This window comes from Callospermophilus lateralis, chromosome 11 (assembly GCF_048772815.1).
Source record: "Callospermophilus lateralis isolate mCalLat2 chromosome 11, mCalLat2.hap1, whole genome shotgun sequence".
NCBI classification, from domain to species: Eukaryota; Metazoa; Chordata; class Mammalia; order Rodentia; family Sciuridae; genus Callospermophilus; species Callospermophilus lateralis.
In genome coordinates this window covers 1,757,278-2,300,254 of record NC_135315.1, presented here as the reverse complement: position 1 = coordinate 2,300,254, position 542,977 = coordinate 1,757,278, and the positions used below count along the sequence as shown (strand labels likewise).

General features: G+C 51.0%; 4 protein-coding genes across 13 annotated transcripts; 3 read left to right on the top strand and 1 right to left on the bottom strand.

Moving 5' to 3' along the window:
• The first annotated feature begins 9,221 nt into the window (after positions 1-9,221).
• Positions 9,222-101,850, top strand: Rnf213 (ring finger protein 213). Its single transcript, XM_076870715.2, has 67 exons — positions 9,222-9,291; positions 13,217-13,360; positions 19,084-19,250; positions 22,415-22,840; positions 23,629-23,801; positions 24,410-24,565; positions 24,992-25,197; positions 27,304-27,587; positions 28,304-28,563; positions 29,879-30,076; positions 32,991-33,213; positions 33,771-33,826; positions 35,367-35,520; positions 37,966-38,127; positions 40,163-40,252; positions 40,860-40,982; positions 45,816-45,996; positions 47,229-47,402; positions 47,575-47,724; positions 50,660-51,246; positions 51,992-52,157; positions 53,021-53,238; positions 54,140-54,280; positions 54,390-54,554; positions 55,194-56,349; positions 57,154-57,347; positions 57,550-57,705; positions 58,323-61,934; positions 63,490-63,626; positions 64,137-64,232; positions 65,118-65,236; positions 66,119-66,238; positions 66,659-66,786; positions 67,130-67,274; positions 67,489-67,627; positions 69,771-69,962; positions 70,761-70,906; positions 71,967-72,121; positions 73,240-73,452; positions 73,600-73,781; positions 74,359-74,479; positions 77,460-77,560; positions 77,672-77,854; positions 78,501-78,670; positions 78,762-78,861; positions 80,585-80,696; positions 81,511-81,724; positions 81,896-82,086; positions 83,014-83,136; positions 84,003-84,113; positions 84,707-84,949; positions 85,255-85,336; positions 85,890-85,924; positions 87,183-87,277; positions 88,983-89,142; positions 89,695-89,875; positions 90,975-91,066; positions 91,601-91,852; positions 94,209-94,341; positions 94,686-94,769; positions 95,062-95,242; positions 95,415-95,616; positions 96,689-96,766; positions 97,275-97,469; positions 97,900-97,989; positions 98,074-98,252; positions 100,077-101,850. The coding sequence occupies exons 2-67, from the start codon at positions 13,264-13,266 to the stop codon at positions 100,228-100,230; spliced, it is 15,309 nt and encodes a 5,102-aa protein (XP_076726830.2). The 5' UTR covers positions 9,222-9,291; positions 13,217-13,263; the 3' UTR covers positions 100,231-101,850.
• Positions 101,851-103,560: 1,710 nt separating this feature from the next.
• Positions 103,561-114,084, top strand: Endov (endonuclease V). Of its 9 annotated transcripts, XR_013092688.2 has the most exons (12): positions 103,561-103,623; positions 103,746-103,917; positions 106,324-106,458; positions 106,675-106,714; positions 107,536-107,648; positions 108,877-108,945; positions 109,192-109,320; positions 111,587-111,660; positions 111,891-111,959; positions 112,477-112,698; positions 113,469-113,617; positions 113,700-114,084. XR_013092688.2 is itself a non-coding variant. In XM_076870429.2 (10 exons), exons 1-10 carry the CDS (start codon positions 103,568-103,570, stop codon positions 112,628-112,630), a joined length of 1,011 nt encoding a protein of 336 aa, XP_076726544.2. In that variant the 5' UTR covers positions 103,561-103,567; the 3' UTR covers positions 112,631-112,986. The 9 variants fall into 9 exon arrangements, 7 of the variants coding, with proteins under 7 accessions (XP_076726544.2, XP_076726547.2, XP_076726545.2 ...); XM_076870429.2 differs by lacking the exons at positions 113,469-113,617; positions 113,700-114,084 and having other exon boundaries at positions 112,477-112,986; XM_076870436.2 differs by lacking the exons at positions 113,469-113,617; positions 113,700-114,084 and having other exon boundaries at positions 103,576-103,623; positions 103,753-103,917; positions 112,477-112,986.
• A 31,033-nt stretch (positions 114,085-145,117) lies between these two features.
• Positions 145,118-150,479, bottom strand: Nptx1 (neuronal pentraxin 1). Its single transcript, XM_076871064.1, has 5 exons — positions 150,036-150,479; positions 149,547-149,754; positions 147,384-147,628; positions 146,037-146,216; positions 145,118-145,339 (listed from the first exon to the last, which is right to left on the bottom strand). The coding sequence occupies exons 1-5, from the start codon at positions 150,477-150,479 to the stop codon at positions 145,118-145,120; spliced, it is 1,299 nt and encodes a 432-aa protein (XP_076727179.1).
• A 44,826-nt stretch (positions 150,480-195,305) lies between these two features.
• On the top strand, positions 195,306-533,058 carry Rptor (regulatory associated protein of MTOR complex 1). Of its 2 annotated transcripts, XM_076869269.2 has the most exons (34): positions 195,306-196,277; positions 259,373-259,475; positions 274,898-274,980; positions 333,731-333,889; positions 359,924-360,070; positions 371,997-372,172; positions 402,709-402,768; positions 423,976-424,076; positions 424,654-424,798; positions 438,289-438,364; positions 445,506-445,607; positions 452,036-452,119; positions 453,642-453,752; positions 476,946-477,020; positions 479,554-479,619; positions 479,993-480,184; positions 483,917-484,057; positions 484,806-484,923; positions 485,728-485,868; positions 486,293-486,451; positions 494,166-494,284; positions 503,095-503,198; positions 503,775-503,958; positions 505,358-505,468; positions 514,451-514,556; positions 517,415-517,529; positions 518,452-518,576; positions 521,052-521,156; positions 524,697-524,803; positions 526,552-526,679; positions 528,869-528,955; positions 529,847-529,963; positions 530,360-530,489; positions 530,985-533,058. In XM_076869269.2, exons 1-34 carry the CDS (start codon positions 196,116-196,118, stop codon positions 531,051-531,053), a joined length of 4,008 nt encoding a protein of 1,335 aa, XP_076725384.2. In that variant the 5' UTR covers positions 195,306-196,115; the 3' UTR covers positions 531,054-533,058. The 2 variants fall into 2 exon arrangements, with proteins under 2 accessions (XP_076725384.2, XP_076725385.2); XM_076869270.2 differs by lacking the exons at positions 195,306-196,277; positions 259,373-259,475; positions 274,898-274,980; ... (2 more) ...; positions 371,997-372,172; positions 402,709-402,768 and adding an exon at positions 423,670-423,764.
• The last annotated feature ends 9,919 nt before the right edge of the window (positions 533,059-542,977 follow it).

Here is a 542,977-nt window from a genome sequence, read left to right as displayed (position 1 = left end):
GGGCAATAAGTGGACTGATGTTCAGAACTTGCCTTTCAGGGAGAGAGATTACGAAGATATAAGAACTAGTGCACCTTGACGAAGAAACTCTTTGAGAAAGCAGCTCGACCAGTTTTATGAGAATAAATGTAGAAATTAATTTAAGTAACTAAATAAATAAATAAATGTAGAAACTAAATAAATGTAGAAATTAATTAAAGACACATTTTTAGAATAATGTTAGAAATATTGTTTTATTTAGATCCTTAAGTTTAGAATTCTTAAGTTTTTAGCTATATGGGTCCTTAAGATGCTTTAAGAATAGTTTTTAGACTTTAGGATATTTTAAGTGTAAGATTTAAGGGGACTTCTTTAGATGGGGGTCTTAGATTAGAAACAAAGTCGGGTGTACTTTAAACTTAAAGGTTGATGATAGGTTGGGAGACTTAGAGTCTAGTTACGTAGTTTGTCATCTGTTAAGAAAATAGTACATCTTGGAAAAATCTGAAAAATGCAAATTAGTGACGCATTTTATTAATGATTTTGTACCTATAATGATTGGTCTTAGGAAATGTCACATCCTGGGAAAATGTAAATCGATGACCCATTTTTCTATATCGACATTCATTGCAAAGGGAATGTCACATCGTGGGAAAATCTGGAAATTGTAATATCAATGACATATTCTATTAATGATTCTGAATCCATAATGAGGAGAAAATTGTAATAAAAGATGACCCAGGGAAAGCTGCAGGAGACCTCTCTCTCTCTGGAGATGGCTCCAACGGAACGACCATCTTCTCATTCCTTACTCTGATGCCACTCAGCCTTCAGGACCCCCTGGACCCTGCTGGGGCAGGACCTCGGCAAAGGGCCACAGTAACATGGCTACTACTGGATCCAGTTAAGCCTGTATTTTGGGAATGGACCATGGGCCTTTCTATTTCCCAGACAGAGAGAGTGAGATCTCTCAGAGAGGAGAGGGAAGTGTGCCTCTCCAGCTCTCCAGTTTTGGGGGGATCCTGGTGAAACTGGAGTTTTGAGATGAGACTAGATCCCCTGCCTTGCCAGTTTCCTTCCGGGTTCTTGTCTCATGAATTGATGAATAAAATCCAGGGACAAGATGTGCATGGTGGCACACACCTGTAATCCCAGTGGCTCAGGAAGCTGAGGCAGGAGCATCGCAAGTCCAAAGCCAGCCTCAGCAATTTAGCAAGACCCTATCACAAAATTAAAGAGTTTAAATGCAGCCTGGGGTTGTGGCTTTGTGGCTAAGTGCCCCTGGGTTCAATCCCAGGTACCAAAAAGAAAAAAGAAAGAGGCCTTGGTGGCGCCCATTAATATTTCTAGGGCTGGTCTGCTGTGTGGTCTCTGCCTCCCAAGAACACCTTCACCGGGGCCCACTGCTGCACCATAACCTACTCTTATTCACCAGGAAGCTTCCAGAGTCCGCCCAAGTCCACTCCTCTTGACTTTGATTGACAGCTGGGGGCTGCATGACTGCCTCCAGGAGGAAGGTGGTGCTCAGGGTCAGGAAACTGAGTCCCCCTGTGCCCCCTGTCTGTCTCAATTCCCCCTCCCCTTAATCGGTTCATTACCCTTTACTTATTTAATTTTATGCGGTGCTAAGGATCGAACCCAGGGCCTTGCGCATGCTAGGCGAGCGAGTGCTCTACTGCTGAGCCACAGCCCCAGCCCCTCATTACCCTTTGCATAGCCCCCATCTGAGGGTCCTGGCCATCAGGGTGACTGGGGACACGGACACGGCGGGTCCTGGAGACTTGGTTGCAGGAGGCTCCTGAGGGGCAGCTTTTCTTAATGAAGGCTGAGGGAGAGGCTCCTGTGGCTTTCGGTCACCCTCCCTGTCCTCTCCCTAAGTGCCACTCATGGCTGAGCACCCACTTGACTGGCACTGCTAAAGCACAGGAGTCTTAGATGCATTTTGCTGGAAGAAGCCACCCAGGAAACACACAGTGTCCTGAGGTTCTGGTAGGCACAGTGGTGAGCCAGGTGAAGTCATCTGTAACCCCACGGTGCTGGGCGGGCTGGAGGGCGCAGGCTGGAGCCGGGCAGGACCTCGGGAGCCGTCTCCTGGGGCCACACCACTATCCTGTATCTTGATTGGGTGGTCATGGTGCTTGGGGGGTATATCTCAAAACTCACTGAATCTGCACTTACAACAGGCATTTTATTGACTGTGAATTACAGGTCAATGAAGTTGATTTAATAAGAAGAAGAAAAAAGAAAAAAGAAAGCAAGCCAAGCGCATGACACACAGTGACTCTGGAGACTGAGGCAGAAGTCCAAGGGCAGCCTCAGCAACTTAGCAAGGCCCTGATTAAAGATAAATGAAAAGGCTGGAGACACAGCTCAGTGGGAGAGGCCCTGGGTCCATCCTCAATCATTGACATTCCAGGGTCACCATACAACAAATTTCTTTTTACCAAAAGAAAAATAAAGAATAATTGGAAGGAACTACCTGCACAAGCCAGATAAAATATCGGGGCCTGGAGCACCGATAGGTCCTCTAGGGAGGAAGAAAGGTTCCTGGCAATTCTGAGCCCCTTCCCCACCACCCTCACTCCCTCCTTTTTCAACACCAAAGTCTCAAGTATTCAGTTACATTCTTCTCAATGGCTCCTCCTAAGCAGCTTAGAGGCTGGGTTTTTTTTGGGGGGGAAGTAAGCAGGGTTGAACCCAGGGGTGCTTGACTACTGAGTCACATCCCCAGCCCTCTTTTTTTTTTTTGAGACAGGGACTCCCTAAGTTGCTGAGGCTGGCCTCAAACTTGCCAGCCTCCTGCCTCAGTCTCCAGAGTCAGTGGGATTTCAGGGTTTTTTCACTACACAGTGACGATCATTAGTGGCCTTTCAGGTTATCAAATTCTTAGCCAAAGGCTTTTGCTTGTGTCAGTGACCAGCAAGTAAGGGCAGCAGAAGGCCCCACTGAATCTCCCACCCACTCGAGGACAGAGTTCATCCCACCAGGTCCTCTCCTCCAAGATTCGCTGCTCTGGGTGCTGGTGCTGGAAAGGAGGCGGTGGGTGGAGGGAAGTATCCACGTCCAACCTCCCACACTAAGGAGCCCCAAGCCCCAAGGCAGGACAGTGACGCCACTGGAGCCCAGATGGGTTCAGTGCCGTGGTCACAGGTCCTTGTGAGGCCGTGAGAGGTCACCAGAGGCTGCCACCCTCCTGGTCGGTGGGTCTGAGCCCGCAGTGCGCAGCGTCAGGGCTGCAGCAGGACCTGTTTTAACCCAGGCCAAGATGGACTCTGGGACATTGTTATGTTAAGAGTCAAAGGAGCAGGATCCTCAGGCGGGGACATTCAGGCTCAGAAAAGAGCTGACCCCACTTGCCAAACTTGGCTCCAGTCGACTTTTACCCAAAGCCCCAAGATCTGAAGACAGTTGGGAAGCAGCCCCTGCAGCCGGCAGCCGGGGGCTCCAGGCCCGCCTTGTTCTGCCCGGTTCTGGTGCGCAGTTGGGGGACTCCGAGAGGAGATGTGGGTGTTCTATTCATCCGGCCTTGGCCCACAGCCCTGCATTAGATATCTGGGTCTGGGAGGCGGAGGGCCCAGGGACCCAGCCAGAGCAGGCAGGGAGCCGCGAGCCTAGCTGGCCAGCCCTGCTCCCACGCCTTCCCTCACAGGGCCCTTGTTCTCCGCAGCGCCCGCCCAGCCCCAGCCACCCACGAGAGACACACACACACACACACACACACACACACACACACACACACAGAGGCAGGAGAGCACCCTTCCATGTCCTGCAACTGCTCTGTGGCTAAGCAGCCTGGAGGAGACTCCAGGACCTTCAAGACGTGCAGGAGACGAGCAAAGCCACGTCCCACGCATGTTTGGGGTCAGATCTAATCAGTCCACCAGCACTGGAGGTGGCAAGAAGGCCAAGGTTCCCACGGTGCGTCCCACGGTCCGTCCTGGGCCAGGAGTGCAGCAGGCTGGAGACTGCAGTCTGCAAGAACTTGACACAGGCAGCTCCAGTGGGAAAACCCTCACCCTGGTCACCCTGACTCAGCCTGACCTAAACCCAGGCAATACCCCACTATCCCACAGGGAGGGAACTGTTACCTGGGACTGGAATCCTGGGAAACACCTGGTCAACAAGGAGCCGTGACCGCCTCAAAGTATGGAGGTGACAGCACAGGACCCTTCCCTGACACCCCCTATAACTTCCCTAGGCTGTAAGTGAAGAACCCCTCTGTAGGTCTGTCCTGAATCAACCTGTGTTACTGTGGAGCCACCTCCCTCTCTGTTTCCTTCATTTGGTTCTTTCCTTAGAGGTCTAAGTCAAGAAGGACCTCCTTCAGTGTGTTGAGAGCTGCAAAGACAAGGACTGTGGCCAGCTGCTGGGGGAAAGCTAACTCCTCTTCCTCACTTGCTCCTGATTGATCTAAACCACGGCCTTGGGCAGTTTGCGTTTGGGCAATGCACCGCCATCTCCGTCAGCCCTGGGTAGGTGGCACCTGTGACGCGTGGTCAGGACAGCAGTGGTCGCGGCTGCCCTTCAGGGACCCGAAGGCTGTGTTGTATGCTTAAGCTTTGGGGGAGGTACTGGGGACTGAGCTCAGGGGCACTGAACCGCTGAGCCACACCCCCAGCCCTATTTTGTATTTTATTAGACAGGGTCTCACCAAGTTGCTTCGGGCCTCGATTTTCCTGAGGCTGGCTTTGAACTCAGGATCCTCCTGTCTCAGCCTCTTGAGCCGCTGGGATGACAGGCGTGCGCCACTGTGCCCAGCTCCAAAGCCTGCTTTTGCTGAAAACACTGACCCTTGGGCTTGCAGGTGTCCAAGGAGTGACAGGAAGTCACCATGCCTTCATACCGTGTCTGTTCCTCTGCTGTCTTCGCCTCCGGCCAGATTCTGCTCAGCGTGGCCAGCAGACACGGCGATGTTGAGAAATGTCTCTCCAGGACCTAGACGTGCCTGGCCGCCCTCCTCCCCTTCAAGGCTAAACACACCCACCAGCCCCCCTGAGGGAAACCCCAGAAAAGAGGGGAAGAAGGCAGCCCAGGGGCCGGGGCCTGGCTCAGTGGTAGAGGGCTCCGTGGCCCCTGCGAGGAACCAGCTTCGCTCCTCAGCATGGAATGATCGAGCTGTGTGTCCATCTATAACTGAAACGTCTTTCTTAAAAGTGGCACCCAGTTCCTGGAAGAGCTCCACCTGACCCCAGGAAGGACGCGAGCCTTCCTGCCCCTTCTTGGCCTCTTGAGTCCTGTCCTGCATCTGTAGGCCCTGGACTGGGAAGCTGATGGGGAGCAACGCTCGCTCTTCTCCATTCTTTGGCCACTGAATAAAGCCTTTCTTTGCCCACAAAACACTTCTCTGGGACATCAGTTTTTCTGTGGGATGGGCTTCAGGGCCTGCATTGGGGAACAGGCTAGTGGCTTGGCAGCGGTGGCCACAGGGGACGGGTTCCCTCCTGTTCCCCTGCAGGCTTCTCAAACAGGTCTTCCAAGGCCCCTCGTGAACAGGGGTCTTTCTTCCTGAGAGGAGAGAAGCTCAGGCACTTCACACCGAGCCACATCCCCAGCCTTTCTAGGTTTTTTTTTTTTTTTTTGAGACAGTCTCACTAATTAGCTTAGGGGTTTGCTAAGTTGCTAAGGTTGGCTTCAAACTTGCAATCCCCCTGTCTCAGCCTCCTTTGTCGCTGGGATAACAGGCTTAGTCATCACTTCTTGAGGGACAAAGCTGCAGGTGAAGCCCCTGAAGCCCTGGCCGTGTCCTCCAGCTCCCTCGCCCTCCTGCTCCACACTCACCTCTGCTCCAGGCTCCTCCCTGCAGAGGAAACGGCCGCAGCCTGGGTCCACTACGCAGCTCTGCTCTTCCTGGTGAAGGCGGTCCTGCACCCACTGTCCGACAGGGTCACAGCGTGGGGGATCCCTTCCCGATGGCAGGACCGCGCCATCCGGAAACTGGAACCATTAGGAATGTTAAGTGTCTTGTTTGTGATACCCATGACATGGATAACAGGGATGTCAATCAAGGATAACAGTACGTATCGCCTGAGACGGCAGGAGAATTCCCAGAACGAGACTAAGGATACAACAGAGAAGGCCATGAGGCGTGTTTCAGTGTCTCTCAGGATACAGACAATGGTGTTATCCCTCAAGCCTGAGCAACAAGAAACATTTATCCCATGGTTGACAATTTATAGTAGCCCCCCCCACCCCCTCCTAAAACCACAACCTGTACAACACCTACCTACAGAAAAACGACGGCTGTGCCCACAGTGTAAGGACCACCGGAGGTAGCTTGTGGTATCCCTTCGAGGACAAGAGGTTACTAAAAATACATTCCCCAACCAATAGACCCTCCTTTGCTTTACCCAGAAACTTATGATGAGAATGGAAAACACAGAGTTAATGTAAATGACAAGTGGGTCGAGGGGCCAAGCCTGCCTTTAGTTCAAGATCACAAAGACATGAGAACTGGTGTGCTTTGACCAAGGGTCAAGGGAGCTCTTTAAGAAAGCAGTCGTATAGGTCGTATGAAAAAAAGGGAATTACCTTGGAAATTAAAATAGAAAAATGTAAAATTTACATAGATATATTTTAGAGGCACTTCAGAGTAGTAGGCTTTTAAATAATAGACTTTCACTACTTTAAGTGTGTTTTACTGGGATTTTAGTTTAGAAGTAAGAAAACTTACCAATAATCATAAATATGCTTTAAAGTTAAAGGTTTATGAAATAATTATAGGCATGCTTTAAAGTTAAGTGAATAGTAGGTCAGGAGTCATGTAGTCTAGTTGCGTCTCCTAGCACCTAGTGATTGAGGAGAAAACGTAAAAGCTTGATGATGATTGTCTAAGGTTACAGAAAAATATTCTGAACAATGTCCTCAATATTTTAGGTGATCATTGTATATCAGAAAAGATTGTAATTCTTGAAAATTATGTAAATAAAAAAAGTTTTGGGCTTTGAAGCTATCCATTAACTACCTGAAAAAACACCTGTAAAAAAGGTATGAAAATGAAGGACCTCCAGGGACAGAGAGATGTCTTCTGAGGTTGCTGGTAACTGGCAGCCTGTCTTCCTGACTCTTCTTCTTTCGCCAACGCCACTCCTCCACTCCTCCTTAGGACCCCTGGTCCCTCACTCCCCCTGCCGGGGCTGGACCTCGGCACTTCCCCATCTTGTTTTCTAAATCGATTGGGCCATATATTATACTTTCACTCTTGTCTCACTTTAAACATGATTGGCAGGATCAGTGAGTCAGACGCAGCCTGTTGGGTCAAGTTTGGTCTTGCATTTGTGGGCACCTCCACAGCCTTCAGACCTGGCCCACTGGACTGCAGACCATCCTCACAGTGTGGCTGCTACGCTGTCTGGGCTCCTGACCGCCACGCGTCCGCTCCAGGAGGCCATGTGCAGGGAACACCTCCCGGAACGCAGGGATGGCAGCCCTTCTTTGCCTTGCCTGCACTTGCCTGGGCACCCTTGTCATGGCCTGTGAGCGCAGTCCTGGTCCCCAATGCCAATTCATGCCAATTTAACAATGAATTGGTTTGGGGACCAGGAAAAAGGCTTATTACTTTGCTAACAAAGAAGAACCAAGGGAACTCCTCTCCCAGAGGCTGTGGTTCTGCCCCAGGGAGAACAGAGGGATTTCAGGGAACTCCCCAAGGGCTGCATTGCAGGTGTGCTCCAGTGGGGTCCCAGGGCACCCTGAGGGTGTGTTAGGACTCACTTGTTAATGTGGGAGACATTCACTTCCTCGGTCCTCAGCCAGACGTCTCCTTTCTGTGGATACAGAAAATGACAGCCCCCCATCAGGGTGGCCTTGGAAAAGGGAGTAAAAACAGAAGCCATAACTCATAGCACTGATGCTCTCCCATACGTTCCACAAGTTCCACAAGCCCTGGGGGGAAGGTGGCCATCAAACCTAGAATGACAGTCTCTGGGAAGAAACTCAAGCATAGATCTCTCCCCAAATAAATCCTGGCCGCTGACCCTCGGAAACTTGGTAATCCTGTCTGAAGCTTCATTTATCTTGAACCACAAACTGAATTGGGAATTAAAGAGATACATTCTGGGCAGGATGGTGACCCCCATTTTTCTTTTCTTTCTTTCTTTCTTTTTTTTTTTTAAGAGAGAGAGAGAGAGTATTTTAATATTTATTTTTTAGTTTTCCGCGGACATAACATCTTTGTTTGTATGTGGTGCTGAGGATCGAACCCAGGCCGCACGCATGCCAGGTGAGCACGCTACCGCTTGAGCCACATCCCCAGCCCCCCCATTTTTCTTTCCAACATTAGATTTAATTTTTTTGTTTGTTTGTTTGTTGTTTGTTTTGACTAGGGAGTGAACACAGAGGCGCTTTACCTGAGCCACATCCCATCACTTTTTATTTTTTATTTTGAGACAGAGTCTTACAGGGTTGCCTTCAAACTTTTGATCCTACTGCCTCAGCCTCCCAAGTCTCTGGGGATCGCAGGTGTGTGCCACCATGCCCAGCCTCTTAATGGTGTCTTCAAATTTGGGGGAGCAAGTCCTGAGGATTTTAGGCCCCTAGGCAGCTGTGGTGGACACTGTTCAAGGTGCTGGGCGCCTGGGGCTGGGGACCCATACGCCCCAGGGTTCCCCAAAGCTCTCCCGAGTTGAGAGCCACAGCTGAGTTGGGATGGCGCCTGGCATTTTGCCAGAAGGAGTGGTTGAGAGGTGATGCCATCGAGTCATTAAGATGATGATAATTAAGTTAAACTGTGTATAATTGCTGTGACTGGACGATGCTGGATTGAAACAGGCTGTGTATTCAGTTGTATATAGACCCCTGCTGTCCAGCAATAGGGCGGCTTCTGCTGCTTTGAGTTCTCACGGAGTTCCCCTTGAGTTCTCGCAGAGTTCTTTGAGTTCTGGGGAGCCCGGTTGAGGCGGAGAGAATTCCTGGGGAGCACGCATGGAGTGCCAGAGACAGTTGAGGCCATAAAGTAGTTCCTGTTTGAACCTACAAGTGCCTCCTGGCGACTGGGTTATTTGTGCCCGGCCAGACTGCTGCACTTCCTGCCCTCAGTGGGTGGGGGCGACCTTGGGAGACCGGGTCCATCACAAGTGACCAGCGCCCAGCGGCTGGAGCTGCCTCTGGGTTAGAGGAGGTGACCCGGGAGGTGACCCGGGAGGGCGCCACCCAGCGGGGAATTCCGGTCACGCCCACGCGTGCCCAGTGGAGCGCGAGGCTGGCGGAGGGGCGGTGCCAGGGGCCGCGTGACCTGTGGAGGGAAGCGCGCGGGCCGGCAGCCCCGTCAGGCGCGGCAGGTGCGAGCCTCAGGCGGTGGACGCGCTGGCGGCCGAGGTGCGGGTCCCGCTGGGCAGGATGCAGAGAGGCGGGGGTGCGGGTCTTGTGGGCACCTGGGGTCCCTGGGGCGAGGATTCCCTCCCTGGGTACCGGATCCATTGGGTAGGGTGCAGGGATGCGGGGTACGGGTCTGGGGTCTCCTGGGCGCCAGGGGCCTCCAGGGACAGTGATGCGGCTTGCAGCTGCGGTTCGCAAGGCAAGAGTCGCGCTGGGCTGGGCGTCGGCCAGGGGGACACGGCGTCCCGCGGGTCGGGGTGCCAGGCCCGGTGGAGGCGGTGCCTGCGTCCAGAGGCGCCGGCCGCCTCTTCCTGCAGGTTCCAAGTTTCGGTTTCGCCTCGGGGTACCGGGTCCAGCCCCGCCCCGCCCCCAGCTGTCGGGCGCCGGGCGGCTGGGCTGCAGGCCTCTCCTGAGTCCCCGCCACCTCCCTGGAGGTCAGCCCCCTCCCGACCGGCCCCTGCCCGGGAGCGCAGGAGCCTCCCCCGCGGCGCGGCCGGGTGAAGAGGCTGCGGCGGGAGCGCCTAGCGGAGCCGGGCGGACCTGGGCCTGCGGCTCGGCCCCGCTTCCCGCGCCGCCACTGGGATCAACTCCCGTAACTTTAGGAGAAGGGCGTCGCGGCCCGGAAAGCTGAGCCCTCCCCGTTTCCAGCGCAGGAGGCAAAGCCAGGGTGGCGGCTTGGAGCCCCGCAGACCCGGCGAGCCAGCCACCCCTGCCCCCACCTGCTTTTCCTTGGTGGTGGCTGGGACGGGGCGCGCCTGACTTTGTCCCGGGCTGGTGACTGGCGAAAGGACGGAAGCTGAGTGGGGTGCCTTCTGGTCCTTGGTGCAGACTTACACGATAGAGTGCTTTGGAGAGGTGTCCTGAGCCCTACTCTGGAAGTTCTCGTCTGTAGGCCAGGAGAGCACTGCCTTAGACAACTTCATTCACGTGGTGACGGGCCCAGGACACACTGCCCCAAAAAGGGGCCTAGTGTTCCGGGTGACAAAGAGTCACGTTCCCCAGGTGTTGAAGATGGACCCGAGGCAAGCATAGAAAGCCAGTTTTATTTAAAGAATAGAACAGAGACAGACTTTTCCGCAGAGAAGGGGTCCCAGAGCTGGTATCCTCCGGAGGGGGTGAATATTGTCTTTTTATTAGTTTCCAGGTTTCTTACTTCTCATGCCCCCCTCCTTCTGTCCTGCCCATGTGGGGGCAAGGGGACAGTTCAGGGTACCTCTCCCCATTTTACAGTGTCTTCCCTGAGAAGCAGGAAAGGAGCCACCCAGGGAATCCCCATTAACAAGTCCCTGCTGGGAGGAACAATCCCACGGGAGCAGGTGATTTGGGGCAGCCAGTGAGGGGGTATGTCCTGAAGGTATTAACTTCATTTCCATTGACTCCTCCTCCCGTTTCCATCCCAACCAGATCATCTCTCTACACTAACTGTCTAACTTTTGTTCTTGCTTCACTAGGAGGCAGAACTAGGAGGTCTGTAGCTGGTTATTCTGAGAAACCTGGAGTTGCAGAGTAGCTCTGTAGACTGTCCTTTTGTAAAAGAAATTGCCCCTGTGAAAGAAATCTGCATTAGTAAAGAGGGCTGCTCCCAGACACTTCCACTACCTGGGAAACTGCAGAACAACCTTCATTCACATCACAGTTCCTCCCTCTTGCCCCTGTGAAAGAAATCTGCATTAGTAAAGAGGGCTGCTCCCAGAGGCTTCCACTACCTGGGAAACTGCAGAACAACCTTCAGTCACATCACAGTTCCTCCCTCGCCTTCCCTGATTGTGTCCACCCCAGGAGTCCCCAAGCTCTGTCCCTTCCAGGAGCTCTGGTGCTGGGTAACAGCCAACTGACCCTTCTTCAACTCACATTTTGTGGGTAGGTACATAATTAAATGTGCGTAATTTTCCTTCTGTTAGTCTGTCTGATGTGGATTTAATTCATAGCCCAGCTAAAGAACCTAGGAGGGTAGAGGGAAACCATTTTTTGCTTCTCTCCAGTGGAAAGGAGCCTTGGGGAGGGGTGTGGTAGGGAGTCACTGAAGGTGTTTGAGGAAGTGTCCAGCCCTTGGTGGTATTTTTGGTTCAGGGTGTGTGGAGGGGAGGGGGCTCATGGGAACCGGGGCTGGGCTGTGGTACATGAACCACCTGGAAGAGCTGGCCCTCCAGGGCAGACCTTGGGTGAGGGGCAGGGGGCTGCAGCAGGGGAAGTGTGTATTCAGCTAGCACCTCCAGCTGGTGAGGGGCCACTGCTCCAGCCACTGCTTCTGCAGCTCTTTGTTGCCCAACCAGCAGAAGAGGGTGGTGGATGGGTAGGTGTGCCTTGGGATTCACAGGTTAGGCAAGAGCCAAGGCCCGCCATCTTGAACTTGGCCTGGAGTGGCTGTTGTTACCGCTGTTGGCCGGTGACGAGTCCTTGCTTCCCCGATGTTGAAGAATAACACCAGAAAAGCACGCCGAGGCAAGGTCAGAGTAGAAATTAGGAAGAAGGGCACCCAAGAGGTGGAATCCATGGAAGTGCGGTTGTCTCCCTTTTTTATAGTTTTGGTGATGGAATGTAGGTTGAAAGGCCCGAGGGGTGGGACACAGGTAATCTGGGCAGGAAGGACTTCATTATCACTTCTTGGGATGGGCTATCTCCATATCTGCTGGGGGCTGTTTCCTGGGTTTCATTAACATTTCTTTGGGGTGGACTTTGGCCTAGGGCCTTTCCGGGACTTCATTAACATTCCATGAGTTGTCCTGCGTTTCCTGGAATCATTGTCAGCATGGCCTCCATTTTAGATTTCACTGGATACTAGACCCGATTTACCTAACTACACTGACTACCTAATTTTAAATCTGGCTTCACTGTGACCCCCTTCCTACTTGGATACCACCTGGTCAAGAAGAGGAGTGGGCCTCCATAGATGGCAGTGTCCCCGAGTTATTGGGAGCCCCAACCCCAGCTCATTAGACCTGGGCTACCCAGCTTGGGCTGGCCTGTGTAGGAGGCACTGCTCAGCCAGAGGTGACCATGGCCACTAGCACCTCTCTAGTGTTGTAAAGTTGTCCCTCTATGACTCACCTATCCCTCACCTGTTCTTCGGGCTACTGTGGGGCAGGTGTCTTGTCCTTTCTCTCAGGGGAGCAAGGTGAGGCACCCTGGCACCTCTGGCAGGCAGTGGCACCCCGCCCCAGGTTGACTTTCCAAGCAGCTCTGCAGGCTGCCAGGGGGCTGCCTGTGTCCGTTGGTTCAGGGTCCTGCCCTGGCTGCAGTTGCACCGGAGTCCCCGGCCTGCCTCCCCCAAGTTCTCAGGGGTTGTCTGGAGAAGCTGGCCGGCCTGCGGCCGGTCGGAGCTGCAGTCAAGCCTTGCTGGGTGGTAGCCAGGCAGAGGGGGAGCTGCTAGTGGATGGAGAGAATCCTGGGCAGAGTGGGACCTGGGATGGAGCAGTGGCTGTTGCCGAAAGCTCAGTCCTTGTCCCTGATTCCAACCCAATAACGGGGACGTAGATTTGAGAATAAAGAAAAAGAAGGTTTATTGCTTTGATAGAGAAGGAGAAGCAGGGGACTCCTGTCCCAAAGGCTGTGATTCTGCCCATCAGCAGGAACAGGGGTCTTTTATAGAGGTGATGCAGAGAAGTGAGATTAGGGAGGAGAGATCTGGGAGGAGAAACCCAGGGGAAAGAAAATCAGGAAGGAGAGCTTAGGGAAGAGCATCAGGAAAAAGGGGAAAAATGTCTAAGTTTCAACACCAAGGGACGTAGTCAGAGCGAGCGTCCAGTGGAGCCCCCTGCAGGGCCAGCTTCAGGGAAACACTGCTGTCCGGCTTCGATTGACCAGGGGACCTTTCTGGTTACAGCATTCCACTTTCTCAGAAAATGAAACTGAAATGGATTGTGGTCACGTGACAGGAGGCACGGTTTATAGTGGCTGCTTTGAGGACTTCTGCTCTTCTTTTCAGACCTGCAGGGGAAGGGGCTCGGGCTGGAGAAGCCTGCAGTCAGAGGCATGGAGTGTCCTCAGTGCCAGCATGTCTCCCAGGAGGAGGCCCCCAAGTTCTGCAGCCAGTGTGGACAGAGGCTGCCTCCTGCAGCCCCCGGACCAGGCAAGTCTCAGGGGTGCTGGGGTCAAGTGGGGACATGGGAACTGGGCCAGCATGCAGCCTCAGCCGGCCGCCCCTCCCTGACAGAACTCTGGGGGTGGGCCGCTTTCCTCCAGGGGCTTTGTGAGGTTCTTGCTGGAATCACCTGTGGTGGTCTCCTTCCTCTGAGGGAACTGGGGTTTCCTCCGCCTTGGGGATAAGAACCTCTGGCTGAGCTAAAGGGCCCTGGACATTCCAGAGCACATCGCGAGGTGTCTGAGGCTGCGGGAAGGGGAAGGCTCTGTGGGTTTGCAATTCCGTGGGAGGGGTCCATGTAGGTCCGTGCAGCTGGCCCAGGTTGTCAGTGGAGGGACAGGAGGAGACTTAAGTGTCAGATAGGCCTTCTCTGCAGAGGGCAGGGAGAAAGAGACATCCTGCCTTGCTCCTACCCCACTGCCCCGGAGCCTGTGGGGGCACAGAGCTTCCAGAGGGCTGCACGGATCTCCCCCATCCCAAGGGAGGCTAAGGCAGGAGGATCCTGAGTTCAAAGCCAGCCTCAGCAACAGCGAGGTGCTAAGCAATTCAGTGAGACCCTGTCTCTACAGTACAAAAGAGGGCTGGGGGTGTGGCTTGAGTGCCCCAGAGTTCAATTCCCAGTACCAAAAAAAACAACCAAACAAAAAAAAATTGATTACTGGACAAGACAGGGTGGTCTATGATGGTGGCCAAGGACAGTGGGGCAGGTAGAGCCCCTGGGGGGCTTCATTTAGTCTCCATCCCTTTAGGAAGTGGAGACCCGGTAATAGTGGTCCACTTTACCTTTTGAAGGTAGCCCTTGCTGCATATTTTATTTATTTATTTTTTATCAGAATATATTTTTTTTTAAAGAGAGAGAGAATTTTTAATATTTATTTTTTAGTTTTCGGCGAACACAACATCTTTGTATGTGGTGCTGAGGATCGAACCCGGGCCGCATGCTTGCCAAGCGTCCTACCGCTTGAGCCACATCCCCAGCCCGATTGCTGCCTATTTTAAAAGGGAGATGTTTTCCCTTTTCCTCTTCTCCTTCTCCCCCTCCCTAACTTGGGGGCTGGGAATCAGATTACCCTGTGTTACTGGCTTTCCTGGGGACGGAGGTGACTATCTCCCATGTTAACAGGCCAAGCCTAACTCCCCAGGGGCCCTCCGCAGGCCCCCCCTCCCCCCAGGTGCACCTGGAGTGTAGCCTCTGAAGAGCTGAAAAGGCCCTGTTTTCCCTGAGGCACGGAATCCCAGCCTCTGGGACCCGAGCCGCATGCCTCCCCCATTTCTCTGCTGGCAAAGCAACAAACCTTTTTCCTTTTTCTCAAAACTGTGTCCTCATTATTAAATTGGCATGAATTGGCATCAGGGACAAGGACCGATGAATAACCCCATGTTCATCATGCTGCAGGGCCTCCCTGAAGGGTCTCTGCCCCTCTTTTCATTTTGGGTGAGGGACGGGGACGGCGGAGGGCATCAGAGCCACTTGCCAACAGGACAGAGGGGGACCTGCCGGGGCACGGCAGGGCCAGCGGCCTTTCACCAAAAGCCGATGCTTCTCAGGGTGAGTCCTGTCGGGGAGGCGGATGAGACTCCAGATTCAGCCCCCACCTCCGGTTTCTGACGACATTTATAGGCTGTCTGGTGCCATAAAATTCCTGGTCTCCACCATGTGTGCCCGAGCACCGGGTTTCTAGTGATCACAGAAGTGGGAGAAGGGGAAGGACTGGCCTTGGCCCGAGCTGTCCCAGAGGCCTTTACACTTCAAAGGAGCGCTAGATTCCCCCAGGAAGTTCTTTACAACCCAAAAGGTAGGGGTGCAGGGTGTTGGGTGTTAATCAGGTTTCCTGAGGTGGGCAGAGTAGATGGGGAGGGGACATCTCCCTTGCCCAGGCACTAATTGTCAGGACAGTGTTCCTCTTTTTTTTTTTTTTTTTTAAATACTTTTTTAATTGTACATGGACACAATATCTTTGTTCATTTATTTATTTATTTTATGTGGTGCTGAGGATCCAACCCAGAGTCTCTCCCGTGGGAGGCAAGCGCTCTACCACTGAGCCCCAGCCCCCCAGGACAGTGTCTGTATAGTTTATTTTACATCATCCAGTTACACTCATTAGATATGGAAAATGACAGCCCCCCATCAGGCAGGGTGGCCTGGGAGGAGGAGTAGAAACAGAAGCCATAACTCAGCACTGATGCCTCCCAATGTTACCGATGCTGACTGGTGACAGTCCTTGCTTCCCCAATGTTGAAGAATAACACCAGAGAAGCTCGCCGAGGCAAGGTCAGAGTGGGAAATAGAAGTTTATTAAAGGACAGCAGAGGAAGAAGGGGACCCAGGAGGTGGGATCTGTGGAGGGCGGTGGTCCCCCCTTTTCATAGTTCTTTCGGTGATGGAATGTAGGTGGGAAGGCCCAGGGGTGGGGCACAGGTGGGGCAAGGAAGTAATCTGGGCAGGTAGGACTTTATCGTCACTTCTTTGGGATGGGCCATCTTTAAATCTGCTGGGGGCTGTTTCCTGGACTTCATCAACATTTCAAGAGTTGCTCAACTTTTCCTGGAATCATTCTCATGGCCTCCATTTTAGATCTCACTGGATATTAGACCCGATTTACCTAACTACACTGACTACCTAATTTTAAATCTGGTTTCACCAATACATTCCACACGCCCTGAGGGGAAGGTGGCCATCAAACCTAGAAGGACAGTCTCTCCCAAATAAATCCTGGCCGCTGACCCTCAGCCCTCCATCCTGAGGCCCAGGCTGACGGTTCATTAATTACGTCACCTCTCAGTGCAACCTACACAAGCCCAGCCCCCTCCTTTGTCCAGTGGCTCAGGAAAGTGGGTCCCTCGGAGGCATCACCCTGTTCCTGAATGAAGGCCTCGGATGATCCCTGAGGTGTGTGCCTGGCCGCGTCCTTCTGCGGGCCAGGAGAGCCCACAGGCTGGCTGGGCTTCCTCCTGCCCTGTGGGAACTGTTTAAGAATGGAAACTGAAACAGGCCCCAGGACCTTGCTCCCAGCAGAGGGAGGCCCCGCCCTCCGCCCCTTGGAGGTTCTCCTGGAGGCTCACTGCCGCAGGGGGCAGGAGTCCCGGGGCCACCCTGGGTACCTGTGCTCTGCCCGTGGATGCAGGCCTGGGGACACCTGGGGTCTCTGCCCAGGGGGGGTGGGGGGAGGGCTTGGAGAGCTGTGGGCCAGCCCTCCCTGCCCCAGGTCCCCGCCCCCAGGGACCATGCTGGGAGGCTCCTGGGGAGGCACCAGGCTCCAGGCAGCCTGTCTCCTTTTTATTCTGCTTTCCTGGAGGACGCATCTCTGAGGGAGGCAGTGTGCCCATTGTTGCCAGAGCTCGGGCTCCAGAGAGGCAGGGGTGCTGTGGGTTCGCAGTGGGGTAGCATCCTTGCTTCTGGGGCCTGGGGTGGGGGTGTGTGTGGGGGGCCAGGGTTCCCCCAGCCCCTGGCTGGGATGGGTGAGACCCTGGCTAACCAGGGCGAAGGCTAGATCCCGAGGCCCCTGTGAAGCCTCCCAGGTGGCTGCAGTGGAGGCCCAGCCTGGGTTGACTCTGATCTGACCTCAGTGACATGGGCCCCACAGGTGGGTGGGACCCCCAGGGTGGGAAGAGGCCTGGGCAGAGGCATCTGGGTTGGAGAAGCCTGCTGCGCTGTCCCCTGGTGTGTCTGCTTTTGAAGGGTAACAAGACTATGATAACCTACCTTTGGCATTTGATCTCTTAAAGTGGAGCATTTGGGGCGTGGTCCTGCGGGGCAGAGTGCTTTTCTAGCGTCCATGAGTGGGTGTGTGCTTCACACAATTCTTTTCTGGTCCTGGGGATTGAACCCAAGGGCGCTTAACCACTGAGCCCCATCCCCAGCCCTTTTTTTAAATTTTTTATTTTTGGGGTGCTGGGGACTGAACTCAGGGTCTTATACATGCACAGCAAACACCCTACCAACTGAGCTGTATCCCCAGAGCCCCCCAGCCCTTTTTATATTTTGAGACAGGGCCTCACCAAGTTGCTGAGGCTGGCTTTGAACCTGTGATCCTTCTGCCTCGGCCTCCTCTGGCTGGGATTACAGGGGTGCACCACCACACACATCTCTTCTGCACGTTCCTAAGAAAATCCGGTGTGCTCAGCAGCCGGGAGCGCTCTACCCTGGCAGGGCCTGCTGCTGCGAGGCACCTGGCCTGGACACTCGAGTTCACCTGCAGCCGCCCCGCCGCCTCCCTAGGCAGGTTTCTCACCCCAGCCAGTCTGTCTGGAGGGCACGCTACCCGCAGGACTGGCATGCTTGCCGGGGCCACCTCTGTCAGCACCCCCTCTCCCGCTGCCCTGGCTGCAGTGTGCCCAGGGCTTTGTCTCCGCTCACACCCTCCCCAGCGCTGAGGGTGCTTGTCTTGCTCATGGTCCAGTGGGATGGGCGGCAGTGGCACCTGTGGTCCAGTTAGGATCTCCATCAGCAGGGAAGCCGGGCGTCTTTGGGGAAGTGAGATGGCCGCTGTATCTGGTTCTGTTTGAACTGGCTTTTGGGCTGTACAGCCCCTGGGGCTGTTCGTGTTGGCGGATCCAGGAAGCCAGGCCTGGTGGCAGGATTGGGTGTGCCTGGGGCTCGCGCTCCTTTCTCTGGTCCTGGCAGCACTGCTCTTCTGCATGTGTCGGCTTTGTCAGCAGGCTGGAGGCAGAACTGGACGCCAGGGTCCAAATCCAGCCCACCATGGTGGACCCCGGGGGGTGCCCAGCTCCAGAGGGAGCCCTGGAGCCCTCCCTGAGACCTCCCCTTCAGCCAGGGCAGATGACAGGTTCTGACTGGATGAGGTTCAGCAGAGCCCATTCAGTTGGCATAGCAGGATGGAGGCCCCTCCTGGGCAAAGGGGACGTGTCTGCAGCTGTGGCACGCGGCAGATCTTTATCCAGCTGTAGCTTTGTAGCAATGTGTTGTGTGTAGGCAGTTGGAGGGCCTGGTACAGGGACGAGTCCTGCCTGTGGGCCTGGTACAGGGGCCGAGTCCTGCCTGTGGGCCTGGTACAGGGGCCAAATCCTGTCTGTGAGCCTGGTACGGGGGCCGAGTCCTGCCCGTGGGCCTGGTACGGGGGCCGAGTCCTGCCCGTGGGCCCGGTACGGGGGCCGAGTCCTGCCCGTGGGCCTGGTACGGGGGCCTAGTCCTGCCCGTGGGCCTGGTACGGGGGCCTAGTCCTGCCCGTGGGCCTAGTCCTGCCCGTGGGCCCGGTACGGGGGCCGAGTCCTGCCCGTGGGCCCGGTACGGGGGCCGAGTCCTGCCCGTGGGCCCGGTACGGGGGCCGAGTCCTGCCCGTGGGCCCGGTACGGGGGCCGAGTCCTGCCCGTGGGCCCGGTACGGGGGCCGAGTCCTGCCCGTGGGCCCGGTACGGGGGCCGAGTCCTGCCCGTGGGCCCGGTACGGGGGCCGAGTCCTGCCCGTGGGCCCGGTACGGGGGCCGAGTCCTGCCCGTGGGCCCGGTACGGGGCCCGAGTCCTGCCCGTGGGCCCGGTACGGGGGCCGAGTCCTGCCCGTGGGCCCGGTACGGGGGCCGAGTCCTGCCCGTGGGCCCGGTACGGGGGCCGAGTCCTGCCCGTGGGCCCGGTACGGGGGCCGAGTCCTGCCCGTGGGCCCGGTACGGGGCCCGAGTCCTGCCCGTGGGCCTGGTACGGGGGCCGAGTCCCGCAGGTCTAGTTGGGGATCTGACCTGTCATCCATCTGCATTGCAGATTCTGAGAACGACAGCTCCGTGGTGGCCCCGGCCCTGGAGGAAGAGATGGAGTGTGGAAAAGTGCTGAAAGAAAATGGAGACCTGCACTTGTCCCCAGGCTCCAGCGATCGCCAGGAAAATGCAGCTGAGCCCAGTTGTGACGACGGGACCTGGACTGTCCAAAGAGTGAGTGATCTGTGCTGCCCGCACCCATCCCTGTTTCCCTGATGGCTGAGCTGGGGCAGCGCTGGGTCATCCTTGCTGCTGCCATGTCTCCCGGCCCCTGGCTTTTCCTGGGCAACCTTCTTGCGCAGCTGTCCAGCTGGCACTAGGAGGGCTGCCGCATGGGCAGTGGCCTGGCTGTCCCTGGCACCTGGTTCATCCCCCAGGTGTCTATGGGCTCCAGGCCGTGGGCCCCACCTCCTTTCCCAGCCCTAGACCCCATATGTGTGTCTCAGGAGCTGTGGCTGGGCTGGCGTGGGTCCTGCTGCTGGTCTGCGTGCGGAGGATTGGGGCTGGGGCTCCTCTGCTGTGCTGCAGGGCCTACGTGTAGGTCCTCCCCAGCCGCAGGTGCTCTTCCTCGGAGGTGAGGCCCCATCAGCCTCTGGGAGGTGTTAGACACTGGGGGATTATTGCTTGTAGCCCCGGGAGGCTTCTGGGGAGCTCCCTGCAAGTGTCCAGGAGCAGCGGGGTCGCTCCCCAGGTCAGCTCCAGCTCACAGACACCCAGAGCTTGAGGTCTGCTCCCAGGCTTCCTCCTGGGATAGTGGCTTCCTGTGCCTGGGCTGGGGCTGGTTTTTGAGGTTCCTTGCAGGGGTGCTCTGTGTCTAGCGTGTGGCAGGGACATGCTGCAGCGCTCTGGTCCATGTGTGCGGGTGCGTGGGGTGTGTATGTGTGTTGTGTGTGTGATGTGGGGTGTGTGTATTTGTGTGTCAGGGTGCAGGGCCTGTGTGTGCAGGCAGTGAGGGGTGTGTGTGTGTGTGTGTGTGTGTGTGTGGTGCACAGTTGTGACCTTCCCCTGGAGTCACTGCCTCCTCAGTGGGGAAGGCTACCTTGAGGGATACTGAAGGCTTGGGTGAACCTTCAAGTGAGAGTCGCCACAAAGACACTCAGCGTGGTGATTAAAAATCCTCCAGAGATCAGCAGGACAAGGTTTAAAAAAAAACTTCTTAGAGTAAGTTGAAGAATCTTTTTGGAAGAGAAAAATGAGCAAGAATAGCCAAGGAACCACAGCTAGGCAGGTGGCACATGGATGTGATCCCAGTGACCAGGAGGCTGAGGCAGGAGGATCCAAAGTTCAAGGCCAGCCTCAGCAACTTAGCCAGACCTTGTCTCAACAGAAAAAGGATAAGGGGCCAAGGCAGGAGGATTACAAGTTTGAGACCAGCCTCAGCAGCATAGGGAGACCCCAAGGGTCGTGCAACACCCTGCCTCAAATTAAAAAAACAAAGCAAACTCATAAAGGACTGGGGACATCAGCCTGTGTCTGATCCCAACTTCACACCTTATATAACTAGAACAGGTGAGGAAACTAAATCCAAAGGTAAAGAAGGAAGGAAATACTAAAGGTTAGAGACAAACAGAACAGAAAGAAAAGCAATAGAGAAAAGTCAGTGAATCAAAGGTTGGTTCTTTGAAAAGATCAATAAAATCAATAAACTTTTAGACTAAGAAAAAAAGGAGATGATACGTAAAGAACTCAGAAGGTCAAGGATCCTGTGTTTTCTCTTGTGCGGAAGCTAGAGAGGAAAACGGGAAAGGACGGTGGGGGTGGGTCTCACGAACATCCAAGGGAGGTGAGTAGAGGAGGGCAGATGGGGGAGGAGGAGGGAGGGGAGTCCTGGGGAGGGATACTGGAAACGGTATTGCTACCTTTTGTGCCAGGTGCAGTGGGACGTGTAAGCGTATAAGTAACAACAGGCTCCCTCCCAGGTGCACCCCTGACGCACCCCTGAGGAAAGGTGCAGGGCAGGGCCTGTAGCCGGGGCAGAACCCTGGCCTGGCGTGTGGGTTGGATTCCTAGCACCACATAGAAGTCAATCAGTAAAATGAAGGTATCTATAAAAAGGGAAAGGTGGGAAGGAAAGTCAAAAATGAAGGTGGAGACGTTACTGCTGACTTTCCAGAAATAAAACGCAGGATGAGGAAATATAGAGTTGGCATTTGGTCACCAGATATTTAACACAATTTCCTTAAACGTGGCGCCAAAAGCACCAGAAACAAAAGGAAAAAGTAGAAAAACTGGACTTGATCAAAATGAAAACTCCTCATTCCGAGGAAGACAAGGTGGACTGAAGGCAGCTCGTGGACTGGAGAAGTATATGTAAATCATTTGTAGACAAGGGTTTAGTGTCCGTAATATGTAAAGAACTCATGACTCAATAACAAGAAGACAGTCCAACTTAATTCTAGTCTGTTTTATTTAGCATGTCCTGGTTTAATTTTTAGATCTTTTCATATACTTCTTGTAATGAGAGGAGCATGCCCACAGAGGATCTCATAAGGGGAGGGTCCTGTCTGCCTAACAGGGCTACCCCTGATTATTAACACAGCAACTGGCAACACTTGATCCAGTGTAGGTGGGTTTCCTTATACAGTCTGTATAGCTGTAACTTCCTGGTGATCTCTGATGCCTTTGCCACCAGTTGTGCCACCTTAGCTATGAATGCCAGCCCATGTGCAGCTGTGCTTTGTAATTCTCCTGCCAGGTGTTCAAGACCAACTTGGTCAAAACTGACCTTGTCCCTCTCTACTGTTAGGAATCAGCTGAAATTCCTCGGGGCGGGGGTCACTCTTGGGAACTTGTGAGAAACCTCTTAGCTTCTCCAATGTTATCTGCTGGGAGAGGTCAAGGTCTGGCTAACCATGTATGGCTTCCCTTGGAAGCATCAGGAACATTTACTTCTCCTTCCAGTGACCCCCATCTTTGTAGAATGTGCACTGATTGGCTTCCTGTTTTCTAGGATCTCACTGGTCTCCCTTGCCAGGGAGCTTCCAGAGCCTTCCAGGGCACAGCAGCAGCCTCTCCTCTCCTCCTGGTTTTCTTGCTTGTGACACATGCGCAGAGTGTCATGTGGAAAGTCCTGGAACATCATAGTGCCCAAGGGTGATCTCAGAGACCTCCCCAGCTACTGCATGCGAGACTCTCGCGGGCCTCCTTGACCTTGGCCCCCTTGCCCCACACCCTTGGTTTTCACGTTGAGTTCTACCCGAGATAAGAAGTTGCAGGGTGATGCTTGAGTGGCTCGTAGAGCTGAGCTTGCTGGACGTGAGAAATGGGGGAGACGGGAGGAAACATGGGCAGGCTGGAGTGAACCCAAGAGGTAAGATTAACATCTCTCTTCTGTTTAGAGCAAAAGGAAGAAAAGGAAGAAGAACCAGGATACCTCTGCTTCCTCGGAGCCGAGTTCCTTGGCCCCGTCTCCCTCCATTCCCCAGAGTCCCAGCTCGCCTTCACACCCTGGGTCTCAGGACACCGCCCTGGACCAAAGCCCAGCCCAGCAGGGACAGACTGCCCAGGGCAAGGGTGCAGAGGAGGCTCAGAACAGCCCAGGGCTCCAGGACCACTCCGAAGGAAAGGACCTCCACACCGCCACGTCCTCTGGGGATAGTGGCCCCTCCCAGGAGGTGTCTGTCCCACCCACCTCTGCCTGCGAAGCCCACCCCAAGGCTGAAGGTGCTGCCCAAGGGCTCCCACTGCCCGAGTCCCAGGGGGACTCTAAGCCTCAGAAGGAAGCCCAGAGGGCCAGGCAGCAGGCGGGGGTCCCAGCCTCTGGGGTGAGTGTGAGGGATGGTGTCATGGCAGGTGCTGGCCCTAGCCCCTGTGGTGTGCCGTGGGGTGAGACGTGTTTCCTTGTCTGGGAGGGCAGCTGGGACTTGGTCCCTGGGGGCGGGAAAGGACTGCTGACCCCACACGCAGTTGAAGGCTGGTGCCCATCTCGGTCAGTCCCCCTGCTGCCAAGGAACACCGCCAGTCCTGACGGGCTGGGCCTGGGGGACACTGCTCGGCCTTCCTGGCCCTCCCTGCTGCAGTCCGCTGCCAGCCCGTCTTCCGTCTGGTTGTGGGGCACTTGTTTGTGGAGTGCTAGGGATAGTGCGTAGGAGACCAAACCTGCCTGCAGGGGGTTCCCATGCTGGAGGGGGAGACTGAGGCTGGGAAAGAGTTAAATGTGGGGGGGTCCCTGGGAATGTGCAGGTTGGTGCCTCCAGGGAAGGTGGCCCCTCAGCTGGGTGGCTGGGTGAGGCCTCCAGGGTGGGGCTGGGGGAGCAGAGGCTAGAGGGATTGAGGGGCGAGCCCTGGGGTCCCTGGGGACAGGTCCAGACAAAAGTATTGGCGTGCCAAGACCCTGGGGTGTCTTGTGGTGGCCTGTTATCAGCGGAAGGAACTAGGGTCCCAGGAGTGAGAGAGGGAGGAGAGGCCGGGACAGGATTGGGGAAGGGTTCTCAGAGGCCATGGGAGTGGGCTGGCAGGACTGCACGGTCCGCCTGGGCTGCTGTGAGGTGCATGACCTAGGGGCAGGCGGGAAGTCCCCCCTTTCAGATTGGGGCTTGGTTACTTGTTCTAGGAAGGTGAGACCAGGGACAGGTTGGCTGCTCCTGGAAAAAAGGCGGGCGAAAACAGTTCAGAGTCCACAGACCCTAGGAAACCGGAAGGGAGTGACAGGAATTACGCAGCTGCTGTGAAAAAGGAGAAGGAGCAGAAGAACCAGAAGGCCAGTGCGCAGGCCGCGCCCCCCAGGTACCAGGCCCTGCCCCTGTGGTTCCAGGCCATGCCCAGAGGTTCCAGGCCACGCCCCTGAGGTACAAGGCACTCCCCCAGGTACCAGGCCATGCCCCCAGGAACCAGGCCACTCCCCAAGGTACCAGTCCACACCCCTGAGGTACCAGGCCCTGCCCCTGTGGATCCAGGCTACGCCCCTGAGGTTCCAGGACATGCCCCTGAGGTACCAGGCCGAGCCCCCAGGTACCAGGCCATCTCCCTGAGATACCAGGCTGCCCCCTCAGGGACCAAGCCATGCTCCCAGGTACCAAAGTACGCCCCGAGGTATTAGGCCATTCCCCTGAGGTACCAGGCCGCGTTCCCAGGTACCAGGCCTCGCCCTGAGATACCAGGCCATGCCCCTGAGGTACCAGGCCGGGCCCCCAGGTACCAGGCCGGGCCCCCAGGTACCAAGCCATGCCCTTGAGGTATCAGGCCACTTCCCCAAGGTACCAGGCCCGGCCAAGCACAGAGGATGCTGGCTGCTCCTTGGCTTCGCCGCTCATGGTGGGCAGGGGCCAGGTGTGATGGAGAGCAGGAGAGAAAGGAGGAGGTGGGCATCCACATGGCTCCCTTGGCTCTTCCAGCTTGCTAAGCCCCGAGGAGGGGGTCACCGTGTACTTCCACGCCATCATCTCCAAGCACTTCGCCTTCGACCCTGAGCTGCACACTGTGTTCATCAGGGGAGGAGAGGAGCTCGGACGTCCCGGGTGGAGTGACGCTTGCGAGATGTTCTACGTCGAGTGAGTCCCCGTCCCCGGATCCCTGGGAGTGTGCTAGAGGTGATCAGTGAGTTCCCAAGAGCCTGGTTCCCCTGGGTGATCAGTGATTCCCTGGTGCCCGCGTATCCCCCAGTGTGCTAGAGGTGATCAGCGAGTCCTGGGTCCCAGGTCCCAGGTTCCAGGTCCCCCCAGGCATGTGCTAGAGGTGATCAGCGAGTCCCGGGCCCCTGCTCCCTGGGGAGTGTGTGTGATACTCCCAGCATGCATTTCTTTGTGTCATTTTGCCGGGCGCTTGTTTTTGTTCTGGCGGGAAACGAAGCCCTGATCTAGACATGCGTCTTGGTCAGTGTCCGCTGTACCTTTGGGTCTGTGTTCCCAGTGTGTTTGAGAATGCAATCTTCCGATTTAAGCCTTCTGGATAACGTGCTGGTGTCTGTTGATTCGCAGGGACTTGCGGGAGAACGGGTCCCTCATCGAGGGCAGCATTGTCATTCCCCGGGGGAGCCTGGACAGAGCCATCCCTTACAAGTACGTCCTGCACCGCGGCCCCAACCAGGCGGTGGAGTATGAGTACATCTACAAGCAGCCGCAGAGGGCGGGCGAGCACGTGAACCGCTGCCTGTGCATCAAGCCCTCCCTCGTGCGCTCCGGAGGTAAGGGCCCCAGGACGCCTGCATCCTGGCCTGGGCACTGCTCTGCGGAGCCGACGGCCAGATCTGTGTGGTCCTCTGCTGTGCGTTGCCCCTGCTGTGGCTTAGCTATTGCCAGAGAGGAAACTGGAAGGGTTGGCGCTGCGGGCAGATTGGGCCCGCGGACTGGGACAAAGGTGGAATAGGAGGCTGCTGGCTGGCCCTTCCTGGAAGTGGCCAGGTGGTGACCAGCAACAGGACAAGGTGTCTAGCCTCCCTCTGGACCTATACTGTTTGTCCTTGTCACATTTTGCTGGTGGCACTTTGGCCTCCATGTTCAACCTGCTGAACCTTGGAAGAACCTGCACCTCCTCAGGTCCTCTGGGACCATCTGAGATACTGGCTGTGCTGGCCTGCCTGGGCACCAGCCCTGTCCTCAGCTCCCAGGGACCCAGGGTCCTCCTACCTTGTCCTGTCGCTGGCTACAGGTGCCCTCAGACACCTGGCTGTACACGTAATTTTTAATGACAGTAATGTACGCCGAGGACTTCAGCTTTGAGGGGAGACTGGACCTCATCAGATAATTCCTTGAGTAAAGGTGGAGTTTCTGCTCTGACAAGAGCCACAGAGGGAGGGCTGGAGTGGGGTCAGAGGTCCCCAGGAGGCCATATGAACCCTGGCCAACTATCCCCTGGCAGGGACAGGGCAGAACTGGGGTAGCAGGGCTAGCCATGGGATAGCAGTGCATGCAGCGCCTTTTCCAGGCCTCAGGAGCCCTGCTCAGCTGCGTCTTTCTACCCACAGGGCTTTTTTTGGGACCAGGGATTCAACCCAGGGGCATTTTACCACTGAACCACGTTTCCAGCCCTTTTTAATTTTTTTTTTTTTTCTTTTTTTGAGACAAAACAAAATCTCCCTAAGTAGCTTAGAGCTTCCTAAGTTGCTGAGGCTGGCCTCGAATTTGCAATCCTCCTACTTTAGCCTCCAGAGTCGCTGGGATTACAAGCATGCACCACCATGCCCTGCTGCCTCTGACCATAAGTTTTTGGCCTATTGTTCTTTTCATTCTTTTTTTTTTTTTTTTTTGACACTGCTGGGGATGGAACCCAGGGCCTCATGTATGCTACGCAAGTGCTCTACTCCTGAGCTGCATTCCTGTGTCTTTGTATTCATTTTTAAATTTTGAATCAGGTTTTGCTAAGTTGTGCAGGCTGCCCTCAAACTCTGACTCTCCTGGTTCAGTCTCCTGAATTGCTGGGAGTGCAGGCACGCACCATTGTGCCTGGCTAACCGCTGGGTTTTCTGATTATTTTACATCTCAGGGTTTTCTAGTTCTGTAATTGTGTCTCTTGCAGCTGGCCCTCAGGGGAGCCATGAATTCAGTGCCTGCTAGGGACTCTGTATCTGCTGGGGAATGTGCACCACCTTCTTTGGGGTGGTGGTTCTTGTTCCCAGGAGGCACAGAGAAAATAATGCCTGCACCCTGAGTCACTTACAGGGCGCAGTTGCTAGTGAGAGACGCAGTTTTGGTATAAAATGTCTAACCTCCGTGTGGTCCTGTTCAAAGCTTCACCAGGCTTACTCAGGGGCATAGCTAAGCAGAGACTTGGCTTTGAGCACATCACTGTGGGCTGTCTTGGGTTTCGTCTGTAGGGGTGTGCCCGGCCATGGCAGCCGATGGAGCAAGTTCTGATCCGATTGCCTCAGTTTACCAGAGTCCTCTTATTTTCCTTCCTTTCTTTTATCCTCTGCACTCCTGTATTTCCTTTTTTTTAATACTTATTTTTTATAGTCGTAGTTGGACACAATAACTTTATTTTAATTAATTAAATTATTTTTATGTGGTGCTGAGGATTGAACCCACGGCCTTGCACGTGCAAGGCAAGTGTTCTGCTGCTGAGCCACAACCCCAGTCCCCCGTATTTCTGTTTTTCAGACGAAGCCTCCCTAAGTTACTGAGGCTCACCTCCAACCTGTGATCCTCCTGCCTCAGCCTCCTGTGCCACTGGCATTACAGACGTGCGCCACTGTGTCTGGCTGCTCCCCTGTGTTTCTGTCCTCTGGACTGGTGCCCAGGAATGGTGGGCTTTGAGGTCTTCCATGTGACATTTTTCTTGCTGTTACTCATAGATTGGCATCAGTATGATGACATAATCTGCATGAAGCCTCCTGGGAAATTACAGAAATTACAGAACTTCTTCAATGATAAGACGAAGAAGGATCTGGTGAAGGGCAAGCAGATGGCGGCCGAGATCATGCTGGGCCGCATCTTCAGCATTCTGCAGACCTGGAACCCCATCAACCTGAAGAACTTCTTCACGCAGTTCCGGCAGTTTTACTCTGTTGTCCGAGTGCCCATGATTTACGAGGGGAAAGCACAGCCCTGGCTTAGCCTGGGCCTCGGAGAGTCAGAGGTATCAGGCTTCCCCGTGGTCCCCAGCAGCTCTGGAGTGGGTGGTCAGGGTCCCCTGATCCACGAGAGGCAGGAGACCCTGTGACTGAGTGGGGTAGGTGCAGGGGGGCAGGAGGACCTTTCCGTCTCTTTTGTTCCTGCACCACCTCTTGGGAATCCTCCCCCCGCGTGCTTCCTCCTGATGGCACCTCGGAGCCTCGTTCCAGGGACTGGTCTTGGGTTCTTCGCGGGCCTGGGCAGAGCTGAAAGAAAGGGTGGAGGGCTGGGGTTGTGGCTCAGCGGTAGAGCGCTCACTTAGTGCGTGGAAGGCCCTGGGTTCCATCCTCAGCACCACATAAAAATAAATAAATAAAATAAAGGTGTTGTGTCCCACTACAACTAAAAAATTAAATATTAAAAAAAAGAAGGGGTGGAGCCCACCATTGCCCCTTCAGCCACACGGAGGCTTGGAGACAGCGCTGGCGCTCCCTCTGAGTTTGACATTGAGCTCTCAGGAGCACCCAGGGCCTCCCGTTCTCCCTCACTGCGGGGTTGGGGGCTGAGCATCACTGTGTGCCTGCTGCCCAGAACCCCAGGGTGCTGGGGAGGTGGGGAAGTAGGGCAGATGGGACCCTCCCCAGAGGTCGCCTGCCTCAGGGCCTTAGTCCCCTGCCCAGGGCTTCTCCAGGCCCCAGGGCATGCGCTCCATGGCCTGTGCCTCTTTTCCCCCTGCGTCAGGTGAAGAAGCACCTGTGGAAGTATTTGAAAAAGCAGATAGGACCCTTCCTGGAAGGAAAGAGTGGGGACGCCCTGCCTGAAGGCTGCCCTGTGAGGAGCAGGCTGAGGATGGGCCTGGTGGTCCTTTTCCTGGTGGAAGATGCCAAACTCTACTTATCGGAGGGTGACCTGACCTCACTGTGCTCCATCCTGTGCCCCAGCACCTGCTCCCCAGACACCCTGCACAGCGACCTCAGCCACATCCTAGGCACCTCTGAGAGGTATCCCAGAGTGTTTTGTCTGAAGCTTGTTTACAGAGTTAAGGGCTTGTCAGGGAAGGGCTGAGCACACTCTGGGGAAAGTAAAACCACAGTCATGTCACCACTTGCTCCTGTCACTTCCTGGCTGGTGTGCCATTGCTGGTGTTGTTGAATTCTGGGTTCTCCTGAAGGCCTGCCTTCAAGGAGCTTCACACAGCCAGGCACCTTGGTGGCACTGTCATCCCGGCTCCTGGGAGGCTGAGTCAGGAGGATCGCTGGAGCCCAAGAGCTTAGGGCAGCCTGGGCAACTTAGTGGAACCCCATCTGGAAAAAACAAATGAGTGAAACAAAGTGCAACATGGTCCTGGGGGCCCTCTGCACACACAGCGCGCCGGGCCGGGCGCAGGCCTGCCTGCTGGTGTCGCCTGGGACAGCTGCAGACCCCAGGGGTGCTCTCCCGCTGCCACGCCCGTGCAGTAGCTCTGGAAGCACCATGTGCCTGCTGCGTCCTGGGAAGGGTCAGAAACAGCCTTTCATGTGGGAGCGGTGACCTTCTGAGCCACTGGGCTCGGAGGTCAGGGTCTCTTCTGCTTCTGTTTGCTGGAGCGTGGGTGACATCGGCTGGCCTTTCCTGAGCAGCCTGTGGGTTTCCTACGTTTTAAACACCCAGGCAGTTGCTGTGCCCTCAGTGAAAGAGGGTCGTGGTAAGGAATGTACAAACAGCTGTGCAGGGGTGTGAGAGGAGGGAGAAGCCTCAGTTTCTATGCCCGTGGGGGACACTCCATGTGACACTCCTTTTAAAAAGTGACTTTGTAGCTGAGCATAGTGGCACATGCCTGTAGTCCCAGCAACTCGGGGCTGAGGCAGGAGGATTGCAATTTCTAGGCCAGCCTCAGCAACTTAAGGAGGCCTACCTCAAAATAAAGAAAGGCTGGGGATGTAGCTTAGTGATGGAGGGTCCCTGGGTTCAATCTCCAGTTTAAAAAAAAAAAAAAAAGTTTGCTTTGTGTTTAGGGCCGCCATTGCCAGACTGGCTGGTTCAACAGGCCCTGTGTGAATGCCTGGCGGGAACCCGAGCACTTCAACTCCTTAGCTGTGTGCTGTGGGTGGGAAGGATGCTGGGGCGAGGGGGCGGGGTTTGGGGCTGGTGCTCTAGGGGCAGGGGAACTTGTCCCTTGGCCACCCTGTGTCTCTTGGTCCGGGGACTCCATCCAGGCCTGCAGCAGATTCCTTGTGCTAAGTGCACGTGGCCGTCCCTTCCCTCCTGGGACAGAGGACCCCAGGGTGGGTTGGACACAGCCCTCCACAGCTCACAGTGGGTCTGGTTCCCTCCTAGATGGCGAGAGTACTTGGTCAACCTGTGCCAAAGGTGCATGGACGCCAAGGTCATCGACTGGCTGGGCATCCTCCCCGTCCTGCACTACTGTATGCGGCTGGCGCCCCCCAGGAAGGACTTTGTGAGTCAGCCGGAGGACACGTGGGCTGCCCTTGAGGGAATCTCCTTCTCACAGTTTCAGAAAGAAATGCTGAATGAGTAAGTTGAAGCTGCATCCCATTAGGGCGCCCTGGAGCACGACCCCCAGCCGCGTCCCAGTCCTTTTCGTGATGTTTAGTTCTTGAGACGTGTCTTGCTAAGCTGCCCAGGTTGGCCTGGCCTGGTGATCCTCCTGTCTCTGGAGTGACTGGGATCTCATGCGTGGCCACTGTGCTGGACAGTCTTATGCCTGTACTAATATGTGTCCACTTATTTGTGTGACAGACACTTAGAGAGCACCTCTGTGTGCTCAGGGTCCCAGGATTCAGCCCTGAACACTGCAAACCTCAGTTCCTGGCCTCAGACCTTGCCTTAGCCGGGGCAGGGTGGTAAGCACGTTTTTGGCAGGGCTTAGAGCAGGCACCTCCTTTTGCTGGCCGTAAATCCCAGGCCAGAGAACTGGCTGGGAGAAGCAGAGGACTCCCCCACTCTCTGCACTGATTGTGAGGGCACAGCGCTGCCCTGTGGTGGGAGGCTCAGGCCTCCTGTAGTATAGTGCCTTGGGTGGGCAAGAGTACAGAGGCAATGACCGTGGGCTCACTGGGTCCTGCAGTGTGGGCAAGACAGTTGGCCATCCAGGGTGGAAAGGGACTAAGAACAGGAAAAGTCACTGTTCCTGAGACCTGGACACAAGGAGCTCGCTGAAGCAGGAGAGAGGAGCCAGTGGCCATGGGCGCTCAGGCTCTGGCTTCTGACAGGGGTACCATGGCCCTGCTCTAGGGGATGGATCGTTCCCATGAACCGAGTCTCCCTGAAGCTACAGCAGATCCCTGGCCCCTCCCTCATAACCCCTGACCTGAGACGAGGCCTCTCCAGGGCCAGCGAAGACACAGCGGGGTGAAACCCAAAGACGTCCAGGCGGGGGGTCAGGGAGTGTGTTGAGAACAACTATGGAAAGGTCAAGGCCGGACCTTGGCATGGGCAGATAGGTGGAAACCGTGGGTGTCACAGGAGAGCAGGAGCTAAAACTCCAGACCTCAGCGCTGGGGTTTCCATGAAAGAAAGTTTAAAGTCAGACACCAAAGTCATGCACGTGAAAGTGAAGTGAAAGCAAGGCAGGCTCAGCTGGACAGCATCTTTTTTCTTTCTTTTTTTTTGGTGCTGGGAATTGCACCAGGCCCTTGTGTATGTCAGGCAAATTCTCTTCCAACTGAGCTGTGCCCCCCGCCCCAGAGAGCACTCTTGAGAGAGAGAGGGTGTCTCTGAGCAGGGAACGCTGTCTCCAAGCTTATTCCTTGTCCCAGGAGAGCTGGGACCCCCTCTGCATGCTCTGCTGTCAGTGTTCAGCTCTTCATGTTGGGGGTGGAGTTTTGACCTTAGTTGGTCCTCTCCGGAACTGTCAAGGGGACCCATCCTATTTAAGGGGCTTCATGTACAAGTCAATCCCGTGTTAACGTGAGCACTGGGGTCAGTGGCTGGTCAGAGGTTACTTTAGGGCACTTGCGCTACTGAAGGAATCTTCCTTCCCAGGCAGATGGAGACACCTCGGCCATAATTCCTGGCTTCGCATCAACCTCAGTAAGCCCTGTCAGGAGTTAGTCCCATCAAGCCTTTTCTCTTGACGTGGTTTCCAGCCACCCGCTTCCTTCTGTTTGCTTTCTACAAGTTAACTACCGCCCTTTGCCTTCTCATCGATTTTGAAAGTAGTTTAAAGACCTTAAAGTGATCAGACATCAGAGAGAGAGAGCTGGGGACCAGCCAGACCCAGGTGGCGCCCAGGGGCCTCAGTGCCCAGCATGGCAGGACACACATCCTTCTCAGGCATGCAGCGGGCACGGTGCAGCAAGAGGGGCTGACTTCTGCGCTGGACCACTCTCAGGGCCCTGAAGGGGCTGCAGTCGAAGCGCGAGGGTCCTAAGCGCAGCTGAGCGGAAGGCTTTTTGCCTGATGTTGACGGCTTGCTTCTAAGGAGCCTGGCCTGGGAGTGGGGAGAGGTTCTCAGAGAAGGCCTGGAAAGCACAGCCTACAAAGAAAGTGGTAGGGCTGTGCTCACCCGGTGGCAGAGGCCGCCCAGCATGGGGGAGGCCCTGGGTGGCTGCGCTGACACCACAATTTCTTTTTTTTTTTGGTAGTTGTAGATGGTCAGAATGCCTTTATTTTATTTATTTTTATGAGGTACTGAGGATCGAACCCAGTGCCTACACATGCTAGGTGAGTGCTCTGGCACTGAGCCACAGCCCCAGCCCACAAAAAAGGAGCCGGGGTTGTGGCTCAGTGGTAGTGTGCTTGCCTAGGATTCGGGAGGCACTGGGTTCGGTTTTTAGCACCACATACAAATAAATAAATAAAGGTTCATCAGCAACTAAAAAATATTTTAAAAAGTAGTAAACTTAAATCTGAATCATTAAACATAAAGACAGCACCACACTCATTTCCACACACAGGTAGGTGCTTCAATTGGATGTTGAGTGCCCTGTCCTCTTGTCCCCCTGTCCTACTGTTCACTGGGAGGTAACCTGCCATCCTTAGGGATGAGGGCAATGAGTTCAATTGTTTTCACCTCTGTTTTTGGAACCTTTTGAAATGAAATCTGAATTCAAATTTTTTTGTTGTTGATTTTTTTTTTTTTTTTGGTTCTAGGGATTGACACCAGGAGCATTTAACCACTAAGTCACATCCCCAGCCCTTTTTAATTTTTTATTTTGAGACAGAGCCTGACTTAGTTGCTGAGGCTAGCCTTGAACTTGTGATCCTCCTGCCTCAGCCTCCTGAGTTGCTAGGATCACAGGTGTGCCTGGTGGTTGTTTAGTTTTCGTTGATTCACTCCATGTCTGTTTCCATGATGCTTTCATGTCATCTGAAAAATCTGAGCTTTCTGAGCTTTCTGGACCTTCCCAGCCTTGTTTTTCCTTGCCTTGAGTCTGTTCAGTGCTCTCTCTGATGCCCTGGTCTCTGTCCCTGTTTCTTCACTCAGGAACCGGTTTCTTAGCTTCATGGAGAGCAGGAAGCAGTTGCTGTGTGTGGATGAGTACCTCTTCCGATCCTGGTTCAGTTTGCTGCCTCTGGGAAGCCTGGTTCCCTATATGGAAAACTCCACGGAATACTTGAGTCTCGTGCCCGCTCGGGTCCTGGACTGTTTCCTAGGGACTCACTACAGGCTGCAAGGACTTCAGGAGATCTCTTACCAAAACGTAGAGGTTTGTGGTTGGGAGCAGGGTGTCAGGTCCTTGCTTAGCCAAAACAGACTACAAGCTAAACATTGAGGGCTCTGGTCTTCTGTCCTGAGGAACGGGCTGAGGAAAATGCTGAGAACTAATAACAGAATTGCTGAAATAAGAAGTCATTACCTCTTGGGGTTCAAGTGTGACTTCCCAGACTCGATTCTGGTTTAGTAAGAAGAGTGCAAGAGAACAGTAGCCTTTTGTTCTTTACGACTGTTAGAAGGCACTGTGAATGTCACACGTTCCGTTAGCTGCTGTCTTTCCTTAGCTTTTGGGGGGTAAAGAAAACGGTATGAGGGCTGGAATGTAGGTTAGTGGCAAAGTACTGGCCTCGTGTATGCAAAGCCCTGGGTTCAATCCCCTGTTCCAAAAAAGAAAAGACAAAAAAAAAAAAGCAGATTCACGGCCCGGGTTCCATTGGTGAAAGGCTGTGCACAGGGAGAACAGGATGCGTCAGTCCTATGCCCTTCTTGGCATGGACAGCTGTTTCCTGATTGGACTGTTCATACGGCCCTTTCTCTGCCCGGCCCTAGGATGTCGAGCGCGTTTTCAATATGCTGATCCACCTCGTGGACATCTACCAGGACATGTAAGTAGAAAGGCCTTGCAACCTCCTCTGCGCGGGCTCCTATGGGGTGCGAGCCACCTGCAGTCCTCAGTGTCCCAGGCGTGCTGTCAAAGTCGGTGGGTCGGACACCAGCAAATGCCCTGATGTCCTCTTCAATTGCCAACCCAGCCATCCAGGGGTTTTCTGTTTTTTTTTTTTTTTTTTTCTCTCTCCTTAAAGGAAATAAATGGGGCTGCAGATGTAGCTCAGGGGTTGAGCACTTGCCTAGCATGTGCAAGGTCTGGGTTCAGTCCCCAGTATTAAAAAAAAAAATGAAATAACAACTTGCAGGGGCTGAGATTTTGCTTTGCCCACCCAACCTTTTTGCCTTTGGGTTTTTATTTATTTTTATTTGTCCTAATTAGTTACGCGTGACAGTGAATGCACTCTGACATGTCACTCTGACACATTGCAGTAGAACTCCTCTTTCTCGGTTGTGCATGCTGTGGAATCACACCAGTTGTGTACTTATATGTACACATAGGGTCATAATCACTTATTTGTAAACAATTGTCGTCAGCGTGAATGTAGGTGCTCTGCATTTCTTTAACATTTAGTTCTTACATTTTTTGCAAGTCAGGCCAGTTTAAAACAAAAATCAAAAGTGGCCTTGCAGAACAGTTACTCCTGCACTGTGCACGACCTCTGCCCCCGAAGGAAGAGCACATGAATGCAGCCAGGAATGTGCACCAGGGCCCGTGCGTCCCAGATCCCCTCTGAGCACTGCTGTTACTCCCTTTCCCGGGCCCCAGGGACTTGGGGTGATGCACAAGGTCTCCCTGCATGGCAAGCCCCTGTGAATTCGCAGTGACCTTTCTCATATCACCATGCCGTTAGGCAGTCAGTACAAAACGTGGGTCTCACCAGGTGAAAAACATTCGATGAGCAGTGTACATTCTTCCCTTAGCATCCCCCCTCCCTCCTGTGACGTTCTGAATTTTTTTCCAAGTGTATATCTTATTTTAATGATTAGAAATATTCATTACTTGGTATTTTTTAAAATAAGGGGGTATGCTTGCAAGTATTTTAACTTGCTTTGAGACAGGGTCTCACCGAGTTGCTTAGGCCCTCACTAAGTTGCTGAGGCTGGCTTTGAACTTGTGATCCTCCTGCATCAGTCTCCTGAGTAGCTGGGATTACAGGCGTGTGCCATGATGCCTACTCTGTGTTCCCTTTTTATTTTATTCACCGCTTTTAGACCCATGGTAATGTTACCTAGAGGAGATCAAATAAATTCTTTATTTGTAGGTAATTTATTTTAAGTAATTTATTGATAGTAGTAGAGATTGAACTGAGAGTCACTCTACCTGAAGTGCATCCCCAGCTCTTCTACTGATTTTGAGATAGGGTCTTGCTAAGGTGTTAGGCTGGCCTTGAACTTGGTCATCCTCCTACCTCAGCCTCCTGAGAAGCTGGGAGTCCTGGCTTGTAGGTCTTTAAAGGGAAGGGACTGGTAACTCATGGGTATCGTATCCTCATTTCCTAACGACTTCACTGATCTCTCTGGATACCTGGTGGGTAGGATTCTGGAGAAGACATCATTGGAGTCCTATTTGACCGTGTGCCTGAAGCTTCATGAAGCTGTCTGCAAGATCACCAAAACCCCGAAGTATTTCGAGATCCCCGCCTTGTCTGCCTGGGTCATTGGCAGAGTCCTTGGACTTGGTCCTGCTGTGGTAAGTGGCATTTAGGTACCAAACGCCATGCCCATCCATGGAATCTGACTCCACGCAGCCTGATTTGGAAGGGAACTTGTGGAGTCCTGGGATGCCTGGAGCAGAGAGAGTGGTCGAGTCAGCTCTCAGGCACCCACTGGATGGGTTCAGCCATGTGCAGACTACACACCTCGCGCCTGGCCTCACCAAGATGACCCCTTTTTCCCCTTGATTCTGGGAAATCTAGGGCCTGTTTCCCCCGCCCAAAGTCTTCCATCCTTACTGCGGCACAGCACGGCTGTGGGGCCTGGGCCCTGCTGCCCAGCTGCCCAGCTCGTCCCCTTCACCCAAGGTCTGTGCCTCGTCCCCCCGCCCAAGGTCTTCCATCCTTGCTATGGCACAGCACGGCTGTGGGGCCTGGGCCCTGCTGCCCAGCTGCCCAGCTGCCCAGCTCAGGCCCTGGCACCCCTCAGCCTGCAGTCATCCTTGCCCTCGTGCCCCAGAGGGAAGCTGACTCTGCTTCCTGCCTCTGGAGACCCGCTGCCCCGGCCTTCACCCTCTCTCCTCTCACCCGAGTCTTGCTGGGACAGTGTTTCTGCGGCCGCGTCGGGAGCTGCGTGGTGCTGTGCAGCTTCTCCACGGCAGGTCCTGAGCTTCTGGCTGGGCTGTGACTCTGCTCTTGGCCTTGCGCATCAGGACTGTGAGGTTACGATGGAGGTGGTCGAGTCTGTCTTCACCTTATTCCTTACAGCCTTACTTCTTTAAGATACCACAGACACACTCTAAGAATGATTTTTTTTTTTGGTCCTGGGGTTGAACCCAAGGGTGCCTAACCACTGAGCCACATCCCTAGCCCTTTTTATTTTTATTTTTTTTTTGAAAGAGAGAGAGAAAGAGAAAGAATTTTAATATTTATTTTTTTCAGCGAACATAACATCTTTGTATGTGGCGCTGAGGATCGAATCCGGGCCGCACGCATGCCAGGCGAGCACACTACCGCTTGAGCCACATCCCCAGCCCCCATCCCAAGCCTTTTTAAAAATAGTTATTTAGTTGTAGATGAGCACACAGTAGCTTTATTTATTTTTATGTGATGCTGGGGATTGAAGCAGTGCCTCACACGTGCTAGGCAAGCGCTCTGCCGCTGAGCCCCAGCCCCAGCCCCAGCCTGGATTTACTTGTCATGGTTGTTCAGTGTCCCAGATCTGTGGTCACAGAGACTCCATCTTTGCTGCAAAAATAAAAATGCTATGCAGTAACAAAATTGACCAGAACGAAAACACGCTGGGGCGAGTGTTGGGAGCCTCTCGTTGGGATCCCAGCTGGGCGGCTGCCTGTGGGGCCTGGAGCACAGGTCAGGGCACTGGGGTTGTTCAGCCTCGGGATTCTCCCAGCCGTTCCTTTACTGACCACTTCTGTGCAGCCCTGGATGACACCAGGATGGGCCAGTGTTTGGCTGGGCCACTTTTGGGAGTTGGTAGAATGCCTGGGCAAAAGGGACATGCATGCCCCGCTGAGATTGCTCTGGAAGGTTCTGTGCCATTCAGGGACATCATGCAAGGGTCCCTGTTTCGTTTTCCCTGAGACCCCCAGTGCTGTCCTGGCCTGCCCTCGCCTGTGCCCTGTGCTCTGCTTACCCTGCCTGGAGCTCACATCCCCTCTCCTGCTGTTGGCTTGCCTCCCTGCTCCTTGTGCTTCTGTACCTCGGCACTCACTGTGTCTGCGGACCACGCTCTTCGTGCTGTCTAAAAGGGCCGTCTCTTCCACTCTAGTTGGTTCCCTATGGCAGGATGGCGTCTGCTTGGCCTCCTTGATGCTTTGCTGAGGCGGAGGACCCAGGGTGGTTCTGTGAGCCTCAAGGGGCAGGAGGGGGCAGAACCAGGTGTTGTGGGTTCCATGGAAGCACATTCCGTGTAGTCCTAAGGGCCTCAGGGCAGGCCTCTCTAAAATGAGGTCTGATGCGTGTGCTCCTTGGCAGATACCTGTGGAGTACAAAGAAAGAGGGTTGGGTCACTAGAGGCTTTGAGTCCCCAAAAGGAGGTGGCTCTGTGGGTGTGGTGGTGGAAGTTCAGAGGAGAGAGATAGGGGCTGTCCCCACAATGTGCCCATGGAAAGGGCTGCTTCCCATCGCTGAGGAGTGGGGGCCAGGGGTTTGCATGGCCTCTGGATGGGCTTCCCTGGAAGCTCTGTGCTCCAGAAGCATTCTTAACCTGAGCTGGAGAAAGCACGGGGCTCTGTGTGCCCCGGCTCCTGGGGGCTCTTGGTGAGGCGGGGTCTGCGCAGGGACCTGTAACACCCATGCCTTCTCCCCTCCTCTCCCTGGTTGCCCCTTTCAAGGGAGCCCAGGGTTCTGAGGGAAGCACAGTGCTTGTGTCAGGTAGGTTTCCATCCAGGACAGAGCTGGGCGGTGGCTTGGTGTTGGGAACAGCAGTGCAGAGCAGGTGACTTTCTCTCATGTGCCCATAGGACATGGTAGAGGACCCAGGAGCTGCAGCCGGGAAGGGCTCAGTGACAAGTGTCCTGCAGGGTGTCCTGGCCACCACGAGATCCTGGCTACGCAGGGTGTTTGTGAAGAGCATGTTCCAGAAACGCTCAACTGTCCAGTTCTCGTATCCCGAGGAGATCCAGGTACGCTTTGCCTGAGTCTGTGGGGCCTCTTCAGGCACCAGGGTGGGGATGCCCGGAGCTGGACCAGCAGGACCACAGCCTGGAGGCCCAGGCTCATCCTGAGCCTTGCCTTGAGCCTTGGCCCCTTCTCCAGGAAGGGACATTGGCCCTTCCCTGGCAGTGGAGTTGGTGGCCGCCAGGTACAGTATGATACACTGCAATGGGGTGTGGTCACACTGAGGCAGGGGTTGCCAGGAGGACCATCGGGCTCTGCTTCAGGTCTGAGGCTGTAAGCCAGCTGTGTGTCACTGGAAATGGAAGATAAAGGTGACAGTAGGGTAAAGATGCTAGCCAGCAGCTGAGCAAAGCCATTTGACAAGATGGACTCCACCCCCAAAGCCTTGGACGTGGCGATTCCACAATATAGCGCCTGAGACCCAGGAGCCTGGGTCCCTAGAGAGCTGCAGCAGGGGGTGTTGGAGGTTGGAGGTCCCCACCACAAGTAAAGGTCTGCTCTCCTGTCTTGGAAGTGGAGGGTTGTCCCCTTGAGCCACGGTCTTCCAGGGAGACTGTGAACCTGCTTGTGGTCTTCTCATAGAGTAGGGGCCGGACTCATTGTGATATGAGGCAGGGGTACCCCAACCAACTGGACCAGGGTGTCTCCAGGACCAGAGGGTCATAGGTTTCCGTCAAAGACAAAAGTAATCCTCCCCCAACTGCTTTGTGAAGTTTTATATCAACACTAAAATCCCAGGAAAACATAATTGGATTATTAAATGTTATTCCAGGATTCTACGCGGTATAATCCCCAGGCGTTCAGTTATAGGGAAGGATAGCCGTGGAGCCACAGACAAGAAAGATTCTAAGTGTAGTCGTAATGATAAAGAAAAAATGGAAATTAATTAAGCAGCTGTGCTGAGGTAGTTGCTGCTGTTACTGCTGTTTTACAAGTAAAGTTAGTGGGTCTGGGGAGCCGAACATGTTATTGGAAGGTGGGCTCTTTCTCACTAGGAGAAGGGAGGCAAGAGCTCTGTGTATGGAAGGAGCTGGGGACAGCAGTAAAACTCACGATTCATACAGTTGTCAGCTCTGTCCCCCCAGAGCCCTGTGGCAGGGGCACCCTGGGACCATCAGCACCTACAGAAATGATGCCCTGGTACCACAGCTCACCTACCTCACTTCATGGCTTTTTTTTGGGGGGGGTGCAGCACAGGGGACTGATTCCAGGGGCACCGTACAACTGAGCTACCTCCCCAGCCACTTTTATTTTTTATTTTGAGGCAGGGTCTTGCTAGGTTGCCCAGGATGGCCTGGAACTTGCGACCCTCTTGCCCCGGATGGTCACCACACATGGCCCAGTAGTGCCTTCTAACTTTCGCTCCCGTCTTACAACACTGCTCCTGCAGGAGAGCCGCCTCCACGGGGCAATGGAGGTGCACAGGGGCCAAGAGCTCATGGTGCTGGAGCGTCGGGAAGCGCTGAGGGAGGGGGTGGACGCACGTGGCGTTGCAGACTCCTCCTGGGACGGCACGAGGACCCGTGTGGAGTCAGGGGTTGTCGACGATGGTCTACTGTTGCGAGCTTTTCAGTTTTGACAGCTGAGGGGTGGTCATGGTCACGATGGCAGAATTGGGGTCAAGAGTGCATAGAAATTTGGGCTGGGGCTGTGACTCGGTGGTAGAGTGCTCGCAGCACCACATAAAGACGAAATAAAGCTATTGTGCCCACCTACAACTAAAAAATAAATATAAAGCTGAGTTCATAGAAATTATCTGGGCTACCTCTGGCATTTTTGTAAGTCTAAAGCTATTCCAGGTTTTAAGAAACATGTTGAAGATGCTCACGTTAGCCAATCTGGTACAATTTGATTATTAAAAGGCCAAATGATAGGAATGGTATAAATTAATTGATAAACAGAAGAAAAAAATTTTAAGTTTTTCTGTTAAAGATGGTAGCTAAGAAATGTAGATGAAATAATTGTAATACAACACTGTCACTCTGTGACCAAGGCCTGTCCCTGTCCCTGTGGCTGTCACTTAACACGTGGGTTTTGCAGGTCTGGCGGCGGCTGGTGGGAATGAACTTTCCTGCAGAGTGTGGCTGGAAGGAATCGCTGCTGGGCGACATGGAAGGGAGGCTCAAGCAGGTACCAGACCTCGGGGAAACCTCAGGGTGGTGATGAGCCCAAACTGCTGCAGCACTGGGTGCTACAGCATGTGCAGGCCCTGGGATCCACCCCAGCTTTCCTTTTTTTTTTTTTTCTGATCAGTCCTTTGCAATTTGTCCCCAAAACACTAGTGTGACATTCCTGAGAAGAGACAGGGAATAGAATTGTGCTGTCCTGGGGGCTGTAGACATTCATGTCATCAAGCCCTCCATGTGCAGGCTCCAAGGGACCTGGCCTTCTTAAATCTGTGACATGAAGAACTCAAAAAACTTCCCTTTATGTTGAATGAAGGCCTGTGACCCATGGGAATTGGTTTCTGCATGATACGAGTGTTCTGTATAGGCCTGATCAAATGGATCTTTTTAGGAAGACAACAGCAAGGAAAAATGGCTTATTTTTCAAAATTTCCATGTTTTTGTAAGCAGCTATTCTGGATGCTTTTTTTTTTCCAGTATGGGAAAAGAGACCAACTCGGTTTTATCTTTGCTCCTCTGGTGATGGCCAGGGAGGACATGCGTAGGGTGGGGCATGCAGGAGGGGAGTCAGAGCCACCAGACCCTCACGCCCACCCACCTGTGTGTTCCAGGAGCGGCCTCTCTTCCAGATCTCTGTCTTCTGCAGCACTCTCTGGGATGCAGCTGGCCTCCGGGACAGTGTGGCCAGGAGGTTTGAGAAGTGTGTCATAGAAGCTGTGAGCTCTGCCTGCCAGGTGACCGATCTCTTCTTGAGAAACGTGCTTGGGGTCACGGCTGCTTGCCAACATGGTCAGCGCCAGTCCTAACTGCCTGCCGGTTCAAGGATTGGGTCCTGGGCAGCTCCTCCCTGACTTGGGCCCCATGATGTTGTGAAATATGTGGTGCCCACTCCTGGAGATGCAGCTTGGCTTCCTGCTGCAGAGGCGGCCACGTACTTGGTGAAACCACAGTGGTGCTCCCAAGCCTCGGTGCAGGTGACCTGGCAGGCTGCACCTCTGACTGCCCATTAGCCACTGGTTTGTTTATGGCCTGTTAACTCTTGCCCAGCAGATATGCAGCAAAAGACCCCAAAGGTCAACAGCACATCTATGGAAGGAATAGTCCAATAGACTCCATGCTTGTTGGGATGGAGTGCTTGCCCAGCATGTGCGAGGCCCTGGGTTCTGTCTATCCACAGCACTGCAAAAAAGAGGGGAAACAGTCTATTGGTACACTTGGCTTTTTTCTGCAAAGTGGGAGGAGTTTCTCCCCAGAGCCTGGCAAGAGTTGTCCCTGCACAATACCAGGCTGCCTGCTGGCCCCAACGCCCTGCTCCGTCTCCTACTGGATGGACACCTCCCACCCTGCACAGGCCTGAGCTTCATTGCTGGCCAGCAGGGTCCCAAGAAGTAGAGGTTCCTTTTTCTGGGCTCTTGTCTTTTTTAAGACTTTTGCCTCCTCTTGGTTTTTTAAATATAGTTTTAGTTGTAGATGGACAAAATACCTTTATTTTATTTTATATAATTTTTGTGGTGCTGAGGATGGGACCCAGTCTTCCTGCGTGCCAGGCAAGCAATCCACCACTGAGCACAGTCCAACTCTGTTGCTTGCTCTTTGCTCAGGGCTTCAGTGAGGTGGTATTCACATGCCCTGTGACTCACCCTTGGGAGCTGCACCTGGGCCGTGGGGTGTGTTCTCAGGTGTGGGTGCCACCACCACTGTTAACTTGGCGACATTCTCAGCAGCTCAGAAAGAAAGCGCAGCCCTTCAGCTGTCACGTTCACCCTCACCACGCCAGCCCCAGGGCCCTCCTCAGCAACACCTAATCCTCCTTCCTCCTCCAGAGACTACTTGGGCATCTCAGGAATGAAATGTGGCCTTGGGGGCCTGCTTCTTTGAGCGTTGTTCAGCGCTGGAGCTCCTGTCATGCTTTGTCCCTTCTCATGGCTACTTGTTGCTCTTCATATGGACACAGTGTGCTTGGCTTTGTCCCTGATGGATATCTGGGCTCCCCCTGAGGTGGCTGTTGTAGATCTGCTGCTGTGAATCTCTGTGCACGGGTTCATGTGGCCGTGTTATCCACGCTTTCTACGCCTGCGGGTGGAGTGGCTGGAACCTGTGTGATCTGAAGGACTGTCGGGCCCATTGCCACAGCGGCTGGGCCATTTCCATGTCAGCTGCCAGCCGAGGAGAGTCCTGACTTCTCCACACTCCACAGCCTGTGCTCTCTGCCCTGTGACGCAGTCTGGGGTGTGGAGTGGCTTCTCAGGTGGCTCTGATGGCTGTGCCTTGGGCACCTTTCATACGATTCTTGGCTATTTCTATTTTTTGTGTCTTTGGAGAAATGTCTGTTTAGATCTTTGGCCCATTTGTTCATTGGGCTGTATGTCTTTCTTTTATCGTGGCTTGTAAGAGTTCTTGGATCATCGTGTGCAAGTCTCCTGTCAGATAAGTGATCTCCGGTGTTTTCCTCCAGTCTCTGGGTCGTTTTCACTCTCGGTGGTTGTGTAAGGGCACAGAGGTTTTAAATTTTTTCCTCTCTTTTTGTGGTAGTAGGGATTGAACCCAGGGGTGCTCTGCCACGGAGCTACATCCTGAGGCCCTTTTTAATTTTTATTTTGAGACACAGTCTTGCCAAGTTGCCCAGGCTGACCTCAAACTTGCAATCTTCTTGCTGCCTCAGCTTCCTGAATAGCTGGGATTATGGATGTGCACCACTGCACCTGGGAAGGTTTTTTTTTTTTTTTAATATTTATTTTTTAGTTGTAGTTGGACACAACCCCTTTATTTCACTTGTTTATTTTTGTAGGTGGTGCTGAGGATGGAACCCAGGGTCTCGCACGTGCGAGGTGAGCGCTCTACCGCTGAGCCACAACCCCAGCCCTGGGAAGGTTTTTAATTTTGGTGAAATTCAGTGTGTCTATTTTTTGTTGGTGGTGGTATTTTCAACTCCTAGTCATGAAGACTTACCTGTCTCTTCCTCTAAGAGGTGTGTTTTTTTTTTTTTTAATCTTATTTTGTTTTTTTGGTGGGGTTCTTTTTTTGTCTTTTTTTTTTTTTTGGAACTGGGGGTCGAACCCAGGACTTTGCAAAGGCAAGGCAGACGCTTTGCCACTGAGCTACACCCCAGCCCGAGGTGTCTGCTTTGCTCTGTTTTGGTGCTGAGTGCTTTGGTGCTTGGAGCACACACTAAGCATGAGCTCTGACATGGAGTGACCCCCTGAAAGCTCTGAAGTGTCGGCTCTGAACGTTGGCTCCTTTTCTACACGGTGTGAAGAGGTCCAGCTACTCTCTTGCTGGTGGAGATTCAGCTGTCCCAGACAACTTGACCAAGGCATGAAGCTTGGCCCCTTGGGTGATCTTGGCACCCTTGTCAAAGGTCTGCTGGCCCCGCCGGGAGGGCCCCTCAATCCTCCCATGTCCCTATTGCCATTGCTTTCCAGTGGGTCACAGAATCCAAAAGCAGGGGCTGGGGATGTGGCTCAAGCGGTAGCGCTCGCCTGGCACGCGTGCGGCCCGGGTTCGATCCTCAGCACCACGTACAAACAAAGATGTTGGGTCCGCCAAGTACTAAAAAAATAAATATTAAAAAAAATTCTCTAAAAAAAAAAAAAATCCAAAAGCATGAGTTATCCTGATTTGTTCTCTTTTTTTGGCATTGTCTGCTATTCTGGATCCCTTGGCCTCCATATGAATTTTAGAATCAGTTTGTCAGTTTCTACACGGAAAACAGCTGGGATTCCGACAGGGATGGATGCACGTCCTCCCAAGCTCGTTTATTGGCTCTCCTGGGGTGTGCATGGGAGAGTGCGTTGTCTTTGAGGTTTCGGTATCTCGCATAAGGAGCCAGCCACAGGGGAATGGAAACATTCTGGACACACATAGTTTTTGTTTTCTTTTCCTTTTTTTTTTTTGCAGTCCTGGTGATGAAACCCAGGGCCTCCCAGCATGCTTTGAATCTGTAGGTCAGTTTGGGGAGTGTTGACCTCTTAATGTCAAATCTCATGATCTCTAAACTTAGAATGTCTTCCCATTTATTTTGGTCTTTAATTTCTTCCAACAATGGTTTGCAGTTTTTAGATGGTGAGGTTTGCATTTCTTTTGTGAAATTCATTCCTAAGTACTTTATTCCTTTGCTAATAACCTTATTCCTTTGTAAGAAATTATTTTCCCAATCTTGTTTTTGGGTTGTTCATCACTAGCATATGGACATAGAGCAGCACATCGTACCAAGCTCGTTTATTGGCTCTCCTGGGGTGTACGTGGGAGAGTGCATCGTCTTTGAGGTTCTGTTATAGACAACTGCGTTATCTGCCTGTGAGGATACTACTTCTTTTCCAATCCCAACACCGTTTTTTTTTCCCTCCTGCCTGATTGCACTGGATAGCAACTCTGTGATAGTCAGAGGGGTGAAATTGGCCATCCTGGTCTTGTTCTTAGAGTTTTGTCTGATACTTGTTCTGTATCTATTAAAATGGTTGTGTCCCTTTTTTCTGTTGGTATGATGTTGTGTCTGTGGGTGTGGCACTGGGGTTTGAACCCAGGTGAACTTTGTCGCTGAGCCACATTCCAACTCTTTTTTTTTAAAAAAAGCTTTTTTTTTTTTTTTTCCACAATACCTTTATTTTGTTTGTTTATTTATTTTTATGTGGTGTTGAGGATTGGACCCAGGGCCTCAAGCATGCTAGGCGAGCGCTCTACCGCTGAGCCACAACCCAGCCCACTCTTTTTGTTTTTAATTTTGAGATAGAGCCTCACTAAGTAGCTGAATCTGTCCTCCAAATTGCAATCTTCCTGCCTCAGCCTCACCAGACGTGTGCCACCACACCCAGCTTATTGACCGATTTTTGAGTTAAAACATGGTTTTATTCCCGGGATAAATCTCACTTCATCATGGTCTGTAACTTTTAATGCATTGCTTGTTAATGTTTCTTTTGTCCTTTTATACGTCAAAAAGTGTCTGTTGTTTATTCACCCTGTGTTTTTTTACTGATGACTGAAACTTTTTTTTTTTCCAAAATTGTAAACCTAAAAAAGGAAAGTGTCTTGTTTCTTGGTGAAGCATCAGGAGAACTGGCGTGTCTGTGGTGTTTGAGGGCGGTCTTCATGAGAATCACAGCTTAGGACATGGAACACCATGTGGTAGCGGCTTCCTCATCTTGCTTTTAGTATTTTTTATGACAGGCAAGACTAAGAAAAATGCAGAAGGTGGCAGTGAGCTGGGAGGGCGTGTGACTTGGGGTTGTTGGGGTGTGTTCATGTGCGTGCATCTTCAAATCTCTGGTACCTCACGTAAGGAGACAGGCCACAGGGGGATGGAAAAGTTCTAGGACATGTTAGGTACTTTTTTGTTTTTTTTTTTTCCTTTCTTTTGCATGACTGGGGATGAACCCAGGGCCTCCCAGCATGCTAAGCTCTCCCTTACCAGGGGGTACTCCTAACCTCCCTTCTTCTTCTTTTTTTTTTTTTTTTTTAGGCACTAAAAAACTAGCTTCAGTAGATTTTTGAAATGCTAATGGGTACTAACTTGTCATTAAAATACAAATCAGTGAAATCTTCTAAATTCTTTTTAATTCATTTTCTTCTAGTCTCAGACCAGTATCCTGGAGGGAGTCTCTTGTCATGATTTGCAGAAATTTGGCAGCCTTGTGTCTGCCGTGATCACCAAGTCCTGGCCCAGGAACAGTGGAGAGGCCGTGGACGACCTGGATGAGATTCTTAAACATCTGCTCACAGGGCCAGATGTGAAGCAGCTCTTCAAGTTGTATGGTGTGTGTAGGGATGGTGGGGTCTGCTGTCCTTTCTCAGGTAGCAGAATAGGGCAAGGTGCTTAATGACCTGATCCTCAGCCTACATGTGCTGAGGTTTGGTAAAGGCAGGATGGGCGGGGGTGCCCAGGCAGGTGCTAGGCATCTTGTGTAATAAAGAGCATCTAACGGCAGAGCCACTGTCTGCTGAGTGCCTGCTGGACATGTGCTCCCAGGGGGAAACACTGGCCTTGAAGCAGCCCCTCTGAAAGTGTCTGGGGCAAGCTGCTTACCCAGGGTGTTGGAGACTTCGTCTGTCAACCATGACGAGGCGTTCTGCATTGCCCTGAATGCAGGCTTATGTGTAAATTGCTAGATTCAGATCTTGTAGTGGGAAAGCACTGGGCGTGGCACTGCAACCCAGGGCAGATGATGTTCTCAGCAAAATCAGCCACACCCAATGCCACAGGAGGGTTAGGGAGCAGCGCGTGGTCATGAAGGTGGCTGTTGTGTGCACTGGCCTGGCAGCTTGCTGGAGAGGAGTGCACTTCTGTTTTGAATGTCCGCACTCTGCGCATGCAGCAGGATGCGTCTAAGGTTTCAGGCCCGACAGCTCTGTTCCTATTATTGTTGAGCAAAGCACCCTTGTCTAGATGTGCCTGGGTTGGTCCATTTTCCCACTGAAGTCATCTCAGCTGCCTCTGTGTTTTTGTAATTATGAATAAAACTGTGTGTGCGTGTGCGTGTATGCACATGTGTGTGGTGCTGGGGACAAAACCAGGGCATTGGGCCTCCTAGACTAGCACCCTACCACCACTCTGCACCCCAGTCCCCCGCCATCTTTGCTTTTAATGGTAAAGGTAACTCGGTCGTCCACGATACTAACTGAGCCTCATACTACTGTGAGATAAATAGTCTGACAGTTAAACTAAGCACATTTTAAAACGTCGGCCTCTGAGGTCCTCTGAAAGCTCTCATTCCAAGTTTTGAGCTGCAGCCAAGATAGGCAGAGTGTGAAGGCTCCGGCCTTCAACCCTGTGGTTCTCCTGGCTGACATTGGCCATTGGGAGGGTCTCCTCCGTCTAACAGGAGAAGCACTGGGGTAAGACAGGTATGGGAACAGCTGAGTGAGGTGGCAGCACTTCTGGAAACACCGTGAATGCAGCCAGTGTCAGGTGGGCATGGCGCTGGGGTGAGGTTCTAGAGCAAGCAGGCGGAGGGCCCGTGGGCTCACCATGTTCCTCATCTGATCAGGGACGGATGAGAAGCTGTTAGACAACCTCACAGAGGACGCCAAGAGGTTGATGGCTGCTGCCAACTCTGTCTTCATGAAGATGGCTGGTGACGTGCTAGATGGGTCCATATTGATCGGACAGTTGGAGCTGATCCTAAAGCACAGAACCCAGTTTCTGGACCTGTGGCAATTGGGTGAGCTGGGCCAGGCTGGTGTGAAGCCTGCGTTCACACGTGTGCTGGGTGTTCTCTTCCATGCCACCAGGTGGAGGAGTTCTTCTGTGGTGGCTGCAGGGCACTCCCAGGGGAGAAGGGGGTGTCACGGAGAAGTGTCTCTGCCTTTGGTGACTTTGTCATTGTATTCCAGAGAAAAAGAGTTTTTCATTCCAAGAGGGAAAATGTGACATGAAAGAGACCCTGGACTGGAGGATGGGAGAAGTCGTGTTTCTGAAGAGAGAGAAGAGACAGGTGGACAGCCTCCTGAGGCTGAGCAGGAAGGTGAAGCACCTCGTCCAAGGTACTGCCCCCACAGTCGCTCTGGACACCCTTGAGCTGTGGGGCACGGAAGAGGGCCACAGAGAGCAGGGCCTTATTTGGGGGGCAGAACTTTTAAAATACATTTTTAGCCAAGTTTTCCCTTTCCGGGGGAAGGAGGCTCCGCTCTCGCTCCTGTTGCTGTGCCTCCAAGCCCGTCCACATCCCTGGTTCCCAGCGTCCTGTGCCAGCTTCCCGTGGGGTGGGGGGGATCTCTCTCCAGTCTGGGCCCAGCACACGAGGTCACTTGCTGCCCTGTCACGCCCAGTGGTGCCCTGAGTTACTGGAGCAGTCTTCGGGCCAGGCCTTCGCCATGGTGTGAACACAGGATTCACAGGCGAGCCGTGCCGTGGACCACAGCCACCCCACGTTTCGGCAGAGCTTCTGTAGCGGTGGAATTGCTCTGCTTGTCTTGTTATCTCCTTTTCCCCTTTTCCATTGTGTTTGTTTCTGTTTCAATGCCAAACTGTACCAGCCGTCTGAGCAGACGTCTCTGAAGGGTCTCCAGGACGGAGGGCTCATTTCTCCGGTGGGGAGGTGGCCCTCATCTCCCAGGGTTGCCTTGACCTCTGGGCTGGTGGGGCGAGTCCCGCATCCCCGGCTTGCCCTTGACCCCTGTTGGACAGAGCGTGGCATCTTCTGCTTTCTGGGAAGGGACACAGGAGGCCAGATTCAGAACTGTGTCCCTGCTGTAGGTTGATCGTTGGGCCAGGGACAGAATGTCCATCACAGTGCCGCCTGGGTGCTGCGTTGGGACCTCACATGCAGCCTTGCTGCTCATCCTCTGCATGGGGCTCGTTGTCTTCTCTGGATGCTCTCGAAAGCTGACTGCCCCTGGTGTCCTGACGATGTCGTAAATCTGTGCCATCCCTCTCCTTCCTGCCTCCCGACTGCGGTGTTCCTCAGCTGGAGCTCCAGGGCTTTCTCCTGAATTGGTTGTTTGTGCTTTCCTTCTTCCTGGGTTCACATCAGCAGCTGCTGGGCCTCCTGGGTGGTTTCCAGCTCCTGTGACATCTCTCCTGTTTGGGCTTTGCCTCCTGAGCCTTATCAGCCTCACACAGCCGGGCATTGAAGTCTTCATTTCAGCTCTCACGTACATTTAATTTGAAGGCACTCCTTTTTTTCGTTTTACTTTGATATCACAGATTGAACTCAGGGTCACTCGACCTCTGAGCTGCACCCCAGTCCTATGTTGTATTTTATTTAGAGACAGGGTCTCATTGTGTTGCTTACACCTCGATTTTGCTGAGGCTGGCTTTGAACGCTCGATCCTCCTGCCTCAGCCAGCAGAGTGCCTGGCACTTTTTTTTTTTTTTTAAATAATTTTTATCTGTAGATGGACACAATACCTTTATTTATTTATCTTTTGTGGTGCTGAGGATTGAACACAGGGCTTCTTGAGTGCTGTACCACTGAGTCACAACCCCAACCCTTCCCCTTTTTTCTTTCTTTTTTTTATTTTTTTATTTATTTTTATTTTTTTATTTTTTTCCCTTTTTTCTTGAAAGATCTGTTTATATACTATGGTGTTCTCATGGTTCTTGTTCAGTATCTTATCTTTCTGAGATTATTGATATTTATAAAGATCCTCTTCTCCTCGTATTGTTTCTTGTTTTGTCAGAGTTGCTTTTACCTGCTGGCTTGCTTTCTTTCTTTCCTTTTTGCATGCTGGGAACAGAACCTAGGCTTTTCTTTTTTATTTTATTTTTTTGTTGTTGATATACCTTTATTTTTCATTTATTTGTATGTGGTGCTGAGAAGGAACTCAGTGCCTCACCTGTGCTAGGAAGCGTGCTACCACTGAGCTACTGTTGGGTTTTTTGGTGTCTGTTTTGCATTTTAAAGACTTTCCTGCCCAGCAGCTCTGGAGGCTCAGGCAGAGAACCGTGAGTTCAAAGCCAGCCTCAGCAAGGGTGAGGCACTAAGCAACTCAGTGAGACCTTGTCTCTAAATAGAATAAAACGGGCTGGGGATGTGGCTCAGTAGTCAAGTGCCCCTGAGTAAAATCCCCCATTACCAAAAAAAAAAAAAAGATTTTCCTCTTCTGTTTAGAGATTTTTGTTCTCTGTGTCTGTGAAACAGTCTCTGGGCATGGCCCCTGGGGCTCTGAGGCTCCCCTGGAGTTGACCTGTCCTTGAGGGCTTCTCCTGTGGGTCTCACATTGGCAGCCCCTGCCGGCTGCCAGGTTCCTGGACCGAGAGGGAGAGGAGGAGGTGAGCCCACTTTTACTCCAGTTCTTCTTCCCTGAGGGCCGTGTCATCCTCCCCGTCCTTGGTAGCTGCCTAGGACAGGTCTGTGTCTAGAGAGGCCTCCAGGCCTGAGAGCCCTGCAGGTGGTCCTTGCCAGGTGGGGCTGGACTCTCACTCACTGCTTCCTAAACACACCTTGAACCCACTTCCTGATCCCTCTCTGCCTCCCCTGGTCTAGGGTGACCTTACAGCTAGTGTCCTTGCTTGCCAGGAGCTTGTGCCAGGCCTGACTGAGCTCATGTCACTGTGTCCCCAGGGTCTATGTACTCAGGCCCCAAGTGTCCTTTGACTCTGGTGCGGCGGTCTTTCCACTTCTAGCTCCTGTTGCTCTCGGGCAACTTTTCTGCTCTCTGGTCCCGGCTGGTTGTGGTCTTTCAAAAACAATTTCTAATCCATCACTGGAGTGAGGTTTGGGTGGGAGGAGATGGACGTGTGTTTCCAACTGTCCTGTCTACACAAGAGCTTGCAGTCTGCTCTTTATCATGAAAGCTAATGAACAAGCCGCTGGTGGGGTGGAGGGGAGGAGCGATGAATCTTCCTGAGAAAAAATTCTCAGCAATGGTATTCACTAGTGTTTTCTTAACAAAGTGATTAGAAATACTGGGAAAGTAAAATAAGATGCCGCATGACTAGCAGTCTCACTTCTATGTTTCCTTATGGTGTCCAAAGTGGATTTTGGAGAGATTGAAGCAAGACACTCAGAAGACCTGAACCTCAAAAGACTGAATGAAGCCGTGATGGTGAGCCAGCCATCGTCCTTGACCTTCAGGCAAATGACGCACTACAACCTGGATCTCAAAGCCCAGGAATTGGCTGGAACGATAGACTCGCTGATAGACAGCCACATCTTCCAGGTTTTCTGGGAAGAAGCCGCAGAATCATTGAGTGATCCCAAAGGGGAATCTGAAAGGCCAACCCTTGAACTTCTAGAAGCCTATGAGTACTTGTACTTGCCTTGTTACCAGAGGTTCATGAAACTGTATCAGGATCTGAAGTCAGGAGAGGTCACCTTTGCAGAAATCGATGTCATCTTCAAGGACTTTGTAGATAAATACAATGACCTGACTTCAGACCTCCAGGTTATGTGTAGAGTAGACCCCCAGGCCCAGAGAGGCTGGATCTCGGAGCGCGTTGAGCAGATCAAGGAGTACCATAGCCTGCACCACGCCATCAGCTCGGCCAAGGTCATCTTGGATATCAAAAATAATTTTGGATTGACTGGCGACTTCAGTGTTCTTTACACTTTAATAAACTTTGTAAGTTATTTGTTGGGGACTCCTCAGAAGCCCCAGGGGTTCTGGGAAGGACAGTGTGGCATCCTGTTTCAAGGGCTCTCGTCTGGGCTGCACTGGAACATTCTGAGGCCTGCGTTTTTACCTTTGCTTGAGATAGTGTGACTATTCCTGAGTGAGTTTTTTTGGATCAATATGAGAACCAAAAATTTAGGATAGAGAAACCATCCTCTTTCCCAGAAAAATCTCTTCTCTTTAATTTATGAAATCACAAAAGGAAATGTTTTGCCATCTGTCCAGGTACCTCTCCTAGTTCACATGGGAATTTCAAACGGTACGTTGCTCCCACTGTGGCTCAGGCCCGCACCTCTTTGTCCTGTTTCCTAGCCCCGGGTTTATCAGTGTGAGGTTCATGTTCCGGGAGAGACAGATATGATAGTGCTTAAAACTTAGCAGAGTGTGGAATGGTCCGTACCTAAACTTGAACCTATCAGCACGTCTGTAACTGCCCTAAACAGAGAAGTCAATGATTTGGACCTGGTGGGGCTGCCGTGAGGAACAGGTTTCAAAGTCCATAAAAGGTTCCTCATGGGACCTGGGTGCCGTGGATAGTAGCTATTGCAGCCCAGCAGGGAGGGCAGTGGAGGTCATGCTGTCCTTTGTGCAAGAGTGTGTCATCCTGTAGCTGTAGCAGCTGCTGGTCCAGGCACACAGGAGGGCAGGCATGAGTGGTCGCTGGTGCAGCCCACAGCAGAGCTTTGTTTTGCAGATTGATGACTTTGAGGCCACCCGCCATGAGAGACTGGACCAGATCAGCCCGCAGCTCATCCGGGCTAAGAAGTGGCTGCAGGACATCAGTGAGCCCCGCCACCAGTGTCTGCACGAACTGGCTCTGCAGAAGGAGTTCGTCAGCTGGCTGCACGAGGCGCTGGGAGGTACAGGGGAGCTCGGCTTCAGGTGTTTGCCAAGTGGGGCTCCTGAACTGGAGGCCATCCCACCTCCATTGCGGGGGTGCGTCAGTTGGGGGACAGTGTCTGCCTCCAGGCCCACAGAGAGTTTGCCTCAGGCTAGCTTCTCAGGGTTCTGGTTAAACTGTTTCCTGAGCTGCTCTCTCCATCTGTGGAGTCCAGCGTCGCTTTCCTGAGCATCCTTCCAGCTCATTCTGCCAGAGGCCTGGGCAAGCTCTTGCCTGCAGGGGCCGTTGTTGCAGCAAGTGGGCAGAAGGTGTGCATTTCTCTCCCAGCCTAGGGCTGGGCCCTGCATGGTTGTGTGGATTCAATTTGGGATGGGGGATAGGTAGGAAATAAAGGCCAGGAGGTGGAGAGGCACAGCACTGACACCACAGAGGCCTGGGGCCTGCTTCCTAGTGGCCCTGAGGCTACAGTGGCTCAGCGCTCATCCACCACTGTGGTGACTCTACCTTCTACTCCTGAGTCTGCTTTGATGTATGTTATTTGATTAATAATTAACCCCAGGAGAATTAGCTCAGTTTTAAATAATTAATTGTCCACATGTTAGTTACCAATTGAACCTGTTTTTGTTTAAGTAATGGTGTCTGAGAATTAAAGGCTAGTACAGTGCCTGGGGCATTCTCTGGTAGAGGTTAGTTGTTGGTCAGTGGTGGGATCATGTACTGCAAAAGTAAAGGTGTCCTGGAGTTGGAACTGAAGGCAGGAAGTGGAGCAGGCCCTAGATGTTTACTAAGTGTCCACTGATGGCCTCGCTAAGGACCGTGCCCCAGGTGTGATTTGTGCAGCATCGTGGCGTGGTCCTGTGCTGACCTCCTCTCTGCCCCCAGGCATCACCGAGCTCAAGGTGTTTGTGGACCTGGCCTCCATCTCGGCTGGAGAGAGTGACATTGACGTGGACCGGGTGGCCTGCCTGCACGATGCTGTGCAGGGATACGCGTCCCTGCTGTACAAGCTGGACAAGAAGGCCGGCTTCAGCGAGTTCATGGAGCTGCTGAAGGAGCTGTGGAAGGCTCTGAAAAACGACCCCCACCTGCCCAGCAAGCTGGTGCGTCTTGTTCCTGGTTCTAAGGCCTGGTGACCTTGCAGCCCTGGGCAGCAGCTGTGCTTGGAGGGCACAAGGGCACGGAGGCGTGTAGGCAGCTGCTTGAACGCATGTTTAAAAGCAGCTTTCACCTATGGAAATGCTTTCTTTTTCTTGGGTGGGAAGGGAGCTACAGAACTGCAGGTCAAGAGCAGTGTCCGCCCTACAGGACAGGTGTGGAAAGAGCACGGTAGGAAGCATGTGAAAGGGTGTGCAGTGGTTTTCTCTAAACGATAGTAATTACCCTTTTATTTCTTTCATGTGGTTTTCACAATCTATTAATTTTCTTATCAGAAGGAAGACAACATTGCAGTGAAGTGCATGTGCAGGGTCTGGGTTCACGGTGCTGCATAACTTGCCCAGTGAGCAGAGACGTCCAGAGGCCTGCAACAGGCTCAGGACGTCTGCCCCTGCGAGTGGCTGGCGGTGGGAGATGCCGAGAGAGAGCAGTTGGCAGTTTTTCTGCCAGAAGCTCACGTCTGTTGCAGTGTTTTCTAAGCTCTTCTGGTGGTGTTTGGGGACCGTGGCAGGACATAAGAACACAGGGCTGCTGTTCAGTGAAGCATCTCTTCTCGGGGGGCCTCTGTTCTGGGGACCCAGCAGTCGGTGTCTTCCCTCTGGGAGCGTAGCCTCTGGCTCTCCACCCAAACATCCGTCAGTGCAGGCCACATGCACCCCAAGGGTTAGCTAGGAACCCACGTCAGCAAGGCCACACTAAGTGACCAGGGTCTTGAGGGAGTGACACTGGGTGAGCAGCGGAACCCGGAGGCTGGAGGAAGGTGGTGCAGTCTGCCCAGCGAGGGCAGAGGCAGAGGGAGGAGGACCTCATTCTCACCCGCCCATGTTCTCTGCGTCTGTCCAACAGCGAGACTCTGCCCGGAGTCTGGAGTGGCTGAAGACCGTGAAGGAAAGCCATGGGTCCATCGAGCTCTCGTCCCTGTCCCTGGCTACTGCGATCAATAGCAGAGGCATCTATGAGATCAGGGCACCCACAAGGGACCGGAAGGTGAGCCTTCCTAGATTCAAGGTGTGGTGTTGGTGGCCTGCACTGGCCCGCTGCTGAGTCGGGGTTTTAGCCACCAGAAAATGACCCCCAAATATATTGTGCCTCCCAGGTCTCATCAGATGCTGTCCTGCGCCTGATCCTCCCTGGGGGTCACAGTGGCCTGGAGCCAGAGCGCTCCTACTCTTTGGAAGACCTGAAGGATCTTTTAAACAAGCTGATGCTAATGTCTGGCAAGAAAGACCACAAGAATATGGAAGTAGAAAAGTTCTCTGAGGTGAGCGGCTGCCGCTGTTGCCTCAGGCTGGGCACATTCACTGCCCCGCTGCCCATGGAGGGACAGGGGCAGGGGTTGGCCTCTGGTGGGCAGAGTGGCTTCAGAGAGTGGAGCTGGTGGTCCGCAGGGTGCACCTTGCCTGGAGTGAAATCAGTGGTGGAATAGGTCCTGGAGGTATTAGGTCCCCCAGGAGGATCTGTCACCAGCTGGTAGTGAGTTAGCTGCGTGGAACAGGAGGTGACCAGGTAGGAAGAAGCATGAATGCCTTCATTAACTCTGTAAATTGGCAAAGTCAACCCCGCAAGATTCTGATGGCACAGGTTGTTGGTTTGTGTAATGGTCTCTTGCTTGTGTTATAGCTTCTTTCCTTATAGTTTATTTGGATTTCACAACTGACCGTTTCCCCTCAGTGCTGGGCGTAGAGCCCGGGCCCAGCACATACGAGGCAAGTGCTCTACCACCGAGCGCAGCCCAGCCCACAGTCGACATTCCTATCCAGCACTGATCACTTCCAGAAGAAGGGAGCCCTCTCCTGAGGCGGATCGTGTTTCTGGCGGGAGGAGTGAACCCAAGCCCCTTGAACCTGTGTGTGTCCAGTAGCTCACTGCGAGGTCTGCCTCATGCCCCTGTGTCCCCCAGGTATTCTGCCACGTGCAGCGGCTCATGCAAGCCTTCCTGAACCTGTACTCTGCGGGAAACCTGCTATTTCGGACCTGGACTGCCGAGGTCTACTGCTGCCCCAGGAACGGTGTCTCCGTCCGCATAGACTTCCACCTGGAGTTGGTGAGCCAGCTAACAGAGAGTGGGGACGTCCCCCAGCTCCTGGAAGCCCTCTGCAGGCAGATGGAGCACTTCCTGGATGACTGGAAGGAGCTGGTGAACAGGAAGCGCAGGGAGCACTTCTACCTCAACTTCTACACGGCCGAGCAGCTTGTCCTCCTGAGCACCGAGCTCAGGAAGCAGAGTCCCAGCCCAGCTGCCCTCATGATGCTGTCCTTCATCAAAGACAACTGCACCCCAGCCGACATCTTAAGGGCCACTGTGGGGTTCAGTGAGGCCAGCAGACACCGCGTGAGGACAGTGATGGAAAAGTTACCTCCATTGCAGTCCTCTGAGATCAGCCTGGTGACCAAGCTGAGGGCCATCATGGAAGAGTCCCTGGAGAGCATGAGTGTCTTTCTGCCTGGCTGCCTGGACCTGGAGGCCCTGGGCCATTGTCTGGCTCGCCTGGCCAGGATGGGCAGGCCTCCTGTGGAGCGGTCTCTCCCCGTGGGTCTGCATGCTGGCCAGCCCAACCTGGTCTTGTGTGGCCACTCTGAGGTGCTGTTGGCTGCCCTGGCCATCTACATGCAGGCCCCGGGCCAGCCCCTGCCCACATTTGATGAGGTGCTGCTCTGTACCCCGGGGACCACATTAGAAGAGGTGGCCCTGCTCCTGCGCCGCTGCCTGGCCCCGGTTTCCCAGGGGCACAAGGTCTACAGCCTGCTGTTCGCGGATCAGCTGAGCTACGAGGTGGCCTGCCAGGCGGAGGCCCTCTTCCGCAGCCTGTGCACACAGTGTCCCCGGGAGGACTACCAGCTGGTGCTGGTCTGCGACGCTGCACAGGAGCGCTGCTACCTGCCCTCGGCCTTCAGCCAGCACAAGGCCCACCTCATCCCCCAGGCCTCGTCCCTCCATGCCATCCGGGACTACCTGGCACGTCACTACCAGGTCCCAGCACAGACCCTGTCAGCAGCAGCTGTGTTCAGAGACCGGATGTGTGTGGGGATCGTGTCCTCGGAGAGAGCGGGAGTCGGTAATGAGAGTTCTGGGGTGGGCAGGGCAGTCCTTCAGGGCTGACCAGTGACCCCTTCCTCTGTAGCACCTCAGATGACACCCTCTGCAGGTGGGAAAGTGAGTCTCAGGAGGGTCTGACGCTCTGCAGTCAGCGCTTCCCCTAGAAGGGGACCTCCTTTTGTCCCAGGTTGCAGTTCCTGGAGCCCTGCTCCTCCCCGGGGGCCCTTTTGTGCAGGTCACTTTTTTCCTGCGTGGACTCTGCCGATTCTTCCTGGCTGGCCGCGTTGGCATGAGCAGAGGTGCAGGGGGCGTGGCCCAGGAGAGGGGGCCTCACGCTCTCCTCCAGGCTTCCTTGGACTCCCTCCTGCGACAGCACTGCGCCCTGTCAAGACCGAGCCGGCTCCCCTTCCCTGGGGACACCCCTCTGCTTTACTTTATTACACCTCCACTGCTGTCCTGCTAGTGGCCTGGCTGCCGGTGCGGCGGGGACTCTGGCTTCGTGGTGGACTGTGCTCCGATCTGGTGTTCCATGGTGTCACTTATGAATTTTACACGAAGAACTTTTTTTTTTTTTTAAATTGGGGATTTACCCCAGGGGTTCCCTATCTCTGAGGCACATTCCCAGCCTTTTTTATTTAGAGACAAGATCTTGCTAAGTTGCTCAGGGCCTCACTGAGTTGCTGAGGCTGGCCTTTAACTTACGGTCCTCCTGCCTCAGCCTCCGAAGGCGTGTGCCACTGCTGAGAAGTAACTTCTAGTCCCTGGATCCTGTTTCTCTTGGTCCAACGCCTTGGGATCTCATTCCCTTATTTTAACATTACAGGGAAATCTCTCTATGTGAGGAGACTACATGAAAAACTGAAAAGGAAGTTAAACAGTAAAAAGGTGCCTTTAAAGATAATTCGGTTGACAGAGGCTCAGGTGGATGAGAGCTGTGTTCTGGGCTCCCTCCTGCCTTTTTTGGATGCTCAGTACCAGAAAACACCCATGCTGTTCCACTTGGATGTGACTGCTTCGGTAAGTGCTATGTGGCAACTGGATGGCCATGTCAGATGTGATTCCCAGGGCCCACCTGTTTCTCCCTGTCTGAAGAGTCCTTCCCTTCTACGCCTGCCCATGGTCAGTACCCATCTCTCAAGGAACAAGACAGAGGGTCCAGGGGCTTGGGAGAAGTGGTTATCAATTATGTCTTTACAAACCTGTGCTCCTCTGTTTCTAGGTACAGACCGGAACTTGGGTCTTTCTTTTCAAACTCCTCATTTTACAATACCTGATGGATGTAAGTGGGAAAATGTGGCTTCGGAACCCACGCCATTTATATATCGTTGAAATTTCAGAAGGAAATTCAGGACTACTAAAGCGCTCTTTAAAGCTGGTATGTACATGGGGTATTGGCAGGTGGTCACAGCACACCTTCAAATCTGTGTCCTGTGGCCTGGTGACACGTCGTAGTTGTTTCCCACTCTTGCCTTAGGAAAGCAGTGAGCAAAGTGTCGGGAATACATGCTTGGAGATAGGTCTCAAAGCTCACTGGATTGAGAATGCTCTCGTTGATTGGCAGCATCTTGGATTTTTCTGTATCCGTCAGATCATTATAGGGTGGAGTCCCAGCTGTGCTGAGTGCAGAATTTCCTCCATGGACAGCCACCATCTCCTTCACTGCCAGTGAAGATGGCAGGGAGACTTCATGCATGGGACCCCATTAGCTGTCAGGAGGGAGTTCTGTGGTCACGTGGCTGTTTGTGGTTGGTGAGACATGGAGCCACAGGAGGCTAGGTTGGAAGGCTTCCTGGTTAATAACGCAGCTGCTGTGGTTGGGCTTCTGTGATGCCCTAAGGTGCAGATGCCAGCCTCTGTGAACAAGAGCCTGCTGAAGGCCACGTGCTGCCAAGTGAGGGTTCTCCTAGAGGCCCTTCCGGGGTAGAGCGTGGAGGGTTAACTGGGGCGTCTTCCAGGAAATCACCTTCTCACTTCTTTGTCTCTTCTTTGCAGAATCCACATGCCCCCAAGTTCAGTTTTCTTGACATCTTCCCCAAAGTCACCTGCAGACCTCCCAAAGAAGTGATAGACATGGAGCTGAGCCCTGAGAAGAGCTTCCTGGAGCCTGGAATGGACAGGACCGAGTTCCGCAGTGCCACTTTCCAAAGACCTTTCCAATACTTAAAACGATTCCATCGGAACCAAAACCTAGACACATTTCAGTACCAAGAAGGGTCTGTTGAAGGCACCCCGGGGGAGTGCATCCAGCACCTCCTCATCTACTGTGGGGTCATCAACCCCTCCTGGTCAGAGCTCCGGAACTTTGCTCGGTTCCTCAACTGTCAGCTGAAGGACTGTGAGGCCTCTGTGTTCTGCAATCCAGATTTCACGGGAGACACACTGAGGGGCTTCAAGAACTTCGTGGTCACCTTCATGATCTTCATGGCAAGAGACTTTGCGACTCCAACACTTCACACCTCTGACCAGAGCCCAGGGAAGCACACGGTCACCATGGATGGGGTTGATGAAGAAGAGCTCGCCCCCTTTACACTCCGAAGGAGGTGGGAGTCAGAGCCGCACCCATATGTGTTCTTCAATGGCGACCGTGTGACAATGACATTCATAGGCTTCCATCTCCGGCCCAATAACAAGGGTAGTGTTGATGCCATCAACCATCTCAACGGCAAGATAATCAAGAAAGATGTCATGACAGCAGAACTGTACAGAGGGCTGTCGCTGCAGAGGGTGCCCTTTAATGTTGACTTTGATAACCTGCCCAGACATGAGAAACTCATGAGACTCTGCCTGGCCCTGGGAATCCCATGGGCCCTGGACCCTGATGAAACATATGAGCTTACAACAGACAACATGCTCAAGATTCTGGCCATTGAGATGCGGTTCCGCTGTGGGATCCCAGTTATCATCATGGGAGAAACCGGCTGTGGGAAAACCAGGCTCATTAAATTCCTTAGTGATCTGCGGCGTTGTGGTGCCCAGGCTGAGACCATGAAGCTGGTCAAGGTCCATGGGGGAACAACTGCAGCCATGATCCACTCCAAAGTCTGGGAAGCTGAGGATACTGCCTTTTCCAATAAGGACCAACACCAGTTGGACACCATCTTGTTCTTTGATGAAGCCAACACAACAGAAGCCATAAGCTGTATCAAGGAAGTCTTGTGTGACCGGACTGTGGATGGCCAGCCCCTGGAGGAGGACTCAGGCCTGCACATCATAGCTGCCTGCAACCCTTACAGGAAGCACTCCCGGGAGACCATCTGCCGTTTGGAGTTGGCTGGTTTGGGGTACAGGGTCAGTGCAGAGGAGACGGCAGACAGGCTGGGCTCCATTCCCCTCAGGCAGCTGGTGTACCGGGTCCACGCCCTGCCCCCGAGTCTGATTCCTCTGGTGTGGGACTTTGGGCAGCTGAATGACACTTCAGAAAAGCTCTACATCCAGCAGATTGTGCAGAGACTGGTGGACCATGTCAGGATCAGCGAGGACGAGACTCGTGTGATCACGGAAGTGCTCTCTGCCTCTCAGAGGTTCATGAGGAACACTAAAAGTGAGTGCAGTTTCGTCAGCCTCCGGGATGTGGAGCGCTGTGTGAAGGTGTTCACGTGGTTTCATGGCCGCAGCGAGATGCTCTTGGAGAAGTTGAACACCTTTCTCTGCGAGTCCCGTGTCAGTAAAAATAACTTCAGGAGAGACCCCGTCCTCTGGTCCCTGGTGCTGGCAGTGGGGGTCTGTTACCACGCCTCCCTAGAGGACAAGGAGTCCTACCGCAGAACCATTTGCAGGTCCTTTCCAGAACCATATGACAACAGCCGGGTCATCCTGGATGAGATCACGCACACACAGGATCTTTTCCTGAGTGGGGTGCCTCTAAGGAAAACCATAGCCAGGAACTTGGCTCTGAAGGAGAACGTCTTCATGATGGTCGTCTGCATTGAGCTGAAGATCCCCCTCTTCCTGGTGGGGAAGCCTGGCAGCTCCAAATCTCTCGCCAAGACCATCGTGGCAGATGCCATGCAGGGGCAGGCCGCGCACTCCGCTCTCTTCCGCAGCCTGAAGCAGGTCCACCTGGTGTCCTTCCAGTGTAGCCCCCACTCCACCCCACAGGGCATCATCAACACCTTCAAGCAGTGCGCTCGCTTCCAGCAGGGGAAAGACCTGCAGCAGTACGTGTCTGTGGTGGTGCTGGATGAGGTTGGCTTAGCGGAAGATTCCCCCAAAATGCCTCTGAAGACTCTGCACCCCCTGCTGGAAGACGGGTGCATTGAAGACGATCCGGCCCCCCACAAAAAAGTCGGCTTCATAGGTATTTCCAACTGGGCCCTCGACCCTGCCAAGATGAACCGGGGCATCTTTGTGTCCCGCGGCAGCCCCAGTGAGAAGGAGCTCATAGAAAGTGCCAGAGGGATCTGCTCTTCAGACAGCCTGGTGCAGGACAGGGTCCAAGGGTACTTCGCTCCCTTGGCCAAAGCCTATGAGATGGTGTGCCAGAGGCAGGACAAGGAATTCTTCGGGCTTCGCGACTACTACAGCCTCATCAAGATGGTCTTTGCCACCGCCAGAGCATCTAACAGGAAGCCTTCCCCACAGGAGATTGCGCAGGCGGTCCTTCGGAACTTCAGTGGCAAAGATGACATCCCCGCTTTGGACATCTTTACGGCCAGCTTACCTGCGGCCAGGTGCATGGGAGAGGTCAGCACCCTGGAGCTCATTAAGCAGAACATTTGTTGGGGCTTGCAAAGGGGGGCACTTGGAGAACTGGAAGATGCTGAGTCCCGCTACTTGCTGGTGCTGACCAAAAACTACGTGGCCCTGCAGATCCTGCAGCAGTCATTCTTCAGTGACGACCAGCAGCCTGAGATCATCTTTGGTTCCAGTTTTCCCCGGGACCAGGAGTACACCCAGATCTGCAGAAACATCAACCGGGTGAAGATCTGCATGGAGACGGGCAAGATGGTGGTGCTGCTGAACCTGCACCACCTCTACGAGAGCCTATACGATGCACTCAACCAGTACTACGTCTACCTCGGGGGCCAGAAGTATGTGGACCTCGGGCTCGGCACCCATCGCGTCAAGTGTCGGGTCCACCCCGACTTTCGCCTGATTGTCATTGAGGAGAAAAATGTGGTGTACGAGCAGTTCCCCGTGCCCCTTATTAACCGGCTGGAGAAGCACTACCTGGACCTCAGCTCGGTGCTGCAGGGGTGGCAGAAGAGCATCGTGCAGGAGCTCACGCAGTGGGCAGAGCAGTTTGCTAATGTAAAGGACCATCATCAGTTCATGCCTGGGCACAAGTACAGCCCTGCTGATGTCTTCATCGGCTACCACTCCGACGCCTGTGCCTCCGTGGTGCTGCAGGCTGTGGAGAGGCAGGGCCCTGGGGACCCGTCAGAGGAGCTGTACCACAGGGTGTTCGAGGAGGCCAAGCTGATCCTGCTGGACTGTGCCACGCCGGATGCCATGGTGCGGCTGAGCACCTCTGCGCTGGGCTCATTTGCTGCACAGTCGCTGTCGCAGGAATACTGGTACAAGCAGCAGCACCACTCCTTTGCTGATTTCCTCCAGGCCCACCTTCGCACCGCAGACCTGGAGCGCCATGCCATCTTCACAGAGGTGACTGTCCCCATAGCTTCCCCCGTCCTCTTTCATCCAAGAGTCCTGATCTGGGGCCAGGACGTCTCAAATCCATTGAGTCAGTGCATGGTAGGAGAGGCGGGAGTGTCTCCTCTGTGTCAGTCGCAGAGGATAAGCTCAGTTAGGCTTCCCTTGCCTGTGGGTGAGCAGCGCTCTGCTCTGAGAGCAGCCCCGGGTTCCGTGTACACTTCACTTGCCGGCCCTCCCGGGGTGTCAGTCGATTGGCCTGCTTCTCATCCTTGGACCTTGTTAGAGTAACGGACGAGGATGCCTTCCAACAGATGCCCTGAGTGTCATAGGTCAATGTTGTGTAGCCAGGTGAGGGTACGGATCACAGGCAGTTCAGAGAGGCCTCTTGGGTTGGCTGTGAGGGCTGGCTGGCAGGCGTCAGAGGCAGAGGGCTCCGTGGAGCACAGACACTGAGTCTGAATCAGCACCTGTGCAGGAGACGAGGAGGGGACCACTGACCGAGTGTGAAGTTCAGGCTGTGAGTGCTGGGTCCTGGGGATCAGATAGGTGGAGAGATGCATGGAGGGCCTGTCAGCAGCCTTGACCTTGGTCCTGCCGACGCAGGAGTGTGGAGGAAGGTGTACGTAGATATGCCCCTTGCTTGGGCGATGGCAAGACAGTGGAGCAAGAGACTGACATTGAGAGGATAGACCTGTCAAGAGACGGCTGGTGTAAACTGCAAACGGTTAGCAGGCAGTGTGGCCGAGGTAGTCACCAACTCCATGGAGGGTACAGAGGTGGAGGACAGTCTTCCTGAGCTCACTGCAGCTTTGTGCAATTGTCATGGAGAATTCAGGAAGGAGCAACAGGTTTAGGAGCCAGTAGTGGCATCTGTTTGGCATAGTTTGTGTGTCTGCTGTGGTCGAATGTGAGAATTGGAAGCTGGTCATTGAGGACAGGCCCAGAGAAGGGATCTGAAGTCGGGGATGAAGGCCACACTGATAATCCCAGAGGCTTGGGAGGCTGAGGCAGGAGCATCGAGAGTCCAAAGCCAGCCTCAGCAATTTAGCAAGGCCCTCGAACTTGGTGAGATCCTGTCTCTGTATAAAATATAAAAAAGGACTGGGGATGTGGCTTAGTGGTTAAGCTCTCCTGTGTTCATACCCTGGTACTGAAAAAAAAAAAGAAAAGAAAAAGAAGGGGTCTGGAGAGCTGAGGTCCCGTGTGCTGGGAACAGCTGGGTTTGCACTGTAGAGTGTGGTCCATGGCAGAGAACTGCAAAGTACCAAGGGAGGAAGAGTTGGTGGAGTTTTTAGCTGAGCCCTAAAGGATCAGGAGGCTTTTAGCTGGGGACCCAAGCAGGGAGAGAGACGTTGGCATCTTAGAAGGAGACCGAGGCATCTTTGGGGCAGGGCAAGTCTTCTCTCTGCTGATCCTGGAGATCCTCGCCTCAGCCACCATTGCATGTAAAAGCTGCTCTGGGTCGGGCTTCTTTCTGTTCGAATGCCCACTGACCTCGGGTTCGGACCCAGTGCTCTGTGCCCTTGCTTGAGTTCAGCTGATGGCTTGTGTGCCCACATTGCAGGTCACCACCTTCTCCAGACTGCTGACGAGCCATGACTGCGAGGCCCTAGGGGAGGAGGTGAAGGGCTTGGCCCCGAAGCCCGTGATCCTGTCACTGCAGCAGTTTGACACTGAGTACTCGTTCCTCAAGGAAGTCCGGTGAGGTGCCCTGCCTGCCCATCACCCTTGGCCTATGTCCTGGGTTCACGGTGTTGTGTGCCAGGGCGTGGTAACCACTTGTCAGGAACTCTGAGAGGGTCATTGCTCGGTCCCCTGGTATGACCCTCTGGCCCCAGCTGTAAATGGCCTTGTCTACAGTCATGTCCACCTGGGCCTCTCCTTCGCCAGTGGATTACGTCCTCACCTTGTGGAGGGGGGCCCCACCCAGATGCTGGGTTCTGCATGGCCTGAGTTTCCCGTCACTTTGTGGAGTAGTGTGATCCACGTTTTTGTTTTGTTTCACCTGTAGTGCTGGGGATCGAACCCAGCCACTCTACCGCTGAGCTGCGTCCCTAGCCCTTCACTATCGTCATGTTAGATTTTGAGACACCATCTTGCTGAGCCGCTGAGGCTGGCCCGGAACTTGCGGCCCTCCTGCCCCAGCCCTTGATCTGTGGCTCCCGTGTTTTAGGACCCAGGACTCACTTGGGTGGTCCCTTTTTCTTTCAGAAGCAGCTTAGTGAAGACGGCCAGATGTAAAATCCTCATCGTCCAGATGGATTTTGACGACGGCGCTCACGGTGCTCAGCTTGTTGCGTCAGCTAAGTATGTTCTTGGGATTTTTCTCAGAAAATCGTTGTAAGCCAAAAGCTACCCAGGACCTCTTAGAGAATGCCCTCCCTGAAAAGTGGTGTGGAGACAAGAAAGACTCTCCCTCCCAGCCCCTGACATGGGCCAGAGACACTAGAGAGGAAAGGATGAAGGGAAAGGCCAGGGATGGACCAAAGACCCCTGGATGATGGAATGTTCGTGGAATGTTCTGGTGGGTAGAAGAATGCGTCAAAGCCTGTGTTTGCAGTCATGTTTGGGTCATTTTGGTTTTGAATTGCACACTTTGAACTGAAGGACAGGGTGGGGTGCAGCTTGGTGGTAGAGCACTTGCCCAGCATGCCTGAGGCCCTGGGTCAGATCTCCAGCACTGCATATAAAGAAAATAACTTAATACGAGTTCAAGGGCAGTAAGGCTATGTAAATAAATTAATATTTATCTACATTTTTATAGTGTCCATAGAGGAAATGTGATGCTTTCAGAATTAGCTGTGTTCTGTCACCTTATGTCACTTAAGAGTGACTTCTGCCTTTTTAAAGCACTGAGACCCTAGTACAAGTTAAGGTCCAGCCTGATCCGACAGGGGGGTTGCAAGGACACAGGACCACAGGGTACTCTCTCAAAATGGCAAGACGGGCAAGCCCCCTGCTCGGGCACATGTGGCCCCTGAGGAGTGCTGCGTGGGGGTGCTGGTCAGCAATGAGAGGGAGGAAGTGAGCCTGCCAGTAGGAAGCCACCCTCCTCCTGTCCCAGAGATGTGTGGCCCCTGGCATTGTGGAATGTGGCCAAACCCCCAACAGCTTCTGGGACATTCAGCAGCCACATCACGACTGGGCTTTTGTTTAGTGGCTTGCTTTGTTTTGATTTTGTTCTCTCAATAGGTATTCTGCCATCAATGAAGTCAACAAAATGCAAGGAACTCAGGGCTGTGTCTTCGTCTATTTCATCACAAAACTGTCCCGCATGGGGAGCGGAGCATCCTACGTGGGATTCCATGGAGGTAGGGCCAAAATACGAGTGACTGTCTTTAAGTAGGTCTGAGCTGCTTCTCTGGTCCCAGGCTGCCCACATCCAGGTTAGATAGCAACCCCTGCTGTCTCTGGGCCCCCCGCCACAGCCTCGCCCTGGCATCTGCTGCTGTGTCAGCATGGCCTGGCCCACCTCGGGAGCACACAGCATGGGCTCATGCTCCTGCTCTTCACTTGCGCCTGCTCTGGGGAAACACTGTCTTCAAATCAGCCCATCTCTTTTTCTGTGGAATGGTCACCAGCTGGATTATATAAGACAACTGTTATTCTTGAAAGAGAGAAATACGTCTTACAATTTCATAGGTGGGAAAGCCAACCCGTCAGGACCTTGTAGCCCTTTCTAAGTATGATACAATAAGTACAGTAAGATGCACATAAAGAACCACAAACTGAGCTGGGTGCAGTGGCACACGCCTGTAATCCCAGCAGCTCAGGAGGCTGAGGCAGGAGGATTGCGAGTCCCAAACCAGCCTTTATAAAAGCAAGGTGCTAATCAACTCAGTGAGACCCTGTCTCTAAATAAAATACAAAATAGGGCTGGGGATGTGGCTCAGTGGCTGAGTGACCCTGAGTTCAATCCCTGGTACCCAAAAAAAAGAACCACAAACTGGATCCATGCAGCCTTTGCACACCATTTAATCAGTCTCAGTATCATGTTGACGGTGAGCATGCTGGTGTGGATGTAGTGGTCTGGTGGGTTTTGGTGTGTTCAGGAGCATAGACTCTGAGATACTGATTGTCCCTCTGGCTAAGTAGTGTGATTAAAAATCTGGACAGAGGTGTGTCCCTGCTTATAACTGGTAAGAAGAAAGCCGCAAAGACTTGAGAAGACTTCATGGCCTTGTTCCTCACAGGACTGTGGAGGTCTGTGCACATCGATGACCTCCGGAGGTCCACAGTCATGGCCTCTGATGTGACCAAGTTGCAGAGTTTCACCATCAGCCAGCTGTTCATGTCAGGAGGCAGCCCTGAGCGTGAGTTGTAGGTGGCAGTCTGGGGAGGTGGGGAGAGGCAGGTGGAAGGAGCTGAGCTCAGCAGCCTTCTGTGGTGCCGGAGTCAGTGCTGCCACGCTGGAGTCATCTCTGGTCTCAGCACCTGTCCTCTGCAGGAACTCAGGATGTGCCTGGCTCTCAGTCCAGATTGCCAGGGCCACGGGAGGGCCATCGAGCGCACCCAGTGTACCAGCTGGTGTGCTGTGGATCATGTGCCAGCTCTGAGCCCAGGCTGTGGGCCAACTGACCAGTGGATTTTGTGGTGATCTGGAGGATCTGGGGCCGCCATGGAAGCTTGGGACAGGGGAAATGCTGGCGAGACGCAGCCTAAGCACAGATGTGGTACCACCCACCCACTTCCTTCTCCAAGTGGTAACTTGATAGTGTTTCCTTCACTTGCAGCGAAAGGCAACCAGGAGGAGGTGATGGAGGCAGAAACCAGCAAATCAGGGGAGGTGACAGAAGAGGAATTGGAAAGGGAAGGTCCTGAGGAGATGGGGTGTGAGGCTGCGGATCTGAGGGACAGTGATGTGAGTTCTGGGGGAGCCCGTGCAGCTGTTCTAGGGTCAGGCTGACCCCTGACTCCTCTCTTCACTTGTCAGGACTTACCAGGACAAGATCTGCCATTCCCTTCTTTATGAAGCCCCCTAGGTAGCTCTGCCCCTTCCCTCAACCTCTGACGAAATCCCTGATATCTGCCACCACCTTGCCAGTGGTCCTCAGGTGGTCCGGCAACACAAGGGTCCCAGCCCAGGGAGGTCGGTAGGTCGGCCTCGCCTTGGAGACTCACATGAGGCCATCCTCTCAGGGGTAGCTTGGCTTTCACCCTCCCTGGCCATGGCAGCAGCAGACGATATGCTGTCTCCCTGGCAGGCACAGGTCCTGGACACCACCCGACTGTTGCGGAGCTGTGTGCAAAGTGCCGTGGGCATGCTCCGGGACCAGGAGAGCTGCCCGCGCAACGTGAGGAGAGTCACCGTCCTCCTCAGCCTCTTGAACGGAGTCGGCAGGTGCAGTGGTACGAGTTGGGTCCCTGCTTCTCACCCTGCTCCAGCAGGCCCTTCCTGAGCAGTGGGCAGCAGCTGACTTGGCAGCTGGCATAGTGGGGATCCGAGGCCATCTCCTGGCTTCTGCTCTAGAGTTGGCCTGCCCAGAGGACCGAGCATCACCACAGAGCCTGCCACTTGGTGCCCCTGTGTGGAACCAATTCTGTCCCTTCTGCCTTTTCACAGCCACGTTCTTGCGGATATCCAAGAAGCGCCTCTATGTCCTTCTAAAGAAGCAAGAGGAGAACCAGCTCTGCAGTCTGAAGGAGTGGGTGGGGCGAGAGGCTGCGAACCAGGATGCGCTCCAAGAGGCCGGCACCTTCAGGTGCGGAGGGTGGCCTGGGCGTGGGGACCTCCGCCCTCCCAGCTGGGGGAGCGCAGCAGGCGTTTCTCTACATCTGAGCATGCAGAGCTTTATTTCTGCTTCAAGAGCCCAAAGCGAACCTGGATGGTAGTCTTGAGGGGTATTGGTCCCCTGGATGGTGGTCATGGGGGATTGTTGGTCACCTGGTTGTGGTCATGGATGGTGGTCGTGGGGGTTGTTGGCCTCCTTTTTCTGCTTTTGTTTGCTTAATATTTTTCATAATAGAAAACAAAAAAAAGGTTCTCACAGGATGTTTGCCAGCATGCCATAGACCGCAGCCAGTTTGCCTTTAGTTATTAAAATTGAAATGGTGGTGTGCAGGGAAGTAGCAGAAATTATCTTCCCAGCCTACTTCTTGAAGTAACAAAAGAACAAAATTAGGACCCTGGAGTGTCATTTATTGGCTGTGGACCTTTTTCTTCAGACTTGATGACTTTGGAAGACCCTGTGCTGTGGGGACAGGAGCGTGCATGGGATCTCAGATGGTGCTTGAGCCCGCCTGTTGGCAGAGATATCTCAGGCCACTGAGGTCCTCCATGGTCCCCCAGGTCTGCCCTTCTCCCCCGACTCCCTGTCTCCAGGCCCTCTCCCCAGATGGCCGCAGTGGGAGTGTGGGAGCAGGCAGAGTGTGGGCAGCCAGGGCCCAGAGTGTGGGCAGCCAGGGCCTGGGGTGCGGGCTTCCCCTCCGCGGGAGCCTCTGTTGGGTTTTCTCTCCTGTGCTCCTGACGCCTTTCCCGCTAGGCCTCCTAGAGGGGTTTGTGAGACCGACACTGAACAGCCTACGCCTCCCCGATGGACGGTCTCCATTTCCTAGCACACGTCCCAGCCCTGTTCCCGTCGCCCCTTTGCCGCTGTGGCTCTGGCCTTGCTGGCCTCCGTTTTTGTTGCCCTGTGGACGCCACAGCACTAAGGCAGGCTTCTTTCCTGTGGTCACCTGCAGTGTCCAGGAACAGCTGGACCTGGGGCTGGCAGGGCCATGAGACGTCCTGACACTTCACCAGCACTGTGTATCTGGGACTTAAAGTCACGTACCCTTGGGGCTACATAGCTGGCTCCTTGGGGTCCTCTACATCACAAGTCCTGGTTTTTAGTTCACCATGTGATGTGGCCTGTTGCTTTCAATATTCTATTCAAGTTGTTTGAGTTCGGTCTCCTGGAGGCCCTCTGAGGGGCCTGCATTACTCTGAGCACTTCCCAGGATGCTCAGCTGTGCCCAGCCCCGGGCCCTTTCACCTCACCCACCATCCTCAGTGCATGTTCCATTTTGGGGGTCTTAGGTGATGTCCTTGTATAATGGGATATTTGTTCTCTCAGTAGATGTTTTTAGATCCTCCTAGAATACTGGATATTGTATACTCAGAAATGTTTTCTTCATACAAAAGCCCTCATTTTTTTTTTTTTTTTGAAACACAATTTGTAATTCTTGTCCTTTACCTCAAGAAATTGTGGAAGTTTTGTTATGTAAAAGCACAATTTAATATGAAAGTGAAATGTAGTTAATTCAACCAATTAACCACAGTCACTCTAAAGTACTCAGGGTTAGTTACAGAAACACCAACAACAAAGGCTGAATTCTAGATGACCATGATTTCTTGTTTAACATTATCTAGATCAAATTTACTTTGGTCTCCTCATCTTCATTGTATTTTACCTACAGCTGATTTTTCTTCTTGCAATATTTATTATTTTTAGTGAATTTGGTCATTATTTGATTTGTTTATAGAACCTCTATGGCTTGTTCTGAAAAATCACTGTATAAAAAAGCAGCATGTGGCTCAGGCTGAGGCTCAGTGGTAGAGCCCTTGCCTAGCATGTGTGAGGCACTGGGCTTGATTTTCAGCACCACATATAAATGAATAAAATAAAGGTCCGTGGACAAGTAAAAAATATTTAAAAAGAATTAAAAAGCAGCAAATATTTATTCTACTTTTTCAAAATACTAGTTACTGTTACTACATGTAGAATTAAGTTCCATTCTTGTGTTGCTTCTAAACTTAAGAAAATTGTATTTGTGAATCTGTTATACTTAAGGAGACATCAAGATCACAGAACTGGCTGTTGTGCTAAGCCGCTGTCCCCTGTCCTCTGTCTGCCCCTGCTGCAGGCACACCCTTTGGAAGCGAGTCCAAGGCATGGTCACCCCTCTGCTGGCCAGCATGATCTCTTTCATCGACAGAGATGGCAACCTTGAGCTTCTGATCAGACCACACTCCCCAGTCTGGGTCCAAGACATGTGGATGTTTATTTTCCGTGACACTAAGTTCCTGAATATTCCGCTTGTGATGAATAACACAAGGTGAGTGACAATCCACGCAGCACCTCAGCTGCTCCCAGTGCTTGGGGAAGCAGAACGTTGTTGGACCCAGCTCAGAGGCCAGGCATCCTGGCAGCTTTATTCTGTGTCCTCTCTCCATGTTCCTTCTCTCGGGGCACCTGTTAGAGTGCAGAAAGCCAGGTTTCTGTGCACCGGGGACACTGCCCTTTTGAGAGGGTGTGTCCTTAAGTGCGCTCCTGTCCCCCTGTGTTCTTCCCAGTTCTGTGTCGAGCCTCCCCCAGATTCCTGTTCAGATTGCAAAGACTCCAGTTCTGGAAGGTAGCCAAATAAGATGCAGGAGAGGCACAGGTGCCAGCCCCAGAAACCTGGTTCTGCTAGAGGCTTGGGCCCTTTCTGGCCCTGCCCATGTGGCCTGCTTCCGTTCTGTCTGTAAACACGGGTTGTGAGGCAGTCTCCAATTCCTGTACAGCAGGGTCCCTGACTGGCTTTGGGTGGTCTGGGAAATGGAACCCAGGTCCTTGCACGTGCCAGGCAAGCACTCTACCATGGAGCCAACTCTGGCCCACGGTATTTATTTTTAATATATTTTTTATATTTATTTTTTATTTGTAGATGGATACATTACGCTTATTTTATTTATTTATTTTTATGTGGTGCTGAGGATTGAAACCAGGGCCCTGCGTGTGCCAGGCGAGCACTCTATCGCTGAGCCACAACACTAGCCCCCCCACAGCACCTTTTGAGGACTGTGTCACACGTCCTCTGGTGATCAGAGCACCGTCTCAGGAACCAATTCTTGTTCACCTCACCCCACTGCAGATCCAAGAGTGAGATGTCCTCCATTGTGGTGCAGAACCATATGAGCCTTCCCGAGGGTGCTTGCAACAGTGTCCCCTTCAGCTGGAGAATCAGAGACTATCTGGACGAGCTCTGGGTCAAGGCCCAGTATATCACAGATACAAAAGGTGAGCCCTGCTCAAGTCAGGCCTGATTAAGCCCTGTAAAGCAGCCTGTCCCCAAGAGAGGCTGCCTGGCCATCATCGGGCTGACAGTGGCTAGCATCTGGTAAATTCCAGGACTTTTAGTTTTCATACTTTGCGTGCGGAATAGGCTAAAGTTCATGTTTTTTTTTTTTCATTTTGGAATTTCTGCTGAAGCCTTTAAGTCCCACTGTGAAGGAGCCTTTAGGTGATGTGGTGGCTCTCTGGCTGGCAGTCTGGTGAACTGGAGCATGTTCCAGCAGCTGCCGGAGCTTCCTACCTGCTGCGAGTTCACTGTCCTGTCCTGAGGCTCAGACCCGGGAAACTTCCCCTTTAAGCTTTCTCAACAGCAGCTGGCAACAAAGGGGGCATGTCCTCCTCCTTCCCTCCTGAGTCACACGAGCTAGACAGTGTGCTCTGCTGTCACATTCTGGGGGTGAGGGTTGGCAATAGTCATTCCAGAAAAGCCAATGCCAGTGCTTTTTTTGGAAATGACTTTTTTGAGAAGTCATGCTTCACATGTGAAGTCATCTTTTCAACATTTACTTGGAGAACCAGTCAGTACACTTGAAGTGAACTTGCTTTTCCGGTTCCATATTCTCCCGCTGTCCCCTGGAAGCAGTCTGTCTCCTGCTGAGAGGCAGCGCCCTGCCTGGTCCTGCTGGTCCCCAGAGTGTGCAGACTCCCCACCTGCTGGAGGCAGACCTCTCGGGTGGTGCAGGCTCTGACCCCAGCGCTGAAGAGCAGCCCACTCAGTCCTGAAGCCCTGGGAACCCAGGATTCCTGGGGCCCATTGCACCCGACAGACGTGTAGCACAAAACTCAGGCTACCTCAGATGTGCTTTCCTGTTGGGGTAGCGTGTCCTTCCTTTCCGTGTCCCCTCGTCTGTACATCTCCATTCTCTATTCCTGTAAAGCAGCTAACAGGACCTTGTCTCCACACTGCCCCAGGGGGCTGTACTAGCCTGTGGGTCCTTCTTGGCAGCGAGCTTCTCTCAGCTTGTGGCTTTGCTTCTCTCAAGCCACTCTGGCTTCTTCCCTGCAGGACAGTCAGAGAAGTTAGTGGAAATTTTCCAGCAGACTCCCCTGGGCATGTTTCTTGCCCAACTCCCTGAAGATCAGCAGCAAGAGCTGGTTCAGTGCTACTCAAGGGACTTCCTGCTCTTGACCATGAGAGTGTCCAACCAAGAGGAGCTGGAGGTAGGTGTCCAATCAAGGTCAAGTGTAGAAATTGCATGAATGGACTAGGGACAAACAGGAACTTGGCTTCCAAGGGCTGGGGCCAGGCTGCGAATGTCCCCTGAGCTGCTCAGACCACAAGGCCAGTCCTTGCCACCCCCCAACACCTCCTGGAATGGAACTTTCTAGCACCTTGAGAAGCTCTCCAGTTTTCCTGGAGCACCTCTTTAAATTGTTGAGTTTCTCTTGACATAATTAATGTAACTGACCTCTAAGATGAGTATAATAAGTGAAATTCAGTGGAATGATTGATACTTTTCTGTTTCTGGAGAACATTCACCCGGCTGCCTGATAGTCACACACACTGAAAGGAGGTGGCGGGTGTGGGAGAACATACTGCAGCCAGCGCCACGGAAGGTCAGCAGGGTTTTCTTGGGAATCAGCAGAATATATCCTGATTTTTAAAAACGGGTAGAAGCTACAAGTCAGCTACACAGAGTGTAATCGTGTGGGGGTCTGGAAAGCTTTGCTCACCTGCTCAGCCCCCACCCACCAAAGTCAAGAGAACATAAACAGTCTTCAGATGCCACTTGTACCTGCCCATTTGGCAAAACCAAGTTTGCTAAAGGAATGGTGGAACTGCGAGGCCTCCAGGGCAAGAGCTGAGCAGCGGTTATGTGGCAGGTGGTCACAGCGCCTCGTCCCCAGCTGCATGCAGGCCATCCTGCTAGAGCCAGCAGAGCCTGGGCAGGTGTTCCAGAAAGGCTCTTCCAGCTTTATTTCTGATCATGAAGAATTAGAAATGATTTAAGTGTCCAAATAAACAAAGGAGGGACAAACTAAAGTATGGCCATTTTAAAATGGTTATTTTGCAACCATTGAAAATGATGTGTTCCACAAGTAAGGAGTGATAGAGTAATTCTTGTAGTCTAATCTTGAGTGGAAAAATCCTCAGATCCTGATCTGTGGATGATTCTAAGGCGTATCTAGGAAAGTGGCCAGAGGCTCTACTGAAAAGCAGTTGGGAGATGTGAAGTCTGGTTTGTAATTTTTTCTTTTTTTTGAATAGTTCTGATTTCCCACAGGAAAACATCTCTTTATAATTTAAAAATGCATACTAAAACCCTTCGAAACCCCAGTTTCTGCAGATGGCCCTGTGGTCCTGTGTCTGTGAGCTGCGAGCAGCCTCAGGGAGGCCGGAGGACGGGTTCTGCTTGCCATGGGTGCACCTGGCCTATCAGCATTTCAGGACGCGGCTGCACAACTTCTCCAGAATCGTGACCACCCACCCGCAGGTTCTGCAGAGCCTCACTGAAGCGGCACAGAAGCACGACATCGTTGGCAGTGAAATGGTAGGACGGCCCTGTGGGAGGCCCAGGCCCTGGCCCATCCCCAGGAGCAAGGGAGACCCTTCAGGGGCATGGGAGCCACAGGCAAAGAAGAGTGTGGGTGGAGGGCGGGGGTCCCACAGGGTCACGCAAGTGCTGTCCTCTTCCCAGACACTGGATGTGTTGGCCGCTGTGGCCTGTGCTGAAATGCTGACGGGAGACACTCTGAAGCCAAGTGCCCAGGCCTGGCTGCAGCTGGTGAGGAAGCTGTCCATGCCGCTGGAGCTTGTGTGCTCCGACGGGTACTTGCAAGGCAGCGGGAGCGTGGCCAGAGCTGTCGCTGTGGAGCTCAGGTGAGACCTGGGGCCCACCTGTCCCTGGCCCGCTGGGCCTGTGCTCACCCATGGACTCCAGGTCGAGACGCACTTAGCAGCAGGGCGGGCACATGCTTCTGACACAGGGGGGCTCTGTGCACTCACTGTGCCTTGACGAAGCCTGTCGATAGGTACTGGAGACAGGAGAGCCACGTGCAGATAGGCCGTGGTGCCCCAGGGCCCAAAAAGGCTGGCAGGTTGCTAAGCTGCACCTTGAGAACTACAGTGGTGGCAGGGAGCCACTGGAAGGACACGGCAGGCAGGGCCAGCAGAGGGGCAGGCCTTCAGGGCTGAGGGCATCTCGACCCGTGCTGGACTGTGTCAAGAGGGACTCCCTGTGCCCGGGACGGAGAGCCGGCCCAGGGCAGTGTGTGCTGAGGTAGCAGAGGGAGACCCCAAGTCCCGCTTGCTAGGAGCACTGCTGAGGCCAGGGATGGGGGTAACCCCTCCTGTCAGCTCACCTTCCCGCGCTGCCTGGAACCTGCCCTCCTCTCGTCCCCTCCTCCTGTCTCAGAGTCCTCTGTCAGAGCTGAGTGTGTGACACCCTCTTTTATAGGACCCAGTGGAATCGGGTTTTCCCCCTTGCACTCTTTGTGGAGCACGTGCTTCTGGGGACTGAGAGGCAGATTCCTGAGCTGTGCCAGCTGGTGACCAAGTATGTCTTCTCACTGGACAAGGTGAGCACTGGGCACATTTCTTGGTGGGATGCAGGTCAGTGCTAGGCTCTCACCTAGCAGCATAGGGAATGCAAGTATTTTGTGTGGGACTTGCTTGTGATGCTTTGCAAGGGCTAAAGGGGTGGGCTCCACCGACCTCCAGGATGACCTTGGAGCAATCAGTGGGACTATGGGAACAGAAGACCACTGAGCCTCTGCTTCCACTATCAGATAAAGCTATGACGGTACAACCAGTGCCTCTCTGAGAAAGCCACCATCTCTCTGTCTAGCAACAACGGCCACTCAGCACAACATGACTTTGGTCCTGTGACTGTCTCATGAGTACCCCCTGTGGGAAGAAGGCCATTGGCCTCCTTAGTGCCCTCTGTCAGGGTGTCTGTGAAAGGCCACTGCAGATAGGTCTGCAGCCTTTGAATGCAGGCAAATGCTCTACGAGGAGATTGGCATAGGTGCCAAGTGCCAGAGCACCCCGACTTTTCCAGAATGTCCGAGGCCCTGTGCAGGATGGTCTGTGCAGGCCAGGGCTTGCTCACTCCCAGGGTCAGGTGTCCACACTGCTTCTTGCTTGCCCCTCTGTCCTCCTCAACAACCACCTTCCAGCGCTGGTCTTCAAAGGCTGTTCCTGTTGCAGAGCCTGTGGAGCAAAAGAAGGGAATGGCCGTCTGGGCTGGGACCCAGGGCCTCACACATGCGGGCTGGCACTGGCCCCTGAGCTGCACCCAGGACCCACGTACGCTCCTGCTCATGTTTCATCGCCCTGAACTAAGTCCCTTGTCTAGCTGGAAAGCACAGGAGACCTTTCACAGAGTGTGCTTATGGACCATGGAACTTGAGAGGTTTTTGTTTTTGTTTTTACATTTTTTGAAACAGGAAAAAGACATTTTATTGCTTTGCAATAAATGGCAAAGGAGAAACACAGCGACTTGTGTCCCAGAAGCTGTGACTCCCCAGATCAGGGGGAACAGAGGGCTCCCCCCTATTTTTTGTTGCTGTCATTCTTTGTAGTTGTATGTCACAGTAGAGTGCATTCTGACCTATCAGACATATATGGTTGAACACGATGTGGAGTTACACTGGCCGTGTACTCACATGTAAATGTAGGAAAGTGATGTGCGATTCATTCTACTGTCTTTCCTATTCCTATTCCCCTCCACTACCTGACCCCCACCCTGCCCACCTATTGTGAGTCAGCATCAGCATATCAGAGAAAACATTCAGCCTTTGGTTTGGGGGATTGATTTATTTCACTTAGCATGATAGGCTCCATTTCCATCCATTTACTGGCAAATGCCTTAATTTCATTCTTTATGGCTGAGTAATATTCCATAATGTATATCCCCACATCCTCACCCACATTTTTTTTTTATATTATTTTATTAGTTGTAGATGGACATGATTCCTTTATTTAATTTATTTATTTTCATGTGGTGCTGAGGATGGAACCCAGTGCTTCACACATGCAAGGCGAGTGCTCTACCGCTAAGCCACAACCCCAGTCCCCACCTACATTTTTTTATTACTTATATTCTTGATAATTGCCATTCTGACTGGAGTGATATGGGAACAGAGGGTTTTTAAAGAGCCATTCAAAGGAATCCTGTTCTCCTTAAGATGAGGGAGGAGAGAAAAATAAGCCTGCTTTAGAGCAGCAAGGGCTCTATCCAAAGCAGGAAGAAGATCACTGTCGTGCACGTCTCTGGTATTTATGTCCTTTGCCTGCTGCTGAGTTGGGTTGTTATTTAACAAATCAAGTTTATCAGGATATGAAACACACATCATTTTCAAGTGTGATCAATCCTGGGAATTCAAGGATGGCTCAAAAAAATCTATAAATGTCATCAGTGATATAAGCTAAAAAGTTACCTCTAAATGATAACTTCAAAAGCTGGACAGACTATTGGCATGATTTATGATTTTAAAAAATACCCTATGCAAAGTCGAAATAGGAACTGCCCTTTAAGAATGCCCAGTGGAAACTTCCTGTGGGAACGTCTTTACTAACATCCTGCCTGAGCACAAACTGAGAAACAGCCGTTGAATCATGAGATCACTGCCCTGCACTGCTGCTGGAGATGTGCATTTCTAACTGTGTCCTAGAGACACTTTGATTTATTTCGTGGTGCTAGGGTGGAACCCAGGGCCTCGTGCATGCCAGGAAAGTGCTCCCCAGCCCAAGTTCCTGTGTTTACTGAAGCAGATGTACCTAGACTGTTAGTGTAGCACTCACGGTTCAGAGTCGAGAAGCCCCAGCACACACTGAATGCCCATGACAGGAATCTGGAAGCGTCGTGGGGGCGGCCATACAGTAGTTAACACCCGTCAGCTGCAGCTGAGCAGCCGACCAGGAAGTCACAGAAGCAAGCCTGCAGTGGGGCCTCCCAGGACTCTGGGTCTAAAGGAGAACATGCAAGACAGTGGCAGGGTGATGACACAGGTGCATGTGCCCTCAGAGGAAAAGCTTAGGCGTGTGGTTACCTGGGAATGGAGGGAACTTCACCAGAAGGGCGGCCGTGCAGCCACACTGGGTCTCCATGTGACGTTCCTTTAAAACATGCTGTAGCCAGGGATGGTGGTGCACAGCTGTAGTCCCCGCTTGAGGCCAGGAGTTTGAGAGCAGCTTGGAAAACACAGCCAGACCCCGTCTCTAAATCAATCACCCAATCAACCAATCAAGGTCTACGTAAACATTCAAAAAATGCCCAGGTCTCTTAAAGCTTAATGGTGTGTTTGCAAGGCCATGACGATATTATTTAATGTTTGAAAACACCAGATGAGGGAAGGGGGTAGTCCCGAAAGGAAGAGCGGAGAAGAGACCTGGTGATTTAGTCCTTGTTTTTAAAAAGCAGCAGGCCACAAAGAGTTGGCAGCCTGGGACATGGAAGAACCCTGAGGCCTTGGGCTGCCCCAGGGCACAGCTGACTTGGAGGACCTCTGCTCCCCCTCGCTGGGTGCCATCTCTCACCAGGACTTTCTTCTCCAGTGTCTTCAAGAGAACTCCAACCTCAAGACCCAGAGGCCTTTTATGGCTGTGATGACCACACTCTGCGAGTGCAAGGAGCAAGCCAGCAAGTGCCTGGCCAGGTGAGAGGGTCTGGGCTCCAGGGGGAGGGAGCGCTGGCCCTGGGGGGCCCTGGGGGGCCCTGGTGCTCCAGGCCAGCGTCTGCCTGGGCCCATCGCCTGCTTGGATTCCAGGTTTGGAGTGCAGCCGTGCCCCATCTGCCTGGGAGATGCTCAGGACCCTGTGTGTCTGCCCTGTGACCATGTGTACTGCCTGCCTTGCATCAAGAGCTGGCTCGTCCCTGGGCAGATGATTTGCCCCTACTGTTTAACCGACCTGCCTGACAAGTTCTCTGTGACAGTTTCCCAAGAGCACAGGTAAAACACTCAATCTCTTTAAAAGTCTTCCTCTTTTCTCCATCCTTTTTTTCAAATAATATTCAGAACTTCAATTTTTCTTCCATCTGGTAAAAGCCTGGCTTTGGAGAGCTGTCTAAAGTGAGGCTCTCACTTGGGCACTTCTTAGACATTGGGTGCCTGAGAATTCCTGTCTCCAAGATATCACATGTCCAGCAAGATTTGAGACAGCAAAATTCAGACAATATGAAATGAAGCCCTTGAGAGAGACCAGCTGCTCCGTCCTCCTTTTCGCATGGGTGGCCGGTGCGGCGTGGAGCCCAGGCCTCTACTGCAAAGCCACACACCCGCTCTGCCCAGCCTCTGGGGGTAGGGAAGAGAGCTATGGCGCTGTGCGCTTCAGACCATGGTCCTGCTCCGCCAGTGGTGGTTTTCCCATCTTTCCTCCCAGCCGAGGGGTTCTGTGACCTGCTTGGGCTGGTTCAACGGTGGAGCTGTTCTTGGAGGAGATATGTGTAGATGCTGTCTGCAGTTGATCAAAGGCAGTGGACACTTGAATCTGATGGTGTAAAATGAGATGTTGTCTGAATCTCAAATCATTGTGCATGCAGGGATTTGGGGACACGCTCTCTGAGCCTTCTGACTGGGTTTGCTGCCATTTCCTCAGGGTGGCCATTGGGAAACACGCCCAGTTCCGGCAGATGTGCAACAGTTTCTTTGTGGACCTGGTTTCTACTGTATGCTTCAAAGACAATGCCCCTCCTCAGAAGAGCGTGATTGACGGGCTGCTGTCTCTACTCTTTGTGCAGAAGGAGCTCTTGAGAGATGCTCCCCAGCGTGAGTCGCTTTCTTCCTTCAAACCTAGATTCAGTTCCTCTCCAGTTGGTGCCGTGGTATGAGCGAAAGCATCTTTTTCTTTCTGGCTAAGGACACCGGGAACACACGAAGTCTCTCTCACCATTTGACGATGCCGTGGATAAGACTCCCGTCATTCGCTCCGTGGTGCTGAAGCTGCTCCTGAAGTACAGGTGGGAGCAGCTCCCTGAGCACGCGCTTCTCCAGGGCCTTGGCTGCCACATGTCCTAGCTCATGCTCTGGGGAAGTTTCTTCAGTTTAAGGAAACCTGGTCTCTTGGTTGTGTGTAGACACTGTCCCCGGGGGGCATATGATTTGGCCATGGCCGAGGGCGTGTAGGTAGCAAGAAGACAGAGTGCTGGGGAGGGATCCTCGGCGTAGTGAAGCATGCAGAACCCCTGCATCCAGAGGGGTGTTTCTGACCCTAGCTCCACAGCCCACCCCAGACTATGATTATCTAGCATGTGTGAGGCACTGGGTTTGATCCTCAGCACCGCATAAAAATTAATAAATAAAGTAAAGGCATGGTGTCCATCTACAATTTAAAAATATATTTTAAAAAAGTGAGACAGTAATTTGCCTTTTCAACATGCTGATATTTGTGATGACATTGCCAAAGCAGTGATGGGTGAATTGTGGGCCTCTCTGCATGAAGGAAATTATAACCAGAGTCATGGTTTACTTCTCCACTGTGAACATGTAATGTTTTTAAAAATGTTTATTTAGTTGTAGATGGACACACAGTATCTTTATTTGTTTTTATGTGGTGCTGAGGATTGAACCCAGTGCCTCACACATGCGAGGAAAGCACTTTACCACTGAGCTACATACAGCCTCAGCCCTTGAACATGTAATTTTTAAAATCCCAGTTTCACTTATGGGAGTCACTTAATCTTGACCATTAAGTTTGCAATTTTTAATGTTGTGTAGCAGCAGGAAATAGACCAGAAACACTCCAGCTGCATAGCAGAGGAGAGTGGTCATCTCAAAGAATGCTACTTCTAAAGGTCTCCGGTTTAGAGAGGCTGCTACCCTCAGGCCTTGCCATTTTGCCTAAACCAATGACTACCAGACCACAGATCTGTAGTGAGGTTAATGAATATAGGTCAGCAAACCAAGGCTTTTCCAAATGACCAATGCCTAATGTCACAGAATCATGTGTGTCAAAAATGATCCAGCAGCTAGGCATGCCGCTCAGTGGTACGGCTTTGACTAGCCCCCAGGGAGGCCCTGGGTTCCTTCTGTAACACTGGGAACAATCCACAGCAGAGTAGGCTGTGTGGATGTCACATAATTGAAAATGAAAACAGAACTGGTGTGGTCTCAGGCCCCACAACCAGCTTTGAGAAATGATCACTTTTCAAGGGTTGGTACAGTATCAAAAAAGAATAGCCCCCAATATATGCAAGGACTGTGAAACATTTTCTCCTTTTCCAACTACATTGTTTGTAAGGCCAGATTTTCTTCATATGCCTCAATGTAGCATCAGAAGCAGGTGATAGAAGTCAGCTGACTTCTGTTAAACTAGGCTTCCAAGAACATGAGGGTTTATTCTTTTTGTCTTACATGAATTAATAAATACTCTTGGAACTTCAATTTTAATTTTTAGTACCATAAACATTGAAAGATTTGACCTAAATAAACAAAAAAGTGTCTGCAGTTCTCAATAAGTTTTAAGAACAGCTGGTCTGCAATATGGAATTCCATATTCCCCTGAGACTCTGATAACATTTTTAATAAAAAGCTGTTAAATCTATATACTTCCATATGTATGTATTATACCTTTATACACACAGAGAAAAATAGATGGGCAGATGATTGGTTAGTAGATGTTCTTTTGTGTAGGGTGATTCTGCCATCCTGATATAACCAGAAATAATATTGGTCTTTCCACAGCTTCGATGCAGTGAAAGATTACATCCAGGCCTACTTGTCCCTGTTAGAGAAGAAGGCGTTCATCACTGAAGACAAGACCGAACTGTACATGCTCTTCATCAACTGCCTGGAGGTAAGCCGGCCGCTGCTTCGTTACTCTGCTTCTGCAAACCATCTGAACCATGTGGTATACTCAGTGGCAGAGTTTCTGAAAACTGACAGGATGTAGCTTTACTCAGTGCAATTAACAGATGTTTCTTTCCCACGTGGAAAAAGAAAAAAGTTTCAAAGACATTGCTCTGTCCTTAGATGTTACACACACGTCACGAGCTGTTTGGTGACATTTCTGTCACTGTCATACACCACTCTCTGGTGGTAAGTGAGATCTCCACCTAGCCTATAAAGCTGTCCAACGTCTGCACGGAGGTGAAATCCCCTAAGGATGCGTTTCTTGAAGGTGTCCTGTTGTTAAGCAGTACGTAACTATTGAAAGTCGTGCGCACGTTTGTGTAAAGCGGAAGGAACTGCAGCCTGGATGAGTATGCCACAGGGTTAGCGTCGTCCCCAGCTGGTGAGATCATGAATCCTTTTTATTTTCTTCATATTTTTATTCCTTCATATGCCTCAATGTGGCATCAGAAGCAGATGAAGGAAGTCAGCTGACTTCTGTTAAACTAGGCTTCCGAGAATTACAGGAATATAAAACAAAGCCACTCTGCTAAACATCATTAACACATGTGGGTTTATTCTTTTTATCTTAAATTGTACATTTTTTTTCTTTACAGGTTTGCTTTTTCCGTTTGTTTTCTGTGATCCAAAAAATTTATACTCCGCTCTACAATGGCAGTCTTTATCTTCCCTTTAATTCTCCCAGCAATTTCAGAAGGTCAGAGACTTGCCTATTAAAAAGCATAATATTCTTTTCTTTCTTGTTCTTTGTTCCTCAGGATTCAATTCAGGAGAAGACCAGCGCTTACTGCACACAGAGTGAACTCCAGTGCCTGAGGGAGGAAGGCCGTTTCCTCCAGACCTGCTCCTCGGGGAGACGAGGCCAAGGACCTGCCACTGCGGCGTCTGTCGAGTACCTGCAGGAGGTGGCCAGGACCCGCCTGTGTCTTGACAGGGCTTCTGACCTCCTCTTGGAGCTTCAGGAGGGCTCAGGCAGGTCTTCCCTACCTGGGAGAAGTTGCCTCTGCCTAGAGAAGTTGGACAGTTCCTTAGGGTCTTGCTGACCCTTACCATGTCCCCCTCTCCTGGGTGTGTTTTACTGAGTTCCCTAGAAGCAGGCCCTTGGTCCCTAGTCACTGACCAGTTCTGTCCTTGCATTCTCAGAGCTGGCTGAGGAACAGCAGTGCTACCTGCGGCACGTCGAGCAGTTCTGCACCCGGGCAGGGAACGACTGGCACTGCGTGTACCTGGTCCGGAGGCTCGCGAGCCTGCGTGGGATGGAGTTTGTGCAGAGCCTCTCCAGGCAGGGCCGTCAGTGCCAGTGGGTGTTTCCCAAGGGAGTCACTGCACAGCAGGTGAGGGCAGGACCCTGGCAGAGTGGGCAAGCTTCGGGCCCCACTCCCCACCCTGCCCCACCTCCCAGTCCTCACGACAGGAGGGCACTGGCAGGCATCTATCTGGTCCTTGGTCTCTGCTTCAACGTGGGTTTAGGCCATGTACTGGAGGGCAAAGGCAGGCGTGGACACGTGTGGGTGCTCACTTACAAGTGTTTCTGGTTTCTCATTCACCTGCAGCTTACCCAGGCTTCACTTCTAATTGAATTAGAGAAAGTGAATGAGTATTTTTTAATATTTGCTTCCAGCAAATTATAAGGAGATTCAGCTTAGAGGCGGTGTCTTGTGCCCTCTGCCAGGCAGAGGCCGGTGAGAATTGAGAGACAATTGCCATAATTTTGACTTTCAGGCTTCTCAGCTCCTAGTGCTCAGAAATTGGTAAATTCTTACTATCCTGGGGGTCACAAAATGGCACTGAAACTCCAGACATTTTTTGTTGTTGCTGTTGTAGTTGTAGATGGACGGAATGCCTTTATTATTTTTCTTTTGTTAATTTTTATGAGGTGCTGAGGATCAAACCCAGTGCCTCACGCGTGCTAGGCAAGCACTTTGCCACTGAGCTGCAGTCCCAGTCTTCTAGGCATTTTTAGCATGACCACGTGGGACTCAGGATGACATGTTTTTGTCACCTCGCTTGGTATGGTGCTATATATACAGAAAGCAAGCAGTTCCAGGGTCAGCCTCCCTCCTTCCCGGGCTCTCCGTCCCTCTGAAGGCCGTGCTCCTACAGACCCCAGGAGTGTCCTGCGCAGGCCCCACAGGGTGACCCAGCTCAGCTGCCTCTAGCCTCCAGTGGTGCCTCGTGCCTTGGGTTGCCTGTGGAGAAGGGTTCTTACAGAACATCCCACCCCATTCCACTGTGACTAACCCCCTGCTCTTGGGCTGCAGAAGGACCACACGGGCCAGATGGACCGATACCTGGTGCATGGGGATGAGTACAAGGCACTTCGTGACGCGGTGGGCAAAGCCATGCTCAAGGGCAAGGCCCCCAGCCTTGAGGCTGCTCTGACGGTAGGATGGCATGCAGCTTCCCTTGCTGCCAGGGGACCCTTGTGCCCCATCTTCTCTGGTTATGTTCAAGGATGCAGGTGTGATAGAGAGGGGCTCTGAACAGCCCCTAGAGTCACACTGCATGCCAGGAGGCATATGCCCATGGCCTGCATGGTGCACTGGCCAGCATGGGGGAACCAGTGGCTGGAACAGTAGTGCAGCAGCAACTGAGCTGGGCTCATACATTTGCTGCACCTGCCAAGGCCATCAGCCACTTCTTTTTTATTTGTTTATGTGCATTATCTCTTTAAGACCTTGCTGAGAAATAATTTTCTACAGGATTATTGTGAGTGAAAGATGTCAGCACTATTAGCCAATTCCATAGCTATGTAGGTTCACAATCCATGTATATGCTTATGTGTCTATTTTGATATTAATACAGGGTTTTAGGATTCTGGTCTTTTTCTTAGTATTTTTAGTTGTAGATGGACACAATACCTTTATTTTCTTATTTATTTTTTTGTGTGGTGCTCACATTAAAAAAAATAGAGCTTGACATAAGTGCTCTCCACCAAGCCCCAGGATTGTCACCTGTAACTTATTCAGGTCTTGCTTCCTTTTTGAGTAACTCTTTATCCTGGCCTTGTGCTGGGAAGAGAAAATGGAAAATCCTGTCTCTTCTCAGGAAACATTGCTAAGGTCAGTGAGGTAGTTGGAGAACAGGTGCTGACTTCTGTTCCTCCAGCAAGGCTGCCTGATTAACCTGAGCTTGCCTCATGGACGCACAGCCCCAGGCCTGTGTGGAGGCCCTGGTGCATGGCCTTGGGAAGGCTGCTCCAGGTAGTGCTGTGGAGCTTCTGAATGCTCGCTCCACACCCCGCCCACAGGTCTGCAGGAGCCCCGGAGCTCGACAGGTGGTCTACCTGCTGCTGGTGCTGTACCGAGAAGTGGCTGCTCTCCACTGCTCCCGCCACAAGGACCTCCACCCTAAGCCAGAGGTGAGGGACATGCTGGACTTGCACTTAGTCTCATGATTGGGAGGGACTTTCTGAGCACAATAAAAGTCACAACTTTTGTTTGTATCTAGGATAATAGGAATTAGGACCTCCCAAAACTTCCTTTATAGGACAGAGGGTGTACCCTTGTTAGGTGAAAGAACTATTTTCTGTTTAACCCAAGCTTATAGACTCAGGAACATTACATAATGTTTACCAAAACAGAGTATTGAAATCTGTACTCAAGAATGTGGTTATTGTGTTTCTATATGAACATTCTTTTTTTTGTTCTTGTTTAATTTTTACGAGTTATTGATGGACCTTTATTCATTTATTTGTTTTATATGTGGTGCTGAGAATTGAACCCAGTACCTCACACATGCTAGGCAAGCACGCTACCACTGAGCCACAACCCCAGCCTTGAACTTTCTCTTTCCTGATTAATTTACCCTCCTTTGGTGATCATTTAACTATATTTACCTTGATATTTGATAAGTACTCAATATCGAAATGTGTGACTTTCAAAGAGAAAGCCCTGAATTCACACAGCGCTCTTCCTTGACATACCCTAATGTGAGAAACGTCTTTCGAGCCAGCAGTGCGAGGCTGTGAGCCGGTTCATTGAAGACAGCAGGGTCCTGTCTCCTCCGGGGGTCCGGCCTTTCGCAGCATCCCTCGTGGACAACACTCTGCCCTTGCTGAGCATGGGCCCTGGTGCCGACAGCCTTGAAGGAACAGTGACAGAAATGGCTGTTCATGCTGCAGCTGTCCTTCTGTGCGGACAGAGCGAAGTCTTGGCCCCTTTGAGGAACTTGGCCTTCTCCCCGGCCAGCATGGCGGTAAGCAGCCCTGTGAAACTTCAGTGGTTTGTCATGTTGGGAGATCCAGCCAACATGACAACATGAGATGTGGCCATGGGAACTGTCAAACCTGTCCATCTTCTAGATTCCCTGCCCTGTTGCCCCACTTGGTCCTGCAGCACACTGCTGGTGCCATGGCTGTCATTTCACATGAAGTTGCTGTACGTCCTCTGTAAACAGCTCTTGAGCTGGGTAGAAACTTCCTCACTCTGTGCCTCTTGCTGGTTAGCAGCCACAGCCCACAGGCCCGCTTAGGAGGGCGATTTCTGTTCTTGGTCTTTCAGAATGCTTTTCTTCCAACGATGCCTGAAGACCTGCTAGCTCAAGCCCAGAAGTGGAGGGGTCTGGAAGGCGTCCGCTGGTATAGTGAGTACTGGTATCTGAAGGGGTCACACTTTGCAGCTTGTAAGAGCATCCTTTGATCATGCCAGACATGGGGTAGTTTTTGGCGGACACAACATCTTTGTTTATATGTGGTGCTGGGGATCGAACCCGGGCCGCACGCATGCCAGGCGAGCGCGTTACCGCTTGAGCCACATCCCCAGCCCAATAACCAGTTTTTAAAATTGTTATAAAACATGGTTTTGCCAAAAAAAAAAGAAAACATCCAAGGGAATAGAAAGTTGCACAACACTGTCCCCTCTGCCGCCAGGTTGCCCTGGTGTGTGGATCTCACCTCTCTGCTGTGTAAAGCCGAGTTCAGACACTTTTCACTGGTGGCACGTATTCAGTTAACTCCAGGAACATGTCTAGTAACTTAGCTGACGGCATGGCTCAAGGATTCTGGTGAGGAGCTCAGGACGTAGGCTGTGGGTCCTTTCTGTCAGGGACCGAGAGGAGGGCAGCAATTTCCCCTTCCCACATAGGTCGTTTGGTGGAGGCTCACTAGTTAACATGTGTCCTATTGTTCTTTGAACAGGTTGTCCCAACGGTCATCCGTGCTCTGTTGGAGAGGTGAGTCTTGGTATTTGGGGGAGGCTCAAAATGTGCATTCTCATCTGAAATGGAAGGGTGCAGAGAATAAGTGTCTTGACCTTCTGGGAGATACAGGCTCATTCTGAGGGCTGCTCATGGTGTTCCAACTGAGTATCTAAATGGCACTGTGGACATTATTCTTTACTGCAGGTCTTTATTGGATTGTAGGATATTTAGCAGCATGCCTGACCTCGGCTCACTGGGTACCAATAGCAGCACTTCCTGGACCAGTGAATCTACAGGCACTGCCCAAGTCCCTGGATACAATGGTGCTGCTGCCTGGGAGCCCTACTCCCTCCCTGGCCCTGCCACACAGACCCTCAGCTGGATCACTAGCCAACAAGGAAGTGTGGGCTAGACACCAGAGGACAGGCGGGGACAGGAAAGATTCAGGGGCGTGAGTGATGAGCCCTGGGGGAAGAGTGGATGCTGCTCTTCCAGGACTCCAGGGCGTCTCTGGGCTGCTCATGGCATCTGCGCTTGCTGAGCAACAGGCTGCTGGACTGGATTCCAGTGTGCTGCTCCATAAAGTGAACAGGAGACACTTCACTCCCCTGAACCTACTCACTTCCTTGTGAAGTGAGATAGGAACAGGTTCCAGGACCTCTCTGTTCTGAGAGCCTGCAGTGAAGGGTCTGCTGTGATGTGGTTCACAGGTGGCGGGGTACCCTGTGACTTGGAAACATGGGCCCTTGGTAGAGGTAGATCTTTTTTTTTTTTTTAAGAGAGAGAAAGAGAGAAGAAAATTTTTTTCTTATTCTTATGTGGTGCTGAGGATCAAACCTGGCCCTAGCACACTCTCCTGGCCCGGTGCATGCCAGGCGAGCACTCTACCGCTTGAGCCATATCCCCAGCCCCGGTAGGGGCAGATCTTGTGGTTAGGTGTTTGGGTTCTTTCCAGTGGATGAGGAGGTCTGTCCAGTTAGATAGCGAAGCTCTGGAGGCTGGTGTGCAAGATGTAGGGAGAGAGAGGTGGTGAGTGTGAGGATGGGAGACCAGGTTGTGCACACTTGTCACTCTACTTGGGAGGAAAAACTGTCATGCTGATTATTTTTAAATAAAGCCACCTTTGCCGCTGGATAGCACACTTGGTTAAGTGCCCACCCTGTCCCCAGGCTCCTGTTCCTCCTTGACACACACATGCACAGATGCAGTCCCAGCAGCACAGGCCACCTCCTGTGCAGGGTGGCTTCTATGCATGCCACGATGCTCACTGTGGGTCCCCTCTCTGTCCCAGTGTGGCATGCCGATGGAGCAGGGCTCCTGTGTTGACTGCGGTGCTCTCATTGGAGGTATCGACCACAGACCTCACACCGGCTTCCTGAGCATCAGGTATGTGGGCTCAGCTTCCCTCCCTCAGAGGCTGGGGCTCTGGGCTGTCCACTGCTGCACATCTGCGCCCTGGTTGTGCTGGGGAGCCACATCAAGCACACCTGCAGTCACTTTTGGTTTTTGGCTTTTTTTTTTTTTTGCTTTGTTTTCAGTGCTAGAGACGGGACCTGCGGCCTCATGTGCCAGGCAAGTGCTCTGAAACCAAGCTACTCCCCAGCCCTTTTTTTCTTTTTTTTTTAATTTGAGAAAACTAAAAGACACATGTAATCAGTCTTATCAAGTACATCCCTCCCTCCCTATCTTTTCTGTGGGGAGTATTCCCAGGACACTGCCCTCCACATCTACTCAGTTCCAGATGATCAGATCCTTTATATGTCGTGGCACAGTACTTGTATGTGACCTACAAATATCGTCCCGTAGACTTTTTTTTTTTTTTTTGGTACACAGGTCTTAACCACTGAGCCACATCCCCAGCCTTTTATATAATATATATATATATATTTTTTTTTAAATTTATTTTTTAGTTATAGGTGGTCACAATATCTTTATTTAATTTTTATGTGGTACTGGGAATTGAATCCACCCTCACACATGGTAGGTGAGCGCTTTACCTCTGAGTCACAGCCCCAGTCCCTTTTTTTATATTTTATTTAGAGACAGGGTCTCACTAAGTTGCTTAGGGCCTTCCTAAGTTGCTGAGGCTGGGTTTGAACTGTGATCCTCCAAAGATGCTGGGATTACAGGTGTGCACCACTGTGCCCGGCTTACTATAGACTTCTAAAATCTTATCTCTAGGTTACTTATTATACCTCAAGCAAAGTGAATGCTATGTAAATACTCATTTATAATATTTTATAGAAAATAAGAAGAAGAATAAAAGTTACTATTCAGTATAGACATAGTTATTTCTGAAAACTTTTGATTCACAGTTGGTTGAATCCACAGGTACCAGACTCAGAAACCATGTAAAACTCTGACCTTCAGCTAGGCAGTGGTACAAGCCTATAATTGCAGCTACTTTGGAGGCTGAGACAGGAAGATCAAAAGTTTGAACACAGCTGGGGACTTTTGTGAGACCATGTCTCAAAAATAAAAATATAGGGCTAGGGACACAGCTCAGTAGGTAGAGTGCCTGCCTCACACGCACAAGGCCCTGGGTTCAATCCTGGCCTCCATCCTGACAGCCTGCACTAATGGCCACATCGTGCAGCTACTTAACACTGGGAATGTGTAGGGTTTGGCCGGCCATCCATCCAGCCAGCCAGATGGGTCTAAAGAGAGAAAGACTTGGAGGCAGGTGGTCTAGGCAGGTAGACTATCTAGTATTTCTTAAAAACTAGAAACCTAGGGGTTGTATAGCTCAGTTGGTAGGGTGGTTTCCTAGCATGCACAAGGCCCTGGGTTCAATCCCCAGCACTGAAAAAAAAAACAAAACTGGAAATATGGTGGTGCACAGCTGTATCCCAGTGGCTAAGGCAGGAGGATCAAAAATTCAAAGCAGCCTCAGCAACTCAGTGAGGCCCTGTCTCAAAAAATAAAAAAGTGGGTGTTGCGAATGTGGTTCAGTGGTTGAGCCCCTGGGTTCCATCCCAAGTACCAAAAACAAACAAAACAAACTGGGAACCTGGTTGTAAGATGTGCGGCCCCTGCAGCTGAGGAGAAGCAGAAGTCTCTAGCCTTCACTGCCCTCTCTTATCCTCTCCAGAGCCAACACAGACAGAACCAGGACTGGCCATGTGCTGGGCCACCCGCAACACAGAGGTGTCGTAGTGGTGTCTGACCGAGAGCTGTCCCCCGTGGTCTTCATCCTCATCCGGCTACTCACTCATTTGGCTATGCTTTTGGGAGCCACCCAAAGTCCCAAGGTACAGGACACTACTGCCAGACTCTGAGGTGCCATGGGAAGAGTCAGCTGCCCTTGCATCAGTCCATGTCTGCCAAGTCCTAGCCCCTGGGGGTTTTACCTAGTCCACGGGTGGTACAAGAGTTACAGACCCTACTTTTTCCACTGCGGCCTCGATGGAGTAGGGCAACTACTCATCAGATTATGGAAACTCCTCTTCATTTTGTAATTTTCAAAATCTGTTTTATTTAACTGACACACAGCATGTTAGTGGGGTACAGTGTGACATCTTAGCACGTGTATAATAGCATGTAACATTCAGATCATACAGTCTACTTGGAGTGCACAGCTCTGTCCTTGGCCCACAGCTGGGCATGGTAGGGCAGGGGACCCTGGTGGCTGCAGGAGGTACAGGGCAGTGTTCCCCGCCACCACGATGACAGCAGTCTCTCACTGCGCTCGCCTGCCTTCCGTCCCCTTCTGCCTGCGACATGCTGAGAGCACCCTGGCCTCACCTAGAAACCACCCTCTCCCAGTGGTGGTGTTCACCTCTGCCTGGTCCTTGCCCCCACAGGCCCTGATCAACATCATCAAGCCTCCAGTGGGGGACCCAAAAGGATTCCTGCAGCAGCACATCCAGAGAGACTTGAAGCAGTTAACAAGGACACTGGGGAAGAGTGCCGACGAGACCACCCACGTGGTCCACCTCATCCTGCGCTGCCTTCTCAAAGAGCAGTGCTCACTCCCTGGCCAGAGTAAGCAAGGGACAGGGCTGGGCACGACTCCCAGGAGGCCAGGCTCCCTTGGCTCCTGCTGAGCGGTGACAGGAGTGGAAGTGAGCTCTCTACTCTTCTTGCGGGGCTGGAGGGCACTGCACTCCTCCACACACCCCCTGCCTGACTGAGGCCTGCAGCACAGACACCTGGTGCATGCGCACACAGCCTTAACCTGTGCCCTGGGATCATGCTGCACCCCAGCAAGTGACACGTGTCCCACTTCTGCTTTCCCAAAGATGTCACACTTGTATCCTGACCTAGTATATTCACATCTACAATTTGTAACATGAACAAAAGGAGGCAACAAACACTGTTTGCCCGACTAACTCTTCTAAACATTTATATCCATGCCCAAAGCAAAGGTTTGCAAGGGGACTTTGTAAGTGGTTATCGGGGTGGCATTAGGAGGGATTTCAGTTTGTTGCTTACCTGCAAAAATCATGATGACCACTGTAGAACAATGTTATTTAAAAGCCTACAGATAATTACAATTGCAATAATGTTCCTACAGCCAGAGAATCTGTTCCCCTTCAGGGGTGTCTTTGCCAGAAAACAGCATGAGTGTGTAGTTCCCACCTTAGCGAGACCAACTTTGCCGAGTACCTCTGTTGTGGTGTGGTTTCTGCACCACACGGACCCGGGAGCCCTAACCTGCTGCCAGCTCATGGGACCACCTCTGCCTTCGGGCCTGGGGGCAGCAGTGAGCTGGCTCTGTGTGGCTGTCAAGTTCTCGTCCTGTCCTCAGCCATTTGTTTGGAATGCCTTTAAGACCACAGCTGTAGGGACCTGGGGACACGGCTCAGTTGGTAGCGTCCTTGCCTTGTATGCACAAAGACCTTGGTTCAGTCCCCAGCACCACAAAAAAAAAAAAAAAAAATGATTAAAAAAGACCACAGCTGTGGCCTGGAGGGTTGCCAGAGACTACAGCATCTTCACAAGGTCTGGGGGCTGGTGTTGGCAGTACCTGGTTAACCTAAGGAAGGAAGACTATCTCTATTAATGTCATTCAGTGCTTACTGTATGGAGATTGCAGTTTTTTGTTTGTTGGGTAACACAGACATTTTTGTTTTCTTTGTAGGGCATTTAAATTTTGATGCAGAATTGTCAACCAAAGAACGGAGAAACAATTGGGAAAAACATGTTGCATCTCTTCTTCTACCTGAACTGGAGGTAAGGGGCAAGCGGCGACCAATCCTTAGCTCTCTGTCCAGGAGGATCCCATTTATCTGAGCACTGTTGGCCCACTGTCCTCTGGAGGGCCATCAGAGGCCTTACCTGGAGTCACTTCTCCTGCTGTCCCCAGGTGTCCCTCCTGTACTGGTCATAAGTCAGGCCAAGGATTATCGGGAGTTCTCAGAGGGCAGGCAGCAGCCTGCTCCCCACTGCTTTTTACAGCAGGTTGAAAGTAAGAGGCAGAGGCCCTCCAGAAATGCACGGGCACTCTGGGTTCACGAGCGCTCCGCTGAGAACACCAGAGCCGACTATCCACAGCAGGACAGGGAAGTCAGGAAGTGAAGGGTGGTGAAATACAGGCCCTAGAGTCCTGCTCTGTTTAGGAACAAGGAACCCCTGAATCACAGTGAAAGAGAGCAAAAGTGAGCGTCTGGGGTGCAGAGGCAGACTCCTGCGGAGCCACTGTGGCGTCCGCTCGGCTTTCTGGGTCAGTGCCCCACTTGCAGAATGCTGTGTCATTTCTTTACCCAGCATCTAGACAAGACCCTGCTGACTGTGAGCACGCTCATCAGCCAGGATGAACGTGTCAGCTCCAACCCCGTGGCCAAAATCATATATGGTGACCCAGTGAACTTCCTGCCCCGACTGCCCCAGAAAAATGTGGTTCATTGCTCAAAGATTTGGAGCTGCAGGAAGAAGATCACAGTCGAGTACCTCCAGCATGTTGTGGAGCAGAAGAACGGCAAGGAGATGGTGCCCATGCTCTGGCAGTTCCTGCAGAAGGTGTGTCCACCTCATGGTCTGCCTCCTTTACCTGCTAGACTTCTCCTGAGGACCAGGAGGCTGTGACTGGGTTCAGAGTCATCCTTCCTAGAGGCAGAACCCAACCTTCCCATCAGCACTGTGATTCTGAATGCAAGGCCTATAGCGTGAAGTCTCAGGGAGAGCGCAGAGGTCTAAAGACACATCTGCTGAAGTCACAGGTGCAATATGCACAAGTGGGCTTAGTGGTGCTCTGTAAGGAACTTAAAGACCAGGAGGGACCACCCTGGTCACTCAGCTCTGACACCTTGTCTTCATCCCCAGAAGTTGAGCCGATGGTCACCAGCAAGTGCCTGCTCAACCAGGGGCCTCCCTGTGCCTTGCAGGCAGGAGGCAGTGTGCTGCATGATGTCGAGTTAGACTGCCAGGCTCAGAAGTGGTCCCCAGCTTTCACCCACTTGAGCTCTCCTGGGCCACAGCAGATGTTCTCACCTCCTCCCTTATGGACCGTCATTACCACAGCTGACAGGGAGCAGGATGATTTGGAAAGGTCTGGGGCTCACACTAGGAAGGACTTGGTGCTAGTGTTGTGATCTCTTATCAAGACACAGTTTCATTTCACTGAGGCTGCTGGATCCTGGCTCTTCAGAACAAAACCCAGTGACCACTGCCTGGGGTCTTGGTGTTTCCTTCCAGCAGCCTCACACCCAACAGTGGGCCTAGGAGGCAGATTTCTTTTTATTTTTCCCTAATTATTTACTTTTATTAATTAATTAGTTGTACACATTAATGGAATTGTGATATTTCCATGTATGCATATAGCATGTACTGATCTCGTCTGTGTCTGCTTGTTTCACTTAACAACATTACGTCCTCTAGTTCTATCCATTTTGCTGAAAATGACAGGACTTCATTCTTCTTACAGCTGAATTATTTTCAGCTATTATGTATAAACCACATCTTCTTTATCCATTCATCTGCTGATGGACTCAGGGAGATTCCATGTCTTAGCTATTGTGAATGGTGTCACGTAAACATAGTGTGTAGTACCTCTTTGATAGGCTGACTTCCTTTGCAGTGGGCTATCTGGATCACATGGTAAACCTTTTTTTAGTTTAAGAAACCTCCATACTGTTCTCCATTATGAGGTACTAATTTACATTGCCACTGGGAATATATTAGAGTTCTTTTTTCCCTTTATCTTTGCATACATTTGTTATTTTATGTTTTGGGCTCATTTATTTTGGGGGGTTGGGGGAATACTGGTGACTGAACCAGGACCTTGGGCATGCTAGCAAGCAATGCTCTACTACTCAGCTATAGCCCCCATCCCCAGCCCTCCACACTTTTTAGTTGTAGATGGACACAATATTTCTTTTTCTGTGGTGCTGAGGATCAAACCCAGTGCTCACTAACTGAGACAAGTGCTCACTAACTGAGCTACGGCCCCAGCCCTTGTTTTTTTAAAGACAGAGTCTTGCTAAGTTGCCCAGACTGGACTAGAACTTACTGAGGCTAGCCTCAAACTTGTGATCCTCCTGCCTTAGCCTCCAGAGTAGCTGGGATCATAGTTGTGTGCCACCACACCTATCTTCTTTTTATAAGAGCCATTCTAATTGTGGTGGGATGGCATCTCATTGTAGTTTTGATTTGCATTTCCCTGATGACTATTGATATTTGAACATTTTTTCATATATTTGTTAACCACTTTTATTTTTTCTTTTGAGAAATGTCTATTCAGATCATTTGCTCATCTTAAAATGTATTACTTTGATTTTTTTAAATTTTTTTTTCCAGTTATATATTCTGGGTATTTACCTGCTGTCAGGTGAATAGTTGGCAGCTATTTCTCACATTCTATAGGCTGTCTCTGTTCCGTTGGGTGTTTTCTTTGGTGTGAGACTTTAATTTTGATGTAATCATTTTGCTCTTACTTTCTGTGGTTTGGGGGTTCTATCCAGAAAACCATCACCTGTGCCAATGTCTTGGAATGTTTCCTCTATTTTTCTGCTGGTAGCTTCAGAGGTCAGGTCTTACATCTGGGTCTTTGGTCATCTAGAGTTGATTCCTGTGCAAACTGAGAGACGGGGCCCAGATCAGTCCTCACAGCAGCTCTTCGTTGGAGGAGTGCAGGGACTTGGTCCTGTCATCCTACATCCCTGAGAGCAGAGCATGTTTACCGTATCAAAGGCCCTCTCTCCGTACTTGGCCAGAGGATGGGATGGCCCTTTTCCCATTTGCAGGGTGTGATGGTGTAAAACAATCCACTGACCAGATTAAACCACTCAAAGTCCCCAGCCTGCCCCATGCCTACAAGCCCCATGTTGTTTCTCAGTTACATAGTGGAAGTGTTACTGAGCCATCTTCCCTTCTCCAGGAGGCAGAACTGAGACTGGTGAAATTCTTGCCTGAGATTTTGGCCCTGCAAAGGGATCTGGTGAAACAATTCCAGAATGTTCCAGAAGATGAATACAGTACCATCAGGAGTTTTATTAGCAGTCACAGTTCAGGTATGACTGCTGTCTGCTCCAACAAAAGATAAGGACCATCCATGTTTGATGGTACAAAAGGATCATTCAGGTTGGGGCAAAAGGGTGGGGCTTAGGTCCTAAGCTAGAGTGTGAGGTAAAAAGGATGCCAAATCCCAGAAACATACTGAGAGCTGCTGCTGTGGCTAGAAACATCCCCCCCACACACACACACACCCCTTCTCACACAACCTCAAACGTGAAATGCAGGTGTGCTGCTGATTGTGGGTAGGTGCAGGGTCAGGTTCTCGGGAGCACGCTTGTGGTCTGACCCTGGCCAGGGCACTATTTCTAACGGGGACCTTACCAAGTGTCTTGCTCTATAGATGGGCTAAGGCAGCTGTTCCACAACAGGATCACCATCTTCCTGTCCACATGGAATGCCCTGAGGCGGTCACTGGAGACCAACGGTAAGTGTCCTCCTCCACCTGGTTCTGCCAGCATCCTGCTGTGTGCCTGGCAATGCTACCTGTGGACAGAGGTGCTGAGCTACGTGAACCAGCTTCTAACCTAACCCTAGGTCCTCTGGAATCTATAAATACGGAATCAGAAAAAAGTTGAGACCACTGAAAACTTAACGGTCAGGGTCCAGCTCTATGGAGGCAGCTGCCCACACTGCCTTCCTCCTACCCTACCTCCAGGCTGTGACCCAAATGTCTAAAGCAGAATCCCTCTGCTTAGAAATGACCCTGTCTTTTAAAGGTGAAATCAAGTTACCCAAAGAGTACTGCAGCTCCGACTTGGATTTGGACACAGATTTTGAGGTCATCCTGCCCCGGCGTCAGGGCCTGGGTCTCTGCTCAACTGCATTAGTCAGCTACTTGATTAACCTACACAATGAAATCATCCACACAGTGGAGAAGTTCTCCAAGGAAAACAACAGGTACTGCGCATCCCACCACCCCTGCCACCAAGCCTGGTTGCAGACTCCAGCCAGCAATAGCTCCTGTCCCCAGACCCTCTCAGCTTTTCACTCGCTCACACTATGAGGGCAGGAGCAGAAGCACATGCCCCATACCTGCCCCGGACACCAAGGGACACCTTCTGTCCCGCAGCTATTCCGTGGATGCCTCTGAGGTCACTGACCTGCATGTCGTCAGCTACGAAGTGGAGCGGGACCTGATTCCACTGATTCTCTCCAACTGCCAATACCAAGTGGAACAAGGCGGGAAGACCTCACAGGAATTTGACCTGGAGAAGATCCAGCAGCAGATTAGCAGCCGCTTCCTCCAGGGCAAGCCCCTGCTGACCCTCAAGGTAGGCTGGGCGCTCTGCAATGATTGGCTTGTCAGGCATGAACAGTCCTTGTGGGTTTCAGGGAGAACAGACTGAGGAGACACCTAAGGTCTCCTCTGCGTCGTCTCTTCCCACTGGTGGTCTGCGGTCCCTGTACTTTCTCTGGGCTGGGAGGTGTCCCCAGCTCTCTTCCACATCCCCATCTGCATATGTCCCCAGGGCAGCCTCAAGTCTCAGAGGACTGGGTGTCCACCACAGTTAATGGCACCACCCAGAAGACCTGTCATTGCTGCCGTCCCTTCAGTTCATATGCAGCCCGTGCCCAGGAACCACCACCATGCCTTCCCCACACCCTTGTCCTGTAACTGCCATTGCCGTGGCTTCAGTTCAGAGCACTCAGCCTTCAGTCCAGCTGCCCAGTGCTCCCTGCAGCACCATGCTATGTGGACAGTGCTACATAGGCTCTACCGCACTCCCCTGGCTGGCACAGAAAGCCCTGTCACCTGGCCCCAGACCAACCTTCGAACTGTCTCCACCCCCTGCCTCACTTGCTGCTTCAAACCCGTGACCTGCCTCTTGACTCCCTGAACATGGTAGCACTTGCACACTGTCCCCGTCTGTGGCCGCACTCATCCTTTCGGGTCCAGTCAGGTGTCATACTCAGATTACTTATTCCCTCACTGCCCGCAATCAGGCTGTCAGTTGTTGGAGTCCAAAGCCATTTTTAATTCATCCTGACAGTGGCTGCCTTGTGCACAGTCACTGCTCAGTGTTGATGGAGAGCTCACCAATGTGCACATTCCCATTCCTGCTCCTCCAACACTCTTGGGCTCTTGTGGTCCTCAGACACCCTGGTCTACAGGGCAATATCTGCATGGCCGCTGTAGCCAGGCTGGACTTCTTACACTACTGTGTCCAAAGAGTGTGGCTTAAACAGAGCATTAGGAGGCAGTAAAGCTACATGCCTCGCCCAGGAATATACTGTCTGCCTTGGTCCTTCCTCTGAGTCACTGCTGAAGAATACATCTGCCATCACATGGAAGCCTCCACTATGAATTTAATTTCCAAAAGCTGTTTTTCTTTCTCACCTCAGGGGATACCCACGCTGGTGTACAGACATGACTGGAACTTCGAACATCTCTTCATGGGCATCAAGAACAAAATGGCACAGGTGGTCATGATAAGCCCTCACCTGCAGGGTGGTTCCATCCACATACATAAGGACAGTCTGGTCCCATCCTGGTGTCCACTGTGAGCACCAGGCTCTCTGGCTCCCAAAGGACCCCAGGGGCTCCAGAAGAGAGGCAAGCAGTGGCAAGCAGATCATAATACTTTCTGACGCCTTGGGGGTTGTTGTCTTGATGATGTCCTGACCAGGGTGCCACTGATAGAGAACTCAATTTCTCCTGCTCCTTAGGTTCTGCTGTCAACAGATGGAGAGGCTATTGTGCCTCTCCACGTCCTCACGGGGCCTTTGGAGGATTCAGTTAGCTCAGGCCTGTTCCTATGCACAGTCTGTACACTGGCACACTCGGCAAGCACTCGGCAAGCACAGGGATCAGCTCTTACCACAAGTGCTGGACAGTTGGCCTGCCGGTGCCGGCAGCTCAGAGTTAGGTTCTTACCAAGTAGGAGAAGCAATAGACTGACCCAAGCCTCTGTCCTGCTTTTGGTTTCAGAGCCCCCTCCCCAGCTCGGCCATAGGTGCCATCAGTGGACAACTGCAGTCCTACAGCGATGTCTGTGAAGCCCTGTCTGTTGTAGAGGTCACTCTGGGCTTTCTAGGCACAGCTGGTGGGGATCCAAATATGCATCTGAATGCGTACGTCCAAGATATCCTTCGGATGGGTGATCAAACGACTCCAGTTTTAGAGGTGGGTTCTGTGTGCCTTTCAAGGAGAATCAGCATCGCCTCACCTTAGTTTCCTGAGAGAATGCCACCACTATGGGAGCACCCATGTAGACACCCCTGGAAAGGGGTGGTCAGGGACCCCCACCCCCAGTCAGTCTACAGTTTAGTGGCGCCAGGAGAGGCAGGGATGCTCAGTGCTGACCACCTACTAGAGCAGAATGCACAGGGGACTAAGGACATTGGCTGCCTGCTCACTGTGTGATGCTGAGACATGAGTTGCTACAGGAGGGGGAGACTCTTAGATATTTGGAAGACGAGACAGGTAGACTCGGTGGATGGAAAAGAGGTGGCCTCATGACAGGAAATGGGCAAAACAGGGAGAAATGCCCTGGGTAGCACCAAGGGAGTCTGTGTGCCTTCACCTCCTACTCAAGACTCTCTTCCTCTTCCAGGCCTTAAGCAGGGGTCAGTTAAAACACGCTATTGCCCTCTGGCAGTTCCTCTCTGCTCTTAAGTCGGAACAGCTGCTGCGACTGAAGAAAGTGAGTCTGTCCTGCCTCTGCCCAGATGGAGGGAGCCACACCCTCATCCCAGGCTCTGATGTTGTGCTTGTTCATCTTCTTTAGGATCCCTTCCGGGAAATCAGTTCTGTGTTCAAAGCCGACCTCAGCCCAGAAAGTGCTAAGCTCCTCAGCACCTTCCTGAATCACACAGACCTGGATGCTTTCCTCCTGGAGCTCCATGAAATGATGGTGTTGAAACTGAGGAACACCCAGACCCAGGACAGCTTCAACCCCAAATGGAGGTACGGTGTGCACCCTGCCAGCCAGCAGGTGTGCAGAACGCTTGCCCCTCCCATTGACACGATGGTAGTTCTGTCTTACACAGGACCCTCGGTCTACTGTTCTCCATCACAAGAGCAACTAGGGGCTGGCTTCTTGGGTTTTAATCTTTTGGGGACTTTAAAAAAATAACTAAAAAATCATTTATTCTTATAACAAGTATACTTAATTATGTCAAAGAGATGCATTTTAGATTAGGAAGAAAAAGCCACAACAATGTATGAAGTCTAAATATACCCAAAATTATCTAAAATTTTACATTTTTGTCAATCTAATGGCCAAAAAATGGTATCTTGCTTTCATTTGTGTTTCCCTACCTACTTGTGTAGCTGGCACATTTTAAAATTTATCACCATTTTTTAATCATTGTCTGAAATGCCACCACACCTGACCAGCTTATCTATCTTTTTTTTTGAGGTTCATCATTTTGATGACATCCTAAAATTCAGAGTAATCGGCTAGAGGGGCTCTGGGCTCAGCAGCTGTGAAGAAGGAGGGGTCCCAAGTATACCCTAAGGCAAGACACTGCAAAAAGGCACTCATGAGGGGGGCTTCAAGCCCCTCTGATACTTCTTCATATAAAATCAGGGTGGGAGGGCTCCAAGAGTAAGGGAGGCAAAGAGACCATCCCTCCTGGCCCATGAGTAAAAGTGACAAGGAGCAGGGGGTTGGGTGCTGAGAGCAGGAAACTTGCTAAGACAGTGGTCTGCCCCCCACACACACACCCCACCACACTTTCCAGCCCCTCTCTAAATATGCAGTGGGGCCCTGAGGAGAGGGAGCCCTCATGTTGAAACCCCCAATTCTCCCACCTAGTTGATACGAAGTTGATAATTGCCACTCTGGGTGATATAATAAATCCAGGGCAGGGCCTGGTAACCGCTTTTCTCAATGATCTTCATGTAATGGAGCTTGATGAGTTTCTCTTTCTTAATGGTTTGTAAAAGCTCTTTGTATAGATCAGATTAATCTTTGATTCACCCATGTCTAGAAGTCAAATCTGATGGAGGAGTTTTTCTTAAAGCCTTGTGGGGCTGGGTTCAGTGGTACATGCCCATAATCCCGCGTCTTGGGAGGATGAATCAGGAAGATCATGAGTTCACAGCCAGCCTCAGCAACTTTGTAAAGCCCTAAGCAACTCAGAGATCTTGTCTCTAAATAAGATATAAAAAAGGGTTGGGGATGTGGCTCAGATGGTAATGCACCCCTGGGTGCAATCCCCAGTATGAAAAAGAAAACAGAAAAAGCCACCATGGGGACATACTCTGGAGGTCCTCCTTATCGCATCCTGGGGTGCTAAAGCAGCCTCACACTTTCTCCTGCTACTTTATAGTTCTATCTCGCACGTCTGTTTCATTAGTTCACTTTTAATGTGTGGCGTGAGGCAGGCATTTCACTTGACTAGTTTTCTGGATGGATAGTCAGGCTACACTGGCTGTGTGTGCCCTCAGGCCATATGGCACACGCCTGTGTACAACAGAGCTCCCCTTTCTAGAGAATCTGCCATGGGAGGGAATGCATGCCTTTTCTGAATGGCAAAGCCCCATTTCTGATGCAGCCAGACAGGCTTGTCAGGGGAGTGCCTGAAGTGGCCCAGCTGGACATCCTTGAGGAAGCTACGCCTTAGACTCCAGGTCCAGCTCAGGAACCTGACAGCTGGCTGACTTTAAGCTGACCCTCAGGGTTTCTGGTCTTAGTTAGCACTTCAGACCTGTCAATGCCTGGAAAGAGTGGCAGCTGGTGGGCTCCTGAAGCCCTAAACACTCTCTCTCTTCCTGATTTTGCAGCCTGAGGGACACTCTGGTGAGTTACATGGAAACTAAAGACAGTGACGTTCTTCCGGAAGTGGAATCCCAGTTTCCAGAAGAGATCCTGCTGTCTAGCTGCGTGTCTGTGTGGAAAGCAGCAGCTGCACGGAAACAGGACAGGCAAGCAAGATAGGACTGTCCACTCTGTTTCTGGATACACTGCAGACACGGCTCCCTCCCCTCTCTGTGCCTCTGGGGGCACCTGGGAGGAAAGTGTTGGCACAGCACTGAAGTCAAGGCCAGCACGTAGTGTGCCAGCTTACAGCTTTTTTGAAAGCCAAGCCATTTCTGGAACACATGCAGATTCCAGAATTCTCATCTGGAGAATAATGAATACTGTTCAATAAGTGGTGAGGATGGCAGTTATTTGGAAATGGAAATCACCTGCCACCCCGTGCATTTGAAGAACAGAAACGAAGGGGCACACCAGCAGAGACCTGTGTCAGGCCTGCAGCCTCTTCCTCCCGCTGCCACACAGGCAGAACACAGGCATGTTGGTCTGTTTTTCTACTCTATTCTATTCTGCACACATAGAAGAGAATCTGTTTTTCTTTTCTCTTCCAGTCCCTGAAATTCTGCATACTGTGCCCATATTTCTTGGGTTCTAAGATGTGAAAAAAGCACCACATTCATCTTCTCACTGACACAGGAAAGCCAGGGTGTCCGCACTTGCCTTAAGACCACATGAACAAACACCAACCAGACTGTGAGTCACTGCCAGATTCCAAAAGGTCAGAGCTAACAAATCTGTGACGAGCACAGGATTCAGGACATTGCTAGGGTTTCGGTTTCCCCATGAATAAAATGGAGTCTACTGTCAGTCAGAGCTCCTTCTGGTTTTTGTATCTTGAGCTTATAAATGAAGTTCATCGGAGGCAGCTCCTGGTGATGCCATGGGGAGTTTTTGGCTGTGGGTGTTGTACTATGTAAGCATGCAGTCTTGGTGCCAGGTCAGCTTCCCTGAGTATGTGAATTCCCAGTCCTTTCTTTGGGTCTCCACCGCACCATAAAAACTGAGCCTCAGAGAGTGTACAAAACCAGTTCCGTTTCTGAAAAAGGGAAAATACTTGCCCTGATCTTGTGCTGCCTTTTTCATTGTAAGTTTTGTCCCCTTCTGAAACCTCTGGATGAATTCCTGTTCCTCACAGCTCAGGGCCCATTTGCAGTGGGATCAGGATACCAGCCATCCACACCTTAGAGGCCCTGTCTTTCATGTACATTCCAGATAAGTTAGGGATCCAATCAGGCCTGTACTTTTGAGCTACAGAAATGCAAGAGGGGTGAAGGGCACAGCTCAGTAATGCTTGCCTCACGTTCACAAGGCACCTCCCTGTGTACACCTGCAAAGGCAGGCATAGAAGCAACTGCAGCTCCTCTCCATGAATGAGCCCCCAGCGTCTGCAGAAGGAAGTGCAGTGACAGACCTTGGGTAGTAGCTGCTTTCACAGAACATGTGCTTGCATAGTGAGCTGTGAACATTCCACTTCCCCTCCAACCACATCCCTGCCTAGCAGAACCAGAGCACTTGGCCTTGGGTGCCTGGGGGTCAGGGTGTAGCTTGCCAGGGCCAGCAGGTCCTCACTGCCACACCTTCACAGATAGAATCAGATGTCAAGTCCTTGATGTGAAGACCCTTTTTCTCCCTTTGACCTGGGCATTTTTTTCTGTTATGTTTTATTTTAGATGTTATGCTTTCAAAGCCTTAACTAGCATGATTTATACAAAAATACACTGGAGCAGAGGCAAAAGTAAATTTCATTATACTTGTAATGCTTTTTTAATAAACTTGATTTCTGTTGCTAAAGGATCTTTCTCTTTGTGGGCCACGCTACTGTGTACAGCATGTAGGCTGTGGAAATGGTTGTGGGTTTTTGTGGAAATGTCCTTGCAGAAGTATTTGTGAAGCAGTCAGTTCAGAACAGAAGGCCACTCTAGAACGTGAGATACTAAACTTCCTCTGGACAGAATAACAGCAGAACAGCATGTCCATAGTAGAAAAACCTTAAGCCTCATCCAGGGAGTGGAGGGTGTCCTCTGCTTAAAGGGATTTAACTGAAAACAGCAGAGCTCCAGCTACCAACTGCACCTTGATGTGCTGCCAGAATGGGCCTGCAGAGTGCTCAGTGGGACAGGAGAAACCCTGAGGCCTGGAGCTGGGTTCCAGTGGTTCGAACAACAACTGGCACATGTTCTGCAGTTTTCTGACCCCTTCAAATTGATAAAGCCTATGCTCAAGCATTCAGAATCCCAGGTCCACCTGGGAAAAAAAAGCACAAGTGCTTTCTCCTGAGTGAAAATACTAGCAAAACTCACACCTTCCCTGTAGGGACAAGAGCCTGCTTCCTTTTCAGCTGGTGGAAGTGTTTTAGAGAGCCAATTGGCGAGGGCCCTGCACGTGTAGGCTGCCCCCACTGCTCTTGAGGCTGCTCCTGCTTGGGGGCTCCCTAGTCTGCTGCCTTTCCCTTCACCTGGACCCACCAAGGTCAGTATTCCTTCCTGATAGCCACCTGTATCCCAAGGCACAATGGAACCTCAGCCCAGAGCACAGCCACCTCCTCAGAACCCTAAATCTAACCCAACCAGGCTGACACACCACAGCCCAAATGGACATGAGTATGGGTTTTGGCTCTCCTGTTTGCTCGCTCAATGACCATGGAAAAGCCATTTGATCTCTTTCAGCCTCCATTTTCTGACGTGCAAAATGCCTCCCAGTTCTGTAGTGAGAAATTAGAGTAGGACCAGGCATGGGTGGGTGCTCAAGAAATGGGACACCCCCACTCCCCCAGGCGGGAACTTGCCCACTTTCAGGGCCCTGTCAGTTGTTGGCGCTACAGGCAGTCTTTCCCACACCTGAAACTAATTAATCTAATGCAGTATTCTGTATCGTCCTCTTGAAATCTATATTCGCACCACATGACTTAGGCACACTCTTTTCTAAGTTCTCATAGAATATAAGGCACGGGTTAAACCGCTCCGCTTCAGCCTCACTGGGAACCTTTACACCGCTGTTCCCTCCGCCTGGCCTGCGCTCTCCAACTCACCCTTCAGTCCTTCCCAAACATCCTTCCAACCACCAGGTCCAGGCAGCGCCCGGGGTATCCGTGCCACTCCGCAGTCACGCGCCGCCGCACGTGCGCCATCTATTCACCCAGCTTCCTGCCCCTGTGAAGCCCCTCGAGGTGTGCAGCCCCCGCACCTCGCACAGCGCCAGGCACTGGGGCACCGAGGACGCGTTCCTCCCACCCAGGACGGGCCGGCCCACGTGGAACCGGACGTGCAACGCGCCTGCCGCGCTCGCGCGCTCCCTCGTTTCCCTGCGCTGGAAACGGTCCTGCGACCCGCGTGGCGCCGCCGAAGAGCGCGACCCAGGCCGACTCCTGCAGCGGCGGCCTCTCGAGCAGACGCCGCCGCCGCGCACGGCCTGCGCGGCGCGCCGGAAGTGACGTCGCCGGAAGCCCCGGGCCCGAGCCATGGCCCAGGAGGCCGCGGGGATGCCGCCGGAGGAGACGCTCTCGCTGTGGAAACGGTAAGCGGTGGCGGGCCGCGGCCGGGGCGGGGGCTGCGCCGCGCTCGCGGGCCCTGCGGCCTCGGGTCCCGGCGGCGAGAAGCGGGGCCCGCGCCCGGCCGGGCTGACCCCTGTCCTCCCAGGGAGCAGGACCGGCTGAAGGCTCTCCTGGTGGACCGCGACACGGAGGCGTGGCAGCGGGACCCCGCCTTCTCGGGTCTGCAGAGGGTCGGCGGCGTGGACGTGTCCTTCGTGAAAGGGGACAGTGTCAGCGCCTGCGCCTCCCTGGTGGTGCTCAGCTTCCCCGAGCTCGAGGTAACCTGGAGGGACCGCGGGCTGAAGGCGGGAGCGGACTGCTGGCCTTTCCTCTGTCCTTTTCTCCTCCCCGGCGGTGTGGGGTGAGCCAGGCCCCGGCACAGGCCAGGACAGCCCTACTCCCCAGCCCGCTGCCGTAGGATTCCAGTGACAGGCGAGAGGCGTTAGAGGGGAAGCAGAAAGAGAGACTGAGGGGCTTTCTGTGGCCGGTAGGGACCGCCCGTGGTCTGGACCTCAGAGCCTGGCCGGCTTCAGTGACCGGCAGCACACACCCAGAGCTGCCCAAGCAGCTGTCCCTTCCTGGACTCCCCTTCCCCTCACATCCTGTCGGATGTCAGCTCGCATTTTCAGCTTCTTCAATCTTGCTGGGATCTGGCCCCTTGCCTGCCTCCCCTTGGCCCCTACCCTGTCTGTGCTGCCATCTCTGCTCCTGTAGGTTTCTGAGCCGAATTGTCATGGGCTCCCCACCCCAAGTCTTGCTCCTTGGTGCCTAAGTGATTTCCTTTAAAAATAAGAAATTAAAAAGATAAAGTCTATCATTGTCACCATGAGTTCTTTTAACAGCACCTCAGTGTCCTTCCTGGGGCCTCAAGATAAATCAAGTTCGCGCTTGATAGTGGCCTGAAGGCCATTTGTGATCTTTTCTCTGCTTGATATGACCCTGTAGGCTGGGCTCCCACCACTGTTATCCTTCCCACTCCCCACTCCCCACTCCCCACACCACAACCTCCCAGGACAGCTTTGCTCCCTCACAGGCTGTGCCTCCTGGCCTTTCCAGGCACACTTCCTCTCCTGGCATAGTCTTCACCTAGCCAACTCCCATTTCCCTATTAGGACCTAGAGAGCCCCTGACCCCACAAATCCAGGAGTGGCCCCTGCACCTTTGTCTTAGTCCATTTGGGCTGCTATAGCACAATACCTCAGACTGGGTACCTTATAAACAACAAAGATTTATTTCTCTCAGTTCTGGAGGCTGGAAATCCAAGAGTCCTACTACATACACATTCTCTAGAACCTTCTACCTCCCTCGCCCCCATTTTTGTTATTGAATCCTCCAGATGTCTTGGTGATAGCTCCCAAATTACAGTTTCTACTAAACACACCTAAGAGAACTGATTCTTCTGTGTTAGCCTGGAGGTCTGGGACTTGTCTCTTGGCCTTTTTATCAGTAACTCAGTAAGAAACTTACCTACAAATGACTCAAAGTGGGGTGGGTCCACTCTAATGGTAAACAAGAGAAACTGATTCTTAATGAATCCAAGCAGGATGGATGGCTGAAGCCTACAGATGACCTTCCACAGGGACACAAGGTGCATCCTGTGTCCCCATAGGATGATGCTGGCTGCTTAATTAGAATTTCTTCACACAAGCTCCAAAAACCAGATAGAACAACAAGAAAGGAAAGCCCCTTTTTGTTTCCCAAGCCCATGACATAAGATGAGCCTATCAGAGATGTCACTGTGCCCCCTGGTGGGGAATGAAACCCACCAGGCTACAGAGTAACTCAGGCTGGGGAGACTCCACCCTCAGGTGCTCTAGGCAGAGGCTGACCTACAGGCCCGGTGAGGTTATAACCAGCAACCCTCTTCCCTGTGGGGCAGGTTCTTTGGGGTTTGAAACAGTCTCTTTGCCAGAGGAGCCTAAGAAAGGGAGTTAACTTTAAAAGCTCTCTGGGTTGTTCCCAGCCATTCAGGAAGCCCGGGTCCTCTGGGCCCTCTGTCCTCCTTACCTCCTGGCAGTGTGTGCAAGGTCTTCAGTCAGTTCTTCTGCTGTCCCCGTGGCTCCGCCCAGTGTGCACTCCCCTCCTCCCTCAGTGTCTCTAAGTTCTCCTGTCTCTGGAGACACCGGTTCTCTTAGATTTCCTAGCTCTGAGGGCATGCCCGCCTTTCTAGATGATTAGAGGTCTTTTCATAAAGCCAGTGTGGCAGCCGTACTGTCCCAGTCTCTAGGAGACCTGGCTTTCCCATCCCTCCCAGTGTCCACAGGATGCTGCCTTCATGCTAGTGCCTTCCTGTGCCTTGTCTCTGAGCCTCCAGCGGCCCATGCAGGTGGTGGAGTCAGCGTTGACTTACAAGGAGGCCCAGAAGGGCAAGGGGCACCCAGGGGTGAGGCTAGTCACCACCCTTAGAAGAGCTCCTGGGAAGAGGGGCCAGGGGTCCTCAAACTCACCAGGTCCGGAGTGAGCACTCAATCCCCACCACCATTTTCAGGGAAGGTTGTCTTGTCCCTTCCTTCAAACCTATTGTCTTGCATGTCCCACCCATAGGTGGGGCAGAGAAGGGAGGGTGGGTGGGGCAGAGAGGGAAGGTTGGTTGTTGGCAGTTAATTTCAGGGCAACAAGGCAGAGAAAATGAAGGGAGGAAGCAGGTGGCCTCAGGCCCTGCTGACCTGCATGCCTGGTGGCAGGTGGTGTATGAAGAGAGCCGAATGGTCAGCCTGACGGCCCCCTACGTGGCAGGCTTCCTGGCCTTCCGAGAGGTGCCCTTCCTGGTGGATTTGGTGCAGCGACTACAGGAGAAGGAGCCGGGCCTCATGCCTCAGGCAAGTGACCCATCCCAGGGGCAGGAAAGCTGCCCCTCTGCTTCTGCCTGGGGGAGGGAAGGCCCCCCTGCAAGCCACCACCACCATAGCCAGAAAAGAAGATTTTCAAAACAGCTGGACCCCTGTGGCAGTTCCCCTTCCTGCAGCTCCAGGAACATCCCAATCTGAGGAGTGAGGGTCAGCTTAGCTGACTGTGACTCCCCTGTGGCTCTGTAGGTCCTTCTTGTGGATGGAAATGGGGTGCTTCACCACCGAGGTAATCCTGCTCCCAAAAGAGAAGGTCAGGGTGGGTGCTGGGAGAGACTGGGAGAGGGTACTTCCCACCCCACGGCAAGAGCATCTGCTGCCAGCCAGGCACTGATGGCTGCTTTCTGGGCTTGTTTTCACCATCAGGACAGATCCCCACCCAGAGAAGAGCTCCCCTTTCACCCCACCCTCACTGCTACCCTCCTTTTCCCCACAGTACCCTACACAGGCCCCTCTCCAGGACCCTGGTCTAGTGTCAGCCTATCCCCTGTGAAAAGTCATGGGTCTGAGCTCAGGGCACCCCCACCCTCACTACTGTCCCCAAGCTGGACAGTCAGGCCTCTGTCTAGAATCAGACGGGAGTGGCATTTCCTATAGATGAAGGGACCTTGGCCCAGGAGAGTGCTGAGGTCGATGGTCATCCTGGCCCAAAGCCAAAGGGTAAATGCATGCTGACCTGGATGCTAGTGCTGGGACCAGCTGGCTGCTCCAGGGCACAGCATAGGCCATGGGAAGATATGCAGAGGCCTCAGGGCAGCAGCAAAGGGAGAGGAGGAAGGAAGTTGCCAGAAAATGAAAGGAAGCAGAGGGTGAAGTGTTGTGAGCATGCTGATCAGGCTACTGGGCCTACCAGGCCGGAGGCCTCCTCTGCCCCAACCTCACCCAGGACTTCGGAGCCGAAAAGGTCTTGGAGTCTGGTCCCTGAGTGCTCTACTGGTCTGCAGAGGGTGTGGTTCTGTTCATTCCTCACCCTGCACCCATCTCCAGGCTGCGTGGCTTACTGCTGCCCAACCCCATTGCCCCAGTTCACCCTCCTCTGCCCCCTGCCAGGCTTTGGAGTGGCCTGCCACCTTGGTGTCCTCACAGAGCTGCCCTGCATTGGGGTGGCCAAGAAACTCCTGCAGGTGGATGGGCTGGAGAACGATGTCCTTCACAAGGAGAAGGTAAGGAGGCCTGGACAGCCTAGGCTCAGCCAGCAGGTGCTGGAGCGGCCCTGGGAATGGGAAGGACATGTCAGCTACCTCCCAGACACCTCTGGAGTCTGGATCCTGGCCCAGAATAAAGCAGGTCTGGTGTTCTCTGGCTGCCTCCCAGCCTGTGGCTTGCAATCTCTGGGGCTCCTGGACTCCTCCCCCTTCTAGGGCTACCTCTTCTGTCTCCACCTCTGGGCTGCTGCCACACGCCTATAGGTTACTGTAGGTCATGTCCTCCAGTCACCCCCATGCCTCCCAGTCGCCTGTCCCCCAGGGTGCTCACATAGCTCAGCCTCCAGGCCCTGCTCACAGTGCTCCCCGTGCTCTGGGCCACTGCTCCTGCCTGTGACTGCATCCACACCCTTTCTCATCCCTGCATCTCCCTTCTCTGGCTTCACAGCCTACACTAAGAAGCTGATGTTAACATTTTGGCTTTCCCACTGGACACCAAATTCCAAGAGCAGAGACCCTATCTGTCCTTTCCTCTGGCTCAGGCACTGTGTGGAGCACTCGCTCCATAAACATCTGTGAAGTGGGTGGGGGTCCAGGTCCCACCCAGGCCAGTGCAACCCACTGTGAGCCCATCCTCTTCCCTGCAAAGGGAAGTGTGGAGGTGGCCTACACGTGCCCAAGTTCCTAGTAGGAAGGGAAGCAGGAAGAAGGTAGAAGCTCAGTCCTGGCCACTGCCTGCTGCCAGGGTGGCCCTGTGTGCCCTGGCCCCTCCTTTGCTTACCAGGGCGCTGGTCCCAGGTGAGCTGCTGCCCATCTCAAAGTCCCTGTTTTCAAGTCAGATGGGATCCTTGGGCACACTGAGGGCTGTCTCAGCAGATGGCTTTGCTCGGGTACAGTGCATCCAAGAAAGGGCCCTTCCCTGGCTGTGACTATGTTTTTTTTTTGGCTGGGGGCAGGGGTGTTTTGCTACTGGGGATTGAATTCAAGGACACTCCACCACTGAGCCACATCTCCAGCCCTGTTTTGTATTTTATTAGAGACAGGGTCTCACTGAGGTGCTTAGTGCCTTGCTGTTGCTGAGTCTGGCTTTAAACTTATGATCCTCTTGCCCCAGCCTCCTGAGTCACTGGGATTATAGGCGTGCACCACTGCACCCAGCTCTGACTGGGTTTTAAACAGGAAAAGGCTTGCCTCAGCCCTTCACCAAGAAAAGACATTTTTTGCAAGCTTTCTCCCCCTTTTCCAGATCCGGCTCCTGCAAGCTGGAGGAGATACATTTCCTCTGATGGGAGGCTCTGGAACTGTCCTGGGAATGGTGAGTGGCCCGGGCTTTGGCCCTGCTCTGGAGGTCAAGGCAGTGTGTGCACACGTGCACCCCACGCCCTTCGATGCCAGCACTTGCCCACCCTACCCTGGGACAGGCAATGGGAAGGAGCCCAGGGGATGGGAGTCCAAGAGCTCCCTGCTGCCACCCAGGATCTCCTCAGCGCCTCTAGTCCCTGCAGCTGGCCTGGACCCAGGGGCACGTGTCCTCGAAGTCTGACCTCCCTTCCATGCTTAGGCCCTGAAGAGCCACAGCCACAGCACCAAGCCTCTCTACATCTCTGTGGGCCACAAGATAAGCCTGGAGGCAGCCGTGCGCCTGACCCAATGCTGCTGCAGGTTCCGGATCCCAGAGCCTGTGCGCCAGGTGGGGTCCAACACATGCCCCTCTACTTCTCACCACTTGTCAGCTCAGCTGGGGTCATACAGTAGTGGTTTGAGGACCAGATGGCCCTGGGCTGAGGGCAGGTCCATGGGCTCCTTGCTGGGGAGCTAGTGTGGACTTATTGGGCCCTGGAGGCAGGAGGGTGGACAAGAAGATGCAGAGTTCCCAGGAATTCTTCCTGAGACCGCCTACCTATGCCTCAGAGTCCACTGTGCCCAACACTCAGCCTCTCCTTCACTTGAGCCTCCTGTCCCTAGGGACCAGGTTGTTTGGAGGATCAGTTGATGTCAGCTCTGATGTCAAAGTGCTCCACCAGTCCCCAGTCAGGAGCCCAGAAGAAGCAGCCCTTGCTGGAGGCCCTTGCAGGAACATTGGGGGAGGGGCTGAGGAAGGCTTATGCTAATCAGGAACTCCAGGGTGTGGCTACACCAGGTACCCAGCACCTAAACTGGTGCTCAGGGGTCAGGGTATCAGCACTGAGATGAGCCAGTTGGCTCAGCTGAGAAGGAATCAAACCTGCAGCTGAGCACAGGGTGCCCACAGCTCACCTTCACCTTCAATCATGATGGGGGAACACCAGTCGCATGCCAGTATGTGTTCCACAGAAGCCATAAGGAGAAGCTGTCCTCAGGAAGAGCATTCCTGGCTCAGGAATGGCATTTGCAAAGGCCCTGGGGCAGGAAGGAGTTTGATGTGCACAAGCAGCTCAGCCAGAACAGGGAGGGGTAAAGCAACCAGTAGCCAATTGGTGTCTTGAGCTTTCAGATTGTAGACTTCATCTGCAGGGACTAGGCAACCATTGTATAGGATGTTCAGATCTGCCATTTGGGACAGCAGCTCCCTGTGTGCTACCAGGCCTTTGGGGAGGAGCTGGGGCATGGTCTGCACCTGAGACCCTGCCTTCCACAGCCCAGCCCTGGAGATTCTGCTGGGTGGATGGAGGCAGCCACCCAGCAGAGGCCCCAGGCTTGTGGAGAGTGGACCTCATCCTGCCTCTTCCTGGTTGCAAGTGTGCAGGATGGCCTCCAGGTGGCAGCAGCAGCCTGCACACCACCATGGCTCTGCTCCTGGGGCGTTTGTCCAAGAGGTGGCTTGTGGGCATCCACTAGCAAGAGCCTTGCTGTCTCTCCATCCAGGTTGTCACTGGGGTCTTAGGCACATGGGCTGTCAAACCTGTGATTGTCCCCAGCCCCAAGAGGCCTTTCCTCTTCCATTCTTTCCTAGTGGCCTAATGAGAAAAAAAATCCAGGAGATTCTGTCAGAGGTCCTCAGCCCTGGACCTCTGGGTTGTGCTATCCCAGACCTGCTGGGAAGGCCTCTGCCCTCTTCTCAGCTTACCAGAGTGGCTCCCTCTTCTTACAGTTGGGGGGTCAGCCACCTGAAAAGGACTTTGACTACCTAGGAATAGGATCATGTGCCTCTAGCTGGAGAAGAGCCCCCGCCAAGTCTTGAACCCACACTTCAGAGAAGAGTCACCTGTCCCCAGAAGCCCATGGTCCCTGTGCCTGCTGGGATGGGTGAGGGTCCCAGACCTGCCATTTTCTTCCTGGGCCACTGGCCTCGGCGTTCTCCAGAAGCTCCCGTGTGTGGGATGGGTGTGGTCTCAGTCTCCCTCCCTGGTCGTAGATGCTGGTGCACCGCCCGTGTCAAGTGCAGACACTCCTGCCACACAGGGCTGCTGCCTGCCTCTGCTGCCTCCCACTGCCCACCCTGACCCACTTCCCCACTAACTGAAGCAGGACCATCTGGGGATTAGCTGCTGCCACCCATGAGTCACGTGGCCCCAAAGCTAAGCTAAACCCATCTGAGCCAGGATCAGGGGAGCTTCTTGAGGCCAGGGTCCCACTTGGGACTGAGCCCTGTTACATATCCCTCCCCACTAGGGTCTGTCCCAGTCTCCGCCTAGGCCCCACAGCTCCCTCTCACTCTGGTAACCTGGCTGAGCTTTCTAGAGACGGCAGGAGTTGGAAGGAGAGAGCTGAGTGGCGTCTCCAGGAAAGCCAGGCAGAGCTGCTCCCATGGGGACCCCAGGACCCTCCTCCCCTGGTTCAGGGCCTCAACACTGAGGCTCTTGGAATCCCTGTCACCCACACACCAGGACCTGCTCGTCCTGATTCCCAGAAGGCTGGTCCTGAGGAGGACTCTCTGTGGGAGGTGTGAGGGCGTCCCTAGGCTGTTGGGCAGGAACGATGTGTCCAGAGTCTGGCTCAGAATCAGCCAGCACCTCACTGAGCTCTGTCTCCCCCAGGCTGACATCCGCTCTCGAGAACACATTCGCAGGACTCTGGGACACCTCAGGCCATCTGAACCAGGGCAAGCGAGGTGAGCACCAGGAAAGGCTCATGCTGCCCACAGGTGGAGGCTTGCAGTGGCCCAGCCTCTCCCTGCTTCAGTGTTGTGGCTTGGGACTGGCCAGGAACCCAGAAGAGATCCCAAAGGGGGAGGAGAGTGAGACAGACTCCTGGCTTGGAGGGAACTCTGGAAACATCTGGCCCAAGGCCTGTCTCCCAGCAGGGCTATCCCAGCTTCTCACGGCCCGCTTTACCTTCAAGGGACCCTGGCCCGGTTTCCACAGAAATGGCATGGCCCCTGGAAGGCCTACACAGACAGCTACATCACAGGTACCCTGGCCCTCAGTTTCCACCTCTAGAGGCAGCACAGTAGTTCTTGTGCCAGGGGTGGGAGCGCAGGCCTGTCGTGAGCACTGTGGGCAGGTAGCAAAGCCTGACGGCAGTCTCACCAAGAAGCAAGTACTCAGTCACGCTGTTAGGTGGAGGAAGGTGAGGCCCAGGGTGTTGATAAGCAGCAACGCAGGCCGCAGTGGCATCCTGGGTTCGGGGCCTGCCTCTGGCACTTCTCCCTCCCCAAAGGAAGACTGTGAGGTGCCCAAGCCTGGCAGCACCGAGCACTCAGGAGCTGTGCCTCCTCTGTGCCCGTCTCCCCCCTGCCCTCGTTTCCTGGAGGCTGTTCCTAGGCCTTGCTAAGCTGCTTTGAGAACTGAGAGATGGGCCGCTGGACTGCTCAGTTCCACAGTTGGGGCTGGCCAGCCTGAGTGCCGTGGGCCTTCCAGGGGCCACTCAGAGTCTTCCAGGCTGGCTGTGGCATTTGATGATGGCCCTCTCTCCATGTCATTACCAGGAGTCAGAAGGCACATTGTCCAAAGGCATGCCCCAAAGGGGGCCCAGGAGAGCCTACAGACCGCTCAGGACCACAGCAGAGGCCCCAGGACAGACTTGGAGGCTCCCAGGAGCAGCAGAGCCAATTCTGGAGTGGAGGAGACGGGGTGCCATGAGCACTCGGGCTGCTGGCTTCCCACTCCCGCCTCAGGACAGTAGCTGTGGGGACCTCACCTAACCACAGGTATAGGCCCAGACCCTGGACACACCCCCTGGAACAGCCAGCTGATGGCCAAGCACAGCCCAGCTTGGTCAATGACAGCCCACTCTCTCCAGCACTGGCTGGTGGGTGTGGCCACAATACCCAAATACGACAGACCTTCCCAGGGTCAGTCCCAAACCAGAAAGTGCCTGCGATGATCCTCCTAGAGCACAGGGGGAGGATTTGGGTTCCCGTGCCCAGTGGCCCAGGCTGTGCCAGCACCATGGCTCTCCTGCCCCGTCCACTCCTTTGAATACAGACCTGCCTCCACCTGCTCAGTCTTTTCTTTCAGGGTTCATTTTTAACTGGTACCCCTCCAGCCATAGTGGGCCACAGAGGGGATCCACACTGGTGTGGCCATGCTTCAGCTCCCACAAGTGTCCTCACTCTGAATCGAAGCCAAGGGTGGGCACAGGCACCCAGGGTTTCAGAGGATTCCAAACAGGAAGCCAGTTGAGGCCCATGCCCACCTCTGGAGAGCCAGGATGCTCTTGCCATCCCCGCCCAGAGGCATAGCCTCAAGCCCTGTCTCCACTGTGGGAAGGCAGCTCATTCCCAGACCCATCTGGCCACTTCCTCTCTTGGCATGGGCTTGGAGTGGCAACTGAGAGGAAGGGCTCAGTGGGTGGCACCTGCAGCCTGCCTCATCCCCGGTCTTTCATGTGCCAGTTTGCTCCCAGACTCCAGGCTCCCAGAGTGGAGAGGACAGGGTGGAGGGCTGGCTGCCAGATCCCGTGGGTCCCTTTCCCTAGTTCCAGATCAGGTTGGAGGAAGGTGGCCAGCAATGGAGAAGAGGAGGCAAGGGGTCGTCCTTAAAGAAATGGAGGATGGTGGGACATCGTGACCCTGAAACACCCCTGTCTATTCCCAAGCCATGTTACGCCCAGACCAGAATGTCCAGGTAAATGCCATCCTGAGGGACACTGACTCTCGTACTTGGTACATGGGCAGACTCATGAGCTGCCTTCCTGCTCACACACCAGGCCTGCTGCTGCTTGGGATGCGATCATGCACTGGAGAACTCCAATGATGTCGCTGCTGCGGCCTGACTGGCAAACCCCCCTCCCTGGGTGACTGCCCTGGTGTGGGGGCACCGTGGAGATGACAGGTTCCTATTGTCCAGCCAGCTACCATTGGACAAGGTGTGGAAAGGGATGGAGACACAGGAGGTTCACTGTGAGGGACAGGTACCGCCTGTCCAGCCTGCTGCCTTGGGCCTTCCCCATGAGCATCTTTCAGTAGACTGATGTCACCAGGTGCAGTGGCCCTCACCTATAATCCCAGTGGCTCAGGAGGCTGGGATGGGAGAATTGTGAGTTCAAAGCCAGCCTCAGCAAAAGTGTGGTGCTAAGCAAGTCAGTGAGACCCTGTCCCTAAATAAAATATTAAATAGGGCTGGGGATGTGGCTCAATGGTAAAACACCCCTGGGTTAAATCCCTGGTATCAAAATAAAAATTAAAAAATACACTCATGTCTTGCACACCATCTGTGGGTATTTCCTAGGGTCTCTAGGCAACCTGACCCAGTGCCCTTAGTGCATCTGGGCTGTGGGCCAAACAGGAGGGCAGCATGGAAAGAGACTCAGGCACAGGCTGCGGGTGACGGGTTCCTGCTGAGCCCAAGGGACAGCCCATTACGTCCTATCCAGATGAAGTCAAGCTGCCAGGCCCCTACGCAAGCCAGCTTACAGTGGGTGTTGAGGACCCCCATGGGGTGGGTCTACAGCAGCCTCTGATAGCTGAGCACCACCAGCTCCCACTTGGAACCTGTTTTCCTCATCAGGTTTGGGGCATTAGATGGCAGGTACGTACCAAGTCTCAGACACAGGAAATCTCCAGCAAGTGAAGTGTGGATGAGTCCCAGGCTGGTCCCAGGAACAAGATGGTAGGTGGAGGGTGGCGCCTGCCCACTGAGCACCTGTGCACAGGTCAGCCTTCTGGCCAGGACCCCTGTGTAGTCCTGTGCAGGGTGTGAGGATAACAGGACCATAGTGGAAGCCCCCAGGGCTGTCCCCCTAAAATTTCATGTCCCTGCCCCAAGCAGACCTGGGCAAGGCTCTCCAGGAGAGACTTGACTGCCACAGCCCGTGCAGGCACTGCACACAAGGAGAGCCAGAAACAAGGAGGCGTTCTCACCCAAGCCCAGGGATAGGCACACCTTTGGGGGCCCCTTCCCACTGAGGATGGGAGAGGCTTGCCTGGTCCTTAGGGAGAGAATGCATCTAAATCAGCAGCAGGGGGGCGCGCAAGCCAGGCAGGGAGCTAGGGGGGCTCCAGGGGACCTGAGTAGGGGTGACTAGCTGCCAAAGACCCCAGCAGTGTCCAGATTCCTGTTTCCCCAGTGTGCTCATAGGAAATCTGCCACCTTATTCCACCCACCTGCTGAGGTAGAGGGCCTGAGCTGAGGCCTAGGACCCCTGCCAGGGTCCCCAGGAGGCACAGCCCTGGCTGGCTGCTCACCACACCCCTGACATGCACTCACCTTGTACTCCCTGGCCCTACCACCCACCCTCCCAGCTTCTTACGGATTTCTTTAAATTTATTTTTTTGGTTGTAGTTGGACCCAACACCTTTATTTTACTTATTTATTTTTATGTGGTGCTGAGGATAGAACCCAGGGCCTCACACGTGCTAGGCGAGTGCTCTGCCACTGAGCCACAACCCCAGCCCTTCTTCCAGATTTTTCCCTACCAGAGGTCCATCAGGAACCACGGTCAGAGAAATTGGAAGCCCAAGGATGAAGCTGAGGAACGGACTGCCTCACTAGTGCCTTGGGCATAGCACAGACATCAGGAGGGAACGATACCTGTCCCGCCTTCCCTGGGACTGGGAAGACCACAGGCAGAGGAACATAAGGGTTGGCTCAGGCCTGGCGCATGGTGATTCCAGTGAGGAAGGCTGTTTTTGGAGAAGCAGGGTCCACAGAGGCCAGAGGTAATGGCTGTCTAGCCAGCAGGCCACAGGTAGGGACAGTGGGGCAGATCCCTCTCATGAGGCTGCTAGAGTAGCGCTCAAGGGCACAAACAGAAGCAGCAGGGTGCAAGCTCAGTTGGGGCTGGGGCCGGGGCTGGGGCGGAGCTGGGTGGGCAGCCAGACACCACGCCTGAGCAGAGGGCGGGTGGGGGCTAAGTGCAGTGGCGTCTGGGCTCCTTCCCGCAGAGCCTTAAAAATAGGCCGCAGTGATGTCCATCTCAGCAGACCACAGCTCTTCAGTGCTAAGAATATTTTTGAACCTCTTAATAATTGAAGTCAGATCCAAATAGACTTTCCAGTTCACCTGCCGGCCTCTGTGCCCCTTCCCTGCCCCCCAAACTGCCTAGGGACTGGAAAGAGGTGGCTTCCAGCAGTGGGTTGGCCTGGCTGCTGGGTCTCACCCAGGACCCCTCAGGGCTCTCCTCTGACCTCAGGAACTGTGGGCACAGCCAGGACTGCAGTGACCAGTAGGATCTGTCCAAGGCCAGCCCCAGTCCACCCACACCAGACACTGGGCCCCTTGGTCCCTTCTTCAACATCTCACTAGAGCCATGGGCCCCAGGGCCAGCTCAGGCTGCAGGGGCACCAATCTGCCCCTTAGATCCCAGCGACTGTGCACACGCCCAGAAGAGAGCTGACGGGCTTTGCCTGGACCTCTGTGTCTGGTGGGGACAGCTGTGTGCAGGTTCCAATGCAGGCTCCTGCCCTGCATGCTGCTTGTTTGGGGGGCCGGCTGCTCCCTCCCCTCCAGGCACAGTGCCCCAGCTGCAGACACCCTTCTCCCACCCAGGGCAGCCTGGTCTCGGGTCCCTCAGAGAGGTGAGGAACTTGGGGGTGCCACCAAGGGCCTGTGTGAGGTGGGTCTCTCCAGCCTGGCCACCTGCCCCAGCAGCCGCCCCAGCAGCCCAGTGGCCCCACTGCTCTCCCCTGGCCAGGGCCCTCATGGAGTTTTGCCCATTACTAATAACAGCAGAGACGGCTGTGCTGGCATGCGGGTGAGTGGCAGGTGGGTGGTGGGCGAGGAGCGTGGAAGGATGGTACAGTCTGCTCCCCGCCCCAGCCAAGGGACCAAGCCCTTCAGCCTCCACATCCCCTGCAGACCAGTGAGGGCTGGTGGTGTTCTGCCTGCCTGCCTGCCCCTCTGGCTTCCTCCCTTTCTCAGGCTCTTCCCACCTTGCAGAGGGCAACTCCAGGTGGTGGCAGGCCAGGGGTGCAAGCTGAGGACCAGGACAGAGCAGAAAGACCCAGGGCACCTGCAGGAGGAGAAGGAGGACACTGGGGGCCCAGGCCCAGGAAGAGGCCTGGCTTCCTGGGTTCCTGCCCAGGCTGCAGGGAGCTGGGTGTGGCAGGAGGTTGGGTGCTTTGTTTTTGTTTTGTTTTGTTTTTGGTGATTCAAATTTCTTTTGTTATTTACTAAACAAAGTGTGCACAGTTTGGAAGATCAGCTCATTCTGCAGGGCTTGGGATGGAACCCAGGCCGTTTCGCAGCCCCCTGTTCCCCCTGGTATTTCGGCTGCTCTTTCAGCATTTACTTCTGAATAGCAATGTTACTGCTGCTTTTCCCTTTACTTTTCAGATTTAGAAATTACCAATCAATATTCCACTGTGGGGATTGAAAGTTTGTTCTCTCATGGAGCCCAGATGCACACGTGTAAGCACTTTTGGAGCCCAGATGCGTGCTTGCGCGCATACACACACACACACACACACACACACACACACACGCGCGCGCGCGCGCACACACCACCTGCTTCCTGCTTCCCCCTGTCCCCACGAATCAGGATTCAGCATGTGCAAGATGTTTCTTGCAAGGGTTGTGGCTTGGTGGTAGAGTGCTTGCCTAGCTTAGCATGCATGAGGCACTAGGTTGGATTCCCAGCACCACATAAAAAAACTAGATAAACATAATAAAGCTATTGTGCCCATCTACAACTGAAAAAAAAAAAAAGATGTTTCTTTGCATACACTGGTCACTGCTGAGGAACATGTTGTAATTACACCTCTGTACAATCTCTTTGTGTTTCCTGGACTGAATAATTGCCTCATTTGGGGCGGGGGTTGTTTTCTATGTGTCCATTACTTATTTATCCCCAAACTCTGCCATGGAGTAAATGGAACATGAATCTCTTTGGTACTGAGAACATTAGGCCATTTATGTGCTTATTTTTTCTGGAGCTTGTGGTAGCCAGTCTTCAAGATGGCCCAGTGATCTGCGCTCCTGGCACTGGTGTCCTGGTCCTATTGAGTGTCACAGGGTGGGTCTGTATGAGCAACGGAGGGAGTCGGCAGAAGCCATGGCTCTCTCCCTGGCTCCAGGTTGGGTTACGGAGCACTCTGACTCTTCCTCGGTGGTCTCTCTGTGTCTCCTCCCTCTCCCTTTATCACTCTTTTCCTGTCTCTCTCTCTCTCTCCCTGTCCCTCTCCTCTTTCTCTCTCTCCCTATCTCTGTCTCTCTTCTCTTTATCTCCCCTCCTATTCTCTCCCTGTCTCTGTTTCTCCCTCTCTCCCCCACCTTTCCTCTTTCTCTCTCCTCTTTTTCTTTCTTCCTCTCTGTCTTTATCTCCCTCTTTCTCTTTCTCCTCGTCTTTCTCTACTCCTCCCTTTCTCGCTGTCTCTTCCCTCATTCTCGTCCTTTGCCTCCTTCTCCCCTTCTTGGTATTTGCTTTGAGGGAGATCTCCTGCCCCATCATAAGCTGCTCTGTGAATGGGTCCACTTGGCTAGGCGCACAAGCATCCTGCCATTAGCCATGCAAGGGTGCCATTTTGGAAGTGGTCCTCCAACCCCATAGAGACTTGGGAGGATGGCACCCAACTGTCTTCTGGACTTGAAGCAACCTCATGACACCCAGAGCCAGAGTCCTCCACCATTCTGCTTCCAGATTCCTGTCCCCCAGAAACTGCCATAGTAACTCTTTGTCCTGGGATAACTTGTTACACAGCAGAAGATAAGCCACCCAGAGCCATTCTTCCTCAGGCACCTCAATAACCTTCAAACCTCAGCACCATCTCCATCAGGACCCCTCCAGCCCAGGAAGTCCTTCCACCCACTTCCTGGTGGCACCCCTCCTTCCCACATCCCACACAGCCCTATAATTTGGACAGCTCCCTGGTTTAATACTGAGTATCTGCCTACCCTGCCCCTGCCTCGGAGCCAGCGCCCTAGCCCTGACCTTCCAGCAGGAAGGCCTGGGAGTGGAGCAGTTTTGTTCAAGTCTTAAGGCACATGGGTCTGTGACTTCAGGTGTCTGTCCACAGCCTGGATATGAACTCATGTCACAGGTCACCATGCTGAAGCCCAGTGCCTGGAGCCTGCTGACTCCTCCGGGCCCACAGTGCTGCGTGGCTTGAGACCATCTGTGGTAAAATACCTGAGAAAGTTGCCTTAGAAAGAGGACAGGCTCATGTTTCCAGAGGTCCAGTTCACGGTCACTGACCCAGTTGCTTTTGGGCCTGTGACAGAGTAGCCTGTCACGGCAGGAACCAAGCTGCTCTCTTCATGGCATCCAGGAAGCAAGCAGGAAGAGGTCAGGGGCCCACTGTCCCCTGGGGAGCACACCCCAGCAACCTCACCCCACCCACTAGGCCCACCTTCCACAGGTTCCAACCCCTCGGACAGTGCAGTGGACTGGGGACCACGCCTGACACGCAGGTCTCTCAGGGACACTCGGACCAAACCACTGGGCTGGGCTGTCTGCCTGCGCTGTCTGCCTGGGCTGCTGGGTGCCCAGGACTCCTGCACTTCACTGGTTTCCCCGTTGTGGCCCCCGCAGGGGGAGCAGACCCCTGAGAGCAGAGTGGAGCCATCCTCAGACGCACCCTGCTCCAGGCCTGGCCTTTAACCAGGCTGCTGTCCTCCCCAGGGTCCCTCACAGGCTCTCCACTGAGCAAACCCTGGAGCAAGAGTGCAGGTGTGGAGCCAAGTGGCCCGTGTGTATTCAGAACTCCAGGTCCTGTGTGACCGAAAGCAAAACGGGGTCCTGTGTGTCCGTGTCAGGGTGGGCCAGCACTGCCCCGCCTGGCTGCCTCCTGGCTCTCCACCAGCCCCGCCCCGTGGGGCTCAGCAGGCAGCAGCAGCCCCAGGTCGGTCACTCCTGCGTCTAGTGACTGCAAGCCCGGGCTCTGGCTGAACAGCTCTAGCAGAAGCCCCAGGCGGTGTGCCTGGAAGGCCCAAGCCTTCCCTGTGCATGTCGCTGTGGCTCCGGGTGGCCAGAGCCAGGGCGGAGCCAGCCTCCACCCACCTATGGAGACAGGGGGCTTCTCAGTGGAAAGTCCAGGCTCTGTTGCCAGAGGTGAAACACCAGGTGGTGGGACGGAGGCTGGGGCCTTCTGCAGAAGCGCTGGAGCTCTGGGACTCATGAAGCTTCATCCAAGGCCAGGAAGGCAACGTCTTTTCCCACCAGCTCCCTATCCCGTCTCCCAGTCATTCTCTTCCAATGCCAGCAGGGAACAGTGTGATTAAGGCCCCATTATTAACTTGCCAATCTTGTTTCTGGGGCACAGACGCTAACGGCTTAGGGGACCCACTTGGCATATAACGAGGTCTCCATGACAAATTACTTGGGTATCAATTAACTATCTGGGGAAATGTCAGGCAGGATCTGTCATGCTGGCAGGGAGAGAGAGCCAATTAACCTGGAGCGGTCAATCGGATCTGGATTCAGCCTCCAGCAGGGCCAGAAGGAGGGAGGGGCCTGTGGGGGCCAGTGAGGCGGGCCTCGCTCCTCCCTCTACCCCAGCGTTAGCCTGGGCATGGCTCTGGCCTCTGCTGCCTCAGTCCCTTCGTTCACTCCTCTGTCACCTCCCTAATGAGTGGTGGCTGAGAGGGGACTGAGGAGGAAGAGGGACAGCAGTACAGGCAGGTGGTGTGTGCAGCTCTGTGGGAATCAAGGGTGACAGCATCTTCAGGGCAGGGAGGAGGGCCCGACAGGAGGGAAGGAGGGGCTGGGCCCAGGGACCAGGGTGGCATGGGGTGGGGAGGCCATGAGGTGCAGAGCAGCCCTGGCATGGCTGAGAGACAGGCCGCCTGAACCACAGGACACACCCTGGCAGTCCAGAGCAGTACCTGGCCCCTGCTGCTGGGGAGCTGTAAGACTGACGCAGCCTCTAAAACCCTTGAAGAGCCTCGTTTTCTCCTCCTAGAATGATGTGTGAGCCCAGTTCCCAGGAGTGCTGTGAACATGGACAGGGTCCAGAGCGGGCGCGAACTGAACTTGATCCCCTCTGCCCCTCCGGCAAGTGTGGTTTGGGCCCCACCCTGGTGAAGCCTGATGGAACATTCTCAGGTCAGAACCAGAGACCAGGGTGCGTTCCTGGGGTGGCATCCTTGGGAGGGCAGTGTGGGCTGGTCAGCTGCACTTGGTGGGCAGAAATCAAGTCCCAGTCTTGGCTGTGACCTCTCTGACCGGCAACACTCATGTGCTCTGGGTGCCTGGGACATGTCCCCCAGATGAGGACCAGTAACACACCCTCACACACTCCACCCATGGCTTTGTCATAGTGGAGCCCCGCACGCCCTCTGGTGCAGTAGATGCCCCCATTCAGTGAATGATTGGCAGCTGCCACTTCCCAGCCCCCCAGCCTCATGTCTATTCATGACACTGACATATGGCACCTCCCCGGGGGGGGTCCGAGGAAGCTGCCAATTGAGAGAGTGCAGCGTGTCCCCATTCGAGCCGAAGCAAAACAAACTCAAGACGCAAGGGAGCAGAGGCGGCCCGGGGGCGGGCACGCGCGTGTGTGCGTGTGCCAGCCTGTGTGTGTGTCTGCGTGCTGCTGCGGGGGCATGGGAGGAGGGAAGGGGGCACCCAGGGCAGGCTGTGGGGCTTGGCAGTGGGTTCCGGGTCTCAGAGGATCCCGGAGCCTCAGCTAATGGGGTCCTAAGGAACTGGGCTGTCCACCCTGGCCCAGGCAGTCTGGCTTGCAGCAAGAACTCGGCTGGCAGGAGGCCCCATCACTCCCCTCCTCTCTCACACCAAGGAACGCTGAGCCAGAGGCCACAGCTCGGCTGCCCAGCAAGCAGATCCCTGCAATGTTCTTCTAGTTCTTTCTGCAGCCGGGATGTTCTATCTCACACTGAACCAAAGTCCTGAGGGCTCTGGGCCTGGCCAGTATCTTCTGTGTTTATTGGGGACAGCTTGGCCCCACATCAGTGGAGGTGCTGCCAACCACCAGTGCTTTCCCCACCAGGCCCCTGCTCCATGCTGGCTCCCCCTCCAGTGCCCAGCTGGGGACCCACCACCACAAAGCCCTACTCCTAGGGCTGGGGAGGGCAGAGCCAGGCCAAAGGCCAGGGTCTCAGGGTCCTCAGCAGGCCTTTTCTCCGAAGTCTGGAGGTCGCTGCCTAGAAACCAGGATTCTTCACCAACAGGCTGCATGCATCCTGGACATGACCAGTGGGTCTGAGGTCTATGGCCACCACCTCCGAGGACGTGCGGGTCCAGGGTCCCCTGACCCAGGACTCTACCTACCCTCACAGTGTTAAGAAGCCAGAGGAGATGGAGATGGAGTCCAGGACACAATGCCAGAGCTGCCAGGGGAAGAGCTGGGGGACGGCCTTGCCTCGGCCCCACTGAGCTTCCGAGCCTCGGGGACACTAGGACACTCAGGACCCCTTCCCGTAGGCCTCCGCCTGCTCTCTGCAGTGGCAGCCTCGTGGGGTAGGACTGAGGGGTCCACCTGCTCCTTCTTGGCAGGAGTGTGTCTGGGGCCTGGAACCAGCACCTCAACACTGTGGGCTTTCCCCAGGGAGTCGAGCAGAGGGAGAGTCTTGCCCCTCAAGGGTGCAGCCTGCCAGAGAGGGGCCCCCATCAATTCCCCAAGCAGCTGGAGTGAGGGGCTACTGCTGGGCAGCTCTGACTCCAGCCGCACCAGCACCCTTACCCAGGGTCACCTAGGTGTCCTGACCTGCCCAGCTTGCCTTGGACGGGTGTTTCTGTCCCAACAGAGTGTTGGGGGCCCGCCCGGGGCCCTGGCTCTGGCTGACAGCGTGCACATCCGCTGCAGGCGCTGGGCCGACCGCATTTCAGGCACCGCTGTGCAACAAGGCATCTGCTGCCACCGTCTCGGGGCAGATGGCTGCCAGTGAGCTAAGTGTGTGCGGGGGAAGGGGTGCCATAGGAACCCCTTCCCGCAGGGAGTGTGGGGGCGGGAGAGGCAGGCACCCGCTTGTGGGGGGAGCAGGGACCACATCAGAGGGAGGGGGCTGGGATCACATGGGCTCCAGGGTTGGGGTGGGGCCTAGGAGCCAGATCCTGGACACAGGGCTCAGGGAGGGTGTGGGACCCTGCAGGTCAGGGTTGCGTGCCCCTGTCATGCCTGGCCGGGTGGCCTTGGGCAAGTCCCTTTCCTCCCAGCTCCTCAGGGCCTGAGGAGAGTGGTTTGACGTCTTCAGACACCTTTGGCTCCTGAACCCTGACCTCAGCAGGACGGGGGCTTCCTTAGCACAGAGGCCTGCCTTCTGCAGGGCCCCCTGGTCAGGAGGTGACGGGCACCAGCACACCCTACCAGACCCCACCAAGGTGTGCGGACAGGGCCTCCACCCTGCACTCAGAGGCTGAGGCGCCCACAGAGCTTGGGGTGGCTGTCAGTGAGGACCCCATGCAAAACAAGACCCCTTGCCAGCTTTCCTCAGCCCCCCAGGCTGCAGAGGAGCCACACGGCGAGGGATCTGGTCAGGCTGCCGGGCAGGAAGCTGACTGAAGTAGGAGACCCTGCCTGCCTTGGCTGCCCCCAAAGCCCGGACCACTGGACCCAGAACCCCTCAGAGACACTGGGCCCCAGGGAAGGAGGAGGTGTGGAATGTCATCGAGGAAATGGCTCTGTCACCAGAGGCTTGCTTTGCTTAGGAGGGCCTGGGGCTGGAAGGAAGGCCCCATGGCACTCCCAGAATCCCAGCTCTAGAGCAGTGCCCATCCAGCCATGAGGGCTTCTCTGGGTGGCAGGGATCAGGGCAGGGTAGCCTGTGCGCAGTCCTAGTGTACTGGAGTTGGAGCCCCGGGCTCTAGCCTCCTGTCACCTGCACACAACAGCAGGAGCAGCTACTGTCACCTTAGACAGGAGACTGAGGTGAAGAAAGCCAGAGTGGCCCAGGTCCTGGGGCTGCTTAGTGCCAAGATGTGCCATGAACCCAGGTTCTGGTCAGCGTCTGGGCAGCCCGGGTGTGCAGCCAGAAGAGCCCACGTTCTCTGGACCGTCTGCCTGCTGCCTCCAGAAGTCCAGGGAAGCATGGCAGGTGGGCCCCTGTCCCCTCTCCCCACCCCCGGCCACCGACCGTGTGCAGATGCTCTGCCTGCCGTGACTCAGCCCGGCTGTTACTCAGCCTCAGTTTGCTTGTGGCTTTTTTTTTTTTTTTTTTTTTTTTTTTTTTTCACTTTTACAAAGTATGACATCGCCACTGAGCCATGGCAGGGTGACTCCTGCAGCACTGGAAGGGCCCCTCAGGCCTCAGTCCAAGAGTGCCCAGGAGTGTCCCCAGCTTGTTCTGGCCAGTGGCTGATAATCAGACCCTGTGACAAGGTGTCCTTGGACTGGAGTCCCGGGCAGACTCTGTCGCCTCCGGGCAGGTCCACCTGACTCAGGCATGGTGCTGGGACACCTGTCCAAAGTCACCCTCCCCAGCTGCCTCCCAACTCAAGGGCCCAATGTCCCTGACACTGTAGATTGGGGACCAAGAGGCCAGAAGCCCTCCAAGGGAGGGGCATCCCAGAGCCCCCTTTCTCAAGGGAGGGTAAGAATTGGGCATTTGCCCTGGGAAGGCTCATGAGATGGGTCAGTGCCGTGTGAGGCTGGGGGTCACATGGAGAAGGGCTCTCCCCAGAGGGCAGCTTCCCTGACACTCAGCTCGGGCAGCAGAGGCGCTGAGCTTCCTGTCCTCAGGATCCAGGCAGAAAAGGACAGCCTGATGCTGATGGGATCCTTCTCAGGATCAGGCCCAGTGTGGTGCAGCTGGGGCTGTGTTAAAAGTGGAGGTCAGCCATGTTGGGCTCGAGGCCTGCATTTAGTCTGTGGACTCATTCAGGATTTGTCTTTCTCTCATCCCGAGATGGAATAAGCATCCCCCATGAGGGCAGTGCTATGGTGCCAACGAGACAAGTGGGAGCCGCGAAGTCAGACCCCAGTTCTGACCCCTGCATCTGGAAGGTTCTCCATCTCTGAGAATGTTTGCTGCCCACAGGGGCCTGCTGAGAAGCAGTGGCCTACACTCCAAGGGTATCTAGGAGGAGAAAAGGAAGTGCGTCAGGGCTGGGAAATGAGGGACCCACTGTCCTTCCCGTGACCCCAGGGAGCAGCAGGGCTGGGTGAGGGGGTGGGTGGTCTCTCCTGCCTTCTGGACTCAGAGAGCAGGGTTATGAGGCAGAGGGGAACTAGAGGTCCTGGGGGGCGGGAGACTTACAACACCACACAAGGTGAGGTGGGGCATAAGTGACTAAGAGGGGGACAGAGCTGAGGGCAGCCTGGGGCAGCGGCTCCTGCATCCAACTCACACCTCTCTCCCACCTGCTGCCCCTTCCTCTCCTGCTCCCCCTTCCTTCCCCTGGACCTGCTCTGAGCTGGACTCATGCCTCGTCTAGGGGACTAAACTGTGTCCACCCAGAACCCGCAACTATGACTTATGTGGATAAGTTTGCAGAGGTCATGAAGTTAAAGATCTCAAGAAGAAAGAAGGTCCAGAAAGGTTTGGGACAGAGGGGAGGCGGGGAAAGTCTCCGGCAGAGGTGGAGTGACCGCAGGATAGGACACCAAGGGTCCCTGGCACCAGAGTGGAGACAGCCTGGGTGGATTCCGAAGGACCCAGGCCACCAGCACCTTGATTTTGGACTTCCGGCCTCGAGAGCAGTGAGAGTGAACTTCTGCTGAAGTCCGGTGGTGACCCCCACAGTGTCCTGTTCCTTCTCCCCAGCCAGGCCCCAGGGGCTCAGCCTGAGGAGCTGAGGGCAGAGCTCTGGAGGGGGACAGAAAGGCCTGGTGCGGAGGGCCACAGAGCTGTGCTCCACCCCAGACCCGCTGGCTCCCCCACCCCGGGGGCGACCCCACAGCATGGCTGGTTTTGCTGCCCTCCGGATGCTCAGAGATCACAAAGGCCCAGTCCCACCTCACACCGAGCCTGGCCAGGTGTGGTCCCCACAGCAGCCACAGGCAGCTGAGATCTCAGTTGGAAAGCCCTTCAGGACAGGAAGGGGTGCTGGGGTGGCTGCTACCTTGGAGCACCCTTCCTGTGCCTGGAAGTCACCACTTCCTCAGGGGAAGTAGCAGCTGTGGCTCCCTGCCTTCCTTGCGGGAGGGTGCAGGCAGCTCACCTGGGCTCCCCGCTTCTCAGAAGTGAGCAGCCCAGGGAAGCAACGCCCCTCACCCAGTGAGGGCATGACCGAGGGCTCTGGCTTTCCGGGCAGCAGGTGTGGGCTGCTGGGTCCCTGCCATGTGTTTGGGACGTGGATCCTGGCTGTATGGCCACTGAGGCCACCTCTGCAGCTCTCCAGAAGAGTCACCGAGCCTCCTAACACAAAGCAGTGCTTCCTTTCCGTAGCCAGCAGAGTGGGTGCTGCCAGTGGCAGGTGGTGTGGGGTGGAAGACATCCTGGGGCTTGCTCTTGCTGCGCCCAGGGCACTGGGAGAGCAGGAAGGCCACACTCCCAGCTCCTGAGACCCTTCCTACTTAAGGGAGGTCCATGCTCCTCCACTTTCCCCGAGTGCTCAGCCCTCTTCCCACCCCTGCCCCAGCTCCCTCGGCCCAGCTCAGGGCCTGGGCCCTCCCTCCTCCCTCCATCCTCCTCTCCACTACCCCTTCTTAGAAATGAAGTCATCTAGAAAAATAATCCAAAAATAGAGAGGAAAAAAAAAAAAACTAAGAAAACGGGATTTTTTTTCCCCTTCAAACATTTGGTAAGACACCTCCCACACAGATGAGTGTCCACTGGGGCCCTGTTTGGTCCAAGGGAGACTGTGCCTTGGGCTGTGTGAAGCAGGTGGCCCCCAGTTCCCACAACGAGGGTGCACATAGGGCCTCCCTTCTGCAGCCTGCCCCAGGAGTATGAGCCCCCAGCAGGTGCCCCAGCAGAGTGGCCCCCCAGCCCAGAGACAGGCAAGAGGGCCTGATGGGCACCAGGCCAGGGAGTGGCCTTAGGGCCACATGGCCCCTCCTCCTGTCTCCCCTCTTCTCGCTGGCCCACGCCCTGCCGCAGAGTTCTCGTTTGTTTATTTATAATTTATACTCAGCCTGCTTCCAAGAACACTCCCAGGCACTTGCTGAAAAGCCTTCCTGGAGCTCAGTTGTGCTACTGTCAGTCTTGGGCCCAAAGCCCATCAGTGCTTCCCGATGCTCTCAAGTTCAGACTGCTCAGCTGGCTTCCAGGGCCCTCCAGATTAGGTCCCCAAAGCCACCTTCCCCTCCTGCCGCCCCCACACACCTGGGATTCCCCCGGGACTCTGTCTCGCAATCCAGCTTGCTCAAAACAAACCCAAGGCCCAGAGTGCCTTCTGCCCACTTGGGATGGGACCTTTCCCTGATGCCTTCTCGGTCGTGGATGGGAGAGTGCCCACAGCACCTCTCTCTGCCCCTCTCTTCTGCTGGGTTACCTGGTGCATATAAGAGACAATGGGTGGTGATCACAGTGACGATATCTGGGTGCCCCTGTGCTGGAATGGCATTGGATCTGTCTGTGGGTAGTCTCCGTGGTTGACACCCAGGAAGGGAAAGGTCTGCAGGGTGGATCTGGACAGGAAGGAGGCTGAGGAGCCACCCAAGGACTTAGTCTGAACCCCCAGCAGGGGCCTCTGAGTAGAGGTCAAAGGGACCCAGCTGCATTTGGCAGCTGCAGAGTCACAGCTTTGGGGTTCAGGGATGGAGCTGCCCGAGCAGATAAGTCCGAAGCAGAAGAAATGGCCACCCAGGAATTGTGGGTTCAGAGATGTTGCTTGTTTGAAGCCACCAAACTTTGGGGTAACTTGTCACACTATTGAAGCTAACTGATACCCCCAGAGGTGGCAGAGGATGCAGCCAGGTCCCACCTCTCCTGAGACCAAGTCCAGAAAGGCTCTCCTGGGAAACCTTTGGTCTTCCAAGGCTGTTCTGACAGTTAGCGCCCTGAGGGTGCCCTGACCACTAAGGGCTGAGGAGCCAAGTTGGGGCAGTCAGGCTGCAGTGAGCAGCTTTTGGGGTATCCCTGGGGGGCTAATTCCATGTTGACACTGGGGCCAGCAAGATGGCTCCCTAAAACAGAGTTCCTGGCTTTCCCAGCCCATCTTGCTTCTGGGAAGAGTCCGCCTGTGGCCCCAGGGCTGGCCTCCCCTCAGCTTGGCTTCTATGGCACCTCCCATCTTGTGGACGGCAGGTAAGTATGCACGCTGACCGGGGCCTGCTTAAGTCTCCGTGCTGGCCAGGGACAGATAAGTGACTTCACCAGAAGTGAGAAGCACCACTGCTTCTTCCAAGCTCGACTTCCTCCTTTGTAAAATGGAGCAAACGACGCCCAGCTCAGCCTGTGCAGAGGGAGTGAGAGTGTCCATACAGCACATGCTTGCCACCCCCTACGGCCTCAGTTTCCTCATCTACAAAGTCTCTCAGGCCTCTCCCTCAGCCGTGTCTGTAGATCCAACTTGTGCAGAGCAGGGGGATGCCACTGCCCAAGCAATGCCCAGGGCATGCCACAGGGGAGGGTGGAAATTGTCCCTTCCTCAAGTCTAGAGCCACAGGTCTGGCTGTCAGTCACGACCAATGCCCAGCTCCTCCCTCACTCAGTGACACTTGGCAGATGGAGAGCCCTGGCATGGAAGGGCCCTCCAGGCCAGGGTTGCTCTCAGGAAGCCTCAGTGGCCAGGGTAGATGCCAGCTGGACCATGTCAGGGATACTCCACCACTTGGTGGGCACACTGCCGTGTGTGGCCTTTCCCTGGTGCCTGCTCTCCATGCTACCAAGCTCTTCGGGGCCACAGATGTCCTGGCCATGGGGGTTGAGGCAGACCAGATGTCCATTTCTGGCCACCATGCTTCCTGCCAGAAGGACTGAGCCAGCATAGCCCCTTGCTGACGTAGCCCTACCTTTGGAACCAAGGGAGGCAGCAGCGGGAGGAAGGGCCAAGAGAAGCCAGGCATTTCTCCTGAAGGAAATGCCACTGAGAGTCCCAGATCAGTGCAGGAGCATCTGCTGCCAGAGTGGCCTCTGCTGTGTTCCTGTGAGGTTGGTTGGCATATGGCTGCCCTGGCATGCCCAAGCCACATGCCTGCAAAGCCCTCTTCTCTGGCTTCCTGGGGCTCACAGGGAAGCTGGTTGACCAGACACTAGTGTGCAATTCTGGGCAGCCCGGGAGGCTTGTCTGGCTGGGAGGCCGCGTGGCACCCCAGGAAGAGAAGTCAAAGATGGGAGAGCATGCTGAAGAGCCAGACCCTGCACCCTCTGACAGGGTAATCTCATACAAGGGGCTACCCTTCCTGTTTGTAAAGGGTCTGTCATATAAATGGAGTTCACCTAGAGCCCCATCAAGCAGAGTAAGCAATCAACGACAGCTGACTCCTTCCCATTCTGTCCACAGAACGTGCTTTATACCAGCTGCTGCAGGCAGAGGTGGCTCCAAGGGACACCTACCCTAGAAACTGACCCCACCCTCTTCCTTCAGTGGGCCTTGCACTCCCTCTGCATGGCTGTAACCACTCTCCTTGTCATCCCCTCCCACTAGACCCAGGCAACTTTCAAGGTGTCACCAAACCAGCACTTGGTGTGCCCAGCACACAGGAGGGGTTGCCTCCACAAACCAGTATCTTGAGGCCCCAAAGACCCTAAACTTTGAGTGACTATGTTTGAAGGGCAGGACGTCCCCAAGTGCCTAGGCCCTCCTATAGAAATGGGCTCTTCAAGGCACTTGGCACATGAACAGTCGCCCAACCTATGCAGGTTCCCCTTCCCTCAGAAGAACAACCAAGGGGCCTAAGATCCCTGCTGGAATTGGGGCAGTGTCCTCTGATCCAGCTCCTGCCTTGGAGGGCCTCTTCTGTGCCTCTTTTTCTCTTCTGGGGAAAAGGAAAAGGAAGTCTACTATGCCACTGGGCACTGCGCTGACCTGAACGGACAGAGCCTCTGCCATGGAAGAGCTTGCACAACAAACATATCACCAACCATGTTTGATGGCAGCAACAACTACGGAGATAAAGCAAAGCATGGAGTGTGCTGTGGATGCAGCTTTGAACAGGGGCTCACCTTATTAAGGAGGTGGCCGTTCAGATCGTCCTGCGGGTGAGAGCCACAAGACATCTGAAGAAGTATCCCTAGCAAAGGGGACAAGTGCAAAGGCCCTGAGAAGGGCGGAGCAGGCAGGTCAGGAAGCGGAGGGGCAGACGGGGTAAGGACCTGGCTGTCCGAGGGGCGCAGGGGACCAGAGGGGCCTGCCTACTTCCCCGCGGTCACTCTGGCTGCGGGGGCAGTGACCCGGCCACACAGACGGCTCGACCCCGCTGCCGGCAGAGGCAGCGCGGCCGCCGGTGCGGTGTAAGGATCGGGTGACGCCGAGGCTGCTTGCGAGGAGGGACTGACGGACTGGAGCCACCAGCTAGGTACGCCGCGGGACCACCGGCTCAAGCAGGAAGTCCCGCCCCCACGGCCATCCACCAACCGGAAGCCAGCGGGACCGAACTCTCGCGAGGCTCCCATAGCCTCGCCCCCGCGACTCCCCCAATCGGCGCGAGGCTGACCGCGTTGCCGTGACAACCCAGTTCTGCGTCCCCGTCCCTGCGGCTGCGGCCCGGTCCTGCCCTCCGGGAGATTCGCCGCTCCCGCCCTGCGACTTGGTGTCGCGGACGTCCTCTGCCCCAGAGGCCCTTTCCCGGGGAGCTCGGGGGCAGGGACCGCGGACAGCCCGGTCTGGTGCGGAGAAGCCACGAGCGCCCTTCGCGGACTCCATCCCCACCGCCGGTCCCCTCCCGCACCGAGTCTTCCTGGGCCCCGTCCCCGCGCCTTCTCTTCCAGCCCTGGCCAGAGGTCTTGGGGCCTCCCTGAAGGGGGCGGCTCTCAGGCGCCCAGAGCGCGGAGGGCCCTTGCCCCACCCCCAAGTTCAGGTCTGGGGTCAGCCGGAGGAAGGACCCGAGATTGGCAGCTCAGACCGTCAGGGCCCACGCCTTGGCCCAGCCGCAGGGAAGTGGGAGGATGCCACGAGCTGCAAGCCCGGTGTGGACAGGGACGGAAGCGTGGCCTCAGCCCGAATGCTGGACCCCGCAAAGCGGTCCCAACGAATCAGCGTCTAACGAAGAAAGAATGACAACGTGAATGTGATGTAATGTGAGCTTCGGAGGGAGGCTTGTTGCTCCGGTTCATCCAGCAATCTGGCTGAAAGGAAAGTTACAGCAACTGGGGAAAAGTACAGTTGGCTGGAGAATTTGGTTTAAAAATAAATAAATAAGGTTTAAATTATGTAACTAACACGTGTTCAGGGTAGAAAACTTAGGGAAACACTTGAAAGTATGAAAATCCTTGATCCCTCAGCCATGTAGAAACACTCTTTAATATTTAGAATGCTTTCTTCCAGTCTTTTTTCTTAATGCGTTTACGGTTCTTCCTTACAGTATGTATGCCCCACCCCACGGACCCTTGTGTGAAGGGAAACAGGCTTTTGATGTGATTCATGAAGTTTGCTTTCCTCTCAGACTCTCCATGCTGGCTTCCTCCCTCCAACACACAGTAGCAGCCAGGGACATAGGTGCAGACGACTGTGCATTGATTTGGCTGACACTCTTGGGGCCTCTAGGTCCCAGAGCTGCTGTTCCCCTACGGGAGGCTCTAGGGAATGCCTGTGGGTGAACTTGATGGGGAGAGGGTTGCAATGAGGCCTGAGGAAACCACCAGACCAGGAGAAGAAGGGAAATTCAACAAGCAGACCCAACAGAGGGATCCACCCTCTAAGTGCCTAGGATCCCAGAGGAAGCAGAAGTAGCATGTCAACAGAGGCAACAAGGGGCCCTTGCCAACACTTTGCCTCTGCACTCCCTGGGCCATGGGGTGCCCTAGGACCAGAAACCAAAGGAAGACACATACAATCTCACCATTATTGGGGAAAGAAGCACACATCCTGGCACCCCGGGGAAGGCCATCCTGGCTGCCTTGGCCCACGTCAGAAGCAGTGTGCTTGTGCTCTGAACCCCGTTTTTCCTAGTTGTCAGGGACCCTCATGTCTGGTCCCTCCTCTCTGAGGAGCACACTGGCCTCTGACCCTTTTCTTCAGGGTCCCGGGAATGACCACGGCTCCTAGGCAGCCTTTCATGCTGCCCCTGACACCAAATGACTTCAGAAGGTGGGGGCACACAGCCCCATGGGTTTTGGCTCCTTGGTGCCTGCTGGTACCTCAAACATTTTGTCTTAGAGAGGTCTTGAATATGGTGGTCCCTCTGCTCAAGGGGGAGTAGGTGGAGGAAGAGGTGGCCTCTCTGTACTCCTCCTCTACTAGGGTCCTTGGTCTTCCCAGGCTGTCTGGAGCCCCTGGAGCAAACAGCCCTATCCAGCTGGGTGCAGCTGGTTTCTTCTGTCAGAAGCCTCTGGAAAACAATTTTGGGCACTAGAAACCATCTATGGGTTCCTGTCCTCATGACCTGTCCCCTCCCTGCAGGGCAGTAGGAGCCCTCACCATCCCCAGCAGCCACAGGGGAACTGCTCCAAACGCCTCTGCCCCTCTACAGCCTCCGCTGCTTCCCAAGAGTGTTTCTTTCCAAAATCACTTCCCTTTTATTCTCTGCTTAAAACCACCCAGGGGCTTCCCATCTCACTCAGTAAAACCTGATCTTTCCATGGTGTAGGAGGTGTGTATTATGGTCCAGCCAAAGTTCCCAGAATGCACTGCAGTGGAGTCAAGGTGGAAGACTGACTGGCAACCAGCGAGGCCACATGGGTGGAGTGGGGGCGGGGGTACTGTAGCATCTCAGCCAGAGGGTCTTAGGACCTACATGGCTTGGGCTTGTGCTGGGAGAACAGTAGGCAAGGTTTCAGGAAGCAGGACTGTCGGGGCCTGCCAGTAAGCCAGGGCACTGCTGTGACGGGGATCTTCATTTTTATGACCAAGGCAGAAAGAACACAGGGGAGCAGAAGCCAAAGCCGATGAAGCAGCTGCCCTCACCCCACTGGCTAGGAGAGGGAACGCGGGGTAGCCCCAGCTTGGATGTTGCTCACATCCCGTGTCCAGACGGGGCCCAGTAGGTCTGTCTTCATCCATACTGGTCACAGAGGGGCCTTGTCTGACGCTGATATCCAGTGACACTCTTGAGCTACAAAATTGTTGCCAGGCCAGCAACCAGCGACAGCAAAGCCAGCTATTTTCTTTCTGACCCCAACTGCTCCTTCACTCCCTGTCCCTCTTGTTCATGCTGTCCCTGCCTGTCCAGGCACCTTTGAGGCTGAGCATGTTCTCCCTTCTCAGTAGCTGTCACTCTGCCTGAGCCGCAGTGCCAGGGTCCCCACGACTGTCCCCTGGCTTCCCTCTTGCCTCTTCTGGTTCTGTGTCCGTTCATCCTGCTTGCCGTTCTTCATGGCTCTTACACCACCTGCCTTTGCACCGACAGGAGTCCTGTGTTTTCTGGTCCCTGCCTCTCCTCCCTCTCTCCATCCCACCACCGACTTCCATGGGGGGCATGTGCCTGCATGCAGCTGTCTTTCTGAGCCACTTGGGCTTTCTTCTTTGTCAGCTGCCCTGCTCTGGGTTGTCCTCTCTGCCAGAGGACTCAATACCAACGCGGGCTGCAGGTGGGACAGAATGCACAAATGGCTTTGACCAGACAGCTGCGCAGCCTCCTCTCCACCATCAGACCCAAGGCACTAGTGGCTTGGTGTTCCCAGAGCCCTAGAGAGTTCAGAACCACCTACTGCCTTGCCCAAAGTGGTCTGGCTCCTTCTTGCATCAGAAGTCAGCCCCCAGCTGGAGCAGGGCCTCCACAGCCAGCCGGGCAGCCACCTGGCCCTGTTCTATGGTTCGGCCTGAGGGCCTCCCTTTCCTTTGCTATTAAAATAGAAGGACTTCTGCTCCTTTCAGTGTCCTGGGTTGCCACAGACAGGTGGCTCACAGCAGTGGAACGTGCTTTCCCTCAGTCCTGGAAGCTGGAAGTCCAACACCAAGACGTCAGCAGGGCTGTTCCTTCCTACAGGCTCTGCAGAAGGGTCTGGGCCAGACCTCTCAGCCTCTGGCAGCGGCTAGCAGTCCTGGGTGCCCCTGATTCACAGACGCTCGTGGTCACATGGCATGCATCCTGTGTTGCTCTGTGTCTTCTTGTGAGATTCGAGTCATATTGCGTTTAGGGCCCATCCTGATTCCCATATGACCTCATCTGAACTTGACTACATCTGCAAAGACCCTATTTCCAAATGAGGCCCCACTCACAGGTTCTGGATGGACATGACTTCAGGGAACAGTGTGGCCCTGTCCACCCCTGGCAGGATGCATCCTGCTGGGGGAGGCACATGCCCTGCACCCACCTCCCTCGGTGTTCCCAGCTTTGGCTGCACACTGGGTGGCAGTCCTCACTGGACTCCCCTCGACTCCTACGTGTGCACAATGCACAGTCCTGGGTGGCAAGCGTTCCTAGCGTGTGGAGTGGCAGCGCCTTGCAGGGACAGTGCAGCATCTCTTGGTGGCTGGGCAGCCCCCCCCCATCTCCCTCTGTCCCTGACCCTGCACATGGTTCCCTCCCTGATTGGGTTCTTGGGGCTCTCACCTCTCCCAGGAGGTCGTGGAAGCCATGGATCCCTCTGTGTGGAGCACTCTCTTCCCTTCATGTCTCCTTCTAGCCTGGACCCCTGGAGGCAAGGGGCACCTAGGAAAACCACTGGGGTATTTTCCTAGAGACAGGCTGGCCTGGGGTGACACTGTCCCCCCCGTGTGACAGAAGCCAGTGCTCGTTTCAAGGAGCATTTCTGTTTTTCCTCCTTTCTGCATCTGTGCTAACATTCTGTGATTCTTAGAGAACCAGAATTCTGAAGAGCAAAACCCAGAGCCAAGAATGTTCAAGCCAGAAGGGATTTCTAAGAGGAACAAAACAGACAGGGCCTCTGCCCACTGAGTTCATAGCCTGGTGGGCAGGCCCAGCTGCCAGACCCATCCAACGCAGCTCACACTGGAAGGGAAGGTCAGTGGGATGAGGCAGAGCAGCAGGGACTAAATCACATGGGGACAGGAGCAGAGGCAGGTAGGAGTTAGTCAAGCAAATGATTTCTTGGGTATGAATCCCAAAGCACAGGCAATGCACGAAAACACAGGGGCTGGGGCTGGGGCTCGGGGGCAGAGCACTTCCTAGCAGGTGTGAGGCCCTGGGTTCGATCCTCAGCACCACAGAAAGATAAATTAAAAAATAAAGAATGAATAGAGGATGTTTAAAAAAATAGAGGACTCATAAAGATATGAAGCTTTTGTACATCTAAGGACACTATCAGCAAAATGAAAAGACAACCCACAGGAGAAAATAGTAAATTATCTATCTGGTAAAGATTTCAGAATACATAAAGTACTTCTACACCAACTCACCACCACCAACAACAAAACAACTCAATTTAAAAAATGGGCAATAGGGGGGCTGGGGATGTGGCTCAAGCGGTAGCTCGCTCGCCTGGCATGCGTGCGGCCTGGGTTCGATCCTCAGCACCACATACAAACAAAGATGTTGTGTCCACCGAAAACTAAAAAAAAAAAATAAATATTTAAAATTCTCTCTCTCTCTCTTTAAAAAAAAAATGGGCAATAGGACTTTGAATAGATATTTCTCAAGAGAAAATTATCCAAGGGGCCAATAAGCCTATAGGAAGTTGACCAATCATCAGGGGATCAAGTCAAAACCACAACGTGGTACACCCTCACATCCTTCAGTACAGCTATGATCAAAAAGCCCAAAATAACAAGTGTTGGTGAGGATGTGGAGAAGCTGGAAGCCTGTGCACGGTTCCTGGGAGTGTAAAATGGTGCAGCCGCTGTGGAACAGTCTGGCAGTCCCTCAGAGAGCTAAACATAGCATCATCGTGTGATCCAGCAATTTTACTTCTGAGTATATACCCAAAAGAATTGAAAGCAGAGAATTAAAAGATCCTTGCAGCTGGGCACTGTGGTGCATGCCTGCATCCCAGTGGCCTGGGCGGCTGAGACAGGAGGATTGCAAGTTCAAAGCCAGCCTCAGCAAAAGTAAGGCCCTAAGCAACTCAGTGAGACCCTGCTAAATAAAATACAAAATAGGGCTGGGGATGTGGCTCAGTGGTCGAATGCCCTCAAATTCAAAAAAAAAAAAGATCCTTGCAGCTGAGCACAGTGGCACACACCAGTTATCTCAGCTACTCAAGAGGCTGAGGCAGGAGGATCCTAAGTTCGAGGCAGCCTGGGCAATTCAGTGAGATTGAGATTCTGTTTCAAAAAACTAAAAATAAAAAATACTGAGAATGTGGCTCAGTGGTCCAGGACCCCTGGGGTCATTCCCCAATCCCTAGTGGGGGCAGGGAATACTTATACACTCATGTTCTTACCAACCAAGAGATGGAAACGTGCCAAGTGCCCATCATCAAATAATGAATGGTAAGTAAGAAGTGCTCTTTGCACACCATGAATGTTAGGAAGTAATGACACGTGCTGTCACATGGAAGAACCCTGAAAACACGCCAAGCCAAGGAGGCAAGTGACAGAAGGAAGAATGGAGTTTGATCCCACTTCCTGGGCATCCCTAGAATAGATGAATTCATAGCCATAGAGAGTGGAGGTTACCAGGATGAGGGGTGGGGGCAGAATGGGCATTTTTCCCATAAAGGGTACCGAGTTTGCAGTAATGAAAACACTTTGAAGATAGATAGTGGTGATTATTGCATAACATTGTGAGTGTGATTAATCCACAGAACATACATTTAAAATGTACATTTGAAATAGCAATTTTTTAGATATTTATTTTTTAGTTGTAGTAGGACATAATACCTTTATTTTACTTATTTATTTTTATAAATATTATTTTATAAATATTATTTTTATTTATAAAAATTTATTTTTATAAATAAAAATAAATAAGTGCTGAGGACTGAACCCAGGGCCTCACCCATGTTAGGCAAGCACTCTACTGCTGAGTCACAACCCCAGCCCCTGAAATAGCAAATTTTATGTTGCATATCTTCATCACAATTTTAAAAAATTACGTACTATACTAAAAGCTGTTGAATTGTATACTTTACATAGGTGAATTATATCTCATTAAAAGCATTAAAGAGACAGAGTTGTTCCTAAATTCAGCCCCCTTGCAAAGGCTGCTTGGAGGGTAGGATGGGAGCAGAGGGGAGGTGTGCAGAGGGCACCTTCCCTGCCCCAGCCTTGCCTGTGCAGCACCTCTGCAGGCAGAGCCAGGGCTCTGTCTGCCTGCACAGCTCTAGGCTGCTTCTGTGCTGAACACAGCCTCCCCTCCAAAGCCAATTTTCTGCACAGTGAAAATGTTTTCTCTGTGCCCACTTGAGCAGATGGCCCCCCACCTTGGCCTGAATTGAGAAGTACAGAAATCAAACAGGGGACAGACGGCTTCCTTGGCAGTGTCTTACAGGCACATAAGCACACAAACTCACGCCTGCCTCCCCACCCCAGCAGCCAGCTTCCCCCTGGCTACACACTGGGGCTGCCCAGGTGCCGGAGCTGGGCCTCCAAAGACAGCTCCTCTTTGGCCTTGCAGAACCCCAGGTGGGCACCTGGCCACCTGACCCAGGTGCCTGCTGTGGCAGGTGTTCAGGAGCTAGATGAATGCCTGAGGGAGTGTATTGTGAAGGTCTCAGAGGTGACTTCATCTCCTGCGCCCCCTCCTGTGCTCCCTCCTCTGCCCAGTCCCTGCCCCCTTCCCAAGAGGGAGCTTGATGAATGGAGGACCCACCTGGGACCTGTCTGCACCCCTCACTTACAATGGTAGCTGAGAAGCTTCTGGGCCACCACTGTGTGTGGTAGGAAGGGCAGGGGTCTGGCCTGAAGATTTTGGGAAGGACCACAGAGACCCTGAGAGGAAGGTCTGAAGTGGAAAAGTCTGACCATTGGTGTGGGGACAGGCCGGGGCCAGAGTTCCTGTTGTGCGAGGTGGGAGACAGCTTGACCAGGGAGGGTCAGGTAACCTCTGCCCAGGGAGGGTCAAATGACCTCTGCAGAGCGACACTACTGGCATCTATGGGCTGAGGAGGCCAGGCCGTAGACTCCAGGGAGAGCCTAGGGGGCCATGGAGACTATCTAAGCCAGGGTTGTAGGGGGCCAACTGCTTCCCACTTCCCCAAGTGACCAGGTCAGCTCAGGAAATGCAAGTGTCCTTCTTGAAGGCACCAGGGGACAAAATGATTTCCAGGCCTTAAGAATCCTACTGTTTGGTTGGGGGTGTGGCTCAGAGGTATGGCACCTACATGCCTGAGGCCCTAGTTCAACCCCCAGCACCTCAAAAACCAGAGAATTCCACTCTTAGAAACATTTGTCTATATACCCAACATGAGGGGACTGTGTCACCAGTGGGCGCAGAGGGAGTCTGTGGCATTTCCAGGGACTAAGCAGGTGGGCTGGGCCTTGACAGCCTGGGAGAGGAGACACTTCCTGTGCCTGGAGTGGGGGGGCTCATCTGGAGAAGTCAAGCCTGCAGGAACTCACCTGGGCCCAGCGCATTCACCCCTCAGCCAGTGGAGCATGTTTGTTCCCCTCAGCAAGGGAGGGGGATGCCGGGACAAGCCCACTGGCCACTTTATGGAGAGGACATGGGACAGAGCAGGTCAGGACTCCTCCAGGGCTGCTCTGTCGGGGAGGGCTGGCTGCCAGGGAGGAGGACCTGCCTGACGTGGGAGGCTACCTCCCTCCTTCACACCCCTCCAAGCTCAGCTCCTGAGTCCTGGCCAGGGAATACCGGGGAATTCCAGGGAATACCAGGCATCCGGCAGAAAATCTCTGGACAGGGCCAGCAAGAAACCAGAGCGGATGGTTCCTTCTGCCAACCCAGCATGTCATTAGGGGGTGGGGGTGGGCCCACAAAGCTACCGGGCTCCAGGCTTACCGACCCGATTGTAAGCGTCTGGGATCTCTAGTATGCCAGCTTCCGGAAGCACCGAAGTCTTAGTGTTGGGTGCAAGGCTCTGTGTGGGGCAGGAGACACAACCAGAGCAGGACATGCAAGGCTCTGGCGCCCATAGGGGCTGTTTCCAGCCAACCCCCGACACTCCAGGACTGGGTCTAGGCTCCTCTGTGGCCCCCTGGGGGGCCCCTCCTAAGTGGTGGTGGGGAAAACAGTCCTTGAGAGCTGGCCAGGAGCTGAGAACTGGAGAAGGTGACACTGACCAGATTCCCTGGGATGCTGGAGTCCAGGAGCTGCAGCCAGGCTCTCCCACAGCCCACCTTCAGGAAGACCCCCATCATAGTTCATGTTTTGTTACTAAAACAAAATATTTGGGGCAGGCTAACTTAACAAGGCAAAGAGGTTTAGTTAGCTGACATTTTTGGAGACTGAAAGTCCAAAATCAGACAATCCGAGTGTTGGCCCTTGGTGAGGACCTCCTGGTGGAGGGCCCGTGTGAGAGAGAAAGTCACAGCAGCAAACAGGAAGTCATCTGTGGCATGCCCCCAGTGAGCTAAGGACATCCCACTAGGTCCCTCCTCTTGAAGTCCCCCTCCCAACTTGGCCATGCTGCACACCAACCCTCCAGCAGGGAACCTGTGGATCCCTCAGGTCATCAAATCCATCACACCTTCCAGCCTGGCAGCCTGGAAATGCTGCCCCCTCTGGGACGTCAGCCTTCCGGGTTGGGGGCAGGGTATCAGTGATGAGAACCCTGAGAGGCATCTGGGGTCCTGGTGGCAGGGGGAGGGGAGGCCACACACTTCATCCTGTTTTCACAGCCCTGCAAGGTAAGTCCTGGCAGCCCCCCCGTGACGCGTGAGGCCCCCGTGGTTCAAGGTCAGGCCGGGTGAGAGCACCGAGCTGGGCATCTGTAACCCTGGGTCCCAGTTCCAGCACCTGCGCAGTCGAGCTGCCCAGCTCTGAACAGGCTGCACATGCTCTCGCAGCCTCGGTACCCTGAAAAGCGGGGCAGTGGGATTAGATGGCCCTCGAGGCTGCTCCAACACAGACCTTCTCCAGGTCTCAGATGCAGCACCTTTTCTGCCAGAGAAGAGCTAGAGGCACCCGAAGGTCTGACAGGCTGGCCCTGCCCTGGTGCGACTTGATGAGACTGGATGACTCGGGGCAGTGACTCGCTGTCTTCATATGTGTGGACAAATGGGGGGACCCTGCAGCTGAGTGTACTGAGCACAGTATAAGAGAGAAAAGGTAGAAATGTGAGCAGGAGCTTGCTGATAGGTCTGTCTGAAAACGTGCACTCTCTCTGTAGGTAGTGAGCCCCGTCACCCCAAGTGTGGAAGCTGAGAATGGTCCTATGTATCCAAGAGGCTTCCAAGACCCTTCGACTCTGGAATCCTGTGCCCATGTCCCTGTGCCCAGACACGGAAGCCTGCACAACTGCAGGGCCTGGCATCTTCCTTCCCAGCAGCTGCTTCTAGTGTGAGCTCCTAATGTGAGTCAAGATACCCAGGCTGGAATGAGCTCTCTCAGGAGGCTGGAAACTCAAGTGTGAAGCAGCTCTCTAGCTGTTCCCTTTCCTGAGTGGGAAGCAGGAGCTCCTGGAGCCAGCACGTGTGACCCACCCACCCACCATGGTGGCCCTGGAGGGAACGGGCAGGAGTCCCCTGCTCAGTGGGGCTGCTCTCTGCCAACCAGGCTCCTGAGTGTGAGGAGGAGGACCCGCCTGCCTTGCTACCTACCCTCCACCTTGCCAGGCAACAGGACTCCTTCACACCCCACCAACCAACCCCAGTTCCTGGCCAGGGAACACCAGGCATCCGGCAGAAAACCGCCCCCCACCCAATCCTGCAGGGCCAGTAAGACACCAGAGCCCCTGGCTCCTTCTGCAACCCAGCCTGACTGCTGTGCTTGTGCAAGGGTGGATGGATGGTGTGTGTGGCGGGGGACCAAGAAGCAGGCAGGCTATTTCGGCTCCATGTTCCCTGGCCCCAGCTTGTAAGTGTCCTGGGGTCTTTAAAACCAGGGCTCTCAGATCCTCAGCCCTGTGTTCTTTGGAAGGGAGCAGCTCACAAGCTTTGTGACATCCAGAGCTTGGCCAAGAAAGCAAGGACTTCCCCAGGGCCAGGGCCCCCAAGGTACCCACTCTCTTTGTTTTGTGGATGTGGGGACACCCTCCATTTGAGTGCAGAAAAGTGGCCCAGAACTCCAGAGTAGGGGGTGTGGGGCATCTGTCAGCAGGATGTGGCAAAGGAGAGTGGCCAGGGTGGCCTGGGAACACGAAGCTCAGGCCTAGCAGGGAACAGGGCTGCTGGGGAGCCCGAAACCGGGAATGACTCCTCATCCCAGGGCTAGTGTGACCTCCCCAAGTTGGGAAATCACTCACTTCACCTCTCTCTGCCTCAGTGTCAGCGGCCCTTGGGAAATGAGGAACCCCCCCACCCCAGAACCCCAGGGATTTCTGGAGCTGTTGAGGGACACAGTACAATGCAAACCCAAGTTCCTTACAGGTGAAGGTCACCTGCACCCTGCAGGTGAGGAAGGGGAGCCCAGGGATGTGGCCAGGCAGGTTGATGACATTGGCAAGTTCTAGAAAACATACAGTCCAAGGAGACCACAGTCTTTCTTCACTCTTTACTGTGTAAAAATAAACTCAACAATTCATGTCATTTCAGCATGAAAAAAAAAAAAAAAAGCAAGAATACCAGTAGAAATAGTGCATTTCTAGAATTGCTGATGGGAGGTGGCAGGTCCCATGGTTTTGACCCATTTGATACCCAAAAGGCTGCAAATTGTATGAAAAATGTACAGCTTTGGTTAGCAAATAATGAAAAAGTAAGATACATCGATTCTCTTTCATATTTTACATTATATACATTGTGACAATATCAACTTCAGGGGGTTTGCTTTTATTTTATTTTTTTGGCAAATAAGACAAAATTGGGACTCTCAGTATTGGGCTTTTTTCTCCTCAATGACTTGTTCCCTTTTAACAAATTGCACTGCACTTAAGTCCACTGTGCACAGAAGCGAGACATTTCCCAATGTTATTTGAATAAATTTCCACACTGTGTTTTAAGAGATGATACCACAACTGCTTCGAGCCATGTTTCAGTTGCCACGGGCTTTCAAAGGAGTCGATCCTCTTAATGTTGACACTATGTAACCCTAGCTGCTTCTATCGAGGTGAGAACTGATATTCAAGTCCTCAATTTGTTCTATTCGACCAGTAAGCTCCAAGACAAAGGTCCCACCATTAACGACTTTTTTGACCTCCTGTCCCCAACATGCCTTCAAGATCAGGTGGCCTGCCTTGGAACTCACTGGAATGACCGTGAACCTCAGGCCTGCACTCCCTCCCCTCACTGCCCACAAGACACCCCCTTGGTCTCAGGTCCCAGGGCTGGTGACAAAGTGATTTTTGCAGTCTTAGAAAATAAACTGGGAATCTACAAAAGGAAAAGAAAGCATACAAAATGTATCTCTTTCTTCCAAAATACACGCTTTCAGTCCTACATTTTGGTGGAGCCTGAAAGTGTTTTCCAGGGAGATATAGGTTGAGATAATTTATAGGTTTGCCCTATTCTTTCATAAAAATACTCTTGTTTGGTAATAAACTTTTTCTTCTGCAGTAAGAGAAATAAGACTGTGTTATCAAAAGCAAGAAGGCTTACGATTCAAGTGGGGTCTCAGCCCCCGAGGGCCCGGGGGCCTCCTTGGCAGAGTCCCACCCGGACACCCAGGGAGCTGTCGGACAGCAGCTGGGCAAAAGCAAACACTGTGCCGACAGAGCTTTTTATCTTCCTGTTTTATAAAATGGCTTACCTGAGAGGCATGTAGAATTCAGTGCAAGAGGGAACATCAGTCAGATCAAGGAGGCAATGGGACTGTGGGCTGGATTTGCGGCTGTGTCATCTACCTTTCTCGGGGCCAGCAAAGTGCCAAGTGTGAACACAGTGAGGGAGTCGAGGGGCTTGGCACTGACTCCAGTGAGGGCCGGGCGGGAGCTAAATATCCGTGTCTGGCACCATGGGTGCATCAAGGGAGCGGGAAGGGAAGGGAAGGGACAGAGGTGTGAGTTGGGATGCTCTGCCCTCTCTAGCTAGGGCAGAGGATGGCTTGTGGTCCTGGACGGACAGCTCCCACCTTGCCCACTGTGGGCAGAGGTGGTTTGGGGTCCGGTATTGGCAGGGGCAGGGGCTGGTGGAAGGTGCTGGCAGGAGGGCACCTGGCACAGCCGGCTCTGGGCCCTGCCCACGCGGGGCTCCCAGGCGGCTGGAGTGAGGGTGGGGCTCCATCTGCTCTGGAAAGGCGATTCCAGGCTCTCTTGCTCTCTCCCAACCACGGTACCATTCAGGCTCGTTCTCAGCCTACATGTTAAAGTTGCTTCTTGGTGTGTTTGGGGGGCGGGGAGGAGAGGGGAGCGCTGACCTCCCTCTTGACCTCCACTGACACCCCTGCTTGCTTACCCAGCCATTTTCAGTAGCATGGGTGGTCAAAGAACACTGGGTGGCACTCAGCACACAACACAGAACCGGAGAAGTCCATGCAGGCAAGGGAACACACATCGGACCAGGGAGCAAGGAACACGCCACCCGAGGAACATGCAAACAGAGAAGATCCCTGCAGATCCGAGAAAGCCACGACCCGACGGGCACTGAGGAAGCACGCGTATCTAAAAAAGCCACTGTTGAACAAGAACACACAGGGCGGTGCCGACCCGCACCCTCTCGGCCAGAGTGATGCAGTGCGGAACGGCAGCCGGTTCCGTGCAGACGCAGTGAGCACAGCGACAGAGACACCAATACAGACACACAGATGCACGGGGGTTTCTGACACAACACGAGCCTGCGCTGCAGGAGCCAGGTGCCCCTGGAGGGACAGCAGGCAGGGCCTGCTCCTCGGAAGAACGTCTGCAGCTGCCAGGTGGTGTGCAGGACTTCTAGACAGACCCGCCTGCCTTTTGCCAGTCAGATTTCTGGAGATGGCCCACCAGCTGGCAGGACAAAGCAGAGGCTCCCCCATCCTGGGCATGACCTCCTGGATGTTTGCTCTAGGTCACTCACACACAAGCACACACATGTGCACACACACACACACACACACACGCACGCACACTTTTCTCCCCTCTTCGGAAGGATTAGAAGGGGATGCTTGTGCTGCTTTTCAGGGGGAAAAGAAGCCGGAGGTTCTAGGTGAGTCAGGTCTCAGAGTCACAGACCAGTGGCAGATTGGGGGCTGCTGAAGCCCTGTGAGGAGCGGGTGGCAGGCCCTGCTCTGGCCAGGACTGGCTCCATCTGAGCGGTCCCTGAGCCAGCTTATCCAGGCCTGGGGTGCGGGAGGGGTATGGCTGTCAGAAGTGCCAAGGGACCGGCTGGGCTGAGTCTCTGTAGCCTTCTGGGGCTGGGTCTCAGTCAGCACATGGGTTCCTTGTCCAGAGGACACCACTTGAAACCTCTGTCTCCAACTACCAGAGGTGGGGGCCAAAGCACTAGACCTCTGAATCTTGGGGCTCATGGGACACTCCTCTCTCAGGGCCACTTGGGCTCAAGCAGTACAGCATGGGTGGCTGAAAGGGAGTAACAGGTCCCAGCTCCACAGGATGCAAAGAGGCAGGGAGGCCCAGGAGCGAGGCCCAGTCCTGGGGTAGAGCCACCAAGGGGGCATGCAGGCCAGACCCCCAGGCCCACACTGCCCTCAGGTGAGACCGCAGGGATGCTGACCAGGCAGGGTGAGGGAAGGACTGGAAGGCGATGCCACCCCAGGACAGAAGCCTCCGACCTTCAGAGAGCATTCACTTCTAATATGGAGTAAAAACTCTCTGTAGAAAGGTCCCCCTGGCCTTGAAAAACCATTAAAACACATTTCCTACATCACTAGAGAGCTATGCTGCTCCAAAAGAGGTCTGCAAACGAAGACAGATGTGTGTGCTGGAGAAGCGGCACCAGCCCCAAGGCACACAGGAGCGGACAGAGTTGGCAAATTCAGAGTTCTGACCCATCACGAGGTTTCCCAAAGCCACAAGGAAAGGAGGAAACCAGATATTCATTCTAGAATGAAAGTCCTCCCCAGCTATAGACACACACACACACACACACACACACACACACACACACACACACCCCTTCACCGACTTCTGCACTGTTCAGAATGCTGATGTCACCTCTTTCGCTGTGAGTAGGGCACACCTGGGAAACAGTCGGGGCTCCTAGGGAGAAGTTAGGTTCCTTAGGAATGGAGGAGAGCCGGGACTGCTTCCTGTGCATGAGAAGGGCAAAACCAGGCTGTGTGCGCATGTGTGTGTGTGCGTGTGCATGTGCAGGGGCCATGGCCTTGATTCGTTCCTGGGGAAGGGAAAGAAGAGACGATGGATCATCACTGCACAAGCAGGGGAGGTGGGTGTGGGGCCGGGGCTCAGCCCTGCGGAAAGCTGTCAGTTGATCTGGCGACAGGCCTCGAATGTCCACTTGGTGGCTCCGCCAAAGATCTCAATGTGGGACTCAGCCCAGGCGATGACATTGCCAGAGAGGGCCTTGGTGCTGCAGGTGGCCAGGTTGTATACTTCCCCCGGGGTCAGCTTGCGGTCCCAGATGTTGAAATGGGCCAGCTCACCCACAAATGCTTGTGTGGCATCAAACCCGCCACCCAGAGTGTCCTTTGGAGAAGAGCAGGGGATGAAGGTTGAGGGTCAGCCAGATGATCAAGGACCAGATGGGGGGGCCTATCCCTGGGGGATGAGTCTGGGTGTCTGTCTCTCCTTTTTGGGGTTGCTCTGTCTGTCCTTGGTACCCTTCTGTTTCTTGGCCCTGAGTCTTCAGCCACACATCTGCCAATCTCTGAGGGCAGCTCGGGAAAAGGACTGGTGGGGCCGCCCCCTCTGCTTTGGATGGGGATCTCTGCTTGGGGGCCTCTGGACTCTGCCCATCCTGTCCCTCAGCCAGCAAGTGAGGGGTCAGTGGGGCTGTGGACAACTATGGCAACAGAGTCCTGGGGCCCTACTCAGACCACACTCTTGGCCAGCTCCAGCTAACTACATTCCCCCAGGAACAGAAGTCCTGTCTTCTCCACCCCTTCCCCTCCCTCCCAGGTGCCCAAAGGAGGAGAGGAACCACTTCTTGGGAACTAAATTATTCATTGTTAAAAGCAGAATTGGCCTCCCCATGCCAAAGAGAGCCTCACTGCAGCGCTGAGAGGTCTGGATGCAGAGCTGCTCCTGCCCCAGGTCCCTGAAGAAGCCCCCAGGCAGGGGTTGGGCCCAAACCCCAGCACAACTCGCTGCCCTCCTACTTCTCCAGCTCCCAGGGTGCTTCCCCGCCCCCAGGCTGCAGCTCTCTCCCCTCCCCCACCAGTACCTGCTCCTGGCCCAGCACCAGCACGCCCTGCGGCTTGATGGGGTGGTAGGGTGCCAGGTTCTCGCCATTGCCGCCCTGGGTGCCATCCTGGTAGGCTTCCCAGACCCCGTCCCGGGTGGTCCAGGTGACGCAGATGTGGTGCCACTTGCCATCATTGATTACAAAGGGCAGCTTGGCCACCTGGGAAGAAGGAGGAGCACACCACGCGATGGGTGAGGACAGCTTTCAGAATCAGTGATCTCACAGGTGCGACTGTGATTTTTTTTTTTTCCTCCTCACTTCACTTTCAAAATACAAATGGAGAGTCTTTACTGAATTCCTCTAGCACCTTCCCCTCTGAACTTCAGCATCCATCAGCCCCACCCACGGGTGGGTCATGGAATCCCATAGGAAACACAATGCCTGGCCAAGGAGCCCTGAGATGTATCTGGGCACACACCACCTCACTCCTACGTGCCCTCCTCCCTCTTAGGGGTCTATAAAACAAGCCCTCAAGGGACGGCCGCAACCCTAGCAGTTTCTTGTTGCCTCCCCCTGCCAGGCCTCTCCTCTCTTCCCTCACTCCATCTCCAGGTGTTAGTCCTCAGGTCTGCACCCCAGCCGGCCCCTGCAGAGAGCCTGGGGGATGCTGTGAGGGGATGACACTGTGCTTTCAAAACCAGCCTTGGAACAGACTCTCACTCCCCCTCTCCGCTCCAGGCAGGGGATGGCGCAGCAGACAGAACCTTACAGGCCTCCCACTTGGGTAATGGAGCCCAGAAAGCACAACCCTCTCTGGGGCACAGCTTCAAGATCAGGGGCCAGAATCTGATTCCCAGCTTTACCCATTTACTACCACGAAGGACATGAAGATAAAGGGGTTTGAAAGTTGGCAGCTAATTCCCAGGCAAATAAAGGGGGACAAGACGGGGAAACGGTCACTAGAGGGAAAGGTCTGCCCTGGAACAGGGAACAGGTGGAACTGGCCTTCTCCCGAGAGTAGGGGGCTAAGTGGGATAGATGTGGATTAAGAAAGATCTCCAGAGCACCTTGATTCCCCACCCAGGGCACCTATGGACCACCAAATATGGAGAAGCCAAGACAGTCTTAGGCCCAACAGCGGAGGAGCCAGGATCACATCAGCAGGATGCATGTCCCCATCACCTCCCCCCATCCCCACACAGGAGGCCTCTGTCTGGAACATTCCGGCTCTCCCTATTCTGGAGCAGAGAGCAGGCGAGGGTACCCCTTCCCACTTCTGTCCTTCACCTTCTGCCTCCCCCAGTTCCACTGGGTAGAAGGGCCACAGCAGCATCTAAGGTCACCTGACAGAGCTGGGGCCTGAAGGCCTCATCCTGCAGTCCCTACCTTGTCATTGATGAGGATCTCCATGGGGTTGTTGCCCCACTCGATGAGGACTAGCTCATTGGCCTGGCCGGGCACAGCATAGGAGAAGGGCGTGCCCACGCCGGGCGCAGCGCTGGACTTGAGCCACATGCACACGGTGAAGGCGTACATCTCAGGCAGGCTCTTCTTCACCTTGGCGTACATGTAGTTGGTCCGCAGCGGGAATGTGAGCTGGAACTTGTCTCCAGGGCGGTTATCTTTTTGACCTGGGGAGGACAGAACCCAGTCCGACACCTTGACCCAGTGCTTAGCTGGCATCTGAATTGTGTTTGGTCCCCACCAACCCTGTGACGCAGACAAGGCATGGGGCCAGATGGTAAAAAAGCTGACCCAAGGTCTCTCCACTCCAGGCCTGGCTAGCACTCACTTCCACATGGTGCCACCCTGGGGAGGTGGGGTGGAGGGGGAACACAGGCTGGCTGTGGGTATCCACCCTTGGGCTGCCAGGTGGGCATGGGAAAGGCATGGCCAGCCTTCAGGTTGGTGGGATCCTGTCAACTGACTGAGAAGGTGGCTGCAGGGGAAGGAGGAACGAGGCTAGTTCCCCACAGAACAGCCCCTTTGGGGGCCGACCTGATTCCAGGATGGTAACTGTGCTCAGAACCCCTCACCACTCCTATCGGTGTCTCTTAATCCCCAAGGAGACAATCAGGCCACAGTTTCCTGCCATGCATCCTTCCAGGCCCACCCCTGCTGCAGCCTGGGCCATTTCCACAATCCCATTCATCCCTTGGAAAAAAGCACTGTCCCCTCCCCCAGGCTCTTCCAGGGACTCAGACTGGAGCCCAGCTGAGAGGGCAGGGCAGGGCAGGGCAGGGCAGCAGGAGTGGGCGGCATCCCTGGGGGGGGGGCAGAGTGACTACTTTGAGGATGCCACACAGTCTCGAATGAGCTTCCATCAGGCACAGTTTGCAGTCCTTTTAAACTGCCATCAGCTTCCAACCTGCCAGCCATGTCTCCAGGGAATGTCTAAACCCCTCACCCCAAAAGACAAACACACCATGGCTATTGGTTATTGCGCTGGGCCTGGTGTGGGGCTGACTCCTGACCCAGCCCCCTGAGTACTCATATCAGAGCCCAGGAATACAAGCACCCTGCCATCTCCTGGGTGCCCACCTGTGCTCCTACCCCAGAGCCCAGACCTGGTACCTCAGGCTCAGGGGAATTTCTGGAAGGCATTTGGACAGGACAGCAATCCCCTCCTCCTCTGAGCCAGGTATCTGATAGCAGAGCAGGGCTGGCCCCTTTAAGACAGGGCCCCCCACATACAAGCCCACAGTGGGGAGATCCAGCCCCTGGTGTCTCTCTAGAACGGTTTAATTTCCCAGCATCTCTCCTCCTTTCCTCCCCCTCCCTCCTGAGGTCCCTCTCTCCCCTGATCTGTTTTTCAGTTACATAACGTGCCTTAAGATGGCACTGTTTAAATCCATCCGGCACAGTTTGCAGTCCAAGCAGGGTCACGTGGCCCTGCTCCACTCCTAGGTGCCCCCCCACCTTTTTACAACCTTGTTTGATTTCTGCGACTTGAAGGCAGAGCTCATCTGTGCGGGGCTGTGCTTGGGCCAGCCTGAGTTGACTACCTGAGAGCTGCCGAGGTGAACAAGATGCCCAAGCTTGGGTCACTCAGAAAGGAGATAGGAGCATGGCTCTGGGTGGGAGGGGGAACCTGGTGATCCTGAGAGAACATCAGGGGCTCAGGGCAACTGGGAGGAAATGTACCCAAGGCCCAAGTGGGCTAATGCCTCATTCTTTGCTGGTGACAGAGACCAGCAAGAGCCAGATTTTCTTAACCAGGGAGGGCTGGGCCAACCACAGCTACTGTGCAAAGTTACTGAAGATTAAACAAATCAGACTTGAAAAATTCGGGAGTGTGAGTACTGCTTGATGGGGACAGGTGCACCATGCAATATCTTCCTCTGTTCAGCCTCTTGTCCCTGGAGATGTCTCCGGCCCAGGGTACCAGCAAAGCTAGAGAACAAGCCTGGAAGATCAGAACCTGGGGAGGGGCTTCCGGAGTGGAGGAAGTCGGGGTTACAGGGCTGAACTGGGCTGTGCAGGGAGTCTGTCTCACACGGTCCCTGGAGGGAGCCCGAGCAGGCAGCCTGGACCCCTCTTAGCCCTTACCTTTCTCCAGCTCGCTGATCCGCTGGTGCAGGGAGGTCAGGGCGCTCTCGATCTTGACCCTTTCCTCGGTGTCGTTCTTGGGGCCCCCCTTTCCTTCCTCCAATGTGTTCACCCGAGATAGCACCTGCCGCTCCAAGTCATCGATCTTGCTCTGCAGCAGATCCTTGAGGCTGTTGGTCTGGCTGGAGGAATTGAGGCGGCTGTACTGCTGCGGGGGCACAAGGGCAGGGGAAAACCACACCGTTACACGAGGAAGGGAGACCTTGCCAGAGGCCCGCGGCGCGGTCCCCTGCGGGCGACTGCGGGGGCGGCCTGGCGAGGAGCTCCGGCGAGTGGCCGCCCGCAGGTCCCCGCAGGCTCGGCGAGGCGCCGGCCCGGCATAAGCTAGCTGCCGAGACCGGAGTGGGGGGTGCCGGGCCGGGTCGGGGACGTAGTGGGGGAGGGCAGGGGGGCACAAAACCCGGAGGGGGAACCGCGGCTCACACAGACCTCGAGGTTCTCCAGGCGGGTTTTGAGAGACTGCAAAGTTTGCCCGAGTTGGCTAAGCGTCTCCGCGGCCGGCGTCCGGGACAGGTCGCCCATGGTGTTCTTGCCCGAGCCGGGCTGCTTGCGGCCGCCGCCCGCCCTTGCCTCGCCGGGACCGGAGTCCAGTGTGCTCTGACTCTCGCAGCGGCCCAGCTTGGTGGTCAGTTCGCGGATGGTCTCCTTCTGGCTAAGGATAGTCTCCTTCTGCTGCAGCACGGTCTCGCGAAGCTGCAGCACATTGCTCCGGAGCTCCTCCGCGCCGCCAGCGGCCACGGACGCGGCGCACATGTCGGCGTCCACCGGCACCGAGGTGCAGATGAAGCGCGTCGGCCCAAAATCCTGGGCCCCACTGCCCAGGAGGCAAAGAGCGAGCAGCGCACAGGTGCGCGCGGCGCGGCCGGCCAGCATGGCTGCGGGCACCTGGAGCGCCGGACCCGTTTCGGCTCGGGTGGGGCTCGGCTCTGGCTGGGACCGGGCTCCGGCTGTCGCTCCTCTGGCGGCCCGCGCTCTGGGAGCCGCGATCCTGGGACGCACGGTCCACACCGCCGCGCTCTCCGGCCCCCACTGCCGCCTGCGCTGCGGAGCTCGCGCCTTTTATGCTGCCGCGGGAGGGGCCTCGGCGCAGCCGACGTCAGCGGGGGAGGAATCCCGCTTTAATTGTCTGCGGCCCTGGCCCGCCGCGCGGCGGGGGTCGCACGGGAGCGCGGCGGGGGCTGCTTCCTCGCGCCCTCTCCCGCCCCTCCCCGCGCCGCCGCCCCCTCCCACCGCCTCCGCCGGCCCGCCCCCGCCCCGGCCAGCGCCGCTTCCCCGAAGGCTGAGAGAGCCCGGGGACCAGTGGGCTATCGGGCCGCGGGCCTGGCCTCAAAGATGGGCTACATGTGGTGTCCCCCAATCTCCGACGGAACTCCGGGCGGACGAGAGACCACGACAAAGCCAGGAGACAGAACTCGGTTCTGTTCGCTCGGCTTCACTGAGCACCCGCGAAGTCCGGTTCTCCAGTGACCACCCGAGACCTCAAATCCAACCTGCCGGGTGAGGTTCAGAAGCCACTGAGTCTGGGGACTTCCCGCGACATCGTTCCCATCTCTCCTGCTTTTCCCCTCCCCCAGCTCCCAGGCCTTAGGGACCCAACATCGTCCTCCGTGCGGGCGGGGCGTTGGGGACTTCTCCCACGCGGCCTTCGGGAGTCCGAGTCTTTGCTACCACCTGAGCCCGCCCAGTTCCGGACAGACGGCGCCCTAGAAGCTGGAGGCGCTGGCGAAGTGGACCCAGCGGGAAGACCGGAGGCCCGCGTGCGCTCTGGGTGTGCCGGTGTGTCCCTCTGCCTAGGGTCCCCTGTGTGTCTGTGGGTGCCTGTTGGATTTTGTGTTCCTCGTGCGCCCCAGCGTTTCTCATTTCTTGGGCCCCACGGTCAGTGGCGAGAGTCCCAGAGCGGGCAGGGGGCGTTACACCTGTGGAGCTCCGCCCGCGGGCCCTTTCCTCACAGACACCCCAGGCAGCCATTCGCAGACTCACACCGGGACTCAGCTCCCTGGATTCCTGTCCGAGTTCCTAAGCCCAACTGCGGACTAGGGACCCGGGCCGGAGTCCCCGCTCAGACCAGCGTGGGTCAGAGCCAAAAGCTCCTCGGAAATCCACTCGTGCCAGCTTCCCTTGTGTACAGAAGGAAGCCGGCAGGAGGTTCCAAGTTAGGTTCGAGGTGACCGGTGGAGCCCGGGCTACAGCCACGGCCGGGTTGGCCGATGACCGCCCCATTCCCCTCTTCCTTTACTCCCCGAAGCCTTTTATCGCACTGCAATGGGCCATGCTGGTCCCCACCGTGGGGCCCCCAGCCCGGGAGACCCCCAGGCAGCTCCCCCGGCAGCTCTGGGACTGGGGGTTCAATGCTTGGGTGGGAGTGGCAATGAGAGACCGCGACCTCCTCCCCTTTTCGCGGCCTTCTCCCCCCCCCCAACCCCCCCGCAGCCTGCCTAACCCATCTCAGACTTTAACCCTCCCGGAGCCGGGGTTGCGAGGCGGCGCGGTCCTCTCACGTCCCGCGTGTCCTCGGACCGCAGCTTCCGGGCGCCAGAGGGACCCCGCGGTCCACTCGCCGCTGTCCTCAGCTCCGTGCGGCGAGGCCTGGCGGGCTTCCCAGCCCCGCGGGTCTCAATACCTACAAAAGGCGCCGAAACCCGCGGCAGCTCTGGGCTGGGCGACCGCTCCAGTCCCCTCCAGGCCGAGGGAGGGACTAGCCACGCGCCTCCCCACGCGGGCGTGAGCCTGGGGCGCGAGGGCCGCTGCGCTGCTTTGCGACTTCTGCCCCTAACTCCCAGCCAGAGCCCGGGGCGGGCCTCCCGACTCCCCGACAAGGGTAGCCCGAGGCAGTCCCCGGCCGGGCCCCGCGGCGAGGTGACCCGGCCCGAGCTCGTGGGCGCGGAAGAGTAGCCCGCCCTTCCCCTGGCTGAGGGCACCCAGCAGGCACTCGCGGCCAGGCCTTCGGTCTTGAGCCCAGGAGCGGCCGGGGACCCTGAAGTCCATGGTCAGGAAGGCGACCTCGGCGGCTTGGCACCAGGGCACTGAGGGTCGGGTCACCCCTCCGCAGAGTATGGGATCGGGCGGCACTGGAAGTGGAGGGAGGGCCCTGGGACAGATTCCCGCGACCTCTGAGAAGTGTGAGCCTGGAGGAGAAGGTAGGGTAGCGTCCAAGGGCAGGACGCTTCGGTCCAGGCATCCGCCATTGTGAAGCGTTCTGTCCGCCAGGAGGCGCTCTGCGAAACACCTGCGGCTCGGTGTGGGGGCTCCAGCGGAGGGCCTAAGCCTTTAAGTCCTTGTTGGCTGGACTCAAGACCCTGGGCAGGTGGAAAGTCCATCCTGTCGTGTTTAGGGTTCCTTCTACTTCCCAGTGTTCTGGAAGTATCTGGGAGCGGAGGGGGCCAGGGAGTCCAAATGAAGGACCGCCCTGCCCAAAACCCTCAAAAAAAAAAAAAAAAAAAAAAAAAAATGCAAGGGGCCAGACTATTCAGTGGGACGGCCAGTGCAGAGGCACAAGTGGACACCCGGTTCTCTGTGCCTGCCCTGGGTCCCACATCCCAGATCCAGGAGGCAAGGCGAGGTGAGGGAGGGGAAGTCATGAACAGGACCTTACACAGAGCTGGGAAGCCAGGCCGACTTGGCTGGTGCAATCGATGTAAATAATCTCAAAAGCACAGGCAATAGTAAATGTAACAAAATAATGAGGAAGTGATGCATTTTGAGTATTAGTTTAATGTAATTTATTTAATTATAAGTTTATATAATTTAAACGTTAAGATGGTTATTTGTCCATCAGCCTGCAAAATTCCAGAAAATAGAATAATCATCTGGTACTTGTTGGCTCAACACATCACAGGTGCGGGGGACATCTTCTCACTTGGTTCAGAGAAGGCAGACTCTATAGCCTCAGAGCCCTGACTGGTGGTCAGTGTGGAAAAGGCAGGCATGCATAAGAAGACTAACCAGGGAAAATGGGTGGCATTATGAGGATTTCAGTGCCCACCCAGGGTCTTTACCTGGTGGACAGCCAGAGCAGGGGTGTGCCTAAACCCTATCATGCAGCCTCTCCAAGGCCTATCCTCCTCTAGGGCCAAGACCATGAGCAGGTCTAGAACCCCCACCTCAATCAGGGAAGAGCTCCCCTTGGGCAGGCAACAGTTGGATGCTGGGAGGGCCTGGGAGAGTGCTGGACAGGGACACCAGTAATCCTTCCTCCTGCTTCTGAGCCCTTCTAGCATCGGGGTCCCCAATGACTTTCAGAATAGCTACCCCTGCAGGGATGAGCCTGGGAGAGGCAAGGGGAGTGGGGAATGGCCAACAGCCCCCTCCCCCTGAAAAGAAGGAGCAGGAGTCCTCACAGATCACTGCTTTGGGACATGGTGCACCCTGGCACAGAGCTGGTGGAAGTGCCTCTGGAGGTCATGCCGTGAGCCACCCTTAGAGGTGGTGGCATCTTGTTGAGGATGGGGGACAACCTGCAGCCAAGTAAGCAGCTGGTGTTTTCATTTTCCTGTAAGGTTTCGGGTTGTGTCGGGGTCCGCTTTGTTTTTCAGCAACCTCTAGGTGCAAACTGTATTCTTTTCTGGATCTGAGAGCAGGTTTCATTGACTTAAGACTCCTGGTCTCTGCATTCCACAGTTCACTGTAACAGCTCATTGGGCTTTCCAGGTACCGCGGGCACTTCTCTGTGTGGTCAATGCCTCACGCCAGGTGTGGGGGTGTTCAGGTTGTCCTCGGGGCAGAGCAGAGTGCTGCAGGCTGCCCCACGGGAGCATCACCAGGGACCTCTGACAGCTGAGCCCTCTGGACGCAGCCAGCTCTGTGACTCCTACCCTACTTCCTATGTGAGGAGTCCCTGGGGCCTAGGGTTGGGTGTGGGCCGGCTCTAACAGCAGCCATCCTCTGAGTCACAGCCTCAACCCACCTGTGCCTCAGTCACTCGCCTGACAGGCCCCACCCACCAGCTCTGGGTGACGGAACACAGGACCTGCTCCCTGGCTTGCTCTCCTCTGTCCTCTCCATGGACATCCCTGTATCATCACCATGTCCTACAAACTAACAGCTGTCCTTTTCTAAAACCCTCTGTCCACCTTCATGCATTTGAAGGCATAGACAAGCTACTGTCTTCACTTACAGATGGGGACACTGAGGAAAGCCCAATGTCATACGGGTCCAGTGAGGGTGTGGTGGGGGGTCAAGCCCGAACCTGCACACTCTGTGACCACCTGTGCAGACAAGGACCTCAAAGACAGGAGCCCTGAGGGGTGGCAGGGCCTCAGTGCACTCACCCCCAGAGTGCAGGCAGATCAGGCTGCATCTGCAGGCTTGGGGCTCAGAGTTTCTCACCCGTCAGCCCTGCAGCCCCACAGGGCTCACCTGTCCATGCCCACTGTGCAAATTCAAGGGAACCTGTGGCAGCTGCAGTCTCAAGCGGCTGGCTCCCTCTCCAGATTCTCTGAACCCATCCCAGTGTTCCCACATGAGGATCTCCTTCCTTCCCAGCCCTTCCTCCTCAGAGCAGCCAGGGCAGCTGCTGGCCCAGTCTGGAAGAGGGCAAGAACTGGATGGTCTCTCTCTGCCCTGCCCCGTCCTTCCATGGATGGGTCTGAGCTCTTGATCTATGACTTCTTGTTCCCAATAAAAAGGAGTTTGCAGGCAAAAAATGGGAAGGCTGGTCTTACTTTTCTCCAGGCAGGGGTTTCATGGTGCCAGGCAGGACCTTGGGCATTTAGTACAGTGTACATATTCATAAGTTTGCTTTCAGTTGGGCAAATATTTCCAGAGCATCTTCTGAGGGGCAGGCCAGTTGCCAGGGCCAGCGGTGAATAAAACCCTGGCACCCATTCCTAAGAGGCTCACTCTAGTAGGTGAGACAGGTGTAAATACACCTATAACAAGATGCACAGTGCCACAGGGACAGGAGATGCCTAAACCAGTGGCAGCCAGGGCGGGGGTGGGGATTGCAGGAGTGTCTCCCGATGAAGTGGTGCCAGAGGGGTCTGAGAGTGGCAGGAGGCGGGGAAGGCAGCAGGCACAAGCTATGCAGTGGTGGAGGCTGGTGGGGGCTTCAGTGTGTCGAGGGGAAAGTGCAAAGCAGTGAGTGGAGAGTGAGGCAGACCACTGGACAGCTCTGGGACTCCAGTATTCCAGGGACCATTGTCTTAAGACTCCTGGTCTCTGCATTCAACAGTGATGATGGCAGATAAACTCCGAGGCATTTATATGCTGCTTTCCAGACTTACGATTCTTTCAGTCGTTCCTCCCTGCCTTCATGACATCGAGCTTGTAAATGCAAAATAGAATGGCCCTGGAACCTCCCCCACCCCTGAACACCCCAGTTGGCATCAATTTGTTCCTGGGAGAGGATGCTCCTTCACATTAGTGGCATCTGCTCGATGCAATGGGTGCTGGGGCCACCAGCCTGCTGTGTCCTTGCACATCAATTTACCATCTGCCAAACGCCAGGAGAGGGCATATGACATATAAAATGAGTTGAGGCATAAAAGTGTTTCAGAATAAAAATGGTATGAACTGGCAAGGGATTACAGTTATTACAGGGCCGGTGCACGCCTGCCATCACTCACACCTGGGAGGGGAGCACGTGGTCTCCTTCCAACAGGCAGCAGACATCTCTCATGCCTTCTCCCCCAGGTGCAGGGCAGCCCTAGAGACGGCTGGGCGGACACAGACCACAGGGTGCTGGGTGCCAGTATCACACACGGGGCTGCAGTCGAGGGCTTCCCCAGGGAGCTTCCCATGTCAGAATTAGTGTCTTTGCCTCTGCTCCCTTCTCTGACCTGGTGAGGCCCCTCCAAGGTGGCGCAGCGGGCAGCTTGCTGCTCTGTGTCACCCTGTGCAGGTGAGGCTATGGCAGCTCCTTACACTTGGTGCGGTGGCCCCAGCAGCACAACTCCAGTGGCACGAGGCTGGCCTTGGGAGCTTCATCCACTCATTTATTCACATACCCGGGTGGACATTCTTCCAGGGCCGATTAGGTGCCAGGAGCTCTCCCGGATAATGGGACACAAAAAGGTTTCCGTCTATTTTTTTTTTTTTAATTGATTGATAGAATTTTCTTGGTTTCAAGTTTTCTTTCAAACATTTCTCTTAAAACGTTGGCATCTGCCACCGTAATTATATTAAGATCCCTCTAAGGTGGCATCTTGCTGGGCCCAATGGCCTATGCTCACTCAGGCAGGTTTCGTGGTGTTCCTCAGGAAGCCCCAGGCCAGCCTCCACCCTGCATAAGGACGTCAAAGACTGGTGCAGTCGGCGGGCACCCTCTGGTTCAGAGAGAGAGGTGGGAGCGGAGGGAAGGAGGTTCCACATGTGAGTCCTGGGGTCTCAGCACTGAGGACCCGGCTGTGAGGCTCTGGGTAGGATGTGAGGGTCCTGTGAGATGCTGCAGGGGAGCTGGCCAGCAGAGTGCCGGCCTTGGCCAGTGGGCGCCAGTGGGAACTGACTGTTGTCCCAGGTGTGCTGTGTCCGAAGGGCTGGGCCAGTCAAGTCCAGTCCAGGGAGGTCTCAGAGCCAGCTGGCAGCAGGCAGGAGGCAGGAGCAGGCCTCAGTGTCCAGACCTCTCAGACCTGCAGGGGTGTGGTTCCTCCTTCCCCCCTGGGGTGTCACCCTGGGTGTGTGTGTGTGTGTGTGTGTGTGTGTGTGCGTGTGTGTGTGTGTGTGTGTGTGTGTGTGTGTGTGTGTGTGTTTCAGGAGAGGCGGAGGGGGAGAAAGAAGAAACTGAATCAGCTCTGGAGGCTGGAAAGAAGGCAGAAGAGGGATGAGGCTCTTCTTAGGAGATGTCGTAGGGTCCCCAGACTCCTTTGCTGGGAAGATTTTCATTTCCTGTTTCATTTCCTGCTCTTCATAGGGACAGAAGTGCTCTGCAGTGTGCTCTGCAGCAGGAACTGGGACAGGTGACAAACCAGCCTTCACCCCGCCTCTGTTCTCTGGACTGTCCCATCCGCTGACAGCCACTGGGCACTCAGCAGGGTCTCTCAAGCCATGGACAGGCTCCAGTTGTAGCTCATAGCTTGACCTTAGTAGTGATGGCCCCAAGGCCCTGAGGGGCTAGGCCCGCTTGCCTCCTGGAGGAACCCGCCACTGCCCAAGTGGCGCTGTGCTCACCGGCCCTGCTGGCTGCTCTGCCTGCCCTGATGCCCTGCCCACTCTGTTTTCCTGCGGTGGACACTGGCTCAGTGCTGTTCATGGCCCAGGATGGTACTGGGCTTGAGGCTGGAAGGGGCTTGTTTTGGGGAGTGGTCCAGGCAGTGATGAGGGAGGGGGAAAGAGCCTGGAGGGGACTGTGGAGGGAGTCATGGAGCTGGCTTCTGCCAGGGTGACTGGGCTCAGCCCTGTGGAGCCCCCCAGGAAGGCTGGAACTATCCCAGGGATCCCCCTGTGGGTGCTGGAGGGAGAGGCAGGGTCTTGTCCACTCACACCCGTGCTCAAGGGTGTCACACTTCTGGGCCAGCATGTAGCTGTGAAGACCCATTCCAACTGGGGAGGTCAGAGACGCTCCAGGGACAGAAGCAGAGGCCAGCGCTCCTGCTGTACTTGCACAGAACCATGGCTGACAGGGCTGCAGTGAGTGGCCAGACCCTCACCTTGGTAGCCTCACCCCTGGGACACCGTGGCTTCTCTCTGTGCCTCCCTGGTGTGCCCAGTACCATCCTGGCCAACGGCAGCCCCCTGGGTCCTACAGGTGACAGGTGGTCAGTAGCTTAGATGACTGCAGGTGGCCATGGTGCCCTTGGCCCAGGCATGGTGCTGAGTGTGGTGACTGGGAGCGGTGGCCCAAGTATACCGTCTCTAATGAACAACCCCACACAAGTCCCTCCAACTCCAGAGCTGGGACCCCTCACCTATTAAGGTGCCCTTTCTTGGCCTCCTGGAACAAGAACCAGTCAAAGCTGCAGCACGTTGATGGGAGGCCAGAGCTGGAACCAGGGGTCCCAAGGTCACTAGGTGCTGGCTGGGGGAGCAGGGCCGAGGAGGGGAACCCCCTACACTCCAGCCGCCTTGGATGCAGCTTCCCACCAACCAGCCCACACTGCTTACCAGGGGTGTCCATGGAGGCTCGTGAAGGCCCAGCTATGCCAGCCTGGAGAGGCTGAGCTGCCTGGACATCCCATCTCTTCCTGGGCAAGTTGGAGGCGTTCTGCAGACGGGAACCCATGATGGAGCTGAAGCCAGGTGCTACTGGATAGTGGTCTGCAGGACAAAGCCCTGGCCACTAGGAAGCTCACCTTCTGATGGCCAGACTCGGGGCACTTCTTGTCCCTGCACCCAGGCATGACCCTGCCCCACCCCACTGTTCCTTTGAGTGAAGGGCTGCCTGGGAGACAGGTGGGGAGGCCTAAGCACCGGCAGCTTCAGAGCAGCTGAGAAGAAATTTGCTGCATTTGCTGCAGAATCACTGTGGGCTGAAGTGCTCCCAGGCGGACTCCTGCATCCTCGTCCCCCGTGCCTGCGCATTCCCTCCCCGCTCATTCCCCGGCCTCTAAGTCTGGTACTTGGGTCTGTGGAGTCACTGTCTCCTGCCCTGTGACTGCCATTCAGTGCTCACAACAATGAAAGCATCACATCACACTACAGAGGTGCAGAGCCCTTTGATGCGAATAATTAATCTGGTCCCTATTGCATAACATCCTAAAAAGCTTTCCTGCTGGCCGGACACTGTGATCTCATCAATATTGCATCGCGCTGGGCACTACTCTTATGTGGTTTCATTAAAAATTTAATTTGTGGTTTAAATCTGCAGTGTCCCTTTAAAAGGATAGGGGGAGGACCGAAAAGGAAGGGACAGGGTTGGGGGTGAGCAGATCTGGGGGAGGAGGAGGAATCCCATGCCCCAGGGGAGGGAGGGAGCCTTCCCTGACTGGAGCAGCGGCCTCTCTGATTGGCCGCGCTGCCAGGCTTGCTGTGTGGGCCTGCTGCTGATGCTGCAGGGCGGGGGACTGAACCATTCATAGAAAATGTTTCTCCAAAGCTTGTCCTGTTTTTCCTGGAGAGGGCTGCTCCTGAGAAACCCAGGTGCTCGGGGAGGACCAGGGAACAAGGAAACCGGTATTTCTCTGTGCCTCTAGAGCCAAAGACCAGAGCTGCAATCCCAGCCCTTGCACTCTTGGCTGCCTGGTCTTGGACAAATTACTTGCCCTCTCTGATCACAGGGTGCCCCAGCACATAGTAAGATTGATGCGGTGGCTCCCAGGACAGTAGAATGGAGCCCCGAGTCAGTTTAGCCAGTGTCACCATCACCCAGCGGTGGCCATAAGGCAGGATGGTGTGACCCCAGACCAGGAGCCCCTGCTAGAGAAACAGGCCAAAAAGGCTTTGCTAACTAATGTCTTCAGCACTCATTTTGTGCCAAAGAGTGTGCAAGACGGCCATTGCCACGGAAGCAGCTGCAGACCCCGGGCTTCCTTCCCAGTGTGGACACATTGCTTCCAGCCCTGACACACAAGGCAGGTGGTTTTGCTCAGGGGCTCTCGCTTCCACCTGCTCCCAGCTGGCTGTGATTGTTTCCGTGGAAGGCGGGGACTTGTGCATCCTGGCCATCTCTGACATTGTCCCAGAGTGATTAAGTTAAGCCTCCTGGGGCCCGCTGGAGGAGAGGACAAATTGCTTTGTAGAATTGATTTGCTGCTGAAGCATTTACAGCTCACTCTCGGCTATGCCCGCAGTGTGAGGCCGCTGCGTGGGCGTCCCTCCCCCCCCCCCCACCACCACCTCGCACCTGGCATGCGTCACCTGTCCTGCGTCACACGTGGGCCCAGGACAGCATCTGGGTAAGCACTGCTCACCTCAGGGCACATGTCCAGGTCCTGGTCTCCACACTGCAGCCCCAACCTGTGCAGACTAGAGCTGAGGGTTGGGGTCTAGTGGTGTAAGAGGGGCACGTGGAGACCCAGAGTCGGGGGCTGAGCCAGCCCTGGGCCAGGGGCTCCTGACCCCTAGTGGCCCTTCCTTTCTGGGAAACAGGACAAGGGGAGCACTGTCCATGTCAGTCATGGTTTTCGAAGCCCCATGGGCCCTCAGATGATGGGCAAGGGGAAGAGCTGGGACAGAGGACCCTTCCTCACTAAAGGGCTGGCTGGCCCGGCCACCCAGGAAACACAAAGGGTTGCTCTAATTGTGGGAGGGTCCTCACAGCAGCCCAGGGAGAGGTGCGGCTCTCTGAGGTGCTCCTGGTTTGGTGGCCTTCTCCTCCTTGGGCATTTGCTTTGATTCTTTTTAGACAGGATTGGTCAGTGAGAGGGAGGTCAGGGGAGCACAGTAGCAAGAGCAGCCACCCCAGCCTCTGTCCTCTATCAGCTGCTCTGAGACTCTGGACTGGTGACTTTACCTCTCTGGGCCGTGGTGAGGGTGAAGTGCACAGCTCCACAAAGCTCTTAGGGTGGTGCTGGCCCGAGGAAGCACTTAGTACAGGTCGATTACAACTGCTGTTCCCAGGGACTCCGATGTTAGCAATAATAGAGGGGAGTGACCAGGGGTAAGTGGCAGTGGTCCCAGGGCTGGGGGCTGTCAGTGCCAAGCCAGGAGGAAGGAGGGAGAGAGGGCTCTCTGAGCAGCATCACAGGCTGGACCCTTGCGTGACAAGCCCCCTCTGAATTTCAATTAAAATTTCATAAAGCATAAAAATTTCCCCCTTGGTCACGACTCAGTGATGGTCCAACGGCACAGAGGGATGTGCACCATCCCCACCACCCATCCCCAGGACCTTTCACCTTCTCAAACTGAAACTCTGTCCCTGTCCAACATGAACTGCTGGACCTCCTCCTCCTCCTCCTCCTCCTCCTCCTCCTCCTCCTCCTCCTCCTCCTCCTCCTCCTCCTGTGCCAGGGTTTGAACCCAGGGGTGCTTTACCGCTGACACATCCCCAGCCTCCCCTTTTTTGTTCTTTTATTTTGAGACAGCCTCTTGCTAAGTTGCTGAGGCTGGCTTTGATCCTCCTGCCTCAGGCTCCTGCACTGCTGGGATTATAGGTGTGTGCTACCGAGCTGTCTGCAAGACTAGGACTAATGCAGGGACCTCGTGAGTAGAGTCCTATAGAACTTGTCTGTGCGTCCACTTTGGGCTATTGTGATTAGGTTTCTATGAACACAGGAGACCCTGCTTCACTTCTTTTAGGTGAACCTCCAAAGCACAATTGCTGGTCCACAGTCTCTCCACTTTCCACAGATGCAGACTTCGTGGCTATGGGGGAGGGCTCTGAGGCCTGCCCCGGAGCCCTGCTCACCAGTGAGGAGCAGCCACCTCTGACCCCAGCCTGCTGGTTGCTGGACCATGCCCTCCCCTGCCCCAGCTTCTCTGTGCCCATTCATTCTAGGTCTTCCAGAAAGTTCTCTGGAATAGGTGAGCCTTGACAGATACACCAGGGGAGTGTCATCGCCATTCTGCGCTGTTCTGATTCACCAAATACGTGGACTTTCCCCCCTACACCAGCCAGTTCTCCACCTCTTGGGACCCCAGCCAGGTGTCCCACAGTTCCCCTTGATTCTGACGCCAACTGCCTGGAGTCATTGCAGACCTCACATCAAGGGCTCTGTTCTGTGACAAGAGGAACCCTCACTTTAGACCCAGTTGCAAATCCAAGGTTGTCACTGGGCTGAAAGTCGAGGGGTCCCACAGCCCACTCCTCAGGTTCCACAAGTTGCTGAATGGGCCACAGGACTCAGGGAAGAGCTGTGCTGGCTGCCACCGCTGGGTTACAAAGAATCCCACTGAGGAACCTCCGAGGCACAGAGGCGCCCAGCTCCCTTGCCCTCCTCTACCCCTGGTGTGTCCACAGCCTGCGGCTCTGAGCCTGTCCTGTAGGGTTTCCTGGGCTCCATGACAATAGCAAGACCTGCAGCCCAGTCTCCAGCCCCTACCCCTCCCTGGAGCCATGGAATCGGTCACTTCCGGCTGGAAGATTTAACACCTTCCAGGTCTACTCCTGAGCAGCCTCCTGCTGACCCGAGGCGCATGTGACCATGTTGTGGGAAGGAGCCGGAAAGCAAGGCTGCAGTTAAAGCAGCGGTCTCTGGGCTTTTTGTGACAGTGCCATGCCTGCCCACTGGGGTCCTGCCCAAGCACCGTAGATCAGCTTCTGTTGCATCTGAAGGCCACCAATGCCCTTCCCAGGCTCTTCTTCTGCCAAGTCCACCCCAAGGAGTTTTTGCTCTTTGCACGACAACCTGGCCAGAGGAGAAAGCTGTTGAGATGTGATCCGCAGGTTGTGGGCTGCAGCCAGGAGGCGTGGGCAGGGGCAGGGGCTGAGGCTGAAGGCTGCTGCAGAAGGAGTGATGCGGCTGTGTGTGTTGGGGAGTGCTAAAGGAACTTCCACACCCGAAGGCCAGGTAGCCTAATGGTCGAGGGCACAGTCTTCCCCTGCCTCTGCCCCAAGCCTGGGTTTGGATCCTAACACCTCGATTCCCAGCTTCGGGTCCCTGCACATTGGCCTGTCGGGATTCCAGTGAGCGTGTCTGAGATGTGGCCGTGACAGTGCACAAGGGATCTGGGAAGCCCGAGAGGATTCTGCACAATGCCTGGCACAGTGTCACACACAGGAGCCACTCAGCTCACCCCGGTCATGCCCCCAACAAGGTGCGTGCAACCCTGCAGCCACAGCCCTGGGCTCCTCCATGCCACCTCCATGCCACCTGCTCAGCCCTCTGCCAGAGACCCCTCCTCTGCTCCCACCTGCTGCCCTTGCAGACCCTCTCCACCGGCCCCCTGCGGGCTCTGGAGGCTTCGGCCTCCAGGCGGCCCGCGGTCAGGATCTCGGCTTCTCTTGATTGCTGTAAAGTGTTTTGCTGCTGGGAAGCCTCAAGCTGCTCCTCAGAGGGACATAAATAAAGGCAACAACTTGGCCATCGGGAGGCCACGTGGCGCTTCCATCCGGGACCTGGCATTCTGTGAGGCAGCCCTTGAGACTCAAGCTCCCCACTGTGGTCAGGTGCCTCTACCCTCTGGGCTAAGGGAACGTGCCCAGCCTGGTGCCAGGAAAGGAGTGGGCGGGCCATCCCTGGGAGGGACACAGAAACAGTGGGAGGCAAGGGAGAGGTGAGGCTGACAAGAACTTGCTTCACACCCTCCCTCCTCCACCACTGCTGCACATAGGCCCTGGGTATGGAATGTCCAAGTTAGGTCCCACAGCTGAGGGAGGGCACCGACCTTAGCTAAGTCCTGGGTCTGCCCACTGCCTGGGCCTTGGACAGCTGGCCTGACCTCTGAACCTCAGTATGCCTTGTGCCAAGCAGAGACGGCGCTGTCCCTGATCTCAGGAGCTAGATTCAGCCTATAGTCCCTGACACAGGTCTTGGGCACACAGCCCTCAGCTTCATCCTGTCTGGATTGTTCTGCACAGAGGTGCAGCCCTGTGCCCCCAAGGCCTCCTTCCTGCACCCCAACACAGAGGGGCCCCTGGCCGCCTTAGGACAGAGATGGGAGGGAACCCCTGACCTGCCTACAAAGCTCCCGAGGATTTAATTTCCTGATAGGAGGGAGACCTAGAGCTCCGTAGAGGCAGGGATTGGGGAGGTGGGCCCCCGGGCAGCCAGGCAGCTGCAGTGGGGTGTGCCTGGGACCTGGCATCAAGCTGAGGTTCATTAGACCCTGAGTGCCCAGGCCACTTCTTCTACATTGTTCACCCAGTCCTGGGCCTCTGTCTTCCCTTCTTTAAAAGGCCTTCAGGTGGGGGTGGGACTGGGGCTGGGCCTCAGTGTTGGAGCCCTTGCCTTGCATGTGTGAGGCCCTGGGTTCGATTCTTGGCATTGCATATAAATGAATCAAATAGGGGCTGGAGTTGTGGCTCAGGGGTAGAGCACTCGTCTAGCACGTGTGAGGCCCTGGGTTTGATCCTCAACACCACATAAAAATAAAATAAAGGTATTTGTCCAACTACCACTAAAAAATAAAAAAAATATATTAAAAAAGAATAAATAAATGAAATAAAGGTCCATTGACAACTAACAAATTTTTTTAAAAAACAGACAATGCAAGTTGGGCCTGGTGGTGTATACCAGTAATTACCAGTGACTCATGAGTCTGAGGCAAGTGGATTGAGAGTTTAGTGCCAGCATCTTAATAAGACCCTGGCTCAAAAAAATAGAATTTTAAAAAGGGGTGGGGTGCAGCTAGGTGGTCAAGCGCCCCTGGGTTCAGTCCCCAGTAATATAAAACAAAACAGAGCACACACACCCATGTTAAACAGCTGAAACCGTACAGACATTCACCAAGGTCCCTCAGTTGTGACCCTGTGGCTCCAAGGGGCTCTGGGGACAGAAGGCAGTGCAGGCCACCGTGCAGAGCAGTGAGGGAGGGTGCTGGGAGCCATCCTGACCTCGTCCCTCATGTCCCAGACTCAGGCCGGGCTGGGGTTGTTTCCCCTGTGCCTGGGCTTGCTCAAGCAGTTGTGTGCTGTCCAGGCCCAGAGCAGGGAGGAGCAGGACTTGGGGGGCAGCCCTGCAGTGCCCAGAGCAGGTCCAGTGCCTCTCCCCCCTAGGTAGTGCTGAGACAAAGGGGCTCTCTGACCCTCCTTCCTCCTGCTTTTCCGTGGAGTCAGGGACCTGGGAGGCTGTCCCAGGATCTGAGTCGCAAGAGCCTGGGACACAGGCCAGAGCCAGTCTGACCTGGCCACCTTCCCCGAGGCCTGAGGATGCTCGGCTCCCTTCCTGCAGCACATCTAATTGGGTTTTACACAGCCTCTGGCGCTGGACTACATGTCCCAACCCCTCCCCTCCCCATGTCCGCCCCAAGGTCTTGCCCCCCAGAGCCTGCACCCCCTTTCCTCCCACCCCCATCAGCTGTCCCGTTCCACTGGCAAGGAGGGCAGGCATGGAGGAGTTGGGGCACCTTGCGTGCCCGTGCTTCTCCAGGACCATCTGAGGCACAGCTCCCCACTTGTCCCATCTCAGGAAAAAGAAGGGACACCCTTCTTCAATGGGACAAGGTGTCCCATTGGCTCCATGAGCATGATCCAGAAGGCAGCCTCCTCCCTGATGCTCGCCCTGGTGGGAGTGAGAAGGAGGTCTCCAGGGGTTGCCTGCATGGTGGCACCAAGGCTGAAAACTGTAGAGACCGGGAGTTACCCTGGACAGCATGTGTCGTAAGGAGTGGCACCCGATGAAAATATCTGTCTGCCTGTCCATTTCCTGACCACTGCCACCTCCCAGTCTGCAGGACAGAGGAAGAGGACACGCAGGCACAGTATCTATGATGTCTCTCTCTCTCTCTCTCTCTCTCCTCTCTCTCTCTCTCTCTCTCTTTCTCATGGATAGAATACAGGGGCACTTACCACTGGGCCACATCCCCAGCTCTTTTTATATTTTATTCAGAGACAGGGTCTGGCTGAATTGCTTAGGCCCTTCCTAAATTGCTGAGGCTGGCTTTGAACCCACGATCCTCTTGCCTCAGCTTCCTAAGCTGCTGGGATTACAAATGTGTGGCACAAAGCAGGCGCTTGGGTTTCTGCTATGTATCAGACCTCCACCGTGAGCAGAGGGAGGGCAGGTGTCTGGGGGCTGCAGTGGGCAGGGGAGAAAGCTGGGTGGGAGGCAGAGCCAGTGGGAGTTTACAGCACGGGCCCACTACAGACATGCCTGGCTCTTCCATGGACTCTAAAACCCCTGGGAAGCAGGGGCTGTTGGGGTCTCCATTTGCGGTCAAGAGCACCGAGCCTGAGAATAGCTAAGGAACTGGCCCTGGGTCCCAGAGCTCTTCCAAAGGGCCCGGGACCCATACTTGGTCTGCCTGCCCCCCGGGCCTGCCCTCCAGGTGACCAGTTGTGCAGGGGGAGCAGAAGGTGTCCCAAGCTTGTCCCCCAGTGGTCATCACCCTTGTGCATTTGCTGGCCACCTGCTGCCCTGCTCTTGGCTCAGTGGGCAGTGAGTGTTCTTGTTGGGGTTCTGACAGGTTGGGCACCTTGCGTGCCCGTGCTTCTCCAGGACCATCTGAGGCACAGCTCCCTACTAGTCCCATCTCAGGAAAAAGAAGGGACACCTGAGACAAGGTGAGCCATTAGCGGAGTTGGGGCACCTTGCCCGACACATGTCATCCAGGGTAAGTCCCACCATGCAGGCAAGGGGTCAATCCCTGGAGACCCTCCTTCTCACTCACACCAGGGGCAAGCACTGTTTTTCAAGACCATGTGAGCAGAGGCCTGCAGGGAAACAGACCCCTGTCCTTTCCAGGGATGGCTCAGGGCTCCGCAGGTTGAAAGGGGTCGTGTTGGCGTGATTCCGACGCGGCCTGCACCCATCTCTCCAGAAGAGGGAGGCTGGAAAGCGTTGGCAGGGGCGCAGACGACTTGTTTTTTAAAACGAGGCCAAAGCTTTTTACTCCCTCCCATAGGCAGAGTGACCCACTGTGGAGGTCCGGCTGAACCGAGGTAGTGACATCAGTGCCGCTCCCACCCCTCCTGCCTGGAATCCCCCTGCCACCCCGCAGGCCCTTGGTCTCTGATTTCAGGTTCACCCCTGCTCTGTTTCACGTCTCCTGCCAGCAGACAAGCGTGAAGCCTGCCCTCGGAGGCGGCATGAATAATAGAACTGAAATCGTCCCTGGTTAAAAATAGATACTCTTCTTAATAAATATTTTACATACTGTCTTTAGGACACACAGATTCCCTGACTGAAGAGTTAAAGCAAACCCTGTTATTGAACCCAATGGAAGCAGGAAAGCCTTAGCCCAGCTCTGCCAAGCGTGTTCTTGTGGCCACAGCTCAGCTCAAACCCGCCCACGCGGCAGCCACCACTGATACAGGCGGCAGCCACCCTGGAACCGCAGAACCTGCAGCCGGGAGCGGCTTGGAAACTCTCCGGCGTTCTTGTCACCTGTGAATTTTATGCAGGCAGATGGATTATAAAATGCCCTTGGTTAGTGAGGCTTGGAGTCCAGACAAGTCCAAAGCAGGCACTGCGGTTTCTGCTATGTATCAGGGTATCAGGCCTCCACCGTGAGCAGAGCAGGTGTCTGGGGGCTGCAGTGGGCGGGGAGAACGCTGGGTGGGAGGCAGAGGCAGTGGGAGTTCACAGCACTGGCCCATTTCAGAAAACTTTGCAAACACAGAACAATCTTGAAGGTCTGCACTAATTAGGACATGGCATGATCTAGAAATGTCAAATGGATTTGTCTGCAGATGTAGACAAAATGATGCTCTGACCCCACCTCCTTCCGCCATGGGCCTCCCCTGAAGGGCAGGGACAGGCAGGAAGTGCTGGGGGGCTTCCCAGCAAGCAGACCACTTGCAGGTGACTTCTTTCTGCAGCTGGAAAGGCTGGAAACTGGGTACTGGGGGTACAGGGTGCTGGGCCAGGACCGAGGGCCCCACGAGGCTCCAGGGCCCACGTCTCAGGTGGGTCCCTCTGTCTGGAGCCACAACCCCACTGTTTTAGTCAGTTTTTCAGTGCTGTGACTAAAAGGACCCTATCAGAACAACTGTAGAGGAGGAAAAGTTTATTTCAGGGCTCTGCTTTCGGAGATGGAAGTCTATAGAAGGCAGGCTCCATTCCTTCGAGATGAGGCAGGACATCAGGGTGGAAGAGTGTGGCAGAGGGAAGCAGCTCACAGGATGATCAGGAAGCAGAGTCAGACTCCACTCTCCAGATACAAAACATGTGCCCCAGAGCCAGGCCCCAGGAGCACTTCCTCCAGCCACACCCCAGCTGCCTCCAGCCACCACCCAGTTAATGCCATCAGGGCTGATTAGCTGATGGGGTTCAGGCTGTAACGCCATCATTCCTCCTCCAAACCTTCAGGTGAGCTTTTGGGGACACCGCATCTAAACACCTACCTCCCAGCTGTCCTGCTGTGGGCCTGTGTGGCTTCCCTCTCTGTGAGGACCTGCTCTGAGGAGAGGCCACCGTCTCCCTCGTGCCCGGCAAACCTTGAGGACATTTAGGTTAGAAGCCAGCACCTTGGGCGGCCTGCAGGGCTGCAGGGTTGTCTCCTCTCCTTGGCCTAGTGCTGGCCGGGTAGGTGCTGCCACGTGGACGGGCGGAGGGCTGGTGGGCATGTGGACACTTGGGTGGACCCTCGGGTGGACGCTCAGATGGGACAGGCGTGTTGTGTTAGACTCCGGTGGTGGAGTAGGTCACGGAATGCAGTGGGAGCTGTCACCACTGTGGTGTCAGGGATGCTCAGGTAGGTGGTGACCTGTTTGACCTTCACCTCTCCTGCCGGAGGTTACCCCAGCTCCTGAATTCCTGACTCTGGAAAGACTGGGTTTAGGAGCCAGGAAGGAGAGGGACTGTCCCAGACCCATGGAGGATGGACAGTGGAGGCCACAGAGGAGGGGCCAGCCTTGCCCACACGCGCAGAGGCTTCAAGGAGGATGGTTGCTGGGCCATTGGCAGTAAGCCGGGAACCGTGTGGAAGGCCATGGGGTCTCCCGCGGCCCCTCCAACAAGCCCACGCTCGTGCGCTGGTCCCCAAGCTCAGTCTGCCCCTGGGTCCACTAGGCACCCACTCTGGCTCACAGGCTCGGGCTTGGCGGGGAAAACAAGTCAAGGGTAAAACACAAACGTGAAAAGGGCTGGGGTCGTGGCTCAGCGGTAGAGCACTCGCCTAGCACCACATAAAAATACATATGTAAAACAGAGATATTGTGTCCATCTGCAACTGAAAATATTTTTTTTTAAATGTGGGGAAAGGGCTGGGGATGTGGCTCATACGGTAGCCCGCTCCCCTGGCATGCGTGCGGCCCGGGTTCGATCCTCAGCACCACATACAAACAAAGATGTTGTGTCCGCCGAGAACTAAAAAATAAATAATAAAATTCTCTCTCTCTCTCTCTCTCTCTCTCTTAAAAAAAATGTGGGGAAAAATGAAACAAAAATGAAGGCATAAAATTACATCAACAAAGGGATATTTAAAAAATCCACGCCACCTAGCTGTACTTGTTTTAGTTTTTTTTTTTTGGACCAGGTAAGGGGAAATTATGAGATGTTTTCATTTCTCTGTGATTGCACGAACTCTTAAAATATTAAACTATTGCTTAATAATTGATTAAAACTAATCTCAGTGGGAGCCAATCACCCATTTGGCAGGATCTCGTTAAACTTTTAGGGGCTTTTAGCTCCCCTTGGCTCCTAACCTTTCCCTTGTCTGATTCATTCAGGGATCAGCAGACGTCCTGCCTCTGTGCGATTGGGAGGTTGTGCTGTTGGCCGGCTGCATGGAACTGGATTCAGAGAAAGGAAGCGTCCAGGGACGGCGCGTCTGAAGGGGTGGTGGGGAAACAGGAGGATGGCTGGTCAACAAGGACGGGAATCAGCACAGCCTGCAGCCCTCAGAACCCCTCAGCTCGTCTGGCCTGAGTCTGTCCACACAATGACGTTTCCCCTGCCCGTCCACTTTTTCCAGGATCACTGAAGACATTAAGCAACGAGGATTAGAACACAGGCTCGGCTGGATACTACTTGTACGGCTTGAGCAAAGGTTATCCCCCTCTCTGCCTCAGTTTCCTCATTTCTATAACGCGGATGGCACGTGTAGAAAGGCACAGGCAGGTCTGCTACATTCCCGCACGTGTTGCTGGGCAGGGCTTGACATGCATTCACTTTGCTTACTAAGGGCTCAAGGGGTTCTCTGGATTTAAAAACGACTTGGGGGCTGGGATGTAGCTCAGCAGTAGAGCTCATGCCCAGCATTCACGGGGCCCTGGGCTCTATCTGAAGCACCACTACCAAACCAGACAAAAAGCCTGCTAGGATTTTAGGGGCCTTAGAATAGGGGGCAGTTATATGAACAACTGAGGCTTCCAGCACGAAGCACAGTCTCCAAGAACACTTGTACACCTCTGTCCTCAGCAGAACTCTTCCCAATAGCTAAAAGGTGGAAGCAACCCAAATGTCCACTGACAGATGAGTGGATAAACACAATGCCATCTTCCCAGGACTGAGGGGCAGAGCACTTGCCTAGCATGCAAGAAGCCTTGGGTTCTACCTCAGTACAGGGGGCGGGGGAGTGGTTAATCCATACAATGGAATATTACTCAGCCTTAAAAAGGAAGAATGGTGCCTGTGATCCCAGTAACATGGGAGGCTGAGGCAGGAGGATAACAAGTTCAAGACCAGCCTGGGCAACTCAGCGAGATTCTGTCTCAAAATAAAATAAAAAAGGCTGGGGATATAGCTTAGTGATAGAGTGTGCCTGAGTTCAATCCCCAGCTCCAAAAATAAAAATAAATAAGCAAAGGGCTGGAGATGCAGCTCGGTGGCAGAGCACCTGGATTCAATCCCCAGTCACACAAAAGGAAAAAAAAAAAAAGAAATTTTCTGTTGACTCCCTGCAGTGGTCGATGAGGACTTGGCTCACTCAGTTTATAACTCTGTTTTTAGTTCCTCCATGGATGACTTCCTAACTGGGACCTCTGTCCTGGGTCTGGCCTCCTGGGTCACCTTCTTGCTCATACCCAGGCTTTTGTCCAGTCCTGGTGAGTCTTGTGGGGCAAGGCACGTGGGGCTGGGCACTGGAAGCTGTGTGCTCCAGGGCAGTGGGCAGAGCCCTGGATACCAGAATCACAGTGGCTTTGGGGGTCCCCCATCACCCAGACCTTGATGCCTTCATTTCCAGATAGGGAGGCTGGTCCACACCCACAAGGAACTGAATGGCCAGCACCCACATGTCCTGAGTCAAGAACCCAGGCCCGTCTGCAGGGCCTCAGCCACTGCCCCAGTTCCCTCCACCGGCTGGGCTGTTGCTCTGAGAGGCCTGCAGCCCTTTTTGTCTGAGACCCCATCTGCACCTACCACACTCACGCCCCAGGCCTGCTGCAAGCAGCTTTGCCACAGTCCAACAGCTCAAGTGCTCTCGCTCGCACTCTCCCGCCGCACCCCACCCCAGTCTCTCTCTCTGTCTCTCGGTGTCTGTCTGTCTGCCTGTCTCTCTCTCCCCCACCTCTCAGAGCCAAGGTGGCTCCCTCCAGGTGACCAGGACAGGAACCATGCTCTCCTCTGCTCAGGTGGGCAAACCAAGGCACCCAAAGCTAATTACTTGCCCTGGAGCCCATGGTGAGGAACAGTCCAGGGGCAGTGGTGCACACCCGGAGCCCCAGCTGCCTGGGGGCTGAAGCAGGAGGACGGCTTGAGTCCAGGGGTTTAAGGCCAGCCTGTCTCAAAACCACAACGACAAATGTTAAACACAGAGAAGAGCTCAGAGAGAAACGAATCTAAATCTGGAGGGTCATGGGCGATTTTTTCCTTTCTACATTTTTTATTCTAAACACTCCAAACCTCCCATGATGAGCAGTGAACAGACTGTAGATTCCTTCCTGTCAGGCACCACCAGATCAATTTTTTTTTTTTTTAAACTGGGATTGAACCCGGAGGCACCTACCACTGACCTACATCCCAAGCCCTTTATCCATCGATTGATTTATTTACTTTTTTTTTAATTCTTTTTTTTTTTTTTAAAACAGAGAGAGAGAGAGAGAGAATTTTTTAATATTTATTTTTCAGTTTTCGGCGGACACAACATCTTTGTTGGTATGTGGTGCTGAGGATCGAACCTGGGCCGCACGCATGCCAGGTGAGCACGCTACCGCTTGAGCCACATGATTTATTTACTTTTGAGGCAGGGTCTCACTAAATTGCCTGGACTGGCCTTGAACTTGCAATCCTCTCGCCTCAGCCTCCTGAGTCACTGGGGTTACAGGCGTGGCCACCGCACACCCTCTTCATTCTGTAGGTGAATAAGGGAACATGGAACTTGCAGTGGAAGAATCCAACACACATTATTTAGTGAAAAACATTAACTTTCCCTAACGTCAAGGTTGGAGCCACCCAGGAGGGCCAGGCTCTGCAGACCGGGAGGGAGGGCTGGTCTGTACAGCTGACGTCAGGGGCTCGGGACCCAGGTCAGCTGCAAGGCCGTTGGCCTCATCACCTGAGGTCTCTCAGGAGGAGTCACAAACGGTGAACTCCACCTGCTCAAGATGCTCCTGAGCTTCTCATTGAGGCCGTGCCCTGAGGCTTGGCTTTGCCAGCAAACACAGGCCAGACCCCTCTGGGGAGCCTCACAGTCCCCAGCCTCCTGATTAGCAGGAGATGTGAGCCTCCCCAGGCCTGGGAGTCATGTCTGGGAGGCCGGGGCAGGAGAGCAGGCACTCAGACCAGCTTGGGAAGGGCAGGCACATAGACCAGTCCAGAAGGGTTGGGGCTTTTCTCACGTGCTGCCATTCAGTGTCAAATCGCAGAATTTTCATGTAGGGTGGCCTTCTGTCCTTCCTGTCCCTTCATTTTAGAGACAGAAAGCAAGAGACCTGGGAAGGACAAGCCCAGCCACTCTGTGGCTCTCTGGGGTACCCTGGTGGCTTGTCAGGCAGAGTGGCTGCATTAGTCCGGGTTTTCCAGAGAAATAAAAAACAACGTGCTTGCAACACACAGATTGATCTTCTTAAAAAGAACCTGTGCACCTGGTCACAGAGCTGGCAAGTCTGGATCTGCAGAGCAGATCTGCAGAAGTGGATGTTTCAGTCTTGAGATCAAATGCCAACTGAATTCCTTCCTCTTCTGGGAAACTCAGTCTTTGTTCTTCAGGGCTTCATCTGATTGGATGAGGCCCACCCACACAGAAAGGGATCATTTTGCACAGGCTACTGACTTAAGTTAAATTCATCTAAATAACACCTTCATGTAAATTTCTAGATTGTTCTTTGACCAAATAACTAGGCACCATATCATGGCCAAGTTGACACACAAAATAAACTATAACAGTAGTGCCGTCTGCTCCTTCTGGGACATTTGGTACCGCCGGCCCCTCCCTCTTCAGTACTAGTAGTGTCCCCATCATGTAACAATCAAAAACAAGCTGCCATCCCACTTCTGCATGACTTCTGGGGGTGCAGAGTTCTCCTGGGTGAAAGGCATTCATGAAGGGGCCAGAAAGCCTGGCGTCCACATAGGACCCTATGCTCTGCCTGGCTGCTCTGCTCAGCTGAGTGTTAAACATCTCAAGCTAAGGGGCCGGCTTCCCCCATGTCCTCTAGAGAACAGTGGGTACTGGACTGGGGATGAGGCTCAGTGGCAGAGCAATTGCCTAGCATGCAGGAGGCCCTGGGTTCAATACAGAGAGAGGAGGGAGAGGGGGGTAGGGAGTCTTGAACCCACAGTGGGGCCTCATCGGACATCTGGGTCTAACTTGCCTGATGTTCAGTCCGTGGGTCCCCAGCTATGGCTGCCTTTGATGAACAGCCACAATAATGGGTTTGGAAAGTGGCCCAGAAATCAGAGATTTCTGTAATAATTAGAGATCATTTGGGGTCCAGCTCCTGGGAGCTGTGGGAGGCTAAAATAGAACTGTCTCATTGCGTTCCCAAAGTGCAAAACTGTGATATTAGGATTCTGAAGGCTACTGAGTCCCTGCTGACCCCTGGTGCCTGTCCTTTCTAAAGGGTGATGTATGCAACTCAGCCTCAGGGCTGATGAAGTGGGGAGCTGTTTTTTAACCCTTGATATTTACCCACTTTGGTCAGTTCACCAATCCCCAGTCTCAGATTTGCTGAAGTAAATGCTATGCCCTTTTCAGAGAGCTGTCACTGTGTCCCCAGCTCCTGTCCTCCAGTGAGCCCTGCAGTGGGGCCTGCTGGCACGTGGGGCAGGGCGGTGCTTGCTGTGACAGTCACCCCCCTTCCGGTCCTGAGCCCCATCCTGAGGCAGGGGGTTGGCTCTGTGCTGGGTGGACATGCAGCACTCTGCCTCCAGGTGCAGGCCGCTGTGGTCGGGCTGGACGATGCCCAGCGTGGGAAGGGGGAAAGGGGACAGAGGCCTGTGAGCACTGATTCCTGCTCCTCCTCCAGCTGGCCCCACCCTTACCACCTCCTGGCCCCCATCCAAAGGGAGAGGAGGCACAGAAAGGAAAAGGGGGAAGGACCCCTGGGGCTTGCTTCCCATGTCACCAAGTGACAGGCCTGAATCCCAGTAATCACCCCAGTAATCTGCTGTCCAGAGCACTTCCATCAGGTGGTCACCAGGTTGGATGCTTCCTATGGATGGTGTCACCTAGGAGGGTGAGGTAGGAGGCCACAGCCCACCTGTCCTCCCCTCTCTCCTTGTTCCCTTCTCTCCGTCACATAGACCCGGAGTGTGTCTTAAAAACGTGGCTTCGGTGGGTAAAGCACCAGGTCAGATGTTAATCTCTCAGTTCAGAAGTGTTGAAAGACTCGATTCAGACCAGAGTTCCACTCCGTCACCTCCGCACTGTCCCATTTCTGTAGAGCTGTGTTGACAACAGCCCCTCAATGCTCTGACTTGATTGTTTGAATCACGGCAGCAGGTCTTCAAGCGTATCTGTGACCCACTCATCCAGGACAAGGGTCCAGAGCTCAGGGGCAGCCCCTGACCCTGTGGCTCAGAGGAGACCTGTAGAAGAAGGCCTGCGACCCTCACCTCCTGGCTACGGGGACGGCTTCTCTAACAGAGCCTCTGCTGTTCTGTTCCCACCTCTGAAGAACCCAGAAAGTGCCCTTCCTTCTAGGGGGTCCGTCAGGAGATTTCGGGAATCAATGAGCTCGCTTGAAAACATAGTGTGAGTTTGAAGGAACAAAACGACTCCTTTTGCTGGTATGATTCTAGGTAGGTAGTCAAAGAACTTTTATTTATATCATCTAATTTTATTCTCACAATGGTCTTATGGGATTAGTAGAAAAAAAACTACCCCTACTCCATTTGACAAAATAAGTTACAAAGTAGTGAGTGGTGGGACCTGGACATGGATTTCTGCTTCTTGGCCACAGATTCATTTACTCATTATTTTATGCATCTGTTCATCCATCCATCCATCTATCCATCCATCCACCAATCTATCCATTGGCCCATCCATCTACCCATCACCCCTCTGCCCCATTCAACCATCCACATTTCTATTCATCCACCCATCCACACATTCACCTCTGTACTGACTCACTCATTCACTCATTCATCTATCCACCCATTCATTCACCTACCCACCCATTCTCTCATCTACCCAACCATTCATTCACCTACCCACCCATTCTCTCATCTGCCCAACCATCCATTCCCTACCTGTCCATCCATCCTTCATCCCTCCATCCCCACCCACCCATTCTACATGCATCTGCCAGACCCATGACTAAGCACTGGAGGACAGAGGGGACCTTGATTTTCAAAGAAATCCCAGCCCAGGGGTTGTGTGGCCCCGGATGACACGGGGCAGCTTATTTTCTCCTCGGAAATTCACCCTCAGCCTCTTCTCCCAATAGTAGCTGGGGGACGGGCAAAGGCCAGGGCACCTGTAACAAACACCTGTGGCTGGTTGGGGGCGTTGGTGTGACTGCAGGTAACGAGGCTCCGAGAAAGCTCCCACCCCAGGAGCCCCAGGAACCCCAGGGCCCAATGCTAAGTGCTGAGCCCTGTCAGATGTATCCCCAGTTCTGGGAAAGCCCGTGGGAGAATTTCTGTCTCCCTCAACACTGAGAGGCAGGCAAACTTCTAGAGGGAAGTTCTTGTGCAGCGGGGCCAAGAGAAGGTGGATATTTGACAGCAGGAGAAGAACACTGTGATGATACAAGACGGTGTCGCAAAGGATGAGGCTGGGCAGTGCCCAGAGCTGAGGGCCAGCGTGGTGTGACAGTTCTTTGCCTTGCAGATCGCACCCCCAGGCCTTGGGAGCAAAGGCTGTGGGGAACCATATCATAAAAACCCACTCACAAGAGACTGAACAGTGAACCTGACGGCCATGTGCTTCTGTCCAGTAGTGGGGGAGGTCCAAAGATCCACAGCCGAGTTCAGAAGAGGGCCCCTGCACATGCATGACCTAGTGTAAGCCTCTCACAGAAGGCTCTGGAGGGTCTGTGGCTGAGGCTCACTGTCCAGGCAGAAGTGGACTTGAGCTCAGGTCCAGAACTCCTTCCCAGCTTTCCTCCCTCTCCGTGTGGCCCAGTGCCCCCCACAGCCTTGGCCCTCAGGGCCCAAACTTAGCTGGAAGACCCTGGAAGCAATGAGACCGTCTGTCCCCCGGGGACCAAATTAGAGGCGGAACTGGGACCAGACGGCGTGCCAGCAGCACACACTTGTGATTCCTGGGTACCCAGAAGCAAACCGAGCAGGTGGCCGGCTTCTGCACTTCAGCAGCCAGGAAAGGCAGGCTGGGCTCGGCAGAGAGTGGAGTAGGAGCAGGGAGCAGGTGCTCGTGGCGAAAGCTCGGGACCCTCCTGCTGGAAGGGCAGAGTGGTGGAGAGTGCTGCGGCCCCACTGCGTGTCGGAGGCTGGGCGTGGGGTGGGTGCAGAACGTGAGGACTCATGGAGAGAGCCATCGAGGAGTCTGCCCGAGAAGTCGGTGGGGTTCCGGGGGAGAACTGTCTTGCCGGCTTAGTAACAGCTGCCGACAGTCACTGTGCATGGCTCTGGAGCAGACTGTCCCCAAATTTAGTGACTCAAGACAATTTTACTTGTCATCTCACCATTTTGGTCAATCAAAATCTTAGTGTGACATGGGTCCCTCTGGCCCTGAGCCCTTCACAAGGCCACGTGATCCCAGGGCTCCCAGGGCCAGGCCCTTCCTCCAAGTGCATGTGTGTGGCTGCTGACAGGACCCTGCTCCCCCAGGCTGCTGAACAGAGAGCTCCCCGAGTCTGGGTCCCAGGTAGGTGACAGAGCACCTCCCAGGACAGGTCAGTTCCCATCCAGGCCATCTGGTGGCAGGAGAGCCACCTTCCTGCAGGAGCCCTCAGCCCACTTCCCTGGTCCTCCTCCACTGACTCTGCTCACTGGCTTTCCCTCCTCCTTCTTCTTCCCCCTAACACATCCTACCTGCTCAAGTGCCCACCTTCCAGCTGACCAAGGCTCCTGTCACTGAGCGCGTGCAATAGCAGGCTGCTCCTTGCAGGGTGGGTGGCTTTTTCTAGGGAACAGGAGGCCTGGGCCCACTCTCTGTCCCCAGTGTTTCCCCAGCCTGCCCCAAGGCCCGGTGTCACGCTGCCTTATCTCCCTAGATAAAGCAATGAGGATGCTGGAGAGTCCCACGGTGGGGGACACAGGGGCACATCACATGCATGCCTTTGGCCACACAAGACTTAGCTGCCTGGTGAGCCAACAGCCTGGTGAGAGCCTCAGGGAGCTGGAAAACAGGACAGGGCGCTTTTTAAAAACAAAGCAAAATATATGTTACATAAAATTAACATTTTAGTCCCTTTTGTGGGTATAGTTCTGCGGCTTGAAGCACATTTACATTGCTGTGCAGAACCATCCCCACAACCTACCTCCAGAACTCTTCCATCTTCCCAAACCAAAGATCCATTCCCATTGAGCATGACTCCCATTCTCCCTCCCCCAGCCCCTGGCAACCCCCATTCTACTTTCTGTCTCAATGAATTTGATGAGTCTAGGGACCTCCTGTAAGAGATCCCTAAAACACACTGTTTTTTTAGTGCTAAGGATGAACCCAGGAACCCAGGGCCTTGCGTGTGCGAAGCCAATGCTCTGCCCCTGAGCTGCACCTCAACCCTGCCTTTCTTTCTAAGGCTGGATGATATCCCGTCGTGTGGATGGGCCAAGTCTGTGTGTCCAGTCACCCCTGGGAGGACATCTGGGTGGTTGTGCAGAGTGCTATTGTGAACATGGGTGGGCACACATGGGTCCAGGACTGGCCACTTTGGGAAGGAGCAGAGAAGGGGAAAGGTGTGGAGGGCAGGAAGACCAGTCCTTTGGAGGGATGCAGGGCTGGAGGGGCAGTAGGGGTGAGTGGAGAGCAGCAGGGCTGTTGCTCTCCCTGCAATGAGGCTTGATTGTCTTTCACTGTTTATTGGGTCACTTGGGTGCCATAACCTCTCCTGTCCCTGACCTGACTGTTCCTTGGTGCCAGGACCAAGTCTTCCCCTTGTCTGGAGCCTCCTTGGCATCCCAAGTTCAGGCAGTTTTGGGGAGACTCAGGGCTACATAGCACAGCTGATGCCAACCAAACCCAGACCTGCTTACTCTTATTCTAGGTTGTTGAGGGCTCAGGTCCACCTACACCCTGGTGAGAACGAGGCAAAGCTGGCCTAACAGGAAAGGTCACGGTCCACAAACAAAGAATGTTGAGAGAGGACGGGGCCTGTACTGCCCGGTGCAGCACTCCCGTGTGCGCTGGCCAGCTGGTTCTATGTGAGGGCCACCTGGCTGAGTGCAGCTCGGCCACATTTTGGAAGGGATGATATTGGCATAATAACGATGGGTCACCAGTGGCTCTGATTCAAGTCCTGGCTAGTGGGCAGGTGATAGCAGCGGCTCGAGGGGGAGCCCAGCTCAGCAAGCACATTCCCAAGCTCTGGATTCATTCCCTGTAGATGCCTGTGGGCCGCAGCAGGTCTCAAGGCTGGACAGGAGTGGACAGGCCTGCACTGAGGGGTCAGGGATGATGTCCAAGCTCTGTGGCAAAAGCCATAAGTCACAAGACAGAGGGCAGGGCCACCAAGAAGGGGCAAAAGAACTGGGGCAAATCTGCTGCTTTTCTGGAATGTTCCAAAAGAAGCTGGATGGCCACTGATTGTCCTACCCCGGGAAGGGGGACGTTTTTCCCACTATGAGTTTCTCTGATTCCAATTCTGAAGTTCTGTGACTCCCAATCAATGGCCAGCCAACAGAATCTAGTTCATCCCAGTAACCCTGAGGGGCCGGCGTCTCTTGTTCACTCCTAAGTCCCCTACAAATTCACCCCCCACCCCCCCCACCTCTGTTCCCACAGACTTACTAGGAAATAAACAAGTCTGGGGGCTGGGGTTGCAGCTCAGTGGTGGAGCACTTACTTGTCTGTGTGAGGCCCTGGGTTCGATCCTCAGCACCACATAAAAATAAATAAAGAAAATAAAGGTGTTGTGTCCATCTAGAACTAAAACAATAAAAAAAAAAAAAAAAAGAAGAAGAAGAAGAAGAAGAAGAAGAAGTCTGAGGGCTACGGGAGCCAGCAGAACCCAGGGAGCTGGATGGGATGTGTGTGGATGGCCGCGCCTGGGAGGAGGCCCGGTCTGAAACCCTGCCCAGGTTGCGGCTGTGGCCGTTGGTCTTGCTGGTCTGGCTGTGTGTTGTGGATTGTGCTGAGAGTTCCTTGCTCTTGGCTTTTTCCGTGAAAGGCCTGGATTACTGGAGAAAATCCAGCTCACGTGTGTGCAGTGGCAAAGCAGGCCTGTTTATCTTTGGTTTTTACATGCTTCACGGATCTCCTGAGGTTTGACTCTAAGTAGGATTTATGTCTCCCCAGATGTGAGGAACAAACTGAGAAGCCTCATCAGGCTTGCAGGAGACGGTGCAGCCTGCGTGGGTCTTGCTGTAAGCTTAATGGGGATTTCAGAGAGAGGAGGGTTTTTTTTTTTTTTTTTTTTTTTAATTAAAGGGAAAAAAAAACACACCTTAATGTTTGGCTACGTGAAAATCTTCCACAATGTTGTTAAGTGTTGCTGACAGCAGACGCGTGTGGCTGTCACGGTCTGCGCTGGCCCTGGCTGAGCCCTGAGCTGGAGATATGTTCTCTGTGCCTGAGGAGGCACACCAGGGGAGACTCAGGTTTTCACAGATGTGTGTGCAGAGCAGTGTTCTTAACCAGGGCTAGAGTTGGTCCCCCAGGGGCTTTTGGCAAAGTCTGGGGACATTTCTGGTTGTCATAATTGGGAGGTGGCGGGTGAGACTGGCATCCTATCCAGTGGGCAGAGCCCAGGGGCACTGCTGGGCATCCTACAGGACCCAGGACGGCTCACAGCAAAGCATCATTTGCTCAGAATATTACTCTGCCTTGGAAAGGAAGGACATTCTGAGGACATCGTTGTGGTTTGAATGTGTCCCTCCGAAGTTCAGATGTTGGAACTTAAAGGCTATTGTGATGGTATCAAGAGGTGGGGCCTGAGGATACATAAGTCCTGAGAGCTCCTCTCCTGGAGGGGATTGTCTTTAAGAAAGGAGCCATCTTGGAAAAGAGAGCAGCCCTCACCAGACTCGGAACCTGCAGCACCTTCATCCTGGACTTCCCAGCCTCCAGAGCTATGACGAATAGATTTCTGTTTTTTAAAAAATTACCCAGACTGTGGTGTTTTGTTACAGCAACTCAAAATAGAAAATGCTATGGCATGGAGGGATTTGAAAACAAGGTGGAATAAGCCAGACCCAAAAGATGGATATTCCATCATTCCACTGAGTGCGAGATCTCTAGAACAGTTGAACTCATAGAGACAGAAAGGGGAGTGTGTGTGGCCAGGGGCTGAGGGAGAGGGAGTTGTTTAGTGGGGACAGGTTTTCAGCTTGGGAAGATGAAGGAGTTGTGGCGGTGCCTGGTGGAGATGGCTTCACAACCATGTGAATATGCTTAATGCTAATGAACTCTACACTGAAAATGGTAAATTTTTTTTATTTTTTAATATTTACTTTTTAGTATTTGGCGGACACAACATCTTTGTTTGTATGTGGTGCTGAGGATCGAACCCGGGCCGCACGCATGCCAGGTGAGCGTGCTACTGCTTGAGCCACATCCCCAGCCCCGGTAATTTTTTTAATATTTATTTTTTAGTTGTAGTTTGACATAGTACCTTTATTTATTTTATTTTTATGTGGTGCTGAGGATGGAACTCAGGGCCTTGCACATGCTAGGCGAGCACTCCATTGCTGAGCCACAACCCCAGCCCCAAGAAGGTAAATTTTGTGTTACACATGTTTTAACCACGATTTTAAAACATGCTAAAATGTAAGAAAAAAAAAAAAAAGAGGGCTAGGGTTATAGCTCAGTGGTAGAGAGCTTGCCTGGCACGAGTGAGGCATTGGGTTCAATCCTCAGCACCACATAAAAATGAATAAATAAAGATGTTTTAAAAAGATTAAGAATGACTTGCTCAAAATATTAGTAGTGTTGAGGCTGAGAACTCTGGTACAAGTTGTATGTGACAAGGTGTTGTCTTAGTTCATTTATGCTGCTATAACAAAATACCTGAGACTGGGTAGCTTATAAAGAACAGAAATCCATTTCTTAGAGTTCTGAGACTGGGACACCCAGTCCCAAGATCAGGGAACAGCAAGTTTGGTGTCTGGTGAGAGCCTGGTGTCACTTCCAAGATGGCAGCTTGTTTTAGAGGGGGTCCTTGTGTGGGAGAGGAACAGAACATCCTCTCTCCAGCCCTTTTGTAAGGCCCCACATGTTAGGAAAACCAAATTCTGCCCGCTGTTTCCATGCTGCAGTCAACACAGAAGAGCTCTGTGACCCTGCAGCAATGGACACCTGCTGTCCTCTGATCCAAGCCCGTTCTGACACCATCTGCATGGAACAGCGTCAGAGCCCACAGGTGGAAGGCTCAGGCCCCAAGACTGCCCGACTGCAGAAGCAGGTCACAAATCCCAGGCTGTGCTTCTAACCCACTGGCTCTAAATGGAGAGTGCCAACATCTCCTCTTCAGGTCTCTCAGTCTGCTGGAGTGGCTCACAGAACTCAGGAAACACTTCTTTTTACCCATTGATTTCAAAGCATATTACAAAGGATAGCGATGCATAGGGCAAGGCATGGGGGTGCAGATCAGAACCTCCTGTGTTCAGCTCTCCTGAAGCTCCCGAGGCTGTCCTGGAGGTTCATGGAGTCCGTGCGGGACATCTGGTGCCAATCGATGGGGGAGGGCTCCAGCATCCTTTCCTCCGGGGCACTGGGCAATGAGAAGACTGTTGTGAGCTAGCTGGCAGATGAGGTCAGTCTGGAAATGTTTTTATGGACAGCAAAAGGCGAAGGCAGACTGTTTCCACTCCAGCTTCCATGACCTGCCACGGGCAGGGAGCAATGAGCCAGGATCCACGGAAGAAATCCACAGAACAGACCACGACATCAGAGGCTGACCCTGCTCGCCAGGCTCTCGTGACCTCATCACTATTTTTTTTCAGTGTTGGGATGGAATCCAGGACCTCACACACGCTGGGCAAATGCTCTGCCACCAAACTGCATCCCCAGTCCTTACTCACCTCCTAAAGGCCCGCTTCTTAACGTTATCACGTGGATGATTGGATTTCCACATCGAGTCTTGCAGGGACACTGTCACTCAGACTGTAACACCAGTCTGGCTTGTGTGAGTAGCTACGACGACCATGCTTGGCCATCTTAAGCACGCACCACCCAGGTATCACAACATACAGCAGTTCCCCAAAGTCTCCCCTCCCGCCCCACTTGTATCCACAGGACCTGCAATCCCCATTCCAATGACAGGTGCCTGAGTCAGGGTTCTCCTGAGGCACAGACTGAGGGAAGATGTATGGAGACAGGTGCTCATTAGAGGAAATGGCTTATGCAGTCCTGGAGGCGGAGAAGCCCGCAGGCTGCCGGCAGGCTGCAGATCCTGGAGGCCAGAGGCCTTAGAACCAGGCAAGCTGACGACGGAAACTGAGGCTGAAGGCCCGAGAATCCAGAGGTCATGGTACAAGTCCTGGAGTGCAAAGGTCAGAGGTGTCTGAAGGCCCAAGAGGTGTCCCAGCTTCAGGACAGACAAAGGGATCCTTCCCACTGCATTTTCTTTTTAAAGAGAGAGAGAGAGAGAGAGAGAGAGAGAGAGAGAGAGTTTTAATATTAACATCCTTGTTTGTACGTGGTGCTGAGGATGGAACCCGGGCCGCACGCGTGCCAGGCGAGTGCGCCACCGCTCGAGCCACATCCCCAGCTCCCTTCCCACTGCATTTTCATTCCATCAAGGCCGCAGCTGATGGGACAGGGGAGCCACAGTTAGGGCAGATTGTCCCACCCCAAGTCTCCCCTGTGGACACCCTCCCAGATGCACCCAGAAGTAACGCCTACCAGTTCTCTAGGGATCACTTCATCTACTCAAGTTGACATGCACAACTGACCATCATGACTCGGGTTGACCCATGTCCCCAAGGAGCTGTGCATGAGCTCGACATGCAGGAGGTCACCAGGGAGACTCTCATCTTCCTGCTGGCCAGCTGTGGCTTGATATTCTACCCCAGTCCTCCCAAAAGACAGCCTCCCCATCAGGACCTTCAGAGGAGAGCCAGTGACCATGCCCCTGTGCTTCTTGGGACATGCCCAAGCTGTCACTTGACACTGTGCCACCTGGTCCCAAAGCAGCCCAGAACCCCCCCCCCCCATCTCCTGTAGCAAATGTCCACTCCACCTGACTGCCTGTGCTCACACCAACATTAATCCCCACCCCTGATTACCAGACTGTCCCCTCCTAGATTAGTTACAACCATAGCCCTGTACGTGGCTGTAGAGCACAGAGACACCGGGGTGGTCCGTGCCTTGCAGGGTCCAACTCCAGTGGGTGGCAGGGATGCCCACCCATGTGCCCTGGGTTTTCACTGCCTGAGCCGGGAGCTTGGAATTGCTCTTGGGTCCCCTTGGCCTCCACCTCCAGCCAATCACCCATGGATTCCACCTCATCTGTTCTCAAAATAGTCCAGGCCCCACCTGTTCTTCCCTCCCACCTCAGCCCAAGGCTGGGCTGGCATCAGTTTATCTGGATCACCTTGGAGACCCCCAAACGGTTGTTGCTGTGGGAGGTGGGACTGCTTTGTTTTGGGGATGTGGGAGTGACGGTGGCGGAGGGCCGGCCTCGGCTGGGTGTTAGAGCCTAGCCCCAGTGTCCCCCGCCTCCTGGCTGTTCTCTGCTCGTGGCACTGGCCAGAGAAGCCCCTTGGAGAACACAGTTGACCCTGCGCGATTCCCTGCTTGGGATCCCCGGCAACTCCCCTTCCCTACAGGCTGCCCACTCTCTAGCCCACCTGCCTGCCCCTCTCCAAGCGGCCACCAGCATCCTGGGCCTTCTCTTTCCTTCCTCAGGGCTCCCTGAAAATCGCCCTCTTCCCCAGTGCTGAGTGGATACACATCATTTCCTCAGCCCCCCCCCCCCCATTTGGGGTGAGGAGTCCCTTCCTGAGGTCCCTGGCCTTGTCACACTGAGCTATTGTTGGAGGCCTATTGTCCCTCCCCCTTCTAGACGGGGACCACATCCAGTTGATGGGATGTGAGTCTCCCAAACACCTGGGCTCAGCCTGTTCTAGAAGTTTCCATTTCAGTGTTCCAGCCATCGGTTCCCCTTTGGTCACTCATCCAACAAACGTGACCCTGCAGTGAAGGCAAGAGAAGCGGCAGACCACGGCCACCGGCCCACCCTCCCTCACTTGTTCCCTCTCACAACAAACGGAAGTGGGAGACGGGCCGGGCAGCAGTGAGGGTGGTGCAGGGAGACGAGCAGAGAGGGGGACAGGGCAGTGGGTCTTCGGGGCACCTGGAGAAGGCTTCTCTGCATGGCATCGCGAGCGGCGACCCGGAGGACTGACAGAAGAGCTCGTGGGTATCTGGGAGCAAGTGCCCAGGCCTGGAGGTGGGAGGAGCTTGCCTGGGTGTCCCCAAAGGGGTGTGGAGGTCAGTGTGGCCGGAGCTCAGTGGGGCAGTGGAAGGTCAAGAGTTATGGGTCAGATGCTGTAGGCCTTGGGGTGACAGTGATGAGCCCTGAGGATCCCTAATCTGATTTTAGCTTTAAAAAAAGTATCAGGGCTGAGGCTGCGACCCAGTGGTAAGGTGCTTGCCTAGCACATGTGAGGCACTGGGTTTGACCCTCAGCACCACGTAAAAGTAAATAAATAAAGTAAAGGTATTTTGTTCATCTACAACTAAAAAAATATTTTTTTAAAAAAACCACTTTACAAAGTTCTTACCACATTCATAGTCTCTTTTGTTCTCAATGCCAAGGGCAAGCTTTCCCCCATTCTGGAGATAAGAAAACTAAGCTTCAGACAGGTTAGGTAACTTTCCCAAGGACTCAGAGCTTGTGAGCAGCAGCTTTGCTGAGCTGCGGGTCTCACTCCACTCCCCTCCAGCCCTCCCTGAGGACTGAGGTCAAGGCTGACTCTGCTCTCCCACAGGCCAGGACAGGGTGGCGCCAAGGTCAGAATGAGGGTGGTATCTTTATTTATTTATTGCTCCTGAGAAATATAGCCTTCCACCTGGATCTGGTTATCCTGAGGTCTCAGCTAGGGCCCGGGGCTACGAGCCAGGGGTTCAGTGGGTGGTTGTGGCTGTGCTGAAAGGCTCGAGGAGGAGGGAGCCCAGGTGTGCCCTCTGAGTGGCAGACTGAGACCCAGACATGGGGCACGGTGAGGCTGTTAGCCTTGGATGTTTTTACCTCGGTGATGCAGCTTTTGGTTCTAGAAGTTTCTGAGCCCACCTAGAGCCCGGCTCATCTCTGTCAGAAAGACCTTCAGGCTGGGGATGCAGTTCCGTGGTAGAGGCCCCGGTTCAACCCATAATCCTGCTTGGGTTAGGAGTGCCCCGGGGGTGAGAGGTGGAGGGAGGCTCTCTCCTGGGGACTGCTGTGGCTTGGGCAAGTTGGAAACAGTCACCTAAACCATGTTCACGGTGTTTGGAGGGGGGCCTTTGGAAGGCAATCAGGATAGACGAGGACCTGCAGTCCTGTGGTGGCAGGGCGGCTTGGTAAGGAGAGGAAGAGGGCCCAGCTGGCTCACTTGTTCCATCTTGCCCAGTGACCCTCTATCTGGCAGGGACCTTGCTGATGTGGCTCCCAGACCTTGAACTTTCCAGCGATCAGAACCATGAGCTGAATAAACCTTTATTCTTTATGAGCTACTCAGACTGAGGAATTCAGTGACAGCAGCAGAAAACCCCGTAAGGCAGGGGTGCTGTAAAGTGGCTGCGTGCTGCCGGGCGAGGCGGGGCCGTGTCTTCCTGCTGCTCCTCCCCACCTCTTTGGGGAGCATGAGATGGAAGAGGCATAAAAATTCAAACTGTACTCAAAATAAATGAAAGGGAGAAATATATTTAAGAAGGAGATAACCATAGCAATCACTTTCACTCAAAGGTAATAAAAATAAGTATCACAAACATAAACTCAGAGACGGAGGCTGCGGTCCTCGCCAGCTCTCCCCGCCACGAGAGAACACAATCCGGGGAAGGCAGGACTTTCAAAGTCACTCTTGACATAGCCCTCTGATTAAAAACTAGAGAAGGGAAGATATGGGCGGAAGATGGAAGGTTATGGGGAGAAATAACGACCACAACTATGACAAAAATTGAGAATACAAATTATACTCACAGATTTCTCCCCGGCTGACAGACGTCAGCCTGGGATGGATGCCTCTGGTAAGGTGGCTGGTATGAATAATTCACGGGGGCGGGCTCTGGCCTTGGCACGGAGTGTTCTGATGGGGTGGCACCGATGGGATGGCTCCTGAAGCTACCCGGCTGCGTTCAGCCCCTGCAGCCATCTACTGGACCTGCCATGGTGACAAGCGACCCAGACAGGACTCAGCAGTGGCAGCTGGGCTGTCTGCAGAAGCCACCAGGCCTTCTTGCTGGGACATTAATTTCAGATGGATAAATGGAAATTTATGTTCTCTTTACTTTTTTTTTTTCTTTCCTCGTTGCTTTCTGATATTTGCCTTCTGCAAGAGGAGAACCAGGAGCTAACGACTGCCAGACAAATGTCCCTAAATCCTGCTTTTCAGTGTCATGTGATGGCTGCTTATTGCCCAGTGAACACCCGTGGCCGGCCCAGCTCCGTCCCCAGCCCTTTGTCCAGGACACGTCTTTCTTTAGCTGTGGTGGATGATGTGGCTCCTGAGCACTGCTTGCAATTTCTGAACCTCTCCCATGGGGGACACTGCAAAACAGAAATAAGACATCATTGTTCACTTACCAAATTTGCAAAAATCCCGATAATAGAACTAAGGGAGGAAAGCAAACCCAGGCGCTGGACTCTGAGGAGGTGGGATGGCGGCAGACTCTCACTGGCGGGTTTGCAAACTGGATGATTTCTTGTGGAAGTGTCTCAGGAACTTCAAGATGTTCATGTCTTTGGGGCTGAGGGCATTGCTCAGGGGTAGACTGCTTGCCTAGCATGCATGAGACCCTGGGTGCCATTCCCAGAAAAAAGTTTATACCTTTTGGTTGTTGTGGGTGGAACTGTGTCTCCTTACAATACACATCCAAGCTCGAACACCAGGCTGTGATGATGGCTTCATGTGCAAACAGGGTCTTTGCAGACATAAGTAAGGTACAAGCCAAGATGATCGAGGGCGCACCCGGACCCAACATGACTGCTGTCTTTATAAGAAGAGGAGAGGAGCTGGGCCCCATAGTGCACTCCTGCAATCCTAGGTGCTCAGGAGGCTGAGGCAGGAGGATCTCAAATTCAAAGCCAGCCTCAGCAATTTAGTGAGGCCCTAAGCAACTCAGCGAGACCCTGTCTCAAGATAAAAATAAAAAGGGCTAGGGATGTGGCTCAGTGGTAAAGTGCCGGGGCTGGGGTTGTGGCTCAGCAGTAGAGCGCTCGCCTCGCATGTGCAAGGCTCTGGGTTCGATCCTCAGCACCACATAAAAATAAATTAAAAAGTTATTGTGTACAATTACAAAAAAATAAATTAAAAAAAATGGTAAAGTGTCCCTGTGTTCAAACACCCCTGGTACTAAAAAAAAAAATAAGAGAGAGACACAGAGGGGGAGATGCTCAGGAGAAGCCATGTGATGACGAGGCAGAGGTGGCAGTGATTAGGATGCCTACAATAGCAAGGACTGCCAGAACCAAGGAGTCTAGATTGTCACCTGGAGCTGGAAGTGGCATGGTCCTGCTGACAGGTGGACCTCTGAATTCCACCTCTACAATTATGAACTTAGAAGGTTGTTATTTTAAGACATTCACTTTGTGGGAATCTGTGTGTGTGGGGTGTGTGTGTGTGTGTGTGTGTGTGTGTGTGTGTGTTTGGTGCTGGGGATTGAATCCAGGGCTTTGTGCATGTGAGGCAAGCACTGTAACAACTGAGCAATATCCCCAGCTCCAAATTTGTGGGAATTTTTTATAGCAGCCAATGAATATGCCCTGTTTGACCCTTTAATTTCTAGAAAGAAATCTTGCAAATCTTATTTTAATTTCTCCATAGTTAGGCTACATTTCCCAGTATCCTTTACAGCTAGCTGTGGCCATGTGACTGAGTTCTGGCCAATAGAATTCAGTCAGAAGTGGCATTAGCCACAGATCTGACCAACAGAAGCTCTGTGCTCCCTTCCAGGGGAGCTCCCTCTGGCTGGGTGCAGACTTCCAAGGGAAGAGAGATCCCCAGATGCCTTATTGAACTACGGTGTGGTGAGAAATGACGCTGTGGGTCAGTGTTCTAGCACTCAGCACACCTTGAAAACACAGGAACACAATCAGAGACAGATCTGCCCTGATATTCATGGGCAAGGATGTTCTCCTAGTCCTTGTCATTCATATGGGGTACAAAGTCACTCTTCTTTTAGTATTCAGGTTAGCATGACCCTTTAAATCTCTGGGCATGTATGATTGTGCAAATGGTGTGACTCTACATTGTGTACAACCAGAGAAATTAAAAGTTTATGCTCCATTTGTGTACAACAGAATGAAATGCATTCTGCTGTCCTGTATAACTAATTAGAACAACAACAACAACAAAAATCTCTGCGCAGCTCTTCTTTCTGGGGTGGCTTTAGGAATTTCTAAGGAAACCTACAGTCTCCCCAGGTCTGCCCCATGGCTTGCTCCATCCAAAGGGTCACTTCTAGCTGTGGTGGCCGGAAAATGTCATCAGTGTGCCTTGTGCAGTCTGAGCTGTCCAGGCCATGCTGATGCTTGTTTTCTGACCCTGAATCTGCCTCCAACAGTGGCTCCTTGGGGTCCCCCTCGCCTGAGATGCTTAGCGATGCTGCGTGCTCATGCTGGGCCCTGTGTGCTGTGCAGAAGTGGTGAACAAGACAGACGTGGTCCCTGACTTCCAAGAGCTTCCATCTAGCAGGTGGAAAGGGACATTGACACAAATACGTGTTTAATCAGAACAATGACTCGTGCAATGAGAAAAAAGTGGAGGGTCCCAGGAGAACGGGTAACAGGAGCATAACGAGTGGGTCGTCCAAATCAGGGGATTTTTGAGGATGTAATAAGGTACTTTTGATAGTCATGTTAGGACAGTGGGTGGACACCAGACTGTCTCAAGAAACCGAGAGAGAACCCAACTTCACCTCTGATGGGCCCTCTCTGACCAGCCCCTCCCAGTTGTTGGCACAACCTACCAACAGCCCCACATACACTGCACAGCCTGGACAAGGCAACACAGCACCGCATCTCTCCGTGGCTTGAGTGACCCTTGTCCTTGCGGAAGCAGTCCTCCTGCCTCCTCCAGGGCCAGGTGGGCTGGAAACCAGCTCCCTGCACTGAGTAACCCAAGGCTAAACAGACCTCAAGGACTTGGGTTCCACATATAGAATCACCTGGGAATTACAGGGTGATATGCTGCAGCATGCTTGTGAGTATGGGTGCAACCTGGGCACCTGGAATATTAAAAGCTCCCCAGGTGATTCTGATATACAGCAAATTTTGAGAATCTCTGCCATGAGCCAACCTGTTTTGAATCATGGCTCCACACATATTAGCTGTATAATCTTGGGCATGTTACTTCATCTGCCAGTGCCTCAGTTTCCTCATCTGTAAAATGGGTTCAATAAGATGTGTTGTGGAGATATATATTTAATTCCAAAAAGGTGGTATTGGAGGAATTGAACCAAAGGCCTCACTTATGCTAAGCTAATGCCCCACCACCAAGCTACATCTCCAGCCTGTGTTGTGGGGATCAAGTTAAAAATTTTACTGTCAAGTTCCTTTCCCAGAGTCTGGGACAAGGAAACACCAGAGTGAGAATCTGAACCTAGACTGTGTCTCCCAGCATGAGCAGGGGCTGGTGGGATCCCCAGCTGCTAACAGGCAGCCCTTGCTCCATGCTGGACCCTGTGCTGCCCACTGTGAGGGCTTGGGCCTAGCTAGTCCCAGACTGGTCTGACTGGAACCTTCGCCTAGCCCCAACGAGTCGAAGGATCTCGAGAAAGCTATTTAATCTTTCTATGCTTCAGCTTCCTTAATGATAAAACGGATCTAAAATGGGAATTTTGTTGTTTTTTGCTGTATGGGGATGGAACCCAGGGCCTTGCACAGGCTAGGTAAGCACTCAGCCACTAAGGCACACCCAGCATCTTAAAATGGGAGCTTTTACATGGGATTATAGGAAGGATTAAATGAGTTAATTCTCACTAAAAGGACTTGGCTTCCCATCCACACTCACCAAGTATTAGGTTTTTAATGTCTCACTTACAGGCTCATTTCTCTAATCTCCCCATGAACGGCAGAGGCGACAGCTGGGTGAGCCTTGCCTCCTGGGATCTCGTGTTCAGCACAGTTCTTGAGAGTCGCTGACCTGTAAACACTACGTAAAATAACAAACAAGGGGTTAAGAGGAGATGGCCATATCATTTGTATTTTCATAAAGGTTTACTCTTATTGTAGGCAACACTATTAAAATAAAACATCATAAAAATTCAGTTTGCATTTCTTTGTTAGATAACAAATTCTCTCAATATAGTCTCGCTCATAAAATCCTTCTTTCCCTGCTTTTTTCTCTTGTCTGAACCCTGCCTACAGTTAGCACCGACCCCTGTCTTTGTGATTCCACCTCAAGGGTCCTGGGGGAGGAAGGTTACCGCTGCTCATGGAGTCTACACCTGGGAAGGGCGCCAACCTCCATTCTTCCTCCACAGAGTTCCTAAGGGTTGGGGACAGGGGTGTCTGATCCATAAAGTCTTGGGGATGGGATCCTTATAACTGGTCAGGGTACCTGGGCTGGAAGTTAGACTCAGTGAGGACTGGTCTTTGGGCACCTTCTCTTGGAGTTTCTTGCTCTTGTCTTGCTCCAAATTCTGAGCTCCCACAGAAGCACTTCACCACCTTCCACAAAACAGCTCTCAGCGTGGGTGGGAAGGACGGAGCTGGGCCTAGCTGTCTCTGCTCCCTTGCCTGGTGCACTTCCTTCTTGGCTTGGTCCTGTTGCTGGCTCTTTGAGGCTGGGCAACAGCCCTCAATTCATCCAGGAAGAGGCACCATGCTGGTGAGGGTGACCTCTTCCAAAAAATGGGAATAATATCATTTCTGCTTGTCCAAATCTACATGCTCATTGTAAAAATAAAATAGACAGGTACAACGTAGAGAGTGAAAATCACATACATAAACATCACCATATTTTTACCGGTAGGAAAAAGAGAAAGGGAGACAGACTTGCTGGCTCCGGCAGCCTCCGTTTCTGACTGAAGGTGACGCTGAGGCCCATTACCGCCACCCCCTATCTTCTCACTTTGTTGTCAACAAAACATCTGACCTGCCAAGGGGTGGTTTAAATTTTGCTAAAAACAGAGTAATGACACTCAGACAAAAGCAAAGTAGTTTCTGTCTATTTTGGTTTCTTTAACACTAAGCACAGATTTCTCTGGAAGGGGCTGGAGCTGGCTGGTCTCCTGCACGGAAAGCCATAGCTCAGCGAGCACTGGGCTTCTTGGCTTTCCTGACCTCCAGTCTCCTCGCTCCTCATTCTTGATGACAAAACACATTCAGTGCCCTTGATTGATTTAGCAGAGAACCTGCAGTATTGGAGGATGGATCTCTCCCAGCCTGCCTGCAAAGGGAGCACCTTACCTGCGGTCCTGGCTGAGCCTGGAGGCTGTGTACTTCCAGAACCCCTCGGCCTTTGGAAAAGGCTGTTTATCTGGGCCATTGATGCCTACTCTTTTCCTGCTGCCACTTTCCCCAATCCTGTTGTATGTGACCAATACTCTCCGGTTCTTTTATTTGTTCTTTTATTTGACTCTTGTCTTTTGTTGCTTCTGGTTGCCAAGCTGCTGGGTTTTGGGGATGGAAGGGGTCATGGACCTACCTTCATATTGTAAGATGAGGTCCCTGCCCCTATCAGGCAGGTGGAGGGTTATTTTGCTAGTCTGGATCAGAGCTGGGCCTGGAAGCCCCTTCTCCCTCCCAAGCCCAGTACCTGTACCTGTTGTCCACTGGTGGGATGGTTTCAGGGGCACTTGGCTTGCGAACATGCTTAGGAGCATGCATGTCTGGGGAAGTGAGTGTAAGAGACTCAAGGAGCAGGTTATCATTAATACCCTCCCCCATTTTCATGGCTTGAATCAGTTCGGGCTTTTTGCTTTTTCTGAGATTCATAACACTTGTTTTCAAGATTAAATTATCTCATTTAGAGGCCTAATGGAAGTGGATGTCCTTGCTTGTGAAGAATTGGAGACATGGAAATTGGACCGCAGGCCCAAGCAGCCAGCTGACAGCATGCACCATGGGGCAGGGATCACCCAGGCGAGAAATATCAGCACTTAAATCTACAGCCTGTCATTGGTTGTAGAGGCTGGGGTGCTCCTCCAAGGACTTTTCTGGAGTCTGAATAGAAGCATCCAAGACACACCGGAAGGGGGTTTCTTGAAAATCATGATGCCATAGGCCAAGCCCCTATTTGTTTTCTTGCTGCCGAGGCAACTCCTGGATTCAAGTGATCCTCCACCTCAACTCCTGAGTGGCGGAGACGACGGGAATGAGCCAAAACACCCAGCTGTCAAGCCCCTTCCTCAACCTTCAGGCTGGGAACCGAGCTCTCACCAGCCCCTTCCTGGGTTTTACCTGAATCACAGTTTGTACCAGAAATACCCTTAGAAATTAACCTTCTTCATGTTCCTCATGCTTTGGGTGGTTTACACTATCATGAGTGTTACCTGAATAGAAAATCCAGACCCTGAATTGCTGTCTTCCCGCTCCCCCCCGATTCAGGGGTTCCGGGGTGAGTCTGGGCATGTTTATTTTTAAACAGTTTTCTGGTGATCCTGACCAACTGCCATGTTTGGACTCTCACAGGTTCACTTACTACCTTCACCTAAATACCTAATGCAGTAGGTGGGTCTCCCAAAGTCACAACGTTTACAGGCAAGGAAACAGAGGAAGTGGGCTTTCCAGAGACAAGAAGGAAAAGCACCCTGACTCCGTGCCATTCTGAGGATTGAACCCAGGATCTTGCATCTGAGATGAATCCCCAGCATTTATATATATATATATATATATATATATATATATATATATATATATATATAAAATCTTCAGTTTCTTTTTTTTGGTTGTTGTTGTCAATGGATCTTTTATTTATTTATATGTGGTGCTGAGGCTTGAACCCAGGGCCTCACACATGCCAGGCAAGTACTCTACAACTGAGCCATGACTCCAGCTCTAAATCCCCAGCTTTTTTTTTTTTTTTTTAAACAAAACAAAACAACCAAAAAAAAAAAAAAAAAAAACCAAAAACTTTTGAAACAGGGTCTTGCTAAGTTGCTGAGGCTGGCCTCAAAAGTGTGATCCTTTTGCCTCAGCCTCCCAAGTCTCTAGGATTAGAGGCACGCATACCACACCTGGCAGGAATAGAGGAATTGCTTTGCTGTAGCTGTGGCTTCCTGCAAAAGTGGCTGGGGCAGAGCTACCTGCAGCCAAGGATGAAGGGAGGGCCCTTGCCTGCACTGGTACCTCCTGCAGGGTTACAAGATAGGGAGGGGCAGGATGACAAGGCACTGGCAGGAGTTATTTTCATGCTTTAATAGGGTCTTTCTGGGACCCTGCAGCCCAGACGCCTCTGCTCTGACTGTGCTGCTATTCTCTCTGCCAACAGAAAGCAGGGGAGGAAGGGTGAAGCCCCCTCTGGTGTTTTGATGCATTGCCCTGAGTTTCAATGGTAGAATCTGGCTCTGTGGGATGTATAACTAAATGAATATTTGAAATGGTAATTAATGCAGGAACTTTCATTAACCACTTGTTATATGCTCGAACTGCAGCATTCACTTTCATGTGGAAAGGGGCACAGTAGGATTTTGACAGGGCCTGTCACATTCTGTGAACCAGAATGTGTCCAAACCAGGGAGACCACCCTGAGAAATGGTACCTGTTAGAGACCTGCCTAAGGCTTTAGATGAGCCAGACTCACGGGGGTGCTTGCACGGTAGTCATAGAGCCCATCAGCGTAACACTGGCCTGGCACTCACTATACAGTAAGCACCTTCACCAGTTAATTTTACCCTTCATGATGGGTAGTATTATCCACATTCTGGAGTTTAAGAAACACTTCTGAGCTAGTTAAGGGTCACAGAGTTGGAAAACAATACAGCCAACCCTTCAATCCAGCTGGCACCAAAGCCTGCAGAGAGGAGGCTCTATCCAGTGGCTCTATGAACCTTTCCCTAGGCATCCTGGTTATTCAAGGCAGAACCGCTTGTTGCATGTGGCTTTATATTCCCAGCTGCACTAGCACAGTTCTCTACGTATGGCAAATAAGCAAAGCTGACTGAATTGAAACAGAAAAATGAAGTCCCAAGGGACTTGTCTCCATGCACACAAATCTACAGCTTCCATCGTTCACATGCAAAGCTGTATCAAAATAAGAATAAACTGCTCAGAAAATAAAATGGATTAAACAAAAAAATTGCATCCTATACAATTTTTTTTCACTTGGTTTTCTATGGAAAAATTAAAAAAAATATATGATCGACACTGTGGGATACCGTGTGCCAAAAATATTTTTTTATCATATTATCAATGGTTCTTTCGGAAGCTTTCGTTGCCTTTTCAAAACCTGGAAGAAGCAAGGTAGTCGATTCATTTAATTTAGAAGGGTGTACCTCCATCTGAATAATAAAAACCTTTTTAAAAGAAGTAATTCAACGGACATAGTTTCACTCGTACGACTGACTTTCGCAGCCCGTATCTGCAGAAGAAACATTCTTGCCGGCGGTGAACTAGCGAAAGTGGCACCGCGGTAACCAGGGTAACCGGATGGGAACTCCGGATACTCGCCCGCGTTCTGGGAAGCGCGGCAAGAACGCTCCCAGAGGCTTGGCCCGCCGGCCACGCCGTAGACCGCGGTGCACGCCGGGCCTTGGCAATATGGCGTCCTCCTTGATGTGCTGATGAGAGGAGTTTCACTGTAGCTCCAAGCCAGAGGGCAAAACTCCCCTAGCGCAGCAAGCCCAGGTTGCCCGTTCTCTCCGCAGGTCGGTGTCGCCCGCTACTCGGGTCTCGTTCTCCGGCAGGAGAAAGCCACGGGGCCGAAGGCCAGCGCCAGCCAGGCCGCGGGGACCCGGGGCTGAGGAGCCGGCCGCAGGCGAGCACGATGGGCCGGTCCTGGCTCCTGCCGCAGCAGCTCCGGCGAGTGCGGGACCCGCAGGGCTGAGACTGCTCGCGCGAGACCCGAGGCGCGCCGAACCTGTTCCCCTCGGCCGGAGGCCTCAGTCCGGTTGGCGCAGTCGGCGAACCCTTACCAAGGGCGGGCGGCCTGCCCGTCCCTGTCCTCGGGTCTGCCGAGGCGTTGGAGGCCGAGAGCGGGGTCATCGCGAGGCCTGGAGTCTCTCGGCCCTTGACAGCTGGGCTCGCAGCCCCTCCGGGAGCTGAGAGCCTCGGACGAGCCGGCACCGCCTGGGACCCCGGTGTGCGTGTGTCTGTGCGGAGCTCCTTGGGCTGCCCCACTTGCCACCGGCTCTTCCCTCCCCACTTCGACTTCCCGCGCAGAGTTAAGAGAAAGGGTCCCGGACTTTTTGCTGAATAAGGATCTCCGCAAACTCTCCATCCATTTCTTTTCCGACCCCCCGCCCCCTGTTTCTGTATCTTATTTCAGTAATCCTGGTACACACTAGTTTTTAAGGCTGGAGGTTCTCGAGCGCTTGCTGCCAAGGACTCCCCCACCCCCTCCCCCTCTGATGGAGTCCGAGATGCTGCAGTCGCCCCTTCTGGGACTCGGGGAGGAAGACGAGGCCGATCTTACAGATTGGAACCTGCCTCTGGCTTTTATGAAAAAGAGGCACTGCGAGAAAATCGAAGGCTCCAAATCCTTAGCTCAGAGTTGGAGGATGAAGGATCGGGTAAGTGGATTCTCATGGCACCCCTTGCACTTGGTAGTTTTTCCAGGGAAGAAAGTTCAGACTTAGAATGAGTGTCGCTGAGAAAGTGCCAGTATTATTCCCCCAGCCCCCTACCCATGTTGCAAACCAACCAAAGAGCAAAAACTATTTGATTCCAGTTTTTGGTTGAAAATGGGAAAGGCTATTTTGATTAGCTGTTATTCACTGGATGGAAACGAAATTTTAATTCAGACAATAAAAATTAAGCAAATTAAAAAATACAGCTTTGCAAGTATTACATGTTCTTTGATATACTTATTGTTGTTAATACTTAGAAGAAAGACAACTTGGAAAAAAATTTTCTTACCCATGTAGTGTTCAAGTGGGGTGAAGTGCAGAAGTTTGGTACAGTTTCGTCAGGAAACTGGGAGACTACTGGAAAAGGTTTAACTGGTAACAAATTAATGCAAGCTTCTTTTAAAGTTGCAGTGAGCTTCATCCTAGTCTTCTAAACTTTACTCCCTACATGTGGTTTCTTGTTGCTGTAACTTGGACACATTTTCTCCTGTGGAAATTAGGGAGTCTGGGGTGTGGTGGGTTAGCATTTGGGTCCAGGTCTTAGGAATTCTCATGGTGTTGGATTGTGGACAGTGACTACAAGTAGGTAGGTGGTAGGTAGGAAAGGAAACAGTCAGTTTTGTTGAATCTGCCGTTCACCAACCCTTACCTATTCCCTGGTCTCCAAAGCAAAAGAGTGCTAATATATCTCACCTATGTACACTTATAATATGTCTTTTTATGGTTTGTTTTCCTTTAAGTTGCTTTTATTTGTTTGAACATTTCAGTGGTATAAAAGGAAAAGCTAGTCTGACGGTGTGTGACTTGCTCTAGGCTTATGTATATTTTTATAGAGGATTATTATTTTTTTTAGTATATGATGTTGAAAATTTACAGGGGCACTTGACCACTGAGCCACAACCCCACCCTTATTTTATATTTTATTTAGAGACAGGGTCTCACCGAGTTGCTTAGCGCCTTGCTTTTGCTGAGGCTGGTTTTGAACTCGCAATCCTCCTGCCTTTGCCTCCCAAGCTGCTGGGATTACAGGTGTGCGCCACTGAGCCTGGCTCAGTCACTCACTGTTAACCAGTACTTCATTTGTTGTTTTGGCTTACTTTTGAAAGGTTAGGAAAATTTGTTTCATCCAAAAGCAGTTTAAAGAGTAAAGTTGGTCATTGTGAAAGGCTGTATAAGTCTATCTTATGAACATCTTTACTATTAATTATATAGTTAAAAACATTTGTGGTTGCTATGCATATATGGAAATAAATTTATTTTAAAGCAACTCTTTAATTTTTTCCTGTTCTACTCAAAGAGCCTTCTTATGTCATTTTTTTGAAATGTAGTTCCTTTTGCTACATTAAACCTATGCTCAAACTTTTTTTCAAAACTGATTAATGGATATATTTTCGACCTTTTAGTTTAAACATTAATTTATAAATGGTCAACATCCCCTCAGAAGCTCTTATTAAGAAAAATAAGGATTCTGTGAATCTTAGTAACTACCAAGATTGCTATTTAGAAAAGAGCAGGTGAGAAGGTTTGCTGTTGTGACCTTTGCAATGAAGCAGAAAATCAACAGCTAACATTTTTAGCTACATGAGAGTTTGGGGTCTTAAAGAGTTCTTGTAGTCTCTTTCCTCAGATAGACCATGAGAACTTTTCAGCATGCCCTGCTAGGACAAAGGTTGCAAATCCAAATGATACTAAGAGTTTGAAGGAAGGTAGCATGAATGAATGAAACAAGCCAGATTTAAGAAGAATAATGGCACAGATTCAAAGGTAAATAGCTGCAGATGTCTGATGTGGTATATGATCATTTTTTGGAAGGTGAGAACATTGCAGCTCTGGAGCTATGTGTCATAGCTAAAGGGGCAGCTGGGCCTTGGTTAGCCTTTTTTTTTTTTTTTTTTTTAATAATGTGAAATTTTCCAGTTTTGAAATCTTAGCTACTAATTCAGATATTATAAAACAAAAGCAGTTGTACACTACAGGCAGAACAAACCCTATTTGTGGGGCAGTTTTTGTCCAGTGGGTTACCCATGTATGACTTCTGCTCTATCATTGCAATGATTGGCAGCTGGTCTAACTCTGGCCATTGTGAGCAGCCCGCCTCTTGGCCAACCTGTGCTGGGGCTCCTTCAACCTGATGGAGCAGGGCCTTTGTAAAGCAGCACCTGTGGATCTGCTTGTGCTGTATGAGGAGCTGCAGGTACTACTTCTTGGTGACTGTCACTGCCCTGTGTGCAAGCTCAGTTCCTGCTTCCTGAGACTGATGTGGATTCTGTATAGTTTTTATATATGTGTTAGTGCTTACATACTGTGTCCTGGTTAGTGTCCTTGTTACAGATTCCTAAATTTATAGCTTCACCAAAGTTGACTAATGACCCCAAGAGACTTTCCTGCCCCTCAGCATCTGCCAGCCTTCCAGCTATGGCACATGTTCATTCTCAACTAGTATTGCTTGTCTTTGTTTTCAGTCAATCTGGTTTTCAGATATCTCTATTATCACATTTTAATTGCTAAGTTACTATTAGTTTGATATTGTCATTGTCAAATTAGTTTGTTGTTTGGTTAATTCTGTGTATAGTGAATGATGCATACATGTATTAACAGTGTTTTGGCTTGTAATTTATAAATAACTAAACATACATAAATTACAGTTCAAAATGAATCATTCATAAACTCATGGCTAAACAGGTACATAAATATATGTATCTCCCCCATGTGTGTTTTGCTACAATAATTTATAGTTATTACAGTTTGTTTTCCTACTGGAAATTGGGCATGGGGATAATTGGTTTCAGATGGATCTTGTGCCTAGAAGATGTGGGATGGAATCAGGGAGGCCTGAGAACTGTTGCTCTGAAATAAACCATTGACACACTCTGCATGTGTGTGGGACCGTTGATAAACATGCCCTTTACATGCATGTTGGGCCGTTCACAAATGTGTGTGCATGTGGGCAGGATCACTGGCCCACGTGTTCTGTCTGCATGTGTCTAGGCTCAGGGGCGCTGCTTTGTGGCCATCCTGTGAGCATAAACCTTGCTTGGAGGAGGCAGAGAGGACACATTTAAGAAACAGCACATGGGCAGTCCCGAGGTAGGCCCTCTTCTGAGTGGTACTGCATCTCCCCCCTCTCTCCCTCGCCCTGCACCCTCCCCTCAGCTGCTCTGGGAAGCTCTGTTGTATGCCCCTGGGACTGCTCTTTATGTGGTCATTGTTTGTTGCTGAATCAAGGTCCCTTCTCTGTCTTTTTAATTTTTTTTAATATTTATTTTTTAGTTGTAGTTGGACACAATATCTTTATTTCATTTATTATGTGGTGCCAAGGATTGAACCCAGGGCCTCACACATGCTAGGCGAGTGCTCTACCACTGAGCCACAATCCCAGCCCTCTTCTCTGTCTTAACCTATGTGACCTCTCAGCAGCTTTCCATGCAGTTGACCACTCTGTCCCTCATACTGTTCTTTACTCATTTGGCCTCAGTGTCTCCCTGAAACTCTGGATTCTTTCTCAGTTTCCTTTATTGTTTGGCACCTAATTGGCTAGTTCTGATGAGTGGCAGCCTCATCAGGGCCGTGATTTCAATGCCATCTGCATGCCTATGATGCTCTGACTCCATCACCATCTCGGATCCCCCTCATAACATGCCACACTGTTATTCATTCAATTATTCAAGCTGTAAATCTAGAGTTTATCATTGATGCATTCTCCTCATCACCCTCCATTTTCATTTGTGGATCCTATCACCTTTACCCCCAAAGCATATCTTATATTCCTTCATTTTGTGTCCATTGCTGTGTTCCCAGCCTAAGCTCCACCATCTCTTGTCTGGATGACTACAGGTACATCCTGATTCTTGCACTGCACATAATGATCTTCTAAAGGTTTAAATCAGATTCTGTTATTTCCTTCCTGGTGTTTTCCTGGCTTCCTAAGAGTTTGGGGCAGAGTGCACCCTCTTCTCCCTGGCTCACAAGGTCTTCAGGTCTGGCGGCAGACTTTGTGTCTGGCGCCTACTTGCCTTTCTGTTTCCTGGATGGTGACACCTGAGATGCTCTTCCCTCTGGATCTTTGCACACCTGTCTCCTCCTCCCTGGTTGCCCCATCTGAAGCAGCTACCCAGACACTTATGGCCATTTGTGATCACTACATTTCGCTGACATCCTCCATGTTCCCTACTCTATGTTAGTCTACAGTACAGTGCTTGGTGCATAGTAGGGATGCAGCAACAATATACTGAAGGGTCCAGACATGGTGGCCACCCTGTAATCCCAGTGACTCAGGAAATAGAGGCAAGGGTTGCAAGTTTAAGACCAGCCTGGCAACTTAATAAGTTCCTGACTCAAAATAAAAAAAATAAAAAGGGATAGGGATGTGGCTTAGTGATAGAGCCCTTGCCCAGATGTGCGAGGCCCTGGGTTCAATTTCCAGTACTACCAAAAAAAAAAAGTACTGATGGAAAAGTGATCAGTGTACAAACGACTTCCACACAGATTACATCTCTTAAGGCTCAACATTATTGTAGTTAGTTACTTAGGGATCATGATCTCTGTTACTGATGAAGAAACTAAGACTTTGATTTAAATGGCTTGCCTAAAGTCACTAGGTTATATGGCTGGCACTGAGAGGAAGCAGAACTTGAGAAACAAAGCCTAGTTGGAAAAAAGCAAAATACAAAATGGTCATAATCTCTCTCTTTTTTTTTTTTTTAGTTGTACATGGACACAATACCTTATTTATTTATTTATTTTTATGTGGTGCTGAGGATCTAACCCAGTGCCTCACACATGCGAGGCAAGTGCTCTGCCACTGAGCCACAATCTAACCCCCCAAATGGTTGTAATCTTTCAACTAAAAGGCTGAGAACTTTTGGGCTTTCAAACAGGATATATTAGGAGAATAATTTAGGTGGTGATGGTGACATGGAAGTAAATGGGAGACCAGTGTTAAGCAGACTGGGAATGATGCTGGAGACCAAGGTTAGCCCAGTGTACTTGCAGAGTGTTCCCTGTGCTCCCAGGGCTCCTGGGTCAGGACTGTCTCATGGTAACAGAAGACATTATTGGTCTTTACACCCTGCCCATTCTGGCACTGATGGTGCAAAAGTGACAGTGAATCGGACTGTGGTGTCTTAGCACGACTCCAGGCAGCAGTGCAAACTGTAGCCGTGGTTCCTGTCTTCTTTGCCATGCACTCACAGTGAAGAAAATTCTAGTTTCATGTGAGAATATCCTTAATAAAGCAGTGAAAATAATTAGTTTTACTAAATCTCGACTCTGGAGCCCACAACCTTTCAATTCTTGGCATAAATGACCTTTCTGCTACTTGTGAGCCCAGTGGCTGTCTGGAGGAGGAGCCGAGGCTGCAGGCCAGCTCCTACTTCCCTGGATACCAGGTGCTCCAAAGGAGGGCTGACAGGCCTGCTCTGGACATCAAGGTTGGCAGTTGACAGGCACGTGTTCAGATATGAGCAAGTGAACTGTCACTTTAAGAAAAACAACTGGGGACTGGGGATGTGGCTCAAGCGGTAGCGCGCGCTCACCTGGCATGCGTGTGGCCCAGGTTCAATCCTCAGCACCACATACAAATGAAGGTGTTGTGTCCGCTGAAAACTAAAAGAATAAATTTAAAAAAAAAAAAAAAGGAGAAGAAAAACAACTGGCAATATTTGTTGCCAATGAGAAAATTTGAGCTTTCAAATGAAAATTAGAGTTTTGGAAAACTTGTATCTCTTTCTGTGAGCCCCCCAACTCCCTGATACTTAAAGACTCTTATGATGACAACATGGTGATATTAATACATGTAACTTTTAAAATATCTTTTGTTTTTATTTTATTTTTTATGTGGTGCTGAGGATTGAACCCAGTGCCTCACATGTGAGAGGCAAGCACTCTCCCACTGAGCCACAACCCCAGCCCATGCATGTGATTTTTTGACTGGTGTATAATGAATTATGTCCACATTTGAAAACATCTGCATGATTCAGCAAACCAGTATTTCAAAATGACCAATCCATGAAAATGCAAAATCATTCATAGGCAAGTGATCCATTCAAAGTTAGACCAGTGGATTTTACTATTCACTGATAGGCTTTCACATTGATAGATGTTGCAACAAAAGTTTAAGAAACTCTCACTCAATGTTGATAAAAATCAAAGGAGAATGCTCTTAGTTGTTTGGACACTCTGATACTCTTGCCCTTTCTAACCATGTGTCTTTGTGAGGTCAGATTTTCTTCCTATACTTCAACCAAAATAGCATATCATAACAAATTGAATGTGGAAGCAAATGTTAGAATTCAGTTGTATTTTCTTTCTTTCTTTTTAAAAAAATTTTTTTAGTTATTGACGGACCTTTATTTAATTTATTTATTTATATGTGATACTGAGAATTGAACCCAGTGCCTCACACATGCAAGGCAAATGCTCTACCACTGAGCTACAACCCCAGCCACCCCAGCTGTATTTTCTGAAGTTACATAGTAAAAAGATTTGGAAGAATGTAGCAGTGCCACTTACCTCACTAGCACCAAAAAACCCCCCAAAGCAAAAAACATTGGTGATTGAACCTATAGCCTTATGTGTGCTAGTCAAGTGTTCTCCTGCTGAGCCATGTCCCCAGCCCACACTAGCACTTTCTGAAGATATTTTTTGCATAGAAATACTGTTTGCTACATAATGAGTTTAAAGAGTTACTTTTAAGTGAATTAATGAATTAATTTTTTTTTTGTTTTAACCTCTAACATGGAAAATGATGATAAATATTAACTCATGAAAAAAAGGTCTTCGGGGGTCTCCAGAAATCTTGTTTTTTTTTATGTTGATGGATCTTTATTTTATTCATTTATTTGTATGTGGTGCTGAGAATAGATCCTAGTACCTTGCACATGCTAGGCAAGCACTCTACCACTGAGCCACAACCCCAGCCCCTCCAGGAATCTTTAAGAGTGTAAAGGGGCCGCTGGCAAAAGTTTGAGAGTTGTAAGCATGGTTAAAAGAGTGGGCATCAGATGTAAACCAAGCGGTAGGGTTTGAGGAGATGAGGTGGTTGGCCAAAATGTCAGACGGTGACTGAAACTGACATTAGATTGGAGCCCAGAAGACCTAATAATTTGCACTCTTTCCATTCTCTTTTGCCTGTGTAACTGTTAGGGGCTTCAGACTTGGAGCTGGGAGTGCTTTTCCGGAGAGTCAGTGTCTTGGAGAGGCATTACCTGCCATGTAGCCTTACAGTGCAGGCAGGGCCTCCAGACTTCCACTGTGTCCAAATGGGGTACCACTGCTTGCTACCCAGTAGGATCTTTGAGTGGAGGAGAATCGACCCAGTCTGGTGAGGAGGCAGACAGAAGTTTTTACTTCACTTGCAGCATGCTGTGCCCAGGAGGACAGAGATGAGCCAGCAGCTAATTATAGTACACTGATGCATGTGTTGGTTATGATGTCTGCAGGGAGAATGACGCTATTACCAGGAGCACCTTGGTTTTATGTTAAGTAGGAAATCATCTGAGTTGTACTTTTGTGAAACATAAAGCTTTCCTACTGACCAGTAGTAAACTCAGTAACCAATGACTTAATGTGCTTGTGGTTGGGGAGCTGCTTCTAGGTGTAAGCTGGGGAATGCTAAATATGATTTTTGTCCTCAGGGGCTATGGGTAGAGTGGAGGCTTTGGGGAAAGGTGATCCCAAGAGGAGAGGGAGCTGTGGTGTTCCAGGTGAGAGGCCACTGAACCCAAAAAGAGGTAATCACAGTAAGGCCGGAGGACAGGACATGGTGTCTGGTCAGAATGTGGGGCTTAAAGAGTGGACAGAGCTTGGGAGTGGGACATTGACCATCTGGTGGTCTTGTCACTCTCTTCATTGTACTTGAAATGTGAACTTTTCTTAGTGTGTCTCGTGTGAGTCTCAGGAGTGAAAGAAAACCATCCACCTAGATTAAAAAAACCCTGCTTTACGAAAATGTGCCATTTTCCATTTTGAGCAATGTGCTGTAGAAGAGTCCTGAAATGGATATGAAACTTCCTCCTCATTATCGCCATGTAGGATGCTAAAGCTGGAGTCTTAACAAGGTGGTGTGTGGATTACACGTGGTTGGTGACTTCAGGTTGCTGACTCTCCACCTTTACTCCAAACACACCAGAAGGGTACTGGGGTCACTCTGTTTCAGCGGAGTGAAGTTTGATCTTTTTCTTTTAATTAAATACATAGAAAAATGCCATTCTTGGTAAATTATTGGATTATGCATTGATGTTATAACAAGTTGTTAAACCTTGAACTTGTCAGGCACTGGAAGGTGTGACTCTGCAGAGAATTTTTGTACCTTTAGAGGCAGAACAGGAAACAGCTGGTGAGAAGACAGTCATTGATAACAGGTTTTAATTTTACCCAGCCATCATACTTTGTTCAGATGATTTTTGTTCTTGACTAGTACCATTTTGTATTTTTAAATTTTGGTGTAATTTAAAAAAATTTTTTTTAACATTTATTTTTTAGTTATAGGTGTACACAGTATATTTTATTTTTATGTGGTGCTGAGGATCGAACCCTGTGCCTCACACATGCTAGGCACTCTACCTCTGAGCTACAACCTCAGCAAATTTTGGTGTAATTTTAAGTTTATAGAAAATTTATTGGGCCGGACGCGGTGGTACATGCCTGTAGTCCCAGGAAGCTGAGTCAGGAGGATAGTGAGTTCAAAGCCAGCCTCAGCTACTAAGTGAGGCACTAAGCAAGTCAGTGAGACCTTGTCTCTAAATAAAATACAAAATAGGGCTGTGGATGTAGCTCAGTGGTTGAGTACCTTGAGTTCAATTCCCAGTAGCCCCCGCCAAAAAAAACAAGTTTGTTGAATAGCATAGTGAACTTCCTTATACTCTTAAGGCAGATTCACCAGTTGATTACCTCTTACCTTGCTTGATTTATGAGTCTCCATTTTCATATGTGAAAACATATTTTTTTCCCTGAATCATTGAAGAGTTCATTGGAGACATTGTCTCTTTTTACTCCTAAATATGGATGTCTCCTAAGAACATGTCATTCTCTTATGTAACCTCAGTGCAGTTATAAAAACCAAGACATTTGTCATTTTTTTAAATTAATATATATATTTTTTAAGTTGAGATGGACACAATATCTTTATTTATTTTTAGATGGTGCTAAGGATAGAACCCAGTGCCTCACACTTTCAAGGCAAGCACTGCACCACTGAGCTCCAGTTCCAGCCCTGTCATTGATACTTTTTAAAAATTAAAAAAAATTTAATTTGTTATATATGACAGCAGAATGCATTACAATTCATATTACACATAAAAAGCACAATTTTTCATGTCTCTGGTTGTATAAAAAGTGTATTCACAGCATTTGTGTCTTTATACATGTTCTTAGGGTAATTATATCCATCTCCTTTCACCATCTTTTTTTACCCCATGCCACCTACCTTCCCCTCCCTCCCCTTTGCCCTATCTAGAGTTCATCTGATCCTCCCAGTCCCCACTCCCCACCACAGTATGAATCAGCATCCTTAAATCAGAGAAAACATTTGGCATTTGGTTTTTTGGGATTGGCTAACTTAACTTAGCATTATATTCTCTAACTCCATCCATTTTCCTGCAAATGCCATGATTTTATTCTCTTTTAATGCTGAATAATATTCCATTGTGTATATATAACACATTTTCTTTATCGATTCATCTACTGAAGGGCATCTAGGTTGGTTCCATAATTTAGCTATTGTGAATTGTGCTTCTAAAACATTGATGTGGCTATGTCCCTTTAGTATGCTGTTTTTAAGTCCTTTAGGTATAGACTGAGGAGAGGGATAGCTGGGTCAAATGGTGGTTCCATTCCCAGTTTTCCAAGGATTTTCCATATTGCTTTCCATATTGGCTGCACCAATTTTCAGTCCCACCAGCAATGTATGAGTGTGCCTTTTCCCCCACATCCTTGCCAACACTTATTGTTGTTTGTATTCTTAATAGCTGCCCTTCTGACTGAAGTGAGATGAAATCTTAGAGTAGTTTTGATTTGCATTTCTCTAATTGTTAGAGATGAACATTTTTTCATATATTTGTTGGTTGATTGTATATCACCTTCTGAGAAGTATCTGTTCAGTTCCTTGACCCATTTATTGGTTGAGTTATTTGTTTTTTTGAGTTCTATATATACACTAGAGATTAGTGCTCTATCTGATGTGCATGTGGTAAAAATTTGCTCCCAAAATGTAAGTTCTCTATTTACCTCACTGATTGTTTCTTTTGCTGAGAAGAAACTTTTCAGTTTGAATCCATCCCATTTATTAATTCTTGATTTTAATTCTTGTACTATAGGAGTCTTATTAAGGAAGTTGGGGCCTAATACAACATGATGGAAATTTAGGCCTATTTTTTTCTTGTATTAGATACAGGGTCTCTGGTTTAATTCCTAGGTCCTTGATTCACTTTGGGTTGAGTTTTGTGCATGGTGAGAGATAGGGGTTTAATTTCATTTTGTTGCATATGGATTTCCAGTTTTCCCAGCACCATTTGTTAAAGAGGCTATCTTTTCTCCAGTGTATGTTTTTGGTGCCTTTGTCTAATATAATCAATATGCATTGATGTCATAACAAGTTGTTAAACCTTGAACTTGTCAGGCATTGGAAGGTGTGACTCTGCAGGGAATTTTTATACCTTTAGAGGCAGAACAGGAAACAGCTGGTGAGGAGACAGTCATTGATAACAGGTTTTAATTTTCCCCAGCCATCATACTGTGTCCTCTATTCTGTACCATAGGTCTACCAGTCTATTTTGGTGCCAATACCATGATGTTTTTGTTACTATTGCTCTGTGGTATGGTTTAAATATAGTGATGTTACCTGCTTCACTCTTCTTGCGGAGGATTGCTTTAGCTATTCTGGGTCTCTTATTTTTCCAGTTGAATTTCATGACTGCTTTTTTTATTTCTATGAGGAATGTCAATGGGATTTTGATTGGAATTGCATTAAATCTGTATAGTGCTTTTCATAGAATGGTCATTTTGACAATATTAATTCTGCCTATCTAGAACAAGATAGTTCTTTCCATCTTCTAAGGTCTTCTTTAATTTCTTTCTTTAGCGTTCTGTAATTTTCGCTGTGGAGGCCTTTCACCTCCTTTGTTAAGTTGATTCCCAGGTATTTTATTTTTTATTTTTTTGAGGCCATTGTAAGTGGGGTAGTTTTCCTTGTTTCCCTTTCCTGTCATTAATATTTAATACTATTAGTAACTTGCAGTTCACATTAAAATGTTGCTGTTTGACCAATAATGTCCCTTTATTACCAATTCTGTCCTTCTTGCCTCTTCCAGGCTTAGTCATAATGTATAGAATCTTTTAAATTGAAATGTAGCCTATTTGAATCTACAATTTCTTAAAAATTTTCTGACTTTGATTTTTCCCTACTGTGGCAAGGGGTGCCATTTAGCTCTTTCTTGTGCAGTTCAGTGTCACTGGGTGCATTCAGGATGCTGGGTGTGGTGGACCAGCTTTCTGTCCTGTAGTGAACACCTGAGATAATCCAGTCCACAATCAGCTGGCTCCATGCTTTTACGACTGAGGCAAGGCAGCACACCATGGCTGCAGCCCTCGGAGGAGCAAAGCTGCTTCACCAGAACTGCTGGGCAGTGACAAGAAGGAGCTGGGGCCCAGTGTCCCTGTTGAGGGCACCCCCCAGTTCAGTGTCACTGGGTGCATTTATGATGCTGGGTGTGGTGGGCCAGCTTTCTGTCCTGTAGTGAACACCTGAGATAATCCAGTCCACGATCAGAATCCCCCCCCCCAAAAAAAAAGAATCCCCCAAAGGGGATCCTTTGGATGTAGAGCACTGTGTAGTTACCGTCTCTGGAACTTTCCACCTATAATAAATTCCAGCCCCTTATTCTGTCCTCTCCCATCCTCAGACCCACGCGGTGTCCTGCTTTTCTTTTCTTCTTCCTTTCCAGATGTGATTTCGCTGTGCTGCCCAGGCTGGTCTCCGACTTTCGTGCTTTAGCAAACCTCCTGCCATTGCCTCTCAAGTAGCTCCCAAGTTTAGGTGTGTGCCAGGCACCTGACTTCACTGCTATACTTTCTGTCTTATGAATTTGTAGACTTTGATGCTTCTAAAGGGTACATTTTGTAGAATGTCCCCAATTCCTCATCTTCAGATTGAGGTTTGCATTTTGGGTAGCAGTGTGTAGTTTTCAGAGCATTGTACCAGAAAACATGTTGCTTGGTCTCAATATTCTCACCTTTGGTCTTTTGATTCATTACTGTCATTACTGACTTTTCTTGCTTAGTGGGGACCTCCTTTGCCCTTTTGTCATGCCAGTATTGAGCACGTACTTACTTCTGCGCAGCTGGAAGTTCCAGGCTCACCTTGTGCATTTTCTGCTCAGTCCTGGAATCTGCCTTTTCCCCAAGGAGGCCAGTTCCTGTTAGTGGAGAGTGGAATCTGGCAGCTGTGACCTGGGCGTTGGGTTTGTGCCTTGTTCCTGGCAGGGCGCATTGTTGGCAGAACCTCAGCAGAAGAGGTCTCATGGAGAGGTCTGTGTTTGTGGATGCTCACTCTGTGCTGGGAACCTTGAGCACAGAGATAGCTTTAGTGCAGCCTTTCCCACAGGGCACACTCTGCTCTTCCCCTTTTGTGCTTGCCTTGTCCTTCCTTGCCAGTGAGAAGCCACTCCAAGGTCCTCATCTACTCACTTGCTCAAGCTGGTGTGCACAGAAGTCTCTGAATCATAACCCATGCCTCTTGGGAAATCAAACCACTAAGGAGTTGATATTTATTTGTATTGATGTTTGAGGTAAATGTATGTACAGCGAAGTGCACACACCTGCACTGTTAGAGGGTGAGGATTGGGGTTTGTCAGTGTTTTGTGGGAAGATCACTTTTTTTTTTTTAAATATACATATTTTTAGTTGAGGATGAACCTTTATTTAATAATATTTATTTACTTATATGCAGCATTGAGAATTAAACCCAGTCCCTCACACATCGTAGGCAAGTGCTCTTCTACCACTGAGCTACCACCCCAGTCCTAAGATCACTGCTTTTGTGAACATCATAGGACCATTACATATAAAGTCTGGGACAAAACCTGGGGCGGTGTGGGACATAAAAGGATATAAGATATGGTTATGGCCTTGAGGGCTTTTTATTAGAGAAAAATCATATCCTTTTAAAAAGTCAAGTGGAAGCACAATGCAGCAGTTATCCATAGGCCGTTTATTGACAAGGTGATGATTAAGGAGTTCTGCTTATTGAACTTCATTGGTATCTGTTGTGCACAGGGCACCTGCCTGAGCCCCCTGCTGGTATAGTGGGTAGTGCATGGTGGGGGAGATGAAAATCTATGTACTTAGGAGGAGTAACACAGGAAAAGGTCAGTTAATTTTCAAACAGTTGACTTGTGGAATTTAGTTTAGCTACTATTTATTGAGAACCTGCTGTGTGCCAAGCACCATGGTAGATACATTGGTGAATACTTCCTGATTTGTGTGTGTGTGTGCTAGGATTTGTGTGGACGAGGCACATGCTGTACCACTGAGCTGTACCCACAACCAACAGCTCCTGCTCTTTAGGCAGTACCAATTTCCTGGGGAAGATGTGGACACAAATCAGGAGGCGGGGTGTGAGTGGCCCTGGCAGCTGAGTGTGAGGGTGGACAGAGGAGCTCTGAGGCAGTACGTGGAAGAGAGTAGAATGAACAGAGGCAGGGGGTGAGAGCCAGAGCCAGGCCTCACCTTCTCTCCTAAGGCCTCCTAGGAGATGCTGCTTCTGGTGCTTCTGCCCACCGCTCCTGTTACTGTGTGGCTCGACCTGGCTTTGTTTCTTATCATCAGCACTGCTACCACCTCAGCACTTAGTTATGTATTCCATATAACAAATGGATGTTGTTAGAGAACCAGGACTTCCCACTCCCCAAGATCAGAGTCCTACTGTGTGGGTAATTTTGAATGTAGTCGGATCATGGGGGATTGATTCCAGGACCACTCCCTGCTGTGTGGGTACCAAACTCTAAGGAAGCTCAGTCTACATAGAATGGTGTAGTATTTGCAAATCACCCACACATATCTTCCCGTGCACTTCGAATCACCTCTGTGTTACTTACGATGCTTAACACAATGTAAGGGCTATGTAAATAATTATTCAGCTGCATTGTTTAGGGTATAATGATGGGAGAAATGTCTGTACATGTTCAATAGAGATGTTTCTTTTGAATACATTCTTTTTTTTTTTTTTTTTTTTTTTTTTTGTGGTGCTGGGGATTGAACCCAGGCCCTTAAGCGTGGAAGGCAAGCACTCTACCAACTGAGCTATATCCCCAGCCCTCTTTTGAATATTTTGATCCTGGAAGGTTGAGTCTATGGATGCAGAATTTTAGGATATGAAAAGTTGACTGTATTTTTAGTAGTTTCTTCTTTGTTATTTTGGTACTGTGGATTGAATCAAGGGGTGAGCCACATCCAGCCCTTTTTATTTTTTATTTTGAAACAGGTTCTTGCTAAGTTGCCTAGTCTGGCTTTGAACTTGTGATCCTCCTGCCTCAGCTTCCTGAATTGCCAGGATTATAGGTGTGCACCTCTGTGCCTGGCTTCCTTTTTCTTCTTTTGTGGTGCTAGGGATTAAATCCAGTGCCTTGGGTATATTAGGCAAATACTGCACACTAGGGAAATATTCTACCACTGAACTACATCCCTAGACCTTTTCCTTTTCTTTTTTTGTGTGTGGGGTATGGGGGATTGAACTCAGGGGAACTCGACCACCGAGCCACATCCCCAGCCCTATTTTGTATTTTATTTAGTGACAGGGTCTCACTGAATTGCTTAGTGACTCTCTTTTGCTAAGGCTGGCTTTGAACTCGTGATCCTCCTGCCTCAGCCTCCCCAGCTGCTAGGATATAGGCGTGTGCCACCTCGCCTGGCTTCTGTTTTCTTTTGAGACAGAGTTTTGTTGCTAAGTAGTTGATTCTGGCCTGGAACTTGCCATCCTCTTGCCTCAGCCTCTGGAGTAGCTGGGATTACATGCATGGCCACTGCACCTGACCTCACCCCCAGCTCTTCTGACTATACCTTTTTGATATCCTTACCCTCGTAAGAGCTGAGACATTACAATAAGATGTACGCTAGGAAGAGAACTGGATTGTCCCCCACACTAGCTAGCTCTTACCGTCTTTCCTGCTTCTGGAGGGTCCTAGTAAGTTTGGTGTAGTTTGAGGTAATACATCCTTTGTCAGGCATCGTTTAGGCTTTCCCTTTAGCTGCTGTAGCAGTCCTTCAGCTAATTTTACACTGAGGACACTGAGGCAAGGAGGTTAAATTATTTGCTGAGGGTCACCTACCTGGTGGAGGGTGGAACACAGGTTTGGAGCCAGGCAGTCTTCTGGGTCCTGCATTCTTGCCTGTGGAAGAATGCAGGTGCCAGTAAATGCTAGGCCATTGCCGGCACTCCAACTGTTTTGTCGTGCAGCTGGGTATTGACCTGTTCTTGCTTTACTTATTGACTTCTTTGTAAGTGCCTCTGCTGTACCAGTTCCTCTGTGGGAATGTGAAGGTATAGATCCAGTTCATTACCCTGAAAGGAATTATAAACTACGCTGCAGATCAGCCTAGTGAATCTGCCACAGGGTTCTGATCCTGAGACGCTTTCGAAGTTGTGTAGGGTTGTTACATCACTCAGCCCTGCAGGGCACAGCAGCAGCTGAACCAGGTTTCAGAAGAGGAACCCTGCTCACAGGGCTTCCCTGAAGGAGGGAGAACCTGGCTGCACCCCGAGGGAGGAGGGGTTGGCTGGTTGGAGTGTAGAGGGGGCGCCCGGGTGCATGGGGTCCAGGGTAAGACGGGAAGCGTTTGTGGGAGACAATGATCATATTCACTTCAATGAGATTTAAACATGTAAACATTTTAAGGAAGGGGCTTATCTTCTGATTTTTCTTGAGATCCTGATATTTGTCAGACTTGGTTTCATGCTTTTTTTAAAGAGAGTCTACCTTAAGGGACCCTAAGTACCTGGGTTTGGCAAGAACACCTCCCGCATGGCAAGTGCTTTATGAACTGCTACAGAGGGAGCACACTGGGAACCAGCCACCAGGCCGAGGCACAGCCTGCAGCCTCCTGGCTCTTCTGTGCCTTCCCCAGTCACCATCCGTCCTGGGAAGCCACCCTCTTGGCCTAGATTGCCAGTCCAGTCCTTTCCCCTGAACCTCGTGACTCACTTGCTGCACTGTGTAAGGTGCTCACTCTCAGATCAGTGTGCCGTCCACTGTCTACAACCCGGGCTGGCCTCTCCTGTGCGTCCAGCATGTATGCTTTTAGGACTATGTCGCAGTGACCCTTCTTCTATGCATCCTTTGGGAACCTGCACACTGATTTCTCCTAGGTAAAAGTGTAGGAGCAGAAGGCTGGGTGCTGGGACATGCACTCAGCCTCAGTGGACTCCACTGATCTGTTTCAAGGTAGTCCCACCCATGTGCATTTTTCCCAGCATGGTGTGGAGTTGGGTTCTGCAAGGCCAGCGCTGGAAGCAGTGGGTAGAAAAAGCATGTAGGCTCTCTCCCAAGTGTGTAGCACTTCTGGGAAGTGTCTGCTACATAGTAGAAACTTTGTAACCATTTATTGCATGTGTAACCATTTATTTAACCATGTGCTTTTGGTGACTTTGCTACATATGTTTTTATGGAGTATGTAGTTTAGTAGAAGCTGATTGATGGGAAATAACTAGTTGTTTAGGAGGCAAGGGGAGGGCAGGGTTGGCACAGCCCCCTCCCAACAGTGGTGAGTATCTGTGGAGGCAGTAAACAAATGCTTCCTTGTGAAGGAGCCAGCAGAGGGGAAAGATTAAAGGCACAGGAAGGCAGGGGAAGCTGCGCTGAGGGTGGAGGTGGGCAAGGGGCTCAGTTCTCAGAGCCATCTCACTCTGTACTCTGTGTCCCTTTCAAATCTGCAGACATTTCTCGGCATGGATCCACCTATCTAATCCAGCCCTAGCAGGCTTTTGTTAGAGTAACCGGAGGTTATTTAGAGAGGGCAGCCAACCTTAGGAATTCTTTTACTATTAAGTAACAGAGCCAGGAGTCCCAGCCTAGTGCCCCACAACTTGGACTCCTAGTGCCCACACTGCTCCCTGTTAATTCTCAGGGTGCAGCTTTTGTGATTTCTAAAGGCTCTCCTGATGTAGAGGTGGATTGCTTTGAACTTTTTCCGAGGATTGCAGAGTTTTTTAATCTAAGAGATGTACTTTGGCTTGTGGCTGACCTTGGCCCAGGCTGTCTCTGTGGCCCTCTAGCTGTCTGCTCTAGCCTTAGTATTCACATGTGCAAACTGGGTCTTAGTCTGCCTGCCTTATGGTGCAGTGTTGGAATTTAGTGGGGGTAATACTTGTGAAGGACCTGGGATTGCAGGGAAACAAGGGACCAGTAAATGGCCTTCCTTATAGTTCTGAGGGCACTGGCTTGAGCCTCTTTGTGTTATTGTCCACATGCTCAATGTGGCAAAGCTAATAATCCACCCCATTCTATTTGTGTATGGTGGCTTAGATATTGTAAGTGATTGGATATTTGGAAGATAAAGCGTAGAAACCGTAGCCTTTTGAGGCAGCTAGCCCTACCTAGGATTTCTATCAGTTGGTAGGGGGCAAAAGTTTCAACAAACACCCTCCTAGTGGGTGTTCCAAGCTGGATGGCTTAGATTTCTCTCTCCATCTTTCCCCTTTTTGGCCTAGGGCAGGAGCTCTCCTAAGATCCTTGTTCTATTTGCTCATGTTGAATGAAGGGAAAGTATTATAGATTCATCAAAAACTATAGACTTTATGGGCTGGGGCTGTAGCTCAGTGGCAGATGCTTGCCTGGCATGTGTTAGGTACTGGATTCAATCCTTAGCACCACATAAAAATAAAGGTATTGTCCATCAACAACTACAAAAAAAAATTAAAAAAAACCTAGACTTTATGACATATTTCTTTAGGTTAGTGTTTCTGAATGCTCTACAGAAAATGAATCTGTTCTTATAAGCCATCACTCCAGATATTAGGTATCCAGTAATAGCTTTCACACTTTCTTTAGTGGTCAGATTAATTTCATTCAGAATGAGTATTCTTGTTCAAACAGTTCTGGGAATTTTCAGGATCTAACTGGGGTGGAATTTTCAGGATCTGATAGTTATTATTGTAGCCCTATTTCTTTCTTTCTTTTCTTTTTTTTTTTTTTTTTTTAAAGAGAGAGAGAGGTAGAGAGAGGCAGAGAGAGAGAGAATTTTAATATTTACTTTTTAGTTATCGGTGGGCACAACATCTTCGTTTGTATGTGGTGCTGAGGATCGAACCTGGGTCGCACGCATGCCAGGCGAGCGCGCTACCGCTTGAGCCACATCCCCAGCCCTGTAGCCCTATTTCTAATGAAGGTGCTACCAAGGTGAGCATTTTCATTGCTCTACTTCGTGGTCTGTGAGGTGAACTGCTTGAGTTTAACAGGGAATTTTTTGGACATGTCCTAAAAACCCTTATTTGCTGCTGTATGTGCCTCTCTGGTTCTTCTACTCTGCATTTGTCACTTCCCCATTTGAACATTGACATTCCCTTGGCCCAGCACTGTTCCAGGTAGGAAATCCTTCCATTCTCACCTGGAGGCAGATGTGGGGCTGATCTTTGGAATTTGGAAGTGGGCCTGAAGCCACACTTCCTGCCGCCTGGATTTGGGTCTTTTGTTTCCTCATCTTGTTTGCAGGGCTTCTTCTTTATTCTGTCCAGGGACTCCCTTCTCTGAAAGCAAAGCCTAGGAACTTGTTGCTAAGGTCTAGAACTTGAATTTCACCCGCGAGTTTTGGTTTGATTCACATTCTTCTGTGTTTGTGTTTGGGGTACCTTCTTACCCTTGCCTGGGTCCTGTGATGAAAGGGATAAAGCAACACGGAGTGGCCTGGGGCTTCACGTGCTGTGTCTGCTGCAGGTGCCTTCAAGGAGCTCAGGTGCCAAAAGTGTGTACGAAGGTTACAGTAGTCTTGGAGCTGGCTTTGTTCCCTTGTCCTCAATCCCTGACACTCTCTGGTCCTGATGAGTAGGGCTGAGCCCTGGCCGTTGCTTATTTATTGCCTTAACATTGTGTTGATGATCAGATGTCCTGGTGCTGTGTCAGGGCTTTATAACGCTCTTCTTAATTTTGGGCAGGAACTCCTAATTTGTAATCTATTTTATTACCATATTAGAGTTTTTTTTTTTTTTGGTTTTGTTTTGTAGTTTTCACTTAACTACATGTATTTGAGAAGGAGTGGTCCGATTGTCCCTTATGCAAAAGAATTTTCTTCGAGAGGCATTTTATGCTAAGGAGATTCTATATATTATTTTTTCTTTCATTTGGTGACTTCCATAGAAATGCATTTTGAAAGTAGTGTGAATATTTAAAAAAATGAATGACTCTGCCTTTGTCTTTACACAATTGTAAGCCTATTTTAAAATCTAGGAATAATAAATCCAAGCAAATATGAAAAACTGGCTTTTATCCTAATTTTCCATAGAATGTTTATTGCAGCACTCATTCACTTGCTTACTTAATATTTATTGAATGCAAATAAACTGCAAATAACTCTGCCATCAGTAGAGAGGGGATCATGTAAATGTGGTACATCAGTCAATAGATTTCAGTGCTGCTGGTAAAGACAGCGGAGTTACACTCTATATGTGCTGGTATGGGAAGTTTCCAAGAAATTTTTTTTAAATAAAAACAAATGAGACATAGAACAGACTATATGATATGTTCCTATTTATTTTTATTATTTTAGAATTATTATCTTAAGAAAATGGAAAAAGAAGTTTTATTGCTTTGCTAGCAAAAGAGAAGCACAGGGGACTCCTGTTCCAGAGTCTGTGAGTCTGCCCATCAGAGGGTTTTTAAAGAGGTGTTTGAAAGACCACATTCCAGGTGTCCTCTGACAGGGTTGTAATTCACTTGTTAATTTGGAAGATTTCTTAGTGATCCTGTTTTTTTTTTTAAAGGCACATATACTTATAAAATAATTGTTCATCTATGTAAAAATGTATGCAAAGATACAGATGGACAGGAGTGGGAAGTAGGATGGATAGACTTATACTTATAAAAGTTTGCATTTTCCTGTACTGTAATCCGCCCCCCGCTCCCCAGGCTGGAGTTCTTGTGCATGCTAGGCAAGCACTGAGCTACATTATTAGCTTCTGCGTTATAATACTTAAAACCTGCAAGATGATTTTAATGTTAGTTAAAAAAAAATTGCCCTATTATAAGTCCTCTGTTGTGTATTAGATGTGTTTCTCTGTTTTAATATTTTGGTGGTTTATAGTAAATCAGATTTATAGCATTACATCTTTAACTTATATGTTATCAGAGTTTGTCTGCAAAGATGTCACACCCCGTTCCATGTGACATGAGAACTGTGAGATGACAGACTTCTGCATCCTTCTTCTTCTTTTTTTTTTTTTTAGAGAGAGAGAGAGAGAGAGAGAGAGAGAATTTTTAAATATTTTTTGGTTCTTGGCTGACACAACATCTTTGTATGTGGTGCTGAGGATCGAACCCGGGCTGCACACATGCCAGGCGAGCGCGCTACCGCTTGAGCCACATCCCCAGCCCCTTCTTCTTTTTTTAAAAAATATTTTTATTAGTTATAGATGGACACAATACCTTTATTTGTTTATTTTTTATGTGGTGCTGAGACTCACACCCAGTGCCTCACACATGACTAGGCAAGCACTCTACCACTGAGCCCCAGCCCTCTGTGTCTCTCTTTTTGGTATGGATATCTGATTTACTTTTATGTTATAAACCCCATGCTACAGTGTTATCTTTGTATAAAATAGTTATCTTTGAAAGAAATTACAAAATCAGAAAATGTTTCACATTTCCCATGTTTCCATTTCCAGTCTGCGCTCCTTTGTGAGTTTGGTGTCTTCCTTCAGCCTGGAGGATGCCAACATTCTCATAGTCTTGGTCTGCTGGCAGCATGTTCTCTCAGCTCTTGCCTTTCTGGGGATGTCTTTATGTCACCTTCATTTCTGAAGGGTATTTTCTCTGGATGTGGAATTTGTGGTTGGCAGCTCTCCTTCTAGAATGGCTTGTTTGTCCCTGGTTTGTACCATCCTGGGGAGGGTTCTCACTGGGGAGTTTTTTGTTTTTTTGGTACTGGGGATTGAATCCAGGGGAGCTTAACCACTTAACCAACATTTCCAGTCTCCGACTTTATTCGTATATATATTATTCTGAAACAGGGTCTCACTTAGTTGCTTAGGGCCTTGCTAAGTTGCTGAAGCTAGCCTCAAATTTTTGATCCTCTTGCCTCAGCCTCCGAGTTGCTGGGATGATGGGTGTGTACCACCATACCTGGCCTCTCATTTTTTTTTTTTTCCCTCCAGAATGTAACGAGTCTTTTTTTCCTCAGTTACTTTTAGGAGTTTTCTCTTTATTATTGGAATTTGGTTGTTTGATTATGATGTGCCTATTCTGATTCTTAGATCTGTAGGATTACAGTTTTTATCAAGAGTTTGTAAAATGTACTGCCATTGTTTCTTCCATTTTTTTCTGTTCCTCTTCCTGCTCCTCTTCAGTTTCTGGTTATGCTTATTTTAGATGCTTGATGTTGTTCTGCTGAGGACCCCTTTCTTTGCTCAGTTTGGATTGTTTCTGTTGTGTTGTCTTCAAGCTTGCCTCTGTTCTCCTATAGCATCTGGTAGTTCTTGTCAGGTCTTTTGGTCACAGTGATGCAAAGCTGACTAACAGCTATGGGCCACATTTTCCTGCTTTTGCTTACATCTAGTGATTTTGGTTGCATGATGGACCATAGTGATAGTCTAAAGAATAATACATTTTGAGGATCCAGGTTTTATTGTCTTTTTAAAATGGTAGCATTGAGTTTTATTCTGGCAGGAAGTTCATTTACTTGTGAATCAGTTTCATTCTTTCAAGGATCGTTTTCTTTCTTTTTAAAAACAGATCTAGGTTAGGGATTGGCACATTGTGGCCTGCAGACCAAATGTGGCCCCTGCTTAAGTCTTTGGGAACCCGGCCACATCATTCATGTGTTGTTTGCTACTTTCAATCTGCAGTGGCCAAAGTGGATAGACTGTGTGGCCACTGAAGTCTGGAATCTTGATTCTGGCACTTGCATAAAAAGTCTGAAGTCCTCTGCCTGGAGGAGCCTTCACTCTGGGTCTAGGTTAGCCCTGTGCCCAGTGGCTTTGCTGTGTCTGCTAGTGTCCTCCCAGCTCTCTTCTTTCTGTATGTTGGAACCTGGTTTTCCTGGCGTTTTCTAGCCTCCTCTTCCCCAGCAGTTGTTCTTTGCTTGGTTTCCTGGAGTCTCACAAGGAGTGCACATAGCCTGTCATTCAGCCAGGACTCCAAGTGACTCTGTGTGGGATTCTGGAGTCCAGTCCCTTCTCTGTGAGCATTCTTCTCTTGGGTACTTTGCCCCACCAATTCCAGGGTCTTGATAAGTTGCTGAGGCTGACCTTGAACGTGGAATTCCCCCTCAGCCTCCCAAGGCACTGGGATTACACATGTGTGCCACAGTGTAGTCGATTTCTTGATAGTTGATTTTTTGTAATTAACAAATTGTTCATTATTGGGTTTATTTTTTGTTGGACCTAATTTTCTCACAGTGGAGTATTCTTCCAACTTAAATATGCCATTAAAGTTTAAGATGACATGGTGTATCCAATAAATAGTGCAGATGAATGTCTGGAGGAGTGCCCCTGCCCCGTCCAGGTGAGAAGCCTGCCAGTGCTCTGAGAGCCCCTCCCTGCTGGAAGGGAGAGAGGCATTTGCATCTCATTTGGGCTTTGGAAAGCTAGGAAGGTCAGAGGAGAAACTGAAATAGTTGTTAAACATGCAGCAGGATTTAAGCTCTGAGAATCAAATCCTCTCCTGGTTGGTGTTACAGATCTAAACTGGGCACTTTGTCACGCAGTCTCAGGGCTCTGGATTTGACTTGCTACCTTGAAGGCTTAGTTAATTATACAAAATCCTCTTTGGTGCTAACAGCCATTGGAGCCCTGCAAGGAATAGTCCAACAGCTCTTTTCATTTACCTGGTTTATTTAAGAAGATCCATCCTATTCCTACTTGATTTTCTTTCCTTTTTAAGATAATGAGACATCTATTTACAGTTCAATCAATATTTAAAAAAATCATTTGTGAACTTCTGGTCAGGAAAGGGAACATTTCAGCACCCTGAAAGCCCTTGATGTGCCCTTTGATCCTGACTACTTTCTCACTCTAAGCGGCAAATCCTGCTCTTACTTTTTTTTTGGGGGGGATATATTTTTAGTTGTAGTTGAACACAACACCTTTATTTTATTTTTATGTGGTGCTGAGAATCGAACCCAGTGCCTCGCACTTCTGGGCCACAACCCCAGCCCCTGCTCTTACTTTTTTAATGGTTCTTAATGGTTTTCTATCCATGCATGCATTTCTAGAAACTGCACTTAAGTTTTAGCTACTTTGAGATTTATCTAAGTGATAGACTGCATTTATTTTTTTTTTTTGTGTTGCTCATTTCGTCAGTGGATTCTTCCAGGTGTTGAGTATGTGGTGTGTGTGCTTAACTCACCTTTGCCCTCTGTGAGGCTGCGATACGTGAGCACAACCCAGCTGGCTTACCCTTCCTGCTACCAAACCACGATGGAGTGAATTTTCTTGCTTGTCCTTGTGCCTGCAAGCATGTGTAGGGCACAAGGAAATTGTATGGTTTCTTTAAAAAAAAAAAATGCCCATTTGGGTATTTTGTCTATTTTCTGTTGAGTTATCTTTTTATTATCGATTCTAGGAGCTTTTATATATTTTGTACTATGAATACATTTCCACTGTGAAGCTTGTTTGTTCATGATCTTTGTAGGGTCTTTTGACACTCAGATTTAATGTCAGATTTGGCAGTCTTTCCCTTTAGATTAGTGCTTTTTTATATTTTGTTTATAAGTTTTTCTTTCCTGAGTGTGAAGGTAATTTCTGTGTTCTCTGCAGCAGCTCTGTGTCTTGCCTTCCCTCTTGGGGGCAATTCAGGGCTCCAGTCTCTCTTTTCCCTGGTGGATCTAGAGTTCTTAGTTAACACTGCTGAGGAGCATGTCCTTTCCCTTCTGGCACTGCTCTGTCACGTACAAAGCTGCAGTGTACTTGCTGGTCTGCCTGAGGCTGTGTGCTTGTTTTGCTGGTCTCTCTTAATTGCTGGGGCTTTATAGAAAATCGTGTGAAGGCAGATCTCACACTAGTTTTCTTTGAGAATGTCTTAGCCATCTTGTTCTTTTGTGCTTCATATAAGTTTAAGTAGCAGCTTGCAAAGCTCAACTATACATTATCTGTTGGATGTTTGATTGAGACTGCATTGAGCCTGAACATCAATTTAGGGAGAATTGACATCTTTACAACATTGAGGCTTCCAGCCATGAGCATGGCATATCTCTTATATTTAGATATGTAGGTCCCCTGAATGAAATCATACTTTTCCCTATAGAGAGCTTGCCTGTCTTCTGTGGAAATTCTTTTAGGCATTCAATATTATCTTGATGCTTAAAAAAAAAAAGGAACAAAAAGCATTTTTAGCTGTTTGTTTTTGTTGGCAGGTGAGAATACGATTTATTTTTGCATGTTGTTTTAGATGCAACATTCATAGTGTCCCCATCTCATGGAGACCCCCCCAGCAGCAGTGCATGCAGCTTCTCGCCCTCTCTCCGCTGCACCTACCTGCAGTACCCCCAGGGGTACCAGGCCGTGTATAAGTGTGTGCAGTGGGCACCGAAGAACTCTGCCTTACTGTCTTCCATTCTAGAACCACAGAGCCGGGTGGATCAAGGGCTCCTGGCACCAGCTTCTCCAGCTGTCTTAGGGGCATTTCCAGGAAGTCAGGGCCATGAGAAGTCAGCCCCAGGTCATCTTCTCCTTGGCTGGGGAGGGTTCACTTCATGATAGTTCTTGAGCTCAGTGGGTTGGTGCCCAGGATTGGAATGATCAGGTCTATGAATGCTCAGGAGAACTGCCAATGAAACCATTGAATCCTAAAGTGGTCTGTGCAAAAAAATTTTAAAGTCCAGATTTAGGTTTTTAATGGCTTTCTGCATTTGTTTTTCTTTTTAAGTTAGTTTTGGTAAGTTACATTTTTAGAGGACTTTGTCTATTTCATCTAGGTTTTAAGTTTATGGGAATAAAGTTGTTCATGATATTCTGTCTCCATGATTATAATAATGTTCATTTTTTCAATTGTGACATTCTGTATTTGCACATCTGCCCTTTTAATCTCCATTCTTACCAGAGGATTGTCCGTTTTATTAGCCTTTCAAGTAATTAGCATTCTTGACTCTCTGTGTGTGTTATATTTCATTACTTTACTTTTTAATATATTATTTCTTTCCTCTACCCTCCATGGCTTCATTTTATCCCCCTCCTCAATTTTTTTTTAATATTTATTTTTTAGTTTTTGGTGGACACAACATCTTTATTTTATTTTTATGTGGTGCTGAGGATCGAACCCAGTGCCCCGTGCATGCCAGGCAAGCGCACTTGAGCTACATCCCCAGCCCTCCTCCTCAATTTTTTGAGGGGGACATCTATGATACTTACCTTATCAGTCTTGAGCCATCTGCCTGTCCTAAGATATATGTATTTAGTTCTGGGAATTAAATGCTATGCTGCATTCAACAAGTTTTGAAGTATTTGTGTTAATATTCACTTTGAATTATTTTGTTTTTCATTTTGACTTCATTAATTTGCTGCTTAAAAGTGTTTTGGAATTTTGAAACATAGTTTTCCAGATGTACTTTTGGCTTTATTGCATCTGATGAGAGTGCCTCTGATTTCAGCAGGGCAGCCTGTGTGCATGCCTGGCTAGGGGGAGCCATTGACATTATTGTCACATACGAATGGCGCCCCCTAGTGTTGTGGGTCATACAACTTGCACAATTCTTATGCGTTTACACTTTGAAATTTGTTGAGATTTACTCTGTGGACCTGCATATGGTCAATTTTTGTAGTGTCCACTATGTACTGGAAATAATAGGTATCCACAGTTGGTGCCACCTTCTTTATGTGTCCATTAAGTCAGATACTGTGAATCTGTCTTTACTGATTTTGACTACTTCTGTCAATAACTGGGGGAGCTGTGTTAAAACTCCACCCCAGGGATGGGGAGGTAGTTCAGTGGTAGAGTGTTTGTCTAGCATGCACAAGGACCTGGGTTCCATCCCAGGACCTCCAAAAAGAAAAAAGAAACAACAACAACAGCCCCACCTTGTGATAGTACGCATTGCTGCTAACTTTGCCCTGTGATTGCCCTGTGATCTTGCATGACTGCTCTGGGCAGTGCAGTGATGGTCTGCATTTGCTGCTCTGCAGTCCTGGGCCCTGGTGTTGTGTTTCACATTTAAGGATCTGTTCCTCATTTGAAGTTATGCTCTTGCATTGCGTCAGCTCAGAATGCCTAGGTATTTTTGGAGTCTGAGCCTGCTGTTGGAGGGGGCTCTCTCTCGAATGGTGCTTTTACTCTGTGTCTCTTTGATGTCAGGAATGTGCTTACACCAGTTTTCTCCTGGTGGCTGTTTAAACCTGTTTATACTGTTTACTTTTCCCTCTCTTTAGGTTGGCTCCTGTGTTTCTTATGTCTCTTGTAAACAGCCTACAGTTGGATTAAAAATATCCAGACTAGTGCTTTTTCTATTTTAATTGGACCACTTAGTCTATTTACACTTATTTGGACCAAAACCTGCCATCTTATTTTGTGTTTTTTGTCCTGCCTGTACTTTTTGTTTGTTGGAGTATTGGGAATTGAACCAGGGGTGCTCTACCAGTTAAAACCCTAGTCCTTTTTATTTTGAGGCAGGGTCTTGATAAGTTGCCCAGGATGACCTGGAACTCCTGTCCACCTGCCTCAGTCTCCCAAGTAACTGAGATTACAGGTGTTTGTCACCACACCCGGCTTTACTTTTTTTTATGGATTGAAAATATTTATCTAGTTTCTTCCCCTTTACTATGATTTTTGGAAATCATGCACTGTTTCTCTTTCTCATAACAGTTCCCTAGAAATTGTGGTAGGAATGCTTAAAAAAAAAAAATCAAGTAGATCTAGACCTTTGGTCCTTTTCCTGGACAATTCAAAATTTTGGAAATCACTAATTGCTTTGATTCTCATATGATAGTATTGTTGGTATTTCTATTTTTAGCACCACAAGGCTGGGTCTCTCTTACTTTACCTAGTCAGTGTCTTTTCAGGTCAACATAAAATTTATGCCTCTCTTTGCTCTTCACCTTTTTTGGACCTCAGGAAATCACTTATTTTGATATTTTAGAATTTCCTCTCCTGAGGGCCTGCTGATGCCCAGTTCTCTTTGTTAGTCTGAAAACGTCTTCCTTCAGTTCTCATTCTTGAAGGGCGCTCCTGGGTGTGGGCTGTCGTCTGGTATTTCCTCGCAGCCCTGGAAGCTGCCAGCCCATGCCCAGTGCTTCAGCTGGCTTGGTGTGCCTGCTCTCCACATTGGCTCCTCTCCCCAGCTTTGATTTTTGCTCATTTTCTCTTTGAATTTGTTGGGTTTCTTGAGTCTGATTTAGAGCCTTTCATCAGGTAAAATTCACAGCTGTTGTCACTTTAGATGTTGCCTATTTCATTCTGCACTGTTTTTGAAACTAATTAGATGTATGTTCTCTCTCTTTTATGTTTTTCTTCATATTTTTGGCCTTTTTGGCTTTCTGTGCTTCGTTGTGGACATTTTCTTCTGTTTTTCATTATTAAGTTCACAGATTCTCTGTTGAGTCAGGTTTTAGCTGCTGTTAGAAGGCTCTGGGTCCCCCCATCCCATTCTATATTCTGTTTAGTTCTCTCAATCTACTGAGTTTAATAATATATATTTTTGTTGTATTCTAATAGGTTACTTAAAAGAATTTTTCAAATGGAGTTACTTTTTGCATTGCATTTTTTTTTTACTCTAGGCTTTCCACTTATTCTTACATATTCACGTCCCTATGTGAAAAAAGGTTACTGTAGTGTGCCTGCTTCCCAGCCGCAGCACATTTTCAATTTGCCGTTTTTACTTCACTTGAATAAATAGGTATTGTATTATTTGGTAATTCCAATTTTGAATTTTTGGATCTTCTGTTTGTTGCTTAGTTATTCATTACCCCCTGCAGTGTGTTTGTTTATATGCTGTTATTTCTTACTATTCACTGTTTTCATCCTTGGAAAATTATTTGTTGGAATTAGGTGAATAATAATAAGGGATGAAGGTATCTCTGTCCAGAGCGGTTTCTTGTTGGCTTTTGTCAGGTGTTTGGTTCCAGTCTGGGATCACTTTAAACAAGTTTTGGCTCAGAGTTGCTTGGGCTATCTGGACATGGGAACCCAACTTGCAAAAGTGCATGAAGTTGACAGGAGATCACCTAGTGTGATTCCCCGTGATGTGTCAGGATGACTCTTGGGGTGTGTGTGGAGTGAAGAATGATTTCAGAAAAAGCTTGACAGCTTCTTTTTGGGTGATGGAAATGTTCAAATATTAGATCGTGTGGTTAGATTTAGCAAAACTCTAAATATTCTAAAATCAGTGTACAGTTGTATACTTATTACAGGTGACTTTTATGATATATAAAGTATAACTCTGTGGGGAGCCACAATGCATGACCGCACTCTTCCAGTCCTGATGCCTCAGATTCTGACCAACCACTGCATTCGCTCTGGTTAGGGCAGAGTCTAGCTCGGATAGTAAGATGGTCTTCTTGTGGGATGTGTCCCTAGGGTTGAGTTATAGTTACCTGTCCGTGGTAACCCTGCTCCTTCTGACCTTTTGTGGATGGAACTTTCTAAAGAACAAGAGTCCCCCCAGTAAAAGCCCACTTCTGAATGTGCTCGCTCTCGCCAGCCTCTCGGAACTTTCTCTTGCTCTCCCTCTTGGGGGGCCTGAGGCTGAGAATGGAGAAGCCACCCTGAAGCTTGTGTAAAGGTAAAGTGTGTCTCTTTTATTTGGTGTCCCTGCAGATTCACAGAGCGACCTTAAGTTCAGCTGCCCGCACAGGTTGGGGGCGGCATAACTCAATAAACTGTTAAAAATGCATGAGGCTGCTTGTGATTCTGTGTCCTCAGGGCCATGATTTTGTGTCTTTTCTCTAATGCTCTTGTCACTGCCAGGTTCCCTGGGGTGTGGGTATGGAGGTGGCGCTTGGTCTGTGGGGATGGCCTTGTGCCTGGATTCTGGGACTCTCATCCTGGTTCCTGCTTTAGGCTGCTTTCTCCTTGAATCTTCCCCTCATCAGAAGATTCTCTAGGTCTGTGGAGGCCCACTCTTCTCCTTGGATTTTGACCTTCTAGTTTCGTAGTCTCTGGATAGCTCCTCTGTGTTTTTATTGAGATTATAAATCAAAGAAAGGAAAACATTTGGTATTTGGTTGAGTTTACTCTTCCTCTGCACTGTCCCCACCTCCCCATGTGGAAAGGCAGGCCCCAGCAGCTGGCCCTCATCCCTGGATCTTGAGGTCTTTTCCTTTGCCCCCTCATTTCCTACAGTCTCATCACACACTTTCTGTGGAGTGGGGCCACTTTCTCTATTATATGTTAATGTCACCTCTAATCATACAGGTGACATTAAACGAGTGGTCTGGTGAATGGGGTGAGGCTGGGACTGGGTAGAAACAGTCTGACTGATCCTATACTTCAAGGAAGTCTGCATCTTGGTTTTACCAGAACAGTTTTAGAAACGGAGCTAACTTAGCTAGGTGTGGTGGCCCACGCCTATAATCCTAGCCTCTTGGGAGGCTGAGGCAAGAGGATTGAGAGTTTGAAGCCAGCCTCCGCAATAGAGAGGCACTAAGCAACTCAGTGAGATACTGTCTCTAAATAAAATACAAAATGGGACAGGGGATGTTGCTCAGTGGTCAAGTGCCCTTGAGTTCAATCCCCCCCCCCCCCCCCCGGCCACACACACCAAAAAAAAAAAAAAAGAAAAAAAAAAGAAAAAAAAACTGGTTTGATTTTTATGTGTAAGGTGTAAGTGGTGTTTGAAATAAAATAGTTGCATTGGTATGTTAGAATTTTTAATAAGGAAAATATTTTTTTGCAGTAATTATTACTTTAGAAACACAGTTTTTATTCTTTTTGTTTCCTAGTGTTTCTGCTTAAGTATATTAAGCATTGGTTTTTGTGAATCACCCATAGCTGTTTGCCTTTCTTAGTAAAGACAGAAAAGGAAAGGATATGGCTTAGGAAAGACACCAGATGTACACAAAGAGAGGAAGGGTGAGATCTCAGTATAGGCACCAGCAATAAAATGTATGAAACAGCACTTTTGCTACATTAAAAATAAAAAAGCCACGTTTACTGAGCTAACAGCAAATGAAAATGAGGTTAATAATATATTTCTAAGTTCAAAATTTATAGTGTATTTATTTGCATAGAAAGAGCCACATGTTTTTCAAATGGAGTTACTTTTTGCATTGCATTTTTTTAACCTAGGCTTTCCACTTATTCTGACATATTCACGTCCCTATGTGAAAAAAGGTTACTGTAGTGTGCCTGCTTCCCAGCCGCAGCAAATCTGTGACACCTGTGTGGTTTATTTCAGATCCAGCCTCTTCCTGCTTCCTGTCCTAACCTCCTGTTTTAAGCCCCATTGCATTTTGTACTGCTTTGTACCCTGGAGCACAAGTTACCTTCGTTTTGTAGTTTGCCACTTGCAAGAAAGCAATATCATAGATTTGAAAAACCAAAGCATATAGTATTAAAATAGTGATAATGAAATAATGCTAGGGACCACTTAAATGAGCTTTGGCATTGTTTTTCCTGCCATTTCCCCAGTGCATTACCTTGCTGCTGTCAGGGAGCCACAAACTCTATGTCGCACTCTTTTTTGTTTGCTTATGCAGTTCTTCCATGTTACTGAATGTTATTTTTGCCAATTTTTAACATCTTCTTGTTATTCTACACTTCCACACTTGCTTCTTGGTGGATATTCAGGTTTCTTCCTGTATAGCCCCTGTCCCTCCTGTGCTTGGACTCTCTCATTATCTTAGAGTCCCGGGAGTCAGCTGATAGGGTGAGAGGATGATGGAACCCTGGTGGGAGTGAAGCTGGAGGACCAGCCTGGAGCCTCTACCTGCCTGGAGCGCTTGTTCCCTTTCTCTCTTTCTTTACTTCCCACAGCTGTTCCCCCGGTATACTTTAAAATGTTTTTGCAGTGCTGGGATGGAACCTCAGTGGACTCCCACGCCCTGGCCGCCCTCCAACTTCCTACCACCAGAGTGGACGGTGGTAGGGGGTCACTTCCATCATCTGAGTTCTGGGTGTAGACTGCTGGCTAAAAGTGGCTTGAGTCTGTTCCCTTGCCTGGGGGCTTGTCCTGCTGCTGTGCTTTCTTAGAAATTCCTTGAGCCTCCTTTTAAACATGCTCAGCCACTGCTTCCCATTCTCTGCTTTGTGGTTGGTTTCTGCTGGTGCAGTACCTGAGATTTTGTCTTAGGTTTCATTTGGCCTTTGCCAGATCTTTCTGGATTCCTGGTTACTTCCTGGAGCTTATTTGCAATCTTCTCTGCTTAAGTCATTCAAGAATCAGGTAAGTGTACTTGCTGTGCCCTCCATTTTCAGGTAATTCGTAAAGGTGCAGCAAGGTGTCAGGGTGCAGTGATAGGAGACTAGCATTCATCTGTAGAATACGCTCTCCTGTGTCCTGCTTCAGCAACATGCCTGTCTCCATCACCATTTTCTCAGAAGGGCTTTGAATCTACAGCCTTCCTGGAGGGAGAGGGTGAATAGCTAAGAAGCAGAAAGGGTTTCCTTCATTATCTGAGGACTTACATATAATGAAGACATGGTAGGCTCAGACATCTTCATGTCCGTGAAAACACATTTAGGTGTTTAGTTGATTGAAGGCAAAATGTGGCCCAGCACTGTGAAATGCTGCCAGAATAGATGGATCAGACTCTGGTTATCAACTTCTGGCTGTGCTAACAGGTTCCAGCATCCAGATAAGGAGGAGACAGTTTTCCTGCTTATGAACTGTTTTTTTTTTTTTTTTTTAACATCATTATTTTTAAAAAGAGTGTATATGAAATTATACACTTTAGGGTGCATGGCTCAGGAAGTGAGGGGTTTCAAAACCCTGTCTTCCAAGGAGATTCGGTCAAGCAGTTGGATTGGTTCAACTTAGAACACAGAGTATTCTTGGGCAAGTGAGGTGGGTGAATGGCTTCCTAGATGTCAACAGTCACGAGGAGTTGCCTCTGCTCTTACACATACTTAACAGAGGAGAAAATTGAAGGTTTGAGAGGTGAATTAATTTGAACTTGGAACTGGCTGTCTGCAAGGTGGCAGGGTGGGCTGGGGAACGAGGGGAGACATTCTCTGGTGGGAGTTTCTGATCAGCACAATCTGACCGGTGTCCCAGCATTGTCAAGCAACAGGGCAGACATTATTGCTCTAAGTGCTCTGAACAGCTTTAGATCATGTGTGTAATTTTTTCTCTCTTTTTTTGACAGCATGGGAGATTGAACTCAGGGGCACTCTATCACTGAGCTACATTTCCAGTCTTTTAAATTTTTTTTTTGGTCTTAAGACAGAATCTTGCCAAGTCACCTGGCTGGCCTCAAACTTGCAGATCCTCCTTGCTTCAACCTCCTGAGTTGCTGGGTTACAGATGTGAACCAACATGCTCAATTGTGTCTTTTCCCTTTGAGTTGAAGCATAAGGAAATATCCCAGTCAGGAACTGGTAAAGAAGATAGGAAACTTTCTGGGTACTTCAGTAGAGGGCATTAGTTAGGGAATTGGTTTCATGGGAGTTGGAGGCTAGAAAGACAGACAAGAAAGCTTAAGATGGCAGAAGGTAGCTAGAAGAGGCAGCTCGCACCTCTAGGACCATGAGACAAAGTGAAGCAATAGAGAAGACCTGGGGAACTAGAGCTGGGACTGCAGAGGTTGGGAAACAGCCAGGTGTTGCTGTTGGGTATGTGCCTGGGTGTGAGGTGGGTCCTGGGGGGACCAAGGAGCTGGGAGTGCAGGGGGCACTGTTCTTTTGTCGGCAGTCTTCCTCTGGTGTTCCTGATGGCAGAATCCAATAGAAAATTCTCTGGAATAGAGGTAGGAGTTGCACTCTCCTTGTGTCTGCATCTCCAGCAGAGGCTAGGAGGGCATCTGGAGAGTGGGCTCCTTGATCCCCATTGCAGGCTGCTCCTTGGGACAAGTAGCATCAGTTTGTCCGTTCTGTGTATTCTTTTTTTTTTATTCTTTTAGTTGTAGTTGGACACAATACCTTTATTTTATTTATTTATTTTTATGTGGTGCTGAGGATCGAACACAGCCCCTCGCACATGCTAGGCGAACGCTGTACGGCTCAGCTACAACCCCAGGCCCCCCTGCCACCTGTTCTGTGTATTCTTGAATCTTCCATGCAGCAGTGGTGGTTCTACTTGCTGTGCCTCTGCAACCATCTGATACACAGAGCCTCCACCGAGGGAGGGTGAATAGCTGAGACACACAGTGAGTTCCTGCTGGCTTGTCTACCTAATGAGCCTCTTTGCTTGCCCACAAGGGCCTCATGGACTCTGTGGACTCCTTTATGGCCAGAGGTTTTTGTAATGAAGCATGTCTTGGTTTATGCCTAGGGAAGCACATGGTCATCATGGACCACATGGGGATCTCACATTTCTCCCTCCAACAGGCAGGGGTCAGAGCCCCACTTAATTCTCTTCAGTGATGACTACACATCTAGGACATCTGTGATGGGCCTGCTGGCAGTGCACTAGAATTTTTTTAAAAATTAAGAATGAATTTTATTCAGAATTCAGAAACATTCAAGAATGTTTCAGAGATGTCCATGATCCATGTGGTTGAGAAATGTGCAACCTTCTTAGGAACCATACTCTTCACAAAAATCTGGATGTGGAGTAGTGAAGTTCCATTTGTGGAATCAAGAAGGTTCCAGTTCAGTTCCTTCTTAGCTTCTTTGATGAGCGTTTGTTCTCTTCGTGATAGATTATGACTGTGAGATTATTCCTGATGTAGTACTGTACAGGAAGAGGAGCCACAGCATCGAATCCATGATGCTTTGCTTCTGTATTCAGAAGGAGAACCAGAATATTAGAATAGTTGCTTATTGCTCTTCAAAACAGCCAGGGCTGCCCGCCATATGCAAGCCTGCTTCTCTGTGGTTGGGCTGCTTCCTGACTGTAGTTTCTCTGGAATTACATATTTACTATTGGGATATACCTGTAATTTATATAACAATTTTTCTACTGTTAGATATTTAATCTGCTTCTGATTTTTCAGTATTATAAATAATGATATATATATTTTAAACCTTTGGTCCAGATTTCTGGCTATTTTCTTACTGTAGTTTTTAGAAGTGATGTAAAAAACTGGAGATGAAGCTTGTAAGGGGTGTTGCTGTGATTTGCAAAATTGCTTTTCAGGAAGGCTGGGCTACTTTTCATGCCCACTAGTGGGATCAGAGAGTTTCCTTCTTTGTACCATGGGCAGTGTCATTTAAAAAAGTCTTTGCAATTACGTAGATTTGATCATTTAATTGTTTTAATTATTAGTGTTACCATAAGTGCACTGAACTCTTTTGCATATGTTTATGAGTCACTATGATTACTTCTTTTATTATTCTTTCATCTCTTTTGCTTATTTCTGAACACAGAAGTTGAAGGTGAGCTGCATCATATTAATACTCTGGGATTCTGCAGCCGCCTGGTTCTGAGAATTATTTTGTAACTCTTAGGACCTAGAGGGAGGCCCCTTGGGAAGTGTGGCCTGGGGCTCAGGTCCCAACCCTTTCTGATCACTGTGTGTCAGTGCCTTGGGTAAGGATTTGGTGTGCTTACCAAGTTTTCTAAGCCCAGGTAGTAATGTGGATGAGAAAATCACCATGATCATGCTGTTGAAGGACAGACTGCTGGGGGTGCTCAGATACTAAAGAGAGGCGTAGGAAGTCTTATCTGTAGTGTTCTCCCCGCTTCCTCCCCTTCTGCACTCTCCCTCTCTTCCTTCTTTACCACCATTCCCTCTTTCCTTCCTCCCTTGTTTCCTGTCAATTGCCTAAGTGCTGATGGACATTCAGAGTCCCTGTGACCACCCTGGGGAGTACAGAGCTGAGTGTGTAGCCCCTGATGGGTCTCCACCTTGGCTCAGATTCCTCTGCACTCTGTGCAGTTGAGGCTGCAGGTGAAATATCTTATTTTGTTCTGGATCTTCTTTTTTGAGCGGTGTTCGCAGAACTGACCTGATAGGGGGTGGTCCTGAGAGGTCTGTAAGTGACCCTGTGCCCCTCTGTGAGTTGCAGAGAGTGGGGGATATTGAGTAAGGGAGATAGGCTCTGGAAGAATGGATGACCCTCATCCAGGCTGAGAAGGGTGACCATTGGTCACTTGGGGACTGACTTGTACTTACTGATAGTCATTGCATGTAAACTCCTCCACGGGACAGACCTCACAGTTACTGGAGACCTGTCAGGAGGAATTGGAGGCCACTCCTAGGCGATTGAGGATTACTGTGTTGCTAGGAGGGTGCTTGCTGTCATGGAAGGAAGGATACCACGTAGACCTGATTCAGGGAATAGGGGAATAGTTCAGCTCACTCCTAGACTTATGGCCTTAGTGATTTTTTTTTGGGTGCTGGGGATTGAACCCAGGGTGCTCTACCACTGAGCCACATTTCTAGCCCTTTTTCTTTTTTTATTTTGAAACATGGCCTTGTTAAGTTGCTGAGTCTGGACTCAAGCATGTGATCCTTGTGCCTCAGCCTCGTGAGTCACTGGGATTGCAGGTGTGTGCCATGGTACCTGGCTCCTGACTTAGTGATTCTGAAATCACTTAGAACATCAGTTTCCTGCAAAACAGGTATTGATGTGTGCTACCCACGATTGAGGTGTGTATCTAAAGAGGTGATGTTGCTGGTGCCACCTTTTCCCTTTCCTTAAAGGTTGCCTGTGTAGACCTGGTCTTGCAGCTGACTCTGGGACTCTCTTCATGCCTTTGGGTGAAGGTGACAGAAGGCTGATGGGTTGGTTTTTAAAGCATATCAGAATTTTTAGCCTCAGATAAACATAATTTGCAACTGCCCACCAAGTTGCAAAAGAGCAGATGGTGCCTGTCATCCATGTTCAGGGCATCTTTCTGCCCCTGCATGCCATGCTGTAAGCCCAGAGGCTCGGGGTAGCATCTGAGGCCATTGTTCATGCTGTTTCTGCTCCTCTGTCCCTCGTTCTTACTACATAAGATGAGAATGATGGTATTGGTCTCCTGGTGGTGAGATGGAGGGGTAACTAGGCACTCTGAAACAGTTACATGTTCCCTCATGATTGGCTCACCATGTGGCACAGGTGACTTGGACCTTCCAGCCTGTCATTGGCCGTGGGCAAACAGGGGATTTCAATTTTTCTTTTTTGGACTCTGTTGAGCAGAGAGTAAGACCCTTGCTTAGGAATCTGTGTTTCTGAAAGGAAAGACTGGGGGGTGGGTCTCCCTAATTCACTCTATCTCCTCTGCCAGTCCAGGGACTGCTCTGCAGCTGGGGTTGATGGGAGAATGAGCCAGGCAGTGTCAGGCTAGGCCAGGCCCAAGGGGATCCTATCTTTAGTTTTTTGTTGTTGTTGTTGCTGCTGCTGTTCTGAATGCTTGGTTCCTTGAGTTCTTTCTCTGTTGGGAAGGGAATCAATTAGCATCCTGAATTGCACTTTGATGAAGTTTACTTTTGTTCATTGAGATTCTACTGAGAACTACAGAAAAACTATTCATCTGGGGGTTTCAGAGGAGGGTTGTGTCGTGCAAAGTTTTTCTTTGAACTTATAAGGTTAGAACTCAGGGGAGCTAAAAAAAAAAAAATTTAAACTTTATAGTGTGACTCATAAATAACTTACTGCCTTTCAAGATGAGTGAATTCATCATTTGGGGGAAAGCCCTGTGGAGGTTTTCCTGCCCACATAGAAGAAAGAGGCCACTAGGATGAAGACTCCTGCAGTCCGGTCTGTGGGTGGATCGGATCCTGTGGGAGCCTGCTGTCTGGGGAGTGCGACTCTGCTCTGATGACAGAGGAGGTCTTTTTCCAGGTGTGCTCTTTCTTCCTGACCCTTCTATTTCACCACCATTTGCCCTTTACCGACGGTGGTGCACTGTGTAACCAGTCATATCCCTTCTCTGTCATTTGGAAAATGGATGCCATCAGTGTGTTACTGCTTTGATCTATTATTTATTTAGAAAAATTTTGTATCATGAGAAAATGGGAATTGTGTTTTGAACTTTGAATTCAATCAAGGCTTTGGTAGCTGGCGAGTCATGAAATTTTATTAAAACAAATGATCTCAGACGTGTTAGATGTTTACTGACACTGTGTTACCAGAGTTGAGACATTTAAAGTGAGCCACACATTATTTATATGAACTCATAAAATACAGAGAGAGCGTGAGCTGGTTGCGGCTGGATTCTGCATCCTTCTCCAATTCTGCCTCACTTCAAAAGACTGAGTATGTGCTTTTATGTGAACAGGTGTAGAAAGCTGGAGAAGGGTGTCAGCTGGAAATGGAATTAAGCCTGAGTTATGGAAGAATGTTCTTAGTTTTACAGCCTCCTATTACTGTTCTGTTGCTCCAGTTTATTTTTTCCCTTAGCATTCTGAAGCACATGGGGCTGCTCTGTCTGCCGGGGCAGTTGGGGCACTGTGTGCATCATCTGCAGCAGGGTGGTCCTGAGTGTGCACACTGCCCTGGGCACTCAGGTTTACATGCCTTAAAACATTGCATAGTTTAGAGGCAATTGTCTTTGTCAAGGTGAATTGTACTTGCAATCATTTGCATATGGCTCAGAAGTAAGACACTTATTTTATAATGTATAATTTTGAGGAGGGAGCTAGAAATTATATTATTTTTGGTTTAGGTTTTAGGTTTTAAAGAATTGGAATGCTTGTGAAACAAACAAATTCTATAGTGATGAAAGGTTCAAAATTTGCAGTATTTCTGAAAAATATTCATCCTGAATTTACTTCCCTTTATAGTCCAAGTATATGTGCAGTTTGCTCAAAATTCCTCACATAGGGCCTTCAGCATTGCTTCGAGGCTGCTGAGCTGGTCCGTGGTGGTGGCGGCTGTGAGCTACGTTTCCAGCATAGATCATAATGCTGTTTGCAGTTTGTCAGAAGGCGCTCTGCACTCAGGCAGATGGAGGAGCTGAGGCAGGATGTTGAGAATCTGTGAGGACATCAATCCTCAGTTTGCCAGCACAGATTTAATTGTTTGGTTCGCCTGGGAAGCCATACGTTAACTTCTGCTTCAACCCTGCCTGATCTCGCCACAGATGCTAGCTTTACACAGGTCTATTTTTCTCTGAAATTGAACCTGAGAGACAAAAATCCACACTGGAGTTGTCATAGATTTTGCTAGATTGAGACTCATTGAGCTGATTGGATGCTTTCTATCTGCCCAGGTGATCCCTTATGTAGCAGTCAAATCGTCGTCCCGGGGAACATGTCAGGAGAGCTGCCTTCTAAGATGGGAGTTTCTGTTTTTCATTTCCCCTAATATATGACCAAAATCCAGCACTTAACTCCCTGCCCCTCTTAGGTACTGGGGATTGAATCCAGAGGTGCTCTGTCATTGATTCCTTTTTTATTTTGAGACAAGGCCTTACTAAGTTGCTGAGGCTGGCTTTGAACTTGAAACCCTCCTGCCTCAGCCTCTGGAGTTGCGGGGATTAAAGGTGTGCACCACAGTGCCAGGCCTAAATTTTCTTCCTGAGAAAGTAATGATGAATTCACTTTGCTCTGGTCTAATGGAATCTAAGTTGGGTCAGTTCTCTCCTTTGGCCTCAGGGCCTGTGGTTTCCATCCCCAGAGGGGAGCCAGAGAGCAGCCTTCAGGTGACTCTTTACTTGTCTCACCTGGTCCCTTCTACTGCAAGGTCATTCTTGAGTAGGAGTATTCAGATGCTTCCAGCTCCTTGGGGTCTGGCCCAGGAGCTGAAGATTCTGCTGGGTTGAGTTTATGTCTCTGTGGTCTTCCTCACTTGCTCTGTGTGCTCTGGTTGTCCTTGTTCTGCAGACCAGATTTCAACAATCTCAAGGGTGAGAATGTCCTCGGAAGTCATCTGTGGAATGAAAACATGAGCCTATTGTGGACCACTTCTTCTGTTTTTGTAACCTTTGTCAGTATTTCTAAATGTGCCATAAGGGCACAAAGATACATAACACAAATACATGGTGAAACGAGTCCCTGGAAGGCAGTGTTGGTGGCTGCAGGCAGGCCCTAGGCCACAGCTTCCCTCCCAATGCTGCACTTACCAGCCTTGCCCCCTGGCTTTCCTTTCTTAGTCTTACCTGAATATCTGTAAACTGCACGTGCTCCCGTGTGCCTCCCGTGTGCCTCCCGTGTGCCTCCCGCACCTGCAGAAGATCTGTCTCGCGCAGCTGGGGTCTTTTACAGTCACTGTTGTGCACCACCTGCCAGTATATGCATTTGTTGAATATTTGGGTTGCCCTTGCATATTGTAAATAATGCTGCTTTAGGCATTTTTGTATAGGATTTCTGCTTCACAAGTGGAATTTTGGGGTGGTTGCTTAAGGATAGAATTGCAGGGTGACAGGGCTCAGTTTTAGAAGATAACTGCCAGTGACTTTTCAGAAGGTTGTGAGCTCCCACCAGCAGCACACAGGCCTGCCGTTGTGCTCTCTGCCAGCACACTGGTCTTTATTTCAGTCGTTTTATGGGTATGGTATTTTGGTTTTAATTTTCCTTAAATTTAAAATTTTTCTCTTTTTCAAAATTGTTATTTACTTATGGGGTACAATGTGATAATGTTTTGGTATATATACACATTGTGCAATGATTAGATCTAGCAAATTAGCATATCCATCACAGGGTGAGAACATTTAAAATGTACTTTTGGGGGAACTGGGGTTACACTCAGTGAGTGGAAGAGCACTTGCCTTGCATGTGTGAAGCCCTGGGTTCCATCCCCAGCACTACTAAACAAAACCAAAAACAACAAAAAGAACCCACAACTTTTTTTTTTTTTTAAATATTTTAGTTGGACATAATATATTTATTTATTTTATTTTATTTTGTGGTGCTGGGGATTGAACCCAGGGTCTTGTGTATGAAAGGCAAACACTCTACCAACTGAGCATATACCCCAGCCCTATTTGTTTATTTTTATGTGGTGCTGAGGATTGAACCCAGCGAGTGCTCTACTGCTGAGGCACAACCCCAGCCCCCCTCCCCCAACTGTTTTTTTAACAAACATCTTTTTAGTCTTTCTTTTGTTAAATAGGAACAGGAGAGGTTTGCTACTGCAATGCATGTGTGTGCATATCTTCCCTGAGGCTTGTGCTTGTGTTGAAATCTTCTCACCGTAAGGTCAAGATTTGTCCCAGAATGTGTCCTAAAGCTTTACAGTTTGGTGCTGTTCGCTTAGGTCTGTTAACTAGGGTGCAGTAACTCCTGGTATGGCCTGGAAGTTCTGTGTCATGCCTTCTCTCTTGGCATAATTATTCATATCATCCTTTTTCATTCAACAGTGCCCCACGTGGATGGCAAGTTGCACCGACTACTACTTACTGGTACTGGGCTTTGCATATGGAGTCCAGTTTCACTTTGTTCCATATAACTATTCATTTGTCCGATACCTTTTATTTCCATGGACTGAGGTTACTCCTCTACAGTGGTCTCTGGCATTGGTTCGGGCGTGCCACTGGCCCTGCCTCTGGCACTCTGTGCTGCCCTGGGTGTGTCTTTCTGTGTCAGTACCACACTCTTAATCTCTGTGGCTTCATATGATCTGAAAAGCAAGCTGTGGTCTCTGGTGTTCAGGAGAACCTCTCTGCCTCTTCCCTTTGCCTTGCATACACATCTTGGGATCAGCAGCTCTGATTTCCTTGCTGAAGCTCTGATGGAGTCCGCATAGATGATTCAGCTAGAGACTTGATCTCAATAATAAGTTTTCTAATTTTCTGTGTGGAGGTCTTTCACATCTTTTATTAGAATTATTCCTAGTTATTTAAAGTTTTAAATGCTATCTTGATGATGTCTTAGAAATGTTATCTCATTTGCTCTGGTGCACACAGGAGCATAGTTGGTTTTTATGAACTGATTTGCATGCAGCAGCCTTGCCAAATGTTATAATTTGGATATTTATCCTCATATTTGTTTGAAGCTAAAAACACAGCCATCGTCTTTTGCAAATGGTGCCAGTTTCTCTCTTCCATCCTTACATTTTCTCTTTTTAAAAACTGTGTCACACCATCTAGGATTAGTGTTGAATAGAAGGGGATATCCTTGACTTTCTTCTTACCTCATAGGGAAAGCTTTTAGCCTTTTACTACTAAATGGCAATTTTTGCAGAGTTTTTATAGATAGGCTTGATCAGATTAAGGGAGTTCCCTTTCCTTGCTGTGAGAGTTGTTCTGATAAGGAGTGTGGTTGGTTAAGAGCCTTTCCTGCCTGGGTGGGGATGGTCAGCAGCCTTCCCTGCTTGGATTTGTTGCAGTGGAGGAGCATGCTCTCAGGTGCAGAGCTGCTCTGCAGGTTGAGCCTGGCTATCTCCACTTTGGGACACAGGTCTTGAGCTCTTTCTGTATAACGAAGTTGTTTAAGATTTTTGCCCTTTGTTATTGATGAGAATGACTCACTGATTTTGTTTAGTTTTGTCTTTTTGGTAGTTTTTATACCAACATTATTCTAGTCCAGAATTATGAGTTTGGGAGTGATTTCTTATTTTTCCTATTCTCTGGCTTTTAGCAGGATTTGTAGAACTTGTTGTCCAGATCTTGATTTTTTTCCCCCCCTATGGATTTTTTTTTTTGGTTTCTGGGATTGAACTGAAGGGTGCTTTATCATAGCTACATCCCTAGCCCTTTATATTTTGAGACAGAGTCTTGAGATCATGGCTGGCCTCAAACTTGGGATCCTCTTGCCTTAGCCTCCCTAGTAGCTGGGATTATACAAGGTACACAAGCAGACACATAGCCTGTTCTGTTGTGAACACCTCACAGGAAGGTCACACAGGTGAGATGCTGGGGGTGGTCCTGAGTTGAGGTTGAGGGAGGAGTGGATCTGGGGTTCTGTTATGGTAGAGGTGATGAACATTAGTACAAGTTGAGTACAGTTGTTGGACAGCCTGTCGACTGACTGTTGTCTTTTGTGGTTTAGCAGTTCACAGTAAACCGGAGCTTTATAATTTTTCACTTACTTCCATGATCATTCAGTGTCTTACAGAACAGGAGCTTTAGTTAGGCAAACAGGTCCTAAGAACATTAACTTTGAATATTCCTGAGATGCTTATCAGAAACATAGAAAGCCCGGTTCAGGGGGGTTTCAGGTCATACACACTCAGTGTAGTCCAGTGCTCAAGGTCTGCTGGCTGTCCTCAGGGGTTCTTTAGGACGCTTTCAGGGTTTGTGAGGGGGGTTTGCCTTTTCCCCTGTCGGTGTTGCTGCTGGGTGCAAAAGCATGATGGGCAAAGATGTTGGTGTCTCAGTGGCTCCAGTGGCACCAGCCGTGCATTCTTGCTAGCCTGTTACCAGTACCCCAGGCCAGAGGTACTGCTGGGGTCCCCACTGACTGGATTCAGTTGCCTGCCTGCATCAGAAATGAGAGAAAGGGCTGGGGATGTGGCTCAAGTGGTGGCGTACTCGCCTGGCATGCGTGCGGCCCAGGTTCGATCCTCAGCACCACATACAAACAAAGATGTTGTGTCTGCCGAAAACTAAAAAATAAATATTAAAAAAAAAAAAATTCTCTCTCTCAAAAAAAAAAAAAAAAAAAAAAAAGAAGAAAGAAAATAGCAAAACATAAGAATTTAATCACAGTTTGGACCAAACTGGGGTGACAGCTAGTCTGCCTCTGTCCATCCTGCAGGAACATTGCAATTCATAGGTACAAAAGCCAGGAGTTATACATATGTGGATTTAGCAAGCCGTGGTCCAGTTTTTCAGCCTTGCTGTCAACTCCCAGTCTTTGGAGTCAGTTCCTCTGTTCCCATTCTCAGTGTGGGAAAGTTTAGTTACAGAAAAACAATGAATCAGGAAATTTGGGAGGTGGGGGCTCTGTTACAGCCTTGCACTTGCGATAACAAGTTTTATTTTGTTAAATCTTGCGCTTTTGGTACATGTGTTTTTAATGTGTTCAAGCACTTCTGCCACATGTGGAGGTACTCTGGGTGTCTGAAGGGCTGCCCTTGGGTGCTTGGTACTTTGGTGGGCTTGTGTTTTCTTCCCCACGGAGCATTGCTTTTCCTGAAAGAATGACTGACACAATATTTTCAAAAAAATGGGTGAAGTGAGGGCTGTGGCTGTGGCTCAGTGGTAGAGCGCTTGCTTAGCATGTGTGAGGTACTGGGTTTGATTCTCAGAGCCATAAGAAAATAAATAAGTAAATAAAATAAGATATTGTGCCCCATCTATGGCTTAAAAAACAAAAAACAAAAAATAAACAAAAAGAAACCCACCAAAAACCTAACAAACCATGTCCTCTGGTTTGAATATAAGGTATCCTCCTGAAAAGCTCACGTGGCCATGCAGGAATGTTTAATGATGAGATTATGAAAGATGTGACCTCATTAGTGGATTAATCCATTTGATGGATTCATAATTTGATTGAATTACTGGGTGGCAACTAGGTTAAGCTGGAGGAAGCAGGTCACTGGGTGTGCCCTTAGAGATTATGTTTTGTCCCAGGTCCCTTGCCTGCTTCCTCTCTGTATCCTGGCTGCCATGAGCAGAGCTGATCTCCTCTAGCAGCACTTACGCCATGATGTTCTGCCTCATCACAGGCCCAGAGCAGTGGAGCTTGCTGACTGTGGACTGAACCTTTGAAACTGAACCAAAATAAACTTCTCCTTCTTAAAGTTGTTCTTGTCAAATAGTTTAGTCACAGTGATGAAAAGCAGACCAACACACCATGCCATGTGTGGGTAAAAGAATAACTTAAAGTATGAGGTAGAATAATAGATTTTAATGTAACAGTGTGAAAAAGTTATTGAAATGGTTTCAGATTCTGTACTGTAGATGACCTTTAAGAAGCTACCCCTAGGGGCTGGGGATGTGGCTCAAGTGTTTGCGCTCGCCTGGTATGTGTGAGGCACTGGGTTCAATTCTCAGCACCACATAAAAATGAAATAAAGATATTGTGTCCACCTAAAACTGAAAAATATATATTAAAAAAAATAAGCTACCCCTACTTGAGGTTTGGCACAGTAGCAGAGTATTGGGGTTAGGGATTTAGCTCACTGGCGGAGTGCTTGTCTACATGTGCAAGGGGCCCTGAGTTTGGTCCTCAGTCCTGAAAAGAAAAGTATTGACAGTTATTTGAAAAGACTGCATTTAATATGTAAGGCTGGATTTTCTTTGTCTTCAGCTGAAGCAACACATTGTGCAGATTGCATTTTTTCTTATTTTTTGGTTCTGGGGATTGAACCCAGGGGTTCTCTGCACTAAGTTATATCCTTAGCTGCCTTATTTTTTATTTTCAGACAGGGTCTTGTGAAGTTCCCAGAGTGGCCTTGAATTTATGCTCTTTCTGCCTCAGTTTCCCCAGTAGCTAGAATTACAGGTGTGCATCACTATGTCCAGCTCACTAAATTGTTTTGTTTGGGAAAATGTGGGAAAATGATGCCCCCCCCCCCCCCCCCCCCCCCCCCCCCGGTGCTGAGGATCAAACCCAGGGCCTAGTGCATGCAAGGCAAGCACTCTACCAACTGAGCTATATTCCCAGCCTGAAAATAGTCATTTAAAAAAAATATTAAAATGCCAAGTTGGGTGTGGTGGGCATACCTACAATCCCAGTGACACTGGAGGCCAAGGCAGGTGGATGGCAAGTTTGAGGCCAGCCTGGGCAATCTAGCAAGATCCTATCTCAAAATTTTACAAAAATTAAAAATAAAAATATCATTTATGTTAACATGTAACTTTTTTTGGGGGGGGTACTGGGGATTGAACCAAGGGGTGCTTAACTACAGAGCACATCCTCAGCCCTTTTTGTTTTTTATTTTGAGATAGGGTATTGCTAAGTTGCTTAGGGCCTCACTAAGTTGTTGAGGATCCTTGAACTTATGATCTCCTATCTTAGCTTTCCCAGATACTGGGATTATAGACATGCCTGGCTGTGATTGATTTTTTATTGTTAATTTAAAATAAATCAATAAAAATGAAAAAACCCTCATTTTAATTTTCAAAATGATAACTGCTGATAATTATAGCTGGCAAAAGCTTTCACAGATCTTCCATAATTGTAGGAGTATAAAAGTGTCTGGAAAATGAAAGTTTGAGAATTGCTGGTTTGTAGAAAAGAAAATACTTAGTGATCTTGTAGTTCTTGGGATGCTGGAGGTAAAGCCGGGCGTTTCAGGTTGATACTAGTCCCTCCTGCCAGCAGAGGCGGATATCTCTGTTAGCGCTCCGGAGCAGGGTGTGAGGGAGTGTGGACACGACCACCCCCTTGGCCTCCAGGTCTCTCTGAGCAGTGAGTGCAGCGCAGTATATTTCTTCTCTTAATCAACCTTGCATGCCTCTCTGTGGGAGGAGAGCTTGTTGGAGGACTGTGGGGCCTGCAGAAGAGCAAAGCCCTAAGCACCACACAGGGAAGCAGCTGGTGCTGAAAAGTGAGTGTTTTAATTAAAAATATCCATCACCCAGTGGCTCTTCTTTTCCTTTATTTCTCAAGTGTGGCAAACGCTAATAAACAGTGGTTACACTCTGGTTCTGGCGAGTAGGGCTTTTTCCTCTTAGTGCTTTCAGATAAAACCCTGCAACGTCTGTCCTCATGACAACTCTCCCTTTTTTATTTTTATTTTTTTGTTACCTAATAGCAGTTTTTAAAATCATCATTATCATTATTATTTGTTCTTTTTATATGCATGGCAGTAGAGTATATTTGACATATCATGCAGACATGAAGTATAACTTCCCATTCTTGCGGTTGAACATGATGTGGTGTGTGAACATAGGAAATTTATGTCCGATTCATTCTACTTTCTTTCCTATTTCCGTCCCTTCCTTTTTAATTTTGGCTTATGTATTTTTTAGAAGTTAGAGATAAAAGGTTATAAGAACCTTCAGGAAATGCCTGCACTGTTGTGTGTGACTGAGAGCCAAAGATGGGGAGAGTTGGGCTGGGGAGAAAAGAGCGCCTGCATCATGGGCACCCTTCCCCACTCAACCGTGCTTTGCTCCTGGGCCGATTGTTGGGTGGATTGACCACTGAATTGATCTGGAGGGAGAGGAATCCCAGAGTTGCCTGGAGACAGGGTTCCATTTTGTAATCTCAGGAAATCTCCATCAAGAGCATGTCAACTTTCTCTGCCAACATTGTTTTACTGGAATAGGCAAAAGTATTCCAGGTAATGAATGATCCCTTGTTCTTCCTTGTGTATATGCCCTTTTTGCCTTTGAAGTGGTTGTAGTGGAAAAGTTATTCAGATCAGGGGAAGGGTGCTGGAATTTATGAACATTTTTGTGTTTATTGAGTGGGTTGATTTTGGGGGGGGTGCCTACTGCAATGTAGTAGAGGGGTTGTATATTGGTTTTCTGATCTTTTGGAAATTGACCTTTATATCAGTCCCCAAGTTTTATTTTAAAACATCTTGTTTTATTAGGTAGAAGAAAAGTCAAAGTACAAGAAATAGAAGTCCAGACTTTTAGTATAACCCCAGGGCTCCCCACTGAGAGCACAGGCTGCTGCTTCTGAGGTGGTGGGTGGTGGGTGGGGCAGCAGCAGCTGGGCAGGGCTATTCCCAAGTGTGAGTGCCCCCTTTGTTGCTAAGAGGTATTGGGTTTGGTGTGGTTTCACCCTTCTCACCAGTGTTGCCAAGCTCTTTTGATTTGTCATACTTGAGTTCTGGCCATTGTAGGGCAGAGAAAGATCCCCTCTACTCCCCTTGGTTTTTTATGTTGGCTCTTTGGCTAAATATAGGAACCAGATTAATACAAGAGGTGATTAACAAGAGAAAAAGCATAGAAATTTTATTTATTTTATATGTACCTGGGGATCTTCACAGGATTGAAGTTGGAAGAAATGACCAAAGCATGATGCTTATATACTTTTACACCCAGAACAGTAAATGTGTGAAGGATTGACTGGTAGGCAGATGGCTACCTAGACTGGGGTGGTAAACTCTGGGAATGAAACTGTATGAGGGAGGTAGAAGCTTGTGGAAATGAGCATTGCTTCAGAGTTTAATTTAGATTTGCTACAGCCCAGTGACTAGTCTCTGGTGATCTCTTTTCCAGTGTTGGTATGGGAGGGACATTGCTTCTGAAAGGGTCTCCATGGCTTGCTGCATGGAGGGAAAGGCATACCCAGGGTTCTTCCTGCAGTTACATGTCCTGGTGAGGTGGTTTAGCTTAACATAATCATACTGCATGGGTCTGATTTGCCTTCATGCCTTCACCATCAGACAGCTGCCCTGTGTTCAGGGTACAGGGTTTTGGGGAGATCTTGCTGGGGACTTTGTAAAATGTGATGGAATTTATCCCTATCTTTTGGACCCATGCAAGTTGAGTCTTGTTAGCTTTTCCATTGCTGTAGTTTTCATCTTACCAGGTGGAACTAGGGTGGTTAGTTTCCTGCAAGTGCTACTTAGGTGGACATGTTGGGCAGGCATGCACACTGGAGTGTGCTGGGAGCAGGTCATCTGAGGCAGGTATGGTGTTTGCAATTTTTCTCATTAGTGTTTCCATTTTACTTTAAGGAAATCAGTTTATTCCTGCTGTGTCCTCATGCTCAAAATTTCCTATTGAAATTGGAATCAATAAGTAGGGGATTGACCTATCAGCACCTTTGAATGTTAAAAACTTAAGAAAAGTCTGCTTGTTTTCTTAGTTAAATCTATTATAGGATTCTGTTCTTGAGTTTTCCTTCTCTGCTCTTCAGAGGTGCCTCAGAAGTTGGCAGGTGCCCTGAGGCTCCATTTCCCCTGGTTCCTCAGGCAGGCATCATAGAGCTCCAACTTCTTGTTGTTTTAGATATCTTAGTAGCTAGTTCTCCAGGAATTGTGGGTGTGGGTGAGCGTGTTATGTATGCATGAGGTCATGGCTGATGCTAGGGCCATTTGAGCAATTCTCTGTTGTGATGAGAAGGATGTCCATCTGACATTTTAAAATTTCTAAAGTTGTGTAACTTTTCCCTTTTATTCTTTTATCCTTTAGGATGGTGTTATGGTGTCTGTATTTGGGATCTCTGGCTGAGTGAGGAAGCATTTTGGAGGAAAGCCCCATGCTATTTTAATCCTAATGGTGCTGATTCTGTTATGTAATTTACATGAATTCAGAGGTTGACCTGAGAGTTATGGAGTACAACAGGGATCTGGCCCATGTCACAGGTTTACCACAGCAAAGTGCAGTTTACTTTTTTTTTTTTTTTTTAAACTTGAAAATTTTGCGGTTGTTTCTTGGGCTGTCCATCCAGCGACCATGCCAGGCTTATGCTTTGCACCTGCTCCTTTCCTCACTTTTATGGGTTTCCCTGATGTGCAGTGAAAAGTAGGAACCACTGTGGAAGTTGGATTTGTGGTCTGCCTCCCTCATCACCCTGTTTTTGTGATGAAAATATTTCATTCAACAAGAATAATTTCACTTTTATTTACACAATATGACCTATGAACTTTGTTGAGTAAAATTGAAAATAATTTAAAATCTAATTTTTCTTAGAATCTATAAGGGATGGCAAAAGAGCAAGAGCTCAGGGCGAGGAGCATTCAGCATAGATAGTTGTTAGCCTGACAGCATCAGCTCTAGTGGAAGGCTCAGCCTGTAATCAAGTACTAACAGGCACTGAGTGTTGGGACTGGTGGAAAGGTATGTTTTTGACCCAGTGCTGTCTGTCAGGCAGCTTGTAATTGGTGGTGGCTGGTGCATCCCCTGGGTTAAAAAGGGAATGATGGGGAGAAAGTTGGTTACCATCTGGCTGTGCAGATGTGGAGCTGTGTTGAATCCCTCAGGCCCCCCCCTGCTTTGATGATTCAGCAGAGGCTGCGCTAGACTCACCATGGGTACTCATGGCTGAGGTGTACTGCAGTGAAAGGACATGGACGCAAACAAGTCAAGGGAACAGGGATGTGGGCTGAGGTCTGTAGGATGCCAGGCACAGAGTTCCAAGTGCCCTCTCCTAGGGAGTTCCACCAGACAGGCTTAATTCCTCTGGAACAAGTTAGGGCAGCATATATGATGTGTTGCCAACCAAGTGATTCATTAGAGACTTAGTCCCCAGTATTTCTGTTGGGTGTTGGTCTTGGGGGCACTCTCTATCTGGCAGATACCAAAACTCTAGGCTCCCAGAAGGCATGATCATATTGTTTGTACAGATGTTTGAGGCCCAGTGAGCCACTCTTATCACCAGGTGGTGGGAGCTGCCCAGAAGTCCAGGCTGCCAGCCCCCAGCCCCCAGCCGAGCGTCCACTCTGCATGCAGTCTTTTCCTGGGGACAGTTTAGGTGTGCTGTTTTAGGTCCTCTCTGCGCAGGCACCCAGTTACCTTTTTCTTTGCATTGACATCTCTTTCTAAAATACAGAGAATGGGAAAACTAAAGGGTAAAAGCCAAAAGAGCAAATACTGACACATGTATCACTGCTTGAAGTTTCCAACTGATCTGTGACACGTGATGTAGGTGTAGTCACCAAGGGTGAGTGAAAGGTAAGTGGGGAGAAGAAAAGACTTACTTCTTTAGAATTGTATGGTAAATATGGGTAGAAACTGAACTTTCCTGAGCTTTGCTGTGTACATACTAAATGCCGGCAGAGTTGCTTTTGTGAGAACATCCTTGAATTGAAATTAAATATTAAGTACCTATAAAATGTATTTGTATTGCAAAAGTGGTTAAAGTAGTTTTCTTAGTCTTCATAAATTTGGATAATATTATTAAGCAAAATAATGGGCTAGTCTTTAGATGGAAGAGACAAAGAAGGAGAAAATTGTCTCTGGAGCAGAGTAGCTAATGACACTGTTCCCTGTTATTCTGGAAGGTAAACTCCTGTGGTGTTGGCGGCATTCCTCATGGCCATCTGTTTAGTGCATGGTCCATTGCAAACAGGAACATCTGCACGCCCAGGTGAATGCAGGTGGTGGGTGACGCCATCGAGAGCTCCTTAGGTGTCAATTCTCCCCAGGTCCATCTGGGCTTCAGTCAGCTTCTGAAGGCAGATGGGCCCATTCCTAGGGCAAAGAGAAACATGAATTTAGTGGACTTTTTAAAAAATGAACTTGAGTACAACATTGTAAGTAATAGTTAATCCATGTGTTGTGGTCCGTATTTCATCCAGGCTCTCAAATACCTGGAGCTAAGGATTTAAGGGTAGGTTTTCAGTTAGGCAAGACTGAGTACTCTTCTGTTTTAAATGAACTGTTTAAGATGATTGCAGATTTTACAGTATGCAAAATGATGGAGACCCCATATACCTTTACCCCGTTTCCTCCAGTGCTGATATCTTGAAAAACTCTGCTGTAGCATCACAGCTCAGATTTTGGCATCCATGCAGAATGTTCCACCACCATAGATCCCTCCTTGCCCTCTGATAGATGCCACTCCCAGCCCCCAAAATCACTAGAAGTCCTCTGTTGCTATAGCTTTGTCATATCAAGAGTGTCTTATAAATGGAATAAGACACTCATATGCGACTGGCTGTGTTCCCAGTCAGCATGATTCTCTGGACAGCGGTCTAAATTGTGAGTGGAGGTTACTTGTCCCATTTTGTTGCTGGGTGGTGTTTAGAGGTGTGGATGGAGCACACTTGTGAAGCACTACTTGCTAAAGGACATCTGGGTTGGTTCCATCATGAATAAAGCTGCCATGATCATTTATACAGTGTTTTTTTTTTTTTTTTTCCTGAACATGAGTTTTAATTTTTTTGAGATAAATGCCTAGGAGTGCATTTGCTGGGTCATGTACTGCATGTTTGTTTTTCTAAGAAACTGCAGAACTGCTTTTCACAGCAGCTGTACTTTTGTAGGACATATGGTCTGCTGATATTTCCTTGCAGTATATGGCTTGTCAAAATGGAATTGAGGACTGGGATTGTGGCTCAGCGGTAGAGCGCTCGCTGGACCCGGGTTCGATCCTCAGTACCACATAAAAATAAAGACATTGTGTTGTGTCCATCTATGCCCCCAAAATAAATATTTAAAATAAAAAGGAAATAAGTTTTAGTGTATGTATATTCTTCAGGGGGGTCATGTTGCCAGAATCCTCTCTCAAAAGATGGTTGCGGTTCATGCTGTGTGTACAGGAGTGCTTGAGATTCTCCTCTGCCCGCATCCCTGCCAGCGTCAGGTGCATGGGGCTCCGAGCTCCTTCAGCCTTGCTGTGGGGCTCCTCTGGCTGCCCTGAATGAGTTTGTTGCTGCAGGTTTGCATGTGCATCTTGCCATTTTAGGTTTTCTTTTGGAATCTGCCTATTTATATATTTTTTTCTTTTTCTATTGACTTTTTTTTCCTTAATTTTTCTTTTTCCTCTTTTTTTATACAAAATAGATGCTAATAATTTGGACAAGTGCATAGTAAATGTTTCCTGGCTCTGCATGAGTGTGTGTCTTGTGCTCCTCAGTCTTGTAGAAGCATTATGTTTTGCTTCTTACCATGTTTTGGGCCCCAAGCATAGACTGCTTTTAGAATGCTGGATACGTGGGGCTCTCCGGCCTCAGGTGCTCAGAGATCTTTACTGGGAGCAGACCAGAACATGAGCGGCATTATAGAAATGACATGCTTTGTCCAGAATTTGTGGCAGATGTTCTACATTTAATGGTCTTCCTTTTGTGGAGGGGTGGATTCCCAGAAGGAGACTACTGGACTCATGACCACCTGTGACTGGAAACTTCCAGATGAACTAGTGTTAAGCCAGAAATCACTGGTGATGTCTTTTAAGGAGGTGTGTATATAAATACTTTGATTAAGTTTAAAATAAAAAATTTTAAGAGATGCCATTATAGGCCAGTAGTAATAGACTTTAAAAGAAGTCAAAGTTAAAATTGGTACCTTAAAAGTAACATTGAGGCAAGTGAAAAGCATAGCTAGTGGTTCAGAACATGTTTCGTTGCTGCAGCTATCTTGTCCTGGGAGGGAACCCTTCCACATCGGGGGTCCGGGGTGTGGCAGTCAGGGAGAGTGATGGGGGTTTTCTTGTCTTTGACTTCTGGGCCTATGCTCATAAAATTGATTTTCTTGACAGGTGTGGTGGCATTCCCTTGTAACCCCAGTACTCAGAGGCTAAGGCTGGAGGGTCACAGGTTTAAGGCCAGCATTAGCAAATTGGGGAAACCCTGTCTCAAAAATAAATAAATGAAAAGGACTAGGGAATCTAGCTCGGAGGTAGAGCATCCTGCGCTCTACCCCCTCCCCCAAGTGGCTTTTCTCTTTGTTTGCTTACTGTCCTTCCTCATCTTCCTCGTTTCTTCTTCCTCCTTTATCTCTTCACCTTTACTCCTCCCCTCCTCTGCATTCCCTGCTGCCTCCGCCTCTCTTCCTCCTCCCTCCTCTACTGCCTTCCCTCTGAAGCCTGTTTCTTCTTCTTGCCTCCCTTTCTCCCCTCATTCTCACCCTCCATCTCTTCCTCCTCCTCCATCTCCTTCTCACCCATCTCTGCCACCTTCCCTTCTCTTCTAGCTCTCTTCTGCCTCCACCTCCCTCCTTCTTCTGCCCCCGCCTCCCTCCATCTCCTCCCCTCCTTGCCCATCTCCTCCTTCTCCACCGCCTATTTGTTCAGTTTTATCACATTTGTTATATACTCAGCCAAGCAAAATGTGAAAATATTTTACTTCCTATTCCTGGAATGTGTAGCAAAAGCTCAATTATGCAATATAATGATGGTGTAGACAGAGACATTCCTGAACGTGTTCACATAGTGTGTAATATTCTCATTACTGTCAGCTGCTGTGGCTGGAGGGCTCCTCGGGCTTCGATTGCCTGTCTGCTAATGCAGAGGTGATGAGGCCAGTCAGGTAATGGTGCTGGGCAGGGCTCTGTTCACTGTGTCCTCTGGAGGTGTCACATGGCGACTTTGCTTAGGAAGGAGCAGAGGTTGAGGGCTGAATGGCACTGTCTGGTGATGGCCCTTGTTGGACTGCTCCCCGTGATGGGAGCGAATGTGCAGGGAAACTTCCAGATGTGGTCCTTCTGCAGAGCCTGGCTTGACCTCTGTGAGAGTGGCTCACTGAAAGAGAAGGCCAGTGGTACAGATACTTTTTTTGAAGGAAAGAAAGCCTGGACACTTCTCCCACCCAAGGCACCATCATGCTCCATGTCAGTTTAGCAAGAGTGGCAGCAAATGTGGCCAGCGTCTGGATATCGTTGCTCCTCTGGTTTTCCGACTGGGTTTTCAAGTGGCGTAGGTGTACTTGCAGTCTGTTGAGTAACAGTTTTTAGAACTTGTCCTTTCTTAGAAACTTGAATGCTTTTAATTACTTGGAAACTAGTCTCAAGCGATGGAGTGCGTTTTACTTGGATTCTTGTTGTGGATGGTTTTGTTTTTGGCAATGTGGATTGCTTCCCGGTATTCACTCGGGAAAAAATTCCCTACAACCAGAAGAGTTGAGAACATCTCTCGCCCTCTGCCTAACCTGACAATGCCTACACCTTGCACTATCGCACTTATTTTTTTTTGACTGTGTTTCTTTCTTTTTTTTTTTTTAATATTTATTTTTTAGGTGTAGATGGACACAACACAATACCTTTATTTTTATGAGGTGCCGCAGTCTGGCTGGGCACAAAATCACGAGCCACTCAAGCAGGAACAAATTTTATTTCCAAAACTCCCACGAACGTGGCCTTCTCCCGGGACACTCCACACCAACTGGACATCCCTCCTCCGGAAATCCCTCCTACCGCACTTCCCCAACCAATGGGAACTCTCCGGGAGTCCCCTCCCGGCTGACAGCAGGGGTCTAATATCCAATTGAATGCACATCTTAACATAATCATTATCATCTCAAGAGCCATAGCCAAGTAGGAAGGGCACATGGCTTGCTGGTGTCACCTTTCAACCAAACGCTCTACCACTGAGCCACAGTATTTTGTTTGATTTTGAGTCATTTGAAATAGTGCACATTCTGACCTTCTTCCTGCATACATTTGCAGTCTCCTAAGTATAAGGAAGAGCAGAGGCTGATGGTCCTTGTTGGGCTGCTCCCCCTGAGGGGGTGAATGTTCAGGGAAACTTGCAGATGTGCTCCTCAGCAGAACCTGGGGTGACTTCCACCAGAGCAGCTCACAAAAAGAGAAGACCCTACTCCCATGGGATCTCGGCACCCACCTCATGCCCAGGAACACTGGCAGTGTCCACCCCATCATCTCCATTTGCTCTCTGCCCACATTTGCCTGCAGTGCCAATGGCGTCTTTGATAGCTTTTTTTTTTTTTTTAATTAATCAAGATGTGCTCATTATCGTTGTTGTGTAGTCTTTTCCAAATTAGGAACCTGTTTTTTTTAAGTGACATTGACTTCTTGGAGTGACATTTTTTTAAGTGACATTGACTTCTTGGAGGCTGATTTTACAACAGTGTCCTGCTGAAGCAGCCTGCCTTGGTGGTGTGTTTGAATTTTTTCTTATTCCCGCATATCCTGTAAACTGGAAGCTCAGCCTGGAGGTGTAACCGGACCACAGTAAGCCTTTTTGACAGGAATGCACCTAAGTTTGATGATTCTTACTCCTCTTTACACCAGGAACTGTTCAGTTTTTAACTTAAAAAAGAAAAAATTGCTATCATCTTAAAACAGGGCAGGTTTTAAAATGAATTTTAATTTGACTCTATCTTTGTGCTAACTGACTATTTGGGTGTTAGATTCTAGGTTAGAAACCTGGTTTGCTTGGCCTCTGGTGTGGAGGTATTTGAAGCCATTCTGAATCCCAGCCTTTTCTTTATGACTATAGTAATCACATGACTCTAGTGAGCTACCTTGGGCATGTAGCTTATAAAGAAAATGGGTTTATTATCTGGAGGTTGCAGGCCAAGTTCAGGTGGCCTGATGCTTTGGACCTGTGATGAGATTGCCAGATGGTAACTGGTCCGTGGTGTAAGCAAAGCATTCACATCACAGCTAGGAGCAGAGAGAAGCAGGACAGAGACCCCTTCAGGGCATGCCCCCACACCCCCCACTGCCCCAGGCATCCGTCAGGCCCTGCCTCTTACAGAACCATGCATCTTCTGGCACCTCTATGCTTGATGCAAGCCTTTAACTTGTGAGTTTTTTGGGGGTCATTCAACCTTGAAACTATAGTAACTGAATTTTTCTTTGAAGCCCATGTCTTGTTATAGTTTAAAGTAAAGTATCAGTACTTTTCTTTGAACTTTCAATTGAAGCTGATTTGAAAATCATTTGTCAAATATGTAGGTTCATATGTGGGTGGAAATTTTAAGGGGTAATAATATATGTGAATATGAATGTGTATGAGCATGTATGTGTATATTTATACAAAATGTCCCAGAGCTCTCCGTCTATCAGTGTCAGCACAGGGACAGCGCCAGGGCCCTCTGTGGGCACATTGCCTCTAAGAAGAAGGCCATGTCCGTGGTGACCCTTCTTGTCTGGGAGTCTAGCTTCTGAATTTGCTCTGCTCAGAGCATCCTGGTCCCCTGCCAGCCTCTGCTCTTGGTACGCTGTGTTGCCCATCGCTGCTCATTTACCCGTGAATTCTCTCCCCACACTCAAGTGTCACTCTTCCTTGCAACGTGTTCCCCAGTTCTGTCAGACAAGGTTAGCTTTGAGCCTTTCCTTTGGGTCTCGTTGGATTTTGCACATTTCTGTAGGGAAATCCAGTGTATGTCTATCCTTGTCTGAAATGGACAGGACAGTGTCTTGTTCATCCCAGCATCCATGGGACCTGTGGCTGTTGCTGATGCAGCCAAAGGCATTTGATGAAGACATTTGAAATGAATACTCAGAATCCCTCAGCCTCATTCAGTTATGTGCAGGTCCATGCCATTTAATATGACTTATAGCTGTGTAGAGATACACTTCACAACCCACAGAATGTACCCGTTCACCACACGAATTTAACAACAGTTGTGCAACCTGAAAGCAGGTTTTTGTAGGCTGTTTAGCTTTCTGTTCTAAACACTACCTTTAACAAGCCATTTGATTATGTCCTGTGGGCATTACAAGAATAGGCAAAGAAGGGGCTCCCCATTCCTCGCTTGCCCCTGTGAGTGGACTGGCGGTGCAGGGTGGAGGCAATTCATTTAAAGACCCTGGGCAGAGTCACCCAGGTAGGGACACAGCATCAGGACCCACCATTTGTCACTACAGAACCACCAAAGTGTATTTGGCATAGAAATCCATTAAGAAGAGAATTTCTTGGCATTTGTTTAAAATGGTTATGCTCTCTCTAGTAAGCCCCTTCCCTGTAAAAATCCAGCACCTTTAAAGTAAGCTCTTCCTGATTCCTTTTTTTGAAACTTTGTATATGTATCTCTTTATTCAACTTTTAGAAACCTCAACTTCTCAAAGGTCTCCCATATTGGAGTAAACTCCTGAGCAATTTGTGACAAACATGTTTGACGTGACAGCAGTGGCTGAGGCTTCCTGACTTGAATGTTGAAAATTTGCCTGTTGTCGTTTTCTTACTAGTAGGCTGTTTTACAGGTAGAGGTAGATTTTAAACCAGTGAAATATAGACAGAATTTGGCCTAAAGAAAAGCACACTTAAACCTAAGTAATGCTGCTGGCTCAATGTAACAGACTGAACTCATAAATTCCAGAATCTCTTCCCCTCATTTCCAGTTCCCATTGAAAGGAACAAGGGAATATAAAAAACAGGGACTTTCCCAAGCCAACACCGAGTTGCTGCTGGCAATGGCCATCTAGTTTTGTGTTATAGATTTTGGTTACAGAAATTCAGTTTGATGTCTTCCTGCCAGGCCTATTGTTCGCGCCTGTCTGGCAGGCTTTGGGGTGGGGCAGACTAGTTTTCCCTTCTCGAGAGGCACCTTGATTACCTGCCTCCCCTCCCCTCCCCTCCCCTCCCCTCTCCTCTCCTTTCCTCTCCCTGTATGTTCTAGTTTCTGACTTTCTTTATAAATTATGCATTTGTGTAGCCTCAGCTCTGCTCAGTTTTTCTTGATGCTCCGAATCCTAATGAAGGCTCCTGGGAGTGGGAGGCTTTGTCCTCAGACAGGCAGGAAACAGTGCATGTTGTGACATGGGTAGCCAGCCCTGGCTTGCTGTCTGTTCCCCACACTCATTTGTCTGTGTGGGCCACACTCAGTACAGGGACAGACCATATGATGGGTAGGCTGAAGTGCTCATGGTTTCTTCTCCTGTATGGCACTAAATTCAACGGTCGTGGCACGTCGCCTGTGGTTTTTGAGTTTGGTTGTGCCACCAGTTTACCTGTATCTTAAAAAAAGGAAAACGAGACTCCCCCATTAGTTAAGTAAGATGAGGCCAGTGAAGATATCCCTTGTGATTTGGTGCCAGTGAAGATATCCCTTGTGATTTGGTTTGCATTCTTCTGATGATGAGAGGTATGGTTCCATGTCTACCTGGGGAGGTGGCCTGCACCTGGGGTGTAGGCCTTCATGTGGGGTGGTTTGTGCAGTTCTGAAAGCATAGCGCTCTGAGCCCTGACCTGCTTGCTCAGCTCATCTGGGCAGCGTGTGGCTGGGTGGGGCAGAGGCAGGGTCCCTGTGCCTTTCGCCAATGTGGTGCTTCTGAACTCTGGGCTGCTCCAGAGCTGCTTGGGTGTCTTAAGAAAAATTTTGACTTTCAGAACACATCTGGCACCAGAGAACTCAAGGGAAAGTGCCCTGGCTTCTGGGACCCTGCTGCCCACTGGGGCTCCCTCTCCCGTGATTCTAGGGTGCCCTCAAGATCTTTGGGGCCCAGAATCTTAGGGAGTCTGTCTATCCTCCAAGGGGACTGCCAGAGGGACCATGGCCAGGGGTCCAGCTGTGAGGCAGCACTCCCAGACCCATAAGCCCTGGGCACCTAGGGGCTCAACTCGACCTTCTTCACACTTGCTTGAGAGAGAGAGAGTTAACCACACATCAGTGATGGCTTGAAGTTTTATCACTTCTTAGAATGATATTTTTTTCAAATTCAAAATTAACTTTTTGGAATACTGAGTATATCATCTTAAGTCATATTGCATCAGAGAAGAGAAGTGTTTTAAAGTCCAAAATGGTTATTTTAAATACTATTCAGTTTGGGGAACATTAAATTTGATAGCCTTTACATGAAAAAGTCTATGACTATATTATTAAAAATCATTCATCTAGAAGTTTGGCCACAGAGACAAAAATAAAATATCAGAAAGACATTTTAGGTAAAGCTAAGAATTTAAAACTTAGCACTTTCTGATGACTTGGGAGTCTGAGGCAGGAAGATTCCAAGTTTGAGGCCAGCCTTAGCAACTTAGGGAGACCTTGTCTCAAAATGAAAAATGAAAAGGGCTGAGAAGGTAGCTGAGGGGTAGAGTGCCCTGAGTTCAATTCCTAGTAACAATTAGGAACCAACCCCCATGTTACAAATTATGCAGCATGGTTAAAATTCATAGAGGAATCAGATATATTTGATTGGCTTAAGGATAGTTAGCAGTACTCTGCTGCATTCTGGCTGGGCACAAATCACGAGCCACTCAAGCAGGAACAAACTTTATTTCCGAACTCACGCAAAAGCCACCCACGCAGCGCTTCCAGGAACACCACACACCAACCGGAACTAACTCCCTCCACCGGAACCACACCAACCAACGCGAACTCCCCAGGAATCTCCGAGGGAACACCGAAGTAGCTGGCGAGTTGGACAGCAGGGGTCTATATATAATTGAATACCCAGCCTGTTTCAATCCACCATCATCTTAATGGCTGTCTCTCAACCATTACTTCTGGCAAAATGCCGGGGGCCATTCCGACTCTGCTGTGGCTCTCAACAGTGCAGCTCACCTCACACTCTGCAGGCCAATCCCTTCCTCTGCTCACCTTTAGGGCAATGAATGAGAAACTATTGCTCTAAGTGCCTTTGGTGAGCAAAGATGTCCTGTTGCCAGGCACACGGAGGCGAGGCCCTGAGGGTCTCATGGGGCTCAAGTGACTGCTGGGCCTCCACTAATGTTTTGAGCGTCAGAGAATTTTTGTAATTAACTTAGAGCTTACTTATTTACTCAGAAATGTTTGTTTGAATCAGAAATGTTGTCAATGCCTCACCAGGACCCTGAATGTCCTTGCCCCACTACTATATCCCCAAATAGCAAATGACTGAGTAGGCGCCAGCCCAATGACTCTCCCCCTTCTTCCTGTGGTGCATAGGATGTTGTCTTTGCACATTAAGAACAAAATGAGAAACCAGTTGGGAACTAGTTTAGCTGGTGAAGCAGATGGTCTACAGCAGATCCTTATCCGTGGGGACATATTCCAAGACCCCAGTGAATGCTGAGACCCTGGGTAGCACCAACCTGTAGCTGTAGTGTGTCTTTTTCTTTGTCCATATGTCTGTGATGAGGATTGATTTATAAATCAGGTGTAATAAGATGTTAACAAGAGCAACTAGTGTGTTAATCAGCTTTTCATTTCTGTGATCATAAGACCCAACAAGAACAACCTGGAGAAGGACAAATTTATTTTGGCTTATGATTTCAGAGATCTCAGTCCATGTTCAACTAGCTGCATTGCTCTGGGCCAGAGGTGAGGCCGAACATCATGGCAGAAGGGTGTGCTGGAGGAAAACTGCTCAGCTTGGAAGGGTGGGAGAAGAAGCTAGGGACCAGATGATTCCCAAGGGCAGGTCCTCAGTGACCTACTTTCCCAGCCACACCCCACTTGCTTACAGTTACCACCCAGTAACCCATTCAAATTATTAATCCATCAAACGATGAGGTTACAGCTCTTGTAATCTAACCATTTCACCTGGTTCCCAAGTGACTTCTCATAACAACTAATAATAAAATAGAATACTTAGAGTAGTTTATTACAATAAAAGTTATAGGCATGTTGCCTCCCCCTCAATTTTTAAAATTTTAATCTTTCACTTAAAGGAAGCAGCTCATTTCTTCTCTTTGATACATCTGAATTGCCAGCATCTCTCCCGTTGTGTTCTGAGGCTGCTGTGTAGTAAAACAAGGGTTCCTTGAACACAAGCACAGCAGTGCTGAGACAGTTGATCTGATGCCCAGAACAGCTACTAAATGACTAATGGGTGGGTAACATATACCAGGTGGATAACATCCTGACTCACAGGATGGAGGTTTAATCATGCTGCTCAGAATAGTCAGCAGTGCATAACTCATGATCAATTTCTGGAATTTTCCACATACTATATCTGACTGCAATTGACCTCGGATAATGGAAACTGCAGATAATGGGATCGCTTGTGTTTTGAATATTTGAGAACCTGAGCCATGAAGGTGGTGTTTCTCTGTGGAGGCCTGTGAGTATCGTGAGTAAAGCCAGCACTTTCTCAGGAAGCAGCTTGGCACCTGCTCCAGGGCTTGGCTCGGTGCCTCGCTGGGACCTGGTGGTTCCATGTTACGGGGGGTGGGAGGCATTCTTATGGCTTGAGACTGGCAGGCAGGCGGGTGCTAGTGGTCGTCCACTGTGACTGCAGCAAGATTGGGAAAGATTTCCATGAAATTTCCATTTTAGGTATTTAGGTAGCTTATCCTCAAAGATTGAGTTTACTGTAAAATAAGTGATCAGCTCCATGGAGTTATTGACACTAATCACTTAATTATTGGAAGACAACTAAGAAATGTAGTCACTGTTATTTTCTCTGAATTTCAGCCCCTTCTGGCAGTGGGCCAAGGGACCACTTATTGCTTCATAGTGAGAAGACCCTGGTTTGGTTCTGTGGGAAGATGCTGTTCTCATGTCTTGCCGGCAGTGCGGCAGCTCCTGTGCAAAGGGAGTGCTGGGGGAGGAAGGACAAAGGTGCTTCCTTTTCCCACAGAACTTCAGTATCCTGCTGGACTGTGGAAGCATACCTGAATGTGACCAAGGGCATCCTTGTTCTTAGCGGCCCAGTGTTGTTACAATCAAGGGCAACGATCTCCCTGACATCCTGTTGTAATTTTTAGTAGCATTGTTCTAGAAATTCTGAACAACACGGTGAGACCTAAAACAGAATGACGAATGACCTGTTGGCATGAGGCAGAGCCCTCACTATTTGCTTCCAAACCTAAAGAGAAGTGCTGCAGAACAGACGAGTGATTAAGCATTTAGCCAAGTGCATAAAGGCCATCTCTGGGCCAACAGGAAGTGGTTTCAGAGAAGTACATGCCTGTTCCTGGGTCTGGTGAAACGTCAGGGGATAATCTTAGCATGTGCAGGACTTCTTGGTGAGGAAAACTAAAAACATTGCTGAAAAAGTTACAAGGAGACTTAAATGGAGAAACATGCTGTGTCTTCTTCAGGAGAATATTATGAAGGTTTCACTTCTTACCAAATTGATTTAAATACTTAGTGCTATTTTAATCACAACCTCAGTGTGATTCAAAATCAAATAATTGATTAATTAGGAAAAAAGGATGAAGATAAAATGGGCTAAGTAAGATTTTAAAATATATTTTAAGGAAGAAAAACTGACCCTTGCAAGTTATTATGAAATTTGAAGCTAAATTGTTTAAACCAGCAGCTCAAGCTAGAAGAACTGGCTGGTGGGGCAGGAGGCGTGGGGTGTGGGGTTAGTGGGTAAATTCGGTTGCCCAGTATAGACTTTGGTTTGTGTAAGAATTAATGTACACTGAAGGCCCACAAACTGAATTGAGGGGAGAGTGCTTAGGGGAATTGGCACAAATGGCCAGAGTTTTGAAAGATAGTTAATCCTCATTGTATCATGTATCAATATAACACCCAGAGGGAATAATAATCTAATGTAAAACATTAGCTGTGTGTGTGGCTTAGTGGCTACACAGGCAATGCGTGTGAGGCCCTTGGTTCCATTCTTAGCACAGAAAAATAAACAAAACACTAGGACAAAGACCTGTGTGCCTGACCTGTGCCAGATTTGTGCTTAGATACATTGGTGGGAGTCCGCCATGAGCCTGGGACCATGGAGCATAGGTGGGCTTGGCACTGGGGGAAGGCACTGCTGGAGGGGGCTTAAGGAGGCTGAGACCCCAGGAGAGACGGGGCCAGGTGAGGCAGGGGATGGGGGAGCCCAGCAGAGACTGCTGAATGGCCTGGAGGACGTGGAGGGACCAAAGGCACCGCTACCCTGGATGGAGAGCTGAGCTGTAGCAGCAGGACATGCAGCTCCCAAGTAGCTCCGGGACAGCTTTAAACAGGTGGAGGGACCATGTAAGCCTGACTCCACTGTGTCAAGGGAGGGGCGCGTGCATGCGCGCATGTGTGTACGCGTGCGCACTTACACATGCATACCAGTTGGTAGTGTATTGGAAAGAAGTGAGACATTCAGGTGGTAGGCTGAGTGTGAGGTGCTGGTTACTGGAGGAGGAAGGGCTGGTGCCCGGCTCATAGCCCTTTCCTGGGCACTGTGAGTGTTACCTCCAGCCCTTTATCTCTGGTATTTTATCTCTTTGATTTACTGATGTATTCCCTAGCCCCTGTAAATAGTGACTGACCCCTGGTAGGTGCTCATTATGTATTGACTAAGTGAGCAGGTGAAGGATGCCTTCCCGTTGTTTTGGGCTTAAGCAGCTGGTGGGTGGGGGCTGTTTCCTATTATTGGAGCACTGGAAAAGGAGCATGTATGGAGGAAGACACAGAAAGTGATGGCCTGGGGTGTCCCATGGAGGAAGGTGTAGCCTTCCCTTTCTGTGTCATGTGCATGTGAAAACTAATCAGAGAAAGTCAGGATGACAGTAAGAGAGTGGCCGTATAAATGTGAATGGACAATTTACAAAAGGTGAGAGATACAGATAGTGAAAACATACTTGAAGAAATATTTACCTTCACAATATGGAAGAGTGAAATTAAATCCACAGGATGGTTTTCCTCATGAAATGATAAATGATTGTAAATAATAATTTGTGCAATTTTGCAAGGGATCTGGCAGAACACACCAAGTGCTTTAAGCTGTTATGTCTTCTGATCAGATCTGTTTCTGGAGATTCATGGTAAGGAAACTGAGAACAGCTGCTCCTGCCACAGTAGCTGGAGGCTTGGGCGCGGGGAGGGGCCAGTAGGCTAGGCAGCCCCCGAGTCCTTGTTGATGTGTTTCTGTTGTGCTTCCAGATGAAGACAGTCAGCGTGGCCTTAGTTCTGTGCCTGAATGTTGGTGTGGACCCTCCTGACGTGGTGAAGACCACGCCTTGTGCCCGCTTAGAGTGCTGGATCGGTAAGTTCCAGTCTTCCTTGTGCTGCTGGGTAAATCCCAGGATTTTCTTTCTTTTCAGAGTTATGTAATCTCTAAGTGATTTTAGATGCATTCACTTTTATTTTGTAGCAGAGAAAGTGTTTCAAGGAAAATTGATAAAATAATGATTATTTTTTCCTTTAAATTTGCCCTGCATTTGGCACACAAAATAGCTACATACATTTTTTAAAAATTGAATGATGATACTGCTTGTATTTACAGAAAAAGCAAATTGAGCCATTTCCAGTAAAGAATCACATGAAACACTGTAGCTCACCATTGTTGGTATCTGCTGAGTGCTCATGGTGTGAACTGTTTTAATCTCCCCAACCCTGTGTGGTAGGTTCTATCACTGAGCTCCAGTTCAGAGATGAGGAAGAGGATACATAGATATGAGAGCTTGTTCAAAGTTGTCCTGTGTGTAAGTGGCAGAGCTGGGATTAGAACCCATACAAAGTCTAGAGACGGTTCCTTTTTTGTTTTCTGTTGTGGTATAAAGCATGCATACTGTGAAGCACTATCCCAGCCTTGTTGAAGTATGGGGTCTGTGGCACAGGCACATTCCACGGTTGGGCAGATATGACTACCATCCACCTCCAGAACCTTTTCACCACCCCGAGCCAAAACTGTTCCCATTACATAGTTCCCTAGCACCTCCCAACCCCAATTTCACTCTGGCTGTATAGTTGGACCACTCTAGGGACTTCAGATTAGTGTCATCATATGATATTTGCCTCTGCTTCTTCTTCTTCTTCTTCTTCTTTTTTTTTTTTTTTTTTTTGCGCTGTGTGTCCAGGGCCTTCCACATGCAGGCAAATGCTCCTTTTCTCTGAGCTACCCCAGCCTGCTTATCTCACTTGGCATAGGGTCTTCAGGTTCATTCATGCCGTATCAGGTAACAGAATCTTCTTCCTAAGACTGAATGATACTCTGTTGGTGTCTGTTCTGCCACATTTTGTTTATGCATTTATTCATCAATAGACTTTTTTTTTTAAAAAATCTTTTTTAGTTGTAGATAGACACAGCATCTTTATTTATTTATTCTTGTGTGGTGCTGAGGATCAAACCCAGTGCCTCACATGTTCTAGGCGAGTGCTCTACCACTAAGCTACAGCCCCAGCCCCATCAATAGACTTTTAAATGGTTTCTACCTTTTAGCTTTCCTCACAATAATGTTTAGCTATTGTGAATAACGCTGCTGTGAACATGGTGTACAGGTATCTGCTTTCAATTCTGTTGAGTTAGTCCCAGAAGTAGGGTTGCTGCATCACATGGTGATTCTGTGCTTAATTTTTGAGGAGCTGCCATGCTGTTTTCCTTAGAAGCGGCACCATTTCCATCACTTCCAGCAATGCGCAAGGGTCCCAGTTGCTCCATGTACTTACTGTTTTGTGTTTGTGATGTAGGCATCCTAGTGGGTGTGAGGTGGTATCTCATGGAGGTTTTGATTTGCATTTGAGTGATTGGTGATGGTGGGTATCTTTTGATGGGCTTATTGGCCATTTGGGTACTTCTCTGGAGAAATATCTATTCAGTCCTTAACCTATTTTTGAATTGGGTTTTGTTGTTTAGTTGTAGGAGGTTTTTATTTTCTGGATATTAGTCCCTTGTGATTTGCACATATTTTCTTCCATCAGTGACAGTATTTTTAACCATTACATAATGTATCCACTTTCCCCCACTTTAGTATCAAGTTTATTTGGAAACCATTTATATATAGTAAAATTCACCTTTTTGAATGTAATATATTTCTCTGAGCTTTAACAAAAACATACAGTTGTGTGACAGATACTACGGTCAATGGATAGAATATTTTCATCATATCGAGAGAATTCCCTTGTGCCCTCTTTCCTTAGCTCTGGCAGCCAGCCCTGGTCTTTGTGCCTGCCTTGCCCTTCCTCAGAATGCCGCTTCAGGGACCATGCAGTTTGCCCTTTTGAGCCTTGCTCCCTTCGCACCGCAGAGTGTGTGGCAGAGCACAGAGTTTGTCCCGCTTGTATGGAGATGCCACACTTTGTTGAATTGTTCATCCGTTGATGGAACTTTGAGTTGTTTCCAGTTCTTGGCAGTTATGATTAAAGTTTCTGAAAGTACTTAATCTTTGTATGGACTTTTTTTGGGGCAGATATTTATGATGGGATTATCAGGTCACATGTTAAATTGTGTTCGTTCTTTGAGAAACCGTCTAGCTGTTTTGTACTGTACCATTTTGCATTCCTGGTGTGTGTATGATTGCACCACATCCTTTCTAGCACTCAGGAGGGTTTTGAAGAGAGAGACTGAAGATGTCTTTTCTGTTCCTGCTCCCATTTCCCATGTGGGGGCTGTGCATCCCTCGCCAAGGTCAGGTTTCCCTCTGTAGTCCCAGTCATTCTGCGGGAAGAGCTTCCTTTAACATTGCTTGCAGTGTGGTCTGAAGGAATTAAATTTGACCAGATTTTTGTTTGAAAATTCTTTATTGTCAAAAGCTATATTTTCTGCTTATGGTTTTGTGTTGAGATTTTTCTTTCAGTATTTGGAAGTAGCCACTCATCTTCTGGTGACGAGGTTTTGGATGAGAAGTGTGCTATAATTCTGGTGGCTGGCTTCTGGTTAGGTTTCCCATCCTCTGCCTCCGGCAGTCTTCGGGATTTCCTTTTTACCTTTAGATTTTGGGTAGACTGTCGGTAACATATCTGCTTTTGTGCTTGTTTGGTTTTTGGAATTTGTTCTTCTTGGGGTTCTTTGAGATTTTTGGATGAGTAGCTTGATATCTTTATTTTTGCAATAAACTCCGGTCATTATCTTTAAAAACTTTTTGGTACTGGAGATTAAGCCCACTGCTTTTAACTGTCCTGCAGTAGTCAGCCTGTCTGGTATCAGTGCAGAATTCTGTGCCCAAGGTGTTTTCTGCCTCTGCCCCAAGTTGACCTTTTTCTCAGTTGTCTTTGTCTGAATTTTGGGAGTTCTCTATCCCACCTCAAGTAAGACAGGCCTCGTCTCCACTCCTTCCCCAGGGCCGAGGGCCTGAGCCTGTGCTCTGTGGACAGGTTCTCCTGCTTCTGGCCTCAGGGATTCAGGCTAGGGGGACTTTACTCTGCCTGCCCCCATTGCTTTTCACAAGCCACTGGAGTGGCCCGTGGGGATGGGAGCTCCCCTTGTTCTGGGACCCCTACCTATTCCAAACTGCCATGCTGGCCCCCCAGCTGGGCTGTGTGTATATGGTTCCATTTTGCTGGTTTCTTCCAGGTAGAAATAATGCATGAGTCCTGTCTCTCTGGGAGGATGATAGTCTCATGGAATTCAGTTGATTTCACTGTAGTCTCAGCTCCCTGGTGAGCACAAGACAAGTTTGATATTGATTATGCAGGTTTCTCTGCATGGTAGGATTGGGGCAAACTCATCCTCACCCAGCTTTTTATATCCTCAGCTAAAGAAGTTCATTACTTTAATGAAAATTATATGTATTCCAAGGTGGAAAAATTATTTTTCCTTCTTTATTTGCATGTCTCCTTACCTCAATGTGTCTTGGATGGCAGTCACTAACCTTTGCCCAGGCCCTGTTGCCCTGCACCCACCGACAGAGTAGCTGTCTTCCTCAGCTACTGCTGTCCCTTGCTGATGGTGCTGCTCCATGTCGACTTCTTACTCACCACCCCAGCTATTTCCACTCCATGAATCCTTTGTCCCAGCTGAATTTATTCAGTCCATTTTTGTTCTGTCCCTCTTCAACTTCTCTTATGTTAGCGTTGCTCACCTGGGTTGCTATGTGCCTTGCAGGGGACGTATGGCCCCACTGGGATGCATAGGTGGGGGGGTGTCTGAGGACAGAATCACATTTCTTGGGCCAAGGGACTTTGGTTTTTATTAGATACTTTAGAGTTCTTTCATATGTACTCTCCCCAAAATCCAGAGAGCCCTCTTCCATAACCTCTTTGATCAAGATTTACTGGATGTTAATGAAAAGGAAAGAATTCCTTTCCTTTAGTGTAAAAATTCAGCAAATGAATATATATTTAAATATTGTGTTTATTTTTTTCCCCCTATAATTTAGGAATAAAGTCTACTTTGTAATAATTTCAAAGGAGTTTTTTTTTTTTTTGTACTTGGGATTGAACTCAGGGTCACACAACCACTGAGCCACATTCCCATCCCTATTTTGTATTTTATTTAGAGACAGGGTCTCACTGAGTTGCTTAGGGCCTTGCTTTTGCTGAGGCTGGCTTTGAACTCACTATCCTCTTATCTCAGCCTCCTGAATCGCTGGGATTATAGGTGTGTGCCACTACACTGGCCTCAAAGGAGTTTTGAGTTCAGAATGGCATGTGCTTTTTCTAGGCTGAAATTTTTTCATTTGTCCTTTATTAAACAGTGGGTAGACCTGGTCCTGGTGATGACGATTTTAACAATGTGGTATGAGAAATAAAGAACCCTAAAGATTTGCTTCAGCACATTTGCAGTGGTGTCTGGCAGTACACATTTTATTTTGAAAGCAAATTTCAAAAGTTGCAAGTAGAGTAGTGAGCAGTTTCCCTGGTTCATTGGAATAAGTTGCTGTCCTATCACCTCTGATTCTTTTTTGGTGCTAAGGATTGAACCCAGGGTACTTCACCACTGAGTAAATCCCAAACCTTTTTTTTAAATTTGTATTTTGAGACAGGATTTCACTAAGTTGTTTAGGGAGGGCCTCACTGAGTTGCTGAGGCTGGCCTTGAACTTGTGATCCTCCTTCCTCAGCCTCCCAAGTTGCTGGGATTATAGGCATGTGCCACTGTTCCTGGCTCACTTCTGAAATCTTTAATGTGTGTTTCCTGCAAATGGATTTTCTTGTTCAGAATCACAGTGTAATCCTTGGGATCAAGCACTGTGGGCGGTGGCTGCCACAGAAGCCTTGGCTTGTTCAGGCTTGCCAGTGGCCCAGTGCCATCCTTGGGAGCACAGGGGCCTGCTCAGTGTCGTGGCTGCCTTAACTGTGTTCTAATCTGCAGCAGGCCTGCAGCTTTTCCTCGGCTCCCATGACAGGTATGCTTTATTTTTGTAGAATGTTTGATGTCTGCTGAGAATTTATTCTGGGCCACGTCTTTTAGAGGACCGAGAGAGCTGCTGTGTTGATGTGGTGCCCTATTTGGAGGGTGTGGTTTTCATCTGTCCTCTCCAGGTTGCTGTAGCTCTTGGCACCTGCTGGGCTGCACTGCCTTTGGAGTGGAGCTGTGTTCCTGGACGAGTGGCCGGAGACTACTGGAGGTCCTGTTTCCTTTTTCACTCAGTGCGTTTTATATCTAGGTGTCATTATCGAGCACTGAGCTGGGCTCCCACCCAGGCAGTGGGAGTCTGACCTTTTTGGCCGGCTTCTCTGGCCTTTTGTTTTGTTCCCATCATTCTGTTTTTTTCAGGGGGTACCGGGGATTGAACTCAGGGCACTTGACCACTGAGCCACCTCCCAGCCCTATTTTGTATTTTATTAGAAACAGGGTCTCACTGAGTTGCTTAGGGCCTCAGCCTTCGGAGCCACTGGGATTACAGGTGTGGCCACCATGCCCAGTGCTTCCATCATTTTTAAGTACTTCCTTCCTTCCTGTCTTGCCCAGTTCTTTCCCTGCCCTACTCCTAGACTCAGTTCCTCTTAGTGGAAGGTGGTGTTTAGAAACCAAGTTGGTGACATCAGAACTGGGCCCGTGGCTCCCAGGATCTCTCCCTTGGGTGGAGCAGGGTGCCCACGTGTGCCTGTGTAATTTGTGCCTGCACTTCTGTGTGGCATGCCTTTGTCTACTTCTCTACCAAGTGGTATATACTGAAGGCCATTTCAGTTTACCTCATCCTTTGCTCCAACCCCGTGGGGACCATCCACCTTTGTAACTTCTTGCTGTGTCTCCTCCCCTGTCTGCCCTCCTCATTGCCTGTGGCCAGCACGCTGTCCAGGCTAGCCTTTTGTGGCATATGTGCCTTTTGTGCTTCCTCTGCACAGGCCTTGAGCCCCTGACTTGACAGGTCACTTTAGGGCCTTGCAGTTTCCTTCATCCTCAAGCAGATGTGCCCTTCCTGCCTTGTCTTGTGGCTCTAGGATTGTTGATTTTAACATTTTCATCAACTGCTTTGGTTTTCAGGCATGGCCAGTCCAGGCAGTGGTGATATTCCAGTACCCCAGACCATGAGTCAGGGCCCATCTGGAGAGATGATGGGATTGCATTTTGTATATGGAAAGCTGCTTCTGGAATCCTCAGTGTGGAGTCAGCTTCCAGGAGAAAGCTGGGAAAGTGGGTCTGGTTCAAGAAGGGGGCCCCCTACAGGCTGGGGACTTGGGGAGGCCACCTACATGATGTGGCCTGAGACCAGAGAGAGGGAAACAGGACCCTGAGGGCACAGAGAAGGTGCAGAGAAGGGCAGTGTGGGGTGGGAGCCTGGATGGGTCCACGGATCAGCTCTGGCCTGCATCATCCCAGCTGTGAGCTGGGGCCTGGTAGATTGCAGTGGCCTGAAGTGTGAAGGTGACTAGGCTGAGGGCTGTGCAGCAGCATAGCTGGTGAGGCCAGGAGAGGGGATGCTAGTGACAGAAACCCAGGCTGCATGGCAGGTCATAGTGCAGAGGGGTGGAGAGGAAGCCTCTTTACCGTACCTGGCACAGCCTCATAAATCACTGAGATGCTGCTGTTCAGAAGGCAGCAGGTCAGCATCTCACGCTTGGTCTCAGCACTTTGTGCTCTGTTACAGACCCCAGCTTTGTTCATTTAGTTATGCTGCACTCCCTGGACTGTTTAGAGCCTCAATTTCTTCACCTGTGAAGTGGAGCTATGCAGGGCTATAGGGGGATTGGCTGAGACCTTGACCTTAGCCCCACATAGAGACTTGTCTTGGCAGGGCAGCCTCCTTATGCCCCTACCACAACCCAGTATCCACCCGCTCAACACCCCCACAGCTATCTTAGTGTCTCTCTCTCTCTCTCTCTCTCTCTCTCTCTCTCTCTCTCTCTCTCTCGTAGTTGGACACAATACCTTTATTTTTATGTGATGCTGAGGATCGAACCCGGTGCCTTGCACGTGCTAGGCGAGTGCTCTCGCACATAGCCCCAGCCCTGTCTTAGTCTATTTGTGCAGCTATGACAAGGCACTGGAGACTGGGTAATTTATAAATAATACAAATTTATTGCCCACAGTTCTAGAGGTGGCAGGCCCAAGATCAAGGTGCTAGCAGGTTCTATGTCTGGTGAGGACTGCTCTCTGCTCCCAAGGTGGCGCCTTGAACTCTCCTCACATGGTGGAAGGGCCAAGAGGGTAACAGGGCCAAGCTAATTTCCTCTAGCCCCTCCATTCATAGGGGCTCTGCCCTCATGACTTAATTACTCCCTGAGGCCCCCACCACTTTGTGGTTTAAGGACGAACATGAATTGAGGGACACATTCAGACTGTAGCACCATACTCAGTGCCTCCTGCTCCACAATACTCCAACACAACGTCTTCCCCGCAGCACACCGCATGCCGAGCAGGGTGATGTGCTGCTCCCTGGGTACTGCCTCTTCCTGGGTGGCTGGCTGCAGAGAGGTGCAGTGAACATGCCTCATTTGCCCCTGTTAGGTGTGCTGGCCTTGTGGGCCTCCTGCCCAGCCAGCCAGTATCTCTGACAGATGTCTCATAATAGAATGCATGATATTTCTCATTTTATTTAACAAATTAAACACCCAGTGTGTCAGGCGGCCATCTGAGCCCATGCCCTGTGCTCTGCTATAAGCTGTGTGTGTGGCCATTGCTGTGCTGGGCTGAGACTGTTTTGACCTCAGAGAAAAGGGGTATGGGAATCTTAAGAAGAGACATGGGTCCCTATCTTTCAGTCTGTTTTTGTGTACCTGCATGTGCCACCTACACCTGCATCGTAGCCAGTGCTTCTTTCCTAGGCTCCTTCCTGAGGCCTCTGCCTGGCTGTCATTGTCTGTGGAGGAACAAGCAGGGAAAGGTTGCCCTACTGCTGCTGTTCCAGATGGCAGACCATAGGCGGGGCCCTTCGCAGTATGGGTGGCTGGTGGCCAGGTGCTCAGGGGCTTGGCAGAGGAGGGGGGACGTGGGCGTAGTGGGCTCTGGTTCGCCTGCGACTCCAGAATGCCACTATCATGCCTTCCCACCGCTGCCTCTGTGTCTGTCTCCCTCTGGCTTTTGAGAGATGCTGTTCTACTTCCTGGAAAGACTCTCATGTCTTTTCGGAAAGCAGAGGGAAGCAGTTTTGTTTTGTGACCCGCCATTAAATGCTATCGCAGTAATACTGAAAACAATTCTGCTAAACAGAGAAGCATGCCTTGCATTCGTTTGGGAACTGGGTTTGAGAGCAGGTTGTAGAAGAGCTGCGTGCTGAGCAGGAGGCAGTGTAATTCACCGAGAGTACCTTTTATGTGCGAGCTGGTGGTAGCTGTGCGTCACAAGGGTGGAATACCAAAGGCTTGTGAGGTGCATGGAGATCGTATCCCAAGGAATTGTTTAGGAGGTTCTTTGCTTTGTTTTTCTCTTAGTCTTTAGAGAAAGCAGTTATTCTCCCCTTAATCTCCATGCGGGCATCAAGAGACTCAGTCCAGATGAGAGAAAGTAGTCATGGCTGTCCTTGGTGTGGCTCTGGGGTTACAGAGCATTTGCTCAGACTCTACTTTTGGGTTCTGACAACAAGCCTGGTAATCACATTGGCCAGCAGATAAGTCAGATGGGTGCATATATGCTAAGTCCAGTGCTGTGTTCGGAGGAGTTGTGAGTGGGGTGCCTCGCCTTTCTGCTGCTCACATCACACGAGGAGGGCAGCCTGGCCTGGTGGAAGGGATTAGAGGCCAAGAGGAGGAGGTTGGCCTTGAGTGACTAGGGGCCAGGAAGTGCTGAGGGTGGTGCATCAGGTTGGGAAGGCAGAGCAAAGCTGGGAGGGGAGTGAAGGCCCCTCTTGGAAAGGCTGAGGTTGGAGCCCTGGCTGGGCCCGTGGGTGCAAGGGGTTCCCATTAGCTGTGGCCAGTGATTGCCAGTGCTCTGGCCCAGCTCTGGGTCTGCAACTAAAACCTTTGCTCTTGGAACTCACTGATCAAAAACCCCCTTTTCTCTGTAGAGTGCTGCTGTCTCAAGGTAATATTTAGTATCTCCTTTGCCGCCTCTGAGGGAGGATGGTGTGACCACTCGGAGCTTCCTCCCTGGCTCTTTTTCACTTGAGTCTTGTGTGCAGCACGAGGCTTGTGTTTTAAAAACACGTGTCCCAATCTTCCCCTCAGATCTGTTGGAAATTCATTCAGCTTCTGCCTTTTGTAGAATTGCAGCAGGTAGCACAAGAACCGGGATGGAGTGAGGCTCAGTGGATAGGACAGGGCAGGCTGGTTCGAGATGGTTCCTGAAGAATTTCAGCCTACCCTGGGACCCTGGACACTTGAGGGCTGCTGCAAGTCCTGCCGATAGCCAAAGCGGTCCGTGTGCCTCTGTGTAGCCATGTAGCTCCAGGCTTTGCTCAGCCCCTCACTATTTATGAAATACAGAGAGATGATATTATGATTAAGAAGATACAGTCATTCCTAGTTTCAAAGTAGCCTTTTTGCCATTATGTATTTTCTCACTCAAAAATTAGTTCTTCAATGTTACACAACTAATTAGTGGGCAGAGTCCTTAAAAGCCATAGAGAAATTCACACTGGATCCAGTAGGCAATACTCAGTTAATAAGTCAATTAACAAATGTTTATTAAGTGTGTACTAGATATAAGGTACAAAGAACTATTAAGATTCTTTGAGCAGTGAGCTCTGTTGTATTTTCTTTCAAGTTTTCATTGAAGGATAGCCTACATACAGAGAGGTGCACCTAGCTCACGTGTATTGTCAAAAAGAATTGTTCCAAACTGATCACATCCATGCAGCCCAGACCCAGAACCATATTACCTGTGGCCCAGTCACCTGGCAGGTGCTGGGGCGGACAGATCTACCTGTGCACGTCTCTAGGTGTCCCTGCCCCCACCTCTTCTCTTCAGGAGTAGGACCAAGTTCAGGAGCCCATGAGACAGTGGTAGGGTCCCTTGGAGACCTCAGGAGCCTGTGTGGGACCACAGTTGGTGCTTGATAGAAGAGCATAGTTCTTTAAGGAGGAAAGGAGGGTGGCTTGTCTATCAGGTTGTGTATCTCTGAAGAAGACAGGAGGTAGGAGAATATTCTGCCTGGTCCTGTCTGCTAAGTGTCAGCACCACCAATGCCTTCTGTGACCTCGGGCCAAGACCCCTGAGAGCTTTCGCCTAAGCTCATGGGTTAGGAGGTGGTCTGACCACAGACCACATTCTTTTCTTTTCTTAAAGAATTTTTTAATATTTATTGTTTAGTTTTTGGCGGACACAACATCTTTATTTGTATGTGGTGCTGAGGATCCAGGCAAGTCCACTACCGCTTGAGCCACATCCCCAGCCCAACCATGTTCTTTTTGATGTGAAGTTTTAAGTGACATGAAATACAAAGGGGTTATGCTGAAAATCGTGCAGGTAGGAAAAATTCTAAAAAGTGAAAAGTTATATGCCAGGTGACACATCTGCTTCCTACCCACCACACGTTCATTGATTTACTCACACTCACTCTTCAGAGCCTTCCCAGCTTCCCCACTAAACAAAATAGAGACCAAGAAGGTGTTGCAAGGTAGGGGCTAAGACAGCTACAGTTTTAAGTCTGTCTTCCCCATCCCACAGGAATGTTGGCTTTAGTGTATGGGAATCGTCTCTGTAGTGTTCAACGCATCATTTCTGTCACGCTCCTTCCCTGCTCTTGCCTTCTCCCTCACGCTTCTTCCCCTCTCCCACTCATCATCATATTCTTGGGGGGAGGCCATCAATTTGATTGCAGGGATTCCCAGTAGATTAAGGTGACAGCCCACTTTGTTGGCCCTCCCTCTGGATCCAGAGGTGTCCTGATCCCAGGCCTGGAGTGGGAGCAGTCCCACTGTCAGGCTGCCTCCTCTAGGAGGAGTTTCTGCTGGGTGCTGTGAGGCGCACCCAGAAGGATGACCTCAGCTCCTCTGTGCCCACGTGCGGAGGGTGGTGGGGGAGAAGGGCCTTCACCTCCCAGGGTGAAGTTCAGTGGGGAGGGGTAGTTCCAGTCCTTTCTAGGACAGGTGGACCTAAGGCACTCCCTCCCTGTGACATGGTTCATCAGAAGAGCGTGTGCAGGAAGTGCAGTGTGTAGTGAATGCCACTGGCACAGGTGAGCCTGGGCACACCCCTCCCCCCCCCCTTAGAAATTTATTATAAGAGTAATGTGTAGGGCATTTTAAGAAATTAGGAAATTCAGAGACTAAAAACATGAAAAATAGTACCCACATCTGTTTCTTTCTACAAAGAACTTTTTTTTTTTTTTTGATGTTGGGGATTGAACCCAGGGGTGCTTTATCACTGAGCCACATCCCCATTCTCTTTATTTTTTAGATAATATCTCAATAAATTGTTGCTTGGCTGGCTTCAAACTTGTCTTCCTCCTGCCTCAGCCTCCTGAGTTGCTGGGATTACAGGCTTGGCTCTTGTGCCTGGCCTGTTCCCTTTACCACTGTTGGGGCTGTGAGCTGCTGGCCACACCCTCACTGCACAGTAGGAGGGGATTGGGCTTTCTAGCCAGCTTTGTGTGATGTGCTATCCATCACGCATGCACAGGCCCTGCTCTTTAAATGCTTCTGTTGTTAAAACTATGTTCTGCTCCCCTTTCTTTGTTTATGTGCTTAGGTAGCCCCTAATTTTCATTTTTCAGATCCCGTCCCTCCCTTACCAGTTCTGTTGTTCAGGTTTCAGCTGACTTGGTTGGGGTTGTTGTAATTGTGCTGCAGTCTTAGACCTCTGTTCTGTAGAACAAAGAGAAATGAAAATTAGCATCTTCTTTCTTGTTGATTATATCACGTTACTGCGGTTCTTCTACTGCAGGTGCTAGAGCCTGACTTCTACCCAGTTTCCCTCAAGCAGAGCTGCTCTCCTGAGCTGTGAACTGGAGCTCACAGAGGGGAGGGCCTGGTGCCTCAGCTTGGAGATGTCCTGGATGCCTCAGATGTACCCTAGAGGAGGTGCCTCCAGTTGTACAGTCCTGGCCTGTGATGTTATCATTAGTTCCTATTTTTATTTTTTATCAAAGTAATGCAAGTAAATGGTATGGAATGCTGTGATTAAAAATATTTGTGTCCTGCCCTTTTCCAGTGGCGTCTGGTTCTTTGTATATGATTTTTCCATGTAGTCACCAATTTGCTAGTAATTTGTTATTGCCAGTTTTTCTGTGAACCTGTAATGAGTTTATTTTATTTTTTACATGTATGACAGTTCGTCTGCCAGAGGTTACAATAATTTTTCCAATGTTCAAATATCTATTAGTTTTGTTTTTTAACCTCTCTTCTTGCTCCTGTTGGACTGCTTGGTCTCCAGACCTATTGTAAGGGACTCAGCTCTTCTTAATGCCCACCCCCATTTTCTGGAGTCCTTGTTATTTTCTTTTATGGTTTACATTTCTAAGAAATGTGACATACAGACTCTGCATGTTTGCATGTCTGAAAAGACCTCTCTTTCACTCCCTCAGAATTGAATGGAATTGCTTTCTTGGAGAATTTTGAAGGCGTTGCCCTGTTTTGACTGGCTTCCAGTTTTATTAGGCAGTCCAGAGCTCTCCTTACTCTTGACCCTTAGTTTGTGATCTGATTTTCTCCTGGGCTCTTTCTTTGTGGCTAGTTTTATCAGTGTAGTTGTGGCCTGTCCAGATGTGGATGCCTTTGGGTTTATCCTGTCTATGGCTCACTGAGCTTCTTTGGGCAAATGTGGGAAGTTTTAAGCTAGTGAAGCTTTCAGCCTGTGTCTGTGAGGACATGACAACAGGGCGCCAGTCCTTTTGCTGTTGCCCACAGGTTCCTGCAGGCTCCCCCTTGGGAGCCATTTACTTTGCACAAAGAGGAATCTCTCATTCTGTGGGGTTTTACAGCAGGTGGCCAAGAAGGGGGAAAGGCTAGCTGAAGGAAAGGTGGGGAAGGTGCTGCTTGGGAGGGGAGTTGGGCAGAGCTGTGGTATATGCCCCCAGGCTCGGCATGGAACCTGTGGGACGCCCCATAGAGTGCAGTGCATGACTTTGCTGTATGTGTGGTGTAGCTACTTTGGAAGAATAGGGGCAGGGGATGTCGGGGTATGTATGCAAGAGGGAAGAGTCCTATCCACTGCTAAGATCAGAGAGTGTAGAAGGATTAGGAGGATGGAGGCCCTGACAGAGGCCCTGTCAGAGGCCCTGGTTGCTGGAGTGAAGTGGTTGCTTCTGAGGGTGCAAGTGGGGACAGCTGCTTGGTGCTTCGAGGTCTTGTTACACTCTGACTGTCCAAGCCTGCGGTGTTCACCTGAAGGAGACATTTCTGAATGCAGTGTGCATTCTGAATGTGAGTCGGAGCCCATGGGGGCTCTGCTGTGGGAGAGATTGAACACACGAGGGTGGGCAGTGATGAATTTGGTTTCTGAGGGAGCCCAGATCACCTATGGAAGGAGTCTCCAGGAGAGGAGCGTTCTCCTTGTCTAGCAGTCTGATCTGTTCCCTTGCAAGATTGCTTTCAAATTTGCAACCAGAATCTCTGTTGAAAACAAACTTGCAGTCATTCACAAAGTAAGTCTCCAAGATGAGACCTACTCTATGATGACATCAGGATGTTCTTGTCCCCTATGACAGATTGCAGTGGCTAGGAAGGCCCTGAGGGTAAAGACCACTGGAGCCAGCAGGGTCAGCAGCTCTTTGCTGTCATTTTGTTTGCTGCTAGTCATTTGCAAGTAAAAAAAAAAAAATTCAGTTTTTAATGAAGACTGCCCTTGATAAAGCAGAAAAACATATTAGTTTTGTGAAAGTTCATCTGTCAAATGTGTTCTTTCCATAACTTACTGTGCTGTATTGGGATGTCTCTGGAAGCGCAGCTGTGGGTGTTGGAGCTGCTGCAGGGGCAGCCGTGAGTGCCCTTCCTGGCCTGCGGTGTTCAACTGAAGGAGACATTTCTGAATGCAATGAGCCTGTCACATTAAGTAGACCAACTGATAGTATTTATTGTTAGTGATAAATTTTAAAGTTTTAAAACAAAAAAAAAATTGGAATTTGGGGCTGGGGTTATGGCTCAGTGGTAGAGTGCTCGCCTACACGTGCGAGACCCTGGGTTCGATCCTCAGCACCACATAAAAAAAATAAATAAACAAGTGAAATTAAAAAAAAAAATTTGGAATTTGAAAACTGGTGTTTGCCACTGTGAGTTGGTGGCTTCTCAGCCCTGGAGGACTAATGGTGAGATGTGAGGAGTCAGTGAAGGCGGTGTTTGAAAACATCAGAGAAGGGAGCGAGTAAGGTGTACTGCACAGTGAGCCCATGTTTTTCAGGTTGACAGTGCCCGGTGATGCAGAGTCTGTGGAAGAGGTGGCCACTAGGTACCCACTGCCATGGCTTTAGACTTTGCCGCACACTGACCTCACAGAGGCTGCTGCCCCTGGAGTTTGGTGTAGTGTCTGAGGAAAGCCTGCCTAGCTAAGCTAGGGTCCCTCCTGTTCTGGTGGTGACTCCTGTGAGGTGGGGCCGTGGGAAGATGTGGGCAAATGCAGAACCTGCCAGGAGAGCCAGCTCCCACCTGGTAAACTCAGCCCTAAAGAACCTTGTGAAATGTGCTGTGCCACTTCTTACTAAATGGTTTTTGAGAAACCATGGTTATTTTTCATCAGAAATATTCATGTTAAAATATAGTGGGTTTGTACTGTCTTTGAAAAATGAATAAAGAAATAGGAAAAATTTTCTCATCTTAGTTTCTAGTACAGTAAACACTGAAAGAAGCAGCCACATAAACAAAGACTCTTTGGGGTCTTCAGTCACAGACAAGTTTGAGAGCCACAGGCTTGGAGTTCCTAGTGCCAGAAGCCACTCGGGAAGTAAGCAACGAGCCACAGATGTACGTGTGTGTGCAAGGCTGGGTTTTGTGGGAGAACTCAAGAGTACAGATGGAAATTATTAGAATGTGCCACCCCTTTACCCGTTCTTTTTTCTTTTTTTCTTTCTTTCTTCTGTCCCTGCACACCAGAGAGCTGTGGTCTGAACACGAATTTGTGCTGTCCCCGGAGGACTCCTTTGTGTAGGTCTCTGTCCTGATAGAGGTGCAACCCAGACCTTTTATGACAGATCCTGGACAGGAGCAGGAGAGTAGGACAAGCAGAGTACCAGAAAGCAGCAGGTGCAGGGACACAGGCCAGCAGGGCTGGAGGAGAGCAAGCACTGTGCTGGTGATTTTAATAACGGTGTTTTTGTGAGCATGGTAGCAAGCTGGTTTGGGCACACTCACAGTTCCATGAATGCTGGCTGATAGACCTGAGGCTGCAGTGGTGACTTTGAAGTGAACTGTGGGAAGAGGATGCTCTGGGGAGGGAAGTTTTGGCAGCAGAGGAAATGCCTGTTAAAGAACTTTCTCCTTTTCATTGCTCCCACAGATCCTTTGTCAATGGGTCCTCAGAAAGCTCTGGAAACCATTGGTGCAAATTTACAGAAGCAGTATGAGAACTGGCAGCCGAGGGTAAGTCTGCTGTATTTGTTCTTCTTTTTCTTTCTTACAAGGAAACTTCAATTGCTTGGTCTCAAGCCATCTTTGAATCCAAGCAAGACTCTCCAGGGATGGCACCTCCTTGCAGGCCTGTCTGGCACTGTTGCCTGCTGGTGTGCTTTGGTGTGGTTTCTGACGGCGGCGTACATGTTGCTGAGTCATGCTTGGCGTAGACTATTTTGTGTAATCCCCCTCCCCTAAATATTTAGAAGAGAAAAAATCCTTTATATTACTCTTAAATCAAGGTTTTTATCTTGCACAGGAAATGTAGTTTCCATAACCAGGTAGCGCTATCCTTCCAGTCTTCAGTTTTTAGATAGGAGGAAAAAGCACCCAACGTTAAAGGCTGACACCTATCATATGCTTAGTCTTTGATTCAGAAGGCAGGCTCTTTAGGAAGCTAGCTACCAATTAGTGTGTTTTAGTTGCTTATATCTTACAGGTTTTTTCTTTTTAAAGAAAAGCAGCACAGAATGTAACTGTGTTTAATTGCCTTTAAGATCGTAGTTATTTGTAAACTACCCAAAGACCTATTTTTTTGTCCTTTCTCATTAAATGGTTTGAGGACTTTATAAACTTCTTAGGAAATCAGAAACTTGGGATGCTTGTGGAAGGGCGTGATTCTGGAATCACCTGCCAGGAGTGTTGGGAGGAAGGGGGCCTGGCTGTGCACCCCAACTGGGTTTCAAACCCACCCCACTAGGTCGGGGGCTGTGAGCCTCCTGGAAACAATGGACTTATAGAGCCTGCTGAACACTTGCCTGCTATGTCTTTGATTGGTGGATGTTTATTCCACAAATCTGGAATTTAGGGGTTTCTTATCTACCATTCACATTCTTCAAATAACAGGGCCTGCTGTCATTCCTGCTCTAGCTCTGGTGGCCAGGTGACTCATTGTTAGCAAACAGTCCTATGCCTTTGTGCTTTGCATTTCCTGTGGTCAAGTCAATAATAATGGACCTTTATTTTTTGGAAGGCAGATTCTCAGTGTTTATTTTGATATGCGCCTAAAGCATTTGCTTTCTTCTCTCTCAAATCCGTTGCCTCTTGATGGTTTCTAGAGAAATTCTATAGCCCTTTTCTTGAGAATATAGCCCATTTTAGGGGTTGGATGAGGACAGGAGGGATTTCAATGGTGTGCATTCCTTTAAAGATAGTTGAGATGCTTAGTATTTCAGTGAGAAAAGCTTCTTGGAGGATCTCAGCAAGATGAGACTGCACTTGAGGGAGAGTGGGTCAGAGTACCAATGTTGGAAGCTGCTAGCATTGTATGAATGTAAAGAAAGCCCTTTCTGACTCAGCTGCTTCTGGCAGCTCCTGGTTTTGGCTTTCTGTGATTGTGTTTTGCTGGGTATATTTGTTTAAGATAGAGTGTGATTTTGGATTAATGTAATCAGATACATTCAGGTCTTCCCATTGTTCTTTGTTGTTTTTATTACTTTCTTCCTTTTAAAGGCTTACTTCACAAGAAAAGGTAGTTTTTCGTAACACACATGTTTGATATTTCAGGATGTCAATGTTTATTTAATTTGGTATGATCCACAGTGTTTTGGACTGCTAAGAGTTGATTACTGCTAGCCTTATCATTAGTTTAGCTTGGCAGGTGTCAGATGGTCCAGCTGGCAAATGGAATCTTCTAGAGGAGGACCTATTGTTATTTTTAATTCTGAGTTTCTGTCTAAGAGCGACTCTCTTCCCTGGCATTTGGAGGAGGCCTTGTGGTGTAAGACAAGGCACACTGTACATAGAAGGGATGCTGGACAGAGATAGCAGGTGGAATCACATGTCAGATGGGATAGCAGCGTAGCCACTCTGGGACGGTGGACGCAGGTCTAGAGGGTGAGGTCCTCAGCTGGGAAATTGGTTCAAGTGAGCAGCTCTGTTGGAGCTGCAATCTGGTTTTTTGAAAAGGCGAGAGTTTGAAGGGTCAGTAAGATGGAGGCTATTTCAAGATTTTAGAATGTTTAGAAAGAGGTTTCAGTTGCCAGTGCAGGTGGGATTCCTCCAGGGTTGGTTCAAAAAGTGGAATCTGAATGAAGTATTGGCTGCAGCCTAGCAAAAAGCTGTGTGTACTAACCAAGTAGGGTTTTCCCTGCATCCATTCCTGCATTCAGCAAGCCAAAGCATAAAGCATACTTACTATTCAGCATTTGTTTGTAAGTATGCTAAAAATGTTCTAAAATTTCCCACTACAAACCGTTTTAACACCTGTCTATTTCAGAAACAAGCCTAAGGTTGAAGTCCCCTTTGTCAGGTGTGAAACGTGGGGCTGTGCCACGAGCACCTGGTGAGGACAGTGCCTGCCCTGCTGCACGAGGCACACTCCTCCATTCATAGGATTTCATGTGGGTTGCAGAAGAGAGCAAGGCCGGCCTGGCATCCATCAGTGCTGCTCCTGTTGCCTGACAGGGTTGCACCAGACTGGAGGCGATTACCAGGCTCCTGCATGGGGCACAAGGTGTTTGATCCCAGTGTAAATCAGGGTCCTTTGAAACATTGCAAAGCTAAACACGCACTGCTTTATTGTACTCTGCAGGGCTTTTGAGTTTCTGCAGTAATAAAGAGAGGTTGATGTGCCATCTGCAACAAAACAATGGGGACGTTATTAAATTTCCTAAACCTTTGATGTAAAGACCCATAGATCTGGTTTTCTCTTTCTCTGTGCTTTATTGCAAGACTCACAAAGGTCGGGCAATTTGCAATAAGGTCATTTTCATTAATGTTTGCTGAAATTGGTGCCCGCCTCCACACTGCTGTGGGTAGGAATAGAGAGGGGGCCTGTTGACCTCAACATAGCTCCTATCCAGGAGGTGCAGGAGACATACCGGGCAGCCTCCTAGCGCCCCTGGGCATTGCCCTGCAGATGGATGATTTCCTTACTTGTTCTGGGATGCTCAGACTTCTTTCCTCTTACATTTTTAGCTATGAATATTCAAAATTAGATATTTTTGATAAGGTTGATTTGGGTTCAGGAAGAAGTTTAGAGGAACCATAGCGATTATATTTATTTTGGAAGGCTGCCAGACTCTATCTGGCCCTGATTTCCTTGCCTGGCTGATTGAGCCCTTTTCTAAATAATTTATCAGTTTACCACTGGTAAAATATTTCTTCTGTTAAATTTAAGACTTTGCCTTATTACCTTTAGGTACATAAATTTGTGTTCTGCAGAAGATTGAAGGAAAAATGCCAACTGTTGTTTCAGCTGAAAATTCTGCAGTAAAACCTCCCTCATTTCATCATGAGCCTCAAGCAAAAGTTTTATTGGGAGCTGGGAGTAGGAGCTCATAAAGCTGGGCGTATACAGTGAAGAACTTATCCTTTTAAGAGTTTGTCCAACAAACTCTTGGGGGTTGTGGCCAACAGGAAGAAGCCCCCTCACTAGGTCTTCTTTCTTCAAAAGCAGGAGCAGAAGGCCTCACGCTTCTGCTCGGGTGAGTTTCATTTTTCTGATGGCTTAAAAACAAGTTCATGCTGAGCACGGTGATGGTGGCGCAAGCTTATATCCCCAGCAACTCTGGAGGCTGAGGCAGAAGGATCTCATGTTTCAGGCTAGCCTCAGCAACTTAGCGAGACTCTGTCTCAAAATAAAGAATTAAAAGGGCTGGGGATGTGGCTCAGTGGTTAAGTACCTTATTACAAAAAAAGAACAACAACAACAACAAAACAACTAAAAAAACTATACATTCACATGGGATAGTTATCATTTACCAAGCAAGTGACACTTCCACTGTGGGCAGGTATCTGAGTATCTGAGGTGGCCACCAGCAAGTCCCTGTGTCCATCAAAGTGGCAAGACACTTTGGTCGTGAAGCCCTTTGCTTGGGAGCCCTGCTCCTCTTGACCAGCCATGAGTGGTGAAGACAGCCCTTCCTCTGCAGTAGCTGCAGGGTCTGCAGGCACTGACTGTCCACTTGAGTGCCTCTTGAGATGCCCAGCAATTCTTAGGGGTCATTACACCTGAGATGACACTGAACAGGTGGATTACACTGAACAGGTTTCAGATTTTAGCTTCTCTTCAGTTTATCGTTCTTCCTGGGTCTGTGAGATGATTTGTGGTCAAGGAATGAAAGTTTTATTTTCCTACTAGATAAATATGGGTTTTTCAGATCCTTATGCCAAGCAGAGAAAAGTCTCTCCAACAAAGCACTAGAGTAGAAACTACCGTTGGGTCCAGTGTATGAGCAGCCCTCCTCCCTCGGTGTGGAGTTGTTCACATACCTCTTGAGCCTCATGGAATGAATTGAGGCTCCCTGGAAGGCTGGGCACCCACACTCTCATTTCCATTTTGGGCATTTCCAGGCTTGTCCTTTGGGTTTGGGTAGGAGTTGTTGGCAGAACCTGGTGTTTGTATGGAATTCTGTATTACCATGGGGTGGTAGTTAAGGACAGCTGGAGTCTAGGCTTTCCCACTCTCCCCCTGCAGTGAAGTGATTGCTGGACCTGCCCAGGCTAGAGGAGGGATCAGTGGCTGCTAAATGAGGAACAGAGAGCCAGGGTTAGGAAGGCATGCTCTCAGACCAGTCCTGACTGGGCCCTGGAGACTGCTGTTGGGGGTCTCTTAGATTCCTGCTTTTCCTGGGCTGATCATCTTTCCCGAGATCCACAGGTCCTGGGTACCTGCTCTGGAGGCAGGAGTAGGGGCGGAGCAGTAGCTATCAGTATCACTAGCTCTCCTACTTGGCTCCATACCCCTATCCCAGTGTTCTGGATTAAATTTTATACAGGGTGCAGTAAAAACCCGTAATTGAGCTCTCTCTTTTCTTAGGATTTTCAGAGTCAGGTATGGATAATGTAGGAAGAAGCTAAGGACGGGTTCTGTAGGACTTGGGCGGCACTCCAGTGTGCACTGTCACTCTACAGTACCTTCTGCTTGGGACAGGCACATTAACATTAGTCCAAACTGACAGTGCAGCTCAGCTGGCGAGTGGGCTCCTGTGTGGGTATCATCCCCTGATGTGCTGCCAAGATGTTGTCACAGCATTGTCTTCCTGGTCTGGCTGACAGCCCTGGACAGCTCCCCCTCCTTTAGCCTTTGCCAGCCTGGTTTTCCTTCTCTGAGGTTCGAGGTTAGGCTTCATGCACCTGTTTGCTTTTTGTGACAAACTGCAAATAAGGAATCCTAGCCAAAGGCAGAGCTGTGGGTAGATGGCTCATGGTTGACACAGTTCAGGAGCGGTGCGCAGCACTTGGCATCCTGTTCTCGTGAAGTTTGCATGACCGTGTAGACTTGACTTGTGGCTGTCTTGGGGTTAACCATTATGTTTTGACTGCTCTCTTTAGCTCTTCCTGCCCAGATGTGAAGAACTGTACTGGTGACAACCATTCGTTTGTAATTTTGCTCTGGCCTTAATCATGCTCCATCTTTCATTCATCTTCTGCCCTCTCTTCCACCCTTCTCGCCTGGCAGCTTTTCCACGCATTGTGTTCAGGGAGGATTCTGAATTATGCTCTTGAGCTGGGAGCCTTCTTAGTCAGCTCTGCCCACGCGCTTCCTGTCTTGCCGGGTCCCCAGAGGCTGTGGTAGGAGCAGCCTCCTGGAAGAGGAGCTTACATTCTGAAAACCAGTTTATACTAGACTCTGCAGGAATCCCTCCTGCTGCCTTCTAGGAGAGCGTGCAGGTGTGTCTCAGTCACCATTCAGCAGCTTAGTGACACCACCTGTAAATTCTTTAAAACAACCATACACATTTTAAAACACAAGAAAAGAAGGACTCCTTTTGTACTGTCCGGAGAGTGCCTGGCCTGTAGGGCAACGTGAACGCTCTGTGATGTCTGTCCCTTAAGCTGTTCTGGGAAGGCGCACCTCTTTGCCACTCTTTGTTGGACTCTTGCGCTCTAGGGCAGCTGGCAGGGCTCATGACTGTCCACTTAGAATTTCGTGCTGTTTTTAGTGGTACATCAACAGAACTGTTCTCAGCTGGTTCAGTCGGTGGCCCTCCTTCTTCCAGGCCCACAGCCATGCTGAGCTGTGAGCATTTGCACCCCGCCCTTTGTTGGCATGTGCCTTTGCCTGACAGGGAGCTCCCCAGGATGGGGGTCCTTTCTGCTGCTGTGCTGGCATGGGAGGTGGGGTAATGGAGTAGCAGCTATGGCCAGACATGGACGTGTTCACTTTGGGCTTTGCTACTTCCTAGAAATGTCACTTTGGCACAGTACTACTGGACCTTTTAAGATTTGCAAATGTAAATTGAAGGTCAGTGGGGAGAGCAAGTGACTCGTGTGTTTGCACCAGGAGGGGCCCAGGTGGCAGTGGCAGACCCTTGCTTCCCAGTCCTCCTTTTCTCACTGTCAAGATGAGAGGTGCCCACTGCCACTCCAGAACATTCTGCCCAAGAGGATTGCTTTCTTGCCTTTACCACCTTTTGTGTCCCACGTCATCCTTCTCCCTGGGCATCTGCTTCCTACCCCTCCTCTGCTAATCAAACTCCTTTATGCACACTGTTGCTGGCTTGAAATAGGGCTTAGTTCTGTCCTTAGCAAGGCCTTCTCTTCCTGTTTCTTTTATCAAGGGAGTGGTCTGTGTGCGGGACCCCATACTGTCAGTCTGAGCACTGAACTGCAGCTGGGCCTCTGTAGTGAACCTGGGGGGCTGTGGTCTGGAGTGATGGGTAAATGGCCCTGAAGGACAGGAGGTGCCAGGGCCAGGTCTGGAGGTGCTGACAGGAGGCAGAAGTGAGAAACGTTTTGGGATGCTGATTTGTGTCCCATATGCTTATTGTATGCTACCGAGAGGAGTCATAAGATCACACTGCAGCCAAATGAGGAAGTGCTGAAGCAGGGGTAACTGGTAGTGGACTGGAGGGTTAACCCCTTAGAAGCTTCATGATGCTTGCCTTCTGCAGGGACCCAGGTGTCAAATGTTCACCTCTGGGTGTTCACCAAGGCTTCTGCATACCTCCCTCGGAAGCATCAGGATGTACTTGTTGGGCTGGGGCTGGGGCTCAGCAGTAGAACACTTGCCTAGCATGAGTGAGGCACTAGGTTCCATCCTCAGCACCACATAAACATAAATTAAATAAAGGCATTGTACATCTACAACTTTTTAAAAAAATAGATCTTTTATTTTATTTATTTATATGTGGTGCTGAGGATCGAACCCAGGGCCCCACACATGCCAGGCAAGCACTGTACCACTGAGCTACAACCCCAGCCCCCAAACATCTACAACTTAAAAAAAAAAAAAAAAAGGATGTACATGTTGGTGACACACAGTGTAGGATTCTTAAAAATAATTGTATAGTGCAGTGGCTTTTAGTTTTAGCGCAACCATCAGTACTACCTACTTCCAGAACCTCTAGATCACTGCTGAAAAGAAACCGCATTCCATCTTTATGTGGGAGTTTTCGTTATAAATTTTATTTTATAGACAAAATCTTTACCTACCAAAAGAATCCAAGGAGAAACTTTGATAACTAAAGAGAAATAATGCAAGATTTAAGGAGATTAAGGAGCCATAAAGGAATGTTTTGTAGAACTTTGCAAATAAGTTGGAAAATCTGTATGAGATATATAACTTTTAGGAAAATATAAATGACCATAATTAACCCCAGAAAAGGAAGTAACTCAAAATTAAGAGTAACTCAGTAAACAGAAGTTGAGAATGTTCTCAAGGGGTTCTTCTACTCCTCTTTCCAAAACTTTTCAAATTTTCTGAGTCTTAACTTCGGTGATGGCAAGAAGTCCAACAAGCAAGGTACAAAAGAAAAAAAAATTGTTCAACTTTCTTCATGTATGCATATAGAACTGATAGATGTCAACTCTTTCTGCTTATCAAATTAGTGTGTGTGTGTGTGTGTGTGTGTGTGTGTGTGTGTGTGTGTCTGAATGGGCAGGTAGTTGGATGGATGAAGTAGATGGATGGCTAGGTGGATAGAGTAGATGGTACGTAGCTCGGTAAACCTGTGGATGGGTGGAAGGATTGGTGGACAATAGGATGATAGACAAGTAGGTAGAGTGGTAGCTTGGTAGCCTGCCTTTCTGCTCACTCAGGTCCCCTGCAGTGACTGTGGGAGGGGAGAGCGGAGCCAGTGCTGTCCTTGGTCTTTCTCAGTTTCTGCTCATCTCTTGATGTCTTGCTGTGTTGATGGGTCAAAATTTTTTTTGAATCTTCTATTCTGACTTCAGAGTCTGACCCCCGAATAAACTATGATTATTCTGGGGTGAGTGCCATATACCTTACATTTAAAAATCCTGATCATGTTTTACTTGAATAATAGGCAAGTGACTTAAAACATCTGTCCCTCCCATGTCATCTTAGAGAAGGAAGGGGACGGCAAGGCAGAGGCCTCAGGTTGGGACTTCTGTGTATACTGTTCCACTGCTTTTACCCGCTTTCTTGCCTCTGTGCCAGGATGCGGCGTGGTAGGCTGGGCGGCTTCAGTGTGGGGCCTGCCTGTCTTCTTTGCATTTCTTGCCTTCTTTCCTGACCCTTCTCCAGGACATGGAGGCTGTGGTTAGAAGTCCATGCTGAGTTATTCCATGGTTGGCATTGCCCTATGGGGCCTGTGCTGGCTCAAGAGGCCCAGTGGATGGAGCAGGAGGGCCCCATGTGGCAGCCTGTTCCCTTTTACTTTGTTTACCAATATCAAGATGAAAACAGCAGAGCTTGTCATGGGCATTTTAACTCAGTTTCGCTCAGAGTTTGTGTCATTTTTGAAGATTAGAAATCCTTTTCTTTTCCTAGCTCTATGTTGCTTATTTAAATTTGAGTGTGCTTCTATTTGGTCAGCTGGCATGAATTCTTTGCATTTTAAATGGAGGTAGATAGAGAAAGGGGTTGACTAGGGACCTTTCTGTGATTTGAACATGCCTTCTGTGGACCCTCGTTGGGAAGGGTTTGAGCTGGTGGACTCTGAGTAAGACTTGGAGGCTTTACAAGGACAGGAAGATGTTTTGTAAAATAGACTTTGTAAGTAGGGTGAAAGTAGGAAGTCCGCCCCTATACTGGTGCTTGAACCTAGGGATGCTCTACCACTGAGTTGCACCTCCAGCCTTTTTTATTTTGAGAAAGGATCTAAGTTGCCCAGACTGGCCTGGAACTTGCAATTCTCCTGCTTCAGCCTCCCACCTACCTGGGATCCACAGGTGTGCGTCTCTGCCCCTGGCTGCTGATGGCTTTGCTGTAGTCGTCATGGTGCATGCCATGTAAACTCAGTGCCATGACAGCTGGCCGTGAGGCCCACCTGTGGAGGGACTCTGAGTCCTGATTGTGCAGTGCCAGTGACAGCATTCGAACCTGCAGATGGGAGTCTGTAATGTGGAAGAGCCCCAAAGATCCCCAGAACACAAAGCCACACTACCCACAGTCGGGCGCACAGAGTGCCCTGAATGACATGCAAACCCAAGCTCCAAGGGGAAGCTGGCCCAGCAGAGTGGGCTCCTGAACACCAGGGAGAGAAGCCTTAGGAGAGCTCAAGCCCCTCAGCCTCTCAGCTTTCCCCTTGCGTGAGTCAAGAGTGAGAACACTAGATGGTCTCCCGGCTCACCGTCACTCTATCGCGTGTCCGCCTCAGCTTCCAGTTGAACATCTCCCCCACAGTGATACATGAAACACCGACGCAGCAGACAGTCCTTGACGCCTTACAGTCTATGAGAAAACAGACTGTCTAGTGGAAATCACAGCCACATCTTTAGAGGAGCAGAGATGGGACAGCTTAGAGCTCTATGATGAGCTGATGATACCTTAGACTCTCCTACATCTCTTCCCGGAACCCCCTTTGCCTCCCAGCCACCCGCGCCCTCATTTTCCATTTCCTTTTTATATGCCCCCAAACACCACCTCAAATCATCCTTCCTATAAGGATCGCCATGTTCTTCACCTACTGAAAGCAAGTAAAAACAGGGCCGCATCTGAGCTCTGGCCCAGCCACTTCTCCCTCCTGCACCCCCCGGCCACTCATGGGTGTGTTTTCCTTCCCTGCCTTGCATCCCCCTCTCTGCCTCTCCTCGCCCTGTGTCCCCTCATCCTCTTTAGCCAGTGCTCACTGCTCACCCACCCACTCAGGCTTCTCCTTTGTGCTGCCTTATGTGCGTCAACCCTGGACCCACGCTCAGGAGTGGAGATGGCGGATGGTCAGGCTGGGCTGTGGCCCACTTGGTGTGCTAGCATTTGGGGGCTATTTGAAGAGACTTGTTCTCATATTCTGTATGGGTTCTAGGTGAGTGGGGAGGGGAGGGTAGTTCTGGATCACAGCACCAGGGGTGATGGTGGGTCACACAGGATTCCCTCTAGGTGTCAGTCAGGGAAGGAGGGGCAGCAGGCTGAGGAGCCTCTCAGGCCCTCAGAGGAGGCAAGGGGCCGCCCAGACCAGAGTGCACTCCTGGCCAGCCCTACCTCACTGTGGCCATTTCCCTGGTGGAACTCTGACTGGGAGAGTACCGAATTGTACTGGGCTTTTGCCACCATGGCTGGGGCCTGCTTCTTCCTGAGTTCGCTCCTGAGGATTTTTTCACGTGTTCCTGGCTCAACACCATAGAGGCTGTGTTCCTGTGGGAGAGGGGTCTGTCTCTTTCCCTGCCATTTGCCATGGGTTTCAGAAGGTGCATGGATACGCCTGTTGGTTGTCAGGTTGTTCACAGGGCTCCTGGTTCCCCAGCACAGGCCCTGTGTTCATGGCCCTGATGCGATGGCTGTGGTTAGTGATGCTGAGCATCCTGTGGTGTGTGGCTCTGCCTTGTGCATCAGAGATGCACAGTGCTGTACACCAGGTCCTCAGGCCCATAGTCAGGACAACAGGGATGGACTTGCACCAAGTCTGTTCTACTTTCTGTTGATGTACTCCATGTCTCTTCACATGTCTTACTTTCTGTATGGGTCCTGGGTGAGTGGGGTTCCAGTAGCCGTCTGCACACTTTTTCCAGCCGTGTTCAGATGTCACGTACCTGCAGTGGACTGCACAGACCTTAAGCATTTGGTTTGAGTTTGGCAGTTGTGCAATTCTGTTTAATACACTGAAAACAAGATAAAGAACATTCTGGCCTCCAGAAGGCGCCCTCCTGCCCTTCGTAGGCAGTGCCTCCTGGCCAAGGCTGCCTACCTTCTGGAAGCCCTTCGTCTCTGGACAGGTCTGACCTGTCCTTGGGCTTTGGGCAGATGAGCATTCGCTGGCTGCTTTCTACTTGGCTCTTTGCAGCCACATAGTGTCTATGAGCGCCCTTCATGCTGTCACCTATGTGGGTGGTTTGCTTCTCTTTACTGCCAAGTGGCTTTGTTGTCCGATAAACCAGAATGTGTCTCCATTTTCCTGCAGACACACATTTTGGCTGTTGTGAATCAGGCTGCTGTGCGTGTTGGGTAAGACACCATGTGGGCATATGTCTGCGTCCTCTTGAGTAACTGGGCTTGGGGCTGCAGGTCAGCGTGTGTCTCCAGGAACCCTGTGCAGGCAGCTCCAAGTTGGGAAGAGAATGCCAAGAGGCACCCTGTTCTCTGCCAAGCAGGCACTGCCCAGGAGCAGTTTCTCCCCCTCCGCTGGAGGTGTGGAAACATGAATGTCAGCGATGTTGGGTTGACTTTAGATGAATGCTTAGGTGAGCTGGCAACTTACTCTCACCTCACGGTACAGTTCTGGCAGGGGCCTCAGCGCACAGTGGGAGCATACACATGGGTGTCTGGCTCAGGAGGTGACCAAATAGTTGCTTTACCCTGACTGCCTTCAGAAACAGAAGTGACTTATGTCTTCAAAGCTCCGGGGCCCACCCTGTTCATAGCCTCCTGTCTTCTGGAGGCCTTGTGGGACTGGGCTGCAGCCTCCCTGCTTTTCTGTAGGGTGCCTGGGACCTGCTGCCTGCTTGTACACAGTGTGCTTTGCATAGTCCTGTGTGGAGGTTCGTCTGGGCTGCCTTGGGCTGCCTTGGTCTCCCCAGCTTCCACAGCTCTGTGGGGGACCCCCAATGACAGCAGAGTGGAGTGTGCTCCTTGCAGCGTGGCTGATGGCCAAGGAGCAGAACACCTGTATGGCTGTTGATGCAGACTGTGGGTCTCCCTCCCACCATGCCTAGTCTTGGTGGCCTCTAAAAAGGACAGGGGTAGGGGGCCTTTCTGTCCTTCCTGGTAGCAACACCAGTCCACAGTCAGGGCCCAGCACAAGTATGCCAGTGGTGTCTGCTTATATGTTCCCAGTTTGAGTAACAGAAGCAAACCCCAAAGAATCATTTTCTGCTTCAGTGCTGGGGGGCTAGGGGGGACAGCCACTATCTTCTCCCTATCCCTCCTCTCCTGCCTCCTCCCCTCCTACCTGGTCTCCAAGAAGCCCTGAGCACTCAGAATCTTCCTCAGAGGGCTTGGAGAGGGCTGGGAATGAGGAGACCTAGGTCTCCATAGGAGCTCCACTCTGGAGGTGGCTTAGTTGGAAGATGGACTTTTATAACCACAGGGGTTAACTGCAGAACGCCTGAGGTGACTTGTAGAGCCCTTGGTTCTGCAGGAGGAGCTGGAATTTTTCTTATAAGGTGAACAATATGCTTTTGTAAATTTTAAGTCTAAACAGATAGTTGACGGTGCCTTTCAAAAGAAAAAAAATCCCTATGTGTTCCTGAGCTGGGGACCCACATTTCCCCTCCCTGCTTTCTCTTTCCTCTGCATTGTATTTGAAAGGAGGTCAGGAAGCAGGTAACTGTTGCCTTTCTGCAGTGCCAATCAAGGGTGTCCCTGTTGCCTACAGGCGGGTTCCCCAGGCTCCCTGTCATCCTCATACGCATCCCTGCGCGTCTCTGCTTCTGCTCTTCAGAGCCAGAGAGGGTTCCTGAGGAGCACAGGGGAGGCTCCCAGTCTGTGACCCTGCCTCATTGTGGGGTGCCTCCTAAGCACTCTTCTTGTTTTAAAACTAATATAAACTATTGACAGCTCTAGAAAAACCCTTATGGGAAGTATGTGCTTGTCTGCTGACCTTTAGACCACCCGCCTGCCTGTCTCCCTGCCTTCTTTCTCCTGAGGGGGATCTGCAGGCTGAGGAGGGAGGACACATTCTTATCTTCAGTGACTCTCCTGAGAATAGCCATTTCTTCTGTCTGTTTAGTGTGAAATATTAAAAACAAAAACAAACAAACAAACAAAAAACTTGTCAATTGGTGTTACCTAAAAAGGTTACCTTTCTCCAAATTTGTGAAAATAAATTATATATATTATTCTGTCTCTCCTGCTAGAGTTTGAGAAGACTGTTTCTCCTTTCTGCCAAGCCTGCTGAAGACATAAGGAAATAGAGATTAGCAGAGGTGCTGGGATTAATCACCGGTGTCTTTTTTTTTTTTTTTTTTTTTTAAAGAGAGAGTGAGAGAGGGAGGGAGAGAGAGAGAGAGAGAATTTTTAATATTTATTTTTTAGTTATTGGCGGACACAACATCTTTGTATGTGGTGCTGAGGATCGAACCCGGGCCGCACGCATGCCAGGCGAGCGCGCTACATCCCCAGCCCTATCACTGGTGTCTTGCTGTGAGCATGGGGAGTGTGAGTTCAGGTGCAGCCACCCTGAGTCCTAAGTGCTGTCTCAACCCTGGTCAGCATTCAGGAGGGACAGGAGATGACAGTCTTCACAACCCAATTCAATCCAACAAAATTTTAAGAATTCTTTGCCAAAATTATGATACTTTGCTAATTGCTGTGAATATGAAATTAGAGATTCTTCCTACTAGCAAAGAATCCCAAGCCTTATCAGGAAATAGGCTCTTGTTCCTATGCTCACCATCCCATAAATGCCTATCAGGTCATCCTTTGCTTCTACCTCTGGGAGCAAAACCAGATGTGATCCTTGCCACAGCGGAGCAGAGCCTGATGGGATCCTTAGTGGCAGAGCCAACAGGATGAGCTGAGAGCAGTGCCCCATCAAAGAGCCCAGGCTATAATCTTGGACAGTGAGAGGCCCCAAAGGGTCATGGCCATGTTCACACCATGTCCCTAGAGAAGGCTGTGTAGCTGTGCCAGTCACACTTGGCATCTGTACACTCACTGAAGTGCACGGCGGCAGATGCTATTTGCCCAGTGCCTTTTCTATGGCTGGGGCATCATTAATAGGGCATGATTTTCCCAGAGCCAGCTCCATGTGCCAGGACATAGAAGAGTCTCTGCTGGGTTACTCCATAGGTGTGAGTGAATCTTTCTGGTACAGCCTGTTGCTTTCTAGGTGTGCAGGGAAGGGAGGATATAGCAAGTCAGAAGAGCTGTTGGTCTTCAGTGGTACAGATAGAAGACACAGAGATGAGCCCACATAATTGCAGCCTCTGATCCTGACCAAGGTGCAAAAACATTCATTGGAGAGAGGATAGCCTGTGTGTGTGTGTGTGTGTGTGTGTGTGTGTGTGTGTGTGTGTGTTTGTGGTGCTGGGGATCAAACCCAGGACCTTGTGCATGTGAGGCAAGCACTCTACCAGTTGAGCTGTATCCCCAACCCAAGACAGCCTTTTAACAAATGGTGCTGGGAAAGCCAGGTATCCATAGTGGAAGAATGAGACCAGATCCTTACCTCTCACCCTGCACAAAAGTCAACTCAAAATGCAGCAAAGACCTAGGAATAGACCAGAAACCATGCAACTCCTAGAGGAAAACACAGGGTCAGCACTCCAGCATGTAGGCCCAGGACTCTCAAGAGCACTCCTGAAGCTCAGGAAATAATACCGAGAGCTAATAAATGGGATGGCATCCAGTTACAAAGCTTCTGCACAGCAAAGGAAACAATTAGAAATGTGAAGCAGAAATCTACGGAATAGGATAAAATCTTTGCTTGTTACTCTTCTGACAGAGGATTGACAACCAGAATATATATATATATATATATATATATATATATATATATATATGTGTGTGTGTGTGTGTGTGTGTATATATATATATATACACACACACACACACACACACACACACACACACAACTCAAAAACTTTTTTTTTTTTTTAAAGAGAGAGAGAGAGAGAGAGAGAAAGAGAGAGAGAATTTTTTTATTATTTATTTTTTAGTTATCGGCGGACACAACATCTTTGTATGTGGTGCTGAGGATCGAACCTGGGCCGCACGTGTGCCAGGCGAGTGTGCTACCGCTTGAGCCACATCCCCAGCCCACAACTCAAAAACTTAACACCAGAAAAACAAACAACCCAATTAATAAATGGGCAAATGAACTAAAACGACACTTCTCAAAAGAAGAAATACAAGCAGCCAACAATGTAGAACAATGTTCACCATTGTTAGCAATCAGGAAATGCAAATCTAAACTACCCTGAGATTTCATCTCACTCCAGTCAGAATGGCTGTCATCAAGTATACAAACAAAAATAAATCCTAGAGAGAATGTGGGGGAAGAAGACACTGTTGGTGGGATTGTAAATCAGTACAACCACTGTGGAAATCAGTATGGAGGTTTCTCAGAAGACTAAGCATGGAACCTCTGGGTACATACGACCCAGCTGTACCACTCCTTTGTATTTATCCTAAAGAATGAAAGTCCGCATACTACATACAGTGATACTCACATACCCATGTTTATAGCAGCACAATTCACAACAGCCAAGCTGTGGAGCCAGCCTAGGTGTCCACCAATGGATGAATGGATAAAGAAAATGTGGTTTCTGTCCACAATGGAGTTTTATTAGGTTACAAAGAAGAATGAAATTAGGTCATTGGTAGGAAATTGGCTGGAACTCATGAAAATTGAAGGGAGATCAGTAAAGGAAAGGACAGGGACCAGGTGGAGGAAGGAGAGGAGGGAAAGGGAAAGTGTTGGGGGAATGATGTAGCTAAATTGTGTTGCTGTATTGTGTGCATGCACAAACAAGTAACCGTGAATCCCACCATTATGCACAACTATAATGCACCAGTAAAAAGTGGGAAAAAAGTAAGAAGAGCTACTGGCAGGGGAAGCAGCTCTGGGATGTGCCACCAAGTCCTTGCTGTCTTGGCTGTTGGGGCACTCTAGCGAGGGGCAGCAAGGACCAGGCCCCCAGGGCTCGCTCTATATTCATAGCCTGTGTGGATAAGGAGCAGATGCTTAAGTAGGCATTAAATGAGGACTGGGTTTCCTTCCCTACAGGTTCATGTAATTTTCAAGGTTTATTTCTCTTGTCCATTGGGACTAAGATGGACAGACTCACTTATCTTCTTACTTAAAAGCTATTCTGTGGTCCTTTCTGCCTAACTTGTTCTTCGCAAGCCCTTCTCTGTCTTCAGTGTGTCCTTGAGCCCACGACCTTTGTGTGGCTCTGCCTCTTGGGCTGAGATAACAGGTTGTTGACAAATGAGAGGGAATTGTAATATTCTTTCAGGTTTCCTGGGACAGATGCGGAGGCCCCTTCATTTGCTTTACACTAATTGCTGTTGCAGCGCAAGATCGCAGAGGCAATTCGGAAGATCAAGGTGAAATGAGCAGTGTAATTGTGAGCATGAAAATAGGGCTTTTTGTTACTGGGTTCCTGGTGGTAAACAGGCTGACCTCCCAGGTTGCTGGGGAGTCCTCAAGGACTCCCCACAGAAGAGCACGAGGAGAGCCTGCAGGTGGGAGCATGGTGCCACGGACACAGGAAGTCATGAAGAACAGGGCTCTGCTTCGAAAGGCAGTTTGCCCTGGTTAGTCCTCCTGTGCAGATATCAGATCTTGTGGCAGCTCAGCTCCTTCCATTCCCATTGGTTCAGGATGTTTGAGGGCTGGGGAGGAAGGGTGGCCCTGCTAAACACACTGGCCTCTGTCCCTGTTGCATGCTGCTAATTGCACCTGATAATTTCCGAGGTTCTTCCTAACTCTGTTCTCTTGTGCATCTGAGCAGCCTTATATAGCACTGAGTTCAGTTTCCATCATATTCATAAGCTGCAAGGACCAGGTTCTACCCATCTGTGTTCACAGCAGACCTTGGTGTTGCACCAAGGCCTTTGATAGGAGATGGCCTTAGCTCTTCAGGCCTTCCCCTTGGCATGCGCTCATTCTTTAGCCAGCTCAGCCCTGGCCATCCTCCTGGGCTGTGCTCTGGCTGCTGGAGGAAGGACTTGTCTGGCTCAGTAGGTGTGACCTGAGTTGGAAGGGCTGGCCCTTCCCATGCCTGCATACTCACAGGATCATCACTCACAGCTTCCTGATTTTCTCTGCACATTGTTTAAAGGTTGAAAGCAACTCGCAGAGCCTCCTTCCCTCCATTTATTTGAAAGAGGAAATGAAGACTTCTGTCAAAAGAAAATGCTTCACATTTTCTGCTGTCTGGCTGGGTGCTGGGCCTGGCTGTGTATCTTCCTAGACTATTGTTTTGGTGTTATAGAGGCAGAGCTCCATCTGAGCGGTTGTAGACAGGGCGATCCTCAGACAGGCTTCTCCACATTTGAGCCGAGCTTTGGAAGTGCTTTTTTTCTTGATCTCAGAGAAGAATGACTATCTTAAATGTCAGTTTTCACTCCCTGTCCCGTAGTTTATGGATGACAAATTGAATATTGATAGGGGAGTGAGGCTCCCAGCCTGGTAGTGCTGTAGGTTAGCTCAGCACCTGTCTAGCTGCCTCAGTGGCTGTTGCAGCCAGGCCTCTGCTGCTGTGCTGTGTGTGCCTGCAGTGGGCACGGTCCAGGGGCTGCCTGCTGTCCTGGCTCAGTTGTTCTGATATCCAGTTCTGCCCCCGGGCATCCAAGGGACCTGAGTTGTAGAATGCTTGCTGCCACAGGCCTTTCCACACAGTAGCCCCGTGGTGCCTGCCAGTCCCTGAGCCTCGTCCCTGTTGGGTACAGTAGGTCATTCCTGAAGTGACCTGAAGTCTGTTTCTGCCCTGTACTGCTGACCCCAAGCCCTTCCATGGAAGGTCAGTACTGTGGCTCACACCAGCTGACCAGGCTTCAGACTGGCATGGCCCTCCCTCACCTCTGTTCAATAGCTGCTCAGAGTCCATCCTTCTTCCTCCAGCTCACAGGGGTATGATCTCTGAGTACCTTTCTAGGCCTGCTTCTTTTCCCAGGTTGTACGATTGTGACAGTGCCTCATGTCACTTTGCTTAGGTGTTTTAGATGCATTGTGTCTGAGTGGAATTCAACCCTTCACTAGATGGCTTTAGGTCTGGAAGGGCTCTAAAGAATGACTTATAATCATGGTCCTCATCTGTCAGATGAGGTGGCCTGTTTAGTGATGCCCCCTGGGGACAGGAGCCCAGGTTTCACGGGAAGGCTGTTTTTCTGAAAACGCCTTCTTTTGCAACCACCATGCATAGAGCACCAGCTTGAGACTGTCCCTGCCCCTCCTGCTGCTGCCCGGCCTCACCAGGCCTCTCGTCTCCACCTGTCCTTGGTCTGCCTTGTGCAGACCCTCCAGACTCACTTTCCTGCTGTTCTTTGCCTTTAGGCTTTCGTCTTCCAAACTTTGAAGGGCACTCCCTCAGGAGCATGGCTGCGGTAAGTGGCCATGGCCACCACGCGGCAGTCTCTGGCTCTTGTCCTACGCGTTCTCTTTTTCCTGAGGCGTCTCTCTGGTGTGCTGTGCAGTTCTTGTGTGTGTTGGGTTTCGTGTTTCTCTGCTCTGCAGTGAGCAGTGGGGTGGTGAAAGTTGTCACCTGTGTGATTGTGGACGTGTCCTCAGCTCTTGCTCAGACCTTAGGTGCCTCTGTGTCCAGATGTGGCACACCCGGCCTTCCAAACTGCTGTGTGTGTGGTGCATGGACACGCACAAGTAGCACACTACACTTGTGGGTTTGTTGGGGCTGCGGTCACTGGCTTCACCCCTTTTCCTATTCGTGTACCTGATTCTCTTAAGAACCGTCCCCCCACGGGGTCTGCTCTGTCAGGGGCCAGACCCACCTACAGAGGAGCACTTGCTGTTTCTTCTCTCTCCACCTAGAAAGGTCTGTGTCCTTGGACTTATCCGCCTTGACTTGGCCCTGTTGCCCCCATGATGAGCCAGAGGGCCTCTGGCCATGGGGCTAAAAGACCACTTCTGCTGTCCCCCAGGATCCATGTTCTACCTGCCTTCTCTAGGCCCATCCTCTCTGACCTCTCCTGTATCCCTTCCTTTCCTTAGTGCCTGGGCCTCTGCTGCTGCACAGGAGGCCCTGACTGTGGAGCCCCTGCCATGTCCTGGCACCCCTGCAGAGCAGGGGACTCCTGCAGTTTCTAGGTAGTGAGGTTTGTGCATCTTTGTGTAGGGCGTTCCTGCAACACTCTCTGGTTATGGTTTCTTTTTTCCCTCCCTGGACCCCTGATGTGTGCATGTGCCTTTCAGCCATGCCTTCAAGGAGACTGCAAGTCCAAGTGGCTTAACCCTTTGAAAAGAACAGGTGTTGAAGAGGCTGCTTATGTAAGGGGATGGTTTCAGAAGTCCCCATGGAGGACTCTGTGAGGTTTTGAGGGGCCATGAACTCCACTCTAGCAGCCGACACACTTCCAGGGCCCCTGTGTGCAGTTTTAGTGTTGTTTTTTTTTTGGGTTCTGGGATTGAATTTGTGGGCACTCGACCGCTGAGCCACATCCCCAGCCCTATTTTGTATTTTATTTAGAGACAGGGTCTCACTGAGTTGCTTAGTGCCTTGCCATTGCTGAGGCTGGCTTTGAACTCACGATCCTCCTTTCTCAGCCTCCTGAGCCGCTGGGATTACAGATGGGTCACCACACCTGGCAGTCTTGGTTTCTTGTCTTCTTTGGCCCTTAGTCATTCTGTTTGCCTGTGAAATTACCTACTCACGATTGACAGCGCAGGAACAGAACAGTAACATGCAAGATGTGATGTGCTTCAGAGACCCTGGCTGTCAGGGAGGCCATCATTATCTAATTCCTAACTGTAGGGTTAAGTTCAAAGTAGCTGCTGGAGTGTTAAATATACTTGGCTGAGTTCCAATAATTGCTTTCATTTCTATATTGACTCCATGGCATCTTTTAAAATATAATCATTAGTAGATTTATCTTTTTTTTTTTTTAAGGGCTGATACTACCAAATAGGTTTTTGAGCAGTTCCTTAGTAATGAAGGAGTCTCTTCAGATTTAGATACTGTGGGAGAACTTGTTCTCTTTTTCTTCCTGATGATCATGCTAAGATCTCTTTAATGTTTTGCTGAGAATTACAGGGGAAAAAACAACAGCAGTGTAAATAAAATTGGAGTGTGTTCACTCACTGAAGGATTATCCAGAAGCAGTCATTCAGGGGAGCGTGCTAGATCTTCAGAGTAGCAGAAGCTGGCCGGTGTGGCTGTGGGACTCCAGCCATTGCAAGTACATCTCACCTTGCAGGAAGGGAGACGTATGGAAGACTCTATTCTTTCCCTTAAGAATATCGATGATAAGTGACTTGTGGCACTTTCATGTGGATTCAGAAAGAGCAGTCAAAAAGTAGAATTGAGGGTTAGGTACAGTTCCTTACTTACATCTCCCCCACCAACTTTTTGGTGCTGGGGATTGAACTCAGAGCCTCATGTAGGCTAAGCATGTGCTCTACCATCTAGCTACAGTACCACCTCCATCACTGGAATTCAGAAACTCCAGAAACTTAAAAAAAAGTTTTTTCATAATTTGGTGCCAAAGCTCATAAATTGGCAGCAAAAGCAGACCTGAGTGACATGAGGCTATTTATAGAATTAAAAAAAAAAAAAAAAGATGGAAGCTTCTCATTTGGGCAAGGGTGGGTAGATACTGAAGAGAACCTGCATGCTGGCCTAGGCACCAGCCTGTCTGAAGTTGGGTGCTTCGTTCTCTACAGTCCCGCCACTTACCCGGAAGAGAAGGGATCTGCTTAGGAATTTTCTTTGTCCCTTCTGCATTGGTTCTGAGTATGAAGAGTCTGGGCCACAACCCAGTACAGACTAAGCGTATGAGAGAGGGTCTCCCTGTGGCAGGACTGGGGGCCATGGAGGTTAGCAGGGGACAGCTGCACTTTGGAGGAGGGCCAGCAACTCTGGACAGAGTGCCACACTGGAGGCCACAGGGCCAAATGCTGCCTCTGTGGCTGCAGCTCATCTTTGCCACTTTGCCATTCATGTCCTGTGGGTTTCCCCCTGCAGGTGTTTGGTATTGTAAATTTGGAAAAAGTAGCTGAAGCCTTGACTTGATCTGCTTATTAGCATTTCTGAGAAGGATTCTCAGTGCCAGTGAGGCCACGCCCCCTGGGGGGCACAGAGCAGTGGATGGCTTTTCCGGAATAAGAGAATGTCCTTTCTCCTGGGCACTACCCCATGTGGAGGCAGCGTGGTGGGCGTAGGCCAGCCCATTGCTCAGCCATGGGACCCTCCTGCACCTTGGTTTCTCCATCTGTGTGACGAGGGTAAGGACAGCGCTCATCTCTAGGTTGCTGCCCAGGTTGAGGTGTGGGGAAAGCTCTCTGTCTCTGTTAGCTAGCTGTGAGGCTCTTTAGCTGTCCCCTGTGTGAAGCTGCTAGTCATTTTTAATTTAAACTTATTTAACTTTAACATAAAAATAAAAACTAAATATGTTTATGAGGCACCATGTGATAGTTTATGTAATTTTTTTTTTGTTTGTTTTGGTAATGGGGTCTTGCTGTGCTGTCTAGGCTACCCTCAAACTCCTGGGCTCCAGACACCCTCCTGCCTCAGCCCCCCGAGTAGCAGGGACAGTAGGTGTACCACTGTGCCTGGCTTTCATTACTTTCTTTCTAATACACAAAAATTTTGAGTTCAGACTCCCTTGGCCACGATGTCTGGTGAGGCTGGACCTGGGACCAGACACAGCCTGCTGTTGCTCCCTCTGCACAGTGTGCAGGCCGGGGCACAGTGTCTGGCTTTGCCTGGTGAGGCCTGCAGAACAGAAGGATGCAGCAGAGGAGGAGGCCCAGGTGGAGAAGACCCGAGTCCTCTGTGTCAGGTGGTGGTGCAGCCCTGGGGTTGTGTCTTCTGCACCTTCTCCCTGCCATCTATGAAGGAGCAGCCTCTGCTCCTGTGCTGTTGCTAGTTTAATTTTCAAGTTGAAGCTGGGCTTTTTGTCTGTCTTTGCCAGTCCTTCCCTGGTGCTTTTGTCACCACATGTGCTTACTGTCTGGGACTTAGCATGGGTAGTGACTCTGTACTCCAGCTCAACTAAGAGTCAAGGTGATTCTGGATGTCTATGGCCTAGCCAGCCTTGTTGTAGTGTGGGGCAAGGGGCTTGTGTCAGTGAAAACTTGTAACTTTCTCTGTCCACTTTGTTGATGCAGAAAGTTCTGGTAGATGGGCACTGGCTGAATACAGGTGACTGCTGAATGGAATTTAACTAAAATTTCCCAGGGATGTGAGTTACAGAATAGGTAGTCACTGCCCTGGTTGATATGGGTGTCAGTTAGGAAGGCGTCAGCAGAAAGATATGGTCCCTGCTCCATGAGAAAGTGTAGCAAGCCTTGGGTGCCCCTGGGTGACATGTCAGGGCCTCTCGTGGACTCTGAACGGAGCCTCCTGAGGGCAGGTGACAGGGCAGCAGTTGCCAGGGCTCTGTTTCTGGCCTGGTCACTTGTGGCGCGGGCTGAGCTAAGAGCATTTGGAAGGTCAGCCAGATGGTCAGAGGAACTTTGCATAAGCATGAACTCAGGGAAAGAGAGACATCTAGTTAAAGGTCATAGAATATGAAGTGGCACGTGTGGCAAGGGAACTTTCTCAGGCCTTGGACACTTGTGTGACCCTGAACTGAGAGCCTGTCACACAGAGCTGCACACCTTGGTAGCCATGGACTCCTCTGCAAGTCTCATCGAGACTGGGACTGGCTGTCTCTGCACTGTGGAGGCCAGAGCAAGTGTGTGGTGGTCTTCAGCCCGGGCCTTCCACAGTCATGGCCAGCTCAGCAGGGAGGACATTTATTCTCACAGGGTTTCAAGACAGGTATATGGCCAGGGCACCTGTGTGGCCAGGCACTGCATCAGGTTGCCTGGATTGGTGGGATGACAAGTGCTTCCTGGTCTCTGCTGTGCCAGTGGTGTCGAGTGCCCTGGGTGGCTGTTGCTTTAGGTTCACCTTTGCATTGTGTTCCTGGAGGTACTTAGGAATTCTGTGCTTTTTCTCTGTGTATTTGAAGTGTGGTAACCAACGTGTACCCCTAAAATTGTAATTCCTATGTGTGGCTCTTATTCTCCTCTTTGAGGATGTGACAGGTTTTGTTTCAGAGGGCTCCTGGTTTGCTTAAAGCATCTTAATGGCTTTTCCTTGGCTCCAGGACAAAGCCTCAGCTCTTCAAGTGGGCAGAAAAATTGCTTTTGATGTGGTCCCTGGTCCCAGCTCTCCTGCCAGCCCCGTGGGATAGCCTCCCTTTCTCTGCCCCAGTCCTCTCTTGGTGCCTCGGGTTTCATCTTCAGTGCCATTCCCTCTGAAGCTGTTCATGGATCCTTAATCCCAACCACCTAAAGAAAACCCCAGAGGCCCTCTCCTGTCCTCTGCACAGAATGGTACCCTCACTCCATCAGGTGCAGTGCTCGTGCGATACCGTGGCTTTCTGTTGATGTCAGCATTGCAGCTAGCTTCTAGGTGTCAAGAAAAGAGGACTGGTGGAGAGGACTGGTGGCTTCAGGTCCTGAAGAAGTAGTGATGTCTTATGTTCCTATCTGCAGATCTTCCCTCCAAGCAACAGAGGAACCAGAGAGAAGTACACTTCATGGAAACCATGCCCTCAGCTCGAAGGGCTTACTGCAACTGAACTGGGAAAGAAGCAAGAAGGGAAATACTCCAGCCCAGCATGGAGTCCCTACTACTGTCCCCACATCTGCCCTGCCCAGGCCAAGGGGACTTTTGAGAGGCAGGATGGGGGAGCTGGTGGTGGCCCTGGGACCACTACTGGAAGCTGTGGAGTGCCTTAGATTTTGCTGGAGCAGGTGTCCAGGTGGAGCAGAGTGTGAGTTAGGCGGCCTGCCTGAGGTTGCATAAGACGGGAGGCTGTGAGGCAGTGAAGGCAGACGCAGGTGGGGAGGTGCACCTTCCTCTGACCACCTGCTTTCTTGCAGATAAGCTTCTGCCAAAGTGTGGTCACACCCACCTGTGTGTGCGCTTTCTGCACAGCTCACACAAACCACAGCACTGCAGAAGCACAGCAGAGATCACCTCCCTGGAAACATGCAATGCCGCATGTCATACTTCAAAACACTCCTGCAGAGCACAGAAGTGACTCGTACAAATAGAGGCATCTGTGCTGTCTGGGAGCATGACCTGTGTTCAGAAGGTTTCCATTCTCCTAGATCACTGTTGGGTTTCATGCAGACCCATGATGATGCCAATGCTTTCTAAAAAATAGGGTCACACAAGTCGATTCTGGAGTTTTTAGAGAAAACAAATTCACAGAACAGTGTGGAAGCGCTGAACCATGAGGACCTGGCGACAAGCCTGCCAGGACAGGTGCAGCCGCTAGGGGTGCTGGTGTGGAGCCAGCCCTGCCTGCTGTGAGGAGGCGGTGTGCAGTGGAGTTCGTTACATCCCTGGAGCACACACCCAGCACACAAGGAGGTTCAGGTGCCGCAGCCACGCATCCCATCTAGGCAAAGATGGGTTTGCTAGGGCAGCTGCCAGTCCTGGAGGTGAGGTGAGACCCAGACCTCACACACAGGAGAGGCTGCGGGTGGTAGGGAGCCGAGTGAGCAGAGCCGGAGTGGGGTCTTGAGGGAGCACCGCAGGCCCCGCCTCTGCCTCAGCGCTGGCAGCCCTTTTCCCGACACGATACACATGTGTGGGCACAGGGCCAGGATCCCCAGCATACAAACTGCCCAGGGAGACCAAGGGGCCAAAGAAGGAGAAGAGGAAAAAGGCATGAGTGGACTGTGCACACACACAAAACATGGCCTTAAATTCAAGAAAGGGCTAGGGCCCACAGTCGGGGAACACTGGGTCAGAAGCCCACTGTGCCGTCCTGCACTTTCCAGGTGGCAGTGTGGTGAAAGGTGATGGCACTTCTGTTGGCAAGGCTGCTGCCAGGGTGACTGGACAGTGCCGGGCCAGGTACTCATGTACTCGCCTTTCCTTAAGATGTGCTCTGGCTGCTCCTGCTGCCTCTATGTAAGAGCAAGAGTGGTTGGTCTGGAAGGAGTGCTGAGAGACAGGGTAGGATAGGCGAAGTCTCCGAGTCCTCTCCCCAGAGCTGTGGCAGCCCACAGCCTCTTTTCATGAACCTCCCAACTGTGAACAACACTGCAGGGTTACAGTGGGCAGAGTCCCTCTGTCGGGGCACTGCTGTTAATCCCCACTGCACGGGCTTTGCAGCATCTCGACAGGAACCTACAGAAGTGACCAGTGTCTGTCTGGGCACCTGGCAGGTGGGCAATGGTCACTGATCACTGAGTAAAGTGGAGGCAGTCCGGCTTCTGACCTGAGGGGCTAGGATTTCTCCCTTGCAGTTCAGCGGCAGCTCTGGGGAGAGGATTCGGACCTATCCTACCCTGATGTAGGTTCCTGTCGAGATGCTGCAAAGCCCGTGCAGTGGGGATTAACAGCAGTGCCCCGACGGAGGGACTCTGCCCACTGTAACCCTGCAGTGTTGTTCACAGTTGGGAGGTTCATGAAAAGAAGAGGCTGTGGGCTGCCACAGGTTAACACACCAGGCAGGACAGTTTGTGAATGCAGCCAAGGCAGGGACAGGAGTGGAGCAGCCCACTGGGGAAGTTCAGGATCTGGCCCCATATGCTAATGGCACTGTGCCCCACTTTCCGTTTTCAGTAATTATACCATCTTTACAGATGACCTCACCTGGGGGAATCCTGGGGGAAGGCTGGATCAGAATTCCACACTAGTTTTTTATTTTAAAAAAAAGTAAAAGGAAAGAAACAAAGGAAGGAAGCAAGCAAGAGTTGCCAGTTTACAGTGCCTGACATAGTGCCCAACACACACACTGTGTTTTCCGACTTCGACTCCAGGATCATGGATTCAAACCTCAACCCCTGCTCCCCACTCCCCTCTTTCCCGCCATGGGTCACAGCCCTCGGAGGCTGTGTTGTTGCTGCCTTTGCCCCTCGCTGTCAAGGCAGTGGCTCTGGTTGCTGTGTCTGGCTGGGTGGAGGTTCTTTTTATTGCTTTATTTGTCAGTGCCTTTGTTTACCTCCCCCAGCACTTCCCTCTCACTTCACAAGAAGCAGCCTCTGCCTTTGCTGGATACTCACACTGTCTCGGGCCGATTCTTCTTCCCGCTTTCTTCCTCTGGATGAAAATTGGGTGTCTTGTGAGATCAGGGCAGGGAGGGAACAGCAGGACATGCTTCCTGTAGGACAGGGCTGGGCCAGGCAGGAGGAGGACTGCCCCAGCAGTGGCATTGAGTGGTGGTTAATCAGGCTATTGTGAATTCTTGCTTTTTTCTCAGTTCAGGAATATTAAGATGCCTTTGAGGCTCACTTGGATATATGCAGAATTAAGGATTTGTCATTTCTTCTCCCTTTTGTTTCTCTTATCTTGATTTGTGAGACTGCAAGTTATTAATTTTTATTATAGTGAAAAATAACTATAAAATCCTATTTTGAAAAGGGCAGATTGTGGGCAAGGAAACTGTAAGCAGTTTGCAGGGCAGGAATTGAGGTGTCTTCAGAATCGGTGTTCATTTTCTGAGGCTCAGTCCAGTCCAGCTGATCACAGTTCTGTGTCCAGCTGCCTGCGCCCTGTCCCCCTTCTCTCACCAACATTTCCCCCAGTGTGCTGACTGACGGGTGCTGAGCAATCAGCTTCCTGGCCAAACTCATGCCAGTCTGCCACTGGCTCTTTGGTGTCGTAAAGTCCACAGTGACAAGGAGCCCATGGAGACTGCCCTGGAGATAACCCTCGGAGCGGGTTCTAAGACCCCCAGAGTGGCACTGTCACTTGTGCTCCCCGCTCTGCACCCCTGCTGTGCCTTTTCCCTCAGCTCCAGCTGTGCGTTTCAGATTTTCTGTGAACTTCTCTCCAATCTGCACCTTCTTCCTGCCCTAGCTCTGGCTCTTGAGCGGCCCAGGTGTTCTCTGCGACAGAAGTTGCCACACTGGACGCGGCCTCATCCTGTCTTTTCTCTCCTTCTCTTCCAAGTGTCCCTTCTTCTCCAGGTCTGGATCCTGGGTTTTCTGCCCCTCATTGCACATGGGCTCCCTGACCTTCTCCTGATGAGAAGTGGGTTTTGAGCCCCTGCCATCCATGATGACTCTGCCAGGTGGAGTTGCCTTTGGTGAGTGACAGGGGACTAGCTTGGTTATCGGGTTCCCAGTCCAGATGTCCACTCTCCACTGGGGTGCAGGTGCAGCCCCTTCCTTTGTATTGGCATTGCAGTAGTGCCCCATCATCTGTCCCCTTGGTTTGACTCTTGTGCAGAGTTTAAGGTGATGACCCAGTAAGTGTTTGATGGGTGAGTGCCTCCCCCTACCTGGTGCCATGGAAGACACAGTTTCTGACTCTTGAGAACCTCAGACAAATATGGGTGCTATTCTCTAGAATTTTGGTTAAAATAACTCAGACAGCCTCTGTGAAATAATAGGGCTCAGCAGTTGTTGGTTAGTCAGTGAACGACGTAGTCCATATTGTGTGCTGCATCCCAGGGCGGTTTATTTGGTGACAGCAAAGATCCAGTCCCCTGTGAATGGTCTCCTGTGTCATCTGAGGACCTGCCTGTAAAGTCCCGTGGCCATGGATGTGGCAAGCATGAGATGGCTCTCACTATGCACAGGTATCGCGTGATTCTGGCACCTCTCCAGACTCAGCAGTGGGGTTAGAAGTGTGGGGTCCTCATGTCTAGTTGCACCTGGTTTTTACTCTGTCCCCTGGGGATGCAGCATGGCAGGAGGAGGGTCATCAAGGAGCAAGCCCCTCGCTGAACCTGTTTTGAATTCTGGGAGATAATTACCATGACTCTGTTATTTGTGGACCCAGCTGCCTGTCCTGCTGGAGTTGAGGCCTTGGGGGCAGGGACTGGTTTGCACCTTTGCTGAGTTTGTCGCTGTTCTGTCAGGAAAACATTGTCTCTAAACATCAGTGTCCTGGCAGCTCATCTTAGTTTTTGGTCTAAATTGATAGCTGCTTAAAAAGGGAACCTTGATTGGACCGGGAGCGGAGTGCCCACTCTGATATAGGTGCTAGTGTCCAAGTGGCGCGGCTGTGGTCTCATTTGTTTGTCCCACTGCTCTGCTGGGGTGAGTGTCTGCCGATGGCTTCTTTATATCATATGTGGCTGCCATGCCCAGACAGGTGACATCTAGCAGGTAGCCACACATGTGGTCAGTCCTGCATGGACAGTGTCCACGTAGAAGCAGAGTGTGATGTTCCCTGTTCCAGGGAGGTAAGGGCTGATGACGTACAGCTTGGAGACCAGCTCTGGGGGCCAGTCTTACCAATTGTATTATGAACATCAGTGCGTGGGAGTCTCTGTGCCTCGTGAGGTTGGATTTTATACTTGGTGGTTGAATAGTTAGATAATAAAGAAAAAATTATAGCTGTGACCTGCTTTCCTGAAACATGAACAATGAGGAGGAATGAATCTGTCCAAATATCCTGTCAGTGTATTGAAGTACCTGCAGGTGATTGGCAGCCCATGCCTGGGGTGGCATGGCCTAACAGCTACTTACAGTGGTATAGTAGAATGACCTGTGGCCCCAGGGAGACCGGACATCTGCCCACGTGCTCTGTCCCAGAGCCTCTGCTTTCACTTGGTCTGGACAGAGGTGATGAAGCCAAGGTTCTCAAGGGAGGACCTTACTCTGGACTGGGTAAGTGGCCCCAGTGCAGGCATGTGTCTCCTTGCAAGCCAGGAACAGAGGTACTGTAGTCAAATAGGGAGGAGAAGGTGATGTGGAGACAGGGAAATAAGTGGGTGCTTGGCTCCAGGCGGCCCAGGTGGGGGCCTCTGAAGCAGCAGTAGGCTGGGAGGTTTGCTCCAGAGCCACCCGGGGCATTGTGGTCCTGCACACATTGCCTTTGGATTTCTGGCTTTCACAGCTGTGAGAGCTTAAGTTTCTGTTATTTCCAGTCACACAGTTTGTGGTGATGTGTGACGTGTGTGATGTGTGAAGAAACCCAACTCCCTTACCTGCCCGTGCTCCCGTGGTTGTGGTCTGGTGGAGCTCGGTCTCACTGGCACTTCTCCACCCCTCAGTGGCAAAGCTGTGGTGACTTTGTGGCCTGGGAGAGGAAACAAAATTCAGGAAACCCGCGGTTCTTAGTTCTTAGTGTGAACTGGAAGCACTTCCTTCCTTTGCATCTTGATCACCGCAGGGCTGTGCCTCCTGAGAAGGGTGTCTGGGAAAGTGAACTTCTGGCTCGGGGCTGGCTTTGCAGCAGTGGTCAGCACTGATGGATTCTAATAGGTACTGCTTAATTAGGCCCTATGAGAACTGTCACCTACAATGCATATTACCTAATCTTGCAGGTCTGCTTCCTCCAGTGTCCCTCTACATCGGTATTGTCTCCAAGATGCCCCCATTTCCCTTCACTTCTTTTCCTCTCTAGCTTACACATTTGACCTTTGACCTTCTGATTTTGGCTAATTTCACTTATCATAATGGTCTCCAGTTCAATCCATTTTCCTGCCAATGACCTAATTTCATTCTTCTTTGTAACCTAATAAAACTCCATTGTGGACAGAAACCACATTTTCTTTATCCATTCATCCATTGGTGGACACCTAGGCTAGCTCCACAGCTTGGCTGTTGTGAATTGTGCTGCTGTAAACATGGGTATGTGAGTATCACTGTATGTAGTATGCGGACTTTCATTCTTTAGGATAAATACAAAGGAGTGGTACAGCTGGGTCGTATGTACCCAGAGGTTCCATGCTTAGTCTTCTGAGAAACCTCCATACTGATTTCCACAGTGGTTGTACTGATTTACAATCCCATCAACAGTGTCTTCTTCCCCCACATTCTCTCTAGGATTTATTTTTGTTTGTATACTTGATGACAGCCATTCTGACTGGAGTGAGATGAAATCTCAGTGTAGTTTTTTTTAAATTTTTTAATTCTAATTTGTTATATGACAGCAGAACGCATTACAATTCATGTTACATATATAGAGCACAATTTTTCAAATCTATGCTTGTATACAAAGTATATTCACACCATTCATGTCTTCTTCATACAGTACATAGGGGAGTTATGTCCATCTCATTTCATCATCTTTTTTTAACCCCCTTGTCCCCTCCCTCCCTCCCTCTCTCCCTCCCCTTTGCCTATCTAGAATTTGTCTAATCTTCCCATGCTCCCCCTCCCAACCCCACTATAAATCAGCCTCCTTATATCAGAGAAAACATTTGGCATTTGTTTTTGTTTTTTTGGGATTGGCTTACTTCACTTAGCATTATATTCTCCAACTCCACCCATTTACCTGCAAATGCCATGATTTTATTTTCTTTTATTTCTGAGTAATATTCCATTGTGTATATATTCCACATCTTCTTTATTTATTTATCTACTGAAGGGCATCTAGGTGGTGCCACAGTTTAGCTGTTATGAATTGTACTGCAATGAACATTGATGTGACTATGTCCCTATAGTATGCTGTTTTAAAGTCCTTTGGGTATAGACTGAGGAGAGAGATAGCTGGGTCAAAACGTGGTTCCATTCCCAGTTTTCCAAGGATTCTCCATACTGTTGTTTATATTGGCTGCACCACTTTGCAGCCTCACCAGCAATGTATGAGTGTGCCTTTCCCCCCACATCCTTGCCAGCACTTATTGTTGTTTGTATTCTTTTTTTTTTTAAATATTTATTTATTTTTTAGTTTTCGGCGGACACAACATCTTTGTTTGTATGTGGTGCTGAGGATTGAACCCAGGCCGCACGCATGCCAGGCGAGCACGCTACTGCTTGAGCCACATCCCCAGCCCTGTTTGTATTCTTAATAGCTGCCCTTCTGACTGAAGTGAGATGAAATCTTAGAGTAGTTTTGATTTGCATTTCTCTAATTGCTAGAGATATTTAACATTTTTTCTTTTTTTTTTTTAATAAAAATTTATTTTTTAGGTATAGATGGACACAACACAGTGCCTTTAATTTTATGTGGTGCTGAGGATCGAACCCGGGTCCCACCTGTGCTAGGCGAGTGCTCTACTGCTGAGCCACAATCCCAGCCCCAACATTTTTTCATATATTTGTGGTTGATTGTATATCACCTTCTGAGAAGTGTCTGTTCAGTTCCTTGAACCATGTATTGATTGGGTTATTTGTTTTTTTTTTGTTGTTGTTGTTTGGAGTTTAACTTTTTGAGCTCTTTATATACCCTAGAGATTAGTGCTCTGTCTGATGTGCAAATGGTAAAAATTTGCTCCAAGTTGTAGGCTCTCTATTTACCTCACTGATTGTTTCTTTTGCTGAGAAGAATCTTTTCAGTTTGAATCCATCCCATTTATTATTTCTTGATTTTAATTTTTGCACTATAGGAGTCTTGTTAAGGAAGTTGGGGCCTAATCCGATATGATGGAGATTTGGGCCTACTTTTTCTTCTAGTAGATGCAGGGTTTCTGGTTTAATTCCTAGGTCCTTGATCTACCTTGAGTTGAATTTTGTGCATGGTGAGAGATAAAGGTTTAATTTCATTTTATTGCATATAGATTTCCAGTATTCCCAGCACCATTTGTTGAAGAGGCTATCTTTTCTCCAGTGTATGTTTTTGGTGCCTTTGTCTAATATAAGATAACTGCAATTATGTGGGTTAGTCTCTGTGTCCTCTATTCTGTACCATCGGTCTACCAGTATTATTTTGGTGCCAATACCATACTGTTTTTGTTACAATTGCTCTGTGATATAGTTTAAGTTCTGGTATAGTGATGCCACCTGCTCCACTCTTCTTGCTAAGGATTGCTTTAGCTATTCTGGGTCATTTTTCCAGATGAATTTTATGACTGCTTTTTCTATTTCTATGAGGAATGTCATTGGGATTTTGATTGGAATTGCATTAAATCTTTATAGTGCTTTTGGTAGTATGGTCATTTTGACAATATTAATTCTGCCTATTCAAGAACAAGGTAGTTCTTTCCATCTTCTAAGATCTTTTTAAATTTCTTTCTTTAGCATTCTGTAATTTTCGCTGTGGAGGCCTTTCACCTCCTTTAAGTTGATTCCCTTTTTTTTTTTTTTTTTTTTTTTTTGAGGCTATTGTAAATGGGGTAGTTTTCCTCATTTCTCTTTCAGAGGATTTGTCACTGATGTACAGAAATGCCGTGGTTTATGGGTGCTGATTTTGTATCCTGGTACTTTGCTGAATTCATTTACTAGTTTTAAAAACTTTCTGGTGGAATTTTTTGGGTCTCTTAGGTATAGAATCATATTGTTGCCAAATAATGCTAATTTGAGTTCTTCTTTTCCTATCTGTATCCCTTTAATTTCTTTCATCTGTCTAATTGCTCTGGCCATTGTTTCAAGAACTGTATTAAATAGAAATGGTGAAAGAGGGCATCCCTGTCTTGTTCCAGTTTTTAGAGGGAATGCTTTCAATTTTTCTCCATTTAGAATGATGTTGGCCTGGGGCTTAGCATAGATAGACTTTACAATGTTGAGATATTTTCCTGTTATCCCTAGTTTTTCTAGTGTTTTGAACATGAAGGGTGCTGTATTTTGTTGAATGCTGTTTCTGCATCTATTGAGATGATCATATGGTTCTCATCTTTGAGTCTGTTGATGTGATGAATTACTTTTATTGATTTCCATATGTTGAACCAACCTTGCATCCCTGGGATTAACCCCACTTGATCGTGGTGCACTTTTTTTTGGATATGTTTTTGTATTCGATTTGCCAGAATTTTTTTTTGAGAATTTTTGCATCTGTGTTCATTAGAGATATTGGTTTGAAGTTTTCTTTCTTTGATATGTCTTTGCCTGGTTTTGGAATCAGGGTGATACTGAACTCATAGAATGAGTTTGGAAGTGCTCCCTCTTTTTCTATTTCCTGAAATACATTGAAGAGTATTGGTGTTAGTTCTTCTTTAAAGGTCTTGTAGAACTCGGCTGTGTAACCATCGGGTCCTGGGCTTTTCTTGTTTGGTAGACTTCCGATGGCGTCTTCTATCTCATCGCTTGCAATTAATCTGTTTAAATTGTGTATATCCTCCTGATTCATTTTGGGCAAATCATATGACTGTAGAAATTCGTCAATGCCTTTGATATTTTCTATTTTATTGGAGTACAATTTCCAAATAATTTCTAATCATCTTCTGTATTTCTGAAGTGTCTGTCGTGATATTTTCTTTTTTATCCCGTATGTTAGTAATTTGAGTTTTCTCTCTCCTTCTCTTCTTTAGCATGGCTAAGGGTCTGTCAATTTTTAAAGAACCAACTTTTTATTTTGTCAAATTTTTCAGTTGTTTCTTTTGTTTCAATTTCATTGATTTCAGCTCTGATTTTAATTACTTTCTGTCTTCTACTGCTTTTGGTGTTGATTTGTTCTTCTTTTTCTAGGGCTTTAAGATGTAATGTTAAGCCATTTATTTGTTGACTTTTTCTTCTTTTAAGGAATGAACTCCATGTAATGAACTTTCCTCTTAGTAATGCCTTCATAGTGACCCAGAGATTTCCATATGTTGTATCTGTGTTATCATTCACCTCTATGAATTTTTTATTATCCTCCTTGATGTCTTTTGCAACCCATTGTTCATTCAGTAGCATATTATTTAATTTCCAGGTGTTGGAGTAGCTTTTATTTTTTATTTTATCATTGATTTCTAATCTCATTCCATTATGATCTGATAGAATGCAGGGTAGTATCTCTATTTTTTAAAAAATATTTGCTAAGAGTTACTTTGTGATATAATATATAGTCTATTTTAGAAAAGGATCCATGTGCTGTTGACAAGTATATTCATTCATTGAAGGATGAAATATTCTATATATGTCAGTTGAGTCTAAGTTATTGATTTGCCGCAGTCTGGCTGGGCACAAAATCACGAGCCACTCAAGCAGGAACAAACTGTATTTCCAAAACTCACGCGAACGCCATGCATGCGGCCTTCTCTGGGGACACACCACACCAACCGGAAATCCCTCCTCCGGAAATTCCTCCTACCGCACTTCCCCAACCAGTGGGAACTCCTGTGAGAGCTCCAAAGTAGCAGGCCCAGGCGGACAGTAGGGGTCTAATATCCAATTGAATACACATCTTAACATAACAATTATCATCTCAATGGCTTGCTGGCATGTCACCTTTCAACCAAAAATGCTATTTGTCATTCCTACTCTGCTCTCAGCATTGATTAAATTATTGAGTTCTACAGTTTCTTTGATGTGTCTTTGCCTGGATTTTTGTCTGTTTTGTTTGGATGATCTATCCAGTGGTGAAAGAGGTGTGTTAATGTCACCCAGAATTATTGTGTTGTGGTCTATTTGACCTTTGAATTTGAGAAGACTTTGATTGATGAATCTAGATACTTCATTATCTGGGGCATAAAAAATTATTATGTCTTGTTGATGAATGGCTTCCTTAAGCAGTATGAAATGTCCTTCTTTATCCCTTTTGATTAACTTTGACTTTAAGTCTACTTTATTTGATGTTGCTTGCTTCTGCAATCCATGTGAGTGGTATGATTTTTCCCAACCTTCACCTTCAGTCTATGGATGTCTTTTCCTATGAGATGAGTCTCATGGAGGCAGCATATTGTTTGTTTGTTTTAAATTCAATCTGCCTGTCTATGTGTTTTGTTTGGTGAGTTTGGGACGTTAATATTCAGTATTATATTGTATTGTATTCCCAGCCGTTTTTGTTTATTTTTGGTATTTAACTTGACTTTGTTTCTCCTTTGATTAGTTTTTCCTTTAGTGTGGTACCTCCCTTTGCTGATTTTCATTGTTGTTTTTCAATTCCTCTTCATGGACTATTTTGCCGAGGATGTTCTGTAGTGCCGACTTTCAAGTTGTAAATTCTTTTAACTTTGTTTATCATGGAAGGTTTTTATTTCATTATCAAATCTAAAGCTTAATTTTGCTGGATATAAGATTCTTGGTTGACATCCATTTTCTTTCACAGCTTGATATATATTGTTCCATGATCATCTAGCTTTCAGGGTCTGTGTTGAAAAATCTGCACATAATATAATTGGTTCCTGGTATATGTAATCTGATTCCTTTCTCTTGTGGCTTTTAATATTCTCTCCTTATGCTGTATGTTAGGCATTTTCATTATACTGTGCCTTGGTGTGGATCCATTGTGATTTTGTACATTTGGCATCCTTTAAGCCTCTTGAATTTGGTTTTTCAATTCATTCTTCATGTTTGGAAAATTTTTTGATATTATTTCATTGAATAGATTGCTCATTCCTTTCATTTGGAACTCTGTTCCCTCCTCTATCCCAATATCTCTTAAATTTGGTCTTTTTATGTTTTTCCATATTTCTTGAAATTTTTGCTCATGGTTTCTTACCATTTTCACTGTGTTTTCTATGTTCTTTTCAATATTGTATATTTTGACTTCATTGTCTGAGGTCCTGTCTTCCAAGTGGTCTAATCTGTTGGTGATGCTTTCAACTGAGCATTCAGTTTGGTTTACTGTTCTTTCGTTTCAAGGATTTTTGGTTGTTTTTTTTTTTTTTTTTTTTTATCTCTCTCTTCCTATTGAAGTCATCTTTTATTTCCTGTATTTATTTATGTAGCTCTTTGTCGAAATGCTGCCTGTATTTGCTCTCTTATATCATACTTTAATCATACCTTAATTCGCAGAACATTTTAATCATGTACATCCTGAACTTCTTCTCTGTCATTTCTTCTTCTAATAATGTGGTATCTTGATAGGTCTTTCTTCCCTTGTCTTTCCTATTGCTTGTGTGTCTTCCTTTCTAGCTCTGTGGATCCGAGGCATTACCGTTTTTTACCCTATAGGCTTATAGTGCCCCTGTAGGGATCCAGTACCTCTTCTTTGAGGTGGGAAATAATGTTATCAGATCCCAATATAAACAGTATACTCCCTAAAAACAAACGCTTGCTATTAAGACATTTTCAGTTGTCGGGGGAGTCCCAAGTTGGTAGATGGGGCCCGCAAGGGAGTGGCATGTGGAGTTCCTGCGTGTGGTAAGCTGCCGGATGTCCTATGTGGGGGTGGCATTGGTGATCTCTGCTTGGGTGGGTGGCTGAAAGTTCTGCATGGGTATTGTGGAAGCAGGAATATTACTTGGGAAGCAGTATTCTCACAACAGGAGTCCCAGGTCACCGAGTGACAGAGAATGCCGCCTCCCTCCGCTCTGCCATCTTGGATCTCCTCAGGGTAGTTTAGATTTGCATTTCCTGATTGCTAAGAATGGTGAACACTGTTCTATATAATTGTTGCCGCTTGTATTTCTTCTTTTGAGAAGTTTTGGTTTAATTTATTTACCCATTTATTAATTGGGTTGTTTGTTTTTCTGGTGTTAAGTTTTTGAGTTTTTTTAATATATATATATATATGTATGTATAATTTTTTTTTCTTTTTGTCAATCCTCTGTCAGAAGAGTAGCAAGCAAAGATTTTATCCTATTCCGTAGATTTCTGCTTCACATTTCTAATTGTTTCCTTTGCTGTGCAGAAGCTTTGTAACTGGATGCCATCCCATTTATTAGCTCTCGGCATTATTTCCTGAGCTTCAGGAGTGCTCTTGAGAGTCCTGGGCCTACATGCTGGAGTGCTGACCCTGTGTTTTCCTCTAGGAGTTGCATGGTTTCTGGTCTATTCCTAGGTCTTTGCTGCATTTTGAGTTGACTTTTGTGCAGGGTGAGAGGCAAGTATCTGGTCTCATTCTTCCGCTGTGGATACCTGGCTTTCCCAGCACCATTTGTTAAAAGGCTGTCTTTTCTTCAGTGAATGTGTTTGGCACCTTTGTGAAGGAGCAGGTGACTACACATGTGTGGGTCTGTTCTGTGTCTTCTGTTCTGTAGCAGTGGTCTGTGTGTCTGTTTTTATACCAGGACCATGTGGTTTTTGTTGCTCTGGCTCTATAGTGTAATTGAAGTCAGGCATTGGATGCCTCCAGCATTGCTTTTTTTGGCGTAGAATTGCTTTGGTTATCCTGGGTCATTTATTCTTCCAAACGAATTTTAGAACTATTCTTTCTGGTTCTGTGAACATTGTCATTGGTATTTTTATGGGAATTACATTTAATCTGTATATTGCTTTTGGTAGTGTGGCCATTTTAACAATATGAATTCTGCCTGTCCATGAATATGGGAAGTCTTTCCATCTTCTAGTGTCTTTTACAGTGTTCTGTAGTTTCCATTGTAGAGATCTTTACCTCCTTGTTTAGGTTTATTCCTAGGTTTCCTTTCGTTTTGTTTCTTTTCTTTTCCCTTCCTCCCTTTCTTCTCTATTGTGAGTGGGATTGTTTTCCTGATTTCTTTCTCATCAGTTTTATTGTTGGTATAAGGGATAGCTATTTATTTTTATATGTTGATTTGTAACCTGCAACTTTGCCAAATTTGGTTTTTGGCTCTAACAGCATTTTTGGTGGAGTTTTTTGGATCTTCTAAGTGTAAGTATGTGTCATTTTTAGGAGCCAGGCATGGTGGCACATGCCTGAGGTCTGAGTGGCTCAGGAGGCTAAGCAGGACTGCAAGTCTGAGGCCTGTTTCAAAATACAAAGGGCTGGAGATACGATTCCGTGTTAAAGTACCCCTGGGTCCAACAGAGAGCGAGGACGGTCTCACATGTAACCTCAGCACTTTGATCCAATTGAGGAAATGTGGCTTTGGTTCAGTCCTATGGTCTCATTGTTTCATAGTCATATTTTGCCCCTTGTTGTTCCAGTACTGGCTGGAACTGCCTCCCCTGGCCTGGGAGCTGAGCCAGATCACACATGGTCTGCAGTGGGCTCTGCCTTTCTTTGGCGAAAGCCCGGCTTCCCTGATCTGGATGTTTGACAGGTACAGCTGGTTCTCTTCTGATCCTAGGTGTGCATTTTCTTCTTGTTCCTCTTGGCGAGAGTCGGGCTGGCCGGAAGCTGTTGTCTTCTCAGATCGGATGGGGGGATCCTGGTGCCACTGTATTCTAGGTGTACTATTTGTTCCCTCTAATCCTTGATGAAGATGGTATCTGTCCTGTAGCTTCAACACATAGTTATGTTGTTCCCTTTGTACCAAACAAGTAATTTGTGGGGAAGATTTTGAGGCTTTGTAAATATATCCTGATCCTTATACCAGTTCTGCATCTGTTGATGATTCTTGTCTGAATCAGTTATTATTGTAATGGCTGCTATGTACCAGTTTTTAATCTCTATTTATTAGTTCATATTTATCTACAAGAAAGGACTTTCTTGGGATGGGGTTGTGGCTCAGCGGTAGAGCGCTTGCCTAGCATGCTCAAGGCCCTGGGTTCAAGCCTAAGTACCACATAAAAATAAATAAATAAATAAAATAAAGGTATTGTATCCAACTACAACTTAAAAAATAAATATTAGAAAAGATTTTCTTTTACCTTCATTCATTTATTCCTTTATATCATTTTAAAATAAGGGCTCCTATTCTGTACATAGTCTGCTACTACCATCTTTTATTTTTATGGTCCTATTGTCCCAGGTTTGGCCATCAGTTTCTTCTTCAAACTCATTCTTATGTGTCTGGACATACACACGTGTGGGTGCACATTTTCTTCATTTTTGAGCACTCTCTTGCTTTCTAGCACAACAAGGCACACCCACCTCTTGGTACTTCCTTGCCTGAGCCCTGCACCTGCAGTTCCTAGAGAGCCCTGGCTCCAGTCATTGAAGATAGGCACTTGACAGCCAGACCCTGGGCCCTTTGTGCACCCCGCTGTGCCTTCCTTACTTGCACAGTGACAAGGTGGCTCTGTCCTGTAGAGCATGGTGTTCATTAGAATTGCTGTTCCATTCAGCCTTGGAAGACAGACTTTCCCACGTGAGCTCAGTCCTTTTTTCAGGTTTTCTGTGTGGGGCAAGACCTGTAGTCAGGCTCCGTGCTCACCTCTGTGCTCACAGGCCTCTTGGCATGGTTCTTGTTCCCTCTCTCTCCTTTGTTAGTAATTTGCAAGACATGGAGTCATTCGTTTTTGTTTACACTAATTTTGTTTTTTGAGTATGTAGAATATTGACATGGGTCCATAAATCGAACTGTGTGAAAAGTCACACTTGGCGTGGAGTCATTCTCTACCTGTTTCCATCGTCTGCCTCATGCCTGGTCAATGCAGGCAGATCTCTGGTGTGTTCCCACTTTCTCGTGCTCTTGTGGGAGAAGGCAGGCTACATCCTTGACCATGCTCCTCTGCACTCTGCTCCTTCTCCACAGCATGGTGTACCCTGGAGATTACTCACACTACTTCTGGGTGCCTTCTTGGTCCTTTTGGAGATGTTTGGTATTCTGGTGTCAATGCATCTTGCAAATGCTATGAAAACTGACCCCAGTGTTTTGCAGTGACAGATGACGCTATATTGAACAACCTTGTGCAGGTGTGGTTTGTGTTTGCTCAGGGTGTATCTTCAAAGCGAATTTGAAATGTCACTGGTGTAGTTCTTCTTGGTGATTGTCCAGTTCCCTTCCTGAGATAAGGGCTGTGTGGCCCTTGTAGCCGCACCTTAAAGCCTCTCTCCACAGAGTGCTTGTGAGGAGTGTGTGCCGGCTTGTGCAGTTATTATGTGAAAAGTGCCACCTCAGTGTGTGTGTATATGTGTTTTGGTACCAGGGATTGAACTCAGGGACACTCGACCACTGAGCCACATCCCTAGCCCTATTTTGTATTTTATTTAGAGACAGGGTCTCACTGAGTTGCTTAGTGCCTCGCTTTTGCTGAGGCTGACTTTGGACTTGTGATCCGCCTGTCTCAGCCTCCTGAGCTGTTGGGATTACAGGCGTGAGCCACCATGACCAGCCCCAGTGTGCTTTTAACTCACATTCTTTTAATATAAGAGAAGGCAAATATTTTTTTACGCAGGGCCACCTCCATATCTTTTGCAGTACATTGTCTCTTCATATCTTTTGCCCATTTGTCTCAGAGTAATTTTTATTTGTGTAGCTTCTAAATTCCTGGGTGAATCTCCTAGTCCTGTGTGTCCCCAGCTGCCTCCTCCCATGTAGCCCCTTCTGGAACAGAGGATAAGATCAGCCAACAGTGTCCCCTGGAGAGCAAAGCTTGGGGGTTCCAGCAGGGAGGGCAGGTTTGTCCTATGTCTGAGGGATGGAAGCCTTTTGGGGACAGCTATGAGTCAGGAGTTTCCTGGAAGGAATTCAGGCCTCTCCTGTCTCTGTGCTGCCTGCTGCCCCAAACAGTGCTGAGTATTTCTGAGATTGTGTGTCTCAGAGATAAAGTCCTGGGTGTGTGTCATGACTTACCATGGGGATGGTTCTAGAGTGCCTCCTTGTCTGGGTGTGTGCCCAGTGCTGGTGCATAGGAGCCCAGCTGTCCTCACAGCAGCCCCAGGAGCCACAAACCCACCACGCCAGCATGAGGGTCAGAAGGGAGAACTCAGTGTCCTGCTGCAGCACGATACCCTTGTGTGAGACTACTTGTGTTCTGCCATGACATGGAGAGGAGAGGAACGGCCTCACTGGCTCCTTCCACATGCTATTCCTACCGCGTAGTTCAGGTGTCCCTGCAGGTGTGCAGGTGTGGTAAGCATTTCCTCCAGGAGGGCTGGGAAGAAAGACTCTGCCTGACGAGGCCCACAGCTCGAACACTGCTATGTTCGAGTTGGCGCCTGCGGGGTTTAGGGTGCCAGAGTCAGAAAAGGATAAGTGGCAGGCCTCCATCCTTGCTGCACACCTCCCGAGCTCCTGCAGCCCAGACTTTGGACCTTTGCTTGTGATTTATTTTAAATCTTGAGTGAAATTTATTTTCTCAGGAAGCCTTAAGAGCAGGGCCTGTGAGGGCTGAAACCACAGGGCTCATTGTACCTGCCAGTTGCAGTTAGAGCCGGCCGGCTCCTTGGCTCCCTCAGCTCAGTAGCTGGGGTGGAGCCTGCGCATCTGGCCTCCACACCACACTCCTCCACAGGCCCCTTCCCTCCTGGAGCGCTGCTTCTCTCCCCAGGGCGTGTACTCCACCAGGGACCCGTTGCTACCCTGTGGGCACCATCTCTGACTGGCCTCTGCTAGATGTCCTCTTGGGCCTGCTTTCAGGTTCTCACCAGTTTCCCACTGGCCCGCACCATCATGTGGTGGGTGACGCCTTGGGCTGTGATTTTAGTCAGGCCGCACTGCGCTCACCCTGTAAGCAGAAACTTTCTCTGAGCTTCTTTGCATCGTGGTCCTAACACTCAGCCTGTGCTGTGTTCCTTTCTCTGTCACCGCTGCTTCCTCAGGGTGGGGACCTCATGTGGTGGGGAGTTGGCTCCACCCCCTGCATCGCTGTCCAACACTGCTGTGCAGGCGGGCTCCTGACCATGTGTGTTGAGGGGATGTGCTTGTGAGCCCATGTGAGTGCTGCAGTGTAGTCACTGAATTGCAGTTTTAGAAGAGAGGACATGAAGAGGTCATCTCTGCTGTTCACCTCACTATTTTATTCTCTGCTTCAGAGAATCCCCATCTGGGATGAAGGAGCAGCTCCACCTTGCAGAAAATTTAAACTTTTAAACTTTAAACACGCACACAACATGAATTGTGGGTGACAATGATCCGTGGAAAGCTCAGAGGTGGGATGCTTGGGACTCCATCTGGTGCTGGTGTGCCCAGGTCTGCACCAGACCTCTTGTCTCCATGAGGCAGCTCAGTGTCCCAGTCCATGCCTAGGCCTTTGCCTCCATACTGTGGCCGATCCATGGTCTGGTGCTTCTGGAAGAGTCACCTTTGCCCTACTCATTTCGGACTTGGCACTCTCCCAGACCGGGCAGCCAGTCTGCGCTCTGATGAGCAGGGCCCAGTGCTTCAGGCTTATGGCTCCCTAAATATTAGGCTAGAGTTCACTGTGTTCTCGTTCCTTATTACACTTTTGGCTCCAAATGTTGCACATTCAAAGTTTTAATTTTATGGAGAATGGTGTATGTGTTTGGGGCTTACCAACACGTAGCTGCTGGTACTCATTCAGGGTTCTTCTTTGTGCTCATTTACAAGAAGAGGTTTTTCAGTATGGGGGAGTCAGTGTGCTCATTGTGGTAAGAAACGCAAAGAAATAGGGAAGCCAGGGAGATGCGCAAGTGTGGAGGGACAGCATTCTTGGGGTCAGTGCTGGGGGGCTCACAGGAGGGGGCTCAGGAGCCCTGTAGATACAAGGCCGGGCCACAGGAAAGCACATGAAGAGGGAGGGAGAGTGTGCATATGGGCTGTAGGAAGAAGGGATGCCTGAGTGTGTGCCCAGTGCTGGTGCATAGGAGCCCAGCTGTCAGCAGCCTGAGCTGCCCCTCATGCTGGACAGCACCCCCCAGCATTGTGTGAGCTCTGCCATGACCCAGGAGCTTCTTGGAATACTTGTTTATGCTAACTCATTTAATTAAAATCCCCTTCCACAGGTGGAGAAAAGGCGGTTCAGAGAAATTAGACAGTTTGCCAGGTCACAGAGCTATTATGGACTGGAGTTTCTCTTGCTCCAGAGTTCATGCTGTCAACCATTGTACCTTATTTTCCCTCTGGATCAACAAATAAAATGCTATTCCGAAGTCTTCAGGGAAATGGTCACAGGACTGGCTGTTTAAAGGCCTGGTGTTGCAGGGTCTGAGTGTGTTTCTCTGTTGTCCTGACTTTTCTGTCATGATGACAAGATGATCGCTACAGCTCCAATACCACATCCACATACATGTGCTTATAGGAGGGAAGAGGAACACCCATTCTCATTTTATCAAGGAGCCCTGTTCCAGAAGTCTTGCAGCTGGATCTCTCCATGCCACTGTCTGCTGGACGTCTGGGAGCTTTCAGCCTCTCCTGAGCCATGCTAGCTGGGAAGAGGCGGATTGGGAAGGCAGCTGGATTACTCCCTTCTCAGTTACTAGCTATTCCTGTTTTGGAGACATGTGGTTGTGTCTCTATGGTAGTGACAGGCATTGGCTCTGCAGTCTGGCCAGCACAGGGCTGCTGCCTAGCGCAGGTCTGGCTCTCTGCTCTCCCTAGCTGAGCTCTAGTGGGCCGGTGGGTCTTCCCAGAGTGCAGGTAGACATGGCAGTATGATGGCCTCCTGTGTAAAACAGCAGCTGACCTTTTGTGGTTTTGATAGATTGTATGATAATGATGTGCTAGAAAATTGCATTTTGAATTTTGGATATGAGTTGCCTAAAAATGGTACTGCAGTGTTTCTAAACATTTATCAGGTGATTGCATTTGTTTACAACATGTCTGTGCGGCATTTTAAGGCAATAGATGAGGTCAGGAGGTACTCTTCTGTCCCTAGACATCCACAGGGTGATCAGTAGAGAACAGTCACTTTTATGTTCCACCACAACAACAAGGGATAAGTTGCATCTCTGAATCTGTGATAAACGTTTATATACTCGCAGGGCTGATGAAATTGGTTTGAGGAGAATTCTGCCCTGGAGCATGAGTTAGGACTCCTCTGCTCCCTATCTTGTCTCCCCAGCCATCTCAGGCCTCTGCAGGGAGACCTGCTCTTTCTAATGCCAGGGAAGGAGCCCTGTGGCCAGAAGTGCTGTTAACTCCAGGAACCTCCAGGTTGGGAGTGGGCTGCCCCTTCCAGGAGCCCAGAGTCCATCAGCTGGGATGCACAGGACAATGGGCATCTGCATCTCAACCCTGTGGTGAATGCTTGGATGGTTCCTGGGTATTCGTCAGCCACCTCACCACACACCTTTATACACTTTTGTGTGTGACATGGGTGAGGACGGTGTGAGACTGGGAGTATCAGCACCAGTATGCACTGGTCAAATATGTCTCCTCAGATGTGATAGCCATCTGGGTTATTGCTGACACACTTTTTTACCTACCTAGACACTTAAAAAATGTCTGGCCACACTTTGGAACATGCTTCCCGCAAGCACAGTTCAGCTAGAGCATGACGTTTTGCCTTCAAGTTCTTTGTGAGTGCTCTGGGAGCTTTTCCTGTTACAGAAACGGTTGTCTTGTTTCTGTAGCTTATTCATTTACTTGTAAGCTTTTTATATTGGGAAATTTTACCCCGAACCCACTCTCTGTCTTCAGCAGACTAGTGAAGCAAAGTCCCAGACTTCCTTCACCCTCACCTCACTTCCTGAGCTGATTTTGAAGCAAATTCCAAACACTGCATCATTTCACCTGCGTCTCCCAGTGTCTCTGAAGATGAGTATGGCTTTCAGTACACACAGTGTGTTTCCTTGACTCAGGACACAGGTAAGATGAGGCCTTGTGACTCATCACTCTGACCCATAGACATAATCTGAATATCACTCGCAGTCTAGCCACGCCATGCATGTCTGTCTCTTCCTGCAGTATTAGTGGAATAAGCCAGATTGTGAGTCCTGTAGACTTGAAGGTGGTCTGAATTTTGTTGATTACTCCTCTCCTCTAACCCGTGGCAAACTGTGCTTTCCTCTGTCTCTTCAATTTCCTCTAAGTGGCAGAGAGACAGTCCTGTTTAGTTGGGATGTTTCACAAATGGTGCTGTGTACTTGCTATTGTGTGGATAGAGCACCTGGTCATCTTCTCCCTCTTTTTTTTTTTTTTTTTTTTTAAAGAGAGAGTGGGAGAGAGAGAGAGAGAGAGAGAGAGAGTAAGAATTTTTTAATATTTATTTTTTAGTTCTCGGCAGACACAACATCTTTGCCTGTATGTGGTGCTGAGGATCGAACCCCGGCCGCACGCACGCCAGGCGAGCGCGCTACTGCTTGAGCCACATCCCCAGCCCATCTTCTCCCTCTTGATCTCTCTGGATCTGTCCTTTGGGGATCACAGAGCCCGGAGTGGATATGACTGTATCTTTCCTCCCTGAAGGCCTAGTGGTCTTTGATTGCTGTTTTTCTATCTGGTGTGACTAGTCAGGATGTTCTGTGTTCATTTTGCACATCCTCTGTCCTAAGACTAAAATCAGCTAGTTCTCCAAGGTAACCCCATTTCTTTTTGTGGGAAGTGGTATTTAGAGTGTACTGATCATGATAAAACCCACCAGGAGTGCTTGCTGACTCAAGTTGAGAGTGATGGGTTTCCCTCCGCCTCCTGGTCTGGCTGCTGAGTCCTCCTCCCACGCCAGCCGTTCAGATTGTTCCTGGACACCAGCAACATTGCTCATTTCTTTCTTCCTGCACTGTGCTCAGCAGCCTCAGAGAGCAGCACTGACCCCTGGAGCTACTCCTGTGGTGTCTGCCCGCTCTGATAGGCCAGATGTAGGGCAGATTATCCCGTTTTAAGGTCTCAGAAGAGTCTTCCTTCTTCACATAGATTCAGGGTTAAGCTCATTTGTTTCATTTTGCTTATGGTTTGTGAGAGCTGCTTTTTAAAAAAGTTATTTTCGCTTTGTGGTTATGTGAAGGAGTTCACGACTCCAGAGTTAAGTACACAAACAAATGTATTCACAGAAGTCTGGCTGCTCTTATTGTCTCCAGGCTGTGCCCTCCTTCCTTCTGTAGGCAACCACTTGAACATTCTGATAGCGACTGTATGTGTAAATAAAAACGTGCATGTTGACCTGCCCAGCTACATCCGCACTGGCTTCCCTGTCTTGGGCACATGGTAGTGTGTTATGCGTTTTTCTTCACCTTGTGTCCCCACTGTATCAGGTGTGAATCTGCGTGTCTTCATCAGAGTCAAAGCTTCATTCTTTCCTTTTTCACTATTGCCATTTTGGGAAATTTGTTGTGGTGGTGATCATTCCCTATATGTGGTGGGGATACTTGCAGGTGGCTTGGCAGGTCCCCTGGCCTGCCAAGGGTCATGAGGTGCTGGAAGACCCTACTTGTGTCACCAAGCCAATCTGCAGCCCTTGCAAGTTTCCTGTAGGCAGAATTGTCCTAGCACAGTGACTTTAGTGGCAAGTCCACAAGCCTATTGAGCCCTTATTTTAGAAATGGATTAGCCCAGCTATAGCCGTGGCTTCTATTTCTAGACCAGCTATTCTAGTTCTCTTTTGTCCCTTTTGCAAATTAAGAAAGGAGTATACATAATACATAGTGAAAGAGTGGCGATTTTACAAATTTCACATAAAACTTCTTCCTGGGAAGGTAGAGTCGACACATGAGGACTTACCTTGACCTTGCTCTTCTCTCAGGTCAGTGTTGCGATTTCTTACCTGTGAGTGCATGCCAGCCAGGACCTTCCATGCCACCCTGTATACCACAGGTGCAGCCCTTCTTCCACGTGGACTCCTGGGTGCACTCCTGGGTGATGGCAGAAAGAAACAGCATCCCAGCAAGGCCAGTGAGATGCTGATCCAGTGTCCCAGCGAGCATGTGGCAGGCCCGTGAGCATACACCTGAGACGAGGAGCCCCTTGAACATTGAGCTGGCAGGTGGGGGGGCCTCGCAGTCTTCTGTGGTCCTTGGAGCTGCCATTGGAGATGCCTGTTGGTTGTATTGTCTCACGCCCAGATTTCTAATGCTCCACACGGAAATCAGATTAGTTTCCTGAGGGTCATCAGGAACTTGAAAAGAAATCTCTTATGAAATCTCAAGAGATAGAAGTCTCATCCTGAAGACTGCTTCTGCGAGGGCTAAGATCTGAGTTTGCAGATACAGCCCACACAAAAGTGGGCCCCACATTTTGGCTTTCTTGTCTGCTGCTGCTGCCCGCTTAGTACCTCTTTGGGACTGTTTTTAGGGTGCATGCACGTGGTGAAAGGTTACCTCTATTCATGAGTCCTTTTGCACATGGTTTTCCTCGAGTGGCCTCTACGAGGTTGGTCCCAGTGGCAATGTGTGGGTGTGGCCCTGAGACCCCTCTGCTGGCCAGTTTTACAAAATCTACTTCCCAACAGGTGAGGCCCATGTAGGTCCTTTCTCTTCTCTCTTGTGTTTGATTGGTGTTCTCAACAAGCTCACCTTTGTTCATCACTATGGCCTAGTGGGAACATCTCAGGGAGTTCTCTGAGCAATGGCAGTGGCACAGGGCCGACTGTGGGTCTGAGTGCCTGTGTCCAGTGAGTAGTGCCAGTCCTGGTGACTTGGGTCCAGTGTCTTATCTCTGCCAGGCAGGTTAGCAGATATGGAGAATTCTACTAACCAGTAACTGTCCGTCACTGTTGGAGGTAGCCTGGCAGAGAAGCCAAGAGGGAGCAGTATTTGCAGAGTTACTATGATGTAGGTTGGAAACTGGCAGGACTGGGAGCTGTGAGGGACTCCAGTTGCTGCGACATGTAGCTCTATTGTTATTGCTGTCCTTCATCAAATTGGTCCTTCCCTCAAGGCTTGTGGAAGGTGCTGGTCCTACTTCAGTGGAGGGGCCTGCCTTTTAGTGGAGTCAGAGAAGCAGAGTACAAGGGCCAGCCATAGGGAAACAGGATGAACCACATGCCCGTGGACATCACAGGTAGACAAGCCTTCTGGCCTGTCTGCGCCTTGTCCACAGTGCACACAGCTAGAGGATGCTCACCAGGGGTATGCCAGTCCTCATCAGTGTCTTCAGGGTTGGCAGGCAGTGAACCATGAAGACTGGAGGTTTGAAGTGGCTCTGCCACGGGCTAGCGTGTGATCTTGTGGGATTTCCTGTCCTCTCTGTGCCTCCACTTCCTCTCTATGACACAGGAGTATTGGTAGTGCCTTCTCTGCATGGTGGTGGTGAGGGAGGGTGGTGGGGTAGGAAGTGGGTGCTCAGAACAGCAGCTGGCCTGTGGCAGGAGCTGGGGTGCTGTTGGCCTGGCTGTCCATCCACCTGCCCAGAGAGCACTCTGTCATGCATTTTTTCCTTCTCCTCCTTTTCCTGCTCTTCTTCCCCAACTCTTCCCAAGGGTGCTCTACCACTGAGCCACACCCCCAGCCCTTTATATTTTGACATAGGATTTGCTGAGGCCGGCCTTGAACCTGGGATCCTTCTGCTGCTGCCCTCACAGGTTGGCAGGGTCAGCATTAGTGCATTTGTTTTAAGGAGGAAAAAATTGCAGCTTATCTTGTTTCCTGACCTCCCAGCTTGAACAGCTGGTGAGTCATTGATCTGGGGTGGAGCCTAAAGTCTTCTCCCTGGGGCCAGCGCTGTCTCCACCAGAGAGATCAGGTAGGTGACACACTGAAGGCCCATCTGCCACACTTCTTTTTTAGCTCATTTCCGCACTGCACACTGGGGGACCGAGAGCAAGAGCTCGCCCAGGCATTTAAAGAGAACTTCTTTGGCTGCTGCTGGAGCCAGGACCTTCCCAAGCCATCATGTGAGGAGGTGTGTAGAAGAGTAACACAAGTCGGTTGCCTGAGATTCAAAACACTGGTGAACGGTGCTGGAACCAGTGGGAGAAGGGCCTGTGGTTTTTGTGTCTGCAGACTTCTGAAGGCCACCTCTTTTATTCCTGAGAAAGCACTTTCCCCTACACATGCAGAGTGACCATAATTCAGATTGCAAAGAGCCAGGCCAGGGCAGAGCGAGGGTCTGGCTGAGGCAAGGCTGAGGACACTGTGTACCTTGCTGTGGGCCAGGATTGGCTGTTTGGTCTGGGTGTGTTCAGGAGCCAGCTTCCTGTGATGAGCCTGCAGAGGACAGAGTTTTATTTCACACGGAGCTGCCCTGACTCTGCCCACACAACGGCTGCTGGGTGGTTGGCATTGGCCTTGGCACGCGATTCCTTGGGGTAAAGCCTGGTCTTCAGGGAGGCTCATCAGCTGTGCTCAGGCTCCCTCTCCCACTCGGAAGACCCAGGGCTCCATCTAAACCTATAGGACAAATGGTGGCTTCTGTTGTGTTTTATTTTGTTGTTTAACAAGGGGTTGGGGAGAAGGATAGTCTCATAATGAAAACTGAGTAGCACCTGGACAAGGAGGTATTTAAGGCGAAGGAAAACACAGGTGGAAGGGGACATCGAGTTAGTGCCATATCATGTGTGCCCTGAGATTCATGTTGAGACAGAATAATACAGGCATTGTGGGGCTTGTAGTTAATTAAAGGTGAACAGTTGATAAAGCAAATGTAGTTCACCCCACACACTTCGCCTGGATGACGTCTGTATCCAGAGATGGGATCAGAGGAACTTGAGGAGAAGGCTTCCTTCCACTGCTGTGGACTTGAGGATTGTGGAGCTGGGATAGCAGGCCACGTGCCCATGTGCAGCTGAAGAGCTGTAGCGCCTCCTTGTGTGGGTGGGTCCCTCGCAGAGGATGGAGTGGGGGTATTGAGCCATGGTAAGGATGCGGGCCATGTCTGGGGAGAGGTGCTGCTGTGCAGAGGCACATAATCTCCAGAGCAGGGATGGGACTGCAGAGAGAATGCTGGGCTGATTGGCGGGCGTGTGGGTGTCCTGTAGCCAGGCAGGTGGAAACCATCCTTGGGTTTGGCCATGTGTCTTGGAGGCTATGGCCATCCATCAGGGGTTTGTTTCCAGGAGGCAGTTGTCTGGAAGAAATCGCTGACAGAATGATGGGGTTTTTGCAGCTTGATTCGCCCGAAGGCCTGAAAGTAGGGCATTTGGCCTGAATGAAGAGAGAGGCGTATAGCTGAGTTGGAGGGACCTGCCCTGGGAACCCACTGACCGAGTTGAGTGGAAAAGGAATAGCTAAAGAAGGCCCGAGGTTTTGGGGTTCTAGTTTGGGTGGCTAAGTCCAGGGTGGGGCCTGGAGCCCAGAGGCTGGGCATGCAGGAGTGAGGCAGGCCTTGGCCTGGGATCTACTGAGGTGTGCACAGGAGACCCTGCAGCACAGGAGCCATGTGCTAGTGCACAACAGCTTGTGGTTCTGAGGGAGGCGCTTGGCCCAACCTGAGATGAGGAGCAGGAGCAGCAGTCAGAGAGGTTGGAGGGCAGGAGGACTGAGAGAAGGCGGGTGGCGTGGATAGCAGGGAGCTGTGTCTTGTGCTGGAGACCTGTCACCTAGGGAACCCAGACTCCATGCCAGACTGGGTCATGCGGAGCTGGCTGTCCAACAGGAGCAGGCTGAGCTCTGGCGATGATGTCCAGAGAGCGTGGAGCACAGTACAGCGAGAGCACAGACACACACACCACCACTGTGCCTCGGCACTGAGCATGGCCTGCCCTGCAGAGATGCTGTGCCAGCCCTTCCCCACACCTTGGACACATGGACAGCGGCCGGGGAGGGAAGCAGATGTGGAGGGAAGCATGGGCACCGCTGTGTGGGAGGCATCTGTACGCCAAGCTGTCCGGTCCACTTTTTTTGCCCTGTTCCCCGTTCATTTTCACCTTTTTTTCCTCTTTAAACTTTACTCCCGGGAAGGTCCCTGCATATGGTGACCTGTCCTGTAGTATGTGCTGCTGCTCTCTATCCTAGTCTGGAAGAAGGACTGTTCTTTCTTGACTGTCAGGCCGCTATAAGCTTTGAGAGGCGAACACATCCTGCTCACCCTCCTCCTCTTGCTTCTAGAAGGCTCTCCTGGTTCCTCATGCCAGACAGACAGGAGTGCTCTCACCATAGAATTCTGTCCAGTTCTGTTGGGTTCCAAGGGAGCCTGCTGATGAGGTGGCGCTAGCCCTCGGGCCTGCCTGTCTGGCATAACAGGTCAGTTTGCCAGGGCAGTGAAGGGCCTGTGGCGGGTAAGTATTAAAGTGCAGGCCTTGCTCTGCTGCTGCACTCTGACCCCGCGGACAGAGTTGTCGGAATCCAGGAGTGAACATTCCTTGGACCTCTGCTCTTCAGAGAGGCTCATGGATTGTGAGAACTCTGTAGGAAGTGTCTGCGCATCATTGCCCATGCTCATGCACCCATTCCCACATACTTACCTAGCGCCAACTGTGTGCCTGGCATTGTGATGCTGAGGCAAGCTGGGTGTGTCCTTATTAGGGCACGAGGACAGACTTGAGAAGAGAATCAGCAAATGGAGACATGGAGTGCCACGGGCCAGGGGAGCCCCTCCATTGTCTATGAGGGCATCCAAGATTGGCTTGTTTAACCTTGCACTTGACGACTGAACAAAAAAGTGTCCAGGCAGAGCTTGGAATTGGGCATAGAGGAAAGGTAGGTGAGAATATGATCCAGTCCAAGACTTGAAGGATACTTTCTTTAATAAATTCTGGTTAGAATGCAGATTCAGAAATTGACAGGGCTAGGGGTCTTGGAGGATGTGTGGGCCTTTGTGAAGTATTGCACAGTCAGTGGGAAGCCTTGAGTGAGATACATATTGAAATTTGAGATTGAATTTAGAGAGACCAAAGCAAGGCTGGAAGATTAGTTGGGAATTCACTGTTTTAATCTAAGTACTAAGTGGTGGTGATGATGATTGTGACAAAGGTGACGATGATAACAGTAGTGATGGTGATGAGGTGATAGTGATGATGACAGTGATGAAGATGATGATTGTGATGGTGGTGACAGTGGTGGTAATGATGGTGATGGTGACTGATGATAATGATGGCATCAGTGATGACAACAGCAGCGATAACTATGGTAAAAGTGGCAGTGGTGATAACATTGGTGGCAGCAATGATGACTGTGACACGGTGATGATTGTGACAAAGGTGGGTATGGTAATAGTGATGGTGATAGTGACAGCAACAGCGGTGATGATGATTGATGAAGGTGGTAGTGATGGTGATGGTGACGATGACAGTGGTGATGGTGGTGGAGGTGGTGGTAGTTGGTGGCTGGCCTGGTAAGTGATGGCTGTGCTAGTGCAGATGGAAACAGGTGAGCGGATGCAACCAGGATTTTGAGAGCAAGACTGAAAAGGGTGATCGTGTGGAGGGGAGGAAGGGGAGGAAATGTCAAGGATGAGTCTTGGTTTTGGTGTCCAGCTATGGGCGGACAGCTTCGTTTGGAAGAGAAGAGGAAAGAATAGGTTTAGGAGGGAAGAGACAGGAGGTCTGCCTCCTAACACCTGCTTTCTGGTAAAATGCCCAATTCATTCACACCTGGGAACAGATGCTGTGGTCTTTGGGATCTCAATGGCCCTGTCAGGTTGCACTGGGGATGGAATCTGGGGAGAGGGCAAAAGGTGGATTTTCTTGGGTTTATTTCTATGTAGAGCATGTGGTCATTCCATATAAACTGTAAGATACCATCTTAACATTTCTCTTTTGGCTTTTTAAAAGAATCTTGCAGCCAGGCGCAGTGGCACATACCTATAAGCCCAGTGACTTGGGGTGCTGAAGGAGGAAGATTGCAAGTTTGAGATCAGTGTGGGCATGTAGAGAGACCCTAAGCATCTTAGGGTGATTCTGCCTCAAAATAAAAAATTGAAGAGACTGGAAGCGTAGCTCAGTTGTTAAGGGACCCTGGGCTCCATCCCCAGTACCAAAAAAAGGGAAAAGGATCTTGCCTGTTTTTATCCTAACACCGGAAGTGGGAGGAGTGGCCGGAGCAGCTAGAGCTGCTGGAAGCCAGGGAGCAGGGTCAGGTCTGCTCATAGGTCCTCCCTACCCAGCATTTCCCCAGAAGTCCTTGCATGCTGGTGGGAGGGAGAGTGGGCTGGAGCCTGGGCAGAGCTGGCCTGAGTTCTAATACTTTGTTTCTTCCTCCTGGACAGTTCTGAGAGTATCTTGAAGACATTTCAGCTCCTTGGATCTGAACTTTAAACGTGCCTGTGGCTGTAGAGGGGTGGGAGGATAACAGATAGCTGTCTGTGCTCACCTTCCTGGTCCAGCAGGACGCCAGTGCCAGAGGCCCTGCGGAAGCAGGATCTGGCTGCCACTGCCACCCAGGGCTTCTTGTGGTGGGATTTTGTCCACAGAGAGGACCACTGAATGGAGCCCCAGCTGCTTCCCAGCATGGCCCTGCTCTCCTTCAGGTGACATCACCATGTGTGAGGTCCCATACTGCCACCTGCACCATGGGGAACAGAACCTGCCGCACTGGCCCTGCAGTGCCTGGAGGCTGTCCTCAGTGGGAGCCGGGCAGCTGTGCATGGGCTGCAGAATCCCATGCCAGGGACCCTTTTACCCTCCTTAGCATCATGTGTTGCTGGGTGTCCCTGGGACAGGAGACCATCACTGAGAAGGAACTGGGACTCACTCGGAGCTGCTGCTTCTTTGTTAAACCGAGGAGTGGGCTTTCTTTGCATCTTCAGTTATTTATCTTTCATTCTCTTTACTGCCAGCTTCAAAGTCCCTGTGCGTACATTTTACTACATCTTGAGATTTAGCTTTTCCGGAGCCACATCTAGCACACCAGGCAGTGATGTAGAGACTTGCTTTGTCACTCTGTGTGCCCAGTGAAATGGTTGTAAACTCCCCAAACGATCAGGTGCAACTGCCTCTCCCTTCTCCCAGCCGGGAGCCATCACCCTGCGCTCCTACACTGAAACAAAGCCTCACCACAGTGCCGTGACATTTAATTTAGTGTTTCTCATTTCAAAGCTCTTAAAAATATTAATTAATTCCTGTCAACCCCGGGAGGCGTATTATTAATATCCGAGGTGCCTTTCATTGCTGGTCCATTAATGTGTCCCCTTGCTGTGGTAGGTAAGGAAGCAACAATGAGGCCGAATCTTTTTTTTTTTTTTTTCCCTTCCCAATCCCCAAAGATAAGACCTTGCTGGAGCCAAGGTCAGAAATAACGAATTCCTAATCTCACTGGTGTCCCCGAGTGACCCCTGCTCTGTGGCCCCGTGTGTGTTTGGGAAGAATGGCACTCCTATTTAGGAGTGATCTCAGGAGACAGAGCAGCAGGTTCTCAGCGGAGCTCCTACTCCATGGGCCCTAGATGGACGGCTGTGCGGGGGAGAGTGGAACCTAGCAGAACCCTGCTGTAGCAGAGGGTTTGGGCTCAGCAGCTCTCTGAAACTGCCCCGCAGGGGGTGGCCTCCCAGGGCAGCTGTGTGGTCTTAGCAGTGGGGCCTGTTCCCATTTGGGGTGGCTTGTCTTTCAGTGACCTCTGTCTCCTGACTTCCCATGGGGGTTTCTGTAGCCCAGCAAGGCAGTTACAGCCAGCCGACACCCAATGTGGGAAGCTCCTGCGCCACAGGTGCAGGTCTGGGCCCTTTCTCTTTCTTTTTGTGACCGCCAGTGGCAAGTCCTATACACCTTCTGTTCTGGTCTGTCTGTAGCTGATGACTTTACAAGTTCTTCAACTCTGAGAAATGTGTCCGTTGTTCGTGAGGAGTGAGTGGTGTCAGTGGATGAGGAGAGGCGAGTGTCTGCCATCTCAAGGCAGACCCTCAGCTGGGGTTGCAGGGTAGAACCAGGTGACCTGTGTCCCTGGTGGAGCTGTGTGTATGAGACACTGACACTGCCTGACTCCTGCCTGAGCCCGAGGTGTGGGCAGTGCTGCTCAGAAAGCTGGGTTCAGCTGGCCAGCGTTGCTGTTTGGGTGGTGGCTTTAGATGGTGCTCTGAATGGTAGGTAGCATGGTTCACAGCCACACTCCTGTACTTTCTGGTATTGTAGGATGCAGGAACCATCAGGAAACAAGTTCCCATGGGTGGAGAGTAAACATGCTTACCAAGACACGCTTGCTGTTTTTATCACTTTGTCCAGTGACACTGCCAATGACACTGGAGGTATGACATTTTTGCCAGCCTGTGAGGGAGAAACAGCTTGAAGGCGCATGGCCTCCCCTCCTTGCCAAGAGGCTGCATTCTCTGGAGGTTTCCCTGTCACTCCTACCCTGGCTGTCCCTGTTGGGGAGAAGGGAAATGTCCTCCCGTTGTCAGCTTCCAGATCCCCAAATGCCCCTGGTACAGGGAAAGGAGGTCCCTTCCTAGCACTTCCTCCTGGCTTCTTTGAGGGCAGAGGTGCTATTCCCTGGCCTGTGCCCATGTACCCCACATGTAATGTTCTGGCTGGGGAGAGTGTCCTGGGCACACCGCACAAAACTCATGGAGCCAGTCCTGCCCAAGGGGTGCTCACAGACAACTAGAAACCACTGAGCTCACAGGAACCTGGCTTCTCTCCATACAGTTTCCCTGGCATTTCCCTTGGTGGTAAATAAAATTGCTGTCAGATTTTCTTTGCTTGCAGAAAATAAATAGCAAATTCAGACTCCTTTTAGCACTAATTGAAAATATGTTGCTGAGTCCTGCCTTTCTGTCTGGGCCATTCCCTGCATGGACCCCTAAGTGCCTTAATGGAAGCAGGACCTCTGCCTGTACCAGCATTCCAAGCACAGCTGTCCTGGAGCTCATAGCTGTGGCTTCTCCTGCTAACGTGTTTTTTGAGTACCCTCCTGAGCTGCTCCATCTTACGGAGCACTTGGATGAGGAATGTGTAGGTATTTGTGTGATTTACATAAGGCCCAGAGCAAAATGTCTGCCCAAGTGGGATGTGGTTTGCTGATCTATTTGACTGCCATAGCAGCCATGAGTCAGAGGGAGCTCCAGGTTTTGGGTTTTTGTGGGTCCTGTCCACTGGCTGGGGTGCTTTGGCCGGGCAAGTGGGTTCCCGATCCTCTGTGTGCTTGCTGTTCTTGCTGGGGCCGAGGGAGGTAGCTTGCTCTATGCACTTTGGCAGGAGTCTCCACAGATTGACATGTCTCCTGTGTCTGTTGTCTAAAGAGAATGTCTAGCTCTCTCCATTTCAAATTTATTTTCTGATTTCAGAATGTACTTGCCTGTGTGGATGTAGTTGCAGAGGGCATGTAGCCAAGGTCGAGGTGTGTGGAGAGAATGTCCCCTGCTTCCCCTGGAACCAGGTTTTCATTTGTCATCTGTTCTCATAATGTTTTGCAGGATTAGTAAGACTCAGCATCCCGTTTCAGGCTTGCCCCCAGCACAAACAAACAATGGATCAGTGCCGATCAAGGGTGTTTCTCTCTACCTTTTTCCTAACTCTTTTTTTTTTTTTTAGAGAGAGCGAGAGAGAGAGAATTTTTTTTTTAATATTTGTTCTTTTTTTTTAGTTTTTGGCGGACACAACATCTTTGTATGTGGTGCTGAGGATCGAACCCGGGCCGCACGCATGCCAGGCGAGCGTGCTACTGCTTGAGCCACATCCCCAGCCCTACTTTTTTCCTAACTCTTTAGCTTATTTTTTTTGGTGCTGAGGATCAACTCCAGGCCAATAAGATGTTGCAAAGTGAAGACACGTATGGCGGGCAGTTGACTTTCTGCTGTGCCTCTTTCTTAGCTCTGCCGTTGCTGCCATGTGCACTGCAGGCCCTTATTTGCAGGACCTTGCATATGCCACCGGGAGCTCTACCCAGGCGCTATGCCCAGCCCTCTTCCCGCTTCGGAGTCTGAGAGTAGCACAGTGTGCGGACCTGAAGCGCGTAGTGTGCCCACATCCAGGTGTCTTCACTTTCCAACATCTTGTTGACCTTCACTATGTCACAGCAGCATCCTGTAGGATTTCATCATTTTGATTTGTTTGTTTCTTTACTGATTTTCATAATCAATGTCATTAGCAGTCTGATAGTCACTCAGAAACTACTTGCTAGTGACTGTTGTTGTGTGGAGAGGACGTGGTGCCCTGCATTGAAGGGCACACTCAGCTGTCAGTGGCATCTGCCTCAGTGTCACATAAGTGGGCAGTGAACAGCTCATGTCAGCTCAAAGAAAGAAAAGACCACTTCCTGCTGACAGGGTCCAGGAAGGAATTTTGCCAAAGAGCTGGGCCTTGAACAGGCTCTTCTGGTACCTGTGAGTTAGACGTGGCTGGTCTCCGGGGCAGCGATGCCCATCTTCCCTGCCCGGCACCAGCATCCCACCCCTGCACTCTTTGCTCCTCGGCATACCTCTTCCTTCCAGGTGGGGTCTGGCTCCCTGAGGACCAGCCTTGACCGAGCCCCCATGTGGTTGTCAACACACCTTGCCCGATGCGTGGAAATGAACTTGAACACTTTGCGTGGTGTTACTTGCTAAATTGCTCTTCTCTGTGCTCTTCTCTGGCTGTTTACTTTGCAAACAGCATTCCAGTCGGAAGGGAGGAAGCACTGAGAGGGGCTCCATCTCGCTGGACCCTAACCCTGCCACACCAGTGCAGGGCTGCCCAGTTGCCCTCAGTATAGGAAGGGCTGCTTCTAGTGAATTGGGTTTGTGGTCTCTGGATGGGCTTTGTTTCCAGGTGCAAAAAAATTCAAGGAACCTGTGAAGAGTGTTTGCTTTGCCATCCTAACTTTTGTTGTCAGACATGGACTGACAACTCCAGGTCGAGGTTGGGCCCCTATCTCTTGCTTTTCCCTCACATGTAACCTTGCTTTTCTGCCCAAGGCCTGGAAACCTGGAACTGAGCAGTCTGCCTCCCTGGTCTTCTGGCTCGCTTCCCTTCTCTGCTCTTCTGGGAGCAGTGGCAGGCTCAGGGCAGCCAGTGCTGGCCAGCCTGGCCAGCCTGGCCAGCCTGGCCAGCCTGGCCTGGCCAAGAGCTGTGCGCAGGCCCGCTGCTCCCTCACAGGCCCTTCTTTGATCACGTTCCTACTGTGCTGCATTCTCCCTCACAATGCATCATGGCGTGGGCTTTATGTACTTTATTTCTTTTCAGGGTAGTGAACAGACATGAGCTTTTAAGATGAGAGCACAGCGGTCACTACAGGCACACCCTTGCGCTGTGTTCCTAGGATGCCATCTTTCTGAAGAGTATGCTTTCGCTGCATGGTGTTGCTCTGTCGATGGGGCTTCTTACTGACTTCCTGGTGTGGCCGGGATTCTTACTTACTGCTTTCACTGCACCACCCAGGGTCCCTATAGCTCTGCTCTTCCAGTTCTTCTCTGTTGTGATTTACCAGTAAAAGTTCTCTGTGACCAAACAAGAACAGATAAATAGGAAGCAGAGAACCCTCATCATTGGCTTCAGCATCCTTGTCATTGACCACAGACTCCTTGCTGCCCTCGCCCACCCTCCCGACCCAGAGAGCCTGCAGGTCAGCACAACATTGAGCTAAGTCAGCATTTGGCATGTTTTGACTGTGTGATTGCTGCTGTGAGAAGCCCAGGTGTCTTGTGGCTCTGTCTCCTGATTCTACCAGTTCCCCAGTCTGTGATCTTGTCTGTGGAGTCCCTGCCCCCTGCCCCCTGCCCCCTGCCCCCTGCCGTGGGTTTCCTTGGCTTTTCTTGTTTGTATTTTTCCCATGTGGATTTCAGTGGCAGATTGTCGAATTCCTTAGAATAACTTGTTAGGATATGGACCGGGACTGTGCGGTGTGTGTGAACGACCCTGGGGAGAGTGGACACCTTCAGGATGGTGAGCTGCTTTCTGACCGTGCAGGGGCACCATTGCATTTGCCCAGACTTCCTGTGTTTCCCAGGAGAGTATGGCAATTCCCACCACCAGGTTTTACACGCATCTTGCTTTCCCCATGTAGTTAATCTTCATTGCTGTATTGGTGGGCTTTCTTTGCCACAATGCCCCCTGTTCATTGCTTGTCTGATTTTTGGGAGCCTGGGGGGTATCAGGGATTGAACTCAAGAGCACTCAACTATTAAGCCATATCCCCAGCCCTATTTTGTATTTTATTTAGACACAGGGTCTCTGAGTTGTTTAGCGCCTCGCAGTTGCTAAGGCTGGCTTTGAACTTGCTATCCTCCTGCCTCAGTCTTCAGAGCTGCTGGGATTACAGATGTGCACCACTCATCTGGCTGTTTGTCTGATTTGTGTGGTGGTTTCAGATCCTGCTTATTCCTTGAGTTCCGCACTATGGGCTTCTAGGTCCAGGCCGTGGCAGGGGTGTAGGCCCTCAAGCAGGCGACGAGGCTGGCATATGGCGGGCAGTTGGCTTTCTGCTGTGCCTCTTTCCTAGCTCTGCCGTTGCTGCCATGTGCACTGCAGACCCTCCTTTGAGCAAGCTGTCTCTGTTCCATGTTGTGGAAGTGCTCTCAGGAGGGTTTCCCTCTTCTGACAAGTACTCAGTACTATAAGTGGCAGCTGTATCTGGCCTGTGTTCTATGTGACAGGCTCTCAGTGTTGATGTCCTTTGGATTTGAAGTCGTTCCCAATGACGGTATGTTAAATGAATGAGTGCGTATACCTGCCCTGTCGTGCAAGGGAGTTTCTGTCCAGTGCACAAGGCAGAGGCTGGGGTTGTGTCTGGAACCACACGCTACTAGCTACAGACTCTGGCAGAATGGAGTGCCTTCTGGCTGTTCTGGTAAGCCTCTCATTTCTTCTCTGTTGTGGTAAGCCTCTCATTTCTTCTCTTTCCACAGGCCCGGTACAAGCAGAGCCTGGACCCAACTGTGGATGAGGTCAAGAAGCTGTGCACTTCACTGCGCCGGAATGCCAAGGAGGAGCGGGTCCTCTTCCATTACAATGGCCACGGCGTGCCCAGGCCCACAGTGAATGGCGAGGTCTGGGTCTTCAACAAGGTGAGCCCACCCTGGGAACCCTGCCTTCCTCTTGCTAGATAGAGGCTTGTCAGTTGAGGTGGTCACAGAGGTGAACTCCCCTTAGCTCCTGCTGAACTGTGGTATTTCAGCCAACCAGAGAGCAGTCAGATAGACAGGAACCACAGGCCAGTTCCCTGGCTGGAAGTTTTGGGATCACCTCTGTTTTAGTGATTAAAGCTGATAGATGATCAGGCACAGGAGCTGTTTCTGTTGGAGGACACACTGGGTCATTCTCAAAGTACATGCATGTGCAGTATCCTTGATGCGTGGGGCTATTAGCAGTTCCCTGTGGAGAGGCCAAAGAACACTTCCTTATAGTCTCAACAGTTGCAAGTTGGTCAATTTTATCAAGAATTCGTTTTGAGAATCTGTGATTTTCTTGGAAAGTAAAACATTCTGAGTTATCTAAGGAGCCAATGCCCAGCCACCCTGCAAGTGCCACCTCAGCCTTCCCTCTCTGAGGTCGAACTTGCAATCACTTGTAATTCCCGAAGCGGGGGCAGGATTCCCACCTTCCTGGGCTGACCCAGGCATTCCATCTCTGCTGTCCCGCATGAGCTTTTGGTTCCCACAGAGCAGCTGGCTGCACTGCTGTCTCCATGTTCCACAAAGGTAGCTCTGGGGACATGTAGCGGGCCCCATTGTGTACTCCAGCACTGGTTGGCGGTCCAGCAAACACGATTGTAGGTGTTGCTGCTTACTAGCTTTAGGAACTGGTCAAGCACTGAAACTTCCTGGCCCTGTGACCGAATGCAGATTGAAAGATTGCAGGAGTATCCTGTTTCCTAGTGTCTGGCCCAGGTGGTGGTGTGGAGAGGCCTAGAGGAAGACTTCAGACCCTGGACAGAAGGCAGAGCAGGCAGGGAAGTTGGAGGGTGCCAGGCCCAGCTCTGCCTGCAGGGGCTGCTGTTTCTCCCTAGGTGTATTTAATTGCCCTCTGAGGTTGTGTATGGAATGTTTGGAGGTTCAGTTATGACAGTAGTAGAATGGAAGGAGACATGGCACAATGAACTGCCAGATACCCACTGGCTGGTTCAGGAAGGAGCCCACCTTCCTTGCATGCCCTCCTCGACTTACTCCTGGACAAAGTGTGGTGCCAAGAATTCTGAGCTTATCATCATCATGCTGATCTTTGTAGGTCTTCCCTGCTTGTTGGACATGTAGGCACGGGGCCTGGGGCCCAGTCTCTGTAGAGGATTGGGACTGTCCTGCAGGTGATATTCTATGTGTGCTTTTCACACATTACTTCTGCTCTGAAGAGTGGCCCTTGTGGTCCAAGCTGGGCCTGTGATGCATGTGGGTTGAAAGATTGTTTCACTGATGGATGCCATGCCATGCCATCTCAGTGCCTTCTGAGCTGGGGACTTCAAATGGGTCCCATCTTCTCCTGTGCAAAATGGCACTAGTGTTTAACTTTCCACCTTCCTCGCTGTTTGTGCCACCTTTCAATTGCTGTGACAAAATACCTGAGGTAAACAGCTTAAACAGGGAAATGGGTTATTTGGCTCCAGGTTTCATAGGTTTTAGTCCACAGTTACCTGGCTCCTTGTCTTGAGGCCTGTGGTTAGGCAGAACATCATGGCAGAATGTGGTGGGCCAGGTGACAAATTAAGCCCTTAAAGGACACACATCCAATAAGTGAGTACCTACCTGTTCTGTTGTCCTTCAGTGCCTGCTTTAAAGTAAACCAGCTTTTGTGGGGTGTGTCTCTGAGCTTCCCACTCTGTTCCCTCTAATTCCTCCAGGTAGGCCCCAAAGTTTCCCCACCTCCCAATTGCTCTTTAAAGTCCAAATCCACCAATGGATCCAACCACTGTGAGTTCAGAGCCCTCACAATTCAGTCACCTCCCAAAGCCCACCTCAAACCCTGCTGCATACCTTGAGGGGACAGTCCAGACCCAAACCACAACCCTTACAAATACTGGTTGCCACCAAAATTTGTGTATATTTGTACAAGTTGGGTGGGTGTGTTGGGGTTTGAACTTTGCTGATGACTATTGAGTTGGGCACCTTATGATCTGTGTGCTGGCTGTGTGGGTGACCTCTCCTGCATACCGCTGGGCTCCCCACTGTTCTCCACTTGAGCTGCTGGCCTTCTGCTTACTTATTTGAGGGAATTTTTTATATTCCAGACAGTGATTCTCTGTCATTCTTTTGGATTGTGACTGTCTTCTCTGAATTTATGTCTTGCTTTGTTTCCCCGTTCTCTTTGTGGTGTCCCTTGGTGAACAGGAGTGGCTCACTGTGATCTGGTGGTGTCTCTCCTTCTCTCCTATGTGGTGTGGCATATTTTTTATCTCCTGGAAGAAGACTTGCCTTATGTTAAGGTCAGAAGTGTCCCCTGGGTATCCCGTTGGGGATCTTGTGTTTTCTATTCTTTTTATTTAGGTCATCACTCAAAACTGATTTCTTCCACACAGCGTAAGGCAGAGATCCAGATTTGATTTGTAAATGAGTACCTATCTGTTCTGTTGTCCTTCAGTGCCTGCTTTAAAGTAAACCAACTTTTGTGGGGTGTGTCTCTGAGCTTCCCACTCTGTTCCAAGGGTCCCCTGCAGTGAGTCTCGGTTTCTACCGCGACTGGCTTTGCTTAATGGGACCCTGGCCAGTTTGGGTCCTCTGATCATCCTTGGTCTGTATGCCTCGAGACAGCCTGTTGGCACCGTGTTCCTTGGTAGCCGGTCCGGGAGGAGTCGCACCGCAGCAGTGTCCGTCTTCCAGACCTGTCTTCATGTCCTCTTCATCAAGACCTGCACTTCCTGATGTTCTCCTCAGGGCACGTGGAAAGGCAGTTGGTTTGTGTTGTATCTGCTGACCTTCCAACTCTCTTGTTGATTCTAATTCTTCAGGACATCGTCTTGAACTTTCCTAACAGACTGTGATGTCATCTGCAAACAGTAACAGTTTTACTCCTCCCAACCAGCGGGGCCTCTTCACTGTGCTGGTTTCCTGGCTGGCTCGCATCTGCCCGAGCTCGTGTTTTCGGGAGTGCCTGCTGCTTTCACTGTTGGTGTGTGAAGTTTGCTTTTGTGGAAAAGAAAGAAATACCTTTATCAGATTAAGAAGGTTCTATTCCCAGTGTGATTTTTTTTTTTTTTTTTTTTTTAAGAAGTCAGGAGCTGGTGAGGGTGTTTCTGAAGCCACTGTTCCGTGTCTGTATAGTAGGCTCCTCACGAGGTTATCTCCCCGATACTGATACTGTGTTGAGTGAGAGTTTATGGCTTTATAACATAGTACACGCCTTCCATTCTTGGGATAACCTGCTCGTCATTATGAATTGAGCTCCGTGTGCTGGTATTCTGCTTGATAGTTTAGATCTGTGTTCACGATGAGGGTTGCTTGGAGTTTTCTCTCCATTGCTGTCTTTGCTTACCCTCATCCTTCAGTATGAGGAAGCAAGTTGGGGACATCTCTTGCCTTCACACATACTGTGAGAGTTTCTGGAAGGCCTGCCGGTTGCTGTCTGGTTGGCGGGGCAGCTGCAGGGAGGCCGCCTGGGGTCTTGGCTGCAGAGAGACGCCCTGCAGTCCCCTGTGCTGGGCCTCCCCACGCTTCTCCCTGCTGTCTCCCGCCTCGCTGTGGTTTGTCTTTTCAGAACTCTCAAAAGAATAGACAGAGTGAAACACCAGCACCACCAAATGCTGGTGGGGTGTGGACCACTGGGACCCCACTCCAAGCTGGCGAGGAGACCCAACAATAAGAAGACAGACCCCTGACCTTAAAAATGGGCAGGGCTGGGGACATGGCTCAGAGTAGAGCACTCGCCTGTCTTGCAAGCCCTAGATCTGAACAGGTACCTCACCAGAAAGACATGCAGGTGGTACCTGAGGGAATTCCTGCACATCTGAGATACTGGCCTTTATCAGACACGGGTGTGTATCTGTTTTCTTCCGGTTTGTGGTTGTTGTGTCTTCTCTCAGCCCAACAGCACATTTCCTTTTAGTACCGACTGGTGCTCCCGTCTGGTGTGCCCCAGCTCAGGTGTTCACCTCCTAAGTGACATCTCGGTCTCTTCCAGGTTTTGGCTATTATGAACAAAGTATTAACATCCACATCCAGGTTTTCATGTGGACATATCTCTAACTCATTTGGTTGTATTTACAGGAGCATGATTCCTAAATTATGTAAATGTGTGTTTAGCTTTGTAAGAAACTGCCATTCTTCCAAAGTGTTTGTACTACTTGCCTCCCCACCAGCACGAAGCAAGAGTTCCCGGTGGTCTACATCCTCACTAGCATTTGGTGGTGCTGATGTTTTGGATTTTATCCATTCTATTGGGTGTGTAGTGGTTTCTTAATATTGTTTGATATGTAATTCTCGTTATTCATCAACTTTAATGATATATTACATTGAGCATCTTTTCATATGCTTAGTTACCACCTGCATGTTTTTCTGGTGAGGTACCTATTCAGATCTAGGGCTTGTGCGTACCAGGCAAGTGCTCCACCTCTGAGCCATGTCCCCAGCCCTGCCCATTTTTAAAAACAGGTTTTTTGTTTGTTTGTTTTCTTTTTAAATCTTATTATTGTTGAATCTTAAGAATTCATTATACATTTTAGATATCAGTTCTTTATAAGGTATATGACTCTTATCTTATTTATGAACAGTGAACATTGACTTTTTGAAGACCAGTTATTTGCTAGAATGTTCCAAGCTCTGGTTTACTTGTTTTGCTTCTTTATGAATTTGTCAAACTGGATCAAAATATAAGACGAACTGTCCTGCTGTCCACAGAGGTGCACTATGAATACAGACTTAGGAAGGCTGAAAAGAAAGGAAAGTTCTGTCCTGCCACTGCTTCCCGGGAAGAAGCTGGCCCGGCTGTGTCATTAATCGCCAAGTCACTCTAGGATGAAAAGCACTGTGGGATGAAGGGGGCGTTTCCTAGGGACAGGCCATGCTGTCCCAAGCCATCCTGTTCCTTCACATGCTTAGCATGAGTTTGAAACACAGCCGAGTAGACAGACTTAAAGTGAGAAATAAGCAAAATACATAGGCCTCGCTGGAATTGTGAATATCTTCCTTCATAATCAATAGATTTCAACTGATATTTAGAATTGACAGATTAAATTAACAGTTAAGTTCCGTATGAGGAAAACCTAGGCCTAACTTATTTATTTATTTATTTTTTACTCCCCCTGCAAATTGTGCAGTATTCTGAACCACGCTGCCTCAAACACTATGGAGACCGCCCCCTCTCCCCACACCCAACTCACACACACACTGCAGGCACACATTCTCTAAGGTGCAGTGTGCACAGACGGGTGCCTCCGTAGTATGAAGGACTGAAGTGTACAATGTGTTCCCTGACTGTGAGACTTGAAATTGTGCATATAGGGAAGCCCCGAGTACCTGGAGATGAACTAACATGAGTCAAAGTTTGAACAAGATAATAATGAAAATATGATGTCAAAACTTGTATTATACAGTTAAAACAGGGCTTTATGGAAGCGTAGCTTTAGCTCTTAGAAAGCAGCGACACAAAGTTGATTAACACAGAAGTTCAACTGGATGGACATTCTGTCATCCAGACAGTGAAACACTTTATCACCTGTAATCCTAACGGTTGGAAATAGGCAAGTTTTTGTAACATCAGCTGTTTGATTGGACTCCACCCAGAGGCAGTGAGCAGCCTGCCTACATCACTGAACCTGTGACTCTCAGAAACGTCTGGACACACACAGTGCTACTGTTCCTTCAGTTATTTGCTGAAATGTTATTTATTCTTTTTTGCATTAGGCTTCTCTCCTTGACCGTCTTGTTTTTTGTTTTGTTTCATTTTTTTTTTTCTTTTTTGTCATTCTTAGAATCAAGCTCTAAGCTCTCATAATTGTATCCTAAAGTGCACTTTGAGAGTCAGTAAAAAGGTACAAGTAAAATTCCTCAATATAAGAAATATGATAAATTATAAAATGATAAATGAAAACGTATCAAGAAAGAGAAAGCTTTAAAACTGAAGTCTGTTTTCTATCTTAAGACCATAGAAAATGAAGAGCATATTTAACTCTGAATAGAAAGAAAGAGATAATGAAGAGCAGAAATTAGTAGAATAGAGACAGGACAAGAGAGAGGACTAACACAGCTGGCACTTCCCTCTCTGGGTAGCACAGGCTTCCTTAGCATCAGGAGTGAGGTAGGCTTGTCACCATAGCTCAGCAGACCAGCCCTTCAGCGGGAGGAAACTGCTGATTACAGTTGAACTACGGAGTCAAATGGACAAGTGGAAAATCTGAATGGTGCTCCGTTAGTCAACACGACTGCATTCATAGAATGAGGCATGCCAGGCAGCCACTCCCCACAGGGTAGGACCTTTTCTCTTGCCCACGGCCTTCTCTGCAGATCCCCAGTATCTGCTCCTGGATGGAGATACAGGTTCTTATTTCAGCGTCATCTTGCCAGCAGATGCTTCCTGGCCTCCACATGTGCCACGCACCTGCTCCCTCTAGTCTCTTCCTTTTCTTTTCAACCTTCTCACAGCCTGTACGGGTTGTCTCTGTGTTCCCATTCACACGTGAGCTCCATGGGAGCCAGGTCTTCTTTTCTGAATTCCTGGATTTGGGTTCTAAGACCACACATCCACGCATGTCAGATGGCCAGTCGGAGCTTGACCAGGCTATGGGAAGGTCATAAAAATAGTAGGTGGGTCTCTTGGGCCTCAGTCAGTCTTGGTCCAGTTGTTTCTTGGCTGTTGTTCTGTTTGTTCTTCCTTCCATGGATTTATCTTCCCCCTTCATGAGGCCACCAGAGACGGCTATTATTCTTGTAGGTTGATAACCATAAAGCCACATGATTCTGTGCAATCCTGTGACTAAGCCTTTCTATCTTAAAACCTACTCTGTCCAGCAAAGCAAAGCACTTGATGTACATGTACCCTATAGGGAGCACAGCGTGGGATTTGAAAGCCCTGGAACATGCAAGTCTTGACTGGAGACATCTTTCCTGTAATCCATTTTATTCTGCCCCCGATTCTTTTCTCCATCTCAGCAGAAAGCCAGGGTCTGGGCATGGGGCATATCCTTATCTTGATTCCTCTGCCCTCTCCACTCCCTGGTTTGTTTCGGGCAGTGGGACTGGGAACTGTGGCCATTAATCAGGATCTACACAGCAGCATGCTGTGGGGCAGAAGGGGCCACATACTGCTTGGACTCCCAGCTAGCTTTTGGACTCCTCTTTCCCTCTTTGAAGAGAAGGGTTTCCTCACTCGGTACCTTTTTTTTTCTCCCCCTCTGCTCTATCAAGTCCATTACAACTGAGGCCATCTCTGTTCTTTGCATGCTCATACAGGTGCTAAATCCTGTGGCCTTCATGTCTGCATGAAGCCCATACCACCTCACCCGGGATGGATAGGCTACTCCCACATCTCCTCCCCTCCTGGATTTACTGAACATGGAGCTGGAGTCTTACGTGGCTTTACATTTCAGTTTAAGATGATTTTTCATTTTCCGTTGGAATCCCTGTTATTTATTTACCTATGCCAGAAATACTTTCAGAGACCAAACTCTTGGTCTTACACATTCTGGGCATTAACTGGGGAGTAGCAGGTTGTTGTCAAGGAGAAAACAAATGGAAAGCATAACCACTAATGGTAATAACTGGTTGTAGGCCTGGGTCAAACAGAAAGACTGATGATGTACAGAGAGAATGTGGCCCTGTAGAGCTGCACCAGGCTTGCCAGTGGTGGGCAGTGGAGTCCCAGGAGGCCTCCTGGAGAAGGGATGCTGCCACAGTCATGAAGAGGGGAAGGAGGGGGAGCCTCTGCACAGGAAGGTGGAGGCGAGGTCTTGGGGAAACCTAACGGCTCAGAAGCCAGCATGCATTTTGGGGGGAAGAATAAGGAACTCCAAGCCGTGAGAGCCCAGGGTCCAAACCAGGGGTTAGAGAGAGAGAAGGAGAGACAGGGTGCTGGTACTAAAGCAGAGCGTGCCCCCAGCGCATCAGGTGGCTTTTCCTCGTTCATGTCTCACGTGGGCCAGAGAAAGGGTTCCCTTCGGAGGGATGGGCTGGCTGTGAAATAAAAGCTAGGAAAATAGTACCATGAAATAAACACGAGAGACCAGAAATGGGTATTCAGACCTGGGGCATTGACGGTTTAGGCCTACCAGAGGGGTACAGCTTCTAACAAAAGGAACCCTCGCTTGCTTTATATGTAGCAGTACAGATCAAAAGGGATCGATAAGAGCTTCTTCACAAAAAAACAGGATGGGGTGGTTGTGAGCAGGCTGTTCAGTTCTTAACGGGTCACGCTCATCTCCAGGTGCTGTGCTGAACTTGTGGAGCTAGGGAGGAAGCCACATGAATTAGGCATTCTCACACCAGCAAGGAGTTCCTGATACTGCCTAATGGCCTCCACCTTGTTTTAGTTCACACATGGGTCACGGATGGCTCCCCACAGGTTTTGTTGCTCCCACTGTGGTGGTGTGAAGGGTGGGTTTGGGTGGCAAGAGAGGCCAGTGGATGAGCTTCTGGAGTATTCAGGGGTCACTGGGCAGCGCCATGGTGGGCTAGGGAGAGAGGTGAGGCAGAACAAGCAGCTGAGACTGGACCGTGACCTGGAAGAGGTGGCAGGAGAAGGTGCTGTGGCCATGGATGCCCAGGTAGAGTTTAAACCTGGAGCTTGAGTGTGAAGTTGAGCAGTGGGGACGGTGGTGTTGTGGGGAGACCCCTGCTTGCAGTGACGGGAGCTGGGCTAGGTGAGCATCAGAGAGGTGGTGGAGCTGTATTCAAATGTACCCCCCAACTCCTGTTTTGGGAACTTAACCCATAAATCCATATGCTGAAGGTATCTGGAGGTTGGGCCTTTAGGAATGATTAGAGTAAGATGAGGTCATGAGGGTGGGCCCTGTGGTGGCATGGCGGTGTGGGCGGGGGGAGGAGACCCTAGCTCACAAGCTCGCTGTCTCACCCTGCAAAGCCCTTGCCTGGTTATGCTGCAAAGAGGCCCTACAGATACTGGCACCTTGACCTTGGGCTCCCAGCCTCCAGAACTGTGGGAATGACTTCCTTGTCTTTATATGTTATCCAGTTTGTGGCATTCTGTCACAGCAGCTCGAAACAGACTAAGGCAGGCAGGACAGTGGGGAAGAAATTGTGTGGAGGACGCCCAGAGAGGGGCAGCTTTCGGGCGAGAGGGAGGGAATGGCCTACCCCAGTGGATGCAGATGAGATGTAATTAATACCAAAAGGAGTGTGGTCCTGGACAAGAAGAGCTCTTGATTTTTCAGGGAAAGTAGTTCAGTTCTGAAGAATCAACTCCCAATTTCTGAGAAATTCTAAGTACATCTTCTTGTAAAGAGTTGGGAATGTGAATCAGAGTTCTTAGCCACATTGTTATGGCATCCTCCCGAGGGCTGGTTCCTGTCAAGCACCTCCAGGAGGAAGCTTCCTTTAACTCACAGGTGGGAACTGTAGTCTCATCTGGATCTGTCACCACCCTTCCCTGGGCTGTGGGCGTATGGGCATGTGCTGTTCTCAGAGGAGAGAGATTTGTCTCCCTTCTGCAGCATGCCCAGCATCCAACAGCAGGAGCCAATGGCCCAAAAATGTTAGTGTCCCTGAATTGGCACTTGTGGAGCAGGAGCGGCTGTCAGCCGCTCCTGGAGGGTGGTCACAGTCAGCTTCAGCCCCTTCACCTCCTTTCTATGGGTTGGGGTTTTGCCTCAACACTGCCTCTGACTGACCTTTATTATGGTTAACCCCCTGCTCCTGGGTTGGCCTCCACACTGTTCCCCCGGGGCGGGTGTGGTGTGGTTTTGACATTTTGGCACCCCTCGGATGCTCTTAGTCTGCTGTATGTCGTGAACTACTGCTGCTGCCACGACACAGGTCATGAGGTTCTTAAACATACAAGTATCTGGAAAATATATTTGTGATTTTTACAGAAGCAGTATGTATATCAGATGATACCTACGATGTACTAAAATGATTACTTTTTCCATAGTGAGAATGCAGTAGAGTCCAAGAAAAAAGGCCATTAGTTTTATTGTAAACTTGAACCCTCTTTTCTGAGAATTTCTAGCATTTCATGTTTGCTTACTATAGCAGAAGACTATCAGCAAAATTTAATTTCCTTTGGAGAAGTGCTAGAAAACTTTAGACTATTTAAAAAAAATTATTTCCTTGATGTTAAAGGGTATAAAACTTGAGACCATATCTTGCCAGTTTCTCAAGTGGCCTATTTCCGAAAACTCTCATTAGAGAGCCACAGGCCTCAGGACCACCACAGGGCTGCCCCACCTGGGATCTGCGTGGGGCCGGCCATTTGCCTTTCCTCATGCCTTCCAGGGAAAGGCAGCTGCTGCCGGGCTGGGCTGGGCCTTCCCAGTCAAGATGCTGCAGGGTGCTGTGTGCAAAGGCTCTGGACCCTCCAATGTGGGGCTCCTGAGTTGCTGTAAGAGGAGGAGCTCTCCCAGACCCACAGCTCCTGTCTACACTTTGGGGTGGAGGCTGTGCCTGGTGAACAGGAAGAGCGCAGAGGGAGGGTGTGAGGAGGTGAGAGATGGCCTTTCAGCTGCCTTTGATGTGGGGGTGGGGGGTGAGCCCGTGAACAGGTGGGGCCTGCAGCCCCCTCTGACCTGGTGAGGCTGTGGGGGCAGGTGCATTCCTATGCTTTGTCGTCCTAGGGTTCAAAGGGTTCAAAGCTTGACAAGGCCCAGCAGTGCAGAGCAGTGTTGTGTAGACTGCATGGCCCACACGGCCTTGCTTCCGAGCCCCTTAACAAGAAGTAGAAGCCCCTGGAGAAGAGAAGAGGGGTAGGGTCACAGTGTAGAGGAGGGCGAGGCAGGGTCATCCGCTCCTCACCCACACCTGGCGCAACAGCACCAGAGACCTTGGCTCTTCCTGTCTCATGCGCCTGGGACACTACTCCTTGGCCCGGGAAATGAGCAAAGCAGCAGAGCCCCTGGGCACTGGGGTCTGCAGGGGCGCCTGCAGCCTCCATTGCAGCCTGCCCTGCAAGCACACAGGAAGCATCCCCCAGGGACCTGGGCATACAAGAAAGTCTCCATACAAGAAAGTCTCCAGGGGCAGGAGGATTAGGTATGTTAATCCTTTGGGAAGGCACCAGGTGGGAAACTAGCTGATCTTATTTTGTTATTTGTCTTATAACTTGAGAGAAGCAGAAGGAAATCCCTGCCAGAGCATTACTGCCAGCCAAGAAAGAGCAAGTCCCCATTATCACCCAGTGGCTTTCTTTCTCTGTATTTGAGGTTTTCATTAAGCCAAGGGCAGAGGTCCAGCAGCTCTCCCTGTGCCTTGAAGTTGGCTTGTGTTGCCAGAAGGGACTCAGACTTTGCAGACAGGGATTGAAACTGTGTTCTTTGTTTCAGTTACTTGAAGATGAAAAGACAACATAGCAAGATTTTATTTTAACTAGCTTTCAAGTCTTTTGTTATAAAATTTATTGTATTTTTCAGGTGGTACAAAAAAAGCATACAATGAACAATAAAAATTCTTCTCTTGCTAGGCACAGTGGCCCATACCTGAATCCCAACTACACAGGAGGTTGAGGTGGGAGGATCACATATTAAAAGCCAGCCTGGGGAACTTAGTGAGACCCTTCCTCAAAATAAAAAGGTCTGGGGAATGTGGCTCAGTAGTAAAGCACCCCTGGGTTCAATCCCCAGCACCAAAAAAGAAAAAAATGTTATTTCCTTCCTTCCTGGTTTCTGCCCTATGTCCTAGTAGTAATTTCTACCATATCTTGTGTATCCTATCAGGGAGGAAATGATTTTAATTTTTTGTGGTGCTGGGATGGAACCTAGGGTCACACTTATGCTAGGCAAGCACTCTACCACTGTAGGTAGGGTGGGTGAGTGGCTAGATAGGTAGTTAGGTGAGTAGGTGGGTAGGAAGGAAAGTAGGTGGGTAGATAGTGCCCAGTCAGGTAATGTTTTTAACTTTCATTTTTAATTCACTTGACCAACCTTCTGTATTTTTTATTCTTTTTAATATTTTCTTTTTAAAAAGACGGACATGCCAGACATGATTTATGAAGCCCCTGCCGTAACCACTGGGCTGTTTCCAAGGCTTTGGTCTTGCAAGCAGTGTTGTGCTAATGGCTGACACTTATCCCTGCGTGTCTGGTTGACTGTGTCTCTAGAAGTGGCGTTCCCAGGTGAGAGCCATGTACCCATGAGGCCATGGCGCTGTTGCTTGAGGTGGGGTGCCTTCCACCATCCCTGAGTCGCTGCTCTCACCTCTCTGCCCTACCATAGATGGAAGTGAAGGCCTTCTCCCACCTGCTTTTGAGAGTAGACTCCTTCGGCTCTGACCTTTGGTGTCTTGATTTTGAGATTCCTGCTCGCGTCTGCCGCATGCTGTCTTTGGAGCGGAGGTGCAGGCGTTTAGCTGGCTTACAACGGCTGTCTGTGTGCCAGCCTGCGTGTGCCGAGACAGTCCCTCCACTCGTCCCATCACTTTCTTTCTTCCTTCCTTCTTTTTGGCAGTACAGAAGTTTAAAATTTTATGTAATCAAATTTATCAGTATCTTTCCATGTGGATTTTTGGGTTTGGTGAAGTACTTAGAATTCATAATGCCAAAGTTATTTTTAAAACATGTATAGACGCTTCTAAAATTTTGTTAGTATTTTTTCAGTTAAACATTTTACTTAGAAAAATCATATATTTGCCCCGTGCCTGTCCAGCTCACGAAGTACCGCATGACCCAGAGTGGGCCCTGTCGGCTCCCTCGGGACTCCCTTCTGCCCTTTTTTCCAGTGGCAGCTGCTGACTAGATTGGGAGTCATCATCCCCAGGTGTCAGTTCTTTGAACATATGGATGTATGGGTTTTTTTGTTTTTGTTATTTTGTACCAGGGATTGAACCCAGAGGTATTCAACCACTGACCCACATCCCCAGCCCTTTTTTCTGTTTTATTTAGAGACAGGGTCTGGCTGAGTTGCTAAGGGTCTCACTAAGTTGCCTGGACTGGCTTTGAACTTAAAATTCTTCTGCCTCAGCCTCCCAAGCAGCTGGGACTACAGGCATGAGCCACCGTGCGGGCTGGGTGTGTGATTCTAAACATTAATCGTGTGCACCAGTTAGCTTTCTCTAGGAGTGGCATCCCTGCTCAGGGTAGGCAGGTTGCTTCTCCACTCCTGTTAGTTTGTGCAGAGGCCCCGCCCCTGGCTGGGGTAGCTCCATGGGCTTACCTTCCCTGCTGAAGGGTTCCTAGCCATGCAGTGGGGAATTCATCTTGGTGCTTAGAATGAATTTTCCTCTAAGCTCGGCTCTCATGGTGGCTTATATTACTGATGCACAGCATGTCACTGGTGGGGGATGGGCTGGCAGCAGCTGATGAAGGGCACCAAACTCATCACTTCCGAGGCAGGAAGTGAATGTGCACGTTGGGTGCTAATGAGTGTGAGTTAGGCATTTGGACACTGAGTTGTGATTCACATTTCATTTTAAATACTATGTTTTATTATGCATGCTTATTTTGTAATACATTTACTGTAGCATTGTTGTTCTAGGAATTATTAGTTATATAACTAGAAATTTTCCTCCGTATACAGGAAAAGCTGGAGGTAGCCCAGCTCTTCTTCTGGTTCCCTGAGAGTGGCTGCAGCCTGCAAGGTGTGTGCAGTTTTAAAGAGTACCTAGAATGGACCCCGCTGTGTGTATTTAGTTCTCACACGTGTGCTTATGTGTGTACGTGCACAGAAGGCTGTGTGTGTCATGTGTAGGCTAGTGTGAGCTTGTTACTGTAAGGAGAGCTGAGACAATCAACTCAAAAAGAAGATTTCTTTTGGCTCACAGTTTTGGGGGTTCATTCCTTAACAGATTATCCTGTTATCTCAGCATGTAGTGTTTTGTGGGCACCATGCATCAAGGTGGAGCGAGTGGCAGAGGAGGCCTGTTCACCTTGTGGCTGGGAATGAAAGAGAGGAAGAGACAGGGTCCCAGGGCTCCCTTGCCTCCAAGGTCCTCAAACCTCCCACTGGACCCACCTCTTGAAGACTCCCATCACGTCCCGGTAGCACCACTCTGGGGAGCAGGCCTTTAACACATGGGCCTCTGGAGGCCTTCCAGGTCCAGACTTTAGAGCAGTTAAGGACCTGGCATCCTGTGAACCCCTGGCCCATGAGTAGGACTTGAACATTGATTCTGGGCTGGATTTGACCTCTTCATAAGCCCATTCCTTGGATGAGCCTTACTCTTAAATGTGTAATATTTAATTTTGTGCTTTAAAAAAAATAAATTTGCCATGCACTGGTGAGTTCTGCTTGCTGCTGTGTTGTGCAGATGACTCACGTCTAGCACAGCTTCCTTTTCCAGCTCAGCTCACATGGTCCATGCTGTGGTCCACGCTGTGATGCGCTGCTCTCATTAATTTCCCATCACAAAGACCCTCAGGCGAGGATTCCCCTGGGGGTGTGCCACAACTTACGGAGCCATTCTTCTAGTGGTGGGCAGTGGGATATTTCTAGTTTTATTTCCATTACAAAAAAAAAAACCTACATTTTTGCACTAAAGCGGGGTTCAAAGAAGAGATAGGAAGAAGGGCAAAAGAAGTGCCTGTGGTCTGTGGCTGTCCTGGGGAACGCAGTGCTTAGGGAAACGTGGAAGGAGGAGTTGGTTGGGGGGTTCTCAGCTGGGGGTGGCCTGGACGCAGACCCGCTGAGGCCACCTCCGTGTAGGCTGGTTGAGAGCCACAGTGGGAGGACTGCTGCCACTTAGCCCAAGGAAGAGTCAGCGTGGAACCTGGAGCTCGTGGGGCCGGGCCACTCAGCGTGCTGTGTTGAAAAAAAGGGCGCTTTAAAGAGTGCCGAATCTTCCTTCAACACTCAAGGTTGGTATATATGATTTTGTCTTTTTTATTGACCTCAGCAGTCAGTTTCCGGAGTACATTGTGTGGTTAGGGTTAGGATTGTGCAGATGGACAGGGCCTTGTGTGGCCCCAAACTCGGCATTTTCTGGCAGCACTGTCACCATTTGGAAAACCTCCAAACTGACGATGCCCAAGGCCTGGGCCCTGCCGTTCCGGTGGTTGCCAAGGACCCCTGACCCTGCAGTCACGGTGTTCCTACATTGAAGATGGGTCTGTTTCCTGCTGGTCCCTTTCAGTCTTCCCATCCCCTATGAGTCAGGAATCTGGTTTCCCTGCCCTTAGCTCTGCGCGTGGGCACGGGAAAGCCTCTGTGAGTTCAGATCACTGAGCCGCCTTCTGGGGGCTTGGAGGAACTGTTGGATGGCCACCCGTTGATGGGACCTGTTGGAAAAGGCAGAGGTCTTTCCTGTGTAGCCTCAGGTAAGGAGACGTGCAAAGGCCACGGAAGATATATTGCCCCAGACTGAAATTTTTGTCATGCACAACATAGATGGAACGGAGGACATTGTGTTGAGTGAAATAAACCAGGAACGTAAATACAAGTCTCGCTCCTAGACTCCCCTCCCCTCTTGGACGCCGACACCTTCCTCAGAACCTCGCTCAGATACCACTTCCACCCCTAGACCACCTTCCTGCCCTGGCCAGGCCTACATGGGCCCCAGGAGTCCTTACTCCTTGCTTTGTCCTGATCATGTTGCTGACCTGCCCTGCAGTCCCCAACCAGACTGGAGCACCCCATGACCAGGATACTGCATGGCCCTATCTGTTCCAGTTCTGGGCTTATTACAGGACAAATGAAGGGCTGCATGAGGAGTTGGCCGGAGTTACAGCCAGCCACGTTGGGGCAGAAGGCATGGAGGAAGTTGGTGAGGTGGGTGAATGGCAGATGGTCACCTGTAGCTGGGAGTGCACCGCTGAGGTCAACAGCCCACGTGGTGCCACTCTGACCTCAGTTCCTCTGGGCAACTTGCTAGGTCTTTCTGACCCTTGGGCCCTTCCTTTGTAGAATGGGCAATGATAGGGTCATGATGCGTGGAAAACACAGTTTCCGTAGAACTCATATAACGTTTTTGTGGGCACGGGAAATGTTGTGTGGCAATGTCATCATCACCATCAAGATCAAAAGACCAAGTCACGTTTATTTTATTTTTTTTCTCAGACTTTAAATTTAAGCTGTTTTAGGGCAAGAGAATGAAAAGTGACCACCTCTGCAGAGAGTGGCAGCTGCCCTGAGGGTTTGTAACTGCAGGGGTTAGGCAGTTACTGATTGGACGTGAGACATCCCCCAGAAACTCCTGTTAATGCAGGAATGTTCAGAGGTGAGGTCATGGGACTGTGAGAGCCATGACCTGATCAGTCCATCCTAGTATGGGAGGTAACTTGTGGGAGGCAAACTAGCGCGTGACTGGGTCTGACTCTCCTGCTGAGCCGTGTGGCATCCGGCGGTCATGCAGCTGGATAGCCCCGGTCTTCTAGGGCTCCAGTGACTGTGTCTTCATGCATGGCTGTGCCTTCCTACATCCCCATGGGTGGAGCTGTGCTCACCTGTTCCTTTGTAATATTGCCCCTTGCCCTGTTTGGGATAGAATGTTCCATGGAAGTACCTTTTGTGTGTCCCCTTCTCTTACTCTGCCTTTGGGGTGGCCTTCCTAGATGTCAGTCAACCTGCTGACAGCAGACATCAGGAAGCTAGACTCAACCCCCCGAAACCTGACCCCTTGCCTCATTTGAATAACTTCTCCTCAATAATAGGGGTCAGCACGTGTGGGCTCTCTCTCTCTCTTTCTGCCGGGGCCCTTAAGGTCAGAGGAGCCATCACAGCACCCCTAAAGAAAAAAGGTATTTCTGTCTCTTGTGTGGTTATTTTGCACAGCCCAGTTAGCCCAGTTCCCCTGGAGTGACCCCTGAGTGTTTTAGTCGCATGCAACCCGGCAATTGGCGTCCCTGGGTGGGTAAAAGGTCTGAGTGTTTAAGCCACCGGGACAAAAGCCACAATAACTAGCAGGTAAACGTGGCTAGAGGAGGTCCTGCCCTGGAAGAGTACTTGTTCCCTGTGGCTCCTTCCCCTCTCTCTGCTTCCCGACCCCGCCATGAGCTGAGCAGCTTTCCTCTGCTGCCCCCTCCTCTGCTGCCACCTCAGGCCCAGAGCAGTAGAGTGGGCCGTCCATGGACTAAGGCCTCAGAAACCCGAGCCACAAATAAGCTTTCCTCTTTCCAGGTTGTTCATTTTGGGATTTTGGTTACAGCAACACAAAAGTTGAAGAAAATAGGCAGGTTTGAAAGCAGTAGCCCTGCATTTGATTGTCCTGCAGTACACATGAGCAGTAAGAGCCGGCTGCTGCTGGCCAGTTTTTGAGGAGCAGGTCGGAGGGAAGGTTCCTAAGGAAGGAAGCAGCGAGGAGTTGTTGGAGGCAGTGGGGGTGCAGGGGAGGGGTGCAGGCTGAGGGCAGGTACTTGACAGATGTCAAATGGGCCAGGGATGCCAAGGAGGCCATTGGTAAGTGTTTGGAGATTTGCCTCTGCTTTCAGTCATTTCTAGAGAGTGGTTGAAATTGACACTTGATTTAAATTTTTCATGTTTGCTATTTGAAATAATTTTTGGCATATAGGAGATTTGCAGGTACAGTGCCGAGCTCTTGAACCTTCACCCAGCTTCCCTGGGGTGTCTTAATGACCTCATGCAGTGACTGACTGAGGAAATGGACGTCATTGCAGTCCTGTTGCCTAGACTACAGGCTGCTCGGTGACACCAGATTTCACACAGTAATCCTTTTCTGTCCTGGGATCCTTCCAGGACCCCACATTGTTTGAGTCACCTGCTTCAGTCTTCCCCAGTGTGCAACAGATGTTCAGTTATACCTGTCACAGGTTAGCACCTGGAAGAGTCCTGCTCAGGTGTCTGGAGGCGGCCCCACAGCTCAGGCTCGTCTGTATCTTCTTGTGGTTAGACTGCAGTTAGGAGTTTTGGACAGAATGACTCTGATGGAGCTCTCCCTTAGTGCACTGCTTTGGTATGGGTGGTAGTGCTCTCACTGCTGTCAGGCCACTCTGATGACTTGGCTAAGAGGGTGCTGCAGTTTCCCAACTACAGGCTGCTGTTTTCTCCTCTGTCAGGTGACTGGGGAGGTACAGCATTGAGCGTATTCCTGCCCTCCTGTTCTCATGGAGACATTCTGCTCCCCTGCTCTTCCTCAGGTCTGAACTAGAATGCTCACCTATGAGAGAGTCCTTCTTCCTCCTATTACTTATTTACTTAATTATAAATGTTACTGTGGACTGATGAATATTTGTTTTATCTTTGAGTTATAATCCAATATTATCATTTTTTATTACATTCAAATTGTTCCAGCTTGGGTATGGATAGCTCTTCTGGATTGGCCCTGGTGTCAATTTTAAACCCCCCCCGCCACACACACACCTTTTCTCAGGTTGTCCCACATGTAGCCGGTGTGAACCCCTTTAGACTATCACCTGTGTCCTTTTGCTATGTCTCTGTAATTCTTTGAATACTTTTTCTCTGGCCCTACACAGTGCTCCAGGGCCTCTAGTATTTTCCCTACAATCCACTCTGGCACCAGACATTTCAAGGATTCTGGGTCTCGTTGGATTGGTGCTTAGCAAACCCTATGTGGGTTCTTGGTGTGCTCATTGCCACTGACGTGGCAGTATTGGTAGGCCTTCTTGTGGGCAGATCAGGAGCATGGACATACAAGGACCAACCTGTGACATGCACATTCATGTGTCTTCACATGACTGCAGTATAGAATCTTAATTCTGTGGTCAGATGATAGGCAAGAAATAAGGACTGGAATAGGCTAATCTCAAGGATTTGGGGATGCTGTTGAGAAGCTTATATTTTTTCTAGTTTTCTCTGTAACGAGACTTTTGTAATTAAAAAATAAACAGCGTTATGAGGAGGCTGTTATGTGACGCCTTGAAGCAGGAATGGCCACAAATAGTGTTTTGTATTGGGAGGAAGAAGCTTAAGTTTGTAGATGGGAGGGGGTTTGGAGAGAGACCAAAGAAGAAATAGAGTTTAAACTAGTAAAGTATGAGAAATGGGAAAATACCCCAAGATCAATTCCGGTCAGAGAATGTACCTTTGACTGGGCACATTGGAGGCACATGACCTTCTGGGAGACCAGGGAGCCAAGGTGGAAAGGAGGGAAGGCAAAATTCAGCCCAGGCTGCGGCTGGTGACGGGAATCTACTGTTGTCCTGTCGTTTCCTGTTGAAGTCATACAGGGCCGACAAGGGCATGTTAATGCCCCCTTTTTTGCAGTAGCCACTTCTGATATACTTGGTGTTTTATTTATGTTTAGGAAAACACCACTGTAGTTGATTGTCAGGTGGGATGGTGTGCAGCTAGGTGAGCCACCTGGGGACCTGTGTTGCCAGCTTGGCCGTCTGTCCTGCAGCCCAGGTATGACAAGTACATGTCCCAAAGCAGTACTCCAGGGACTGTAGGACAGTTGCATTCCTGTGGCCAACCCTCCATGGGCCAGGCCCCCTTCCCACACAGTGGCTGCTGCTGCAGGGTGCACCAGGGTGCAGCTTGGGTGCTGCCGTGCTGCCCTGGCCTGTTCACCCACAGGCCACAGACTTCACCGCCACCTTCTCCATACCTTGTCCTCTTAATGTTCTGCCTGGCCCTTCCTTCAGGGTGCCTTGTTGGTGACAGGCTATGCCCTCTTGTGACCATCTTTTTGCAAAAGCCAGGCATATGAGGCAGCTTACCTTTTGTCTTCTACTCTGTACTTTAAAGGAAGGGAACTCTCACATTGCATCTCTAAGCCAGAACCCAGCATCTCCCTTCACCACAAACCCATAGGCTGTGGCAGTGCATGAGGCTCCGGGCTCACAGAAGCAGCTGGCCCAGCCGCGGTCAGGAGGCGTCCGCCTATGAGGGAGGTGGTACTGGCTGGGCCTTTGTGGAACGGCTATGTTTGTGGTTGGCAGGGTCTGCAGTGGCTGTCTGATGAAGCAAGTGGGCTTTTTTTTCTTCTGATGTTTAATATAACCTGACAGATAAAGTGGATTTTAATGAATAAATTATCTAAAACCCATTTCTATTTCTTTGTTTGAAATAAAAAAATGGCTTTAATATGGTTTTCAAGAGAAAGGAAAGAAGCTTTGATTAGAAATTCTCTGCGCTTTCAGTTTTTTTTTGGGGGGGCGTGGGGGTAGAAGCAGGCCTTCAACGTGCGCAGGGCTTTGTATGCTCAGGCTTGTCTGCATGGGACAGTTCATGCCACAGGAAGAGTCCATGGACAGAGAGACAGTTGGCTGCAGATGTGTTTCCTCTGCTCACGCCTGCCCCTGCAGGCTCCTCCTGCAGAGCTGGGGCTTTAACTCGCCACTGCCCTTTGCTGGTTTGTAAGTCCATAACTCTGGCCTGGAGCTTGACAGACTACCCAGGACCATCCCGAGGTGGGAAGTGAGGCCCACAGGCTCCTGTTCTGATAAGCAGTAGCTCTCAAAGGTCATTTTCCTTACTGCAATTTAATGGAGTTGATTTCATACTCCCTGAGGGGTATCAACTTCCAAAGTGAGGCAGTCTTTCTAAACTTACCATGCAGCTCAAGTATTAAATGAAATTGTCTCTCTTCCTGGGTACCAGTTCCTATCCAGGCAGAATTTCTCCTCAGGAGACATTCGGCACCATCTGGAGACCTTTTTGACTATCATACTGGGCAGGGAGTAGGTGGCTCTGGCTTGAGGTGTGTAAAGCCGAGGGTTGCTGCTGGACCAGGTGCAGCACACAGCACACACCCCACAGAGTTATATGGCCCTCCACAGTGCCGCAGGAAAGAGATGCTGTCCAGGAAGTGGCCACAGAAGCTTTTCCTTCTGGGCTACCACACACCATGCAGGCATCTGTTTAGCCCTCTGTGGGGCATTCTGGTGGTGGGATGTGACAGAAGACCCTCACGTTTCAAGTCATGAGGCCAAAGCCCAAGTGGAAAGTCGGTGGCTGCAGCCCAGGTGCCACTGGGCAGTGGGATCCACCTGGAGCCCATATTCAGCTGCCAGTGGATTACGGAGGATGAAAAGACAGTCATGAATGGTCTTCCTAATGTATCAGTATTTCATTAATGAGTTGCCTTGATTAACTTTGTGCCTAGATTCTGGCAAAATTAAAAAATAGGCTTCTTTTGTTTCATTCTTTCCTACCTGTGGGACCTGTGCACTTTCACCTGGAAGGCAGTGACAATGACAGCATCTCTCACATCACTACAGTTGCAGGGATGGCACTGCTGCCAGCAGGGTCAGGACCCAGAGGGTGAGCTGTGTTCAAAATCTTCCTGGTCCTGAAACTTCATGGGAGGTGCATGAACAGCGCAGTTTTCAGCAGAGACAAATGTGCCCTCTCCAGGATGCGGGCGCCATCTTTCTCCTGTAGTGTAGGGGCCCTGCCCATTTGGAGGGTGTATCTTGGCCCCAACCCAGGGAGACCTTAACACGTCCTGCTGGCTGGTTCAGAGCCTGTCTGATGTGGTGCTTGCTAATGTCCTCCCATTTGCAGGAACTATAGCCTTGGGCCCTAAGAGGGGAGGGCGGGAGGGCTGTTGCTGAGAGCTGTGGCTGCCCTGCCCTCCCTCTGAGCCTTGGAGCTCTGGCATCACAGAGGTACAACGGGAGGCTTGACCTCCCCCAGGAACGGCCCGTGTTGGTTTAGTGTTCAATCTTGTAGCCCATCTGTGACCCCTTGCTGCATTCCACGGCATGAAGTGGGCTCAGGCGGTGGCAGCTTGGTGCTTTACATTCATGGCTCCTCTTATCCTTTATACAGCATGAGCCCATGTGACAATCTATGATGTTCTAAGACTTACATTTTAAATAAGCCTCTGATGTCTTTCCATGTGAGTGCTTATGAAAATAACCTCAGTCTATAATGTGGCATAGTATTTCCCATATGGATGTATGGACCCTACTTTGCCTATTGATCCTTTTTTATTTGAAACAAAGTCTCTATACCTCTCAGGCTGCCCTCAAGCTCCTATCCCCAGGGTCCTCCTCCCTCTGACTCCCAGTAGCTGAGACTGCAGGTGCCCCACTCCCTGAGGACCTGTTGGTTCCTTGTATTGGATATGCTGGGATCCAGGGTGGGCTCCAGGTTCAGCCACTCTATTAGGGGATTCTCTTTGAGATGTAAAGTAGAATTTGATGTGTTTCCCAGTTACAGCTCCTGTAGACTGTTTGGGGCCAGGTTCTCCCACTCCCAGCTCTCCTGGCCCTTAGCTGTGGTCCTTTTCAAGGTCAGTATTGGCTCCCCACGTCCACATCCCAGCAGAGTGGGGGCTTTGAGGGTATAAAATGTGGGCATTTCACTTTGGGTCATGTGCCATTGCTGAAAATTTGGTCACTCGGATGGATTTAGCTGCAAAGGAATCTGAACAACGTGTTCAACTAAGATTCTTGGTAAAGCAGAGGGAGAAAACAGACACCAGATAGCAGTGTCTGTCACAGTGGCATCAGGTACACACGCCATCATCCCTGTAGGAGGAAGTATGTGTGTGTACACTAGTGCTCCTGCGGGGCGGAGCACAGAAGAGGTCAAATCAAAGTCCACTTAAAACTTTTATCAGTGCTGCAAAACTGGCTTCCAGAAAAGCTTCACGCCCTGTTCAGCAGATGCTTTTCACCGTGCGATATCATTTGTCCTTTTCTTTCTGGCTTACTGTATGAGAACACGTAGAATAGGATGGACTAACAGACTGTAACTGTAGTTTGCACTTCCGTGGTCGCCCAGCAGCATGACACTGCTGGTCGTGGTGGACTCTTTCTTGTGTGAGCTGCCTGTTGGGTCTTTGCCTGAGGGTTTGGCCTTTGCTGTTGTCTTGGCTTTGTTGATCTGCAGCAGCAGCATCTGTGCACACCTTCCAGATATAAATTCTCTCACTTCTGTGACCATTTTCTTCTGTAATTGCCAGTCATTGGTATGTGTTTTTCTCAGGATTATATAATTTTTATCTTATTGTATCTGTTGGTCTTTTTCTTTAAGACTTTTATTTTTTTAAACTTGTTTAAGAATGTTTTTCTTACACCAAAATAAGTAAAAACCTTTGTTTTTTCAGTTGGTCTCTAACCCACCTGGGGTGAGTTAGAAATGGCAGTATCCCACCACTCGACTTACTGGCATCACTCATTGAATTGTTTGCTCTTCCTGTGCTGATTTAATATGCCACCCTCGTTACAGTTATGTATGTGTGTCTGTTTCTGGGCCTTCTCTTCTGTTGACTTGTTTGTCTCACCCTCGCTGGTGCCAGCCTGTAAACACCATACATTTATAGTCTGTTTAATATCGGTGGTGCAAGTCTCTATTCATTATTCTTTATTAAAGCTTTTTTCCTAATCTTGTGCATTTCTCTTCTGCACTCACTTTAGAATCAGCTTGTCAAGTTCCATTAAATGATTCATATGGAAAAATAAAAGACCCAGAATAGCAAGCAATTCTAAGCAGGAAGTGTGAATCAGGAGGTGTAGCGATACCAGATTTCAAACTGTACTACAAAGCAATAGTAACAAAAACAGCATGGTACTGGTACCAGAACAGGCGGGTGGACCAATGGTATAGAATAGAGGACACAGAGACCAATCCACAAAATTACAACTATCTTATATTTGATAAAGGGGCTAAAAGCATGCAATGGAGGAAGGATAGCATCTTCAACAAATGGTGCTGGGAAAACTAGAAATCCATATGCAACAAAATGAAACTGAATCCCCTTCTCTCGCCATGCACAAAAGTTAACTCAAAATGGATCAAGGACCTTGATATCAAATCAGAGACTATGCGTCTGATAGAAGAAAAGGTTGGCTCCAATCTACATATTGTGGGGTCGGGCTCCAAATTCCTTAATAGGTCACCCATAGCACAAGAGTTAATAACTAGAATCAACAAATGGGACTTAATTAAACTAAAAATTTTTTTCTCAGCAAGAGAAACAATAAGAGAGGTAAACAGGGAGCCTACATCATGGGAACAAATGTTTACTCCTCACACTTCAGATAGAGCCCTAATATCCAGAATATACAAAGAACTCAAAAAATTAAACAATAAGAAAACAAATAACCCAATCAACAAATGGGCCAAAGACCTGAACAGACAATTCTCAGAGGAGGACATACAATCAATCAACAAGTACATGAAAAAATGCTCACCATCTCTAGCAGTCAGAGAAATGCAAGATACCATTTCACTCCAGTAAGATTGGCAGCCATTATGAAGTCAAACAACAAGTGCTGGCGAGGATGTGGGGAAAAGGGTACTCTTGTACATTGCTAGTGGGACTGCCAATTGGTGCGGCCAATATGGAAAGCAGTATGGAGATTCCTGGGAAAGCTGGGAGTGGAACTACCATTTGACCCAGCTATTGCCCTTCTCGGACTCTTCCCTGAAGACCTTAAAAGAGCGTACTACAGGGATACTGCCATATCGATGTTCATAGCAGCACAATTCACAATAGCTAGACTGTGGAATCAACCCCGATGCCCCTCAATAGATGAATGGATAAAAAGTGTAGCATTTATACACAATGGAGTACTACGCAGCACTAAAAAATGACAAAATCATGGAATTTGGAGGGAAAAACAAATGCCAAATGTCTTCTTTGATATAATGAGAGCAACCAAGAACAGTGCAGGGAGGAAGAGCAGGAGGAAAAGATTAACATTAAATAGAGTCATGAGATGGGAGGGAAAGGGAGAGAAAAGGGAAATTGCATGGAAATGGAAGGAGACCCTCATTGATATACAAAATTACATATAAGAGAATTTGAGGGGGAAGGGAAAAAAAATAAGGAGAAAAATGAATTACAGTAGATGGGGTAGAGAGAGAAGATGGGAGGGGAGGGGAGGGGGGATAGTAGAGGATAGGAAAGGTAGCAGAATACAACAGTTACTATTATGGCATTATGTAAAAATGTGGATATGTAACCGATGTGATTCTGCAATCTTTGTAATGTTTTGAATAACCAATAAAAAAAATAAAAATAAATAAAAATAAAAAAGTTCCATTAAATGAAGAACCTCACGGGTGTTTTGATGGTCTGTGTTGACGGTGTAGATTTCTCACGGGAAGGTGGGCGTCTCTAGACCCCTTCAGGGAGAGTTTATTTAGAGAAGACATTCCCAGGTGTTCTCCTACAGAGTGCAGCACTGTGAACTGTGAGCAGCCGGCCTCTGTTGGTGGCTCATGTTGTCCTCCTGTTGGGGAGCTACTGCACACCTGGTGCTTTCTGCACATTTGGGCAGCTTCTGGGGCTACCTCCTGGTCACATTTCCCCAGGCCTTGCCTGGCCTTCCTGTCAAGCCATGAACAACCCTGTAGGTAGCATCAGAAGCCATATTTATGCTCAGCTCCTGGGAAGAAAACTCGCCTTTAAGTGTGTAGAATTTTATTTCTGCCAAAGCTTTGTCACAGACGCTATTGAGGTCCAAGAAAGGCAGGCAAGTGAAGGCACTCGGCGAGAAGCACTGCCCTACGATGCCACTAAGGTGCACGTCCTGCTTCTTCAGTGAGATGAGGCATTCCCCTCTGTGCGTACAGTGTCACAGACCTCTCCAGGGGACACTGCAGTGTCTGGCAACAGGGTCTCACTTAGCCAATTAGTGTTCATAGGTTATCACTTCTGTGATTTGGGAATGAAAGTGCAGGGCCAAACCCACTGTGTCCCTTTGAGGAAGTCACCAAGAGGCTGAAATGCTTTTGGGCCTCAGTGAAATCATACAGCTCCTCAGACTTCCCTTTTCACACCGGAGATGTATGTGACGGGAGCAGAGGGCAGCTGCAGAGAGAAAGGGCCAGCTGCAGCGTGGTGCATGGCGGCACACACACACGTCCTGCACATTGAATGGTGCCTGGGGGACACATGGAGGGATGTGGCGGGCATGAGCACATCTCCTAAGGTTCAGCAAGCAGCTTAGGGCAGGGACCTACAGAGCAGCAGTAGGGTTGCAGATGTGGACAGCTGCCCAGCCCTTGGCATTGCTGGAGTCAGTGCCCTTGTGGAGTCTGGAGGAGTCTGGTCTGCTGTCACCTGTTGTTTGGTATGAATGGTTACAGGGGAAAGTCTGCCCACCAGCTGGCGCAGCCTGTTGTGCCTTCTGTGTCGCACAGGAGCTGGCAGCAGCCCGAGAGCTGGGGACGCACATCTAACCAGTGCTCTTTCTTTGTTTTTCAGAACTACACTCAGTATATCCCTCTGTCTATATATGACCTGCAAACCTGGATGGGCAGCCCGTCTATTTTTGTCTATGACTGCTCCAACGCTGGCCTGATCGTCAAGTCCTTCAAGCAGTTTGCTCTGCAGAGGGAGCAGGAGCTGGAGGTGAGGGCTCTCCCGCCCAGGGTGTGGCTGGTGGAAAGCTGGTAATGTTGGGCATCTTTGAATCAGGTGGTGTTCTAGAGCTGAGGGCTCCAGAACTGGGGCTGTGGGTGGCATATGTGGATGGGCTATCTTTCTTTCTACTTGGCCTCATTTCTAATTGAAGCAGTAATTAAGCAATAACATTAATAGAGCCCATTTGTGCTGTAGCAGTCTTCACCTCTAAGATACCATCAAGATGGTACACAGATGCTTCTGATTTTGGAGAAATGGACCCATCTCTTCAGTTTCAGTCTTATTGCTGCTCTGTCTTTGTTATTGTCCAACTTATTTTCCCTTTAAACCAAACCCACCAAGCTAACTGGTTGAAACCCAAATAGCTTCCACTGGTAGCTCCTATGGAGGGGCTGGAGAGCCTGTGTGGTGCTGGGCTAATGGAGTGATATTTGTTCTGATTGTTTTAATTAATATTTGACACTTGAATTAAATGGTGGATCCTAAAGAGAAGCCGAAGAGGCTGTTTCAATTAAGAGGCTTCTATCCCATTACCCAAGCAGGAGTGTCAGAATAAAATAGCCCTCAGCCGCCAGGTCGTCACGAATTCTGATTGGTTGCAGTGCAGGAAATTCTGCATCCAGGAACAAAAAACAGCCTTTGGTATGTTTCCTCAAGACTTTTTGGATCCATTCAATTTTAACGTATTGTTATGTTTTTCACATTTCATCAGAGGATAATGCTGAGAGATTCAGCAACAAAATTTGAAATTCTATTTGGTAGAACTCTAAGTTAACATGTCTGCAGTTTAATATTTTATGTGTGTAAATGAAGTCCTCAGGCAGAGCATTGCATAGGAGTGACTGTTAAATATAATGCCCTTTATCCTTGAAAATTGAACCGGGAGCCACAGGTTTGTTTGCTGGCTTCTTTGTTTGTTTTGCATTCTGTAAAAAGAGAAGGGAAAGATCAAGTTTCCTTTCACCAAATTTTTACCCTATTCTCAGGCATCTTGTCTGTGTTTACCCAGGGGTGGGCGATACAGAAACACCCAAAGCACTAAGAGGCCATGTGCATCTGCTGACATCAAGTAATAAACATAGCAAAAACGATTTTTGTTTTTTTGCATTTGTAATATATCAATAAATATGCCAAAGAATCCTGGCTGATTTCTGCATTCCATGTCTGAGTGGTGGAGTGGCTAAGGGAAGGGCAGCTGATTGAGCGGTGGAGCACAGACCCCACCCCGTGCTGCAGAAGGCGCACCTTGTTGGCTTGGCCCAGCAAAACTCTGCTTGCAGCACATGGGGTGTCTGTGTGTGTCCTATATGTTGCCAGGATTAATCAGCCTAAGATGCTATTCACCTCATTGCGTGCGGCAAAAAGGTTTGCATGTGTCTTTTTTGGAAAGTTTTATTTAGTCGCCTCATCCTTCATGAAGTAGATCAAAAGGAATAACAGGTCCACTGGGGTGGCAAGTGTGGGTCAGTCTGAGTGTCTCTGTCACACTTGCCAGTAATGGCCATCGTTCAGTTTGTCTCTTCAGAAACAGTGGAGATTGAAGTGATGAATCTGGCTCCCAGCTAACATCGTCGCGTTTGTTTTAGTCCTTTTACCATCTGCTGTAGAAACAGCGATCCCACATGGCTTGTGAGGGACATTCTTATCCTCTGCAGCTAGCCGATTTCTTTGTCAATTTACAATATATTTTAATACTTTTTGTTGTGTAACATGTGACCTGAGCGAAATTGGCAAGTGAGTGGTTTGTGTCAGTGTGTAGAAACCACAGAGTCCTGCTGCTGTTCTCCTGGTTTGTACCAGGATGAGAGAGACGCACTTCCCTGTGCTTTCTGTCTTTGTGGCAGCCTAGATTGCGTGGGGATCTACCTGTGCATAAAAGGGGATGAGGAGGATAAAAATTGGTTAATATAATGCAAGAAAAAGGTTAGTTGGACCAGAAAGCCTCTGAGAAATAAATTAGCACACACCCAAATAAGAGTGGCATCAGTCTTCAGGGCTGATTTCTAGCCTCTGTCCTGCTGGGGGCACCATGCTTGTCCCGGGACTGTGGGTGGCCGTGCCGGGTACCCCTCCCTGCAGGAACACTGGCATGAAGCACGCCGGGTCTACCTGCACACAGCTGCGACTTCAACACAGAAAGTTCCTACCTGTCACTCAGGAATCTTCCTTATATTTTTCATCATGTCATATTATTTTGTCATTTAAAAATTAAAATCTTCAAGTCTCTTTGCTTTTCAATAATCTTTTGTAAGTAAGCATTTTTACCAAATTAGTATATGCCATGGTTTAAAACAAATCAAATGGTGCAGAAGGTTTATTTATAATGGAAAAGTAGGCCCTAGCCCCAGAGCCTGGCCCCATCACTCTGGCTGGGCTCTGTTGCTACAGGGCGCCACTGCCAGCCCTTCTCCCCATGGCTGAGGTAGCACAGCACACTACTTACTGTTCCTCATCCCCTGTTTTAGGCTACCACGGGCATCTGCCGTGACACACCGACTCAGGGGCCACCAGGGACTTGCCTCTGAGCACTGGAGAGATGGGGCTGGATTCTGGTAGTGAAGACTCAGCAAAAGCATACTTAGTGTGTCATCAGTCTCCCTTCCTGTTTCCCCTGCCGCCCAGGATAGCACTGCGTTTGGGCTCTGAGGGCGCCGAGTGCTCCTCGCCCTCAGCGCTCCCTCCTGTTTGCATTAGCAGTAACTCATGTCTTTTGCTTTCCAGGCCTCTTGCTTTCCTTTGCCTCATCTTTCCAGCTCTCGTCTTCTGTGCTCTTTCTTTTGTAATCACTTTCTGTTCTCTGGCTGTCATCAAACTCTCTGTGCCTGGTGCTTGGAAACTGGTGACTGCTCGTGTCCACGCAGACGTCTGTGGAGTGAGTGGCTGGACAAGGTGCCGCAATTCCCAATTTTATAGGAGTTGCGTTCCTGGGGATGGACTCTCCAGAATTACAGATCTTTAACACATCCTGCATCTCCAGCTTTTCAAGGGTAGCATCAAATCTTGAAACATGCCTTCCTCAAGGTCCCTGTGTCCCAGACCTTTGCTGCTGTGGCCACCACCACCAATGGCTGTTCACAGCCTGCCCTCGCTGCTGTCCTGCTCTCCTGGATACATCCACTGTGCTCTGGACACATGACTTCCTCTTTCTGATGCTCTCCTTTATTCTTCCAGGGCACATCCTCAAGTTCCAGCCTAGAAAGGAGTGATAGCAGACTCCTTCAGGCCCAAGCATGTGCCTTGGAACAGCCTTCAGCTGAAAGCAGTGAAAAACACACTATTGGTTTTCAACAGCAGTTTGCCTCTTTCACTAATAGCATCTCTGAGGCACACGAGTGACTTGTTCAGCAGTGCCTCGTGGACCAGACTGCAGCACCTTCTGCTCCACATCCTTCTCCATTTGATGCTCTCACCCCTTTGCTACCCCCTGCCCACCTCGGCTCCAGGCATTTCATCTGTGTGTGGTGGAAAGGAGTGGGGAAGCCAGTGTTGGCCCCAACTGCCTCCTTTGTGAGAAGGTGAATGTAGGCTTTCTTCTAGACCTCCTTGTCTGCACCTGGTCCCCCAGGTAGCAGGGTAGAAAAGGGAATAAAGTTGGCACTGGCCCTAGATTACCTGGTGAGGAATGGCCGCCACATGGGGCGTGTAAGCTTTCATCTCTATACATTATTAATGGGGTATACATGGACATTTGGGCTGTTTCACCCGTAAAACTGTTGTACTCTTGATATTTCTGGGAATGTGTAAAAACCTGCCAGCTGCCCTCATTATAGCTGTGTCCAAGAATCCAAAGGTGCTACTGCCGCCTGCACCAGAGGAGTGTGTGGAGGGGCTGGAGGGGAAGAGAGTCGAGAGCCTTCCTGCAGCCTTTCTCAGGCGTGAAGTGTTGGTCTGTAAGCCACAGAGGAAGGCTGGGGGGAGGGCAAGCCGCCCTCCCTGAGTGGTCTTCCAAGTCCTTGTCACTTCTGCTTCCATAGGGAGCTCCTGGGGCTGTCCCCTCACATCCACAGGAGACAGCTGGGCAGCTAGTGTTGAGTCTGCGCAAGGTGTCCCTCTCTGCTGTTGGAGGCAAGTGAGGAGGTTGGCTAGTAGCAGAGGACCACGGTGCCTTTCTTCACACAGATGGAGTGAGCACAGCTCTGCCCCGGTCAGACCCCGTCCCGAGCACCACCATCCTCATTGGGTCTAGGACTGAAGTGTGGATAGCTCCTGGAGGTGGCCCTGCAGGGCCTGGGGAAGTTCTGCAGAGAACCGAACCCTGCTGTGGAAGAGCCTTTCACTGCACTTGGGCTGGCCAGTCAGGACTCTCTTGCACCCACAGCTCGGCTCTCCTCGTGTGGCCCCCACACACTCTGCGTTCTGTGGGACGCATTCGGACGCTGTCTAATGCTCATCCAGGGTCCAGCCTGCAGCTCAAGAGCGCTGATGGTTGCTGGTCTTCCTGGCAGGCTCAGGCTGGACTCTGCAGCCTGTCGTCCTCTTGGACATCCTGGGTGTGAGCCGACAGGTGACGCAGTCTCCTCCTTGCTACTCTTCACAACTAGTGATCCTGATGAGAGTTCCTGCGGTGTGCGATCTCCTCGGGAGGCACCGTATCCCTTACTGAGGCCTTGGTGTTCAGTTCGCGGCTGCTCTGCACTGCGTTGCCGTGGGACTATGCCGGGACGGTGACTGCTATGCAGTTAGCACTGCCGCCTCGCAAGGCCTGCCTGAGGTTCTGAGAGCCATGTTCGTCCTAGTCACCCACTAGGGGTGCGCTTCCCAGTTGGCTGGGTTTACAGGGCAGGGCCTGCTGAACTCCAGACTCTCCTGGCTCCGCCGTGGAAGCCCTGTTTTCACACCCTCCGCTCTTGCTCTTCTCGTGCCCCAGGTGGTCATTTGTGGGCAGTAGGGAAGTGAGGGTTATGTGATATCCTCATTCTCTTCTTTAATTTTTAGTAGTATTGATATTTTGGTTTTAAAAAAGATGTCCTCCACTTTTTTGAGTTATCCGATTTCTCCAGGATGTGTGTGGGTGCCGAGAAATGCGAGGCGAGGGCTGAGGTGGGCCTGCTGTACAGGGTGGGCCCAGAGGCTTGGCCTGGGCTTTCCAGCGCAGGTGGGGATCACGAATGGCTGTGAGGCTACTAGAGGGAATGGGAAATGGACGCGTGGTGACACCCAGGGCCAGCTGTACTCTGGCAGAGCGGGGAGCGGGTGTGGTCCTGAAGTTGGTGTGAGAGGGAGCAGGAGCCAGGACATGAGGGGAATGTGGAGGAGCGTGGTCAGTGGTCATCAGGAGGGGAGGTGGTACCTGAGGCAGAGTCCACAGCCGGAAGGAGGTGAAGACAGACAGCCAGCCCAGGAGGCACAGGTGTGCACACACACGTAAAAACATACTACACGCACACTCACACACCACATGTATAAACACAAACAGTAGTTCACATGTAACACTTCAGCACAAGCATGTACTCCTACTCATGTAACCTCCACACATGCCGCTTTCACATGTGTTTCATGCTGTGCGGTAACATGTGCCTGCTGCATCCAGCTTGCCCCTCCCTGGTTGCAGTCTCAGAGGTGGAGCCAGAGCACGGGGCTGGATCTGGTCTTCAGCTGGGCTTGAGAACCTGGGGAACAGGTGCCTTCATGCTGGCTGTGGAAGTCGTCCAGGCTTCTCCCTTCCACTGGCTAATAGAAATGGAAACGTCCTGTGCTCCCGTTACTCTCTGAAGCAGCCAGGACTCCATGACTGGACTCATTTTGTTAACTTGGCAGAGACATAGTGGGCGATGGACAGCATGCTTCCATGCGGTTGAAACAAGCTGATCAACTCAGAAATGCAAGAAACAGACTCATGTGTTAGTGCATGTCGAGCATGATCCCAGGCAAGGAGAGGTGGCCCTTGCCCCCAAGAGCGTCCTTGCCTGGCAGGAGGGGATGCCCCTTTGGTTTATCTCAGCACACAGGCACCATGCCCTGGATGGGGTGGCCAGGGGCTCTCTCAGATTTCCAGTGAGCAGACAGAGAAGCTGTGAGGACCAAGGGAGGCTTGGTCCTCACAAGGTGACATCTGCTCTGAATCTTATAACAGAAAAGACCTGTGTATGGATAGGAAGGGCTTTTGAGAGAGAAGGTGGAGTGCAAGGAAAGGCCAGGGTACCAAGCTGCTTGAGATGGGGCAGTCCACAGCACCTCATAGTGCGTCCTGCACCCACCTGGACCATGTGTGCACAGTCCTAGAGCAGGTCTTCAACAGCACCACTGGCTCCGCCTGTGTGATCCAGAGGCTGGCCTGTCCCCTAGTGAGCACCCTCTCTTGCTGGTGCAAACCCAGCTTCAGGGCTCTCTGAAAAGGAATTTTCTGATTGTAACTTTCAGACCATGAACATGTAGCACAGAAACCTCCCAGCTCTCACCCAGGAGAGAGGGGCTTCATTGCTGATGTACCCAGGCTTTAGATTAGGGCGGGAGCCCTGGCAGTACCCTTCACCCTGACTAGCTGGCACCTCACAGTGCAAGAAGACTGTGGTGCCTTCCAGAGCCTCTTCCTGACAAACAGGGCTATGGAACACTAAGCTTCTTAGTTGTTGACTCAGGGTAAGAGCAGTCAGGAGTGGAGTTTGTTCTGATTTTAATTAACCACCTCCACTGAGTTGTGAATAGTCATGAGCATTTAGAAGCTGTTGTGTTGCCAGCAGCTGAATGGCCTTATAGTAGTAGACAGTTCACTGGGGTGAACCCAGGATGATGGTGACACTTGCCAGTGGGCTCTACCTGGCCTTTGAAAGGCAGCGCATGGAGTCATCATCCACCAGAAGCCACCCTCTGCTCTCCTGGCAGCCTCTCACAGTTCCCAAGAGTAGGTGCCACTTGATTTTTAAGTTGTTGTTGAAAGCTTTATTTATACAGTGGCATGTGTTATGTATTAAAAGGACCACTGTAGTTGGGCATCTGCATTTTGGTGCAGTGTCTGTCACACACCGGGCCAGCAGCAGGAGCATCCTGAGCTCATCTCTTTGAACTTTCAGACGTGCCCCGAATAACTGGCTATTGTTGAATTGAGAACAAAAGTCGCTGTTAAAAAATAACTAAAGTATTGCCAAGATGCTGATTTCAGAAATCCACGTCAGGGCTGGAGATGTGACTCAAGCGGTAGTACGCTCACCTGGCATGCTGGGGGGGCTGGGTTCGATCCTCAACACCACATAAAAATAAAAAATAAAGATATTGTGTCCACCTAAAACTAAAAAAAAAAAAATATATATATATATATATATATATATATATATATATATATATATTTTATTTTTTTTTATTTATTTTTTTTTTTAAAGAAATCCATGTCAGTCTTCTGAAGTTATTTCTGCCTTCATTACCTCCTGAAGATGTCCGTTAGGAGACAGGAGCAACTCAGTGTCAGTGTCTGATTTGGACAGGAGAAATGCAGGCTCTGCGGCAGCCTGTGGCCTGTGGCCATGTCTTGTGACCCTGAGCAGCTTTGCTGCTCGCTCCTATGTGTGGATGGTGCAGCAGATGATGTCCTTGGTCCCACTGTTGCAAATCCATTAGCGTATTGTTCTGGACACTTCCCAAGTGCTCCAGAAGGCTCTGGGCTCATGAGGATGAGATTATTGTTGTTCTTGGCTTTCAGTTTCCTGGAGAAGCTTAATGGTGCACGTGCTGCTCAGCCCAGAGGCTCTGGTGTGGTGGAGCATCCATTTCTGAGCTAGCTGCCTTTACAGGTAGTGAGTCTGGCACACAGGCCTGTCTGCAAGGAATCGTGTCAATTAGAGGGTCAGTGTCTTAGATAAATGCAAAACTAGAATAGTACAGGAATTGAACAGACTGTGGAAATGAGATTCCTCTGTACCTCTGGGGAAGCAAGACTGAAAAGTAGTGTTCTTGGTAGAGCCCTTTGCCTTGAATGTTAAGATGTTCTCAGAAAGATGCCACTGGCTCTGATGGCCTCGAGATAGAGCTGTCCTGTGCTCCGCACAGCCCAGGGTGTGCCAGGGTGATGGAATGCGACCCACTGAGCAAGGCGAACAGAGGCCGTGGAGTCTGAGGCCGGTCCTGTGTGTGCCATGCAGGGTATCCCCTGCATCACAAGGTCTGCCCTCCCTGGATCACACACCCGCATTCTGCAAGGATCTTCTAAGTGGTTGGGCATCCTGAGCTTATCTCTTGATTGGCCATTTTGAACTGGGAAGCTCATTTTTTTTTTGTCAATGTATTTGGGATGAAGATGTTTTGTGTCTAATGGTCTCATATCCTCATTCAGTATCCAGAGTGTCCATAGTGTCCTGGATACTTTCCTTGGCATTGGACCAAATACCAGTGGACCGTGAGCTACACACTAAGGTGGATACACCTAACCCCAGCATCTGAACATGGGAGCTTCTCCTCTCAGCCAGATGGGACACAGGTGTCTTCCCCCTAAGGACGCTTCTCCCTCTTCACGCCATACAGGTCTGTCTGCGGTGGCTGCAGCACCTCCGTGTGGTCCTGTGCTCTGCAGCTAGCCGGGTAGAAAGGTCCGCTTCATCTCTTCAGGGAACTAGATCTCAGTGCTGTGTTGCAGTCAGGCAGCCATGGCGGAAGTCATGGCCGGAGGACCTGGTGTTCGTTCCCAGCCCCATTCAGAAGGTTAACAAGGAGCCTGAGTGGAGGAAGGAAAGCCGAGACTGGGAAAGCATCCGATTTCTGCTGTGAAGATCCTTGCCTCCAGGAAAGGAAAGCAAGACTCTTGAATCTGGTGTCTGGAAAAGCGGTTGCTCCTTCCCACTTAAAGTCATTTTCCGATGACCAAAAATCATCGATCAGCCATCTTTGCATATCCCATGCCGAGTGGCGATTAGTAGCCTTGCTAGAATAATGCCATAGGCCAGCAGTTCCAGAAAGACGCATTCAGGACTGTCTTTCACTCCAGGCCTACCCGTGTCCTGCTGGGCCTAGCCTTTCTGGAGCCCACTCTGGTGTCGCCCCTTGCCACCAGCCCAGATGTGTGTGCCATGGCCTCTGCCTTTGTCCCACTAATGCAGCTTCGTTTGTGTGACATACGGGTGCCGGGTGTGCTCTTTGGAGTCTTGGAGTCCCAGGTACTTGCGTGGGCTCTAGAGGGTCCAGATGGTAACATGACACAGAGGAGCCCTAAAGCCAGCAGCAGCATGGTGGCACTCTGGCGCTCGTGCTGACCAACCTGTTAGACACTTGTATCATTTCTTGCGGCCTCCACATTTCCTCATTGAAGATCTTTCAAATGGAGATTAAATGTAACCTCATGAGGATGCTGGGAAAAGCCAATGAGATACTCTGTGTGAAAAGTATTTGAGAAATATTAGGAACTGTGGAACTAGAGGGACTTATTAGTTATTAATAATTTAAGGAGCATAAGTGTTCTTTACAACTCAGGAAACAAATGTGTGGCCATCGTGATTAAAAACCCTGCCTCCCCAACCTGTTGCACCCTCCTTAGTATTTAGCGTCCTTGTGGATGCTCAGTTCCTGTCCTTCTCAGAGGTCTGCTGCTATCCAAAACAGGAATGTCATCATGTCCTGTGGTATTTATGCCGTAAGCCCAAGAACTCACTTGAAGAACAAGCTCCTTCAAAGCTCCGGAAGCTGAATGAGCAGCATTCTGTAACACGATTCTCTGGACCCTGTTGCTGGACCATGTGGTAAATAAGTCAGTCTGTATTGGAAAGAGCACTTTCTTGCACTTTCTTTCTTTCATTTTCCAGGTTTGAGATGGCTGGGTTACTGGGGCACCACACACATAGCTCTTCACTGTGCCCAGCCCTGTCGGGCGCCATCTGGGTGTGTGTTATGTCTTGTTATGTTCAGACACCGCATTTCAGGCCAACTAGAGATAATGCAGTACTCTCTTCAGGAACTAGTGCAGTCTTCCCGTGTCTTCTTGGTTTGCCTCTACCCTGTGGCCTGTCCCCAGCTGGACACGGTGGCAGTGCTGGGGAGGCATCAGGGTCACCTGGAACCCCCTTGCCCCCAGACCTTGGTGCACCCAGGTTCTCAGACTCACCGTGGCTCACTGCCATGCCTCCCGAGCTGGAGACTTTCTTGGATGAAGCAGCTCTGACATTGTGCTCTGTGGAGAGCCACACTGAGACCACGCCTTCCAGTCCTGATGCACCAGGGATCTGAAGGACCACTGCAGTCTGGCGCGGTAGTGCCATCGGTGCCATGACTGGGGACTCGGTCTTCTCCCCCACTGAGTAGGCACACCCTGGGGTAGAGCTACACTCACCTGTTCTTTTGTTATCCTACCCCTTTGCCCTGTTTGGGATAGAATGTTCCATGGAAACTCCCTTTGTGTGTCCCCTTCTCTTGCTCTGCCTTTGAGTGTGGCCTTCCTAGATGTCAGTCAACCTGCTGACAGCAGACATCAGGAAGCTAGACTCAGCCACCCCCCCAAACTGACCCTTTGCCTCATTTGAATGGCTTCTCCCCAATAAAAGGAGTCCATCATGTGTGTGTGCGCTCTCTCTCTCTCTCTCTCTCTCTCTCTCTCTCTCTTTCTCTCTCTCTCTTTCCACAGTCCCCTAAGATCAGAGGAGCCGTCACAGGACCTGAAGAAAAAGGTGTTCTCTGTCTCTTGTGTGATTATTTCGTGAGCCCAGTTCACCTGGTGTGACCCTGAGTGTTTTGGTCGTGGAACTCGACAGCTCTCTTCACAGTTATTCTCAGGAGCAGCAGAGTAACATCTGCCCAGTCCCTCGTGCATCATGCTTAATAAATATTATTGGCCAAAACGCCATGAATTCTTGTGAACTTCGTTATTTCTGAAATGACATTAAAACTTGGTGGATTCAGATGTTGTCACAAGCATGCACTGTATGAGGCTGAGGAAGGGGAATGTGTGTGGCGCCGTGCTCATGTGAGGGCCGCTGCTTTGCTGGTGGCGGCGTGCTCTCGCTGGCTTCAGCAGTGTGGAGGACATCTGCCTGGCAGTTCTGTCCTGTTTTAAAAACATTTGAATGTGCTGCATTACTTAAAGATTCACACACTTGATTAGATTTTAAGTCAACAGTGAGATTTTGTGGCATTCTTAGAGTGTGCATCAATTAGCCTATATAGCCTTTTCTCTGGGAACCGAGGTGTGGTGCAGCCTCTCCTGGGCCTTTGCCACTTTAAATCCTGTCCAGGTAAATATCAAGCTGGTGTTACTATCCTTCTTTGAACGGACTTAACATTTTTGAATTTAGAAAACCCAATACCTTTCTCCCTGGTTACAAAATCATGCCTGTTGTAGAACATTTAAGAAATGGGTGGAAGTAGGAAAGCGGTACTCTTGATACAGCCCCCTGCCATGCAGGCATGGAGTGCACCTGCACCTGTGGTTCAGTCTCTTGGCCGGGAGGCCACAGGCGTGGCCTTGACTTCTGCTCTTGGTGTTGATATCATACGTTCTCAACAACTTCCTGCACCAGTCACCACACCAAAATAAGGTTGCAGTGGATGAATGGTGGAATGTTTAAAGTAAATAGGACACCAGAACAGACCTGGCAAAGTATGCCTGGACACTGAAGTAATAATGGAATCAAAAGGGGCCTGGAATACCAAGCCTGGGGTGAAGAGTGCTTGCCTCACATGCACAGGCCCTGGGTCCCTTCCACACCTAGTTCCAGAGGGAAGAAAAGAATGAACAAAGGAAAAGCACAACCATAAAGGAAAAAGGATTTAGCAGGGCAGAGTGATGTTCTGCCACCGGAAGGTCCTGGGGAGTGATGTGGACACTTCCCGGCCCTGCCTTCATTCTCCAGGAGAGAGCTCAACATTAATGCCTCCTCAGATGGACTTGGAGTAAAAACCCAAAACTTAAGTCCTTAGTGATCCACTCTTCCTCTTCATCCCATGCCCACCTTCCCCAAAGTGTGTCAGCTAAGCCGCTCTCTTTTCCTTGTGTTCCCCATAGGTAGCTGCAATTAACCCAAACCACCCGCTTGCCCAGATGCCTTTGCCCCCGTCAATGAAAAACTGCATTCAGCTGGCAGCCTGTGAGGCCAACGAGCTTCTGCCCATGATCCCCGACCTTCCTGCGGACCTGTTCACATCCTGCCTCACCACTCCCATCAAGATCGCTCTGCGCTGGTAAGAGCCTGCTGGGGCCGGGTCCCAAGTCACAGGGTCTGAGGCTGCAGCCCAGGTCTCCTGAGGCAATACAGCAGGAGCATGCTAGTCTCCCTTGACTCACAGGACTCCAGGTAGATGCTTGTGAGTGGAAGGTGCTTCTCCCTCTGGATCAGGTCACATGCAGCTGGCTACTTTGCAATTTCTAAGAACACCTTGTGCACATGTTTTAAAGTGTAGAAGCACTGTTGCCATCAGATCGGTAGGTAGTTCTGGTAACCACCTTGCGTTTGGGGAGAAAAGGCTATTATGAAAAAGAATTCATTTCATTTCTTGTCCAAGTATAATCTCCAGTATTCTCATCAGTAAAGAAGAAGGCCACAGCCTGTTTCCCACCACAATTCTTAGAGTCCAGAACACTGGGGAATATTCTGGGAATTACCCAGATGGGTGAGCTTGTCCTTGAGACCCATGTCTCTGGCAGTGCTTACGGAGGGCTGTGTGTGTGCTGCTGACAATCCAACTTCCTGCCCAGGCCATCCTGCCCTCTTCTGTTGTGGGGGTGGTGTGGCGTGGAACCCAGGGCCTCATACATGCTGGGCAAGGGCCTGACCACTGAGCCGCACTCCCAGCCCTTTTTTTCATTTTGCTTTGAGAAAAAGTCTTGCCCAGTCTGGCCTAAAACTTGTGGTCCTTGTGCCTCTGTGCCTTTCTTTGACAAATCCTTTCTGTTTTGATGAAAAGCTTGCATGCAGCCACTGTCCCCCAGCCAGTAGATAAACATTTCCTAGTGCTTGGGTGGGAGCTGTGCAGCCACGGCACACACTGTAGTGTTGTGGGGGTACTTTCTTGGGGTTTCTGCCCAGCCAGCCTTGCAACCCAAACTCCGTTTTCTGGTCTCTTATCCAGACTCTAGAGAAGCTACTGAGAAGTGTGGGTCTTGGGGGCTAATGATGACAACAAAGTGATCAGCCCTCCGGAGACCCCTCAGGGTGCCACAGCCTGGGGCAGAGGTGATCTGAGCTTGTTGAGGTGCTATGTTGGAGGAAAATGGCCTCCTGCTTTGCCTCTGCAGCAAAGTCCAGGTCAACCCCAACCCAGGGATGAGGGGTCAAGAGAGTGGGGCTGGCTGGATGGCAGCCCCCAGCCATTCAGTTTCCCTCCCACTCTCTCCCAACCCCCAGGACTTGGGATTACCAGGGAAGGGCCTCCTTCTAGGGCTACTTCTCTCTGAGAAGTTAGGAGGAGGAGAGGGCCTGCCTGGACAGGCTACAGAGAGGGCACTGGTGTGTCTCTGCTGCCTGTGCTCCTCCCTCCACACTACCAACAATGACGGGGTCTGGCCAGGGCCATTGTCTTCTGAACCCAATATATAGCCTTATGTGGCCACGCCAGACACCCAAGGAGCACAACCACAATTCGGACAGAAATGGACCAGAGGACTATATGAGCAGAGCCATTGTCCAGTGGGAATGTACCCAGTGGAGGAGAAAAGGGAGGTTACTGGTAACAAGAAGTAAGAGCAGGAGACAGGAATGTAGAGAGGGCCAAGTAGAAACAGAGGTTCTGCAGCCTTTGAAATGAAGAGCACGACAGCCGGGTCTACAGAGGCCCTCATCAGGGAGCACAAGGAGAGGGGCCAGGACGCGGGGGGGAGGTGGGCGCAGAAGAGCATCTGCACTGGGAGCAGAATGTGGCAGAGGAGAAAGTGCCGGGGCACAAAGATGCCTCACCCAGAACTGGGAAAGGGGCTCCAGCCAAACAAGAGGAGACAGAAGACACTCGCAGGAAGAAGGTGCACGGGGACGCCACCCTTCTGCCTCACTCTCGGCCCCTTTTCCCTTCCAAGGGTATCTGCCTGCTTTAGCCTGTAAGGACAGTGTTCTTTCCCCGTCCGCACTGTGTGAACTATGCCCCCAGGAAGAGCTGCTGTCCCTGTGACCCAGGAGCTCATGCAGTGAGTCACTGCCCAGTTCCAGCTGGGTGCCGAGTGCCCACACTGAGCTCCACAGGGCACACAGAGACTTGTCTCAGCCCTCATCTTCCAGCTGAAGTTAAAATGTAGCCCTAAAGCAAAAATGCACTTTTTAAATGGGCATTTTTATTTTCTTTCTCTTTTAATAGTAGGGATTGAGTCCCAGTGTACTTTACCACTGAGCTACATCCTAGTATGTAAGGGTCCGGCAAACGTCAGAGGAAGAGACCACCAAGTGACCAACTCATGCAATTCGCAGAAGGGGTTTATTGAGGATCCAATCCAGCGTGCTGGGGCTCTGTGCTCACTCAAAAAGGGAGAGCAGCCCAGAGCCCAGAGCAGGAGTTGAGCAGTGCTTAAGTACACTTTTTGGGGAGGGCGGGGATTTTACATACATCACAGTCTCCTTTAACAAATCACCATACACCGCGGGAAAATCAAACAACAATTCCTGAACATGATTAGTACATTCATTGGCGAGAACAGGCCGCACGGGGGTGATTGGTCACTCCTAAGCGGGGTACACATTCAAACTGATTGGTTTTGGGCCCTGAATGCCTACATGCCAGCCTACACAGTGTCCTAGGTTATTAAACAACCAGAGGGTCAGTGGGAATATTTACTGGGCAGTTCGGGTATTGTCCTAACAGCTACAGGAATTTCAGGTTTTGGGGGTAGCAGAGGAACTTAACAATACCTGGTCCTTTACTTTTTAACTCAGGCCTTGCAGCTTAGAAACTTTACAATGCCCGGTCTTTTACACTTTAATTTCTTTTACCCTTACAAGTATTTTCTTCTATTTTTAATTTTTGAGACAGCATCCAAATTGCCCAGGCTAGCCTTGTACTTGCAGTCCTCCTTCCTTCAGCCTTCTGAGTGCTAGGATTGCAGGCAGGCCCCATCTCACCTGGGCTTCAGTGGGCATTTTGTGCAAGGCAGAGAAACCCTGAGCTTCTCAAGGCAGTGCATGACCCAACATAAGCCAGGGCCTGTTGTTTTCCCAGAGTTCAGGGACATCACTAGGGCTGTGGGATCCAAGAGGTCTCCTTGCATGAGCTGAAAGTGGAATCTGAGCATTACTGACAGCACAAGTTTGGAGGAAGCAGAGGTAGCTCCCAGACAGATGTGCCTAGTGCAGGCAGCATCCCAAAGGAGTGAGAAGGGCAGCCCCTCTGGACAGGGAGGATTCAGAGGAGATGGATGACGTCAGAGGGTGGGCCTGGGGCGACTGCGGAGGCGTTGAATGTTCTCATTGCCTGCAGCTCTTTGGGAGAGCCCCTGAGCTGTTCACATGAGTAGATATCTTTAGAGTCATGCTTGTGAAGGTGAGCCAGGTGACCATAGGAGCCCTGGGACCTCACTGGCTGTAACCATACCAGACCTCACGGGCACCTTCTAGAGAAACAATAAAATGAAAGGTAAAAGAGGCAGTGCAACTGGAAGGCAGGAGCTTCTGTAGGAGCACATGGATCCACTGGGGAGCAGGCCCCTGGCCACTCATTTCCCACCTCTCCTCATGGACTCCTTGCCGTTACTGCTGAGTGCACGCCAGCTACAAAATAGACCCTGTGCTGCAGCTTCACTCTCGGTTGCCAACCCAGGGCTCACTGGGGGTCGGGGATTCCCAGATCAAGGCAGCTGAATGGACATGCAGGGAGGAGGGAGAAAGGAAAACAACACCAGTGGAGGCTGGAACAACCTCCGCGCCTGCCCACGCCTGCTCTGCCACGCCACTCCCAGATCCTGTGGCCAGACACAGGCCATTTCATGGAGTTGGTGAGCTCCTCCCTGGCACTGTGTTCTTGCACCCTGAGTTAGCAAGCACAGGCCTCCACTCGTGAGTGGCCAGGTACTCCAGAGAGTTACTTCTACTTAGAGGCCAGCCTCCTGGCTCCAGGGCAGGCCCTTGCCCTCCCCAGGAATGTGCTTCTGTCTGCCAAGACATGATGCATTAACTCCATAGCTGCTTGAAATTCTTTTTGGAGTGAGAATATGATTAAATTTCTTTAAAATACACATTTAATATGACATGCAGTGAAAGACAAATCAAGTTAATACAGTTACCATAAGGCAGACTTTGGATCCGATAAGCCACAGCTGCAGACAGTTGTCTTCAGATAGCCACTGCCTAAAACAATCAAGCAGTGTCTTGGGTGGGCAGATCTTTTACCATGAACCACGCTTTGCTATACCAAGGTGCTGAAGTCAGATTAAAGAGAACATGTTGCTAGGCCCTTAGGCTCAAGTTGGTAGAAGGGGCACTGTGCACTTTTTTGCAAGAGATGAATTTTAAAACTTTTTTCTTATAAATGAAGAAGGGAATATAGTTTGTCAGACAGTACTTATTCATGTTGTCAGAGTTAAGGGCTTTATTTTTTTCATTTGAAAATCTACTTAAGCCAGGCACACTCATGCACACTTGGGAATCTGAGGCAGGAGGATGGTAAGTCCCAGGCCAGCCTCAGCAACTCACTGAGACCCTGGCTCTAAATAAAATAAAAAGGCCTGGGAATGTAGCTTAGTTGTAGGGTGCTCCTGGGTTCAGTTCCCAGTACCCACCCCACAAAAAGTCAGTAATTTCTAATTTAAATGGATCATATATTCTTTGCAGAAAATTTACTGAAAAGTAAAGATAAACCAAGATTTTACCTTGAAAGGTCAGCAAGGGCTAACTTTTCAGTGGCCTGCTTCTCAAGCTCTTCTCTGTGTGTACTTTTGGATGTTGGTGTTTGTAGGCTGTCACCGTCTCACAGGCAGAAGCCCCAGCGTCCTCAGGCCATGGCCGCTGGAAGTGTCCTAGACCGCTGGAAGCACTTGGCGAGTGTCACACTCCCACTTAAGCTGTGTCAGTGCCCTGTGCTCTGCTTAACCAATGCCTGGGCTTTAGGATTTAGGATCCCCCAACATAAAGGCTGGAGAGCTCAGGGTAGCTCTCAGATTGGGGTCAGCAGGCTTTCTCTGTGGCGCTTCAGATCGTCAATGGTTTAGGCTTTTGGGGTCAAAGGCCGCAACACTGTTGTTGTGGTAAGAAAGCTGAGGATATAGTGCCAAGCCAGTGAGCACAGCTATGTTTCAGTACAGCTTTATTTACAAGAACAAGCTGCCATGAGCAGCCAGGGCCATCAGCACAGACCAGACACACTCTTGTCTTTCCAGAGCAGCAGCAATTTCACACGCCACGTCACTCTCAGCAGTTGGAGTTCATGGAATGCCCGTGGTCATTGGCAGTCATTGGCTGGGCCAACGCAGTTTCCTTTGTTCCAGTCTTAATTTCTGATATCTGTAACACCCAAGTCACACATTATGCTTTACACAGTGAGATGTGTGGATTTCCAAAATGTGGTCACAGGGTCTTAGGAGTCTGCTGTGAGAGCAAAGGCAGGGAGCAGATACAAAATCAAGTCACTGCAGATGGTCAGATAAGATAATGAACCAGCCCAAAAACTTGTTCAGAGCTCAGAACTTACCCTAGGCTAGGGTCCAGATGACAGGCAGGTCAGAAGTAGACCACATGTGAAGCAGGGAGCTGAAGCTGGGTTGAAGCCTGGGGTTAGGGTTAGGGCAGAGGGCTGTAGGTCCATCACTGGTCCATCTCCTGATAGGTTCATCATGTGGTCTGATGATAGGTGGGTGTATGTGCTCTGCTCAGACATGGGGTTTCCTCCTCCTCTGGGTTTCAGGTGAGGGATCACACCTGGTAACTGAGAAGCTCATGGCTGGTTCTTCTGATACGGGTTGGATAATGCCCAGGCAGCCATACTTTTCTGGTTTGATTCAGGAAGTTCATAGGTGGCCCATATTTGTTAGCACAATTTATTTATTAAACTCTGTATGTCCAACATTGAGTAGTTGTCTGTTTGCCCAGACAAGTTACCAAGCCACTCTGCGTTAGCATTTTTGAGTTTCTCAGAAGGAGTGGCTCTGAGCAGACTGCTGCTATACCCTGGAGGTACTCCGAGCAGCATGCAGCCTGGCTCTCCGCACATCAGGGTCCAGACTTGGCCCCAGGGCTATAGTTTGCCAGTTCCTGCTCCAGAAAATGGAGCCAGGATTGAGCTGAAAATGACTGTCGGTACTTATCTATTGGACAGTAGATGACCTAGAAGAAGACAATGCTCATGTCATGGGTGGATATGAAGTGTCCTTAGAGGTTTGTACACCGAAGGCTTGGTCCCCAGTGCAGTAGGGCTTGGGGTGGTGATTGGAGGTTACTGGATCCTGAAGGCTCTGACTTCTTCGGTGGGTTAATCCATTGATGGCTTCATTATCTTAATAGACTACTGGAGGGTAGTGAGGCTCATTGAGGTGGGGCCTAGGAAGAGGAAGTAGGTCACTAGGGGCATGCCCTGGAAGGGTGTCTTGTCCCCAGCCCCCTTTCCCCTCCCTCCCCTCCTCCCTTTCTGTGGTACCTGGCCACTGTGAGCTGAGCAGCTTTCTTCTACCATGCCCTTCCACCATGGTGTCTTGCCTCACCTCAGGCCCAGAACAAGAGAGCTGACCAGCTGTGGACTCAAATCTATGAAGCCATGAGAAAGAAAGAAAGAGAACGAGAGACCTCAGTTGTTCTGGTCAGTAACGCTCAGGAAGGTCTCTCCCAACTCTTTCTCTCTCAGTAAGATAATGGTTCGGAAAGCTAGGCATGGTTGTTAAAGAAGCCTGTGAACCCGACACAGCCCTGCTTCACATGTGCAGCACATGTTCATGTGTACCGGGGCAGGGCTACTTGCGACTCTTATTCAAAGATGAAATAGGTCTTGGAAGACTTTGCCTTTTCTCCTTCCGTTTTTGTTTCAGTCCTTCTAATTTTCAGAAACTGATTTTGGTAATTCAGAATGAACAATGACATCGTCGCCTTGCTCGCCATGTGTCTCTGTGCAGTGTAAGAGTCACAAATGTGTTTTCCCTTTGGCTGTTTCCTGTCCCTCTGATTGAGTGGCATGCGGCCATTTAAGATTCATTCTGGGCATACTTGTGTATGGCTGATCATGACCTGTCTGGTGCCCGTTGGTATGTGGGGCTTGCTGTGAACTAGATGAATGCCGTTGTGTCGTGCAGCCTGCAGCCCTGACATCAGGAGTGAGGATGGTAGACACTGTTTTGGATTGAATAGAGGTCAGGATACTTACTTCCTTTCAATCAAGTTGAGGAATTTCAAGGAGTTCAAGCGTCAGTGACGTGGTGTTCATGCACATATCAACATGGGAAGTTTTGCTCTCACGTGCCCCCTGTGAGGGTACAGGAAGGAAGGAAAGAATTGTCCACCTCTCTTGCAGAAGAGAAGTGACCCAGTGGGGACAGAGATACCCACATTGACCAAAGGTAGCACTGGAGGTGTGAGAGAGGAACAGCAGTCAGGAGGGAAGGCAGCTGGAGATCCCGAGGGTGATTGAAGACTGGACTGAGAAGCAGCCTGCAGCTGAGACCAAGAACAGGTGAGAGAGTGGGAGGCGGGGCAGAGTGGAGAGCGCAGCCCAGTGTGACTTAGGTAGCTAAGGTGCCAGTCGCCAAACCCACAGACACTGCTGTGAGGTTTGCTGTATATTCTTTTCTTGATGACTCAACTGAGAATCTGACCCAAAAGGTCGGCATGGAAGTGGGGCTTCCCACAGGAGAGAAAGCTTCTCACCAACAGCAGTTGTAACAGGAGGAGAGCAACAAGTGGAAACTGTGAAGTCAGGGGCTAGAGCGAGTTTCGAGGTGAAGTGGCTGGTTACTTTGCCTGTGAGCTGTTCAAGTTTTTTTCTTGAGGAGCAAAGTCATGATACAAGACGTATATTTAAAACAAACATGAAGGGTTGAAATCAAAGGATGAAAAGAAAAATATGAACTAATAAAGTTGGGTTGACAGTTGTTTTTTTTTTTTAATTACAAATTCCATCCAACAATATATTCTAAAAAGATACATTATAACAAAAGGAGATTTGTCCAAGAAAGTCAAGTTTGGTTTAATATTTGTAATTAACCTGATTGACAAACAAAAAAGAAAAATTATGATTATCTCAGCAAATTATTTCTTTTTTGTATTAATTTTTTTATTTATATATGACAGTGGAATGCATTACAATTCTTATTACACATATAGAGCACAATTTTTCATGTCTCTGGTTGTATTCAAATTATATTCACACCAATTCGTGTCTCTATACATGTACTTTGGATAATAATGTCCATTACATTTGATCATCATTTCTAACCCCATGTCCTCTCCCTTCCCCTCCCACCCCTCTGCCCTATCTAGAATTTGTCTAATCCTCCCACGCTCCCCCTCCCTACCCCACTATGAATCAGCCTCCTTATATCAGAGAAAACATTTGGCATTTGGTTTTTTGGGATTGGCAGACTTCACGGGTTGACACTTTTGATATGAATCAAAGCAGAATCTGAGATAATGTTGAAAGGGACAAAAGAAAAAGTGGAGAAGATCAAGAAGGACATTGATCATGACCAATGTGCCTTTGACCATGAGACCTTGTTGACAAACAGAAAGTGAGGCCTGAAAGAAGACAGGAATGTACTTAGGATCTCAGATACCACGTAGGTAAAAAGAAGCAAAGAAGGTGTGTCAGTGAGCTCTTCGTCACTGTGACCAAAATTCCTGGCAAGAAAAACTTGGAAATGGAGAAGTTCATTTTGAGCTCCCAGTTTCAAATGTTTAGTCCATGGTCAGCTGGCTCCATTGCTATGGGCCTGAGATGAGGCAGAACATCGTGGTGGAAGGGCCAGGTGGAGGAAAACTGCTCAGCTCATGGAGGCCAGGAAGCAGCGAGAGGGAGGAGGGGCTCCAGGGAAGATGTGTCCTTCCAAGGCATACCCCAGTGACCCTGTCCCCCAGCCACACCTCACCTGCCCGCAGTTGATAGCAGGTTAATCAGCCGTACCTCGTAGAACTGTATAGGGTCATGTGTCCAACAAACAAAAAATGCACATCATGGGGCTGGGGCTGGAGCTCAGCAGTAACGCACTCGCCTAGCACGTGTGAGGCCCTGGGTTCCATCCTCAGCACCACATAAAAATAAATAAAGGTATTGTGTCCAACTACAACTAAAATATAAGTATTTTTTTAAAATGCACATCATGTTTTAGCACATATGGGCCATTCACAAAATGTGTACCCGAATACAGAGGAAGCTGTAATAATCTCGACGAGTCCGCAGCATGTGAATTCTGCTGTCAGACCACCCAGTAGAGTTGGAACTCCATCACAAAAAGAGGACATTTTTAAAACTCTGAAAACTAAAACCTTGGATTAAAGAGGAAGTATTTTTAAAATGATAAAATACTCAAAGCTGAATGACAAGAAAAGCATTTCTTACCCATGGGATGCAGCTCAGCAGGATCATTTATAGTTTGAAAAAGATTGAAATGTAAAAGAAAAATTAACATTCACCTTGAAGAGCCAGGGGAATGTATTAGGTACCTGGCATGTGAGGAGGGGGATTCTGAACATGGCAGACACCCACAGCTGTTCTCGTGCCTCTGCCTCCACCTGTCTTCACTGATGCCCTCCAGAGCTGCCAGCCAGCAAGAGGGACCCGAGGCCATTAACACCCTTTGGGAGTTTCTGCCAGCACACTTGTTTTGGTCTCTAGGGTGCCTGGTACCTCAGCTTGTGCTTTCTGAGGCTGCGTTATGAGCTGCTTTGCCCAGCAAGGATTAGCGCTCAGTGTCTTCTCCAATGTGGCACCTGCCCCTCATCCACCTGCTCCTGCAGTGTGGCTGAAATGCTAGGACTGCGAGAGTGCTATTGGCTAGCATTTATTGCACATCAACTGCATCACTGAAATCGGCTTTACCAGCCCTTGCAGCAGGAGTGTAGGGATGAGCCACCTCTAGCCCTGCGTTCATAGTGAGGACGTTTGGGCTGTAAGTACAGTAACTGGCAGGGGGACTCGGGCAGGTGTGCTCAGCACAGCTGGCCTTCATAGCTGTGGCCTTCCTCACGTTTGTGGTGACTGGCGTACTCAGTGTGGTCATCTCTGCTTCTGTGTTATGACTACAGAAGGTGGGGAGTTTTAGGATATAGAAGCATTTGATGCCTGTCAGTTTTGCTGGGAGCAGTGGCCCTATAAGAAGCAACATGTGTGGTGCTAGCATGCTTAGATGGATGGCATGGGTTCTGGGCCCAGAGATGAGGGGCCTATTTAAAGTACCTGAAGAACCTTGTAGAGAAGTTGACAGTGAAGGCCGCAGGAGAGGGCTAAGGGAGCGATTGCCTGACAGGTGTTAGCAGAATAGCCCCAGGGCTCAGCAGATGAGCAGGCTGCCCAGGGGAGGGAACTGGCAGCCTCTTTACCGTCACTCAGCCATCTCTACACATGGGCTTGTAACTCTTGACCAGTGGATGCTTGAATGTAAACCCATAAGTTTTTACAAAAATTGATTATAAGATGGGGGATCCAGGTATTTTTATCACCCATCTCTTTTATTTGAGGGTACCGTAATCACTGTGAATAGTCCCTCAAGAAACCATTTGCTGTGTAGAACTGGCTCAAGGGGTGTGAGGCCTGGTTGGAGATCTTGTGACCTCGGCTCACCTGAACTCCCAAGAACATCTTACTGCTGGGAGAGGTTGGAGAGGCAGGCATCATCTGTGTCCTTCCTTGAAAGGAGCCAGTGCTGGAGAGGGCTCCAGCTGCCGAGTGTCCCATGGTTCTGACGCTCCCCGATCAGCTTATAGAACCTTCTTTTCCATTTGCTTCCCCCTCCCCGAGATAAACAAAGCAGTAAGGAAGCGAGAAAAAACTAAGCCAATGAAATGAACACACAAGAGGAGGAAGCTCCTAGACCACGGGAAGACCAGCAGCCTGGCATGTTCGGCTCGCGCCCCAGGGCTTCACCCCAGAAAATTGCCCTGTAGAAGTGGGGCTGACCCAGGCCGTGCCGGGAGAGAACAGCAGACTGACCAGAGCAGCAGCCATCTTGCAGCACAGACATGCAGCAGGATCTCCAGGGGGGCTGGAGTGGGCTCCTGCTCATGCATGTCCTGAGCCAGGGTGGCGGTCCTGTGGTTGATGGATGGCTGTGGTTCTGTGCTGATTTATAAGTAAAGGGAGGCCTCTGCCCTTGATTTTCTTCCCTAATGTTGCATCCGAATGCTGAGTGTTTTCTAGAGTTTTCCTGAAGCCCTGGAATGCCCCAAGGTCTGATTTGTAAGCTGCCCTTCCTGCCCTGGCCCTTTGGCTGAGTGCCTAGCTGTGCCCCTTGGTGGTCATCAAGACCAGCACCAGTGTGGTTCCCAACCAAGGCTCCTGTTCTCTGCCTGCCCCTTTGCTCCTGTTTTATAGCTTCAGCCTCCCTGGTGCCTGTCAGAGGCCTGGACTTTGTTTTATCCATGGGAGGTGCCCAGCCCCGGATCTGTAAAGGCATATTGATGAGTGAGCAGAAGCTCTGTTCTTTGTCACCATCCTGCCTCTTTGTGCTCACCACTCACATGACTTTAATAAATGCAAATCTTTTAAATCAGATTTCCTCAGATAAATGTATCTCTACAACAGAACACCCTCACAGTGGGAGGTGGAGACATAGAGACTCCTTCATAGGTTCCCTGCAGTGAAAGTGCCTTGGCCACATGTGTAGCCTCATGGGAGACAAGGCCTGCCCTGATGGGCAGCATCTCGGCGCCAGGCCAGCGAGGACACTATTCTTCCATCTGCAGTTTGTCACTAGAGTCCTGAGGAGTTGTGAAACCGGCTGGTGGGAGGTTTCTGCCAGCCCCCAAATCAGCAACTGGAAGAGGCAAAGCCGTAGCCTCATGTGCCTTGGTGAGTAGGTCTACCGACCACATTGGAGCTGAGCAGTGTATTCTGAGAGCGCAGGGAAGCAGCCACTTCAACTATCTCTTCCTTTTACTGGTCAGCTTTCCTTGTTCTTTCTCACTACATGCCAGTTGTTAGGCTTGAAGTGTGTTGGGAAGCCCTCCCTTTTTTTGATTTATGCCTGCAGAGTGCTCCAAGGCATGCCACTGGGGGTGTGCTTCATGCTGAGGGCTTGGTCAGAGCCATTAACTACTGCCTGGCCAGCATCTGGGTTGTGCAGTGAGCACTGTGGCCTTGCTCTAGGACGGTGGCTGCAGGGTGTCACTTGGCTTGGCTTTCTCTGCACAGGACCCTTCTGTGGGTAGGCCCCTGAGCAGGCTGGTGGCCTGATGTGCAGTCTTCTGAGGCTCAGGACATGTTGTCATGATGGTGTCAGTAAATGGTTCTTTCTGGAGCAAGTGCTGGCACTGTGCTGCATGCACTGGTTCTGTTGTGCTGTGTCTCCCCAGGTGTTGGCTCTCCATGTCCCCTCTGGGCAGCTCCTGGGTTTGGGGTGGGCCTGCCTCGGGGCAGCATAGTGCCCTGACACAGGCCTCCTCTGAGGTGGGCTGGGAAGGATGCTGAGGAAGGGCTGCAGGCGCTGTCCCCGCTGTGAGTTTACACACACCTGTGTCTGGTGGATATGCTCCTAGTGTCAGTGAATGTGGACGTTGTGGTCCCTGAGGAAGCCAGGTCTCAGGAGGCCTGGCTGCACCCTGCACCACCACCCCCTGCCCCACCACAGGTCCTGTTCCCACCCTGAGTGTGCCGTGCTGCTCTCCAGCCATCAAGTTCTTGGGGTGAACCTGTGAGATTGCTCCACTTCCCATCACTAGAGAAGACAGGCGTACCACACAGGGCCTTGGTGGAGACAGCAGTGTGAGCGGGGCTCCGCGTGCTGATAGAAAATGCTCTAATTCACAACGCTCTTTCCCATATGGCTTCCAGTTTGCCTTTGCTAATAGCCCAGGAGCAGTTCAAAGCAGAGCTAATGCAGGAGCATCCATGTGTGATTGATCAGGGACCAGATGCTCAGCATGCACCTGCCCAGTGGTTCAGCCTAATGTACAGCAGAGCCCTATGGGAGCCAGGACTTGGACCCCAAACCTGCATGCTTTCCCCTGGAGCCCACTCCGCCTTTGCCAGCAGGAGCTGATGTCCATGCATGCTGCCCCAAGGCCTCAGTCCAGGCAGAATGGCACTGTGCATCCCAGTCCTAGCTGAGAGTCCTTGATGTTTGCAAGGGACTGTAAAGTGCCACCAAGAATCAGGGTGGCCCCTGACACAGCTTGTGTCCTCACTCAGCCTTTTCTTTTCCTTTCTCTAGCCTGGAAAGTTTGCATGTAATTGAGTTGTTCTCTCAAAGTCTGGTCTCTCCCGCTGTGTCCCTTGGCACCGAGGTGGTCAGGGCCAACCCCGCAGGGTTCTGGAAAGGCCAGGGCAGGCTTTTCACTCTTCCGTCTCCAGCCGTTCCTCTCCTCTGTGTTCTTTTTCTTCTTTGGCTGCTTCCTAGTTTTCTCTTTACCTTGATCTTGGGCTCCCTGGTTTGCTTTCCTCTTCTCCGGCCCTCTTGGGGTGCTTGAGAACGTGGAAGGCAGCAAGAGCCGTGCAATTGAGGGAGCAGAGGGCTCAGGCTGCGAGACAGGTGAGTGCCAGGTTTCTGTCTTCACGACTTAAAGGCTCCAGTTAAACTGGGCTGACTGGGCTGCACAAAATAACCACACAAGAGACACAAATTGTCTTTGGGGTTGCTGTGACGGCTCCTCTGACCTTAATCGTCAGTAGGAAGACAGAGAGAGAGCAGGTGCTGACCCCTTTTATTGAGGAGAAGCTATTCAAATGAGGCAAGGGGTCAGGTTTCAGGGGGCTGGGTCTATCTTCATGATGTCCACTGTCAGCAGGTTGACTGACACCTGGGTAGGCCACACCCAAGGCCACAGTAAGAGAAGGGGACACACACACAAGGCACTTCCATAGGAGATTCTACCCTATACAGGACAAGGGGTTATATTACAAAGGAACACGTGAGCGTAGCTTCACCCATGGAGCTGTAGCAAGACACATCCATGCACTAGACACTGACCCTCGAACCCAAGAAGGATGGGGAAAGCTCTGCCATATTTTTGTGACTGAGCGCCTCAGCACCGAGCTGGGGAGTGTGACTCAGTCACGTGTAAGGTTGGTCTCCCACAGGTGAGCATGGCCTAAGGCTCCCTCCTCAGCCACATGGTCCCAGTGTTCTCGCTGTGAACAGAGCCCCAGAATGAGCCTTTCTTTTCGTTCCTCTTACTGCACAAACAATATTATGATAGCAAACCATGAAAAGGAGCCAATGGAAGAAAACATACTCAGAGTCCCAGCTGTTTTTGTTATTGGAGATCCTGATCCTTTCTGTCCATATATGTACTTAGTTTTACTCAATTGGACTCATATATATTTTTTTATTTTTTGTTTCTAAAATTAAAAAGCTACTTAAGATTACCATTTTATGTTGTCACCCAGTATTTTAGCTTCAAATTCAATATTTCATCATATTTATGGGCACAATTACTTAAGGATTCCCCTTTAATATAAAATTAGTTTTTTTTTTTTTGTCTTTGCAGAGCCTCGGAGCTTTTCCTTGTTTTGGAGCATTTCTCCAGCTGTTTTCAGAAATGGGATTAGTAGGTCAAAGGGCATAGCTCATGCAACAGCTGTCACCACACCTCTCAACTGAAAGGTCAGGCTGCCTGTCAGATGGCTCATAGGTGTGAAGTGTTGTGTTTGCATGGAGAAAGTGCAAAGTCTGTTCTGTGTGTCTATAAGTCACTGAGAGGAAGAACCAGCACTGAGTCAGAGAAAGGAGGCCCCAGGTGACACAGCGACCCGATTCCTTAGGTAAACATGAGCGAGCGAGCGAGCGAGCGAGCGAGCGCTGTGCCCCTGACTGAGTCAGGGCTGGGCTGACCCCAAGAGCCAGGCGGTCTCTTAGTCAGCACCTTAGTATGGAGCACTTCCCATCTGGCATGTGTGTCAGGGTCATGTTCCCTTCAGCTTTACTGATGGTTATTCACGTAACTATCTCTGGAAACTTGGTGCAGAGGTGTTGTCTCTGTGTTTGGCCTTGAGAAAGGTCTTCCTAGGAATGACAGATGTACTACTGGAGTGACTTTGGACTAGTGTAGGCGAAGAACAATGAATCCTAGAGGTCAAAGAGGGAGGAGCCTCGGCTTAGCATGCTTCCATCCCAGCAACATTCGATGGACTGTTGGGTTAGTTTATTGTGTAGAACTTAAAATAATTATGCAGTTTTTGAAATTAGGAAAAGACAGAATAGGACTATTTGTATCTACTCCAAAATGTTTGCAATTTCAGCATCATGAGCATATAACAACTTTGAAAAATATTTTTTTTCCTTTTATGGATTAATCAAATCACCAGCAAATCTTTATTTATCTTTATAGTGCTGGGGATCAAATCTGTCACACATGCCAGGCACACACCCTACCCCTGGGCTGTATCTCAGCCCTAGCAGTACTAGGACCACCAGAATCACACTGTTTCCATGCCACTAGATGTTAGGGCCAGCCATCTCTCCAGGATCCTGATCTCAGTGGCAGGTGAGAATTAGGACACAGCCCTCTCAGGCCACATTCTTCCTTAATGAACTGGCTGAGAGCCAAGCCCCAGGAAGAAAATCCCAGGTTCTTGGCACACCTGTACCTCCCAGAAGCCTTGCCACCCTCTTGTTTGAACATAACAATTAGAAAAATCTCCAGGAAAGCTGGGGGTGGTGGCACATATCTAAAATCCCAGTGACTGAGGAGGTTGAGACAGGAGGATCACAAGTTTGAGGCCAACCTCAGCAACTTAGCAAGGCCCTAAGAACTTAGTGAGACTCTGTCTCAAAATTAAAAAAAAATAAAAAAGGGATGGGGATGTGGCTTATTGGTAAAGCACCACTGAGTTCCAAAAGAAACTAAACAAACCCCAAATTTAAAAATTAACAAATAAAACAAATTAAAAGGGCTAGGGGTAGGGTTCAGTGGTTAAAAAAAAAAACAAAACAAAACCCTGGGCTTAATCTGAGTAAAAAAGAAAAGAAAGAAAGAAAGATTACCAAGAAATGGTCTTTTATTTTTATGTTTTTTAGTTGTAGTTGTACACAATACCTTTGTTTTATTATTTTATATTTATATGGTGCTGAGGATCGAACCCAGCACCTCACACATGCTAGGTGAGCACTCCACCACGGAGCCACAACCCAGCCCAAGAAATGGTCTTTTTAATGATTTTTCATTCTTGTTATAACGTTACTGTTGATTTCTTATTCATCACCTTTTCCTTGTGTCTCAATGTTTAAAAGAGCGTTCCTTCAGGAATAGATGGTGAAATTACTTACTTCAGCAAAAAAACAAAAGCCCAAAGTCCAATCTACAATGAGTGTTCTCAGCTCGCAAGGCAGCGGCTGTCCACCGCTGAGGGCTATCTCCATGGTGTTTGGACCAAGCTGTGCAGTTTGCACCCACCATAGCCACTGGAGTAGCAAGAATGGGGACATGCTGGGGTGCACACCCCAGCCCACACCTGTCTCAGCCTCCTTGCAGACGCAGGCTAAGGACCTTGGTAGGACTGGGAATGAGAAGCGCAGCTCCTGTCTGCACGCTCCACCATTGTGAACTGGCTTTTTTTTTTTTTTTTCATGGATATGGGCTTCTTCCTATAAAAACACAAAACCATTCATGAAAGTAAGTGAAAATGAATCGCAGGACACTCTAAGTGTCCTCCAGGTGCCTTGTTGAAAGTCTGAACAGAGCCCTGGGACTGTCATTGTGTCCTGTGACTAGCAGTGCATGCAGGTGCTCTGGGGACCTGCAGGGGGGAATCTGGCTCAGCCAGGGCTCCTAGGAGGAAGCAGCATCTGGGTTGTTCCTTCTCCATCAGTGTTCACATTATGGTTCCCTCAGTAAAATCCCACAGCCTCCAGCCTGCCCCTTATTCACAGTGGGCCCATCCGCCTCTGGAACCTCGAGGGCTGATTTGTAGAGAATTCCAACGGAGGGCTACGTCCCTGGCTGCTGGCCTCCTGTGTAAATCACAGGCTAGGGACAAGCAGACACAATCAGCAAGTGGGGCAGTGTGCGAGCTCACCAGTCTCTCCCCACCATGGGGCAAGTGCAAACTGAGGAACAATCAGGTGGAGGATGCTCTACATTGGAGCTTGTGGTCCTTGCTCTTTCTCCTCGCCTCTGCCACATGGGCCTTCCCACCTTGCTTCCAGTGCTGCTGAGGATGGAGAGAAGTGGGAAGTGCCTGGCTTTGCCTCTTCACCTGACCTGTACCGCTGGCCTCGCCTGCTGTGGACACCTTACTCTGGTGGAAGTTTTCCATATCTGGCGAGATTCCCTGTGAAATCCTCAAGCCAGCATGTTGTCATCATGTCCATCTGCTTCTATTAAGTTAATGTGCTCATGGTCATAAAGCAGCTAAAATGTCTGGTACTCATCAAATGCACAATTGATAAATGTTCACAAGAAGTTAACGCTGTGTTGGAGCTGTTAAGGTTCAGAAACACTGGCACTTTATTCCTAAGTGTGATTGAGGCAGTCAGTGGGGAGAATCCTGTGGGTGAGGGAAGGGGACCAGAGGAGAGGAACATGCATGAAGTCCTCATGACTAGACGGGGCAGAACCACGGAAGCTTCAGTCGTCAGCATAGAAGCGGTTTGTCTACACAGACACTGGCCGCCGGCACAGAGGGGCTGGGCATGTGGAGCTGCAAAGAGTGAGTCTCCTCAGGCAGAACTGCCACCCAAGATAAACTCGCATCTCTGTTCCTTGCCTCTTATGCGGTTTATAGGCTCTTTCCATCTTACATGTCAGTACAGAGCAGATGCACGCCCCCTGGGAGCCAGCTGCCCACTGCCCATCCACCTGCAGGCCCAGCAGCTGCTTGCTCTCCCACTTCTCCTTGCCCGGGTTCGCCTCACTGCTCTCTCCTCCTCTCTTCTTCCCCTTCCATGATTTGAGTTTTTGCGATAATCCGCTGACCTCTCATTGAGCAAAACGTGTACACTTATAGATCATCAAGTCCTCTAAACTATGTAGGGCTGCTGCCTTGGCTCTTCCCAGTCTTCTGCTCTGGAGGTGGGTTCTCGGAGGGAATGAGAGCAACACATATAAATTGCCTGCCACAAAAGATACTTAAGTGACTGGGTGGTCCCTACTGAACCCTCTATACACTGAGCTGGGAGGAGGGTCAAGAATGTTGGCAGGTGGAGACCTGTGCGTTTCAGAGTGTTTGATTTTTTTTAAAAATTGTGTCTTTGGTCACACAACCTCAAGTTCAAGCAGCAGAAGCAGCCCGCCCTTCCTTTTTGCATGGCTCAATTCGCCTAAGGTCATTAGGAGGTAAACCTGATGTAGCAGAAAAGTACCTGCAAAATATTCAGAATTATAGTAGGAAAAACTTCCCAGGTTTAAACAGAAAACATCTTCAAAAATAGCCCCATTTGAGGATGCTTTTGAGAGTGTGCTTTGCGGTGCCATCTCGAGTGGGAGCGCGGCAGCTGAGGTGGTTGGCCTATTTAGGAGACCTGAATAGAACCTGGCCTGAGATGCCGACTAAGGAGGGGTGTGGTCAGCCCAGGTAACCAAGTGTCTGTCCCAGCTCTCGTCTTTCAGGAGTCTGCTTGGAGAGGGAGACCCCTTGGCAGAGGAAGAGGAGAACTGGTGAGAAGTCCTCCGGCTGCCTCTCTGCTGGAGGCTGCTGTTGTGTCTGGAGGCGGAGGAGCTGGGGCTCTGCTCTGCTCCAGACCTGTTTTAATTCCTTCCAGCTGATCTCCTCTTCCCTCATTTTTGGCAGTCGGGGCTTGGCTACTGGCCAGGAAACGTGCACCAGCTTCAGAGCTCTGCAGTGATATCTGTCTCTGTCCCTGTGATGGGGACAGACTGACTGCACAGTGAGCCATGGAAGGCTGCCAGCACAAGCTCACGAGCTCTGCTGCACCCAGAATCTTACTGGCCCGAGTTCTAAATGGGGTTACCCTTTCCAGGTAGTGGGTGAGTGGTGAGTGGTGAGTGGGAAAGAGCCTGGGGCCACTGCAGCCGCCTTCCTCTCCTCATTCACAGAGGTGGTGACTGGCCTCTGGCTCCATGAGGGCTGACTGGAGAGTGTAAGGGGAAGGTGGGGGTCAAGGGCATGTCCTCTTAACATAGAAAGAGCAAATCAGATGGCAAGAGAGAACCATGATAAGAGTAAGCCCAGTGGAAGACTATAACTTAAGTATTCAGTTCTTTGTAATTTAAAAAAAATTACAAATGTCTTGAAGAAACAGTTTGATGGGTGTGCCACGACACCACCCTGCTTCCCAGACAGGGAGTGAATGGAGGTGCAGGTGCACATGGTGGGCAGCGTGCCCCTTCGGCTGCCCTCCTTGTTACTCTTCTCAGTACAGCACTGTGGCTCCCAGGGGTTGCAGCATCACCACCTCATCACTGTTGCTCAGCACCACTGTCATTCAGGCACCTGAATTAAAACAGGCAGCCAGGGCTCCTGAGGGGTGCTGGGGAGGCGACCATGAGAAGCTCTGTCCTTTGTGGCCCTCCCTCCTGTCTGCCTGGCTCCAGGCAGTATGGTATCTGTTTGTCAGTATGAAGTGTAAACACAGCCTTGTGATTTTACTTTTTTAGATTAAAACACACTGAGACTTGAATCCTAGGCTGAGAAGCAAGAATCTGAAGTTGTCCCAAATACGCTAGGTTCTAAACATACACAGTGGCGTTTAACGTGCACAGGCCCCACGACGCTAAAGAGTGGTCGACACAGCTGTCGGTGGAGCATTCCTGGCAGTTCCTTGTGCTCTTTGTATCCTGAGAGTTGCCTCTAGGGACAGATTTGCCTCTTCAGAAGGGGTGCTGATTTTCTGCTTGGCAAGTCAGCATGAGTCATTGGTAACCTCAGGGGCAGCAAAGTGTGAGAGTCCAGGAGCCTCCCTTGAAGTCTTAGATTCCTCAAAAACAGGTTTGAGCTGGGGGACCAGCTCTGTTTAGAGCACTTGCCTGGTGTTGCATTGCAGCAACCAGGAAACCTCCCAAGAACTGCTTAGAGGAGGAAAACTCCCTTTTGGCTCAGGTGTTGAGAAGTTCAGCCCATGGTCAGCTGGCTCCAGAGCACTGAGCCAGAATTGAGCAGCACATCCCAGCCAGGGAGCCTGGGAGGGAAGCTGCTCAGGGCGTGGCAGCCAGGAAGCAGAGAGCTCCAGGGTCCCAGTAGGATGGTTTTTGATTTTTTTGCCCCCCCCGCCCACCGCCTTTTTAACCGATTGGATTGGAGAGTTGGAGGGGTTTGCTGGTTTTCATTTCAGCGGTGCATTGTTTGCAGGTTGTTTTGGGTTGCTGTTAAGTGATGTTTGGCATCTGCACACTCTGTCCATCTGCTCTGTATTCAGGAGGATGGGTTGAGTAACCTGGCTGTGGGGGCTTCATGACACTCATCAGCAGAGACCTCCAGGGACTCTTGCAGGCTCTTGGGAGCCAGTCCACAGTCCCACTGATGGAGGAGGAGTTGCCCTTCACACTGCACTCAGCCCAGACAGCCACGGCCTGAGGACTGAGGGGAGCAGGCATGGGAACTGAATGACTAGTGGGGATAGGTTTTCAGGGCTTGGTCCTTTCCTTGGTCCCCACTGTGCCATGGATGTAGGTCCCAAAGTGACACTGGCAGAGCAGAGCAGGAGGGGTTTCCTGCCTAGTGGAGAGAGCCAGAGAGCGCGCCACATGCCCACCCCATCCTGCACTTACTTGCCAAAGGAGGAGCTCTGGGTCCCCTGTTCAGGAGCCTTTATGCAGTTCATTTCCCTGTTGGACCAGCCCCATTCTATAGTCATTAGGACCCCTCTGAGTCCCTGCTAGCAAGTGGGGTCAGAAAACTAACATATACTCATTACAGCACAGTGGGGAAGAGGGACAGCACTTCCAGTCAAGTGGGACTGACTTACTCTTGGAATGCAAGGTTGGTTCCCTGTCCAGAAGTCAGTGGTATCCACCACCTTAACAATTTAAAGAAAAACTCATGTCATCTCAATGCAGATAAAAGCTGAACACTTCAACATCCTTCCTTGTCTAAAACTCAGCAAACCAGGAATACAAAGGGATTTCTCAGCCTCATGGAAATATACTGTCAGCCAGTGTCGTGTTTACTGGGAGAATTGAATGCTGTCCTCCCACTGAGCTCTCAGACGAGACAGGACTTGGACAACACTGTCCAACATGGTGCTAGAAGACCTTCAGTCTCAGAGGCGAGGAAAGAAGCAACAGAGGGGCCCATTGAGAGGAAGACCATCCACACTTGCAAGTGACTGACTCATTTCTAGAGAATCCATTGAATCTACCAAGGCAGTTTTAGAACTGGTAAGTGATTGTAATAAGGTTGTCGGAGAGAAAAACCACTAAAATGTACCACTAGTACATTTTCCTTGTACTTGGCATTAACAGAAATCCAAATTTGAAGAACGTAGCATTTTGTTATGCTGGACCAGCCAGCTGTGTCCATTTCTCCAATCCCAGGTGTCACTTAAACCTTGGCGATCTGCTTCTTCTGGTCGGGGCTGGTCCCTTTAGCCTTTCATTACATGATCAGCCAAGCATGGCATGGCATGACTCCTGAATAAGTCAGTTTGCTGTAGTGTACACAAAAGCAGAAAAAAACAAAAATAAACCAAATAAATAGATGAAAATATAGGCAAAAATAGATAAAAGAAGATACCTTGAGTACCTGGGCTGGAGGTGAACCAGACTCCCTTGAGTGCATGGAAGAAATCGCCCTGGTGACCAGTCTGTTTAGGGTGGCACTCATGTAGGTCCTTAATGCCAACAAGCTGCCAACAGAGTCAAAGGCCTCAGACTGAGGCTTCACAGGGGGTCACCACCAGCTGTGTCTCAATGGCGGTCTGAAAAAACTGGCATTTGTAGTCCCAGACAGTGCATCATCTCAGCCTCCAGGTACCTGTTTTGGAAGGGAGGGTTCAGAATTTCATACCAAGCACGTTCATCAAGGTGACTGCTACCTAGCCACTTGGCCCAGCTATAGCTTGTGTACAAGAGAAGTCTCAAAAGAAGTTGATGCTGCCAGAGCGTAGTGGCATTCATCAGAATTAAAGTCGCAACTAACCTAGACCCTGAGTCTTAATGTGCAAAATACAGGGCAACCCTTTGTAAGGTTGCAAAAGTTACAGAGTACTTAAGAGTGTCTTGCTGGACACTGCAAACCCTGGGGAAAGAAAGACGTCCAAGAAGGTCTGTATGAATGGGGAAGTAGTCTACAGATCGCAAGACTCACTGTCATTGAGATGCCAGGTTTTACCACACTGATCGACACCTTCAATTTGATCTAATCAGAAGGCCAGCAGGCTTTTAGGTAAATAATGATAGGTTGATTTTAATGTTTATAAAGAATTAGTGTTCCCAAGTAATTTTGGAAGAGAAGAATAAGGTTTGAAGACTGATTCTATCCAACTTTAAAACTTGCTATAAAGCTACAGAACTCAAAATGGTGTGGTGTTGGCAAGAGGACAGACACGTGGGCCAGTAGAGCAGAATGGAGAGGCCAGAAGCAGATCCGTGCTGAAGTGGCCCGCTGACTTCAGCAGAGCTGCAAGGATGAGTCACTGAAGGACAGTATCTTCACCAGTGTTTCTGGAATGACTGGATATCTCTGTTGATAAGATGAACCTTGCTCTGTAACTTATACCTCATATAAAGTTTAACTTAAGGTGGACTCTAGACCTCACCATCAAACCCCAGGCAATCTTCTAGATTTTAGAAAAGTAACATTTTTTTAAGAGGAGAAAAAAGAACATAGTAGTCAACCTTTGTTTTAGAAGTTCTTAAGTATGACTTCAAAAGCATATTTCATAAAAGAAAATGATAATAAACTGGAGTTTGTCACAATCTTTGCTTTGCCGTTCTGGGAGGAAATACCAGCAAATTTCAGGACAAAAGACTTTCACTGGAATGTAGAACCCTCCCAACAGGAAAACAAAAACATTTTTTAAATGGGCAAAATATTTGAGTGTATCCTTCACTAGAGGAGAGCCAGAGACCACAGGTGAGCACTTGGACAGACGCCTGGCGTTGCTGCCAGGGGACACTGAGGAGTTGGAGATGCTGCAGATGATCACAGTCATGGCTGCAGTCTGAAACAGCAAGTGCTGCGAGGGGTGGAGAGTGTCTTTGAACCCTGATTGTCTTCCCTCCCCAGTTTATACCTTCTACTCTTCTACCCCCACACAGAAACACATCCATCTGTAGAAAACACCGGAGAACTTTAGGTGCCTCTCCACAGACCTGGAAAGATGGCCCCAAGATGGTCATTAGCACCTAATAGCAACACTGGGTCTCTCCTGGGCCCGGCTGGGCACTTGTAGGAATAGGCCATGTGTAGAAGGAACGTGCTAAAGATTGAGGGTGTCAGCACCTCCACTGGCCCGGGGACCCACAGCCTCCATAGGCCTGGTGATTGCTAGCATGTGGCAACTGTCCTGAGACTGCAGAATCACAGATTCCCGGCCAGGCTGCAGTTCCCATCCAGCTAGAGGCCAGCGAAAGGGCTCTTAGATTAAACTTGCCTTGGTGGATAGCAGAAAGCATTGTGAGTCCTCTGCTGCAGCGTCCTCTGGCTGGGGTAGGAAATGGAGTGAGTTAAACTCAGCAGCACTTAGAACCATTGTGCAGGGCCTGCCACCTACTCCTGTAACCCCCGTGGTGTGATTAAAAGGAAGATTTGGTCTTTGTCCCAGGTTTCTGGCACAGAAAGCAGGGCTTTCGTAAGCTAGCAAGATGGCTTTTCCTCCTGAGATGGCTTCTCCGTGGGGGCTGATGACCAGAAGGACTGAGCGAGACTAGAAGAATGGACCTTAGGTCCTGCCTCTCATGGGGGGCGTGGAGATTGAGTGCAGCTCCTAGTGGCCAGTGATTCAAGCCTGCATGGTGAGGCCTGCATTGAAAGGGAAGAGCTGGAGCATGTGGAAGCCACGTACTCCTCTGCACACCTCGTCCACACCAACACACTGGGCAGTTCCTGAGTCGTGTCGGTTAATGTTGGTGAGGGGCCCTCCTGGGTCCTGTGAGTTCCCCTACATGCTGTCAAATCGGAGGAGGAGACCAGGGATCAGAAGCTCAGGTGGCCTGGGTCTTGCAACTGGTGTCTGAAGTGGGGCTGTCTTGTGGGACTGAGCCCTTCCCTGGAGTCTTCCTGACTCTGAGCTTGTCAGAGTGGAACTGCACTGCAGACCCTCCATTGTGGAGTCACCCTATAGTGACGGGCAGTGGCCAAGTCTGAGAAGGACGGCTCCCCATGCTGGTGAAGCAGGAGGAAGCGAGGGGAAAGGGAAAGCCTTTTAACAGGGTGGGGTAGGGAGGTATGTCAATATTATGTGCCACACACTGTGAGGTCCTGTAGGTCCAGACACCGAGGACAGACGCAGTGCTGCTGTGTGATCCTCCTCCCTGTGAGAACAGCAGGGGTGAGAGGACCCTGTGGACAGAGACCTTCAAAACTGGTGAGGCTGGGTGGCTCAGTGGTGGAGCACTGGCCTGGCGCCGAGGCCCTGGGTTCCAGCCCAGCACCACAAACCACACAGAACCCCCTGATTTGTGGTAGGCCTGTGGGGCTGTGGCTTCCACCTGCCTTGCTACAGTTACAGGCCCACTCTCCCAGAGCGTGAGGTGGCCTGGGGACATCCTGCCACTCATGTGCTGAGTGGCTTCTGCAGCCCGACCACTTCTGCATAAGTGCACAGTTCACATTAGACAAGCCAGCAGACCCAGGACAGATCCCTCTACCTAGGACAGCCAGAGAGGAAAAAGGATGTGGACAAGGACCATGGAAACGCCCTGCCATCTAGAAAGGGGTGTGATACAGCACAGCACCAGAGGAAGAGGTCCTGAAGCTGGGTCTCAGGCAGCAGTTGCTCTGTCCCCTCCATGAAGTCACAGGAAGGGGGGTTGTGGTGGAACAAAAGGTAGATATTAATATAGATGGCAGGATGATACAGAGATGAAGAGAGCAAACAAAGAGAAGGAAACACTTTAAGAAATCAAATAATTCAGTTGCAAAATTTAAGTGACTTTAAGATCACTTGTCAGTAGAATAGGTGTTATGGGAAATGAAAAGTAATAAAAAATGAGAAGTAAGAACAATAAAGCAACGAGGATTCATACAGATAATTATTCTTGAAATGTAGAACAAATGGTAATGAAACAGCATTTAAGCATGTCATATTTCAATAAGTGTAAGCTCCCCTATTAAAGTTACCTTCACCAGAATATCCAGCCTGAGGAATTCACACACACGCACCCACCCGGATGAGCTCGGCGGCAGTGGGTGGACTCCTGCAGTGTGCCAGGGGAATCCCAGACGCTAGCCCCGTGGAGTCACATCAACCTGTGTGGGTGACTTTGTCTGTCCATCCATTAGTACAGTTCACTGCCCTAGTGGGTCAAAAGAGAAGATGTTTTTAATAAAACTAAAAGTGAATTTTAATGAAAACTGTGGCATAAGGATGGTGGAATAAATACTTCCTCCGCCAGGAGAAGTTTCCTCCTGCCAGAGCACTTGCCCTGAGGCCCAGTGCCCTGCAGTGAGATGCCCACTATGGTAACCAGCACTCCTGTCCTCTGGGCAGTCTCTCCCGGCAGTGCTAGTCCATGAAATGATCAGGTGAGGAAGGGGAAGGCCTGTACACATTCTAAAGAGGCAGCAAGTTTACATGACTGATGTAGGATTCAAATCGCAACTTTGCAAAAATCAAAAATAAAACCCATTTATGTGAGGTGGCTGATGACAAGGTGGACCGTACGTCCAAATCAGCGCCCTGGAAAGGAAGCGACCTCTGTAGAGGGCGAGGGCTAGGGCCTTGGGGAGGACATGCGGGCCTTGTTGGTTTGGGAATGCCCCCTCCCTTTCCTAACTGGGCCTTGGTTATAGGGCCTTAACTTTCTAAATCTTCAGACTCACAAATCTTGTGTTCTTTGTATATGGCGTACCTCACAGATTGAGTTCTAGGCTGCCAAAAGCTTTATGATTGTGACAGATTATACACAGACACACTCAGAGCCATTTTTGATCATCTGAATGCAAAAAAGGGAGGCGAGAGTACATCGGTCAGAGTTTCACAGATTGCAGGGTGGCCCTGGGCGCCTTCCCACTCCTGATGTCACTGAAGATTGATGCACACAATTGAATTTGTCCTGGTCCTCTAGGTCACGCTCATCTCCGGTCTGTAGCTGGCCTGACTCCAGCTGTTGAGTGAGTGAAGTCTTATTTTCATCGTCTGATAAACGCCCTCAAGCCCACTGCCCACCCTGAACCCAGACCTCGGCAGTACCTCCTCATTAGTGCCCAGGCTGCCTGCCTTGCCCTCCCCACCCGAGTGCTGGGTGCGTTGTTCCTTGTGCCTGTCTCACTGCAACTGTTCCTTTGTCCAGACTCTGTGTGGTGAAGGCTATGTGCTCACCGAGCCACATTGCTGGTATTCACTCTGACTGGGTGTGCAGCTGCTGTGGACTGATCCTCACTCAGGGACATGGGCTTCCCCTGGCACAGCTGGACACTAAGCACTGTGTCTTCCTTCTGCTGGTAGGAGCCTGCTGCCATGCGCATTCTTTTCACATGTTCTATTGAACATGTGCTAGAATTTCTTACCTACTGAAGAATCGAGTCGTGAGGTTGTAGTTGAAGGGAATCTTCACTCTTAGGATACAAAGGCAGAATGGTTGCACTGTCTTCCTCTCTTGTTGCAGTATTGAAGGCATGCTGCAGACCACCATCCTTTCCAGGGCCAACAGAGTCACTCAGCTTTTGCACTTACTGACTGACAGTGTATAAGAAGACTCCATGTGGCCTGGGCTTGCATTTCTCTTGTCTGTGTCGCTGCACATCCATTTGTGTGTTTAGTGGCCATGTGCTTCCTTGTCTTTGGGATGCCTGTTCATGTCCTTTGCCAGTTTTCTGTTGGCCTTTTGTGCTCTTTGTGTTGATTATAGGGGTTGTGGACACACCTTGGTAAGAGTAGTCCTCTGCTGGTATCCCCCACCGGACACTTCGTTATCTGGGATTTCAATCCAGGTTATGGTAGATGGTGCCCCTGCTCCTTTGCTTTGTGCACCTTGTTTTAAGACAGCAAACAGGCCAACTTGCACATCATCTTTTCTTCACATCTCTTGGCACATGAGACCTGCACCTGAGGTCTCTGTCCTCTCACCTGAGCTTGCTGTCCCAGGCTGTCTTCCCTGGGGTCTTGATGGGAAGTCCCCTGCAGCCTGTGTGCTTGACAATAGTTTATCTTGCTCCCACATTTGAACATCAGTTTGGCTGGACATGAGATTCTGGGTTATAAGTTCTTTTTCTTTAGTAAATTAAAATACTCCTCCATTGTCTTCTTGCATTCTATGTTAATCTGACTCTTGTTTACCTGAAAAATGATCTTTCTTTCTGAAAGCTTTTCATGTCTTTCCATTCTTTCATACTTCACTTTTTTTTTTTTTTTTTTTTTATAAGATTAGCTCTAGCCAAATGCTTGGCCTGAGCTCCTGGGCCCCAGCCATCCTCCTGCCTCAGCCTCCACCTCTGCACCTGTCTTTGGTATTCCCCAGCTTCACTTAATGTTCCTAATTTACAGATGGAATCCCTCACAGAAGGTTGTGAGAATTAAACACAGAACAGCAAATGCTTGTAGTGAGAACTAATAAGAATCAGCTGTTTCCTTAATCATTAATAACCTGGTTTGTGGGTATTTTGAGCCATTGTTGTTACCTCTACTTTTGCACAGAGCCTTTTATTGCCCAGCGATACTCCTGTGCAAGGGAAGGAAGGAGTGTGAAAAATGAAAACAGGTGTTACAATTCTAATGCAGTGAGAAGAGGTGTTATTGGCAGAAGTGAGTTTTGTAGATTTCATTGAATTGGCCATGCCACCCTCAGTCAAGTAACCATACTGTCTATAGTTTAAAGTTGTGTGTGTGATGCCTTTGTTTTAATTTCTCATTTACGAGAATTTACAGCCATGCATGCTGACACATGCTTGTAATCCCAGTGACTTGGGAGACTGAGGCAGGAGGATTGTGAGTTCAAAGCCAGCCTCAGCAAAAGCGAGGTGCTAAGCAACTCAGGGAGACCCTGTCTCTAAGTAAAACACAAAATAGGACTGTGGATGTGGCTCAGTGGTCAAGTGACCCTGAGATCAATCCCCGGTACCACCCTCACCCCCGGCCATAAAAAAAAGAGAATTTATATTTTCAGTGTTTTTTGATCATGCTAATTTCTCAGTAATCAACATTTTTTTATATATATATAATTTTAAAAGGTTTTCATCTGCCAGTTCTGAAATGTGGCCACCTGTGAATCTACTTGTACAAACTGTTTTTTTCTGTTGGTTTCTGATAGCATGCTGTCTGAAACCAGGCATTACAGGCTCTCGGTTGTGCTCTCTTCTCTGAGCTCTGCACCTGCAGGAGGCGAGGTAAACCTGCAGAGGTCTGGTCCCAGGGCTGGACTCGGGCTTTCAGGAGATGAGCTGGTTTTGCAGAGGCTTGCTCGCAGAGCTGCTCCCTTCAGCTGCACTCTTAGTTCAATGTTCAGCTCTTAACCCTGTACGTGGCTTGTAACTAAGGGTTGATCCCCTCGTGTGTCCATGGAAAGGCCTTCTAACTCGGCAGGACTTGATCTCCCTCCCTTTCTTCTGAGAGGCAGGAGATCCTGAAATCTTCGCCCACATTTTCAGCTTCCCCGCTGTCTGCTGTAGAATCCTTGGAGTCTTGTCCTGCGTGGGTTTGGGTGTCAGCCAAGGCCTTGCAGAAAGCTTGTGTTTTGGCTCCTTCCTTTCTAAAGTTATTCCCTGTAATTTTCTGGCAGCCTGAACTCCTGACCTCCAGCTCCTTGGCCCAGCCAACCTGCTGCCCCTGAGCTGAGTGCTGCGTGAGTCGCAGTGTCTGCTGGGGTGACTCATCTAAAGAGATCCTTTTTGTAAGGGTCATGGCACTCCCAGTTTCTACCTGTGTTTGTTTGTTCTTTGGCATTTTCAAATGGTTGTTTTTTATATTTTGTCCAGAATTCATTATTGTTATTGGCAAAAGGATTAGTGTGATACAAATGATTCTGTCATTACTGGACTCTAGAAATCCCAATCGATAAATACATTATGGATGAAAAGACAGACGACAAAGTAGTATGGTTTGTGTAGGGCTCAGGCCTGAGATTGCATTTCCTGTGGATCATGTTTATCCACCATGAGATCTTGTGCTCCACAAAGCCACCGTGGGGACCTTGTGTGTCTATCCTGGCTGTGAGGCTGCAAAGGCACCTGGAAGTGGGCCAAGCAGAACCCTCTGAAAGTCAGCAGAAGGGACTGTGCAGTACTGATCGGCTGATGGAGCATCACGGCCATGACTGTATGCTCACAGGAGGAATCTGCTCCCTGTCAGCGAAACCGTTGACTTCTTTTGTTCTTTGAATAGTAACCCACTGAATGCTGCAGCCACAACCTCTCTCCAGGCCAACCAGGCCTTGCTTCTTGAGCAGAGTTCATGGCCAGGCATTGCTCCCGTGGTTCCTGGGCAGTCTCATTCAAGAGGGTGGACAGAGGAGGCACCATTAGCCCAGCAAACACTGCATGACTGTGTCTTATTTTTCTGGTTCTAAGTCTTTCTGCTCCTCTTTGTTTCTCTGTCCTCTCATCCCGCTGCTGTCTGTATACTCCCAGTCCTCTCACCTCTGTAAAGGGTAACTTCCAGTTCTACCCTGATTGTGGCCTGGTCCTGGCCTGGCCTTCTCCTGGGCCCACTGTCCACAAGTGAGACATGGGAGCGCATTTTGTAAATGTCCCAATAAGCCACTGTAAGTTCAAAGCATGGTCAAGCGGACAAACACAGGTAATACAGCTGGCCCCTGAGCATCCTCTTAGCCGTGTGGCCAGTGTACTCTGCCGAGTGTTGGTTGTTTCCCCCTCGGAAGAGATCAGAACACAAAGTGCAGCTTCTGCCCTCAGTTGTTACCCTTGCGTTGTTGCCCTCGCGTTGTCACAAAGTCGGGAGATTGCAAGTTGGACTCTCATAAGTCGGGGACCCTCAGTTTTTGAAAGGGGCTTACTTATTCTTAATTTTAAACCTAGATAAATCAAGCATTTTATATTTCTTGTGCTAAAAACATTAAGTTGCCTTTGTGTGACGTTTCCATCGATTCTGCCTGCTCTGTGCCAGTGCCCTGGCAGGAGGAAAGAAAGATGGTTTCCTGCCTCCTGTCAGCACACACAAATGAGACAAAGCTTTGCTGGTTCTGCACTAGCTCCTGAGGACGGGGTTTGCATGCAGGCAGGAAGTCTTGGCCCTGACACCTAGGATTTTGTGTGATTAAAAAGATGTAATTGGATTTGTGTTTGCTTGTCTTCCCCTGGCTTCCTTTATGTCCCTTGAGGTTATTTGTTCGTTTCTCCAGGACTCTCCCCAGCTCACTTTCTTAAAGGAAAAAATGGAAGTGTAGTCGACTCCTGCCGTATTTAGTTCCTGCTGCATCTCAGAGCTCCTCTCCAGGGACAGGCTTCATGGACTGCAGACAGTGCCTTCCTGCTGACAGTGCACCGCTTCGGCAGTGAGGCTTTCTTCTGTCTAAAAGCCTGGAAGCCTTGGGAAGGAAGGAAGCTGGGCTGGCTTGTTTACCATGGACGTGCCCACCCGCCTTCAACCCCCTGCTGCTGAAGGCTATGGTGCACGTGAGATTTTCCATTCATGCCTCTCACACTCTTTCCTTTTTTTACAGGTTTTGCATGCAGAAATGTGTCAGCCTGGTGCCTGGAGTCACACTGGACTTGATAGAAAAGTGAGTAGATTGTGAAGCCCTTGTGGTTGGGTCGCTTCCTTTGACTGTTGGTTCCTGGAGCGCTTTCTACCCTGTGGGTGTTACTATCTAGGAGTGCTGGGTTCATTGTCTCTACTCAACAAAGAGTTGAAGAACAGGACACAAAGATAGCAAGCAACAGGTTTATTGTAAAAGCCACAGTAACAGACTTCTCTGAAGAGAAGGGCCCCAGAGCTGAGATCCCAGTGGGGGATGTTTTGGCCTGTTCTTTTTATGGTCCCTGGAATTTCCTCCTTTCCTATCTCCTCCTGTCCACGCTCTCCTCACTATTATTCATTGGTGTCCTCTCTGCATCTGTTCTAATTTTTCTATTGGATCCCACACTTAGGAGTACAACTACAGAAGTGTCTGTCTGATTGGGTCCCTGCTTGTGTCCAACTTTTGTCAGTTGGGAAGTTAACCTCATTGGAAGACCCTCTCCATGTTCCTCTGTTCTAGCTCGGCCTGACCTCCTTACTCACCATCTTGCCCTTTCGTGTGGGAACATCCATTTGTTCTGAGATTGTGTGGGTTATGCTCAGTGTAGGAGGTAGCTACACATGAGGCCATATTAGAAGAAAATAATAAAAAGCCAAATTCTTTTGAACTTTAAAAAGAACCTACAAACTCTAAGCCAACGCAGAAGACAGGTCACCTCCGCTTTCCCACAGCAGCCGGCTCAGAGCTCCGCTTTGACCTATTTCCTCAAACTTAAACTTGCCCTTTGATGTTCTGTAACTTTCCCACCCCCTGCTCGTTTTACTGTTTGGAACAGACTGATTTCAGAAGGTTCCAGAAGCTGGCCAGGGTGTCCCACACGAAGCACCATGTTGTGCACACGCCCACAGGCTTCCCAGTTCCTCGAGCAGTGCATCCATCTCCTGTTTGACCTCTTAGGATCTGAAATAGTACATCCGATGCTAAACTTGACCTGCATTTATTTGCTTTTATGTGCTCGTAACTCCTGGACAGTGTGGAAAAAATGGGGAGTTGAGTGAACCCTTATGTTCTGGAGTTGATCTGCCAGAGGGCTGTTTCCAGGGCCCCAGTCATGGAATTTTATGTGGCAGTGGCTGAGGCCTGAGCTTACCACATTAGGTCAGAAAAGCAAGCGTTGGCTGAAGTTCTCCCTGGAATAGCGCTGGCCTTGTGTGTGGGAAACAATTCACACAGGAGGCCCTCAGTCACACTGCCTTCCCACGGTGGCATGCTCGCAGCTCCGGTGGCAGGAATGCAGGAACTGCACTTGTGCTCACTCAGGCAGTCTCTTATGCCATTAAGCAAAAAATAACCTGGTAGGATGCATTTTCCAAATGACACAAACTGCGTGCAAATGTGCATGTTACAAAAGAGACAACTAGGTCCACACGGGGGCTGGTATTTGGTCAGTGGCAAAGTGGATATTTGATGTGCGAGGCCCTGGGCTCAATCCCCAGCACCATAAAATCAAAACGGGGGGGGGGAAAAAAAACACATGTAGTTTACTCTGGGCAGCAAAATGGAACTTGGAAAAAGGGGAGGGAGGAGCAGCATTGAAGGACTCTAAATAATTTTTGTTCTGACTTGTTTAGTGTTTTTAGAAAAACATAGTATGCAAAATAATCTACAGTTGTGATGTCACCTCACATTTCTGAAGTCCTTCAGATTTCAGAGGCCAAAGGAGAAACATGTTCCTCATACATCTGCTCATTCTCCTCCAGCTGAATGTTCCCATTGGGACTTTGGAAAAGTGGGTATCGAAGTGCACTTGTGAAATTGAAAAACAGTTCTGGGTTCGGAGAGGTTTACTGTTTTAAAAGCTTGTTGAGACACTTAGAATCCCAATCTTCACTGAATCACTTTTGAAGCCAGGTTGCTGGGAGCAGGCCTGCACTCTGCTCTCCTGATACCGTTCAGCAGGCGTGTTCGCCATTGAATTGAGTCAGACGAAATGGACACCAGTCAGCATCTGTAGCTGGAAATCCCATGTTGCTGCTCTCCCTTGTGGCTCGGCAGAGGTTAAATTGTGAGTGGTTGAATTATGTTTATATTTTTATGTCACGACTGATTCTGTACTTGGGAATTATTCTGCACCAGGAGAAATCCAGATGTATAGCTCCAGAAGCTGCCCAGCCACAACTGCTAGATCAGTTTCTGAGCGGATGCACAAGTCATTTGCAAGATGTCTCCATGTAAAATAAAATGCTATCATTTTATAAACTTTTAGATTTTTTCCACTTATGTTATGGTCCTCATAAGAAGGAAGATTTTCAGTTATTAGATGTGATTTTGAATCAGAAAGCCTAGCAGCCCGCCCAGTCCACTCGGCCCCTTCTCTTGCTGCTGAGAGTTTCCTGTTCAGAGAACATTTCCTAGAATAAGTGTCACATTATTTTCACCTGCTTATTATTATTTTCTGGAGATGTCGTCTCAGAATATGTTCATCTTGGTTCTGGTGAACTCCGCAGCTTGCCACCTGCTAGGCCTGCCTTGATGTCATCTCCTCTTCTCCGCTCCACACCACCAGAGCATACAGACTGATGACGTTGACCTACATGTCAGGTCAGGCGGAGCCACTTGGAAAGCCATTGCGCAATCAGTTAGGAATCCCAACACTTTTTTCCACAACCTACAGCTCCAAGTCTGATTCAGAGTTCACTGCCTCAGGGACTCAAGACCAGGTCTATCTACCTCTTGGTGCAGTGCGGCTCCCACAGCAACCAGCATTCTACAAACCCCATGGGGCCTCTTGCCATCTGGGTCTCCCTCCTCCCCACAGGTGTGGTCCTTGCTCCTGGTCCAAGTCCTCCAGCAGGGCCTGGCTGCGTACTTTGATCTCAGCAGTGCTTTGTGCACATGAGCGATGCTCCTACAGTGTGGAGCTGGCCTCGGCTATGGGCTGTGTGGCCTCCCTACCGTGTGTGGCAGGCACAGCTGAGCTGCCCATGGCCTGTGACTGCACACAGCAGAGACCAGGTCAGACTTGGGCTTTCATGTTGTGATCTTGTGTTTTAATTCACATAGAGGTTTGCATCCTGTGGTGGCTCTTTTTCTGTTCCACAGACTGGGCAAGTTACAGAAATGAGTCTTACATTGACCCACCACTCTGGAGGTGCGAGATTAAGGGGCCACATCTGGTGATGACCTTGCTGGCAGACTCCCAAGGCAGAGAGGGTCTTGTGTGTGTGTATCTGTCTGACTTCTTACACAGCCACCAGGGTTCAATCACAGCAGCTTGTTTCAGTCAGCTTTTGCATGGCAGTGACGAAAATACCTGAAAAGAACTACTTGGAGGAAGGAAGGTTTATCTGGGGCTCGGCCTCACTCCATGGCAGGCCCACTCCACTGCTCCAGGCCTGAGGCGAGGGGAGGGGCAGAGGAAAGCTGCTCAGCTCATGGTGGAGTCAGGAAGCAGAGAGAGGGGAAGGGCCCAGGGCAGTTGCTCCCCTTGCAGGTGACCCGCCTCCCCCAGCCACACCCACCCCAGCTGTCCAGTTACCACCAGCCAGTCCATTCAAACTAGGGTGGACCAACTAGACTGCAGCTCTCATAGTCCATTCACTTCCCCTCTGAGGACTCTTGTGGGGACAGGAGATTTGGGGGACACTTTACAACCAAACTTTATCAGGGCTCCACCCTTATGACCCTATCAAATTCTAATCACTTCCCAAAGGTCTCAACTTTAAATGCCTTTAAGTTTCCTCCCGCTTAATTAATACCTCACAATGGAGATCAGATTTTTTTACACAGGAAGGTTTGGGGGACACACTTAACCCATGTCCAAACTGTAGCAAATGCTGCTGTCAGATGTAAGAGGGTAGGGGAAATGGAGCTCAGATAGAAAGGGTGGGCACAGGGGATTACCAGACGTGGTGCCAGGCAGGCTGCTCTCCAGCTGTGCCCTTCAAGGAGGTCCTCTGGACAGCCAGCTGGGCTCCTGCTCGCATGTCAACCCCGCCAGTGGTCCAGGCAGCAGGTCCCACTAGGCAGAGTGCTGGGCCATTGTGCTCAGGACGGGTCTCCTGGCACGTGACAGAATGTACTTGTCACCAAAGTGCCACTGGATGACAGGCCCTGGCACAATGCCCCAGATCCTTCCCTGAAAGTGGCACCCAGAACACAGGCTCCTCCCAGAGCTGGGAGCATGAGGGTGCTCCGCTGGGCTGCAGCTCTCTAGCAGCCCTGGGCCCAGCCCCCTGGTGTCACAGTGTGATGTCCGCTGGCCCAGCCAGCTCCCAGGGCCTCATCTGACAAGTAGAAGGTGTTTTGGGGGAAAAAATGCTTTCATCTTTTAAGAAAATTTCCTAAAATGAATTAGTCAGAAAATGGATGCTGGCTTCTCCTCAGGTGGACTGTTACTACAGCTGGTTCAGAGTAGGTCCTCCCAGACTCAGGGTTCACACTGGGAGCATCCAAGACTGTCCCCACTCAGAGCCAGCAGGAGGCCGGCCTTCTCTGGAGTCATCTCCCATCCAATGACAGTCGGGGTGGAAGTGACAGGGTAGTCCTCCCCACAGTGAGTCCAGAGACTCATAGTCACCCCAGTCACCTCCTCACTGCCAGGCGGAACCAAGTGGGAACAGAGGCGCATGAGTGTTTTTTTTGTTTTTTTCTTTTAATTTATATGTAGTTAATGTTTCAAGAACCATATTATATTTCAAAACATGAATTTTTGAATAGTTGAGATTTGAATAAAAACATTTGCGTGATGTTGGTGAAGCTGTCCAGGTTTGCTGGGAAAGATTTGTGTAATTGGTTGGGTGATGTCGCTGTGTCTCCACTTCCTGGCCTACTTTCTAAGAGAGGAGCTTCCAGCTGTGTGCGTCACATCTGCCTTGGAACAGAGAAGGCATCCACCCATCAGCTTGACTCCTAGGGTGGTGGCATGGTGCCACTCTCTGTGTCTGTCCTGCCTGGTGTGGTTTTCATGTACAGAGCATGGAAGCCTATGTGGGCGTGGGTTAACTGTAGCCGAGATACTTTCAGTTGCAGGTACAGGAACAAACGGAAATTGGCTCTTCTGCTCACTTCCTTGATCTCATTCCTTATTGTTTAGCTGTTCGTTATTCTGAACAAAATCCCAAGCTCTACCAATGTGGGAGGATCCCCCCCAAAACAGCACAGCATCCGAAGAGCCCCTGGGACCCTAGTGTGGTGTCCATGTGGGCTGAGGTGTGGGGCAGAGGCGTGGGGTGTGTGCTTGTTGGGACGCCGTGTGTTGTGCAGAGCGTGAGTGAGGCGCTAGCTGGGCTCCACTTGCATTCCTGATTTCTGCCAACTTTTTAAGGACTCTGAATGCTTAGTTTTGTATATGGTTTTATTCCTTCATTCAGCTCCCTGTGTGGAGTGCTTTAAGAACAGCTTCATCACACCAGTGCAGGGCACCCAGCCATGATCTTGGCCACTTGGCCTCCTCTCATCTTCACAGCACGCAGGTGTCCAGCTGCAGGCACAGTGTAACCTTCTCCTTTGGTCACTGGAGAAGAGGAAGAGCTCCCTGCTTCAGACTCCTGCTGGTGGCCAAGGCCAAGACCTTGGCTGGGTGACCTGCACTGGTGCAAGGCCCTGGGTTGGTTCAGTGCCAAGGGACAGAGCCAAGGCTTCCCAGGAAGGCCCCTTGCCATGTGGTCATCTGCTGCACGCCCTGAAGGGCAGCAAAACGCCAACACATGGCCGAGGCTCCAATTCCAAAATGCTCTGGCCTCAAATCCTTGGCACACTATGGGTGGACAGTGAGAAGGATGTCTTTGGGAGCACAGGGCAAGGTCATGTGGACAGAGGACATGTGCCTGTGGCCCTGGGCCACGTGAGGAAACTGCCGAGGCACTTGCAACTTGGCTTTGGCACATCCATGTTAGACCCAGGACTCTCCTGCACCCCAACTCAGAAGAGCCCCCTGCTTCAGACCCTGCAGGTGGCTCTGCAGTAGCTGTGGTCTGTTCCAATGGTTGCTTCCCTAAAGCTGTTCCAGGTGAAGGTTCCCCAGGATCCCAGATGCAAGCCCTTCCTAGCCTTTGTCACTGCTCTCAGACATGCACGGTGTTTTGTTAAGAGCCCCAGCACCAGATGAGTTGTGACAGGTGTGTGTGTGTGTGTGACAGATGTGACAGGTGTGTGTGTCTGTGTGTCTATGTGATTGTCTGGCAGTCTTTGAAGCTGGGAAGAGTCTGTCTCTGGTGGAAATGAATCAGGGCCAGCCTTCCTTGAGCCGCCCCCCTTTTCTCATTATCTGTGCTCACCTAGCTGCCTGATGAATAAGCCTGTTCTGCTACACTGCTTATTTATATTCCGTGTCCTTTGAGAGAGTGGCAGTGAGATCCATGCTTAGAAATTAGGGAAAATTCTTCAGCCCTCAGATGGCAATGAAGGACTTACACAGTGCTGGAAACATGGGGTCCTGGAAATCTCTGGGGACCGAGGGTGCTGAGCCCATTCCATAAAGCCCTTAGTTAGTATTCTGATCACTGAAGCCTCAAAGCATACAAAAATCATTCACTATCGTCATCGATTATATAAACACGCATTATCAGGGGCCGACAGTCCAGCCTCTAGAGTAGAACAGCTGCTGCTCATAGGCCACAGGGCTGCTGGGCTCCAAGCCCCCACCCAGGTGGGGCTCTGTTCTGGCTTTGAAACCATAAGCGAATTTGTACCTTGGTAGGAGCACCTTCTGTGCCAGGCTTTAGCTGTGTCCCCTCTTCACATCCTCACGAGGCCCTTCAAGGGTGCTGCTCTTGTCATCTGCCTCTTAAAACTGGGGAGACTGAGGTGTACAGCAGGTGAGTGGCCTGAGCTGTCACAGTGAGGACCACCTACAGGTGGGTGGCCGAGCCACACTGTTCCCTGCTTGGGGTATATACCGTGGACTCTGTGGCCAGGTGGGGGCCTGTATGCAGAGACATGGGCCCACTGCACAGGCTGGGGCTGAGGTGAGAATTTACTCTGCAGTCAAGTCAGACTTGTAGTATGGATTCAGTTTGAAAGGAAAACTATCCAAAGATATAGCCTTGACTCAAAATGTACCATTCGTTGCAACATGAATATATTATATTGGCCGCTTGAAGGTGAAAAATCAGTAACTCGTTAGCATGTGCCAGTCACTGACCAGTTGAATAATGAGGCACTGGAGGCTAATTGACTGGTGAAGTGGGGAAACAGAACCCCAAGAGACAGCAGAGCAGAGACCAAGCCAGCCACTGGCCCAAGCCTGGAAGCACAGAGCTGAGCAGAGCAAAGGGTCTCCCCCGGGCCCCGTGAACTGTGCCCACCATCACCTGTGGCATCACCCTGGAGGTGAGTGGTGCTAGTATCAATGCTTCTTCCCTGGCATGCCTCTAAGGTTGAGGTGCACCAGGATCCCTCTGAGCTCAACACATGCCCAGCAAGGCACCCAGGGTTTGTCCCAATTGGTGAGTGTGGAGGAGGCTCAGTGCCGGCTTGGAACTGCGGATGGGTCTCCAAGAGAGAGCAGGAAATATAGCGGCTGCACACGTGCCTGCACACAGCACAGAGAGCTGCCATTTCCCTCACAGTGCTACCCAAATCCTGGCCCTCGTCATCAAAAGGGATCTGCGCAGCACAGCATAGTGCGTTCCAACATACGTGCTACTTTCGTCTCCTCCAGCTTGGAGGACCCCAGCACAGGACTGAGTGACTCCATCCCATCTCAGCCCTGGGTGAAGGATGGATGTAGCACCTCCTAACCAGGGGTCTGTGGTAGGGCTTGGGATGTTCACAGGGAGAAAGGTTACACTGGGCTCAGGACACATCTGGAAGGTTCTCACAAGGGAAGGCATGTCTAGTCTCAAGGGGCAGATTCCATGTGGATGTGGTAAAAGAGAGGCCGTCTAGGTGTGGGCAGAATACCTAGCAGGAGGAGGGGTGCCTCCCTTCTGTTGGATGCATGGCCACCAGGAGAACCCAGAGGACCTGACTCTGGGAGGTGGAGAACCAGAATTGGGCAGTGGCCTGCTAGCGCATGGAGTCTGGTGTCTCTGCTATCTGACCGTATCCCCTGGGAAAGCCAGGCTTGGCAAGGCTGAGGGGTGACACAGGTGCACCAGGGTCTCTCTGGGTCCTAGGAAGGGAAGTTGGAGACCCACAGCCCTTTAAGAGTACAGAACCTCTCCTGGCCCACAGGCCTTATGGAGCACATGATGCTGGCTGGGTTTGGCCTCAAGAGCCCTCTGGGTCTGTGTTGAATTAGCATCTGGCAACATCCACACAGCACAAGGATTTTGAGCCCCAGTTCCATTTACTCGACTCCTGACTTCTGTGCAATTCTTCTCATGTCCTTTTATACTTTTGTGCCCATGAATGTTATTTCTACTCCCCAGAGTTAATGTTGGGTTACCTCCCACATTCTCATCTGTTGTTCATTCCTTCCTGTAACTCAGTTTCCATCTGAGGGTACTGGTTTGTTTGTTTGTTTGTTTGTTTTAACCCATACTGCAGGTCTGCTGGTGAAACACTGTTTTTATTTGTTTCAAAATGCCATAGTTTCCCCTTCAGTTGTTTTTATGTTTTTAAATCAACATTAAAGGATATTTGATAAAATAACCCCTTTATGTATGGCTTGATATGCTGTGGCAGATTGTGTACCATGGAACCTCTGCTGCTGTCACAACAGGTCCCTTGTGTCTCTGGGCCACATCCCACAATCCCTCTCCTGATCCCACGCCCAGGCCTTTCTCTAGTATGTTAAGGTTGGCTCTTCGAACCCTGCACAAATAAAAAGCTGTAGGCCGCTCTTTGTGCTGCCTCTGCCCTGGGGAGCCCTTGCAGCGCCCCGTGGTGGTGTGGCTCTTCATCCTCCTCACAAGTTGCGCTGCAGCCCCTGCGGTTCACTGTGGCTGGACGTTTTAGTTGTTTGGGTTTTACCAACAACTGCTACAAATATGACACACTTCGGGCTCGTGTATCCACTTCCTCTGGGTTAGCACCTTAGTGTGCAACCCTGGGTCATGGAGCAAGGTTGGTTTCATGATCAGACATCCCACATTTTTCCCAGAGTGTGGTACCATCCTCCCAGGTGCACGTGCCCCTGGCCTGCATACGTGTGAACTCCTGGCCTGCTGACTCTGAGGTGAGTTGCAGCTGCAGGCGTCCTGTGATTTGCATTTGGTAAGCAGGCTTTCCCTTGCTACTGGCCATTAGTTTATATTCTTTAATAAAATGCATGCTCGAACCCCCACGCTCAGACATTCCATGGATCTGTCTCTTGCTTCCAACAGTGTTTGGATAGAACACACCTGGGACTCCCTTTTCTTCCAGTTTCCAACTTACTTTCAGTCTGATCTCCATTTGCAATCACCAGGACCATCTTCTCACCCATCCCTGCTTCCAGGACCAGCCAACTCCGATTTTTGTGGTTAGTTCCTAACTGACAACCAACCATGACCTCCCAGCTTCGTCAGAATCATTCCACTGAGGTGGAGGCTGCCATCACCTGCCTGGTCAGTCTGCATCTGCCTGCCTCCTACACCTGCCTCTCTCTGGGCTATTTCAACCATGACCATGTGGCTCTGGAGGACCTGAGACACTTCTTCCACAAGTTGGCCAAGGAAAAGCGTGAAGCCTCTGAGCGTCTCCTGAAGATGCAAAACTAGCGCAGTGGCTGCGCCCTGTTCCAGAGCATGCTGAAACCTTCTCAGATGAGGGGCGCAACACCCCGCATACCATGGAAGCTGCCTTGGCCCTGGAGAAGAGCCTGACTGAACCAAGCCATTTAGGATCTTCATGCCTTGGATTTTACGAGCACAGACCCACATTTCTGTGACTTTCTGGAGAACCACTTCCTTGATGAGGAGGTGAAGCTTATCAAGAAGATGGGAGACTACTTGACTAACCTCCACTGTCTGGCAAGCCCCCCAGGCTGGCCTGGGCGAGTATCTCTTTGAAAGACTCACCCTGAAGCACAACTAGAGGCCCTGGAATGCAGTGGCCTTTGATGGGGCTCCTTTGCATCTCCTGGCATCAGGGCTTTGGCCTGAGCCTTTCCCTCCAACCCTTAGGCAGCTTTTTAACCACCGTGAGCCCCACCCAAGCCTGGACCCTATGAAAATAAAGCTTTTTCTAGGGGGGAAAATGTCTGCTCAAGTCTCTTGCCAGTTCTAAAGTTGTACCGTCTTCGAGTGTTCTTGTGTTTGAACATGATCTTATATCTGGGGACCGTTGAGCATTTTTGCCCAGCCTATGCCTTGTGCTTCCTCAAAGCAGTCATTTGAAGAATGGGAGCTTTTCATTTTGATGAAGTCTGACTTAGCAGTTTTTTTCTTTTACAATTTGTACTTTCTGTGTCTCACCTAAGAAATCTTTGCCTGCTCCACCCAGAGCCGTAGAGATCTCTCCTGTATGTTTGTGTAACTTTTAGAGTTTATTTTACGTTGAAGTTTGTGATCATCCAAGTTATTCTGTGTGCAGTATGCAGTAAGTCAGAAGCCATCTTTTTCCATGTGGGTATTGAACTGTCCCAGCACCATGTGTGGAAGAGACAGCTGGGTGCCACAGGTGGAGGCCATTTGATGCTGTAGTTCCCTGGACCCATTCTCTGCTGATTGGTTGTATGTCCCCAGGCAGTGCTGCACTCTCTTGGTCACAGTAGCTGTGCTGTAGACTGTCCCCTGTGAAGTGGCTTTGACTCTCCTGGCCTCTCACATTTCCCGTCAGCCAGGACCAGCTTATTGATCGTATGTAAACCTCTTGCTGAGGTTCTGACTGGGGTCCTGCAGAATCTGTGGATCAACTTGGGGCAAGTATTGTCTCCAGGGCACTCACCTTGTTTTCCATGAACATAATACAGATATTTAAAGATTTCAAATCTGTCTCAGCAGTGTTCTCTAGTCTTGTTGTTGTCTTCTTTTTCTTTCTTCCTTCCTCTTTTCTTTTCTGTTTGTCCTTCCTTTCTTTTTTTCTTTTTGTGGTCGTGTCAACTCAGCCAATGCTGTGGGGCATCTCCTGCTGTGGTAATTGTGAAGTGGGGTGTTCATTTGGGTGGAGGGGTTGTTCAAGTGGGTTCTGAGGCACTGCCTGCCACAGCCATGCCGTCACTCTCCCAAGGCTGCTTTGCTGATTCTGACTGGGGTGTGGTCAGCAGGGGGGAACAGGGAGCCCAGGCGAGTGACTTACCACGGAAGTCACCCATGTCACATGTTCTTTCTGGGATAAGCCTTCCTCTTGCCATGTTGTCTGTTGCATTTGGGGCTTGGAGTTTGAGGTGCTGCAGGCACCTGTGGGACCTGGAGGCATGGCACATGTGCACCCTATTGATCCCCTTGCTCTGTCTGCACATGCCCTTTCCCTGGCCCTTCTTTGGGTTAGTACTAAGTGCTGTGGTGATCTTGCTAGCCACTGTGCTTCACACACCCATCCCACTTACCTAATCCAGTAAAGTGTCCTTGCTGACGTTTCACAGAAGAAGGAACCATGCTTAAAAAACGTGGAGTTGTGCAAGTACTGGGTGCAAGTCCCAGAATCAAACCCAGAGCTGCAGTCCGGCCTTCATTTCAGCCTTGGTGTGTTCCGTCCTGCCCTGCCTGATTCCAGAGTCCCCAGTCTAACTGACATTATCCACTGTGCTCCCATAAGGGGCGAGTGTGATCCTCTTCCCTGATCACCACATGCTGATTTAGGTGTCCTGGTGCTTTGTGGTTACAACTGTACGCATCTTGCAAACAATTAACTTAATTTCCAGGTTTTGTTGCTGTTTAAGAACAGTATAGAGAAATGTGATTGATTTTTGCATACTGATTTCATTTCCTCTAAACTTGCTGAACTCACATATTGGTTCTGATAGCTGTTTTGTAGGTTCCTTGAGATCGTGTATGGGTATAATTATGTCATCTGCAAATACACAGTTTTCCTTCTTTCCTTCCAACTTTTATGTCTTTAATTTCTTTTTCTTTATTTGTGGTGCCACCAGATGCCTCTGGTGCCTTGTTAAATAAAAGCAATAAAACTGGTGCTAAGCTCTGATCTCAAAGATCACTTGAGGGGAATGTGTTGTGCTGTGTCCTTAAGTAGAACATGGGCTGTGGTTTTTTTTTCCACGGGTGTCAGATTGAGGACGCTCCCACCTGCTGGCTTTGCAGGAGTGTTCATCCTGAGCTGATGTGGAGAAGTTAGTGCTTCCCTGCAGCTGAGACAATGGTGTGCTATTCTCCTTCCTTCTCTTGATGTGCCACATTATGTCTTTGATATTGAAATGTTATATCTCGGATTCCTATGGCTCACCCCACGGGGTCCTGATGTGTTACTCTTTGATACATTGCTGAGTTCCACTTACTGATGTTTCTAAGACTTGACCTGTGCCTTCTCTGCCGCTGGGGACAGCCACGCCTCTCCAAGCTCTGACCTCAGCTGGGCCGGGCCTGTACTAGTGCATCTCTTCCCTATGAATCATCCCCCTAGAGGGAGTGTGCTCCCTACTACTGATGCCATGCCTGTCATCCCCCTTAGTAGATCTCCCTTGTCAACTTAAAGTGTTTTATATTAAATTTTTTCAAGTTAATTTACTGGTGTGCATTTGGTCTCTTGACCAGATCTACACTAGTGCATGTTCCTTTGAAAATTACTTGTACTTCTTTCTTTCACTGTTTTGAGGTTTTGTCTTTCTTTGGGTTTTTGGCACTGCTGTCTGGCTGGGCCTACACGGGCATCCTTTGCAGTCGCCCTGCTGTGTGTCTGTGGCACCCTGTGTGTTACAGACTGGATTATGTGCCTGGGCTTCATATGCTGAAGCCCTGATGCCCTGCATGCTGGGCTTCAGAGGTGGGCCCTTTGGAGATGGCTCATTGAGGTCTTAAGAGGGGATCTTCATGGTGGGACTAGTGCCCTAGAAGAGGAAGATTCAGGCTGGGGTTGTAGTTCAGGGGTAGAATGCTTGCCTTGCACATGTGAGGAGCTTAGATTTGATCCTCAGCACTACATAAAAAAATAAATAAAGATGTTGTGTCCATCTTCAACTAAAATATATTAAAAGAAGAAGAGGAAGATTGGCCCGAGGGTGTATGAGATGCTGGCTAGAAACCGACAGAAACCACTGTTCTGTCCTAGGCTGCCTCTCTGTGTGCACAGAGGGGAGGGAGGCCGACTGCACAGCCCTGCAGCACCGGCAGCCTTTCTTGTGTTCTGCGTGCGGGCAAGAACACGGAGTCACCGGTCCACAGTGGTCAGCTGTCACTGAAACACAAGGGATCCTGGAACCACACGCCCCAGGCCTTGCCTGTTGCTCAGGGGCTACACTTGAGTGTCTGTGGAAGCAGCCTTGGAAACCACAGCCGGGCCCCTGTGTGTTGAACAAATGTGACTCCACGCCCTCTGGGCCCCTCCCCAGGCCTCCCTTGCCCTGCTCCGCACACTGCTCAGGCACATTCTGCAGCCCAATGGGCCCAGAAACTCCTCTGGCTTTAAAATCACAGAACATTCTGACTGATATCAAGTGTTACAATTCGTAAACCACGGGTTTTGTTTACACTTGGATGTGACTCTGACATCTGTGAGTGGCTAGCATATTAGCACTATATGTAAGTTCAGGTGATAGCCAGGGTGGTGGCACTTGCCTGTAATCATAGCAACTCAGGAGGCTGAGGCAGGAAGTTCGCAAGTTCAAGGCCAGCCTCAGCAACTTGGTGAGACCCTGTCTCAAAATCCAAATAAGGCTAGGGTTGTTGCTTAGTGGCATAGCACTTGCCTATCACAAACGAGGCCCTGTGTTTGGCCCTAGCACTGGGAATAAAAGGTTCAGGTGACATTAAAGATGGTTGGATTGTATGCCATTTTAAGTAAGGAGATTCTGAAATGAATATCATAGATGTGTGTCTGCATTTGGCCGAGGATAATATTAGCTTAAAAAAGATTTTCATGCATCTCACAAATTTGTTGTCTGGTGCATTAGTTCCAGCCTTCAAGTTTTCTTTCCCCATGGAGAGGCATTTTTGCGTCAATTGAGAAAATACATGTGCGTGTTTTGTACATGTGGTTCAAGGCAGCATGCACTGATGGAGAGCCTGTGTCCTTGAACCGTTCTGCACACATGTGGTTGCGGGTTCCCACAACAGCTCTGTGAGCCCCTCGTTCCCCTCAGTTCAGTCCCGCAGGCTGAGTCACTGCCTGGGACAGAGAGCTTTTGCCTACTGGAGAGCTGACCATGTGCTGACCTACATTTCTAAGAATTGCTTTTAAAAGACATTGTTGCTAGGCTTACCTCCACATGCTCCTTGTCAGGCAGCATTTCATGGTAGGGACTCATGTGAAGGGACTGAACTGCCCGTTGTCCTGCACCGTTGCTTCCTCAAGTCACTTCCATCCAGCAAAGAGAAGGTGCACCCTACTGCAAGTGAACTCGATCCAGGCCACCGATGTGGAAAGCAGCCCCCTTCTGGAATGTCCTTTCTTGCTGAAGTACTTGCTCTAGCCTCCCTCTTATTTAAAAAAAGTTTTATTTTTCTTCATTTTACAAGGGCTGTGTTTTTAGCAGATGCATTATTAGATGTAGACACGCAGAAAGGATTAAAAATCATGAATGATATCTGCCCTGCCAAGGCAATTTTTGTTAATACTCTGTTGCATACCTTTCCAAACCGTTCTAAGTATATCCGTAGGTGTTTTTAACAAAAATGCACCACTTCTTTGTAAAGTGAATTATTTCAGTTCATTTCAAGTTATTCAATTTTTACACAGAAATACCTAGAGGGATGATCACCAAGATGCATCTAGCGTCTCTCAGATGATGGAACCTGTGCTGTTTTTTCATCTTCTTAGTTTCTTTTTGTTTCCACTTGGGCATTTTGCTAGCAACCATAGTTTTTCACTGAGCCTTGTGTTGACACCTGGCCTGTGGTCCTTCAGTGGGATTCCAGCACTGGGCCATCAAATGCACATGGGCACCCTCCTGCAGGTACTTCTGTGCTGAGCTGGGGAATGGCATAGCCCTTGCTCTCACAGAGCCCCCAGCCCCAGTGAAGATGTGGCCTGGATAGGTGTCATCAAGACAGAGATGCTACCCCACTCTGGGAACAGCAGAGGAGGGAGAGCAGCCTCATGGGCCTGGGCGGGATAGGAGAAGATACCAGGTGAATCTGTCCCGCTGAGGAGGAAGTCAGCACAGGCATGTTTGGTTGGTGCTGGAAAGTTCTGCACCAGGAGGAAGAGGTGATGGGGAGAGGCAGGAGGTAATATGATGAGAGTGAATGTGGGGGCCTGCTGCTCTTCCATTGTCACCTATGCTAGCCAGCGCTCCAGGAACTGCTGCTGGACTGTAGGGTGCAGGGTTATCAAGCAGTAGCACCTGTACACGGCCAGGAGGGATGCTGGCCCCTGCAGACCTGGGGTGACTGCCCAGAGAAGAGCCGGACCTTGCCACGAGCTGAGAGAGACCCTGAGCCTGCACACCTGGAGGACCACACTCCACCCTACTTCCCACTAAGGGCCTGGGCAGCATCCTGAGCCTCCACCCTGCGATGGAGTTAGTTGAGATTATCTTCATGGGGCGATGGAGAGCCGTCGGCATGAGTGGGAGCAGTTGTTTTTTAAGTAGAAGTAACGTGACTCAGATTTGTGGGCTGTTTAGATTATGCAGTGTGCTTTAGCACTCTGCCAAAAACTACAGGGAGATTGATATATATCGAGGAAAGAAAGTCGTTGCCCCTGGGAATGTATTACCGTGTTACACAGAAAGTGGGCTGCCAGAGCAGTGCTGAGAGAGAAGGGGATGTGAGCAGGGGCTTAGTGGGGGCTTCCTGGCCAGGTCTGCATGACTCTGAGGCTCCCCAGGGCCTTGGGCTCAGCTCTGCGACTGGAGGCTGCCCCAGCTGACAAGAACAGCACAAGCAAACACATGGAGCCTCAGAGCATGGTGTGTGTCTGAGTGAAGGCTGGGGGAGCCCAAGGCGGGCAGCTGGAACACATTTCGCAAGTTCTCACATCCCGCCAGCTGGTTATCGAGAGTTCAGAGGCCACACGGGCAGTTTCTGTTCTAGTCTGTTGGACAGAAGCCTTCACCCATCAAGCCTGACCATGGGGACGCTCGGCCTACACTCCTTCAGCTGGGGAGTTGTGCTGCCTTTTGTCCTGAGTGAGACTTCAAGTAGAGGCAGCAAAAAATAATTCCAAGCCCCTGCAGCCATGGATAGAGGACCCTTCGAGCCATTAACAGAGCTCGAAGGTCCCCAAGGTAGGGAGCTTCTCAGGCTGACTGATGGGTTCCTGCAGGAAGGCTGAGCTGTTTGGTTGAGGACTGAGAACACACCACTGAGTGGGTCTCCAACATTCTGAGCCTCTGAGAAGAGACTGTGGAGCAGGGACTTACAACAACAAGGTGACGGTGCTGGTGCCAGTGTTGAGCTTGGTGTTAATCCTGTTAGATTCGAGCTGTGAAGGAACAGGAGCACAGGAACACCTCTCCACATGTCCTGGGAGGGGTCACCTGGCTGCCCAGCAACAGGTCCAAGGTGGGCCCACAGTGCTGGGTAAACAGCATGTCCCAGGTCACAAGGCCAACGGGTGGGAGAGTTCAAAAGGCCGGTAGGGTGGGCATTGGAATGAGGCTGAGGGGCAGTGCAGGTGTGAGGACAGCTGCCAGAGCTCAGTGGCGGCCAAGTCCGAGTCAGGAGCAGGGCAGAGAGGAACCACCTAGCCTCGGAGGAGGCGGAGCAGTTGAGAACAAGCTCACAAGGAGCTTCAGGTTCACGAAGGCCAGAGGGCCCTCTGCGCCTGCCCCTGCCAAGCCCCACATCTCACAGCGTGGCCTTCCCCGGTCTGCAGTCATGCTGGGGAGGCTGACTGTGCTGGGTCGTCTTCCACTTGTGTCTAGCACTAAGGGCACCCTCGTGGAGCCCATGTGGGGTGAAGGGAAGCTGTGGGATTGAGCAGGTGGGTGGCACCTGGCACACATCAGTCCTGGCAAAGGCAGATGTAACTGCTGATGCCCAGAAGGCCCAGAGCCTCGGGGAGGTCAGACAGCTGACCCAGGATCCCAGACTCAAGCCCCTGTCTATCGGTGTCAAAGTTGGATTGGCCCCGGGCTCAGTCTCTGAGTTCAAGTCGGCTTGTGGAGCCCCGTGGAGTCCAGGCCACAGCCCGTAAGCATATGTCCTGCCTGCAGCCATGGTTCTCCAGGTCCTTGGCACTCCATCATAACTGAGGGAGGCTGTTGCAGTGGACATAAAAAGGCTACCAGCATCTAGGGGAAGGAATGACATCACAGGGGGAGAGCTGGAAGCAAGAGGTGGCCATGAGGGGGATGGGAAGGCAGGTGGGGCCTGAAGCAAGACCTGGGAGCCCTGCTGGTGTCTGCATGCATAGGGGTTGCAGGGACAACGTGCGGTGGCCATGCGATGGGCGGGGGTGGTGAAGTCCCGCTGGGGTGTGGCAGGAGCTGACAGGGCCTGTTGAGAGTCCAGAGGAAAGCTTCACAGTGAGACTAGGAACCCAAGGGGGCGCGGAGGTGATGAGCAGGAAGCCCAACTGACCAGGGGAAGTCAAAGGGAGATAGAAAGCTGGGCAGCCAGGCATTGAACAGATGTCATTCAGTCTCCTAGCCGGTGGCTAATGACAGAGCAGGACCCAACTCATGGAGAAGGGACTGCTCAAGGCCAAGAGTGGGCAGCAAACTTGTGGCCATCAGGAAGTGTTAGGGAGAACAAAGGGGCTTAAGAGGAAAAATGCCAAGTGAGCATTTCAGAGCTGGCCTCGTGCCCTTGGTCATGCCCATGGGAGTGTGGGCGCTGAAGCGTGTCAGTGCGCAACAGAGCCGGGTGGCAGCGCCAGCCCTGGTGTCGAAGTTGAGGCAGGTGGATCCTGGGCAGAGGCTGGAAGCTGCCCGGGGGAAGGTGAAGACGGGCCCTTGTGCGGCGCGGTGGTGCCGGGGGAGGCTTCCTGCTGGTGGCTGTGTCTGCCGAGGAAGTGGGACCCATTTTATTTTAGTCCCTGTGTGTCACATAAGGTTAGCCTTCGTGACTCAGCAGAGTCACAGGATGAGAAGTTTCCCAACCACAGCACAGCTGGGACTGGAGTTCAGCTTTTCTCATCTTGTCGTCAAGTGATGTGTCCCTGAGCCACAGCTCCTCCCACTTCCACGTAGAAATCTGTCCTTGAGCACTGTTGGTTAATCCTAGAGTCACTTTGTCATCCATGAGGTTCTCGGGTTAGGGGAGCTTTGGTGCAGTGTGGTCTTTGGGGCTGTGCTTCAGCTGCCTGGCTCTCTCCAGGTCTCGCTCCAGGGGTCTCAGGTACAGAAAGGAAACCCCAGATGGTTTCTGTGGTGAGTCTCTTCTCAGTAACACAAGAGCAAGGGAAGGGCCCAACCCCTTCCGTCGTTCCGGGAAGCACCCATGTGTGTACATGCATGCAGAGATGCCACCACCAGCCAGCCATGGCTGGCCTGTACCTCACGAAGAACTGGGGTGAGCCGGGTGGACCTTTCAGGACCTCTTGTGAGTGCCTAGCTCTTCATCTCTCCACCAGTGATTGTCACAGGATTAACATTTTTAAAAACACCACTAATTGCACACTGACCCTCAGCCAGCCTCTCTTCTCAATGGCCTAACTGTCCAGTGAGGGTACCGTGGTGGGTGGTCTGTAGGCAGGTCCTCTGCTCAAAATGCAGTCGCTTTCAACAGAGACAGGCCCCAGAAGTCAGCCAGGTGTGTATCAGTGTTATTTGATTCAAGGACATGGGCTCCTGTGAGCCGGTGTTTGTCCAGGTTTGGAAATGGACAGTAGTCAGATGGTCTGTCTGATTCTGACAGCCCCTGCACTCCCCCCGACGATGCTGCCCTGCTTCCCACCAGCTGCTTGCTGCATTGGGCCCCTAAACCTCACAGGACCAAGGTTGAACAGGCAGGGGATCAGAGTCTTATTTGTGCCTCTGGTTCACAGGGGGCCAGTCATCGTGGGTAAGTGTAGACACCACACAAATACGAGGACAGGAAGGGCCTTTCTACCACTGTAGCTGCGGCTCACCCTTCCCGTTGTCTTGCCCCTCCAGGGTGGACTCATCTCTTTGCTTATTGTTGGGATGTGTGCATTTCCTCATGTTGTTCAACTATCCACCAAGGACCTTTTAACAGTTGGTTGCCACTCTCTGGCAGTTGATCCACATCAACTCTGCCCCTTCTTACCACTGGGCAGAGGCTGGAAGCTGCCCAGAGGAAGGTGAAGACGGGCCCTTGTGCCGCGTGGTGGTGGCATCTCATGTTTGTAGTCAAACTGCACTGTGGACTGTGGTGCCTCTACCAAGCTCAAAACAGGCTTCTAGGTTGCCACTGCACCCGATCTGCCCCTGTCTGACTTCTGATCTGCGTTCTGTGTGATAAATGGGGACTGTGGTGGAACTGCTCTCACTGTGCCCTCTGGAGTCTACTGAGCCTGAGCAGGGTCTGGGAACCCAGGACTTGGAGTTGACGCAGTAGCAGGACAGTCTCAGGAATGCCCAGCAGGCCGAGAGAGGGTACTCGGGATAAGTGATCCTCACTCCTGGCACACTCTGCATTGATGTGATCCAGGTGAGCTCTGGCCTCGCAACAAGACATCTTCACCCATGTTGCTTTGAGGAAGAGGGTGCACCCAGCAGGCCTGAAGCTGAGAAAGGGGCAGTGTTCATCCTGAACATTATTGGCAGTCTCATCTGTTTATTAAGGTTTTTAGCATATGTTTCTCATCTGCAGACCCAGGACACCAGTGACTGTCTTAGGTCTCCTCACCCGCCCTGGGGTGTCCCATACCCCTTCCTTTTCATCACCCAGACGTGGGCAAGCAGTCTAGGTCTGGCTGACCTCTGGAGAAGTGCCCCAGCTGTCTGTGCCTTGAGAAGTGCCTTGTCCTTGTGCAGGGTAGCTTGCCCTAGCCTAGCCCATGTGGCGGAGCTGCATCAGCTTCCTTGCTGGAGAGCGGACAGCTCTTTCATCTGTGGCTCTCAGCCCCACCCTCCCACGTGGAAGGCTGGTGACAGGCAGTCTGCAAGGCCCTGGACTTCTAGTGAGTGGTGGGTCTCTCCTAACCCTGCCCAGCCAGTTGGAATCTTGGCACCATCCAAGCTGCAGCCAGCCTTAGGGCCACTGTCTGAAGCTCCTTGTGGGAGCCTGCATCTGCCTACATGTGGGCACTTCCTCTCAAGCTTGAAAGCTGTCCACTTGGGCAGCAGTTCAGCCCTGGAGAATAATACTTGTTTCTTCATCTCACTTTTCTTGCCCTATCACTAAGCCTTCTTGAAGATGCAAAAAGTGAAAAGGCCTTCAGGGGAAAGAGAGGGCACATGTGCTGCAGAATCATGTCATCTGCTTGGCCTGCTCCCCATCTCTGAGGCTCAACCTCCCTGAGTGTCACTCTAGCAGACAGCGCCACCAAATGAGTGACTGTGATGGGAGCTATTGATCTGTTCAGTCTTATAAGTGGCAGGAATTACACTCGAGTCTCTCAACCAAATTACTGTGAACATTTTCCTTCTGGGAGAAAGAGAGCTTCCGGTCAGATAAAATTAAAATGCTTCCCACAAGGTGAAATTAAGTTGCTGTGAAGCAGCAAGAAACCACTCTGAGTGCCCCACGTTCATGGTCACCTCTGCCAGATGCATTCTTCCTGAGACATCTCAGGGCCACACCATCTCCTAAGAGGCAGGTCTCTTTCCAAGGTCAGCTTTCAACAGGCCTCCCCGACCTCCCTTAGAACACAGCATCCTCAGGGCCTCCTCTCTCATCTGTGTGGCGTGTCTCTGCTGTGTGCACAGTGTGACCTGTCACAAGCCCACGTTTGCATGCTCATCAGTCCTTCCTGCTGAACTGTAAGCTCCCTGGAAGTAGGTTTTGCTGAGCTCAGGCCCTGTGCTCAGCCCTGTATGTGGGGGCAGGACTTCCTTCCTCCACACTCTCGGATTGTCAGGGCCCTTCTGCAGAGTTGGAGCCACAGAGAGGAGGCCATGAAGGGGAATTGTGAAACATGATACAGACCTCTCTTAGCAAAGTGCCACAGGATCACCCTTGGGAACAGGGACTCCGTGGAACTGGGTGAGGCCAGCTGGGTCTCCATCCAGAGACACCTGAAGAGGCTCCCTGTGTAGATGTGGGGGGAAGGAAGAGGAAGGTGGAGGCTGACTTTCTAGGGTGGAACCTCTGGCCCCTGCTGCCTCTGCTCTGAGCCTCTAACCTCCCTCTCCTCCTTTGCACAAACCCTTTTAATTACCTTGACAGCACTAATAAAGTGCACCATCCTTTCTAGGATCCCTGGCCGGCTGAATGACAGGAGGACTCCTCTGGGTGAGCTCAACTGGATCTTCACAGCAATTACAGACACCATCGCGTGGAACGTGCTCCCCCGCGGTGAGGCTGCCTGGCCACTGCCCGGGTGTGGGGAGAGAAGGCTGACAGACAGAGGAGAAGAGCTGGGGAGGGGGCAGGGGCAGTGATGAAGCCAAAGGCCAGAGCCTAAGGAGGTCCCTGTGTGGCTGGAATGAGTGGCCAGGTGTCAGTGCCTACAGTGGTGGCAGGGAGCGAGGCTTTTTACATGAGCGTTGGCGAAGCCAGAATCCCTCTTGTAGGCCTTGCTTCTATATTTTGCTATTGGTTGCTTTGTATTTTTGGTATTTGTTCACATATATGTCTGCATGTGTATATATGAACATGTATGCTTGTGTGTGTGATTATGAGGATGTATGTTCATGTGGATATGTGTATTTTTGTATCTGTGAGCATGTCTATGTATATGTGTTTATGTCTCTGTGTTCATGTGGATATGTGTGTATATGTGTGTGTCTCCGTCAGTGTGATTATATGTATGTATCTGTGTGTCCGGTGGGAATTGTGCATGTTCAATTTTTGATGGAAGTTAATATGTGGGTTTGGCTGTAAGTGCTGGGCAGTGGTCCCTGAAGACTCTTTTTATCATTTATCTACTCAGATCTCTTCCAAAAGCTCTTCAGACAGGACCTACTGGTGGCGAGTCTGTTTCGAAACTTTTTACTGGCAGAAAGGATCATGAGGTCATACAACTGCACCCCTGTCAGCAGCCCCCGACTCCCGCCGACTTACATGCATGCGATGTGGTAAGTGTCCCAGGCCAGACACTGCTGCAGGTGGCTAGCTCTCCTGGTGGCGTGCTCCCACTGCTGCAGCAGTGCCCGTGCAAGGAGCTGTGTGTGCCTGGGAAGCAGGCGTGGCGCCAGACTGAGGCAGAGCTAAAGAGAGCCGCCCTGAGGATCTAGAAACAGGTAGCCAGCCTCCTGCAGAAATGAGGTTACTGAGACCCTTTTTAGGTGGGCGAGGCCAGTGGCATCAGGCCCCACAATTCCCCACATTTAGAGTGGCACTGCACACAGGGCTCGTAGCCTCATTAGAGCTTCAAATTGAGAAAGAAATTGCCTCCTGAACTTGCAGAGTACATCAGAGTGCTTTGAGTGTTAAAACCGTTGGGTTTGTGACAAGTTAATTCATATACTTATGCGTGCACACATGCACAGAGTGTAGAGTGTAATCTTACTCACTGTTGATTATAATTTCTCCAATTGCCCGATTGCTGCTACTTATGCTAGTGTCATCCATGATACCACTAGTATCATGTGGCTGCTCAACAGCGTTGCCACAGCTCAGTAGCTTCAAACAACTGCACCACAGAGCTTCTGGGGGGCACGTCCTACATGCAGCGTCCTGCCTGGCTCAAGGCCACTATAAGCAGCCAGGGACCCCACTGTCCTCCCACATGGCCCATTGTGGCCTTCTGCACCCTAGTCAGCAAGGGAGGTAGAGGTTCTGGCAGATGGGCATACAGCCTGCGTCATGCTACATGTGGTCAGGGACAGCTGTCCACCTTTATTAGATTCTGCTGATCAGAAGTCACAGCCCCACCAACACACCAGGGAGGAGACCTCAGCAAGAGACAGGAGTCATGGGGCTACCACTGGAGTGTCTGCACCATAGGGAGCACCTCGCAAGGGTGAGGCCTTCACCAACTGCTGAAGGCACTCAGCTGGGGCCCACAGGCAGCTTGGCGGTGGGAGATGAGCAGTGCCGCTGTGGTGATGCTGAGGGGACAGGCCACCAGGTGATTCCAGAGACTTATACATCAGGTGCTGCTGTGTGTCATCAGTCCTGGAGCTCTCAGGTGTCATCTGCGCTTGTAGCAATGCTGTGAATAGGTCTAGTGATGTTCCCGTGTCACAGACAGAAAGGGAGTCTCCAGGGGACAAGCAGCAAGGCTGAGGGCCGTGACTGAGGACAAGATGGTGTGTCTAGATACATCCCTGGGACAAGAGCATACAGGGTGGAAATGACTCTGAATCAGGGCACAAAGCTTGGGGCTGCCACCCCCGCTGCATATCACTGCTGTGCTCAGGGGTCACAGCACTGCGGAAGGCATCAGACACTAGGTGACAGGGAGTGACAGCTCTGTTACCTGGCCAGCAGCCTGGAATCTCCAGGAGGGGTAGTAAAGAACTTCACCCAGGTCCTTGGGGCAGCCCCATTCCTACACCCACATTGCAGTGAGCCCCACTCCTGAGGGTAGAGCCCCACAGCCCTCCAGCTGGATGTTGAGCCAAGAAGTGAGCAGCGCCTGCTCTAGAGCCCAGTCTCCGTGGTATATCCTACCTGCCAATCTTGCCTTGGCCCGAGATCATGTTCTTGCTGGCCTCAGGATCCCTGGCCACACCTTGACCAGCCAGGTCTCAGCCACCTCACCTGCAGTGTCCTGCTACCCCTGCGTCTCCCTGCGCTTGGCCCTGTGGCCGCTGAGACCCAGCTCAGGAGTGTGATAAGCATCCCTAGGGGAAAACTAAAGGACATGGCTAGGAGACATTCTGAAAGACTTTGATAAAAGAAGCCGTTTGTGAGAATAAATTAGGAATTACCCCGGGACCTTACAGAATAGGGGCATAAGTTAAAGTACGGGTTCTTTGGCAAAATGTAAGCAATCTTAAAATTTTATTCTTACTTGTATTTAGTGACAAAACCCAACACTGCATTATATCAGTAGTGTAACTGCTTTCTGTTAAACCCTGTTATACATGGCAGGTGTGGATGGCACTGACGTGGCAGCTCTCTATTGTATAGTCTGGCAGAGATCCCTTCTGTAACTGGAAATTCACTGTAGATTTTCCAAGCCTGCAAAGCCCTAAAAAAAAACTACTTTTAAAAATGGAATCTTTGCTGGGGGTGATGGCTCACGCCTGTAATCCCAGTGGCTCTGGAGGCTGAGGCAGGAGGATCATGAGTTTAAGGCCAGCCTCGGCAACTGTTTTAGTCAGCGCTTCTTGCTACTGTGACTAAAAGACCTGACCACAATTTTAGGGGAGCAAAAGTTAATTTGGAGCTCCATTTTTGGGGCTCGAGGTGAGGCAGAACATCACGGGGGAAGAGTGTGGCAGAGGAAAGTGGCTCACATGATGATCAGAAAGCAGAGAGACACCACTCACCATATCCAAGATCTGTACCTCAAAGGCACGCCCTCAGTGCCACCTCCTACTGCCATACCATCATCAGTTACCACTCAATCCCATCAGGGGTAACTCACTGATTGGGTTAAGACTCTAATAACCTAGTCATTTCCCACACATGAGTTTTTGGGGGATATCTCACATCCAAACTCCAGTAGCAGCTTAGCAAGACCCTGTCTCAAAATAAGAAGTAAAAATAGTTGAGAATGTGGCTCTACTTTTTAAATGCCCCTGGTACCAAAAAAAAAAAAAAAAAAAAGGAATCTTATGGTTAAGGCACTGTTTGTCATGAATATAAAACTGAAAAGAAATGAGATAATTGGGCATTTCTACTTTTTTTTTTCCCTACAATACTGAGGATTGAACCCAGGGTCACCTTACCATTGAGGTACATCCCAGCCCTTTTTATTTTTATTTAGAATGACGGTCTCAATAAGTTTGTGAGCCAGGCCTCAAACTTGTAGTCTTCCTGCCTCTGCCTCTGGAGTTGCACTGGTATCACAGGTGTGCCTGCTGCTCCCAGCTTTAACTGGGCATTTCTTTACATGACAAAAACATAACTGGTAGAATTCCCTAAGGTTCAATACCTGGATTTGATCTCATTTGATGTTTTTTAAATGGTATGGTACTTTCCAACACTCATGTACCTGAGACTGACTCCTACATGTGACGCAGTGCAGCCCACAGGGTCATTCTTATTGAAATAGCCCAGCACTGAGGTAATGTGATTCAAGCAGTTGCACCCCTGCCGTGCACTGAGCACTCGTTTGGGTGGGCTGGTAAAGGGTGTGAGGATCCAGAGGGTGTTGGAGAAGCCTGGACCATGGGGGCTGCTCACCTCATGTGGGATCCAGGATACAGCCGCTACCTTCCTGGGCTTGGGCTCGTCTGAGTGCTGGGAACTGTACCAGGGCCTCATGCCTGCTAGGCAAGCACTGTGCCTCTGAGCTACGTCCTCAGCCCTGAGAGCTGTTCTTAAAGGAAGTCTGTCCAGCCTCCAGTTAGACAGACAGTGCTGGTCTCTGATCTGCCCTATGTGGCCAGAGGAGGACAATCTCCCGGGGCCACTGTACCCTGAGCACAGCCCAGTGCTTCCATTACTGCTGGGCGTGGTGGGATGTACCAGGCCAGCTCCCTGGGATCCTGGTCAGTCCCCAGGAGCCTCTGTACAGGTTGGCTCACACTGGCTGCCTAGGAGCTCCAGAAAGCCAGTGACCCGGCCCCGGAGCCCCCAGCTCTTCCAGAGGTTCCTTCCTTTGCAAGAAAACCACACAGCTGGACATTGCAGAGTGACACCAGGGTGTCAGCAGGACTTCAGCTCAAGGACCTTATCCAGCTGGCACTGTGTGAGTCACAGCTGATGCTCCACCAGCTTTGCCTGGCCTGGCATTTTAGCATGCAGGCTGAGGTCCTCCTTTCTTATTCTCTCTCAGCCTGGGCATCACCAGATCCTGAGTCCCTGTCTGGCTTCAGTTCCCTGACCTGCAGATGTTCCCCGTCCCTGGCTGAGGAGCTCAGTGCAGAAGACTGTGTCCTTTCCTGTGCCTTCCTGAGCATGGAAGCCTAATATGGGCACACGCGTGTGGCATACTGGTTTAGACAGAAGCATAGACATCCATGGCTTATCCTCCACCGTGTGGGAGCCTGGAGCAGGTGTCACCACTAGGAGCAAGGACAGGCTAGTGGGGATGGTGCCCCGAGGAAAGAATATCTAATGACATCATAGGGTCAGGGATGGTTCCCTGGAAAGTGAGAGTGGTGGAGGTGGGATATGGAGACAGCTTCTGACCTGATGGTGACAAGTGCCAAGAGACAACTCTGCAAGAGCCTCAGGGAGCAGGGTTGTGGCTGGAGCAGAGGGAGCCCTGGAGGTCTGGGACTGTGGTGTAGTGGATGAAGAGTGGCTGGCCCACCACAGGGAGCCCCCACAGACAGCAACTGGAGATGAGTCAGAGAGGAGAGCCCTGGGCCTGGGTGGTGGCAGGGCTCAGGTCTCACAGGTGTTTCCTCTTGGCCCTGATGGGATTTGGTGAGTCTGCAAGAGGCTGGAGGTCAGGGTCTCTTGCTTCTCTACTGATGACAGTGGGGCACAGTGGGAGGAATGGGCAGAGTGCTGGAACATCTTGTGAAGCCAGAGGACAGCGAGAAGCTGACCATAGAGTCAGGAGGGACTCAGGACAGGCTTGGGGAGCCAACACCCAGATGAGGACACATTGGCAGCCCATTGAGCACCCACTAGTCCCAGACGGTCAGCACACAGGCCTCACTGCCCCTCACCAGGATGCGAGTTGCCCAAAGCCCAGGGCAACCTGGCCAAGAGGCAGGTTCAGACCCTGACTTCACTTCCAGAAAGCCCACGCTTACCCGCTCCACCTGGAGGTGGGCAGGTGGCACATCCATGGGAGTTGAGAGAAACAGGCCTGGAATGTAGTCCCTGCCTCATCAGGTCCAAGTCAAGCTCTGGCACAAAGCTGCATGGGTGTTCCCAGCCCACGCAGACTCCAGGGAAGGCAGGCCAGTGTGTTTTCTGCACGGGGTCCTGTGCTTATTAAGGGCAGAGTCCTCCTCTGGAAGGGGTATGTAAAGGATGGCTTTCTCAGAACCCTGCAGAGGCGTGAAGCAGCCCGAGCTCTCAAGCACACCAGCTTCCCACTGGGTGGATCCAGTGTCAACCACAGCTGGGGCCTCCAGGCAGCCTTGAGCCTCTCCCTTCTCTGACTCATTCCTGCAGCAAACCTTGCATAGGCCCTGTGCCTCCCGCATGTGGGAACAGGAGGCCACACCACCAGGCTGGTTGGGGGGTGAGCGGGTCACTGATAGAACTTTCCCTGGCTTGAGGGGCCCAAGGAGGGTGGCTCAGAGGAGGGTGGGAGGTTCACAGGCAGGAGGAAGTAGGCCTCTCAGCAGAGCAGACACCAGGATCCTCAGGGAGCTCCCTGGCCGTGGTGTGGCTATGGCAGAGACAGGCTCCGCGAACAGCCCCATCAGCAGCTGCACTCAGAGCTTCACATCCCAGAAGCCAAGCACCCGGTTTTCACACAGGAGCCAGAAATTCATGTTTTTATGTATAATCATCTTATTTTTTAGATATTAAACTTAATACAATATTTTTTAAACATTCTGAAAGCAAAACTAAACATGTTCATAGACAGAAGCAGCCTGTGGAGTGTGCATGAAGAGCCAGGCGGTGAGGGCTAGGGCTGGGGCTCAGTGGCAGAGCACTTGCCTTGCTCATGAGAGGCACAGGTTCAACCCTCAGCACCACATAAAAATAAATAAATAGATAGATAGAGATGGGGGGGAGGCGGAGAGAGAGAAATTAAGAAATTTTTTTTTCCAAAAATAGCCAGGCTGTGGATGCTGAGGACGGAACTTCATGCCATGTTCCCCACACAGTGCCCCCATCCCCAGGCACACTCAGCAGCTGTGTGCATGGGGCGGAGGGAGTCCACAGGAGCCCTGGCCAACCTCCACTGGAGTCTTTGTCTACCTTCTTCCTGAAACCCAGGTCTCAACTATGCACACCCGGAGGCCTCTTCCAGGTTGGGATCCCTTACTGCAAGACCTGATGTCACAGCTTCTCGTCTCTATGCTGGGAAGTGCCAAATACATAAAAGCAAAGGATTCTCATGCAGAAATCAGGGTGATATGGCCGTAGGGAGGAGAACTGCACACCTTTGACATGTCCTCCCTGGCGAGGATGGTGCCAGCCTGAATCTGAAGTCAGTCCCATTAGATGTTGAGAACAATGCCATGAATCTGCTTTGATTGGAATTCCAATGTAGAAATCAGGCTTTAACATTAACAGAGAAACATGCTGTAGTCAGAGAAAGGCTTCAAGCCTCTGATGGGACACCAGGACAGGGCTAGGACAGAAAGAGGCTCACAGCTAGCATCTTCTCCACCAGGTTCTGGTGGCCTCCTCCTGGCTTCCTGGGGTCAGGGCAGCTCTAAGAGCCTGGAATTAAACCTGACCTGAAGGCAGAGCTGCAAAATTCCAATCCCCTTGCATGGTTGGCTTCCACGAGCAGCATGGCTTGCCTCAGACCAGGTGTTACCATCAGTGGCTTTCCCTGCCTTCGCCCTCCCGTCCATTGTGTGGGGATGTTGCTTTGCAGAGGCCTTCACTTCCTGTGGGAGTTGACCCCGTGCACAGGGTGTGTGTGTGAGAGAGGAGAGGCAGGTGCACAGAGTTGTGCCTGCACCACTTGCTCTTTCTTCCAGGGTTCCAGACTTGTGTTAGCACTTAGGTTTCCCAGAGACTGGCCTCAGCACTGCTTGATCTCCAGGCCCTGGCTGGCTCAAATGATTTCTCAGTAGCCATCACCACTCTATAAGACCAGTGTGCCCACAATTAGAGATATCCCCCACACTCTACTAGGAATGCCCAGGTGCTCACTAGTGTAACTCTAAGGAAACCACCACAGTTCCTGTTACCAGCGAGTCAGGGGTCTGGGCACAAGCATGAGCATTTTGGAAGACTGGAGAGCCCCAAGGCTGCTTACCCTGAGCATCACAGTCTCACAATAGCTCAGTGCAGCAGAACACAGGGCCACTCTGGGTGCACAGGAGCCCCGGCCCACATTGAAGGCTGACATGTGAGGTCTCAGCACAGCACCCTCCCCAAAGGGCAGCCTGTCCCTGTCCTCTGCTTGGACTACATTTAATGAGAAGCCAGTCTACTCAACCATATACAATGTTCTAGATCTAGAGAGTCAGGCATGGCAATACCCCTTTTATTTCTCTATAAAATTATTTACCATTTTTATGCTAAGTCAGAGAAAAGAAGGACGTTGGCCCCTGATAGAGATACTTGGGCTCTGCTCTCTCCAAGGTGTACAGCCAAGCCCTCTTGAGGAGACACTGCGTGGTGTGTGGAAACCCTCTACAGCTGTTTGCCTTCCTGCCCTAGAGGGTCTTAGACACCTTTAAGATACAGGTTACAACTATGTAACCCTAATCCAATGACTTTACAGGCAGGCCCTCCTCTCCCCATCTCATCCGTGTGCTAGCAGCGCAGGCTGGATGGTTCCACAGTGTCAGCGACCTAGGCCTGCACCCATCCTGCAGGCCCATGGTCTCCTGTGGCAATTCTCTGCCCCCAGCACCTGCCAGAACCACACCCCAAGGTGAAAGGCCACAAGGGGCAGGCGAGGCAGCTTGGGCCACCCCGTGCCTTCGTGACATCTAGTCTAGCCTTGTCCGAGGGAGTTGGCAGTGTGGCTCCTCCTGAGTGGCATGTCCCAGGTGCAGAGGGGAGAACATCACACCCAGACACAGAATCGTACCCACTGAGCGGATGCAGAACCAGACTCAACACTCACCTGGGGTGGGCCCCTCACCACTGAAGGGTGACTAGGGGCTTTCAGCAGGGCCATCTACTGCTCCGGTGATGAAATTAAGCAGCACATGGGGTTCTTTCTCTCCTCATAAAGACTCTACAGCACGTGCATCCCCAGGGAGCACGCAGGAAAGAGCACTGGGAGTAGATGATTCAAAATCTAGTTACTGTATTCCTTGGGTGGTGATGGAGAGGCTGAATTTTTAGCGGAGGGGGGTGGGGAGAGAACAAAGCCTAACAAAAATTGAGGTTAAAATATAAAGTAATGTACATTTACACTTTGCTTCAGGCGGGGGAGCTGGTGATGAAGTACTCAGAGCCGGTTTCCTGTTCAATTTTTGATGCAAAGCCATCAGGGAGTCATTTCCTTCACTCTCAATTTCAGGGGTCCTGAAACCTTGCATTTCTCTGCGGTAATAACCTGTGCTTTCTGCTGTGATTGATCAGTGCAGATGGAGGCTGCGCCGGCCCAGGAGGTTTTCCTGAGCCCACTGCCTGGGCACTTGCCATCCAAGGCCTGTTTCCCGAAAACCCAGTCTTCCAGGCGGGTGACTCATCACAGCTCTTAGAAAGTCCCCTGCTCCTTGCTGCTGGGGAAGGGGGGAGCCTGGTCCAGCTTTCAGCTGGGCACAGACTCCTGCCAGCCTGGCTCCTGAGCACCCGCCCTGCGTCCCACGCAGAGCCTCCCACTGTGGGAGGTGCAAACACAGACACCTCCTGCCACCGGCCTAGCTTCTGCTCCTGCCTGGGTGCCAGCAGCAGACTGGCTGCTGCAGTTGCCCACTGCCACAGTCTCAGGTTTTTATAGGACCTGCTTTCCCACTTGTCTATAGCTGAGAATCCCAAATTAAGACTACAAGTTCAGTTGGGTTTTATCTGAGAAAATGCAGCCAGTTTTAATCGACTGATCTAATGCTCCTCAGAGAGCACTACTGCTCTGCTGTCCGAACGGTTCTCACACAGTTTTAGAGTTTGATGGTGACACTGAGATGATCTAATCTGGCCCAGAGAGTGCCAGATTGCCCAGCAAGCCTCATCAGTCCCACCTCTGCCAGGGATCTGGCCTAGGCCCGCATGTGTCCCCTGTGGAGGCCTGGGGAGCGGGTGTTCTGGTGACTCTCTTAGCACTTGTTGTTCAGGGGTCCTGGGTGTCCTCAGTCAGCCTCTTTTCTCCTCGGTACCTTGAGGAAAGGTTCTCCTGTCTTGCTCTCTGGTCCACAGCCCTGTGCAGCTGTTCTGTCGGTCGGTGACCTAAGCCACAGCCCCTCCTCAGCTTTGTCCCCACCACGTCTTTCACACAAGTGAGAATAAAGCCGTCTGGAGCTGCTTTCCCAGTGCAGGAAACGTGGCAGGCTCAGCCCCTGCTCCTGGGTGGGATGCACGTGGGGTCTCAGGTCGTCAGGAGCCATCTCCCCAGCGGGGTGGGATGTGAGAAGTGTGTGTCCCCAGTGCAGTCTAGGATCTCGCAGTTGCTGGGCCTTGCTAATGGATTCCATTTCTTTCTGCCTGAGTATTCCAATGCCAAGCAGCTTTCAGCTCTGCACTGCGAGGTGGCCTGTGAATGTGCTTGGCCTTACGCATAGTGCCACTGGTGTCCAGCCCTGGCTATGACTGTCGCCAGACTATACTGGGCTCAGAGCCGGTCAGACCCACTGTGCCCCCTTCTCATCACCATTCCCTGAACTTGTACACTTATTTCTGACTCCTGAAATTGAAGCTTTTATTTGATTAAATGCAAGGCATCCATATAGAGTTTAATTGCAATAATTGACTTTGCTTCTGTCTCAACAGAGTAGATACCTCCCTCAATGCAACTGAGGACCGTTTGCCTGCAATCTGGGTTTATTGAGCATATGGGAGCTATTTATTGCCTGGGGTGGGAGCTGTGTTTGATTATCTCCTGATTGCCTCTTAATTGTCAGCAGGGAGGGGCTGCTGTGCAGAGGGCCAGTCTGAGGGTGGGGTGCCGTTCAGGCCTTTGAAGATAAAAGGAGCTCTTTAGGCCCTTTGTTCAGCTTAAATTTTTCCATTCTTGTTTTGGTCCTTTATTAAAGACAGAAAATGCCCTTTTGCCTGCCAGCATGCCGTCTCACTAGTCTAAATAAAAAAGGTTGGGTCCTTGAGTCTCCTGAAGTTACCAGAGGATGCTGCTGTTGCAGAATGAAACCCAGCAAACCATCCCCACGTGGTTTCTGCAGGAAAGTGTTTCTCAAGGAGGGGCAAGTAGGGATGAAGGCACCTGCACACCTGTGGGCCGGGGGCCTACCGAAGCCAGGTAGACCTTCGGCGTCATCTCAGGGTCTCATGAGGACCTGTGCAGGAGATGCCATCCTTACCCCTTCATGGATGGGGAAGCTGGTCCTGGAGAGATGGAGCCAAAGGCTGGGCCCAGAGCCTGGTGCAGCCCAGCCTGCTGTGTGGTCACTGTGTGGCTTCACACAAATGGTGGCCTTGGAAGACCTGCCTCCTGCTGTTGAGGAGTGAGGGGGAAGGTCTGCTGTCCCAGCCGTGGCAGAGTGGGGCACGAGCCTGGCAGCCCCTGTGGTCCGGCTGCTTCTCTCCCCATCCTGTTCTCTTTAAGCCCTGCCGGCTGCTCTGGGCACAGCAGTTGCACTCCCTCTCATTCAACAAGTGTTTGTTGAAGACCTACTGTGTGCTGGGTACAGCAAGCAATCAGGCATGGCTGGATACTGGGGTATCTGCTGGTGCTAGAGCCACAGAACTGGAGAAGCTGGGAGGCACTGGGACCACCAAGCTTTCGTCCCTGGTAAAGGCCAAGAGTGGTGGGAGCTTCAGGGCTGCTATCAAGGCTTGAGGCAAGGCATGAGAGGGGCCAGCAGAGAAGACTGGCTCCTGCAGAAGCAGCAGGATACCAGGGAGGGCAGGTGAAGGCTGGGGAGTGCAACGGGACGCCAGGTGAAGCTACGGCCAAGCCCAGGGACTCTGGGAACTGGCCGGGAGGTGCTAGGTCCAGTTCAGTTGTACCTACTGGTCCTGCAATGGATTCTGGGTCTGGAGCCATCAAGGGGGTGAAAGTCTGTTTTAAATGGCATCTGGGGGCGTCAGTGAGCCAGTAGTGCCAAACACTTTGCCTGAGGGTGAGTGTGCAGGACAAGGCCGCCCCAGCCTGCAGAGGCACTGCCTGAGCACTCACTGTGACAAAGGGGCCAAGGGAGCCCTAGGAAGTCGGGAGTACTCTTGAGGGTACAGAGCCTCTGCCATGTCAACACAACAGGGGTGCTCCCGTGATGGGTGAAGGGACACTTGTTGCTGAGAAGCCTGGCTGGCTCTGTCCAGGAACAGGAAGGGAGGTGAGGGAAGTCATGCAGAAATCTAGAATCCTAGAACTCCCACTGTGGACATCTCAGAACTTGACCTCAAGGACCTCCCTACAGACCCCTGCCATAGTCCTGCTCCAGTACCAGGTACCCATCACACTCTCCAGACCTTCACCCGCGGTAGGGCCCACACAACACCCTACTGTGACCTGCAGGATCTAGGCTGTCACCTTTGGTCACCTGCTCAGCTCCCTTTGTCCAGCTTACTCAGGCTAAACCAGCCCCTGGCCTCCGCTCCTCCTCTCCCTCAGTTTCCATGTGGCCAGCTCTGTCCTCAGACAGATCTCTTTTCCTAACCTTGCCTGCATGTATCCGAGCAGAGGAGAGGCAGAGAACAGCACAGCTGGGAGGTTTCTGGTGATGCCTCCATGGAGAGTCATCACCCAACAGTGAGGTGAGCCTGCAGGGTGTGGGCTGCTTCCCTAGGCAGGGCAGAGTGTTGCTGGAGAAGGGGCTGTCCTGAATCCCGCCCTCCAGATGCCTGGGCGTAAGCCTCGGCCCACCTTGTTAATGAGTGAGCAGAGCAAGCACCTTTCCTAGACTGCCATTCCTGTCCCTGTGGTCTTACCTCCATGACTGCAGGAGGTTGGAAGAGGGGAGGGAGTGCAAGGGACCAAGCAGAAGGTGAAGCTGGGAAAACAAGCAGGGGCTTCCAGAACCTTTATGGCCAGCTGCGGGCTGATATGCTTGGCAGGCAATGCTGGGTGCCCAGCCACATGCCATGTCAAGTATTTAGCTCAGCTAGTCCCCAGCAGGAAGGGAGAGCCAGTGGAGCTGGCCCAGGGACATTTGTCCTCCCTATGTCCTCCTTCAGTGTCCAGGTGCAGCTCATCCTGTGGAGGGGCTGTGAGCTATGCCGGGGCATGCTGAGCACTCTCCCCACTAAGGAAGGGGGCTGCCCTCTGTGTCACATCTGCAGGCAGTGTCTGTGGCCCCTGCAGAGAAACTGGGACAGAGGGTGACATCAGCAGCTCCCAGGCCATCACTTGCACCTTTTGTCCCATGTCCTCAGCCACAGGCCTGCCTCCATTTGTTTTCTAGAAAAGGAAGTCAATAGCCATGGTTTGGGCACAGTAAAGTGAAGAAGGAAAGAAAGGGCCAGGTCTCACGGCCGCACGGGCTGCTCCACGCATTAAGGCTCCATGCGAGATCAGGGGGATGCCCATTCTGCCACAGAGGGGAAGGCACCCCATGGACTGCAGGGTTGAAGCAACCCTGGGTGATAGGTCAGCGATGCTGAAGGGGGGCTGGGGAGGAGTCTGGGCACCTATAGCTGTGCACGGTGCTGTGCTGTCCCTGTGCCAAGCCAGATGGCCCCTGGCCTGAGCCTGCACAGCTCTTCTCAGGAGGGGTTGGCCTTGGCTCCACAGTCACGGAGGGAATCCCTGTTGCTGTGGCTTCCCTACAAGTCTAAACTTGTCCTGTGGGCTCATAGTTAGTTCATAAGAATCAACAAAATTACACCCAGATCACACCCAGGCCAAGCTCAAACCCTGACCTGTGTGGCTTCAGCCCCAAGTTCTCCTGTCCCTTTGTGCTCTTGGGTCCTTCAGAAGCAGTAAGGAAGAGAGAGACCTGGCGAAGAGCCTTACATAAGAGCAGCCAGCCTGGTTCCAGACACCAAGTCCCCGTTCCCCTGATTATGTAAGAGGATGTGTTTATGAAGCCACATAAATCACCCTGCGATGGGCTTGTGTGCCTGAGCCATGGAATTATTGAAGAATGGAACACAGGGCTGGCTCGAAGCTGGGAGAGGGTGTGGGCATCTGCTTAGTGGGGTCACAGCCTGTGCTCTCCAGACAGACCAGGGTGCACTGCCAAGGACATGCAGCTGTGAATGTGCTGAGCTGAGTCCTGACACCCCCAGAGCCTGGTGAGAGTAGCCAAGTCTACCATGGGGCAATCCCCTTTTACCTCAAATAAGCACCACCTGTCCTGTCCTGAAGGACCATCAGCACACTCCTGGCCACCCAGGGCCCAGGGCCAACAATTCAGACCGTGCCAGTGGTAGCCAGGGCCACAGTCCTACTGCAAGGTTTGGGGCAGGTGGACACTGTCAAGGCTCCTGTGACGGAGGTCCACAGTCAGGCTGCCTGGCCCCAGCTCCACCACAAGGGCACTGCAGCCTGGAACAGGCAGATTGTGTGCCACAGAGGGTCACATCAGAGTTGGGAGCCACTGTGGAGGGCCAGTACCACTGTATTTTTTTGCTTCACTTAGAAGAAAGCAGACAGGCCAGAGTCAGAGTACAGCAGTCCCAGTGGTGCCTGCAGCTGGGGCCGACGGGACAAGCCCAGCACAGCCTCCCAGCTTCCAGGCCTCTCCCCAGAACCATCTGCAAGAGTCTGGTAGTTCCTCTGCCCGTGGGACCCCTCGCCAGAGGCTACACACTAACGCTGTTGATGCTCCCTCTGTTCTCTCCCCAGGCAGGCCTGGGACCTTGCTGTGGACATTTGTCTCTCCCAGTTGCCCACGATCATTGAGGAAGGCACTGCCTTCAGGGTGAGTCCCTCCAGGGCGACCTGGGCATCTGCTGTGATTGTTGCTTCCTGGGCACCTGATTGCATAAAAACTTCAGTCTGTGTGGGTGTCAGAGATTTGGTTCACCCACCTGGAAAAAAAAAAATACTGACCAAAGTTTACAAGACTGGGTCCACCCAGGGTTAAAATTAATTTTTTTTTAATTGTAGATGGACACAATGCCTTTATTTTATTTATTTATTTATTAAATATGGTGCTGAGGATTGAACCTAGTACCTCACACATGCTAGGCAAGTGCACTACCATTGAGCCACAACCCCAGCCCATAAAGTTAGATTTTGAAGTTGTCACCTTTTAAAAACTTACTCCGGGAGCTATTGCAGGAGGATGGCAAGTTTCAGGCCAGCCTCAGCAACTTAGTGAGACCCTGTCTCAAAACAAAAAATAAAAAAGATTGGGGGTATGACTCAGTGGTAGAACACCCCTAGGTTCAACCCCATACCTCCAAGAAAAGAAAACGCAGATCTTAGTTTAAAGCATTGCTCTGAAGAGTCTGCTCATCTTCATGCAGATGGCCTCCTCCCCAGAGCAGCCCTCATTTCATCCTCTGCCCTCTCAGCAGGGTGAGTTGTGCTTTCCCTAAGCCTGGGGCATAGGGGCTCACACATGGAAGCCTCTGAGGGCTCCCTCCCGTCACACAGGCATCCCAACCCCAAGCCACGCTGCAGGTGGCAGAAGCCTAGTCTCTCTGGCTCTGCATAAGTTGCAGCTGGCTTCACTCACAGCACCTGCAAGTGAATTGGACATGATACCAGGGTCCTCACTGCAATACCCAGAGGCCCACTTGGTTTTGCCTTTGTGATGTGAGGCATCAAGTCTGAATAACCCTGTCCCTATCCTCAAGAATCTGTGAGAAGAGAAGAGGTGCCATGTCAAGTCAGGGCTCAAGGGAGAAAGCAGGAGGCCACCATAGGTAGCCAGGGGCCCAGGAACAGAGGCCTGGGTAGGGGCTGGCAGAGGTGATCACATTGAGTGATCACATGCTCAGGCCATCCATGAGGCTGAGATGACACAGGAGAGCATGAGGCTGGGTCAACAAGACTGAGTCTCCTCCTGCCACCTGAGAAACTGTTGGGCATCATAGCCAAGAGCCTGGCACCATCACCATGGGCCAGTTAGACAACCTCCCTGTACCTCAGTGTCCTCATTCAATCCAAGGGGCCTAGAGCATTAAAATGAGTTTGTATACCCAAAGGGCTTAGGATGGGACTCTGGCATGTTCACAGTCAGATCACTGCTCACAAACACCAGTGGCCAGGGAGAGCTCAGCTTACCACCAAGGTACTGTAACCTTTAATACTTGTCACCATGTCCTGGAGGCCTGGGCCTGTGGTGTATGTGAACATGCACGCATGTATGGCATGCTCAGAGGCATGCATGTGGGGTGTGTTAAATCGCCAGATGCACTTTTTTTTATATTTCTTTTATTGTTACATTATAATTGTACATAATGGTGAGGTTTGTTGTTGAATGTTTCCACATGCACACAATATGATGATATAATTTGGCCAGTATCACTCTCCTGCCCTTCCCCGCCATACTCCTTTCCTCTATTCTACTGATCTCCCTCTGATTTTCCTGAGAACACCACACCACCACCACCTTTCTTTTCCCTTTTCCTCCCTAGAGTTCACATATGAGAGAAAATATATGATCTCCTGAGATTTGGTTCACCCACTGGGAACCAGGGTGCTTAACATAACATTATCCAGTTCCATCCATTTTCCTGTAAATAACCTAATTTCATTCTTCTTTGTGACTGAATAAAACTTCGTTGTGTATATATGCCATATTTTCTTTATCCATTTATTCCTACTCAGGCTTGTTCTCAGTCTTGATTCATGTGGTACATCATTGCTATCCTTTCCCTTTTAGACTGTAGCTGAAATCTGAGTCTCTTGCAAACAACATTAGGTCTTGTTTTTTAATCTATTCTGCCAGGCAGTGTCTTTTAGTTGGAGAGTTGAACACTGGTGTTCAATATTTTTATAGGCAGAAGTTTATTCCTGCCATTTTAGTTTATTTCTAATGTTTAGTAAAATAAACATTTCTCATCTGCTTGGCTACTCTTCTTCAATGGAAATCTGTCCATTTGTGAGCTCTGGAGTTTGTTTTTTATTTCTTCTTTAAGTTCTGTAGTGCTGGCTTAGGAGTGAGGAATTCTCTTGGTTTCTGCTTAACTTGGAAGAGTTTTATTTCTTCTTCGGTTTTGAAGGATAGTTTTGCTGGATATAGTAGTCTTGGTTAGCAGTTATTTTCTTTCAGGATTTAGAACACACCATTCCAAGCCCTCCCAGATCATATTAGAGTTTGTGCTGAGAAATCACAAGTGATCCTGATTGGCTCGCCTCTAAATGTGTCCTGATTTGTTTTTTTTCTTGAGGCTTTTAAAATTGCATTTTAATTATAATGTGTCATGGAGAGAGGTTTTTGTTTGTTTCTTTGTTCTAATCTTGTCTGTGTCTATTTGAGGTTCTGCATGCATTCTAAAGTGTTAGAATTTTTTTTTTTTTAAAGAGAGAGGTGAGAGAGAGACAGACAGACAGAAAGAATTTTTAATATTTATTTCTTATTTTTTGGCGGACACAACATCTTTGTTTGTATGTGGTGCTGAGGATCGAACCCGGGCCGCACGCATGCCAGGCAAGCGCGCTACCGCTTGAGCCACATCCCCAGCCCCGTGCATGCATTCTATATCTGGATGTTCATTTTATTCTCAAGGTTTGGGAATTTTTATATTATTTCCTGGGGAAGTTATCCATGCTATTAGCCTGCATCTCACAATGCTTTTCCATTTTGTTGATTCTTCTTACATTTGGTCTCTTAATGTCCCAGAATTCTTGTATAGTCTGATCATGGTTACTTATTTTCCTTTCTTTGGTACTGTGTGATGTTCAAGGCTGGCCACTTTGTCTTCCAGTTCTAAAACCCTGTCTTCAGCATGGTCTGCTGTATTAAAGAGACTTTCAACTGAACATTTTATTTGATTTATTGTGTCTTTTGTTTTCAAGATTTCTATTTGGTTCTTTGTCAATATCTCCATCTCCTTATTAAGTTTCTCATTCATATCCTGTAATGACTTAATTCATTCAGTTGTTTTCCTATAATCTCTTAGAATTCATTGATTAGTTTTATAATCATCATTTTGAGTTCTTTATCTGGTATTTCATCCATTTTGGTATCTTTGGGTTCGGTTGCTGTTAAATTATGAACTTCAGGAGGTATCATGTTACCTTGTTTTTTATATTTCTTGTATCCCTGTGTTGGGTTTTATGCATCTGTTGGGATGGATTTATCTTCCACTCTTATGTGTGAGCCTTTTTATGGCATGGCCTTCTCTTGCCAAAGTGTGTTAGAGTGATATAGATTAAAATCCCTCGTTGTGCCAGGCATGCCTATAATCCCGGCAGCTCAAGAGGCTGAGGCAACATGATTGTGAGTTTAAAGCCAGCCTCAGCAACTTAGTGAGATCCTGTCTCTAATAAAATATAAAAAAGGGCTGAGAATGTGGGTCAGTGATCAAGCACTCTTGTGTGGGGTCATTGTGTGGGGTCAACAGCCTTTGTGTAATTCTGGTTTTGCTCTTGGCATGGATGTCTGTAAGTAGGACCAATGGGCACCCTGTAGCTCTTCCTGCTTGGGGCCTGACTATTAGTTTGGGTATTTGTCTCTTCTCTTCTTTGTATTAAAGTATAGCTGAAGTTTCAGAGTGGCCAATTTGTGTGCGGAGCAAAGTGTGCTATCTTTTGACTGAGTTTAGGTCAACAACAGAGTCTCTACCCTGTGAACTTGTGGTGTCCCTGTAGGTTCCCAGCACCTCACAGAATAGGGCAAAACAAACAATAGCAAATATCAATGCTAATAATATACAGCATTAAAATAACTATCCTGTGTCTACTGTGACCTCTACAGCACTAATTATCATGAAAACAGGAAGGTGGGGTCAGCGGTTGCCAAGAGCAAAATAGCAAATAACCATGAACTCATCTGGCATTGAAGAAACAGCAGGTCCCAACTCTGCCGTCCACAGTACTAATAACCACACCGTGAATAGTGGGGGCAGGAGTGTGTAAACAGAACAGTTCTAAAAGATGGTAGAACACAGTTCATTAAGAGAAAAGAAAACGTGATGGAGAGGTAGCAGAAAGTTTAGAAGGTTCAATGTGAACAGAGAAAGCAGAAGAGCGACAGCTAGTGAGGGCTGTAAATGAGGAAAAAAACTAAAGTGAGTAAAGGGGAGGAAAGGACAAGAGATCTGATTGTTAGAGGGACAAGAAAGGAGACAAACAGAAACACACCAAAATAAACAACAGGAAAAAAAAGAAAAAAGGATTCTTAATGAAAACTGAAAGAATTGTCCCTACGGAGCTTGCCGACGCTGTCGATGACATGGATGGTCACTGCGTTTGCCAACGGTCTTTTTTCCCATTTCTTCTTGGCTCCTAGAAGTGGTTCTCCCACAGCTTGAATCCCAAGCCACCCAGCAACAGATGCAGTCTTCCTCTAACCGCCATCTTAAATCCACCCACTCTCCTCCCCAGTGGTCTCGGTGCACCCCAAGACTGGAACGACCAGGTGCCCCGAGGGGCAAAGGTGCAACTTGTGCAGTCAGGGGAAGAAATAAAGAAGGTCCACATGCTCCTGCCCTTTTCAATGCTTTACACTCAAATCACTCAGTCCAATTCCACTCTATAGGTTCTTTTTTTGTTTTTTAATTGTAGATGAACACAATACCTTTATTTTGTTTATTTATTTTTATGTGGTGCTGAGGATGAAACCTCAAGGCAAGTGCTCTATCACTCAGCCCCAGCCCCTCTATAGGTTCTTAATCAAGAAAAGTGACAATCCTTAATGCTGGGCACTGCAATAGACAGAATCAATTCAGAGCAAGCAATTCTAAGTTAATTCTTGCAAACACACTTAATCATGACAGACTCGTGACAGACATTCCCTCTGCATGCCAGCTCAAGTGCCAGATCAAAAGTCTCAAGCCTTAGGCCAGAAGTCCAGCAGATGCGTGGTCACTCAGGCCACAGTGATCAGGTCAGGAAGCAATGGAGGCAGGCTTCTCCTGGGGTGCAGCTGACGGCCAGATGAGGAGAGGGTCCTAAGGAGAAGTTGTTGTTCTCACCAGGGTCCAGATGTGGCCGTAGAGCTTGAGAGCGGTGAGGACGATGCAGAGGAGCGGGCCAACAACGAGAAGAGTTGGGGTGTCAGGTCCTCCTCGGGCTCTCCGGCATGTGGGCGTTGTGTCGGCTGGCTGGGTGTGTTCATTTGCTCCACCACTTATGCTCAATTTCGGGGTTTCTACTCGCCCTTGCAATCCCTATGAGCCGTTACCAGGTTTCTCGGTGACATCTTTCATTCTGGGGTCAAGCCATCTGGTCTGGTGGTTTCCGCCCTTATCTCTCACCTCTTCCTTTATCAAGGTGAAGGCAAATGTCGGTGACTTCATTCTGAGTTTTATCAGGGTTGTGGAAAGTGACTTATTTTATCAGGCTGTGCCTGATGTCAATATTGGAGGGCTCCGTAGGTATGCCTGGTAGGGACTTGCAGTTTTATTTTAAAGTGGAGTTACTTAGGCCAAGGCCCTCCTTACACTGAGTCAAGGGCCTTTGAAGAGGACCTCCCTGACCTTTTTGTCTTAGATTGCTCCCCCGTTTTTTGCCTTTTTTTTTGGTAACATTTTACTGTAAAAAGTTTCAAGATGGAGCAGAGTTGGAAGAACTCTGTAGCGAGCATCCACCTCCACCTCGGAGTCCACCCACACTGCCCTCTCACACATGTTTCTGCCTGTCTACCGCCTTCTGCAGTGAGCACCCACCCCCACCACCGAGTCCACCCACACTGCCCTCACGTATCCATCTGCCTGTGGGCTGCAGTTGGTACATCTTTTCACGTACTGCAAACTGCCCTGAGCCCTGGCTGCTCCATGCCCTTGGCTCCCCCGTGTGCCAGGTGTATGCCCATAGGCTCCCAAACAAAGGCCTGCCTGCCCACCTTCCACAGGTCTGGGCAGGGACAACGTCTTGTCATAGTCACGAGCCTCCCCTAGAGGCTGCCCCACCCTCCAGCCCAGCCAGAGCAGCCCAAGGACCTCGGCTCCTGCAGGAAGGACAGGGCCTTTGCTGCTGACGGGCATTTGGAAAGCCTCACAAGGTCTTGGCTTTTTGTGCTCTGGGCGGCTTCCTCTGTGTTTGCAGGAGATCGGAACTCTCTGCCCCCCACAGGAGAGGTCCCTCCGTTGGCATGTGTGCTCCACTTGGGCGGAACTCTTCTTTCCAGTGCCAGGCATATTTGCCAAGGACCTTTTCAAGAATCTTGCTACATCATTTCTGGAATCAAGATTCTGCTTTGGGGAATAATTTCACCAAATTGGGATGGTGGGGAAGGGAGGGGCGCAAAGCGTTAACGTTTCAAGTGAAGGTAGAGCCAGGGTAATTGGCTGTTCTTTGTGCTTCGGGCTCCACTGTACTCGGGCCTGCACTGTGAGGGCCACCACAGGAACTCGAGGTGCCCCCTGGAGGTGGAAGGGACAGTTGTTCCACCTGCAGCAAGAGCCACAGCTACACCTGTAGGCCCCCATGCTAATGGGAGGTGGCCAGACTCGACCTCACTTTGTGTGGCTCTAACTCTTGGCCCACAGAAGCAGGCAGGATGTGGCCACCCAGGAAGGCTGCTGTGGCAGGGGCTGGGGGCCCAGGGGTTGCTCGTGTGCTGCTACTTGATTTTGATGCTGCTTATACAAGCATATTCAACTGGTAAAAATCCATCAACCTCTATGTTTAAGATACCTACAACTTTCTAAATGTATGTATGAAAATAAAACTTTAAAAAGGGCTAGTGCTGGTCCACTTCACTGTGACCCTTCTGCCTCAGGCTCTGAGTCTCTGGACCACAGGCGTGGCCACAGGGCCCAGCTGGGCCCTCTCTTTCCCATCTCCAGGCTCTCACAAATCCTGCAGCTCCACCTTGTCTCTGGGCTGGAGCGCTGCTGTGTCCCTCCCCTGTGTGGTCAGAGCCACAGAGTGAGTGCTCTGTCGACCCGTCAGGGTGCTGGTGGGGCCAGGGTCCCTAACTCATGCCTCTGCTCATCCCACAGCACAGCCCCTTCTTCGCTGAGCAGCTGACTGCGTTCCAGGTGTGGCTCACCATGGGCGTGGAGAACCGGAGTCCCCCTGAGCAGCTGCCCATCGTTCTACAGGTGAGTGGCTTCAGACCAGGCCCGGCTATAAGGCATCTGATCACAGAAGCAAGCCAAAGCCCAGAGTCCCCAAGGGCTGGTTTACCTCGGCTGCCTGCGTGTCCCATGATAGCGGTTGGAACACCAGCCCTCTGTGGTGGCTGTGCTCTGGGCCAGATGGTGCATAAATCACACAGATCCAATCAGAAGACCCGGGAGCTGATTGCACATTTATTCCCAACGGGCTTTCCTAGTAAAGTCATTGAATTCCTTCCCCCACCCCCAAGTAAAGATAAATCTGAGGTGGAGTCGCCGCCCTCCCCTCCCATTGGCACTTCAGGAATTGATGAAGTGCTGGTGCCAGCAAGCTGCACTCCACCCAGGCTCCCGCAGCAACCCCCCCACCCCCCGCCTCTGTGGAAGCCAAGGTGTGTGGATTAGTCCTGTGAGGAGAGGTGGATGCACGGCAGATTACAGATGTGCCCCTACTTTTTTTTTTTTGGTACTGGGGTTGAACTCAGGGACACTTGACCCCTGAGCCACATCCCCAGCCCTATTTTGGATTTTATTTAGAGACAGGGTCTCACTGAGTTGCTTAGCACCTTGCTTTTACAGAGGCTGGCTCTGAACTCACGATCCTCCTGCCTCAGCCTCTCAAGCTGCTGGGATTACAGGCGTGGCCACCGCGCTCTGCCATGATGTGTCGCTACAGATGTTCCTGTGAACTTCTTTAGCTGGAGCAACACGGGCCCTGGAAGCCACCAGCTTTCCTTTGTCTGTGGGTCTGTCAGTGTTTTGCTATAAGAAATAGACACTTTCTGAGTGAGCCTTTGAGAGGCCAGTCACTTATACGGCCTGTGTCACACTCACAGTAGATTGTTACCCACTCAAGCAGGATATCAGATTGTTTTGGTTTATTTGTTTTTGCAATGCGGGGGGTTGAACAGAGGTGCTCTACCACTGGACTGCATCTCTATCCTTTTTTATTAATTCTGATACATAGTGTCACTAAATTTCTAAGGCTGGCTCAAACTTGGGATCCTCCTTCCTCTGCTCCTGAGTCATTGGCACTACAGGTGTGCATCACCACACCCAGTTGGGAGATGAGTTTTGGGTGTCCAGCCAGCTGATTTTTTGGTTAAAAAAATAGGATAGGGTGGGAATACTGGGATTTATCACAATAGTGATATTAGAAAGATTTCTCCAAGCTCTTGTCTCAGCATGTATCTACTGGGTCCTGGTTGGGAGAAGCTGTTCTACTCAAGGATGCAGAATTGGCTGTACCCATTCCTGTCAACACAGACACCAAGGTCTAATCACAATATTTTTTGTAATCAGGGTACAGCGTTTGGATCTGGGGGGAAGCTGTGGTGATTGTCTGGGGGGTTGTGCCAGCACAGGACAGGGAGGAGGTCCCTCCCGTGTCCAGGTAAATCCCAGGCCCTCCAGGTGGAAGAGCACTGTTCCCCCAGGGGGGCTCAAGTCATGGTGCCACCGCCAGGCAGGGCCATGTCATGGACTACCTGTGCAGGGACGTCCACCTCCCTCCTTCTTACTAAAGCTGCTAACCCCACGTAATGGGCAGCATAGTCCGTCTTCACTGGACCAAAGCTTCCCTGAGTGGCTCCCACTTCTACAAGGTCATTTAAAACAGGCACAGGTTTCTCTCTGTCATGCTGTGGAACACGGCAGCCCTCCCTTCTCTCGAATCTGCTCTGCCCTGCATCAGCCAGCTTTGGGGGTTTGAGAGATTATTCACCTGGCACAAAATGCGATTTCTCCTCATTTAGGACTTTACCCTGAGAGTGCCAGCCAGTAAAAAAGAGTTGGAAGGGTCCTATGTAAATGTGGTAAAATGTAGCAATTGTCTGTTTGCGCTGGCATTACCAACCAGTGGGCAACAAAGAACTGTGTGTCATGTTTCACTGTAGATATTTTTGGTGCATTTTGTATATTATCACTGCTTTTTTTCTGACGTTATAAAAAAAGAAAGCAAAAATAATTACTGTTCCCCTTGAAATAATTACTGTTCCCCTTTTGTGCTTTTAGATTAGTTTAAGACCACCCTGGGCTAGCAAGGTGACCTATAAACAAAAAAGGAAACAAATTTTCAAAACAAAACAAAAAATGCAGCAGTAACAATAACAAAACAGAGCTGGATCTCCAGTGGAGGCCAGTGTCCTCATTGAATGGGAACAGGAAGTGGCCAGTATAGGTACCAGGCAGGCGGAGGGTGGCCATGTTGGTTGTGTTGCTCCCCGTTGCCCTTGCTCTTACTCCTGCAGTGCAGTGGGGCGATGGTGGCCCTTCCCAAAGCGGGGGCTCCGTGCCAAGTGTGTGAAACCCAGTTCTTTGGGTTTGCCAAATAACCCTCTTATAAATGGCCTTCTATTGACTTTTTTTCCTAATGTTCCATTTACAATCATGTCCCTCAGAGACAGAGAGGGCCTCTGGAGCCAACCCTGATGCCAAGAGAGGGGAAATGGCATCTCTCTGTGATAATTTAGGCACGCAGAGCAGCAGGCTCTTCATCACTGGGAAGCCTCTCCCCTAGGCCCTGCCAGCCAGGATCAATGGTAAACTTTAACTAAGGAGGAAGCGAGGAAGAAGGTGGGAGCGCCTGAGGCCGGCTTCGTTCACCCAGCTGGTCACTTCCCCTTTGTTATTTGCCGGAGCCCACACCCTGTCATCTATAAATTTTCCTCTAGTGCCTTGGCAAGTCGGGCATTCTTAACTCAGGGAAGAGCTTTCTAATACAGACTACTTGTTTATCAGATCCCCGCTACTTTTCCCATAAGCCAGAGCAAATTTTTTCCACCTACACCTCAGAGAAATCAGCTGATGGGCATCCAGGGTCCAGTGAGAGGTTTCAAAGGCCCACAGATAATAGGTCAACATGGAAATACCACCCTTCCAGCCAGCCTCTGTCCCTTCTGTACCTTTCAAACTGCAGGTCAGCTGAGGTTGGGGAGAAAGGCGTTGCTTGTTCTTGAGGGCAGTTTTCTCCCCTCATCATTGCTGACCTCGGTCATCTTGTGCGGAGCTCTGGAATCCCACAACATTGCAACTCCATGGTGTACTGGGTCTTCTGGCACTGCAACCTGCCTGGGGCTTACCATTCCTGTCTGCCTCCTCCCCAGGTGGCAGGTGAGCAGAGATGGCCCAGGTGAAAGAATGAAGGTCAATATTGCAGAAAAGGAGGGCAGAGTGATTTCATAGGGTAAAACTTTTGTACTTCTACATGGACCTTGGGAATCAGAGTGAGCATTTCACGAGAACTCTGTTCTCAATGTACCATTTTATTTCAAATAAATATTGGGTCTGAAAGAACAGGGTTATTAGGTGACAGCAGGGTGCTGTCATCACGCACACTCTGCACACACGTGTGCTCACATGCCTGTGCATTGACATGCGATGCCCCACAGCAGTGCTGCTTCCTGGAGTCCCAGGCACACCGCCTGCCAGGCTGTGCCAGAACCTGAGCACTGACTCTGTACACCTGGCCGGTGGAGTTGGGCTGCCTCAGCAAGCTCTGCTTTACCTGGTCTTCAGATAGCCACTCTTGGTCCTCAGTCTGACTTGCCATGGAGGAGAAGAAAACCCCAGCAATGCCTCTGTTGACTGTCACTTATCTCTGTGATTTCCATGCTTCCTGGGCTAGCCTGAAACAGGTCCTGGGGATTAAACCCAAGGGCATTTAACCACTGGGCCACATCCCCAGCCCTTTTTATTTTTTGTAAAACAAGGCCTCACTAAGTTGCTGAGGCTGGCTTTGAATTTGGGCTCCTCCTGCCTCAGGCTCCTGAGTCCCTGGGATGGCAGGCGTGGCCACCGCTTCTGGCTTGGGTTTTTTGTTGTTGTTGTTTGTTTGTTTGTTTGTTTGTTTTTTTAAAGTACAAATACAGACCAAAGGAGCCACTCTATATTTTGTAACTAATTTTGATTTCTGTTTGGATTTATTTTTTTTAAATATATGAATCAACAGAAGAAAGAAAAGATATAATGTTTGAACAACAAAAAAAATACCATTTTTCCCAATACTTTTCATTGATGTTTATTTCCAAATAAGCATACATCGTGCAGCACAGACTCCTGTGTTGCCCAAGGACTTCAGATACCACAGCTGGCCAGAAGTGGGCTGGCAAGAACTTACCATGTGCATCAGCACCTCGGGCAGTTCTTCCCAGCATAGGACGCACAATGTCAAGGACGTGCCAAGTGGTCTGCCCCCTCCCCCGGCTGCCCACCTCAGACCAGCCACCTGCCCTTCCCCAAATGCCTTCATCTTTCTCAGCTTCCTGCTGGAACCCTGTAATCCCTGCACATCACCCTCCAGGATATGGCTGCAACCTTCTAGCTGGGAGGGAAACCCTTCCAAAACCCCCAACTAGCTCAGACCTCTACTTATGTACGTGTGTTGACAGCACTGCCCACCACCCTCATGCGCAGTGAGCAAGGCTATTAATGCTTGTCTCCAAGGCTAAGTGACTGACTTCCAGGGATCCTAACTGTCCCTGCTCACCGCCCCACTGCCCAGCATGGTATCTGCACAAAGCAAGTGCCCCATAACACTAACTGGATGACAGCACATCAGAGGACAGAGATGCTGTGGGTCTGAGGGACTTGGTACACATGTCCTCCAGCATAGACACCATGAAGGAAAAAATCATTATAAATGACTCAACTTGGAGCTGTCCCTTGCAGCCTCTGCCCATGCTAGTGCATGCCACAGAGCTCCCATCACCTGCCAAGTGGCCAGCTGTGGACTTAAGGCAGATGTAACCCCAGAACAGTGACAGGGAGACAGTGCTTATGTGGGGTTTTCAGATACCTTGTCCTGAGTGAGGAATCAGTCTCCATCAGGACCTCAGGTGTCTAACAGCTTTGTGGCACACCAAGATAAGTGTTCAAGGTAATGTATGTGCTGACGAGTCTTAAGAAGGTGAAGTAAAATGTTCCAAGTTAAAAAAATAAATGTAGAATTGGAAATGTAGCACCATGTTAGAGTTCTTGACTGGCATGCATAAGGCCCTGAATCAAAGATTATTTTTTTTTAAAAGTAAAGAATTTGACCTGGGTGTGGTGACACATGCCTATAATCCCAGCAACTTGGGAGGCTGAGGCAGGAGGATCTCAAGTTCAAGGCCAGCCTGGGCAACTTAACCTGTCTCAAAAAATAAAAATGGCTGGGATACAGTTCAGTGGCAGAGCACTTGCCTAGCATGTGCAAAGCCTTGGGTGTCCTAGTACTGCAAAAAAAAAAAAAAGAGAGAGAGAGAGAGAAAAGTAAAACTTTGATATAACAGAAAATACATACAAAATAAATGGCAAAGGGCACTCTCTTTTCATTTACCAAGAACTGTTTATCACTAGGAAAAAGTCAAACATTTAGGACTACAGTTATGGCTCAATGGTAGAGTGCTTTCATAGCATGTGTAAGGCACTGGGTTCAATCCCCAGCACCACATAAAAATAAATAAATAAAATAAAGGTATTGCATCCATCTACAACTTTAAAAAAAAATAAAAAGAAAAATAGAAAAATAAAGGTATGCATGACTGCTTTACTAGAGAAATAACCTATGAAAGTAATTTTACTAGTTGTGAAAAAATTTCAGCTTCAAAGAACAGTTTCACCTACCATATTGTCTTAGAGTAATAGCAATAATAATAATTTGGGTTAGCCCCAGCTTTAATCACTTAGTTTCATGAGGCCCTTGTGGGAGGGTGTTGTGTTGTCCTTGTTTTATAAATTGCCAAATTGGTCTCTGAGGTCAAGTGCCTTCCCAGGGCCACAGCCCCGTGAGCTGGTACTGCTTGTGTGGAGGGCAGGTGGCCCCCCTGGCAAGTGTCTTAAGTGTATCCTAGGGGAGAAGCTCCTGTGGGTGTGCAGAGTCGTGCTGGTTAGGAGATTCATCACAGCATCATTTATAACAACATTTTATGATAATTTAAATATCTAGCAGTGGGAAATCATTTTTAGAAGCTCACGTTTGTTCATATAAATTAAATGCTGTGCTTCCGTTTCAAATGACTTGGCAAGTCATGTCCAAGGCTGTGGAGCCATGACCACAGTGTGTTCAGTTTAAGGAAGAGACATGGATATAGATATATATAACGTGTTATCCAGTTTGGGATCAGTCAGGGATGTGTGTGGGTCTAAGACAAATGTTTAGCAGTTGATAAACCACAGTGCCACCACTGAGTTACCTTTTCAAGTGCAGTTGAAGTGTTCTGCTATTTTCTACAGTGAGCATATTTAACCCATGAAGAAGAAATAGAGAGTGTTTTCTTAACCTAGGAGTGTGAATTGTGGAGGATAGAAGGAACCAGCAGACAGATGGAAAGACAGGCTCCTGCTCGGAGCCACAGTCAGAGGCAGAGGCAGAGGCTTCCGGGGAAACAATGGAACAGTCTTGCCGTGATGCCCTTCTGTTCTTATCTTTCCAGGTGCTGCTAAGTCAAGTGCACCGGCTGAGAGCCTTGGACTTGCTGGGAAGATTTTTGGACTTGGGTCCCTGGGCCGTAAGCCTGGTGCGTGCTGACTGCCTTCCTTGGGCCCAGGGCTGGGGGAGGGTGGAGATCAGCTTCCACGTGACAGTCTGAACTTAGCTAGTGTTCTGGAAGGTGCCCCAGCCACATGATTTAGAGTGCATGTCCTCTGCGGGATATCCAGGAAATCCTGAGGCCTTGGAGACCACCTCCCATTTCTGCACAGCTTTTAGCAGCACCATGTTGGGTCTTTTGTTTCTGCTTTGCCCTTGTTCCCATCTGATGTTAGACTCAGTGCTGAGGGAGGAAGTGTTGCTGGTGGGGCACTTCTCAGGAGGCCTGCCTGCCATTGCCAAGAGGCAGGGAGCCACAGAGCTGCACGCATCCCTCTCAGGAAGTCTCTGAATGCTCATCACTGCCTTTTCATATTATTTTAGGCACAGTTCTGAAGTGCTTTTCTGGTTACTCATTCTATAGCAGAGTAGAAATGGCCATTTAAAGCAGAAGAGATTGGCATGAATAGAATCAAGAAATGATCTGTTTTTGGTTTTCTTTTTCAACAAATATATCACAAGGGAAATTTTTACATTAAAAGAGATTCAACATGTATACTAAAAAGAACAAATTTAAAAATATGTAATGAAGAGAGATTCAAGAGACCTATCACCCAAGTTGGGCACCGTGGCACACACTTGTAATACCAGAGATTCCTCAGGCTGAGGCAGGAGGATTGCAAGTTCATGGCTAGCCTGGGAAATTTAGGGCCTATCCCAAAATAAAAAGGGTTGCAGATATAGCTCAGTGCTAAAGTGCTTCTGGGTTCCCCAGTACCCAGAAACAAGGACCTAGGAGACATTTGCAATATGTACGTAGATCTTATTTGGTTCTGTTTGCAAATAAAATTTTAAAAGTTGAAGTTTGAAAATTTATATTCAGTGAACAATTAGAAATTGAACTGGCCCGGGGATGTAGCTTAGTGGTAGAGCACTTGCCTAGAATGCACAAGGCACTGCATTTGATCCCAGCACTGCAAAAGAAATAAATAAATAAACACTGGGTGTTGCACACTATTAAAGAGCAGCTATCCATTTTGAGTGACATACTGAGTGCTCACAAGTGCAGCCATGTTGTGTCCGGCCTGCTTGAGAGCACTGCAAGAGGGGAGCAGGTGGGCAGAGGGAGCCAGGGCACTGGGCGGGCTCACCAGGCTGCCTGCTGAGGTCCACTTCAGGGCTTTCCCTAATTGGGTACTGCCAACACAGTGTCATTAGTCAGCCGCCATGGAGGAGGAGAGAGGGAGTCTACCAGTAGGAAGAATAACTAAGTGTGCACTCTTCCAGCACGTTGCTCCCTGGAGATGGCCGTCTCTAGGTCAGTCCTGGTCAAGGCTAGAAGTACTGACACCTTCTAGGAATAAAATCAGAGACGGGTCTACCTACAGGTGAGGTAGGCTTTAAGTGAGGTCTTTTGTTTCTGTCGCATTGGCCCGTGTGCTGAGGTATTATCCCAGGGCTGTAGCCCATGAAGTCAGGCAGGGCCTCACCAGCTGTCCTTCCCGCCCCAGGCCCTGTCAGTGGGCATCTTCCCATACGTGCTGAAGCTGCTCCAGAGCTCAGCCCGAGAGCTGCGGCCACTGCTCGTCTTCATCTGGGCCAAGATCCTCGCCGTGGACAGCGTGAGTGACTTCTGTCTGTCCTTTGGTGGGCAGGGAAACAAGGCCCTGAGTGTGGACCCCAGGCCACTCACCCTGAGTGACAGTGGCCAATGAGCCTGGGCTGGGGCTGGCCCTCCTGCTGCACTTCCTGTCCCACGTCCTACCCTACATGGCACCTAGCAGCTGGTCTCTGTCACCCCCACCATCAGCTTACCTGTCCTGCTTCCCTTAGCACCTGTGCTTTGTCCTCCCACCCCCACCTGTCCTCAAGGCCATTCTCTGTGTCCCTGATGAAAGCTGGGGGCACCTCACCGGCCTTAGCAGCCTGTCCCACCAGGGCTCTTTTCCACTTCAACATACAAGTGCTGGCCGAGGCCCCAGCTGCTACCACGGCCCTCAGCGTGGTCCTGGCCGAGGTCCCAGTCGAGGGCCCTTCTCCACTTGCAGCTGCCTTCCTCTGCTCTCTTCACATTGTCCCTGCTCCTCATTCTTGCTGGCCAAGCGGTCTCTTGTTCTCTCCACAGAAACCTGGCCAGGGCCCCTTCTCAGAACTTCATGCCAATCTGTGGGTGACACAGAGGTCCGCTGTCCCATAGGCTCAGTCCTGTGGATCAAGTCACATCACGCAGGAGGTTTCAGACGGAGGAGAGCTGAGTGATCCTATGGGTGGGGCTGCACATGTACCAATTTCAAGGGCATGTAGGATAGACTGAGGGGTGCGAGGAGGCGGAGGGCCGGAGATGGAGAGTCAGCTCCAGCACGGGACTGCGAGGGGCAGGAGCTCTGGCAGCGACAGGCTGGAGACAGGAGGAAGCCTGCAGCTGGAGTGACGGGTCTGCTGTGTTACCAGGCTGTGGGGACTGATTATTTGGGAACAAAAAACCCCATAAAAACCAAGTCCTGGTTGAAAAAAAACTGCCTGGCCTCAGTGTAGAGTCAATTGCTATGTAGAGATGGAAGGGGAGGGCAGCTGTGTCCTGAAGGGCGTGAGGGTGGCCAGGTGGCCCTGGGCCGCTGTTGGGGCTGGAGCCAGTGTGGCATAGGCAGCAGCTCATTCAGACCCCAGTAGCAGCCTGCGGGCGAAGCCTGTCTAGGAAGGAGGCTGTTGAGGGTTGGGATTCCATTGGTGGTAGCCGTGAGGCCCTGGAAGGGATTGTGCGTGCAGGTTCTGAGGCTGAGCTGCTGTCCTGGGGAGCCAAGAAAGAAGCACAGGCATGGAGAGGAGAAAGGTGGGGGGGGGGGCCTTGGCATCCAGGAGGTTCCAGAGTGACGGGTGTGCTGGGCACGGGAGGGATGTTACCCTCTGCAGGGTGTGAGGGACAGAGACGTCCGGGAAGCAACCTCCGTGCTGGCCATCTGCCTTCCAGGCAGCATGGGGTTCTGAGTCGGGCTAGAGCTGCCATGGCACAGAGCCTGTGGGAGAGTGGAATCGGGGCTGAGGTTGGCTGGCCCAAGGGGCTATGGGGGCGGACAAGGTGGCTGGCTTTGCTCTTTAGCATGTGTTCGAAGCAGTAGTCCAAACAGTGTCCAGTTGAAGAACCAAGTCCACATTCCCAGCTGGACCTCAGTGGCCTCTGCGTGTGGCTGTGTGTGGGTGACACCTGCAGTAGGACTTCCAGCTGAAAGCGTTCCTGCCTCAGCCCCATGGAGCAAGTGGGCACTTGTGGCATAGTCATAGATAAGCAGGCACTCACAGGAGAGGCCCCGAGGCCCAGGGCTGCGCGTGACCAGTGGCTGAGCTTGGCCCTGAGGCTTTGTGTGGAGGTGGGAAGGGGAGAACGCAGAAGCACCAGCTCAGATGGGTGGAGAGGTCGTGGTCTTGTAGCCCAGAAGGACCTTGCCTTTCCTGGGAGGCAGAGCAGAAGGGAGTAGAGGACCCTGCAACACCGTGTGTCTCCTGCCTCCTTCTCAGGTCCCCTTCTTGCTCTCCATGGACCCCTTGGCACCTGCTCAGCCCCTCCTCTCAGGCAGGTGTGTACCTGGCTCTGACTTGCCCATCTGCCCATCTGCCTCATTCCATTTGCCCTCTAGTCACCAAAGCCAAGACCCAGCATCCCTCTTGGTCCCCTCCCTCTTGGTGGCTAGGACCTGCCTGTGCTCCACTGGAATCACCCTCAGGCCACCTGTGGCCTTGGACTGGGCTCAGCTGTGCCTGCTGCAACCTGTTCTCCAAGCACTAGAGGCAGCAGAATAACTCAGCAACCACGCCAAGCCCAGTCTCTCCACCTGTGCTTTCTTCTTGAGGGTCCTGTGCAGTGGCACCAGCAGAGCCACTAGCACGCCCCACTCCTTGAGCCCCACCACAAGCCTCTGGACTGGAGTCCAGCCTGGCCCTGGGGGCCCCTTGGCACCTGCTCAGACCCTCCTCTCATACAGGTGTGCCTGGAGACCCAGAGCTGGGCTGACCCCTGCTGAGGCTGTGCTGAGGGGCTTGACAGGTGGACAGTCAGGAACCCCTGCTTCTGCTGCAAGTGCTGCCTTCACTGCACATCTGCTTGGGGCTGGGACAGGACCTTTACTAGTGTTTCTTTATTGCTCTTACACAGAAACTCTGTTGGACTCTGGATAGTTCTAATTATTTACCTGTAGGGTCTCTTGGACTTCTATGTAGACCGTCATGCTGCCTGAAACACGCAGCCTGTGCCTCTCCTCCAGCTGTAGGGTCTCTTATTTTCTGGGCTAAGTGTGCCACCCCACTCCCCACCCGCCAGGACTCTGGCCCTGCTATATTGGAGCTGTGGCACTGCGTCCTGCAAGGCCCTGGTCTTCTGACCCCCTGATGCTAGAGCTGCCCATCTGGGCCAACTTGAACTTGATTCCACCCTGACTGTTGCTGGGCCCCATGCTCTTTGCCTGGCTCTGACCAGTGAATGCTTCTGTCTGTTCTATAATAACCAGAATAGTGAATATTTACATAATAAATAGAATCTTGTGTTTCAACAAAATATTTACCTTCATGTTCATTAAACTAATTTCCAATGCTTTAGGAGATTGGTGACAACACTGGGCTTAGGAGTTGAGCACTGAACTTGAGCCCGTCGCCCCATTTGCTCCAGCAGGCCTTTCTCTCCCACTGAGCCGCCCTCCACCTGGGTCCTGGCTGTGATGCTCACACCGCCCTCCTCCTGCAGCCAGGTTTCCACCACCATCACCATGGGAAGCTGTTCTTGACTGACAGTCAATAGGGACCTTCAGGGAACAGCCCAACTCTGTATGGAGCGTTCTTTCTGATCATTCCCCCGACCCTCCTTTCACATTCACAGAAGAGCCCAGTCATGCAAACAGAGGGCTTTCCTCGGGACGTTGTGTTGGAGCTGTTTCTTTCCTACCCCCTTATCTTTGTCTTCTGTGTTGGCACTTTTAGAAATTTATTGGCACCATTACTTGTTACCTGGCCCTGATACCACGTGGGAAGGCTGCTGGGTACGTGAAGCAAAGAGCCCACCATGGAGCAAAGCTCAGGAAGAGAGGAGGGCAGAAAAGGCCCCCACTGTGATAGCGGACGTGTGGCTGAGGACACTGAGCTTGGCCCACCTCCAGGCCTGCCAGTGCTGCATGCAACATTTAAGCCAGCTTTGATTCCCATGATTACCAGTCTCTAGTACCTGTTAGTGCCTAGAAGGAGGCTACATCTTTGTCATTTTGGGAGTGTCTGTGTCTGAAGACAGGTGGCCTGTCGTAACTGCGCTTCACAGTTGTGTTGTCCCCGAGTTTGCAACTGACTGTCCTGTCACAGTGTGCAGGGAATGGAGTCTGAAATTGCCTCTCATTCCCATGTGGCTTGCATGGGCCCACAGACAGAGCTGGCCACCAGCTCAGGCCACAGTGCTTCTCTGAAGGAGCAGGGCTGGTGGTTCTTGTCTACAGCTGCTGAAGGAATTATCCTGTGCACCATGCTGCCCATGGCTCAGCCAGAAACACCCTCCCTGCTATGTTTTGCAGTGCCTGTAGGCTCCAAGCCCAGCGTGCAAACTGATGTGTTCCCCAGCTGTTGCACGTGCTCATGTAATAGTGATTTCCCACTGAGGGGCCTTTTGAAACGTTTCTGTTTGAAACTGAGTGTCGTCCTTCTTCTTGGTAATTGTCCTGGTCATGGTCCCCAGAGATTAAAGTTCAGTGTGGGTTTCAGCAGTTGCTTCTCCTCTTCTCACCTCTGGCAGGGCTATGTAGCTGGCCTGCTCAGTTCTCCCTGCCAAGTTCAGTGGTCCCCGAGTGACTTGGAGGCATGTGAGGTCAAGGAGGCTGTCAGACCCCAGTGTTCTGAGCAAGCCCTGTGCTGGAGCCAGCCAGTCCCCCTGGCATACATACTCTGGGAGTCTGAGAAGCTCAAGCCCCTGCAGGCTGGGCCAACTGGTGTCTGAGGGCTGCTGTCCACCATCTTGCTCAAGGCTCTTAGAGAACTCATGCTGTGGGTGGCAAGTATCTAGGTCCTCCAGAAGTGGCTGTGGGAAGAAGCAAAGAGGCCCTGAGGAAGAGGAACAGGCTGGACAGAACCACACACTCTTTGGTCAGTGGGGCAGCATGTATTGGTAGACACTGATCTGACACAGTGAGGCCCGGGGCAAGGAGAGCCTCTTCCAAGCCCTGAATTCTCCAAGGAATCCTATCCCAGAGTGTCTTCCAAAGTCACTCCCTGCTTCATGTCTCACCACCAGACAGGGGGAGTCAAGAAGCAGTTCCATAATGAGGAACAGGGAGTTAGTGTGCCACCATGTCCCCAGCTGCCAGTGTTGGGCTTGGCAGGCAAGAACTTCCAGATGTCATTGGATGTCTGCTGTGCATATACAAAAGGCTCGTGACAGAGCTATAGAAAGCACCCAGCTCACTCGTAGACATGGAAATGGCAGTCTGTGATGTGAGGGACAAACCCCTCAGGGTCAACAATGGATGGCATGTCACAGGAGAAAGTATCAGTAAAAACCACCCAAACAGAAGCATGGTGAGAAGAGAATTGAGAATCCGAGGCACGTCATCGAGTCATGAGGAAACCACCGGAGATGTGACACAGTCACAAGCAGTGCTGAAAGAAGTAATGGCGGGACACGTGGCCTGGCAGTAGAGCAGCCCGGGCTCAATCCCAGAAAAGAGAGAGAGGCAGGCTAAGGGTTTTTCAAATTTTTTATTTTTTTTTTTTATTTTTTTTTTTTTTTAGAGAGAATGAGAGAGGGAGAGAGAGAGAATTTTTTAATATTTATTTTTTAGTTCTCAGCGGACACAACATCTTTGTTTGTATGTGGTGCTGAGGATTGAACCCGGGCCGCACGCATGCCAGGCGAGCGCGCTACCACTTGAGCCACATCCCCAGCCCCAGGTTTTTCAAATTTGATGAAAACTGTTAGCCCACAGGTCCAGGAAGCTCAGTAAACCACCAACCCAGGAAGCATGAAGAGAACTACATCATATACTTCATAGCTGGTATTAAATTTAAAAATCCAAAAAGCAGTCAGTAAAGAAAGTGGGGGGATAAAGATAAGGACATCAGCAGATTTCTACCAGAATCAATGGAAAAACCCACGGGGGAGCAACATCTTTTTTTGTTTTGTTTTTTGGTGCTGGGGATTGAACCCAGGGCCTTGTGCATGCAAGGTAAGCACTCTACCAGCTGAGCTATGTCCCAGCCCTGGAGCAACATCTTTGAAGCACTGAAAGGAAGAACTGTCAACCTACAGTCTGTACCAGTGAAAGTGTCTTTCAAAGATGGAGAAAAACAGACTTTTAGCTGGGTGCAGTGGCACACACCTGCAATCACAGTGACCTGGGAGGCTAAGGCAGGAGGAGGACAGGTTCAGAGCCAGCCTCAGCAACTTAGCAAGACGCTGTCTCAAAACAAAAAGGGCTGAAGGTGTAGCTCACTGATGGAGCACCCTGGGTTCAATCCCAATACTCTCTCCCCTCTAAAAAAAGATTTTTAAATAAAATATATAGACATAGCAAAATTTTCACTGAAGACCTACACTACTGCCATGTTGGACAGAGCCCTTTAGGCTGAAGGACAGTGTTACCAGAAAGAAGCAAGGATCTCTAAAAAGGAAGGAGAAGCACCACAGAGTCTGTGTGGATAAATGGTGATTGTTTTCTCGCCACTTCAATCTCTTTAAGACATGATTGATTGAACAACAGTAACAGCAGAGCACTGTGCAGTTTATAACTGTAACAGCAGAAGGTTAGGAGGAGAGGGGACAACGGGGTCCTGTCTTTCAGCTTTTTACTTGGTTCTTTTACTTGGTGGTCTGATGTCACCTGGAGGCAAGTTTTGAGAGTTAGGAATGGAGTCTAGGCTGGAACAGCACTTGCTCCTGTGCAGGGCACTGAGTTCCTTTACAAACAGCAAGATTCAGCCATGATCTTGCTCCTACCAGAGCTGAGGAAGAACCAGCTGGCAGTGAGGGAGAGGATTCAAAGTCCTACCCGTGAACTCACACCAGAGAAGGAAGGAAGAGGGGGAGAACAAGACTAGACGTGGCACCTGAGAGAAGTAAGAGGGTAGGTGTGAGGCTGTCACATGAGCAGCCTTGGTGGAGAAGTCGAGGGACCGTCACTGAAAGGACAGGGTGGAAAAGCTGTATGCTGCCCACCAAAACCGCACTTTCATACAGCAGTTAAGTAAAGAGACGCAAGTGAGTTAAAAGTAAGGGATGGGACAGCTCTGTCCTCCACCACTAGGCTCAGGAGGGCCGCAGTGCCCTGCGATGGCCAAGGGCATTTCAGAGTGAAAAGGAGCCCGTCCATGGGGATCATAGTGCATGTTCCCCCAGTAGCAAGGGCTCCTGGACACTGCGGCAGGACTGGCAGGACGGCAGGGGGACGAGGGAATTCATAGTTATAGTACCTCAGCCCTGGAAGGAGGAAGCAGGAGACAGACCAGCACGGAGAGCGGGCTCTGTCAACCTTCCCTGAACAGAGCACCGCATGGCAGCCACATGGACTGGGGGGCCACAGCGCACTCCCCACCAAGTCGGACAAGTCAGATGCGGTGCGTTCTGCAGCCAGGTGCGGCGTTGGTCAGGGGGAAGGCCGCTAGACCAGAGGGCAGGCATGATGGTCCGTGGGAGAGGTGAAGTGGAGTTGAGTTTTACACAAGTAACTACGGAAATTGTAAATATGAGTACATACCCATAGCACATTAGAATAATAATCTGTTATTACATGTAATGTGTGACTTAAGATTATGGACATGTAATCAAAATGTTTTAATACATATACCTTTTATATTAAGATATAAAATCAAGAAAATATTAACATTTTTCAGAGAAACAATCATGAGGGAAACTTCTTAAATGCTTTTTTTTTAATTGAATGAGATTAAAAATTCAACATAGCAAAATGTGTGGGTACAGCTGATAAGGGTTGAGAGGGGAGGTGTTAGGGCTACTCACACACATCATAGGGAGAGTCAAGCCGTGGCCCCAGCTTGCTAAGACTTTAGTAAGAGAAAGAGAAAACCCAAAGGAGCAGGAGGAAGAAAGTAATCAAGACCAGGATAGAAATCAGTGTGAAAGAAACAGAAGCAGCGTAGACAATCAATTCAACTAAAGCCAGTCTTCAAACAGATCAATAAGATTGATGAGCCACACCTGCGAGGGAAACAGACAGGAGACACAGATTCCCTGTGTCTGGAATGACGGTGCAACCCTGATAGGCCCAGAGGCATTAAGAGGATGGGAGCAGACACCACAGGCAGCAAAGCTCTGGAGCAGCCTGTAACTTTGACACACGACTCAGACACATGCCTGGACACACTCCACTCCTTAAGAAGAGACAATCTGAATAGCACATGTCTGTTAAAGAAATCGAATTTGTAATTTAAAACTTTCCTACAAAGACAACTGCACAACCATTTGGTGTCCCTGGGAATTCTTAAGACATTAAGGAGGAGACATGGATGGCACTACACCCCGTCCCATGTCATTCCGTCAGCGTTGCCTTGATACCAAACATCAGAGACATTAGAGCTGCAGACATGCATGCTCTCACAGCATAGAGCGCAGCTTCTCCACAGAGCCCCTCAGGCACAGGCAGCAGCTAACAGGAAGAGTGCAGCTTGACCTGTGAGACTGGCCGCAGGAGCACACTGGTGCCATGGCCATACTGACGGGAGCAGAGAACCAGCTACCAGATGTGAGATCCACCTCCAATTTAAAGAAGCGAGAAGCCACACCAGCAGTGGGAGGGACCCTTCCAACAGCACCTGCCAGGAGCCTGCAGCCACAACACCAGCCCAGGGGCTCTGCCCTTGCCACATCCTGCAGCCCTGCCCCGCGCCTTCTGTCGGTCCAGCCTCTGCTGTGTTTGCTACCTAGGAGAGCTCACCCCTGAGCCACATCCCCAGCCCTTCTTAGTTTTTATTTTGAGACAAGATTTTGCTAAAAGGCCCAGGTTGGCCTTGTCACCCATGAAGCTACTATGCCCAGCTGTTGTACTGGGATTTCTTGGTAGCACAGTGAGGTGAGAATAAATGACACAAATTGGAAAGGAAGACACATGACTACCTTTATTTTCCAAGAACATGATCCATGTAGAAAATTTGTTCAAATCTATTTTAAAAAGACACTGCAGCTAATAAATAGGTTTAGTGTGTTTGGCAATTCCGAGATCCATTTACAAATATCAGTTTATTTATATATACTATTAATGAACAATTAGAAGTCGAATTTAAAATAGACATTTACAATAGCATCAAAATATGAAATAACTTAGGGATAAAGTCTGACAAGGATCTATATACTAAACTCACTAATAATTGTTAACAGGGATCAAGAAAAACTAAGTAAATGAAAACCTATTCCATTAATATGAGTCCTGCTCCTGAGTCCATATGGAGATGCAGAGCACCTGGAAAGGACAAGATGATTTTGAATAGAGCAGAAAAGCTGGAAGATTAAACTGCCTACCCAGGACTGAGCTGTAGATTCCAGAACTCAGATCTGAAACGGCATCAGAAAGACAGATAATAGAACAGAAGGAAGTCAATAAATAGACCCACCCAAACCTCGGAGCAGGGGCACTTCACTGTAGTCCTAGCTCCTGGGAGGAGCTGAATTAAGAGGTTCCCTTGAGCCTGGGCAACAGAGCGAGACCCCATCTCAAAAACATGAGACCAGCTGTCCACATGGATAAGAGATTTCCAACAAAGGGGCAAAGACAAGTCAATTCAGTGCAAAAAAGACAGTCTTTACAACTATATGGTGCCAGGGCAATTGTATATCCATATGCAAGCAAAATAAACCAGAGCCCATACCTTGGATTGCATACAAATTAACTCAAAATGGATCACAGAGGAAATGTAAGTGTTACAACTACACAGCTTCTAGACAAAATATAAGAAGAGACTTCCATGACCCCTGGATTAAGCAAAGATCTCTCACAAGACTCAAAGAGTCCTTACAGAACAAATTAACAAATTGGTCTTCATTAAAATGAAAATGTGTACATCAGGAGAATGAGTACAGTGTTCACAGATGGGGAAAATGTGTGCTGATTGTGTCTCTAATAAAAAAACTTATTCTGAGAACACGTAGGAACTCCCCAAACTGAACCTAAAAAAAAATGCCAAGAAAAGTGGGCAGAAGGTCTGAGCAGAGGCTGTGCTGAAGCAGCAGGAGTGGGCAGCATGCACGTGGAGACATGCTGGGCACCGCCAGTCAGGAGAGGTGCGCATCAGCACCTGATCAGGTCCCCCACACTCTGAGGACAGCGGTTATCAGCACACACTCTGAGGGACCTCTGAGGACAGCGGTTATCAGCACACACTCGCCCGTAGTGCAGCCCCTCCACACACGGGCTGCACTCACCCGGGAGACCTGGGAGACCTGCAGCATGGTCAGGTTTCATAGCCCAAATCCGGAAGTACCAGTGAATGAATAGGTGAAGGAGGTTTGCCACTAAGGGAATCCTACTCAGCAATAAGAAAGCAGGATTCACCCCAGCATGACACCCTGAGGACAGGAAGCCAGTGGCAGAAAGCTGCAGCTGTGCAAGTCCATGCAGAAGGCAGAGCAGGCTGCGGAGGGGCAGGAGGGTCGCCAAAGGCAGAGGTAGCTTATGAGGGCTGGATCCATTGCCCTCATTGTGCTGGGGCTTCACAGGCCACACATAAGCTTCTCGTGTAGCCCTTCCTCCTCAATGAAGCCATTGAGCAATGCCACTGCCAGATGTTTGGCATAGGCCCCAGGCCAAATCCAGAGCTGGAAAGGGCTCGTGCCTAGCAGGAGGAGTTGGAGTGGGGGCTGGATAGCGGTAATAGTGCTGTATCGCCGTTGGACTTCTTGAGAGCAGTAATGATTCTGTGGCTGTGAACGAATGTCCCTTTCCTTAGGCACATCTCTGGGCAGAGCAGCTGGCTATCTGCAGTTTTCACAGTGCAAAAGAAGGCAGGGGCAGGGTGGGAGGCGATGGGACACAATATTTGTTTAACTATCCTCGAGGCCATGTGATGAGAGGTCATGGTACGTGACTGCTTGATGAGAAGTACAGGAAACGTGGCCAGGTCCATGTTGTCGCAGTGCATGCTCTGGGAAAATGGGGGTGCTGGTGGTTCTTAATAAATTCCTCCAGTCTGTTGTTACCATTTTTCTCTCTGCTAATTAAGAAGATTAAGGGAGGGGAGGCAGTTAATTAAGGACTGCTATAGCTGGGTTCCAGTTAATTGAGTTTTTTTTTTTTTTGTAGTCACAATTAATATACAATTCAGGCAGACCTTCCTCGTCACAGTTAATAAAGTTTTATTTATAGTACCACTAGGGAACACCAAGGGCACTGTGTCGGTGAATGTGGAAAAACACTCTGAGCTGGTGCTTGTGAAGTGAATCCACATTTGGGGGTGGGAAGAGACGTGGCCATATGTGCAGGCTTCCCTGGTCCCAGGAAAGAGTCAAACAGTGAGTAACAGGCAGTCGCAGGAAGAGCAGGGTTTCTTCCTCCTGCCTGTCTCACAAGTGCTGCCGTTGCCACTGCAAGGTGGCTTTCTCGCAGTTCGCTCACTCGGACATTTCCACAGCCTCTCTCTTCCCATCCCTCTGCTGTGCCCCCTCCGCCCCCTCCTCACACATACACACAGACTCATTTGAGGCAGTGTTTGGGGTCAGTGAGGCTGGCTTCCCAGCACCACACCCTGACAGCGCAAAGCCTGGGGCCCTGGTGGCCCTCAGCAGTGGACCGTGACCACCTGTGAGAGCGACCTCCTGGGCCAGGCTCTTCCTTGTTGGTTGTGTCCTGGACTCCTGTTCCCATGCTTTCTATAGGAATGAACTTTTAAGAACAGTCTTAGGGGCTGGGACTTTAGCTCAGTGGTAGCGCACTTGCCTGGCATATGTGAGGCACTGAGTTCAGTCCTCAGCACCACATGAAAATAAATTAAATAAAGGTATGGTGTCCATCTGCAACTAAACAAAACCGGAAAAACCATCGAGTCTTAGATCACAGAAACCTGGAGAAGACAGGACGTGGAGTTCCCACGTAGCACACCCAGGTTCCCCCGCCACTGGCCTTGTGTAGTGCCTGGCCACTGGTGCGCCATGCTGGGGTCTGTCCTCATCGGGGCTGTGGTCTCACGTTGCCTCAGCTTTATGTCCAGGATCCCACCAGAGTCCCTGCAGTCCCTGAGTCCTCCTGTCTCCTTGGGCTCTTCTGCCTGGCCCTGGAAGCTAGAGGAGCACTGGCCAGGTTGGGCATTTGGTAGGCTGCTGCCCACTGCAGTGTGTCCAGTGCTCTCCTTGTGGTTAGACCTGGAGGCGAGGGCCATCTCGCACGTGCCCTGGTCTGCGTGTGCCCACGTGGCTGTTGGTGTGGCCGCCTGGCTGAGGAGGTGTTTGCCAGCTTTCTCCCCTGAGGTCCCTTGGCTCCTGCTGTCTGTGCCCTGCGATGTGCTGGCATTCATCTCTAAGCGTGGCTCGCTTGTCTTCGGGGCACGCCTGGTTCACGACGTCCCTCCCTGCCTGCTCAGCCTGCTCTGAAGCCCCGGTCAGTGGCTGCTTCCTTCACTGCCCCTCATAGAATCAGCCTTTCTGCCCCCATCTTCCCACCAGCAGTGACTGGACAGAGTTAAGTGACTGCCACCCTAACATCGGGAGCTCTGCCAATCAGGGTAGGCAAGGCTTGGGAGAGTCCTCGGATACCAGCCTCCAGCCCAGAGTCCCTAGGGCCTCGTGGTCCTTCCTTCCCGCCTCCCGGCTTAGCCTGCCTGAGCTGCTTTGATAGTCCACTTGCATCCTCCACTGCAAGTTGCAACATGCAGAAAGTCGTCAGAGTGCAGTGTCAGGAGCATGCGCGTCAGAGGCTGCGCGGGCAGGGCGTGCTCTTCTCAGTGTCGTTTTCGTTGTCACACACAGTGACCACCTCTTAACTGCAGTTGCACATGAGGGAGGGCCTGCTTTTCAGGAACCCTCAGATGGGGGAGATCCAGGTGCACCCTCATGCCATCCCTGGAAAACTGTGGGCCAGGAAGGCAGTACCCCACCCCACCAGAGCCAGGTCCCCATCCAAGCCCTGGGTCGGGCCTTGGTAGACCACCTGCCAGGAGGAGGCCAGGCCCAGGCAGACAGGCATGTTGGTGACATTGGTGACAGCCAGGCTGCTGCTGGGTCTGTCTGGAGAGTGTGGGGGTGTCATCAAGAGGGTGCAGTTGTTTCAGATGTCTCTGGATGAAATGAAGAGCAAAGGGAGCAAGCCGGAAATGGCTGCCTGCCCACCAGCCACTTGGAGTGGCACCTGAGGCTGACCGGATTAGGCACTGAGTGTTTCCATCTAGGGGTGCTGGGTTCCTTGTCTCTGGTCAGCAGAGAACTGAAGAACAGGACACAGACCGCCCGCAGGCAGCAGGTTTATTGCAAAAGTGACAGTAGCAGACTGCTCCAAGGAGAAGGGCCAGGGCCAGTGACCAGTGGGGGAGTGTGGGCTGGTTCCTTTCTTGGCCACTGGAATTTCCTCCTCTCCTTATCTCCTCTCTGTCCATGCATTTGTTTTAGTTTTTCTATTGGACCCGCACTTAGGAGTACAAGTACAGAAGTGTCTGTCTGATTGGGTCCCCGCTTGTGTCCACGAGCACGTTTGTCAACTGGGAGGTTGACCTTGTTGGAAGGCCCTCTTCATGCTCTTTTGCTCTGGCCCTGCCCGACGACCTCACTGACCGTCTTGCCCTGGCTGACTGTGCCCTTCTACGTCGCCCTCGAGTCTGCAGAAGGCAGCCTGGTGGTCAGGCCACTCTCAGTCACCAGCTCAGACACCTGACTCCAGCCAGGGAGTGGAGGCTCCCAGGAGGCCCTTGTGGAGCGCCTGGCTGGGCTGTGTGCGTGTCCCCCAACTCTCTGTCTAACCTCCCTCCCCCCGACTTTGTCATTTTGGTGGGAAGGGCAGCCGTAGTTGACTGGCGTGACGTGAGGCCTTGGAAGCACCAGCTCAGGCGCCTTTTCCAGGAACTGGCTGCTCTCTCCCTCTGGCAGGATCGAGGTCCTGAGAGCCCTGCCCAGAGGGAAGGGGCTGAGTGGCTGTCCCCAGCAGCACTGCCCAGGAGGAGCTGTGTGGAGGAGGCTGCCCGTCGCTGCTCGCACAGAGGCAGGCAGAGTGCGCTTTTATATTGGAAGAAGTTGTGGTTGCCACTCAGCTCTGCGCTTGAAAGTGGTCAACATGGTGGAGTGTTGTATGTCTCTTACCACAGTTTTTAAAACTTGAAAGAGATTGCACCAGAAAACCAAACTATAATATATTCACTTATAAATATTTGGAATAATGCAGCAAATGAATAGATGATACACCCTGACAAAATGGGGTTTGTCCAGGGATACAAGGATGGTCCAACATTAGGGAAGCTGCTGAGGCGAGGATGGAAGGATCTAGCATCTTCTCATAGAAGAATAAAGCATGCATACACAGCCATCAGGAACTCCTTCCCCACAAGAGCTTTCACGTCCACCTAGCAGCAGCTCACAGGGGCGGGGTGAACACGGCCAGAGGACACTGCCATTATCAGAACCTCCCATGGAGGGGAGAAAGAAAGGCATACAACTAAAAAAATAAGACTGTCACTGTTTGCAAATGACAGGAATGTGTGCCTAGAACCCAATGAGATCAATTAAATACTAATAAGAGAACTTACTAAGATGGAGGCTTAAAATTAATATACAGAAATCAAAAGCAACAACCAGGTAGAAGATAAAATGGAAAAGAACACCCATTTATAGTGGAATCATAAATCTAGGAATAATCTTAACCTGAGACATAAAAAGCCACTGTGAGAAAAACCTTAAAACATTCCTGAGAGACCCAAAAATCAACCTGAACAAATAAAAGCATAGCCTGTTCTTTACAGAAGGGTTCAATGTCATAAATATGTCAGTGTTCCCTAAGTTAATTTATAACTTTAATATAATCCCAATAAAATTACCAGCAGACTTTTTTTTTCTGGAACTAGACAAATGATCTAATCTCCATGGAGAAATAAATAAGAAAATGCAGAAATATTCTGAATAGGAAGAATAATGATGGAGAAGTAGTCCTGACAGATACCAGAATTCACCATGAATTCACAGGAATCAGCGGCAGTGTGGTACTGGGCCACAGGCGGACACGGCACTGTGGAGCACCAGACACGGACCTGAGCAGACTTGAGACATGCATGATGGAGATGTCACTTAGGCCACTGGGGTGGCAATGGCAGAGTTAGGATAACCGGAGGCAGTTATAAGATTTAAGTCGGAATCTTAAATCTCCTCCAAAAGCCCAGGTATTACAGGTTTGTCCCCCAAGCCTTTGTCGTGGAGCCTCTAAGAGGTGAGGCCTGATGGGAGGTCTTAGGTCTTTGGGAACACCCTCAAGGAGAAAGTGGGACCCCAGCCTTCCCACTTCCTCCATCTTGGCTTCCCAGCTGCCATGAGGTAAGTAGCTTTCTCTACCATCTGTTTCCACCATGATATCCTGCCTTGCCATAGGCCCAAAAGCAAGGGATCCAACAACCACAGAATAAAACCGTGAGCCAAAATAAATCTTTCCTCCTTGTATATTGATTTTCCTCAGGTATTCTGTCACAGTAGTGGAACACTGACACAGAGGCTAATCCTGAACACCAGAGTTAAAGAGCAAGTGTCTTCAAATATAAAGAACAAAGCCATGAAAGTATTAGAAGAAAACCCAGATGTGTTAGCTTTTTCATTGCTGTGATCAAAGTGCCTGACAAGAACAACTTATAAGAGGGAACATTTATTTTGAGCTTACTATTCCAGAGATTTGGTCCACGGTGGACCAACTCCATTGGGACCAAGGTTAGGCAGAATATTACGGCAAAAGGGCATGGAGAAAAGTTGGGTAGACAGGAAACTGGGGATAGGGAAGGGCCACAGAGAAGATGCATCCTGGAGACCCAAGACTCAGCCTAGATGTCTTTGAAAAGTAAAAAAACTGGCTGCATTCACTTAGTGACTCACCTCCTCCAGCTATACCCCACCCACCCATAGTTGCCTCCCAGTTAATCCATTCAAACTAGGATGGACTGATTAGGTCACAGCTCTCAAGATCTAATCATTTCACCTCCGAATATTTCTGTATTTATGTAGGAGGTTTGAGGAGACACCTCACATCCAAACCATAACATTCCATCTTTGGCCTCAAAAGCTTATGTCCATCTCACAGTGCAAAATGCATTTAGTCCTTCTCCAAGAGTCCCACAGTCCCAGCACAGCTTTGCCCAGGAGTCCAAGTCCAAAATCTCATCGGAGACTCGAGATAAATTCTTGGCTTTGAGCACTTATCAAAAGCAAGTTACGTATATGCAATATGGAGTGGCACAGAGTACACATTCCCATTCCAAATCACAGTTATAAGGGTGCAGAAAGAAGAGATGAGACCAAAACAAGACTGAACCCATCTGGGCAGACTCCTTGTACAGCATCTAGGACAAGTGGCTGCAGGACATGCTCTGCAGGGGTAGGGCTGCCCCACCTCTTTGGCCTTACCCTCATGGCCTCTCTTAGCCTGACTCTCTCCACAGCCAGCAGGTTCTGTGGCAGACAGTGCACATTACTAGCATCGCTTAATTCCTAGGGTTTCCATTCCAGCTTCGGCTCCACCTTCACAGTTTCATGCGTCGCGCACTCGGGCAGCCCGCAGAGATTCTGACCCTGCTACACTTTGCCTGGCTTCCCAGGTCTTCCTTTGAATGCTCCACAACCCCTTAACTCCAGCATCCTGCGTTCCTGCAGAACCAGCACTATGTGGGTATTGCCAAGGTCTGCCATCAGTCTATGCAATACTTGGGCTCCCTGGGATCAGAAATATAGTGGTGTCTGTGTGCCTAGGCAACTAAGCACAGTGAAATAATTTCCTAGGCTCCCTTGTGCAAGCAGCACACCCCCACAGTCTCTTCTCAAAGGAATCCTTCCTTCTTCCCTTTGAGCCTGCAATGGGTATGATTTTGCTACCAGCAAAATCCATGCTACTGGCTGACTGCTTATGCTGCCTTGAGATTTCCTCCACCAGGTTAATGAGTTCATCACTTTTAAATTCAGCTTCAAACAAAGTCTCAGGACATGGGTAAAATGTAGCAGAGTTCTTTGCCAGAATATAACACAAATGGCCTTTAGTCCAATTTCCAATAATCTTCATTTTCCTCTGAATCCTCATGAGCATAGTCTTTATTGTATACATTCCTATTCTCATTCTGGTCTTTTGAGCTCCCATCAAAACCACATATTAAGCTCTGCTTACATTTTAAGACCTCTCTAGCCTGTATCTCCAAACTTTTCCGAACTGCTCCTACAGGCCAGCTGCAAAGGATTTTGAACCACATGGTTAGGTTAGTCATAGCAACAACCTCACTTCTCAGTACCAATTTCTGTGTTAGTCACCTTTACATCACTGTGACCAAAATGCCTGACAAGAACAACTTAGAAGAGGAAAAGTTTATTTTAAGCTCATGATTTTAGTAATTTAGCCTCTGGTGGGCCAGTTCCATTGCTCTGGGTCCAAGGTAGGACAGAACATCATGACAGAAGAGTATGCTCAGTCCATGGCAACCTGGAAAGGCAGTGGGGCTGGGGGTGGTTGTGGGTGGGCCCACAAGGTGCACCCTTCCAGGGTACACTCCAGTGACTCACCTCCTTCAGCTGTACCCCACCTGCCCACAGATACCACCAGTCAGTCCATTTAAACTAGATTGGACTGAGTAGGTCACAGCTCTCATAATCTAATCTTTACCTCTGAACATCCCTGCATTATTAACACAAGAGCTTTGGGGGGGCCAAACCTAACACCAGACAAATTCTGGTTTGGGGGTTGTTTTTTTGTTTGTTTTGGTATTTGCAGGTAAAAAGAATGCTTTTATTTTATTTGTTAATTTTTATGTGGCGCTGAAGATTGAACCCAGTGCCTCACACATGCTAGGCAAGCGCTCTGCCACTGAGCTACAGCCCCAGCCTAGACAAATTCTGTTTTAACCTTCAAGTGATGAAAGCCGAGACTCAACCTAGATGTCTTTGAAAAGTAGCAAACCTGACTGCATTCAAGTAAGAAGGCTACCTGGAGGGAAATATCACATAAGCCGAGTGGCACACTCCCAGGATGGGTGCATTGTCAGCTGTGGAAGGCAGGTAACATGTATGACTGCCACACTGCACCCCATGAGTATGTCATCACAGGTCCAATTAAAATTTCAAAAAGAAAGAGAAGCAAGGCACAGAACCTGGATGTGGTAGGTCCTTTTATTTAAGAAAAGGGTTGCCATGTATATATATCCATGTTTACATTCTATAAAGAAAAACATTTGGGGCTGGGGATGTGGCTCAAGCGGTAGCGCGCTAACCTGGCATGCGTGCGGCCCGAGTTCGATCCTCAGCACCACATACAAACAAAGATGTTGTGTCCGCCAAGAACTAAAAAATAAATATTAAAAAGTTTAAAAAAAAAAAGAAAAACATCTGCTAGTTGTAGTGTGGCACACCGTTACATGGTAATCCCAGCAACTTGGGAGGCTGAGGCAGGAGGTTTCCAAGTTTGAGGCCAGCCTCACCAACTTAGTCTCAAAACAAAGGACTGGGGAGGTAGCCCAGTGTTAGAGTACCTCTGGGTTCAATCCTCAATACTAAAAAAAAAAAAAAATTATTTTTAATTAGAGGAATAAATAGGAAACTTAATTCTGATCATGTATAGTGGCAGAGGAAGTAGACAGGGCCAGGGAGAGTGGAAGCTTCATCAATGCCTTTCTATCATTTTGATTTTTTAACCTTGAAAGTATCACATCTTATAATGTGTCCAAAACAGACCTAAAGCACAAAAGTCTGTGCACATAGGAGTGACTTTGGCACACTGTCAGCTGCCGCACCGTCGTCTCGCTCCACGTCGATGTCTACCCTGGATGGCATGTAGGAGAGGGCAGCCAAAGGGCTTCTCAGTATCTGAAGTTATTGGCCACTTCTGGAAAATGGGAGTGTCCGTGTCTGTGCTTGGAGAGAGGGAACCTGGGGGCTGAGGTGAGGAGGAGGGTGTCTTCCGTTCCTGGTAGGTGTCCTGCTGAGTCTGTGACCAGCAGTGAGCCTGGTGAGCAGTAAGCAGAACCCCTAGCACCTGTTACTGTTGCTGGGCCCACTGGCTTAACGACCTGAGAGCGCAAAGCCACTCTGTCTTCCAGGCTCCGGGCGCAGCCCCCCAGGGGCTCACCCTGCAGGGCTCTCCTCTTGCTGGGAACTTCCTTACCTTGTAGGCTGCAGGTCCTTCCTGGGGGCAACAGTGAACTCTCTTCCCCGAGGGCCGTGCCTGGTCCCGAGTCCCACACTCCAGGCTCCCCGCGTCTTCACGCTGCCGTCATGCTCCACTCGTTAGGCATGGCTGCCTGTTGGTCTGTGTCAATTCCAGGTTTCCTGCTGTCCCATCCTCTGTAAGAAGGAGAGTTGAAGCAGGCTCTTTTCCCCATGCTTCTCTTGCCAGATCCTTTGGAGGGAAGCCTACAAGTGTTCCCTGGTTCCCTGGTCACCTGCAGGGCCCAGTGCCTGGACTGGGCTTCCTCCTACTCTTTGCTCCTTTGCTAGGTCTGTTCTCAAGCTCCTGCCACCAGTCCTCCTGTGTTTGCCTGCATGTCCTAATTCCTGAAATCCTAATGCACCGAGACCCAAAGGAGCAGGGTTGGTTTCAGTGTGGTGGGGCAGGGTTGCTGAGAAACCATTCCTTTTTCTACTCTTTCCTCTGCTCCCACTTCTTCTCACTCTGGCCTTAATATGTCATAGCCGTGCTTGATCTCGGGAGAGCGCAGACAGCACGGCAGAGCCTGGGAGGTGCTGCCTGCTGACGCGTGGCAGCTAGAGCCCTGCCTTGGCTGGGCCGGACCCTCTCCACCAGCCTGTGCTTGTTCAAGGCGCAGCACCTGACTGTCTCACCTGCCCTTGTAGTTTGAAGCCTTGCATTCCTTTCAGTTTAATGAGGCCCTTGGCACTGCTGCAGGGCCAGACCCATCTGTGGGGCTGAGCCACCATGGAGTCTGAGAGCACAGTTCTTTGCCAGTCCACAGGAAGGGTTTCAGTCGAGGCCTGTAGAATAGTAGTCAGGAGTCTATCTACTAGAAGGGAAAGGGAAGGGGGAAAGGGACACAGTCAAGGGGAAAAGTGGGTCCTCAGAAGGACAGGGACACATCCCCACTTCCACTAGTGCCCTTCCGTTCCCCCAGGGAGGTTCCAGAGAGTCCCACCCAGCTCCACCTCTCAAATTCTGACTGGAAGCATTGCACCGCATTCCAAGTCACACTGTGCAGGGTTGTTCCCAGAGGCACCCAAGCAGAGCCCATGGAGGTGGGGCCTTTCCCCATCACAGGGTCCCCAGCAGCTCAGGAGGAGGATCCCGAGCTCAAGGCCAGCCTCAGCAATTTTTCAAGGCCCTGAACAACTTAGTGAGACTCTGTCTCAAAATAAAAAATAAAAAGGGCTGGGGATGTGTTTGAGCGCCCCTGGGTCCAATCCCCAGCAAACACACAAAAAAGATTCAAAGGCAGTTCTGGGTCACCTTTGCCTATACATTGTTCTTAGAGATTTTGTGGCCAGTGGTCTGTGTGAAGGTCACAGAAGTCCCCCTCCCCTTCATTGTTCTTCTTATCAGTAAGGAGGAGCTTTGGGCCAGCATTCCTCCTACAGATAATAGTTTTTTGCTGAAAGTGTAGCATGTGCTATTGACTTGAGCCAGGCAGGGCCAGAGTGACCTTAAGTAAATTGCTTTTTAAAAGAAAGCATTGGGTGGGGGTGGTTAGTACAGTATGCCTGGTCTATAGCATTATCTCCCTAAACCCCTGCTCCTGCCATTTATGTCTCTCTCCTACCTGGCAGTCACTGGCAGAGCTAACAGGCCATAGGAGGCTGCACCCTGCCCCTTTGGCAGGTGTCACTGGGGAAGGGGCACAGAATTTTGAGTGTTATAAACCAAGATTAAATGATACCTGCTGAGCACTGAAATTGAAGGTGGATGTCTGAAAGTATCATTACTGCTGACTGCTTCACCGTGTAACAGCCTCATCCAGGGGGAGAACGTTTAATAGGCACCTCATCATCACCAGGCCCAGATCTGGAGTTACTGTTCACGTGAAACTGGCGTCTCAGGTTCCCTGGCTCCAGAGGCTGATTCAAAATTAGTACGTTCGGCCTTAGTGATGCGTCATCACTCTTCAGCAAGACATGGTTAACGAGGCTGGGGATGTGGCTCAAGCGGTAGTGCACTCACCTGGCATGCGTGCGGCACTGAGTTTGATCCTCAGCACCACATACAAATAAAGATGTTGTGTCCGCCGAAAACTAAAAAAAATAAATATTAAAAATTCTCTCTCTCTCTCTTTCTCTCTCTCTCTCTCTCTCAAAAAAAAAAAGACATGGTTAAGGTGCTATACATCCACGGGTGGGCTCTGATTTGATCTCTCAGTCTTCTGGTTGCCACACAGAAAAGCAGCTCCTTTCTCAGAAGGTTTTCCCATTGCTGAGGACATCTGCCACTCACTCCTGCCCTCGGGCAGGGCATTTACAGGGAGGACAAGTCCATGCGCTTTAGTCTTGTCAGAAGCCTCAGTCAAGGCGAGGAATCTCTTGTTTCCTAAAAACTGCAGGCTTAATTGGCTTCCTCACTCAGGTTAAAAGCAGCAGCCGGCGCCCACGCCCCCTCTCCAGCCTGCCTAATTCCCATCTCAGCAGAAGGAGGCCAGTGTCCCACCTCATCAGTTTATTGCTGCCCAGAGAACTCCTCATTATAATAGCATGCTGACGAATGGGATGGGCAGAGAGCTTCTGGGCTGCAGTTGCCAGCAGATTCCACCTGCAAAGCCATTCTTCCTCTGTGAGAAGGGATCCTGAGGAAAGGGGCACTCCCTGTGTCCTCAAGAGCAGAGCCTCTGGGAGCTGGTGAAGTGCATCTCGCTCTGTAGGCGCATTATCCTTAATGTGCTAATGGATTTTCCTGCATATAGACCCTGGACCCCCAGTCATGCCAGGCTGACCACTTAACATCTTGTCCGTGCTTCACAGGTCCCTTCCTCTCCAAGAATAATGGCATTCCTCACCTCTGTGCCATATGACAATGTTTTCACGGCTCTTACATGTTACTTGGTCTTCGCACCATCTGAACACAGGTTCCTGAAACCTAGCTGGCAAGCAGGAGAGCCTGGCCTTCTACCTGGGTTCTGTTTCAGATCCTGCCCCCTTTCCTCTCTTCCTCAGCTCCATGGGCCTGGAGCCTCCTGAGACATTATCCTCAACCCCTGAATGTCCAAAGCATGATCATTTCATTCCTACGAAGAACCAGCAGTTGCAAAATGTCCCCCAAATCAGCCAGTCCCATGTGGAGGTTGGGCTACCAACTCCAACCAGCCTCTGAGCCAGGCTGCTTCCTCTGCATCACCCAGGAAGCTGCGTGCCTGGTACGGCAGGAAGCCTCTTTCCTCCCGGTCACCCATCTCCTCCATCCCCAGGCCTCATTCTTGCCCTCCACCCTGTAGCACACCCTCCCCTTGGGGGTCTTCAGCTTCCACCAGTGCCCCTGCAACTCGACTCTGGTCCCACTCCAAGCTTCAGGTCTGTGTCTACCTTCTGCTCAATGGCTCCCTTGTGTTTCACAGGCACCTCCAATACTGACCACAGGGCTCGCACCCTGGAACCCCGTACCAAATGTCCCCCATCTCTTTAGGCAGTAGTGCAGGAGGTGGGCTCCCCTGCCCCTGCCTCTACAGCACCTCTTACCTCATGGAATCAGCCCCACGATGTGGCCCTCGTGTGGGAGCCTCAGCTCTAGTCTGGCCCCTTCCAGGCAGCCTTTGTTGCCACTGCAGGAGACCTTGGACCTGGGGCCCTGCTGCGTGTCCCTCGTGCCTCAGCTCCTACTAGCCCTTCCATGCCTCCTGGCCCTGTGTGACCTGCTGCTTCTGCCTGTTTCCCTTCAGTCCCTTTCCTTCCCGGCTCTCGCTTCCACCCTGAGACGGACCTGCCCAGTCCTCAGGCTAGCTCCTGCAGACCACCCACCCCCAGCTCCTGTGGCTCTGGTCATGCATGCTCAGGTCACCTGTACGTGGGCTGTCAACTCCTTTGTCTCCCAGCAGCAGAGTGGGACATGATCACACCTGTCTCCAGGAGCAGGCCTATGCTCACGTAGTAGGCCTCAAAAGTGTGACAGACAATGACCACAGCTGGCCATGTTCATGTGTTCCAGTGACCCTGAGAGCTGGAACCGCTTGTGCACCAGGCAGTTGGCCCAGCACTTACCTTTGAGTACCTCTGCCTTTGATCAGGGACTTGGACCTCTAGGAGGCTCCTGTTAAAACATGACCATGAGATGAAATCCATAAGTATTGTATCGGCGTGCATGACTTTCCCTGTGTTTTATGAGTCCAAGCAAAATCCCCTGAAAAGCTTCAGCAGGCGGGAAGCTGTCAAAACAAGTGGTGTCCGGTGTTGGATACGACCCAGCAGGACCAGGTCTGGGGGTTGGGGGCTGGGGAGACGGAAGCCTCTGTAAGCACAGCAGCCTGTCCAGCAGCTCATAGCCAATGGCGGAGGGCTTCCCCAGAGGCACTCAGGTGCTGCCCTTTGAAGGTTTGTTGGGCCTAGTCCCTTTCCCTTAGCTCAAGAAGCGTATCCATGCACAATACCTGAGCTGTTCCCAAGGGAAAATACCTCTCAAGGAGCAAGACTCTCCATGCATCCCTCGCCGTACTTATGGGAAACAGGGGCCCAGCTACACTCACACGCTTCTTCCTCTGTCTCCTTTCTCCTCCAGTCGTGCCAAGCTGACCTCGTGAAGGACAATGGCCACAAGTACTTCCTTTCCGTCTTGGCTGACCCATACATGCCAGTAAGAACCGACCTCATTTGTCTTTTGGAGGGTCCTGGGAGTTGGGTCCCCTCCCTCCCCCCGACATGTGTGTCTGTGCAGCTCTCTAGCGAGGAGCAAGGTGGCTGTGGCCACTTGCTTACGGAGTTCGGGGTGTGGGCAGCTGAACATGCCGTGCCCTTCCTGCCCCTAAGGGAACAAGTTGGCCTGCATCCCAGGGGGCTTGGGGGGCTCGCGCCCGTCACCCTTTACTGGCAAATCTTTGTCCCCTCCCTAGCACCTATCCACCCAACTGGATGGCCCTGCTGGCACTCTCACATCTATGACAAGGTGCCTCAGGTGCCTCGTAAGCCCTGGAGTGTGGCAGGATCTCAGGAGAAGGAAAGAAGAAGCTTATGTTTTAAATATTTTTATTATTAAATTATTAAAAAATTAGATGTTCACGGATATGATATATCCTAACTTGTCATAACATCTTAAGATCAATGTCATTGTTCCCACCTCCAGCCCTAGCATAGGAATGAGGGCAGAATAGACACCCCAGATAATTCCTTAAAGTAATTTTGCCAGAATATTTAAGTATGTTATCATTTCCAGGTCACTTTGGTTGTGTAAAGGAACTTCTGTATGTAATTTCACCCTCTACTTGTTTTTCTAAACTAAATGATAAAAGAGAGAGGAACACAAATAGTACAGAACTGTTATACAGCAGGTCATTGGTACTTGTGTGCTTCACTTCAGTAACATATCTAAACATTCCCACAGGCGGTTTGATATACTTCACATGAGTCCTGGAATAAACCTTCCCGTTACTCAGAGCAAGTAGGAAAACCAATCTAGCAAAGGAGAAAGGGCTAAGCTGCTGTGGACAGGCCGCAGCTCCAGTGCGTGAGAGTGTGAGGGTATAGCCAGATTTGAAAGAGAAGAAATTGTCAAATGCCAGAACTGAGAGACCCATGGAGCCCTGGTGGGGCCTCCAGGATACCACACTCCACACAGACCCTGCACCTGTGCAAGTCGAGGCCCTGAGCAGACAGCACTGCAGCCGCATTCACTCCAGGAGCCTGCGAGGCGTGCCCTGTGCCCTCACTAATAAGGACAAGCAGAGCTGCCCCGCTTCTGAGAAGGACCGCTTGTCCATGTCTGGGTAGAAGGAAAAGAAGGACCACCTTGGGCCTGTTCAGCCTGTGGGGAAGTGCGTGAGCGCCACAGCAGGAAGTCATGAGCGCCACTCCCGGGTCCCCTGGGGGCTGGAAGATACCTATTGCCCAAGGCCTGGGGACTCTCCCAGAAGCTGGCTTGCCCTCAAGGCCTCCGTCAGGTACAGCAGGAAGGAGAACTGGCCAGGCCACAGTAGGAGAGCTGCACCCAGGAACGGAGGCTCATGGAGTCCCTGCAGAGACTGAGTCAGCATAAATGAGAGTGGCAAAGGCCCAAGACAGTTTGTCTAACTACACCAATGGTAGATATAGGTGCTGTTTTTTCAAAATAGTTTTATGTCTGCAAAGAAAACTGCCCTGTGCTTCATACCTGTCCTCAAAAATAAATAGGAAGATCTGAGGGAAAGTAAAAAGTGGAACCTATAACAGAAGAACAGACCGTGGTTGTCGCTGAGAACTCAGCAGGTGGAGTGGATGGTGGAGGAGAAGCCACGGGGTGTGGTGTGGGTGAGTTAGAGAAGACTGGCCTGGGAGGAGCAAGACCCAGAGGGTGAGACGCAGCGCCAAGTCCACTGTGGCTCATCTCGTTCCAGAGCCAGGGGAGGTGAGGCAGAGGAGAAGCCACAGTCAGGCACGCTGTGACTGAGAACTTGCCAGATCTGGAGGAAAGATGGGATTTTGGATTTCAGAAGCACAATGAGTCCCTTGAAAGCTCAATGAAAACAAATTCACCAAGACACACTTTAATCCAAGTAGCAACTGTCAGAGGCATGGAGGAAAGTTCCGGAAGTGGCCAGCCGCCCGCCCCCGAAGGCTACCTGCAGGGCCAGCCCCTGGGTGGTGAGGTGACACTTCCCACTTCTAACTCCCAGAAGGCACCAGCAGGCCCATGAGAGCCCAGAGGGAAGAGCAGGCCGCGGGAGCGGAAGCAGTGGTAGACATGCTGGCAGGATGTCAGTTGCCACCAGGTAGAGGGAGAGATGCAGAGCGCGGGATTCAAGGCACTGGGCCGCAACAAGCAGGGGTGCAGCTCACATAAGACTGCCAGCGAAGGCACCATGCAGAAGATGAGCACAGGCAGAGAGGGGAATGGAGGTTGAGCATCCCATAGGAAGCCAGAGGGGGATGAAGTCAAGTTAGGATGTTCTCTGCTGGCCTTCCCTGGCCCCGCTCATGGCACTAACAGGTCAAGGGTGCAGTCTGCCCACCCAGGTGAGCCCAAAGCTGCTCTTGCCCTCTGGGTCTTGCTCGTCCCAAGTCAGAAAACAGCAGCAAGGTGGCCCTCATTCTCAGCCATGCCTCGGCCACCCTGAGGATGTGCAGGGTGGTGCTGCTGTGCTAGGGAACCAGGAGCCACCTGGACAATGTGCACCAAGGCTGGCTTTGTTTTCCAGGCTGAACACAGGACCATGACGGCTTTCATTCTTGCTGTGATCGTCAACAGCTATGCCACAGGGCAGGTGAGTGTCCCGGTGGCTGCAGTCCCCCTGAGCCCTCCCCTGGCATGGCAGAGGAGACTGTTTCACCCCACATGTCACAGAGCTGACGTTCAGCCAGGCTGCCATGTTTGCAGAGGGCACTGTGCTTCTGGCAGTCAGCCTCAGAAAGTGGGCCAGCAGGGCACACCAGCCAGGGCTGCTGGTGCACGATCAGCAGAGGCCCGGCCCTTCATTTAGCTCACCATTGTGGGGGCGGATTGAATCCATGGGGTTTAAAATGAGGAAAGTGGAACAATCCTGTATTGTGACTGAGCAAGAAATGGCAGGTGCTGCCATCCAGGCCCAGAGTCTGAAGGCAGAGAATCACCTGTCTATATTGTCCTGCCCTGTCCAGGAAGCCTGCCTTCAGGGGAACCTGATTGCCATCTGCCTGGAACAGCTCAGTGACCCCCACCCACTGCTGCGCCAGTGGGTGGCCATATGCCTGGGGCGGATCTGGCAGAACTTCGACTCAGCAAGATGGTGTGGGGTGAGGGACAGTGCCCACGAGAAGCTCTACAGCCTCCTTTCTGACCCTATCCCTGAGGTGAGTTGTCCTCCTGTGGGTTGCTCTAAGCCAGACCAGGGTGTCGGGGTGCCTCCTGCCCATGTTCCTACTATTGTCTATGGAAAGATCATGTTGGAACAATTCAGAGGCTTTCCCAGGCTAGAGCGTGGCCTTATGTCCCAAGATTCCAGGGCCACGTGGAAATCACACAAGCGGGACCCTGGGATCTTGGTGCAGTCATGCACTGACAACCTTTCTGAGGTCGAAGGGGCAACTGTGGGCAGGCCAGGCTCTGCACTGCAGCACCTTGTGGGGCCAGGCCTGGCTTCAGCTGCAGCAGCCTGCGACCAGCACCCACCCCTAGCCCCTGCTCCCAGGCAAAGGCATTATGCACGTCAGCCACACAGCCCTTGGCTGGCCATGGGGGTGGAGGCAGACTATCCAGGACCCCACCTGCCTCCTCATCCTGTGGATCAGCTTGAATGGAGCCCATGAGGCTCCCAGACCCCCCAATGGACTGAGACCTAGCACCTATGGTGGCTCCAGCTGCCCTCAGGGTAGGTCCCTGGGGGCTAGAGCTTGGTGCAGGCAGCCTGCTATTAGCAGTGCCCTCACTGCCCTTGGGGGCGGGATGAGTTCTCCAAGCCTCTCAAAGGGAGGTGTCCTCAGGAATAAATCCTCGGGGAAATATCTTTAATTTACTTTCCAGTTTGTTCTCAAAGAAACAAGGTGACATAATACTAGAAGTGTGGAGAGCCGAGGAGGAGCTGGAGGGAGCAGGCGCTGGGCATGATGTCCCCTCAAAGACTAGGCCAGAAGAGAAGGAGGACCCAGGCAAGCTTGCCATAGGTGGCCAGGGAGTTGGTCTGAGTGTCCTTGCAGCCAGGAAGACAGCCTCCCCAGGCCTATGGTCCCTGTGGTAACTGAGGGCTGGTGGTCAGAGGCCAATCAGTGGTCCCAGCCTGAGGCCAATGGGATGTCCTGGCTGGTTCTCATGTGTGGTATGGGGCCCTGGGCAGAGTCCTGGGCTTTCCAGAGCTACTGCCCACGGGCCAGCCTCCTCATGTCCACTACACATGGACTCAAACCAGATGGAAAACCAGTGTCATTCCCCCAGACCATGTAATCACTGGGATAGTGCCTATAAATATGAACAGTGCCCCTGAGATATGAAGACCAAACGTGGCTCTGAAGTATCAGAGCCCATTTAGAAAGGACTTGTGAAACCCACCAGGCCCAGAGGGCAGGGCAGGGGCCACCAAGTACTGTCTGTGGAACAGGGCTGGCAGGGTTCGCTTAGGCCAGATGGCGCTTTCATTCAGAACAAAGCTTCCATTTCTGCAGGTCACACCACAGCTAGGATGTGGTACATGCAGTTGCTGGTTGGTGCCCTCCTGCCCCAGGAAGTAGACCCTGATGCATTGTGGCCAGCTGCAGGGAGAGGTGGGCCCTGATGACACAGGTGGCTAGGGAAGGGTGGCTGAGTCCCTGATGGCAGGATAGTGAATAGGAGCTTTGGAGCAGGGACCTTCTGGGTGGTGGAACACAGGACCTGACCTGATTTCTCCTGCTGCGTGGCCATCTGCTTATCATGATGCTGGTCACCTGAGCTGCCTGTCCCCAAGTTGCTGATAAAGCACTCTGCCCTCACGTCTTGGGTACTTAAGGAAGGCCTCCTGCTGAGAGCACGGGTGTGTGTTGGCTGACAGTGTTGGGGTAGATCCTGGTGCACCCCATGATCTGCATGTGGAGGGTACTCCGCAGAGGTGCAACCATCTGCCTAGCTCACTAAGGCCTGCCAGCTGCTGGTGCTGCCCAGTCTCCCTTGTCACAGGGTGGCAATATCCCCTGTGTGACCTCAGGGCTCACTCTGGAGGCTATTTGTTGGACTTTGATGGGGACAAGGGACCCTGCAATGTTTGTCAAAGACCATTACTGCATAGTTGTCAATGATTCAGGGTCTAAACTGAAACTGCCACTGTTCCAGGTTTGCGTGGAGGGCACTGTCCTCTTGGCTTGCTGAAGGGTTCTGAGTGGCGGCCCTCTGTGCACTTCACACCTCAGTGGGACTTGAGCTAAGTCTCTTGGCGAGAGCAGTGGCACCTGTCCCAAAGACACCAGCCCTTGTTTCAGGGATGCTCTGTGCCCATCCATCTGGGTCTCAGGTCTCCCTATGGCTTTGGAGAGCCCTAACATCATCTCTCACCTCCTGTGTTATCAGAGAGCAGAACCTGCCTTTCGGAGGAACAAAGCCTCTTAGTGAGACATCTTATGGGTGGGCAATTTGCCCAGAGAGGAAACTTGAATAGCAGCAGGAGGGCCTGGCTGTCCATGTGAGAGGGCAAACACTACTCCAGACACTCGACCGCCTGCTCGGACCCAGATCCTGCCTTGGCTGCCAACAGAGGTGGCCCCTCTCCTTCCCAGGGAGCTCTGCACCAGCATGCCCGCCCAGGAGCATGGGCTGCTGTGTGCGCCGCGCATGTGCAGCTGACAGCACGCAGCTTCTTCAGCGTGCTATGAAGGCCTGCAGCTGCTCAGCACTCTCCCTGCCCACTGAGGGCTGCAAAAGCAGCCTTTGAGCACGCCCAGGCTGCCACAGTGCCCTTCCCGTCTCTGGCGATGGCACCAATCTTTTCCCTTAATTTCCACAGATTATTTTTGATTAGGTTTTGTATGATTAGGAAAAACACAAGAAGTATATAAATCTGCATCTGAAATGTCCAGAATTGGTTTTTATTGGTGATGCTGGTCTTTGTCTTAGGCAGGAGTCCTGATCCCCCTGTCCTCCCGTGCTATGGTCCTGTTGGGCACAGAGCCACTTGTGGGACGGAAGGAGAGTGAGGTGTGGGGGCTCAGGAGCACGGCCCCAGACCTGCAGTGCACCCCATCTGCAGATTGGGAAATGCCTCCTCAGGATCTGGAGACCTCAGTTTGTGCTGTGGAGCTCTGAGTGGCAGGGGCTCACAGCTCAGGAGTTGAGACCCACTGGACCTTCCCATTCTACCTACTGTGACTCCAAATGCATCCAGAGCATTTTCCAGGATCCCCCACACAGACTACTCAGGCCCACAGAAGTCTTACCAACTTTTATTGAAATTCTTGGATTTTTCATGTTATTTCCTTGAATCTTCCTGCCACTCCTATGTTAGAGATGAGGAAATGGGCAGCATGAGGTTGGCTTCTTCCCCAGGATCACAAGACATTGGAGGCAGGAAAGCTGAGCCAAGACCCTTGGACACCATGCCAGCCCAGGGTGCTCCCCTCATTACCTCTGGACCCCCAAGGACTCAGCCTACCCCGACCTCCATTCCACTGTGTTTCCAGAGCTGTCTCCCATACTACCCCTTCCCTCTAAGCCCAGTCCAGCCCCTTCCCCTTCCTGTCTTGTTCAACCACAGATTCCACAGTGCCCAGGGGTTCTTTCAACTCCAGAGGAAATGTAGCTCCCACCTCTGCAACCTGGTCCTCGTGCCTGAAGCTGGGGCCCTGATGACCCTCTTTGGTTCCCCTGGACTTCCCCATCTCTGCTCCATCAATACGAGTGTAGCTCTGGCTTAGAGTACTGTTCAATGAGCACGTGTGAAATTGAGTTGAGCTGAGCTTATCTGAACTGGATTGGATTGACGTGCAGGCTTCTCCCGGCAGATAGCAAACGCCACTGGACCTTCCCATTCTACCTACTGTGACTCCAAATGCAGCAGGAGGGCCTGGCTGTCCATGTGAGAGGGCAAGCATGGCATAACTATGACCCCATTCCTTGCCTTGTAGGTCCGATGTGCAGCTGTCTTCGCCCTTGGCACATTTGTGGGCAACTCTGCTGAGAGAACAGACCACTCCACCACCATTGACCACAACGTGGCCATGATGCTTGCCCAGCTGATTAATGATGGGAGCCCCATGGTCCGGAAGGTATGTGAGGTGGGGTGTGTTCTGCGGGTCACCGGGAGAGTCTGACAGGGATTTGGGTAGTTGGTGCAAGTGGCCAGTGCAGGATGGTGGCAGTGTCTATGAATGACTTGGCAGAACCTGACCCCAGCTCAAAATAGTGATGGAGAGGATTCATTTTGTAAACAAATCCTGATTTGTTTCCTCACATCTTTTCAGATCTCTGAGCACTCATGTTGTAGCCTTAAACTGTCCTAAAAGATATGGATTGTGTCCATCTCCTTGGACTAAGGCATTTGGCCTGAGTCACTTTAACTCCCGGACTCTCCTCATTCCCTCTTAGGGGCTGAGGCTGACATAGCTATGAATGTTCTAGAGGACGCACTGCAGCTTGGCAGCATAGCCTGCTTCGGTTTGGCTCACCAGACCTTGGGGTCGAATAGAGCAGCCCTTTCCGCCCAGGGTGGCAGGACTGATACCTTGCCCACCCTGGAGTTGTGCACCCACATGGTGGCCCCAGGAAGTCCCACATTGCTCCCACCTAGCTTCCACAGGCTAAGTCTGGCAAGCACGCGGTGTTCTTTGGAGGCCCTTCGTGCCTCAACGGCCATCTGCTTGCTCATGGCTTGTGCCCATGCCGGTGTCTGATGCCAACTATAGTCCTGCTCTACTCTGTTCTGTTGCAACTCAGTGCAGGTGTTAGTTCACAGGCCTGTGATCCAGTGGATTTCCAGCTCCTGTGAGCCTAACTGTCCCTTCTCCCTCTCGACAGGAGCTGGTGGTGGCTCTGAGTCATCTTGTGGTGCAGTATGAGAGCAATTTCTGCACTGTAGCCCTGCAGTTTATGGAGGAGGAAAAGAACTACCCCTTGCCGTCTCCAGCAGCCACAGGTACAGCTGGTGACCCTGGCCTTCGCCACAACATCAGCCATCACTTAGTTGGGCCAGATCTGAGTTGAGTTTTCTGTGGATGGCCCCCAGGGTTTCCGTTGTCTTGAGCATTTAGCCAAATATAAAGGACAGGAAAAGGGGCCACACTCTGAACCTCTTACTCTTTTCCCTCCTTCATTACCCTTTTTGGAAACCAATTTCATGGAAATCTTGAAGGATGGCAAAACTGTGGCACAGGGGCTTGCAGAGAAGAGCATTAGCATCTTCCTGTGGTGACTAATGCAGCCGCATTGCCGTTGGTTGAGTTTCAGTGAGTCAGGCGGAAGCAGCCTCTGCTCGCTGGAGCACAGTGGTTTTTGACACTGGTGTTTCATCCTGGTGGACTGCCTCTTCCTCCAGGTCACAGTGGAAGGGGCTCTGACCCCCAGCAAAGTATTCCTCTCTGTCCATCAGGGAGGATGAAGAATGAGCTGCTGGACCAAAGCAGCCAGTGACATGGAGGGAGGCACCCCCAGCAGACCAGCGTGATGGAGCTCAGCCCTGCTGGCGCTCCTAGGCAGGGTCCATGACCCGCACTCCTGAGCACCTCGTGGGGACAAGCTCACTCTCAGACTGTGCACTGTCCGTCCAGCTGGGTCCCAGGCTCATGCCAGATCTACTGAGCTAAAAAGCCCTTCTTCTACATTCCTTCTGCCCCAGTGGCAGCTGCTGGCTTCTTGCTGCACCTGCAGACTTGGGGGTGTGTGCAGGGTGTGCGGCCTCCTGCCACGAAGCCTGTCACTATCTTTCTTTCTTCTTACCTAGAGGGGGGTAGTTTGACCCCAGTGCGAGACAGTCCGTGCACCCCCAGGCTGCGCTCTGTGAGCTCCTATGGAAACATCCGGGCTGTCACCACGGCCAGGAGCCTGAACAAATCTTTGCAGAATCTGAGCTTGACGGAAGAATGTAAGATCCTGGAACTCGGTGTGGGTGGGAAAGGTTCAGGGTGTTACTTTAGGAAACTTTTATCTAAGCAAGTACCACTCTGCCTCAGCCCTTCTCTGCCAAGACACGCACCCCGACTTCCTGTCTGCGGTGCGACTAGCCAGCTCTCTAGGGAATCTCCTTCTAGTCACAGGTGCAGGAAGGCTGTTATAGTTGAGCACACAGAACAGCCGAGGGCACTTCACAGACTTGCAGGGAGCAGCAGTCAAGGCTTGGGTGACGTGACTGCCATCCCCAGGAGACCATGAGGATGTGTGCATGCATTGTGCCTGTGTGTGTTAAGCCTCGTGTTGTAGAAGAAAAGCCCACCTCAGCAGGCTGTTAATTGTCAGAGCAGAGGGCAGGCCCTGGCACCACCCTGACCTGCCCCATGTGTCCCGGCCAGCGGGCAGCTCGGTGGCCTTCTCCCCTGGGAACCTCAGCACCAGCAGCAGCGCCAGCAGCACACTGGGCAGCCCCGAGAACGAGGAGTACATCCTGTCCTTCGAGACCATCGACAAGATGCGCCGCGTGAGCTCCTATTCTGCCCTCAACTCCCTCATAGGTAAGCCACCCCACTCTGCCCTCCTCCCTCAACCCACGGGCCGGCGGACAGCACAGGCCTTGGTCCAGGTCAGGCAAGTGGGCCAAGACTATCACAGTTGAACAAGAAAGAATCAAAGTTGACTGAACCACCAGGAGGTAAGAACAATCTGCCCCAGGACACAGGGAAGCTGGGGTCACTTTGTTTTGATAGGACGATATTTTGTGGGCCAGTTCAGGGATAGGGGAGCCATTCAGCTCTATGGTGTAGGAGGGCTGTCATCACTGTCTCTCTATCTGCACTGGATGGACCTGTCCTGTTGGTTTCCAGCTATGTGTTCTTGCACCCTGGGAGACTGGCTGTTTGTCACAAGTGGGCGACTGGGGTGCTGGTATCAAGGGAGTGGAGGCCAGGGGCACTGGCCGACTCGCCACACCACCCAGGCCAGCTGTACCCAGTGAGGTGAGAGCCTGCTGCAGGAGGCAGAGGGCGTTGCTCCTGGGAAAACCCTCGGGCCACCTGCAGAGCCTCCGCCTGGTACCAGGTTCTGCTACCTGCTCGCTGGTGTCTGTGGAAATAGGAACTTGCCGTGTTTTCTCTTCGTGACTGTTTTTGAGATTGCTGGCAACAGATGTAGCCCTGACCCAGCAGCCTCCTTCTCTCCCGTTCTGACCTCCAGCTGGTCTCAGTCTTCACAGGGTGTCTTTAATGTGGAGAAACACGTTGTATGTTCCACAGTGACAGGGACCAGCATGTGGAACCTGCGTGTGCTGCATCCCCACTTGCGCATCATAGAGGGAGCCTGAGCCCTGCCAACCTGCTGTCCCTGAACCCCTGGCAGATACAGCCGCCCTGGAGGCCTCTGATGCCACAGCTGCCCGGCGGCTCGGGGCCTTGCAGGCTGCCTGGCGTTGGTATTGACCTCGGCAATCTGCCGTCTGCTCGCGTCACACCCACAGAGTCCGATCCTTGCTCTGCTGTTGGGCGAGCGACACTAGGCGAGTTGTGGCTGTCTCTTTTTCTATAAGCAAACAGGACTTGCCCCCTACCCCCCGGTTACTGGGGTGCTGTCCCCACTCCCTGTTCCCCATCATACCTGTCTCCGCGGGCTCCAGGCCCTCCTACCCATGCCCAGTTCCTCAGGGTTCTGACCAAATGGCCTCTCCATAGATGCCTTCCCTGCCCACACCCAAGGAACGCATGTCTGATTCCCTGTCCCTCAGCCCACCGCCAGGCGTCCCCTCTGTCTCCGCGTTTGGTCTGCTGGGCCTCCCAGCCCTCCTTACGCCGTGCTGGCACAGGGCGGGTGTCCAGCCGAGGTGGTGTGCACACACCGGCGCCTCTTGTAGGCCCCTGAGTGGAAGGGCTGTGTGAGGGGTAGTGGCTCATTTCTTCAGGGCGCCTAGCTCCGTTGCTTCAGTGCCAGCGCTCGTGGTCCTAAGGGGCTGTCTGGCTGAGAGCAGGAGCTGATGGGAGTGGCCTCGGCTCCTGTGCACTCGCTGCCCTTGTCAGTCTGTCAGAGTCCGTTACTAACTCTGGTGCTGCGCGCAGCTGGTGCCCCACTAGAAGTCCGTCCCCTGTCCTTGTGTGGGTGCCGCTCAGCCGAGGCCTGGGTGTGTCTTCCTCAGGATTGCGCCCGCGTCTCCGGCGCTCAGACACAGACTGGGAGCTTTCCTTTTCCACAGTGCATCTTCAGCAGCTCCTGCATCAAGTGCTCTCTCTGTGAGACTCAGTCTGGCTGCTTCCCACAGTGGCACCTGTTGTCCCTCTCCACCTCCTCTTCCTAACTCCGCTGACGCTCCGTGTCACCTATGCCTGGCCTTCCCACTGTGACTAAGGGAGATCCCTCAGCCAGTGGGAGCCCTGGCACCGCGCTGCGGTTGGGCCTCCAGCCTGGCACTGTGGGGCGACCTGTTCCAGCTGTCCTCACGTGCCCCTCCCCCTGTCATTCCTGCGGCTGGGTTCGCTTTTCTCCCTTTTTTCATTAGTCTTACAATGACATTTGTTAATTTTTTAGTGTCCTCAAGTTCTAACTTTGCTTTGTTGATTTTCTTTGTGATTACTTCTTCACTTTGTGTTCCTCTAATTTATCTTTATTCCTTCCTTGTGTGTGTGTGTGTGTGTGTGTGTGCGCGTGCGTGCACACTTCTGGGGATTGAACCCAGGGGCTTTTCCACTAAGCCGCATCCCCTTTTTATTTTTTATTTTGAGACAAGGTCTCCCTATGTTGCTTACTTAAGTTGATGAGCCTGCCCTTGAATTTGCAGTCCTCCTGCCTCAGCCTCCTGAGTTGCGGGGATTACAGGTGTGCACTACTGTGTGCAGCTTATTTCTTCCTATTTCCTTAGGTTTATTCTCTTGTTCTTTTTCATTTCTGAAGTGAAAATAAAAACAGCTCATTAACTCTGAGTCTTCCTTCCTTCCTAATGAAGAGTGTGAACTTGCGAGCCCCCGTAGGGCCTCTGATCTCCACCCCTCCCACTGACAGGCAGGGTTCTCACTCTTCCGCTCTGAGTTACTTTCCGGTTTCCATTATGATGCTTTGAGAGTTGAACTCCTCCCCCAGCACGTTAGTGTGAGATATCTGGCTCCTGGCTGGGCCGAGCTGGAGAGAAGGCAGCCCGGACACACCTGAGGCCTCAGGACTGGCCCCACCACCTCGCAAGGCTCAGGGGACCTGCTTGGTCCTGCCTATAAGGGCAGTCTGTCTGGTGGTTCTGTAGGGCTCTGACCAGCTGCTCCCCAGAGGACCAGCGGCACACAGGTCTGGCCGCCACGCCCACCAGAGTGTGAGACCTGAAGGAGGTGCTCCGCTCACCACACCAACTCACAGGGCCAGTCCCTTTGTCAAGCAGCACTGCGGGCCTGGGCCTTTGATGGTTTGCCTACACGCCTTGTGCCTAAGGCACTCGGCGCACACACAGTGCTGCTGGATCACCCCAGGAGACAGTTCTCTGTCACCTGTGAGATGTGCCTTTGAACTGGAATGCACCTTTAATGCAACCAAGGTGCAGTGGTAGATGCCCAGGGCGTCTGGCTGGTGGCACAGGCCACGGGTGAGTGCTCCCTAGCTCCAGGGTCTGGAGGTGGTTCTTCGGCAAGCAGGAGAGCCCAGCCCACGCCTGCCTGGGCTTTGGCTCTGGCCCTGATGCACTAACTTGTCCTGTACACCGTCTCTGTGGTGTTGGGTCAGGGATCTTTTCCTTTGAGGAACACAGACTGAGAGGAAAGCATAGGCATCAGGGTCTCAGGCCCTTGCCTCCTCACTTGTTCCTCTCGATGATCACCTGTCCCGCCTCCCCATGTTCCTGACACCCTTCTGTGGGAGTGGAGTAGCTCGGTGGACAGAGACTGGAGAGGGCCTGCATCCAACAACGAGGGCCCAGCTGTGCTGCACCCTCTGGACCCCACATGACGGTGGCTACAGTGCACGTGGTCCCTGCGCCACGTTCCTCTCCATGCCCAGGCCAGAGTGCCAGCCCCAGGAGCATGTCCCTGTGTGCATTCCGTCCCCACTTGTCCACTGGCCATTCAGGACTTGATGGAGAGGGGCACGGTGGCCTGCTACCAGCCATAGGAGTCTTGTCCCAGAGGCACTGCCTAGGGTGGAGCTAGAGGCCAGGGTCAGGTCTTCCTTGCTGAACAGTGGCATTTTGTACCAAGCTGGAAATGCGTCCCCATATAACAAATCCAAGGTACAGCTGATGCTGGTGGAGGGGAGGGTGCAGAGGGACCACAGCAGCAGCCTGGTGCCAGCCTGGCCACCATCCTCCAGCCCCTGGTCCTCAAGACCCTGTTGTCACCCCTTCGCCAGGAGGAGGAGACTCCAGGAGTCACAGTCGGAGTCAGACCATAGCCCAAGCCTAGGAGATGGTCTGAAAGCCAAGTCCTGAGCCCTCTGCCCGGCTCAGAATCCCAAGACAGAATAACTCCTGGAGAAGAGCCCAGACACCACCCTCAGCCCCAGGCCTCCTCTGCTGTTCCTGCCCTGTGGCCTGACATGACCACCTCCAAGCCATCTCTGTCCCTTCCCTTCTTCCCCTTGGCTGGGAGGGTCCTTGGCAGCCTGCATGCAGCTCAGCACGATACCTGCCAGGCCTGGTCTGGCTAGAGCTTGCCTTCTCCTCCACGGACAGGCCCTGCGCTCAGCTACAAGGAAGCAAAGCAGCGGAGCACAGCAACCCAGGGATCCCACCCTTCTGGCTGGAAAAGGGTGATGAGACCTTGGATGGCTCTGGCCCCTCTGCTCAAGATAGACTGCTTTTAAAGCCAAAGCCTCCAACCCAAACCCTCTTGCCATTGCTGAGAGCACACACAGGCACAGTGGGGCGCGTGGCTAGTGAGGTGGTGCAGGCTGTGGGGCTCTGACCTTGCTGGGAGCAGCTGGGGCCACAGCTGGCAGAGGGAGAAGGGAGGGCAGCATAGCGTTGACCTGGCTCTCCGGAAGCTGCTTCTGGTCGTGGCTCAGCCTCTGAGGAGTCAGGCAATCCCAGAGAGCCCCTTGGGGCACCAGGGACAGGAAAGGGACAGCATAGAACCACCTCGGCTTGGGAACTGGTTTCTAAAGAGAGGTGGAAGGCTCTTGGCCACCCACAGCCCCAGATTCAACACTGAACCTGGGTCCTTGAAACCCAGGTGAGGGCTTGTCCCCACTTGTCCTGTCCATGCTGCAGGGCAGGGCTCCGGGGCTCAGGCTTGGCCACAGAGCTCTGAGTAGCTCTCCCTACATCATATGCTTTTTCAAAAAGTTGGGGCCCTTGCTCTGAAATATAAATCCTGGAAAAGTCTGTCACAGTCTTTTATTACTTCTGGTCTAGGCATGAAAATAGGTTCTCTTCACCTGGCAGGAGCCCGGCACATGGCTGGGGTCTGCAGGCAGGCCTCAGGTGTCCCTGCTTTGGGTTCACATAGTGGCCTCTATCTCTGCGGGCAGGTGGCTGTGCTCTGTTTTGGAGACAGCAGATTTTAAATTGGAGCAATCCATAGAACAGGGAACCTAAGAGAATCATTATCCTGGCCAAACAGAGAAATGAAGGTAAATAATCAGACCAATTCCTTCTCACAGTTTTGTTTTTACTAGTAAATAATTATACTATCCATTATAGTCAAAGAAACTAGCAAAAATTAGATTTTTTTATTCCCTGTTGAGTCATGAACAGTGTTACATCAAAGTCAAAGTCTGCCAGAAAGTCAAGACAGTAATAAAGACAAGTTGCTAAAAAATAAATGATAATAATGGCTAATAGGCATCACCCTCCCTCTCTCTCCCTGTGGTGCTGGCCCCTCCTGCTGGGGCCCTGCTGGCCACCTCCCCCTGGGGATCCACATCTGTCACCTCCACCTAGCACATGAGGCCTAGGGCCACACAGCTCCAAAGGGGTGGAGCTGGGACCCTACACCCCTGCCAGCGGCACCTGTTCAGTTAAGGAGCTGGCTTGGCATCTGCTGAGGGATGAGCAGCCCGCGTCCTCATGTGCCCACTCCCCTCCCTGCCCGCCGCGTGTCGCTCCCCTCATCCCACCCCCCTCTTCTGTGACGAAGGTCTGTCATCTGAGTCAAGCTGGGATTTACTGTCAGCACCACGGTCTCTTCACAGCTCAGTGTCACACGGCAACTGAGCTTCACAGGAAGCCACTTCCGATGCGTCACTCGGCCAGAGGATGCCTGTGAGACCGAAAATAATAGAGGGGACAGGGTGTTGGATGGGGGCTGTAGTGAGCGAGAGGCACCTTTGTGAGGACTTCCTGTGGCTTGGTGGAGGCCCAGCTCCTCTCGGCCTGGCCACCTGCTTCCTGACTGCAGCTGCGCACAGAGCCACACAGCGCCCTTCTCTCCTCTGCCTGCGTCACAAATCAGGGACCTGTCTCGAGAGTGACTTCGGAGCACCTTCCTCCTGCCTGCCTTCTCTTGAAAAGACAAAATGCAGGCACTTCCTGGGGGTCCCCCAGTACCCAGAGCCTGGTCCTTACAAACAGGCCATCTGCTAGGGCAGGGATGTGGACTGCATTTGAGAAAGTGTTCCCACAGAGATTCTGGATGATTTTACCAAACATTCTCCTTAGAGTTGGCTGTGATCTAGACAGCTGTTGGGAGCTGTGGAAATGGGGTTGGAGGTTCTGTTCTGAGTTAAAGCCGGGTAGAAGGAGAGCAGGGTTGAATGGGCTGGGATTTCCCTGGGGTCCTCCACACCTCTGTAGGCCTCAAGCTGGACTGGGCTGTGTCTCGTTTCTCAAAAGTTCGGGTCTCCTGCAGCCAAGCCTCCTGGCTCCTCCCAGGCACAGGGCTCTGTGAGCAGGGCCAGCACAGAGGCCTGGGGCTGCTGACCACATGAGTGTAAGTGAGCACAGGTCGTAGTCACTGCCAGGCAGTATCACCCAGATGGTGGCCTTCCTTGGGTCTGGGCCTCCCAGTGCCTCTGTGGTGGGCCTCCAGGGCAGGGACAGAGCTTACCCCCACTCAGAATGGTGAGGAAGCAGGGGCTTTGGTAAGCTCTCGTGGGGTCGTACCCTCCCAGTCTCCTCTGCAGGCGAGGGTGATGGAGGTGAAGTGCTGCCCACCCTGTGTCCATAAATGAGAGGGCGGGGGCCGGTGAGCAGCCGACACAGCACACACCCCGAGGAGCCCCTGAGCAGGGCTGGCTCTGGCCGCCTCAGCCTCCTTCCAGTCTGGGGCTTCAGTGTGTCTCACGAAGCCCGTCCCACTGACCACGTGCTCACTGAGCTACTCTATTGACAGCAGGCCTGGTCTCAGCTCCTTGGTCAACCCTGGGGCTCACTAGAGCTGTCTGAGGAAGGGTCACAGGATCACTGCTTATTTGAAATTCTCCTCAAATCCCTTTTTGTTGTTGAATAGAACATGTGCAAATTGTCCAGCTTCTCCCAAAATAAAAAGAATGCAGTTATGTGTGGCTTTCTCCCTGCCCCGAAGCCCCTGGGAGCATGTCGTCTCTGGCTCCCCCATGGGAAGCCAGCACCCATCTGCCACAGCACGAGCCTGGGCACTGCGGGGCTGCTCTGCCCTTCCCCACCAGCCACATCCCACCGGCAGCCTTCGCTCAGACCGCACCCCTTCAGGCTCCCCTCTGCCTCTCCCATCTGCTGTGGTGTGGCCCTGCTCCCCGCAGCCTCCACCCTGGGGGCTGACTCACCTGGGAACCCTGAGCAGTGTGTCTTCCTCTGACGCGCCTGGGCCCCAGTGGCTCCTGTGTCACCTGTCTCTGCACCTGGGCTGCAGCACAAGGCCTTGTGCTGTGGGCGTCTGGCACCCTCTTGGTCAGTGCTGGCCATTAGGCTGGGAGACCTTGGAGCAGAGTCATGTCACATACACCTCTCATGTTCTCCAGGAGCTCGGTGCAGCGCCATATGTGGGGTGACCAGTGGAGCCCACACACCATGCCAAGGCCACAGCAGCTCCTGGCATCTGGGACTGGAGCTCAGATGCCTCCTGGGGACCAGCGGTCCTTGTGGTCTGCAGGGCATCCCAGATGCAAATCTGCCCTGTCCTATCCCAGCTTTCATTTTGGGAAGACCTAGGCTCAGAAGATGAGAATGGGTGAGGGGTCTGTTGACCGCTGGGATTCTTGACTCCCTGGCCCAGGACCAGAGAACTCACTGGGGAGCTTCCCTAACTCTCGCTCTTGGTACCATGGTTAAATGTCCAGAAAACAGTGCCTCAGACACCAGCAATGCGTGTGCAGGAGCTGTTTCCACTAAGACGTCTCCTGTTTCTTTTCTAGGAGTTTCTTTTAACAGTGTTTACACTCAGATTTGGAGAGTCCTATTGCACCTGGCTGCCGACCCCTACCCAGAGGTGTCTGATCTGGCCATGAAAGTGCTCAACAGCATCGCCTACAAGGTACGTGCACTGGGTCGCTCACTGACGCACGCAGAGCTCATTTCCAGTCATGGGAGTTCAAGCAGGAATCTCCAGGCAGGTTGAGGACCCCCCTCAGTTTAAAAACACACCACCCAGGCCGGGCGCAGTGGTGCACGCCTGTAATCCCAGCAGCTCGGGAGGCTGAGGCAGGAGGATCACAAGTTCAAAGCCAGCCTCAGCAAAGGTGAGGCGCTAAGCAGCTCAGTGAGACCCTGTCTCTAAATAAAATATAAAATAAGGCTGGGGTGTGGCTCAGTGGTCCAGTGCCCCTGAGCTCAATCCCTGAGATAAAAAAAAAAAAAAAAAACACCTGCAAAATGCGTCAACCTGGATCATGGGATGCCCGACCTGTCTGCACGTGGCTTAGTCGTGAGGCCCTCACTGCTTCCCACACTCCTCGCATCTGTGTGCTCCGTGGTGACGTCCCCGCCTTGTTCCTCACGTCCCTGTGGCGACTGCCCCTCTCCTGGCTCTTGTGGTGAAGGACACTTCAGAGAGCTGGCTCCTGGCTTGGCTGGCTCCTGTTGTCTTCCGTTTTCAGTTTTGTGGCTGGCAGCTCCCCGCTCTCCCTCCCTCTGCTCCCTGAATCGCGTCTGCTCCTCTTCTCGGGCTCGAGGGAGAGCACAGGGCATGGGTTGAGAGTTCTCTCTTTGGGGAGTATAGACAGTCCCCGGTTCTTTTGTGAGTCCTGGGAATTTGGCCTGATGCCTTCTAGTTTCTTGTTGCTCTTTCTTTCTTTTCTCCTGTTCTGAGGATGGAACCCAGGGCCTCATGGCAGATGGGCAGTCCCTCCACCCTGGGCCGCACCCTCTATCACACAATAGAGGGCACTTGGACCTAAAGCACGACTTCTCGTGCCTCCGGCTGTCCACAGTGCGGTCACTCCAGTGTGATCACACACGTATGTAGGGTGATAATGTCTGTCTCTTTCCCCGTCCTTCGCATCCCCACAGCCCTCTCCTCCCCTCACTGCCCTCTGCACAAACCAAAGTTCTTTCATTCTTCCCCCACCACCCTCCTGCTGCCCCACTATGGATCAGCATCCGCTTATCAGAGAGAACATTCAACTTTTGGTTTGGGGAATTGGCTGATTTCAGTTAGCATCCATCCTTTTACCTGCAAATGCCATCATTTCATTCTTCTTTAAGGCTGAGTAGTATTCCGTTGTGTACCTGTACCACATTTTCTTTATCCACTCATCTGTTGAAGGGCATCTAGGTTGGTTCCGTAGTTTAACTATTATGAATTGAGCTGCTATAAACATTGATTTGCCTCCATCACTGTAGTATGCTGATTTTAAGTCCTTTGGGTATAAGCCAAGGAACAGGATAGCTAGGTCAATAGTTTCATTCCAAGTTTTCTGAGGTATCTCCATATAGTTTTCCATAGTGGTTGCACCAATTTGCAGTCCCATCGGCAGTGTATGAGTGTGCCTGTTTCCCCACATCCTCATCGGCACTTATTATTGCTTATATTCTTGATAATTCCCATTCTGACTGGAGTGAGATGAAATCCTAGAGTAGTCTTGATTTTCATTTCTCTAATTGCTAGAGATGACGGGTATTTTTTCATGCTTGTTGATCAATTATTTTTCTTCTGTCAAGTGTCTGTTTAGTTCCTTAGCCCATTTACTGATTGGGTTATTTGTGGGGTTTTTTGGTATTAAGTTTTTTGAGTATTTTATATATCCCAGAGATTAGTGCTGCATCGCTCTTAGCCCTTTTAACTTTATTTTGAGACAGGGTCTCACTGAGTTGCTGAGGCTGGCCTTGATCTTGAATTCTTCCTCCTCAGCCTGCTGAGTAGCTGGGACTGTGGACCTGTGCCTTTTACCCCGCCTCCTGGTTGTTCTTTGCCCAGCCTCAGGAGCTGCCCCACCTATGAGCAGAAGAGTATCGAAAGCTCAGGGCCCTCCCTTAAGACCCTGGAAACTCCCCTCCTACTTCTCTACCCAGCTAATCCCAGCACCCACGCCTCCCTGGAGCTCAGCTCTGTGTCCTCTCTCCCCAGAGTGCTGGGCTCACCTGGGTTTCTCTCCTCTACACTGCAGCTGGGGACTGGCTGGCAGCGGCCTGTAGGGCATATGCTGGGACCTCAGACCCAAGGTACCCAACACCTAGCATCTAAAAACAGTCGAGCAGGTCTTTCTGGTACTCTAGTTGCTTATTGAACAACTACACTCTTACCTGGCAGCTTTGCTTTTATGAATGGAGTTAAAGGTTATTTACTTTAGCATTTAAAATGTTTTTGCAACTTTTTGATCATTTCAAGCTTACAGCAAAATTGCAAGAAGAGTACAGGGAAAGGTCACCAGGTCTTACAGCTTGCTGGCACCACTCCAGACCAGGTGCCGGTCACTGCCTCTGGCCCCAGCACAGCAGGGACCATCCTTAGGTGCTGCTTGCGAAGCCCAGGAGGACCAGGACCGTGGCTTTCAGCCCACCTGCTTGTTCCTTCCCAGCATGTCCTGCAGCCCTGCCCAGCGCCCAGCACCAGCTGGACTCCAGTTCCTGCAACTGCCCCTGTGCTGGAAGCCTGCTGCCCGGCCTCCGTCCACACCACAGCTGCTCCTGTGGCTTGTGCTCTGTCTTTCTGACAGTGGCTGTGGCTGTCCTTCAGGTGGTAATGACAGAGCCCTGTGGCTCCCCAGTGTTCCAATGCAGTAGTCTCCAGTCCCATTTTCTCTAAAGCCACAGCAAGAACAATGCAGAAGTAAATCCTGGTCCTGGGCTCAAAAGATGTGCTCACATTTGGCACCCTAACCCTAGAAGCGTCCACTCACTGGTCAGCGAGACTTCATTCCCTTCCTCCCCAGAACTTCTCCTAGTGTCACAGCATCAGGCACCACCCTCCCAGCTGGGGAGAGCCTACATTATTCACTCTAGCACTCTGACCCCCTCGCTAAGTCCCTCGACATTGGGTGACCAGCTGCAGCGGCCTGCGAGACGAGGGCATTGGCGCTGTGCTCATCACTGCCTATGGAAAATGGCTAATCAAGTTAACATTTTCATTGTTAGTAGAAAACTACTGGGTTCATTCCCTGGCGAGAAAGAAAGAAAAAGAACCAATACATGCTCCAATCATCTGATTTCTCAACTGAGAATAGGATTGCTTCAAGTAGAAAACTGTTTAAAAATGTATGTTTCATTTTATGGTCTGAGACGGAGGGAGGGGAGAAAGGAAATAGGCAGGAAGAGAGGAGGAAGGGAACTTGAGGGAAGGCTGCAGGGCCCTGTGCCCAGCACCCCACCCCGTCAGCCGCAGGTCCTGGGCCCAGAGCAGCGGAAGCTTTGGCAGGCTGGGGCAGCGTGTCATGGAAGGCCTGTCCTACCACTTATCCATTCTGCCAGCCTCTGACTCAGGCTCCACCAGTAGTGCCAGAGCTCAACAGTGGGTTTGAGACATTGTTTTCACCAGGAGTGGAGGCTGAGGCCGGAGAATCACTAGTTCAAGGCCAGCCTGCACAACTTATCAGGTCTTATCTCAAAATTTTAGAAGTTGAAAAATAAAACGGGCTGAGGGTGTAGCTTAGTGGTAGAGCACTTGCCTAGAATGTGTGAGCCCCTGGGTTTTAGTCACAGAAATGGAAAAGAAGGGGTGGGGGGAAAGAATTGTTTTCACTTAAATCATTTTAAAAGCTTTGTATGGATGTTAATGAACGCTGTAAATTTAGAATTTGTGTTCAGAAAGAGCAGAGGCTGGCTGGCCCCTCCTTGCCATAGCCTCTGGCCCGCACAGGTGTCTACGCCCTCTCTACTGTTCCTGGAGGCACAGCATGGCCTGCTGGCCAGGGCCACCCTTGCACTTCCTGGCAGCCCAGCTGCAGGCCTGGGCTTGTCACTTTGTCCCAGCTACTGTGGCTTCTTGAGTATTTTAGTCATGGAGACTCAGGACTCAACCTGTGTATTTTCCAGTGGCCTTATGTATCTACCCTGGCTAAAGCTGCCTGGATCATGTCGCACTGCAATCCTGGAGCCTGGTGTTAAGCCCGCTGCTGTGACCCGACCTCTGGGAGCTGGGTGCTGCCCAGGAGCTGTCCTCCCTGCACTGCAGGAGAGGCCAGGAGAGGCGCAGCGTGCTGCCACCCACCCGGGCCCTTTGGATTTTGTGCTCAGGCTGCAGCTCGGAGCCAGGAGGGCCAAGCCCCCAGGTCAAGGAGACTCAGCCTCCTAGGTGTCACCTTGCATGTAGGCAAGCTACCGCCCCCCTGAGGAAATTACCTGACATGTCCTAACCGAGTCCTGGAGTCCCCAGCAAGCTGGCATTTGGCCTCTCTGCCTACTTGGCTGGCCTCAGGTGGCACACACCCAGCCTACACGTGGCCACCACCCTGAAGGCACACCACAGCCAGAGCAAGATGGCCTCGCTGGGGACCCTGCAGTAGCACAGCGCCACAGGTGTCTGTGCGAGCACTGCACGTGCGTGGGTTTCCGAGTAGACACGGCTTCTGGAAGACTAGGAAGCATAAGTATTAAGGGAATTTTTCTTGTTCTCATTTTAATTTCAAGAGGCGCCTTACCTTCCGTTGCAGGAACTGAAGGGATTATATTTCATTTTTACAGAGAAATGAGCCTATTTTAGATGAATTCTGAGGCCAAATTTTGTTCATCAGAAAGCGCCTTATTACTGTGGGATGCCCCTTAGAACTCTTCATTCAAATGCAGGCGTGGAGCGGGCCTGTGTGAAAGAGCCCCCTCCCTAGCTTCAGCCTGCTGTCAGGTTTGCAAACCCTCTTCCATGGCCCAAGGCTTGCATTTTGCTTTAGTGTTTATTACAGAAACCTGAAACCCTGCAGAAGTAGAAAGAGGAGAACAAAGACCCCAAGGAACCGGCTGTAGCTATGGCCCCAGCAACCCCTGGCATCATATGCCTGTATGGAATGTGGGCAGACCAGGTGTGTCAGAAACCAGGGGCTCATGTCCCTAACCCAGGCAAAATGTCCAAGTGGGAGGGAGACCAAGGCCTGAACCACCAGTGAGATGAAGATTGAGAAACTCAGGAAAGGTACTGGGAGGCACCGCCGAGCCTGCTGGGTCCCAGCACGGCTACTCACCAAGAAGCTCCTTTTATTTTTTTTATTTTTATTTTTTTATTTTTTTTTAAAGAGAGAGTGAGAGAGAGGAGAGAGAGGAGAGAGAGAATTTTAATATTTATTTTTTAGTTATCGGCGGACACAACATCTTTGTACGAGGTGCTGAGAATCGAACCCGGGCCGCACGCATGCCAGGCGAGTGCGCTACCACTTGAGCCACATCCCCAGCCCAAGAAGCTCCTTTTAAATGGTGTTGTGTGGAATTTCTCTGCAGAAGCCCCCCCAGAAAGACCTTCTAAACTAAGATGCTAGGTGGGCCATGCCTGGGACCAGCTCCATGGTTCTTGGGTGGCAGCCCCTGGACCTTTCTCCCTGGGACTCTGCTGTGCGCTCTGGGTAGCCACACAAGAACAAGCACAGAGGAGGGGCTCTGGGAGCAGCAACCAGCCTGGGGTTAGCATAAGCATAGCCAGGACTCTCCTGGCTCTGAGCCTCTGCCAGCTCCTCCCACCTCCCCCCACCTCCCAGTGTTCAGGCCGTGAGGCTGGTCTTGTCCCTGGGCTGACCCTTTGGGGACATGCATTAGCATGAGAATTAGTGGTATCACAGCCCCAGGTGGAGCGCCCTGCCTCTCCTCCTGCGAGGTCCACAAGGGAGGGAGCGAGTCAGCAGGGTGAAACTCCTTAGCCTCAGCCACACAGGGTCCTAGGTGTCTCAGGGTCCCTTCCTGCAGTGTTCAGGATCTAGGGCACTGAGCTTTGAGTGTAGCAAACACTGTAGCAGTTAATGTCATACCCAGGACTTAAATTTCCAGAAGAGAAGACTCAAGTAGTTATTCAGGAAACAGTCTGCAGGAGAAACTGTGGAGGCAGAAGCGCTGTGTCCGCGGTCTCTCCTCAGCAGTGGAGCAACAGCAGGTCTGGCTCTCGCTCAGCCTGGGGGGCTTCCAAGCTCCTGTTGAGAGTCCCTCACATGTGAATGCAGAACTCTGATGTGGAATTAGTAGGAACATTTCTGGAGCCCACACCCTCCCCACATAGAGCAGCGGTGTTTTCACTGGAGTCCGAGCCTGACCGTGCAGATCCAGAAGGGGGAGTCCCTGTTGTGCCACTGAGATTTCTCCCCGAGCTGTTTCTCTGTCGTGGGCCCAACTTCTGTGACCTGTGAGGGTCTGGTTAGAGAACCCCCTAGAGCTGTGATGCTGGAGGCTAGAGGTAGAAGTGGGCTTCACTGCTCCTGGGGCAGGCCCCGGCGTTGCCCGGGGGGATGCATCTCCATCCTGCAGCATCTCTGCCTGAAACCAACCTTTAACAAAGTCGCGCTGCCTCTGTAAAGCTGGCTGGGCACCATGCCCTCACCTCTCACCGCTGCATGCTATGCAGGGCTCAGACCCACTGCCACAAGGGAATGTAGCTCGGTCTTCCCAGAGGGTGCATCTGTGTGCCAGGTGACAATGACAGCAGAGCCATCAGGAAGGGCTCACACAGGGCGCTGGGTCTTACAGGCCGTGCCGTCCATTCTCTACCAAGAACTTGCCTAGCAAGATGCCTGCCGCATGACAGGACATGCAGGAAACCTCCCGCAGTCCCTTACTTCTGGCCTCTTCTTTCCTCACAGTGGTCACCTCCCAGGAGTGTCCACTCACGCTCACCATGTGGCCTGTACCCAGCCACGTAACCAGTGCCAAACGTGGACACACTGGGATGAGAGCAGAAGAGAGCTCCATCCGAGCATGAAGCCTGCTCACCTGGGCCCTGGGAGCCTCCCTCCCCATCCAGGTCCACCTGTCAGAATCAGAAAATGATTCAAAATGGGGGCTTCACAGCAGCAACCCAGGTGTGCGCAGCATCGTGCCTTCTGCAGGCTGCACTCGGCAGAGCTGAGGGCCACGGGCTCCCACAGGCGCTCCCCAGGAGCTGCCAGGAACAGAGGCAGAGGGGCACCTGGGCTGCAAGTCATGGTTCTGAAGTCCCCTGCAGCCCGCCCACAGTTGAGTTCCCCTGCTCTGGGTTCGAGAGAGGGCTGGGGATTTGTGGAGGTCTGCTGTCAACCTCTGAAGCTTCGTCACCCCATTACCTCCCACTGTTTCTCCAGAAATTTTCAGAAGACACATATCACACATATGATTTAATTTTAAATTTCTTTTCTCATTTTAACTTATGAAATCATGGCTGTCGGGTGTGTGTGCCGCAGAATTGACTGAATGATTTAAATACAAAATCAAAACAAATTCACGAAGAACACACATTACTCTTAAATCAAAACATGAGAAACAGCCTTCAAGAGCGTTTCCTGCTGGTTCCATCATTCATTCATATATATATATATATTTTTTTAATATTTGTACCTGGATTGAACTCAGGGGCACTTGTTCACCCAGCCATATCCCCAGCCCTATTCTATATTTTTTTTAGAGATAGGGTCTCACTGAGTTGCTTGGCACCTCACTTTTGCTGAGGCTGGCTTTGAACTCGTGATCCTCCTGCCTCAGCCTCCCTAGCTGCTGGGATCACAGGTGTGGCCATGAGCCCAGCAAAGCCGAGGGTTTACTGGGAAATGTCGAGGCTGTTTAAATAAAGACCATCATGGTCGTTCTGACTTATGTCTACTGGCGGAACTGTAGGAACAGCATTCCTGATGGCAAGTCGAGTTTTTCAGAGACCTGAGGCCAGGAGGGCCCCCAGAACAAAGCCCTCGCGGTGGGGGCTCTTGTCTTCTGGCTTGACGTGTGCCCAACCTCCAGAGGCAGCCTGGCATAGCTGGCTCTCAGCGGGTATCCTGATGAGGGTCAGTGGGCCTGTCCTCCTGACAAAGAAGACACCAGCCGCCCTGGGTGGGCAGCAAGGTGGCTGCACCCAAGTGCCTTTGCCACCTGGTTCCCAGCAAATGGCGGGTTCCATACCTGCACAAGGTCCACTGAGAATCGAGCAGGACCACCGCCCCAGATGCCACATCCCAGCTGGCGCAAAGCTTCCTGTGTTGGAATTGAAGCCCAGCAAATGTTTTTGGAAGGACACTTACAGAACCTATGACCTTCTCTTCATCCATAGAGCTACATTTGAAAGCTATTTTGGGTAGCCCCTAAACATGGGAATGACAGGCTGTGGTGACATTCTCTCCTTGAGTGCAGATGACCACAGGGACGTCACTTGGGACTCGGGGTTGTGCCGAGCTGCCCTCCCAGGCCCTTGACGAGGGAGATCTTAAGGAGGTTGTACGGTCACAGCCTGTAGCAGGCCAGGGCAGGAGACCCCATTTGCCCCTGGAGGCAGAGGAGTGCTGCAGGCCTTACACCCTCCCGGCCTCCGCCATCTTCTGGACCCCAGCACAGGGGGTACCGGCAGTCACACAGCAGCTGTGCCCATGGGGCTGCCCTGGTGGTGGGCAGCACATACTGATAAGGTGCTCCCTGACCCTCATTGCCCTGCCTGGCCCTGAAAGCCCCCATGGCTCCTGCACAAGGGCTGGTGGACTCTAGGGAGGAGGCGGAGGTGGCCGTGTACGGTCATACAGACCACTCCCCAGCCCTGCCCCGACCCCCCAGGCGGAGCCCGCCATTTCTAGATGAGCATCAGCTTTTCTTAGTCCAGGGCATTGCTCTTGGGGGCTGATGGGGGCCTTCTGTTGGGGTTTCAGATTTCCTCAGCCAAAGCCTTTCCACCATCGTGAAGCAACACACACAGCCACCAACCTCGTGCGCCTGTGGCATCAGAGGCTGTTGCCTTTCGACCCCCACATCACACGTCCTTTCTTTCAGGCCACAGTGAATGCCCGGCCCCAGCGCATCCTGGACACCTCCTCTCTGACCCAGTCGGCACCGGCCAGCCCCACCAACAAGGGCATGCACATCCACCAGGTCGGGTAAGTGGCCTGGGGCCAGCTTCTGTGCCAGCTGCGGGTCCAGCGCCCTGCCACTGCTAAGGCCCCCTCTCTCTCGCCCCCTCGCTGCCCTGTGTTCTGCCTCCCCTCCCCTCCCTGCTCCCGGGCTCCTCCCTTCCTCCATCTCCCGCATGCCCCACATCTGTCTCACTTGAGCCCTTCCTAGAAGTAGCTCTGCCTCAGGAGGACTTGTCCTGCACATAGTAGGACTTGAGAGGGGAACTTAGCCTGACTTATTGGCCTTCGGGATCTCACCAGGGACCTAGTTCCCCACGTGGGTGGCGGCAGAGTGGCTCTTCCCTGCCACACCAGAGCAGTGTTCACACCCAGAGGCAGCGGGGCTCCTGACTGCCCCGGCGCAAGCAGCCTCAGGCTCCTCCCAGCAGCCTGCTCTGGGCTCAGTCACCCATCCTCTCTGCTGTGCGTGTCCAGCAAGTGCCTGCTCCAGCAGCTGCCCAAAGATGGCAGTCGCCATGTTAGCAGCATCTGTGGCAGGGAGTCTTGTCGCCGAGTGGTGGCCCTCCAGAAAGCTCACCGTCGGCTTTTCTCCCAATGCAGAGGCTCCCCACCAGCATCCAGCACCAGCAGCTGCAGCCTGACCAACGATGTGGCCAAGCAGCCAGTCAGCCGGGACCTGCCTTCAGGCCGCCCGGGCACCACGGGCCCCCCAGGGACGCAGTACACCCCTCACTCCCACCAGTTCCCCCGGACACGGAAGATGTTTGACAGGGGTCCAGATCAGGTGAGAAGGGTGCGCCTCCTGTAGCTCTGACCTCAAGCACCGAGCATCCTGACAGGGTGGAGAGCTTGGCCTCTGGTGGGCAGGGCAGGGCGAGGCCTCCGGTTTGGGTCCTGGCATTCTCGCTGTGCGCCCCTCTGCCCTCAGCCTGGTCCCCCATCTTGTCCCTGAGTCCTGGCCACCCCACGGTTCAGCACTAGCCGTGAGCTGACCTGCCGTTCCCTTTGTTGGGTGAGCAGCGATGCCTCCTCTCGGGTGGCAGCTGCTCTGGTGTGGTGCTGGGGGCTGTCTGCTTCCCATGACCCTTCAGTTACTCCACACACAGCTCCCTGCTCCTCTTTCCTCAGCGGAAAGGAGATCCGGTGGGTGAGTCCGTGCTTTCCCTCCAGGCTGAGAGCCATCGGGGTGTGGCTGACCCAGGCCTCCTGTCTTGTCCAGGCTGTTTGCCACTTTCTCATCAAGGACAGGAGGACCAAAGAAGGGTGTAGAGGACGTGCTGAGGGCATCTGGCTGCCCCAGGCACCCACAGTGCTGAGCCCCAGGCACCCACAGTGCTGAGCCCCAGGCGCCCACAGTGCTGAGCGCCTCTCTGCAGCTGGCCCTCTCATTGTCCAGGGGGCACCAGAGTCCCTGCCTTGCAGGTTGGCCCTGGACCCAGACTTACCTTGTGGTGACCGGCAGTTCTCCGTGTCAGTGCTCAACCTTCTGGCTGGGCCCTGATGCCATCTGGGGACAGAGAGGTGCAGCGTGGTGGCCCCCACCTGACCCATCCTGGGGCTCACCAGAGCCAAAGCCACTGCTCTCCAGGAAGCGGGCACCTCTCACGGCCCCACCCAGGCTCCTCTGTGCCAGGAGGGGTGTGAGTGGCCCAAAGCCACCCCAGCACCGGGGCGCCAGGGGACTGCTGCAGCCTTCCCCACAGGGCCGCCCTGCACCTGGTGGACACAGCCAGAGCACAGGGCTCATAACGGCCCCTGGCATCAGGGCACAGAGGTCAGCAGCCCAGCCCACCCACACCCAGCTGGGCTCAGCCAGGGGAGCAGCCCTGGCCTGGCATTGAGGAACTGATAAACCATGTGAGGCCCACCTGCCCCTCAAAGCCAGCCGTGGGAATTGGCCCAGGAGAGGGGCCGTGGCTCTACTGGCCAAACCAGGGGCAGCAGGGCAGATGCCGGTCCTGCTTCTCACCCAGACCCCCAGTTCCTGTCCAGACGGTCAGGGACACCTGGTCACCAGGATGCCCAAGTGAGAGAGAGGCAGAGGGGCCGTCCCTAGCAGTCATGCCCAGCTGTCCATGACCTCTGTCCCTAGCCAGGACCTCCCACAGGCATGTGGGGAGGGAGGGACAGTGAGACTGCACCTTCCTTTCCCGGCTAACCTCCCCTCTCCTGATGCCCTGAAGACTGCGGATGATGCCGATGATGCCACTGGACACAAGAGCTTCGTCTGTGCTGCCATGCAGACGGGCTTCTGCGACTGGAGCGCCCGCTACTTCGCACAGCCTGTCATGAAGGTGCGTCCCCAGCGCGGGCGGTTCCAGAGCCTGACCTCCACTCTTTCCCAGTGATCCCGGCAGCCAAATCCTTGTCCTGTCCCCTGGCCCCGGGGGGGGGGGGTGGGCCTCTGCTGCCCCAGCCTCGCTGCTGGCCTCTGTGACTCCTTCATGCCACATTGGTGGCCTTTGGAGGTGGTGCCCGTTGCTGTCACGGTGGGTGCTTGAGCAGCAAGAAGAACAGCCCCAGGAGCAGGCTGTGCTCCCTTCCTGTCCTCTCAGGGAGGAGCAGGCTACCTTGCCACAGTCCCAGGCCACAGGTGTCACTCCATCCTCATTGGTAAGGCCACACAACTTCCAAGGGCTGTGCTTGGTGACACTCCACTCTGGGGATGCTAAGACCGCGCTAGCTGGACCAGTACCAGCACGTTCGGGCTTGTTCCTCAGGACCAGCTTTGGAGTCTGATTCAACTCCAGCCATAGCATAGGTGTGTCCTGTGTTCACGGTGACTCTGTGGCTGTTGGTTCAAGCCCCCTTCCCACGCAGGAGGAACAGGGTCTACCAACAGCATGACCTCCAGTGTGACGGTCCCCGTGAGCATAGAGCACATTCCTGGACTTCTCCCCTTCCTTTCTGTGGCTGTCTGAGAACAAAGGGTGCATCTTGTTCTCTGACCAGCTAGATGCCTGCCTGGCTTCTGCGCCAGCGCTGGGCCCAGCTCCACACTGCTCCCCTCTCACCCCAGTGGACCTGACACATGCCTAAAACACAGTCTCATGGGGCTGGGTTGTGGCTTAGCAGTAGAGCGCTTGCCTAGCACACATGAGGCACTAGGTTCGATCCTCAGCACCACATATAAAAGAAAACAAATAAATCAAAATAAAAAATATTTTTTAAAAACTACAGCCTCACCATTAGCACCTGTGGTGGCAGCAAAGCCCCAGTCCCTGGAGCCCTTTGTTGAGGGAAGCAGGGTACACTATTCCATTTCTAAACAGAGAGTGTGAAATGGCTGAGTCATTCCAAAAAGAAGCTCCACAGTCAGCATCGGAAGCCCCCGGCAGCCGTTCCCCTCAACCTGGGGCTGGTTTGCTTAGGTGCTACCTTACGAAAATAATCAGAGATGCAGTAGGTCCCTGTACCACTCAGGAATGGAACTGGGATCCACTTAGTGTTCAGTAAGGTTGAATGGCTGAAAAGCACATGTTTGGTGAGCTTTATAAGTAATGGCATAAGGAAATGCTCATGATAAAATTTTGGGGAAAAAAAGCAGGCCAAAACCTAGCCCTTGCTGTGCATGCGGCACCTGAGTGTGAGCTCCCAGAGGGCCGGTCGGCATGGCCTGGAGGCGCTGAGCTTGGTTTCTGCCTCGCACATTCCTGCCTTCTGCAGTTTGTACTGAGCATGAAGCTGCCCTGTGTCCAGAGCGGTCCTAGAGAAACCCACCCTGACTGCAAGTGCAGCCTGTGCTGCAGTGACACACGGGCTGGGGCAGTCTGGCTCAGCGCCTTGGCCGTCAGCACGCGTATGTGCAGCGGGGAAAGCGAGAGGCAGGACAGGAAGGAGAAAGCAGGCACTGGAACTTACAGAGTGAACATCCACGCGAGTCATGAGCAAGCAGGGTAGCCAGTTAGACCTGGCGTGGACAGAGAGCCGTCCTTAGAGCCATGGTGGCACCGTTCAGAAGCCAGCACACTTACCTGTAGCAGAGGTTGGCTTCCTGAAACAGGCCTGGGGGGGGTGGCGACTTCTGGAAGGTAGCTGAGGACCTGGAGGCCTGCCCTTATTACTGCACGGTGGTGGTGGCTGTGGTGGCTGTGGTGGTGGCCGTGGTGACCGTGGTGGTGATTTCTGGAAGGCAGTGAGCAGCTCTTCAGGAAGTGCTTGGATGCTGCCTCTTCTCCATCATCGACGTAAGATGAAGGAGGAATGGTCTAGGTGCCCAGAGCATGTTTCTCCTGAACTTGGGATAAACTGACGTTTTCCAAAGGGCTGGCTTTTCTCCTGGGCACCAAGGAGCGGGAGCAGCCCCAGCGCGCAGCAGCAGGGAGGGGCAGGTTCCCAGCAGTGAGGGCTGTACCGCCACTGGTCCTGCCAGCAGTGCTGAGCGCTGCTCCCGTGCACCTGAGGCCAGTGTCCACCCTGTGACCATCACCAGCTGCAGGAGTGTCTGAGTTCCCTGCCACGGGAGGTCAGAGGCTTGGACACTGCAGATGAGAGTAGGTAAGGGGCCCCTTCAGGACTCCTGCTCCACTCAGAGGCAGCAGGCAGTAGTTGTGGAATAAGTAAGCCGCTGTTTTCCTCTGACCCTGCCAGGTATGCGAACACACGCTGTCAGTGGGTGCAGCTTGAAATGACCGCTGTCCATTCCTGGTTGAGAGCACAGTCACCCTCATTGTCAGTGTGTCCATCACACCTTGGCAACCAAAGTCTTAGGGCTAGGGACCAATGTGGCTTTCCTTCACAGGGATCAGAAACCTTTCTGACTGCACAAGAGGGAGCGGGGCATTTTCTATCTTGTGATTTTTTACAGGAATATTTTCTATTTTCTCTGAATGGTAGGCTTTTGGGCATTCTTTTTATTAATTTAATTCATCATCTAGTGGCATGTTTGTGTAATAAAATGCATTAAGAACTTTTTTTAGTTGCCTGCTTCTTCACAGGTAAACTAAAAATAGGGCTTTTGTGTGTGTGTGTGTGTGTGTGTGTGTGTGTGTATTTAGCTGTTGATGGACCTTTATTATATTCATTCATTTGTACGCGGTGCTGAGAATCAAACCCAGTGCCTCACACGTGCTAGGCAAGTGCTTCACCACTGAGCTGCAGCCCCAGCCAAATAAAAATAGTTCTAAGGCCAAGATTGGATCAAGAGGAGTGAGGAACCCAAACCCCAGACTACATCAGACTGCGTACAGAACTGAGCATTCACCAGGGAACAAGATGTGGCCCACGGTGACAGCAGGGTGTCCAGATGGCGAGTGGGATGAGGACCCAGGACGTGACCCCCGTGGCAGCTCCTGCCAGACTCTCAGCACGCGGATCAGTTTCTTACAGGTCTGAGCCACCAGAGGACCTTGTTGTGGCGTGGCTCACCTTCAGCTGAGGAGGCAGCTTTCCTCCCCGCAGTGTGGTCTGTCAAAGCTCGTGCCTACCACAGGACCACAGAGCCCAGTTAAAAACTGTCTGCTCTCTGCCTAGAGAAAAAGATTTATTGAATTTTGTTCTGATTATGAAAGTAATATGACTTTTTTTTTTCTCAGTTGGCAGATTTCAAAGATTGATTCTATCCCAAGGTTGGTTCACAAAGGGGCAGGGCCACAGGTGCCCTGGTGCTGTGGCAATGTGGGCAACGCCACCTCCACAGCAGCACTTGGCCACGGCTGTCAGAATCATGAAAGAGCCCACACGAGGTGCACACCTGTGATCCCAGTGACGGGGCAAGTTGAGGGCTGCCTGGGCAACCTAGACCCCATCTCACATGTTTTTAAAAGGATTGGTAGTGTAGCTCAGTGGTAGAGCACCCTGGGTTCAGTCCCCTGTGCTGCCAAAAAAAACCAGGAGGAGAGAAAGACTTACCAGTGGGCATGCTCTCAAAACCAGCAGTCCTGCTCTAAGGACTTAAAACCTCTGAGATACATGTGTACTAACATCTGCCCAAAGACACTCACCACATTTGGATTTGCGTTGCTTGTAATAGCCAAAGTCCAACATGAGAGTTCATTCAAAATGCTGCCTCTGTGTAGTAGAGCTCCGTGCCCCGTGAGATCCATGTGTGCCTCTGGGAGCCTGGGGCACATGCCGCAGCTGTCCACGAGCCCAGCCACTAGTCACCTGGAAGTGGAGGCGTCAGGGACAGGGACTGGGTTTGTATTATAAACTTCTGGGTGACTTGAAATTTTTAGGAAAACATTTATTAGTTTTATAACTTAAAACAGGTAAAAATATAATTTTGATTAGAAGAAGAGCTTGAAGAGATGGTAAAGTTATTTCAAGGCACTACCTGTGGAGTAGAGCCGGACCCCAGCTGAGCAGCGACCCCCTTGGTGCTCCCTGCATAAGGAGCATGGCCCTCATGCCCCGAACTGTGCTCAGAACACCGCCATGGGCCCTGAGGGTCCTCACAGAACTTGCCCTGCCATCAGTTAGATCTGCATCCAAGAAGCTGGTTCTTCAGTGCATTAGTAAGAGCTGGGAAAATAGAAACAGGAAGTTGAGGTCACCTCGATTACAGGTGTGCACTCACTCCTGAGCTCTCCTCCCCCTCCTGATGGTCCACGGCTACACTCTGCAGCCCGCATTCTTCATTTCCATGGCAACCCTGGGCACCTTCTTACATCTCAAATGACCATCCCACAAAAGTGGCTTCACAGCTAACTTCCCCAACTACAGAGATTGGTAATTAAAGACCTTTCAATGAAGAAAGCTCTAGACCTGAGTAGTTCACTGAAATTACACCAAACCTTTATGGAAAGGGACATACCCACTTTACACAGAAAGTAGAAGAGAGAACACTCCCCACGTTCTGGGAAGACAGCGTTCCTCTCCCACTAGAATCAGACCAAGAATCACAGGAATGACAGCTGAAAACCAACGTCTCTTGTGAACATGGCCAAATCCCCAGCGTGACATCCACAAGTCCAAAGCAGCAGCAATGCTGTGGTGACTAGGTGGACCCTCTCCCCGTGAGACAAAGCTGGCTCAGCAGAGACTGAAGAAGAGCCACGTGGTCACCTCAAGCCATTCATGGTAAGAACTCGCCAGCTAGGGGTAAAGGACACCTGCCCAGCAGCGCTCATCAGGGCACTCAGCACAGGACTAGGTGCTTATTCTCTAAAATCAGGGGCAAGGCCAGGCCATCTTATCCCACCGTTTAGTAGCCTACCAGAGGTCCTGGACGGCAGGGAGGCATAGAAGGAAACACATGCTTGCAGATAGGAAGGGTAGAAAGAACCCTCTCTGTTCTCAGACGTTATTTGTGTCTAAAAAGTTACAGATAATCTACAAAAGGAGCTGTGGTGAGTTTAGTATAAGTTTGCAGAATACAGGCATTATGTATAATCAATGGCATTTCTATAAGAAGTAACTAGTATTGCTTACAAAGAGCTCCAAAACAGTACCATTTGTAAAAGCACCACAAAAACCTAGGTAGAGATTTAAAAGGAAATCCATATGCTAAAATTGATGAACACTGATGAGAGAAATCAGAGAAGACCTAAATAAATGGGACCATGTACGTGGACCTGAAGACAGTGATGTGGAGATGCCAGAACTCCTTCGGCTGATGGTAGACGCAGGCTGTCCCAGTCGACATTCTAATGAAATTTTTAAAAAATTGACAAGCTTATTATGAATTCTGTAGGAAACAGCAAAGAAACTAAAATAACCTTAGAACCTTGAAATTGAAGGAGAATTAGATGCTTCACACTCTGATGTCAAGACCCTGTGTAAAGTTGATCAGGACAGTGTGGGATTGGGGCAAAACAGACACATAGGGGCTGGGGATGTGGCTCAAGCGGTAGTGCGCTTGCCTGGCATGCGTACGGCCCGGGTTCGATCCTCAGCACCACATACAAACAAAGATGTTGTGTCCGCCAAAAACTAAAAAATTAAAAAAAAAAAACAGACACATAGATGAACAGGACAGAACAGAGAGGCCAGAAGTAGATCTGCAGAGACATGTTCAGTTGACTCTCAAGGAATATGTGAAAACAGTGCCGTTCAATGAAGTTTTCAGCAAGCAGTGCTATAGTCCCAAGAAAGGGCTTCGCTCCACACTTCACCCCTGCACACCAGCTACACAAAGTGAACACCCCACTGCAAGACTCCTGACCTTAGAACCTCTAGAAGGAACAAGAGAACCTTCCTGACTTTGCATTAAGATACAGGAGGCATAAGCCACACAGTCTAGTGGCACATTGAACTGCATCAAAATCAAACACTAGTTTTGAAACATACCATTGAGAAAAGGAAAGACAGGCAATGACTGAACAATTGGGAAAACGCAGCCCAGTTAAAGAATGGTGGCGAAAGACTTGCATGGCCCTTGCCCAGGTGAGACACACAAGTGGCAGATGATCACACGGAGGACCACCACAGGACCGACCTGCACTCAAGGCAAGATTGGACTAGCCAGGGATGGGAAGCCACTGGCGTGCCCCTTCTTGGCCAACACGGGTGTGTAGGCACTTGGGGGACATTTGGCTGCTTCTCATAAAGTTAGGAGCACACCCCAGCAACCCACAGAGGAACCTAAGAAGTTCATGCAGAAACCTATATGTGGATCTCACAGTGGCCATGTACATTGTCACCAAAGCTAGAAGCAACTCAGACGCACACCCCTGGCAGACAGAGGAACCAACACAGCCATGCAAGGGCTACCAGTCAGCAGACGAGTCCCAGAGGGCTGCTGGTACGCACAGCAGCAGGGCCATCACAGGCCCAAATGGAGTGGTCCCTTCACACAGCTCCCAGAACAGGCACAACAGGGTCGGAAAACAGGCCAGGGGTTGCCAGGGCCTGGGGCTGAAGGGAGGTCTCGTTAGGGATGCAGGAACTGTCTCTGTCCTGAGCAGGGGTGGTTCTAGGATCCTGGCATTTGCAAAACCCACAACTGTCTAGAGGATGTGCACTGGATCTCTGTGAGCCGTACTCTAGGGGATAGGCGCTCTCTTCTCTTACACGAGGTCATCCTTAAGGAAAAGCATAGCCAGTGAGTTAAGGGCCCTTGTTGGGTATAGATGTCTGCACTCCAGGGGTCCGACAGGCCCCCTCCAGCAGTGCTCCTGGAGGGGGCTCAGGCAGGACGTGGAGTCAGTGGGCACTGCTGCCTGCTACAGCTGCAAACACACTGTGTGGCTTCTTGTAAAGGGTGGAGGGTTGGAACTGGGTCACATGCTCCCCCATGTCTGGTATGTCGACCTGAGGGCTCAGCCCCTGGAAAAGCACCAGTGTCCTTCCAGCAGGTTCCTCTCCCCTGAGCTTTACCCGAGCCTCGCCACTCTCCACAGTCCTGTTCCTGTTCTGAATTGCACCCCTCACCCCTTGAGCCTTTTTTTTTTTTTTTTGATATTTTTAGTTGTTGATGAACCTTTGTTTTATTTGCTTATTTATATGTGGTGGTAGGAATCGAACCCAGTGCCTCACACTCTGCCACTGAGCTACAACCCCAGCCCCTTGAGCCTTTTTAAATGTAAAGGTCTGAAATGAGACCCAGCTCCCAAGATGTGCAGGTTCTCCTGCCAGAACCCTTCTGTGACATGCCCCCAGTTGCTGCCCCACAGCCTTCTGGGACCCCTCATCTTCCTCAGATCACAAGCCCAAGGGTTTCTATTTGGTTTTCCCATTTTTTGCAACCGGAAAGGAGCTGGCTTCCTGGCTTTCAGCTGTCACACCTCCGTGGGAGGCTGCGGAACTGTAATTGGTTTCTGTCTGAGAAGAAGCCAAGAGGTGCCAAAGTCGGTGGTGTCATGATCCTAATCACGTAGCACTGTTCCGACACCCACAGCCCCCAGGAGCTCTGAGGGGCGGGGGACATTGCTCCTCCGCTCCTGTTTACCAGAGCGCTTTCTCCCAGAGGGACACAGAGGAAGAGGGACAGCAGGGATTAAGAACCACCACAAAGGACAATAATCTCTTGGCCAACTTCCTCTTTTCTGCCCTGAAGAGTCCCCAGCAGTTAGTGCCACTGTCCTCAGGGCGCCCTCTGCCGCCTCCCATCTCTCTGCCCACCCACCCTCACCCTGCCTCTCCCTGCACCTCCTCTGTCCTTTCTTACCCTCCATCTGTGGGCTGCAGGCTCCCCTCTGAGGGCTCGCCTAGGGGAAGCTGCAGTCTGGGGCCTGGAGACTCTCGATGCCACTGGTTGGAGATGGCCTGGCCACCTCAGATGCACTCCAGGTGCCCACCACAGAGAGCTGGTCAGGGGCCTGGAACTCGGTCCCCTCAGGTCCCCTCAGCACCTACTAGACCTCCTTCTCCAGTTTGCTCCTGGAGAAACGAGAGCTGCATCACAGAGCAGCTCCTCGCCGCCTCTGCACGGGCTTCACTCTTTTTCTAGGTTTTTCCTTGTTATTGCTCTACATTTCTGGTCATTTGTTTTATTTTTTTTTCTGAATAAGCTCTGGATTGTCATAAAAGAAACCTATTGTTATGAATCCACAACCCGCCCCTGCCATCCTGGGGCCGTTCCTCGGCCGGACCGAGCCAGGGAGCCCTGGGTACCTCTTCCTGTTGCTGGGTTTGGATGTCCTCTTTTTTGTTGTTGCTTTTTTTGTTGGGTTTATGTTTTGTGATTTTTAAGAAGAAAAAGAAACATGGTGATAAAATGCTGGAGAACAAGCCATGGCCGCCTGCCCACATGGGGACGCCAGGCAAAGAGAGCTGCCGCGTGGTCATCAAGAGCCACCAAGCCTCCTGTGTTCTCTGTGTGTGGCTTTCCCATTGCTGGGCCATGCACACAAGGACACAAGCCTGGCCGTCTTGCTCAGTGCCCTTTATCCTCGAACTTCTCCTCAGGAGCAGCTTTTAGAATGACATACATGTGCTCTTGACCCGCATGGCCGTCCTGACTGGCCCTGGCTGCTGTGGGAGGTCCTCCCTCTGCTCCCTGAGCCAGGAGGAAGCAGGCTTTGATCTCCTTTACTTAACGCCTATCTTGGAGGACTTCCCAACGGACTGGATTTCTAGCTAGGAACCATTGGGTCCACCCTGGGCGTGAGGTGCAGAACACTCCCACACCACATGGATGGTCTCATCGTCCAAGCCAGCATGGCCTCTGGCCTGGCGCAGGCTGGGAGGCACTTCCTGGGTCTCAGCTTGCACCCTGCAGTTGTTAGCCGTGCCCTCAGCCAGCTTGGCTAGAGGGCCACCCAGCCCAGGCGTGGATGGAGAGCACCCTGCAGGCGTGGCCCTGAGCTGCCTCTTCTGGGAAAGACATCCTTCTTATCTGCACAGTGACCGTTTCCAAGTTGCTGAGTGTAATTGGATGTTTTCTGTCATTGAAGATCCCTGAAGAACACGACCTGGAGAGCCAAATCCGCAAGGAGCGGGAATGGCGGTTTCTGCGGAACACCCGCGTCAGGAAGCAGGCGCAGCAGGTCATCCAGAAGGGTAAGAGCAGCCAGCGGGGCAGGGCATGCGCACAGTTCTCCATGGTGAGCAGAAGGCCCAGGAGGGTGCCCTGTGAGCAGCCCACCTGCCAGACCCATGTGCAGCCTTGTACAGCCCCCATGCCGCTGACACCCAGAGTACCCCTGTGCCCCCCTTGCAGTTAAGTCCTTCAGCAGGCTTATGCAGACTGGAGCTGGGAGCAGGGAGGACCTGGCTTGGGGGCAGGGGCGCCTCGGGGCAGAGGGGCTATTGGGACTGCACTTTCCATGGGCATGGTCACTCCAGGGGAGACCGTCAGCAAGGCCCTGGCTACTGGCAGCCTTTTTGGGGAGCAGGACCTCTGCACTGTGGTGTTTCCAGAGGGGAGGTACAAGTGCTTCTTAAGCCCTGGGGGTCCATGTCTCCCTAGCTCTCAGGGTGTCCTTTCCTGGGAACAGAAAACAAATATAGGTCTGGCCTCACCCAGTACCTCCACGTGGTCCTTGGAGCAGTCTTCAGGTCCATCCCGAACTGCTTTCAGTCCCATTTGCACCAAACCTCCCAAATTAGCAACAGATGCCAGAAACCACCCCCTTGCTAACCTCCTCTTTTGCACCATGGGGTGGAGGCAGTGAGTGACTGAGGACTGCAGGCTGCCGCCACTGCGGAGGACTGGCAGAGGGAGCTCCCGAGAGCAGGTCTGGGCTGCAGGCGGCCCCCCGATGGAGGCAGTGAGCAGGAGGCCCCAAGGGCCAGCAGGGATGAGAGCCAGGCAGCCTCAGCCCAGGGCGCAAGCCCACGGCTTGGGATGCAGAGTTCATGGCCTCCCCAACCCCTGACCTCACAGCTGGGCACTCTTGCCCAAAGAGTGGCTGGGCCGGGGACCTCAAGCTGCTCATACCAGCAGTTGGTCCCAGCTGCAGAGGTGGTATGTGACTGGCATTTCTGGTCATGAAACAAAAAGCAAGATTTCTAGACGTAAAAGGAAGAATATCTTTATAAACCACAGTTAGGAATTCTTTTTTCCAGTGTTTGTGACCAAAAAAAAAAAAAAAAGATATTTGTCAAAAACACAGGAGAGGGGCTGGTGGTCTGCTGGAAACGGTAGCACACACGGCAGGGAGACGCCGTGGACACAGCGCAAGAGCCGCTGAGGTGAGCAGAGTCTCACCTTCTCCAGGCACCACCAGCTCAGCACTGGGGCGCGCTGTGCCTGTTTTTATTTGAGAGCCACCTGTATGCTGGGGAAGATGTAAACAGTAAGTAGAAATGCAGTGCCTGTTGCTGAACACAGTCAACAGGAGAAGCACAGTCGTTGCCAGAGAACAGGAGCCAGGAAAGGCCACCCCAAGGTGATCCCACCTCTGCCTTCGCCAGCCTCCATGTCCTCAGAACTCAGTTCTATGTTTGCTTTTGGATGTCTCCCTTCATCTTTCAGTGTTCAAAGCCATGCCCACTATTTTGGCTCTCTCTTACAAAAAGAAAAGGAAACTCCCTGGGTGAGAAGAAGGCATCTCAGGCCATAGCAGCTGGCTCCACCGACACACGCCCTTCCCCTGGGCAGAGCCCTCCCACCACAGACCACTATCTTCTCCTTAGTGCGGCCTCTGTTGCTTGCTGACTTAAGAAAGAAGAGTCAGTGCACACCTGTAATCCCAGCTGCTTGGGAGGCTTAGGCAGGAGGATCAAAGGTTCAAAACCAGCCTGAGCAATTTAGTGAGATCATGTCTCAAAAAATAAAAAAGGCTGGGGATGTAGCTCAGTGGTTAAGCACCCCTAAGTTCAATCTCTGGTGCCAAAAAGAAGGGGAAAAAAAAAGAAGAGTTGGAAGATGGAGGAGTTGGCCGAGCCACTCACTCAGCTGAGCACTGAGCCATGCCGACATGGTCTCAGGGCCACCTGAACAGCATAGGGCATGGGCAGGGGAAGGAGGCTGCCGTGTAAGACCCACAGCCAAAGTCAGCCCAGCCACCCACAGCAGATCAGCTGTGCCCAGGTGGGGGCTGCCCTCCTGCTGGGTTCCCCCGATGCTCCACACCAGCATAGCTACACAGAGCCACCGGCTTTTCTCTGTCCACCCTGGAGATGTTCTCGCCAGCTAAGGAGGCATGTGGTCCCCAAAGCACCCAGGTGCCAGGGCCACACAGGAGTCTGTGGTCAGAGCTGGCTTGCTGCCTTTCTCCTCAGGGCTGTGCAAAAGAGCCCCGTGCTAGGGACCTGCACCTGGTCCAAGCAAACCCCTGTTATCCAACAGAAGCATATCTCAGCCTGTCCCAACTGTGTCTCTTGCCTCTTCTTCTGGTTGTTTCTCAGGTGGGCTCCTGCAAAGCCCTAAGCGGGTATTTCCTTGTGCTGGTGTGAGGCCTGGTGAGGAACCCACACCCTCTCTGGCTAGCCTTGTGAGTCTGTGTCCTCTGGTCATGGACTCCTGGCTAGCCTCTTTCTGGACTGGAAGACCCCTTGAATATAGTGCAGGTGGTGGCTGCCCCTGTCCCAGGCCTGTGTCTCAGGCCTGAGTCTCTGCAGGTCACAGCCCTGGGGCTTCATTCTGAATCCATACGCCCTTCATAGACCCCTCAGCCACAGATCTGCACTGCCATGAACACTGCTGCTGTCTGGCCTGAGGGCCTTGATGGAGCACTTGCCAGCATCGGCTCTGAGCCAGGGGCTCTACTGTGAGCAGAGCACCCCTGCCCCTGGGATGCTGCCTCCTGGGATGTGCTCTGGCCCCCTCCCTGGTTCCTGCTTTGCCTTGGTCTCCTTTGTGCCTCTCCCAGCCCCCAGACACAAGCATTGACACTGGCCTTTCTAAAACATGTGGGTATTGCTGTCTACAAGCCAGCCCTGGCTCATCCTGCTTCCCCCCCACACCCTGGCAGGCATCACCAGACTGGACGACCAGATATTTCTGAACAGGAATCCTGGTGTCCCCTCCGTGGTCAAGTTCCACCCCTTCACACCATGTATCGCCGTGGCTGACAAGGACAGCATCTGGTAGGCCTCACTCACGGACCCTACCTGGGGACAGCACCAGTGCCCAGCATCCCTGCGTTCTCCCCGCCATCCCCTGCCCACCCACCCGTGCCCCGCTCTAGCCATGTTCCTGAAGGTGGTCCCTAGTTCCATAGGCCTCAGGACCGGGACAAAAGCCTCCAGACCTGCTCCGTGATAAAGAAGCATGTTGAGAGGCTCCCACAGAAGAGCACCCAGGAGAAGGTGCGGCCCCGAGAGCCGGGCCTCACAGCAGCGAGCCTGGCTTGTGTGGTGCAGGGTACCTGCTGGCGGTGAGGTGGGCAGGCGCAGTGTCGTGATGCCTACTGTCCTCACTTGCTTACTCCGCTTTAGTTGTGGTGAAATATGACATCCAGGCTGCCCACGCTGAACATTTCCATGCTGCCCCCAGAGCACCCCATCTTCCTAAACTGTAGCAGTCCCATCACACCCAGATACCCGCTCCCTGGCCTGGCCACCCCCACTGTGCCCCAGGTGGGCAACTCTAGGGACTTGTAGAAGTGACTGCACAGCACTGCCCTCTCGTGCCTGGCTCATGTGACACAGCAGTGTCCACGGAACTTGCCGTGGCGTGGCAGGAGCAGGAGCTGCCTTGAGCCCTCTTCCTCTGGAAGGGGAAGCATTTTCTCCCCCACCCCATCTGGGCCCCCAGCTGGCTCCGCACTGCAGTGGACGGGGGTGGACGTGTAGCCCCATGTTCCTGTCATCTCTCCATCCCTGGATGGGCCCAAAGGAGGAGGAGCTGACCTTCTGTGTCCAGCGGTGCTCAGGGCTCCAGCTTCTCCTCACTCCCCTCGTTACCTTGGCTCTTGGTGGCAGCCGTCCCGTGGGTGTGAGTGACCGGTGTCTTGCTGTGACTCTGCATTCCCCTGATGGTCGGTCTCATTCCTCTTATCCCCTCAAGTTTTTGGGACTGGGAGAAAGGAGAAAAGCTGGATTACTTCCACAATGGGAACCCTCGCTACACCAGGGTCACTGCCATGGAGTACCTGAACGGCCAGGACTGCTCCCTTCTCCTGACAGCCACAGGTGAGTGGCCTGGCTGCACGCACCTGAGCCGCGCAGAGCAAGGGGGCCATGAGACATGCTGTTCAGTTTGTCACTCAGACCAGGGAGGCTCGGAGGCTGGGGCACTCGTGGTGGAGCTGCTTCCCTCGCATGCAGGGCCCTGGGTTCCAAAGCAGCCCCACAAAAAAGTAAAAGCGAAGTTTAAAAGTGGGGGTGTTTGTCAGGTGTGGGGGCGCACTCCTGTAATCCCAGCAGCTTGGGAGGCTGAGACTTGAGGATCGCGAGTTCAAAGGCAGCCTCAGCAAGGACGAAGCCCTAAGCAACTCAGTAAGATCCTGTCTCTAGGGGCTGAGGTTGTGGCTCAGTGGTAGAGCACTTGCCTCACACGTGCTGGGCCCTGGGTTCAATCCGCAGCACCACATAAGAATAAATAAACAAAATAAAGGTATTTGTCCATCTTCAACTAAAAAAAAAAATATCTAAAAAAAAAAAAAATGATGCTGTCTCTAAATAAAATACAAAATAGGCCTGGAGATGTGGCTCAGTGGTCGAGTGCCCCTGAGTTCAATCCCTGGTATCAAAGAAAAAAATTTTGAAAATGGGGGTGTTTATGAAAGGGTATGGTCCCAGGGCAGGAGCAGAGATGGCAGCGTTGGCAGGACTCCTGGACAGTGAGTGACCTCTCGCCTTGGGTCTCTGGCCCTTCCGTGTTTCCGGGAAACATCCCACCATCAGCCTCTGTCCCCTTGGCCTTCCTGGGAGATGCAGTGGGCAGCAGCTCACTGCCTGGCTGTGATGGCCCAGGGCTGCATCCCCCTTCCTTTGCAAGTTGGGCTTCCCTGGAAGGGTGCCCATCAGGTAGTGGTGGTGTGGATCTCACACTGGAGATTCTCTTGGTTTTTATTTTGGCCTGAAACATCATCATCCCACTCTTACTGTAGAGCAGTAGTTCTCCAAGCCAGTCACCCTAGGCTGGTGCCATTTCTTTTCTTTTCTTTTTTTTTTTTTTAATATTTATTTTTTAGGTATAGTTGGACACATGCCTTTATTTTATTTATTTTTGTTATGTGCTGCTGAGGATCAACCCAGGGCCTCACACGTGCTAGGCAAACGCTCTACTGCTGAGCCACAACCCCAGTCCCCTGGCTGTCATTTCTTTTGGCACTTTAAATTTGACTCCACAGGGGCTCGGGTTAGAGCTCAGTGGTAGAGTGCTTACCTGGCACGTCTGAGGCCCTGGGTTTGATCCCCAGCACCACAAAAATACATAAATAAGTAAAATGAAAGTATTGTGTCCATCTACAACTAAAAAAAAAAATTAAAAGAAAATTTTGACTCCATGATGCCTTCTTGCTAACGAGAAGCCAGGGTCAAGCTGTGTGGGTACGAAGGTGTCAGTAGTGGAGGGAGGAGACAGGCATCTAGGCTCACCTGCCCTGGGCTGCTCCGCCCTGTCTTGTCCTGGTCCCGGACCTGAGCATCTGAGCTCCCGAGGCTGCTGCTTCTCAGTGACATCTCTTTTGAAGTGTTTGTGGGTTCCCTGTGACTGACCTGACCATGAAGAAATGTCCCTTAGCAGCTGCTCCTCCAAGAAGAGCCATCTCAGCCTGGTAGAAGGAAGCCCATGTCCAAAGCCAGTCCTTCCCTGTAGGCGTCGGCACAGTGGGCAGGGCCCAGCAAGGCCCAGTCGAGGGGCAGCACAATTCAGACATGAGCATCTCTTATCACCAAAGGCAAGAAGGCTGGATGGGCTCCTTAAGAGTGGGCCCCTGTGGAGGGCCACAGAGCAGGGCACTCACTGCACGGTGACCTTGAGAGCCAGGCACACAGGTGGAGGAGGCCAACCTTCAGTACTGAGGCCAAAGAGTGGTTCCTGGGGAGGGAGGCTCACCACACACAGCCGACCCCCTGCCTGTCTGCTGGAGGATGCTGAGGGCACCTGCAAGGCAGAGGGCCTCCTGTGTCTGTGTGAGAGCCCCGTGGGCCACCCTCCCTTCCAACTTCAGGCTGGTTTGTGTGCAGAGGACCAAGGCAGGTGGGGACAAGGTTCAGGCCTAAAGGTTTTGGAGAGAATGGGTTTGCACAAGATGAGCAACTGAAGTACTCAAGGGGAAGAACAGAGAAGGTGAGGCCCGACCCATCTCCCAGCTTCCACCAATCCCTCCTTCCCACCCCGGGGACAAGATGGAGGCCACAGAGATCCCCTGCAGGGATCCCAAGCCGGCTCCAGAGAAGCTCTGTGGCTTCCAGATGCCCAGAGACCACAGGTCCCATTGCCCTGCTGCCAGCTTCCCCGGTTGCCCTTCAGGAAGTGAGCACAGAGTCCCACACTGCAAGAGCATGGGAACAGGTGTCCAGAGCGCCTGGCTGCCCTGTGCAGGACCCACTGTTGGGCATGGTGGAGCATGATGTCCAGGACAGGGATCTGACCCCCATGTGGGATGCAGGCGAGGCCAGCACAGGGCAGAGGATCATGTCCCCCTCTCTCCTTCTCAGATGACGGCGCCATCAGGGTGTGGAAGAACTTTGCTGACTTGGAGAAGAACCCAGAGATGGTGACTGCATGGCAGGGGCTCTCAGACATGCTGCCCACCACACGAGGTGGGTCTGGGCTCTTCGGGGAGGAAGTCCAGAGCTGCAGGGGTCACTGTTCCAAGGCCTCTGGACCAGCTCCCTACCAGCCACCCATTCACATCAGAGTCCCCAGTTTATTAGCAGGTGGCCTCCCCTGATAGCCACGAGGCTTACAGGCCCAGGGTTCTGAGTGCCTTTGAGTCTTGGGTATGGCCCTGAGCTCTGGTCACACCTGTCCTGGTTTGAAGCTCAATGTGGCTTGGAAATACATTGTGGTTAACTGGCCCTGAGCAGCAATGTCACATGTTCCCGAGGACCAGTGTGGTGGGCTGCCCAGGCTGGTGAGATCGGCAGCCACCAGAGCAGCTCTGGGCATGGCTTTGCACCATCAAGCAGTTTGGGAGGACCACCAGGTCAGACTGTCCCGGCCTGAGTTTCCAGAGCCCTCTGTGCATCTTGGAATGGCTACCCGTGAGCACAGCCCTCTGTCCCTGGTGACACCAGGTGAGGTTACTGTGGCCCACCACTGGCTGCTCCTCCTCCTGCCTGTGATTTCCGCATCCCCATCCGAGTCCTCTTCCCAGCCCCTGTCTGTGGGGGCCTCTCCTGGTTCTCTCAGTTCTGTCCCTGCCCTTCCCTCCTGCAGAGAACATCAAAACGAGCCCCTTCTCTCTGGACCTTGCCATTGAGACAAATTATAACAAGTAGAACCTCACACCTCCCGCAGCCAGTGTGTTTCTGGGTCATCGGCTGCAGAATCTAGGTTCACAGGGAGACCTGCTTTCCAGAGCTCTCTGTCCTAGCCCATCTTTAATGTGGAGTCACAGCTGCCTGTCCTCGGGCCACAGGGCCTACAGGGTGTTGGAGGGATGTGCCAGGGAACCTTCTGGACTCACATCTTAGTGTTTTGTAAGAATTCTTATATTAAAAGTTCAAGATAAAGGGAAGATGGTTGAGAAAACTCAACCTTGACCTCTGTAAAAGTTCTATACGAAGACTCGGTGTCTGATCTCCCCAGAGAAAACTAAACTAAACCATAGGGCTGGGGCAGGTGTCAGGGAAGGAGCAACACAACTGCCGTCTCTGAAACCCTAAAGAAAGACCAGAGGCCCTCCTCTGTGTGGGGCCAGGGGTGTCCTCGATACATTGTCCCAGTGGTTGGTTAGACCCTCCCACACATGTGAGAAGCTGTGCCACAGGACAGCAGTGGTCTCTGTGAAGACACAGGCAGAACCAGACCATCCTCCACACCCTGTCAGTCAGGGAGGGCCCCGTTTCCAGGGTGGATCGTGAGGCTACCAGGGCGAGACTGTCCCACCACCTTGGCCCCGAGAGCAGTGCGATGGTCGGCTTGTGAACGTTGACCTAAGCCTTTGGTCAGTGGTTACTATTCATTAACTGGAGCAACCAAGGAGGTATACAGAGCAGCAGCCCCAAGGCTGGGGCAGGTGGCCATGCAGAGGCACAAGCCAGAACCAGAGCTCCCCAAGTCACAGAGGTCAGTTCTGGGCTGGCCACAAAGCCGGGCACCTAGCCACTGGCTGGCAGGCACCAAATCTACAGCTGTGCTCCAGGGCAGCACAGGGCGAGGCTTGGCTCTCCACTACCAGGCCTGGGATGCGGGTGGCTGGTCTGACTTCCACGCTCTCTGCTCTGTCCTGCTTTGTCTCCCTGTTTTAAGGAAAGAATTAGCTCTTTGGTCAGGCTATGTATCAGGACACACATCCAAGGCCTGTGTCCAGGATTCATCAAGCAGGGATTGGACCTCTGCCTTCTGGGGAGTGCAGTGTCTCCCAGTCCAGTACCCAGCACAAGCACACTTTGAACTGGTGCATGGTGCCCCCATGGCTCCTGCTCAGCAAGCTACACACACCTGGGCACAGCAGCCTCCCCTCCAGAATCCCTTCCTCTGCTCCACCAAGACTTCCACCCTGCAGGCTTGGCTGCCCAGGACCTAGGGCTTGCTTCCCTCTGTAGGACAGATGGACAGACATCAGCACTGTCCTAGAGGACTTCCACATCTCTACTCAGCTGGGTCTCTCAAGCTGCAAACTGGCTGTCCAGGTGTACCTAGATGTGGGGCTTTGGCCTTGCACAAGGTGCCATCAAGCCCACCTGCCCCCACCCCATGCTATGTGGTTGGTACCTTGTCACATGACTTCCACGTGGGGACAGGTATGCCCTCCCTCCAGGGACATCCGGGTCCCAGCAATGTTGTGGCTCTCCTACCTCCTACGGAGGCTATTTGAAGAAAAGAGGACAGTGGCCAGAGGGTGGGGCCCAGGCTGCACGAGACTATGGCGCCTTGGTTGGAAGCAGGTGGTAGGAGCAGCTGGAAGGCCCAGGGCACAGGAGGATGAGGTGGTGGCACCACAGGACAGCCGGGACACAGACTGAGCTGCATCCTGGGAGAGGTCTCTGGTCCAGAGAGGGTGACTCATGTGCTCTGGGTTCCTTGCTTCTCTCAGCATTCACCAGGTGCCAGTCCCCACAGACCCTCATCCTGGACCTTAGCCTGCCTGGTGCCCAGGCAGCCGACCACACCAGCCAGACTGCATGGACACTTCCTCTTCAGTTTCCCTCCCTTTTGTTATGAGGCGACCACAGCTGGAGAAACTATGTGGGGCTGCTTACTGCGCGAGAGGACACACTTAGATGTGGCTTGAGATGTGGTTTCCACGAGGGAATAGCTAATATGACTGTCGGTGGAGTGCCACACAGATGTCTGAATGGCAGCTGTCTCTCTGGACCGGGTCGGAAGACCCTCAGGACATCAGAGGGAAGAGCAAGTGCGGGAGGTCAGACTCCCACGCAGTGCTGTGCTGCTCCACGTGGAGGAGGCAGGCTTTGCAGCCCAGGGGCACGCGCACACGTGGCCGCAGTGTGACTCCTGGGGCAGGCGTGCAGCTCGGCAGTTGGGTGCCACACACACGAGGCCCTGGGCCCCCCCAGCCCCCACCCCCCAAAAAACAAACTGCTGGGGACTGTTAGATCTGGGTGGTGGGTTATAAGGGTTTATTTCCACCGTGGTCCTTCGTGTATGCTTAAAACCTTTATAATTACACAGTTAAAATCGTGTGGGGCTGGGGACGTAGGTCAGCAGTGGGGCTATTCACCTGGCACGTGGAAGGCCCTGGATTCCATGCCCGGCAGCACTCACACAAAATATTTTTGTATTAAGTAGAAACTATGATGTGAGTGTATAACTCCCTGTCCAGTTCCAGACAGAAAAGGACACCCTCATTTCTTTCCTTTCTCTTTTTAACTGGGGCCTCTCTGCATTGCCCAGGCCAGTCTTGAATTTGGTGCTCCCACCTCAGCCTCCCAAGTGGCTGGGCCCCAGTACTCTTCCCTTTCCCAGATGCCTCAGTGTGGCAGGGTTCCAGGGCAGGCTGCTACCACCGCAGCAGCCTGAGCTCGTTGCCCTGGGAGCCCCAGCCTGGGTTCAGGAGGAGGTGGGGACCTGCCCAATGGAGGGAGGGGTGGCAGTGCTCCTTGGAGCCGCTGACTGAGTGGCTGCCTGGAGTAGCCCCAGGGACTGACCCCGTGTCCCACTTGCCTCCCCAGGAGCTGGGATGGTGGTGGACTGGGAGCAAGAAACTGGCCTCCTCATGAGCTCAGGGGATGTGCGGATTGTCCGGATCTGGGACACCGACCGTGAAACGAAGGTGCAGGTAACCATGGTGGGCCCCACAAGCACCTGGTCCCTGTGCAGCCCCTTCCCCCAGGCTCTCCATGCTCCCCCTGCACAGAACAGACCCCTTGCTCAAATAACCCAGACCCAGATCTCCAGAGCAAGCTCAGTCTGTGCCTGTCTCAGCCCTCCTGGGAAGCAGATGGGCAAGATGGCGCCTGCTGCTGGGCGAGAACAGACTCCCAGCCTCGGAGCTGATCACCACCTTGGCTGCACATTAATCATGGCACCTGACCCTACGCTGCAGCATAATTAAGTCTAAGCTAATCCTGATTATTTTTAAATATTGTCTTATCTGGCAGTTAGGGAGTAGCAGATTATGGAGTATCAGAAATCAGCAGGGTGAAATATTTTAAATTAGAAGATTAACTATTCGTGTGCTTTTCAAAGCTTTTTTTTTTTTTGAGAATGAACCCGGGGCTTCTCAAGTGCTGAGCATGCGCTCTGCCACCAAGCCACAACCCCACTCCCTAAAGCATCTTTTCTTTTTAGTTTTAATAAAGAAAGGGATCTGCATTGGTTTTGCCTAAGACACCTGTGAAAGGGCCATACAGGCCACCTGCTAAAATCCAGCTGTGCCCACCGCTTTAGGAGCAGAGGCAAGATCACAGCTACCTCAGGGATGCACCTGAGGGCTCTAGTCCAGGACACCCTTCTCTAGAGTCCCTGGAGAGGCACAGGGCAGAGACCTCCCCACCCTCTCCTGTCCTCCCTACCGATGGAGAGGCATTGGCCCCTTGGTGGCAGGAAGGCTGCTTGCTCCACATTGCTACAGAACTGAGCCAGGAAGGAGGAGTGACAGGAGCTAGACATGAGGCTGGACCTCACCACTGTTAGGCACTGTGGTGACGCCCGGGAGAGCTGCAGCCTGAGGTCACTTCCTCTCACAAGCTTGGCCTCCTGCTGTCCTGGGCCCAGATCCCATGATGGCTCCAAACAACTTTCATTGTGCTCCTGCTGGGGAGCTTGACAGGTGCCCACTCCTCAAGGGCAAAGCATGGAGACCCTAATGCTCATATCCGTCTCCCTGTGGAGTGTAAGGGCCACCAGAGCCAGTGTGTCCCTGGCCACCCACCTCCTCCCCCACTCTCAGCTGCCTTCGCCCAGAGCTGTGGTCCTGGTGTCTTCCCGGGTATTTTGTTTCCTCGAGGTGCAGGGAGAAGTGGGGGGGGGCTCTTGCAAAGGCCTGCACCTCACACAGTGTCCACATGTGCAGATTTCCCGCAGCGTCCCCACTGGGGTTGGAAAGCACGTGTCCGTCCCCGCCCCCACAGGCCCATCTGCTGCCTGCGTTCACCAGTCCTCCTGCTGTGTGCAGCCACCAGGGGAAGCAGGGTCCACGCTTCCGCCCTTCCCTCGACTGATAGGAGTCCTCAGGGGCAGCTAATAGGAGTTCTCCTTGCCAAAGTGTACTTTGTCTCTCTTCAGGAAAGAGGGAGATGGTGTTGGGAAGTTTAATTGGCCAATAGCCAGGTGGCCCTGGGTGCCTCTAGGATGCTGCCGGAGCTCGGCCTGCCCTGGCCGGTGCACAGGTGCAGGGCAGGTGTTCAGGCAGATCTGGCTGCACCGAGTCCCAAGTGCCCCTGCCCTTCCCTCCCATCTGAGCTCCTCAGCCTGCGTTGGCCTCTTGCAGGTGGAGGCAAAGGCCGCAGCCCACAGGGAGGGAGGTGAGGCCCATGTGGGCTTGGGGTAGCGGTGCCCCATCTCAGCTCTCTCTGTCTGGGCCAGGACATCCCCACGGGCGCCGACAGCTGCGTGACAAGTCTGTCCTGCGACTCCCACCGCTCGCTCATTGTGGCTGGCCTTGGTGACGGTTCCATCCGTGTCTACGACAGGAGGATGGCGCTCAGCGAATGGTAGCTCACCCCCACCCCCTTGCCTGCGGCCCCTGCCCCTCCACACAACAGCAGTCACCTCACTGCCCACTGAGGAGTCCCAGCTGCTCAGTGGGACATAATGCTTTCCCCAGGAGCCCACAGCAGGTTTCCAGCCAGGCATGTTCCACGCAGGCCAGTCCCCGTGGCCATGGAAGTGGGTAGAGGGCCTTGGGCATGCTGGAGGTTGTGCCTGCAGAGAACGGCAGTGGGGGGGGTCCTGGCAAGGCCCCACCATCTCAGCCTCCATCTCACATGGGTTGTGAGCAGGAGCGTCAGGGAGTCAGGGAGCACGTGTGGGCCCAGCATGGGCTGACCAGGTGTCACTGCTGTTCTGGGTGCTGCCACTCAGCAAGTGACAGGGGGCTGAGGCTTAAGGCCCTCAACAGGAGATGCAGAGCACCCACGGCTGGGTCGGGCGTCCTCGTGGTCCTGTTCCTGGTGTCTCTGGTATACCCACTGGTTTCTGGGAAGTAGGCTTGGTGCCAACAGGGACAGTCCAGGAGTCACAGCAGTGGCCACCAGAGATGAAATATCCTCATGGCCAGGACATGGGACAGGATTGAGATGGGTGTTGACTCAGGCACCCAGGAGACACCAGCTCCTGAGGACAGGGGGAAGCCAGGGCACCACAGGCTCTCATGTTCCCTGGTGGGAAGTCCCTGCCAGAACGGGCAACCTGTCCCCAGAGGCACCACTGTGGGCAGCTGGTAGACTGCTCCCAGGGGTGCAGGTCAACAGCAGGAGTCCACTGGAGCCAGCTGAATCTTGCACTTCAGAGTGGATCTCATGGGACGTCCATTGTCTCCAGACCTTTAGTTAAGCCATCTTTGTCCCCTCAAAAAACACCCACCTGGGCAGGCCGGCATTGAACTTTGGAATTGGCTCCACAGAAGGCCAGAGGCTCCCAGGAAGCCCCCAGCCCCAGGCAGGTCCCCTCAGTACTCACCCAGCAAAAGGCAGCCTTGCTCCCATCAGGCCTGGTGACTGGGAGAGAAGTCAGCGCCTGTCTTCACCTCCCCCAGTTCCCCGGGCATTGGCTGTGTCAGGCAGCTTCCGTGCCGACCTCACCCTCAGAATGCACCTAAGCTGGGTTCATGGTGGTCCCTCCTTGCCCCAAGCCCAGCACCCTCAACCCCTGAGCTGGGAGTGGGGACACAGGCTCTGGCCCTCCAGGTGTTGACCCTACCAGTTCAGCCCTACCCCGTCCCCCAGCACCCTCCCTCCTCTCTCCCTTCCCTGCACCCACCTCATAGCAGTGTCCCTTCTTGGCCTTACCCTGCAGCCCCTCCTGCCAGGCCCCTTGGCCCTCCCCAGGCATTTAAGAATGTTGCTATTTACATCTTGCATGGGGTCAGTCTCCCCCCCAAGATGGGGCAGTGGCTCCCAGGTGTAAGGATGGCTCAGAGAGCTCTCTAGACTGTGGCAGAAGGCAGCAGGAGAGGAGAGGCGTGCTTCCACTTCCCAAGCTGCAGGGCAGCAGTGGGCAGCCTACAGGCCCTAGCCGCTGGTCCCCAAGCTCCAGCAGGCAGGGACACAGGGGTCTTGGAAAGCTGGGCTGAGTGGGGAACCCCAAGCAGGCCTGACCCTGCTGCTTCTGAGGCCTAGGGGTGGAGACCAGCTGGTACCCTCCCTGTGGGCAGTATGTGAGGGGTCCTGAGAGCTCCTGCCAGGCATTGCAGGCCCCTGGGAGCCCTGGTCCATACAGCCAGCAGCTCCCACCTGGGCTCCTGGTCATTAACCTCAGAAGGCCCCTGGACAGCTTTAGGGCTTTTAAGGCTGGGGTTCACACTCCTGATGTGCCTGTTAACACAGATGGGCAACATTAGTGACCAGTGATGGGGTCTGGGAGTGTGACACAGCGTGGTGTCAGTGTGGGCCTGAGAGTGGCCCAGGGCCAAAAGCCATCCCAAGGAGGGCACAGTAGGTGCCCACTAGAGTAGGACTCAGGAAAAGGCTGTGTCCCCGCATGGGCAGGGCTACTTGGGGCCCCGCAGCAGAGGCAGCTCAACACTCTCCACAAATGCTTCCTTTTTCTTGACTCACGGCCACATATGTGGCCTCCACATATGTGGTCAGCACGGCTGTCCGCCCAGAGCCCTGAGTGGCCTGGGAGAGGAGCTGAGCCTGGCCCTGCCCAGCACTGCCTGACCACGCCTTCCTCCTCGCAGCCGCGTCATGACCTACCGGGAGCACACAGCCTGGGTGGTGAAGGCCCACCTGCAGAAGCACCCCGAGGGCCACATCGTGAGCGTGAGGTAACGTGGGATAGTCACGAGACGTCCTGCTGTTAAAACATTATTTTTCCTCCGTTTAAAGACGTCCTTGGTGTTTAAACAGGGATGCTGGCATTTCAGGGCAGTAATTGACTCCGGCACTGGGACTGGCCAGGAAGGTCAGGGTGCAGAGCCAGAGGGTGGTCAGACACCTGCCAAGCAGAAAGGAGCCTTGGGGGGGGCGTGGCCCCCTTCCTCCCCACAGGCGGCAGGGCCACATGCTGTTGCAGGCACGTGGCCAGCAGGACTGCCGCTGCCCGCCGCCACGCATCATTGTCTGTGCATAAATTCAGTTCTGCTGTTCGGTAAATACTGTGCTGAGAGCAGCGAATATTTATTTGCCCGTTAAAGGGACACCAGAGTGTGATTTACTATCACAAAGCCTCCATTCTTTCAAAGAGATGCCCTCTCTTCCTTGTTTGTGATATAAAGACAAAACCCTGCTCTTGGGAGGGACACCTGCAGAGGTGGAAGGCAGGGCCCTCCTTGCAGGCAGTGTGACCCCACCCAGCTCCATCTCCCACCACCCTGGGCCCCAGTGGCCCAAAATCTGATCTTGGTGACCAGTAGCTCACTCCTTCGCACCTTGACTTACAGCCATTCCCATCCCCCATGGGTGTCCTGCTTTGCAGCAGGCTCAGCAGTGGCCCTAGGCATCACATGCGACCCTTCTCTGCTCTGGGAGAGCTTAGTGAGGGCCTGGCCGCTGGGCCCAGCACCAGAGCACAGCACACCCAGGCAGCTTTGGCTTCCAGTAGCGGGTGCAAGTGGGTGTCAGACTGCACATGTCCAGGGCCATCATCCTCCAGCCAGGGCACAAGCAGGGCATCCCCAGGCCTGGCCCGCAGGCCTCACTGCGGCCCTCTCTTGCAGTGTCAATGGAGATGTGCGCTTCTTCGATCCCCGGATGCCTGAGTCTGTGAATGTGCTACAGATTGTGAAGGGGCTGACGTCCCTGGACATCCACCCCCAGGCAAACCTCATCGCATGGTAGGTGCTGCCTCTCCCGCAGCCCCCTCTCCACCATGCCACTTTTCCCCAGCCCTGCCACGATTACATCCTCTGTGCCTTTTGGAGAAAGATGGGGTAGAAGATTAAAGTACCATCGTGAACTGAGAACAGACCTCTTCCCTGCCGCATCTCTCTCCCAGAACACTCTTGAGGGGTCTCCAGGGATGGAGGCCTGCATCCTCACTTGAGGGCATCCAGACAAGTTGCCATTCTCTGCCTGGGGACCCTGGGCCAACTTCCTGGCCTGTCCCCACCACCACACCAGCCTCATCCCTAGCCAGCCTGTCCCTAAGCCATTCTTCTGGGGGCCGTTCTGTCTCCCAGCCCAAAGGAGAGGGACATAACTGCTGAACCTTTCTCCTCCTCCTGCTGCAGCGGCTCCATGAACCAGTTCACCGCCATCTACAACGGAAACGGCGAACTCATCAACAACATCAAGTACTATGACGGGTTCATGGGCCAGCGAGTCGGGGCCATCAGCTGCCTGGCCTTCCATCCACACTGGGTCTGTGCCCTCACACCAGGGTGGGGCAGTGGGGGTAGTGGACAGGGCCACCTGAGTGACCCACAAGCCTTGGGCCTTCCCTTCCTAGTCTCCAGAACACATGAGGAGCAGAGGGCCAGCAGCAGTGTCCTCTGGTCCCTGTACACATGCCATCAGGGGAACCTCCAGCAGAAAGGGTTCAGGCATGCTCCTCCTGGTGAGGCAGCAGGTCTGTGTGATACAGGCCTGTCCATTCACTCTGCCCCTGGGTCGTAGGTGGTTGTGTTTTCAAGTTAGGACCTGCCAGCCTGCTCCTTGCAGTGCGGGGTTCTACAGGAGCCTGCCTACGGCTCTGCCTGTGCTTAGCATACGGGCAACGCCCCATCCTGCCAACACCTGGCAGTTCACAGGCCGCCTTCCTGAGCCCTCTCAGTGCAGAGGTAGGCTGCGGGAATGACCTTGCCGGCTGCAGCCTGTGGCCCCTACTCATGCCCCGTCTGCTCTCTCGCCCCACAGCCCCACCTGGCCGTGGGAAGCAACGACTACTACATCTCCGTGTACTCGGTGGAGAAGCGCGTCAGATAGTGGCACCGGGCTCCTGCTGCGGCCACCACACACACAGTGAACCCCAGGCTCGCCGCAGACGCCGGCTCCTGACCCAGCTGCTGCCCTCGGAGGAAGGGCCACGCGCTTCCTTTTTTCTCTTCGCTGTAATGTCTAGAAGGTCCAGAGATGGGGAGGGCTTTGTTTTGACATCACTTCTCGCAGAGAACCAGCGCCCAGACTCCTAGACTCCCGACACACAGCTGTGCACCGTGGCCCCTTCCTGGCCTCTTTTCCTTCTGAGGTTTTTTTAAGGGAACAGACTTGTTTTATTTTCTATTTTCCCTGTGATCAGAGCATTAGCTACAGAAACGACAGAGCCCTGACAGAGAAGCAGCACTGGGGCTCCCGTGGGCCCCAGAATGGCCCCCACCAGCCTGGCCTGGCCCACTGTCCTCTCAAGGCCTGAGCCTGGAGCCGCTGGGAACAGGCTGGAGGATGCTGGAGGTGTCAGAAAACAGGGAGGGAGACCCCTGCAGCCAGCAGTGAGGAGGAAGCAACCCCGAGCTGGCCCTCCAGGGCTGCTCAGCTGCAGGCCTCCCTGTCAAGGGGGGTCGTGGTACGAAGAGGGGGGCTCGCCACCCTCACCCCACCCCCCGTGCAGCCAGGCCCTTGGACTCTGGTTTGGGTCCTTCTCGCAGAAAGACGTTCACAGGAGAGGGCCCCCTGGCTCTGCTGCTCTAGAAACAATGAGGTCCTCACAAATCAGCCACCGTCCCAAACTGCAGGCTCATCCCTGAAGTGCTGCTCTAGTGACCATGGCCAGGACCTCCATGTCCCTGCTTGAGGTGCATGTGTGCGTGGGTGCCATGGCCTCCCTGCCGTGCACACACCTCACGCAGGTGCTAAGGTGCATGGAGCCCCAGGGGTTGTGGGTAGCAATAGCCGGTCTTCAGCCCTTTGCCCTACGCTGGTGTGAGCAAGGCTTGCATCTTGCAGTCCGTGATGCAGAAGCATTCTGGAGGCCTAGCCTGGCCTGCCCGGCTTGCGTGTGTTTGTGTGTGTGTGTGTGTGTGTGTGTGTGTGTGTGCGCGCGCGCGCGCACGCGTGCATGTGCAGTTCCAGAGGGGCCTTGTGGACGGCTGGACCATGGGAGGGAGCTCGGAATTGCTGCCGATTGCACACACATGGCACAACCACAATGATGGCGTTTGGAAAGCGTTTCCATTTTCCTTGGGAATCAGGATCTTTCAGAGATGAGGAATGAGACGGCTTAATTGATTCTGCCGATCAGAGACCAATAATAGTGGGGTCTGAGTGAGTCGGGACAGGAAGGCCAGGCCCCTCATGTGGGGGGCAATAGCTCTGTTTTGGCCAAGACTGTCTTCCAGGTGGATGGAGTCCTGAGGGCAGCCCTGAGCCAACCCCTGAGCCAGACGGGTGGACAAGGCAGGATGGAGGAGGAGGAGACCCTTCTGCTGCCCCCAGGAAATGAGCTGTCCACCAGGAGGTTCCAGGGTGAAGGCCCTTCCCTAGCTGGGAGCACAAGCAGCCTGGAGTCAGGAAGGCCCTAGAAAGTCCTGACTCCCCCACAAGTTCTACCCTTTCCCCTGCACCCCCTAAGCTCTGTGGGGATCTCCTGTGGGTGAAACCCTGGAACCTTCCGGAAACTGAGCTTCACCCACAGAGTTGCTGACCTCCCATAGCTGAGGTTCAGCTCTATTGCAACCTAACTTGTATTTCTGTTACTTTTGAGGCAAAACCACCACTGGCAAAGTGCAGATGTCTCTGGAGGGGCCAGGCCCTCCCCTCCCTGGTCCACTGGAGCCCTGCTCATGCTGTGCATCCACTAGCACCGCGTGGGCGGGGCCTTCCCAGGCTGATGCGAAAACTCAATCATGAAGTTAACAGGCTCGAGAGAGCACCGCCTAGAGTCCTTTATCTCTATTTATTTTACCAAAATGAGAATTGAAAAAGACTTTGACAAAACATGGAATCGTAATGTGAAGCTAAGAGCAATGACAAATAATAAACTTAATAAAAACTAGAGACGTGCATAAATGGCCGCTGGCTGCAGCCTCCGCCCAGGAAGCAACATCTGCCCCTGGGGGACCAGGCAGGCCTGCGGGGAGCCTTGGGGGGGGGTATCGCCTAACTCCTCTGCAGCTGCCCTGGGCAGCTGGGCTTCAGCCCCAGAAGAAAGCACAGTACTTTACATCATGTGCCCGTCTGTCCCTGTGAGAGGAGTTTGTTCAAGGGAAGTCCACACCTATGGCCCCCGCAGCTGGGAGGCGGAAGCAGGAAGGTCACAGTTCAAAGCCAGCCTCAGCAACCCAGTGCAGCCCTACCTTTGGGAGCAGACGACTTGGTGGCACGGGCCGAGCTCCAGGGGGCTCCTGCTGCTGTGTTGTAACTTGCTTCTCTAACAAGGCCAGCCGTTATGCCACGTGGGAAGTCCACTCGAGTCTCACGGGGCTGAGAATGAGGTGTCCCAGGGCAGCATTGCTGCTGGGGAGAAAGCTCTGCCTCTGTTCCCCCTCCAGGGGGCCCTGGTCTGCCCCTCCTCTCTCCAGAGCCAGCAGTGTCTCTTGTGTCTGGAGGTCCAGGGAAGGGGAGGGCTTTGTTTTGACATCACATCCTTTTCAATGTTGTTGACTACCCTGGGCCCCTGGGTGACCAGCCCCATCCCATTTTCAAATAAACCAATTTTCAGCCTCTAACCAGCTTCAACAGGGGGCAAGCATAGTCATCGGCCCTGCGGTTGAGATGTGGACATCTTTGGAGGCATTATTCAGCGGGCCGCCCCCTCTGTCCACAGCCAGAGACCCTCCTTCCAGACAGAACCCACAAAGGCTCAGGGTCCTTGGCCAGAGATGCTAGGAGGGTTGCAGCCCCGACAGCTGCACGGCTGCGGCTCCTGCCTTCTGGAGCTCCCTGGTGTGGTGCTGGCCACTGTCCTGGGAACTAGTGGCCCCTGGGGGCAGTCTGCGGCCATGAGCAGCAAACCTGGGGCCTGGCCATGGGTGCAGCCTTGAGAAGGTGTGTTCCCGTGACGCAGACAGCTGCTGCTCCCAGTCCCCCACGCCTGCCAAAGAGGGGAAGGCAGCCGTTGCCATGGAGACCTGGAAGGCTCCTGCGCTGGGATTGCTAAGTCAGGGTTCATCCTAAACAAGAGAGGTGCCCAGCGCTGTGGGGCTGTGCCAGGTCAGCTTTGGTTAGAAGAGTGATATTTTTCCTATTAGCATCAGTTTTTCTGTCCGCACGACCTGAGAATAAATCGGGTGTTCATAACAGCGGGGGACGGACCCGAGGCAGTCTCAGGAAGGAGGCCTGACGTCAAGTCGGATCTCCACAGCCACTCCAGGCCTGTGGCCATGGCAAGGGCGCCGGCTGCAGGCTGGCTTTGCTCACGTGCCCAGCAGAAGAGGCAAATGGCCAGCTTCAGGTGACCCCCACAGGACAAGGAAGCAGGACAGGAGCAACATGCCCTGTGGGGTGCTGACAGGTGAGCCAGGCCCAGAGCCTCCAGTGCCTCCCTCCATGGGTCAGCCTCCCTGGCCTCTACTGCCCCACTAGCCATGGGGCCCACAGCTGCTGGTCCTGGAAGGAGGCCTGCGAAAGTTTGCCCCACAGAAAGTCCATGCCTGGGGGGCAGCGCTCGGCAGGAGGCAGCTGTTTCGAGGTCTCAGGCTCAGCTCCCCTCAGAGTCTATGAGGCAGTGGGGGCGTCAGGCCAGAGGCTGCCCCCAGGGAGCGAGTTCCTGCTCATGGGCCTCTCTTCTCTTCAAGGGAGGACGCTCCTATTTGGGGTCTGTTTTGTGGTCAAGAGCTGGTTTCTGCAACTGGCTCAGAGATCAGGGGAATGTAGAGCAAAGGCCACACCCAGAAGGAGAGAGGGACAGGGAGGAAGCAAAAGGGAGTCCCCAATGGCAGCCTACTGCATGCTCTCATCAGCCATTGTGCCCTCCTGTGACACCAGGACACCAGGTCCCTGTGGCCGCTCCCGGAAGCTCTCTCCTAGCTCTCCCCTCCTGAGGGCAGCTGTGGGGCCCTGCAGGGAAGGTCCATCCTGCACTTCTGTGGCCAGGTGCTCCCTGTGGGTGGGGAACACACCCAAGCTGCCACCAGTGTCCCCAGGGCCTTCTCAACAGCACCGTGGGGGGAGGGGAGGCCCTGAGGACAGTGGTGGCAGCCCTGGATGTTCCTGGGGCCCAGCCTTCTTGGCCCCACCTGGCGAGCTGGGCCTCATGTCCCCAGGCCAGGGAGGCAGCCCTTGTGCCCCTCAGCCCTCCCAGTCAGCCGTCAGCCACGCCACCTCCAACCACCACTTGGGTCCTTGACCTATGAGACCCTGCCTTACCCTGGCCAGGCAGGCCCAGGGCAGTTAGGAGGATGGTTGCCATGCCCCCCAGAACCTGCTTCTCCCTGGAATAGGTCAGCATCCTCCAAACAGACTGAGGCCCCACAGGGACTTCCAGGGGCCAGGGAAGTGACAGGCCATTCACCACGCAGGACCCCAGCCCCGAGAGGAAGGGCTGTCCTCCAGTTAGCATGGCTACCCAGGCCAGAGCCAAGGCTTCCCAAGCCATCCTACCACCCAGGCCCCCAGCCCAGAAGCCAGCATCACTTTGGGCACAGCACCATGGGTGAAGGGGCCATGCAGACATGATCAGGAGGCTGTCCACCCACCCCCAAGGACACCCACCCAGAGCCCCACACCTGATGAGGCCAACAGAACCCAGCATATCTGGGGGAGGGGCAGAGTCCCTTCTAGCTTTGCAGGCCTTCCCTCCTCAGCCTGGCTGACATGGGTCCCCAGGGGTAATGGAGGGCAGGGAAGGCGTCGTCCCAGGCTCTCAGTCTTGGGGTTCTCTGTGGGATCAAGAACTGTAGCCTGGCCTCAGGTTAGCAGGAGCAGGGTCACACAAGGAGCTCCTACCTGGACCTGAGGTCTGTGACTCCAGGAGGGGCCCCTGGGAGGGGTGGAGGGTGCAGCTGGGAAACCCAGGTGAGGCTCTTCCACGAGAGCCCGCCTCGTGAGGATTCCCATTCCGTGGCCTGTGAAGGGGGAGAATTCAAATGATACACCAGCATTGAATAATTTGAGAAGGAAATTAAGAAACCAATTCCATTTGCAGTGAAACACAAAAGAACAAAATACCTAAGCACAGATTTGAAAGCCACAGGCCCCAAGCAGATGAGGAGACAGCCCAGGTTTGGGTTGGAAGACCTGATAATGGCAAAACGGCGGTGCCCCAACGGGACCCAAGACTTCACACCAGCCCCGGCCCAGTTCCCCTGCCTTCTTTGCAGAAATAGAAAGAACAAGTTCATATGGCACTGCCAGGGGCCCCAAGTAGCCAACAACACTGAAAAGGAAGAATCAGATTCATGTCACTTAATTTCAGCTTACTTCAAAGCTACCTCATGGTACAGAAACAAGGGCAGGTGGACAAGCCAGCGGGACCAGTGGAGAGCATGTAAGCAAACCCAAGGACCCAACTTGACTGAGCAACTGATTGTTGAGAAGGAGGACAGACCATCTGTGGGTTAGGAACAGCCTTGCAATGGGGCTGGGCCAGTTGGAGAGTGCCGCTGAGCCCCGACCTCACCCCAGGTAGGAGGACAGGCTCATAGTGGGCCCTGACCTCAATATACAAGCTAAAATGACAGAGCATCTGGAAAAAAATTCAGGGGTGCACATTTATGACCTTACATATAGCAACTAAGTCTTAGATTTGACACCAAGAGCACATGACAAGAGAAATGATACACTAGAATTCATAAAAATAAAAGATTCCATGCACAGAACATCTTCAAGACTGTGGAAAACAACCTACAGGAGGGGGAAAATGATTCAAATCATGGAACAGATAAGGTTCAATATTCATAATATATCAAAAGTACTGACAGCAGTCGCCAGGCCTGTTATCCCAGCCACTCAGGAGGCTAAGGCAAGAGGATTGCAAGTTGGAGCCCAACCTAAGCAACTTAGCAAGGCCCTAAGCATCTTAGACCCGGTCTCAAAATAAAATTTAAAAAGCGCTGGGGTGCTGCTCAGTGGCAGAGCACTTTGTCTAGCACATATGAAGCCCTGGGTTCCATCCCCAGCTCTGAAGAAAAAAATCAGCCGCAGCAGCAGCAGCTCCTCTGCTAAGCAGGACCAAGGCCCTGACAGAAAGGCCTTCGGGTAGCTTCCAGCCCTTCTCACCTTCTGCCTTCCACCAGGTGAGAATGCAGCATTGAAGGCACCACCTAGAGCGACAGCCGGTCCTCACCAGACCCCAAGCCCGTGAGCCTCTTCCCCTGGGACTTCCCAGTCTTCAGACCTGGGAGAAATACATTCTATCATTCTGCCTAAATGACAGCATGAACATATTAAGACACAAGGAAGTGCCAGGGACAGTAAGAGACCAGGACTCAGGGAACAGAGGGCCAGGCTGGAACACCCCAGGCCTCAAGGACTGCTGCCTTTGGGGCACAACACCGGCAACTTGGCCTGACCTCTGCACTGGGCCAGGGGCTCTGGAGGAAGACCCCTTGCGAGCAGTCTTGCAGGGAGGCCGCAGGACCAGGAACAGAGGCTGCCACCCACCTCTGCATGAGTGAGTGTCCAAGCAGGGCCTCCAGGCCTGGCCAGACTTTGGCATGGGCTGAGCCGACAGCTGGGCTTGGGTTGGATGGCTGCGCTGGTGTCGTTCCCTATTGCTCCAAACAAATCCCAAACCCAGCAGCTTGGGGCAGCAGATGTTCTGCATCTCAGGGTCAGGGGTCCAGAAGCAGCGGTTCCACTGGGCATCTGGCTGGGGTCCCCCAGGCAGTGGCCATCAAGCTGTGGCTCAGACAAGCCACTGGGTCTCAAGGACCAGCCTTGGACATGACCTACCATCACTGCTGCCCTGCTTTACTGGCCCAGAGCAGAGGGGACCACTCAAGGGCTGTGGCCTCCTGTGGCAGTTGTCTTCCCAGGCCTCTGCCCAGGCACCAGCCTATGTCCTTCTGCTCCAGGCTGCAGCCACAGCACAATCCAAAGCTCAGCACCCTGCCCAACAGGGACCCCCACACCAGGCCCCAGGGGCCTCCTCCCACTTTCCACCTGTGTGGAAATGCCCACCCACCTCAGGCAGGCTACCAAACTCCTGTGCACCTCAGTTTCCCCCAGTGAAATGGCCTGTCCTGGAGTCACAGGCTGGAATGGGGCTGCCATTCCCTTCTGAAGGGCACCACATCCACCTAGGGGCATGATTGCCCGATGCCCTGTCCACTCATGGCCATCTCTCACCCATCCATCCGCAAGTCCAGATATGCAGCTCTGCCCCATCCACTGACTCTCACCTGAACTACTCCAGGGCCCCCAAGCCCATTTCTCAGCTCACCCCACAGAACAGCAGCCAGAGGGACTGGTTGAGAGGCCCAGAGGCCCTGGCTCTCACGGCCAGGCTGCCCTACCCTGCACTGTCCCACGGCCTCTTGTCTGGTGCTCAGGCTCCTGGCACCTGATGCCACCTCCTCCAGGAGGCATTCCCTGACCACCACCCTCCACCCCTGCAAGTCCCACCCGGCAGTGTCTCCTCAGCCACGTGCAAATCCCTCAGGGACTCTCAGAGCCGACAGACCCCACAGGGGCCTCCCAAACCTCCACCGCCGCGGGCTTCCCCGGCCCACCTCGCGAGTCCGCACCGGAGGGGCCTCTCTGAGCACACCCGGGGCTGCCACGGCGTGGCTTGGGGTCCCGCCTGCCGCCCCAGCTCCTTGACCGCCTGTCCTGCAGCGCCCCCGCGTGGTCGCTGAGGGGGGTCACCACACAAGTCGGGAAGTCGGGCGGGGCCTGGCCTCCTGGAGGGAGGTCAGTGGCCCAAGGCCCTGCAGCGCCCTCCCTGCCCCAGTCCTCCCCCTGCTCTCCACGGCCCCATTGGGAGTCCTAGCCCTGCATCCCTGCCAGCCGGCGTCCCTCATTCGAGGGTCGCCGAGGTCACCAGCCAGCAGGGCCTTTGCTCCCCAGGGCAGCCCCAGGACACCTTCCCTCTGATGTCCTGCGCCGCCCCCGCTGCTGGCACCCCCAGGTGTGATCAAAGCGAGCGGTTTCCTCTGACACTCGTTTGTCCAGGACCGATATTTTCTGGGGGGCTCGTTCCAGAATATTCCTTGGGCTCATCCCTTTTTCTCCGCGGTGCCACTGACTTCTCGGTCAGACCCGAGACCCCACGGCCCCTCCCCAGCGTCCACCTGCATCCCACGGCCTGCGGGCTTTCCATTTCCAAGAGCGGCCCCGTCACAAGTTCCCTGGGGTCTCTTGGCCCGAGCCAGGCGTCAACATGTGCCCTGGACATGTCACACACATGGGCAAGACAAGATAAAAAAGTCCCTTTGGGGGCTGATGCTCCCTCCTTCGCCGTCTGAATGGAAACTGCCCCTCTCGCCCCTCTCTGGACACTGAGGATTGGCTTAGGTGTGGGCAGGACTCCTGCGCTGGGCCAATCATTCATCACTACTCCCCAAGGCCACAGCTGATTGGACTAAACTGAGCCAATCAGAGCTCTCCCCTGACAGCGCCTCCTGGCCTGAGAAGGCGAGGTGCTCTCTCTCCCCACATGTGCTTTCTTGTCCAGGAGGGAGCCTGGCCTGGGAGATGGGGGCCACAGAGTGTTCAGCGATGGCTTGCACACTGGTTGTGGTATCAGCCAGTTCCTGCACCCAAACGGACTGGAGTCACCCCGTTGGGGTCCCGGGCACCTAGCCCACCCTGCATGGAGCCTATTGGGCCTCTGGACACAGATGACTCTTGAATGACGTTGGGTTTATAGCACTGGCTCCCACAAAAACCACTTTCACACCATTTGCCTCTTTCTAGACATGTCATCTCCAGGCCACGGGAATGCCACTTCCTGATTGCCTCCTGCCTCCCCAGTGCCTGCCCCACGTTCCCCAGCCTGCTGCTACCCCGGGTCCACACAGGCTGGAGCTTCGAGCTTGAATAATTTCCACTAATGTGAAGCCCTCTCTAGAGGTGGAGAAGGTGGGGAGTCCTTGTCACCATCTCTGGGCAGTGGCAGTCCACCTGGTGGGCCTGCAATTTGTGGGATGGCCTCTGCATGTCTGCTCACACCACAGAGGGCTTCCTGCAGATCCAGTGGCCCCAGACTCCAATGCTGCTGACCCCCCATCCAGGGATGGGATTCCCTAGTCTTCATTCCTCCAACTCTTTCCGTGGTTTTGAGCCCTTGGTTCTCTGCAGCACGTACCTTCCTGCTTGAGATGCCCAGAGAGGCTCCTGCCTTCCTGAGAACACACAGCCCAGTATCCAGTGTCAGAAGTCATTCAGGAAGCAGCTCCTCCAACAGGAACGGAGAGCAGCAACAGCCTTGCTGTTGTGTTCCAGCTGGAGCTGAGCCCCTGAAACTCGTGTTGAGCCCTAGCCCTCCTTCCAGACCAGCAGCCAAGGGTTGCCAGCGCCACCAGCGCGGGGAGAGCCTAGAACAGACCTCCCTCAGAGCCCAGGGAAGCCTGCTGCTGAAACCTGATCTCAGGCCTCTGGGCCCCACAGTGCCACAGGACACTTCTGTTTTCTGCGTTGCCCTGTTCGTGGTTCTCTGTAGCTTGGCCAGCACAGGTGGTGGTCATCTTTGCCTGTGTGGCAAAACGCTCTCTGTCATGGCCCAGAACCGGTTCTGGAACGCCACGTTTAGGAGATCCAGAAGCAGCTCAAAGCAAATCACTGTGGAAGCAGGACTGTGAGGACTGCAGGTGGGCGCTGGCTCCGCGGGCACTGGAAAGACCGAGTTCAGGAATGACATGGAGAGGGCTTTAGATCCTCGGGTCAAGGCAGAGTGAGAAGATCAGGAAACATGGGGCTGCTAGAAAAGAAAACCACGTTCCTCGTGGCAGGACCCTGGCAACTGAAGACCCTCCCCCAGGCTTCCCCCGCAGGTGGCAGGGTTACAGGTACATTGAACTCTCAGCCTCCAGATGGCTCCTGTTGGCGTCAGAGCACAGTGGGAAAGGCTGGCTGGAGAGAGCTGAGTGTCCACCTCGAACCCTCCCCCAGTCATCCCACTAAGCCTTCCCAGCAGCAGAAGCAGCAGTGCCCTGTCTGGGCAGCTGCCCTCACTTGCTGACCATACCTCAATTGGGAGCCCGTTACCCCTCCTCTCCTCCACTTAACTTGAGGGAGACCCAGGTGCATCCAGGGAGATGAGTGGCCATCTGCCACCCCCACAGATATCAAGGCTTTGCTGATTCCAGCTGGAGAATAGTGCAGAGGTGGACGCCCGGGAGCCACACCAGAGCCACCTGGCCAGGCTGGATTTGTGGATCCCATACCTGCCCTGGATTCCGTGTGCTTGTTGGTGAGGAGCCTTCAGGCCAGGGATTGGTGGAGGTTCCTGGAATAGCAGAGGCTGAGAGGCCAGGGCTGGGCATGAGCGTGCGATGAGCCATGCCACAAGGGCTTTTGGTCTGCCCAGCGGGGGCAGGGGCTTCCCTTTCTGTTGTGTCCGGGGTGCTGGGGATGGGCCCAGCCTCAACCATGGGCACCTGCTCTACCGCCCGGCTCCCTCCTGGCCCTGCTCTTTGGCAACCTGCTCTGCCACCTGTGGCTGCTTCTTGCATCTGGCCAGGTACAGCACTGTGTACAGCACTGTGTACAGACAATGGAAATGCAGACTCCTCCAAGTCGCGCTCCCAGGAAAGTCCTCAGCTGCCTGGCAGAGTTCCTGGCCATCACACCTGCTCTGGGTTCCGTGGCCCACTGGTGGTCTGCCCACTGGTGGTCTCCCCTCAGGTGACCCTTGGCAGCTCCCTTCCCACGGCAGGCTGCAGGGCCCTCCAGCAGGGTCTGCCCTGTCCTGGACGGATTGTTCCCCCGGGTCCTGTTTCTTTCCCCCCCTTCTCTGTCCCAGTTTGCTATTCCTGTCTTCTTCGGGTTCTCATGTGCCCTTTTAATAGTTCAAGTCCTTTTCTGGTTAGAGGTCTTCCCATCCCACTCTCTGTTCACATGACCACCGTGGCTTCTGCCAGCTGACCGGGACGGCACAAAACAGAAGTCTGGTCCCAGGGCTGGTTCCAGGATGCAGGTCTTCTGAGGTGGAATGGGCATTGCTTTGGACTTGACCTGGGGCTAGACTGCACTGCACTGCTGACCTTGACAATGGAAATGCCTGCCACTGGCCTGGGCCTATGGGAGTCACTGTTTCCTCCACCCTTGCCCCAGGCAGCAGGGATGACCATTCCCCCTGGGCAGATGCCACTGTGGCTCCACACCTTGGGCAGGCACCACTCACACCCTCACCAGCTTCCTGGCTTGAAAGTCGGGGCCTTGATAGAAAGATGACCCTGAACTCAAAGGGCAGTGCTGAATCTCAAAGAAGGCTGACCTCCTGAGTCTCCCAGGCCACTCACAGCCTCTCCGTGGCCCTAGTAGCATGTCTGCGGTGAACCCTCAGAGCAGGGCCCCTGGGGCACTGCAGGAAACCACTCCCAGCAGGGCTGGGGTTCTTTTTCTGTAAGGACCAAAGAGTCTACGGCTAAGGCTTTGCACAACACACGGATCTCTGTCCACTTCCTATCCTCCTCCTCTTCCTCCTTCCTCTGTCTTGGTGGTGGCAGGGTGTGTGTGTTTCTCAACCCTTTCCAATGTGAACCATTCTTAGCTCACAGGCTGTACAAAACAAAGTAGGCTCCAGGCCAGACCTGGCTTACAGGGTGCAGTTGCCAAACCCCGGTTTACAGACTACAAGAATTCAAAGATTTTCAAATCTATGTTGGCAGAGACCTGGGGAGTTATGTGTGGAAGTGGATTCCAGGGTGTTAGACAGGAGGCTGAGACAGAACCCAGATGGGGCTGGATTCCTGAGGCAGGTGTGCCCACTGCCCATCAGCGCACCCAGCCCCTAGACCCACCCTTGGAGCCCACTACAGCTTGTTTTTTGGATTGACTGAAATTCGGACTCAACAGGGGACTCAGTGGGT

Bases quoted from the DNA above. Each gene is read 5' to 3' on its own strand.
- Rnf213 (XM_076870715.2), top strand. From the start codon at position 13,264: ATGGAGTGTCCTCAGTGCCAGCATGTCTCCCAGGAGGAGGCCCCCAAG. The intron at 33,827-35,366 runs GTAAGTAGAAAG...CCTGGTGGGTAG, and splicing joins GTGGACATCTACCAGGACAT to GATTCTGGAGAAGACATCAT. The intron at 83,137-84,002 runs GTAGGATGGCAT...CCCCGCCCACAG, and splicing joins GCCTTGAGGCTGCTCTGACG to GTCTGCAGGAGCCCCGGAGC.
- Endov (XM_076870429.2), top strand. From the start codon at position 103,568: ATGGCCCAGGAGGCCGCGGGGATGCCGCCGGAGGAGACGCTCTCGCTG. The intron at 103,624-103,745 runs GTAAGCGGTGGC...CTGTCCTCCCAG, and splicing joins ACGCTCTCGCTGTGGAAACG to GGAGCAGGACCGGCTGAAGG. The intron at 109,321-111,586 runs GTGGGGTCCAAC...TGTCTCCCCCAG, and splicing joins TCCCAGAGCCTGTGCGCCAG to GCTGACATCCGCTCTCGAGA.
- Nptx1 (XM_076871064.1), bottom strand. From the start codon at position 150,479: ATGCTGGCCGGCCGCGCCGCGCGCACCTGTGCGCTGCTCGCTCTTTGC. The intron at 149,755-150,035 runs GTCTGTGTGAGC...GTGCCCCCGCAG, and splicing joins CCCGCCTGGAGAACCTCGAG to CAGTACAGCCGCCTCAATTC. The intron at 147,629-149,546 runs GTAAGGGCTAAG...TGTCCTCCCCAG, and splicing joins GATCAGCGAGCTGGAGAAAG to GTCAAAAAGATAACCGCCCT.
- Rptor (XM_076869269.2), top strand. From the start codon at position 196,116: ATGGAGTCCGAGATGCTGCAGTCGCCCCTTCTGGGACTCGGGGAGGAA. The intron at 486,452-494,165 runs GTAAGCCACCCC...TTTCTTTTCTAG, and splicing joins TGCCCTCAACTCCCTCATAG to GAGTTTCTTTTAACAGTGTT. The intron at 521,157-524,696 runs GTGGGTCTGGGC...TTGCCTCCCCAG, and splicing joins CATGCTGCCCACCACACGAG to GAGCTGGGATGGTGGTGGAC.